This window comes from Aricia agestis, chromosome 12, assembly GCF_905147365.1.
Source record: "Aricia agestis chromosome 12, ilAriAges1.1, whole genome shotgun sequence".
Taxonomy (NCBI): Eukaryota; Metazoa; Arthropoda; class Insecta; order Lepidoptera; family Lycaenidae; genus Aricia; species Aricia agestis.
In genome coordinates, this window is record NC_056417.1 from 11112006 (window position 1) to 11665897 (window position 553892).

At 37.5% G+C, this 553892-nt stretch overlaps 25 protein-coding genes and 3 long non-coding RNA genes across 42 annotated transcripts; 16 read left to right on the top strand and 12 right to left on the bottom strand.

The window, feature by feature from the left end:
• Positions 1 to 70671: 70671 nt before the first annotated feature.
• On the top strand, positions 70672 to 87534 carry LOC121732444 (glycine-rich RNA-binding protein 2-like). 2 transcript variants are annotated; one of them, XM_042122321.1, is made up of 4 exons: positions 70672 to 70676; positions 82783 to 82786; positions 84141 to 84303; positions 87292 to 87534. In XM_042122321.1, coding segments are annotated over exons 1-4 (330 nt in total). In that variant the 5' UTR covers positions 70672 to 70674; the 3' UTR covers positions 87453 to 87534. The 2 variants fall into 2 exon arrangements, with proteins under 2 accessions (XP_041978255.1, XP_041978253.1); XM_042122319.1 differs by lacking the exons at positions 70672 to 70676; positions 82783 to 82786 and adding an exon at positions 80173 to 80207.
• Positions 87535 to 87763: 229 nt separating this feature from the next.
• Positions 87764 to 91574, top strand: LOC121732495 (ankyrin repeat domain-containing protein 27-like). Its single transcript, XM_042122394.1, has one exon. It carries the CDS (start codon positions 88004 to 88006, stop codon positions 90779 to 90781), a length of 2778 nt encoding a protein of 925 aa, XP_041978328.1. The 5' UTR covers positions 87764 to 88003; the 3' UTR covers positions 90782 to 91574.
• Positions 91575 to 92370: 796 nt separating this feature from the next.
• LOC121732193 (serine/threonine-protein kinase/endoribonuclease IRE1) lies at positions 92371 to 121886 on the bottom strand. Of its 2 annotated transcripts, XM_042121991.1 has the most exons (15): positions 121656 to 121886; positions 121464 to 121581; positions 112541 to 112792; positions 111686 to 111874; positions 106573 to 106813; positions 105592 to 106144; positions 101143 to 101324; positions 100698 to 100847; positions 99956 to 100095; positions 99083 to 99186; positions 98836 to 98922; positions 95682 to 95815; positions 94987 to 95134; positions 93628 to 93828; positions 92371 to 93456 (listed from the first exon to the last, which is right to left on the bottom strand). In XM_042121991.1, exons 1-15 carry the CDS (start codon positions 121731 to 121733, stop codon positions 92992 to 92994), a joined length of 3042 nt encoding a protein of 1013 aa, XP_041977925.1. In that variant the 5' UTR covers positions 121734 to 121886; the 3' UTR covers positions 92371 to 92991. The 2 variants fall into 2 exon arrangements, with proteins under 2 accessions (XP_041977925.1, XP_041977924.1); XM_042121990.1 differs by lacking the exon at positions 98836 to 98922 and having other exon boundaries at positions 98996 to 99186.
• Positions 121887 to 125917: 4031 nt separating this feature from the next.
• LOC121732192 (testis-expressed protein 2) lies at positions 125918 to 154670 on the top strand. Its single transcript, XM_042121989.1, has 20 exons — positions 125918 to 126105; positions 126313 to 126750; positions 126996 to 127102; positions 127465 to 127609; positions 128333 to 128838; positions 129654 to 129741; positions 131581 to 131734; positions 144666 to 144869; positions 145106 to 145179; positions 145723 to 145901; positions 146709 to 146830; positions 147197 to 147350; positions 148295 to 148411; positions 149177 to 149335; positions 149994 to 150180; positions 150464 to 150567; positions 150905 to 151026; positions 151613 to 151694; positions 152032 to 152171; positions 154190 to 154670. Exons 1-20 carry the CDS (start codon positions 126087 to 126089, stop codon positions 154377 to 154379), a joined length of 3291 nt encoding a protein of 1096 aa, XP_041977923.1. The 5' UTR covers positions 125918 to 126086; the 3' UTR covers positions 154380 to 154670.
• A 10177-nt stretch (positions 154671 to 164847) lies between these two features.
• On the bottom strand, positions 164848 to 225456 carry LOC121732614 (meteorin-like protein). Of its 2 annotated transcripts, XM_042122559.1 has the most exons (6): positions 225208 to 225456; positions 173405 to 173616; positions 171469 to 171759; positions 166421 to 166556; positions 165599 to 165852; positions 165477 to 165489 (listed from the first exon to the last, which is right to left on the bottom strand). In XM_042122559.1, exons 1-5 carry the CDS (start codon positions 225297 to 225299, stop codon positions 165615 to 165617), a joined length of 969 nt encoding a protein of 322 aa, XP_041978493.1. In that variant the 5' UTR covers positions 225300 to 225456; the 3' UTR covers positions 165477 to 165489; positions 165599 to 165614. The 2 variants fall into 2 exon arrangements, with proteins under 2 accessions (XP_041978492.1, XP_041978493.1); XM_042122558.1 differs by having other exon boundaries at positions 164848 to 165852.
• Positions 179918 to 197694, bottom strand: LOC121732615. The gene is made up of 3 exons (XR_006036407.1): positions 197685 to 197694; positions 187835 to 187841; positions 179918 to 180003 (listed from the first exon to the last, which is right to left on the bottom strand). It is a non-coding gene; the product is annotated as an uncharacterized LOC121732615 (long non-coding RNA).
• A 5349-nt stretch (positions 225457 to 230805) lies between the features above and the next one.
• Positions 230806 to 232256, top strand: LOC121732592 (transmembrane protein 70 homolog, mitochondrial). The gene is made up of 2 exons (XM_042122525.1): positions 230806 to 231351; positions 231668 to 232256. Exons 1-2 carry the CDS (start codon positions 230908 to 230910, stop codon positions 231866 to 231868), a joined length of 645 nt encoding a protein of 214 aa, XP_041978459.1. The 5' UTR covers positions 230806 to 230907; the 3' UTR covers positions 231869 to 232256.
• Positions 232257 to 234363: 2107 nt separating this feature from the next.
• Positions 234364 to 259155, bottom strand: LOC121732259 (UNC93-like protein MFSD11). 3 transcript variants are annotated; one of them, XM_042122083.1, is made up of 9 exons: positions 258911 to 259155; positions 253188 to 253357; positions 245156 to 245332; positions 243778 to 243943; positions 240575 to 240686; positions 238981 to 239106; positions 235366 to 235670; positions 234721 to 234918; positions 234364 to 234651 (listed from the first exon to the last, which is right to left on the bottom strand). In XM_042122083.1, the coding sequence occupies exons 1-9, from the start codon at positions 258995 to 258997 to the stop codon at positions 234634 to 234636; spliced, it is 1359 nt and encodes a 452-aa protein (XP_041978017.1). In that variant the 5' UTR covers positions 258998 to 259155; the 3' UTR covers positions 234364 to 234633. The 3 variants fall into 3 exon arrangements, with proteins under 3 accessions (XP_041978017.1, XP_041978016.1, XP_041978015.1); XM_042122082.1 differs by having other exon boundaries at positions 243772 to 243943; positions 258911 to 259154; XM_042122081.1 differs by lacking the exon at positions 234364 to 234651 and having other exon boundaries at positions 234701 to 234918; positions 243772 to 243943; positions 258911 to 259154.
• Positions 259156 to 262274: 3119 nt separating this feature from the next.
• LOC121732258 (rho GTPase-activating protein 44-like) lies at positions 262275 to 277885 on the top strand. Its single transcript, XM_042122080.1, has 6 exons — positions 262275 to 262595; positions 262719 to 262969; positions 263263 to 263438; positions 271184 to 271427; positions 274179 to 274328; positions 274827 to 277885. The coding sequence occupies exons 1-6, from the start codon at positions 262543 to 262545 to the stop codon at positions 276596 to 276598; spliced, it is 2646 nt and encodes an 881-aa protein (XP_041978014.1). The 5' UTR covers positions 262275 to 262542; the 3' UTR covers positions 276599 to 277885.
• Positions 277886 to 278171: 286 nt separating this feature from the next.
• Positions 278172 to 281992, bottom strand: LOC121732593 (tyrosine--tRNA ligase, mitochondrial). The gene is made up of 8 exons (XM_042122526.1): positions 281687 to 281992; positions 281360 to 281507; positions 280668 to 280846; positions 280364 to 280580; positions 280080 to 280158; positions 279551 to 279826; positions 278640 to 278828; positions 278172 to 278452 (listed from the first exon to the last, which is right to left on the bottom strand). Exons 1-8 carry the CDS (start codon positions 281821 to 281823, stop codon positions 278289 to 278291), a joined length of 1389 nt encoding a protein of 462 aa, XP_041978460.1. The 5' UTR covers positions 281824 to 281992; the 3' UTR covers positions 278172 to 278288.
• An 811-nt stretch (positions 281993 to 282803) lies between these two features.
• Positions 282804 to 288945, bottom strand: LOC121732506 (phosphoribosyl pyrophosphate synthase-associated protein 2). Of its 3 annotated transcripts, none has more exons than XM_042122407.1 (8): positions 288754 to 288945; positions 288509 to 288622; positions 288260 to 288379; positions 287323 to 287611; positions 286359 to 286528; positions 285817 to 285897; positions 283982 to 284096; positions 282804 to 283715 (listed from the first exon to the last, which is right to left on the bottom strand). In XM_042122407.1, the coding sequence occupies exons 2-8, from the start codon at positions 288583 to 288585 to the stop codon at positions 283410 to 283412; spliced, it is 1158 nt and encodes a 385-aa protein (XP_041978341.1). In that variant the 5' UTR covers positions 288586 to 288622; positions 288754 to 288945; the 3' UTR covers positions 282804 to 283409. The 3 variants fall into 3 exon arrangements, with proteins under 3 accessions (XP_041978341.1, XP_041978340.1, XP_041978342.1); XM_042122406.1 differs by having other exon boundaries at positions 288728 to 288945; XM_042122408.1 differs by lacking the exon at positions 285817 to 285897 and having other exon boundaries at positions 282806 to 283715; positions 288728 to 288945.
• A 5310-nt stretch (positions 288946 to 294255) lies between these two features.
• LOC121732757 (WD repeat-containing protein 3) lies at positions 294256 to 311837 on the top strand. Its single transcript, XM_042122713.1, has 17 exons — positions 294256 to 294502; positions 294637 to 294846; positions 295760 to 295957; positions 296115 to 296288; positions 296617 to 296813; positions 297398 to 297618; positions 297903 to 298023; positions 306850 to 307048; positions 307537 to 307626; positions 307809 to 307946; positions 308243 to 308512; positions 309015 to 309179; positions 309478 to 309543; positions 309774 to 309931; positions 310457 to 310586; positions 310754 to 310846; positions 311664 to 311837. The coding sequence occupies exons 1-17, from the start codon at positions 294332 to 294334 to the stop codon at positions 311805 to 311807; spliced, it is 2745 nt and encodes a 914-aa protein (XP_041978647.1). The 5' UTR covers positions 294256 to 294331; the 3' UTR covers positions 311808 to 311837.
• A 2547-nt stretch (positions 311838 to 314384) lies between these two features.
• LOC121732758 lies at positions 314385 to 345373 on the bottom strand. Of its 4 annotated transcripts, XM_042122716.1 has the most exons (10): positions 344932 to 345373; positions 344136 to 344288; positions 324109 to 324741; positions 323301 to 323412; positions 321416 to 321534; positions 319032 to 319160; positions 318351 to 318597; positions 317701 to 317762; positions 317242 to 317337; positions 314385 to 316971 (listed from the first exon to the last, which is right to left on the bottom strand). In XM_042122716.1, the coding sequence occupies exons 1-10, from the start codon at positions 345082 to 345084 to the stop codon at positions 316891 to 316893; spliced, it is 1785 nt and encodes a 594-aa protein (XP_041978650.1). In that variant the 5' UTR covers positions 345085 to 345373; the 3' UTR covers positions 314385 to 316890. The 4 variants fall into 4 exon arrangements, with proteins under 4 accessions (XP_041978650.1, XP_041978649.1, XP_041978648.1 ...); XM_042122715.1 differs by lacking the exon at positions 317242 to 317337 and having other exon boundaries at positions 317605 to 317762; XM_042122714.1 differs by lacking the exon at positions 317242 to 317337 and having other exon boundaries at positions 314385 to 316980; positions 317605 to 317762.
• On the top strand, positions 324767 to 344112 carry LOC121732759 (chondroadherin-like). Its single transcript, XM_042122719.1, has 8 exons — positions 324767 to 324920; positions 324994 to 325162; positions 327614 to 327793; positions 331664 to 331887; positions 332366 to 332564; positions 339402 to 339580; positions 343252 to 343421; positions 343746 to 344112. Exons 1-8 carry the CDS (start codon positions 324897 to 324899, stop codon positions 344023 to 344025), a joined length of 1425 nt encoding a protein of 474 aa, XP_041978653.1. The 5' UTR covers positions 324767 to 324896; the 3' UTR covers positions 344026 to 344112.
• A 519-nt stretch (positions 345374 to 345892) lies between the features above and the next one.
• On the top strand, positions 345893 to 365883 carry LOC121732207 (H(+)/Cl(-) exchange transporter 7). 2 transcript variants are annotated; one of them, XM_042122012.1, is made up of 17 exons: positions 345893 to 345908; positions 346024 to 346153; positions 346371 to 346475; positions 346577 to 346775; positions 347144 to 347253; positions 350764 to 350907; positions 352076 to 352253; positions 352808 to 352957; positions 354741 to 354882; positions 355300 to 355438; positions 355930 to 356193; positions 356761 to 356937; positions 358239 to 358328; positions 359307 to 359429; positions 360589 to 360765; positions 363432 to 363587; positions 365742 to 365883. In XM_042122012.1, exons 2-17 carry the CDS (start codon positions 346043 to 346045, stop codon positions 365841 to 365843), a joined length of 2367 nt encoding a protein of 788 aa, XP_041977946.1. In that variant the 5' UTR covers positions 345893 to 345908; positions 346024 to 346042; the 3' UTR covers positions 365844 to 365883. The 2 variants fall into 2 exon arrangements, with proteins under 2 accessions (XP_041977946.1, XP_041977945.1); XM_042122011.1 differs by lacking the exon at positions 345893 to 345908 and having other exon boundaries at positions 345924 to 346153.
• Positions 365884 to 369468: 3585 nt separating this feature from the next.
• LOC121732206 (protein abnormal spindle) lies at positions 369469 to 380228 on the bottom strand. Its single transcript, XM_042122010.1, has 8 exons — positions 380069 to 380228; positions 379787 to 379984; positions 378549 to 378746; positions 372655 to 378321; positions 371716 to 371902; positions 371129 to 371310; positions 370356 to 370475; positions 369469 to 370000 (listed from the first exon to the last, which is right to left on the bottom strand). Exons 1-8 carry the CDS (start codon positions 380078 to 380080, stop codon positions 369683 to 369685), a joined length of 6882 nt encoding a protein of 2293 aa, XP_041977944.1. The 5' UTR covers positions 380081 to 380228; the 3' UTR covers positions 369469 to 369682.
• A 575-nt stretch (positions 380229 to 380803) lies between these two features.
• Positions 380804 to 401888, bottom strand: LOC121732636. Its single transcript, XR_006036410.1, has 3 exons — positions 401834 to 401888; positions 381330 to 381333; positions 380804 to 380817 (listed from the first exon to the last, which is right to left on the bottom strand). It is a non-coding gene; the product is annotated as an uncharacterized LOC121732636 (long non-coding RNA).
• Positions 382177 to 393099, top strand: LOC121732629 (E3 ubiquitin-protein ligase ZNF598). The gene is made up of 10 exons (XM_042122579.1): positions 382177 to 382278; positions 382364 to 382549; positions 382793 to 383041; positions 383843 to 383928; positions 384792 to 385030; positions 385226 to 385340; positions 385753 to 385919; positions 387114 to 387239; positions 389055 to 389257; positions 390720 to 393099. The coding sequence occupies exons 2-10, from the start codon at positions 382379 to 382381 to the stop codon at positions 391794 to 391796; spliced, it is 2433 nt and encodes an 810-aa protein (XP_041978513.1). The 5' UTR covers positions 382177 to 382278; positions 382364 to 382378; the 3' UTR covers positions 391797 to 393099.
• Positions 396533 to 401444, bottom strand: LOC121732630 (signal recognition particle subunit SRP68). The gene is made up of 7 exons (XM_042122580.1): positions 401413 to 401444; positions 401237 to 401341; positions 400836 to 400957; positions 400241 to 400468; positions 399135 to 399323; positions 398139 to 398269; positions 396533 to 397618 (listed from the first exon to the last, which is right to left on the bottom strand). The coding sequence occupies exons 2-7, from the start codon at positions 401334 to 401336 to the stop codon at positions 396604 to 396606; spliced, it is 1785 nt and encodes a 594-aa protein (XP_041978514.1). The 5' UTR covers positions 401337 to 401341; positions 401413 to 401444; the 3' UTR covers positions 396533 to 396603.
• A 2571-nt stretch (positions 401889 to 404459) lies between the features above and the next one.
• LOC121732635 (60S ribosomal protein L29-1) lies at positions 404460 to 405965 on the top strand. The gene is given in 5 exon segments (XM_042122588.1): positions 404460 to 404535; positions 404662 to 404717; positions 404804 to 404850; positions 404853 to 404879; positions 405812 to 405965. Coding segments are annotated over 4 exon segments (231 nt in total). The 5' UTR covers positions 404460 to 404535; positions 404662 to 404680; the 3' UTR covers positions 405932 to 405965.
• An 866-nt stretch (positions 405966 to 406831) lies between these two features.
• Positions 406832 to 415603, bottom strand: LOC121732633 (E3 ubiquitin-protein ligase SIAH1-like). Of its 3 annotated transcripts, XM_042122584.1 has the most exons (5): positions 412952 to 413154; positions 410566 to 410816; positions 409397 to 409538; positions 408465 to 409109; positions 406832 to 406928 (listed from the first exon to the last, which is right to left on the bottom strand). In XM_042122584.1, exons 2-4 carry the CDS (start codon positions 410782 to 410784, stop codon positions 408505 to 408507), a joined length of 966 nt encoding a protein of 321 aa, XP_041978518.1. In that variant the 5' UTR covers positions 410785 to 410816; positions 412952 to 413154; the 3' UTR covers positions 406832 to 406928; positions 408465 to 408504. The 3 variants fall into 3 exon arrangements, with proteins under 3 accessions (XP_041978518.1, XP_041978519.1, XP_041978517.1); XM_042122585.1 differs by lacking the exons at positions 406832 to 406928; positions 412952 to 413154 and adding an exon at positions 415585 to 415603 and having other exon boundaries at positions 408414 to 409109; XM_042122583.1 differs by lacking the exon at positions 406832 to 406928 and having other exon boundaries at positions 408414 to 409109.
• Positions 414194 to 415085, top strand: LOC121732634. 2 transcript variants are annotated; one of them, XM_042122586.1, is made up of 3 exons: positions 414194 to 414235; positions 414385 to 414565; positions 414692 to 415085. In XM_042122586.1, the coding sequence occupies exons 1-3, from the start codon at positions 414196 to 414198 to the stop codon at positions 415062 to 415064; spliced, it is 594 nt and encodes a 197-aa protein (XP_041978520.1). In that variant the 5' UTR covers positions 414194 to 414195; the 3' UTR covers positions 415065 to 415085. The 2 variants fall into 2 exon arrangements, with proteins under 2 accessions (XP_041978520.1, XP_041978521.1); XM_042122587.1 differs by lacking the exon at positions 414194 to 414235 and having other exon boundaries at positions 414299 to 414565.
• A 111-nt stretch (positions 415604 to 415714) lies between the features above and the next one.
• LOC121732724 (facilitated trehalose transporter Tret1-like) lies at positions 415715 to 424173 on the top strand. The gene is made up of 8 exons (XM_042122678.1): positions 415715 to 415950; positions 416032 to 416129; positions 417892 to 418026; positions 418599 to 418682; positions 419721 to 419999; positions 421315 to 421435; positions 421833 to 421964; positions 423647 to 424173. Exons 1-8 carry the CDS (start codon positions 415902 to 415904, stop codon positions 424171 to 424173), a joined length of 1425 nt encoding a protein of 474 aa, XP_041978612.1. The 5' UTR covers positions 415715 to 415901.
• Positions 424174 to 425995: 1822 nt separating this feature from the next.
• On the bottom strand, positions 425996 to 433590 carry LOC121732631 (eukaryotic translation initiation factor 3 subunit D). The gene is made up of 10 exons (XM_042122581.1): positions 433293 to 433590; positions 432990 to 433180; positions 432435 to 432591; positions 432021 to 432130; positions 431597 to 431735; positions 430944 to 431104; positions 429425 to 429556; positions 428627 to 428833; positions 427387 to 427582; positions 425996 to 426444 (listed from the first exon to the last, which is right to left on the bottom strand). The coding sequence occupies exons 1-10, from the start codon at positions 433483 to 433485 to the stop codon at positions 426284 to 426286; spliced, it is 1647 nt and encodes a 548-aa protein (XP_041978515.1). The 5' UTR covers positions 433486 to 433590; the 3' UTR covers positions 425996 to 426283.
• A 2371-nt stretch (positions 433591 to 435961) lies between these two features.
• Positions 435962 to 436753, top strand: LOC121732725 (uncharacterized protein DKFZp434B061-like). Its single transcript, XM_042122679.1, has one exon. It carries the CDS (start codon positions 435962 to 435964, stop codon positions 436751 to 436753), a length of 792 nt encoding a protein of 263 aa, XP_041978613.1.
• Positions 436754 to 441827: 5074 nt separating this feature from the next.
• On the top strand, positions 441828 to 451561 carry LOC121732637. The gene is made up of 3 exons (XR_006036411.1): positions 441828 to 441896; positions 443101 to 443102; positions 451551 to 451561. It is a non-coding gene; the product is annotated as an uncharacterized LOC121732637 (long non-coding RNA).
• On the top strand, positions 442797 to 448212 carry LOC121732632 (facilitated trehalose transporter Tret1-like). Its single transcript, XM_042122582.1, has 9 exons — positions 442797 to 442930; positions 443257 to 443302; positions 443456 to 443553; positions 444371 to 444505; positions 444706 to 444789; positions 445197 to 445469; positions 446416 to 446536; positions 447157 to 447291; positions 447541 to 448212. Exons 2-9 carry the CDS (start codon positions 443260 to 443262, stop codon positions 448116 to 448118), a joined length of 1467 nt encoding a protein of 488 aa, XP_041978516.1. The 5' UTR covers positions 442797 to 442930; positions 443257 to 443259; the 3' UTR covers positions 448119 to 448212.
• A 91937-nt stretch (positions 451562 to 543498) lies between the features above and the next one.
• Positions 543499 to 544556, top strand: LOC121732358 (carbonyl reductase [NADPH] 1-like). Its single transcript, XM_042122213.1, has one exon. It carries the CDS (start codon positions 543530 to 543532, stop codon positions 544391 to 544393), a length of 864 nt encoding a protein of 287 aa, XP_041978147.1. The 5' UTR covers positions 543499 to 543529; the 3' UTR covers positions 544394 to 544556.
• The last annotated feature ends 9336 nt before the right edge of the window (positions 544557 to 553892 follow it).

The window sequence follows — 553892 nt, forward strand, 5'->3', positions numbered from 1 at the left end:
AACTCTGAGAAGCGTAAAACTTCACAACATGACGGCTGCCTAAACATTAAGTTATGCAAACGAGTGGTATAAACCAAGACATTATTCAAAATTAAAAAATGTCCCAAAGCTTTTTAGCCCATCTAAATTTTTAATCTAAGGCCGGAAAAAACAACGCTCCTTTTTGTACTAAAATATTCTGCATTAAACTTTTTTAAGTAGTCGGTAAACTTTAGTACGTACAAACGAGCAGTTTGCTCGGCTAATGGGGGGAGCTCGTTGACATAATTTATGTGGACTCCCAAGTACGTTGACCTCCTAAGCAAACAACGTGAAATCCTATACAGACTATTGTTTCTTTCGCTTTAGGAAAAACGTTAATGTACTTCTTTTGTGTATACGGGCAGGTTAAAGTTCAAACGGTGAAATAAGGCATAAAACTTTATATTGAATGTCCATTTAAGAAATTTTGTTCCCGTTATTCTGATATTACAATAGTATCTTACAGGAAAACTGCTGAATGTGTTCCAATGTTTAACACTTAACTCGTACGTTTTTGGTCAATTCACATTATAAAGTCTCGAGCAGGTGCAATATTTTTAATATTTTTGCTAATAATTTTAAACTAGCGACCCGCCCCGGCTTCGCACGGTTATAAAATATATACCCACTGCAAAAATGATTCAAATCAATAGCCTATGATCCCTCACGTGGTCTACTTCTTATCTGTGCCAAATAAGAATAACATAAAAATTGCTCCAGTAGTTCGCGAGATAAGCCCTTTCAAATAATTTCCCCCGGTTTACCACATTCTCCTATTAGTCTCAGCGTGATAAAATATAGCCTATTAATATAGCCTAATTAATATAATTTTGAGTGACAAGCCTATACATACGAATTATACTCTTTTATTTATGATTGAAGTCTGCTGACAACAAGGTGACAAATTGAAAATGGATTATAGTTTTTTTTTTATTGAATCTTAGCTAATAAAAGACAATGCTTACACGGCCAGTCTGAGATCAGCTGAGTCCCAGAGACAAGAGTTGAAAAAAATATTGTAAAGTCAATATTTTTTTACAAAATGTCATTGAAACTAAGGTCGAATTTCGACCATTGGGCGATCTCTAGTACCTATAATGACGCCTCAGCACAAACTTCGGACAAAGTCACGGTTCGCTACTGTCTTTGTCACGACGCCAGAACTTTTGTGTGCTAGGGCGCATTATGCAAGTTGCTCGCCAACTCAGTAATCTGTTACGAAAAGGTTTCGCAGGTACAACACGCTTCTCGCATTTACCTAATAACCTGCAGTGCTTTTGGTCATTTGTTTGCTCTCGAAATGCGCATGCACTTTAAATTTTTTAAAGATTAATTAGTTATATGGGGATGTAGAGGATAACAGTTTTTGCCGACGGGGTTTTTTCATCATCATCATACTCTAAGCAAAAACATACATAAGCAACAGAGGAATGTGAAATTTCGCGCAGATAAAGTATTTTATGAGCAAGAAGACTAATAGATATGAAGTATATTTCTTAAAAATACAAACGATAACAACAAACAATATCACAGTTTCTCCGACTACGATGTGTTTTTTAAACTACTATAATGATACAAAATCAAAATGGCGCCGATACACGAGTTCTGAAGTAGCAGCTGAAATCGGAAGACCTACGTTGATAACTTAATCCTTCAAACAAAACTTGTAAATCCATCAAAATTGAGAACAGATTAAAGGAGAGATTTGCTGGACGATTTCTTATATTAAAGATCATTGAATATTATAAGCTTTTAGTAACGTTCTAGAATATTATAAGTCTTTTTTTTTCAATTGTGTTAGTAACGCTATAACTTGATAACGGCTGAACCGATTCTGCTAATTTTAGTCTTAAAATAATCCTTGAAGTCCAGGGAAGGTTTTTAAGCGACACGAAGTTCACCAGGGCCTAGAGACAAGTGTCAAGCGATTATCGTAAACCCCAAGAAGTTTACACCCTAATGGAGGTATTATAGTGAACAATAGATTGAAGATAAAAAATATGTCCTTGGATGACGTCATTGTTATGTGCTATCCCTTTTCTTTAGGGTAACCAAAGTTTTGAATATTGTAGGACAAACAAGTAGCCTTATTTTTTGAAATTCTTTCTATCTGTTAGCTACCTCTTTCAAGATTTTTCACAAAAAAAGTTGTTCGTTTTATCAAAATAAAGCTACTCACAAAAAATTTGCTTGTTAGTAATAAAAAATAATTGTCCTAGGTCTTCCGTACTGTACAGGGGGAGAGCCTTGCTATAATTTACTAATTATTCTAATGCCCGGGCCGCACCTGTGTAGAGCTTCGTGATTAAAACGATACCGTATCCAGGACAATCTGCGTGTATCGTAATTATAGCACAAAGCTTCGTACGATAGACGCATGTACGGCCGCGGCATTAGTCATACATATTTTATTACAAGCTTTTTTAGCTTCACCTGTATATAATGGTACTTTAGAAAATAATATGGTGTTTTATGTGTGTGCAGTGTTGTTGTGGTAGTGTACCTATTAAATGTGTGGCGCGTGAAGATTTAAATACATCATTCATCAAGTACTCTGGTCGAACGTCATGATTTAGAGTTAGCGCTGGTACACGTTGGGCGTTTTGAAGCGCGCGTTAGGCGCGCGCTTTCCTAACGGGCGTTAGCAAAGCGCGCGTATGTGTACCAGCTCCTATCCATCTTTTTCGCCTTTTATTTATTTTTATTTTCATTGAGCCAACAGCTAAGCCTATGAGAAGACCAATTATTTGTTGCTTTGATAGAACTGGAGCCATTAAGAAGACGTCTGACCAAAATGACAACTGATTTAGTCACTAAATTAGGACAAGTGGAATAAGAAGCTTCTAATTAGTCTCCTATGTAGATTCCTAGCTAGGACTTCTAAATAGGACAAGTGGAATAAGCGCTTTAGGCTACTTTTTAACCGACTTCCAAAAAGGAGGAGGTTATATTTTACTTTTTTCATATTTGTTTGCGGACTATCCATCTTTGTCATTATACTATGTTGACACGGATGAAGTCGCGAGCAACAGCTAGTCAATATATGTATAAAAAAAAACTAAATAATATGCAAATATTTTATTAAAAATAGATTAAAAACCACACATTTACAATCATAGAATACTATAACTATAATATGTTCGAACTACGAGGACAATCCAATCCAAGGTACAGCTAATGGTCACCCTAGCGAAATGTAAAAAAATATTTCATTTAATTAACTTACCCGTGAAATTTCACACCACAATTCGGATACCATACACTTTTACAACCTCGAACTACACAACTCATTGTATTTTGTATGAAAATAATATTATGCTTTATTTACTTGTAAAAAATATCGAATAGAGATGCTGTCAACAACCGGCAACCATAATGTTTTGACTACGTTCTGACATTTGCTTGTGTCGCTATTAAAAAATATTAACATTATAAAATGGGAGTAATGTGAATAAAATAAAACATAAGTTTATTTTACTTTTTGCTTTTGATGTTATGCAACCAAAAACCACCCTTGAATTATTAATTATTTAATTGTAAGGTTTTTTAATCGTTTATATGGGACGTATTTTAGGCTTAAAAACTAAAATTGATTTTGTTAATAGGGAAAATATAAAACGCTTTGGCAACTCTGTGTTTTACAAGTGAGCGAGTGAGAACTATCAAAAGAAAAGAACAGGACATAACAAAAAGGTCAACAGAGTTCAAATATTTGATCTTCACTTTTTTGTTCTACAGGAAAACTCCATTAGGGTGTAAACTTCTTGGTAAACCCCAACAAAATGTATGGGATTTGACATTAGTATTCGCTAGCGAAGCGATGACTTATGTCAAATCGCATACATTTTGTTGGCGTTTACTATAATCGCTTGCCACTTGTCTAGTAGGGCGGGACAGCTAGTTAAATGTAAAAGTGTGTCTGTCCATTGACTCTGCATTTAACCAATTTGGTGAACTTGAAAATTGGGATTCAAAAACACACGACTCCCGCATATTATAAAGGAATTTGGGAAGTTGCAGACAACATCTAGGTTTTATATAAAAGTGTAATATAATTAGCTACGAAGTAAATTACTTTGTAGTTCGTGGCGACGAAAGTTTTAAGTCCTGGGAGCTGTCAGTGGCGGTGTCTCACGCTCCTCGACTAATTACTTCTATAATGGATACACGTTCGAGAACATTGGAGAATGTTCTTTAAGTTCGAAAAAAAGTAAATTAGTTTTCTATGGATATTCTCTTAGTTTTCTGTTTCTTGGTAGTTTTATAAATGCTTTATGACATCTGAGAGTGGTCGGCTTTTGAAAATTAAAATGGACTGCCAGCGACGACCTTTACTGACGTACAAGGGATATTTCCTTTGATCCATTGGTTATCTTGCTTCGGTCTTTCAAGGCGAACTATTCATGACTTGTACTATTCTAGTTCTTACTTTAAAAAAATATGTAACATGAACGAGAGGGTACAAAGCAATAGAGGCTTTTAAGGTTTCCGTTCCGAGCTGGTCGTGATGTTTTGGTTATTTTTGTCCCACTATCTATAATATTATCTATCTAATAGATATTATGATGACCTCAGTGACTCGATTGTTTGAGTGTGCGGCAGCTCAAGCCGGGGGTCGGTTTTTCTGGTCCTTCAAGTCGGATTATTACAATATCGTTAAATAAAATTAACTCAGTGAATATACATGAAACAGGTTACCAAGCAGCAGAGGCGTTCTTTCGAGCTGGTCATGGCGTTTTAGTCCTTTAATGCAGACTATAATAATATTATCCATCTAATAAAATTTAATTTGTTTGTTAAATACTAAGATTTCTAATATAAAATCAAATTAATGTAAAAAAAAAATGAAATCAATTATAATTATGCTATAAAGAATGATTTATGAATTTTAGAAATGTTAAATTATATATTGAATAATAATATGTACTCACTACTCATATTAAAGTCATATACTTACTGGGGATGGAGGCCTGGTGTCTTAAAATACAAGCAGGACACTGCTTAGTTTGAGACTCCAGTCTCCCCACAAATACTGAACTAAATATTTGATATAAATGTAATATTATTATTGTGTGTGTTATGATATAAATGTAATATTATTATTGTGGTAAGAGAATAAATAAATTATTATTATTATTATTATCTATCATTGACCATATTTTTAAAAGACCTCACAGAGTATACATAGAACAGAGGGTGCAAAGCGTCGTCAGGTTCCGGGCGGGCCGGCGGAAATGGCGCGCCGTGCAGACAGCCCCCATTTCCGGCGAGCTCCTTTTGCTCGCTGGCGGATGTTAATCTGTTTGTGTTTGGAACGCAATCTTTTTCAGAAATTAACGCGGAATCGCCAGATATTAGCTGTTATGTCTGTTTAGCAAAACACGATTGGTTGGGGGATATTTAATCTTCGACATTTTTGATGAAAACGATCGGAAGTTGCTGCAAAGGGTTGATAACATCGATTATATTGTGACGTTTGTTATCGTAATTTTTGATTAAAATGATTAAAGTCGAATTATTGTTGTTACTCACAGATTTCTGCACAAGGTGATATGAACTTGTTTTGCTCATTTCAGTTATCTTTCTATTTCTCAGTTATAACCTTTTTTTAACGTGATAACAAAGATTTAAATGTGCTTCCTGATATGGCATGGTTTTGCTCTATTAAGAGTCCGGGTGCCATCGAAATTCTCAGACAAACGTAACACCAAGATCATTTCCCATACGAGAATATTTACCATTATTTATTATTCAGCTTAAGATAGTTATTACCTAGGTTCCTGTACAAAGATTAACTGCAAAATATTAACATACCAAAAAATATGAACGATTACAATTAAAAAATATAAATTATTGTAATCGTTTATATTTTTGGTATGTAAATATTTTGTAATTACTATCTTAAGCCGAATAATAATTCAAATATAAATATTCTCGTATGGTAAATGATCCTGGTATCATGTTTGTATGAGAATTTCGATGGCACCCGGACTCTTAAGTTATTCGTCTGTACCTCTGTTGTGACTCTAAGCTCACTGTTATGTTAGCGATAGATATACTTATTTGACCCTTGGAGTCCTTGGAGAAGGATATACTATAATTTGACCTCCTTGTCAAGAAAACCCCCGCCACAAAAAAATCTGCAAAACGTAGTTGAGGCACCATCTAGTATTGTATAAAAGCTTTTTTATATGTTACGTAGGCTTATCTCGTTCATTAAATGCATTTCTTGGCGACGTTCGAAGCTTTAAGGCCATCCCCTGAGCATACGACCTTAACCATACATTTGCCGCGTTGCCGAGATCGCGCGAAAATCCTATTTTTTACTTATCTTAGTTCAAAATTGACCTAAAAAAATATAATATCGTCCAAAACTATGAAAGAAACACTCGCATACTGAAGATTATTGTGTTTTATTTTAATTTTGTAGCTCTTAAATGAGTAAGGTTCTGAAAACGGTAAATTACGGCATCTCCATAGGGGGAGCGTCTTAAGTTTAATCCGACAAGCTTAATTCAAAGCTAAAGCTCGAGTTATGAATAATGTGCATTTGTAAATGTAATTCTATTCATGCTATTCAAAATTAAATTCAAAAGCTTAAAGAAAAATGATGAGGAGTAAATAAAATTCCTAATACAAAGAAAACGTTCTTTACAGCTTTTACTGTGAACGTGAATCCGAATATTTTACTACGGTATATAAATTTCTCGTTATTATTTTCCAACAAGTTCCAGGATATTATAATATTCGTACTAATATATTATTATAATATTATATAGAAGGATACGCTTCTTACTGACTGTTAAGGCCCTGTATTCCCAGAAACGGTCGATTTTCAAGATTTAAAAGTGACAGGAGGCATAAAAATATAATAATTTAAATTCTGAAAAAATGTATGTTTTAGTTAAGGATCTAACACAGTGGTTTGGGCTGTGCGTTGATACACCTTTGAGTTTTATATTATATATATATATATATATATATATATATATATATATATATATATATATATTACACGATATCATGAACTTCACTCGATAGAAAAAATCCCAAAGTTAACTCTTTTTTTTAACGAAATAGCATAACAATGCCCAAATTATTTGGAATTTTCAGATAATTTTTGTACTGAATTAAAGACAAATAATGTATCGTTTTTTTTGACTCGATTTAATTGATGTATAAAATAACGGCGATCAATCAAAAAATAATTATGTTGGTCATAGGCGGTCGGCGCGAGCGCACACATGCGCCTGCTCCCCGTACAACTTCGTTTCAGGCACTGAAGCGCGGGAAATAGGCACTTATCTCCTGAAGCTGGAATGTCGTTGCGTCACAGGTGCGGCCCGTGCGGGTGTTATGCCGTGCCGTATCGTAAATAGCAGCTACCGTACTCTTATTTAAGTATTCTAAATGATGTTTTATTATTTTATTGTATTATTATATGTATATTATTATTATTTATGTTGAATCTGTCGTGCGTCAGGCGTAATATGTATAGGAACCACGGAAGATCAGGTACCGCGGTGCAGTGTTCTACGCCGTGGTAATACACCTGAGTGGGTAATATAATGGGTATCCTTTTCGGCATTATGCAATGCACTGCCTAATGATGCCATTTTTTTTTTGTTGTTTGTCTTATTTTAGTTAAGCAGTTTTTTCAATGACCTCTATTATATAATGGAGGTCAGTGAGTTTTTCCTTTTGGTTTACTGTTTGTTTTTTTTTTGCTTTAGTGTGTGCAGTGCATTGTATTTATGTTTGAATAAAACATTTTATTATTATTATTATTATTAAAAAAACGATAAAATTGCAGGCGCAAAATGTGTGACTGAAAGCGTACCAGCCGAGCCTTTGCGCCTGCAATTTTATAGTTTTTTGATCGCCGTTATTTTATTCACCGCTCCATCACGGCCGCCACATGACGGCACCGCTCTTGAAAGAAACCAGAGCTTTGCATTGTGAAACATGTTGAAAGTGACAGTCGCGTCCAACTCGCGTATATTTGCCCGTTTGTTTGAAGTCGAGATACTCCTTAGTTATGTCTACTCTGTATCTGCTGTCGTATCATCCATCAGGTTTATTTGTTGACATTAATGGTACGGTTGATAAAATTGTTAACATAATATTTTCTTATCGAGTGTACCGACTCATAAAAACTGTTTTTAAAACACACTTGAAAATACTTGGCACAGCACTAATATCACAGACATAGAATTATTATTATGGACTGTACGACACTTTTTCCAGACAATCCTTTATCTAAAAACAAGGGGAGAAACAATAGAATCACGTCACATGACGTTATTTCAGGAATGAGCATCGAACTATCGAGAACAATGCCGGTGATACCGGTGCGATTGTTCTGGACTATTCTACCGGATCTAAAGGTGTTCCGCCTCTGATATAAAGGATTAACACGTGTCTGTATTTTGTCTGGAATGATCCCGGTAAAATAATAAATCTTTGATTTTTTTTGTGCACTTGACGTAATTTTTCGACGACATACTTTATTTGTTGTTTAACATTTTTCTACTTCCTTACTAATATTACAAATGCGAAAGTGTATATTTGTTACCTCTTCACGCTTAAACAGTTGAACCGATTTTGATGAAACTTAAGGTGACGCCTTGATAATTTGACTGCAGCGATATCGATTTTTCTCAGCAATGACTAAAGTTAAGAAATTAAAGTTCAGTGTCTGTATTTATCACGTCTTTATCTTTGAATTAGCTAAAGCATAACACGATTGGTCAACGTTTATAACACACAATAATTAATCAAAAAGACCTCTATATAAAACAGGGATTCTAATTTTGCCAACAGAGGAGAGTGATTTAAGCTTCCAAAATTTGTACAATAGATTAGTTCAAGCATACACTATAATTTGCCCATAACTTATATGAAATATATTTATGGTTCTTAAATTATTTCATATAAGTTGTATATATATATATATATATATATATAATATGTCCTATTATGCGTGTTTTATCGAATACCGAGCAAAGCTCGGTCAAATACCTAGTAATTATTAAAGTGACAAGTGGTAAGAAAGGACAAAATATGACAGTTTTCGTTGTAAAAAACGGTATAGTTTTCGCTTGTTAAACTGTTTTTGGTGCAACACACGTCTTGCGGTCGTCATTTAGTAGTCTAGCTACAATGTAATTTGGACTATTTGGTTATAGAGAATATAGTTGCTTCGTTAGCATAATATCGCAATGTATATTTTGTGGAATAGTTCGAGGTACGCGTGCTATTCGGTGTATTCGATGCTTTGTCCCTAATCCAGGGGTTCGCAACCGGTGGCTCTTTAAATCCAACGCAAATATGAATTATAAGTAATCACATTAAATATTATCGATTAAAATCGATGAGCAAAAAGTACCACTTTGCGTTTTAGGTTTCATTTTAATATATTGTATTTTAAAGTTTTTCATAACTAAATGTCGTTGAGCTAAAGCAGAACTTGAAATAGGATAAAATTATATTAATACGAGCTTTTGCCCGCGCCTTCGCTCGCGTTAAGTAATATTATTATATACAAACTTTCATCCCCTATTTGATCCCCTTGGGGTTGGAATTTATCAAAATCCTTTCTTAGCGGATGCCTGCGTCATAACATCTACCTGTATGCCAAATTTCAGCTCGATCCATCCAGTGGTTTGGGCTGTGCGTTGATAGATCACTATGTCAATCAGTCAGTCACCTTTGAATTTTATATATATAGAAGTATTATAATAATTTATGATTTAAAACCTACAACACGGTGGAAATACTTTTCTGTTGACAAAAAAAGAAAATTTTTAAAGCCGTTTTAAAATTTTTAAAATTTAGTTTCGTAATTCTAGCTCTTGATCAAGAGGTTGACGAAGCCTGTCCCAGAGTAATAAATAATATGTATTTGCATCGCTGTATGCACGTTACCACTACGTGACTATGTTGTATATTTTTCATTACATTGTTCATAATGGTGGATAAGATAGAAATTCAAATAATTTCCCGTTATTGAAACTGCTATTATATTTTCTTAGAATAATACTACTACGATATTTTCCGAGAAACGCACATGATATCTGTAGTATATAATATATTAGCTATGCACTAAAGGTGCTCCCTCACCGCGAGCATTCACGTGTAATGTAACATTAAACATTCTACTTTGAGCATTACATTACAATACTATCTCCCTGAATGATAGCATTCGCGTGTGATGTATCATTCGACTTTGAGCATTCTATAGCTAGTTGATGTTACAAGTTGTATCAAGATAATAAATACACACTGTATCATTACAAGGTGCGCATTGCAATGCTCGACTCTGTAACGTTACATTACAAGGGAATGCTCCCAGTAAGGGAGCACCTTTAAAGTAACAGTCAGACTATATTTTATACTTCATCTCTTTTATTACATATTTACTCAAGTCTGTCGTGAGATTTTTTAATGTGCTGAACAACTACATGTAAAAGATTATTTTTTTCTTTTATTTGCTCGCTTTCTTTTATATAAACAGTAGGCTTAATAGAAACACTAGAATCTAGAAAAATATTTAGTGACGATTTTAAAACTTGTGAAAGACTGGGAAGTTTGATAATATTGCAGGACCATAAAGAATTTTATTAAGTATTAGCCACGTTACTGTAATATACCGGAAAGAAAAACTTTTCTTAACACAATACATCAAAAAAATTGTATTTTGTTGTATTTTGCTCACAAAAACTCCAAGTACATATTTCATACACACAAAACTTGTCATCAAATACGCTCGCACATTTAATATTTAAATTCAGTGAAATGTAGCGCAAGTTTGGTCCAGGTGGACACGTGCATTCATGATTATTTTACCTTGGAATTTCTACGAAAATAACCCTTATTTTGCCGGCATTGTGGCCCTGTGGGAGGTAGTATGATTCTGAATGCAGTGTAAGAGCGGATCCGTGTTGCGCGTTACATTTATCACCTGTCACACTCACACCACATATTACACTTACGTTATGACACCAACATATATTTTTGGGGCGTTTTAGGCATTAATGGGGCATATTTTTATATGAAGCCATGGCAACACTGATTTTTCTTGGAAAATTTAGGTAGAATGTTGGTACTACTCTTTTTTAAGTCAGGTGCATAATGATTAAGTACGTATTTTCACTTATTTTTACTTAAAACTTGATAATTAGTTTACTCTAAGGTCATTTGCTTATATAACAGATTTACTGAATTATTACTAATCATACTACGCAAAAATTTCGTTTATGCGTAGCCGAAATTTTTCACCCATAATCCCAATAAACGCTAAAAACAGCGCTACACAAGTTTTCATTTATAAAAACAAGACAAAATCAATTGAGTACGTATAAATACGCGTTCCTAGAACCTCAATATCGGTCCAAACTCCAAGTTAAAGCATTTTTAGAGGCTTACTTTGGGTAAACCCATAGTTGAAAGCCTTCACCATTTTCCTCTCGTGTACAATCACCGAGTATTCCGGAGCATAGAGGTTCCGCACAAAGAGGCTTTTATCGGCGCCGCGGACGCGTGAAAGTGGCGAACTAAATCCGACAGCTGAATACAAGTAGGTTAGTACTGGCCGCTTTACTCGATCTTTTTAAACAGTTCTTTATTTAAATTATTAAATAACAAACTTTTTCGTTATGTAACTTAAGTTTTTGTAATTCGAATCCTATATTTTAAATTTCCGTTGCGAGCTAATGTTAATGTTTTTTTACCATGAATACATGGTCTTCAGTCGTGTACAGCCTGTCATCCAATGATGAAAAACTTAAAGCAGATATGTTACTACCGCGCGCGTTGTGAAGATTCAAATACGACCCAATTGGGCCGTCTGTTTTTTAGTCTTTTTTTTTTTATGAAATAAGGGGGCAAACGAGCAAACGGGTCACCTGATGGTAAGCAACTTCCGTCGCCCATGGACACTCGCAGCATCAGAAGAGCTGCAGGTGCGTTGCCGGCCTTCTAAGGGGTAATAGGGGAGGGTAGGAAAGGGAATAGGGGAGGGTACGGAAGGGAATAGGGGTGGATACGGAAGGGAATAGGGGAGGGTACGGAAGGAAATAGGGGAGGGTAGGGAAAGGAAAAGGGTAGGGGATTGGGCCTCTGGTCTGCATCAAGCGCAGTCACGAACCTAAATAAATTGAAAATGACGTCGTGCGCGTTTCGAAAATGTACCAATTATGACCGAAAAGAAAACAAAACACATGGAATCTCTTACCACATGTCTTGATTGTAATAAATGCCTCGATTATTTACATATTCAATTATTTTTTCGAACAATCTGGAAAAAATCGAATTTTCGTCATAGCTCAGGCGAAGAAAGAGACAGCGATAAGATTTGACGAAAAATAGAACTGTCTCTTTTATGTAAATGGTTTTTCGTATCTTTTGTTTCACTTATCTGTCAAATTTGTCAATGTTTGCAATTTTGAATTTGAAAATTGTTCGGAAGAGATTTAAGCCGGAAAATAGTATGGACGTAACTGATCAGCGGGGCTAAAACGGTCGCTTTGAAGAATCATGATATGAATCATAATAATGATTCATTTTTCTAAAACGCAAAATGCAACTCTGCTTGCAATTCATTTCTGTATTTTTGTACTGATTTGACATTTGTCAGTTTGACAGTTTTGACAATCCATTTGCTGAATTGATTGAGAGGAATTGCTAAATGTGACCATTTTAGCCCCGCTGTATAAGTAGAAAATCATTGCTGTCATCCCTTTTAAATCAATCTAAGAAAAAAGGGATGACACTACGATGTTGCCACTTTCTAATTTCTTCGCTTTCTTGACAGACTATACATTTTCAAATTAAATTTTTCGTTTACTTTGAAATTGAGTTATCAATTATTAATTAACAAAAAACCTAGTCACTAAATCCAATGTGTTACAATTGTAAGCATGGGACTCATACGCACGAAAAATATTATTATACAAAATTATACAAAGTAAACTGTAATTTGTATAAATGTTAAGATTCATGCACTTAGAAAATATTAGTACGATATATTGTATAGTAATGTCGTTGTATCCTCTTAAAGTAATATTTTATATTGTGAGTGCATGTTGTAAATTTTTCGCTGCATCTAATACAGGCCGTAAATTTTCAAGCCACGATGCCGCACGCTTATATTATTGGTGCGAGCAAGTTTATCATATTTGTGTAATGGATGTTTACAATATTTTTAAACAAAGTAACGTGTTTTACGTTTTTGTTTTGCGTACAGAGTGATAAAGTTATTGTTGTTGTAGTTTACTAAACGTAGTTACTGGCTTTAATAATATTAATTGAATATAATTAAGATCGAGTAACTCTTCCTAACCTAAAATTTAATAGTTATATAAGTAAATATAACAGTCTTCTGTACGGTAATGCTACATTTCTTTGGGATAAAATGCAACGCATATCCTTATACTGCAAATTTAGTGGTTTCTACTAAAATAAATGATAATCGCACACACACAGGTCCCCCGCTACCATATTATTTATTTATTTATTTATTCAGGACCAAAAACAGTTTTGCATGAATTACAACATTAGGTTTGGACATTTAAAAATACACGCTACATGCAATAACTAATTACAATTGGTCACAGCATGCAATTACATTAAAAAGTAAACAGTATTACAGTAAAAACAATTAGAAATAAAAATAAGATACATCAAATCATCTATAAAATGCTTTTACAATAAAATACAGATTTAAAATTAATAAAAAATAAAATAATAATACAATTCATTAACTTACAATAAATTATTAAATTAAGTTAAAATAACAATGAAAAGGGTTTAATTCAATTGTAAAACGTTTTTAAATATAAGTTATGTAAAAATTTAAGTTAAAAATGCTTATTAATATATTATGTGCAATGTGTGCAATGCACACGGGCGCCATCCTCTAGGGGCGCCAAAACCAAGGACCCAAAAAATTTGCCTAAAGGGGCGCCAAAATCCTTTTTTTGCACACAGGCGCCAGTAGCCCTTACGGGGGCCCTGCACACACAAGCCTTACGTTCAACTTAGAGGAAGCACGCGTTGATGTTATAATCCCTAACAATATCTTTACTAATATTTTAAATCCGAAAGGGTGTCATTCTATATATTATGTCTGTCTGTTATCACTTCACGCTTCAACGACTGAAGTTTGGTACGAAATTTGGTACGAATATACTTTATGAAAAGACATAAAATACTTTTTTCGTAGAAAAATGTACTATCAGAGAAGTATATTCATAGACAGGTCCGCCAAATGCCTATGGATCAATTTCTTCTAGCTACTTTTCCCGCGCGATTAGCAAATTTTAGCTCGTCGAAGGCGCGTCTTTTAATGAGTACACAATACACATATTTTGATGACGTAGATATTTTTGATGTATTCATCATTGTCTCATCAGGGCGAAGTTTTTATCTCCGCCATAAACGTATCCGTGTATCAGGGAGGCCGGGCACGTACTCATTTACCCCTACCCCCCTCTCCCCCTATCTCGGTCGTTGTGGGGAGTTGTTAGTGCCAATTGAGATAAGCGAAAACTCACGAATTCCCGAGATACGCTAATGAAAACCATTTTACTGCTTGTATGATAATATGTACTAATAACTTCTTAGTTAATTTTAAAACAATGGATATACTATTGTAAAAGAAAATTTGCTTATCCCGAAAGTACAGTAAAATATACAGAGGTAATTTCATTACAAATGTACGATTACTGTGTTAATTTTGACCCCACAGAGTTTCTTTTTGTCAAATATAAAAAATTATATAAACGACCGAAATGATAAATCTCGTTTAATCAATTCAGAAAAAAACCTTGGGAAAAAAATGTTACCTACTTGGTTACGGGCTATGTTTTTTTTTAATGAAATAAGGGTGCAAACGGGTCACCTGATGAAAAGCTTCCATCGCCCATGGACACTCGCAGCATCAGAAAAGCTGCAAGTGGGTTGCCGGCCTTTTAAGATGGAATAAGGTAATAGGGATAGAGGATAGGGAAGGGAAGGGAATAGGGGAGGGTAGGGAAAGGAATAGGGTAGGGGATTGGGCCTCCGGTAAACTCACTCACTCGGCGAAACACAGCGCAAGCGCTGTTTCACGCCGGCTTTCTGTGAGAGCTATGTTACGGGCTACGCGCTACGCCCGCGTTGCTACGCACAGTTCTACGCGTAAGAATATTGTTCCTTCGAAACAGAAGTATGTGCTTTGTATATGGTCAAAGTATGATATATACTTGTAAAAGAAGATAAAATAACTATGCGAATGAGTGAGGTCGTTAATTGAGATTCGTGTTACAAGAATCGGGCCTCTGTTTCTACTCTAGTACAGTAAATATAGACAGAAAAGAGTATTGAAAAAGTATAAAGCGCAATTTCTTGTTAGCTCTTTTAAATTTAATTTGAATCGTATTTCGCTACACAAAGGGAAATTATTGCCGCCTCCCCTACCCGCACTACTCCATTACTGATTCTCGCAAATGGCGCGGTTTTCACTAATGTTTTATCTATAGAAAAAGAGAATTTTATTTCTAAAAGAATTTAAATATGCTACGCATAGATTTTTTAGTTACATAATATTTTATTTTCACCAAAAATAAAGCAAAAAAACAAGTGAAAAGGCCATAATCAAACTAGCTATAAACTAAAAGGTTTTCTTGAAAACATAATATTATTATTTTCACTTTTCCTCGTGAAGCAATTAGTTTATGAAGTTTTTAAGGCAAACACTAATATACCTAAGCTAGTTACTATCCCTATAATTTGATTCTAAGTATTTGTCCGTGCTACGTACTTATATATAAAATTCTCGTTCGTTTAATATGTCAATGTTAGGCCGCGTACTCCTCCGAAACGGCTTTACTGATTTTAACCAAATTTTATATGCATATTCAGTGGGTCTGAGAATCGGCTACTGGGTACTTTTTATATTGATAAGTGCATTTGTTGAATAAATAATAGTAAATTATTACAACTCGAGACTGACGGCGACCATTGTTTGTGCGATGGGATAGCGATGGACGTTGCCATGGTGACATACTTATTTAGTCACTTCAATAAAATAATACGGGCGAAATAATTTATATGGCAAAGAAACGTTTGCCGGGACAGCTAGTTATATTCTAATATTTTAGTTAGTTTTTATATACCACTCATTCACCTCCATAAAAAATTTACGAAAAAAAATTATTCTTATCTCTACATCGTTACTGCGTCAACTTATTAACAAGGTTTATTAATAAAGAGCCGGAGTCTTGAGGCGGACGTTCTGTGATTGATGACAGGCAATTAATAACAGACCGCTCGCACTTGATTTTTCTTTTTTTTTCTTAAGTGAGTGAAATTGGACAAGTGTTAGAGGAGAATAAGTGATACTCGTTATAGTCTTTTCAATATAAACCACTAAACCTGTTTTAGATGCCTAGGAAAAGGAAACCAGGAAACCTAGGAAAGGAACAAAGCCAACATCTATGAATTGTGTAACAAAAAAATACTTCTAAAGAAGGGAAGTAAACAAATTGACTAGTGAAAGACGTCTACAATCACATAATATGAAAACTACTGAAGAAGATACAACATGCGAGGTTACATGGGTAAAAAAATCGAATTTTCTGTACAACAAGGTATTTTGTTACAAATTACGAAGTTAAATTGTGTGTTGATTACTACCACAAACATCGACCTACTTTTATATTACCTACGCGAAAATAGATATTTTAACACAAACCAGGAAGTGAAAAAATTAACTCCTTTTTTCAAACACGCCACTGAGGCAAATGACAATAGAATTACCTGCGTCAAAAGCCCTCCCCGTGTTAAAGCCCCCTCGACATATTGGAAAATCACTTTTCGTGAAATCAGCTGTCCTAAATATCCTCCGAGTATCCTTTGTGAAATCTGCCTCAGTGGTGTTGAGTCCTTGAGAATGTCTTTTGGAGTTAACAAGCATTCGGAATTTTAAATTAAGAACGACGCCATATTGAAAACGGGGAGAGCTGCGAATTTTCGTGGCCTTTTTTAAAGTTTTACATTAAAAATAGATTTTTTTTACCCAAAGGCATCTTTTAACGAAGCTGACAACTTACGTTTTTGTGATGCATGCTTATCATGTGTAAATCATAAAGTTAATCCCCGTGTTCCAGATGACGTTAAAAATGCTCACGCTCAAGACCCGTTTTTTTTTTTCCTTTCCACTAGCATGTGAGCGTCAGTGATACAAACCAAAGATTATGGATCGTTTTCAAAAGTTCAAAAAAAGAACATAATATATATTTTTTTTTACATAGGTACATTGAACCGAATTTGGATATTACGATCCTTTTCTTGAAGTCGTAAATAAAAGTAATTGTTTATAGTTACAATTATTTTACAAATAAAATACATAATATTATATTATTTGTTTCGTTTTTAGTATTATATTTTTTTACTTAAGTGATCATATTTTAATATAGTTAAACTTTTATTATATTTCAGTTTCACATTGAATCATATTTTTAGAACAAAACCACATACTTTGCATAATATTGACTATTGTCACATAAACGTTAGGTAACAATACCGCGAAATGCTAAGTCAAGTACAAGTAAGTCAACAGGTACAGGAGAGATGAAAATTAGTATTATATTTTATAAGAAATCATTTGACCTTTCATTTAAAACAATTTCTTTTCCAATCAAAATATTTTATTAAATGTTATTTAATATATTTCAATTAAATTATTATTTGTAATGAAATAATATAAATTTTTTTGTCTTTACTCTCTCGTGAAAACTTTCCGAACATGGCTTTCGCGATATAGTTACGTTAAAATTAAAAAAAAATTAGAACGCCCACTTTGACCCAACTTCGTCAAGGGTTGTTTTGAGCGAAAATAATGACGTCACGAGTGACGTCATAGCCTCGATCAAAACGACCCCGGTCGCCAAAGGGAACGGCAGAAGGGGACGTTTTGAGCGTTTTGGTCAAAATTAACATCTTCTGGAACGCAGCCAATATATATAGCGGAATAGAGAAAAAAAGGCCTGAGCAAGAGAGATGTCACTATCAGTAACACTGCGTGGTAAAAAAGAGATGTGTGATACATGACAGAAGCACTCTTTTTTTGACGTCCAGTCGGCACGTGCCGCACGTTCTATTATCTAGGCTGAATTATAATAATATAAAGTTTTTTCATTAAAAATTCAACAACCATCATAGCTTATTTATTACGCCAAGCGCGTAACGCATTACGTACTCTTGAAATTATTATTTTTAACAAAAAATTAAAACTGACTTCCATGGTAAAAACAATAATATTAATATTATAGTGAACAAAAAATTATTGAATAAGTAATTCTCACTCTTTAATAGTGCTATTGCAGAATTCTCCTAAACGTCGACTATTTCTGTACACAATCTTCATGATTTTAAAGTCGGTACCAGCTAAGAATGTTGAGTTCTATAACAAAATATTTTTAATTTTTATGAAGTCGGTTAAAAGCAGTGCCACTTCTTTCATACTCTATGAAACGAGCTACATCCGAGCTTATTTCGGGCAGACAAAACAATTTCAGATAATTATGTACAAATTTTTCACGATCAATTATATCCAGCCATAAACAAAGACTCGTCAGAAAAGAAAAAATGAAAAAATGAAGCTCTGGCGGCTGAAATCCCGGTTCGTTGACGTTAATTAGTCTCACAATTGTATTCCTTTGTTCCTTTCTTACTGTGAATTATCAATTTATCTTTTATCTTTTTCGATATAATTGAAAGCGGCGATGGAATTAGGAATAACTCAGCGGGAAAAAATCGATTCTAGACGCAAAACAATTCTGTTTTTTTAAGACATTGAAAAGGTTATGCCGAATAATTTATTATTCAATTACAGTTTTCCTGGGTTCAAAATTTTTCTTTGTGAAAGGTATATTTTTTATGGTTCATATAAATGCTGATACTTTGGTTTATTGAGAACATAATAATTCATCAGCAGCTAAGTAAGTATATAAGTACGTTACATACTTCTTCATTTTAGCTATAGATTTTATTACTATTACTAGCTTTTACCCGCGGCTTCGCTCGCGTGAAATTCGAAAATCGTGTAGAATATGAATATTCTTGCAAATCTCCTATAGAAACATGATGTTTTTCCAAGACCAAAAGTAGCCTATGTTACTCTCTATCCTTTCAACTAAGTCGATACCAAAAATCAAGTCAATTGGTTGCTTCGTTAGGCTGCGAAGAAAGGACAAACAAACAAATACACTTTCGCATTTATAATATTAGTATGTATAGCTGTTTCCCGCGACTTCGTAGGCGTTACCATAGTATAATAACGGAAATGGATAATTCTCTCCTTTTTATGGTCCCTTACTCAAATGGTAAAAAACTGAACCCGAGTACAAAGATATAATATCAGCCTGTCCGTCTGTCCATATCCAGGCAAAGCCTCCCTCATATTAATCAAATGACACTCGAAATCTGTATGTTTCACATGTTTCACTATTAATTAATAACTTAGTTTGTTCCTAAGGAATAAGAATTAAAACTCAACACTAACGACGCAACATGTTTTTGCTTGGCAACATTACCAGGAGGGGGGGGGGGGGGGTATGGGGGGGCGCAGCCGCCCCAAGTACCGGCCGGGGGCAAAGCCTCCCGCATGTTAATCAAACGACACTCAAAATCTGTATGTTTAGTTTTGGTTAGATTAATTTCACTTTTAATAAATAACTTTGTATGATCCTAAAGGAGAATTAAAAATCAACACTAACGACGCAAATATATATCTGCAAAAACCGTATCCAAATCGGATCAGTAGTTTTCGTGTTAAAGAAAAAAGTTTTATACAAAATCGGGCAAGATTTTATATAAAACTTTTTTGTCCCCTTAGAGGGGTGAGGGGAAAAATTTTATACACCAGATATTAAATTGGAAAATACAGTTTATAATATGATGTAAGTTTATTCAAGAAAAAAGTTTGATACAAAATTTGCCCCCTCTTTGGTCCGTTTGAGGGGTGGGGGGGAAAATTTTATACACCAAATATGAAGTTGGAAGAAGACAAATATATCTGCGAAAACCATATTCAAATCGGATCAGTAGTTTTCATGTTAAAAAAAAGTTTGATACAATATCTGACCCCCTCTTCAGCCCCCTTAAAGGGGTGGGGGAAAAATTTTATACACCAGATGTTAAATTGGAAAATACAGTTAATAATATGAAGTTAGTCCATTGAAGAAAAAAGTTTGATACAAAATTTGACCCCCTCTTTGGTCCCCTTAGAGGGATGAGGGGGAAAAATTTATACACTAGATGTTAAGTTGGAAGAAGAAAAATATATCTGCGAAAACCGTATTCAAATCGGGTCCGTACTTTTCGTGTTAAAGAAAAAAGTTTGGTACAAAATCTTACCCCCTCTTTTGACCCCTTGGAGAGGTGGGGGGAAAATTTTTGTACACCAGATGTTAAGTTGGGAGAAGACAAATATATCTGCGAAAACCGCATTCAAATCGGATCAGTAGTTTTCGTGTGATGCTGGAACAAACATACAGACAGACAGACAGACAGACAGACAGACAGACAAAAAACTAACCACAGTTTTGGCTTCTATAGCGATGTAGTAACAGCCCCCGCTTATTATTTTTTGGATATCTTTTATGTACAGAATGGGCATTGTCCAAAAAAAATCACATGTACTTTTTATATTTTTTTTCGTTAAAATAGGGCATTTTAAGAATATAAATTAAATGATTTTGAAATTCATTGGCTAGTTTTTTCTCAATAAATTTTTAAAGTTTCGCTCTGACGTCATCATCGGCCGCCAATTGACCTCTGCATATGTTTTAAATTTCCTTTCAATCTTATTTATAATGGCTGTTTCGTCAAATGCAAGTTCTCATTATGTGAAAGCTGATACGAGAAGCTTAAAAAAGTTCGAAACGTAATGTTGGTCGAATTTATTGCTAATTTAACGCCATTGAAGGTCAAACAAAGGTTAAACGTATTTGTTCAAAAATATAAGTAACTAATGGGTATTTTTTTCGTTTATATACAGAAAAACGATCACTGACCTTATTCCTCGAAATGTTTTTGTAATGAGCAAAATTTAAAAAAAATGGACAATCCCCATTGTCATTTCTACAGTTTTGTTATATGTATAGATATAGATAATCATACAAAGTATGTATGTTTATATTTCTCTATGATACACAGTAATTTAGATCAGTAATAATTATTCAAAATAAAAAACCAAAAATAGAATTTGGAACCTTAAATTCACAACCTATTCGCTGTATTTCGGAACACCTAAATGAGATAGCGTATAAAAATCGCTTAACAAAAAGGAATGACGTCATATTTCAAATAAAGCACCTAATAGGACATTTTGAGGGTGTTACGAAAATACTAGCCAGTGAATTTTTATAGCTTTTTATAGTTATGCTCGCGCGCCCGGCCCATTTCGCTGTGAATTATTTGGCAACATGCTGCTGCGTCGTTTGATTTACGTGCTGCACAATCTACGGATAAAAACGCGCGAATTAACGCCAAATTGCACGATATATTTGTGAGTTTTAAAAGGTCCTTGTAGGTATTTTGTTTAAAGCGTAAATGCGGAAATAAAATATATGAAGCTGGATTAATCTTCATATTGTGGGATAATGCGTCTCCCACAAAGGAAGATCTTCCGAGCGAGATGGTATGCTCGGTCAGGCCGAAGCCCACTGACGTCATTTTCAGACGTTGTTTAAAATAATATCTTGCCGTTCTCCGAAACTTCGACAGTGCGATGCAGGATTGTTAGGCGAATTGTGGGTACCGCCACAATATTTACTTTATAACTGTTGATTATAAAATTATGTCATATAAATTATTTTGTGCGCAATTCAGATACGCTACATTTTAAAAAATTTCGTTAAAAACATTATTTGTTTTACTAATAAAAGTTGTACCATCGAGGAAGTTGATTCCTAGGCAATTGACAGACCAACGTTATTTGGTCGAATATGTCAATTCAATGTTAATTGTGATCTGTCAGCTGGGTTTGACGTAACGCGACCAAACTACTTGGGTCCCCGATTTGCATAGGAATCAACTTTTCTGATAGTACGTTCAAATTATTTGTTTTAACTTTTAACGTCAAGATGGTCGACTCGTAGCATTTTCGTAGCAGTGCTACGCCATTCGTAGATTTTACATAGTCGTATAACTTTTAAGGATAATACTACATTTTCTTTAATTTATATCGAAAACTTACTACCAGGCAAAATACTCAACAGAAAAACACAGTATAAATTTTATATAGATATAAGAAGACGTTAGTGGAAGAGCCAGGTAAGTAACAGTTAAAACTGTCGTTTTTTTTTTGCAAAAATTGATGCTTTAGAGCCGGTAAAGGATTTGAAATCAAGACACTATAGATTTTATGTGTAGCCAGATATTTTAGCTAGATGATGAATTAGGTAAGTTAAAAGGTTTGTTAAAAACTGCAAGGTAAAAAACGAATAATTTTCATTATGGCATAAAATAAAAGTTATCTGGTTCATCCACTCAAGTCTTTAATTATTTTGTACGATAGACATAACCCTATATTATTAAGCATACAACATACACTATACAAATAAACCTGCTTAGTTTTATCTATGCAAATAAACTTTTAGGTTGTGTTGCACCAACTAACTTTAACTATAGCTGTAACTTTAACTATAACTTTAACTACAATGCAAAATGTCAAATCTTTGGTTAAAGTTAAAAATGGACGCCATCAAGACGCCATATTTTACCATAACCATAGAGCTCGACAAGGTTTTAAAATGCACGTGACGACAAAAGGAACTACCGCTGTCATCATACAAAAACGCAATTTTTGACAGTTCTCCTTTACCAGCAGCGCCTCCGCCCACGTTCATTTATAACGTTGTTGGACCAGCTATCATCTGTCAATTGCTCCGGTCAAAGTTAAGGTTAAAGTCAAAGTTAAATTTAGCCTTAACTATAACCATTACTTTAACCTTAACTTTAACTTTGACCACGCCTCTGGTGCTACCCAACCTTAGTCCACTCGAAATTTACACTGATTTACTAACACGCCGGGCGACATTATCGGATCGCAGCGCCGTGCCAGTGCCACTTAATCACTCACCTGGCACGCTGGCACGCTGGCAGTTGGCACTGGACTCTATATCATTTACACGAGCTCATCAAAGAGCTATTCATTGAGTGAGCATTGCAGTATAGTGCTGTCCAATGCGGTCTACTGTCTCATACTTTAGTACAAACCATTTTTAGGGTTCCGCAGCCATACTATGTCAAAAAGGTGAACCCTTATAAGTCCGTCCTGCCTTTCTGTTCGTCCGTCCGTATGTCATAGCCTGTTTTTACTGTTGAAACTAGGTATATAGACTATTCTGTGAACTCTCCAAATACAATATCTACATATTACTATTCTGTAAGGCTTGACTTACTCGTATATGCGAACAAACAGTTTAGCTAATACACGAAATCACTATTAATTGTATGTAACGCGGTATTAGTTGTATGGTCGCGGTGTAGCGGCCAATCCACTATCCAACCTAAATCAGTCTCTCTGATAGTACCATCCTTAGAACAGGAAAACTTCTAAAATCTGTGGTACCATCGAAGAAATACATTGCTAGGCAGTTGACAGACCTATGTCATTTGGTCGAATCATGTCAATTCAATGCTAGTCTGTCGGATGGGTTTGACGTAACGCGACTAAATTACTTAGGTCCACCATCTGCCTAGGAATCAACTTCTCCGACAGTACATTACGATAATTTAATAAACTGTTATTTAAAACCTGCGTTGAAATGTATCAGGAATACGACACTAAAGCGTTTTATGCTCCAAATTATCGATATTGAATAACATACAATGCCGAATACATGCGAAATTAATTACTCCGTCCTTTGAAATTAAACGCGAAATCGATAGGGTTGTGGCTCGGAACCGTTTTATCGATAAAAGCCCCTTTGCTACCGTAATCGATACGGATTATATCGATATATAGGTTATGGTTTGCGCATTACTACATGGCTTTTCCTGAGCCCCCTTATACTTGGATTAAGGTAAGGAATTTCTCGTGTGACAAGAATCTAAGTGCTAAAGAATAAAATTATTAGCCATAGTAAAAAAGTCATAGTTAAGTGTACAGTGTTTTTTTTATGAAATAAGGGGGCAAACGAGCAAACGGGTCACCTGATGGAAAGCAACTACCGTCGCCCATGGACACTCGCAACATCAGAAGAGCTGCAGGTGCGTTGCCGGCCTTTATACTAATAAATACACAGAGAATATTATAGTTATACTAGCTGTCCCGGCAAATGTTGCTTTGCCATATGAAGTATTTCGCCCATATTATTTTAATGAAGTGACTAAATAAGCATGTTACCATGGCAACGTCCATCGCTATCCCGTCACACAAACAATGGTTGCCGTCAGTCTCGAGTTGTAATAATTTACTATTATTTCAACAAATGCACTTATCAATATAAAAAGTACCCAGTAGCCGATTCTCAGACCCACTGAATATGCATATAAAATTTGGTTAAAATCAGTAAGCCGTTTCGGAGGAGTACGCGGACTAACATTGTGACACGAGAATTTTATAAGAAAAGAAGAAGATAATGTGTAGTTCTAGTTAGATAAGTGGCTTAATAGACAAGAACTAAACATAATACAAAGTCTATGACGTCTATACACAACTAAAAAAAGATAATAGTAGTTTTAAAAAAATCTAAATTACTTACTAAGGGAAAAAAGTGCTTTTTTTTTACTTAAAAATAGTTTTTAGTGTCATATTATGACTCTGGTAGATATTAAGGTACACCAGTTAAACAAAAGTAGAAATAAGCAATTTTGTATAGGCACATGCAATTTTTCTACGACAAAGGGCTGCCAAACCAATAAGCCCTAAGTCTAGTAATTTGATTACTAGATATTGGCTATTGTGTAAAGGGTGATCGGAACTGCAGAGCCATCAACAATCCGCGCGCTTTGCGATAATGGAAAACGGATTACGGTGTACAGGACCAACGCGGTCATTGGGTCACTGGTTTGAACATTACAATACAATATACAATAAGGAAGGTTCTGAAAATTTTGATACTAAAATACGTATACATGATTGAGACATGCATTTCAGAAGTGTTATTATAAGTTATTTAACTGTTTGCAATCTTAAAGCTGGCGCGCAAAACGACTTTTTATCGCGCGATTATTTTACCGACCGACCAAAATTGAAATAAAATGTTACTTTATGAAAAAGGCTACAGATTTCATTTTCTACCGACATTTGTCTAGCGACCCATGCTGCCGCTGCTTTTCAATGGCATAGAGCAAACTGAAGCCTTGTGTCATAAAGTGGCGTTTTAAAAGTCGTAGTGCGCGCCAGCTCTTATATGGAAACGCCTTCAGAGTTCAGTCTCAGGACATATGTATTTTTTTAATTAAATATAAAAAAAAGTTTTTGTAGTAAAATGTAAGGTTACCGCGCAATAAACGAATGAGTGTGCTTTTGCAATACGATGAATAATAATATTTTTATGTTCCCAATATAAAATAAATATGATTAAGTATAATATTCTTTAATTTGCTCATTTCTTCGTCTAGTCTTGAATGCTCATATTCAGAAGAACCATAAGAAATAAAGCACTTCATAATCTCAGAGATTAATGAGCAAGTAATTAATGCTACCATAAATAAATGCTGTAAATACGTTGCTTAAAACGCCATCAGATAAATAAGGCTGGTCGTAAAACGAAACCTGTTTTGCTTTTATAAATCATAACTGGATTAATCGGGAGGAGCGCAGTTAAACCGGGTTTGGCCGCTACTTCGAATACAGCGAATAGCGATAACCGGGGCGGGAGCGGTGAGTTTATAAGGTGAGCGGCGCTGAAGCAAATGTGAGGCTTCCGCCTCAAATACAGCGGAGAGCTGGGCAGCCCTAGTAGACAAGTGGCAAACGTTTATCGCAAACACTAACAAAATGTATGCGATTTCACATAAGTCATCACTTCGCTAGCGAATACTAATGTCAAATCCCATACATTTTGTGGCGTTGGCGTTAGCGTTTACGATAATCGCTTGCCGCTTGTCTAGGCCCTCAGGACGCGCGAAAAATGAGCGGTGCTTAAGTGAGCGTTATGCTTCTGCTTCGAATACAGCGACAAGCGCGACGGCGCGTGGTGAAGTGACAATAGAGCGGCGCTCAAGCTCAGGCCTCAAATATTGCGCCTTGCGGGTATCAGGAGCGGTGCATTTTGCGAACGGGTCTAAAAAAAGCATAGAAGATATCTGACGCCCACTAAACTGCCTTTAGCAAGCTACCACCATAATTCTAAAAGCTTAGACTTCTTACAGACGAACGTCACTAATTGTCGACTGCCGTCACCGATTGACGCACTACAGTCCTATCAAGTCGTGTATCACCTCACTCGTCGCTTTATTCGAGGTAGCAACCTTAAAGCGGGTTTAAATACAAACTTTATAAGCCAGAATATAAAGCCTTTGTTGACATAATACTGAGCATGTAATTTAAAAATATGGCGTATGTTTTAATGCGAAAAACATTTTACATCTCACATGAAACGTATTAAAAACTATTTACATTAATTCTCCGTAATCCTTGTGGTGTTATTTATACTGAAAAACATGATCCCTCTTTGATTCCAGTACAAGCAGAATATTGTACAATAAATAATATGAAATGAAAAAGATGCACAATATAATTTCAATACAATATAATTTCATTTTGTTTTTTTTTTCATAATTTTTCTAACATCACCATATAATATTTTGTTTGTCGGTGGGTCAGAATTTAGATCAGAACCTTCAGACATTGTGGGCTTAGATGGGTATCGTGCAAAAGGAACAAAACTTGTAAAAAATCAAGTTGTTTATTAATTGTCTTCAAATCAGATCTCAGTTATAACACTGTACACAATCACTAATCACTCAACACTTCACTTTACACTTGACACAAAGCGAAACGTAGGACAGTTCCGTAAGCACTGGTTGTCTGGTCGACGACTGGAGCGAAAGTAAGAGGCACTCCGCCCCACCAGAGCTTTACGACTCTGTCGAAGCGCGCCATAACTAAATTGCACCAATTCGCCGCTTGGTGGCGCACTTGCGCTTCGTTTCGTGTCCGTATTCATGACCGGTTACGACACGGCCATCCTGTGCGACACACGTCCCTGTGTGTCAGTTAATCTGTAACGAAAAGAAAACGACAAAGTCTCTGTTCGGCCATCCTTTTAACTTGCTACCATTCCTATGCAATGGAGAGAAATGAAAACTAACTATTTACTCCATTCAATTTATCTCAGCAATTAGATTTGTTTACAAAAAGCATTAAAACTAATTCAAACTAATCAATTATCCTAATAGTAATTCAAAAACTACGACTAACTTTAATCATGTACCTTTTGAGAATCATTTTAATAAAGTTTTTCAAAATAAAATCAATGACAAATCAATGACAGCCTTAGGATCCACATTCTCTATTCATAGGTTTGTAAACCTGCTCAAACACATAGCTTCCCATAAGGAGAGCCCGAGTCACACTACGACTCTATGATCAATGCTACACGGCCTGATCCGACTGTACCACCCAGGACTACTGCCTACCGCCTATCCACGGACTACCCATAGGGCAGATGCCGATTTCTACCGGACTACGGCTACAGCATCCTGGTACAGTCTCCACACTTGTGTGAATGTGAATCCTGTACTGCTTTTAACTATGGCAACATTTCTTCATTCTCCACCTCATTATCCTCAACAATCTCAATAGGTACCTGACTTTCGGGCATCTTTCTAATTCGATCATGTGCGTACTTATAGGTGCGCTTATTTGCCAAGGATCTTAAAACATATCGGTCACCATCTAAAACTTCAATTATTTGAAATGGCCCTCTATACTTAATATCTAGTTTCGTCTGATTGCGTTCCTCATTTTCAATTAAAACAAAGTCACCAATCGAAAATCTATTCACGCCTGCCTTGCTGCTATCAAAACGAGTCTTATTGTAAATAGCCGATTTTTGTATGCCTTCAGATGCCGATTGCCTAACGTGGTCAAGATCGATTATCTCTTCGCTATCGTTTGCCATTAGGTCTAAAGGGCGAGCTACTTTGCCTATGAAAAGTTCCAATGGACTGGCTTTTGTCACCCGACTTACAGAACAATTGAGTGCTAGCTGTACGTCTCCTAAAGAATCTTGCCAAGACTTTTCTTTGTCAGATTCAACTGCGGTAAGCATAGACTTTAACACGCTCATTACTCGTTCCACCTGACCATTAGCGCGACACGAACCCGTTGCTATAAGATGAAGGTCGATGTTCTTACTGGTACAAAAATCTTGAAACTCTTTACTAGCGAAGCATCGACCTTGATCTGCAATTATACGTGCAGGTGCACCAAAAAGTGCTACGCTATTTTTCACTGCCCTAATACTACTTTTAGTGTCAATGTTTTTAGTGTGAAATAGTAGAACGTACTTTGTAAATGCATCGATCAGGACAAACACATACTCTTTACTATCATTCTTTCCACTCAACTTGCCTGTGGCATCAATGTGTATTGTATGCCACGGTACAGCAATTTTTGGTATAGGGTGAAGTTCGGCCTGTACCTTACCTGAACGAGACTTGGCCATTTTGCATGTCACACAATTATCAACAAATTTTCGCACATGTCGACTCATTCCCTCGAACCAATAATGATCATACAGCTTTTCTAATGTTTTTTCCCACCCGAGATGCACTAGAGAGTCATGAACATTGTTTATGACCGACCAGCGCATAGCACGAGGGACGATGGGTAAACATTTTGTCCTACCGTTCCGCTGTATCTTACGATGAAGTATGCCTGACCTAACCTCGTAAGTTTTAGAAATGTCATCACTTAACTGTCCCTGGTCGAGATCAGAAATTAATTTCTTAATTTCTTCATCTCGCTGCTGTTCTGCATGAAGCCAATTGCTGGATAATTCGGCCAAGTCAACTCGCCTTTGCTCCACCTTTTCTATGGGACGTCTCAAAGTACCCGGCTGCTGTATTAAGTTTCTAGACAAGAAATCAACATGTCCCATTTGTTTACCTACCTTATAATTTACGTCGAAATCGAACATTTGTAAAAACATCCACCATCTGTGAACCCTCGGCGTAAGATCAATTTTTGTTCGCGAAAGCTTCAAAGAATTACAATCGGTGACTACTGTGAATTTTCGACCGTGCAAGTATTGCCTGAAATTTCTTACCGCATTGACGACAGCGAGTGTCTCCAACTCATAGGAGTGGTACCTCGATTCAGCTGGGGACGTGCGTTTGCTATAGTAGGCCACAGGGCGACGCTTACCTTCTACAATCTGGAATAATATTGCCCCGTACCCATCAGCACTCGCGTCAGTGTGTAGTTCCACCGGATATTTTGGATCAAAAATCATTAGCACAGGTGCATTGGTTAGAATTTCGATCACTTTCTGCCGTGCTTCCTCGCATTTAGAAGTCCACTCAAAGGGACATTTTCCTGAGGTAAGTTTGTAAATTGGACCCATAAGACGCGAGAAGTTCGGCACAAACTGCCGAAAATACGAGGCTAGTCCAACAAATTGTCTTACCTGCGTTATTGACTGGGGTGAGGGTAATGCAGACAGGGCTTCTATTTTCCGCTTATTTGGTTTAACTTCACCTGCTTCTACCTCATATCCTAAGAACTCTATTCTAGTTTTAAGGAAAGAACACTTTTTAAGATTTAGTGAGAAACCTGCCTTTGTAAGTGTATCTAGAACTATCTTTAACCTCTCTAAACCTTGAATAATAGAGTCTGAAATAATTAAAATATCATCGACGTATACCACGACGTATTGATTAGCAAGATCACCTAATGCTCTTATGATAGCACGTTGAAAAACAGAGATAGCATTACGAAGACCGAAGGGCATAGTTAAAAATTCATACTGGCCGTCCGGCGTAATAAAAGCTGTACGTTCAATAGACTCGGACTGGACTGGTATTAAATGAAAGCCGCTAGCGCAATCCAGTTTTGTGAAATAATTTGCGCCACTAAGTCGCGATATCTGGTCGGAAATGAGCGGGAGAGGATATCGGTCAGGTACTGTATTCGCGTTCAGTTCCCTATAGTCTATGCACATGCGGTCCGAGCCATCGTGTTTCTTCACTAATAAGGCGGGACTAGCAAAAGGCGAATTACTTGGTCTTACTATTCCCGCTTGTAATAGCTCGTCCACTCTATTACGCATAACTTCACGCTCATTCGGTGATAGTCTGTAAGGACGTCTTTGTACTGTACGATTAGTATCCACTAGTCTTATCACTAACTCACCCGTACTTACACGCGTAGTAGGAAAACCCATAATGAAGAAATCCGAGTATTGTCTTAAAATACCTACCAGTTCAATGACCTTTTCGGCAGGCACGTCAGTATCAATCATATCAAAATTATTGCAAGACGACGTTACATTCTTAGGACTACAGTAATTTACAGTTACATCTTTCGTTAAAATAAAGTTAGTCGCACTCATCGTTACAGAAAACCCGTTACTCAAAATCTCGCGGCCTATGAGAATATCACTTCGCAAAAAGGCATCAGGCAAAACGTGAAATAGAATCTCGATTGAATATCCATTAATTTCTACTCGACTTAATATTTGCAAGGTACAATTGACATTTTTATCGCCTATGCCCATTAATGAGACCAAATTATTAATTCGTTTCCCGCTAAATTTATTTGAAACACACTCTTTCATTAATGAGCATTCGGCACCGGAGTCAAAATCGAATTTAAAACACTCACCAAAGTGACTTAAGGTACTAGACGGGGGTGTGACTTCACACAGGTCGACACGCTTCACCGTTGGGGTTGCAGCAGCGCTGGATCCACTCGCAGTACAGCGGCTGGCGATGTGGCCAAGGTTGCCACACTTGTAGCAGGTGATAGCGTTGCTGCCGGCTGGAGAACGCTGTACCACTCCTGACGCAGAAGCAGTAGACGCAGGCTTCTTAATGTCAATTTTCTTCGTGCGACAGTGTGCTTGCTTATGTCCGAGCTTGCCACACGCATGACATTTGATTTGCGGAAACGTTTCTTGCTTCATACGTTTCTCGTTCGTGACGTCATGCCGGGAATCTACAGGAGCCTTGCGTTTTAAAAACGAGAAGGCCTGCAGTTCTTGTTGCAGCTGACTGCGCGTTGTTAGCTCCGTTGTAAAAGCAAGTCGTTGCAGACGGCTGTCAATTTGTGCCAAATGAGCGACCACAGTTGACACTGCAATTTGTTCTACACTCACATTCTTCCATCGGCTGAGCAGCGACGTTATAAGACGACTGGCGTAGGCGGAATAGGTCTCGTTTTCTTTTGGCTTTTCATTATTTAAATTTATGAGGGTAGCCGCTGAAGTTTCAACGGTTACAAATCTAGCCGTGAATAATTCTTTAAACTGGGACCAAGTAATTCCTGGGTAGGTAATTTGTGGCAGCCATGCCGATGCGGAGCCTCTTAATGCCTTACTTAGCATCATAATCAGTTGCCCGCCTTGGACAACATCTCCGTCCAAACACAGATCGGCCGTTGCACACCACGATCGCGCATCCGCATCTTGCCTATCCGGATTAAACTCTGGCAAAATAACGTTATTACTCACAGCTGGTGTCTTCAATGTTTGTATCAATTCACGAATTTGTTGATTCTGAATTTCGAAAAGTACCCGCCACTGATCTTCATTTTTCTCAAGGTTATTTGCCTCTTTTGCACGATTTGATCCCACATCTGATGTCGGTGGGTCAGAATTTAGATCAGAACCTTCAGACATTGTGGGCTTAGATGGGTATCGTGCAAAAGGAACAAAACTTGTAAAAAATCAAGTTGTTTATTAATTGTCTTCAAATCAGATCTCAGTTATAACACTGTACACAATCACTAATCACTCAACACTTCACTTTACACTTGACACAAAGCGAAACGTAGGACAGTTCCGTAAGCACTGGTTGTCTGGTCGACGACTGGAGCGAAAGTAAGAGGCACTCCGCCCCACCAGAGCTTTACGACTCTGTCGAAGCGCGCCATAACTAAATTGCACCAATTCGCCGCTTGGTGGCGCACTTGCGCTTCGTTTCGTGTCCGTATTCATGACCGGTTACGACATGTTTTTATTGCTACGCATTAAAAAAACATAGCATCACTTTAACTTGAAATGTTTAATAACATCACATTTCTAAAGTAGCCTATTCCGTGTTTCATTGCGAAAAATGAAATGACCCACTTTCGCGTCGGATGAAAGTTTGAAGTTTGTAATAACGGCTGTGTACATTACAAAGCTAACTGGTATCAGCGAAATGAGAAAAAATAATAACAACTCGTTCATTAAGAAATTCAGTTTGTTTTTAAGGTTCCGTACTCAAAGGGTAAGGGGACCCTTATAATTATTAATACTAAACTGTCCATCTGTCTGTCTCTAGGGTGTATCTCAAGAACCGCTATAGCTAGACTTCTGAAACACAGATTGCTCATATCTGTTGCCGCTATAACACCAATTAATACAAAAACAAAATCAATTAAATATTTAAGGCTCCTATTCAAATTATACAATTTTTGCCTATTTTTAATATATTAATGGTACGGAACCCTTCGTGCGCGATTCCAACTCGTACTCGGTCGATTTTTGTTTGATCCGCACTCAACAGTTTTGCTGAACGAGAGTTTTTGTTTTTATTATATTTCTTTGGTTCAGCCACTTAATGCCTTGCTCCTTCAACACGATAATCTCGGCGATTTGATGTTTTTGTTTCATTAAAATTGTTTTGTTTACGTCGAAAAGGCTGTTTGCCAAGAGAAATCCTTTTCATAATTAATGTGGGCTGTAATTATTATTTTTAGCATCGATTCCTTATCTTAATAAGAATGTTGAATACTAATGAACCGAATTAGATGAAACTTTCAGTATTCCTTAAATTAAACAGTACCCAGTACAACTTTAAAATAATTACTTAGATCGGACTAGTAGTTCCGGAGCTGCGCGTACACGAATATAAAAACATACATACATAATATACAGTATACACATTCGAAAATTTGTCATATTTATTCAGACGACATACATAATATACGAAAGGCAGTTCTGGAAATATTACATACATACGGGTCGAATCGACCACCTCCTGTTTTGAAATCGGTTAAAAACGAATGCCAAATCTCACTTTAAAATGAAACACTCAATTGGGTCGTTCAATAAATAAAATCCACGTGAATATACAATTGCATACTCCGCGGCCATTATGTGGCCTGTCATATTATATGAATGCTGATGCACACTCAATTCGAGCACTCTCCAGCATTCAAACTGCATGAATATTCGCTGTTTTTGCTACGTAATAAGGCTGGTTCCATTGTTTTTTATCTTTTATAAGCTTACATTCCGACTATACAAATTTTGCTCTTTTGCTGTAGTCAATTTGTTATTAGATTAGAGAGACAAATTTTACTAAGTCAGCACTCTGCGTTATAAGTACGTATAATATGTCGCAGTCATATGGTTGAATCTGATAGGTATTTGATTGAAGGACTACCGAATTTATTGAATGAAATAATTTAATGTACAGTTATAGGATTGACGAGTTGGCTTTAGTTTAAAGTGAAGGTTACAGTCAGCAACGTGACGAGTTGGCCTTTTGTCAGTAAATTAAATGGTTTAATTCAATGAATTAGCTAGTTACTCAATAAATTAGCAGATTCAACTTGATTTCTGCGACGTATCACGTATAATATAACGCAGAGCGTATAACCAAACTAGTTTTAAAGAATAGATTAAAATCAAAATGTTGCATAAAACCATTGAGGTAAATGTCTTTTTTCCTCTTTTTCATAAAGCTTCCTGCTTTTAAAACAAACATATAAACCAAGTTAAAATTTGTGAGTATGGACATCGCAGCGCCAAAAAATAGGTCACTGACGTAACTAAGCCAAAAAACGTAGCTGCATTGTTAGCGTAACTGAATTTAATGTTTGATCATGTTGATGAAGGCACACAGCTGATTCGATTTTCATTTTCGATTTAACTGATAGTTTCGATTCGAGAATATCGGGTTAGGGTCAGCAGTGCGTCCATATATTTCATTGTTATAATTACACGACTTTAGGCTTTAAAATAACATTGTAAAGCTAAAAAACTAACAAGAATGAAATTTGCTGGCAAGTATTTTGGATTCAAAGTATTGTACTCAATAGAATTAGGATTTACCTGTACAATTTTTCCCTAGTCTTCTTTTTTCAAAGGTGCAAAAGAAAACGTCCTAAATTGAACAGATAGATTGTTTGATAGGTAAATTGCAGATTTACTTTTAGTAAATATTGTATACCTTATGATGAACATGAAATTATTTCTTGTAGCTTTTTCGCTTCAAATGGATCCATCAGAAAATTCCCGTCGCGCAAAACCCTTATTAGATTTCTACTGAGCTGGTACCAGCGTCTTTTGAAAATCAACCGGCCAATTCAGTATCGGTCTGTTGATATTGGTAAATTGGTAAAATTAGAATTTGGCCTACAGATAACCAAGTATGGTAACATGTAGATTAGGCGTGTGCTCAATGATGTCTCTTTTTAACCGACTTAAAAAAAGTAGGTTATCAATTCGACGCGTATGTATGATATATATTTTCCAGAACTGTCCAGTTTTTGTATATGTTAATCTATAGCAGCTTCTGAACAAATGTGCCTTCTTTTTTTTTACTAGGTATTATTCAACTTAGGGAATATTGCAAGTTTCATCAAAATCAATTCAGTAGTTTTTGAGATAGGGAATTTTATTTCTTAATGAAGTACGTACAATTTGAAGTCGGTTTTATTATCTTTTTAAAATACTATTATGGACCTTTATCTTTTTGGGATTTCTTAGCAAACTTTTCTTTTTTTCCTTCAAGATCAACCGAAGCAATACAGCTGGAAAAATCTTTTGTATCCTTCCAGTCGGCTTGACGTGCGATTTTATTGAACAGTAAATATGGCGGTGCAGCGGGCGGGAAAGCAATGTCCACTCATCGATTGACGGCCAGCGGTCCGGAACACGACCTATTGTTCCATTTGTACATCAGCTATAATGCTTTTAATACTTTTTTCAGAAGCATACAATCGAAGGCTAGTTATTCTTTAGAGGGAAATGAAATATACTTATTGAGGGAAGCCGATAAAAAAACCTTACTTATGAGTAAGGTTTTCTTATCCGTTTGCGTGCTTTTTAGTTCTCAGACCATCAGCAACGCACCTGCAGCTCTTCTAATGTTGCGAGTGTCCATGGGCGACGGTAGGTAGTTGCTTTCCATCAGGTGACCCGTTTGCCCCGTTATTTTATAAATAAAAACCAGTGCCCCTACACGTGTGGTCGGCGTAACACACGTTTACGTACCGTAATCGGTACTTAACTGATTTTTGTAGGGGAAAATTATAACACATTGGAAATACTTAATATGAAAATTATGTCCGAATTTTTTTTTTTTTTGATCCTACGAATACGCTCAGCAAAAAGTGGATGTTATGCTTATCAAGAATTTGAAATTCAGTACGCATCAATGTGAAGAATGGACTGGAATATTTTTATTTTTAATGTGAAATTCTATATTTTGGATTTAAATCCAATAAACCTACCTAATATATTGACACAATTACTGTTAAATATGTGCTGAGGATAGAGAAACACGCTAGGCCATTTTCGTAACTGTTTATTTTCGTCGCCTAGCAACATGACATAGACTAAACATACACAACATTTCTCCCCCCATAAGAGAAAGGAATTATTTAACCTAAACAAAATAACATTTCAAACATAAACAATTATAAAAATCTTCTATAATTTACACGAGGAATATTCCTCAACAATCTGTTAGGATTTCTCGAAGAAAGAGGGCTGCTAACAGTGTCCGCCCCCGGAAACAAGGACACATTGTTATTATCATCAACATTCTGATGTCTCTCGTCCCCCCCCCGTCGACTCCTGAGGTTCCGAATAAATAATAAACTGTTAAATATGTGCTGAGGATAGAGAAACACGCTAGGCCATTTTCGTAACTGTTTATTTTCGTCGCCTAGCAACATGACATAGACTAAACATACACAACAATTACTCATTAGAAACAGTGATTAAGTTTAATATTTCAAGTACATTTCAATAACAATACACAATATAATATTACCTAAATTCCCTTTGTGATCTGAGCCATTAACTAAATGATACAAAATCTGTACCCAAATTCCACTACAGCATCAATGCAACTTTGATTCGTTAATCTTTATTTTACGTTTCCTGCCAGAACAGAAAAATGGTATTCTAATAAATGCCGAATCCTGTGTAACAAAACTAATTAGTGATAATGCCATAGGGCGTGTATGTGTTTCTTAAATAGAGTCTACTGTGAAAGTAGCAGCGCTGAAAAAGCTACAAAGTTACTTTATTTTAAGTTATTGTATTGGCAAATTTTTGACGTCGGGGCATATCTCATAGAAACATAGAGGTAAAAAGTAACTTCTTCAACACTTTCACAATGAACTGTATAAAAGGGACACGTACACACCCAAAAGTATTTAAATTAGTTTTGTTACAGCCTGTAAAATGATTTAAAGTATATACTTTGCTGTTTTTTTTATGAAATAAGGGGGTAAACGAGCAAACGGGTCACCTGATGGAAAGCAACTTCCGTCGCCCATGGACACTCGCAGCATCAGAAGAGCTGCAGGTGCGTTGCCGGCCTTTTAAGAGGGAATAGGGTAATAGGGGAGGGTAGGGATGGGTAGGGAAGAGAATAGGGGAGAGTAGGGAATGGAATAGGGTAGGGGATTGGTCCTCCGGTAAACTCACTCACTCGGCGAAACACAGCGCAAGCGCTGTTTCACGCCGGTTTTCTGTGAGAACGTGGTATTTCTCCGGTCGAGATGGCCCATTCGTGCCGAAGCATGGCTCTCCCACGCCTAAATTGATTGATAGAAAACGGTTTGTTTCAGTCCATTTTCTAGCCGAAGCTGCATTGATATCGTATTACAATGGTAGAATCGAGATAGCCACATAATACGGTGAAATGCAAATCGCCATTATGCACTTCAAAGTGCGAACAGCCGACCGCGACAAAGCGCGCCGAAGTTCGCTATCCCGCTATTATCTAAATGCGACTGTCATAGAATATGAAGTAGAGGAGACACAATACATTTTTTTTCCTCTCCTAGCCTAGTATATGATTTACGCCCAAACCGCTGAACCGAATTTGCTGAAAATTAGTATGGAGATATTTTGAGTCCCGGGAAAGGACATAAGATACTTTTGATTCCAGAAAAATGTACGGTTCCCGCGCGATAAACAAACTTTGGCGCAACGGAATTACGGGCGGCATCTTGTTTTACATATTTCGCGATTACTAAGCGGTCAGCGTATAAATACTAGTATAATATGTCCAATTCATCCTTGAAGCTCTTCGATTGCCTTTTTACCGTGTTTAGACAAAACATTTGGAATAGCTAGTCAGTACATCAAGTAAAACGTAGTTACAATAATTCAGTTAACGAGTTCTCTTTAAACTTAGCAACTTTGGAACCTTCTTTTGAATTTGTTCCCTCTACAAATGAGCTTTTGGCAATACTATAGGTAAAAGTGTATTTTAGTAAAAATACATTATACGTGGGAGAGCCATGCTTCGGCACGAATGGGCCGGCTCGACCGGAGAAATACCACGTTCTCACAGAAAACCGGCGTGAAACAGCGCTTGCGCTGTGTTTCGCTGAGTGAGTGAGTTTACCGGAGGCCCAATTCCCTTTCCTATCCTCCCCTATTCCTTTCCCTTCCCATCCCTACCCTCCCCTATTACCCTATTCCCTCTTAAAAGGCCGGCAACGCACCTGCAGCTCTTCTGATGCTGCGAGTGTCCATGGGCGACGGAAGTTGCTTTCTATCAGGTGACCCGTTTGCTCGTTTGCCCCCTTCTTTCATTAAAAAAAAAAAAAAAAAAAACATTAGTACTTCTTACGTAAGCAATCACTTTCAAAATATTCACTATACAGTCTGGTGCATGTCTAGTGCATTTAAAAATGATAATTTTTCTACTCTGTGTGCAAGCGTGGGCCCCGTCGTCACTGTGATAGATTAAACAACGTACAGATATGACAAACGTTTTCAATCACACATGCATATTATGCAATGCAGTGTAACATCGGCAAAGTTGCCGCTCGACTGGGTAATGTGATGAAAAAAATATCCACAGCCGACTGCCGAACATATAACCTCCTCGTTTTTTGGAAGTCGGTTAAAAATAAGTGAATAGCACCGTTGAATCAGTGGCCGTACCACGAGTAGTTATGAGACTCAAACAATCAAAGAGAATACCGCGTCCTATCACGTTTGTTAGAGTAGAATGCAGCATTCACGTCCGATTGTTTGAGTCTCAAAACAGTTTCGTGGTACGGCCCGCGAATTTACCCTTATTTTCGGTAACTTTGTAACTTTAACATTTAGCATGTCCGCTAAAACTAAAGTACAAGATTTAAACAACAATTAGCGCCTGCCACCCGCTCGAAACTAAAGCCAAGCATAGATCGTGGTGGATTATTGTCCAGTTCGACGGATTAAATCATCGTTCAGTCAGAAATCAGAACAACATTTACACCGACTTCCTCGAGATAAACAGTATTCGAATACGACTATTTTATGGTAATAACTTGAAGATGTTGAAACTTAGGATATGGCACGCATATTTGAGAGGAAACAGTTTTATACAAAACAGAGTGTGTTCCTAATCTCCTACTAAACTACTCATGGGCGTACCTAGGTTCTGGGCCAGCGGGGGGCAAATTACCCAGGTTCTGGTGCCAGGGGGGTGGCAAATCACCCAGGTTCTGGGCCAGGGGGGGGGGCAAATCAGATTTTTCATAAGCTAGGTGTTTATAAAGAATAAAAAATTAATAATTTTTAGTTGTAAAAATATTGTATTGCAAACAAATGGCAAAAATTCGTTCTTAATTTTTAATTTTTATAGATAAAAGTACTAGATAATATACTTAGTAGGAACTTCAACATGATCTAGGGGGGTGCAGCTGCCCCCCCCCCCCTGCCCCCCCCCCCCCCCCCCCCCTCCGTACGCCCAAGAAACTACTTATAAATAGTATACTTAGCTACCGAATCTTCTGCTTTGCAAAGTGCATGGGAGACTCATTTGATACTGTTACTGTTTGGGATCATACTCATTATTAATATCAAATACAATGTTGAATGGTAAATTAGTAAATCGATTATTGTTATCGAAAGATAACAATAATAATTCTTTCACTTGCTTTTTGTATGGTAACCATGAACTGGAATAATAACACACTTAAATTAAAAAAAACTTACGTCTATATTATACCAAAATTGTAAAAATGAGTCCATATTATGCCAAAAAGGCTCTACTTTTCGTCTCTATATCGATATGCCATGTCTATTGTCTACTTTATACACGACGTCTATGTAATAACCATCCTATATTCACGAATCACCATAAAGTTGATATAACGGTTTTTCTGTTTACCCTGAATGTAGTAAACATTTCATAAAATGATTAAAGAGCACAATTGCAAATTTACGTGTTGTTTGTGTTAACATTTTAATGTATGAATGCAAAAATAAGCCAATTTGATTATGACGAATGTATTATTTAATATTTTAACATGTTTGTAAAATTAATTTAATCGCAGATTATGTTAACTATGAGGGCTATAATATTTCCGAAACACCTTACACCAGTGGTACTTAACCTTTTTTTGACACGGGCCACAAACACGCTCGCGGGCCGCAGCCAAAATTAAGGTGTAAATAAGGGATTCATCAGTGGAAAAAATGTAGTTACTACTAAAAAAATAAGGTGAGATAACGATACGACAAAATTAAAACAACGACTATAACTTCACGCGGGTCACTGAGAAAGTCCAAGCCAGTGCCATAAATAGGGCTGTGCCACCGGTGCCCAGGCACAGGGCGTAGACTCTAGGTGGCGCAAGAATTGCCAGACCAGAGAGGCCTATCTATACTTCGATCAAATATTTATATTCATAGCATTGCTCTGGGTACCTATAATATCTAAAAAAACCATGGGCGTAGTTATGGAAGCTCGCACAGGGCGCAAAAAAGGCTATTTACGGCACTGGTCCCAGCGAGCCGCATGCGGCCCGCGGGCCGCAGGTTCAGTATAGCTGCCTTATACCATAGCGGCACAATTGCCGCTCAAGTCGCAACCATTTGCCGCTACCAACTAAATACCAAGAGAATAAAAAAAAGCGCGATCTTATTCTAATCAAAGCAAAATATACAAAATTCATTCGTTTATTCGTTGCACTTACATGCTAATTCATGCTTGTTAATACTACTTTCTGATTAAATAAAATCCCTACAAAGTTAATTAACAATAGAAATAAAGATTAGAATAAAACTAAGAATAAAGTTTAATATTGTCTTTCGATTTGAACATTAATAGATTTTAGGCCAATAGAAAAAAGGGAGGTCGCTTATCTCAGGGTAATGGATGTATTTCCGCTGAAAAATGGAATTTTATCTCAAACCATTTAATGGAGATTCTGTCCTTAAAGCGTTTTATATTTGTGAGAAACGAGAAATGTTTTGACGATCATTTACATAAGATTCCGAAGTTTCTAGAAAGATATTTTATTAATTTTAATTTTAAATAATATTTTAGTAATACGCAAAAAATAGTAATACTCATTAGGTATATGTCTATTATTATGATGGTTGTATGTACTTACTACATTTAACGTCTGTAAAAGATTCAAAACGATATAAATGTTAACTAAATTGTAAAATTTTTTCTTGGTTTAAAAAAAGGTTCCATAACAAAAGATAGGTAGATAAGATAATATTCTAATCATTACTATTTTTTACGTTGTATTTAAATTCGTAGCTAGATTCACTTTGTTTATTTGACAAAGCCTTCTCTCAGCTCTAACCTAAAAATTCCAACTTTGAACTATTCGAGAATCTCCCGACCGAGTTAAGATCCAACTTGCATTGTAAATAAGAGCATCGTCAAAGTGTATGTGTGGTCATGCGTTACAGGGGAACGTTCGAACACGTTCGGATTAATCGAGTAAATCGTTCGAATGATTCAGCCCCGGGCGAGAGACAATGCATCGTCAAATTTCCGAAATCGGCTTTGCGAGACGGACTCCTTTGCCGATTAATTAATTAAATTGTTTAGGAGTATCACGAGAATACTGTATAACTGTGTACCATGTACACTGTACAGTACAGTACTACGATTTGATACTACGATTTGATTACGAACAGCAACTAGCTAAAAGCTAATGGGTGTTTCTCATTGTTATTCATTGTTGATTTTTTATTAGAGATGTTCCAATCATGACTTTGGCCGACTAGCCGACTAATCGGCCGACTCTTCGGCCAAGCTGTTCATGGTTTCGGATGTTTTCGTAACGCTTCGTTTACAGGTAAGTCGCATACGCCGTCTGCAAACGTGTCGGATCGTGTTTTGGTTATGTTAACGTCATGACTCTTGACACCATAAACCTATATATATTAAGTCTATGCTTGACACAGTTGATGGTTTTCAGGATATATTTTTTACTATACCTACATCATTGTGGGCTTGCTTGCTGCGTTTGCTGAGCAGCTGGGGCCAATTTTTGGCGTGACAGACTTCGATCACTGAAGGTCATACAGCATTATAGTATTTAAATTGTATTAATATTATAGTCGAATTGTACCACTGACTTATATGATGTATTGTGTGATGCTAAAAATAAATCCATTCTTATTCTTATTAATGTGTAACATAATTAATTACTTACCTAATTTTGTAAATAATAAATCCGAGTATTTTATTTAAATAAGAATACATTTTAAGCCTTTGCATAGCTTTTATCAATAATCTATACTTAATATTATAAAGAGGAAAACTTTGTTTGTATAATTGTAATGAATAGGCTCAAAAACTACTGGACCGATTTTAATAATTCTTTCACCATTCGAAAGCTGCGTTATCCACGAGTAACATAGGCTAAATTTTATTTTGGAAAAAATTGGTTTCCGTAAGATATTTGGGTCTTTCGGACACAAGGTGTAAAAAATCTACCAGAAAAGTTACTTATTTTGCGTACGCTGCCTAAACTATATAAGATAGAACCATAAAATGTTCCAATTAGTTATAGATCTTATAAATATCTACAAAAAAGCGCGACACACTATACCAATCTATGTCGAGTGAGGCACAACAACCATTTTTTTTATTTAAAAAATCTTGAATTTTTTTGAACTACATTTAAACGAGTTTATTTTACTCATGCCAATCAACTCAATCCTTATCAAAATAAATTATTTGATCACTAAGTACTGTTTATGTAGATTATTTTTCCGACCCAAATATCGACCAATAGAATTGCACCATTCGACGTCACGTGGTACAACCTACATGGTATTATACTGATAATTTTTTGAAAATTTTCTCTGGTAGTTGCTATATATAAAAAACAAATTCTAATTCTATTGGCCGACATTTGGGACGGAAAAATAATCCCCCGAATACCACACGAGCTTCAAAATTATCTGGCATTTCCCTCAAGGTTCCCTGCAAACAAATAAAGTCGTCAAGTTTTTCAGAAAAATTTTTTAACCTGAAAAACTTGACTCCTTCATTTGTTTGCAACGAACCTATCGGGAAATACCCGATAATTTTGAAGCTCTTGTGGTATTATAAGTGATAATATTTGGTCTTTGAATGATTAAAATTGAACGTTTAGTTTTGAAGTTATGACGAAATTAAAATATACGATTTCTACTGCACGGCCTGTTGCGAAGTGGGCGTCATCAAGGCGGCGCGGGGGTGCGCGTGCGAGAAATATTATAATTTATATGTACTATAATATAGCTATTTCCACACTGTGCACTTTCATCTTCAATTTTCGTCATCTTCTTTCATTCAACTGTCGTATTGGCGCATTCAATTATTTTCTTAAATATTTGAAAATGCCTAATGCCTGTTTTCACCAACCGCCTCCTAACGCTAAGTGGTCCCCTAGCGGCCATTTAAGGGTACATATTATCCTTCAAGATTTCACGAATTTTTATGTGTCACGTTCGTCCTTAGGGCGTAAGAACTTTTGCAAAACATTACTTTATTTTTAAATGTGTTTGTTTTAAGAGATATTTGACCCGCAAAGATTGCTAGGGAACACTTAGCGTTAGGAGACCGTTGGTGAAAACAGGCATAAGAGAACCAGGTCGGACGATCATTGCGCCATACTTATATTTTAGTCACTTCATAAAATAATGTGTAAAATAATAAAAAGTCGGATAGTCGGCGCATTTTGCCGACTATTCGCCGACTAGCCGCCGACTACGAAAGTGGCCGGTCGGCTTTACCGACTAGTCGGCACATCTCTAATTTTTAGGGTTCTGTAGTCAAGAAAACAAGAAACCCTTATAGTTTCGGTCTGTCTGTCTGTCTGTCTGTCTGTCCGTCTGTCTGTCCATCTGTCTGTCTGTCCGCGGTTTTGTTCAGAGACTATAGGACTGCCACATAAAGCTGTTATTTGGCACGAATGCACATATTAATAATGTCGACAAAATGGTACACAAAATCTTTAAAAAAAAATGTATGCTACCAGAGACCAGCCATTTTTTTTTCGCGTCCACCCCATCGTCGTGTGGGGTGTTGTTGGATAGGTTTTCTATAAATATTATGAGTATTCATAGATCATTTTCCGATTTAGAGATTCATTTGTGAAATATTAAGTTTTAAATTGGAAAAATCGTTAGAGTCCAGTCCCTTCTACCACCTAAACGGTTGCTTCTGGAAATGTGAAAAAATTCACTCGAGTAGGAAATATGCTGAGTTTAAAAGGAAAACAATAACGGCTAAGAAGACTTAATAAGTTATTGAGCAATAGTCGATCAACTAAAAAAAATATGTTCGGCGAAATATAAAGGAACTTTTCGTTCAAATTCCTTTGAAAGTAACTGAGATGATGTTGTTAGTAGTGTAAAACACGTTAGAAATGTACATTCATTGACCATACAAACATTTTAAAAAACTAGCGGTACTACGGAACCCTATATTGCGCGTGGCCCGACACGCACTTGGGCGGTTTTATTATCCTTTAGACATGACATGCATTAATGTTGTCCGCGAATTTTTGGTTTGTTCTTCGTTCTTTTGTTAACAAGAGATAGCAAAAAAGTTTATTATTAAAAAATCACAAAACTTTATATTTTATATATCTAAATTGTATTTCTATTCCAACTCAATAATTTCACGTAGGTAATATTAATAACCTTTATGTGCATTCCCTAAACATAATTATTACTTAATTACATTAACGTTTCTAACATAAAATCATCGAAATTCAGAACCGAAAATTGTTTTAATGTAATAATTGTAAGTATAGGATAATTTAAATTACAAATCAAAATTTATATACTATACTGTACTCGGCGAAACATGGTGGTAGCGGTCATTGACTCCCTGACAAAAACTTGTCATTTTCTATACAAAGCCGCGATTGACAACATCTGACACTTCACTGTCAATCGCGGTTAATACATAATATAGAAAATGACAAGTTTTTGACAGGGAGTCAATGGCCGCTACCGCCATGTTTCGCCGATTACAGTATAGGATGTATAACTTCTATCGAGCATAAAGGTACAAGTTGGAACCGAGCGACACGTCGCAATTGCAGTCTGCAGACGACGTATCGTCGCGACACTACTGGTTTCTACTTTCTATGTCCTTATTTCTATGAAATACCCTGTGAAGCTAGCGATACACGAAGCTAACGAAACTTTCATAGAAATACATAGAAATTAGAAACAGTAGTGTCGCGACGACACGTCGTCTGCTGCCGCTTCATGTCGCCCGCTGCCAACCGGCACCTTAAATTGGTTTATCCAGTGATTTTGCCATTTGCCGTTATAAAAACTATCCTAAGCCACAGATTACTAAATAGAATTACTACGTAACCTAAGCTCTCACTCAAATAATGTCCAAGCCAAATCGGTTCAGACTTCAGAGTTTTAAATTTAAGGCATATTGTGCACACCGCATTTATAAAATAATTTTGTTTGTAAGTACATACTTACAATATTGTATTAACATAATATAAGTAAAGATAATTACCACTGATAGCATAGTGAAATTTACGAGTTACAGCTGTTTATTGTTCGGATTAATCCTTTCCAAACATGGTCTTGATAAGACTCAAAAATAGAAAAAGTCTGTACAAACTGTAAGATAAGTACAAATTACTCCCTTAAAATTCCGTCGCGTTGTTCTGTAAGATAAGTACAAACTACTCCCTTAAAATTCCGTCGCGTTGTTTCCGGCATTTAGGCACATTTACATAATAACACCAATAGCGGAGTACAATTGCACAATTTTAAGACCGACGTGACGGGACTGACGAAAATTCATCTGAATGAAGTTGCTTACGACGCGCTCTGAACAAAGATCTACGAGTTGCGGTGATAACGATTGGCGGCCATTATTTTCTCAGTGAAGTTAACTAGAATTTTTACGTCATCGAAACAATTTAAGTAGCGACAAAATCTCGCACTCCGCACTTAAGGCGCTGTGGTTGTTGCAACTACGTAAAATGGGTTTTTTAAAACACGTTTTTAGTAAAGGAAATGTCATTATTTAAGTATAATATAAGTACCATTTTAAAATTGAGAAAATTTTCTATACGCAAAGGTATATCAGTACACAATTTGAAAAATTCTGCTCGATAGAAAAAAATCTCAAAGATGGACTGTTATAACGCCGTTTTTCATAATTAAATCATTTTATGGCTAAATTACACACTTTCTAGAAAAAACAAAAAATGTAGTATATGTGTCGTAACCTAACGTAAACGATTTGATATATTTGATTTGTGTAATACTAAAAACAAAAGGTTTTTACTCCTATTTTCTATTATCAAGGCACGCGGCGAGCGCGTAACAGCCACTGTACAAGGCACGCTGATATGAATGTTATTTTAATGTCCTTAACGTCGATATTCGTACTGACAGACATCGACCTGCTTATTTTAGGGACTACTGGGCCTTAAGGACACCACATAATATTAATCGCTTGTTTTCTATGAGAGGCCGGGCCAGCCTCTCATAGAAAACAAAAAATTGAACAGCAAGAAATGGAAAGGGCGTACGCGACAAAATGGTTTTTGTCGCCATAAAAACCATAAATATATTTCATATAAGCTATGGGCAAATTATAGTGTATGCTTGAACTAAACTATGTACACATTTTGGAAGCTTTAGACCCAATTTCACCGACCTCTGTTTGTTGAATCCTAACAAGGCATTACTTAACGGACCTTCGAAAATTAAACAGACTGTTAAAATACTTATGCCATATAGGCGTTGCCAGATTTTTTTGTGCCAAGTCGGGATTTTGGAACTTTTTGACTGAAAAAGCGGGATTCTTCAGTCAAAAGCGGGACAAAGTAAAAAAGGTATAAAATCAAAAGTTTTTTTTTTTTATCTTTTTATTTGCTTTAAAATAACGTTTACGTGACAATAGATAGCAAAAGTAGCCAAAGGAAATCCACTCGTCTACCGCCCACACTCTTATCTTTACTACGCGCCTTTCTTTCTCAGCACGCTGCACGTACGTTCGGGCTTTCCCCGAAAAGCGGGACTGAGCCTGTCCCGCGCGGGACATTTAATTTTGATGAAAAAAATCGGGACGTCCCGCCAAAATCGGGACGTCTGGCAACACTGGTTATGTCCCACAGTAAAAATTTAACAGCGGATTAGTAAATACAATGTTAAGTGAACAACGAGTGAATAACATTCAATTCGTTCGTTCTTGTTATAAGGCGACGAAATTGCAATGTACAAGTTTATTACGACATGTTGGCTGCAATGTGTCATTTTCACCTTATTCGTATAATACGTCATCTGGTAGATAATGCGACCAAATTAAAATATCACTGTCTTAATCACTCTCCTTTGTTGGCAAAATTAGAATCCCTGTTTTTATAAAGGTATTTTTGATTAATTATTCTGAGAAGAATCGACCAATCGTGTTTTGCTATGGGTAATTCAAAGATAAAGACATGATGAATACTGACAATGAACTTTAATTTCTTAGCTTAGTCATTGTTGAGAAAAATCGATATCGCTGCAGCCAAATTATCAAGGCGTCACCTTAAAGTAAAATATTTGTTGTGTTAAATTTATGGTAGAGTTCTCAGATAGGTTTTAGGTAGTCAGCAAAAATATAATAAAAAGTTAGAGTCATAATAGTATGTTACATAGATCAGCAAACCCGTTAAATTATTTTCGTAGGTACCAAAAAATTTGTCTTAATAGTTAATACCTACGTTTAAGCTAAAGATTAGGAGATTGTGCCACTAGCCAAATGCACTTTTTGACACGAGCAAGCAAACTACCCAATGCTACGTTAAATATTAAAGGTACGTGCACCATATCCCGAGCCGTAGCATGTTGTTGCGTAGTGCAAAAATCCGCCCAAATCTCTTGAGAATGATTTGTATAAATATACTGTTACGGTACATGGTATACGGACACGTGGTGCGCAAGTACATACTCGAACCTTCTAGGAAGGTCCAATGTTTGTTTACGTGTTTACCCTTTATTTGTTAGCGTGTTTGAATTTAGACCTTATGACTGAGTCCATAAGGTCTAAATTAAATTCAACTTACTGCACTTATCGCAAGGACGGCAGTTTTATTGTGGCACATTCCCGAGCCTACTAGAAATTTCCCACGGTTGTTTACTTGTTTACGTGAAATCGGGAAATTTCTGGAATTCGTCTCGCCATATAAAAAGAGCCGCAGGCAGGCCCGGAATTCAGTTTGTTTTGAGCTTTCATCAAGGCGATTTCGGAGCGACAACAAGTGATCAATAGTGAGTGAACCAGTGAAACCTGCGACTTGGCTACGACCTAGGACAGTGATAGTGCTTAGTGATTGGACCTAGTGATTAGTGTTTGGACTTAGTGCTAAGTGTTGTGACCTAGTGTTTAGTGCAGTGTTAATAAAGTCTTCAAGAGAGTCACCAGGTCTTTCTCTCCAAATCCTCGAACCCTAGCACGTAACAACTGGTGTCAGAAGTGCGATTTGGAGATGCCATTGACTCCGAGAGAGGACTTCAAGGGGAGTGTCAGGACAAGGGCGCAGCGAGCTGCTGCCATTGACACCGAGAGGGGAGTTGCGGAGGCCACACCCACTGGGGACCAAGCTCCGCCCACTGAGGGACAGGTCCCACTCACTGGCCCCGCCCACCTGGCTCCGCCCACTGATCACGCCCACCAGGCTCCGCCCACTTTGGGCGAAGCCACGCCCACTGGCTCCGCACACCGGGACACGCCTACTGGCCACGCCCCCCAGGCTCCGCCCACTTTGGCCGTAGCCACGCCCACTGGCTCCGCCCACCAGGCCCCGCCCACTCAGGCCACGCCCACTGACGCCGCCCACTGGGCCCCGCCCGCTCAGGCTCCGTCGACTAGTTCCATCTATCCTGCTACGCCCGTAGTTTCTACGGCCCCTCAAATGGCTCTTCAATTGGAAAGCATAATTGAATTAATTCAGGCTTTGCAGGAGTCTCAAAAAGCTGAAAGTCAGGCGTTGAAAGATTCTCAAAAGGCAATGATGGAGTCACAAGACCGCAAGTTCGGCGCTTTACAAGAGGCACAAGACCGCAAGCTCGGTGCTTTGCAAGAGGCACAAGACCGTAAGCTCAGCGCGTTGCAAGAGTCACAAGAGCAACAAAAGGACCTCCAAGAAAAAGCGCTTTTGGCCATAAAGGATGTTAGTGACACGGTGACTAAGCTTCGTAAAGACGTCGACGTAATGGACGAACGCGTTACCGGGTTGGGAGTGGATGTGGAAAATGTGAAAACCGGCCTCACTGAACTACAGAAAAAAGTAGTGCGCCTGGAAACCACAGGAGTCGCGACGTGTAGTGGAAATTCTGGAGTGGCACATGGGCCAAGAGTAAAAGTGCCACCATACGACGGCACTACTTCTTGGAATGCTTATCGTCAGCAATTCCAGACTGTTGCTTCTGCCAACGGATGGAATGATGAACAACGCCTGACCGCTCTCACTGTTGCGCTCAGAGGGCAAGCTTTGTCGGTCCTAGAAGCGCATACAGGAAATGGGTTTCAAGACCTGATGGAGGCACTTGAATCCAGATACGGGGAGCGACACCTGGAGCACGTGTTCCGTGCCCAACTGCGTGACAGAGTCCAACGCCCAGGAGAAGGACTACAACAATGGGCGTTGGAAATTGAAAAACTCGTCAAGAAGGCACACCCAGGAGCTGACGCCAAGATGGTCGACACGAATATTGTGCAAGCATTTGTCGACGGAATCAGAGACCTGGAGGTCAGAGCTGCAGTGAGGCTACGTCACCACACCTCGCTTAAGGAAGCATTGGCGCATGCTTTAGAGGTCGAGGCTGTTCGGCGTGACATACGGCAGACATATAAGATCCGCGAGGTCTCTGAGGAAGTCAAGGAGGTTAAGGCTCCTACGAAGAGAAGTTCTGGAGCCATGTGCTACAAGTGCGGCGAGAGGGGCCATCTTCAGCTTAACTGCCCGCAGAAAGAGACCCAAATGGCAAGGATGAAAATGCTCGAGGAACGTCTGAAACAAATGGAGGAGCTGCAAAAGCAAGGGGCCTCGTTCCCTGCCCGGGATCAGGGAAACGAATAAAAGCCAGGACTAAGGGGCGAGTGCTGGCTGACACGGAGGAAGCCCCGATAACTGTTATCTCCCAAGCATGCAGCGGGAACAGTCTTGTGATTCAGGGGACTATTAACAGGACGGATTGCAAAATGACTCTATATACAGGAGCCTCTAGAACGATAGTGAACCCAAATCTGGTAAAAGCCGCAAGAAGACACAAGAGGAGAATTAACTGTCGGCTCCTTACTGCCTCCGGTCAGCCAATACCCGTCCTGGGAGAAATGTCAGTTACGATTAATGTAGGGGGATCCTCATACCCTCATGACGTTATCGTGGCTGAGATTATGGATGATTGCATCTTGGGTTTGGATTTCATGAAGAAGCACAACTGCAGAATTAATGTCGCCGACGGAGTGTTCAAGTGTGGGGAAGAAGAAATTTTCATCCTTGGAGGCGCCTGCGGGAAAGTTGAATGTGTAAAGAAAGTCATAATACCTGGACGTGCGGAAGCTCGGGTGCTGGTGAAACTACCGCCAGCTGGAAAGAAGAAGTCAAACAGATGCGTGTTAATCGAAGACACACCTACCAAGACATCAGCGCATAAATTGATGACGGCAAGAACCCTTGTTAGTGGAAGCAGTAACGCTGTGGTCAGAGTTTTGAATCTTGGTGATCGCGAGTTCTGCTTGAACAAAGGTGATGTCATTGGAAAGTGCGAGGAAGTTGTCTGGATGAGAAAGTGTAATTCGATCACAGGCTCAGACTCAGCAAACACCAGCAACTATGGAATAGTGACTGAGCTACTCGATGACTGCAAGAGTAATCTGACTTATTCGCAGAGCATGAAAGCTAAGAAGTTTTTACAACGCCACGCGAATATCTTCTCCAGTCAGGAAGGCGACCTTGGAAGAACGTCGATGGTTCAGCACAGGATAGATACCGGAAGCGAGAACCCAATTCGTCAACGAGCAAGACGGATACCCATTGCAAAGGAAAAAGAAGTTGAAGGCCTTTTGGAGGACATGAGAAGGAATAAGATAATTGAACCGTCTGCAAGTCCGTGGTGCTCACCAGTTGTATTAGTGAAGAAGAAAGATGGCAGCACAAGATTTTGTGTGGACTACAGACGTCTCAATGATGTCACTAAGAAGGACAGCTATCCATTACCTCGAATCGACGACACTCTGGATACCTTGAGTGGCATGAAATGGTTCTCGACCCTGGACCTGAAATCTGGATACTGGCAGGTGGAAATTCATCCAAAAGACAAGGAGAAGACAGCGTTCTCCACCGGTAAAGGTCTATGGCAGTTTAACGTCATGCCCTTTGGATTGTGCAACGCACCTGCCACATTTGAGCGACTCATGGAGTGTGTACTGGCAGGCTTAGTTGGAGAGGCTTGCTTAGTCTACTTGGATGACGTCATCATTGTTGGCCGCGACTTCGAGGACCATTTGCGAAACTTAGAACGAGTTTTCGCCAAAATAGAGGGGGCCAAGTTAAAGTTGAATCCGAAAAAGTGTCGTTTATTCAGGAGTAAGGTGAACTATCTCGGCCATGTTATCTCCAGTGATGGAATTCAGACGGACCCGGAGAAACTAGAAGCAGTCCAAAATTGGCCAACCCCTAAGAACAAAACCGAAGTGTGGGCATTTCTTGGCCTATGCTCCTACTACAGGCGTTTTGTTAAGGGATTCTCAGAGATAGCCAAGCCATTACATCGGCTGACAGAAGATAAACGACAGTTTATTTGGGACGAGACTTCCGAAGATTCTTTTCAGAAACTAAAGAAACATCTGTGTGAAACACCAATCCTGGGGTATCCACAACCTGAAGGTCAGTTTATTGTCGACACGGACGCAAGCAACACGGCCATTGGAGGGGTGTTATCTCAAAAACAGGGTGAAAGAGAAGTTGTAATTGCATATTTCAGCAAATCTTTATCTAAGCCAGAGAGAAACTACTGTGTGACAAGAAGAGAACTCTTGGCTGTCGTAAAGACGCTACAACATTTCAGCAAGTATCTCATTGGCAGACAGTTTTTACTGCGAACTGATCACGCAGCGTTGAAGTGGCTACTACAGTTCAAGAACCCAGAAGGTCAAGTAGCTCGATGGATTGAACAGCTCCAGGAGTATGACTTCAAGACCGAATACCGCAGCGGAAAGTCGCATGGGAATGCTGACGCACTCTCACGAAGGCCGTGTTCAGAAGACTGCAAACATTGTGTTAAGCAGGAATCTAATGAAGTAACATTAAAGTTAACGAAAACAAGTCCTTTGGGCCCATGGGAGAATGATGCTATGAGGGAGGCTCAAGAAACAGATGACGACCTTCGGCACATCATCACATGGAAGAAACGGGGTGATGAAAAACCAATCTGGAGTGAGGTTGCACCCACTGGCGCTGTCACTAAGGCGTACTGGGCGCAATGGGACAGCCTGATACTTCAAAACGGAATACTCTACCGGAAATGGGAGAAGACCAACGGCAGAGAGTTCCATCTTCAGATAGTTGTCCCAAGAACGAGAGTACCAGATGTTCTCCGAGAAATGCATGATGGCGTATCAGGAGGTCATCTAGGAGTAAAGAGGACGTTAACAAAAGTGCGAGAACGATTCTACTGGTTACATTGTCGAGACGATGTACAGGATTGGTGCCGCAAATGCACTACTTGCGCTGCAGTGAAGGGACCACAGACAAGGAGCCGTGGGAGCCTGCGCTTGTATAACGTTGGCGCACCGTGGGAACGAATCGCAGTTGACGTAGCTGGGCCATTTCCCGTGACAGAATCGGGAAACAAGTATTTTATGGTCGTCATGGATTACTTCACCAAATGGCCCGAAGTGTTCGCCATACCAAACCAAGAAGCTACAACAGTCGCTTCTAAATTAGTCGAAGAAGTGATATCTCGGTTTGGTGTGCCTCTGGAAATCCATTCTGATCAGGGCAGGAATTTCGAATCGCAGGTCTTCCAGGAAGTGTGCAGAATTTTGGGAATGCATAAAACGAGGACCACCGCGTACCATCCACAGTCTGATGGAATGGTTGAGAGATTTAACCAGACCCTTGAGAGGCATTTGGCGAAATTGGTAGATGACAAACAAAAGGACTGGGACAAGTATATACCGCTCTTCCTTCTGTCGTACCGTACCGCCGAGCATGAGAGCGTAAAAGCTACCCCGGCGTATGTCAATTACGGTAGAGAACTGCGAGTACCAGTAGACCTCTTGACAGGAGGGTCACCGGAGGAACCGAAGACCGTACCAGATTATGTCTGTGATTTAAGGGAAAAGATGCGCTATATACACGCCATGGTTCGGGAAAATGGGTTACAGTCAAGTGAGAACATGAAGACCAGATACGACCGGAAATCGAATACAAGCGGCTTCGAAGAAGGGTCACTGGTGTGGCTGCATAACCCAACTCGCCGAAAAGGCAAATCTCCAAAGTTGCAGACCAAGTGGGACGGCCCATACAAAGTGGTTACCCGATTGAATGATGTGACTTACAGGATTCAAAAGCAACCAAGAGGGACATTCAAAGTGGTACACATAGACCGTCTGGCGCGTTACCATGGCAGTAACAATGATGCTCGGGACGAGCATCTCTAAGAGGGGAGTAGTGTTACGGTACATGGTATACGGACACGTGGTGCGCAAGTACATACTCGAACCTTCTAGGAAGGTCCAATGTTTGTTTACGTGTTTACCCTTTATTTGTTAGCGTGTTTGAATTTAGACCTTATGACTGAGTCCATAAGGTCTAAATTAAATTCAACTTACTGCACTTATCGCAAGGACGGCAGTTTTATTGTGGCACATGCCCGAGCCTACTAGAAATTTCCCACGGTTGTTTACTTGTTTACGTGAAATCGGGAAATTTCTGGAATTCGTCTCGCCATATAAAAAGAGCCGCAGGCAGGCCCGGAATTCAGTTTGTTTTGAGCTTTCATCAAGGCGATTTCGGAGCGACAACAAGTGATCAATAGTGAGTGAACCAGTGAAACCTGCGACTTGGCTACGACCTAGGACAGTGATAGTGCTTAGTGATTGGACCTAGTGATTAGTGTTTGGACTTAGTGCTAAGTGTTGTGACCTAGTGTTTAGTGCAGTGTTAATAAAGTCTTCAAGAGAGTCACCAGGTCTTTCTCTCCAAATCCTCGAACCCTAGCACGTAACAATACTATAGGCAGATGGCGGACCTTCTAATTTTGGTGCTTTACGTCACACCCAGCCGTCAGATCACGACTAGAGGTAATATTGAATTGACATAGCCCGATAAAATGGCGTGTAGGTCCGCCAACTGCCTACGAATCAATTTCTTCGATGATACTAGGATAGCATTTTGAACTGCACTGCGCTTCGCCCAGCGCGGCGCTGCGGCTTCGCATAATATCATAATATGTGCGGACTTTTAGGGAGCAAAACGCCGGCAGGCTGAGGGTCTTGAAGTGTCTTTGTTGCGTACCGCAATCCCGTCCACACTCCAAGTATTTCTCTATGGACTAATTTTACACTTCACCGCTTTTAGCTGCAATCTAGAACAATCGGGAGGCGGACAATGGGGGACTTTTATCTTATTCTTTAACGTTAAAAGGATTTTAAATTACAATGTTCAATATCAAGTTATTATGCCATGCTGGAACAGAGCATATTCATTGTGAAAGTTTCGACTCATCAAATATTCAATTTCTCTGCTGAGGTGAGGTTTTATTAAACAACTAGATGACGCCCGCAACTCCGTTGCGTCAAAATTCGTTTATCGCGCGGGAACCGTACATTTTTTCGAAATAAAAAGTATCATATGTCTTTTCCCGGGACTCAAAGTATCTCCATGCCAAATTTCAACAAAATCGGTTCAGCGGTTTGGGCGTGAAGAGGTAACAGACAGACAGACACACTTTCGCATTTGTAATAGTATGGATGAGACAATGTTCTCTTGGTCCTTGGGGCTTCTCGGAGGTCTTGTTCCTGTGGCTATAAGAAGGTCTCGACGGATGCCCCGATCCATCCCCGCGGAATGTGGAACTATATTTATCGGAAAAAACGAACTAGATAAGATGGTTGATAAAGCGTTTAGTGTCCAGGCTATGAATTCACTTAGGGAATGTTACTGCTTGGCGGAATCTCGGAGTAAGGACCTAGAGAGAGCGCATAAAGGTGTGTCGCCGCTTATATTATTTATTTTCTATGTCTTTATGCACTCTGTGCTACAAAGGTGAACTTAATGCCTCGTAGACCGTGGCATTTGTAAATATCCAATTTTACGACGTTGGATATTAATTTTACCATATTTTAGAACCGACTTCTAGTTATATCTTTATAGTGAGACCAGTTCTGCTCCCTCCCTAAAATTAGCAGGTCGATGTCTGTCAGTACGAATATCGACGTAAAGGACATTAAAATAACAGTCCTATTAGCGCGCCTTGTACAGTGGCGGTTACGACGCTCGCCGCGTCCTTTATAGGGCGAAATGGTTCTCCCATTTAGCACTGTAGTGTAACTGATATTAAATATAAAATTTTCAATGCTCTAAGCCGACAGGTTACGATGTTAATTATTAAGAATATTTGCAGAAAACCTATTGAGTTTGGAAAAAATCCTCTACAATGTGTTTTTTCGGTATTGTGCTTTAAGTTCTACCAGACTTTATAGAGGTTGAACTTAGTCGAAATTGCCAGGTAGCGCCTCAAGCGCGACCTTCGTAGCGTACTAAATGTATGCTACGAGTATGCTACGAGAGTCACGCTTTAAGACGCTCCCCCTACGGAGATGCCGTAATTTACTGTTTTTAGAGCCTAAGTAGGCAGTAGTGTCCTACTGCCTACTGCTATACTGGCGCAGAGTCGAAGCGCATCGAAACGAATCATTAAAACTGAACAAAACAAATCCATGTGAAAAGTATAATTTTCTCCCATTTCGCCCCATAAAGGACGCGGCGAGCGTGACTCTAAAACTATCACCGGATCCCCTAAAATTAAGTGATGTTTGAGTTCATTCGTCAGTTACATAATAATAATAATAATAACAATATCTATAGACGCTTCACACCACGTCAGTCTGGCCCCGTCCTGTTTTTTTTTAATAAAAATAGTACCTGTTTTTTTTTAATAAAAATAATATTATAATTAGATGACGCCCGCAACTCCGTTGCGCCAAAATTCGTTTATCGCGCGGGACCCGTACATTTTTCCGGGATAAAAAGTATCCTATGTCCTTTACCGGGACTTAAAGTATCTCCATACCAAACAGCAAAGTCGGTTCAGCGATTCGGTCGTGAAGAGGTAACAGACAGACAGACAGAGAGACAGACAGACACATAGACAGACATACGTCCGCTTTTATAATATTAGTCTGGAAGTATGGATCTCGCTCGTACCTACTCTAAGTACTATTCAGTGCGTATTTCGTTTAGCTTTAACCAACAATATACAAGTAACGTTTCCATTACTTAACATTCATGCAGAGCGTGGAGCTCTGTGGAGTGTAATCCAGTGTGGCACGGGTAATTAGTATTCGCAAAAGAACTCCTTTAAACAGCCTTACCTTTGCTCCACTTGAAAAAGGTGCGCTGGGGCCGAGAGTAAGTATTGTACAGACATAATATGACAGACGCTACCTACGCGCGATTTAAGAAAACGTTCATTCAAAAAGAGAGTTTTTATAATGTAATTTAATACAATACTTGTAGGACCTACATTAACCTTATTATATTTTATTAATCTTACGTTTTATAATTATCAAAACTTGTTTACTTAGCTTATTTATACGATTTGTAGGTATCGTAAATTAATGTAAATATAGAGTAGGTACTTATCTCATTTTCAGTATTTTTTTATATAATAGCGTCAGACTAAGTATAACAATGTGCTATGATTGTTATTATGAAATTTTATTTTAAAAAGTTTCATAATTAAACACAAACCAAGAAATATGAGTTAAATATGTAACTCTATTAGCAAATATTTGTGCACGAAGCGAAGATAAAGGTTTACTTCTGTAAACTACTCTTTGTACACGGAGGTACTCGAAAATTTAAATAGCAGGGATACGGCGTGTATGAATTTTTAATGATGTGACGCTGCAATAGCCCGTCAGAATTAATATCAGTCGATTCTGTCTCATATATGCATATTAATACTCTTTGAATATTTAACACTGAATTTGCTATTTATAAAGGTGCGCTGACATCTTTGTTGCAGTAAAATAGAGGACTATCTGCCGCACTCAGAGACATAATTGCGGCAGTAAGAGGATACACCAGGGGCGAGAGAAATTGAAAATGTATTGCTGTCTCACCAATCTCAAGTCTCCCACCGCAGAGCGCGATAGAGACAACACGACAAAAGTACTAATAAAAGAACAGAAAATCTTCGATTCCTTGTCCGCTAATTCCTTCTCCAAAACTTAACCGATTTAAGTACTTTTTTAATTAAGAGTTAAAACAAGGCTTGAGCTGTGTTCCTATGTTTTATTTTTTTTTGTATATTTTAGCCAGTTTTGTTTTCTGGGTGTTTGAACACAGAGGAAAGTCTGGCCATTTTTTTGGGTTTTTGGACGTTCTTATCTTTTTTAATAATAAAATTATGAAAAAAAAGAAAACATAGGGACACGCTAATAGCGGCCATAGATATTCAGGAAAAAATTCATAACTCTACCGGCATTATCCAGGGAGGAAACAGGGGACAACGTTTGTATGGAAAAACGGCGGTGTGGACTCCTCTTAAAGGTCACAGCACACATATCAACTCGGAAAGGGATCGGCACCGTATCGCCTCGAGCCGTTCAATATTGTTTGTATGAAACTCCCTACTGCAACGCACACGCGGAACCGTAACGTAATCGCCTCGCCTCGGAAGGGGACAGCGGTCGGCGAGCCGTGCGAGGCGTCGCCTAGCCGTAGCCGAGTTGACGTACAGACGCTACTGATAGCTTTGGTTACGTTCATACGTTAGGTTGACGCCTGGTTGACGGCAAGGCGAAAGGCGTCGGTGACGATCCCTTTCCGAGTTGATATGTGTGCTGTGACCTTAAGTGAACTTTATTTTTAAAGGAACAGTGGTACATGACAGCAACTCCTGTAAACCAGGGTCGACAAAGCTAATGAACCACAAAAACTCTGATATAGATATCTGATATAGCCCGAGGGACAAGTTAAAACTGTCTGGGGACCTACGACAAAGTTAATTAGAAGGAAGGTAAAAAAGCCTCCCCAAGCAAAGCGTGCGATAAAGTTGAAATGACAAAATGTCATCCAAGAACTAAAGGGGGAGCACCGCGGATATTTTTTTTTATTATTCCCGAATGATAAAGTGTCCATTATTGTACTGGTATATTTGGCATTTATTGTACTGCACAATCATTGCTTCTATTTTTGTAACAAAAACATAAAATCATGGAATTATCCAAAATATTATCTAGTGTAGTATACAGTGTGCAACAAAAATAAGTGATAATAATACTTTAGGATGTGTACGTGTACCTTGTAGAGAGTTCACTGTGAAAGTAGCAGCGCTGAAAGACAAAAATTTTTTTTCACTCGTGACGCTCGGGCCCTTGCCCATACAAAAGTGAAAAAAATTTTTCGTCTTTCAATTTTTGGTGCTTTCACAGTGAACTATCTACAAGGAACACGTACACACCCTAAAGTATTATCACTTATTTTTGTTACACACTGTATACTACACTAGATAATATTTTGGATAATTCCATGATTTTATGTTTTTATTATTATAGTATTACCTCATAAGCCTATATTACTTTATTATTCAACCACTAAATGAAATAACTCGAAAATATTAACAAAATACGTTATAAACCTAAAACTACATTAAAGTATAACTTTTAGCGTGATATGTCCCACATTTTAAAGTTAACGTGTAGGAGTCCCAGGTGAGGCACTTTTTGAACTAATTTGAAAATTCGAGATGTTGGGGGTTCCCCTGTGGGGAGTCCCCTGACGCGGGGCCTACCCTTATTAGCCACAGTCAACTTTGTGATAGGCTTTTAAATTTTTCAGAGATATGACCTAGTTGGGAGATTGGGCAGTCGGTGCAACTAAATTTGGAGTGTACTTTTAAACTCTATTCCTGTAGAAATAAGGTTTAAATTTCTGTTAATATAACATATTTAAAAAACGTTGCGTTGTTTTTGCGTTGCGTATTTATTTTCAAAAAGATCACCTAGGTTTAATAATACTTACCCATGTTACTTAGGGCCTAGGCTATATAAATAAATAGCATATCTAGGTAAACCGTAAATTACTGTCGATCTAGCTATTGAACAACTATTTATTTCATGTAGTAAATACTACTCAGTTTTCAATAAAAGCCAATTTACATGAATTCATCAGTAAAAATTCATTCAATTTCCATTGGATGCTCGAAATATTTGGAACAAAACAAGCTCGTAAAGTTAAACAATGTGAAGAGGAAAAATAACAGTCGCTGCGAATGATCGCAAATCACTCGATATTTCATACAAGTGCTCATACAAACTCATACACATTCTTTATTAAATGGAAGTCTGGTTTTGTGTATATACAATTAATATTTCTTCGTTTTTTTATTTTTCTTTTTACCACCAAATTATATACAAACACCAACTACTCAGTATTATGAAACTAGTTAGTAAGTATTGCACTACCTTACAAATATTACTATGTGCTCAATTAACATAAAATTATCTAGTGTCTACTATCGCTTATGCGATTTGAGTGAATCGCTGCGACACTATGTTAGTCGCAAGAGACCTATAATTGGACCAGTGAGGTTAGATCTATAATCTATATCTATATATATAAAACTCAAAGGTGACTGACTGATTGACATAGTGATCTATTAACGCACAGCCCAAACCACTGGACGGATCGGGCTGAAATTTGGCATGCAGGTAGATGTTATGACGTAGGCATCCGCTAAGAAAGGATTTTGATAAATTCCAACCCCAAGGGGTTAAAATAGGGGGTGAAAGTTTGTATATAATAATACTTCTTAACGCGAGCGAAGCCGCGGGCAAAAGCTCGTTATTATATAAAACTCAAAGGTGACTGATTGACATGGTGATCTATCAACGCACAGCCCAAACCACTGGACGGATCGGGCTGAAATTTTGCATGCAGGTAGATGATATGACGAAGGCATCCGCTAAGAAAGGATTTTGATAAATTCCAACCCCAAGGGGTTAAAATAGGGGATGAAAGTTTGTATATAACAATACTTCTTAACGCAAGCGAAGCCGCGGGCAAAGGCTCGTTCTATATTATAGAACGAGCCTTTGCCCGTGGCTTCGCTTGCTTGTAGACATAAAAATAACTCTACATATACATTATTCCAAAATCTGATAAATATAAAGTATGTGAAAGCGATGCGCTGAATCATCCGAATTTACTATCGCATTAAATATATCACAGAATATCATAACATTAATATGTGCCCTAAAAGCCTACAGGAATATCGGGCAGCGTTATATTATACGCAGGTAAAGTCAGTGTCGGTTTTAGCGCTACCAGCGCCCAGGGCGAAATTTCTTCGCCGCAGGGTCCTGATAGTGCTGAAAAAAGGTACGCGCACAGTTTGTCGGTGCGTGCCGGGGCGGATCTGGGCTCAGCGCAGCGCAAAATGCGCTATAGCACACTATTGCCGGGCCGGGCCGCATCGCATTGACGGATTTAGAGTACTTTGGATAGCTCCAGTGTAACCACTCTTAAATCACTCGTGACTCGATATATCAAAAACGTTGCTATATTCTACTAAAATCTAATAGACCGTGTTTTAGCTTCTACCGAAAATCTTCCTTTATTAATCAATGTATTCTACGTGGTTGAAACTAAAATGTTTATATGGACTGTCTTCATGTTTATATGGAATGCATAGTGATGCATTTTAATTTTTTATATTATTTGTTATATAATATCGATCTTCTATTAAAATTTACAAAAAATTTTGGACTACTACATCGTCATTCATTTGACCTCAAATCTACCAAAAAGTGGAAATCTAAGTATGTGAAGTGTGGTCACACTGTTGCCGGGGCACAGCGGGTTTGTCGGGCCTTGTCGCATTGACGGAAATCCGCTGCGCCTCGACACAGTGTGCGATACGCGCATCCGCTTCCATACAAATTGTATGGAGGCGGATTTTTGCGACGAGCCCCGGCACGCTGAGCCCCGGCACGGCCCGTCTCAATGGGCTCACTCCTATAAATGGCACCCCTTTTGTTTGCCTTCTACGCGCCTTTATCCGGCGCCATGGACGGTCGCCCAGTGCGGCATCGCCCGCCCCTAAGGCTGCGTTTCCACCAGAGATGTGTTGCGAGGAATATGTTTTGAGAACCAATAGAATCGCTTCATAAACGTGACCTCGCTCAGCGCAGCGATTCTATTGGATCTAAAAACACATTCCTCCCAACACATCTCTGGTGGAAAGGCAGCCTAACACCGCTACTGGGTAAGGTAATCCATATTTTTGGAATGCCTCCAGCCTTTTAAGGCGCAGCGTGCCGTATCTACATCGAGGGCACTTCTCCGCCGATACTAATTAATAAACCACCCACAAGCCACCACTGCAGGAGTTTTATACCTTTTTTTATTTAGTTTTAGGTGTTTTTAGGCTTTGAAAAACCGAGTTTTACTGCCTACTACTAAAAGTGCTAAATTCTTTCATAAAGCAATATTGTATTTAGCTTTATCAATTAGAATTAATGTAAATTAATGAATTTTTACAGTGGTTAAATTAGTTTTTCAGTTACTAAAGAGTAGAGACGGAGTAGCACAGTATAAGATAAAAAATTTGTTATGTAAGAAATACTCAGAAATGTAGTAATTATATTATAGTCTTCAACACTAATATAATTACTAATGTATTTTTCCCTGTGTCCTCTACAGTTGAACCTATATACTTTGATAAAATTTGGTGTGGAAATACGAGTATTTCTCGTTGCGGAAAGGACAAAAGACGCATCATAATTAAACTAATTTCATTGGCATCTACGAACTTACGGTCAACATCTAGAATCCAGATCATTGATTCCCAAAGTGGTCCAGGTGGACCCCAGGGGTCCACGAGAGCCTGACAGGGATCTACGCTGGCGTGGAAAAAAAATGGGGGTCCACGAGTTCTTAACGGGGGTCTATAAACATGTATTAGGTGACCCGACTTGACTTCTAATGAATATAGGCAGCCAATGTCATAAGAAGGTCGTGTCCGAACTTTATTAGAAATTTGTTACATAAAATAATCAAAGCCCACGGAATAGCAAGTTAGTATTGTAGGGGGGTATCTAGATGGACAGCTGAAAGCACAAAACATAATTTAATTAATTTATTAGCACTGTTTATCGGTTTATCGATGAGGCGAACGGAATTTTTGTATTTGCATAATACCGAAATTAATATTGTTGGCAATTATTTAAAACTCCATTACTGATGCGCATAATTTATGTCTACTTCAGCGTGAAAATATGAGGAATTTAATGCCCATGTGTTAAGGGCCATTAGGAGAAGTGGAAATTGTAATAAGGGTGTACGAGCAATGTTCGTTCGCGCGTGATCCCGGGCCGCTTCTATCACGAGTGCTTTTTATGATGCTAATTAGAGGAGATGTATAATACGATATTTAATTTCAGTGAAATGACAGCATAATGCTCGTAGCTTTATAGGGAACGTGCGTAATGTAGGTGCTTCGAACTGGATGTTGCTAATCCGAAAGTAAGGGTCAATAATTTATACTAGCGCAGAGTCGAAGCGTATCGAAGCGAATTATTAAAACTGAACATAACAAACTCCAAAGCGTTAACGCACTTTATTACTTTTGAGAATTTAAAAAGGTGCGCGCATCCGCGCGAATTCGCGTCGATGCGCCCGACCAACGCTGATTGGCCTAGCAGAAGTAATGTATGCGTTACGCTCTGGAATTAAGGTTAAATTTTCTGTGTTCACTTATTGGGAATTGGCTTCGCTTTGCTTCGAATCTGCGCTATTACAAATTGACCCTAAAGGAACAAATTGGAACCGAGTGACACGTCGTAACTGCAAACAACGTGTCGTCGCGACACTACTGGTTTGTATGTATTTCTATGAAATACCCTGCGCAGCTAGCGACACGTTTAGAAACAATATATACATATAAATGACGTGTCGCGACGACACGTCGTCTGCGGTTGCTTCATGTCGTCCACTGCCAACCGGCACCTTTATTGATAACTAGCTGTTGCCCGCGACTCCGTCCGCGTAAACTTTAGTTATGTTTCTTTAATATGAATTTCAAGGAGTCCCGCCGATTTCTCATGGATCGCATCATCAGATCACCACTTTTGTGACCATGTGACCGAAATCGGGCTTCACCTTATACAACAACAAAAGAATTTTGAAAATCGGTCCACAAATGGCGTAGTTGTACGAGAACAAATACAAAAAATAGTAAAATATATCATCCTCCTTTTCGGAAGTCGGTTAAAAAGTAGCCTAAGTTATTCCTTACTACAACAGCTAGCTATCTCCCGATGGCTGTACTAAAAATGAAATAGATTACATACTATCAAACATGAATTTTACCAACATAGAAGTTTTAAGAAACATATCCTACCCATCGGACCACAGACTTTTAAGAGGCACTCTTGAACTAAAAGAAAAAAAGAAGAGTAGAAAATATTTTTCCAGACAAACATCTAAACTAATCACAGACGAAGAAAAGTCTAATTACCAGCAGCTACTCAAACAAAAACTAAGTAGAGATACAAATATGAACATACCTACTTCCCAGCTCTACAATGTCCTTGAACATTCAATTATAGCCAGCCTTAATGAATGCAAGAGCACAAAATTAAACGAAAACTTTGATATTTCAGCTGAAACTAAGCAACTTATTCGAAGAAGACAACATCTGAGAATTTTAAATAACAAAACAAGCAAAGAAAAACTAGAATTAAAATTTTTGTACAAAAACATAACATTAAAAATACAGGACGAATATGACCAATTCAAATTAAAAAAAATACGAGGAATGCATAGAAAAAACACGGGGGATTAAAAGATGTCAGAAATCGCTTAACAATAACAAACAATGGATACCAAAATTAAAAGACCCTGAAAAATACACTGGAAATAGAGAGGAGCTTATTTCTATTGCGACTAACTTCTACAAAAAATTATACAAGAGTAGACAAAAGGAGAGTACAGAAGCAAACTTGACCGACAAAGACTCAAACACGGTAAACAAGTTTACAGCCAATGAAATACAGCTGGCTATTAAACGCCTAAAGAACCACAAGAGCCCAGGTTCAGACTCTATTTCCAATGAGTCCCTAAAAGTAGGTGTAGAGGTACTGGCTGATATAATAACACATATATTTAACAATATCCTTAAAGAAAAAGTTGTCCCAATACAATGGACATTGTCAGATATAGTACTACTCTACAAAAAAGGAGACCCTGCGAACATAACAAACTACAGACCAATTAGTTTGATGTCTTCTCTGTATAAGCTGTTCTCTCAATGTATCCTGGCAAGAATTGGACCAAAAATCGATAGCAAACAGCCAGTAGAGCAGGCGGGTTTCAGGTCTGGATTCTCAACAATAGACCATATTCAAGTTATTAGTCAAGTCGTCGAAAAACATAAAGAATTTAATACGCCTCTATATCTGGCTTTCGTCGACTATCAGAAAGCATTCGACACTATTTCGCACCAATTGATTGCTAGTGCTCTACAATATCATGGAATTGACGAGACATATATCCACATAATCATGAACATCTATAACAATTGTAAAAGTCGAATCAAACTTGACAGGACTGGGCCGTACTTTGAGATATGTAGAGGCACAAGACAAGGTGACCCTCTATCTCCAAAAATTTTTATAGCCGTACTGGAACTCATCTTACAGCAGGTGAATTGGGGTGAATCTGGCATAAACATAAACAACAAATATCTAAGTCACCTGAGATTCGCAGACGACATCGTGATTTTTTCAAACGATGCATCAGAGATAGAGGAAATGCTCAATACTCTACATCGAAATAGTAAAGAAGTCGGCTTAGAAATCAACTTTGAAAAAACAAAAATAATGACTAACTATGTAGAGAAGCAGGTAAAAATAGACGACCATGAAATTGCCTACGTCGCAGAATATATTTATCTGGGAAAACTAATATCATTTCACGATACAGATGGTAAAGAAATTGAGAGAAGGATGTCTATTGCATGGAACCGCTACTGGAGCCTTAAGCATATTTTTAAGTCCAAAATGCCAATAAAATATAAAAAAGATCTTATGGATGCGTGTATTCTACCAACACTAACTTATGCTTGCCAAACATGGTCTCTTACTGAACAAAATACGAAAAAGATCCAAATCTGCCAAAGAGCCATGGAACGAAGTCTACTTGGGATAAAGCTAAGTGATAAGTACAGAAACACTTTCATTAGAGATCAGACCCAACTACGGGATATCAGAGATCACGCACTAAAACTCAAATGGAGGTGGGCAGGACATATTGCACGATACAAAGACGGCAGGTGGACAAAGTCGGTTACTGCATGGCACGGACCTAGATCAGGGAAACGCCGACCAGGACGTCCCCACAAACGATGGGCAGACAGCGTACGAGCAGTGGCCGGCAGACACTGGATAGATGTGGCACAAGACAGGGAGTGGTGGTCAAATTTGGAGGAGGCCTTTACCCAAACGGGGGTTCCAAACAAATAAATCACTATGTAACATAATAGATAATTATATTAGAAATATTAATTAAGAAATTTGATTGTTATATTTTGTGACATTGCTAATGAATTGAAAAAAAAAATTGTACTTAAATAAAATTTTATAATTGCAAATACAAACAATAATTGTACTTTTAACATTAATAATTAAATATGCTATTAAATTGATGTAGAATATGATATCTATGGAATGTAGTAAACGAAATTTTTCATCATAATTGCAAATTTAAAATATTATGTAATTTAAATTAGTATTTGGAGCAAATAAAAGGCTTTTTATTTTATTTATTTATTTATACAACAGCTAGCTGCCAAAAAAAAATCCGTCAAAATCGCTCCAGGCATTTCGGCGATTAGCCGGAACAAACAGACCGACAGACATACAGACAAAAATTGTAAAAAAAATTGTTTTGTGTATGTAGCGTATATACATTCATATGCATGTAGTAAAAAACGGTTCTTTCAATATTACAAACAGACACTCCAATTTTATTTATATGTATAGATGTATAGATAATAATTGATTTACTTGACATACAGTGCTGCCACCTGTAGTTCCTACACGGTCCCGGATCTTGCTTGTGTAAGCTTTTGCTCTAGCTTTTGGCTCTTCTTGAATTTCAGGAAAGGACATAGGAATATACTTTTTAATATGAAAAAATGAACGGTACCCATGCGATAAACGAATTTTGGCGCAACGGAGAACTTATAAATTATAATGTTTAGTATATTAAAAAGACCATTTCATAAATAGTATTTACTATTTATAGCATTAGGCATAGTACAGTACTCCCAAACTAATAATGCGCATGCATAGAAATCTTAGCTAATTGTCATAATCACGAAAACACCCGAATCTATGAAACTTGCATTTTGCACCTCGTTCAAAGGAAATAGAAGTAAAGAATGGTAACGACCAAGCAGCCTCTAGGTCGCTGCAAAGCGCTGTTTTTCTTAAAGTTAACTTTAAAACAGCGCTTGCAGCGACGTCTTCAGACGCTCGGGAAATACGACCGTTGCCGAAAAATTACTAAAATTTCTATGCGCATTATCACTTTGGGAGCACTGTATAGTTAAATATAGTACACATTGTTAGGCGTGGTACACACTGACACGGGATACGCGGAGACAAAGCACTACTATAGAGGGCGCTCGAAACGTGAGACCGCGAGTGCTCTCTGACAATCTTACTAATGGCCACTCAACACTATTCTGATGGCAGCGCGGGTAAAGAACGAACAGATATGGCGGTAAAATAAATGATTGCCTAGTCAAAACGTATTCGCTGGTTTAAGGTGATACCGGATTTTTCAGCAACGTACGCGCCTGACGCGTCAAACGCACCGCATAGCCACAGAATACATAATATTAGTTTTACAACAGAAGTCTCACTCCCGAAACCCGTTTAAAAAAATAACGACTCATGCTACGATACCATAAAGTTCAAATGCATAGCACGCAAAATGTGGCGCGTACTGTGATGATGGATGTGCGAGGTTTCACATAATTTCATACAACAAAATATGTACCTAATGTAACGAATTGCACTAAAAAAAATATTATACTAACCAGTAACCACGTGAGTACACTGAAGCTGCAAAAAGGTTGATTAGACAGATCTTTCACACGTCGAATGTGTCACTCATGTGTCACTCAATCACTTACGTTGCTTTTTCGCAGTTCGCAGCTAGTGTCGGTGTATCTCGGTTAAACCGCTGAATCGACTTTGTTTGAATAAGATGCGTGATAAAAAAATCAGAGAAATGAACTTGCGAGCAACGTATTATTCTTACAATACAGGTTTATAATAGTACATACCATACTAGATGACGCCCGCAACTCCGTTGCGCCAAAACTCGTTAATCACGCAGGAACCGTACATTTCTCCGGGATAAAAAGTGTCCTATGTGCTTTCCCGGGACTCAAAGTATCTCCATACCAAATTTCAGTCAAATCGGTTCAACGGTTTGGCCGTGAAGAGGTAACAGGAGAGACAAACACACTTTCGCATTTATAATATTAAGAATGGAAGTATGAATTTATAGAGATAGAAAACATACATATTGATAGAGATAGAAAACATACATATTGATAGAGATAGAAAACAAAATAAGTATAGTTTTTAAGTGCCATATCCGTTGTTCCCCAAGTCTATGGCTGGACTCACATGATTTCTGCTTTAGAAGGATTCGCATCTACCGACATAACATAGCTTTTATGAACATGATTTTATTAGTTTTCGTACATTATTTCTCTATAATGGCGAGCTTTAAATGACAGAGAGCACTTTGAACTTACTTTGTGTGAAATTTACTAAAACCCACCTTGGATTATAAAGTTTCAGTACCTGGATGACCGAGCTTTGCTCGGTATAGCAAACACTCATTGACTTCGTGTTACTTAATAACGCCATCTGCTGGTTGTTATAACAATTAGTTGCTAACAAAATAGTATTATTATTCACCAATAGATGTCAGGAAGAGTCATATTTTTCAGTTTATCGATTATCGATAAAACACGAATAAAAAGACATTTTCTGAAAATGATTCCTAGCTAGATCGATTTATCGCACCCGAAACCCCCTATATACTAAATTTCATGAAAATCGTTGGAGCCGATTCCGAGATTCCAATTATTATATATATATATATATATATATATATATATATATATATATATATATATATATATATATATATATATATATATATATATATATATATATATATATATATATATATATATATATATATATATATATATATATATATATATATATATATATATATATATATATATATATATATGTGTGTGTGTGTTCCTTATAGAGAGTTCACTGTGAAAGTAGCAGCGCTGAAAGGCCAAAAAATCAAATAGATTAATTATAAATAAAAAACCAAAAACAACTCTTTTTCTAAATAATGCATATACAATGTGTGTAAAGATTTATAACAAAATACCAGATCACATAAAACACTTGTCTAAAAAACAGTCTATTAGAGAACTAAAAAGAATGCTAATAAATGAATCTTATTATGATGTAAAGGAATTCTTAAACAGTTGACATTAACTTATTTTATTTTATGACAATAGTTTTTAAATTAATTGACATTTTTACTTTATTTAATTTCTTGACATAAATATATAGATTTCTCATTACTCTCATGACATGTTTAATTATTACTAAGTATGTTAAATATATTTTGTATGATTATAATTACTTATGTTATAACTTTATGATAATATGTTTAATTATTACTATTATTAATGATGATTGATAACTTATGTATAAAATTGATTTGTATATTTTTAGTGTAAAATATATTTTTGTACATGATTATAATTTAAATATATATTTGCATGCTATTTTATACATAGCTAAAAGTGTTAGATCTTAAGAAAATAATCATTACCACCACTTTTATAGCAAATAAACGAATTGAATTGAATTGAATTGTTACTCTTTCACGCAAAAACTACTGAATGGATTTTAATGAAACTTTACAATAATATAGCTTATACATTATACAATTTTAACCGACTTTCAAAATGGGGGAGGTGTTATGTTCGTTTTCTTATATTCAACGATTACTCCGCCGTTTGTTAACCGATTTTCAAAATTTTTCTTTTGGTATATAGGGTATCATCACATTTTGGTATTATATTCACAAAAGTGGTGATCTGATGAAGGATCCATAAGTAATCGAGGGAACTCCTCAAAACTTATAGGGAAACATGTGGTGACTTCGGATTCGTGAGAAGTATTCTTAGCATTTGCTACCAACAAGTAAGATTTTGCAACGAGACATACCCTGGTATACTGTGGTTCGGAAGGGGCTGAGAGAACTCCTGATTCTTTATAGATACAAGTTTGGGAGTAACAGAAAGCATATGCTACTATGCAAATTACATTCATCATCAATATCATCATCATCACTACCATATTATACCATTTCATAGTCTTTTAGATCGAGACTCGAGTTTGTCAAACGATAATTCAAAAAAATCTATACCTACCTAATATTATAAACCTGAAGAGTATGTTTGCTTGAACGCGTCAATCTCAGGAACTACAGGTCCGTTTTAAAAACTTATCTCAGTGTTAGATAGATCATTTATCGAGTAAGATAGCCTATAGGCTATATTATATTATCACGCTAAGACTAATACGACCGAATAAACTCAGGAAAATGTAAGAAAAACGGGGGAATTATTTTTTATGGGAAAATGTACGGTTTCTGTAAAATTCCTAATTTACGCGGGCGATGCCGCGCGGGACATCTAGTACATAATACACGTACATTACATTATATTAATTTTATTTATATACCTAAGATATTTATCGCAAAAGATTTCAATAAACAGGATTAGAGTTATTGGCATAAAAATGTTGGAAACGAAACGACAAACACTGAACAGCGATATGAAAAGTTGAATTTAGCATTGCGATGGAACTGCGAGCGAAGCGGAAAAAATGCTTCGCTTCAAATTTTCAACACTTGCAGCGAATACTGAAGTGACGAAATTTCTATGCATTTTAAAAATGAAAAAAAGTCGTTACTTTCGAAATATTTTTGCGTACGCATGAATTCGGATTTCGCTTCTTTAGATGAAAGGTTTTCAGGGATTTTTGTTTTTAAATTATACTCGTACAAGCTTTAGCTATAGTGTAGGTAGCATTGAGGTTTTTCACAGGAGTTTATTATTCAACGGTGTTTTTAATTGGCTAACATCGAACGTTATTTAATTAACAAGACTATTGAATAGATAAACTGTTGCCAAAAAAATTCAGAACCTGTGTATTAGTTATTCAAGCTAATATGAAATATTTCCAATATAATATTTTTTCTCTGTTCATAAGAACGCATTTTGCAAATATATTATTACAAAATTACATATAAAATACATAATATAAAAAGTCCTGCACAAACACATTCCACAGAATGTTTAATGTACTAACTAGGCACTAGGCGTGCCCACACATTTTACATAACAGGTAATGCACACACTACACGGCAGGCGGCCGGAAGCGGCGATACAGCGTCACCGGAAGTTCCGGCCGTTATCCACCTCACTTCCGGCGCGGTATCTCCTGATACCCGCACTTGTTGACAAATATTGTGTTTATGGTTTAGAACTTTAGACAAGAGTTCAGTTTTTTAAATTTTAAAGTATTTTTAAGTTAGGAATATATTTTTATTTGAATAAAATGTCATGATAATAATATTATTGTGAAAGTTTCTCTACCTACCTGGAAGCATAGACTTTCAGTACTACTATTTTAAGCCAGCCAAATTATGTGATATAAAGAACACTAGATTAAGTAGTCATCTAAACTTTAAAAGTAGTCAACTAAATCAATTTTTATGCTTCTATTCTTTCTTCTGACAATGTTACTTTACTGTAAAAACTTTTAAATGGCTATTTATTTTTAACATTGTCATTATTCAGATTTGTTTAGCCGTAATTTTTTCTGTAAAATAAAATAAAATAATATTGTAGGCTACTAAGTATACTATGTAGTGAAATATCCAAAAAAACTCTAACAAATTAATATTTTATTAGTGTAAATAAGAACTACACAAGCAAAATGCATCAGTGAGTAATTCATATAGATGAGATAGTAACGAGCCACATTCAGGCTACAAACATTAATGTTGCCAGCGACACACCGCGCATTGTTACAGAGCCGCAGAGATAACATGCACTTAACTGTACCAGAGACAATGACGGCTACTTTATGGTCACGAATTAAAATTCATTTGCTGTGACGGCCTGAATTCGCGTAAACGGGCTCACTACGTTTGAATTTCGAATAATAGATTAATTTTTACTTTTTACACATTTCTTTTTTAAATTGAAATAAGTTTTCTTCAATGAGTACGTAACATTCACAAGATTTCCATGGTGTTTGGGTTCCAAAATTAAAATCATTGTTTTGTTAATAAATACATTTTAGGATAAATACTTAGTTACTTAAAATTGGGTACCTTTAAGCTTTACCGTAACTTTTTATCTCTACTCTCTCAGATTACTTCAGTACTATTAAATTCAATCAATGAATCCGTGTATCTGGAATCTGGATCCATAGCTACTTAGGTATTATCAAATTATAAGGTAAATTTATGGCAGCAAATTACATTACGATCAATTTCACTTGCAGTAAGCTTGGTTATGTAATCTCGAACTTACAGTGCCAATTAGACCATTACTAAACCTCCGTTAATAGGACTTACGAGGAACTAGATATAAAGTTAGTACTTAATTAAAATTTAATCTACAAACTATGTATTTCATGTCAGTCCTCTGAATATCTCCTTAGTCTAAAAATATCCATACAACGAAGGCCCAAGTACAACGCAGAAATTAAATTGGCACCTGCGTTCATAAAGTATCCTCAGAACCATGCGCCTCGTTTAATTCTAGGTGTTGTATTAGAAAAGCCAATTAGTTATGATGATGAAGTCCTTTCTTAGAACTATACAAGCTCTCTTAACAAGCGATCGGTCGGATAATTATAATTATCCACGTGAGTAAGAAAAGAGCAGGAAATCCATGGGTTATTGTCCTATGTGTTCAGTGGCGTATTCAGCTAGCGCGAAGCCCGTAGTTATGTTCTGGTATTTCTGGCGCGGGACGACCCTCCTGATTTTACTTCAAATTTTGAAGTATACGGCCAAGTTGTTTTACGGATTTTTTTTTTTTTTAAATTTACAGATAAACATATTATCATCTGAGAAATTGACTCTTAATCAGATTAATGACCTATGTTACTTTTGGTCCCATTATTTCAAGTCAATCTTAGTTATTGAGTAGTGCTTACAGCAAGGTCGGATTGGTATAGCTTGATCAAATAATATAGGTCTATCTTCTGCCTATAAATCAATTTATGATGATTAATCTGATGATACGAATTACGATATACATAGCAAAAGCACTAGAGCTTTTGCTTTGTTACCGTAACCGCGCGAATGCCATGGCTAATCCGCCCCTGTATATGCTCTAGAAACTGAGTCCTTAGATTAATGGCTATAAAAAATCAATGCTTTAAAACTAGGTCGACGTCCTGTATCAAATTATTTCTCGTCAAAGATTTATTTTCCTTTATAAAATATATCCTAGTTCATTATAATTCTCGACATGGAAAGCGTCATATTTTATTTTATTTTCAAGCCTATGAGGGCAGGTTATGAATTACATAATTTTTGACGTGGGAGAGCCATGCTTCGGCATGAATGGGCCGGCTCGACCGGAGAAATACCACGTCCTCACAGAAAACCGGAGTGAAACAGCGCTTGCGCTGTGTTTCGCTGAGTGAGTGAGTTAACCGGAGGCCCAATCCCCTACCCTATTCCCTTCCCTACCCTCCCTTATTCCGTTCCCTTTCCATCCCTACCTTCCCCTATTACCCTATTCCCTCTTAAAAGGCCGGCAACGCACCTGCAGCACTTCTGATGCTGCGAGTGTCCATGGGCGACGGAAGTTGCTTTCCATCAGGGACCCGTTTGCTCGATTGCCCCCTTATTTCATAAAAAAATAATTAAAAAAAAACATAAGTCAATCGTGAGTTTCAGAAATCCGGTGAGTTAAATCCTTTGTAAGTGGCAGTGTATACTGGTGACTTTTTTCCACGCGGTAATTTGATTTCATCAGGTGACTCCTCTTCTTATTTACGGTTTAACGTTACCAAAATAACGAGTAGATAATTTAAGCGTCGGTTTACTTAATCTACGTTTGCCCAACCCGAGTTTAACAAGTCTGTTAATTTACCCGGACTCACCCATAGACAATGGAATGCGCATTTAAAATTCATATTTCGACCTCGAGTTCGCGTCAGCTTTAACACCTAGAAGTTTAAATATTAGATGTTTGCCTTGTTAGCTATTAATGTAGCGCTTTCTTGAAAAAATGATTTTAAAATATAGAGCTCACAGTACAAAAATATATTAAAGCGTTCTTGTATGAAACAGCTGAATAATTTATTTTGTTACAAATAGGTAATAGTATATTCAATTTTAGAAGTCTTTTACACGTGGGAGAGCCATGCTTCGGCATGAATGGGCCGGCTCGACCGGGGAAATACCACGTTCTCACAGAAAACCGGCGTGAAACAGCGCTTGCGCTGTGTTTCGCCGAGTTTACCGGAGGCCCAATCCTCTACCCTATTCCCTTCCCTTTCCATTCACACCCTCCCCTATTACCTTATTCCCTCTTAAAAGGCCGGCAACGCACCTGCAGCTCTTCTGATGCTGCGAGTGTCCATGGGCGACGGTAGTTGCTTTCCATCAGGTAACCCGTTTGCTCGTTAGCCCCCTTATTTCATTTAAAAAAAAGGTATTGTTGAAAAAATCCTGATACTATAATACTTATTATAGTAGAGCACTTGGTGAAAAACGTTTGAGAGTTACAAAATGTTTTATATGCCTTTTATTTCGTTTTAAACTAAATTCTATTAGTCCATAGAAAAATGACTGTGTTCTTAACGTTATAATTTAAAGGATTTAGTTGGACCTCTGAGTGCGGGCGCCGGCTGAAAAACTTTACGGAACACGAAGAAGCTTTTAGGAGTCAGCCGCGCGACGCCTCTTAAGCTAGTAACGTGAATGAAAATAAAGATAAAAGAAACCTAACTATTTACTCAATGCTCTAAAGAGCCAGTCATGTAATTAATTTATGGTTTTAGACTAAAAACGTTGTGGACATTCACTTCGTCAACTACTAATTTAGATGTAAGTAGTTTTACGTACTACTAATATATATTCTGTGGTTTTACTTATTTAGTCGTAATTTTCTTAAACGTAACTTGGTTTTACCGAAATTCGTGCATTGCATGGAACGATATATAAATTTAACAGTGATAAAAAGTTATGTCCTTTGACGGGACTCGAAGTGGTGTCGTGATGAGGTAAAAGAAAGATAGACAATAGTATGGATTTTAACGCGACGTATAAAAACAAAGTCATTGTCCTATGAAAACCGACGTTGTTTTTCCATCGCGTATGTCATGTATGTAATGTTATTATAGTAATTATTGTGAAACAAACCATACGTGATCGTGATAAAAACAAGCAAATATAATAGTTCTTGAGAAGTTATTTTATTTTAGCGTAATTTTGCCTCAAGTGCGTTATGACGCACATTGACAAGAGCTATGAGTTTTGTCATTTTTCAGGGCTATCACCTTTAAGAAGTTTTATTGGGTTCCGTGAAACTGGGATTTCTTGTTATAGTTTTTAAACTAACTACCATTTTCATTTAACTTACCGTTACTCCTCCATATACTACCAACAACATTTTGATGTAGCGAAAAATAAAGTCTGCCTATATTATAATAGTATAGACCTAGAGCATGGGTCACCAATTAGTTTCGCTCGGGGTCCATTTTAAGAAATGAAATGACCTACGTGGTCCACACATTTTGTAAAAAAAATTTATTTACATATCAATAAGAAAAATGACAATTTTAGTTGCTTGTTTGGAGTGAAATTGGTGCAAGCTATTGACATTAAATCCGGGAGATGTTCATCAGTAAGTCGAGACCGAAATTTACTTTCGGTTTTTTTTTAATATCTATGGACGCTTCACACCACGTCAGTCTGGCCCCGTGCTAAGTACCTAAAGGACTTGTGTTACAGGTACCAGACAACGGAAATATATTTAATACTTTTATACTATACATAATATATTTAAGATTTTTATTTTATATCATACACAATACACATATTTAATACACATCCAGACCCGGGAACATTGAAAACTTTTTGTTCCGTCGGCGGGATTCGAACCCGCGACCCCCGGCTTGAGCTACCAACGCGCTCACCACTGAGCCACAGAGGTCGTTAAAGTTCATCTTTGAAAATGCTTGGTCCGCACACAATGGGTCGGCGCGGCGCAGCGCGGCGCGGCGGTCCGAATGCGGACCGCGGACCGCCATTTGGTGACCCCTAACCTAGAGTCTAATAGCAATAATTCAGGTCCGAGAAGAGGACGCCCAAGTAAAAAGGGTGACATAAAATTATAGATATTAGTGTTTTGCGTATTCTTAAATGTTTAGTAACCCTTGTAGATTCTCATGAAGTACAATTTATATTATTAATTTTATTTAAGCAGGTTTAGTAATTAAACATGCCTAGGTAGAACCTTCAGCCCATTGAAGAGACCAATATGTTCCAAAGTAAGTACTATGGTCTATGATCCTTTTTATTAATCAGATTTTCGGGATCAATGATCCTTATTAAACATCCAATCAACACGCACAAAACTTGCAAACCCCTATTTAATAAAAACCGGCCAAGTACGCGTCGCGCCACGCCCAATATAGGGTTCCGTAGTACCGCTAGTTTTTGATAATTTCTGTATGGTCAATGAATGTAGATTTATAACGTGTTTTACACTACTATACTAACAACATCATCTTAGATACGTTCAAAAGAATATGAACGAAAATTTTCTTTATACTTCGCCGAATACATTTGTTTTAGTTGATCGACTATAACTCAAAAACTTATGAAGTCTTCTTAGCCGCGATAGTTTTCCTTTTAAATTCAGCATATTTTCTACTCGAATTTTTTCACATTTCCAGAAGCAACCGTTTAGCTGGTAGAAGGGGGGGACACTGGAATCTAACGATTTTTTCCACTTTAAAACTTAATATTTCACAAACGGATCCCTAAATCAGAAAATGATCTATGAATACTCATAATATTTAAAAAAAAACCTATCCAACGACATCCCACACGATGTGGTGGACGCGAAAAATATAATTCATCCCCGCTTAATGTGTAAGGGAAGGTACCATAAAGAAAATATATATATTTTTTAATTCATGTACCATTTTTTCGGCATCATTAGTATCTATGTGCATTCATGCCAAATTACAGCTTTGTAGGTCCTATAGTCTCTGAGCAAATCCACGGACAGACAGACGGACAGACAGAGGGACTGACAGACCGAAACTATAAGGGTTCCTTGTTGACTACGGAACCCTAAAAACCTGTCACAGCAGTTTTTTGCTTAATATTTAAGCTGCTGAAGTGGACTTTAAACTGAGTGGTTATCAGATTCTATTCACCACGGCTCTCCAACTTATGGGCTTTGTTGTTTAGGGCGTGAAAACACGTGTACACAAAGCGCAGACAAAAGATCCTCAGCGGCAAGGGGCTTCAAGTGTTGCCTGCAGGGAAAATAATTGGTGTTGCCATCCTCATCGCTCTAGCTCCCTTTGTCTTTGCATATTTAAATGGTCACCTTGATAACGCATCCGGGGAACTTTTTCTGAGAGTTTAGTATTCTGTTGTTTAACATCCTGTTGAACATGAAAGTGAAATTTTTTATTTTCGAATTGGTTAGAAAGTAAGCATAGTTCACATTATGCCTACCATCGGTCCTAATTTCTGAACTAACCCGGCGGGAAGAAAGGGCGTAAAAAAACTCGCACGGGGTTAAAAATAATATTAATTTACATTTTTTCTCTCGCCTACCCAGAATCCATCAAAATACATTGCGATGGAATAAATGGCAAACTCTATATTTACCGTAATTAAAAAACCATCTGTCCTAGAAAAACGTAAAAGTTTGGTGACAGGGCGACCTCGACGAACAAAAGGACATAAAGACATGCTTACCCTCAATAATTTTCTTTGAAAATTGTTAACGAACGAAATCATTAGCACTGCGAAATGAAAAGCATTGAGCTGAATTTTCCATCTTCATTCAAATGTAAAAAACTATTTACTTCATTTTAGCTTCGTACTTTTAATAGTGGCTACTTAGTGTAAATTGTAAAATGAGTGTAAACTTAAGGGCGCGTATTATAGTACAGTTAATGAAGGCAAAAATCAGGCACAACCTCCGATTTCGTTGAACCTCCATTGATTTGGATGAAATTTTGGAATTGAGTATGTTTTATCCCCTACCTCAAAAGTACCTGCATTAATACGCTCGTATTGCGCTTTTTGCATTTTAGGGGTGAAATTCACCCCTTTTTCAAAGAAGGAGGAAAAATGCAGATCTAACCATTCTGGCTTTACTAATTGTGTTTAATCAGATAAAATAAACGTTTTTTCAATATTTTTATGCCTGATTTATGATTCTAATAAATTTTTAACCTTTTTAACAACCACCCCTTAAATAAAAAGCTATGAAAAAATCATTTTTTGTATTTCTGCGTTTCTTAATATTACATAAAGGGTTTGTTTCATATTTATGATATAATTTTTGGTTGACGATGAAATTTCAACACTTACAAACTACTCTCTTGATGCAAAATCACTGTAAAACTATTGGTGAAAAAACTTAAGCCTATTAAATTATTGCACACGAGAGAAGTAAAATCTTATTTAAGTACTAAGTATGTATTAAAATTATAATTATTGCGAAATTTTTTATCCTTAAAAACTACGGCTTGCCTTAATAATAGTTCTAACTTTTTTATCAGCTAGTAAACCTGATAAAAAAGTTTGGATGGAACGTTTATTTATCTCATAATTAAATAGTATTTTAAAAAGATAAAACCGACTTCAAAATTGTACAAAGTTGAGAATTAAAATTGCCTTATCTCAAAAACTACTAAACCGATTTTGGTGAAACTTGTAGTGTTTCCTAAGTTGAATAATACCCAGTACAACAAAAAAATAATTACTTAAAATAGGACTTGTAGTTCCGGAGATATGCGAACGCAAACATAAAAATTGAAATTAATAGCAGGTTATACCCTTTCTATCGAATCTCACTAACCTAGTGGGGATTTTGAGAGTAAAGGAAGAGAGAAGGCTCTAGTGTACTGCGCACACACTTGAGCACTGTAAAATTATTCTTAATAATTATTTATAACCTCCTCCTTTTTGGAAGTCGGTTAAAATGGTCGTTTCTTATATTCTTGCCAGTTGCAGTTCTTATATTATAAACCTTCCCTGGACTTCAAAGTTCAACACTTAAATGAGCCAAATCGGTTCAGCTGCGCAGTTTTAGCGAGACCTACAAAATTGAAAATAATTTTTATAATAGATATTATTTAATAACAATAAGTACCGATCTCGATTAGTCAATTTAAAATCACTGTCAACCAAAAACGAAGTGACCCGTTCAGTCTCATTAAAACCAAGTGCGCGTCGAGCCACGCAAATAGGGTTACGCTTATTCATTCCAAAATTTTTTATAATTACTAATGAGAACTAGCAGCTAATGGACCAAGAGCCCGCGAAGGCCAGACTTTCCTTCGTTTTGTAAACCTGAAAGTTTACCTGTTTGTGACCTTTACAGTGGTAGGAACGACCAGCAACTATGGAGTTTACGGTTAGTGGTTACTTTAGGAGGTATCCACTTCTGAAGGTCTACCTGATCTTCAAAAAGCAGTAAAGCTCAATTTCATGGCTTATATTCTTCGCAGTAAGTGGAGGAATCTCGTTTTTCAGTGCCGGACATTTTTGACAATTGCTTCCCACCCTTAAACTTTATTAAAGTATTAGAGACTTTGAGGGTGTCTAGCAGTGGGAAGCAACTTTTAGGACTTTCATAAAACGCGGAACCCTGAAATGGTCATTTCATATTTATTTTAAGTAATTGAACAACGAAAACATTATTTTATTGACATTTGTGAGTCAGCAATGCGTGTGTAAATGATTTAACGCTGTTATAACTATGAAAACAATTTTCATTTAATTAAAATTCATTTGTAAATCGAGTGAGCGTTTTTTGCGATGTTTTAATTAAACGTTTTAATATAAAAACTTATAATTATAATGCCCAGTTCCGATGCTTTATTTTTCGTTTTTTATAACGTTTAAGTACTTACTTATATAAATAAATATAAATTTGGTAAATGTAAGAACTTACAAAATTTTTCACGTTTGTATAAAAATGAAATTATGCGCCTGGTCTAATAACAAAAAAAAATAGTTCATAAATCAGAATATGCCCTAATAGCCTGGTAAAACGAATAATTCTGCTTGGAAAAGTCGAAAGCAGAAACTTTGACTTCAGAACTTTGTTTGGGCTAGTTAGGAGATGAACATACTAAAAGTCCTAACCCCTCCGAGGTGAGCCCGATGGAGGGGGGGCAAAGAAGGTCCCGTTTTTTGGTTTTTTGCTTACTCATCAAAAACGGTGCTTCGTACGCTCTTGTACTACATAATAAAAGCTAATTAAAATTTCTACAACTTTGTCCTTTACACTCTGTATCTATCTCCAATCATTACCTCGCTATGGGCTTGTTTGAAAATCCGCTTTTTTTGTTGTGTGTGTAAGTATAATTGTAAAATTTATTGGTACACAAACACAGCAAATGACCTAACAAGGTCTTTTTGTCCTTGTCTGGCGCAATGCAAAAGTCACCGTATAATGTAAATGTCAAACACAGCAAACCCTGTATTCTGGGCATTTCTGGGTTATTATCACTACAATAATTAAGTAAATCGTTAGCCAATATCAATGTGGGTCTCAAATATTTTCAACAATATCAAATGGTATTTAAATTTTCAACGGTACCCTACTTTATTAAGTCGTGACTTGACGGTCACTCGATCGTATTTTTTCAACTTCTTGGGTTTTTGCCTGTATTTTGCTAAATAATAATTGCCTGTAACGAATGCAATAACAGATGGGTATGATAAATGTTATCTTCGGAAATTCACTATAGCATCAATCAATTAGTAAGTAGGTGTGGAAGGAGCATAAATAGAACGTGTGTTTTGGTTTTTGTTTAGTGTCATTCGTATCCTGGTTGGATATTAACCTATGATGGCCGTAAGTATCTACTTTGAATTGTTACTACTTAGATGAGTCCTGTTGCACCGAAATTAATTTATCGCGTGAGAACCGTACATTTTTTCGGGATAAATAATAAAAACTATCCTAAGTACTATCAGAGTTAAGTTAATTTCTATAGGCAGATCATGGGGGACCTACGTAGTTTGGTCGCGTTACGTCAAACCCAGCCGAATGATCACAATTTTGACGACCTCTGTGGCTCAGTGGTGAGCGCGTCGGTAGCTCAAGCCGGGGGTCGCGGGTTCGAATCCCGCCGACGGAACAAAAAGTTTTCAATGTTCCCGGGTCTGGATGTGTATTAAATATGTGTATGATATAATAAAAATCTTAAATATATGTATAGTATAAAAGTATTAAATATATTTCCGTTGTCTGGTACCTGTAACACAAGTCCTTTAGGTACTTAGCACGGGACCAGACTGACGTGGTGTGAAGCGTCCATAGATATAATTGTTATTATATTATAATTAACATTGAATTGACATGATCCGACCTAATGACGTTGGTCTATCAACTGCCTAGGAATCAATTTCCTCGATGGTACTTTTTCGGGCTAAGTATGGATGTATTAGCGCAGGGTTTCTCAAAGTGGGTACGCGAACCCCTAGGGGTTTGCTATTCGACGGCAGGAGTCATTATTAGAAATGTCCGTAGATGAAACTCTTAAAGCTAATTTCAGAAGGATGTTTTTGATAGATTTTTGTCCGTGGGAGAGCCATGCTTCGGCACGAATGGGCCGGCTCGACCGGAGAAATACCATGGCCTCACAGAAAACCGGCGTGAAACAGCGCTTGCGCTGTGTTTCGCCGAGTGAGTGAGTTTACCGGAGGCCCAATCCCCTACCCCCCTAGAAATGCTGCAGTTGAAAAACAATTTGTTTCCCCAGGAGGGTACCAACTGCGTTAGAGAATCCCTCTCTGGACGTCCATGCTCAGGAACCCCTGGAACTGAACGTGGACGTCCAGACTGCCCCTCGTATTCTGGGGAGGGCAAAACTGCGCTCCAATCTGCTCGGGGCAAGAGCAAACACACAAAGGCACCCCCCTCGATATTAAACATGGACTTTTGTAATATCAGGGGATTACACTCTAACCTTAATGCCGTCCATTACCACCTTGAGACGGCAAAGCCGGCTTTGCTCTTTTTAACCGAGACGCAGATATCATCTCCGAGTGACACATCATACCTTTCCCACCCAGGGTATTACCTCGAGCACTCCTTTCTACCCAAAGCTGGAGTGTGTGTGTATAATATCAGAGATGATATCAGCTCTCGCCGCCTCAGCAATCTTGAGGTCATGAACCTATCAAACTTATGGCTCCGCATAGATTGCGACGACCACCCTCGCGTCTATGCGTGCCTATATAGGTCCCATAGTGGTGACCCCGAGACGGACCGACTCTTGGAGCACCTACAAGCTGCTTCAGATTTTGTGCAGCAGCAGATCCCATCCGCAGAGATCATAATACTTGGCGACTTTAATGCCCACCACGCCGACTGGCTCAATTCCAGTAAAACTGATCACGCGGGGAGATCTGTCTGCGACTTTGCCCTTGCGAACGACACAACTGGTTACTACGCCTACGCAAATCCCAAATGTGGATGGTCAGAATCCTTCCTTGTTGGACCTCCTACTGACTTCAAATCCTGACGGCTACCAAATATCCGTAACCGCACCACTTGGTTCATCGGATCATTGCCTTGTTAGGAGTTCTGTGCCACTTACGACGGTGTTAAGACAGCGTGCTGTTAAATACCGACGTGTGTGGCACTACAAGTCAGCAGACTGGGATGGGATGCGGTCGTTTTTTGCATCCTATCCTTGGGGGCACGTGTGCTTCTCGCCGGATGATCTCGACAACACTGCCAACTCTGTTGCCAATGTGGTGATGCAGGGGGGCAGAAACCGCCGACCATACCGCGATGCACGAGCATCATGTCGGATATACGGTTTCATCAGCGCTTAGTGCGAAAAGCCCTCTGTTCCCTTGATATCCAAACGTCGAGTGGGCCTGACGGAATCCCGCCTATTGTGTTGAAAAAGTGTGCTCCAGAGTTGGCTCCGGTCTTGACGCGTCTTTTTCGGCTCTCCTATTCCACTGGCATCGTCCCGGCTTCCTGGAAGACAGCCTTGGTGCACCCGATCCCCAAAAAAGGTGATCGCTCAAATCCTTCTAACTACAGACCAATCGCTATAACCTCCCTCTTCTCGAAGATAATGGAATCTATTATCAATAGCCAGCTTCTTCGATACTTGGACGGCCAGGGATTGCTAAGCTACAAACAATACGGGTTCCGTAAGGGTCGCTCGGCTGGTGATCTCTTGGCATACCTGACTCATCGTTGGGCTCAGGCAATTGAGTCGAAGGGAGAGGCATTGGCTGTTAGTTTGGACATTGCGAAGGCCTTCGATCGGGTTTGGCTTCCATCATACGGGCTGCCCGAGAAATTATGTAAGTGGGTCACTAGTTTCTTAGCAGACAGAAGCATAAAGGTCGTAGTTGACGGCAAATGCTCGGAAACTCAGTCTGTTAATGCTGGTGTCCCTCAGGGCTGTGTGCTATCGCCTACTCTATTCATACTACATACGAGTATCAATGACATGTTACAAACCAAAGGCATTCATTGCTATGCGGATTGATAGTACAGGTGATGCTGTATATACTCCCCTAATATTTCTCGGCAAAATGTCACTGAGAGTCGAAACGAACTTGTGTCTAAGGTGGAGAATTCATTGGAGAAGGTCTCAGAATGGGGTAGACGTAACTTAGTCCAATTCAACCCCGCTAAGACACAAGTCTGCGCGTTTACCACTAAAAAGTCACCAATGGTCGTTTATCCTCGTTTCGAGGGCACATCTTTAACCATCTCCCTTAGCATTGAGATATTTGATTGATTCGTGGAGCCGAAAGTTTGAGAAACCCTGTAGGTATTAGCGTATTAGAAATTATTTATTTGTTACAGAACTTTGGTACACCAGTATTTAATTTTAAAGATAATATTAATATCATCACAACATCTATAATATAAAAATGAGTCGCTGAATGTGTTGCTAAGCGCAAAACTCGAGAACGGTTGGACCGATTTCGCTAATTCTTTTTTAAAATATTCCTTGAAGTACGAGGATGGTTCTTACGGAGAGAAAAATTCTAAAAAAAAAAGTCTAAAAACAACACATTTCTATACTCCCATACAAAAGATTTTTGATAATACTTAAAAGTCAAATATATGAAAATGGATTTTCAATTGTGTTAGTAACGCTAAAACTCGAAAATGGCTGTACGGGTTGGGCTAATATTAGTCTTAAAATATTCGTAGAAGTCCAGGGAAGGTTTGAAAGTGACACGAAGTTCACCGGGACAGCTAGTAATATTATAAAACAAAGTCGTTTTTTTCCCTCATGTCCCTTTGTTCCCTTTAATCTTTAAAACAACACAACGGATTTTGATGCGGTTTTCTTTAATAGATAGAGTGATAAAAGAGGAAGGTTTATAAGTATAATAACATTAATTAAATATTGGAGAACAATGATATTATAATATGAAAAACTCAAATAAAAACTACTGAATCGATGTTAATTCTTCAAGCCCCATAAGAGCACCAGTGATCGCGACAACAATAGAATATAATAGCATTTCCTGGAATCCGCGATCGAAGTACCTATTTATCATTTCTTCAGTGAGTGACATAGGCTGTAATATATTTTATACCCATGCGAAGCCGGGGTGGGGACCGCTAGTTAGAGGTGACAGACGTCAAACTCGCTAAAGTTCTTCAACTACCCGAAAATTCATCAATTATTATTTGTGTTCCGATCTACGCAACTTCAATATCTTCGTTCTTTGATGTAAAATCCATAGCTGACCTGACCGTAAGAAAATGGTAATAGTTTCCCGTCAATTTTTTCAGGCGACAAAACTTTTGGCGCTGTTTACAATAGTCCTAGTTGCTACTGAGATTGTTGCTGCGTTATCAGACAGCATACCCCAAGATGTCTCTTTGGATCCAACATTGGAACACGCAGTATATTCAAGAGTGAAAAGGCAGAATTATCCATATGGTTATGGCAACGGTATGTATACTACTGTGTAGTTTTTAAATTATGAGGTTGAGATTTATAGTCCGGGTTCCCTGGATCAATTTTTTTTTATTTATTATTATCTAGGTCCTTACATAATATGAAATTGGCATTTTGTATGGGAAGAATATAAAGTCGTTTTTTTTGTATAATATATATTTAATTAATCAAATCACAGAACAATAAAAACAGTTTTTATTGTTCTGTGAATCAAAGTACCTATGTATTATTGTTATCGTTGCATTTTTGCCATCTTAAGGGTAGTTCGTTGATCCCTTTACTAAAAAAAATGGTGGGACGAGAGTCAATAAATTGTTTGAATGCAGTTTGGACTGCCACATCAGAGTTGAATTTTTTTCCTTGTAGGAAGTTATCCAAATTCCGAAAAAAATGATAATCTGTTGGAGCAAGGTCCGGGGAGTACGGTGGATGTCGCAGACATTCCAATTGCAGTTGTGCAGTGTGTGGTCTAGCGTTGTCCTGAAGTAGCAGTGGCCTAGAGCGATTGACCAGCCTTGGTTTTTTAGCAGCTAGTTCTTCCATCATGGTTTGCAGTTGCTGACAATAGCCGTAACCGTTTGGCCTGATTTTAGAAAGCTGTAGTGACCCAAGTGCCCTAACCCAAGTTTCCCTAACCCAAGTGAAATATTCACTTGGGTTGCCATTTTCCTACACGCGTTTCGGGGAGATATCCTATAGCCGTATACGGGCAACTAAAATTGCTCAATTCTAGTCAATTCTCGTCAACTATGACGCCACGACTACATCAAGAAATTTGCGGCAACAAGCAGCAATATTGCGCAATACAATTGCCTGGAATTTCCAAGCCCATCGGATATACTTACATCAATTCGTATCTGCGACATTGAGCGATATGAAGTATCTGGAGCAATTATTAGAAGCAATATCGCTGAAATAATTGCCGCAATTTATTGAAATTGCTCCATATTGCCCCACTAATTGCTCTAGATCCAGCAATTAGCTTCTGAATCATCGGAGCTCGTGCGCGGAGTATACAGGGTGCAATTAAACCTTCCTGCCAAATTTTGTCACGGGGCTTAAATATCATTAGGAGAGTCCATTTAACCAAAAAAAATTGGGTGTTATTTTTTTACAATGACATATTTTATCCCATTTAAAAAGTTGCAGAATGGTCACTCGTGGCGCGGGGAAATGATCGGGGGTAACGCGGGGGGAGGCGCGCGCGCGGGGGCACGTCACGCGCGGCCGACGCATCGTGTCCATTAATTTTAGTGTTGTTTAGGATAACTTTCGGAAGCTATTTCTCAACATTTTAGTACTGAGTGATTATGAAAGAAAAAATACGTGTATTTTTATTTTTAACAAGGATCAATATATCAAAAATTTGGCAGGAAGGTTTAATTGCACCCTGTATAGGCCCTTAAATATCTGTAAAATATAAATTAAGGTGACGCCTTGATAACTTGTCTGTAGCGATATCGATTTTTTTCAGCAATGACTAAAGCTTAGAAATTAAAGTTCATTGTCAGTATTCATCATGTCTTTGTCTTTGAATTACTCATAGTCATAGCATAACACGATTGGTCAACTTTTATAACACAGAATAATCAATCAAAAAGACCTCTGTAAAAAAGGGATTCCTATTTTGTCAATAGAGGAGAGTGATTTAAGCTTCCAAAATTTGTACATAGATCGGTTCAAGCATACACTTTTATTTGCCCAATGCTAATACAATGTGTAACAAAAATAAGTGATAATACTTTAGGGTGTGTACGTGTTCCTTATAGAGAGTTCACTGTGAAAGTAGCAGCGCTGAAAGACTAAATTTTTTTTCACTTTTGTATGGGCACGGGCCCGAGTGTCACGAGTTTCCCCATACAAAAGTGAAAAAATTTTTTGGTCTTTCAGCGCTGCTACTTTCACAGTGAACTCTCTACAAGGAACACGTACACACCCTAAAGTATTATCATTTATTTTTGTTACATTCTGTATAATTATGAAATATGGTTTTTAAATTACGCGACAAAAACCATTTTGTCGCTTACGCCCTTTCCATTTCTTGCTGTTCCATTTCTTGTTTTCTATGATAGGCCGGGCCGGCCTCTCATAAAAAACAAGCAATCCAAAACATATCCAATACGGTTTTTTTACTTTAACGCGGCGTCACCTTAAAAACGTACAGTGTTCACCTAGCTATAATGATTTATTTTAAATTAGGGTTCCGTACCCAAAAGGTAAAAACGCGACCCTATTACTGAGACTTTTTATTCTATTGTATTTCTGTTGCCGCTATAACAACAAATACTAAAAACAAATTAAATTAAATATTTACTTAATAAATTTAAATTTTTTATTATATTATATGATAAACATATTTATTAATATTTATTAGGGTTCCGTACCCAAAGGGTAAAAACGGGATCCTATTACTGAGAATTCGACGTCTGTCCGTCTGTCTGTCTCTAGGCTGTATCTCAAGAACCGCTATAGCCAGACTTCTGAAATTTTCACAGATTATGTTGCCGCTTTAACAATAAATACTAAAAAAAAAAATAAAATTATATTTAAGGGGGGCTCCCATGCAACAAACATGATTTTTTTGGCTTTTTTTGCTTGTAATCCGTAATGGCAACAGGTAGGCACTTGAAATATTCACAAAATCTTTAATTTTTATTCGTACTTTAATATAAAATAATAAAATTGAAATAAAATAAATAATTCATAGGGGCTCCCATACAAAAACACTATTTTTCGCTCTAAAACGGTACGGAACCCTTCGTGCGCGAGTCCGACTCGCACTTGGCCGATTATTATTTAATACACATCCATGACCCAGGAACATCATAAAATGTTTTGTTCCGTCGGCGGGATTTGAACCCGCGACCCCTGGCTTTTGCGCTGACCAATGACCATGCCAAGACCATGCGCTCAACCACTGAGAACTCCGAATTTGTCGTCAGATCATTTACGGTACCTACTTTGTTTTATTAACTTTTTCAGGTGGTAGAAACAGTCCAATGCCAATTTTGATCGGAGGTGGAGGGTTTGGAGGTCGGAACTATGGAGGTCGAGGCGGCATGGGCTACGGGGGCCGTGGCGGGGCGCGGGGTGGATTCGGCGGCGCTCGAGGTGGATTCGGTGGCGGTAGAGGACGAGGATAGTCTTTACATTCTTTAATTGGCTCGAGATAAAATACTTACTAATGATCTATTTAAGTACAAATAAATATTAAATTGCAAGCTTTATTATAGTTTTACTGAAGTTGGAATTTTAAAAATATAATTTTAATTTTTTTTACTTACTGTATTTACCTATTTTAAATTTAAAACTTTCCCGCATTTTCAACTTGACACTGGCTATGGTTTAATTAAATGGAAAAAAAGAGTCAATGAAAAAAGTCATCGTCCCACCTCTGTCACGACACTTGAAAAAAGTAAAAATGTCAGTTGCTCAAGTTGCTTTTTAATTTCAAACACTGCATTGCTCGAAGAATTTTTATTTTTAACTTATTACATTTCCGAGTGTAATATGCATTATTATATTAATTAGCTCATCTAATTAGTGAGCGTTTGTAACATAACACTAACTTGATTCATGGTTATTAGTAGAATGCCTTTATGTCGACAAAGTGGAGTCTTTCTTGAACACAAATCTCACGCTTTTTTGAAAATCTTATAAGTTCCATTTCAACTTAAATATATTCCAGTCAAAAATGGAAGGTGGATACGACGAAATATTATCGGAAAACCCTTTTTTCTTGGAGTTAAAGAATGAATATTCAAGTTTATTTCAACACTGTATATCGGAGTCTTGGATATTGTGCGTACCAAGAATTGGCAGCTTAAACACGCGAGTGTTCACCGTGGAAGACTTCTGTGCACATATCCTTATTCCCAGCGAGGAACTACCCGAAACGCACTACAGCACCCTTACAGAGAAACAGGTAACAGTTGCGAACCGAGTAATAACTGTAGAGCTGACTAAAGGATTGCCGCTCCAGAGCCATATACTGTTTGAGGAGACATTTTATACCGAAGACTTGTTCAAATATAAGGTTTGGTGCATAGAAACACCTTTAGAACCATCAGCTAAATTAAGTGAAAATGTTGTGACTAAGGAGTGCCTTACTTCGATAAATGACTGTATCGATTTGCTGTGGACACAGGCTGCCGGCCGACAGGTTTTAGACCAGATAGAAGCAAATGTTCACAGGTTCTTCAAGAATCACCCGATTCCACCGATCGCCCTGAGTCCACTAAAGGATTCCGTCAGCGAGTTATACACTGAGTGCTTGCAAGCAGCATTGCAAAATCGAAGATTGAGGGAAAAGTGTAAAGTGTCCAAGAATTTATTAGAAAACATTAAACTCGCAGTGGAGACTTACATGCAGTACTTACTGTTTAATTCCATTTTTAAATCCATCTGCACGAGTTGTTCATATGAAGATGCTCACTTAAATAAGAAGATAAGGAATATGAGTGATATCCAATTGAGAGATCTCGATATTAAAAAGGAGTTGTACCATGCTGTGCCAAAAGCGAAACAGTTGTTGTCTAAAATTGATACTTACAATACTGTTTTAGAGAAGATAATTTGTTTGAAACAAGCTCTCAATGCTGTTAACAGGGTGGATGAAAGCAACAATATTATATACCTTACAGCCGATGATCTTCTGCCAGTATTTGTCTTCCTGCTTATTAAATCTGGAATACCAAACTGGTACAGTCAGCTGCACTACATGAAAGAGTTCCATTTTAGCAGCATGGGAAAAAAGGATGGAGATGAGAGTGATTTCCTCATAACGACTCTGGAAGCTGTAGTTGAACATATACAATCTGGAGCATTAGCGGGCCCACCTAATCCCGAAGCCTACTACTATGACAGCAATCTCACCCTTGACAACTTAAACAGCAGCAGTAGCAAAAGAAGACACAGCCTCACAGAGTCGGTATCAACAACTGATACAAACAGTAGAGAGGAGAATCTTGAATATGTCTTTGACTTAATTAAGGCCAATCACACTGAGCAAGTGGGTAGTTTACTGGAGAAAAATAAGAAACATTTGGAGGACTTAGAAAATAATGAAAAATATGCTCTGAAACTGTATGCACATGATGAGGAGGATGATGATGCCGATGATGATGATAATGGAGAGAATGAGGGAGAAATATATCAAAAATTGTGCCACCCTCTGTGCAATTGCAAGAAGTGTTGCTCGAAAATATCAAAGAATCTGAGAAGAACCTCTCCAACAGTAACTTCTAGAGACAGCCATGGTCTGACTCCTCTACATGTTGCTAGTATACATGGCAAAGCAGCTATTGTGGAGATACTTATAGACATGGGAGCCAATGTTGATGCCACAGATTTAAATGAGTGCACTCCCTTACACTATGCTGCATCTAGAGGTCATCAAAATGCACTTCTTCTTTTATTACACTCAGAAGCAGAGATAAACAAAACTAATATTGACAAGAACACTCCCCTGCATTTAGCAGTTAACAATGGACATATTAACTGTGTAAAAGCATTGATTTATTTTGCTGAACATGGTAGAATGAAAATTAACGTGAATTGCAAAAATTATAGCGGTAACACTCCATTGCATTTTGCATCCAAATGGGGTTACGAGGGTATTGTGAAGTTACTTATTGAGAATGGAGCAGAGCCATCTTTACAGAATGCGAGTAACAAAACAGCGTTTGATTATGCTCACAACTTTAAAATAATGCAAATTTTAAAGTCTTGTTCTCCAAACCTGTATGAGTATATTCACATCACCAGTTCAGATATTAAAACATTAAAATGTAAGCCCGACAGCATAGTGAAGTTGAAGCTGCAGAACTTAAAAATAGGACCCGAATCAAGTAATGCATCAAAAACTATTGAAAATCTCAAAAGAATAGAAAGAATCTTACAGGCAATATCATACAGTGACGTGAAGTTGGCCTGCTTTTACTTGGGCATAGATTATGAGAATTACAACAATTCCATCAATAAAGCTGTGTCCTGTCACCCACTTTGTGAGTGTCAGTACTGCAAAAGAAGACACAACAAACCATTAGATTTTGATGTCAATTTTGCCGATACAAATGGTTTTACATCTCTGCATTATGCAGCCAAGTATGGCCTGGATGAGCTTTGTGATATTTTAATATCACACAAAGCTAATGTTAACACTTTTAACAAAACCGGTCAAACTCCCCTACATTTAGCAGCTTTAAATAATAAGACTATGGTTATAAGATTTCTGTTAGAGCATGGGGCAAATCTGAATGCAATTGACTCTTCTGGCAACACTCCCTTGCATGATGCAAGTGCAATGGGCAACATTGGCGCTACGAAGGTTTTACTGTGTTATGATCCAGATATTTCTCTGCTGAATGGGGCGAATAAATCTGCTCTAGACGTAGCTAAAGAAAAAGTTCATTTGACCATAATTGATTTGATAGAAAAATATGCAAATCAATCTATGAACACTAATGAATAACTTCAGAAGAGACATTGTCAATTATTTAAATTCTTATTATATGCTTGTGAAGACATTACCTAATAAGCTTTACATTAACACCACAAAAGGCCAAGTACTCTTAAGTACTTCGTAAGAAGTACTAAGCATGGCCTTTAACCTGATTATAATTAGGTGTAGAAGATTTTTAAAAGAAGACAAAGAAAAACAACCATTACAAATTATTGTAATTTTATTAACATTCCAAATATTTAATGTTATTTGAGCTCGATTTGTGCAATATATAAAAGGAATTTTATAACAATTATTGTTAAATGTTATAAGCAATGCATGATGCATATTATAAAAATTGTGTATCTTATTAAAATGTTAGTATAATATTTCCTGTTATTAACATAAACGAATTTATATTTGCAACTTTATGAGACTATAGTACGACTACATGCCGTAGTCGGCAAGTAATTGCGCCACGTTATTTTAAGACCAAATATGACTCATTATACTTATTTAACCTCTACTTATGATTGTTCTTACATTCCATTTTGAATTTAATTACTTTGAAGTCATTTATTAATACAATTATTATTGTTATGTCCCGAAATCTGTACGTTTTTATTTTATGAACTTATTTAATGCCTTTTTAATGTATTTTTTTATTGTTACAATAATATTATTATTAATAAAATATTGTATGACCAAAATAGACTTTTCCAGCTGGCTACATTTATAATCTACTGCTCAAAGATTTCACAATGCATGTAAAGTGCCATTCACGTATCATTTTATTTTAAGACTGACCTATATTTTTTGTTACATTTCTATTGACATGAAAATTTGATAATAAAAAATCTTAATCTATTTGTCACTTTTATTTAATCAAATTAAATAAGTATAAATTGTATAATTATTTATCCTATTAATTAATTATACAACACAATTTTGTTGTAATTTTTAAGAAAAAGTATCACATTCCTTAAATTCCTACAAATACTTTCCATAAATTTCGTTTTGATGCTCATTTTTTTAAATAAAACTACAAAATATTGCATTGAGTATGGTAGAGATATTTTATAATATACTTCTCCGACAGTATAGTTTTTTGTCCGAAACTCAAGGATTAAAGACAGACACTTCCTTACTTATATAGTAAAGTCTTGCACCTATTTGGACTAAAGGTGACACCGCACTACGCGACACTACACGTTCCATACAATAATTGACGTTTGTAAAACGTCCCACTGATGTTTTAAAAACGTCAATTCTATAGAACGTGAGATTAAGCAACGTACGCGTCGAATGCACCGAATGTGCGAGGTTTCACATCATTTTAATACAACGAATTCTAAAATACGGCGCGTGCTTGATGTTAAACGTGCGATCATCTTTTATAGTTAAGTCGGTACACCGATGTAATAATATTCGTAAATCATAAAATTCTCATAAAGTTGAGATCGATCATCGAGATACTTAAGTATAATTGTCTAAACACACTATGCTGGAGTTATGCAATGTAATTAAAATTACCGATGACACACTATTCCGTCCGTATATTGTATGCGGTTGACATTGCGGACGTAATCATGCGGAAATTACGCCGCGTAACTTCGGCCTAGTGTGTTTAGGCGCTTAGACAAAAATTGTGTCTCATAAAGAAACATGACTTCGTTATCAATTGAATCACTGTAGTTGTTTCAACCATAACATGACATCATTGAAGATAACGAGTACAATAATATTGATAAACAAACAATTTACTATTACTGTTTAACTTGACTTAAGTAAACTATAACTGTCTGTTTCCGTAGTTTTTAATACAATAATTTATGATAAAATGTGTTTAGTTAGTATAGATTGGGAATGTCATGATAATAAACTTATAATTACATTAGAATAAATTAGAAATATTTACAAAAATGTATCCTAAGTTTGCACATTGGTCCCTAAATATTTACAAAATATTTTAAAATCTTATTTACAATAAAATAATTATATCTATCAAAGTTCATAAATTACTATAAATCTACTTAATTCCCACAAATTAATATTAAAATAATATTTTGTGCTTCACAGGACTCTAGCATCTAGCCTGTACTACATTCTAAGTATGAGGCCATTAACTAACTTGAACTCAACAATTAATTAATTTAAAACACAGGGATAATTCTACGCAAAAATGCTTCAACGCATAAGGAACTAGAAAAACTAACATAGCTTAAAAAAATAACATAATTTCACTGCGGCGGCAATGTCCACACTGGCATTTCTTCGCTCTTCTTCTCCTTCTTTTTATAATGTCTGTCTCGTAATCTCACATCGTCCTGTCTCGTTCTCGCCTGCATCTCGCTCCGCCAGTTCGTGTATTTCCTCGGCGAGCCGTTATACTTTGGCTCCTTATCGTTATCGTCGTAGAAAACTTTACTTTTAACGAAGAGCTCATTCTTGTCCGGGTCGCACATTTCTTGCGGTAGCTCCTCGTTGTAATTACTCTCGTCTAACTCCGGTACGTCCTCGCGTTGGAATGTGAACGAGTGTGGGTAGTACGCTTGTAGAATGTCCTCGTGTCTATACTGTTGCATCTGCAGCCATACGTGCGGCAGGAGCAGGGGGAACCTCCTCAGCCAGTAAGTAACGAAGCCATCTGGTAGCCGTCCAAGACTATTCCTCACTTCCGAATCCAGCTCCCGGTAGTGATGTTTCTGAAAATAAAAAAATAAAACTTTTTTAATATTGTGCTTAATTTTTACTTCTTTATCATGACACACTTGGTCACAACAAGGTGAGTAATGAGTATGTTCTTCATATATGAAACAAGTAGGTGTAGTTAGGGTATAAACTGTATGAACGTGACAACGATAATAATTTCTTACCTTATTCCGCAACGCACGCAGTAGATGCACAACCCGGTCGCCGCGGTACGTGCGTCGCGCACGCAGATCGCCCGCAACCGCGGCGCACACGCGCGCGCGCCAATCGCCACGCACGACGCCAACGCCGCCAACCTCCAGCGTACGCGCCGCCTCGTCTGCCGCAGCGCGCGCCCCGCTATTCTCCACGTGGTCGCTCACTTCCTGTAATATATACTTAGGTGAATTCTGTATCTACGGTTTTCTAGCATTAAGCCCACTTACTGCTTTTTGAAGTAAATAAGAGTCATCGATTATATCTGTATTGAATTAATTATACTTGTTATAACTTATAAGTACACACATATATGATAGGCGTAACAATGAAGTTAATGCGGTCGATCCTTCAACATGGCAAATGTAGTAGAAATGTGGTACAATTTACAAATGTGTAGAGGGCATATGCGTCTAGTACCAGAGAAGCTGATTCATATTCAGATTGATTCGTCATTTGGTAAGCTTACGTAAATTCAATATTAGTCGTGATCTATCGGCTGGGTTTACCATAATCTGGCTCTGGCTGGGTCCGCCATAATCTGGCTCTGGCTGGGTCCGCCATCTGTCTACTAATCATCTTTTCTGGTACTAGAGGCAATAGGCTCTCTACACAATGTTGCCAGGCCAAGTACCATGAAACTGTTTTGAGACTCAAACAATCGGACGAGAATGCCGCGTCCTACTGTTACAATCGAGAAATGACGTTGTTAGAGCAGGACGCGGCATTCTCGTCCGATTGTTTGAGTCTCAAAACAGTTTCGTAGTAGGTGTTGGCCTACTACGAAACTGTTTTGAGACTTGGATCAACAGCAGTAACTTCATTAAGAAAAATTGTTACGCCTGAAACACTTCTTAAGTGTGTACTTATACAGGTAGATATTATAATATCTTATATATAAAATTCTCATGTCACAATGTTAGGCCGCGTACTCCTCCGAAACGGCTTTACTGATTTTAACCAAATTTTATATGCATATTCAGTGGGTCTGAGAATCGGCTACTGGGTACTTATTATATTGATAAGTGCATTTGTTGAATAAATAATAGTAAATTACAACTCGAGACTGACGGCGACCATTTTTTGTGCGAAGGGATAGCGATGGACGTTGCCATGGTGACATACTTATTTAGTCACTTCAATAAAATAATTCGGGCGAAATACTTTATATGGCAAAGAAACGTTTGCCGGGGCAGCTAGTCTTATTCTATTATCGACGTCTCTTATTTACTTAAAAAAGCTCAAACTCATTCCCAAAATAAAAGCAGTGTACACACTAGTTTTTACCGCCATTCCTATAATAAATACCTGTATGTTATATGACTTACTTGTAAGAAGTTGAGTATGCTCTGTTTCCCCCAGAACAATGGGTATTTGAGTACCGTCTCGCACGGCGGCCGGCAGTGCGCGCGCGCCGAGATCATCGCGCGGATCAGGATCTTCGCTATTAACACCTCTTCCAGTGGTAGTATTTTTCTGTAACAAATTTAATATGCTAGAAGAATATTCGCGCAACAATACTAATAGATAATAAAACTTTTAACACTATAACTAAGTCGCATTAAGAAGAGTCAATCTCCAATGATATTCAGGCCTTAATTTTATTGCTTTTAGTAATTAAAACAGCACGCAAATATCATTGGTTTTGATATTTGCTGATAGCTATTCTCTGCTAAATGCAAACAGTAAACTATACTGAAGTACGAAACAAATACCTAGTTTTCCATGCTAGCCGCTAGGGAGACGTTTAAAAGTGCGCGTCCACCGGATCGGAATCGAAGCACAAGCAGCGGACGGATTTGTTGTTTTGTATTGATTTCTATGGTAATGCGTGCACTGGAACGTCATTTCTGCGCCTGACAAATTATAAATGACGACGCTCCATCCGCACCGTACGCTCCGATTCCGACCCGGTGGACGCGCAGCTTATCACTTCCATCGTGGAAATCGCAGACACAATAGATTTTCAATTAGGGATTGATGGGTTAATGATGCTTTATCATTATATTTTATTATTCCTTACTCTAAATAGTCCAAGTTGTATTCGCCCGTCAGTATATTCGCCTGCCGCCGGAGCACGTCGCCAAACGGGTGTTGTCCCTGCGACAGCACATAGTAGAACACGCAGCCCAGAGAAAACATGTCTACGGACGTCGTCTGGAAGAAAATATAGCATATTATTGTAAGGCAAAAGTATACATTTGAGAACCAATAATTTCACCTTCATTACTCAGTGGTAATGTTTAAAAACTTTTAAATTAGACCTGCCGTCCACTATTTCATCCAATTAATAAGTTAGAAAAGGACAACATCATTAGTGTTACTTCACCGTTAATCATCTCTGGGACGATCCAGCCACCAGTGCCGGTGACGCCATAACGGCGAGAGGAACTGATGCAGCCGATGTTACACTTATTCGAGCGGTCTCGTTATATCCAAGTTTTAACAGTATAATAGCGTTTTCGGCAGTTAACAATAAACTACGTATTGCACTAGTACTATGCAATACGTAGCTTATGTCCTTAATTTAAACTTCGGATGTTTCCGTATCCTGTCGGCGGGCGAATATTTGAGAGAGACTAAATTCATGTCTTCGAAGTTGGGTCCAAAACGCCTTCGTAAATTTGATGTAACATTACACATTTCAATGTCTACTTAACTTACGAAAATGCTGCTAAAACTATTTGAAAGTAGATTTAATATTTCAAAAGTTATTATAAAAAAAAGTACCAAATTGTGAAATTTTTCGTTTCGATACTGCCGCTTACAATTTATTATTTATAAAAAAAAATGAGCTAGAAAGGATTAAAAACTTAATGTTAATTTGAAGATAAAGAACTTATAAACTATTCGATACCAACAAATAACACATCAACATACATTAAATAACTAAAAATTCTATTTTTAAAATGTTCATAAAATTCGCGTCATTGTCCTGAGCATTGTTTGATTTGAATGCCTTGCCGATATACTCAACGTGACGGGTTGAAATCTATTTTGCGATAAAATCTGCTGGCTCACTTTATTTGATCGCAGTGCTTTGGTGTGGATAGAGGTCTTCGTTTTATGCAGGTGAGTCTTTGAAATACGTTCTACAAAAATTTCCAAATAAGATGTCATTTACCTTTCTCGATGTGTGCCAACATTTGTCTGTTTTTCACTACTTTTTTTATACCAAGTTATAAAGGCCCGCAACATTTCTAAGTTCTTAATCATTTTCTTAGTTTTCTTTATATCAATACTTAATTATAAACGAATTTAGTGAATTCGTCATTTTCCTGAATAGCCCTAAAAACATAATGACGATCATTCAGAATAATGACCAAATCTGTAACTGTATTTCTGGAAAACAGGGACAAATATATCGAATCGATTCAATGTCGATATTACAATTAGGTAGTTATTTGATACATTTTCGAAAAGTAGTAATAGAATAGTAAGAAAAGTAGTAAAAATGTTATCTATACTTCAATATTATACAGCAGGAGAGGTTGTTTGTTTGTTTGAACGCGCTAATCTCAGAAACTACTAGTCCGATTTGAAAAATTCTTTCAGTGTTAGATAGCCCATTTATCGAAGAAGGCTATAAAGAATATTTTATCACGCCAAGAATAATAGGAGCGAAGAAATAGAGGAAAATGTGGAAAAAATGGGGGGAAATTATTTGAAAGAGGGCTTATTTGAACACACTAATCTCAGGAACTACTGGTCTGATTTGAAAAATTATTTCAGTGTTAGATAGCCCACTTATCGAGGAAGGCTATAGGCTATATTTTTTCATGCTAAGACTAATAGGAGCTAAAAAATAGAGGAAAATATGGAAAAAACGGGGCAAATTATTTGAAAGGGCTTATCTCACGAGCTACTGGAGCAATTTTTCTGTTATTTGGTACAGATAACTGATAAGAATTAAGAAATTGACCACGTGAAGGATCATAGGCTATTTTTTGTGGCCTAATTTGTCTGTGAAATATCTAATTTACGCGAGCGAAGCCGCGCGGAACGTTTATTAATAAAATATTATTTGAGAAATAATAAATATCAGAATTATTATTATTTAACAGGTGTACATTTTTTATTGCAGGTGACACGAAAAGGTAGAATATATATTTTTGAAAGGCAGGTTTTGGTATTAGCTATATTTTAGGGAATACATTTTTATAATACCTAAATCAATACTTTTACTAATATACAAGTTTTATTGAAAATCCTATGTTTTACTTATAATAATAATAATAACCCCCACACCGGTTTCGGTGACGGTGGCTGGTTTCATTGAAACCAGGCCAGTTACGCAGGAGTAATTTTATAGTGCCCAAGTGTGTGCGCAGTACACATGAGCACTCTCTATTCCTTTTAACTCTCATAACCCAGTGGGACGGACGACCGACACGAGTTACGACTGGCGAGAGATGCGCAGGACTGACTTTTACATGCCCATCTGTGATCCGACGCATGGAATCATCTTACTTGTCAGACCTTATTTTCCTGTTCTGAGTGTCAGACAATCAGGTGATCAGCTTGCAATGTCCTAAGTCCTAACCAAACTTGGAAATAACAATTAACAATATGTTTCCATCGCGGGAATCGAACCCACGACCTATGAGTCAAGAGCCACGCTTTTAACTACTGGACCACGGAGGCGTTTATAATAATAATAATAATATAATTAGCACGAATATGGATAAGATTTTTAAAATAATCATTATTCTCAACAAATTATCATTATTCTAAGTAAACACGTCATTTTCCACAAATTTTGTCATTGTCATGAACAACAGTTTTTACTTAATATTAAATATCTCTTAAATTATTTAATTTTTTTTCGTGACTCTTACAGAAAGGGAATTCTATTTCGGTGCCTTTTAACACCAGAAACATACAGAGCAATATTTAAGGGTTTTTTAAAAAACACAATTTTTGGCCAAAAATAACATTTTGAGTAGATTCACCCCGGCCCACCCTGCTCCGGGGCAGTTCAGATGCCGAAAACGATATAAGTAAGAAAAGAACAACAATATTACCGTTCTCTCTCCATTAATCATCTCTGGCGCCATCCAGCCGTCAGTGCCGGTGACTCCGGAGCAACGGGAGAAGCTGACGCAGCCGACTCTGCTTGTAACTGTTTTCTCTCTATCTTACACTTAATATAAGTGAGAAAAGGACAACAATATTACCGTTCTCTCTCCATTAATCATCTCCGGCGCTATCCAGCCGTCAGTGCTAGTGACTCCAGAGCGGCGGGAGAAGCTGACGCGGCCGATGTTACACTCTTTCCAGGAGTCTCGCTTTCTCTTACACTAAAATATATAAGTGAGAAAAGAACAACAATATTACCGTTCTCTCTCCATTAATCATCTCCGGCGCTATCCAGCCGTCAGTCCCTGTGACTCCGGATCGACGGGAGAAACTAACGCGACCGATGTTGAGCTTCTTGGAGAGGCCGAAGTCGGATATCATGGCGCGCACCTCACCAGTACCCGATGGCATGGACAGTAGCACGTTGTGAGGCTTTATGTCTCTGTGAACTGGAAAATGTGAACTTTAGTATGGTTTCTCCCTTTCTACGTTTTTCTTTTTTTTTATAAGGTTTGGTAAATCGATGATAAAATTTATGTTCACGTTTGCAGAAAAAAAAATTTTTTTCACTACCTTCTTTATACCCAAAGTTAAGCTCAGTTTGAATATATTGTGGCTAACAATTGTTTTTTTAATTATTGTGGCATGCTGTTTCAATTATCGGATAGCAATAACCAATGAGTTGTGTTGCATCTCGCTCTTTTTCGCCATCATTTGCGGTTTTAATCTAAGATACTATTAGTCAATGCTTACACGGCCAGTCTGAGATCAGCTAAGTCCAGAGACAAGAGTTGAAAAAAAATTATAAAGTCAATATTTTTTACTAAATATAGGTAGTAGTCTTAATGTCGTTGAAACTAAGGTCGAATTTCGACCATTGGGCGATCTCTAGTATACTAAATTTCATGAAAATCGTGGGAGCCGATTCCGAGATTCCAATTATATACCTATAGTGTGTTAGTGTAAACACCGTTTTCTTGGAAACCATCAAATGAGCCCATCAAAAATGCTGTCTTCATACCCATACGGATGCCCGGATCGGAAATTTGTAGGGGTATGAAGGCGGATTTTTTTGAGTTCCCAGCATTGTTCTCATAGAAAAAGTTGTTCATTTTGACGGGCTCATTTGATGGTTTCAAGGATAACGGTGTTCACACTAATATCTTGTATATATATTAGATATACAAGAATTAAAGATATAAGCTTTATGATACTCACCTATATCCATAGAGTGCAAATGTGATAGGCCGAGTGTTGCCTGCCGTAAGACTTCTACGGGCTCAATTTTGCATTCAAAATTCAGCTTCTTCTCCACATAGTCTTGTAATGTAGCAGAGCACAGCTCTAAAGCGATATACCTGAAACACATTAAGGCAATATTTAGCAAAAACTACATTTTAACGAGACACAATAGCTTATCTATTGTTATCGCGGCCGGATGTGACCGCTTGGGGCTTCATGAACATCACTTGAAATATAACCAAAGATAAAATTATGTCTCTTTGGAACTTGGCCTTTAAATAACAAACAAAAAATAAAAATGCGTCAATTTACACTTAGTTATCACTTGATCAGTATACCAAGTTAATTTTTAAGCTACAAATTTAAAGGCAAAACGCGGTGTCACCTAGCCGTGACCGAGGACACGCCTAGTTGACGGCGAAGCGAAGTCCGTCTTGATACGTGTGCTGGGATCATAAGGGAGATCGCAGACGACAGACTTTTTGTGCGATCGAGTCTGCGGCACCCATACAGTCGGCATGGCGCGGCCATGCCGACTGTATGGGCGCCGATGTATGGGCGGCGATCTCCTTTAAGCTGTTTTAGACCCGCAAATAAATTAATAAAAAGAACATAGAAGTAACAAACATCCTTAAATGATTACCGAAACTGCCTGTTCCGCTCGGCAAAGAAATGAATAAAAAGGAAATATAAGTGACGAACATCCTTAAACACTCACCGGAACTGCCTGTCCCGCTCGGTGCAGTAGTAGCGGACGACGTGCGCGTGCGCGTCCGACTCGCGCAGCAGCGCCACCTCGCGGTCCGCCAGCGAGAAGCACTCCGGCAGCAGACGCTTCACCGCCACCGCGCGCTTGTCGAACGCGCCCCTGAAAAATATTAGCTGAAGGTCATTTCACATTATAACGTAAATTTTCCAACTATAATAAATGGAGATAATAATTATATAAAACTGATGTTTTTTATCCTGCTTAGCCTATTGCTTTCCATCAGGTGAACTGTTTGCTACTTTGCCCCTTATTTTATAAAAAAAAATGAGCCACTCATATTTAGAACACGTACGCTTACCAAGCGATAAACGAATTTCGGTTTAACGGACTTACGGGCGTTATCTAGTTAATCAGTACTTAGTAGTACAATGCTATACACCATATTCAAACTCACTTATAAACAAACGTCCCCTCGCACCCCTTGCCGAGTATCTGGTCAGGGTTGAAGGTTATCCGGCCGATCCGGACATCCCCGTCTCCGAGCTCCACCAGCTGGCCTGTCACTTCACCGGTGGAGGAGGTGGACACGTTCGACCCACGGGAACCACCTTGTGAGAGCTGCTGGAACTCACGCGCCTGATGAAATACATTCCATTGGTTAAAATAAGGCCGCTTGCTGAGATTTATATTATGATACTTTTTTTAAATTAGTATCTTAGGAGATTACTGATTCAAAGTTTAATAAGATGATGGTTATGACTTATCAGTTATGACTGAAAGAGTATTGCGAAAGCTGCTATTATCAATCTTCAGATGGAACTCTTGTATAAATCTGATATATTTAACTGTAATGAAATTAATGTCAATGCTATAGTTTGTGCGTTTTATGATGATATGCGTGACACATTATAATTGACAATAGTAGGGAAGTTACCTAACAAAAATTAATCGATAGTTTAAAAATATCGAATCACTTCGTAAAGGAATTGCAATCGAAATTATCGATTTCGTACTGACATTTCAGTGGTGCCGGCGATTTAAGATGGCCGCCCTTTTTATCGATTTGATTTCGATTCAACAAAGTCAATCTCTATTGACATAAGTTCGGTTTCATGCATATGACATTTTTCAAATGTTTTCGTAACAATAATTTTATACTCCTATTTCACAGTTAATATTTATAATTTTTATTTATAAGTTAGCATTTAGCATCTTTTCATTTTTATTCATTTACAATTATAGGAAACATTTGTTTTTGTAGATGGAATATAATTTATTACATTTTGGTTTTTTTTGTTTTCTTGTAAAAAAAACCCGTAGCAAGGAACATGAAAACTGTCACTAGGGATTGCAATCCGGAAACCCGGATCCGGTCCCAATATACCGGATCCGGAGACCGGATCCGGTGTTAGCGATTTGTGGCAATAGTTAATAAAATCAGGCGTTACTTTGCGGAAATCCATAGCTTAAAATTTTGAATATTTTATAGCAAAATTCCGCGAAATAAACATCAACATGTAAGTAAATGAGTGAGTGTATGCCGTGCTGCGCATGAATATGCGTTGAGTGTACGCATATTCATGCGCAGCACGGTTTTGTTGTTTGCTAAAAATAATAATATATTTTAATTTGTGGCAAACTGATATGGTTGTTGCATGAATAACTTACGTTAAATGCGTTACCCCTGGATAAGCTTTTTCTCACTTTTTTAGGGTTCTGTAGCGAACAATGAACCGTTATAGTTTCGGTCTGTCTGTCCGTCTGTCTGTCCGTGGTTTTGCTCAGAGACTATACAAAGCTGTAAATTGGCATGAATATGCATATTAATCATTCCAACAAAATGGTATATAAAATCTTAAAAATATATTTTTTTAGGGTACCTCCCATGCACATGAAGCGGGGATGATTTTTTTTCGCGTCCACCCCACCGTGTGGGGTGTCCGTTGGATAGGTTTTAAAAAATATTACGAGTATTCTTAGATCATTTTCCGATTCAGGGATCCATTTGTGTAATATAAAGTTTTAAAGTGGAAAAATCATTAGAGTCCAGTGTGTCGTCCCCCCCCCTCTACCAGCTAAACGGTTACTTCTAGAAATGTGAAAAAATCATGGGAGTAGGAAATGTGCTGAATTTAAAAGGAAAATTATCACGGCTAAGAAGACTACAAAGTTATTGAGTAATAGTCGATCAACTAAAAAAATGTATTTTTATAAAGGAATTTTTCGTTCAAATTCCTTTGAACGTGACTAAGATGATGTTGTTAGTAGTGTAAAATACGTCATAAATTTATATTCATTGACTATACAAAAATTATCAAAAACTAGCGGTATTACGGAACCGCAGCAGCTCTATTAGAAGTTATTTGCTAAGTGACGCTTTTAAATGATGAGCAACAAATGGATGTATATCGTTAAATATCAACTCGCCATTGACAACAGCTACGTATGGTGGTGGGGAGGGTGCAATTAACCTGCTCATTCTTCTAGGCTAGGCCGACTAGGTTGCGATAATGCCCTAATGTGCTTGAGCAACCATACGGACATTTAAAATATTATTCCATGCTCTACAGTTTTTAAAGAGTGGTTATCTCGCTTTGAAAATATTGCATTAATCAGCTACAAGTGATGCATAAATGCCTTGTTTTTGAATTGGAAAACCAAAATACGATGATTTTCGGTTTTTAGTTCAATTTCATCAATCCTTGACAGTAATCCGGTTATATACTATACTAATCTGATCTATACTTCATAGGAAAATCTTTATAACTTCTAAACTATCTGACTTAGACCATTGAAATAAAGAATTTATGTAAGATAAAAACCTCCTCTATCTTTTTAAAACGAAAAAGGACTAGTTTAATGCGCTAGATTTTTCACAAAAAGCCACTAATTAAAAAATCCACATTATTTTTTTTAAACTTTGGTTTTTCGATGTTTAATTCCATGAAATTTATAACATATTACATATTGCCTGTGTAAGCGTAGTTCACAAGTTTAGCTATCAAGTGAGACCTTTTTTATCTTCATAGGATATTCATATGAGAAGTACTGGTCAGATCAGTGTGAAAGCCTGGGAAAAACTAAAATGGCTGCCATTTTACAACCGTGAAAGAGAGAAAAAAATTGAGAGCCAATTTGTCGATAAAATATGCCATAGATCATGACATTATAGGATCGGACACCGGTGTCGGGACACATTGTGTATATTATGTATTTATTTTCTTTTGCATTTTTACTGTGATCATATAATACCTACTGCTTCATTGTCCCATACTGGATTACTAAAACTCACAAAAAAAACACTATTTACAAAATTTAATTTCGACTACTAGATATATGTATTAAAACAGTATTTGTAATATCAATCGATTTAAATAGTGCTACAAATTACAATAGGTCATACCAATGTCGCCCTTGAAACACACGCTATTATTACAGCACATTATGTATTAAAACACCGTGAAATTTTATTCATACTAAACAAAAACCTCTCTACAATAACACAGTGTCTACCAAACGAACGGAAAAATTTGATAAGTCTTGTTTTAGGTTTTTATATTAAAACAAGATGATTCCCGCAACTATTTTGGTCCAAAATACTTTTATAGCGCGGGAACCCGACACTTTTTCAGGATAAAAACTATCCTATGTCCTTTCTCGAGACTTAAACGATCTCCATACCGAATTTTGTACGTGGGAGAGCCATGCTTCGGCACGAATGGGCCGGCTCGACCGGAGAAATACCACGTCCTCACAGAAAACCGGCGTGAAACAGCGCTTGCGCTGTGTTTCGCCGAGTGAGTGAGTTTACCGGAGGCCCAATCCCCTACCCTATTCCCTTCCATACCCTCCCCTATTCCCTTCCCTTCCCTACCCTCTCATGTTTCCCTATTCCCTATTAAAAGGCCGGCAACGCACCTGCAGCTCTTCTGATGCTGCGAGTGTCTATGGGCGACGGAAGTTGCTTTCCATCAGGTGACCCGTTTGCTCGTTTGCCCCCTTATATCATAAAAAAAAAAAAAAAAAAAAAAGAATTTCAGCAAAATCGGTTTAGAGGTTTGGGCGTGAAGAGCTAACAAACAGACACACTTTCTCATTTATAATATTAGTATGGATAGTTTTTTTAAGGAAACCACCTATAAAGTACTTCTTACAGCAAATATTTGAAAGTTGTGGTAGCAAAAATAAATCTTGCATATTTCCAAGCGCGAATGTAACTCGCGGACGAGGAATTAGGTACTCTTCTTTTCGTGAAAGAAGTTATTCATGGTTATATTTTTGTATTCAACAAATATAATAGTCTAGAATACAACATGGGCGTTGTGACTGTAAATAGGAAACCTTGGACGATTCTTAATTTTTTCTGACCTATTATGGTGATATTAATTCCGGGGTTACAAAATTTACACATACTGTTACTCATAGTAACTAAATTTTGCTATGTCCTTTTAAGATTATTTTTGTTATTTACTATTATAATAATATAATCGACAAAGTTAATAGTTCTGCTATTCTACGATAAGTCACGACATTAATAGTTATAATATTTCCGGTTATTACTACAATGTAGTCACTACGTTGACTACGGTCTGTTTGGCCTTTCTATTTATAAATAGTTATTATTACTACATATTAATATATTCTAGACTATTTCTTTGATTTAAAACAGACTTTAAGCAGACTTTCGCAACACAAATAAACATGATATTATTTTATGTATTATGAACATAATTTAACATTTTAAAATAATTGTATTTCATATTTTGTTATATGTAAAATTATATAATACTAGATGCTACCCACAATTTCATTGCGGTAAATTTTAAAAGAAACAGATAGACATATAGACAGACAAGCTTTCGAATATATAATATTAGTAACAATAAAATAGAAAAATAAATACCTGTAGCCGTAAATACCAGAAGAGCGTAACGACCAATCCCATCAGGATGATGAGAAGCATCTTCAGCGCCTTATTCTCCTGTTGATGCAGCCACGCATTCAACTGCTTTACCCACATACCCGGCCTCCAATCCAAATCGGCCCACAGATCATCGGTTTGGACAGAGACGGATATAGTGTTCTTCATGTTTGTCTCGTTCTCGCCATCATTCTCATTACTCTGTCTCACTTCACCGTTGATCAGTTGGACTGAATTTTCGTTTTTCACGAAATTCATATTTGGAAGCTGGGGCATCCATGTTGTGGAGATTTCTGGGACTTTGTAGTGGCCGAGTAGTAGGTAAGGCGGTGTGAGTTGCAGGTTCAAATCCTGCATTTCATAGTGTACGTTCTTGTAGGGCCTGTAGGTTGTGGGCCTTGCCTCGTTCTCGGCTACAGGCCCTTCTATGAGCAAAGGTTGTGTATGCCCAGTGGATATGGTCACTGTATTCTTGTCTACCAACGACGATAGAGCGTATAGACCATGATTGTGCTCCCCTATGTAGAGGGTAGGGCTGAAAAAGAAATTACACCATAAATAAAATAACATTCGAGGACTTACTATCAAATAACATAAAAACCAGGAAAATGATAAAAAAATTTAATATTTTCAAACAGGTGAATTTGAAAACTAGTTCAAAAATTGGAGCATTGCAATACCTCACAATAAATGCAAAACTAAATAGATTAGGTACGCCTCATTGATTTTATAGCTGCCTGAATAAATTGAAAAATAAAGGCTGCTTTCAGCATTTATAGGCAAAATACACATTTTATAATATTTTGTACGACTATAGGAATTAATTCATAGAAGGCGGACTGACATGATTTGATCGGGTTATGTCAAGTTCAAGATCACAACTAACATTAATTTGACATAAACCGACCAAATAATTTAGACCCGCTATCGCGCTTTATATTATGGTTCTATTTTTATACTCACTATAATTCCATATTTGAATTTTTAATCCCCTGTCCATTGCGTAGAGTAGTGGCATCTTCCATGATATGGTCTAACGTGTCGTCTCCTATGGAGTTGAAAGGGACAGACACTAGGCCCTCTCTGTCTAACAGGTATGCGGCTATAACTGGCGTCTCGAAATTGTGCGACCATACAAGGTCTCCGGTCTTGCGGTCAAAAGACATCACTCGACCGTTTGAAGTTGATGTAAAGTGAATGATACCTGGAATAAAATTTAACATATTATAGTGTTTAACATACATACATGTATTTACAAGGTGGCCTCCATGCCAAGAGCGTTTAGAAGAAGCCCAGGGTTATTGGGCTTGCCAGCTTGACTTGTGAAGTCAAACCGGCAAGCCCAATAACCCTGGGATTCAAGAGATGGATTTTAAGCCGTCGTTTAAGAGTCAAACCCTATAAAATACACCTACCGACACGACAAATGAATTGTCATTTTATCGTGTAGGTGTATTTTATATAGGGAAATAATAAAACGAGCGAATAAAAAATTACTTTGCGACTGATGATGAACATACTGTTTTAATATAATGAGCGGTATTAATTTGACTAAGCGAAAAATAAACTAAACTAACGGCTAATATTGATTTATAATAAAATCCAGAACGAGCTTACAAAATGTGGATTACGATTAATCTATTTCAGATATTAAAATTCTATCCGAGCGACTTTATTACTAAGTGAGCGACTGTAATACATAGCATGCAACTTCAATCCATACTAATATTATAAATGCGAAAGTATATCTGTCTGTCTGTCTGTCTGTCTGTCTCGCTTTCACGCCAAAACTACTGAACCGATTGCAATGATATTTTGTTCACAGTTATTCTAGAGTCTGAGAAAGGATATAGGCTACATTTTGATGTGGGAACATATCTTATTTCCATGAAAATATCGATGAAAACGAATTCGCATTACGCGTGGCCAGCGCTCATCCCGGGGGTCCTGGGTTCGAGTCCCGCAGGCGGAACAAAAAGTTTTAAATGTTCCTGGGTCTTGGATGTGTATTAAAATAAAATTTCAAAAATCTTAAATATATTTTATGTATAATATTATAAAAAATCCAGGAACATATCGATGCAATGAACATTTTAGTTCTAATGCGATTCAACAGATGGCGTTTTATTTCTTACTTCATTGTAACATAGAACTAATCTTACTTATTAGTTACTAGCTGTTGCCCGCGACTTCGTCCGCGTGGACTTCAGTTTATAAAGCGCGATGTCAACAAAATTGGTGTCAAAAGCTTTTATAAAAAAACCCTGGTACCCCTTAAATCAATACAGCTGTCCAGTGTGCACACAATTAGTATTTCATTTTTTATATTAAACTTTATATTTTGTGCCAAATTTTAAAGCTTATTTAGCCCCCAATTACACAACTTTACCCATAAACTATTTATCATTGATAGGTTTAAGCTTACGTCACTGCACAGATAAAGTACTGAGTTATTTAATACCGTAGAATAGATATAACAATCGAAAAAAATTAAGAAACTTAAATGTAAGATGATACCACCTGTTATAGAAAGACTTTTGAGCAAGCGTCAGCGCGATGTAGAAGACGCACGGCGCCATCTATTATGAATTTTTGGAACAAATTTACGCATTTTCACCCCCCCCTGACAACCCTTTTTTCCAGTAAAAAAGTAGCCTATGTCCTTTCTCAGGCTTTAGACTATACTATATATAAACAAAATTTCATTACAATCGGTTCTGTAGTTTTGGCGTTTGACGTGAAAGCGAGACTGACAGACAGACAGACAGACAGAGATACTTTCGCATTTTTACTATTAGTATAGATTATGTGCACACTGCACAGCTGGTTTTGGGTATTTTGATTAATTAAGGGCCGCGCTACACCGGAATGGCAGCGGCGAGGCGAGCACTTTCAGAGCTGCCATTCCGATGTAGCGCGGCCCTAAGAGGGGTACCACTTACCAGGGTTTTAAAAAGTTTTTAAATTTGACACAAATTTTGTTGACACCCCGCGCTATAAACTAAAGTCCACGCGGTCGAAGTCGCGGGCAACAGCTAGTAATAATTATATAGGTCAGACAGGGCGGAAATTTAAAACACGGATAAAAGAACACATTACAGCCTGGAAAAGAAGACAGATTCGACAGAGAGATGATAGAGACTCTATAGTCTATAGGGTCACCAATTAGTTTCGCCGGGGTCCGTTTTAAGACATGACCTTCGCGGTCCACACAGTTTATATACAAAATTTAATTAAACAAAGGTAATTACGGAAATTACAAAGGTATTTTTAGATATCAATGAGAAAAGTAACCATTTTTTGTAGCTGATTGTCTCTCTTAAGTTTGGAGTGAAATATTGGTGCAAGTTATAGATATTGACATTAAATCCTGGAGATGTTCAAGTCCTGAGATGAACGAAGATCATCTTCGAACATGCTCGGTCCGCACACAGTAGGTCGGCGGTTCGGATGCGGACCGCGGTCCGCCATTTGGTGACCCCTGATCTATACTATCTTATAAGCAGAGTAGAGGCTAGAGGTAAAAACTTTTAAGAGCCACTGTCGTTAGTTTTCTTGTGAGAATTTGCTAGACAAAGAAAAGCAGACCTTGTAACCTATTTGTTATATTTCTTTTTATTACTATTGATAATGGAGGTACAGGTATTGAATTAGATACTAACAAAGCTCAAAACACAACAGTAATTAATGTTAATAGCCGAAGCGATAGTGTACCGTTTTCGACATGGCTTTATAGCTAGGGATACGGGCATTATCGACTCTAAATACATTTCACATCATCATCGTCAACTTTTACTGCCACACGCAGAAACGAATATTAATAACTTGACTGTAATGAAATTAACATTGTAACATAAGCCCCATACATTACTTATCTGTAAATCCTTCGTTAAATTGAAAATCTTAAAGTAATGTCATGAGTGCCCAAATTTCACCAACGACTGTTAAAGCTAACGCTTGAATTAGTATCACGTTATCACTTTCATTTTTCTTATGAATGAAAGAGAAGACATATAACATTTTAACAAGTTGTTAACACTAACAGACGTTGGTGAAATTTGGGCTTAGTCTTCAAAACATGATCTAACAGATTAGAAAGTTGTTTTTTTAGCCGAAGACCTAAGTATATTCATCTGCTTAATATGTGTGGGGCGTATATTAATCCATACTCCATATTAAAAATGCGGGAGTATTTTAGTCTGTTTGTTACTACACTCTTAAATCACTTAACCTATGTGGATGAAATGGTCGCTGTTAAGAGCTCACCTGACTCTAAAAATCAAACATCGTCCTTCTCTCTTCACACTCGCCCGTCTTTCATATGCCGGGTGAAAAAGGACGGCGCGGAATTATCGCCGAGTTAGTTTTACTTGAATAAAAGACGAACTATAATGATTATGAAAAAAGTGTTTTGAGCAAATTTAGGTTTTATCAATACCTTTTTAGATATAAAAAAATATTAAAGAAAAGACAGCAAACTTCAAAGATCCAAGCAAAAATGTGTCTAAAACAAGGTTTTTTGTAAAAATTTTTTGAGTAATCGTGTTTTCGTCTTGAGCATTTAATGTTTATGAACTGAAGTTACTTGTGTCAAAAAATCAGTTTTCTAGACCTTACAGATTTTGAGATCTAGGTTAATGTATGTAGTCAAGTTAGGGTCATATGGGCTCTTAAGCATTAGTGTCCTAACCCACAATTTCTTTTATTGTTAAATTTTAAATGCAGTCTTGTTCTAAATCATCTAAAGAACATAACTGCATTCATAACTCAATACGTATTTTTTGTGTGGGTTAGTACACGAATGCTTAACAGCGTCCAAATTTGGTATAATGGTACTTTATAACAGAATAGTTTTTATCATGTACCGTGTACTGTTTCAGCATGATAAACGAATTCTACGCAAACGCAGTTGCGAGAAATCTCTATTTGTTCTATAAATGTATTTCTAGACCTCTCAGCCATTATTTCGATAACGCCTGTGTTAGTCTATCATTATTAGAAATTGGCAGCAAATATGGAACAAATCCAGAATAGTACAAGGACTGATCTAGTTTCTACACCAATAAATACAAATGTCTAACATTCATTACAGAAAGAAGTTATATTACAATTTGATGTAAGCTTGATAAATTATGTAGTTTTAAACAATTGCGTGTTGGATTAAGATGATATATCAGATATGTACTATCAGAGAAGTTGATAGGCAGATGGGGGACCTTCGTAGTTTGGTCGCGTTACGTCAAACCCAGCCGACAGATCACAATTAACATTAAATTGACATGATCCGACCAAATGTCGTTGGGCTGTCTACTGCATAGGAATCAATTTCCTCGATGGTACTTAGTATTATAAATGCGGAAGTGTATCTATATGTCTGTCCATCTGTCCGTCTGTTTTTCTGACTGTCTGTTCATGTTCATCCTTCACGTTTAAAGGGCTGAACCGATTTAGCTAAAAATTGGTATAGAGATACTTTGAGAGACGGGAGAGGACATAGGATAGTTTTTGTTGCAGAAAAATGTACGGTTCCCGCGCGATAAACGAATTTCGGCGCAACGGAGTTGCGGGCGTCATCTAGTGATTCATAAAATATTATAAAGTCCTTTACGTATAGCCCGGTCACCAAACACGCACGCACGAATAATAATAATCAGCTGTCTCGTTTTAACTTATTCAACGCAATGACGCCGACATTTCCTTTTCGTCTTAGAACAGTTTTTGTGCGTAACTGAACTTTACTTTTTATTATAACACCGTCACGTCTAATATTATGCTAATTGATTATGTCACGATCGTTCAACTGAGTGGAATAACCTTTGTGTAAACATTGTCTACCCGTGAAATAAATAGGTAAAAATGTATTAAATATTCATTATTTTAATAGATCATGTTAAGTTATTCATTTTATTTTTATAATTGAATGATTTATGTCTCGTATTATTAATTTTAACTGTATTCGATCCATTTTCCATGGTTATAACTTGTACTCCTATCAACTATACCCTCATGAAAAAAATATCACCAAAAACATCCTTGTAGACCTGTGTTTGATATTATTCAACTGGTCAATACTCACCATAATCATTAAGCATCTCCTTGCCCATCTTGTGTGAGGTGTAGTCAAAGAATGTGACGTTCCACCGTTGGTTGTCGTTGCTGGCGTCATGCATGAGGATGTTGTACTCGGTGCGGGCGACGTACACGCCGCGCTGCTTGTCAGAGCACGTGTGCTCGTCGCCTTTGAAGATCTTCGACGAGTCGAAGCCTGTGGAGATGGAGCTTTATAATTTTTCCACAATGTTTACAGCAGGGCACGATTTTCGTACGACTCGGATTCGGAAACTTCGCCGAGCGGTTAATGCGCCTAGCGCGGCAAGCGTATATTGGATGCGGGATGCCGCATAAAGTTTCCGAATCCGATTCGAATTGCGCATTGTGGATCATAGATAAAGTGCAAGGGTTGAAACGTCAATGGAATGGTACACAGGACTACACAGGAGCACTATTATTTATCCTAAAATTATTTAAACAAAGGCCCGTAAGTTCTATTTTAAAATTGTTCACTTTTTAACTCAATTATGTTAAATCTCTATAAAGTTACAAAAGTTTAAGTAATCCTTTAAAATAACATTAAGGACAAACGCAATTAAAAGCAATGATTGTTCGTAATATTGTAATTTGTAATGTTTTCAAGTGATAAGGTTTCCCAATTAGTATCTTGGAGATAATTAAGTACCTATTATCGCTACCAAATACTATATCTGCGTAAACCCCCTGATATTTAGGTGTCATTGAATGAAAGCTACACATGTACCTAATGAAATACTAGAATTTGTTTCTTTTTTATCTGATTAGATATTAGATAGAATACTCTTTGATAATGTAGATTTGTTAGCGACCATACACGCTAAAAATAGTCAAATAAACTTGCCAGAAATATGCTCTCTGCTACCCGTTAATGGGTCCAATATGAACCACGTATCGCTCTTCTTGCCCGTATACAGTATGCCCTCGGTGGACCGGCACGGTGCGTTGGCGACCAGCTCGGGGATGGTGAAGGGGAGCTTCTTCAGCATCCGCTGGTCTCCTCGGGGACCGTACATGTAGAGGAACCCGTGGCGAGGGTCCGGCAGGAACTGGGGCAGCAGGTTGCCATGCTGATTCGGCACTTTCACGACTGGCTCTGAATAGAAAAAAAAATGAAAATCGGTTCATAAACTAAGAAGTTATCGACGAATACACAAAAAAGTACAGCCAATCATGAAATCAGCTTCGGAAGTCGATTAAAAATGTAAAGTTTTTAATCGACTCCCAAAGTTTTATACGTGGGAGAGCCATGCTTCGGCACGAATGGGCGGGCTCGACCGGAGAAATACCACGTTCTCACAGAAAACCGGCGTGAAACAGCGCTTGCGCTGTGTTTCGCCGAGTGAGTGAGTTTACCGGAGGCCCAATCCCCTACCCTATTCCCTTCCCTACCCTCCCCTATTCCCTTCCGTTCCCTAGCCTCCCCTATTTCCCTATTCCCTCTTAAAAGGCCGGCAACGCACCTGCAGCTCTTCTGATGCTGCGAGTGTCATCAGGTGACCCGTTTGCTCGTTTGCCCCCTTATTTCATTAAAAAAAATAAGTTTATGTCTCACTACAATAAAGTTTTGGCTGTTTGAGATGTTTTTACAGAAGTTTTTTCACTAGTGCTTAAGATTGGCTAACGATAAACTAATCAAAAACACTATAATATTGAAAATAACTCTTGTCAATAAAGGCTCAGAAACTGCAGGGAATAAACCATCCATACTTCCATACTAATATTATAAATGCGAACGTATGTCTGTCTGTCTGTCTGTTACCTCTTCACGCTCAAACCGATTTAGCTGAAATTTGGCATGGAGATACTTTGAGTCCCGGGTCCCGGGACATAGGATACTTTTTGGCCCTGGAAAAATGTACGGTTCTCGCGCGATTAACGAGTTTTGGCGCAACGGAGTTGCGGGCGTCATCTAGTCAATTAATATTAATTGTAGTTAATTACTGGTGTTGCCTTGTTAATTAATTTACAATCTGCTTATTTTGGTTGGTTTCCTTTATTCAAACATTATAATTATTATTTTCCTTCATTAGTGACTGCTAAACTTACACAATATATTAACCCAAGCTTAGTAAAAGTTAGTTTAATATATTTTTTTAGTCTCACTAAAACACGTGAAGTCGTGAACGGTTGAACTGATTTGGCTAATTTTAGTCTTGAAATATTCGTGGAACTCCAGGGAAGGTTTATATTAGGAGAAAATATGTGATACGAAGTTCAACGGGCCATCTAGTAAATATAATATTATAAAAACTGAAACACAATAAGTAATAAGTTAAGCGCCATTTCCAGACTTTAACAAGTCATAAGACACCACAAAATTGTCTCGTATGCCTCTTACTACTGAACGTTAAAAAAATAAAAACAAAAAAACGCATCTAGTAAACATCGAATCTTGTTTTAATAAGTCAAGGTTGACATCGATCGTACGATTGAAAGCTTCTAGATCTACAATGTCCATGTGTCGGTGCAGTCTGCGATTATTAGCACAGTGCATATAATATACAGTAGAGCAACTTTATCGTGTCCTTGAAATCAAACACTAGCAACACCGAGACAAATGAGATGTGCACGCGACGTGATTTTTAACCCCCGACAAAAAAGAGGGGTGTTATAAGTTTGACGTGTCTGTCTGTCGGTCTGTCTGTCTGTCTGTCAGTCTGTCTGTGGCATCGTACCATCCAAACGGGTGGACCGATTTTGATCTAGTTTTTTTTGTTTGAAAGCTTAACTGAGAGTGTTCTTAGCTAAAATTCATCATCATCAGCCTGCTCCGTGCTGAAAAATCGCGGTTCATCTGGTTGGTGAAGGGCCGATTAGCAACTTGCAGTCGTTTGGTGGGCTTTATTGCATTCTAGTTCGTGACATTTATGAATATTTACACAGTAATGGAAAGTTGACCAGGTGCTGCAGCATCACCTGGTAATCAATAGGATACCCAACTCCTCACCAACTTAGAGCAATGGTTTTGTGTTTGGGCTCATTTTAATTGCAACAACTAGTAAGACGTTGATAACCAATAAATTTTTGCATGCTGCTGCTGCAGCATCATCTGGATTCTATAGGAGTCGAGCTCCATATTATGAACCCAAAGTGGAGGTTTTATGTTTGTACTCATATTGACGGCCTCATCCAAAAGGACACTCCTAGATGGTATTTATTGGGATATAATATGATCCTGTTCATAGGAATTATTCTGCACTATAACCAACACAAGATTAAAAAGCATGAAATAAAATTAAATTAAGAAATTTAAAAAAAACCCGCCAAACAACTTTAAAAAGAAATGAAATAATATATTTTACTGACTTTAAGTTTAAATAATTCCTAAGTGTAAAGTGATATTTTAGTCCATAATTGTTGTCAAGGTGTTATGAACTAAAATATCACTTTACACTTAGGAATTATTTAAACTTAAAGTCAGTAAAATATATTATTTCATTTCTTTTTAAATTTGTTTGGCGGGGTTTTTTTTAAATTTCTTCTGAAATCAAGCCTCAATGCGTGCATTGACTCGATCCTGGTGATTTAATATTATAATCTACTGTATATAATTTATATTACGTATAAGGTACCGGCGTTTCGCTGTTAATACACTGATAAGGGTACTTCGTATCGACTATTATTGGTATTTTCTATTGGATATAAATAGCTTACTATAAAAATGTGGGAAAAATGTGACTACGAAAACTTCGAGGGGTTTTGAATTACAGTGATTGTTAGCAGTAGCGGCGTTAGGGGGGGGGGGGAGGGGGTCGACGCTGGGCGATCGCTCAGGACGCCGAATAAAAAGGGGCACAAAATTTTTCAGCACTACCAGCATCCTGGGCGCCGCAAAATTTTCGCCCAGGCCGCTGGTAGTGCTGGTAGTGCTAAAACCGGCTCTGATTGTTGGTACATAATATAATATTAGACTTAGGTTTTTATCCAGTACATATTGCCGGTTACTTCGTCACACCGGTGGATTCATCGTCAAATAGTTTTTTTCTGAATAACTCGATAAATATACAACATTTTAATAATGCGCTAGGTCAGTTTCTCAATGATAGAATTTTATACAATGTGTTATAAGATTTAAAGCACGGTTATGGCAATATATGAAAAATTCGTGAAAATTAAATGCATTTTTGTGATATTTTTCTATCGAGAAAATTTTAAGATATCATGTTTTCGTGGTCTAGGTCGTCCTAGGTCGGATCCTCGGAAATATAATGTAGTATGTTTAGGAAATGAAACAATTCGGGGCTTAATTTCGAGTATAAAAATGAATTATGAAATCGCTAATTTAAGGTTAGTCGCCCTCTCAAACCATCCTTCCGTCCAAACGGATGATTTTGGAGTGTTGACTGGCCATTTCGAAGATTTGACGTACCAACTACCGTCAATGTATATTATGTTAATATTGTTACTGTATACACGTGAAACATAACATGATAGAACAGCTCTCGCACTGCATAATAATTATGTGATAAAAATACCCTAACAATATAAGATTTAACCTCGCAACAAAAATATTTTTACTAAACATTAAAAGCTGTTGATAACAAATATTGATTTTTTCTCTTAAATTGATTTGAACGGGACAACACTGCGATGGTGCCCCTTTTTAATTTCATGACTTTTTTGACAGACTGTAATATTGATAATATGTACTGAAAGTGCAGTAAATTGTTATCAGGTACTTCACAATCTAGAAACAACTTTTCTATGTATGTTACATTGCAGATAGCACATACACAATATAAAGATTACGTATCTTGTAATGATACTTTTGTGTTTAATTTATAGTAGAAGATAATGTATTGAAAAACACATGGCCAGCAATGCGGACTAAAAATGCTGATAAGAAAGTTGGGATTTTAATGATGCTGGGAACATTCAATATTTTTTTTAGAAAACAGTCATAAATCAATACTTATTAGTATGGCGGTAAGCCATAATGTCCATAATATAAAATGGCCATAAATAATTATAAAATCAGATAAAATTTTAGGGTAACAGTATTTATAAATTTCCTCATATCCTTCGCTGTCTTTGATAATGATTGCCTAAACATAACTGATGTACTTAAATATTTATACTATTAATTATTAAAGGGGACCAGATAAAATAAAATTAAAACTGTAGTTCAGAGTTTCCCAAATATAGTTCTGCCATGGCCTGGTAATTTACACATGGCACCCAACACCTTCATAATTGGACGGCGTTATGTAATAACGAATCAAGCGACAAAATTTCAAAAAATGAGTTATGAATGCAGATCGATTCCAGGCATCATTAGCTATGTATTCAGCTAATTTTGTGTTCAAAAGTAAATCCTAGTGCCTTATAATAAGGGGTGAATTAAGTGACATGTCAAAATTTGACGTGGGAGAGCCATGCTTCGGCACGAATGAACGAAACCGGCGTGAAACAGCGCTTGCGCTGTGTTTCGCCGAGTGAGTGAGTTTACCGGAGGCCCAATCCCCTACCCTTTTCCCTTCCCTACCCTCCCCTATTTCCTTCCTCACCCTCCCCTTTAATTCCCTTCCCTACCCTTCCTGTTACCCCTTAAAAGGTTGGCAACGCACCTGCAGCTCTTCTGATGCTGCGAGTGTCCATGGGCGACGGAAGTTGCTTTCCATCAGGTGACCCGTTTGCTCGTTTGCCCCCTTATTTCATAAAAAAAAAATGTTAGAAGTTTTGCACAATTTAGTTATGTATTAAAGAATTATGCGCCTAAGTTACTGTTACAAAATACACAAACAGGAATTTAAAACGGATAAACGAATTATATCCACAGAAGTTGTAGATAATCCATTTCAATTTATTCATTACAAACGCAATAACGAACTAACCGCCTAAAATGGCAGCAGATTTTGATATAAAAGATGAAGATTATAAAAATAAAAAATTGATTACATTCATTTTTTTTCCATTGAGCGGTAATTGTTTTGTTTTTTTTATGTTGAAAAAGTGCCATTTTAATTATTAAAAAACTAGATGACGCCCGTAACTCCGTTGCGCCAAAATTCGTATATCGCGCGGAAACCGTACATTTTTTGGGACAAAAAGTATGCTACTTCCTTTTCCGGGTCTCAAAGTATCCAAATTTCAGCAAAATCGGTTCAGCGGTTTTGGCGTGAAGAGGTAACAAATAGACACACTGACACACTTTTGCATTTATATTAGTTTCATAAAGGATAGCGAGACAAGCAAATAATTATGTTATTTTGTGGTATTTGACTATAAAAAACATTCAAAGAACAATGGCCAAATCGTACCAGGTGGGCGGTGGCGTCCCGATATGCAATTAGTATCAAAAATTCCCTAATATTTTAAGGCATCGAAAATCATTAGAAATGTGTCTATAAATAGCCACAAAAAAAAATCAATATATTTTAGTTTCGTTATGTTCTGACAGCCGGCGATCATTCGCATTCGTTCTATTATTTGGGTAATACTCTAGGAAAAATTGAAATAATTAGAAACGAGATCGCCGAATATACACTTGTAGGCCACACCGCAGTCGGGAAAAAGGTAGTTCTTAAGCCTAACCTCAAAATAATTGTAAACGTTTTTAATTATTATAAAAAATCGTGGCTATTTAGACATAATTCTCAAACGGAATTATGTTTAGAGCATAAGAACAACCAAATCTAACTATAGTTTATTTTGGGACATCAAAAATAAAAGTCGAGTCCAGCTCCTATACAAATGTGGCCATGATTCTTTATGTGTATTTTCGTAATCATTAAAGACATACAGTATCATCTTAGAAAAACTGTATAATTTTTGTTTAATTTAAGAATTTTTCATTAAAATATTTGGATTTAATCTTTTATTGCACTTTATTTCACCCGAAATAAATCGTATCAAAGAATCAAACGACAATAATGTCGTATAGTATGTTATTGACAAATTTAATTTATCTGAATATAGCTATAAAACATTAACGAATTAAGCGGAAAAATGGCTAAGTATATTCTATACAGTAATATATTCTATATTTATCTAAACTTTATATACATTTTAATTTACAGTAAAAAAAATCATACACGTGACATAAATAATAAGCTCACAGCGACAATTTTAAGTTTAAAATCTTTGAAGCTTATTTTCTCGAATTCTCTCAAGTGTCGCTTAATCTGTTATTACATAACGCCGTCCAATTGTGAATACTTTTAAACCTAGATTGGATTTTAAAAGTATTAATTTAGATTAAATAAATCACATTTTTTTTATTAACTGCAATGAATTCTTGACAATGTATTATCACATTTATAATATAAAGTCACAAAATTTGACTAAATAGGTGATTTAAGAGTGTTTTCTTTAATTAATTATAAATGCGAAAGTATCTCTGTCTGTCTGTCTCGCTTTCACGCCAAAACTACTGAACCGATTGCAATGAAATTTTGTACACTGTTATTTTAGAGTCTGAGAAAGGACATAGGCTACATTTTGATGTGGGAAAATATATTATTTCCATGAAAATATCGATAAACATTTATTCGCATTGCGCGTGGCCAGCGCTCATCCCGGGGGTCCTGGGTTTGAGTCCCGCAGGCGGAACAAAAAGTTTTCAATGTTCCTGGGTCTTGGATGTGTATTAAAATAATATTTCAAAAATCTTAAATATATTTTATGTATAATATTATAAAAAAATCCAGAAATATATCGATGTAATGAACATTTTAGTTCTAATACGATTCAACAGATAGCGTTTTATTTTTTACTTCATTGTAACAGAACTAATCATACTTATTAGTTATTATGTTTTTGTTTATAGTTTTTAATACGTTAGAATATTATGTTTAATAATATGATCACTTGATATAACAATAATCAATCTATCTTATCTTATTCAATTCCTACTGCATTTCTAATATACGGTATGTGACAAGTTGACAGCAGAAGGCGCTCTAAAAAGTTCGAGTGTACCGTGTTAGCCTCATTGACTTTTATAAGTTAAATATCTGTTTCCTTATTCATTGGTTGGCCTATATTCCATCCAGAAAATATAATATTATCAATGCAATCAACATTTTAATTATAATATATGAAAACAGATGGCGTTGTATTTTTTACTTCATTATTGTAACAGAACTAAGCATACCTACTTTATTATATATTGTTTTTATTCATAACTAGCTGTTGCTCGCGACTTCGTCCGCGTGAACTTTAGTTTATAGCGCGCAGTGTCAACACAATTTGTGTCAAATTTAAAAACTTTTTAAAACCCTGGTACCCCTCTTAGGGCCGCATTACACCGGAATGGCAGCGCTGAAAGTGCTCGCCTCGCCGCTGCCATTTCGGTGTAGCGCGGCCCTTAATTAATCAAAATACCCAAAACCAGCTGTGCAGTGTGCACATAATCTATACTAATATTATAAATGTGAAAGTATCTCTGTCTGTCTGTCTGTCTGTCTGTCAGTCTCGCTTTCACGCCAAACGCCAAAACTACCAAACCGATTGTAATGAAATTTTGTATACAGATAGTCTAAAGCCTGAGAAAGGACATAGGCTACTTTTTTACTGGAAAAAAGGGTTGTAAGGGGGTGAAAATGCATAAAGTTCAAATTAAGTTAGTTCCAAATTCATAATAGATAGCGCCGTGCGTCTTCTACATCGCGCTGACGCTTGCTCAAAAGTCTTTCTATAAGACGTGGTATCATCTTACATTTAAGTTTCGATTTTTTTCGATTGTTATATCTATTCTACAGTATTAAATAACTCAGTACTTTATCTGTGCAGTGACATAACCTTAAACCTATCAATGACAAATAGTTTATGGGTAAGGCTGCGTTTCCACTGAAGCGGAGCAGAGCTTAGCGGTGTCGAATTGACCAATCACCATGCTCAAAAATACTCGAAATCTTTGCTGTCATTCCACTGGAATAGCACAATTGGTCAATTCGGGCACCGCTCCGCTTCAGTGGAAACGCAGCCTAAAGTTGTGTAATTGGGGGGCTAAATAAGCTTTAAAATTTGGCATAAAATATAAAGTTTAATATAAAAAATGAAATACTTATTGTGTGCACACTGCACAGCTGTATTGATTTAAGGGGTACCAGGGTTTTTTTATAAAAGCTTTTGACACCAATTTTATTGACATCGCGAGCTATAAACTAAAGTCCATGCGGACGAAGTCATGGTGTAATATAAAAGACGAAACAGTGCACATAACCAATAAGTAACTTAAACATATTTTGTAGATATAACCCACTACATTATTTACTTATTTCACCACAGTCTTTAAATTCATATAAGTATTATTATAATATTGGTATTAATCAATGAAAACAAATTCCTGATTAAGTTATCAATTAATCCTTTAAATCGGGTCAGTCACAAAATTGTCAAATTTATTATCTAGAAAGAGTAAACAAAAAGTTATCACTAGTGGAAAATCCATTCTATAGATTATTTTAAAATATTATAATTAACCTAGAAAAATCTACAACATTATGGGATTTAAAATATGGTTTTCATTTTATTTTAGAACTAACACAATGAATATGTGTCTAATATAACTACATTCAATCAAAGACTAAATAGCGCCTATTTTGGGAAGTATTATTTATTGTTAACACAGTATACCCTGCAGGCTGCAGGAAAGTGTATAGGAGATTGTTTTAAACATATGAACTAAGCTCACAGCTTTAAGGATAACCCAGTATATGTTGCATCAGAAAACTCATAAGAACTAAGTGAGTAACAATAACAATATGAAAACTTAAGTTTTCGAATTTTTTTAATGTGTTCCGTTAATACAAGTGTCTTACCATCTTTGAGTTTCCAGATAACATTCCCCGAGATGGGTTCTACGGCTACCATGCCGCCTCCCAAAGTAGCGAACAGCAGAGGCCGGTCATCCTGAGCTCTTGACAGCTCGGTACTCTCCTGAAAAATTGGCACTATTTAACTTACGATAATTCTTTTTACACTTGAACATTTTGAGTAAACAATAACTTCACCTTTTTCTCATCTTCAACAACAGATCCGAGGCCACAATAGAACTCAAACGCAAATAATATTATGAATAAAAATTTCATCTTAACTACACAACTACTGTTATAGATATCCGAATATTTACATTCTCCAGTGTTTACTAAACTCGAAACACATGTTTTTTGTGCTCAAAGTGGCTCAAACACAACATAAATACAAAGAAAAATCGGGAATATCAAAGTAAACGTGATGACTGATGTCGATGTGATGAACAATTCACTATTTGACATTTGTTTGACAATCGTGTGCGGAGTGTCATGTTGTTATTCTTCGCCTACATCTTTTTTTAACCGACTTTTCTTCTCACTAATCAATAATCTATCTTAAAGGACAATCTTTGCAAAAAAAAAAAGCTGCGTGTAGAAACTTCTACAAAGTAGAAACTTATTTCTTATTTCAACTTGATTCGTGAATAGATACATAATAATGTAATATTTTATGTAGGGCGACCGCACATTTGAGACACGACAGTTTTTTGACAATCTTGTTTCACATAGAAGAGTAAGCCGACTACTTTATCTATGAAGCCGACAGTCGTAAAGCGCTTATTCCACTTATCCCTACCTAGGAAGTCCTAGCTAGGATCCTAAAAAATGTAGTCAAGTGGAATAACATTTAGAAAGCTAGGATCCTATACTCCACTCGGGCTAACTTGTCTGAACGCTGGCGGTCATTGACTCCCTGTCAAAAACTTGTCATTTTCCAAAACCACGATTGACAATATCTGACACTTCATTGTCAACAAAATTGGTGTCAAAAGCTTTTATATAAGCACCCTGGTAGGTACCCCTTAAATCAATACAGCTGTGCAGTGTGCACACAATAAGTATTTCTTTTTTTATATTAAACTTTATATTTTATGCCAAATTTTAAAGCTTATTTAGCCCCCCAATTACACAACTTTAGGCTGCGTTTCCACTGAAGCGGAGCGGTGCCCGAATTGACCAATCGTGCTATTCCAGCGGAATGACAGCAAAGATTTCGAGTATTTCGAGCATGGTGATTGGTCAATTCGACACCGCTAAGCTCCGCTCCGCTTCAGTGGAAACGCAGCCTTACCCATAAACTATTTATCAATGATAAGTTTAAGGTTACGTCACTGCACAGATAAAGTACTGAGTTATTTAATACCGTAGAATAGATATAACAATCGAAAAAAATCGAAACTTAAATGTAAGATGATACCACGTCTTATAGAAAGACTTTTGAGCAAGCGTCAGCGCGATATAGAAGATGCACGGCGCTATCTATTATGAATTTTTGGAACTAACTTAATTTGAACAAATTTATGCATTTTCACCCCCTTACAACCCTTTTTTCCAGTAAAAAAGTAGCCTATGTCCTTTCTCAGGCTTTAGACTATCTGTATACTTATGTATTTCTGGATTTTTTATAATATTATACATAAAATATATTTAAGATTTTTGAAATATTATTTTAATACACATCCAAGACCCAGGAACATTGAAAACTTTTTGTTCCGCCTGCGGGACTCGAACACAGGACCCTCGGGATGAGCGCTGGCCACGCGCAATGCAATTAAATTTTCACCGATATTTTCATGGAAATAAGATATTTTCCCACATCAAAATGTAGCCTATGTCCTTTCTCAGACTCTAGAATAACAGTGTGCAAAATTTCATTGCAATCGGTTCAGTAGTTTTGGCGTGAAAGCGAGACAGACAGACAGACAGAGTTACTTTCGCATTTATAATATTCCATATAAAACCACGATTGACAATATCTGACACTTCATTGTCAATCGCGGTTTATATGGAAAATGACAAGTCTTTGACAGGGAGTAAACGACCGCTAGCGACAAGTTAGCCCGAGTGGAGTATAGGATCTTAGCTTTCTAAATGTTATTCCACTTGACTAAATTTTTTAGGATCCTAGCTAGGATAAGTGGAATAAGCGCTTTAGTCAAACTTGTCGCGGTGCAGTTCTTGTACACATTTATCACCATTCTTGTACACATTTATGACGTCAGATTTAATTCTCTTCCCACGCATTGGGGGCGCAGATTCCGCTTCAAATAGGCACAAAAAATAGCCGTCATTTCAAAGGGTATCTTTATCTTTCTTATGTCCAGCGTACTGATATGGTAATGGTATAATGGAGGTCAGTGACGCAGTGGTTTGCGATGCAGATAGCAAACATTTTTTTAAATTAAATAAGGGGGCAAACGAGCAAACGGGTCACCTGATGGAAAGCAACTTCCACCGCCTATGAACACTCGCAGCATCAGAAGAGCTGCAGCCTGCAGGTGAGTTGCCGGCCTTTTAAGAGGGAATAGGGTAATAGGGGAGGGTAGGGATGGGAAGGGAAGGGAATAGGGAGGGTAGGGATGGGAAGGGAAGGGAATAGGGAGGGTAGGGAAGGGAATAGGGTAGGGGAATGGGCCTCCGGTATACTCATTCACATAAATAATCAAAGCCATTGACATAATGGCGACACTTCACATGGCTATTGCCTATTTGTATTTGCGTATTTGATGTACCTATTCGCCTAACAATCACCAATGTGTAGACGCCAGACGGTATGTTTGACAAATTTGACGACCTCAGTGGCTCAGTGGTGAGCGCGTTGGTAGCTCAAGCCGGGGTTCGCGGGTTTGAATCCCGCCGACGGAACAAAAAGTTTTCAATGTTCCCGGGTCTGAATGTGTATTAAATATGTGTATGATATAATAAAAATCTTAAATATATGTATAGTATAAAAGTATTATATAATATATTCCCATTGTCTGGTACCTGTAACACAAGTCCTTTAGGTACTTAGTACGGGGCCAGACTGACGTGTTGTGAAGCGTCCATAGATATTATTATTATTATAATTATTGGCCTTATTTGCCAATTTGACAAATATGACCAATACACCTATCCGTACTTTTGACGGTTTTTGACGCACATCAAAAGAGTCAAATAGGCAAGTAAACAAAATCAAGTAAAAGTTTAATATTTGACGTCCATGTGTCGTATTTGCCATTATTTGTTTGTTTGTGTATACGTCGATAATTTTGCCCACAGTATAGCAATATGACATTTGCTATACTGTGATTTTGCCAAATGTAACAAATAGCCATTATCAAATACAAATAGCTATGTGAAGAGCCACCATAAGAAACAGAGAAAATACCAAATTAACGCTGGTAGACACCTAATACCATAGATAAAGTATTATAGTATAGAAGTAGTCTTAGCCCGTCATCGCGTGGCCATTTTGTGCTTATTTTCATACAAGTAGTGTGCGTTTATTTTCTTGAATATTTCAATTTGTCTATTATTTCGAAGCACATAATATGATACAGGAAAGAAAGTCAATAAGTTTAACTATCGATTAACTATAGTTCAAGTGATGAGAATCCGTAAACACACGTAAAAAGCTATGCAATTTTTATAGCTAAATTATTAATTGATGTGACATTTTTAGCACTAATGCCTTAAATAGCACGAATAAGAAATTAATAAACTTATAAATTATCTTTTTAGCTTACAAAAATACCGATTGAAAAGCCCAAAAAACGTTGTTCAAAACTTACGTATTTAATGTTAAGTCCACGTGTTTGAGGCATTCTTTGACCATTCTTATGGTTTATTATTTAGCGGAACCACAAAACTCAACAATATCTAGCATTAAATATTCACTTATAATACCACAAGAGCTTCAAAATTATCGGGTATTTCCTGATAGGTTCGTTGCAAACAAATGAAGGAGTCAAGTTTTTCAGGTTAAAAAATCACGAGTGCGAAGCGCGAGTGATTTTTCCTGAAAAACTTGACGACTTGTTTGTTTCGGGGGATTATTTTTCCGTCCCAAATGTCGGCCAATAGAATTAGAATTTGTTTTTTATATATAGCAACTACCAGAGAAAATTTTCAAAAAATTATCAGTATTATTACCATGTAGGTTGTACCACGTGACGTCGAATGGTGCAATTCTATTGGTCGATATTTGGGTCGGAAAAATAATCACTGAAAACCTTTATTAACACTTTTATTACATGAAATATGCAGACCGACTCCTTTGTTATGTCCTGGTAAGTAGGACATAACATTACACGCTTTTGACGCTTTAAATACACCGATAGAAGGCTCTCTCCAGTCTATACTCTATAGTAGGTACCTCAATACGAAATACTCAGCCATCATGTTTGAATGTCAGTTTGTCAATGTCAAAAATTTTAATTTTGTCAAAAACACAAAACTAACCGCAAGAAACTGAAGTTTATTCCATTTCATTGTTTCCGTAAAATAATTATCTTTTCTATTTTGAAATACTGTAATTGTTTCATCGAAATTAAACAGGAATACGTGCTATAAAATGATCTTAAAATAGCTACTTAACGTTAATGTGGTTACTTAATAAAAGTTTGTGCGTAAAATATCCGAAAAAATATGGAGATATCAAACTCAGGTAACAATTTAATTTTTATGTTGTTTTATGAACATTTGAACGGCATTTTATTTATGAATGTGATATGTTTATCTGACCACGAATTTGAATTTCCACATTGATAGAAGTTTATCTTTTTAACTGAAAGGTAAAACAACTTTTTACGGAATATTTGGACAATGTCCTTTGTTACAAATTGCACAATTATAATACAACTTATTAATTCAGGTAAATCTCCGAACACGTCCATTTCGTTTAGATATAATGCAAATAATGAGGAACTAGAGGAGTTGTCCCAGGCCTGCGACGATGATCCACCGACGCCTCAGAGCGACCCGCCGCCCAAAACTGAAAATACGAGCCCTAAAAAGACGGAGAAATCTGCTTCAATACTAGATAAATACTTCAAGTCAATGCGCACTGAGAAACCCACTGAAAAGGTGGAAGAAAAGTCTGATACTAAGCCTGAGGAGTCCAAGACACCAGTACCACCCAAGGAGGTTACATCCTCACCCATGAAGGACTATTTGAATCGTCTCGGAAAAAGGAGTAATTCAGAAGTGGCACCAGAAACAAAAGAAGCTAACGAGACTTGGAAAATTTTTCATGACTTCAAATACAAAATAGCTCAAGCTGTTGAGGACATGAAGACTCGTTCAGTGGAAGGTACATCCTATTTCCTCAACATGTGGAGGCTTATTTTGTGAGAATAAATCTAATTTCAAGCAGTTAAAAGCTTTGATTATTTCAAGCTTTGTTTGTTACATCTAATAATATTATGTATTTGTAAACATTACACTTGTCTTATCAGACTAAATGATAACAGCACATTAATAACATAACCAGCTGATCATAGATCAATAAAATATTTACATAATTTATCTTTATTTTATATTATAATTTTTGTTTAGAAACAAAAGAAAAGGCTTTACCTAGGGAAAACTCAACTTCAGATTCAGAAGAAAGTTCAGCTGTAAAAGATTGTGATCAGCAGAGTGTTGGTGATACAGACAATCAGGTAAGGTTCATTTAGGACTTTCTGAATTATGACCTTTAACTAACTTCCAAAAATGGAGGTCCACATTTGGCTGTGAACTTTTTTTGTAGTCCAAAAAAAAGATATATTTAGATTTTGAATAGTAGATAAGTAATATAGTTTTTAGAAAACAATAGAAAATTAGCTATAATTAGAAAAAATGAAAATCTAAGAAAAAAACTTATTCGAAAGTTTGTAAGAATATTTAAATAATAAATGTTAACAATGTATTTTGCATGTGAAAGTAATTGAAATATGTGTGTTATATTTTTCCAAGCACATCCCAACCTTGCATCAGTTGTTGAAAATTCCTAATTATCACACAGACTAAACTGTCTTATCAGGTATCGTCATTAGATAGCAGCATGCAAAACTTATCAGAAATGACTCAGCCTCTAACGGCCAAGCCTACGGAGTTAGAGTTAAGCTGTGAGCCGAGCTTGACCAAAAACAACTCCGAATCCAGTGATGATACACACAAAAATATAGGTAAAAGTTTAAGATTTTGTATCTACCTAATATAATATTTTTTTTACTTTATGATACCATGACTACGAATAATAAAAACTAAGGAATCGTAACTCCCATACTATTACTGTTTTAAATTTGGTTCCTTTTGATCTGTCATGTAACGTCAGCCTAGTACTGCTCAAGGTCACCTAAATATTGCAAATGTATTGAAATGTGTACCTAAGGTACACTTTTTTGACAAGTATTGTGGAGCATGTTTTTTGACGGAGTTACTTCTCCTTAGTTTTTATTATTCGTAGCACCATGATATTAAAATTAATAAATTATTACATTTTGTTATTTTTTTGGAAGTCAATGGTAGATTCGCTGGTAATTGCAACTCCGAAAAGAAGAATATTTTTACAGGGTTCATGACTACTTGTATACCAACAGAGTCTATGTACCTGTGTATGTACTCATATATAAATATAATGTATGTAATAATATAATGTAGTCATATACTAAAATATTTTTTATGTAATGTGTGATTTTTATTTGTAGATGTAAAATTCAATATCATGCTTTAAAAGTGAATGAAGAAAAACAAAATAATCATAAGACTTTGCTAGCCCATACCTACACTACTTAAATAAATAGCATTAGTGATCAATAGAGTTATTAAAAATAGAAATTTAGAGTAGTAAAATTAACTTCCACATTATTATGAAATTTATAAGAAATTTAATGTTTTATCGTTTTTAGGTCAATTTGATATAGATCAAAGTCCAGATTCGATACAAGATAACGATTTAGAGGTGGAATCGGGTATAGAGGCTCTGGAAGACACAATAGATGCGTTCGGTGATGTCACTCAGCTTCCCGAATCTCACCGAGGGACACCAATAGAGCCTAAATACATCCCTAGCACTCCTATAACTGCGCCAAACTTCGATTTCCCGCTAAACAGAAGCGCCAAAGTGGAGCCAGTTAAAAATAGAACATACTTTTTAAAATTTTCAATGTATTTCCTAACAATATTTTTACTAATTAGCTACATAATATTTCCTAATGCCAATGTCTGGAATGGGTTCCTTATGGGAGTTTGGTTCATTGTTTTTACAAATAACTTAAAGGATTGGATACTGGATACTTATTTTACTGACAGTGATACTGCGAAGACGGGATTCTTTCAAGTGAGGAGTACAAATCACTTGACATACACCATACTACCTTCCGTGAAGGAACACAGGCCTTTGAAGAAGTTTGAGGTATGTTTCAGAAATTTAAATATTTTAGACAACTTTCCTTCTTTAAATTCCTCTTTGATCCCCAAGTCAAAGACTATTGTTTGGTGCCAATAGGACCAACTTTTAAACTAATTATATCTAGAATAAGGATGATGACAAGGTCAAAGATTAGCAAATTATGTTAATAAAATAAAGAAATCACGGTAAAAAATAAGTGTTCCCAAAATTTCACCTTGATAGCATTTATATTTTTTTGTTATGCGCCTTCAAAGTTGGATGTTCAAGTCGAATTTTTTTTCAATTAAATTTCTTAATATTTGTATACCATTCGATAACTTATGCAATTAAAAGCAACTTTTGTTATGAAACCACTTTCATAAACGGAATATTTAATATACCTATCAAACAAAGTTCTCTCCCGATGCGTACAAACTACGAAAGAGTGACGTCATACTTTCGTAGCACTTTGTATGGAGCGTTTCGGGCAGGTCTATTTTATGAGATGTTTGAATTGTCATATCTTGGTGAATTTTTAAGCTATCAGAGTCATTCTTTCAATGATGTTTCTATTTTTTAAGCGTCTTTCAATTACCAATAAGAAAAAAATAGGCATGCCTATTATGAAAATTGGACATAGACTATGTATTTGTATGTAAAAGTTATGGTTGTATAAAACAAGGTTTGACTAGGATTTTCCTCTATCTTTCGTTGTTTAAAAACTAACAACTTTTCCTGTTAGCCAATTTACTGCATCATTATACTTTTAAATGAGATTCTAAGTATAATTGGCATCTCCAAATAATATGATATTGATAGATAATAATTTTTGTTGTCAGGGCTGGCTGAACCACTACAGATTTCCAGACTACGATCCATTTACATACCACATAAATAAGACTACTACTGCCTTTGTGAAACTTGAAGGTTGGTACTTAATAACTTTTACTTTTTAATGAAGATTAATGGTATCCTTGTTGTTTACTTTTCTATCTCTATCTACAACTAAGTTTCCATAAAATAAACACCTCTCTTTGTGTTGGGCCATGGTTATCCATGATTAATCATGGGTAATGAGAGACGAATGAAAAATATACCATCCTCATCACCTTGATGAGTAGCAGCATCTTCCACCGTGCGTTTCTCGCGTAACTTTCTGCCGCGCACTGTAAAATTCTGGAACGAACTGTCACCAGCAGTATTTCCGGACCAATACGACCTGCAAACCTTCAAGAAGAGAGCGTATTCCCTCTTAAATGGCCGGCAACGCACCTGTAGCTCTTTTAATGTTACGAGTGTCCATGGGCGACGGTAGTTGCTTTCCATCAGGTGACCGGTTTACTCGTTCGCCCCTTTATTTCATAAAAAAATAATCGTTAAAACTCATATTTGCGTGTGTAAAATTGATCTGTTCTGTAGCAACGAAATGTTTGTCTTTCTACACGACGGAAAGGTGTGACCGGGCATATCATGAGTCACCTATTTACATGGTATGTGCATACAATATGGGGAGATAAAAGTGCATGCGTGCGTTTTAAGGTGGCAAAGGTTAAATATTTTGGAAAAGAGACAACCATACCAAAAATACAACTTAAAGAATGTTTGGGTATACGATCTATCGCTCAAAGCTCATGTAAAGACATTATTTTGGGCTGTAAAGAAGTGTGTAATATTAGAAAAATCTCAATTAATTTAGTATACATTAGATTTTAGAACCTACATAGTTATTACGATTTACGAGCTTATTACAAAGACTTTAATTAATTTTAGTTTCCGGTTTATATAGAGTTGAGCTATTTCACGTCTGTTATATAACTCATCAACATACTTAATATTCAGTACAATAAAATTATTAGGTACTTGTAGGTTGCGTGTTTGAGACCTAATTAGTGCGTTTAGGGTCTAACCCTAAAATAGGGCTTGTAGATCGCACGAGGGTCGAAGTATTAATTAATTAATATTATTGCACAGAACATGCGTGGACTGTGAATATTATTGGCTTAAAAAAGGTGACTCATTAAAGGGCTGTAATTATTTAAATTTTAAAATTTGGAATCTCGGAATCGGCTCCAACGATTTTCATGAAATTTAGTATATAGGGGATTCGGGGGCGATACATCGATCTAGCTAGGAATCATTTTTAGAAAAAGTCATTTTATTCGTGTTTTATCGAATACCGAGCAAAGCTCGGTCAAATAGCTAGTACAATATAACCAGTGCAAAAAAGGTGACATCGAACTTTGCTTTCGAAACTGGCGAATGCGTTTTGACCACAGGTTTTGACTGATCACTCTGTTCTTCTTAGGGCGCTTTTCATGTCACGCCTGTTGTACATTGCGTGTTACTCACTTGTCTATATTCGGTCCGTATGGCCCTTTAGCGAAGCCAAGCCAAGACTTTTCTTTATCGCTTCTTTAAAGAAAAGTCTTGGCTAAAGAGGCCGATCCGCGCAAGAGCGATGACACGCATGACAGGGCGAAGCGCCCAGTAAAGGGCCTTTTCACCTTATTGGGATCCTAAAAAAATTAATAAGCTTATTTTCAATTCAATTTCAATTCCACCAATCAGACGCCACACTTAGTACGCTGATTAGGATCCTCGGCTGTCGGCTGTCGTATAACAATTGAAAATCTATTGTGTCTGCTATTCCCACGATCGAGGTATTAATGCTATTTTACTTGACTAAATTTAGTTTCTGAATCAATTTAGACATTTAAATTAAGTAAGGTGGAATAAGCCCTTAACGTAACATCTTCCTACTCGTAGGCTGCAACCTGCGGATATCGTACACGCGGGCGAAGATAGCGAAGCGCGCGCTGTGGGACGAGAAGATAGACCACGTGACGTTCTACCAGCATCGCCTGTACAACCTCACCGGCGCCAGGGTCATACTGCTGCCGAAGGGGCTGGTGAAAAGACGGTGAGTAATACATATATTTTTTCTCGTTGGAGAAATGCTTTTACGCATTCTCCGCAGTCTGGGAGCCATTGGGATATGAGAGCCTCTCCGGAGCCGGTGCAAGCCGCGCCTGTTTTGGCAGAGCCCGGGAACCGCGACGTTAAGAAGACGAACTGCTGGCCGATTCTGTATCGTACATTTGTGAGTTAGTAACGAAACGGAGGAGTGAGTAACGGAAAGTGCCACTTTTTGTATTCACTTGCATACAAAAGTGAGACTTTCCGTTGCTCACTCCTCAGTGATTAACTCATAAATGTACGATACAGAATCGGCCAGATGGTTAAGACTTCCTGGGCCTTGAATCTTGATACACGATGAGCAATTCGACTCGGATTCGGAAATTTTACCGTGCGGTCATTGGTCAATGCCTAGCGCGGCAAGCGTTTATTGGATGTCGCGCGGTGAAGTTTCCGAATCCGAGTCGAATTGCGCATTGTGATTCAGCCCTCATATTTGTGTTCCCGCTTCGATATTTGCCAAAAATGTTGCTTGGGGTTGTCATAGTTTAGCTCGAATATATAGCTCTCAAGTTCAACCCCAAATTACATATTTGGAGACCATTAGGTGGATTAAGTATTTACTATTTACGTAAAATCTTATACCATTACTTGTCAATAAATGAGAACCTACATAGATTCGTCTGTTTGTCGCGTTATTTAGCTCATTGAAAATAGACATTATGAGGCGACCTAGGTCATCAGTGGGTTTTTGTGCAACAAGAATTTTCGAGTTTGCTTAGAACAATGCAGGTTAATCACTTATTGTCTCACAAGCAAGATTATGCGTCAGATGCGCATGTAACAGGTCGATCCTGATCCTGAATTCTACGGGATTTCTATATCGCCTTTAACTATAGAATTTCATGTATTACATAAAGAATTTTAGTCTCTACTAGTGTCCGACCGAAACTGATTTTTCAGCCGAAACCGAAACCGAAACCGAACTTTCGGCCTTACTCTTAGTTTCGGCCGAAACCGAAACCGAAACTTGGTAAAACATTCAAAATTACGACTATTTACTGAAATTTATTGATTTTTAACATAAATTACAATTTTTTAAACTAAAGAAAAAGTACTACATTGAATTTTTTACTTTTTGCGACATTTCTTACCACAAATATCAAAATTAATTAAAAATAACAAATATTCTAAGACTCGAATAACTTTTTGTACTATATTCCGTTTTTTATACGATTCCTCCATTTTATATATTCCGTTTTGTACACGCGTTTCGTCTCATTCACAGCAAATCCGATTTTTATCTTCTGAACGCCCGATATTCGAGTTTTAACTTCATAAAACACATGTCCTGTTGGTGTAGTGACAGATCGAAAAACAAAGGCGAAAAAAATTGTTAAGTTGACAGTTTTCACAGATATGCGTTTGGTTAGCTTATTTATCGTTTCTTGCTATTTGTTACTAAAACAACGTGACAAGGCTCAAAGATGATAAAAATGTATGAAAAACATCAATCAAACTTATAAAGTAAACTTAGATTCATTAATCGCGATTAAATGAAGAATGTAAAATCTATTTGAAAAAAAACGAGATTCACGTCGCCATATAAACGCGTTCATTGTTCAATGAGAACTTAGTTTAATTAAACGTTTAAGTGTGATTAGTGAAATTCCCCTTAATGTATCATAACGAAGGATTACCCTAAGAAACAAGAGCAGAAGTTATTTGAAGTCATTTTATTTTAGTGCGATTCACCTAAGAAATAGAACGCGTTTAGTGTACACTAAATTGGTTCTACACGTATAAACGCGTTTATAGCACCAAATTGCATTTCACTAACATGAAGTTCACAACAAATCTGAGTTTTATCTTCAGAACGTCCAATGTTGCACGGTTAAATTTCATTAAAGCCGTTAAAGTCCTGCCAGTGTAGTGTCATGGCGAATCGAAAATCATAGACGAAAAAAATTATGCGTTTGGTTAAGTTTTATAAAACAAAGTTGTGCGATTGGTGAAATAATCCCTTGGACGTATGTCCAAGGGATTATTTCACCAATATATCGTTCAGTAGTATTACTCAACGACGTACTACTGAAAACAAAAACAATAATTGCAGTATATTATTTTTATGGGAGACATGGACACGACTGCGGTCGAAGTTCAAAACGAAATGACTAAGCAAACTTGCAGTTGACGTCATATTTTTTTTCTTCAGAAGGCATTTTGCCACTAAACCTGAAAAATATACTGAGGGCCGCAAGATTGAAGCTTACGGGGAAGTGGACTAGATAAGATTGTAGCAGGGTAGGAACGGTCTAATTCCTAAGAGATTGCGTGTCCAAAAAAAAAAGAGTGAGGCGAGATGATTTACTAGATAAATCTCACAAGATATATCCTAAGATATCTTATAATCTCACAGTCAAACAAAATTCTTAAGTAAATAAAGTTCACACACAATATAATCAATTTATCATAGCATTTACTAAATCGTTTGTTTGGGAAACATTGTTAAAATAGCACGTAATTTGCTAACAGTTATATATATTAAATAAGCCTGCTTTTATCGTAGAAATAAAATTCAATGATATAATTTCGATAAAAATAAGTTAAGACAATTTAATTCTTCAAGCCCCATAAGAGCACCGGTGATCGCGACAACAATAGAATGCAAAAGAATTTCCTGGAATCTGCGATCGAAGTATTAATGAAAATAAAACGCAGAGCTAATTTTTGATTTGGGACTAATCTGGAATACATAATCTCAAAACATGATTAAATAGATGATGGCGAACTGAGCCAGGGCCTCGCTGGCAAGCAAGCTCGAGTTAATTGCGAAGTTTACCGAACGATGCATGAGTTTCGGTTTCGGTTTCGGCTATATTTTGGCCGAAACCGAAACTAAGGCCGAAGCTAGATTTTTTGGCCGAAACTGGCCGAAACTGAAACCGAAACCGAAAGTTCGGTCGGTCACTAGTCTCTACCCTTGAACTTTATTCCATTTCGCATTTCTATTGTACGGCGAAGTTATTAAGTAATTTACAATCATCATCATTGTTTATTTCTACTGCCGTGGCGCAGTTGTACCGTAGAAAACTGATCTGAAAGTTCAAGGTCACTGCCGCGACATATCTTATATCTTTAAAATCATTTGTAGAGAATGTCATTTTATTCGTGTTTTATCGAATACCGAGCAAAGCTCGTTTACACAGCTAGTTATATAAATTAATATGATATCCGTAATAATTCAATTTAGGCTCATATTTTACCCTGCAACATAAGAATATTACCTTAACAAAATTGGATTGGGATAAGAAAGGAGTCGCAAGGCGTAGGATTAATATAATAATATGCCAAAAAGCTTTGATATAATATTACCAAACATAGAAGTCAACCGAACAAAGTTTCTAACGATATTACGCTACTCACCTGCTGAATAATATTTGATTATAGTAAAAAACTAGTTTTAAGAACTGCCTATTTTCACCAACGGTCTCCTAACGCTAAGTGTTCCCTGGCGATCTTTGCGGGTCAAATATCTCTTAAAACAAACACATTTTAAAAAAAAGCAATGTTTTTCAAACGTTCTTACGCACTAAAGACGAACGTGACACACAATAATTCGTGAAATCTTGAAGGATACGTACCCTTAATGGCCGCTAGGGGACCACTTAGCGTTAGGAGGCGGTTGATGAAAACAGGCATAAATCTTGCATTTTTAAAAGGAGGTGTGTCTTCAATCGACTGAATACTTATGGGTCTTATTTATGGCTTGCCTTGCCCGCTGCTGTTTAGCAGAACTAGGCTCAAGTGTATCGCTCAGACTTGGCATATGCAAAAAGGGTGGTCAAAATAATGGACTCTCTTCGGGGTTGTTTGGGGCCTTTGTGACATTTGAGGGAACATAAAGTAGAGTCTGTCTTGCATGAAGATTTCCCTGTCAAATACAAGTCATGTTCAAGCCATTCCCTGAGTTTTAATCTTTGCCCTAAACTGAAATATTTAATTTTGGTAACGTCGTAATGTAATTGTGCACGACAGACAGTAAATAGTGTATGGACTATGGACATTTCAGTGAAAAATAGTGCCATTCAATGGGATGGGTTTAGAGCCAGTGTGGTAGTGCCGATTTCTGTAACCGAAAAGTGAGGGAGATAGTATACATCTCGAGCGGGCTATCCTTGTCCCAGACAAGGAAGTCCCGTGCGAAAGGGACAGCCAGAGGCGACCGTTATGTCGGGGGGCGGCGAGGTAGTATAAATATAGGAAAAATAGATTTTTACAATTATTTCGGTTACGGAGGTCGGCACGAACATGTTTATTATGTAAAATTATAGCTAAGAGAATTGTACAAATAAAACCAATGTATATTTTGTAAATTAATGTAATTTTCGTGGAAACTCAATAAATTTTCCTTCCAAGGGGGTGAGGCATGGAATGTTCTAGAAGCTGGGTACCGGGGCCGATATAAATATGGGTCGGCCGCCATAGTACGACACTCGCTCTCCAACGTTGCCCAGCTTCGGAACTACTGTGTGCTTGCTACCTGGAACAAGACTGAAAAAGTGTTTAAATTCATCTCCTCATCAAATAATCATCATCATCATCCTCATTACTACAAGAAACGCTGACCTAGGCGATCTACGGGGAATTAGCGCAAGCTGTCCCCCACATTGTATGGTCCTTCGCAAAGCCGGATTCTACGGCCGGATTCTCTCCGAGGAAAAAAGAAAATCAAGAAGCCAGTGCGGTCAGTGAAGAAAGATGTCCAAATCGAAGGCTTCAAGCATCGCCGATGGGGCCGAACGAGCGAGTCAAACCGGAGTCCAGACGAGAAGCGGAGCATCGACGCGCCCCGCGGCTCCACCGGTCGAAGAACAGGAGGAAAACTCCAGGGAAACCGCCGAAACGTCCGAAACAGAACAAACCTCGACGGAACGAACCTCTACCACCGCCAGCGAGAAAACAGCAGTAGAAGAGGACTCACGACGGAAGAAGCGTGCGCCTCAGGGAAAGGAAAGCAGGAGGAAAATTTTGGAAGCTGAGGAAAAGCTGGCGGAATTGAAACTGGCAGAGGCACGTGCATCGCTCGCCCTCGCAGAAGCCAAGCTGGCCAGGGAAAAGGCCATGCTGGCCTGCGGAGACGAGGAGGGAAACGAGGTAGCAGAAAAGGAAACGGACAAGGTGGAAGAGTGGCTGCAAGGGCAAACCATTAACCCTGCGGCCGAGGAAAAAGAAAAGCAGAACGAAAATGAAGAAAAGAAAAATGAAAATTCGGAAAATGAACCGGAGCACAGAAAAGCTGAAGAAAAACAGAAGAGCAGCGACATCACTTCGCTGGCGGCGGCGCTCACACAGGCCGTCCGCATGTCAAGAGACGCCCCCAGGTTTCTCCAAGAGCTTCCCCCGTTCGCCGGACATTCGACGGGGTGGCTCGGCTACAGGGCGGCGTACTACGAGACTGAAGAAATGTTCTCGCACACCGAGAATACTATGAGGCTAAGAAGAAGCCTCAAGGGAGCAGCCCTCGAAGCGGTCGAGAGTCTACTCATCAGCCAACCGGAGCCGCGAGCAGTCATCCAGGCGCTGGAAAGAAGATTCGGCCGTCCAGACACACTGGCGATGGGTGAAATACAGAAAATCAAGGCGTTGGGCAGGCTGAGTGACAGCCCGCGCGAAATCTGCATATTTGCTAACAAGATAGCGAATGTGGTGGCCACGCTGGAGACACTTAAAAAGGTACACTATATGTTTAATCCTGAATTAGTGAAAAGTATTGTAGAAAAGCTGCCGCCCATTCTGCGCAACAAGTGGTACGATTTTGCCGCAAGAAGAAAAGAAGATACGTCGGACTTGAAGAAGATGACCCTGTTCCTCAATGAAGAAGCCGACAAATGCAGTGCGTATGCGCTGCCCGAGGAGACCGAACCTCACCCGGAGAGGCCCCAGAGAAGAAGACTGGAACGGGCTTTCGCCACAGAGGTAAGTGGCAGGAAAAGGTGCCCGATGTGCCAGAACGAACACCACTTGACGGAGTGCAAGCAGTTCCTCGGGACCCCTGTGAACGAGCGCTGGAACATAGCGAAAAAGAACCGCATCTGTTTTCAATGTTTGCGGAGCAACCACCGCCGAGGGGGCTGCGGGGCAAAGAGGTGTAGTGTCAACGGGTGCGGCATGGCGCACCACCGCCTGCTGCATCACTCCAGACCACCGGCAGACCAGCAACAGCCGACGGCGCCGCCACAGGCCATGGAAGCAGGGGAGGCAGCGACCGTGGAAATAGTGAGCAGCACCAACTGCCTTCAGGAACGACAAGCCTTCCTAAAGGTCGCTCCGGTCACGGTCTTCGGCAAGAACAGCACCAGAATAGACACCTACGCACTCATGGACGACGGCAGCACAGTAACACTCATCGATGAAGACCTGGCGGAGCTCCTCCACCTGGACGGGCCTCGCCACGACATGTGGGTGCAGGGCCTCAGTGATACAAAGAAGTACGAAAACAGCAAAAAGGTAAGCTTCAAGATAAGGGGGCGCCACTGTAAAGAAGAGTACGGCGTGGGGAGTGCAAGAACAGTAAAGAAGCTGCTATTCACGCCGCAGAAAATTCGCAAGGAAGACCTGCACGACTGCGCGCACCTGAGGGGCCTTGAAGACCACCTGATATACGAAAATGCGCGCCCGAGAATCCTGCTGGGTCAAGACAACTGGGAGTTGCTGCTGGCCCTCGAGACGAAAACGGGAAGGAGAAACCAGCCGGTCGCATCCCACACACGACTCGGTTGGGTGCTGCACGGATACAGGTCGTCACATACGCAAACTATAGCCTTCTGTGGCCACACAGTAGCCAAAAAAGAGGAGAAGACAGAAGACAATATGGAAAACATGATGAAGAGGTTTTTCGACCTGGAATCACTTGGGATCGAAGCCAGAAAACAGAAAAATGACCCAGAAGAGCGTGCGCTGGAGATACTTAAGAAAACCAGTCGAAGACTTCCTGATGGGCGCTTCGAAACCGCGCTGCTCTGGAAGGACGAGAAGGAAGTCATTCCCAACAACTACAACGATGCCTGGAAGCGTCTCAGGTCCCTGGAAAAGAAGCTGGATCGAGACCCGGGCCTGAAAGAAAAATACGAAGAAAGAATAAACAACCTGCTGGAATCCGGATACGCAGTGCCAGCACAGGAGCCACCGGCAGCAGGGAGAACGTGGTACTTACCTCACTTCGCCGTGTGCAACCCAGCGAAACCAAAAATCAGGTTAGTACACGACGCCGCGGCCAGATCCCATGGCCGCAGCCTCAATGACATGCTGCTCTCCGGCCCCGACCTTCTTCAGTCGCTGCCAGGAGTCATCATGAGGTTCCGCCGACACTCTGTGGCGGTAACCGCGGACATCAAGGAGATGTTCATGCGCATCCGCGTCCGGAAAGAAGACCGGGACGCACTCCGCTTCCTGTGGAGAGGTAACGAACGAGAAGAAAAGCCGCAAGAGTACCAGATGGCGTCCCTTATCTTCGGGGCCACGTCATCGCCATGCACGGCTCTGTACGTAAAAAACAAGAATGCAGAAGAGTTCCAGGAAAAATATCCGCGTGCTGTAGCGGAAATCAAGAAAAACCACTACATGGACGACTTCATATCTAGCTTCCCGAGTGAAGAAGAAGCACTGGAGACATCGCAGGAAGTCGACATGGTCCACCGGCACGCCGGGTTCGAGCTGCGAGGCTGGACATCGAATAGCGAAGCCATACGCCGACGTCTCGGGAACGACCGAGACTCCAAGGAGGTCCCTGTGGGAGAAGACTGCGCAGACAAGACGCTGGGAATATGGTGGGAGGCGCATGAAGACCTGCTGCGCTTCAACCTGAACGAGGCGAAGATACCTCGCACCATCATGAGCGAGGAGCGGGCCCCCACGAAGCGTGAAGCCCTCAGTGTCGTGATGTCATTGTTCGATCCGCTCGGACTACTGTCACCGCTCACCATGCCCGCTAAGAAGTTCATGCAGGAGACCTGGAGGTACGGCACCGGATGGGACGAGCCCATACCGGAGCAGCTCGTCCCCAAGTGGACGGCGTGGACAAGAGATCTACAACAAGTAAGAAAAATAAAGATTCCCCGCTGCTACAACCTGCAGCCTGAAATGGTAAGTGAAATGCATACCTTTGTCGACGCGAGTGAAGAGGCATACGCCGCAGCTGTCTACATTCGTATGGTGCGCGAGGACGGAGCAGTACACACGGCGCTCGTGGCAGCCAAAAGCCGCGTAGCCCCGCTGAAGCCGACGTCCATCCCGCGCCTGGAGCTGCAAGCTGCTCTACTGGGTACCCGCCTCGCGAAGACTGTGGAGAAAGAACTAGAAGTCGAGCTGGTAAGGAAAACATACTGGAGCGATTCCCGCACAGTGCTGGCGTGGATACGCGCCGAGCCGCGGGCCTACAAAACGTTCGTCGCGCACCGCCTCGCCGAAATAGAGGAAACAACGAAAGTCAGCGAGTGGCGATGGGTGCCGACGAAAGAAAATGTGGCCGACGACGCGACGCGCGCCACACCCACGGACTTCGGAGCCGCCCACCGATGGTTCAGCGGGCCCGAATTCCTGAAAAAAGAAGAAAAATTCTGGCCGAAAGAAGGAAAACCGGCGGAGAAAACGGACACGGGTGAAGAAAAGTGTTTTGTCGCACGATACATCGCGCTACAAGACAGTTTACCCGACATCGAACGCATAGGAAGATGGAAGACGTTGATACGAGCTACAGGTCGTGTACTACAGTTCATTGACCTCTGTCGTTCCCCGCGAGAAACCGTGGCAGCTGTGCGACAACGCACAAAGAAGAATAAAGAAAAGGATGCGGCCTGGGACTCGCGGCGATCGAAGAAAGGAAAATCCGCGACACGAATGGATCCAGTTACGCGAAGAAAATACGTCGCACTCGACGCACGGTACCTCACTCGTGCCGAGGCACTCTGGCTGCGCCGAATGCAAGAAGAATCCTATAGCAAAGAAAGAAAACGAATAGAAGAAAACCGTTCTCCAGCGGCGGGAGACCGCCTCGCCTCGCTGAGTGTCCACCTGGAGGAGGGCCTCATCAAGCTACGGGGTCGAGTAGCAGCCGCAGAAGACATCAGCCGGGAAACCAACAACCCGGTTATCATGGATGGCAGCCACAGGTACACGAAATTATATATCCAACAGATACACGAAGAAATGCATCACGGCGGAGTAGAAGCAACCGTGAACGAGATCCGGCAGAGGTTCTGGGTGACCCGGATACGCCCCACAGTCAAGGGTGTGATCCGGGCCTGCCTGGCCTGCCGCATACGCCGAGCCAAGCCGACGTGTCCGGCCACGGGCGACCTGCCCGTCGCCCGGCTGGCGCACCACGCGCGGCCATACACCTTCACAGGGCTTGACTATTTCGGCCCTGTGGAGGTCACCGTGGGCAGACATCGAGAGAAGAGATGGGTGGCCCTCTTCACATGTCTCACCATGAGGGCCGTCCACCTGGAGGTGGTGACGTCTCTCAGCGCCGACTCCGCCATCGCAGCACTGCGGAGGTTCGTCGCCCGACGAGGACAACCGACTGAACTATGGTCGGACAACGCGACCTGCTTCAAGGCCGCCGAGAAGGAGCTACAACAAGAATGGGAAAAGTATAAGAGCGAAGTCAACGCCCGCCGCATCAACTGGCGGTACATCCCTCCGTCCGCCCCCTTCATGGGCGGTGCGTGGGAGCGGCTGGTGCGGAGCGTGAAGGAGTCCCTGCGAGTCACTCTACACGAGCAGCATCCGAGCGACGAGACCCTCTACACACTCCTTGTAGAGGCGGAAAACATCATCAACTCGAGACCACTTACCTATGTCTCGGTTGACCCCGAGGAGCCCGAGGCCTTGACCCCCAACCACATACTGCTGGGGTCGGGCTGCCATGTACCTGCTCCAGGAAGATTCGAAGAAGAAAAGACATCGGTGCGGCAGCTGTGGAAGCGCGCGCAGCACCTGGCAGACGTGTTCTGGCGGAGGTGGGTGAGGGAGTACCTCCCACTCCTCCAGCACCGCCGGGAGCCACACACCCGAGGCTCCGATCCCGCGGTGGGTGACGTCGTTATCATATGCGACTCGAACCTACCGCGCAACATCTGGCCACGCGGGAAGATCAAGAGGACATATCCAGGCAAGGACGGCGTGGTACGGGTCGTGGACGTGGAGACCGCGAACGGCCACGTTCTCCGGCGGCCCACCAAGAAGATCGTCGTGCTACCGGGGGTGTCGCCTGCGCGACCGGCGGGAGAAATGTGCACGACAGACAGTAAATAGTGTATGGACTATGGACATTTCAGTGAAAAATAGTGCCATTCAATGGGATGGGTTTAGAGCCAGTGTGGTAGTGCCGATTTCTGTAACCGAAAAGTGAGGGAGATAGTATACATCTCGAGCGGGCTATCCTTGTCCCAGACAAGGAAGTCCCGTGCGAAAGGGACAGCCAGAGGCGACCGTTATGTCGGGGGGCGGCGAGGTAGTATAAATATAGGAAAAATAGATTTTTACAATTATTTCGGTTACGGAGGTCGGCACGAACATGTTTATTATGTAAAATTATAGCTAAGAGAATTGTACAAATAAAACCAATGTATATTTTGTAAATTAATGTAATTTTCGTGGAAACTCAATAAATTTTCCTTCCAAGGGGGTGAGGCATGGAATGTTCTAGAAGCTGGGTACCGGGGCCGATATAAATATGGGTCGGCCGCCATAGTACGACACTCGCTCTCCAACGTTGCCCAGCTTCGGAACTACTGTGTGCTTGCTGAAAAAGTGTTTAAATTCATCTCCTCATCAAATAATCATCATCATCATCCTCATTACTACAAGAAACGCTGACCTAGGCGATCTACGGGGAATTAGCGCAAGCTGTCCCCCACAGTAATATACTGTACTTGGAAATCTTGAGGTACGCCTTAATTTAAGTAGCCTTTGAGTAGCCGTCGGATTTGCCAAAGAAAGTGATCGTACTAACCTTGGAGTAGATTACGACACTCAGACCGGTTACTTATCGCGAGCGGACTTTATCTGAGCGGATTACTGGCGCGGAGTACTAGTTATGACACGTCACCATAACTACACTGAAGTAAAGTAAATAGTGTATAATCATCATTATTATCTTTGAGGTTGGCAACGCACTTGTGGTTTATCTAGCGTTGCGACTTGTGAGTTGTGAGTGTCCATGGTCGACGGTTTGCTGACTAACCATTTAAAAACTAACGTCTCAACGATCTAGGCTTCATATTTTGCACTGCTACCCATGCTTAGCAACCATCTTTTAATCATCTTGCTGATTGTCTATCCAGCATATTAAATAAATATATTTAAATGTATTCGATACAACTGTTGCATACATTCTAGAATGCAGATGTTTGTATGTTTTTTTTTTAATGAAAGACAAACGAGCAAACGGGTCACCTAATGGAAAGCAACTTCCGTCGCCCATGGACACTCGCAGCATCAGAAGAGCTGCAGGTGCGTTGCCGGCCTTTTAAGAGGGAATAGGGTAATAGGGGAGGGTAGGGATGGGAAGGGAAGGGAATAGGGGAGGATAGGGAAGGGAATTGGGCCTCCGGTAAACTCACTCACTCGGCGAAACACAACGCAAGCTCTGTTTCACGCCGGTTTTCTGTGAGAACGTGGTATTTCTCCGGTCGAGCCGTCCCATTCGTGCCGAAGCATGGCTCTCCCACGTATGAAATTACGTACTACAATTTGATTTAAGACCTGTTGGGAATGACAGTCTTTCCAGACCTACACCCCTGTTCCAGTTCTGTCAAAAACTGACTGCAAAAGCCTGTTAATATTCTAGCATGTTGTGTTATACAGGGTGTAACAAAACTAAGTGATAATACTTTAGGGTGTGTATGGGTCTAACTTACTACAGTTTACTAAGTTACTTCTAAGTTCTATGTAGAATAACTTTTTTCACCTTTGTGTGGAAAAAATCATGACGGGCGAACGCTTGCCCAATGCCCATACAAATCACAAAAAAAATGTTGCTCTTTCAATGCTGCTACTTCTACAGTGAACTTTATATAATCAACACACACACCTTTAAGTATTATTACTAAGGGCCTGTTTCACCACTTCCTGATAAGGCTATCCACCAATTAACTTGACAGATCAAGTATGGAGAATCTGTCAAAAAAGTTGTGAATAGCCTATTAGGCACTTTATCAGAAAGTGGTGAAACAGGCCCTTAGTATTGTTATACATACTTTGTATAACTAGTCCGACTCTAAATATTCGTTATTCGAGATTTCTAGCAGCGATTGACCAACCGGTTGTCGACCGTGGTTATTGCGATACCTGACTATACAATTGACAATTACTTGCCCACTTGACGGACGGAGGCTCTCGTTGGTTAATTATCATTGAGGAGAGCTCAATAATAAAAGCATAAACTTATAATTATAAAGCTGAAGAGTTTAGAACGATTTTCATGCGATTTGTCGCAAAGCGTAGAACATTTGCGGAAAATGTATGGTTCTAGGCGAATTAAGCCGTGCCTAAAAATCTAGTATGTTATTAATCAAGTCACAAAGGTAATGCTATATTTTATTTATTGACTCTTTAAATAAAATCGGATCAGTGTTTTGGCGCTACCTGCGCTTAAAAAAATACGGTATATTATGTACATGAATTTATTTTTGGCTTTTATATAGTTGGGTAAAAATATTAATTAAGGATTATAATCACCTTTTACGTGACACGTTTCAAATCTAAATTGACCTAAACATTCCTTGCATTCCTAAAAGGTTTCAGCTGCGAATAAATAGAAATAGCACAATAAGCATTCTAAAACTCAACTCTATTATTCGATCGAGAGGCTAGGTGACCTAAATCGTGACCTACAAAACCTATTGACCGTCTAAATTTAATTGTCGCAGGCAATGGAGCAAGAAATACCCCATCTGTATAATACTGAGCGAGAAGGAGAAAATTCAAGTGCTAGAAAAGGAGAGCTCTACCAGTGAAAAGAAGTCTGAACTAGATAAGAAGATTAAGGAGGTTCTACCGGAAGCGGAGATAAATGACGTCAATACTAGTCCCGAAAAGAAGAAGAAGTTCGTATGGAGAAGAAGAGAAAAGAGGTAAGTTTTTAATAGATATACTGGGTGAATCTTGTTGTGTCATTTATAATTTGTATAAAGTTAATTATGAAGCTTTTATGGTTGAAAAGAATTATTGTTAAAATACACAAAGTATTTAATAAAATTTTTGCTTAGCTGAAAAGCGTTTCATACCTACCTGCAACTTATAATATTATACTTACTGCCTTACCATAATTATAATGTTCTTAACGTAATTTAATGCTTTTTTTTTGCAGTATACCGAACAGCGAAAATGAACCAGGGAGGGAAGGCTTACGGCATAGGATAGCCAGGAAAATACACAATAAAGGTGCTGATTAAAACTATCTACATAATAAATAATGTTCATTATATAAAATAATATCAATTATTATTACTAAGTACATAATAAAATTATCACTAATTATACCAGCGTTATAACAATGTTTAAGCTAGTGTACTATCAGAGAAGTTGATTCCTATGCAAATCGGGGACCTAAGTAGTTTGGTCGCGTTACGTCAAACCCAGGAACAGGACCCAATTAACATGAATTGACATATTCGACCAAATAACGTTGGTCTGTCAATTGCATAGGAATCAACTTCCTCGATGGTACATTTTAAACATCTTATCTCTCGAAGTAATAAAGGTTACGTTTAACCTCTGTCTCATTAATTTTGTAAACAATAATACCTTCTGTCTTAAACTCTAATTTTGTAAAATTAGTTTCTTAGGTTTTTCGGTAGGAGTTTATCTTTTCAACATCTAGTCAACAGACAATCTTCTGACATATTTTCTCTGTAACCGAGCATTATTAGACTTTAAATAAAAATCTAACTTCCAAATATACTTATGTCTTTCTTCTTTTCATAGATAAGAAGACAGAAACTGCATCTACCAGTACAGAACCCGAACAGCCTGATAGATTATCACAAGAGGAAACAATGATAGAGCTGGATGACGTCACAACAAAATCCGTAGCCAGTAAAGAGGACGAAGATGATATCGATGACAGCGAGATATCTAGGATAAAGGAGTTTCTAGATGAAGCGGTAAGTTCGATTTTTAGACTTAAGGCTTCAGTCTCGAAATCAGCGGGCAGCGGAGCGGTGACGGCAGCGGCGCGCGGGCGGCGCGTTCCAATGTATCCAATGATTTATGACACGCTACCGCGCTAGACGGCTTATCCATATAAATTTATACAATATTTACTGCCAGGCCCCGCTGCCAGCGGATTTCGAGACTGAAGCCTAAAACTCAAGTATCAATTAATTTGGAATATTTTGTCTACATTCCACCATGGAATATTTCCAAACGTGTCTGTCTGTTTATAACCTCTTCACGTTGAAAAGTCACGACACATAATATCGTATCGCTGTCGGTAACCAGGCATGAAGTTGGCTACGGCTAGGCGACACCGCGCTTACGGCTCGCCGACTACAGGCCGGCGTTTAAAACCAAACGAAGTGAGGCGATTATGTTACGACTCCGATTAGTGTGCGTTACAGTAGGAAGTTTTATACAAACAACTTATAATATTTAGGGGCTGTTTCACCATTTTCTGATAATTGCCGGATAGGCTATGTACAACTTATCTGATACATACTCTATAGTCTATACTGTATCTGTCAAATAAGTTGTGTATAGCATTCAAATTCAAATTCATTTATTTTTGCGTATGTGTGTTACAATAATTTAGGTCTTATATTTGATATTAGGTTCAACACATAGGCCTTTGTTGGCATGCAAAATTAACAATAGAGCATATCCCGAACTTATCGGGAAGTGGTGAAACGAGCTGTAGTTACAGATATTATGTATTTAGGACCTGTTTTAACCACAAGAAATGATGATGACAGGAACAAGAGGAGGGGGCAGAGAGCCAGGCGGAGGGGGAGTGGAGCGTGCACGTCAGACCGTCCACCGACAGACACGCCCGCCTGTTCCTGTTCACGCGCACCGGCCGGGACAAGCACGACTGGTGAGTGACGATGATGATGATTATGATGGTGATGATGACACATCTGAGAGCAGTTACATGTGTTTCGCTTTTGATTGCTGTTTTGTTTACTACCATTGTAATACAAGTTACAACACAGAGAGAATATGCCACTTACTAAAGTGGCATATTCTCTGTGTGTTGTACTACGTACTACATACTAATGTAGTGTGTAGTGGCATATCATTCGGCATGTTTTCTGAAAGTGGCGTATTATTTTGCTACTGAACCTTTTGGAATTTTCTATTAATAAGGCAAATGCCACTGTCGAGTGTAATCGATATTGGCATATAATTCGACGTGTTTTGTCAAAGTGTCATAATAATTACAATTTTCCCTATTTCTTAGGTACCGTCGACTCCTGACGGCAGTTTCGGAGGCGAACGCGTCAGCGGAGTCGTCAGCAGCCGATGACAACAAGTCTGTCAATGAGGAAACCAAAGATGGCATTGAAATGGGTGCTTACAAACTCGCAGAGAAAGACACCGTGTCGTTTGCTAAGGTATTTTACGCCTTATTTTATTGCATAGATACATTGTTCCGTTGCGTTGAATTTTCTGATTGTATGCCAAATTCGCATTGCGGCGGCGAGATTCCTTTGTGTTGAGAGTCCCAACGCATCATCTACCGACCCTCGAGAAGGAGGAGTTCTGGCCGATCGGAGTCGTCTACAGGAGGTTCCGAGGACGACTTCCGAACACGTCGCAGACAATACGTGTTTAGTGTTAGTTTTAGTATAATTCTATGTATGTTAGTATATAATATGGGCCAAGATGCCTGAATTAAAATAATAAATAAATAAAAAATTTAAAAAAATCTCACTCGTCTTTAGTCTTTCACCCACTATATTTTTTTTTGCCGTCATTCTGTCAAAACATTGAACGACAACGCAACGCATCAATGTGACATAATGACTATGAATGCAAAACGCTGCGACAAAACTTCGATACCGTACGGAATAAGCAATAGAGCTTTGGTCGTGCAGAAAAAAAGCAAAGAGTTTATACTTTATGCCGCTAAACATTTTTATACGTGGGAGAGCCATGCTTCGGCACGAATGGGCCGGCTCGACCGGATAAATACCACGTTCTCACAGAAAACCGGCGTGAAACAGCGCTTGCGCTGTGTTTCGCCGAGTGAGTGAGTTTACCGGAGGCCCAATCCCCTAACCCCTACCCTATTCCCTTCCCTACCCTCAACTATTCCCTTCCCTTCCCTTCCCTACACTCCCCTATTACCCTATTCCCTCTTAAAAGGCCGGCAACGCACTTGCAGCTCTTCTGATGCTGCGAGTGTCCATGGGCGACGGAAGTTGCTTTCCATCAGATGACCCGTTTGCTCATTTGCCCCCTTATTTCATAAAAAAAAAAAACATTAATCCTGTTGAATACAAAAGAGATAGGCCGTCGAAATATCGATTTTTTATTCAAAACCTTTGTTTTTCAGAATAAGAACAACGAGTCGAGTTCAGAGGGTGTGACGATAAACGCGACGCCAACACACTCCTCCAGCTTCGAGTCCTACGAGAAAACATTTTTGCCCTACCTACTGAAGGTTATAGAGGTGAGTTTTGAACTGAAAGTCCTCCTCGCCCACACGTCGCGCGACCCGGTCGATTGCATCCGTCAGCACTTCCTATTAATTCATATAAAGCAGTGGGACGGCGGTCTCGCGTCGCGGTCGTCTTGATTCGAATGCTATCTTAAGCTGCAGCAAAGCGACGCGACACTTCATGTTTAATAATACTGATGTTTTGTGCATAGCGTCGCTGTAGCGTAGTTTGAGTTTGAGTTGAGTATGAGAATAAAATAAAAATATTACATAAAATTATTGTAGTGTCACGAAGTACTGACAAGAAATACATCGGACGTTGGTACGACATGCCAGATGAAACGTTCGCCGTCGGAGAGGTCGGAGCGATCGAGCAAAAAGAAGAAGAGGAAAAGTGTTAGCATAAAACAAATTTAAAATCAATAATATGTAGTTTAGTACCAATTGTAAAGAGTTTAGTTACTTACAGTTACTAGTGTATACTATATAACAATAAGAAGTGACATACACACAGTACATAGTTATTTGATATATCTTTTCTCTTCTTCTTTCTCTTTTTCTTTTGGCCAACGCTAAGATTCACTTGCATAGAAACCACGAAGTAAAATATTAGAAGATATAACTATTTGACTAAAATATAGCATAGTTAGAAGATATAAGTATTTGACTAACACATTGTGACTTTTATATCGTGACATTAGCTGTAACCATGATAAACATCCTACATAAAATATTATTTACTAATATCCTTATTCACTATTCATGACTTTATTTCAGTCGGAATGTCTACCACCGGAATGCGCGTGTCGCAAGCTGGCGGCGGAGGTGTCGTGGCTAAACACGCTTGTCGCGCGCGTCATGTTCGACGTGTCGCGCGACCCCTACACTGTCGCGCGACTGCAGGCCAAGATACAACGGAAGTTGCATACGCTCAAGGTGGGAGTTATGACTTATTGGTATAAAGTTAACAAGTGACTTGTTTATCCAAAACCCCAATTGATATTGCTCGCTTGCCAATATTTCTTAACGATAAAAAAGGTGCGTCTCGGGACGCCTGACTGAAATGATAACACAATCTAGACAGACTGGTCCCATAACGCGTTATGTAACAAAGTATTTCATCCTACCGTAAGAAGTTATCACTTCAAAATTAGTAGTAGTATAAAGATCTCAGCGGATCACTTTCGCTCTCTTAGGGCCGCGCTACACCGGAATGGCAGCGGCGAGGCGAACACTTTCAGTGTCATATGATTTTAAACTTTATCTTCATTATTGTAATACATAGTATCGCTTGAGAAATCGCAGCAGCAACGCTTTGAGCAGCCACGGGCGGCCGTAGATTGTTCAAGCGATACTATGACGTATACAATAATGAAGATAAAGTTTAAAATCATATGACACTGAAAGTGCTCGCCTCGCCGCTGCCATTCCGGTGTAGCGCGTCCCTTATTATTCATGGACTAACAGACGCTGATAAACACACACTACTTATATGCGGCCATTGCGTGCGTGCGTCAAGCATACGTTTAACGATTTGATGTAGATCGCATGCGAACTTTATTTTCTTCTATATTTTATTTTATGGTTTTTTCAGTTACCATCATTCATGAGTCCACTAGCTGTCACCAAACTGACACTAGCGGGCTGCCCGATCGTGCGGCGCGTGCGAGCGGCGGCGGCGGACGAGCGCGGGCTGTGGTTACACGCGGACGTCAGCTACGCGGGCGGCGCCAGCATCACCATACTCACCCAGATCAACCTCATGAAGCTGAAGGAGAAGAGTAAGTGTCTATGTAGTCATGAGTCCGCTAGATGTCACCGAGTTGACACTAGCGGGCTGCCCGCTGGAGCGTCACGTGCGAAAAGTTAATTTATTCTAAGAAATGTTGATTATTTTGGCAACATTGTTGACGATAATAATATTCATAAGCTTGTCAACTCGTTCCTAGCTATTTAGCTAGTCGACCATGTTTAAGTATTGACTAAATATCCGCTATCTAGTCTAAAGTCTTATATAATTCTATCTAGCCTTGCTTAGCCTCTATAAAAAGTGTTATATTCCAGGCACAACATTGGATGGTCAGTCAGAAGAGAGCGAAGATGAGGAACCGCAGAAGGAAGTGACCATGTCGCCCGTCAAAGGCATTTCTACTGAGAAACAGCTTAGGGTGAGTTTTTTTATACACTCCTAGGAAAGATATACATAATGTGTTTTAAGTGATACTTTCATTATTATATTTAGCATAGTTAAAAATTATGTTATTACCATTATTTTATTACCATTTATTATCAGACTTTAACATGCAAGATTTTCATTATGCGTCTGACTTCGCGTACGTAAAGTACGTACGTATACGCAATACGTATACGTTAGAGCATTTATACGTCCATGTAATATCTATGTTATCTTCATATCCATTATCTTTGGCTTATAGGGACTATAGAAAATCGTAAGCGACCTTTTGTTATGTTGTAAGAAAGAAAATATTATTTATATATCTACAGAAACGCAAGCCAGCGATATTCGACTCAGACATGGAGGACTCGGCGGAGTCGAGCAGCGACGACGAGAGCCCGCCCGTACAGCCCGTAGACAGCGCTGAGAACATGCTGCCCGCTGACTCCGCGTGAGTATTTTAGGCTGTACAGCAGGGGTTCCCAAACTTATTTTGTCTACTGCCCACTTCAAGAAAAAAATATGTTTTAGCGCCCTCCATTGTTTCAATTTAAACTGCATCCATATGAAGTGAAATTACAAATCACCCCCGAAGCCCATGCTTGGGGGCTGATTTGTACTCTACACAATGCCCCAATTTTTTTTCTGGGTCCCACACCCCCTTTAGACCTTCAGCGCCCGCGGGGAGGGGGGGGGGGGGGGGCGTTATCGGCCACTTTGGGAAAGGCTGCTGTACAGTAATATATTTGAAATAGATGAGTAATTAAAACATCTTAGTATAGTGTCACACGATGAATAAACGATACGAAGCGCTCTTTAAACGTGACACTATTTGTAGCGAGAAGTCTCTTACTCTTCCTGAAAGCAGCGTAACGTTGTGTCGCTGCAGCGTCGACGCTCCGACGTTTTATAAACATGTATCATTTATTGGCACATTGTCGTTGTCCTAAAGGTGGGGTTTTCTATTGACCATTGTGCGTGTAAACTACTAAACAATACAGTTGTAGACCGTGGTTTAATTATTTAATTTATTTTAGATCGACCACTGGCGAGGGAAGCTCAAAAAAGAAGTTCCTACGTATGGTGGACAAAATAGCAACGAATAAGTATTTCCAACAGGTAAGACTGTGTAATATAATAAATAAATAGTAATGAAATATAATAAATAATATCTGATGTCATTCTGAGTGACAGCTGTTTCGCAACGACAATTATTCTACTATTCTACTAGGATTATTAGGTGTTAGCGCGTGGATGATATTGTTAAGAGAGAGTGAGTGTGAAACAGTTACCTCTCAAGAACAACGTGTTAAGATGGCGTTAGTTCTGATTTTGGCCACGAGTGAAAAAAGTCTCTAAATACTAGTCTACTGATTTGGAAATGTTAACAGTACCTTGCTCTAGTATATGCCATTTAATTAATGAGGTTTTAAATAACTTTTGCTACTACCCTCAGGTGACAGAATACAAGTACGTGAAGCGCGGCATGGAAGCGCTGTCGAACACGGACATCAAGCTGCAGCTAGAGCTTGTGGGACTGGACGGCACGCTCGCCATCAACGTGCCGCCGCCGCCGCACGACCGGATATGGCTCGGGTGAGTGTACCCCCGGTGACAGTTCAACACGGACATCAAGCTGCAGCTGGAGCTGGTGGGACTGGACGGCACGCTCGCCATCAACGTGCCGCCGCCGCCGCATGAGCGGATATGGCTCGGGTGAGTGTACCCCCGGTGACAGTACAACACGGACATCAAGCTGCAGCTGGAGCTGGTGGAACTGGACGGCTCGCTCGCCATCAACGTGCCGCCGCCGCCGCACGACCGGATATGGCTCGAGTGAGTGTACCCCCGGTGACAGTACAACACGGACATCAAACTGCAGCTGGAGCTGGTGGGACTGGACGGCACGGCTCAGGTGACAGTAGAGCGATTGTCCTCTTAGAACTTAAAGACAGCGTAAACCAACTAGGCCCCAAAAGACGAGACCGCACTAAGCGACGCTACAGCGAAGCGCCCAGATACCACGACCGTATGTCTCGGAACAGCTATTGTCATCACAGTTACTATAGTTTGTGCGTTTTAGACCCAATTTCACCAACCTCTGTTTGTTAAATTCTAACAAGGCATTACTTAACGGACCTTGGAAAATTAAACAGACTGTTAAAATACTTATGTCCCACAGTAAAAATTTTACAGCGGATTAGTAAATGCAATGTTAAGTGAACAACGAGTGAACAACTATCAATTCGTTCATTCTTGTTATAACGCGACGAAATTGCAATGTACAATATTAATACGACATGTTTGCTGCAATGTGTCACTTTCTTCCATAGTAGTATAATAGTAGACAATGCGACCAAATTAAAATATCACTGATCGCATACATTTGTTACTCTATAATAGTTCTTCTTAATTTATCAAGTTAATAATTATTATCTGTCAAAGCTGAAAACATGAATCATAATACAAACTTTTATTTACATATTTCGGTTTGGTAATTTTGATACAAGTTAGTATATTTGCAATGTCAAGGAAAATCCGAAGGCTGAATTTTTGGCAAAGTGAAAATAAATAATTATTCATAACTATGAAAATAATTAATAATAAGGACGTAGCGGAAACATGGCGGAAAGACTCAAAAGTCAAAACAGATTCTTTTATTGATATTGCATATTATTGTCTTTGAAAGTTGTTATTTTGACTCATCTAACAGCCTGTTAAATATTTAACGGACCTCCATAGCAGGAAATAAATTTAACACCGTGTTAGGTGATTTAACATGACATTAGGGCATGGTGGAACGCTCGATAGCTCTAACAGGCCATTAACTGATTTAACAAGCCATTATTTATTTAACATTGTTTGATGAAACTGGGTCTTAAGATGATATGTACCATCGAGGAAGTTGATTCCTATGCAATTGACAGACAAATTGGTCGAATATGTCAATTCAATGTTAATTGTGATCTGTCAGCTGGGTTTAACGTAACGCAACCAAACTATTTAGGTCCCCGATTTGCATAGGAATCAACTTCTCTGATAGTACATGTGACACATTATAATTGACAATAGTAGGGAAGTTACCTAACAAAAATTAATCGATAATTTTAAAAATTTCGAATCACTTCGTAAAGGAATTGCAATCGAAATTATCGATTTCGTACTGACATTTCAGTGGTGCCGGCGATTTAAGATGGCCGCCCTTTTTTATCGATTTGATTTCGATTCAACAGAGTCAATCTCTATTGACATAAGTTCCGTTTCATGCATCTGACATTTTGCAAATGTTTTCGTAACAATAATTTTATACTCCTATTTCACAGTTAATATTTATAATTTTATGTTAATAAGTTAGCATTTAGCAACTTTTCATTTTTATTCATTTACAATTATAGGAAACATTTGTTTTTGTAGATGGAATATAATTATATTTTTTTCTTGTAAAAAAAATTCGTAGCAAGGAATATAAGAATTGTCACCCATATCATCTTAAAACGCACAAACTATAATAGCAAAGACAGCGGCTAATCCCTTTTCCATGCTGTTTTTGCTGCCTAGCCAAAGCTTTCTTATTTCATTAGCTAGCATTAAAATATTTATGCAATTTTTTTCAGCTTCGTAACCAACCCGCAACTGGTGCTAAAAGCGCGGCCGGCGGTCGGCGCGCGTACGCTGCGATTCGCTCACATCACCAACTGGATAGAACAGAAGCTGACCAGGGAGTTCGAGAAGGTGCTCGTCATACCCAACATGGAGGACTTCATCGTTGATGTCATGACACCCACGCCCGTTGAATTTGAATAAGGTACTATAGAATACTATAGATATTGATAGATATGAACCGTGAGAGATCGAAATAAGCGATTTGTTACTGATACATCCGATATACTGACCAATAACGCTCGTGGTAAGTGGTGGTAAATAGGGGCCGTACCACAAAACCGTTTTGAGACTTAAACGAACGAATCGAATTGCTGCGTCCTTCTCTAACAACGTTTGTTTGAGCAGGATGTGGCATTCCGAATCGATCGTTTGAGTCTCAAAACGGTTTCGTGGTAGGCCTCCTGTACCGAAACGAAAATGGGAGATTCGACAAAATCATGCAACATTTATGCTGCTTCGTGCCCTGTTCTACTTGATATGCATCAAACAGCATAATACGAATATACGTGAAACGAAAGAGTTATAGTTTTATAAGTCAGAACATTCGACTGAATGAACGAAAAATAGAATCGAGGCACTGAAAGTAGTTAGCGGCGCAGTAAAGCACTGGCAGAACACAATAATATCTATTTGTTATAATATTTCCGGTGTTTAACAATTTTATCTATTGTACCACTAGATGGCGCTGGTATATTATGTTGGTAAAGCAGTCGAAGTTTTAATAACTTTTTTTTAATTTGAATAAAAAATATAATTAATATTTTAAAAGGTGGCAGACTATGTTACCATAAATGTTTTTTTAAGTTACAAAAAATCGAACTGCTAATATAGACAATATGGCGCTTTACCATTTTTTTTACTTCTAGAAGGTTTTAGTAATAATGGGTAACCAGTGTCGCTCATATTTTACAGAGCAGCATTCCGTTTATTTTTAAATGTTTTTATATTTTATTAATATGTAATTAATAATTAAAGTTTGACCCATTATTTATGAAATTATATATCATTTTAAAATAAAATCAATAAAAAAATATAAAAATTCTTGAATAAAAAAAAATTTGGCTTTTTTATTTTGATTAAAAAAATAGAATTAAAATTCAAGCGTCGAATTAAAAAAATTGAAAAAAGAGCATTTTTAGTTTATATTTTCGATAGGTATTTTAAGAATGATTTTTAAGTATGTTGACGATCATATATAATGATTTAAGTAGTTAAAATGTGTCATTGAGGCATTTAATTTTAAACTTACAGTGCTGGAAGTAAAACTTCCGTACCTTAATTCTTAGGGTGGTCACTAACGGCTGCACTCAGACTTTTTAAATGATTAGTTAACTTTAAATACGTGAAGATTTTGACTAAAAATGTAAATAATAATCATTTAATATTATCTGAGTGACTTCGTGAGACTTTTAAATATTTTACTAAAATGAGTTTGTGTTTTAAAGAATTTATTTAATTTTTGTAGTTCCTGGTATAAGCCATGCGTATTAATATGTTATGTATTTTAAGTTGTATGTAAATAGCTAAAAAGCTTATTTAATTATAGTCTGTATATAATTTTCGTCTATAGGTCGTATATGATTAGATATTTAGAAGAAATTTAATACGTGAAATATAGAAAATATTTTATAAATTTCATAATACAAAATATATGTATATTTACAAAAAAATTCTAGGCCATAGAATATCGTAGAAATATATTACAGTTAAATATGTATTCAATTTATGTTGTCATGAGCGTCGGTTTTTATCGAAACGGGATGAAGAATAAAAAAAATGGGAAATCAAGCATCGTCACCTAAGACATTGCAATTTTATATTGCTTTTATGTCTCGTTTCGGTGTGAACCGACTCTTAATTGACCTTCGCGTCCTCATCTAACGATAAACATGTAAGACAAGGGTAAACATTGTTTATTCTATTACTTATAAAATTACTTCGATCCTAGCGCCGTTTTTCGATAAAAATGTGTCCATGTCATTTTTTATCTGTATTTCTATTCGTGTTTTATAATCTTTTTAAATTTAAATGTGCGATTTTGAAAACAACTACAAAATTGTATTTGAAAATAATATGCATACACAAAGTTTGTCTTTACTTTTGATATGTGCTAGTTTTTAAACGGTGCTTTAAAAAATATTAGGTTAAAAGTATTGAAAAAAATCAACAATATTAATAAACACCGCCAAAACTAAAAAAAAATATTGTCTAAAACTTATAAATTATAAAGTTTATGCCAAAATCTACAATTATATTCAAATGAATCATCAAAAACACTAAGGGCCTGTTTCACCACTTCCTGATAAGGCTATCTACTATATAATCTGTCAAATAAGCCTACCCGGCACCTTATCAGGAAGTGGTGAAACAGGCCTTTAACAATGTTTATTGTTTATATTAATTTCATGTTCCTTCCAGTGTAATTTTTAAATTGTAGGTGCATAGTAAAACATTTACTTTTCACATTGTGTATTCTATGTTTCTTTTTACTTTTTTCACTGTTAACACTGTAGTTTCATGCCATGTGAAAAAAACGAACACTATAAAACTTACTGCTTCAGAGAAATTATGACTTGTTACTCTCTGCTAGTGATAGAAAATGACAATAATCGACCCACAAAACATCACAAAAACTCATTAAAACTAAGTGAAAAATATTCTACTGTTACTATTTAAAACTTGATGTTAATATCATTTTAGTTTTTTGTACCTGGTGCTCGGAGAATGCCTGTTTGTTTTGTTCGATTTTATCAAATAAATGTATTTTGTTATTGGACTATTTAAAAAAGTCATGATTGTAATTTTCAGCAAGTGAACATTCGGATTTTAGGAGAATCGCACAAGACAATGCATAAATACTAAACTCAGGAGAAAAAAAAATATCCACAGCCGAACATATAACCTCTTCGTTTTTTGGAAGTCGGTTAAAAATGGGTGCGAATGTGATGGGAAATTATTGTTGTTTTACATTCATAAATACGTGATACTTATGTTGAGCAAAACAGTTAAGATTGAGAAAGTATGGGTTCTGCCGCTAGATGGAGCAATCTTGCAACAATGTTTGCGTCTAGACTCTAGCGCCATCTAGCTTACAATCGAGGTATTTCACCTGTTACCATCGTTCTTGAACAATATAAGTAGCACGAAATTTTCTAATACAGCAACTATTTTGAGTATTTCTAAACGTTTTGAATATTTAAAATTAAAGGCTGAATGTTTTTGCTCATTATTGTATTTGCGATGAGAATTTAAAGGCATTTATTACTAAAAACCTTAAATGTCATGTGTATGAAATTCACCTTTTGTTTGTATATAATTACATATCACAATACGTGTACCTGTGTCACTTTAGTTTGGCCAGTTTGGCGTTTAATGTCGCCCTCTCTTTCATGCATATTGTTACGTGCTAGGGTTCGAGAATTTGGAGAAAAAGACCTGGTGACTCTCTTGAAGACTTTATTAACACTGCACTAAACACTAAGCCACAACACTTAGCACTAAGTCCAAACACTAATCACTAGGTCCAATCACTAAGCACTATCACTGTCCTAGGTCGTAGCCAAGTCGCAGGTTTCACTGGTTCACTCACTATTGATCACTTGATGTCGCGTCGATCGCTCAGATTGAACTAACTTGCCGGGCCTGCCTGCGGCTCTTTTTATATGGCGAGACGAATTCCAGAAATTTCCCGATTCACGTAATCAAGTAAACAACCGTGGAAAATTTCTAGGAGGCTCGGGCATGTACCACAATAAAACTGCCGTCCTTGCGATAAGTGCAGTAAGTTGAATTTAATTTAGACCTTATGGACTCGGTCATAAGGTCTAAATTAAAACACGTAAACACGCTAACAAATAAACGGTAAACACGTAAACAAACATTGGACCGTTCTAGAAGGTTCGAGTATGTACTTGCGCACCACGTGTCCGTATACCATGTACCGTAACACTACTCCCCTCTTAGAGATGCTCGTCCCGAGCATCATTGTTACTGCCATGGTAACGCGCCAGGCTGTTCCTACGACTACTCCTGGTCTGTGGTCCCTTTACAGCAGCGCAAGTAATACATCTGTGGCACCAATCCTGCACATCATCTCTCCAATGCAACCAGAAGAATCGTTCTCGCACTTTCCTTAGCATCCTCTTGACGCCTAGATGACTCCCTGATACGCCCTCATGTATCTCGCGGAGAACATCTGGTACTCTTGCCCTTGGGACAATTATCTGAAAATAAAACTCTCTGCCGTTAGCCTTCTGCCATTTCCGGTAGAGTAGTCCGTCCTGAAGTATCAGACTGTCCCATTGCTCCCAGTACGCCTTAGTGACAGCGCCAGTGGGTGCAACCTCAATCCAGATTGGTTTTATGTCACCCCGTTTCTTCCATGTGATGATGTGCCGAAGGTCGTCATCTCTTTCTTGCCCCAAATTACTTGTTCTCTTTGTTCCGCTCCGTGCCTGGGAGGTAACAGTTACCGGGGCTTTCTCCGCGTCATCCAGTACTCGCCCCTTAGTTCTGGATTCTATTCGTTCCCCATGATTCCGGGTAGGGGACGAAACCGCTTGCTTCTTCAACTCCTCCATTTGTTCCTCGATCCTTTTTATCCTTGCCATCTGGGTCTTCTTCTGCGGACAGTTTAGCTGAAGATGGCCCCTCTCACCACACTTATAGCACATGGCTTCAAGTCTTTTCCTCGTAGAAGCCTTAACTTCCTTGACTTCTTCTTATCACCCCTATATCCCTTGGTGACAAACTCCTTTACCTTTGAGTATACTCCTTTCCTCCTCTGTTTCTTCTTGTTCCTGTCACTCGGTCCCGCCTCACTTGGAGGAGTAGGTTCGGCATCAACGCTGCCCGCACCTGATTCCGTTGGTGCGAAGCTTGCGTCGGATGTTGCAGGAGTAAGTTCTTCTGCCTCGGGATGTATTTCACCTATGAGGTTCCTTGCCAGCCCCAAGAAGCAATGCTGGGTCGGGGGCGTTGCTGTTGATTGATATCCCCCCATCGCAGACGTCTGTACCGTGAGCGCCGGTAGTTCTGATTCGCCCTCCCGCAAGACGTCCTCGTGAGTCCTAGTGGGCCGGAATACGAATCTATCTCCCCTGTCTGCGTCTGCTCGTAGTCTTTCCATGATGTCCAGCCTGCGTTCTGCTTGTCCCGCCAACATGTGAATGTTCCCGTTCAAGGCGTGCATCTCACGGTTGTGTATGGCCGCCGCGACCGCTATTGCCCTTCCGTTCCTACCACTCCCCAAAACTATGCGCCTTACCTCCTCGAAAGTGTACTCGCGCTCCGGGGTTTCTTCTCCCTCCAGGGTTGCCTCCTCACCAGAGAGATGCGCAGCTAGGCACACCAGACAAACGCGGCAGTCGACGGCTCGGGAAGCCAGGGGCTTGTTGCAGATTAAGGCCGCAACCGCCGACTGTAGTTTACTGGTGACCTGCTCACGCCTGTCGACCTCTCGTAGTGCCTCAGCAGCTGGAAGACCCGACAATGCCCGCAGCGTGGCTGCTTCCTCTTTCCTGTCGGTCTCGACTTCCTGCCCGCCATCCTCAGCGCGAGTCTGCACCGGGGCATCTCGTAATGCCCATAGCGTGACGACTGCATCCAACGCCGTCGCCTCATCTATGCTTCCGAACTCTCGCGCAATCTTGGGCTGGTCTAACCTCCCACGCAGAGCTCTAGCGACCGCAACTGCGAACGTAGTGTTCATGGCTGCGGTCGCAAAGAACCCGCGGACACTCCTTCCGACATCCGTACGCCCCAGCATTCTTGCAGCAGTCCGTGCTGCCATAGCTATTAGTGTTCCCCGGGTGGTGGCCTGTTGTTTTGTAGCCGTGGGCACGAAAGTCCGGGCCCCTTTGTCTCCGGATGCCTGAGCCTCGGCCATTGTGCGTCTCAAGTTTGTAGTCGCATGGTCTGCTACCTCCCTTACCGTAGTAACATCCGCCCTTTTTGGCGCATTACTAAGTATAGTAGCGGCTGAGGGATCAAACTCAACCATGGAAAGCCGGTTTAGTCTACTCCCTCCAGACATTGCCCCTATAGTACCGAGGCCCAGACCTCGTGTGCCTGTTCCTAACGGGCTGTCATTTTTCCCGTTGCTTATCAGCGCCTCCACTATCATGTCCGCACACCCCTCCACATTGCCGTCAAAGAACATGCCTCTTACCGGCGCAGGTTCGGGAGTGGGTGGCCTGCTAACGGTTACCTGCTGTATGGGGGTCACTTCCTTGATACGTTCGCTCCCTTCTACCCTTCCGATATCCTTCGGCGCACTTGTGGACGTACCGGCCTTATACATACCCTGTGTACCGGTGCTCTCGGCAGCCCTTTCTACCTCCCTTGCGGCTTTCCTACGCGCAAGCTGCTCTGCCTTCTTTTGTTCTCTTAATGCCGCTATGTTGGCGTTCGCCTGTCTCTTCGCCGCAATCAGGTCTGGCGGGGTTTGGTTATTGCCCCGCACCCCCGTCTCCTCCCGGCTCTGCGCGGGAGCACTGCTACCAGCAGTAGCACTGCCCCCGGCCCCCCCCTCCCCCTCAGGGCCGCAAGGCCCCGACATCGTCGCCCTCGTCCTACCCCTCCAAGGGAAGCGGGCCACTTCCCTCTGGAGCCCTCTACTCCTACTCCTACTTCCTCTTGACCTACCTACCCCCCCTGAACTACCCCCTTCTTCCTTTCCCTCCAACTTGGCCCTTGTTTACACAAACAAGGAAAGAAAAGGAGCCTGCTGGTATACTCACTGACGCTTTCTCCAGGAACGCTACCTATTTAAACAAAAGTAGTTTAAATGACCGCTAGACAAAACTCATGCAAATGAACACTTGTACGCCTTTCGGAGTCAATGGCATCTCCAAATCGCACTTCTGACACCAGTTGTTACGTGCTAGGGTTCGAGAATTTGGAGAAAAAGACCTGGTGACTCTCTTGAAGACTTTATTAACACTGCACTAAACACTAAGCCACAACACTTAGCACTAAGTCCAAACACTAATCACTAGGTCCAATCACTAAGCACTATCACTGTCCTAGGTCGTAGCCAAGTCGCAGGTTTCACTGGTTCACTCACTATTGATCACTTGATGTCGCGTCGATCGCTCAGATTGAACTAACTTGCCGGGCCTGCCTGCGGCTCTTTTTATATGGCGAGACGAATTCCAGAAATTTCCCGATTCACGTAATCAAGTAAACAACCGTGGAAAATTTCTAGGAGGCTCGGGCATGTACCACAATAAAACTGCCGTCCTTGCGATAAGTGCAGTAAGTTGAATTTAATTTAGACCTTATGGACTCGGTCATAAGGTCTAAATTAAAACACGTAAACACGCTAACAAATAAACGGTAAACACGTAAACAAACATTGGACCGTTCTAGAAGGTTCGAGTATGTACTTGCGCACCACGTGTCCGTATACCATGTACCGTAACAATATTATGAAGAAAGAGAAAGACAACTGGCACTAGTTGGTCCTACCTTCAGTATTTTCTTGCATCCTAGACGTAGACTTTGATACATGTTTAAATACTTTTTGATGTTCACAAATAGCTGTTTTAGCTTAGCAAAGTTTTTGAATGGTTCTAAACTTGTAATGTTAATAATTTAAGACGATTGTTGTTAATTTTATTTCTATGTTTCGACTCGTAAGACTCTTGTCCAATTCTGATCTTAGATGCTAAAATTTTGTTTATATTAAGACTAATATTTTAACTTGTGTCTCTTATGCATAATATGTTTAAATTATTGGGATAGACGATCATCAATCAATATATGCGTTAGAGACAGAAACAACACTAAAATGGGCAAAGCTTATTTAAGAAAGTCATTGTTTTCTTCAATATTCTATACTTAAGAGCGCTCCTGACTCAAAAAATCAAATATCGTCCTCTTCTCTTCACACTCATATTCGTCTTTCATATGCCAGGTGAAAAAGGACGGCGCGGAATCATCGCCAAGTTAGTTTTACTTGATTAAAAGACGAACTATAATGATAATGAAAAAAGTGATTTGAGCAAATTTAGGTTTTATCAATGCCTTTTTAGATATTAAAAAATATTAAAGAAAAGACAGCAAACTTCGAAGATCCAAGCAAAAGTGTGTCTAAAACAAGGTTTTTTGTAAAAAAGAAACTATCGAGCAATTTTTTCAGTAATCGTGTTTACGTCTTGAGCATTTAATCTTCGTGAACTGAAGTCACTTGTGTCAAAAAATCAGTTTTCTAGACCTTACTAGATTTTGAGATCTAGGTTTAAGTATGCAGTAGTCAAGTTAGGGTCAGATGCGCTCTTAAACAAAATATACACCATGAGTCTTCAATTTTTACTAAATAGTATAGAAAACTTAACAACTAATAATTTTATTGATAATTTTATGAATACATAGTTTCTTATTTTTTAGATATTGGACCAAAGTCGTACGATGATTTTCATTTTATTTTAAAACTGTGATGAATATGAATTATATAATTACCAAAAAATGATACTGAATTTCTATGTATATAGTATGTGAAATTATAAAATGTTTATGTGATATTACGTAAATATGGTTAAGAGTTAAACCGTGCCCAGTAGTTTTTCTATGTGGTATCAGTTGTGATTTTTTCAATAAACGAATTAATATATAGCTACTACTTTTATCTTTTACCTTTATATGTAAGTTATATAGCGTAATAAGAAAATATTCAAGGACAGAGAAATCTCTACTGGCTAGAATAGGAAGGCAAGAAGGAAAACTGCTCAAAATATTTGTTCTGGAGTGGTACTATAAAAAATATCTAATATACTAGCTGTCCCGGCAAACGTTTCTTTGCCATATAAAGTATTTCGCCCGTATTATTTTATTGACTAAATAAGTAAGTCACCATGGCAACGTCCATCGCTATCCCGTCGCACAAACAATGGTCGCCGTCAGTCTCGAGTTGAACAAATGCACTTATCAACATAAAAAGTACCCAGTAGCCGATTTTCAGACCCACTGAATATGCATATAAAGTTTGGTTAAAATCAGTAAAGCCGTTTCGGAGGAGTACCTAACATTGTGGCACGAGAATTTATTGATTATTGATTATCCGTTATCATATAAAGTCTTCAAAAAAGCCTAACGCTACTTGCCTCCTTTAGTAGCGTACGAAAATATTTCTATCCCGCTCTATAGGTGAACTTAAAACTAGATGGCGTTAAAGTTTGGAATGGACGAATAGCGTTATATGCCTTTTTTTCAAATTTTCTCTCATCCGGCGACCGGACTATCTAGACACGTGGTAGCGTGTCAAGCCAAGTTCAAGTATAACAGAACTGGCGAGCGGTATTACACCTACATGAAATATGTAAATATTTCATGAAAAAGTAAAGGAAAGCGGAAAAGTAAAGAAAAAACAAAAGTATATTTGATATTATTTTATTGCAACGTTTCATCATAATATAATCATTTTTACACCCTAACAAACGTCATACATTTTGTTGTATTTACACTTAACATACAAGCATATACCTATATCACATCGTAAAATATAGTAGCAATAACTAAACATAGATTCTCGAAGTTTTGTACAAATAATAATTTTCACTTAGAGTTTATTTTATATTAATATTCGATTCACAAATAGACATTTAACATTAATAATACATTCTTGTGGAAGCACTATTATATTTAATACTTTTTAAAATGTTTTGTATATTAATTCCTACTATAGTTTTTTTAGACATTAAACTTTTTTTGATAAAGTAAAATAAATAGTTGATTCTATATTCAAATATAGGCTATTCTGATACCGTCTCTTTCGCTCTTATACTATAAGAGCGAGAGAGAGTAGTATTATTTATGAAAATATAGAGCACACGATCCCCGCGTTCCATTTAAGCGTCAAAAACGATCAAAACGTTCTTTCAAAATAGGAGGCATTTGGGGGATGTTACAATATCAATGAATGAAATTTGAAAAAGCATTCTTAACATCACCTAAGTATAGCCTAGCCAGGAAATTGAAACCTCTATTATTGCAAAAAAAATGCCAATTTGAATGCCATTCGCAAAATCCGGTCGCAGGAGAGAGATAAATATATTTTTTTGCCCGTCACAAGCAGCTACAGTTCAATGATCAAATTTCTCTCTATCCGACGTCCGGACTTTAACCAACCATCCAAACCAAACATATTTTCTTTATGTTGCTGCAAATGCTGCAAATAATGATGATGCGACATTTTTTTTATTTCTAAAGTAAAATAAATGTTTCCTATTTTCCTGGCCTGGCTTTAACATGCATGTAAAAGCTTTAATAATATAATAACTACAGATTTTGAGATCACTCTTACTCACTAATATAATCTTACCGATTTTGGCACTGTGGACCACAATATGTTTACTACTCGGTCAGAATATCTGTAAACACTTGATTAATCTACAGATGTTTTGATCGAGTTGTACGTATGTCGGTATACCTTACATATTTACAATGCTATAATATATTTTATTTACAAAATATGGCAAGCTATGAGACGATCTGGGCCTCTATCATGAGCTCTTAAATCCATTCACTTTACGTCCTTATACTTACGTATAAGGACGTAAAGTGATTTAAGAGCTCATGATAGAGGCCCTGATGATAGTTTTTTTCCGATGTTATGTAATGAAATTTTATAAAGCTTAGTTTAAATACAAGATAATATAATTTCTATAAAACAGTTATTAATAATATTATCCTGCTTAGTTTAGTATTCAAATTTTTTTTTATTTTACCCACTCTTGAATCTCAGAAGCAAAATCGAAATCAATATAATTAATCTCACATATTATAAATCTATAAATAATGGCAAATATATAATCACAATCTAATATTCTATACAAGTAGAAATACATGTATTATTTACACTTAACTTTGTGCTAGATATTCTTACAATAAGAAGCGAGTAGCAGTAGTAGTTTAAAACAATCCCCTTTTTCTTCATTCTAGTGCCAATTCAAATATTACGAATACGGAAGACTTTTAAGTTCTGATACTACAAAAATATTGGGAAACCTTGTCTCTATCACGCTAGTTTTGTATGTTATATTGCTGTCTCTTTTTAACCGATGCGTTTCATTTGCACATGTCGTGCACGCTAGCGGCAAAAGTCCGTCTACTGCATTACCAACTATCCGCATCACACATAGTAGTAGGCAATGGGTTGCTACTTGCTAGCTTTTACTGTCTCTTTTCCACCAATGCATCTTACTCGCTCACACGCAACACACTGCACACATGCATACATTTCCAAAAGTATCTTGCACACCTTCAATGCACTAGCAGATAATTAGCAATAGGATCTTGCCGTCTCTTTTCCACCATTGCGTCCCACTCGCTCGCACGCGTAACACACCTTTTTGAAATACAATATCTTGCAGATATTCAATGTAACAACAGGCAGTTAGCAGTAGGATCTTGCCGTCTCTTTTCCACCAGTGCGTCCCACTCGCTCGCTCGCGGCGCGCACGTGAGCGCGAGCCGGCCGAGCCGTCTGCGCGCCATGATGATGAATTCGCCCGCGCCGCCCGCCGCGCCGCACGCTGCACGCACTTGGACGTGTGCGTGCGAGTGCGCGCGCCGCCGCCGTACGGGCGCGGCTATGCTGTTCTCTACGTCGTACCTGGAGAAGAAAAATCATAAATAAAGGTACTTGGACTTAGCTCTTCCATTACCTACGTAACTTGATTTTCCGTAAGTATGCATCTTTAAACCTTCAGTTGCATAAATGTAAAAAATAAAAATGTGTTTTATTTGATTTCAGCCGTAGTTTCAGGCATTGTTTCCTAGTTTCACGTTCAACGCAATGCTTTTTCTACGCCTCGACCTATTTTAATTCAGTATAGCTGGCAGCTGCCAGCTATAATAGTCAGATTAGTTTTTTTTACCACTCCAACTCCTGTGTCGCCGGGATCAACAGTTGTAACCAACCACGAAAACCCTTTGATATGATCTCAGGGATGCCCGAGGGACATGCTAAATCTTTCTTGGGACCCGCAAGTCAGATTAGTTACTTTCTAATGTGATCCTTGGATTCCATGCCATATGGGTCCTGGGCTGTCAGAGCTGAAATAATTCCTAAAAGCCTGTATATCAGGTATCCCCAACCCGCTGCAGCTCGCCGGGACTTTTTCAGTGGCCCGCGTAAAAAAAGGGGCGAGTTCCACTGTTTTTAACAGGGTGTGACTCACCTATAGTACTCAGTATCGACGATATCATTGTTGTCCTCCATGCCCGTGGCTCGGATGATCTTGGTCAGCTTCCACGTCAGCTGCGTCGTGTCCAAATCCTGACGCTCCTTCGTCTCCACTATGACACCGCGAGATACTGGAAAAGGAAGGTATCGTCAATATCGCTCATAATGTTACGAATTGTTGCTTAAAAAAATATCTATTAAAAGTTACATTCTTATAAAACTTTAATAGGTATTATAATATAATCGATTCTAAAAAATCGACTGTACCTAATGTACTCTTATGATTAAGACAAATCTATAATAAGCTCTCTTTTCCAACAAGTTTTTAGGTATAACGTAGCAAAAATATTATAAAAAAACATTCCAAAAACAACCTTCTGGCAAAGTCGTTTAAAACTTGTTGAAATAAAATGGAGAGTTTTACCTTGCAATAAAACTACCTATTATTTTTCCTGAGATATCCGGAATCCAGGATGGATTCCGGATATCTCAGGAATATCGAAGACGGAACAAATAATAAAGATTTAAAGATCAATTAAAAATAATAGTTTTCCAAAGTTCAATGACTATTAATATAATGCTCTCTGCTCTATATTGCCTATTGGTCTTTATTCTTAAGCCGCCATTCCACCGCGGCGCACGCTGTGCACGGCCACGCGGCGCACGGATTTATTAGTTGACTACGTGGGTTTCCACTGCAGCACACGCTATGCACACGGACGGCCACGACTATGTACAACTGTAGCGCAGCACAATTTTGAATACTATGTACACGCTTCCGTGTATCCCGTGCACAGCATGCGTAGCGTGATCACATATATTTTCTTACAAAGCGAAGCATGACGCACGTGCGTAGTCTCTCCGTGCGCTGCGGTGGATTGGCGGCTTTAATTAAACCCGTTTCAAATTTTAAAACATTGTTCGCCAGTTTTTAAACTAATTATTTTTATAGTGACAGTTATTTATTGGTAACTCATTAATTTTAGTACTTATGCTACTATGCAAATTAGTTGTTACACTTTAATAGACCGCTCTAAAGTCATTATTACGTAGATATTTAAAAGCCAATTTATAGAGTGTTACATATTGTCTAATTTATTCACGATTGGCCATTTAGAACCAGATCTGAGGCAATAAGTGTTTCTCAGAACTGAACAGCAGTAAGTCCCCTGTGTGCCTAATCTGTATAAAATTGCTTTCAAGGTTGGCGATCAGAGATGTTAGTCTTTGGGGTTTGCTAGCAAGAATTTATATTTTTGACAGCCCCGATCGGTTTTTATACTTTGTCGCCGTTGTAACATACCGGGCGTTTTTTTGCTGCATGAGTAAGCGAATGTTTTGTTTCTTAAATCTTTTGTTCAAACTCAGGGTTACAACTTACAACGCAATTAAGGTGGTCTTTTCAATAACTAATGGCCGTTACGCTGATAAAGTGGGAATAAGATTGAATAAGTTTCATAACTTTCCACAATCCACACTATTACTAATATATACTAATTACTAATTTACTAATAATATTATAAATGCGAAAGTGTGTCTGTCTGTCTGTCTGTTACCTCTTCACGCCCAAACCACTGAACCGATTTTGCTGAAATTTGGTATGGAGATACTTTGAGTCCCGGGAAAGGACATAGGATTCTTTTTGTCCTGGAAAAATGTACGGTTCCCGCGCGATAAACGAATGTTGGCGCAACGGAGTTGCGGGCGTCATCTAGTATAATATAATATTTTAGAGGTGTTTAGTCCTAAAAATTCTATTCTACTATGTAGAAAACACTGATTATAGCTCATTAGCAAATTTCAAACAGATATATAAGCGAACATGAATTTATTTTAAAAATATCTTATGTTAGCTTCAACTATCTAAAAACAGTAACATTCTAGCATTATCTATAGGTATAACTATCTTAAACCAGCAAAACAATGTTCCATTCATTGTCGACTTGAGGACCTAAATAGGTACTCTACATTTTAAATCGTTACAATACATGTACCAGCCCTATATGGAGGATATGGAAACAAAACCGGCCAGTCACCTACACCATCTAATGAGCTATATAACACTATAATAGTATGTACGAATGATAATTAGATACAATTAAATGAGAGAGTATTTTTTGCGCGTCTTAGCTATTCGTTCCCAGGAGTTTCTTAGAGAAGTGATTTTGATAATTTGAATAAGAAAAGATGATTAGAATTTAATATGAGTAGTAACATCTTTGTTAAGTATCTTAGGCCGGTATAAATAGTTCAGTACTTAAGATGCGACCCGGTCTCTTTTTCTTGCCAATCACAGAGCCGGACCGCGTCTCAAGACGCGGTTCGGCTCTGTGATTGGTCCAAATTTTGACAGCCAACCAATCACTAAGCCTGAACCGTGTCTTGAAACCGAGACGCATCTTGAGTACTGACTATTTATACCGGCCTTAGTGTATGTTGTAGAATGTAGGTAACATTACGGAAGTTAAGGCTTAAATATTATCGACATTACGAGACTGACACGACATTTTATAATATTAATTTTTGTGCCTCCATTCGCAGTTTAGACTCAAAATTATGTTAGATGAGTTTGTACCTATTAGGTAGGTGTTCGCGTAGGTGAGTTCTAGAACACAAGAGGCAACAAAAACTATCATAAACCCATTCAACAATCAAAATATGATACACGAATCTAGTTTGTCATGTAAAATTATTATAGCGTGCTGCGTCAGCTGCATGATACAAGCCCGCGGCGCGCGCGCTGCCCGCCCACTGGGCAGCTTATACCATGACAATATAAATATACAGTAGAATAACTTAGACTAGTTAAGAAAATCTAATTCCCTTAACATAGAGACAAGTCTTAGTGCGATTGTTTCTACTTGCATCTCGGCTGAAACCTAATTCTTGTATTTAACCACACCTACTTTCAAATTAGCTTCGAATTATAAAAGAATTGTCAAATTTTTGGAGCGTTGTATTGAGAACGCGTTTGAGATTGGTTTTTCATGATTTGAATCATACCATGTTTTTTTTTATTAGGACTGCGTTGAAACTATTTTAATCAAAACTATAAGATTGTTTTTTATAATCGATCTCCTGAAATCACGCTAATGTGCGCCTGATCCGACCACACTGTCTGCAGTCTACTGCGTATCATTTACACTGTGGCCACAGTGACTAGTGACATAACTCGGCTATTATAATGTGGCCACAAAAAACACGGACGACGTCGCGTGCCTCCACTAGTTTGTCCAGTCTGCTTAAGGCTCGAACGCATATGTAAAGCTTCCGCGAGCCTCGCCGTTCTTAGAACATTAAACTAAGTAATGACTTTTTTCTCGTTTAAGGATATTGTAATGGGTAAGGCATGCCGCCCCTGTCGTGATTACGCTTAACTATTACGACTAATGGGAATCTGTGGTTTGATATGCGAGTCATTGTACCCATCCATGCCCATATTACAATGGATTCCTTTAAATAATTAATATGCAACCGTCAGCTTGATATCACAAAATATAATATGTGATAAAAAGCTAAGAAACTTATGTTGTGCAGCCCGAGAATTACTGAAGACTTGTTTCAAGAGTAAGACATGTTGAAGTTGTATATTTTGTTAGCCGTTGGCTAGGATGGGTACAATGAACCTTATCATCATCATCAAGATCAACCTATCATCAACCATATCACCAATAACAGAGAAATTACCTCGAAAATGCGATCTTTAGACTTTGATCGAGCTATGTCCAACTCATACGAAAGATGAAGACTAATATTATGTTGACTTGATATAACTTTAGGGCGCGAATTAGGTATGTCAAATTGCTTCTCTCTTCACACTCACGCCCGTCTTTCATATGCCAGGTGAAAAAGGACGACTTGGAATCATCGCCAAGTTAGCGGGCAGTTATACTTAGGTATTCTTTTTTTAAAAGATATCTATTAAGTTATTAAAAAAATGTGTAACATAATCCCTGCCTTATCTATAATGTAATTATACTAAAAAGTTTCAAGCTTTATTTTAATGTATTACTCGAATACTAGCAGTTTAACGTGTTGATTATAGGTGATTTGGAAGCAACTTCGCAATTTTTTTCTATCGAGAAAATTGTATGCTATCGTGTTTTTGACTAACATAGTCACTAGTGTTAGTTCTGAAGTTTGCTGCATCTTAATTTAACATTCAGTTTTTCATTCATATTGATATTACAGACGATCATGTAAAGCAATTTGACATAATACGCGCCCTTAATACGCCTCTGTGATTCAGTTTCTCTGAAAATAGGAACATAATATTTTTGGTCAACTTAATATAGCCGCCTCTACATCTCTAGATCTCGAATCAAGTTTCAATATCTCCCGGGCTGCACAACAAAAGTTTTCGAGTCTTCTAAATTCTATAAGCAAAGTTTTAGCCCTAACTACGGAAACACGGCAATACTCAACATGTCTTATTTGGCTTCTGTCGTAATGCGGTTTGAGGCTGCAACTTGATTAACATTCTGTTCTCAGCCGCATTTCACGAATTAGCCAAATGATAGTCCTTATACTGTACCGTAATTGCCCTCCCGTACTTTGTCACGAAGGTTGTTTCTTGTTTTTTTATTTTATATTTAAGACAAAATTGAGACACGAATAGGTATTAAATATTTTCCTGCTTCAGAAAAAAGTTAACGTTTTATAAAAGAACAGAAACAAGAAATAGCTAACCTCAGCAGTCACCATATAAAGTCTCTTGATTGCTTATGTACCTACGTGATTAGATAACATCTAAAGAAAGTTTTGCTAGGTAGTATTTTAATGTGTAAGTATGTGTACAGGGTGTAAGAAAATAGTGATAATAATTACTTTACAGTGAGTCCCTTAAATAGAGTTCACTGTGAAAGTAGTAGCGCTAAAAGATTGGTTTACTGGTTCAATTATTGTACTTATGTGTAAATTCATAACTCTGGCATATTTCTCATAGCTCTAAACAAGTCAGAAGTAACTTTTAAGCGCTGCTACTTTCACACTGAATGTAACATAACTTTGTTTTGTTCCTCTAAGTGGTATAGAAAATCTTACCTAAATCACTGGTGCAGAAGGCGAGCTCCAGTTCCGACTCGGAACACGGTCTACAATCAGCGGTAGCTGGGTCGTAGTGTCTTCTGACCAGCGGCTTCGCTTCGTACTTGAAGATGGCCATTCTCTTCTTAGTCCCTTCCTCTGGTTCCGCTTCAACGTAGAGAGCCGCACGGCCATGTTTGCTGCGGAAGCAACGCAGTTCTCTGACGTCACCGTCGTCAGACGCGTATAGAGGGAGCAGCTTGCGTACTCCCTCTCGGAAGAGACGAGCTGGGAACCGCTCTACTGTTCCTGTAACGCGAAGAAAATTGATTTAGTTAGGTAATTGGTTAGACGTGGTCAGAGGTGGAAAACTGAAATCTGGCTTATACCTTTTAGATATTATTAATTATAGTATTGCTTGACAATGTGTAAGGTTTCACAGTGGATCATGGCATAGAGTGGTTGTATCTTCGGCAGTTCAATAAGAGTGTATAAATCTATATATATAAAACTCAAAGGTGACTGACTGACATGGTGATCTATCAACGCACAGCCCAAACCACTGAACCGATCGGTCTGAAATTTGGCATGCAGGTAGATATTATGACGTAGGCATCCGCTAAGAAAGGATTTTGATCAATTCCACCTCCAAGGGGTTCAAATTGGGGATGAAAGTTTGTATATAATGATACTTCTTAACGCGAGCGAAGCCGCGGGCAAAAGTTCGTTAAAATATAAAGGTAAAACTGAAGTTAGCAATAATTTTCACTTTACAATGGATATCAGCGGTCACAACAGGATATCAGACAACTTCATCAAAATATTTTTGACTGTCAGCATGTTATAAATACTGCTCTGAAGCTAGCTCTGAGTTTGCACTGAAACTTTCAGAGCTAGTTGTTAGCTAACTTTCCTCTTAGCATAAAGCATTTAGCATTGATATTTTCCAACTGCAGTAAAATTTAACTTCAAAACGATAACATTCGTGTTCTCACTAACCGACTTACCACCTACACGTGAAACCTGAGATATTAATGAATCAAAAGCGTCAGAAACCGAATCAATTAAACAAATACTGTTGGTCGGGCCACTTTTCTGTAGCACGCATACAGAACCCACGGCACTGCGTGGGCGTTGGTACATTTCTTACTTCCATGATTTAATGTGCTACATAAGAATAAAAGAAGTTGAGTTACGACAACCCCACGTCGCTTTTATTGTGGCACAATAAAGTTTTTGTGTAGGCTTTATTATAGTCGGATTGATATTGTTAAAGCTGTAAGAAGATAATAAGAATGCTCAAACGCAAAGAGATATTCACGTGAACATGTGTAGTTAGGATGGCGCAAATGTCATGAAGCCCTACCTAAACCGGAATCTATGCCTGAACCTAATCTAATTCACACGAAACCTTTTTCAAATTAATCAATCTGTAGGTTCTTAAATTATTAAATTCTATGTACTATCAGAGAAGTTGATTCCTATGCAAATCGGGGACCTAAGTAGTTTGGTTGCGTTACGTCAAGCCCAGCTGACAGATCACAATTAAAATTGAATTGACATATTCGACCAAATAACGTTGGTCTGTCAATTGCATAGGAATCAACTTCCTCGATGGTACATACATAATATTACTAATTGTACTTATAAGTATGAAAATACTTTTCATGAGAAAACGATTAAGCGGATTCTGTGATATTTAGGACCTGTTTCACCACTTCCTGATAAAGTGGCCGATAGGCTATCCACGACTTTTTTGACAGATTCTCCATACTCTGTCAAGTCAAATGGTGGATAGCCTATCCGGCACTTATCAGGAAGTGGTGAAACAGGCCCTTAGTGTGGTAGATAAAACCTTGAAGTGCCATGGACCCTGAAATGCAACATATTTGGCTTCTTCTCATGTGTAAGAAACATAATATTATGTATTTAATATTACAAGTAATGCCCTCACCTGTATCATTCTCCTGTAGCGCATGGAATATGTCCGGCGGGTCCGGTCGCCTGATCACCCTGATGCACACCTGGAAGTCCCTCTCGTCCAGCGGCAGGGGCGGCTTGAAGATCAGCCGTAACGCCCCCCGGGGATACTTCCAGCTGATAGTGCCCTCCTGACACCGCAGGTAGACCGGGGTGACCGCCCGCTCCGCTGTCACTGTCAGACCGCTGGAACAAAATTTGAGGTTAGTTCTCTATAAGTGTAAAGTCGTGTTCTAAGCTTTTCAAAGAGAATTCAATTTTCTTCGATTGGATCTTGCATTAGGAATACGAAGCTTAAAGAAAATTTTACCGAAAAAGCTGAAATATCAGCAACTAGTAAAAATTTAATACATGATTCGACTTTTAACATAATCCACTTAAAAAATATAACCACACTCTTTTTTAATCCATTAGAAACAAAAAGTGTGAAAAATGTGTTTCAAACGCTCAAAATAATTTTGCGAAGTTCCGGAAAAAAAGCTGTAAATCATTTTTAAGTGGTCTACAGCAAAAACGTATTGGGTCAATAAAGAACGAACTATATTTTTAAGTGGCGGTTGTTTCTTGCACACTTTGTACCACCAACCTACAAGGACGCAATAATTGCACGCTGCATTGTTATGGTAGAATGTTAGAACTTTAAGTAGTTAATATAAGACCCTGTACAATGTACCATCGAGGAAGTTGATTCCTATGCAATTGACAGACCAACGTTATTTGGTCGAATAAGTCAATTCAAAATAATTGTGATCTGTCAGCTGGGTTTGACGTAACGCAACCAAACTACTCTTAGGTCCCCGATTTGCATAGGAATCAACTTCTCTGATAGTACATGTACAACATTCTGGCAATAAAGACATTTGATTTGATTTGAATATGACGTAGTTCCTGATCATTATTCAATGAACTTTAAAAAATTATATATTCTCGAACTTCTATTTGCCCATATTGTAATCTAGATTCTAGAGGTGCTTAGATGAAAAGACAAGAAAAATATCTCCTGCAACTTAAGTAGACCGTATCACCAAAACTTGATAAATTATAATATACCTTTGCCCATTGCTCGTTTTAATCCGGACCGCTACCAAAAGAAAAAAATCTCTTTGTTTTTTTTTTTCAATAAATAATAACAGATACATTTACTGATACAGCCAATCGTATCAGATGGAAGTTTCGCGCGGATAATGGCACGCGAGCTGTCATTCCAGGGAGTGCTCCCATAAACATGCCTCGGGCCATTGTGCTATCTAACATCGGGCACGTGGGCGAATTCTGGAGTACTTATCACCAACGGGACCTTATGTCCACGACATAAAGCTCATTATCGTACAAACCCTGCAGTAAACTAAACGGATTGCAGCGCCCACACTCGCAACAACCAGTAAACAAGAACCTTAAAGACATAAAGATTAAGTGGCAAGACAGGTCAGATTATACTGGTACATCCAGTGCTCCAGGTAAAACCAATGTCGAAGAACCCGTATCGTATAGAAGTTCCACGTAAAGAGAGGTTATGTTATACTGGTTTTTAGGGCCAGAGCCATATGACTCTACATTACATAGAGCTTCAATATGAAGATATACCATCTTACACTGGTTTTTGTTGGTACAAGCAACATGAGACTGATAAAATGAATGCAGCGTTTGATGAGAGGTAATAAAAGAACTTTATGTAAAATGTTTTGTGGGATGACACTGCGGTATAATGACAGGACACTTTTGAATGAACATCGTCGCGCATTAGAACAAAAATATAGGGTATATCATGAAATATAAAGCACAGTACTTACTATGGCATATAACTTAATAAAATCTGATATTTTAAAGGTAGATACAAAAATCTAAGAAAGTAAGTATAGAGCCCAATAAGTATTATTATAATAGGTATATAATACATATTATAATCTAAGAGCTTTTGAAATGAAATGAAAATATTCATGAAAATATTATATCAACAATAATTCAACACGGTATCTTTACGATTGTACTAAAGTTTGGGCAACAAGAAAATTAAATTGTAAATCTGGCTTCATTTGAGATCAGTGACTGATAAAATACTGCATCATGATTTTTATTATTAGCCGTCTTCTAAAAAGAGGTTTATTTTTGTATATTTTCCAGTACTTATTCAATAATTTTGGTGACTGAATATTCAAATAGCTAATTATAAATTAATGTTTAAAAGTAACCTCAAAATTTAAATTTATAGTTTGCCTCGCGCGCGCTCATCCATCAAGATTGTTTTTTTTTATCAGAGAACGCGAGAGGCCACATCCTTTACTCAGGGCTTCCTTAATCCACCCTAATGGGCTGACTGCTGAGACATGCACAGCTAATATGGTCGTGAATAAAAACTTACAAGCCAACATGGAGTTTTGTCGACAGTTTTTGTAAAGCCACAGAATATGGTAAAGCTTAGAAGTTAGAAACGGTTCTTCGGCTTTAAAAGCATATTACGTAAGTTTTTGTAAGTCTTTTTAAGGAATTTGCTTATAGCGGCTAACTTGGTAATGTCCCGTCTAACCATAATAAGAATATATTCCCAGGATACTTAAGTTAATAAGAATACCTACCCACCATAATAAAGGAATTAAATAAAAGCTCTATAATGGCCAGTTTCAAAATTCATTCAAAATAAATAATATTGGTTACAACAGCTAGAGAAATAAGCTTATATCTTAGCTTTGTTAAATTAATGTTTACAAAATATTAGGGTTCTGTTCACCTTATAAGTTATAATGTGCAGTGCACACGTGACACGCATAGTCAGGGGTTACAAACATTTCTTTTTTTTTCGACGAAAAAAAAAACGTAACCCTCCTAGCGCTCAGTAATCAGTAAAATCGTAGGCCACTTTTTAGTTCGGTTCTCTTGCGCCAGTTTGGTTTAAAGTTATTCGTGGTTTAAATGTCACCTCACTCGCTCTTCAAAATAAAAGATAAAACATTTTTCTGAAAAACGATTAGCAATAACTTTTTTCCTCTTGCTCAACACGTCTTTACAATCTCTAAAATATGACAAATTCACGAATAGTTGAGCGCATCTGATAAGTTATCAACGTCAGCCAAAATAAACACCCATAAAAACAAAACACAAAAACCGCTGGTTTTTTCTGGAGTTTTTGGGGTTTTTGTAAACGTGGCAGGGTGTTAACTGTCGCGCCAGTGTGGGGTTCGATGCTCGGTCACGGACATATTTTTTGTCCAGAACATTCCATTTAATTACGGTATTTAGAATTCATATTTTGTCATATTATGTGGATTGTGGGTGGTTTAAATATTGACATGACGTGTAATATCTACCTATTGAAATGTGTAATATCTACCTACAAACTTTTTTGGTTTTAATTTTTGTGCATAACAATTACACATTTACTTATTTTGATTGTTTTATATTATTTTATAATCAAGGGATCTCTACGTAGTTAATTCAAAATTTTATAAAATATTAAAGATAATTGAAATATATTAATTGAAGATTGAAGTACAATCTTAAAGTTATCCAATTAATTTTTTGTGCGTCGTTTTAATTATTTAATATTCAATAAAATATTTTTCCACATATTATTTTTTTCTGTAGATTCTATAATTTTTTACTTGATAGTTTTTTGTGCATTCTAATGATCATGATCATGCGTCATAAAAGCAACCACACAACAAAGAAACAAACAATTCCATTAAGCATTTTTATCGAAAAATGTTTTAAGAAAATGAAGGCAATTTAAAACCATTAGACATAAGTGACCATACGGCGCCTACACCTCTGTAAAAGGTTGTAAACACCTGTTTATTATCAAAAACGTACCTTATGCAGTGCTAACTAGGTTGACTTTTAAGTACTTGTGGTCAGATTGTCCTGTTTTGATAATTTGTTAAGTCAAAGGTTCGGTCGAGCGTATGGAAATTAACGTTAATGTGTTTTAGTCCTTATTGATAGTATAGAGCTGTTTGGATTCGGTCGTAATTTCGAAAATGATAATTATTACTATTCGAATATTATACAGAGGTAAGGGCTGTTCTTGCCTTGAATAAAATAGGTTTCGAAACAGCTAGACTGATTAGATGAAAATTGACAAAGTTAGGGAAGACCAATGATATTATATGAAAAACGCAAGGGAAGACGGAAAGATAATATAATGGCACTTTTTTAATTGAGAAAAATGTACGTTAATAACTCGCTATACATAACTATGGGCTCAGATTTTACGACAAAATGGAGTGCGAATTTTTTATTAAGAATAAAAATCTAATATAGATTTTTAAAAGTTTAAACACCCAATATAACTTTACGCTGTAGTTAGCAACTCAAAAACCAATAATTACCAACAAAACACATAATTACCGGTTACTAAAAAATAATTGCAACGTCCAAAAAAATTCTAATCTATAACGCCTTTTATGTCGAGCAATAAATAACTTTTTGCGACGGTTATACCTCTAAATTATGGAGTCTATTATTACGTTGGATTTTCCTAAACTTCTCAACTTCTCACATACTGTCGTATGTAAATAACAAAGTTATATAATGCTTGTGTGATAATACTGGTTATAGCATCACATAATATATCAGATGACGGCATTTGCAAATATTCTTTCTCACATGTGTTTATTCTGCCTAATAAATTCTGAACAACATAGTATAAAATATATATTATATAATCAGTATATCATCTTGGAAATCGCCAAATCGGCGCGGGCCGGACCGCATACACAGTACATACAGTGGACAGTACACGTCATGAGTGTGATTTTAAATAATCTAAAGGCATATTATGTCGGGGAGCCGATTGTTTCGATCGAACTGATCGCAGGCCGACCTGATTCAACAGACTTTACAGAGGAAGGAACTTCTTGAAAGGATAACAAACAATACATTGTAATTTGTCGCAGATACAGTGTAAAACTTGCATCTAAGCGAGTTTGATTTTAAAGACACTGAGTGTACTGTGCATGCTTATATTGTGGTGTCAAGTAATAAATTGTACAGAAACAGACATAATACGACATCATAATGGTTTAGGCAATTTATTATTTTTGGGATAAAATTGTTATTTGGAGATATTAAGCTGGATTATAATTTTTCATCTGTCAACTACTTAAAACTTGTTATTCTGATTAAAGGTTTATAGGTAATTTGTAGTAGATAAGGTATTATATAAGAAATATTTGACGAGAAACTAAGATTGGTTGCTATATGAATATAAAATTTTCGATATCAGTGTCCGATTTTTTCAAATCGATACCCATATAGTACTACAGTTTAGATCCAGTCTGAACTATATCAAAGAACAAAATGGTTTTAACGACAGATTTTTTTATTTTCTAACAACAACAAGTTTAAAGTTTATTCAACCGAAATTTTATCAAGACTGCATTAAAGCTGTGTAGACATTAATAAAAATAGTAGAATAAGGGTACCGGGATAAACAATGACTGCCGAAGCAACTTTCAAACCACTCAGATGATGGACTGTTCTCGAAAGTGTGAAGCCAAGATAAAAGTGACGATTGTCAAACATGACATTACTCTTATCAGCATACCGGTCAGACTAGAATAATAAATGCATATCTTTCTACGAATATTTATTCCGCCCAAAACCGACGCGAGATAACAATAACTCGTGCGTTCAACCTTCGTTTAGACCAGGGTTGTCAACACTTTGTTGTGTTGATAAAAATATTAAATTAAGGGACAGTAATATTAAATAAAATTATGTTAGTGAAAAGGGTTTTCACCAAAGACTGCAAAAATATTATATGTAGATATTTACGTATTTTAAGAAGGATAGTTTCCATTCCAGCAAACTGTTTATTATGACCAGACTATAATATTCTAGCGAAATATATTTTCTGTCAAATTCGGATATAATTATGATAAATGATAATCACGATTAAATGTCTGTAGATTCGTTAATCAATAAATTTTACGATAAGGATTGTTTTTTAAAAAAGCTCGTTAACAATCATATAAAATCATAGTTGAACGATAAATCTATTTCTAGTTCCACTAAGTAATAAACATTATAAAATATTAACGTCTGCTACTGAGCAATGTTTGCTATTCCTAATTCCAATAATACAAAAAATATAAAATAATAAGATTACTACATTGTAGTTTGTGGTAGCCCTACAGTTGTCACACGAGCCTCGCCCTAAACCTGCCGTGCCCACGCGCCGGTAGCATTACCATAGTCCATAGCCATAGTCGCCATAGCCGCGATCCCATTGTAATGGTGCCGGCTTTATCTGAACCCGTGAATAGTGGACAGACCATAAAGTTAATATACCTAGCGGAATAGAGCAACAATCTCGAGCTGTCAAACGAAACCAAAATTGATATACGTCTGTGTGTAAAAAATGTGTACGTATACACTTACACAAGCATAATTGAACATGAATTCTATGAGATTAAACTGCCAACGTGCCGATAAGTGCCGACTGGACGTCAAAAAAAGGGTTCTGCTGTCATGTATCACACGGCTCTTTTTCCCACGCAGTGATACTGTTAGTGACATCTCGTTTGCTCAGGCCTTTGGTTCTCTACTCCGCTAGGTATATTAACTTTATGGGAAAGGCTTATAATACTCTAACTAGAGACTATAGAGCCTAGATAATTGCAGCTGTAATAATGTTCCGTATCTACAACTCTAGAATTGCAGTGGAATAGTGACGTTGGTTTCCCACAACTCATAATGGCTTCTCCTACCTCTTACATTTTGAAATTCAAAATCTCCAGCTATTGACTAATAATAATTGTATATCTTAGGGGTTCCCTCTGATCAATCAGTTTTTACTTTTTGTTATTACAATAAGTACAACCAAAACCTAAAACGCTGCAAATATAAAAATGTTTAATTTAATTTCATCATGCTGTAGAGACAGTAATATCACTAACAGCGCCTAGTTTTAAAATCTTCGAAAACGAAATTATTGGGTTATTCCAAATTGAAACAATTTTTCAAAATAACAAAGAACTAAAGTCGAAACTTCATTTTTATATTTTAGGTTACTTAAATAATATTATGTACGAGACACGAGTAACTAAGTACATATGTATCAGTTATCGGCTCGTCGTTTTCAACAAGCGAGATCCTATAAGTTATAACTTATAAGTAATTATAACTCAAGACTTTAACCCTGTCGCTATAAAGAATTACCATTAAACAAACATCTATTATTGTTATTATAATATCCCATTTTAATGAGGCACTTAGTTATTAAATTGACAACTAATTAATAAATAAAGCCATAATGACATATTATTTTTAATTCCTAACAAATGAACAATTAATAATAACTAATAAGTCATTTGAATAATGATCTTCGATTTTAAGAATGACCTTTGTTTTTTTAAAGAGGCACGCTTCTTTTGATAAGAACTTAGGTATATGTTCTATAAGATGATATAATATAGAAAGCTGTCCTAAAACTAAGTAACTGTCGTATAGAAAATAAAGCTGCCCTCAATCCAAGCGCCCGTAGGTAGCTCTGCGGGGCTAAAATGGTCACATTTAGCAATTCTTCTCAATCAATTCAGCAAATGAATTGTCAAAACTGCCAAACTGACAAATGTCAAATCAGTACAAAAATACAGAAATGAATTGCAAGCAGAGTTGCATTTTGCGATTTTAGAAAAATGATTCATATTATGATTCATATCATGATTCTTCAAAGCGACCATTTTAGCCCCGCAGAACTCTATGTAGAGCATTATGAAACGAGATAAAATCAATTTCAAGTCGGACATGGAAATTGTGGCCAGTCTCCAACCGTTTACAAGATTTATAAACGACCCACACAGACAACAGCACACACAGACACAACACACACAAGGAAACACAAAATAACACAAGTCACAAGGAAATAAAAAGTTTTTAGGACAACCAAATGAGTGATTGCTTGCACATTGTCGTGACTGTAACATTATGGATGCGTCTCGATACTGCTTTACTTTTAATGCGTTTGCATTATGTATGTACACGAGAAACATTCGACGGCGTATCTTGAAGATAAAGAAAGGAGGCTTTCCAACGAAGTACGATATAAAATTATTGTTACAATACTATTGAGAAAAATATTTCATAGCTTATATGCTACCACCTACGCGAACCACAACGCTACGCTACGCTTTTCTCCATTGTTGCTCTATCTATTGAATAATATGGTATTTTTCTCGTTTCTAAAAATGAAATAGAGGGGTAGATATTTAATAATAATAATAATTTATTACCCACCACAATTATAATACAACTAGCTGTCCCGGTGAACTACGTGTCACTTTAATACCTTCCCTGGACTTCTACAAATATTTTAAGACTAAAATTAGCCCAATCTATTCAGCCGTTTTCGAGTTTTAGCATTACTAACACAATTGAAAATCCATTTATATATATATATATATATATATATATATATATATATATATATATATATATATATATGTTAAAACAGGGTTACAATTAGAAATCAAAATTAATGTAAAAATAAACTTAATTTAAACACATCAAGTCTCAACTTAATAGCCTTATCTTGGTGGTCCTAATTTTACAGTAATTAATTTCACCACCAGGAATTAGACGCGCTTTCGGGGGAAAGGACAAATCCAATTAGTATTGGTCTAGTATCATAGTTTTTTTTTTACTAAATTCATTGCACCTAAAACCAAAGTTATAGCAAGTTCTTACCAACAAGTGTAAGTGTTACCCTCGAATCAACAGTTGTGTTTATAAGACACCACGTTAATAGCTGTAGGTTCATGTCAATTTTTATTATTAAAGTACAAGGCCGTATCGTGACGAACAATTCAGTGTAACACGCTCTAATGTTTTGTCTCGGGCCACGATAATGAGATAGCCTTAAGCGAAATACTCGTTTTAAGCATAACTTAGCTCTATCTCGATAGCATTACTTATGTTTTATTTCTATTCTGTTTAAGGTCAGAATAAATGGAGCATGATATAGAAATAAATTATATTAGCGAATACAACGGCTTTTTACTAAGTTATATTAAAAATGCCATCAAAAGTAAAAATCTGGTACGTAGATATAATTTTCAATAAGAGGCTGTGAAAAAATCTGTAAGAGAACCTGATATTTTTACCCCCATTACGCCTTTCTCTCCTTAATAATGTCCATATATCACTATATTTCTCCTCTCTCCTTTGTTATAGTTTTATTAAGCCTACACGGTGTCAACGTTTGGGGACAATGGAGGCTGCATGGTATGCAACAATGGGCGCGCGCACGTGCGTCCATTGTGTCCGTATACGCAAGATTTACGCCGCGCAAGGGTTAATCTGTACGACATATTTTAAATTTTATGTAATTCATAATTTTCCTTAGATATTATGACATCGCTTTCTAAAATTGAATTTTCTATTTATAAATTAATTACCGTTTTCATATCTTGTTGCAAAGTCTTTATTTTGTTAAAATATAGGTGCCTTATGTTATGGCTTTTGTCCGTAGCATTGTTCTTGTAAAGACAGTATTAAATACCTTTACAATAATGATTGAAGACGCAGCATGAGGCAAGTATGAAGTACGTCAGTGAAAAAGTATGTAGTTTTCTAGCTTGGCTTGTACTCTGATCTATCATGCATCAGCTCTACCTAATATAAAGATATAAAAAGTCTTATTCGATAGAAAATTCGGTCGTTATTTGACCATATAGGCGTATAGTCGTTCCCTGGCTGGTCGCGATGATTCGTCCTGATTGTATAATGGCGGCGTGGGCGCCCCTCCGTCGACGCGTCACAAATCAAAAACTAAACCATTTTATTAACCGATAGCCCAATCTAACGACAAACTAATGTTTGATGTTAGAAAACTAATATTTATTTTATAACCTCCGCCATAATTACAACCATAAATTGGTATTGCCGTACAATTTTATAATACGGCTTATTTGTGATTATAAATCGTTTTCGTTACTAAGTATGGATTTAAAAGTTGTTTTGGTAAGTCCACTATGAGTGGTAACTGCTTTTGGATTATAAAATATATCTTTGCCTATTCTGTGTACATTTTTATACTTTTGGTCAAATAACTTATGAGAGTTTTGTGTGTGTTTATTAAAAGTAGAGTCCAAAACCTTTTAAACGCTAATTGAACTTACTTTCAACTGAACTTACTTTAAAAAAAAATATGTATATATTGTTTTTTTTTTACTTATAAATATTTACATTGTTTTGTTAAAAAGACTTAGAACATATTTATAGTAGTATGTCTGTAGTAATATCAAATATGTCATTAGCTGGTTAAAATAAGTACTTACTTAATTAAATATTGTTTCCTAGTATTTATGTGCATGATGGAAGAGACTGGTCTCCACGACACAGGGAATCCTAGTGTGGAGATCAGAGTTTGTGTAAGATTAGCGTGTAAGTTTCTTTAAGCGAAATAAAGATTTTGTTTATTTGTTTCTAAACATTTATTATCCCCTAACTCCTGGAAAAAAATCAGAAATAATATTTTTATCATAATTTTAAACTAATCTTCAGAATACAAAATTTACAATAACAATATGTACAGAAACTTAGGTAAAAATAATTTAATGATGGTAATAATTTGAATTAAAAAACTAATAATTTACGAGTTATGACATTTTATTAAAAAAAAATTGTTGCGATTCGCCGTTTGGTAGATTTCTTATTCGACTTTCAGAGAGTGTTTACTTTAAGTTTCTGACTTACAAGCTATTTCTTACACGTCATTCTAATATGTTTCATAACCAGTGTTCACTGCTAAGCCACCTGTATAAACATGGCTAGACACTGATTGGTTGCTTCATGACCATATTGAACGTATCGATAATTACAATATACACCTGTGGATGATACATTATACAACTATTTGATTGAACAACGGAAGCGAAGATAGGTTGACTAGGGGAAGGAATGTGTATAAGGTTCTTTAATAGTAGGGGAGAGTGCTATTCGTGTTACCCGAGTGTCATGGAGACCTGTAGTTTTTTAGATTAGGTAAGACTAATAAAAAATAAGAGCGTTTTTTATTTCAGCGGTGGATTCAGAAACTGCAGCCATTTTAAAGTTATGAAAAAGAAAATAAATTAAAAAAAAGTAATTTTCTAAATTTAGAAAATTGCTTTTTAGGTAAATTATAACAAGATTTTAGACAACAAGGACTATATTATTTAGTTGAGTGCAACATAAAATATTTGCAAAGCTTAGTTAGGAAAATATTAAGCTTTATTTTTCTATGTTTTAAAATGTCTCTACAGGCTTACCTACCTTACATTTAAATCGTCAGTGCTTTATATGGAAGCTTCTTTGGGGTATGCTAAGCATCCCCCCTATCTTAATCTGACCGATCCGATTATATTTCAATCCTTCAAAATAACTTTTTTTAAACCAACCACGTGAGAAATCTGATTTCTATACCATGATAACTAGACACAATATGTCGCGAAATCCCTTCTTCCCCTCCCCTTCTATAAGCATAGCTTATTATCATGCAGTGATTTTTTATATCTGAATGTAAATAAAAAGTCAAACTCTACCAAATTAATGAGCCAATTTCCCGTTTATTATACTTAAGTTTATTCATGATTTCATAAGAAGTCGATGATCAATTAATGAAGATCGATCTAAATTATTTCAAACGCAAAGTATCCAGTCTAGTTTCTACCTTCTCAAAACTTTTAGGCTCTATTATTAACTATTATATCACATTTTATGACTATAGACAACGGATTTTCATTCTCAATAATAAATTAATCTTAGCATCGACTATTAACTTTATAAGAAGACGTTAAATCCCAGAAAAACCGACATAAAAGGTGTCGGTGAGAAATGTAGTCGATTTATTTAATGGGTATCGTATGACAAATGTTTTATTAATATACCTATTGATTTAAAAAGTACGGTTGACAACACGATCTGGCAATGTTTAGTTCCTACGGCTATGAAGATACAGTCTAAAATGTACGTTGGACTCATCTTCTTGTGATGGCGCTTAAGTATGGTCGGCAGCATGGCCTGGCAATATTCAGTTCTTATTGCTAAGAAAATAAGGTCTATAATATACTCTGGACTCATCATGTTTATGGTGGCGCTTGAGTGGGCACACATGTTACAGCGGCGCCTGCACACATGTACCGCAGACAATATTTTTCGACCTTATAGCCATAATAGATCGAAAAGACTATGTCGCGTCGCCGACCTTATTGTCGTAAATTAAAACCACCTACAGATGACCTAAGCTTTTTTTATCTGTGACAATTTTAAACGGTCTTTTTTGGTCGTTAATCAGAGGTTTTTTCTTTATCTACTCTACGTGTCTTTATAGTCAATGCCGTTAGTATTTTGTAGCACGTGTTTGTCGAGACTTTAGACTCTGGACTCTACAGTCCAAACTATAAAGTCTGTACCCTCGAGCGTATTAGAAACGCTAGAGTCTAATAGTCTCTGGAGCCTCGAGTCAAATTTTTTTCATACATGAAATACCTGTATACTGTAGGTATAGATATTTAATATTACTTAGGGCCTGTTTCACCACTTCCTGATAAATGCCGGATAAGCTGTTCACCACTTAACTTGACAGATAGAGTATGGAGAATCTGTCAAAAAAGTTGTGAATAGCCTATCCAGCACTTTAATCAGGAAGTTGTTTTGTCCATCAGCACTTTCTAGTCGAGTTTTTTTTAAATGTTCTTACCAATATCGATGCAGGAAATGTGAAAGAAAACTAGTAACTTAGAAAATTGCTTGTGAAATACAATTCTATAAAATTCCCATCAAATCCTTGTCCTCATTTTTTACAAGCCCGAATGTAAAATTTATCCTGAAATCTGCACTCATGGCCTTGTGCCCATGTGTGAACGCAAACAAGTGCTTTAATTAGCTTTTGATAAATGTGTTATTAAAAAGTCATTAAAGTTAAGTAACTTATTGCCTTACTTATTAATTAAGTTGTAAGATGTTACTTCTTTCGCTGTAGGTCTAAGTGTTAACTAATTAACTTAAATTTGAATTAAGTGCTAATAAAAAGTGTATGAATATTCAATATTAATTAATTAAACATCGCGTTTTAGGCTTTTAAATAAATATAAGATTAGTAATTTACTTTCTTCATTCTAAAATTAGTTGATACTAATCTTGTTTCTTTGATAAGAAATTAAAAGCTAAACATTAACGAAAAAAAAGAAAATGGTGTCAAAACAACTGTTCAACAAATGTTTAGTTTTTTGTGGTAAGACCGTAAGTATTTACTTATTAACCTATAGCATATAAAATTAGTTATCTACTTTAGGCATATTTTACATCACATCAAGTTCTGATTTTAAGGTAAACCCAAAGGTCCGCTACGCACAACCGGTCAAGATTGTATCAAAGTATGTTAATTTCCGAGTTATTTTTATAATATCAGCAAAAAACTCCGCCGTAAGTCGTAACCGGGTAAAAATTGCGCGTTTGTTGCAATTTCACAAGTATGTAATTATGGCGACATAACATAAAGCTACCGTCAGTAGAATTGCACTATAAGCGATTTTAATGCGGCGTACGAGTTATGAATGTTCTTATAATTTGAACTTTCGTAATTGCGCGGTTAAGCGTCTGTTATGATGTTTGTTGAACGCGCAACAAAGTTATTTGGAACAATTTTAGTTTCAGGTTTATGGTAATATTCATTTACCTAAACACTTTAACGAATTCTTTGAAATCCGTTATCACTTTTGAAAATCGGCCAATTTTAGAAGCTCATAGCGAGGCAATGATTGGAGATAGATACAAAGTGTAAAGGACGAAGTTGTAGAGAATTTAATTAACTTTTATTATGTAGTAGAAGAGAATTTCGTACGAAGCACCGATTTTGTTGAGTAAGCAAAAAACCAAAAAACGGGACTTTCTTTGCCCTCCCCTCCCTCGGGTTCACCTCGGAGGGGTCAGGACTTTTAGTATGTTCCTCCTTCTCCTCCTAACTACTCTAAACAAAGTACCAAAGTTAAAATTTCTGCTTTCGACTTTTCCAAGCAGACTCCCATTTTGGGTATTCGTTTACTAGGCTATATATCTACTGAGCATTTTGTTTTAGGCTGGTTTTATAGTTAAGCGTTTCGGCAGCGCCGTTGGAGCGCCGCGCGTTCGAAGATGTATGGGGGTAGTAGTAGCGTTTTAAAGTCGCGCGCTTGAGCAGCACCGTCCGTCCATACGTTTGTTACAGCTTTGAACGCGCGCGCTCCAACGGCGCTGCGAAACGCATAACTATAAAACCAGCCTTAGGGTCAGGGGCCGTACCACGAAAACGTTTTGAGACTCAAAAAATCGTACGAAAATGCCGCTACTACTCTAACAAACGTGAAATGACGTTGTTAGAACAGGACGCGGCATTTTCGTCCGATTGTTTGAGTCTCAATATTGTGTCGTAGTAGGCCTACTGTTTCACTATAGTTCTGATAAAGTGCCTAATAGGCTATTCACAACTTTTTTGACAGATTCTCCATACTTGATTTATCAAGTTAATTGGTGGATAGCCTTATCAGGAAGTGGTGAAACAGGCCCTTAATGTCGAAAGTCTAAACACACTATGCCGAATTTCCGCGGCGGAAGTTCGGCTTGATTCCGAGTGTTATGTATTTTAAATTACCGATGACACACCATGCCGAAATTCCGTTATGCGTTTTACATTGTCTAAACACACTATGCTGAACTTACGCCGCGGAAATTCGGCGTGTGTTTAGACACTTACATCGTAAATTGCACGAAAAATAAGTTATCGGAAAGCAGCTCCATTGTCAGCAAATGCCTCCGCAAACTATTTATTTGACTTTAATATCATAGCAACTGGGTTTTATTAAAATAGCTTCTATTTTAATAAAACCCAGTTTATTCATGAAACTACATAACCGTTCATCATATCCCCAAATTGCATAAAAATAAAATAATGGTAAAACTCTCCGAATTTCTCAGCTGAAATTGTTTTCATTCCCATGATCCTGTCAAATATCTCGTGTTATCAGCCATGTAAATATATACAGTTTTGATAATGGCCATCGCCGATAGCAGTTCGGCTTTCACGCAAAACGTGGGATATTTGAGATATTACAAATAAAATTATGTGATAAGTTTTCACACGCTCTTATAAGATTATGTTTTCACATGAGTTTGTTTACAGATTTGCATTTAAAACTAGCTCATCCGGCAAACGTTGTTTTTCCATATATTTTTTAGGGTTTCGTACCCAAAGGGTAAAAACGGGACCCTATTACTAAGACTTCGTTGTCTGTCCGTCTGTCCGACTGTCCGTCTGTCCGTCTGTCTGTCCATCTGTCTGTCTCCAGGCTGTAACTCAAGAACCGCTATAGCTAGACTTCTGAAATTTTCACAGATTGTGTATATTTGTTGCCGCTATAACAACAAATACTAAAAATAAAATAAAGTTAATATTTAAGGGGGGGCTCCCATACAACAAACGTGATTTTATTGGCCTTTATTTTGAAATATGCTTGAGGAAAATCTTTCTGCGCGTTATCAATTATCATATAGACATTTTCATAGCATGATGTTCTTTGCAGAACCTCCAACTTTCATACAAACTCCGATAATGCAATTATGTACTGTTTGGTCTGCTTCAAAGTTATTTCGGGTCCAAAAAAATCACAGAGTGAGTCCAGCCATTTCAGAAGACTTTGTTAACAAGCAACGCGATACGAGAATTTTATAGGTCAAGTTGGAAAGTTAATTTTCTATTATTTTAATTTTTGACTCATTTTCCTATAAGAAAGTCTTTTTTAAGCATAATATATTTTTAATTAAATATCTGACTTTTGTACTATTGCAATATTATTTTTATTGTCATTGAATAAAACAAGACAGTTCAAATCTTATATTTAAACTGGTGCTTACAAAATATTAATTGCATCTGAGTAGAATTCATAGCAATATTTACTGCTATAAAAATAGTCACAGAATCATCTAGTATGTTTGTGTTGTCACTCTGTTATCACTTATCACGCTGGTCATATGTGACAGGTGTCAAAACTGTCAATCGTCTGTGTCAATATGTCAGTGCGATATAGGGCACGAGTACGACTCGCGGGCGCATTGAGTTTGCGTTTCTAAGAACACGTGCCCCGGCGAAAATCGTGTCAGTTTTTTTTTTATGAAACAAGGGGGTAAACGGGCAAACGGGTCACCTGATGGAAAGCAACTTCCGTCGCCCATGGACATTCGCAGCATCAGAAGAGCTGCAAGTGCGTTGCCGGTCTTTTAAGAGGGAATAAGGTAATAGGGGAGGGTAGGGAAGGGAATAGTTGAGGGTAGGGAAGGGAATAGGGTAGGGGTTAGGGGATTGGGCCTCCGGTAAACTCACTCACTCGGCGAAACACAGCGCAAGCGCTGTTTCACGCCGGTTTTCTGTAAGAACGTGGTATTTATCCGGTCGAGCCGGCCCATTCGAAGCATGGCTCTCCCACGTATATATATATTTTCTTTAAATTGAAACATAAACTTGGATATTAAAAGCCTGTTTCACCACTTCCTAATAAAGTGCCGGATAGGCTACCCACAACAATTTTGACAGATTCTCCATACTTTATCTGTCAAGTTAAGTGGTGGATAGCCTATCTGGCACTTATCAGGAAGTGGTGAAACAGGCCCTAAGTTATGTTTCTTTTAATTTTGTCGTCTATGTAATCGTATCTGAGAGAGAGTACCAAGCATAAAGTTAATATACCTAGCAGAATAGAGCAACAATCTCGAGCTGTCAAACGAAACCGAAATTGGTTTCGTCTGTGTGTAAAAATATTATGTGTACGTATACACTTACACAAGCATGATTGAGCATGATTTCTATGATATTAAATTGTCAACGTGCGGCACGTGCCGACTGGACGTCAAAAAAAGAGTGCTGCTGTCATGTATCACACGTCTCTTTTTACCACGCAGTGTTACTGATAGTGACATCTCTCTTGCTCAGGCCTTTGTTTCTCTATTCCGCTAGGTATATTAACTTTATGGTACCAAGACACTACCAAATTCTTACAACGGTTATTTACTAGATAATATTTTGTAGTAGCTTAATAAAATATGATTATCGAGCGAGTCTATATTGATCGCACTTAACTTATGTTTAATTGATTACTGAACTGTAATTTAATTAGAAATCAATCTCTTTGATTCTATCGTGGCAATTGCAATAGTTTTTCAATGCGACAGCCGGGTGCCGCTTGGGGATTGATGGGTTAAATTAATTCGTCAACGGTCACCGGTGACCGAAACACAATAGAAATTCTATTGTGTCTCGTTTTTCCACGATCGACGGGTTAAAGTTAAAGTAATCAGTAAAATCTAAGTGCAGCTTCTAAAGTTTGACGATCTCTGTGGCTCAGTTGGTGGGCTATAATTGGTAGCCCAAGCCGGGGCTCGCGGGTTCGAATCCCGCCGACGGAACAAAAAGTTTTCAAAGTTCCTGGGTCATGGATGTGTATTAAATATGTGTACTTATCAATAATTATAAAAATCTTAAATATACGTATAGTATTCCTTCCTTCCTAGTAGTCCTTCAGGACGGGACCAGACTGACGTGGTGTGAAGCGTCCATAGATAAAAAAAAAGTTTTATCTGTTTCTAGAAAGTTCCAATGTTCCCACAGTGTAAATCAATAGTAACAAGTGAATCTACCGACCGCAGCTCCACATACTCCACATTCGGCGGTGGGAGACCAGCACGCTAATGTTATGCAAGGACTACCAGGCCAGTGCTTCTCAAGTGTGTCCAAGAGAAAAAGGTAAAGGTTAAAAGTTACTGTTAAAATAGATTGTGTACAGTATAAGGAGAAATGTATACTTGGTTACATTGTTTGTTAAATAATATTATGTAATAATTATTAATTACGTTAATTTTATTAGAGGTTTTGATTATCCCTATTTTGTAATCGTTTGGCAAAATTTTATACGAAACTTTTACCTAAAATGAGGCTTTTGGTAACAAATATATTGAATGGAATGTATTTTCCTAACATTAGTCCTCACGACATTATAATTTCTATTGTTCTAGTTTTGACTGTATGGTGTGCAGGGACCTGCGTGCAATATTTTCTGAGACGTCACTGTGAATTTTCTAGTCAAAAATCTAAGACGTAGTCACTGAAATCGCAGGCTCCTAGTCTATAAAGTTTGGGAAGCACTGCACGCCCGCATGCTCATAGTTCACACGCGGTCCGCATACGCGAGCAGCCGTGTGAAATAACTCGCGATTTCATTGATACACATTTCTCTTGTTTTGGTTGGTTCGCCATGTCTTTTTTTTTTGTGATACAATATTTTTTTTCTTTAAATTATAATAAAATCAGTAAAGTCATAAATTTATATATCCTTAGTGAAGTTGAGAATAAGAAAAATCGATTTCAAATCACCCTTTTCAGCGATTATTGTACCCTGAAAAAGACATCAACGCGCTAGCATCGTTTATTTTCAGCAACGTGTCGACATTTTTTTTCTTATGTGCTTATTTTATGTATGTCATATGCATCTGTATTAAAAATGTGCCTTAAAGTTAACGCACATTATAAGATATCTATAAAAGTCTAATAATATTAGCATTGATCATATTAATATTAATTACAACGTCTTCATTTCGTGTCATCAAGCTTTAAATAATAAATACTAAAATAAGCCTAAACAAATCACTAGTCACAATAAATCTAATTTCTATCTCCAAAAATACATAATCATAGCAATCTTGACGACCTCTGTGGCTCAGTGGTGAGCGCGTCGGTAGCTCAAGCCGGAGGTCGCGGGTTCGAATCCCGCTGACGGAACAAAGAGTTTTTAAAGTTCCCGGGTCTGGATGTGTATTATATATGTGTATGATATAATAAAAATCTTAAATATATGTATAGTATAAAAGTATTAAATATATTTCCGTTGTCTGGTACCAGTAACACAAGTCCTTCAGGTACTTAGCACGGGGCCAGACTGACGTGGTGTGAAGCGTCCATAGATATTATTAATCACATCTCACGATACGATATCGCGGCCATATATCACGATATCGGAGCCACCCGGTGGTGACAGTTCGCTGTAACGAGATCATCGTTAGCGTCGCCGTAAATCCTGACGATAGCGATTGACGTGATAGCGAAACGTTATTTACTGAATGTTTTCTATATTTTATACTTTACGTTACTGCTTTATTGCGCCGAAATTCTGTTCCATGTTCTTTTGCAGGCGTATATATCTTTAGTAAATTACATCAAAATAGACTTACGTTTACACTTTCGCATCCAAGGGCGTCGCCATGGGGGGGCAGGGAGGGGAAGCTGCCACCCCCCTAGAGATTCTAAAAAAGTTGCCAAATATAATGCAAACAACGACTACTATAATTTTAAAATCTGGTACTTAATTTTAAAAAATTGCTGTACGCTGTACACTTATTCAAATTCAAACTTCTTTTATTCTATTTTTCTAATACATGTTATTATAACTTATTTATTTACAAGTTTTTATTGCATAGTCAAGAGCTCGTGCTCGCGTAGCTTTACACATTGGACTCTGTACTGTTTTCTCATTCATAGAAAAGGAGAAAACTGAAAAGTATGAATTGTAGTAGATAAAGTCAACTTGCCCCCCCCCCCCTGCGCCATCGGCTGGCGACGCCCTTGTTCGCATCTATAAGAGTTGAATATTGGTATGTTATTTAAATCCAATTTAGTCGAAATGTTCGCAGTAAGTCGAATCGAAAAACTATTTCATGGTAATGAGTAACAATACTTTAGTAGTAACGTAAGTTCTTGAAGCCTAATATGTTTTGTGTTGATGACAATGATGATGATGATAATGAAAATAATCGATTAATCAAGGAGTGAGTGCAGCGGGAGGCCCTAACTTAATTTGTAGCTGACCGCGACAATCGCGGAATGCGGCCCGCCCGGGAGCTGACCACTTTTGAGTATTGTTATAATTAAATTATAGTTTTTGAAAGTAAGTATGACTTGAGATTTATTGATGGATTTGAAAAGGCTTTTCGGATTCGTTGGAAGGCTTTTCTATACTTCTTGTGAGCTTAAAGTCTTCTTTTCCTTCTTTTTGAAAATGGCTCCTTGGTGAGTTGCCAATGTCAGAGTGGCGAGACTCTGTGTTGAAGAAGATCTAATGACTAAACAAGTGTACGGTTTACTTATTTAAAAACGAAGTCTGAAGTCAGTACCTACTTTGAGTAGAGCTGTATTAAAAAAGTATTTACTTATTTGACAGATTCTCTATACTCTATCTGTCAAGTTAAGTTGTGGCTAGCATATCCGGCACTTATCAGGATTCAAGAAGTGGTGAAACAGGCCCTTAAGAGTTATCGTAGTTTATACCCAACTCTTTTGAAGGAGTTAACTAGAAGGACAATTACATGTATTTCTTTTGGCGTTTTATCTTCAGAGGTATAGCATTCGTCTTAACTCTAAGCATTGACTTTGATTATAATAAACCAGCCGGGAGTTTGTTTTATTTACAAGTTGTTAAATTATTATTGAAAGCCCCAATTGGTATATCTGTCCTATTAAATCCTTTTTACAAAGAATTGGTCGTTACTCTTGTGGTTTCTCCAAAAGTCAACTCACAATGGCTTATGATATACCGATATCCTCAGCGTACAAAAACGTTAATATATTTTAAGACAACAATAGGGTACGCAAATAAATGAGTACACTGCCATGTCTCGAACGCATTCTATATAGGGTTGTCAGATGTAATAAAACGATCGTAATTCGTAAGTAGTACATGGCGCAGCCCTGACTAGATCGAAAGTTATAAAAGGCAGCAGTTCAGTCTAGTGGTTTGTATAAGGGTTGTCCCTTGCAAGAAACCAAAACAAGTTTCTGTGTTCCGTTTAAATAAATTTTGATTCAATTGTAAATAAACATCAGTATGCAGAAAATACATTTTGAAACATTTATTTAACCGTCAGTTAGAGCAGTTTTACCAAGCTGGACATTTAATACAATAAAAAAATTTTAGAACTACCCTAAAGTGACAATTAAAAACATTTACAATTAAAGTTTTTACTGTGAAGAAACGTTACGCCAGAAACCGTAAAAATATCGCAAATAAACGCTAAGAGCGAAACGTAGAAAATCAAATAACACTTTTTCATATACCAGATTACAACATCGTCAGGATTTTACCAACTGTATTACTTGTCGGTAATACATAAACATACTTACTTTAGCTTGATCTGGCAGCCCTAAACAAAGCGAAAGTCACAAAAGGCTGTAGTACAATAGCCGGCTAGCCAGCGGCCAACATTTTCCGCGTTGGCCCGTGCCGGCGGCCACAATTTATGCCCCAGCTACACGTTATTAACGGTGCAGCCCGAGGCTATTGCCAATTCCACTGAACTTGAAACAAATATTACGGACAACCGCTTTGCGTCTCACAGGGCTTTTATGGCACCGACATAAGGCTCACAGTTATAAACTCAGAGGTAAAATATTTTTGAACGGTTTGACGTTATACAGATATAGCTACATGTTAAATGATAATAATAAAGCGCTAAACGCGTTTAATCCTTCGTCTTATAACCAGTCTAGATAAGTTGATCTAGTCAGTTTTTTCACATTACTACAATACGTTTTGTTGTCAGGTAGCTCTATAACTCTTCTCTACAGAGTACAGACTACAGTCTACACATATTTTATCAGTAGATGTACATCTTAAGAGGAATTTTTCAGCCTTTAATAAGCTAATTTTACTATTGGTTATCAGCATATAATTATTATCGCAGCATGAATATAAATTAACATTAAAATATAACTTCATTAGGTAGTAATTTTCGAGTTTATAGGTTTATTTTATGTTAATACTTAATAGTTTTAAACGATTTTTCCTTCCGATTTGTTAATTGATAGTAAAATTAAGGAACATCTTAAAAGTGTGAATAAATATTTGTTAAATATCGGCGAGATCAGAAACTGATTATTAAGGCAATTAATTAATTAGGAAACCACCTGGAGGCGATAAAATAAATTAGTGAATACCATGATAGGTATTCGAAAATTGATTAAATCAGCAGATGTTTGAATATAACACCATAATATCTGAGTATACAGTGTGTAACAAAAATAAGTGATAATACTTTAGGGTGTGTACGTGTTCCTTGTAAGTTGTAGAGAGTTCACTGTGAAAGTAGCAGCGCTGAAAGACGATTTTTTTTCACTTTTGCATGGGCAAGGGCCGAGCGTCACGAGTTTCCCCATAGAAAAGTGAATTTTTTTTTTATCTTTCAGCGCTGCTACTTCTACAGTGAACTCGCTATAAGGAACACGTACACACCCTAAAGTTAATATCACTTGTTTTTGTTACACCTTGTATATTATACAAATTAAAATACGTTCTTCAAAAGATCAAAACGAAATTCAAAGGCTACTTTTATGCGCAATAAAAAAAAACTCACTGTCAAGTAAACCGCCGGAATTTTCCCGAACGTTTTCGAAACTCCACAAAAAGTCGCTATTCCAAGCGAAATGAGGTTGCATTTTTCCGCTTCCATTTAGGCAATCGAACATTTAATTGACAGTAAATATTTGCATTGCGTATTTAAATTTATTTTTGGTCAAATAGGCTTCAGATTACACGTTACCAAATTCATTTAAATGCTCTCTGTAGATGGCGCGCGCGGTTTTTGTTGCGAGTAATTTGAATATTATTATAGCGGTGTCCACTACCGAATCGATTGCCGTACCTTAGGCACTGATTACATGGAGCCGATATGCAGAAAGGTTCCAAAGAAGCCGCTTAGCTATTGCAGATATTTTGATTGCAAGGGCCCGCAAATTTGAACCTTAACTTTTGGTTATAGGGTTGAATCACGAGTGGTCTTATGTCATAGTTTTTTGCGAAACGGATGAGTGTAATTGACGCTTTACCAGTAAGGATCGTTACGATGCAGTGACGAATACCTAGCGATCGGTTATGGTATAATTCGCTAACACCATATACAGACACTGAGAAGCCGATATTCTTGAAGTTCGTACCTAATGTATAGATATGGCAGAGGGAATAAAACGCCAACTCTTTATAATAATTATTTACATTATAATAAAAGCCTTCAAGATGCAAAAACTACGAAATGAAATATGCACGTGTCCAGAACAGAGCCACATAAAGATTTGCCTCAAGGCATTGACGCATATTAAGCTACATAATATATTAATGTTATAATTTCGGACCATTGCCTTAAGGTCTTTAAAACTTATTTATTATACAGACCTAAAAGGATAGCTTAGCTGCGAAAATGACATTGTGAGCTGTCAAAGCAGACTTAAATTTTAATACAAGATGGCGGCATTTATTCTAATTTGAAAAACATCCTTCAATGATTTTATTCATTTTAACGTGGGTTGTACTGTGTAGAGTGTACTGTGTACACCCTTGAGACTGTCTATTATTGCTTACTCTATCTTTATTGTCTATACCCTATACTCTATAGTCTATGTTCTTACTTGACCGGCCTTGTGGCACGCGACCGCACATTTTACCCAGTCTATACTCGGTGCATACAAAATATTATCAGTTCAGGACCCCTATCATTAACTTTGTCAAAACCTGAGCTAATCCGTGCAGGTATGTAAACAGTTGTAAAGTGAGTGGTTCTGTTTCGGTATCATTTGCACTTTTACTTCTCAATGGTTTTAACCTGTAATATTTGTCTCTGAACTGGATTAAGAAATGTCAAACACGAACGTCAAATTTGACTAACGGAATTGTTTTTTTTTTAGGAATTGAAATGGCTTAGCCATAACGACTAACGGAAAAATTGTAAATCAAGATGAAAATATAGTTTAAAAAAAGATTGATATTTTTTATTATAAAATATACTATTTTCTAATATATAACGTGGTCAATGTAGGAATAGTTACTTTTGCACCGATTTATTGTATTTAAAGGTAATTATTATAAATGTGTAAATGGTTTTATTTATATTTTTTGGTATTTTATAAGCCCTTTATGAAAACACTGAGAAAATAACACTCCTTCATGTTTATATTATCACAAGCATGGCGATCTAGAGGAGAAAGAATTCTCTGACATTGGCAACTAACTGAGTCGGCAATTAAAAAAGAGAAGAAGAAGGAGACAAAAAAAAAAAGATAATTAGATATTGTTATTAACCTCTCAATCCCCGTAAGGCCCACTTGGGCCGCGCCAAATGTACGGCGCCATGTTTATAGAGATTATGTTTTAAGCAAGAAATTGATAAGTTTATTATATCCTATACCTATTTGATACCTACGCTAAATAATCTACCATGAAAAAGTCTTAGAAATGCATCAAACTTGTGGATTACAATTACATGCATTACAACAGAGTTGATGTCATGAGTTGAACATAGTTTGTTGAACTTGAACTCATTCTTGAACACCTACGTTTTTTTGAGCTTTCAAATAGGTATTATTGTAACATAAACAGGCAATTTATAAGTTTAATAATCCCCTTTTCGTGCCTTGTAAGGCATTTTACATTATTAGTACTGTGTACGCTGAACCAAATATTTTTCAGGACAAAGGATGATTGCTAACACTGAGATACTATAAGTACTACATTTTATAATAAAGAATTGCAAGTGTAATGATGACGAAGTCCTAGGAAGATAATATATATTCACTCAAAAGCTTTAATTAAAAGAAATTTAATAAATACTCGTTTTTAAATGTTTTTTTATTTATTTTCTCACTTAAATATACCTACCTTAGATACATATTCATACACAGCTTTCATCAATAGGTACTACATTTGTCTTAAACCTTATTATCAACCTAGTATCAGATAGGCAAGTGTTAAATCTCTTTTTTATTATACTTATAAAAATATTTATACAACGGAAATCTTAAACAAGGTCTTGTCACTTAAAATCAAAGAAGATGAATCAAATATCCCTTGTGTAAATATTAATTTATTATTATTAAAGGAGTTCAAATACCAACTTTTGATGAAAGATAAAAACAATATTATAATTTCAGACTTTTATTTGGCAAACCAATAACAATTAGAAACTGCATTGCAAGTTGCAACTATGGGAAATTGCCTGGGATATCTCAGACAGAGAGCGGTCAAGGGTTTTGTGTTCTTTGTGTTGTATTATGTTGTAGAATGCCTCCCGTGTGAGTATCTCTATATACTCACACAGGAGGAGTTCTGAATGTGTCAGAATTGCTCCTCAGTCACACACTGACTGCTCCAACGCAAATGCTTCAACGCGTGACCACTCTGTCTGATAGGTCCCTAAAACGACCACATCTTTTTAAAATGTATAATACATGAGGACTTACTAAAGTCCTTATTACATTAAAATTTAAAATGTATTTTAAATTTTAATGTAAAAATATAAAACTAATATTATTATTATTGAGGTACAAAAGAATTTTTGGTAATAATAATATAAGTTCCAATGAAAATATTATGTTTTATGAACAATAAGTATGTTTGTTATGCAATTTTTGTTATGTCTTTTTGGAAAAAGTACTATAAGTAAGTAATGTAGGATTATATTTTTGAGTTTTAGTGACTATTCCCATTATATATTATATCATATTGTAGTCAAGAGAAGTTATAAATGAAAAAGTGCATATGAGAATTTAGCTAATTTGGATTTTATATTATCAATGATTTAACTTTTCTAGTAGTTTAGGTGTATGTGTGTGTGTCAATATTTATTCGTGAATATACATGAATCTAAAGTTTCAAAGGTTGTGTTCTCAAAATTCTTGTTATTGAGAAAGTAATACCTTTGAATTTACCTCTTTGGTGCAGCGTTTATCATGCATGGTTTACAAGGAAATAGTTTGTGAAATAACACAAAGACCTACTGCAATCAAAAGATTGTACGAAATGCTCCTAAGATAGGTTCCTAAGAAGTACATAGTAAGTCATCGTGTATTTTAAGTTTTAATTTAATATAAAACTAATACTTATTATTATTATTGAGGTAAGTACAAAAGTATTTTTGGTAATACATAATAATATATGTTCCTATGATAATATTATGTTTTATGAACAATAAGTTCCATATGTTTGTTATGCAATTCTTATTAAGTAAGTCTTTTTTGGAAAAGTACTATAATGTAGGTTTTTGTTTTTGAGTAAAATTTAGTGATTTACACTATTCCCATCATATAATACCATATTGTAGTCAAGAGAAGAAGTTATACTTAAATAAAAAAGTGCTCATATGAGAATTTAGCTAATTGGGATTCTATGATATTATCAATTATTTAACTTTTCTAGAAGTTTAGGTGTGTCAATGTTTATCCGGAGCATGTTATACATACATCTAAAGTTTAAAAGGTTGTGTTCTGAAAATTCTTGTTAAAAGTAAGTAATATTGAATTTACCTCTTTGGTGCAGTGTTTATCATGCATATACCAATAATACTTCAGATTTACAAGGAAATAGTTTGTGAAATAACACAAAAACCTACAATGCAACTATAAGATTGTACCTGTAGGTTTTTGGTGAAAATTCATACTTGTTTTACAGTAAGTAATTATACACAACACTTGTGTTCCTTATACCTTGTATGTGTTTCTTGTGTACTAAATCAATGCAGTCTTAGCTCATCGCACAAATGCAAACCTTATTGTTGACTAGACATATAGGTATACTACACCTCACTTATGTTATTATTCTGAAACCTCACTAACACTAAATGGATTACTAAGGTCTCTACGTTTCTTATGTATCACTTCGTGATTAACTTGAGAATACCTACTTAATCGTTTTCCAAAAATTTGGACACTTCGAATGTTTAGTTTTTTGGTTTTAATAACGAATTATTTTCACTAAAATATATGCTATAGACTAAAATATAACTTATTAAGTAACTAACCAACTAAATAGCAATATAATTTAAGACTAAAAAGTATGTAATATTAATAAATAAAATTACTAAAATGTAAACTATTCAGTAAAAGCTACTCGTTGGTTGGTGTTTATTGAATTGCTGTATTTGACGTAAAAGCAAGCGAGCTTATGTCAGAAGTGTTGTCATGATTCGAAATTATTACTCAGTTAACAATGGAGAAGTGAGTTTTGTGTCACGTGACCACTGACTGGCTGGAAAATAGAGGTCATGGTACCAAAATGCGAGCCAGTCAGTATTCTGGCTGGCTTTAAGAGCTCATGATAGAGGGGCAGTACCGTAATATAACTGGTCTAATCCAAGGATATCATTTTGCAATTTGAATAAGATTAAGGAGATAAGTGCCGTTTTGAGATATGGGTAGCCGGTAATGGAGGTAAGGCTCTCTGGAATTGGCTCGATCGTGAATAATGAACGCAATATTGAAAGATTCAAGTCTGTATGAAAGCGGTAAACGTGTGTAGTTTTAAAATATAATATTGACAATATTAAAGATATATGCAACTAAATGACGCCCGCAACTCTGTTGCGCCAAAACTCATTTATCACGCGGGAACCGTACATTTTTTCGGAACAAAAAGTGTCCTATGTCCTTTCCCGGGACGCGTATTTACGAAGGCTATACCAATTGAGTTACGAGCCAGACTTTAATAGATGAGCTTTTGTTTATGCATATTACTCGACAATACCTATTCTATCTCAGTAAAAAAATTGACTCAAGTGGATTAGCTTTTTGCCTTGATATTTTCAAAGAAAATGCATGGACGAAACCTAGTACTGTATTATACATATTCACTCAAATAGATAAGCTTTTGTCGATATATTTTCAAACATTACGTACGAACAAAACCTAGTCGAGTAGAGACTCACCATCACTCAGGTTTATCGTGCCATACTAAGTATGCCACGATCTGACTGTTACGGTTACCAACTACGTTTAAATTGTTAAAATACTAAGCTAATCGCAAATTTGATAAAAATGATGTCTAAGGTTCAGAAACCTACCCCAATTTTTTGGTGCTCCCATTGGTTGAGGAAGGATGTTACTGTTACCCATCAATCTCGGGGTAGGATTCCGAACCTTTACCGAAATGATTATACAGGGTGTAATAAAAATAAGTGATAATATTTTGGGGTGTGTATGGATGTTATAGAGTTCCCAAATAAAAACTACATAAAAATAAACAATTTGCATAAAGTACTAAAAAGTCCACATACCAGAGGCAAATCTAAATATGGATTATGACGAAGTGAATAAAATCCAATCAGAGAAGGCTATTATGTCAAAACACCGGGGCCAAACAATTAAGGTACAGTCGAAGATACTCGCATTTTGCACTTTATATTCATTGAAATAAGGTCGATGATAATTTAGCAATTAGCAGCTGCAAAAACCGCTCGTAATACAAGGCTCTATCTTGTCATTATATTTATTCTTTTGTTTCGATTTTATGATTCGAGTAACGAGTTATTCAATTATTTCAATAATATTCGACGATCGACTGTAGTCTGTATTCTGTAACTACAGAGACAATAAAGTTTTTTTAGTAGTTGACATAAAAAACGTGGCTTATATTCAGGAGACTATTCTGCTGTTTCTCCAAACAGAATAAAGTCACCTATTATATTATTTTTTTGGCTTTGAGCGCGGCGACCGAATGAAGAAATTCCGTAACGATAATAATTGAATCGATGATTTCTAAAACAACATAACTAACATTTTTGCCGAAATCGAGTTTATAGCGATTTTGGATTTAGTCTATGGCCATTAATAAATTGTGCATTAAAACAACACAATTGCTTTGCGTTTTCTATGTAAATTGAACTACTGAAAATACCGCTTAGTGTTAGAACAACATAACGTGGGAGAGCCATGCTTCGGCACGAATGGGCCGGCTCGACCGGATAAATACCACGTTCTCACAGAAAACCGGCGTGAAACAGCGCTTGCGCTGTGTTTCGCCGAGTGAGTGAGTTTACCGGAGGCCCAATCCCCTACCCTATTCCCTTTCCTACCCTCCCCTATTCCCTTCCCTTCCCTTCTCTACCCTCCCCTATTACCCTATTCCCTCTTAAAAGGCCGGCAACGCACATGCAGCTCTTCTGATGCTGCGAGTGTCCATGGGCGACGGAAGTTGCTTTCCATCAGGTGACCCGTTTGCTCGTTTGCCCCCTTATTTCATAAAAAAAAAAAAAAAAAAAAAAAACTGACTGACATTTCTCTTCGGTGATTGTTAGAACAACACAAGTGCATACAATGGGGTTTGTCCATTTTTTTTTAATTTTGCTCATTACAAAAACATTTCGAGGAATAAGGTCAGTGATCGTTTTTCTGTATTTAAACGAAAAAAATACCCATTAGTTACTTATATTTTTGAACAAATACGTTTAACCTTTGTTTGACCTTCAATGGCGTAAATTAGCAATAAATTCGACCAACATTACGTTTCGAACTTTTGGTACTTACCGATAAATATAAAAAAAAATTAAGATATCAAAAAGTTAATTTCCTATGTACCTGATACCTTTAAAGACTTCTATGATGAAATTTTGGGGTGGCCAACCACAACAGTAGAAACTGTAGATGAAGTGGGAGATGATGCATAACTATAAAAGTAAGCATAGGCAATAGCAACATTATGTTATGATTTTAAGATTAATAAAGTTGAATAAATATGAGTATTTGAGTTATTATTTTATGTTACAGTAGTTTCTTGGGTATCAAAACAACACAAGTAACAGATTTAATGTCAAAAGCACATAAGTGAAAAACTTTATTATCCATTTATTTATACTAAAATAAAATAAAAAGATGTATAAAAAAACATTATTAGGAGCTATATATACAGAAATATAAAATATAATATACATAATTATATATTACTTGCATTATCAAAAATTATCCAGGTTTTTGTGTCTCCTGAAAATTTTACTTTTAGTTACTTATGTTGTTTTAGAAATCATTGATTCAATTGTAATAATTGTATTAGCAGGCCTGTCCCACTCGCGAGAATAGGTATCGAACTGTAAGTACCACCCGCGGGTGGCCAATCAGTAGGGACTCACAAGCGAGCGGTGACGCACGCGCAAGATTTTTCGTCGCGTATCTACTGTTTACTGATCATAGAGAAATTTTATTCATGATACTGATTTAACCGCTGTGACAAAATCGTTATAATTATAAAAATGAACAATTAAGAAAGGCCAATGAAATATGTATTTGAATAAGGTATTTAAATATAAAAAGTAGATAAAAACTATACAAACACAGCAAATAAACCAATTTCATACAAAGAAACGCACAAACTACACAGAAATAAACACAACTTACTATGTTTAAATTGTAAAAGTTTCCTGCACTATAATCGAATATATAAAACTACTATAAAATATAGGTTGGGTTACTAAAATTTTATATTACTATAAAAAGGTTTGCTATTCATACCAATAGTAATTAAAAAAGAATATTTTGTTTTCTAAAAGGCGAAAACCTTGATTTCGTCAGAAAAGGTACGAGTTATGCGATAGACAGAGAGCGGACTATAATTGTAGGCACCTAGCGCTGCGCGGTCGGAATTTGAACTTAATAGTATCGTAACATGAGTCGTTATTTCTTTAAACGGGTTTCGCTAGTGAGACTTCTGTTGGTACTACTAATATATTATATTCTGTGGTATTCGTTGATAAAAATGCTTTGAAATAGCTTGACCGCAGCAGTCCCCGTGCCACACGTATTTTTTATAGGGAATAAAAGTTAGTTACTAGCACGTCGCTCGTGTCACTTTAGACTACTTTAGAGTGAGAGTTTAGCTTAGAACGTTCGAGAAAAAAGTGGTAGTACTTGTACTATTATCAATTCTGTGGTGGTAGCGAGAATGCATCGAGTTGAGTGTTATGTAAACAGGGATCGGATTTCGTATCGGCAGCCAGACCGCAGTAATAGCCGGCTATATGGCTATACCTACTTATAACTTAGCAGTTCATTTGATAGTTCTTGCTCGTAATATTTTTCTAATCTCTACTTCGTTTACATAGATTGCTTGCTAAATCATCACATTGAAACTTCACATTAGAAATTCGTGTTACTGTATAAAAAATAATAATTTAAAGCATAGTATACAAGATTACCCGAATATGAACTTCGTAGCATTTTTCCTATTTTTTTTTAATGAAATAAGGGGGCAAACGAGCAAACGGGTCACCTGATGGAAAGCAACTTCCGTCGCCCATGGACACTCGCAGCATCAGAAGAGCTGCAGGTGCGTTGCCGGCCTTTTAAGAGGGAATAGGGTAATAGAAGAGGGTAGGGATGGGAAGGGAATTGGGGAGGGTAGGGAAGGGAAGAGGGTAGGGGATTGGGCCTCCGGTAAACTCACTCACTCGGCGAAACACAGCGCTAGCGCTGTTTCACGCCGGTTTTCTGTGAGAACGTGGTATTTCTCCGGTCGAACCGGCCCATTGTGCCGAAGCATGGCTCTCCCACGTATAATAAACTTTCCACGGACTTATATACGAATATGTATTTTAAATCGGATCAGTAATACTTAATTTAGGAGCCCGTCGTGGAGAAACATAGTGATACGTAATTTTTATTTATAACTAGATATTATGTTTCCAAATTCTAGTACTTAGTCAATAATTTTTAAAAGTCATTGATCGAACAAATCTTTTTGTTGTCGTCTTTATGATTATTTTATGCAGATCTACCAAATATAGCTTGTAGCTTTATTTAAATATTATTAACAATCATGAATAAATAATATCCAAATCCGCGTTATATGTGAATAAATCAAGAAAATTCTAGAAAATATTATACTTAATGTTTTATACTTATTTAAAAGTGAGTTCTTTTCCACTTTTAAGTTTCGTCTGACGAAGTCTTCTCAATTTAAGAAGCAACTTTAAGTAAGTATATTCACTATAATATCACTTTTATTCAATTATTCGATTATGGAAATCACTGTTAAAATATTTTAGTGGTGGGCACGTATCATGTTTAAATAACCACTCAACTCGAACAATGGACCACAACGATCTTTTGTTGCTGAAAAATGAATACGTCTCGTCCTATTCAAACAGTTTTTGTGTTCGCGGTTAACGAATTTATTTAGTTAACGATAGGCGAATTCGAATTTGGAATTTTATTTAACGATAGGCGAATTCGTCTTTCGATTTTATTTTGAATTTGGAAAAACCGTATGGTAATAAATTGCGTGTGGGCAGTCTGGGCACATGTTCTAAAAACTTTACATTAAAATTTTATTACCAATTATTGTAAAAGACATTAAGGTACTTACCTACTTAAATCTGTTTCTAAAAGTTTTAGCTTCCTTTTATCATGTTTATTATTTAGCGCTATCTAACAAAATAAACATTAAACTTATTATCATTCTCTGTGCATACTTCTTCGGATTTAAGAAATTAAATATACTTATTGTTAACCCATTCATTAGTCCTTACTTCTTTATAACTGTTGACCTGTATGTATGTCCCCTACAATCTACATATCAAACAAAGATGGGATGGGATTCTATCAAGTGTTTGGTACCAGACTACCTACAGCTACTTATATATTAAGTAAAATTCTTTCTTCAAGGCAAGTAAACACGAATCATGGTATATAATGTACGGTGTCAAGTGGCCGGTGGCTGTTTGTCGAGCGTGTTAGACATTACCCGCCTTACATTCACAATTATTTTACCCCCACATGACCTCTATGCTAATGGATTAAGGATCATTTTGAAACTCCGAGGTTATATAAATTTGAACGGTCTTACACTTTCGAGCCTCCAGAATATGACAGTTGCTAAAAAAATCTATGTGTATGTTATGTGGATTCCTCAAACTACCTAAGTCAACTAAGCCAAAATATGTGAGTAATTTTTTTTCTGAATGCCCTACAGAAAAAATAGTGCAAAAAGCTCTTAAAATAATCTGATTCACGTTATTAAATCACAAAATATTACTCTGCTAATCTTAAATAGGATTTGGCATTTGAAAACATTGCACTTGGCACTCTCGTTTAACATTCGTAAAGTTAGCTTATTCTTTGTTCTTATATTGTATGTTAGTGTATATAAAATTGTAAACCCATTCAGTGCAGTTATTTACATACACTTTACATACAAAATGATATTTGCATAACATCTCATTTAACTCGAATAACCGAGGAGTCATACTGCGAACAGCTTAATAAAGTTATTATTAAATATACAAGCTAATTTTAATAAAGCTAGTATATTTAGCTAACTAGGCAGTAGGCAGTAGGCACTAGGGTACTAAAATTTGGTGGACTCAACCAAAACATTTTTTATTATCACAGGCCACTCGTTTTAGCTTACAAATTGCTGCTTGCATTTAGTTATTCAATTCTTAAAATGAAATAATTGACAACTGGTTACTTGCTTCGTTACGCTGTTAGAAGCCCGTCTAAATTCTCCACTTCTCGCAGGAATATAGACAGGCCATAAAAAATAACAAGGTCTATAGACATGTGTTTAAAACCTTTGGTATTTGATGTCTATAAAAGTGTGAATCGCAGGAAATTGTTGGCAACTCCTGCAGGAATGCGACCAATCATAAAGGCGCGTTTACGCGAGTTTTTCTCTACCGTAACGAATGCGGGCTAATGCAATTCTGATCATCGACTGAGACATTACCGGGACATTAATATTTCGACCGCACCTCGATAAGTGCTCAAAACTCACGTCTGCACCTTGAGTGCTACGTGTATTTGCTCTATTTAAGTAATTATATCAATTATATCTCGAAAAACAATCGAAAGAAGCACTGGAAGATTTTAGATCATTTTGAACACATCTGTGGCGATGCGATGCTTGGTTACATAAAAGCAGGTAACCATGATTTTCGGACTCCGACAAGTTATTCTTTGTTACATGATTTTATATTATGTTAGTGTGGTATGCTATTGACTAAAAACCGAACATTTTTCAGAGATGAAAACTATCTTATAAAGTTATAACCTTTTCCGGATGCAAAGTACATATTATTGTATCTTCATATCACGAATTTAATCATAATCAGTACGAATTTATAAAATTAGTAGAGATTTTATTTCACCGTCAAAATTGGATTTATATGCAACTTAAACTTAAGATAAAGCAATCTCGAATATCAAGTTAAAGGTATATTAGTGATCGAAGAGTTAAAGCTAAAGTTTAGCAGATAACTTGTTATAGCTAAACCGGCAGCTGCTCTTTATGATTATAACATTAAATTAACATATTGTAGTTAAATGTTAATTTTTATGTTCCCAACTTCGTTAGTCATTGTGATTTTACACCGAATTCCTATATACGGCGACGACACGTGAAGTATGTCGAATACATATTCAACCAAGGTTAACTGTAGATAATATCTGCTACCACCCAAACAAAATCTTTAAAACTTGCCGTATCATAAAGTTGCAACATTTTTGATTTTCTAAAACTGGTGTGTAAAAATAATATGGCGTGCAAAACAAAAATCATGGACACATTCTATATAAGTACCATAGAATCTACTCTTTTCATTATAGTGACCCCCACAAGTAATATAAAGCACAAATAGTGCAAGAAGATTGTGTTATATTTGCTTTAAACATAATTTTCCACAAACATGATAATCAATTAAATTACAAACAATTTGTATATTCAAGGGAGATCCTAATTTGTTTCAAAGCTGCTCAGCCCCACTAGACAAGTGGCAAAACGCTAACGCTAGCGCTAAAGCTAACGCTACAAAATGTATGGATTTGATATTAGTATATTCGCTAGCGAAGCGATGACTGATGTCAAATCGCATACATTTTGTAGCGTTAGTGTTTTGCCACTTGTCTAGGGGGGCAGTTTTGTTTCTTTATTCTAGAATCGTATAACCTTCCTTTACACTTCAACCAAGAGTTACAACTAATCAAGTAATCACAATAATTGTCGGTAACCGGTAAGACAATACCGTTGTGCCGAATTCGGTTGTCGTAACCAGCGAGACCGGCAACGCTTTCACCGAACAATCACGCTCATCTCACACGAAAACGAGTCACGAATCTCTGATTGATGGTCGCGAACCGTTTTTATGACACGCTATACTATTATTATAACTACAAGAGCCAGTAAAGGCCAAGTATTTTCGTAAATAAATGTTAAATTTGGAGGTTCCTATAAGCCTTCGTAGCTTATTTGCCTAACTTGTAGATAACAGAACTCTCCAAATGCCATATTCGTCACCAGAGCATTTTCGTCAATGATTAGATTGATTACTAATACTTATTATAAATGCATAAGTAATATGTCTGTCTGTTTCCTCTTCATACTTAAACGGCTGAACCGATTTAAATAACATTTGTTATAGAGATAATTTGAATTGAAACTATAATTTTACTACCTTTTGTTGCTAATAATAATCATTGATTAAATTGAACCAATATTACAGAGTAATATAGAGGTGCATAAAAAAGATCCTTAGATACATTCTGTTAACGCACCTCTACATTCTTCGAGCAAAAAAACCCGGGTTGAGGTGTGAAGTTGTAAGGACCTTTTCAAACATGGGGTATATAGTGACCACGCGATATGTGGCGAGGTGTGAGGGTTAAGTCAATATCAGGCGTTAACACTAAATCGCCGCTCAAACAGGGAGGTGTGAAAAGCATGGTCCGGTCCTCACGACCGGTATAATAAAGCTACTGCTTGGTAGGTATAATATAAACGTCACGCTGAGTCTACTGCCGGCTACCTGTGTGTAAGAAGATATAATAATAATATTGAAAATCCGAAAGTACATAAGTATGTCTGTTACCTCTTTATGCTTAAACGGCAATGCTGATTTTGATGGGTAAAAACTAAAAATATACTTTGGGTTCTCGGTAAGGACATAATTTAGTAATTTTTGCGAATTATGAAAGGAACCGATTAAAATGAACCGATTTTAATTAAGTAGAGATAATTTGGTTTTCGGGTAAAAGCATAGTACGATAATTTTAATTACGGCACAATGTGCGGTACGATCTGCACGGAAAAACCGGTAGCAACATCTAGTGAGATATAAATGTTAATCAATTTTAATCAAGAGCCGCTCTGTATAATTTAAAACAAAGAACATTGATCAGGCTGCCATTAATATTTAAATAACGAAATAAATTAAGCGTTATTTGAAAACCCTATCTTAAATCATGTCAACTTAATATATTCAGTGGTAAATAAATAATTTCTAGGTTTACATAAAAGGAAATTATCGTGATCTTTGGAAACTTTAATATTACTATGTACTTAGATGTTCTATTAAAATAATAATATTAAAATGAAATTGCAAAATATACCGTTTTATTCGATCGAACCAGTAAAATCTTAGCATAAAATGATCACTATTAATATCGTAAAATATATACTATCCGATCAGCATGTATTTGCATAGACATTTTCATATTCGAGCTTAATCTAGGCTATATATCTAGGCTATAATCCTTTCCGCGATTAGGAAGCATGATTTAGCGATACTATTCCTAAACTAGTTCCATATTATAATACCGTTTACTAGGTTCCTTTCTAGACTACCTCGATTTTAATTATACCGAATATATGTACTTTAGATATTATGTAGATTGTGCTAGATAGCCTGTAATAAAATAAGCTTTGATTATTCAGGTTAAGTACATAACTTAAATTTTGTTATGTGATATGTCTAAAGATATAAGGTAAGTAAGGCACTAGCGAGGTATTTTTAATGTGTACTAAATACATAATATTTTTCATTGACTAACGGCCGCACTTACGGATATTAATTAATTATGAATAGTTAATGATTAACCCTCAATTCAATGAAGAGTTTGAGATAATGTATAGGGAATATGTCAAAATGTTCATTTAATTACAGTTAAGTAATTAATATTCGTCTCTGAATTCGTCAGTTAAAATTAATAAGTATTGCCAGAACGCGTTTTTTCGAATTTCGCGTCGTGGCTATTTCACTGTGACCACAACGCGTTGTGAGCCATTTTTTCGCTCATTGAGCGATTTCGGTCTTTGAGCGTAACATGTATCATAATATTGTTATTAAAGCTCAACTTTTTTGTACACACTGGAAGCTCTACTAGTACAGGTTTCATAGGTCACTCAATCAGGATATTATGTCTATTAACAATGCACTCAGCTCATTTACTTATCTTTGTCTATAATACAATATTGTTTTGCGTTCGTGTTCAAAACCGTTGACGATGCGATGCCAAATAATAATAAAAACATGGCCGCCAATATCGGATGACTTTATGCGTGTAGTATAGAGTTACTGCGGCGTACTCGAGCGAAATTAAGCAATTTAATACGCAAGGAAGTTGATAAAGGAAGTGTCAGTTTATAAATCAAGTAAGTCAATTATTCTTGCAATTATTCTGATTGAAAAAGCAATTAAAGCATCTTTCCGTTATCTTTGGCAGTTCGCTAATGGGCGATGGCTCTACAAAAGCAAATAGTGCAAAAAATGCACCCTTTAATAAGAATTATAAATAGGTAGGTATAATACCTAATTTGAATCTTTATATTTGATTTCAAGTTTTGCAAACCTCTACGACTAGTGGCTTTTTCATAAATGTACCGATTATCGAATACAATAATATGGAAAACAAACAACGGTTTTGTACAAGTACTAGTTTATAGTTGTCTATGTACCCTAAGAAGACAGATTTTGCTGTAACAGAATTCGTTGTACAGGATTTAAAACAATTACAAAGCTTAAATTTGAAGGTTTATGATTTCGCTAATATTAGGTTACAATCAGTGACGGATTAAGACTACTTCATGCCCTATGCAATCCATGCCTGTGTACCCCCCCCCCCTTCCGTATGTCAACTAGAATCTGTCTTGCTTTTACCACCTAAAAACATTAGTTCTTTTTTAGAAACTTTTGTTGAGGTTTTTGGTGAAGTGAGAGTGGTGACACGTGATGCCCTAAGGACGGATGTTTTTTGTCCCCCCTCAGACGTGATGACCTAGGCAATTGCTTAATTTGAATAAGGGTTAATCCGTCACTGGTTACAATAACTAATAATATCACTGTAAGCCCAAACCCGATTAAGGGAAGTGAGATAAATCGTTCAACGTCTCATTTCGTGTCCCTAACGCAATTGTGTCGAGTTAATAAGCGGCGTGAAACCATTTCAGTTTATCGGCCAGAATCTCAAAACGTCGGGCCCAGCGGCCCGCTTTTGACCGGACTGTCTCGACTCGACTCGAACACAAAAAGCGATGAATTTGCTAATTTTGAACCATAATCGCTAAGCTTTTTACTTTTTAGTTTAGTTTTATAGTAATATTATCTGTGATTTAATGATCGTTAATAGTTTAGGTTGCAATTTTTATAACGCTTAGATCGATCTTTAATCGGCGACGACTACCTTTTGACATAAAAGTGATTAATTTTTTGCGCAACGGCAACGCTAATATGCTTTTTCGCGATGCCTTCGCTCTCGCAATCCGCCGGTTTTAAAAAGTGTAGATGTCACGGATATTCTAAATTCAAAAAAGCCTTTCGAATCGAAGTCGATAATTTCGATATTCAAAAGAATAAAAGTGGGCGATCACGTAATACGTGGAGGCATTTAGAAAGGAGGCCGCGGCGTCCACCCCTTTTTTGTCCCTCTAATTTCAGTGTCGTCTCCGCTTATAACTGGGGATTGCTAGGGATCATTGCATGCTTATTTTTTAGCGGCCGAGATTGCGAATGGCTATAAATGGCGGAGCGGCCCCCGAGGCCATTTGCAATCGGTTATGGAACGACTGCGAACCTCTTTTTACATTATAATCGGTCGCCCCGCTCACTCCTTTTTATGGCTCCAGTCCTACGAATGGCAGCGAATGCAAAGAGGTTATTATGCAATCCTCGGCCGTATTATTTAGAAATGGTACTATTCGAAAGTAATTCCAGAGTAAATTCAACTCATCTCCAGACTCCGCGTTTAATTATAACAATAATGGGGTATAATTTATTATCGATCGAGGTTGCGGTGGTCGCGTCGATAGTTTATTAAGCGTGCTAAAATTGTCCTTTTGTGGAGAGTGTCGGTATTATCTTACAGTCTTGAAGCTGATGGATGAACGCGGGCGACGTCTATCGGGTTACGGCCCGCGCCGGCTCATTAGCGCGCTGCGCGGAGGTAAACGTGGGCATTTCGTATTAACGATACACCGCGCGGTTCATTTGCATACGTAACGATGTTATTACTACAAAAACGTCGATGGAGGCTTTATTAGCGTGCCACAAAAAATATCATTTGTTAACTAAATATTTGTTTATTAACGGCGTCGTCCTTTTTTGATTGCATTGCATCGTACGAATCAATTTGAAAAGTCATTAGTTTTTGTGCCATCGATCTTGAAAACTTAGGTTTACCTTGTGCCGTCCTTGGCACTTAAATAATGGCGTTGAAAAGACGGCACTTCCAAAATATTTTAGACTGAGTAGGTACCTATCAAACACGAAAGTTCTTACAAACAAAAGCAAAGCAATGAGTAAGTATTGTATCATTGGGATCATTAATTTCAATGAATTTATTGAATCAAGGCTGTAACGGAACAGTATAACACTGGAATAATAAATTACATTTGTAAGGTAATTAATCATTGCAGTTAAAAATTCAAGTCACCAAATCCATTACGCAGCATGGTTATAAAGGGTTCACATTTGAATCTATCAAAAATATCAAAGATATTATTCGGCGGCCATGATTGTCATTAGAATGCGGCTCGTGCGCCGCGGCCCGCGCCTGCCCATCGTCGTAATAACACAACAACCCTAATCCATTATTCAAAAGATTCCAGAGGTCCCGCATGACGAAATTTGGCGAGACATTCTGGGTTCACTTTTTTTGGGATTAGAAAAAAGGTTGCGCTTTTGGTTTCGTTCTAAATTTGAATACAGTCAAGCGGGTAAGCAATAAAAAAAAGTTCAGAAAGTCCAATAGACGTACGCAATAGAATACTAAATCATGGCCTTTATTATTCAGAGTTATATTAAAACTATATTCCTTATGGTTACGTAAAATTGATTTAGCGTCAATCAAGTGAACTAACATCGATATTATCATTGCAATAAAACATGATGTCTGTGTGTAATTAGCGCCATCGGCGGCTCGGGGAACTAATTAAAAAAACAAACAACACGCACAAAGAACGCCTTTCCCGCCCAAACGGAAACAATGGCGATCTCCTCTTAATGAGTGTAACATTCGATAAATTCCATGTTCGGTATCTTGGCGGCAAACGATTTGTTCTTTGATTAGTATCTGGGAATATTTTGGCATCTGGATTACAGTTTACAATGAAACACGATGTTAATTGTAACTTGCCATAATTATAGATTGCATTTATGGTGTTAATCTAGTTTAGAAATCTTAAAGTGTTTTAGATAGTAGAAAAAATACTATTCAATAGCATTTCTACCAAGAAATTGTATTATAATCGCTTAAGTTTTTTAAATGTTATCGAATATTAATATTGCACCTACTTCAACATAAATTATAATGTCGATAGAGCAAAAATTGGGCAAAAGTTGAGTCGCTGTTGCAACTTTAGCAAGAAACTTTCAAGACCTTGACGCAGTCCATGGAACAGCCCGCAGGGATATTTGAATTTCGAACCCGTTTTAACAGTGTTAGATTTTAAGATATACCTAAGTGGATGAAGCGGGTAAGTTTTTCAATTTGAAAACCGTTATTTTTTGCATAAATGGAGGCTTTAGGACCGGGAAAATTATTTGAAATCAATAAATATGGATTCTATAATTACATATTTTATATTATGCAGATGATGAAGTAGGTAAGTTAAAAAAAATATCAAATTATAAAGGAAAAAATGAGACTCATGTTTTCCTTTATAATTAGATAAATTTTTTAACTTACCTACTTATGTTGTAAAATGTTAGTTACCCGGTTCATCCTCTCGTGTCCTCATTTTAGATTGTCATTTATTACTGTCATTACGATCGAAAGTAGAACCGCTCGTATAGCTCTCGCTACAACGGCTTAGCACATTCAGTGTAAACGATACACTTAATTATATTGACAGGGTATTAGCGTACTATAGTGATTAGTGATACTTGTCGCTAACGAGATCTCAGTTGCTAGAACAAGTAAGGTAGAACAAGTACAGTTTGTGCTGCAAAATAGTAGTTAAAGCTAGTAGAGCTAAGGGTTTGGCTAAGTAATGCTAAGTAGTCACTTAGTTTTATTCTAAATCGATATATTTAATTGCAAGCCTTCGAGTTGCCAGTTTTGCGGTCCACACAGTAATTAATACTCGATTTGGAATAAAACTATCAAGCAAAACCGCATGTGAGTACTTAGCATAACACTACCTTTGTAGATATGGTTAAAAAATACAGTTTAAAAACCAAAATATAAACCATGGAAGATAGGTACACAAAAGCAAAGAAATATTTTAAATGATAGGTAATAGAATTAATGCTTTGGTAAAAAGAACATAATTCTACAGATAACAGAACAGATAACATAAAAATACATATTTACGATGTATAATAAAGTGATCGTTAAATTACTTGACATTTACAAATACGGCCTTCAATATTCCGCACTATAATTCAACATAAGAATAGACTATCATATTGAAAATATTAAAATAAATATTTCATTGACCCGACTTGTTTGCCCTGTTTCAACGACAAATCTTACTGATTCACTTTGTAAATAAATATTTGTCGCGAGTGACGTTCTTAATTTTTCTTGCAGTAAAGTAGAGTTTTAGTAGAGTTATTCAATTTTAACCCGCGCAAAACTCGCAAAATTAAGACGAACTCTTATTACTTGTATAATAGGTTCTATGCTATAGAATAATATAGAATTGAGAAGATTTTTAAAATTAGAATGACTTTCTTTCTTGACAGCAAGTTTTCTTTTTTAATTAACACCGAATCATAAGTCTTTCAACAGACGTTTGGCAGGTATAAATCAAGTTACTTCATACACCAGAGTACAAAGGAGTGATATTCATACATCGTCCGTTACATCTGGGTCATAATCATTACTATTAATCAACGACGAAAAACCGACGTTTGTTTAGCCAGACATTATTCTTCGACGTAAACTAATGCACGCATTCATTTATATTCATTCGCTTTTTTAAATTGATTTTTAGAATGTTCGTTATTATCCGTGAAAAAAATATTCCGCGACCCAAATTGAAAAGTTGGCTGATTGCAAATTGCTGGTCTCAAATTTAGATAGGTACTGTCGTCTGTCTCCATTAAAGTCTTGGCCACCATAAAAATTAAAAAATAAAAGAGTTCGAATTTTAAAAACGATCGTTCCTCGAACCGCGAACGCTTTATCGAAATTTGAGTCTGTTACATGCACGGTGCTCAGAGTAGTCTCTGGCATTGGATTACCCTTTAACGTTATCTACGTGATGGAGTTTCGAGCACGGAGCACACCATAAAAATATTCTGACTGCACGATGATGTGTCGAGTGCCTTGGGAAATCGATGGGATTTATCTATGGTATTAACATTTACTATTGGATATATTGCTGTTGAAGTGTCTATACTATCTAAACCAAGTCATTAAAACGTTTGATCATTTATGTACCATATTATTAGAAAATATCATATTGTAACGAATAGAACCTATTTTAGTGTTCAAAGTTTGAGTCCGATCCTAAAGGAAATTCTTCTTTTATAACATTAGGGGACAAAATGAAGCAAACGGGTCGAGATGGATAGCTACTACCATCATAGAATTAGAACGTATTTTGATATCGTTGACTACCATCGCCAATGGACACTCGTAACATCAGAACTCAGAAGAGATGCAAGCGCATTGCCTTTAAGGAGGGAATACGCTCTCTTCTTACGGCCGTTCCCAATATTTGATCTATCTCTGGTTTTGCGCTACTAGAGATAGGAATAGCTCACAATTGACATAAAATATATGTCTCTAATGTCAATTGTGAGCTATTCCTATCTCTAGTAGGGCAAAACCAGCGATAGATCAAATATTGGGAACGGCCGTTAAAGGTTTGCAGGTCGCAATGGTCCAGAAATTACTGCTGGCGACAGTAATAATTGGTCCCAGAGTTTTACCATTTATATCTAAAATCAGACACAATTCTTTCGCGTTTCTTCCGTGACCCCTGATGAGAGATGTGAGCCTGATGGTCCGTTTCGTATGCTCATTTCTTTAATTGTTCTGTTAGCAGACGAAAGTAAATCATGTAGTAATTGTCAGTGACGTGGCGTCGTGCATACATTGGCTGGAGGCTGGAGCTGATGAGCTCAATAGACTAACACGTGTCGCTGATTGGCCCCAATTGGCCAGCGAATAAAAACAATCCTCGGTCCCGCTTCGAAATAGCCGTGATTTCATACAACATGTGATACATGTGAAATGTTCTATGTTCACAATCCCATGATATAATGGCAGATGTATTTAATAAGTTTTTTAAGATCGTTAACATGGAGATTTACAAACATAGTTCTGGGAAATATATAACGAAGACTTCTTTAGATTTTTTTTATCTGTATAAATTAAAAACGAGGGGAAATAAACACGGCTGATGAAGGCACAATAGGAATTAGAGGAATTCGATTTGTCGGAAAAAAACATTTATTTACAGAGATAAGTTTTTATCCCGGATTGACATTCTCTGGAAACAAAACTTAGACCACTAACTGAGGAAATCAATCTACAGTCTGTCAAGAAAGTTAAGAAATTAAAAAGTGGCAACATCGTAGTGCTTTTTTATTCTTAGATTGATTTGAAAGGGATGACACTACGATGTTGCCACTTTTTAATTTCTTCACTTGATGGTAGAGACTAGAGATACATTTTAAGCTGTCTCTATTCTCTATGCATTAATCTTGGAGCATTTAAAAAAATATATTGTTGGCATGATTCCCTCAGAGTTTTTTTTATTGCTCAGATTGACACGCACTGCACCATATGGCGGGTCACCCACGTCCACGTCCGACAAGTAGGTCACACAGGAAGTTGGAACCGCAAAAAAAATTCACATACCCCTTATCTACATTATCTAACATCCGGTGTTATCACAATAGGTATGGAGGAAAACAAATAATTAGGAACGAAATTGTTTTTTAAACTATTGACTGATTTATTTTTAAAAAATGTTGCTCGCAACGGTCTTGTACGATGTACCAATCGTTTATTACGCGGTATCCGCATTTAAAATCTTTCCTGGACTCATAGTATATTCACTACAAATATCATTAAAATTGGTTCAGCGGCTTAAGGATAACATATTTATTTTAGCATATTGTTATTGACTGTTGTTACTGACTAGTGAGTTTTTTAACCGACTTCCAAAAAGGAGGAGGTTATATGTTCGGCTGTGGAGATTTTTTTTTCTTACATACTGATTCTTGCATGAAAGCACATAATTATTATCCTATAATGGAATGTTAATATAGAGTAAAATGTAGATACGGATTGTTGCTATTTTATTGATTGAATTTGAAACCAATATTTACTACAAAACCGACAGTATATTATTATTTTCAAGCTGATCGAAGTTTCAAGCACACAGTATGACACAGTCATAACAGGGTAAATATTATAATACTGTGGTCATAACTGTTCAAGACTATCTCCAATTTTAAATCTCGATACATGTATCGTAATATATTCATATACTATGTTAATATAGCAGAGCTCTAGTTTCGTAGTAACAACATAATCGTCCCCTTTATGGGACCGACGCCGCCAGGAGACCTGTTATCATATGTAATATGTCACAGGGTACCTGTCAGGATAATACCAATGTACTGTGCGTTCACAGTTATTTTACATCTGCCAGGATTCTTATAGCGAGTGCATAAGGAGCATTTTTAAAGGAACTATACAATAAATCCCTTTGAAGAAACCATTTGTGTAGTGTAATGGTAGTGTACCATGAACAACAGCTGTAAGAGTTATCGTACTGTCATGTTTACCAGTAATGAAGGGTTTTCTTTAGAGAAAAGCCATAGTCTTTATGTAGGTAGATATTATTTATCTACCTATATAAAGACCTATTCGTCTTTCAAAAATATTATCAGAAAACTTTAGTATTTTAACGCCTGATTTTCACAAGTAAGTACCTTGCTGCCATAAATCCTAATATCGACTTCTCCATAGTCTCAAAACGAAATAAAGAGATTTAAAGAGGTTCCCACATTCTTTTGTCCTCCCCCCCCCCCCCCCCCCCCCCCCCCACAACCACAGCACATATTAAGTGAAAAGTAAGATTGACACCTCAAACAGTAGCTTTAAACGAGGTAATAACTAATAGCTAGTGTTACTTAACATAGAGTACAGACTAGAGTCGTTATTACAAAAGATTCATTGAACACAGCACTTGGGTAACTGAGATAATAAACACAGTTTTTAGTCTAAACAATTTCTCATGGGAATTTTCATTACTCAATATTCTATCAACATAATAATAATGTATGACGAGTGTATGACGCGTGCATGACGTACTTACTTACTATAATATTATAGATATAGATGACAAAAAACTTTAGTTATACAAAATCTTAAAAGAAATATTGAAACAAAAGATTACTGGACAAGAAAATTTCAAGCTTTTTTATTATGCACTAACTTTTATGTTACTACTAAAAACATTCCTAGTACACGTAGTTAAGTCCCTATTAAAATTTGGAATATATCTGTTAATCTTAACAAGAAACAACGCTACTAAACTCTTTGTACTTTCTAGTTCCTGATCGTTATCTTAAAAGGCACTTTAGAGCTTAACAAACGAGGCACGGGACGTGTATTTTGGACACAAAAAAGGCGTTCTCAGCAAAACTATTGTTATCTATCTATTGTTGACAAAGGGTTGTGGCGCCATGTTAGAAATGTTGATGACGTAATCACTATTTTATTCATCATCGATCATCTATTGCTTAGGTAGTCACAAATTGTATCCATACTTAATATTATAAATGTGAAAGTGTGTTTGTCAGCAAGGGCGTCGCCAGGGGGGGGCAGGGAGGGGCAGCTGCCCCCCCCTAGAGACTCTAAAAAACGTTGCCAAATATAATGCAAAAGCAACGACCACTATAATATTAAAATCTGGTAATAGATGTAAGGCTCGTAGTACAAGTGAAAAGTTTCATGTGCTGTCGACTTTACCTACAATTCATACCTACTTTTCTCATTTATAGAGAGTGAGTAAAGTATGAATTGTAGACTGTAGTAGGTAAAGTCAACTTGCCCCCCCCCTGCGCCATCGGCTGGCGACGCCCTTGTTTGTCAGTTACCTCTTCACGCCTAAACCGCTGAAATGGTTTTGCTGGGTATGGAGATACTTTGAGTCCCGGGAAAGGACATAGGATACTTTTTATGCCGGAAACATGTACGGTTCCGATAAACGCATTTTGACGCAACGCAGTTGCGGGCTTCATCTAGTTAATTATAATTTCTAAATACCAATTTTAATTATCCAAAGAGAGCCTTTGGGCTTTGGATAATAAATATGTCTTGTACTTTACTCTACTCGTAAGTCGTAACATGTGAAACCTAAATCCTTTATGAAAATCATGTTACATCCGCCTTCTGCGACGCAAGTGCGTGGCCTGATGAAGCAATAAAAATAAAAAATGTGTTATGTGACGTCATTAAACCGATTGTCCCACCAGCTTACACATTTGACATCTTCGTCAGGCCCCGGCTACACTAACGAAGACAAATCTTGTATTTATAAACCTTTGTACACACCTATATTTTATCTACCCCATATTAATTTGATAAGTTAAAAATGTTAATTCATATGTTGGCATAACATAGGGGATTAAAGAAATGAGACAAATTACAAGATGTAAGTTTCGAAAGCTGTTTATTGGTGAATAACTTTGACCCCTGATTGGTCTCGGTGATTTTGTCATTTATTTTTGGTGATCAAATAAATCAACGAAAAAACCTTACATACTAAATATTTAAAACATTTTTTTATGATTTTACATATTTTATACATGAGTTTTGTTGTTGAAATTCTTGAAAATGTAATTTTCAAAATTCCAACTCCTGTTTTACCCCTTTGGTCCCTCGAGGTAAACTCTTGTTGTGAAAGTCTTAGCAGCAACTTATGAGGAATCTACTTCAAATTCGTAGATTTTACAAATTTATTTTCATTTTGCTTATTTTTTCCGGAATTAATATCCTATGTGAGGACATAGGATATTAAAACCGCTGAACGTATTTTTACGTCCCGGGAGAGGTCCCGTACGGAAAAAATACGTTCAGCGGTTTGGACGTGAAGAGGTAACGGACAGACAGACAAACTTTCACATTCACATTTATAATATTACCTACTATGGATATGGATGATAATAATAAATAAACAATCATTTCAACATGGCGATCGTGCGCGTCATAATAAGAGGATATTATATTTAAGGCTCCGTCCCCCCAATATCGCATCAACAACAATGGCGGGCGATGCTGGTCCATTGACACTCAATTTACTCCGTCTTGGTCCTTTTATATCTTAGGATCTTTGAGTATGAACGCTTTATGCACTTATGAAGCCATTATTTAGGTTATTTTTACTTATTTTTTTTTCTATCATACTTAACGAGCAAACTTTTTAAAACGTTTTTAAAGAGAAGCAAAGGTTTTTCATGTTCGAGTAGGCTTTTAACTAGCTATTAGTCAAAAGGAATGGTTTTACATGCCTAATTTAGCATTCGATTTGTAAATACACACTACCCACATAAACGAAACATACTTTAAAAGTGAGGTAAAATATCCTTGTACCATAACAGGCAATAAAAAAAGTCATTAGGCTAAATCAATTAATGGAGCACCCCATTACTTGGTTCCGGATGGGTCACGTGTCCACAAACAGGGGTGGACCGAGAACAGTTTTCTCGGCCGGTTCCCACGCCACCCCAACAGTGGAAACCCTTATGTTGGTCTGGGGTAACAATTACCCCAATCGATATATCCGGGGTTTAATAATATCTTTTATTGTCATTAAGTGTTGACATCTACGATATGAGGGTTTATTTTTAAATGCTCTCACGTTACTTATGATTATTTTTAAACTTTAAAAACATCTGACTTCTAAGCTCATAGCCATTAACACATCATTAGGAGCTATTAAGTAATTTTATTATAACTTATAAGCAACATTAGAGATTACCAAATATTATGTAAATATGTAGAAGCTATCAATAATAATAATTCGTGTCCTCTGTGGCTGCAGTAATCGAAGTTTATTAAATTTGATTTATTTATTCAAAATAGTTAATTTTAAATCCTTGCCAAAGTATAAAAAAACATACGATTCAATGCACAATGCGTCATTGTTTGCCATGTAAAAACATAAAAAACATCAATTTATAGTTGCCAATTTTCCACACGCGAGCGCAGACGTAAGGGCAAATTATATGACGGTTTTCGCCTCAGGCTAGGATTGGTCAGATGGAATTCTTGTAAGAGCTTGGAATTTCTGAATATTTTACATATAACAGCATCTTAGGAGAACCTAATAAGTATTTAAGTTGTTATGCTACTTAATTTAACTCTATTAGGAATTAGTGTTAACTATTGCAGAATTCTCGAAATCGTTTTTTTTTCTAGATATTACCTTAGGGTTAAGTTGCATTTATAACAGTTTCAGTTTATCAAAACCGTTTTATCTATAAAGACAAGTTCTTGTACTGTTATTTTTTTACTACCCACGCGCAATAAGACCATTCTATTATTTACTTGCATTATTAGTGAACCTACGCAATGAAAAATATTCGTCTCTAATGGTGACAAAGGTATCTTTAATTAAGTACAAAAATAAACTTTATTTTTGACAGAGATTGACGGCACTTAGAAAAGCTCATAATTTGGTAGAGCTACCCACACACATTGTATAGAAAAACGATGAATATGCTAAATATGATTGTTTATAGCTGATATTCTTCAACTTTCTTAAACACTAGCGACCCGCCCCGGCTTCGCACGGGTATAAAATAAATTATGGCCTAAGTCACTGAAAAAATGCTTAAAATCGATTCAGTAGTTTGATTTTAAATAATTTATATTCATTACTACCCGTGGACCGCATTGGTCGGTACTGCCGCAAAAGCTACTTAGGTCCCGCAATTTTTAAATCTGTAATATCTTCGAAAATATTCATTTAAAATTAAAATCGTAATAATTATGCTGTAAAGGGCCATAATCAATAATGTATTTAAAGTATTTAATTGAATAAGCATTATTTCCGTATTGGTTAAAATCGCTTCGAAAATTAGCCATTATTTGAAGTTAAAAGTAAATGACAAAAAAATATGTTATTGTGGGATATATCCATAAGAGATATACTTATACGTGGGAGAGCCATGCTTCGGCACGAATGGGCCGAGTGAGTTTACCGGAGGCCCAATCCCCTACCCTATTCCCTTCCCTACCCTCCCCTATTCCCTTCCCATCCCTGCCCTCCCCTATTACCCTATTCCCTCTTAAAAGGCCGGTAACGCACCTGCAGCTCTTCTGATGCTGCGAGTGTCCATGGGCGACGGAAGTTGCTTTCCATCAGGTGACTCGTTTTCTCGTTTGCCCCCTTATTTCATAAAAAAAAAATACCATCGCGGAGTTTTCTGTAGACCTTTTCAATGTGTACAATGCGCACCCCTGCATTGGTACTTGTACTATTATCTATTCTGTGGCATTGGTAGCGCCAACTTCGAAACGGGCGTATATCGCAATATTTTAATTTCGCCATAACTTCTAAACCAAACGTCCAATTTTAATCATTCAAAGAGCAAATATAATCTACATAAACTGTACTTAGTGATGAAATTATTTATTTTGATAAGGATTATTAGCATGAGTAAAATAAATGCGTTTAAATGTAGTCCAAAAAAAATCAAGATTTTAAAATAAAAAAATGGTTTTTGTGCCTCACTTGACATAGATAGGTATGTTGTGTCGCGGACATTTTTGTAGATATTTATAAGATCTACATTTACTTAGAACATTGTATAGTTCTATCTTTTATAGTTTAGGCAGCGTACGCAAAATAAATCAATTTTCTGGTTGTTTCCGAAAAACTGAAATATCTTACGGAACCCTATGTTCTCCAAAATAAAAAGTAGCCTATGTTACTCGTAAGTAAAGTAGCTTTCGAATGGTGAAAGAATTTTTAAAATCGGTCCAGTAGTTTTTGAGCCTATTCATTACAATTAAACAAACAAACAAACAAAGTTTACCTCTTTATAATATTAGTCTAGATAGTATAGATAACGACAATGGTTCAGAGTTAATCGGTCACATTTAAATCAATTTTAGACTTTACGCCTAGAGCCATTAGAGGTATTTTACAGTTGCAATAGTGTATGTAGAGTCAAACCAAGTCAAACGTACTTATGCTTGTATTGGCCTATTTATTCATAATTATTAATTATTTATATTTTATACCTTTAAGATAAGACTTTAACTTGTAAGATAAATATTGTCTTACAAACGTGTCAAAAAAAGAAAGAAGAGAAAAAAAAACAATACATGTAAACTGTATTAAAATGTAGAGTTTCAGTTATTTTCGTGACGTTTGTTTCGTCGAAAATGCAGATTTGTTGTCGCATTAGGTATTCTTAATTAAACAATCTAGAAAGCCAAGTTGAAACTGTTGTTTTATAACCAACCGGTCTAGCAGCTAGACTATATGATTTCTAGACTCGTTTCGGCGGTAAATCTGGACTGAAATTTGAGCAATGACTCTACTTTTTTTCGGAATGTTTTATCATTACAAGATTTCTTTTTTTCATGATTTATTCTTAGATATTTATAATGCATCCTACTGCTGGATATAGTTAAATGTATTATGCACATTTATAAATAGCCTTTAGCGCCGGATGAAGACAGGAATCAGGATATCAATCTCACCAATGGAATACTAAATGTAGAGACATGACGCTTATAATATTAGGATATGATTGTCATCCCCATACCTACTAATATTATTATTTAAATGCGATGTCTAGTGAATCAATAATTGTGTCCAATGAAATGCAATATCTAGGCAATCTTGTTGTAACATACCTATTGATATTATAATCAGTTTTTAAGCAACGGCTGCAAATTTTGCTATAAGATAGGTTTTTGGGAAATAGGGCATTGGTGAGTTGGAACTTGAAAGTGGGAAGAATTTTATTATTTACTCGTAGAAAATATCTCTAAATTAAATTAAAGAGTTGTGCTCTAGGTTTATTATTATTATCTAGAGTTATCTTCTAAATCGTCTAAGCTATTAAAATTTCCTCTAAGTAGGTAGTGTATGGACTTTTTATAATGCATATTACCTTAAATTACTAAGAAAACTACACATTTTTTACAAATAAAGATTTTATCTTTAGTTTATCTTTATATGTATATCTTTGCTAAATTACTTAATTACTACTTGCTCTTCCAACGACTCTTATCAGCTTTGCTTATAAGATTAAAGTGTTAAAAATTAAAATAAACAGTGAGCAATTTTTGATCTTTATTTATAACTGGATGTTGCCTGTACTCTTTAGTCGCGAAGGGAACCGTAGATTTTGCAGGGATAAAAACTAATCCTGGTACTTAAATTATATCATTACCAGGGGCGTACCCAGCTTCTGGGCCCCTGGGAGGGGGGTTTTATAAGCTTGTAAAAATTATGTATTGCAAACAAATTGCAAAAATTCAAACAATTTATTAATTACTCTTTATACATAAAAGTACTACTTATATAAGATACTTAGTAGAGACGTCAACATGATCCAGCTGCCCCCCCTGCCCCCCCTGGGTACGCATGATCATCAATCATTACTAATTTAACTTTCATCTAATTCGTGAATCGTTTAAGCGTGAAGAAGTAACAGGCTTTTACATTTTTAATATTATAGTATAGATAAACTAATTTAAAAAATAAGATAAAAACATACCTGCCAGTCCAATCGCACTGGTCTCCTATACTTCCCGCCTCCGCAACACAGATCAGTCCCAAAACTATCAAAAACATTGTCCCCTCACTCATGTTCCTTTAATATTATTAATGTCCAAGTCACATCACTAGCTAAATTTTATGTAGCACTTCCATAGTAGTAGAAAATTTAAGATACAAAATAAACAAAGTTTTTAAAACGCGCGTGAACTCTACCCCGGCTCTACAATCGCACTAACTTGTCCAAGTCGTGATAAGAGCGAGATAGCTAGAGTAAAATTTCGACTCCATTTGCGTACAGTGCGGAGGGAAAGAGAAGGGTATAATAATAGAGCCATAAGCGAGACGGATGTCTATTTATTTCGCTCTAATAAAGGGCAATGTAATACGAACCCTATTTGAATGTAGTAAAGTGTTTTATTGATAAGTTTTACGTTAATGTAAACAAAAGGAGCTTTTGAGATGGCGCGAAAACGAGAAAGTTCCGTATTCGCTGAATTGACAATTAAAATGCATAATAAACTTTACTCCTTTATTTATCACTGGTTTACTATCATGGTGATATTACAAAAAGTGGTATAATAATTATATACTGTAAGTAAGTATAAACTGTACAAATTAAGTTAATTTATTTAAACGTGCTTCTGCAATTTAGTTATGACTTAAAACATGAAAATATCTGCAACTTCTTACTTTTCTCTGATTTCGCTGATCTATTTTAGGGTTCCGTACTCAAAGGGTATATAAATACGACACCCTATTAATAATAAAACTAATTGATTGAATAATAAAACTAATTCAAATTGATTAAAATAACTTATTATAATAATTACCTAACACAACACCCATAATATTATAGTGCTTGTTTCCAATCCGAGTAAGATATAAATATCTATAGGATATAGGCTCTAGCTCCACAGAACTTGACGTGTAGTTAGTGTATATCTATTATCTACTAATATACTTATTACTTATTAACAACAGAGACAAAACTTAAGAAGCTTATTATTTGTCATTTATCAGGCGATTTCGAAAGAGGCTCTCTTTAATATTTATACAATATTTTAATTGCAAGGCCAATCAAATTTCTCGATTTAAACGGCGATTTTGTCTGCGCGCGTAATATTTTTTCCAGCATTCCCTGGAATTTTTATTAAAGAGAACAACAATCGATTGCATAATTATCCTTATATCGAAAAGGGCACTCGTGAAGATAGCCAACTCCTCCGAGATTAGATGGAGAACAAAATTAAAATAACTAAATACGACTATTACATCACACAACACGGCTACACCCACCAGGGAAATTATCCTCCTTCCTCTGTTGTTGGACATCCGACTACCGGAAGAGAGAACGGTGCGGACGATTTGAAAAAATAACATAATATTAGTGGTAAGAACCATATTGACGCTCGCCATTCGCGGGGCGAATATATCGAAAGGATTATCCGGAACAAAAATGCGAGGAACAACACTATCAGTGATAGTTTTAATAATAAAAATCGTTCCGTAGACGAAGCACGCTGCCCTTGTCTTCTCGAAGCTGATTTTGCCCGGGAACAGTAGAACGAGTCTCAGATACGCGTACAGAGTCGCGCACGACGACCAGCATAGGCTCATCATATACAGGTATCCGTTCATCTCTATCTGCAGCAGCTCCAGATTATATAGCCCGAAGTAATCCAGGACGTATGTGAAGAAAGACGTCGAACACAGGTGGAGGGTACCAGCGACGATCTGATTGATACTTATAAAGTTATGCACCGACCGCCATCTTGGAAAGATGCACCACATCATGACCAATATAAGCGAAATTAATACGGAGGCGCATGCGCACGTTATTTTGTAATATATATTCACGCACATCGCTCTAGATTAAACTACGGTTACTGCGACTATGCCAGATTAATTAACGCAATATTTTTAGTGCTAAATCTGATAGCAGATTGATTTCCTCATTAAAATAAATTAGTGGAAAGCAACCTTGCTAGCTATCGAAACAAAACATATAACATTATTTATTTACGTTGTTGGTACACTCACAATATAATATATTATATTAAACTGTGAATAAAATGCGAAAATAATGTCTCTACATTCACACAATACAGCACTCTTGGTGTGACATCTAATGCTGCTGAAACGCGCTGCAACATTAATTATATTTAATTAATTCTTTATTTGAAATTTAATTATACTCGTACTAGCTATTTGCTGCTCGGTATTCGATAAAACACGAATAAAATGTCATTTTCTAAAAATGATTCCTAGCTAGATCGATTTATCAATTATATACTAAATTTCATGAAAATCGTTGGAGCCGATTCCAAGATTCCAATTATATATATATATATATATATATATATATATATATATATATATATATATATATATATATATATATATATATACAAGAATTGCTCGTTTAAAGATATAAGATAAGATATATATTTTTTTGTATAATAGTTTCATTTAAGCGTTGGAAGTTAATACGCTTTAGGAGAACTCTACGAAAAAAATTACACATCATAATATGTGATGTGAGATCTACCCTCATAATATTTTTCAACATTTCATAAAAAATTATATCAACTAAGATTCCCAATCCATGATAGCAATATTTTACTTCCAATACATAACAATTTCTAATTTCTACATCGCGTCGGGTCAAAACTGAGGGTTTTTTTGTGATGACGCTGCAATAGTTTTGCGCTTCGATATTTTTTGTGTGGTTTTCGGTTTGAATGGTAAAAGGTCGCCTCTGATGTTAGTAATTATGTCTAAATTGATGTTTCTTAACCTACTAATGGGATAATAGCTTGTTTAATGCATTTTTCTGCTAATCCCTTTTATTTTTGGGTTCACCATGACTATTATTTTTTAATAAGCTATTCTGTTTAAAGAGCTAATGGTTTTGAGAGTAGCAAGTATGTATAATATAACAGTACCTTATACCTATCATGATACTAGTGTTTTGTTTCCTTTAAGTCCTAAGATCTGTCCTAAAACACCATTCTATCTTTGGTTTGTCACCTATATGTGTTTGTGCGACAATTGGGTACCGTATGTCTGATAGGTTACCTTAACTGCAATTTTGAACGAGTATATATTTTTAACAGAAAAAACTACAGAAAAAAGTACTTAATACTAATTATGAATGATTATTTTTAATAACCAATCAAAAACTCTGTCATGAATAATTATTGAAGACGTAAGTTGATGAAAGTGGATAAGTAACATTTTACAACATATTAAGGCCAATTACTCATTTTTCTCTAATAATTTGAATAAACCTTGAAACTTACCTACTTCATCACCTGGCTAAAATCTACATCTGGCTATAAGTACATAACATTTTAATTTTACCCACTTAATAGTACTTACGTCCTCAATTATGATAAACTTTTTTCAAAAAATCTTAGACATTACAGGGCATAAGAGAATCCAAAACTTAGTATAAGCTCGAGGACCGAGGTCCGTATATTTATCAGATAAACTAAACCAATAGTCCGTGTTTATACAGATAACGGCTTTGTCGTCGTTGTGTAGACCAGGATTCGCTTATCTTGATTAAACAAACTTCCTTTGTACTTCTTGGACTTGTTATCATCGGTGTGTACCTATAGCTGAGCTAGAGGTACTTGAGTGAAATAGCTTGGCTGCACTTGGTCGTTTAAGGGTCAATTTGTTTCAGCGAAATTGTACAATTTGCTAAAACAAACTGACCCTGACTGACATGCAACAATTGTCGCACAATGGTTTTATAGTTGTAAGCTGAGAAACCAAATAGGCCTCGAAATCACGAGTGTGGAGAAGATTGATTAGATTTAAGATCATAAATTATAATAATTAAAGCAAAAAATATAGTCTATAAAGTAACTATTACATGACGCCCGCAACTCTGCTTCGCCAATCGGCGTTTATCGCGCGGGTAAGTAGGTACTAGGTACCATAGATTTTTCTGGGATAAAAATTAAACTTAAAGGTAGGTCGTTTCCCGGGACTCAAAGTATCTCCATACAAAATTTCAGCAAAATCAGTTCATCGATTTGGGCTCGAAAAGGTAACAGACAGACTTTCGCATTTATAATAACTAGAGATCGCCCAATGGTCGAAATTCGACCTTAGTTTTATGCACATTAGGACTAATTTATAAAAAATATTGACCTTATCATATATTTTTTCAACTCTTGTCTCTGGGACTCAGCTGATCTCAGACTGGCCGTGTAAGCATTGTCTAATAGTATCAAAGATTCAATAAAAAAAACTATAATCCATTTTCAATTTGTCAACTTGTTGTCAACAGACTTCAACCATAATTATGAGTATAATTCGTATGTATAGGTTTGTCACTCAAAAATCTGTCATCTTGTTGAGTGTGCGTATTGTAGTGTGTGTAATGTTTTATTTGTTAAAAAAAATGTGTGATAAAAGCATAATTTCAAAACAATATTAGCTCGATGCACTCCTTCACCATATAAACTATAACTGTGCAAAATTTCATTCACCTACGTTTCCGCATTTTTCGTCAAAAGGGATACAAAGTTTTTCGCTTGCGTATTAATATATAGATAATTGTGTATGTTTATGTGGATAATATAGTATGAAAAAAAAATGTTATGGGGGTTACCTACGCGACGGCCTGCGGGCTACAATACTATTTTTTATTATTATTAAAATATCGCGTATGTTCATGCCTGTACTTAAGTAAGTACGCAACTAAAAACTATATATTAGTTGGTCGTTTAAGATAAAAATAATTATTAAGTTGTTATATTCATATTTATAGTTCCTAAGTAAGTAAATGTGTTACTGTTACACATTTGTAACAAATGTTGTATGTTTACTACCTGTGTAATAAACAATGAACCAAAGTTAAACAAATTGTTGCCTTGACCCTCATTTCGTTCCGTGAGAATGTTTATATCCCACGAACAGTGAAATAAGGAGTTGGTGCCTCGTGTGCTCTCGTCATTATTATCGTCACTTTAACGCTACTAGTTAATGACCTATTGACTGTAGTCTGTACCTACAGTAGATACTTTTTAGTTAAATATCTAAATGAGTCACAATCACAAATAAGTCGGTGTATTAGCGAGCAATACAGGTTTTAGAAACGGATATCAACGGTTTATTTGATTACTAGAACTAGATGCAACGCCCGCCCGCGATTCTGTTGCACCAAAATCGATTTTTAGTTTTTTAGTGATAAAAAACTTGTCCTATAACGGAGCTTAAAGTATCCCCATACCAAATTCATCTATCAGCGTGAAGAGAGTAGACTGTAGAGACTAGAGACAGACGCACTTTCGCGTTTATAATATTATTAGTATGGATAACAGTACTGACTGTATGTCAGTAATGTGATTCGGTAGTCTTATATCTAAATGAATGATGATGACGATTTTGGTTTCTTTTCTTTGTATGCAGTCAATATAGAAACTGAAGCTTTTTAGCTATGAGTCTTAGCATTCTGTCAAAGAAAAAAATGTCAATTGTCAAATAGCGCCTGTCTACTGTCAAGTGTCAAATGTCAACTCATTGTCAACTGTCAACAATTGTCTTATTTCATCAAGAGGTTATTAATTTTCCAATTATTTATAATAAATTCTGTAAATAATATAAAAAAGAAAATGAAAAATCTGTAAAATTATACAAACTTAACGTTTAATAAACCTATACAAAACGCTTGAACTTCAAAATGTTATCCGTATACCAGACCCAAATACTGAGAGGAAGATGTCTTCTTCAGAAAACTTTTTCTAATAATTTATCATCAAACCCAAAAGTACTTAATACATGCAAAGTAAACATAAGACAATTGTCCAGTAAAACTGGCGAGGACAACAAATTGGAGTGCATTTACTATGGCCCTTTAAAACCACAAATTCGTGCTGTGAAAATTTTTTCTATCACATCAAGTTTTGCTGGGCTCATTGCTCAACCGATTATTATTAACGAAGCCTCAAAAATTGGAAGTACAAGTTTGCTGGTGGCACTCTGTTCAGTAGTGGGATTCTTTACGTTTGTCACCCCATTGCTATTACATTTCATCACCAAGAAATATGTCACAGAAATACATTATGATCCCGAGACGTCTACATACAAAGCTACATACATCAACTTCTTCATTGCTCCAGTGACCGTAAGTATTATTAAAATAAAGTCCTTAAATAAACAATTGATAAAAATCATAAAATATTTGAAAGTACCTAATGAAGCTAACTTACTGGCTTAAAATTAAATGCTAATAGATTTCTAGAACTAACAAGCTATCATAATTTTAATTAAAAACCAATAATACACTATTAACTTCAGGAATATAGCCTATATATTGAAATGAAATAAAAGTGTAATTCTCTTCTAATAATTATTTTACCATTGTCTGATATGAAACTTATGTAATACAATAATTATTTTATTAGGTATATTATTATACAACTTCAATGTGTTTGTTTCAGATTGATTTCAAGGCAGAAGATGTGGTAGTACCTGATATCCCCGGCATGTTCACAACAATGCTTGCCAAGGGCAAACCATTATTTATTGAAGCTAGGCATTTTAGCGACCCCATATATTATGCTAAGATCATGGGTTACGACAAACCTCTCGATTTTAAGATGGGGAATATTGAAGAAAAAGATACTAATAATAATAAATAAGTTTTTAATTTAATAAAATAATATTGTTAGGTTATAGAAATGTAAAATTTTAAATACTGTATTAAAGTATTTTTCGTTGACCCTTAAATTTGTGTTTTTACTTTCTAGGCCTTTTGGTATTTACATAGGCATTTTTTTTGCCTGGTCCTGTATATAATATTATATAATAGACTGTCTATTTGGATAGGTATAGTATGTAACAAATGTTTCCTTAAACTGTAGGTAAAATGGGGTCTAATAAAAGTCATTCATTATTATTCAATTTTTATTGTAAATATTAGTTTAAAATTATATCATCAGTTAGATTTGTTTTTGCTTAACAATTGACAAATATGACTAGACTAACTGCTAATGTAAAACATTGTTATTATACATATTACTGAATAACTTTTGTGCAACAAAAAATAAATCATTTTATTTTTATTTTATTTATTTATTTAAGGTCGCTTTAACATCAGGGTCATTAGCGACATTTTATTTTACATATTATATACAAACCTTGTTTTTACATATTGTACATATCAATGTGGATAATATTAACAATAGTCCAGCCTTCAATTTCTTTGCAGATCTTACCAATTTGCCAAAATGTTAAACCTAATACTTTCTTGTGATGGAAATAATATGAGTAAAAATTTATAATTTTCTCGCTTAATAATAAAACAATAATCTTAATGTCACATGTTAAAACATTCATACTATTATAACAAGCATGATCATCTGTAAAAAAATATTTTGTATGGAATGTCACTTGTGATAAAAACTATATGCACGGAGTCATTGAAAGTTTAAAAATGCCATTGCTACTTGTATCTTTAACTCGCGCAATAATTTAACGGTATCTTGCTTTTATAGGTCTCCATAAAAATTGAGATACCAATATGTATTTTATAATAATTTAACATCAATTCGTGCATGAGTTAAAGTAACAAGTATGGTAAGGTTTTAAAAAATCCAGTAGCGACACTTCTTCAAAATATATCTTAGCGGACCCCTAGATGATCAATTTTATTGTGCATAACGTATTGTGCAATATTTTTGACCGTCTCTGTTGATATTGATCGCGCCCGCCTTCAATCTTATTGTCAAATAAATTGTTCAATGATATTGCACTATAAAATTGATCATCTAGGGGCCCACTTACATAAAGATGCGAATTGCGTCCGTGAACTACACTATTTCTAAGGCTCATATAATATGGTTATTGATTAATATTTACACATCTCATAAACCTATAATATTGTATCAAATATAAATTCGTATATATCTTTAAAATGGTAATTATTATATTTTTTGCTTACACCTATTTTTATTCGAACTAAACAAATCAACAAAAACACTAAAAATACATTATAAAAGATTTACAATATAATTACATTATCTAATAAATAATCATTTCAGCTAAACTAATCGATAAAATACATAACATTTCTTTTTAATTTAGCTTTATCTAGCCAAGAGGTCTACCATATCACACTTTATCATTATAGGACGTACATTTTCTTATTGTGCCTATTAATTGTGTCACGAAAATAAATTCTGAAATATAATATTTTGTATTAAAAAAAACGTGGATTAAAATTTAAAAGCGTATTGCACAACAAAAAGTAGAACAAAATATTATTACTTATTTGAATAAGTATGTAAAAAGCATACTTCAATATACATTTTATTGGAGCACATAAATGCAATTGGAATTACCAAATTTTCAAGTTAAAATGCAAGTGATTTAACTTATAATATTATAATATTCGAGTTAATAGCATTTTAAAATTTAAACGTAAAATTTGTCACATAATTTTCAAAGCAGCGACGAACAACCCTTTGTTGCTTAGCCCATTGATCGCGGAATAACGAGACACAATAGCTTATCTATTGTTATCGCGGCCGGATGCGGCCGCTAAGGGCTTCATGAATTAGTGCCGTCTCACTTTAGTGTTATACTGACTGAGACTATTTAAAATTAAAAGTTCAATAAAGACATTTCGAGTCATATATTAGTTTAGTGCGTGTGTCGCAGGCGACAGTTTTTCGTCGGCGTCATTTAACATTTTATAGTTTTTAGCTACTCCTAAAACAGGGAGACATACACCAAAAGAAGACTTGTGATTGGCCGTTAGAATTAAGTTTTTTTTTTTATGAAATAAGGGGGCAAACGAGCAAACGGGTCACCTGATGGAAAACAACTTCCGTCGCCCATGGACACTCGCAGCATCAGAAGACCTGCAGGTGCGTTGCCGGCCTTTTAAGAGGGAATAGGGTAATAGGGGAGGCTAGGGATGGGAAGGGAATAGGGGAGGGTAGGGAAGGGAATAGGGTAGGGGATTGGGCCTCCGGTAAACTTACTCACTCGTCGAAACACAGCGCAAGCGCTGTTTCACGCCGGTTTTCTGTGAGAACGTGGTATTTCTCCGGTCGAGCCGGCCCATTCGTGCCGAAGCATGGCTCTCCCACGTTAATAATTAGTCGTAATGTAGCGTGTTTTCAGCTAGCGCGTGTGTCGCGGGTGACAGTTTTTCGTCGGCGTCATTTAACATTTTACATGAAGCTTTGTAGCAACTCTTAAAACTTACGCATACACCAAAAGAAGACTTGTGATTGGCCTTAACTTAGTCGTAGTGTAGCGCGTGTATCGCGACTCGCGGGCGACAATTTTTCTTCGGCGTTATTTAACATTATAAGTAAATTATGTTCTGTAGCAACTCCTAAAGCATACATCAAAAGAAGAAGTTTTGTGATTGGCCGTCAGAATTTACAAATATGTTTTAGTCGTAGTATAGCGCTCCTAAAACAGGGAGGCATACATCAAAAGAAGACTTGTAATTGGCCGAAATTTAGTCGTAGTGCAGCGCGTTTTCGGCTAACGCGTGTGTCGCGGGCGACAGTTTGTCGTCGGCCTCTATGGCGCGGGCGCGGGCTCGGGCGCGGGCGGCCCACTCGACGCGACAAAACGCCGCAGTGCCCACTGTACCCAGCACCGCTAGCACGCCCAACTGCACTGACAGCAGAGCTTTGGACGAGTAGAAGAAACATGCGGCTGCTGCTAGCGACTGAAAAAGATATATATCATTAGCTTCATGGAAAGGAGCAAACGAACTCAGTACAGGGATAGGATATCAAAAAGCTTCATTCTTCGTATAACACAACACACATAATATTTAAATACAACTTACACCAAAACTCTAGTTCCTGTAAATTTCGGTTTTCAACAAATGAGGCTAAAGTAGAGCTTGGTTAAGGATACAGAGTCGGTCCGGGTAATCCAAGTTGTTTAGCCAAAATCAGCGAGGATTTTGTTTGCAAAACGGTTAGCACTATGGTGCGATACGCCATTATTTTGTGACACCACTGACCATGGTGTTAGAAAAACATAGTACTCAATGATTTAGCGTTAAATTTGATTAACCAGACATACCCTGCCTACCTACCCCTAAATAAACATGTTGCACAACTACCAACTATTACAATTTAACTCACTACAAAAAAAAAACAATTACCTGCGTAAACTTAAACAGCGCGAAGGCTGACGTACTGTTGTCAGCATACTTCGATCCCAGGATGGAGTAGATCTGAGTGTTGTAGCACGCGTCACCGAACCCAAGGAGGAAGCTGCACAGCATGGCCAGGTATGGTGATGGGCTGATGTATGACACATCCCAGGTGTCACCGAAAGGCGCGACGTTGGGTAGGTTGATGAAGATGAGGAAGAAGCTCGTCATGTGGATGAGGTAGCCCATGATGACGACGGGATCCCGGCCCCAGCGAGTCGTCTTGCTGCCTAATATACCGAATAGGGCTCCACCTGAAAGGATAATGTTTGGATTAATTTTTTATATAGATATTAAAGTTTATTACTATGATGACAAGACAAAGATAACACATTGTTACAACAAATGCTTATTTTTAACTAGCTGTTGCTAGCGACTCCGTCCGCGTGGACTTCAGTTTACAGCGCGCGCGCGGTGGTATCCGTTCCCGTGGGAATGTCGGGATAAAATCTAGCGTACATTACTGCAAAGTGCAAACTTTCCTCAAAATTCATCTCATAAACAAAATTCGTAAAACATTTTATACTTTCGGGTTTCGCATTTATAAGTAATATTAGTATGGAGAGCCACTAGCCAATGTTTAGAGATGTCTTTTTGTACTGTCAGAAAAATTTATTCATACATAGACCTAGATCTTAGTGAATTGTCGGTTGTATCAAGCACAGTCGACAGAAGAAGATTCAAGATTAACATTGACTTGACCCAACCCGACCAAATAACGTAGCAGGGCCCCCGCTACCATATGTGCAATGTGCACACGGGCGCCATCCTCTAGGGGCGCCAAGTCGCCATCTTTAGGGGCGCCAAAACCAAGGACCCAAAAAATTTGCCTAAAGGGGCGCCAAAATCCTTTTTTTGCACACAGGCCCCCTTACGGGGGCCCTGTAACGTAGCTCCACCATTTGCTTATAAATCAATTTAAACTCTGATAGCAAATGAATCAATCAACGCAGGCTATTAAAAAGTCGAAATAATACATTTTTATAATACATTTGACGACCTCTGTGGCTCAGTTGGTGGGCTATCGGTAGCTCATGCCGGGGGTCGCGGGTTCGAATCCCGCCGACGGAACAAAAAATTTTCAAAGTTCCTGGGTCGTGGATGTGTATTAAATATGTGTATAATATAATAAAAATCTTAAATATATGTATACTATAAAAGTATTAAATATATTTCCGTTGTCTGGTACCCGTAACACAAGTCCTTCAGGTACTTAGCACGGGGCCAGACTGACGTGGTGTGAAGTATCCATAGATATTAAAATATTATTAATACGAAGATGTAAGCACGAAAATCTATGAATTTTAGCATACTCAACGCAGGCTATTAAAAAGTCGTTATACCTAATACGAGTACCTACAACTCGGGCGAATTAACATGACACCTGGTTCAATTGACGTTTCTCTTAAGTACTGAGTGCAAAAAAAGTTTTTTTATTTTAAGTTATTTCAAAAAAAAAATTACGTTACCGGAACTAGTTATTTTTATAGGGCTACACTAACCACAGTATTAACCAAGTACGAGTTGGACTCGCCCAAGGGTTCCCCAGCAGGAATACGAGGTTTATAGATGCGTCCGATAATTTGTATCTAGCTTCATATTAATATATTCCGTGAGTAGCTAATTCATACCACAGACGCACGGCAATGTTCAAACGTTAATACGAATAACAAAAACTTAACAAATTTAACGTTCAAATGTAACAACTAACAAATAACACAACAAAACTCAACAAAAATCCAAAAACAATAACCATTAACTACTAACAAATAACTCCGAAACGCAAACTCAATAACACACGTGTAACAGTAACAGAAATAATATGCTAACGCTACTGGACGCGTATGACGAGAGCGGGGTGCTGCGCGGGGAAGCGAGGGAGGGGTAAAATTTAAGCCAGGTGTCAAGTTAACTCGCCCGAGTTGTAGATATATTTTCATTCGCACAAAATTAGCTTATTTCATATTGACCATAATTCATTATGAAGATGAAAGCAGGAAAATAACAAGTATGTATCTATTAATTTTATCAAACTGGACCATCAATCATAGACCGTGTTACATGGCCAGCACTACTGCGTTATATATTTGCTGTTAGATAACATATCTGTGAGGTAATCCGTATATAACTTAGTGATATAACAATGGAAATATGATTCAACAAGCAGGTCAATACGCCAATCGAGACAACAATAAAGGTAGTTTATTGACATTATCTGTCGAGTGTTTAAGCGGCAATGAAGCTGAGAGCGTCATTACCTAAAGTACGGTTGCCAGAGGGAAAGAAATTCCACCAATAACCTGCTACAACGTTATACCTGCTGTTTTAACATGTTATGTGTGCAGGATACCAATATATTAATCCTAATTATTTTATTTTTGTAATTTATAGTTATTTGTTTTAAAATATAGAATGTTTTTTAATATGTTATATTATATAGAGATCAATGACTCTAAAAAGAATTAAAGAAGAATATTTTTCGGCTCCAAAGAGAATAATTTAAAAAATTCTCCACTAGGTGGCGCTCATTAACATTATCAATTTCTATTTCTATACAAATTGATAATGTTAACCAGTAGGCGGATACGATTAGAAATAACGTGTTTAGTTTCCTGATAGAATAGCGGTACGCGAATACTGCATAGACATTTATAACGCATAATTACTTTTTAATGTTTTAAAAGTTCAAGCTCAATGTCAAAATCAAAAACCTTACTTAGGGCCTGTTTCACCACTTCCTGACAAGTGTCGAATAGGCTATCCAACACTTAACTTGACATAGGTAATATAAAGTACGGAGAATCTGTCAAAAAAGATGTGAATAGTCTATTCGCCACTTTATCAGAATGTGGTTAAACAGGCCCTTAGCCCGGGCGCGCACTAGCGGCCAGGTCGCGGCGGCCATCGAAAGTATGGTGTGGCCGCGTTGCGGCCAGTGCGCGTGGGCTATGGCGGTTTCATACTAAGGTATCTATCTCGATGGCCGCCGCGGCCTGGCCGCTGCGGTTTGGTCGCTAGTGCGCGCCCGGCCTTAGACCAATTATAGTCTTTAGGTTTCTAAAATGCGACATGCTGATGAACAGCTAGACTACTCAACTGCGTTATATCTGTGCTCCTGAAAAACATAACCCCTTTCTCCGGCGCAGTTGAGAAAATGATACAACATTTCAATGTATTTTGATATGGTTAGTCGGGTTCTATCTATTATGGTTCTCTTCAGCTTTAATCTGATTTAAGTAATTAACAGTGCCGTAAATAGGGCGGTGCCACCGGTGCCCAGGCACAGGGCGTAGACTCTGGGGGGGCGCAAAAATGGCCAAACCAGGCAGGAGTATTATTTTTTTCGGTTTGCTCCCGATAATAGTTCCCGCTGCGCCCCTAGAGCATGATTCCAACAATAAAATAGACCTATACATTGCTTTGGGTAATATAATATCTAAAAAAGCAAGGGCGCAGTTGTAGAAGCTCGCACAGGGCGCAAAAAAGACTGTTTACGGCACTGGTAATTAAACATTCTTTGGCACATAGAGCTTCACTCGCTCTAGCTTAGCCTGAAATACGTACCTAGCACCTCTCCCAAGCCAATGAAGACACCGGACAGGCCAACGAGCTGTTTCACGTTGTCGCCCATGGACAGCGTGAACCCAATGCTGGGACTGTACACGCCGCTGAAGAAAGACAGCTCCACACCTGTATAAACGGAATATTAATGGATGAGAGCATGTCTAATTTGAAATAACCGGAAAGCACTATGTAATACAAATAGTGATGTAAACCAAACAGTATCTTTTTTTTTGGTCATTGGCTACGAATAATAAAACATTATTCGTAGGTTATAATAAAACATTGGTCTTATTTCCAAAAATCTGTAGTTTGACTTATGAGAATCCTGCTAGTGCTGTTTGATAAAATAATAGAAATAAAGCATTTTATGTCAGAATTATCGTCAACTTATTGTTTTAAACTGATATAAATAGTAATTTGGTATTCCTACTGAATATTATATTCCGATTTGTGATCCAATTAATTAATTATTATGATAAGTGATAACTAATCTTATGTTTTAATTTCTAAAATTGTGACTTTGTTTTGCTTTAAATATTGTTATTATTTTCTAAAGACCGATTGATTATACAGACTGATAGCATAACCACTCTCAAAGTATGTTCCGCGGGGCTCCAGAAAGGCCTTATAGGCTCCGCGAGCGATGCATAAATTGTTTTTAGAAATGTCATCAGGCCATCATGGCCATGGCCATCATGGAGGATTATACGTGGGAGAGCCATGCTTCGGCACGAATGGGCCGGCTCGACCGGAGAAATACCACGTTCTCACAGAAAACCGGCGTAAAACAGCGCTTGCGCTGTGTTTCGCCGAGTGAGTGAGTTTACCGGAGGCCCAATCCCCTAACCTATTCCCTTCCCCTCCCTACCTTCCCCTGTTCCCTTCCCTTCCCTCCCCTATTACCCCATTTCCCTCTTAAAAGGCCGGCAACGCACTTGCAGCTCTTCTGATGTTGCGAGTGTCCATGGGCGACGGATGTTGCTTTCCATCAGGTGGCCCGTTTGCTCGTTTGCCCCCTTATTTCATAAAAAAAAAAATGGAGAGTGTCTATGATGGTCTGATGATTGGAGATTAGATACCTACAGTTCATTTATAGACCAAAACATTGTTTTTTTAGGGAACCCGTCAAAAACTTCACTTCATAAAAGGGTTTCGCGGAGTTTTGCCGGGAATGTGAAAGAGTGATGTTGTGAAATTGTGTTAACTGGGTTTTTAATGTGTAATATAGGTAGAATATTAACCATTGGATATTCGTTATCGTGCGCAAGTGGAGGTAAACGCTGCAACTTCCAGGAACGTGCCTTTTTGTATTCCCTCCAAATCTACGTCGAAAATTTCAATAAAGCGTCTACCACTTCACTGAATTGACCGACTTGACTCCTTGACTGTTTAGACTTTTACTTAGACTTTGACTAGACTTTCGACTTGACAATATAGTAAAACGATGATGAACAATATTGTAAGAAGAATATGATTATTATTTATTACCCTTGTATGTAGCAAAGTACACCCCAAGTCAGTGCCAGGTTTTTGCCACCAAACAAGTTTGAGAATGGTTTAAAATATTGTTCTATATTTGAATATTCAAACTCACCAGTGTATATGAAGGCCAAGCTGAGTAGCAACATGTCTCCGGTGCAGAACAGCCTGATCGCTCCTCGGAAGGCGTCCATGGCACTCTCGCCTTCTGTTGCTGCCATCTCGCTCTAAAAATGAGACGGGATTATATTAAGCCATGGTACTAGAATATCTATATTATAATAGTTTGCATCAAATAGACTCCGAAACTACTGGGTTTAAAGGCATAGACACATATTTGATATTACACCACGGGAAAGGACATAGGATAGGTACTTTTTATGGGAAAACGGTTTCCGTGTGATACAGTTTAAGCAGATGGTATCATCTATCAACTGTTTGCTATCAGTTGATATATCGATTTACTTTTAACACATAATTTCATTACAAATTTTAACATTTTGCAACTCGCTTCATGGATATTCGTATATTAATTTTCCAACAAAATCTTATGTAAATTAGCAATTACGTTGTACCATATTACTTAATAAATAATTAATTCTTATCAACACTTCAGTAAAATCAATTAAGAGAGTCTCGTAAATTTAGTTTTACCTTGATCTTAATATACTTTAAAAAATTATATTAAAATGATAAAGTTATTTTAAAACAATCGTAATAAATAATAATATTATCTCTGAATTTTAGACCACTTTTCCGTAGTTCACAGCAACAAATTAGATGAGACATTTTGTCGATCATTAGGCGAATGTGTAAGGCCCTAGAAAATTGATTTAGTATCTAGTCTATACTAATATTATAAATGTGAAAGTATATCTGTCCGTCTGTCTGTCTGTCTGTCTCGCCTTCACGCCAAAACTACTGAACCGATTGTAATGAAATTTTGTACACAGATAGTCTAAAGCCTGATAAAGGACATAGGCTACTTTTTAACTGGAAAAAGGGTAAAGTAAGGGGGTGTAATTTGTTCAAATTAAGTTAGTTCCAAAAACTCATAACAGATGGCGCCAAGAGTCACCTAGATCGCGCTATCGCTTGCTCATACGTATTTCTATAGGAGGTAGTACCATGTTGAGTTAGGTTTTCGATTCTTTCGATTGTTATACAGGTTAATTATTAATAACTCACCTACCAACTTAGATATTATCAGAAACAACAGCGCCAAAACTACTGAACCGATTGTAATGAAATGTTGTACACAGATAATATAAAGCCTGAGAAAGGACACTGGCTACTTTTTTACTGGAAAAAGGGGTTGTGAGGGGGTGTTTATGCGTAAAGTTCAAATTAAGTTAGTTCCAAAAACTCATAATAGATGGCTCCAAGAGTCACCTAGATCGCGCTATCGCTTGCTCATATGTATTTCTATAAGAGGTGGTACCATGTTAAGCTAAGATTTTCGATTCTTTCGATTGTTATACACGTTATCAAATAAATCACCTACCAACATAGATATCAGAAACAACAGCATACCAATAATAAATACTAAATAGTTTATGGGTAAAGCTAAAGTTGTGTAATGCAGCTAAGTTGTGTAAAACTAAATAAGCTTTAAAATTTGGTACCTATAAAAAAGTTTACTTAATAAAAAAAATATTATGTGCACACTACACGGCTGTTTTGGGTATTTTGATTTAAGGGGTACCAGGGTTTTAAAAAGCTTTTTGACACCAATTTTGTTGACACCGCGCGCTATAAACTGAAGTCAACGCGGACGAAGTCGCGGGCAACAGCTAGTTCTAAATAAATTTCTTTAGGACTTAGGTGAATAAAATGCCTAAACATTAAGTGCACTGTGCAAATTAGGTAGTAGTAAGGTGCTATAAGTGAATCTATTGTATAAGCAAGTGGTATGGTAGGCTGTTCTATTTAATAGTTATTTTTTTATGAAAATAGAAATCGTCCAATCTCTGAACAAACACATATAATTGGTCCAATACCTTTATTTAATACCATTCTTATATACCAGGTATATACCAGGGGTTCCCAATCGGGTTTAAACGTGGGAGAGCCATGCTTCGGCACGAATGGGCCGGCTCGACCGGAGAAATACCACGTTCTCACAGAAAACCGGCGTGAAACAGCGCTTTTTTTCCCTTTTCCCTTTTTTCCCTGTTCCCTTCCCTTCCCACCCCTATTACCCCATTTCCCTCTTAAAAGGCCGGCAACGCACTTGCAGCTCTTCTGATGCTGCGAGTGTCCATGGGCGACGGATGTTGCATTCCATCAGGTGACCCGTTTGCTCGTTTGCCCCCTTATTTCATAAAAAAAAAACACTTTCAGCCTGCGCCACAATATTTTGTCACGGCGCCCTACTCTACTTAGCTATTCCAAAAATATACAATAAATAAACACCTTTAGGTTGGGTTGCACCAGAGGCGTGGTAAAAGTTAAAGTTAAGGTTATAGTTAAGGCTAAATTTAACTTTAACTTAAACCTTAACTTTGACCGGAGAAATTGACAGATGACAGCTGGTCCAACTAGGTTATAAATGAACGTTGGCGGGGGCGCTGCTGCTAAAGGAGAACTGTCAAAAATGGCGTTTTTGTATGATGACAGCGTTAGTTCCTTTTTTCGCCACGTGAATTTAAAACCTTGTCGAGCTCTTTGGTTATGGTTAAATATGGCGTCTTGATGGCGTCAATTTTTAACTTTAACCAAAGATTTGACATTTTGCATTGTAGTTAAAGTTACAGTTATAGTTAAAGTTAGTTGGTGCAACCCAACCTTAGTGATTATAGTTAGGTTAAGCAGGTAAATAATAATAAACAAATATTTAAACATCTGGCTGATTTGCGTAATGAATATTATAATTAATTTATTTTGTAATATTTGTGGTTTCGGATAATGATGGAGGATCGACTCACGGCGCCCCTCTATGCCTTTCCACGACGCACCAGTGCGCCGTACACTGGTCCCAAAGTAAAATAAACGGGACAAAAGAATTTTCGGATCGAAGTCGTCGGTTTTTAAAAGGAATTTACAAGTTTTGATACTCAAATATTCATAAAAAAAAGTTTTATTTAAATAAAAGTTTGAGTATCAAAAAAGTCCTTCTCTCCAAAAATCTTCTTACGTCATCCATCAGGGTGCCACGCAAAATATATTTTACTCGTAGGGAGCCTCGCAAGATGTATGTTGTCTACGTCAAATTTAGGTCTTGCCCCGCCACTGCATTGCCTACTCTAGTTTCGCTTTGGGATTGATAGGGTGTATTGTGCGGTAACATGCAGTTAGTGACAAAACAACAACCTTTACATCGTCAATGGCGGGCGCGCGGCGGGCCGGCCGCAGTATGAGCAGGAACACGATGCCGAGCGCGCACACCGCCGTCAGAGAGCCGAACACCACGTTGCGCGTGTGCTCGTCGATGTGCGTCTTGCCCTGGAACTTGATGAACACGAACAGGTTGCCGAAGAAGAGGCTGGAAAGGAGGAAAAATGTCAGCTATACGGATAGGCGAAGCGTCAAGCTCTGAGAGGGTTACGAATGACAGAGTACAATTACTTTTTCTAGCATGGGGAATACATTAAGGTGCCTTCACAATGGACCATGATGGCTTCACAATAGACCATGCTGGCTTACGTTACAAGACATCGACATTGTGTAGACGGAGTAACGTAGTAACTAACTACGTAAAATTACTTATATCTTCAAAGACTGAAAAGATTATTTTTTTTTCAATCTTCATTGCCGCCTCCTAAGTCCTAACTTCTAATGCTAGACGTAGATTATACGAGATACATCATGCCTTTATTATCAGATTCAAATGCTACAAGGATAAGACCTTTCGGAGCTACGACACGTTCCAGTGGGCCATCGTGGGCCATTGTGTACTGGCTACTTAAAATTTTGGAACATTCATAACGGTTTCTGGTAGCCGGTTTCATTAAAACCAAGGGAGTAGATATAGCCAATTTTGTAGTATCCAAGTGTGTTCGCATTAAACAAGGACGTTGACCGAGACTGGCGAGAGTTTAGGCGCAGGCGGCAGTATCGATTTTTTATATGCCATCCCACTCATGGATCATCTTTGTTGTCAGACAATCAAGTTGCCTGATAGTCTCTTTTGTCCTAACCAAATTTGAGAACAACGAGAATCTCTAAATTTGACATTAAAATAAGTTACATGTTCTGCCGATAGATGTCTCAAAACGCTGGTAATATGATCGAGATATTATCATTTATGCAGATATACCTATTTACATAATATATAGGTACGTACTACGCAAGATTAGGTGAGACATTCATACACAATATGTTTAGATAAATAGCTGACAAAGTCGTAATTTCAACTGTATATTGTGTCAACTTCGAGTTAGTGCTATTACTAGACTACTGTTGTGTGTTATGCTAACTTCCAGTTAATGTTTGAAGTCTCCGTTAACAGTTTGGGTTCGAACTTCGAACTAAGTCCCGCGTTACTCTCGATTGTTACCATCACTACTTTGCCATGTAATAACTTATGTGACTGACAGTTTGTTCCCAGTTACAAAATTACATGTTTAAGGCACGCACCTGCAGCTCTTCTAAAATTGCGAGTGTCCATGGGCGACAGTAGCTGCTTTCCATCAGGTGACCCGTTTGTTCGTTTGCCCCCTTATTTTATAAAAAATGTGTCTAAAATCATCCGTACCTGCACTGCAGCATCGCCCAGAAGACTCCCGAGTTTCGGGATATGGTGTCGGCATCGCTGTTGACGGTGAGATAGTTCCCCTGGCCGGTCCATATCGCCGCCGCGCCCGCGCCGATCAGCACGCTGGCCGCGTACAGCAACCACGTGCGCGGAAACAGGAATGATATTATGAAGAACCTGAAATAATAAAATAGGTTAGGAGAGACATAAGAGTTGCAATACGCTAGGTTACACACAGAGTCTAAGCGGGGAGTGGAGCACCATGGAGTTTAATGGGTAAATACTAGATCCTACGGAGAGTCCCTCATACTCCGACCGATGTCTTCAATCCGCCAAAAATGCGCAAAGCATTTCCCTATGTAAAAAAAAGATAAAGACAGAAAATGGTTTGAGGGTTGCTGGGCAATGCTCTTATAATTATATAAACAGAGATATAAACAGAGATTAGAAGAGCAGACGTCACTATTAAGAACCTGCAATAAAACACTGTATTACCAGAGATGAGTTGAGGGATACTGAGCAATCTTCTTCTTCTTCTTCTATATATATAAAACTCAAAGGTGACTGACTGATTGACATAGTGATCTGTCAACGCACAGCCCAAACCACTGGACGGATCGGGCTGAAATTTGGCATGCAGGTAGATGTTATGACGTAGACATCCGCTAAGAAAGGATTTTGATAAATTCCAACCCCAAGGGGTTCAAATAGGGCATGAAAGTTTGTATATAATAATACTTCTTAACGCGAGCGAAGCTGCGGGCAAAAGCTCACGCTCTTATAATTGTCTATGATTCAGAAAAAGAAATTGGAAGAGCAGACGTAACTATGAAGAACCTGCAATAAAACGCTGGGTTTCAGACATAGTTAAGATGTTTCGAATGATTCTGAGCAATGCTCATGTTAAGTCAATGCTCAAGAAAGAGAAACAAGCGGAACTGCCATTATATGATCACTGAAGAGTGAGTTTAATAAGCTCTCATAAGGACGAAGGCCGAAGTTTTCTTACGGACTCCAAAATGTTTAGTCAATTTAAGTACATTTCTCATCTTAGGTACGCCAAATATGTCTTATCTCAAATCAGGAAAGCCATTGAGACAACTGAGATAATAATGATCCGACACTTGTGGTACCGTCAAAATAAATAAACACCAGACAAGGATGTAAAAGTTATTCAAGGAATGTCATTAAGCAGGGAGTAATGCTCTTGTAACCTTTTGAACATCCGCAAGTTTTCTTTTTTGATAAGTATAGCACTAGAGTCTAGAACCAGTTAAATACACGTGATCTGATTCATATGCTTAGATTTGTATTGTTTATATTTTTCTTAACACGATAGAACATAGATAAAGAGAGATAGGGAGACGGGAAGACAGATGCAAAGTTGGTATCATAAGCACAGATTACTAAATAGAAACTGCGTGATCAGACGCCGCTAAATCTTATCTTCGAAGATAGGTAAAATGCGATGAATAATATACAGTAATAAAGAAATTCTCTCTCTCTCTCTCGTGAGAAAAGATTCTCACTCTCTCTCTCGAAAGAAGAAGAAGAAGCAGGAAGCTATCACCTATCAGACAGGTAGTTTACCAATTACATAGTCATTAAAACTCATTGCTTACAGCTACGTAGGATAATGGGTGTGTCTATACCGGTTTGGCTTGTATTTCGAACCAAATGAACTAATATTATACCGAAATAAATTCTACCAGTTGACATTTGCATGGTACATTCGCAACGAAACTTGTCTAAAGAGAACTCGTCTATATTAGCCAATGCAATAAAATATATCTAAACCTAAATGCCACAATAAATGAATACTAAATGGAAGACCCAATAAAAATAGTTTTGAGATATTTTAGATACACGAGGATTCAAAGGCTTCATAAAACGAGTAGGAGCTAATAATGTTGAAGAAACTAGAAATACACTTCAATATCGAACTTGGGTTGCAAAGACAGCAAAATATTATATACCTACTAAAGATAATGTTATCGATTGTTTTTCTTCTTATTTTTTTATGTATTTAATTTTAAACATAGTTTTAAACCCACGTAGACGCCGATGTAGTTTTAGACTTCTATCATTTAGAAATCTATCTTCACCACAGTCCAAAACCTTTAATATTGGCAACTCAGAACGCACCATTTTAAAAAAGAAAATTACTATTATAAAATATTATTGACCTAATAAGAGTTATGTGCGCTATAGTCCAGTGTCCACGTACAAAACAAGTGCATACCGTTCGAATACCTCTGTGAAGGTTGTGGCTATTTGAAAGTTATTGAATTGCGTTCACTTTTAACTAGAGTTTTAATAATATACTTAAATAATTAATGTTAAAATAACAATTCATGACTAATTGGAAATACATCAACCAATTCAAGGAGCAAGAGAAGAACATATCGAAATAAAGGATAAATAAGGAAAATAAAAGATGACAATAAAGAAAACCCGAATGTTGTATATTTTATCATCTCAAGCGAGACGATAGCGGTAAGCTTTGGTAAATAACAATAATGATATAGGAATCAAAAAATATTTAAAATACACTGGCAAAGAGCGCTACAAGGAAGTCCAGAATTTAGACGACTTAATAGATGTTGACCGCTACATCGAAGGGCTTACATTCTTATCACACGAAGGACGTTCATTTTCAGGGATAGAAACCACTCTATATCTTTTTCAAATTACACAATTTCTAGATACCAAAGTCAATCAAGATAAGTCGTCAATCGACATAAAATTCAACCTACTAATAAATAAGCTATTAAAAGTAACCGTAAATGAAAATTTAAATGCATATCACATCATCATAACTGTACCCGTAAAGCTACGTCTTCTGTTTTTTAAAAAGACCTTCTTTTGGCCAGTGCTCTAAACATTTCAATCCACCAGCCTAGAAACATGTGAATTATTGTAGTCACGTTTGTCTTCGTGTCTCTTACATATTAATTATTAAACTAGTTTTAATTTATTCAAAATTATAAAAATATATTCGCAAATTGCTTATTAAACAACGCTGTTACGATTTTGAAAGGAACAAGTTTTTTTTTAAAACAGGTAACGCAAAAATTGCTTTCACAATCTTATTACGAGAATTTATATTCAAATTAAATAATGCAAAGTGATCCAATTTGTAGGTAATATTTGGAGATAAGATTTTTATTCGCATTTGGTTCTGCACGCCGATTATGCTACTAACGCTTTCTGGGGTTTTTTGACCGGAGTTTATATTATATTCAACGATCTCATTGATTGATTTTGACGAAAGCCAATCAAAAGTGCTAATCAAAAGATAATATTCAATAAAAAAAAAACTTTGGCACCAATCAATAATCCAAGACTGCTTTGGTCCAGTGTGGATACTATCAAACAGCAAAATTATAGTTAACGAGCTTTTGCCCGCGGCTTCGCTCGCGTTAAGAAGTATTATAAATAATAAATAATAAATAAAAAACTCTTTATTCAAACAAACAAAACAGATCAATTTACACACGTTACAAAAACAGAAATAGTTTGAATTGGCGGCCTTACTGCTTATTATATACTTACAAACTTTCATCCCCTATTTTAACCCCTTGGAGGTGGAATTGATCAAAATCCTTTCTTAGCGTATGCCTACGTCATAATGCATGATGCATGCCAAATTTCAGCCCGATCGGTCTAGTGGTTTGGGCTGTGCGTTGATAGATCACTATGTCAGTCAGTCACCTTTGAGTTTTATATATTATATAGATAGATAACGCCTGATATAAGGATTTTTGACCAATCGTCACGCATGTGTTGGTTTGATGACAGACTCATAAGATACTTTATAGTTTTATCATACCATCATACCAAAATTGCATCGAAAACATGTCAAAGCTGTTGCATTGAAAAAGCAAAATCAATCAACATAATGGTAGGAATATAATCTACGTACCTACAAAAAACATTATTAAGTATACGTGATAAACACTTCCTTGCTAGCAAATGTCACGGATTGTGCAACAAAGAAGAGCGGTCCTTTCATGAGGCAACAGAAGTTCAAAAATCTCGCGTCGCTTGCCGCTTGCGTCACTACAGTGAAAGTTGTATCTTGTTAGCAACACCCACTGTTATCTGCAGTTGGCGGTTGTTTTGATATAAATTACTAACGAGCCTACTGGTTACCTCAACATTAGAGATGAAGTTAAATTTTGATATGGAGCGAAGAAAAACGTAAGATTTAAACACTAACGGTCTTACCACAAAAGATTTAAACACCTGTTGAACGGTTGATTAGAGAAAAATTCAGTACAAAATAGTCTCAAAACAACTTCGAAAATATTTAAAATTCTTACCACAAAATATTTAAACATCTATTGAACAGTTGTTTTGAGACCATTTTGTACTGATTTTTTTTCTAATCAATTGTTCAACAGGTGTTTAAATCGTTTGTAGTAATACCGTTAAACTCTAGTCTCTATGTATATTCTAAAGAAAGTTACGGACATTTTGTGATGAATAATGATGCTCATTTGAACACTAACGCATATTGTTTCATAAATGAACTATGGCACGTTGCATCTACAACAGATGGTAAAAGACTATCAAGTTGAACTCGGATTAGAAACAAATTAGAAGCAATCTCAAATTAGAATGTAATCGTTTATCTATCAATTAATTTTATCAATCGAGAGAAGCGGCACAATGAATGAGTTCCATCAACAACTTTTTGATTTTTGGCATATTAATAAAGTTTGGGCTATTGTACAAATACAAAGTTAGTATATTAGTTCCTTTCTTTTCGCACTTGACAATACTGTTTGCCTCATATAAGAGTTCAAATTGTTTACAAAGCTGCAATTTTCTTTAACAGATAAGAGAGTCTCGCAAAAAATAATCACGTCATCTGGGACAAAGTTCATTGCACTATGTTGTTTATTTTATTTTTTAAACAATTTATATAAACAACTTCCGTAATCTCTTTAACTGGGTTTTTAGGTTAAAAATGGGCATTCTCTTTGTTTTTATTAGCATTATTAATATTTCTTTCTCCTTAATTATCGTGATTAACAACTAATATTATAATAAACATTGCTTGCTCTTTTACGGTTGATTAAACAAACTTGTCTACGGAAGTAACTGTATAATTTATCTAAACTGATACCGGCTTTCAACACTGCTCTATGATGGAAAATATATCCGACTAGTAACATGTAAATAGGCACATATTTTAATTTAGTGTCCACGATCGACATTGATTGTGTTTACTATTAGCAGCTGCCGCAATCGTAGTGGCAATTTTTGCAGCATTTTATTGATTTACCTACGTTAAAAATGACATTTTTATATGAATTTCGACCCAATTTCAAAAACTATTGAAACCCCTAATCACTGACTACGGAGCCTTCATATAAATCGACGGAACCGGCACTACACCCGCATGCATAAGCGCGCTGTATACGTAATGAACCGATGTTCTATCTCTACTCTATAGTCTACACAATTTACGATTTAGTATTGGAATTGTTTATAATTCTTGGTCAGGTTCAGCAAATAGGAATGAAACGTATAATATCTCAAAGAAATTGGACATAAGTAGGTAATATTTCAGTTTAAAGAATTAAAAAAAACTAAAGTCAACACATAAAATAACCCTTAGCGAAAACTAAATAAATAAAGAAAATATAATACATAACCTGAATTAATAACAATGAATGATAAATCATAAAGCTAATATCCCAACATGTTCCGGTCAAATATCGTCGGGATAAAACTCTGAACGGTTCGCTATCCTCGAACTGGTATTTACTACGTACGATACAGCACGCAACGATTTCTATGCAATAATTAATAATTCGCGACCGTATTTAAGACCATGCGAACCATTGGAAAACCAAGGAAAGTACACGAGAGCAGACCTGGCGAGGAAAATAAAAGTAATAACATTAAGAATGTATTTGTTAGGTACATGAAATGATAAATTAGTTCTAAAACAAAAATTAAATGTGGGTACAAGACCCCACCTGTGACTTAGGAAAATGTTTTGTGATGCCGAAACACATAAATAATTTCTTCTAAAAGGACGTATATTCCTGGTCATATTACATCAGTTCTGTTCTGAGTTCTGACCTTCTCACACAATATGTTTTGAATGCTCTAAGTGGGGAAATAAGGTCAGCTTATTATGAAGTATAAATAACAAAACAATATTCACAATTGACGTAGAGCAATAGTTCCAGTAAATACTATAGTTCATGTGATTATTTTCCATTGAACTTCCAGAAAGGCCAGAAAGTAACACAAGTAACAAGTTGAGTTACGAGAACATTAGGCAGTGATAAATTTTGGACTGGTTGCGAACTTTGTAATATTCTAATAAATCGGGCTTGTCAGCCGAAAGCCAGGTCATCACCTTTAAAAGGAGCATTGCATAATACCACAGGCCACAGCACATCCTACACATTAGATTTGCACATGCGAATAAAATGACCCAAGTTCTAACAGGAAAATCTTTATTGGTTACAAAATATCCCAACCCAATTATGGTTACTAAGTAAAACAGTAACTAAGTTAATTACTAAGGTTTCTTAGCAGGAAATCATTACGAAACCAAGATGCTGCAGGATAAAATACAATTTCGCTAAACGATACTAAGGTGACGGAAGCTGGTGATAAGTGATAGAGGAAAATTGAGGATAAGATACGCGTTTGACCAAACCATGGTCAAGGTATTGTGGAACAATAAGGAAACATTGAGGGCGGAAACATAACTAATTATAACTGTTACTGACCAATACCATGCAAAGTCACCTCAAGTTACTCAAAGATAGCCGCAAACCGAAGCAGCAAAGAATTATTATTTTTTAACAAAAAATTAAAACCGACTTCCAAAGTAAAAAAACAAAAGTAATATTCTTAAAAATAATCTAAAAAGGATCAAATAATTCTTATTCCTTATTATAGTGCCATCTTCAGTCTTCGTAAACCTCAACTATTTCTGTACTCAATCTTCGTACTTTTGAAGTCGCTACCAGCCCGGAAAAGTTCTGAGATCCTTGACATAGAACTGACGCTAAGTAGTAAGCTGGTACCGACTTCAAAAGCATGAAGATTGAGTATATATACAAGATTTTTAAATAAAAAAATGGTTATTGTGCCTTACATATGTCGACATAGATGAGTATAGTGTGTCGCGGACTTTTTTGTAGATATTTATAAGATCTACAATTACTTAGAACATTTTATGGTTCTATCTTTTATAGTTTCGGCAGCGTACGCAAAATAAGTAACTTTTCTGGTTGATTTTACACCTGGCGTCCGAAAAACCCAAATATCTTACGAAACCCAATTTTTTCCAAAATAAAATTTGGCCTATGTTCAGAAATAATGTAGAATTCATGGCTTTTGCTTGGAGTAGTATAAATAAAGTCAAAATCCTCGAACTTGTATCTATAAGGATTCAAAAGTTCTGTTGGGTACCTTCAGAACCAGGGTACATCCTGGTGCAAAATCTTACTTTTTGGTAGTATATGCCTGAAACACTTCAGAAAAAATCAAAATCACTATATGTTTCCATACAAATTTCAAGGAGTCCCTTCGATTCCTCAGGGATCCCATCATCAGATCACCATTTTTGTGAACATGGTACCAACCTCGGATTCAACCCTGTACAACAACAAAATAATCATGAATATCGGTCCACGAACGGCGAAGTTATGGTTGAACATACAAAAAAAATAATATAAACAGACGAACGTATAACCTCCTCCTTTTTGGAAGTCGGTTAAAAATATGAAGGTTTTGACTGTCTTTGAAAGAAACGTAAAACTGATAACAAGAAGAGAAACGAGAAGGAAATTCTTATTATCAGATATGCAGATTTCAACAATCTGGTCAAGACAGCATTACATTCTGTTGTGACAGCTTTTGAAACCTTAAGTATCTCGTTTATAAGTCTACCTGGCTATAATCAAGGTAGATCAATATCCTGTAATAAGCTCATTAAATAAAAAACTATTCAGCTGTTTGGATAAAAAAAGTAGTATGATAAATGGATACGTACAAATATGTACAGGCTCCGATAATCATCGCACCCCTGGGACCAGTGAAGGTGATGACGGATGGAGCCAGCCAGTTGCAGATAGCCAGCGTCGCATAGATGATGGCGAGCGACGTGTAGCCATCACCGGTGAATGTAGCATCGTCCTGGCTAATGCTGTCTAATATGGTTTTCTGCAACAAATATTATGGTTATAGAGTTGTAGATTATAGGATGATGCTAATGAAGATATTTCGCTATGATATGATATTGAGCTTTAGGCAGCTTTTTTAAATATCGCCCGATGACATCTAAACTTCCATGCTTGATATTAAAATCTCTCCACCACATCTTTTCCGGCTCAAACCGCTGAACTGAATAATGCATATGTTATTTATGTGTACACTTGTTTATTTCCAAATAAGATAAATATATGTTTGGTGTTGAGCCGCGGGTGTTGCTACAAAATGTACTGTTACTTAACGAATCACGATAGAAATTTGCTGCACAAGAAAAGTTTTATAATTTAAATACTTTCGATTCACCTAAAATATTCCATTGTTTTGAAATAGATATTGGCCTTTCGATAAGTACGCAGCCTTGTCATTAGGATGCAACCAAAATCGATATCGCTTCGAAAGGGCATTTACAATTACCCATTTACCATATCTTTCGTTACACAATTTTCCAAAACCACAACAACTTTGTTACAAAATCATATCGTTTTATTTCAAAATCCTTTGGCACCAAAAATTTATCGGTGTTTTGTAAACGAGAATCCTTCTTTAATCGGTCATGGACCTTCAAAATTGTATTTTATAGGTTATTACTTATTAGTATATTTTTTTGGGTTCAGACTTCGTTACTCAACCATGTTTATTGTTGTTGTTATGAATTTTATATGGTTCGAGTTGGACTGATCGAGAAGACTGATTTTTTTTTCGAATGGTCTTTATAAGTTACTAGCTGTTGCCCGTGACTTCGTCCGCGTGGACTTCAGTTTATAGCGCGCGATGTCAACAAAATTGGTGTCAAAAGCTTTTATAAAAAACTTTACCCATAAACTATTTATCATTAATATAGGCTTAAGGTTACGTCATTGCATAGAAAAAGTACTGATTTATTAAATAACGTAAAAAAGATATAACAATCGAAAAAAACCGAATATAAGATAATACCACCTCTTATAGAAAGACTTTTGAGCAAGCGTTAGCGCGATGTAGGAAACGCACGGCGCCATCTATTATGATTTTTGGAACTAACTTAATTTGAAAAAATTACGCATTTTCACCCCCTTACAACGCTTTTTTCCAGTAAAAAAGTAGCCTATGTCCTTTCTCAGGCTTTAGACTATCTGTATACAAAATTTAATTACAATCGGTTCGGTAGTTTTGGTGTGAAAGCGAGACAGACAGACAGAGATACTTTCGCATTTATAATATTAGTATAGATATAGATTAGTATAGATATCTGATGCTTCCATACTAAGAATTAAGATTAACTAAGAAGCAATGAACCCGTAATATACGGCCTAAGCCCGTTGGAATTAAAAATCAACTAGTTATAAATCAGTGATCCTAAAAGAATCTAGTCTTCTGTCTACCATAACTCTATTAGTCGGGGTTACCCAAGGGTAGTCGCCCGCCCGCAACTTCTTACTTAAAATTATCCCATACAAATCAGTCGTAACCTACGTTGTAACAATATTATACTCTTTCGAAATTAAATAATATGGTTTTTGGGCCACCTGTGTCGCACTGTGCACCCAGAAAATATTATACGGGACTCGCAAGACTCAAAGCCCAAATAGTTTTTTGTATTAAGATAAGATAGATTCAAATAAGCCTTATAGTTCAAGGTAAAGCATATTTAATGTCCAGTATGTTAATATGGTGTCACTGACACATAAACTCTAAAACCTAAATTCATACGATTTTATCTTGAAGTTAGAAATAATATTACACTACTACGAGTATGTCCTGTTATGGGTATAATAAGAAATTAAGTATGTACTCATGTCATAATATTTATTTATCATCTCTTATTAAAAGTGATAAGACTTAATAATTATTATCACTTTTAATAATAATACTTATCTTAAATTTTAATAAGCTATTTTAGAATCCGAACGGAAATTGTTATTGGTAGACGATAGATGTTTCTTTCATTTCTAATTTCCTATGTTAAAGCCATAAAGTTAATATACCTAGCGGAATAGAGAAACAAGCGCCTGAGCAAGCGAGATGTCACTATCAGTAACACTGCGTGGTAAAAAGAGACGTGTGATACATGACAGCAGCACTCTTTTTTTGACGTCCAGTCGGCACGTGCCGCACGTTGACAATTTAATCTCATAGAATTCATGTTCAATCATGCTTGTGTAAGTGTATACGTACACATATTTTTCACACAGATGAAGACCAATTTCGGTTTCGTTTGACAGCTCGAGATTGTTGCTCTATTCCGCTAGGTATATTAACTTTATGGTTAAAGCTTACAGAAAACCTAAATAGGTTCCTCGCCGCTGCAGTTGGCAAAATTATAATATTGCAGATTGCGTACAGATCAGTTTTGATGAAACATACATCTGGTACAAGTGTGAATTAATTTTCATTAATAAATGTTTTATCAAAATTGAGAATTATTACGTAAAACTAGTAATGCATAATATAATTCAACATAACCTTGAATTTGTATTAATATCAGATTGACCTAAATACTGGATCCTCGAGTTTATCAATAACAACTAGAATTGATATCAATAAGTGCGAATATTAAGCTAGAGCAGCTTTTAATCGTTCGAGAGATAATACGTCATTAACTCATTACTTATTCCTCTATGACTTAAATGCAATCAGTCACTGAACCACGTGGAATGTATGAAAGAGGTGGACGAAAAACACCAAGTTTTAAATAACAGTTCAGAAATCAGAGTGTAACTTTAAAATCGCTTTATTATGTAATTAATCGTAAATTAGAAGAACAATAAAGTACAGCGCGATTTGTTTCCGAGAGAGAGACATCTATTGACAGAAATAGAAAGTAAATATTAACTTATTTCGGTTGAAGGCTTGAAGCCTTTATTGTTTTGGTTTTCAGGTTGAACATTAAATATTTTAGTTTATTGCGCGTAAGGCGAAAAATTTTATGATTTACATTAGTAGATTTTTGTAAGCTTGCTTTGGGGCCGTTCATAAAATACGTTCGCATACAAGGGGGGGGTGGTTTTGCCGAGTGTGACAAGATGTGACTGGGCTACGGCAGCGTGACGTTCGCCGTTCATTAAAAAGCTCGAGAGCTGTTATGTATATTAGGAAACGCTGGTACGGAAAATGCAGAATGGATAGATGACGATGAAGTGGATGGTAGTTTCGAAGATGTAGAAGATGTTGCAATACCAATAGTTTTTTACGGAGGGGAGCCCCCCGCTTAGTTTTTGTGACGAAATACATATTTACAGGGGGAGGGGGGGGAGGGTTTCAGAAAGTGTGGCACAGCGTGACAACCGGGGGGGAGGGGGTCAAAAAATATAAATTTTAGTGTGACGTATTTTATGAACGGCCCCTTTTTAAGTTGAAACCTTCGGGCATTAACCGATTTTTTTAATCGAGGACAGGGATTCGCGATATCAGTGAAACCGCGGAAAAAACCGAGTGCAAGATCATAAATAAATATACAGTTAATTAATAAAAGGCTCCGAGCGATTGCCCTGTACTGGTTTCTTGGCCTAATAAAAAATGTCTTACGTAGGTACTTACATATTTTTTTATTTTACTATATTTTTGCGTCTTTGTCTGCAAGGATCTAACTTCGAAATGTTATTATGCGTAAAATTTGGACTATAGTTTTTCAGGGCGCCTTTTAATGCAATCCCAGGCAAACTCGGCGTATAATACTATGTTGCCGATTTTCCATCTGCACATGGTATTAAACTAGTATGTTTATAAGTATACGATTTGGCGTATTGCGCGATCGAGCAGATTAAACTATCCACTGCGACGTCGACCGGCGATAATAGAGACCTTGAGATGTCGCGTTTTCACTGTAAGCGGCTACTGAAAATAATAACAATATTCTCTATTTTTTATACCTAACCGCCGTGTCTGCCATATCATTTATACGAGGCTCCCGGGCCACTGGGTAATTAATTACTCTACCTGTGGGGCCCAAACAAATTATACGGGTCCCCATTAAGGCATGGTACTCTTTGTACCTATAAACGTGTCTAAACACACTAGGCCGAAAAAACGCGGCCGAAGTTCGGCATGATTACGCCTGCAATGTATTTTAAATTACTGATGAGTAATGAGTAATGACACACCATGTCGGAATTCTCCCAAGCGGTCACATGCGACCGCGATAAATAAATAAATACTTAATAATAAAAGGTCTTTATTTCAGACATATATATGTACCCATAACACGCAGAGATTTTAAAAATAATATGTAAAATTAAAATAAAATAATTTAATAACAATAGATATTATAAGCTATTGTGTCTGGTTTTTCCAAGATCGAGGTGGAAAAAAAAAAGTACAGCATCTATCCATAGATGCTGTACTTTTTGCAGATGTTAATAAGTATAATAATTATTTTATGTGGGTTTTTTCTTTATTTTTTTAGGAATCATTAAAAATAAGAATTTCTTTTGGAAATTAAAATAGTCCAATTTAATTAAATATTGAAAAAAAAAACTATATATTTTATTGTTTCATTACTTTGTTTATTCATTTGAGATTGGTAATATGAGCACAGAGTAAATTTACCACTTCATATTTTGAATTATTACTACTGCAACTCCTATGAATCTAGATTCTAGTAATTATCAACAAAAACAATTTAACCAATGTACCAGACAAAACTTGCATGTTTAAGGTACATTCTCAAATAGATATATAAGTTGGAATTTAAAAAAAAATGGATATCTGTGGTGGCCAAGGGCATCAACAGTATGATTTATCAGTATAAAGATGAAGAGGATTAGGAAGTGTTCAGATCTCCTTCATCTAGCAAGGCACAATTTGTTTAGAAATGCCTTAAATCTATTTAGGGTGGGTTGCACCAGAGGCGTAGTTATAGTTAAGGTTAAGGTTATCGTCAAATATGGCGTCCATTATGGAATTTTACTAGGGATTTGACAGTTCATTTGATATTTTGTTATGGTTAAAGTTACAGTTAAAGTAAGTTGGTGCAACCCACCCTTATAAGCTATATTCCTAAACATATCATCATTTATCTTTAAAGATTTAGAAAGTGTCATGAGATAATAATGAGATAATGATAATATTCACAAGAATAAGATATAATTTTTTTAATCAGAACTTAATCAAAAAAGATACAAAATAAAGAGTCAACTTTGTTGGCAATCACATTTTGCACCAAATAAATATTACAGAGAACAAGTTCTTAATTAAAAGTGGACAGATATTTATATAAGTAATCTGATAATTTAATCCTATTAAAATGTATTTAAATTGTAGTAGACTATTAAGAGTTATGGATCAGTTAGAATTATTATACAACATTAATTGTTGCTAGATAATATTCTGCTTAGTTTAGTAGCAAATATTATATTTTAAGTGAAGGTTGAATGTGAAAGTAAAGATGATTTACTAATATGATTACCAGATGTAAGTGTAAATCTTAAAATTATTGTCTACTTAAGATAGTGTATAACATAGGTTACTAAGAATAAGAAATGATAATAAGTACCAAATATATAAATAAAATAACAATCAATATCTTACCTCTATATTTCCCATGGTTTGGAAAGCAGTAAACACAAACATAAACCCGAAACCGAGTAAAATAACATTTAAAAATCGACGATCCATCTTGATGGTTTTTATTTAGAATTATATTTTATAAACAATTTTTATATCTTTCAATCTTTTACGTATACAATCCTGCTGTTGTTTTATTTCATGGTAAACATAAAACATGCACCCAACAGCTCGCGATTACTTTTATAATGCGAAAATATTTACTGATCGAAAACATTGAGATCTCCCTACCTCTTATCGATTCATGTGCTAGGCATTTTAGGTCTTAAACACATGTGAAGTAGAGTTTATTTTTATGTTAAAAGGCTCATCAATGTAAACAAAAAAGTCACTGTCATAGTAATGTCAAACATCCAACAAATGTCAGCTGTCTAATCTTTTGTCTATGCCGTATAAAGCTAAAACACACAATCGGCACTTTTTGAAGATTGAACTTTGAGGTTTGAAATTTTAATATAATTTATATTAGAAAGATCACCCGAAAGCAGAGCTTCATAACGTTATCGAATACCCGCAAAAATATCGTTACGTACCGGTATCTTCATAATGGTAGCCAGTTTTTATAGATATCTAGTAACATAACCAAAAAATATCGTTATAAAAATACCGGTAAATATAACGATATTTTCTGGTATCAGGTATGCGGTATGCGTCGTGCACCAAATTTCACTCGCAGCTCAACTTCCAACTTCCGAGCACCAGTTTTTATATACGTGGGAGAGCCATGCTTCGGTACGAATGGGCCGGCTCGACCGGAGAAATACCACGTTCTCACAGAAAACCAGCGTGAAACAGCGCTTGCGCTGTGTTTCGCCGAGTGAGTGAGTTTACCGGAGGCATAATCCCCTCCCCTATTCCCTTCCCTTCTCTTCCCTACCCTCCCCTATTACCCTATTCCCTCTTAAAAGGCCGGCAACGCACCTGCAGCTTTTCTGATGCTGCGAGTGTCCATGGGCGACGGAAGTTGCTTTCCATCAGGTGACCCGTTTGCTTGTTCGCCCCCTTATTTTCATTAAAAAAAACTTTGACTTAACAAGTCAAGATGGTGCTGCAATTTGTTTAGTCTACAAATATATACTAGTAATCTGTGTTGTTTAGTCAATGAATGCAGAAAATTATGCAAGGTACCTATGTCCGTATTTATTTACTTGTTTTAATTGTGGCGAATGCGGGGGATTGGCAAAATATGGATAATTATTTGTAATGTCTTAGTATTTATTACTAGAAATCTAAGTTTAATACATATATATTTTGTAGACTGTAGTTAAAAATATCAACACATTTAAAAAAGGAAGCACAAAATTATATGATAGCATTTACAAAATATCTAGGTATTATAACACGAAGAATATTTTAAGGAGCGTAGCCCGTCGGATCAGAGGCGCTATGCACACGACGGGGCGGGGCGGACCGGTCAATTTCACCGCGAACGATAGCACAAAGGGAATCCTACAATATGTATTACCAACGCACACAAAGGGCAAAAAGACCGCTCCGCAGGTCTCCACCTCCACTAGTCGTGTGTTTTGTGTACCACCTCGCCCCATCGTCTGCAAAACAACAAAGTCCGTCCGGCAGCCAGCGCTGTTTTTTTTATACAAACCATAAATTAGTAATATTTGAACAAAGATACTGAGCACTGAACTACTGAGTACTAACCATATTGTCATTCTCATTAGACGTCATTTTTCCTATAATATACATATACCTACTGGTCACCAGACACGTCTAGTTTAATTTTGTGCATACTGCATACTGAATTGATTGATTAAATTACTTATTTTATAAAAGGTAACGTTATCAAAGAACATATATTTACCGTTATAAATCCTATTTACCGTTATAACATTTACCGGTATTAATACCTGCACAAATTTAGCACCCCACCAAAGAATTTTTGAAATCAAAATGACCTTAATCGATAGGTCTACGTTAGGTCCGTAAAGGTCCACCATAATTTTCGTTAGGTCTCCTATAGTTTTTTTATAAATATTTTTTTAAATTTTGCAGAAAAAAATGGTAGGTATCTTAGCACCTCATCTCAACCGAAACTGATTATTTTTTATATTTTTGCATTCTTTATCGTTAGGTCTGTATAGGCCCACAATAATTTTTGTTAGGTCCCCTATAGTTTTTTAATAAATATATTTTTTTAATTTTATAAAAAAAATGCATCTTAGCATCTCATCTTGCCGCTACCGCTAGCGACAAGTTAGCCCGAGTGGAGTATAGTTCTTTTCTCGCCACGTTCATAAAAATCCTTGTCGAGCTGGATGCTGGATCATGAATGCTCTGAGGTAAAGTAACTCATATTCTCTTAAGTCATATCACTCATATAAGTTATAACGCGTCGTTTTTTCTTTTCAACATTGATTTGATTTTTGAGATGCTTCATAGTTCATGTTCATGTAATGTCGGCTATACACTCTCGCCAAGACACAGCGTGGCGGCCCGAGTGCGAGAGTGTAAATGGGTGCGCTCGCCTCGTCTCGCCTGTCTCGGACCCTCTCGGTCCGGTGTCGGTATTTTGCGCCCGAGACAAAGGGTCTCGCGAGGAAAGCGAGCGCATTACTGTACACTCTCGCGTTTTTCACTACTAGTCGCGCCGCTAGACAGTGCAGAACAGAAAAATAACAATAATAAACATCATTATCAGTCATTATCAGTGAGAAATAAAATTAAATATGATTATAGATCTTTGGATTACAATGATATCTTTCGATGCATAGAGAAAAATAATGATCCATCTTCTCTGAGTTCATAACTGCGATTGAACTAAGCGAGAATATACATGATCGCACTCGGGCAAGGGGCTCTCTCTCGCACGAGACTCTCGCCCGAGAGCTCTCAGCGAGAGTGTACAGCCGACATTATGTCGGCTGTACATTCTCGCTTAGTTCAATTGCAGTTATGAACTCAGAGAAGATGGACCATTATTTTTCTCTATGCATCGAAAGATATCATTGTAATCCAAAGATGTAAAATCATATTTAATTTTATTTCTCACAGATAATGACTGATAATGACGTTTATTATTGTTATTTTTCTGTTCTGCACTGTCTAGCGGCGCGACTAGTAGTGAAAAACGCGAGAGTGTACAGTAATGCGCTCGCTTTCCGAGACAGGCGAGACGAGGCGAGCGCACCCATTTACACTCTCGCACTCGGGCCGCCTCGCTATGTCTCGGCGAGAGTGTACAGCCGACATTAGATTTTATGATAATGTCCAAAATATTATTTCAATGATATAAAACTCTACTGTCTTTGAACTGAAATGGCCTTAGTCTATGAAATTTCTTTTGTCTATGGTGCAAAGTACAGGAGTTTTTTCCGAATTGTCTTGTTTTATTGGAATTTTGTGCATTTTATTTTAATTAATTCTATATATTCTTAGCCTTGTGTGAATATAAACGTGTAGTGCCTTATTGAACAGCGTTTGTATGAAGAAAATTTTATGAAAATAAACATTGATGGACGTGAAGATGATCTCATTGATGTGCTGACTTACCTTCGTTTCGGCTACATCGTAATTGTTTTGAAATACTATTCGGGACCGATGACCCTATAACACGACCCCTTGCTTATAAATATATCACAATGAAAAAACAGTTCTACCGAGTGAAACAGTTGGCCGACCAAACCTTCTCAAGGTATTTTTATCATTTATCTGATAAGGAATTGACCACCCCGCTATTAATATTAATAAGTATGCCGCACCGTAACAAAAAGCTATCGAAAATATTTGTTTGATTTAAATTATTTCTTGTTATCAGGTCTGGTAAAGGCGAAGCGTTGACTGATGAGCTATTAACCGCCGATAGGAAAGTAGAACATTTAAGAAATGCCCTGCAACTGGTCAGCAAAAGGCTATCGACGGGCGCTGGGAACACGCAGGGTCAGGATCCCGCGGCCAGAGAGAAGAGGCTCAAGAAACTTCCAGAATATATCCTAGGGCTTGCGATGTTAGATGCTAGTAATTATGATGATGATGATAGCATTTTAAAATACATTCTGCATGAATGTGGTAAGAAAACAACTTTTAATTTGAGTGTCTATAAAATTGCAGCTCTACACATTATTAAACTAGAATAAATTTAAATTGTACTGCTAAAGCCAAGACAGGGTAATTATAATATGTATATTAGATTTAGGTTGTAATATAAGTTTAGGCCTCTGTAGTGTTAAGCCCTTGTTCTGTTTTAAATGTAGGAGTTTTCAATTATTGATTTGTTCAGTTTAAATTGTTATCCTAAATTCCTCAAAAATTTTGTTGAAAGTGTGTATAAATATATTATTTTTCTATTTTAATTTTTTTAGGTAAAACTGAAAAGTTTTTAGCAAATGAAATAGCAGAACATGAACTAAAGGTGGAACAACTAGTCTGTGCACCTCTCACTGCTATTGGAGATCAAGACCTACCAGCCATAATGAAAGCTAAAAAACATTTAAGCAGACTCATAAGTGAAAAGGAAAGTGCTCTTAGTCGATATAATGTAAGTATTGTTCTTTAAATATCAGTATGATACTGTAAGCTAAGCTCACAAATAAATGAAAAAATTTGCGAAAAAAAGTCCCATATAGTCAGAAAAAAATGTGCTTAACAGACACTTAATATCCTTCGATCACGGATTCTTGGAAATCTATTGTTCTCGCGGCCACTTGTGGCCTCTTAGGAATTGAAGCTTTAAATAGAGTCTATATTGCAAAAAAACATTTATCAATGTTACTCCACTTTTAAGGTGATAAACAACCAACAGTTTTAAAAATAACTTGCACTGATTACATATTGTGTATTAAACAAGTAAACTCTGTTTCACATACTTTTATATTATGCATATGTCGCAGCCAACTGGTTTAAATAGCTGTTCAATCAAAGAGCCTAGCCCTTTGACTGAACAAAGGCATTCAATCACACATCTAGCTTTTTAATTGAATATTTAAGTTGCTCAAAACCTTTTAATACTACAGCTGATTCAAAAGCCTCAGTTTGATTGAATTAGTTCAGCGCTCACCACCACTGCACTAGGTGTTGTTGTTAGGTTTTGTTTATAATATGGTGTCAACTAACCAGTGTTTTGTGGTTGTATTAAGACATTTTTCGTAAATATATGTTACAAGTATACTTACGAAAAATATCTTAATACAATATATCATAATACAAATTATTATTATTGAAGAGACAGAAAATTATGAGGGCACATGAATCAGAATTTAAACTAATATTTGAGGAGAAATGTCGTGATTATGAAATGCATTTCCAAGGTATTTATTGCAATAATTATAGTGTTCAAAATAAGTTAGAATACAATTAATCTGCTTGTTATCATTACGCTTGTGTAATAATAGCACTAAACTAATGGTCACCTTAGTCAATTTACCAGTTGGCTAAGTGTCATATAGCCATAGTGTTGAATGTTGCAGTCAACAAGTTGGCTAAACGACGTATAGCCGTGTGATTGAATGGCGTTGTTCAGTCAAAGGGCTAGCTGTTTGATTGAATGGCTTTTTTAACCAGTCGAATTAAGTGCAACAATGGCACTAATATGCTAATTTCTTGTATAAGTTTAGGTAAAAATGAAACCTACTACTTTTAGATTTCAAACAGCAGATACTTTTAAATATATTAATTTGGTTACAAAAAACTGTAAAAGAAATGTTAGGCTGTATGATATGAATAAAACAATGAAATAGAATTTTGAATTAATATTCTATTTGTTAAACCTTAACTCTTCTTTTATCTTAAATGGTCATAAAAATATTTACAAAATTTATTTAACTAATTTGTCTTAACAGATACTCAAGATCTTTATGTTATAGTAATTATGTCATCTATAACAACACTTAAAATTCCTTTGTTGGTGTATAGTCACTTAAGGATTGTTTTTTTGTATTTTGATAAATACTTTAAAGTACAAGTATTGACTACTTTTGTGGTTAATCTTATCACGATATCATAAAAACAGATAGGGCATGTTGTAATGTTTGGAAGTAAAGTAAATCACATTTTAGTTTAGTACAAAAATGTCCTTAAGATAAAAAAAAGGCTCAAAGTGTTAGCGTCTTTTGTTTTGGTAAAATAATGCTGATTATTTTAATTCAAAACTTTTAAATCAATGTAAATCACAATACACAAATTAACTGCTAATTTGGAAATAAAACAAGAGAATGGTGGACTTAGCAAATTATTTTATAACATTTACAAATTACATCTGTATTTGTTATTATGAATAATTGTATAAAATTATTGTACTGAGCAGATAATATATTTTTTCTTTATACGTAAACTTTTTATTGTCATAAAATACAGTGCATTATAACGTACGAGGGCTGCTATTTATGTATCCGGAATTAAAAAAAGAAACAAACATATATCATTTAATATGGTTTTATTGCTTTTCAAAATATTCGCCGCGATGATCGACACACTTTTGCATACGCTGGAACCAATTTTCATAGCACTTTTTCCATTCTGATTGAGGTATCTCCAAAACGTGCATTTTGAACGCATCAACAGCCTCTTCGCGGCTCGAAAAACGTTGACCACGTAATTTGTTCTTCGCGTATGGAAATAAAAAGAAATCGTTAGGTGCCAAATCAGGGCTGTACGGCGGATAACCAGTCAATTCGATCTTTTGACCCTCCAAAAACTGAGTTGTTTCAGCTGAGGTGTGACAGCTAGCATTGTCGTGATGTAATATGATTCTGCGTTGTCGGTTGTCCTTTCTTATTTCTTCAAAGACTTCTGGTAAACAAATGGTCGTATACCATTCAGAATTAGGGATGGACATTTAAAATATACATCGATGTTTTTTTCGATGTAATGCATCGACCGGTCACATCGATGGTAATACGATGTATTGAGAAATACATCGATGTTTCTTAAACATCGATTGTTTTCGCCATGACGTATTTTAGGTTAGGTTAGGCCTTAATTAAAACAAAAATATGTATTAATAAAAGCAGGAAATATATTTATTCAAATTCAAAATCACACAGCCAACACATTTTTTTTTACATATTCCAATATTTTTTGTCAATGCTATGTAAAAATAAAAGTTTACTTAATCTTTTCCCCTTCAATCGGTTCCTTCGTTCAGTCAAAACTAGCCCTGCCTGTGAAAAAAGTCTTTCTGAAGGTACTGACGTGCCAACTATTGTCAAATACTTGAAAGCTATTTTGTACAGCTTCGGGAATTGTATTTTATAATCCCTCCAGATTTCTAACGGATTTTCGTTCAGTCTTCCAACAGGACTTCTGAGATAAACTGAAAGTTCGTCAGACAAAACATCTTCAGATTTGTTAATTTTCCAGTTACGATGCACTAACTTATGGTGATCAGTCCATAATGAAAAGACCTCTTCATTTTTATCAGATTTATCAGAATCTGACTCAGGTTCTTCATTGCTTTGCAAATTCTTCTTCATTATATCCTTAATTTTCGAAACAGCATTCGAACAAGCTATTGCATCATTGAAATGTATTCTTTTGAACCGTGGATCTAGAATACTTGCGATAGCAAGAGCACTCACATGTTCTATAGAACCCATTCTTTTATTTATTTCATTAATAGCAAGTTTTTGCACCTCCTTCGCTACGGGATCTTCTATAACAGCTGAAGTTATTTTAGAGAGCATGCAACGAACTAAGGGAATAATTTTACTACTTGTGCAGTATTTATCACCCGAAATTTCTTTTGTAGCCGCTTCCAAGGGTCGCAACACCACGATGACAGACGATACAGTAGATATATCCGATGCACTGAGCATTGCAGGTGCTCTGGGGTGGCGGAAGAGAATATCATTTATGACACTGCGGAGTTCTAGAAATCTTTGTAACATATAGTATGTACTGTTCCAACGAGTATCCACGCTTTGTATTAATTTTACCCCAGCAGGAGACTCCATAGCCGCAGCAGTGGCTTTACGTAACTCGTCACTAGCTACGCAACTCTGTTTAAACCAAGTCACTATTGTTTTTACTTTAGAAACAATGTTTCTCCACTCAGTACACATCATTGTGCCTTCAGCTACCAAATTCAAAGTATGGGCAAAACATGGGATATGTTTCCTTCTACCGAACGCTAATTCGATCGCCTTTACTATATTGGCTGCGTTGTCAGTAACAACAGCCGTTACATTCTCTTGGTCTATTTTCCAGTCTTGGCATACCTTTAAGAGAATTTCAGAAAGATAATCTGATGTATGTCTTTCATCCAATTCGTACACGCCTAAAGTGATTGAGTATAGTTCAATGTCTATTCCGAAATGCGCTGTGATGCCCAAAAAACTTTTCATATTTAAGGTATCCGACCAAATATCCGTTGTTAGGGTTATATCTTCTATAGAGGATAGCATTTTTTTAATTGTCTCTGAAATTACTTCATATTTATCGTCCAGCCAGCGTCTTAGAGTTGTTCTACTCGGGAGTTTATATTGAGGAGCAACTGTTTTCATTAGAGTTCTGAAGCCTTCGTTTTCAACAATTGAGAAAGGCTGATGGTCTTTGCAAATCATGAATAATAAACAGTTGTTCAGTTTCCTTGTCTTCTGTCCAGATTCTGAGTAAGAAGAAATATCTTTAAAGGCGGCCTGTATTGTTTTTTGGCGTTTTAAAGGGGTAACGTTTTCTTCTAAGTCTAAATCAATAGTTTCATTTACGGTTTTCGGTAACGGCTCACAGGATCTTTTATTGCCACTGCCACTTGTACTAGGAATCGGTTCAGATTGAAGTAAACCATCATCAATGTTATCGTTAGGCGTTACCTTGGTATTTAGAGGATTCGATATTTCTTCTGCATTTAATGTATTTTGTTTTGGCTGAATTTCAAGATAAGCAGCCTTATGAACATTACGAACGTGCCCAATTAAGTTCGTAGTATTTCCAGCAGACTTAATTTCCTTTTGACATAGTTTGCATTTCGTTTTCTTATCATCAATTTTGTTAAAGAACTGCCAAACTGAACTTTTTTTCTTGGGTCCCATTATAACTGAAAGTTAAAAAAATAATACTTTATAGCACGGTTTACGGGGTATTTATAATAATACCTATTAACTGCCTAGTAAAATACAAATATGTTTATGCCGCATCATAATCGATAATATAGTATCGATAACTTGGAATCACTACGGTAGGTAGTATTTCAGGGTAAAAATATAACCTTCCAATCAAATCGTATTACATTGCGAAATTAATGCAAACTTCGTAACGTAATCTTCTCTTTTATATGTTAATTAGTTATATGCACGCGCAGTAAAACGTAAAATATTTTCAACATAAGTAATTACTTTCTACTTTTTGACAACAAAACAATGTGATATTACCAGTAAAATTTCGAACCCATTATCACTAAATACATTATTCTGTTTATTAATACACATACCTGTTGATAAATCAAAGTTTCTTTTTAGTTTCAAACAAAGCAAACACTTGTATCGTATTAAAACACAACACACGTTTCCACAGCAGAGACTCGGTCGGCCATATTGTTTTTTTTTTTTTTTTTTCATATAATGGCACTTCGGCTATAACCATGGCCAGTGTCGAGTATAATATTATGGCGGGAAAACAATATTCTTTATACAATTTTTTCTATATTATCGTCAGGTCAGTCAGGTCTAAAGTCTAGTTAAAGTCTAAGTATAAAGTCAATACAGTCAAGAAGTCAAGTCGGTCGATTCAGTAAAGTGGTAGGACGCTTTACTGAAACTTTTGATGGAGTTTTGGAGGGAACACAAAAAAGCACGTTTCTGGTTATTACATCACTTTCCCACACTTGTGCACGATAATGAATATTTAATGGTTAATGTCCTACCAATATTACACATTAAAAACCCAGATAACACAATTTTAGGAAAATAATATAAAAACACAACATCACTCTTTCACGTTCTTCCAAAAACTCGGCCATATTGTTGTTTTGTTTTGTTGGTTTAATTTAAATACTTTTAATTTTGCTATACCGGCTCCGCGGCAATGGAAACATAGCCAATTCAGCCTATAATAACTGATAGGCGCGTTTGTTATATTGGCAGCACTGATTATAACGTTTCGTTTCACTCATAGTATACTCATTCCTAATTTGCTTGGTCGATGTATCGAATGAAAAACATCGATATATATTCGATGTTGAAGTATTAACAATACATCGGTTTATACGATGCATCGTTACTATACATCGAGTGTTTTAAATAAATCGATGTATATCGTCCATCTCTATTCAGAATTAACCGTTTTACGATTCTCTAATGGCACATGTCCATTAATTCCAAAAAAACAGGCGACCATTTGCTTCAAAGTACTTTTTGCACGAGTAACTTTTGTTGGTTTCGGCTCATCTTGGAACACCCACACCGTTGACTGTTGTTTAGTTTCGGGGTCATATGCATAGATCCAAGATTCATCACCTGTGTAAATATATTTCAAAATGACGCCACAATGGAAAAATAATTGACAGTCACATGAAACAAAATGTATTCTTCAACCAAAGAGTTCTATTTTCAAATGTTGTAATTACTTTTTAAATATTGTTCTTGTAAGTGGCCAGTTCCGGATACATAAATAGCAGCCCTCGTAAATGATAGTAAGGTCAAGATTTCGAAATATATATGAGTAAGGGCTAACACATCATGCATGTAAAACATGTTGGATTTCATTAAAGCAACATGTCATGGTTAAATTAAAGGCTTATCTACTGGAGACCTTTGTGACTGGTAAACTCTTTAATCTGTCCTCATGATATAAATTACATTGTATAATATTATTACTTATGTAGTTAGGTCAGATGCTAGATAGAAATATGGGCATAATATTTAACTAGGCATCTTCAATTCAAAATTCTTTAGTGCTTACTTGCTTAGGCTGTACTAGACCGCCCGCGCCCCGGCTTTGCATAGGTACGAAATATATAGCCTATGTGATATGTCACTCACTGAAAAAAATTTTAAAATCGATTCAGTAGTTTTGATATATATATTATATACTACGGTAGTATATGTATATGTAGTATATGTAGTATATGCGGGCCATGGGTAGTATTACTACCCATGGCCCGCATTGGTCCGTAGTCCGTACCGCCGCAAAAGCTAAGTCCCGCAATTTTTAAATCTGCAATATCATCGAAAATATTCATTGAAATCATATGCTGTAAAGGGCCATAAGTATTTATTTTAATAAAAAAAAGTGCCATATATGTAGATCTATATTTAATCAATAAGTAATGTATTTAAAGTATTTATTTGAATAAAGATTAATGCCGTATTGGTCAAAATCGCTTCGAAAATTAGCCATTATTTTAAGTTAAAAGTAAATGACAAACAATGTTACTGTGGAATATATGAGAGATAGACTTATACCTACCATCGCGAAGTTTTCTGTAGACCTTTTCATAGTGTATAATACATTGTTTTGATAAATCTCGTAGGGCAGCCTGCGTTTGCAATGTAAGCGGAAAAAAATGTAATTATTTATGACATCACATTAGAAACCTCATAAATAACAGTATTTCTCCACTATTTATTGAATGTTATTAAATTTATAAGTTATAAACCTTCCTCTTTAATCACTCTTTCTATTAAAGATAACCGCATCAAAATCCGTTGCGTTGTTTTAAAGATTAAAGGGACATGAGGGAAAAAGCGACTTTGTTTTATACTATGTAGTGATGTACCTAGTGATAGTGATGTAACTTAGGCTGGTATAAATAGTCAGTACTCAAGATGCATCTCAGTCTCAAGACACGGTTCAGGCTCTGTGATTGGTTGGCTGTCAAAATTTGGACCAATCACAGAGCCGAAACGCGTCTTGAGACCGGGTCGCATCTGATGGCGGCTCTCGACATAGGCGAACGCGTTGGCCAACGCGTCTGCAGACGCGTTGGCCCAATGTGTAGAACGGGCGTTCGCGCGTTGGCCAACGTCTAAATACCTACGGCCAACGCGCGAACGCCCGTTCTACACATTGGGCCAACGCGTCTGCAGACGCGTTGGCCAACGCGTTCGCCTATGTCGAGAGCCGCCATTAAGTACTGACTATTTATAGCAGCCTTAATGTCAGCCTCTGGATGTGAGCAGGCTTAGTTAGTAGTTTATTAGCGAATCATAGTAAAATATTGTTAGTAAGATTTGATTAAAAAATATGTAAACGTTTGTATGGATAGTAAAGGACGAAACTATGCTCCAATCACATTAAACATGATTCCATAAGGAATATCTCCAATAAAACTGATCTTTGTACCAACAGCACTTAGAGCGGCAGAAAGAAGAGAACCCAGCGAAGTTTATCGCTGCTCGAGAGGAGTTAGAAGAAGCTGGTAACAAAGTAGAAGCGGCTAGGGACGCGCTCGCGGCAGACATGTTTGCGCTCGTGGCGAAAGAGGCACAGCTCGCGCATACGTTGCTACAGTATGTCAAGCTGCAGAGAGCGTACCACGAGTCAGCCCTACACAGTCTACAGGACACTGTGCCGGAGTTGGAGAAGTTTATCAGTGAGTTTATTTTATACAAATACCCTACGAATAATAAAAACTAAGGAAACGTAACTCCCATTCTTCAACCGTTTTGAATTTGGTTCCTTTTCGCACTCTAAAATATGGCAATAGCAACGAAACACTAACACTCAAATTTACGAAATAAAGCCGTTGACATTAATTATCACTTCTATATTTACACAAAATTGTGTACCGAATACATGCATAAAGTATGCATGTATTCGGGTCACATTTTGTAGACTCGTGGACAAATTTTTTGACACAGTTACTCTTCCTTAGTTTTTGTTATTCGTAGCAAATACCTAACTTTTTGTTGTCCATTCATTGTAATATTGGGACTATCTGGAACCTCCAGAATAATGCATTTATTTGAAAGGTAACTTTGTTATTTTTCATTTTGTCAAAAAACTAATTTGTCTGCATGGTTTATACAAAAATTGATTTATTTATTTAAATATAAACACATTAGGTATGGCTTGGAACCTAGTTTGGTGAAAGCCTGGTCATCTGAGGAAAAAAGGTCATTTCACAATCTTAAATCCATTTGCTTTGTTAGGGGGGGTATTACATTATCATTTATATATGATCATTTCTACGATCATATATAGGATCCAATATATATGATCATTTGATCATATCTGCATATTACATTATCATATTTCATTGATCCAATTTACGTCATATGTGTTTTCAATAGCCAATGGAGAGCGCTAACGCTGACAGGTATTGACGTCAGGGTTACTAGATCTCAGAGAATTCGATTTGTCAAAAGACATCGTCATTTTTAATATGGCTTGTTTTTTGTTATTTCAGCAAGATTATCCAAGTATATAATTAGAAAAATAATTACATTACATTATTTGAAACATATTAACGAACAAGAAATTAAAAACTCTTTTTTATATTAAATAACTGGCAACACCTATTTCTATGACCGTATTGGATCCAATCTCTCAGCAAATGTCAAAAATCTATGATCAAGGAGGAAATGAATCATATGTCTATATTACATTATCCAATATCATTGACTCAATGATCTCGGATCCAATATATATGATAATCTAATATCCCCCTAACACATTTGACTATCGATAAATAAACTCATTTAGTTATTAACTTGCCTACTACAACAATAGTGAGTGATAGTAGACATTGTTCAGGACAATGACTCACAATTAATTTGTCTACCAATATCTCGTATTTATTTTTATCAGTCACGCAATAAACAAGTCTTTGTCTAATTGGGCTGTTATTTTTTACTGTAAACAGTAATTAAAGGTTTACGATTAAAAGCAAAGAATTACACTTTATATGTTGAGTGTCTGAGATTTTTTGATAGGAGTTTATCTATTCTCTAATTATTTTGTATCGTCTTCTATCTATTTCATCATCTAGTTGTCTATAAAACAACGTTTAGGATGGGTTGCACCAGAGGCGTGGTTAAAGTTAAAGTTTGGTCAAAGTTATGGTTATAGTTAAGGCTAACTTTAACTTTAACCTTAACTTTTACCACAGAATTTGACAGATGGTCTGACAAGGCTTTAAATGAATGTGGGCGGGGGCGCTGCTAGTAAAGGAGAACTGTCAAAAATGGCGTTTTTGTATGATGACAGCGTTAGTTCCTTTTTTCGCCACGTGCATTTAAAGCCTTGTCGAGCTCAAGGTCATGGTTAAATATGGCGTCCATTTTTGACTTTAACCAAAGATTTGACATTTTGCATTGTAGTTAAAGTTACAGTTATAGCTAAAGTAAGTTGGTGCAACCCACCCTTAGACACACAACTAGATGACGTCCGCAACTCCGCTGTGCCAAAATACGTTTATCGCGCGGGAACCGTACATTTTGACGGGATAAAAAGTATCCTATGTCCTTTCCCGGGACTCGAAGTCACCAAATTTCAGTAAAATCGGTTCAGCGGTTTGGGCGAGAAGAAGTAACAAACAGACACACTTTCGCATTTATAATATTAAGTATGGACTCCAGTAAAAAAACTCAGAAATTGACTTAACTAAAACAAGCTAATACACCATAAAACAGCCTCTGAATGAAGCGGAAGCGCTTCGAATGTCGAGAGTATCCTTGGAGCTCTTGGCGGATCGTATGGCGGTTTATGGCCAATATTGTTAGCCTCTTGCGTTTGACTCGGATACGAAAACTAAAACGTTCGATTGAAAGTCGCGAGAATCTAAAACGACATCGAAAAAACCTTTAGCGCTATATATTGAAACCTAAACTTTATAATATTATTTTATTTCATCATAATCTTACGCTGGCGTTTTCTACCAGTCAAAAAAGCACTGATACAGTATAAGTAAGCACTGATACAGTAAAGTTAATATACCTAGCGGAATAGAGAAACAAAGGCCTGAGCAAGAGAGATGTCACTATCAATAACACTGCGTGGTACAAAGAAACGTGTGATACATGACAGCAGCACTCTTTTTTTGACGTCCAGTCGGCACGTGCCGCACGTTGACAATTTAATCTCATAGAATTCATGTTCAATCATGCTTGTGTAAGGTGTATACGTACACATATTTTTCACACAGATGAAAACCAATTTCGGTTTCGTTTGACTGCTCGAGATTGTTGCTCTATTCCGCTATGTATATTAACTTTATGATACGTTACAGCTTATTCTGCCTTTAATTTTGCTTGTCTTTTCCAAGACATCACTGTGAACTCTTCATTCAATAAGAGTGTTGTATAACCATACCAATTTAAAAAAAAACTTTCACCTCCTGTAGACGACAGTTCCACTAAGCCGGTGTTCGGCTACCCGCTGGAGGAGCACCTGCGAGTGACGGGGCGCACCATCGCGTTCCCGCTCGAGCTGTGTGTGTGCACGCTGCACGAGCTGGCCTTGAACGAGGAGGGGCTGTTCAGGATCGCCGGTGGTGAGTGTAGACACATCTTCGAGCTATAACAGGCGACAGCTCCACTATGCCGGTGATCGGCTACCCGCTGGAGGAGCACCTGCGAGTGACGGGGCGCCTATTGTGTCAACCAGGAGCATACCCATGTCCCATTACCCAGAGTAACCCCCTAGTTGTGTTGTGTAAAAGTTTCAGACATTCGTATTATACCTAATAGTAGGCCCACCTCACATTCTTACCGCTGTATCTCCTGTGTCGTCAGAGGATCGACACCTGTGTGGCCAGGATCGACATCGGTATGCAACCACGAAAACCCTTTGATATGATCTCAGGGAGCCCAAGAGACATGCTAAAACTGTCTTGAGAACCGCAACGAAGTTAATCAGAAGAAAATACGAGGAACAGGAAAAACCAGTGGTTCTTCCTACTCCTCCTATGCCTACCTAAGGATAAGTTAAAATAAACGTTTGCTACATTATTTGTAAAACGATTTTTTAATACTGTCTAATTAATTTCCAGGCACTTCCAAAGTGAGAAGAATGAAGTTATCCCTCGACGCGGGATTGTTCAACGTGCCTTTACCGCCGGACTATCGGGACATGCACGTCGTCGCCTCCGTCCTCAAGTCATATCTAAGGGAGCTGCCTGAGCCCCTGCTTACTTACCGCCTGTATGAACACTTCATCCTCGCCTCCCGACAGCCCACAGAACAGGCCCGACTTAACTCCATATGGGAGGGTATCCACCTTCTCCCCGATGCTAACTACCAGAACTTAAGGTACCTAATCAAATTCCTATCCGCGCTGACCAAAAATCAGAGCACGAACAAGATGACCCCATCCAATTTGGCCATTGTTATAGCGCCGAATCTGCTGTGGGCCGTCGATGAGAGTACTTTCGATATGAATATAACCACGGCCGTCAACTGCGTCGTGGAATTACTCATAAAGCACGCCGATTGGTTCTTCAGCGATGAAGTCAGCTTCTTCATCTCCTTCACCAAGGAGGATCTGCTGCCGGACGTGTCGGACTACGGCTTCACCCCCAACTTCGTCCACGGCTACCACCAGACCGCCGTGCTCAGCCAGGACCACCCGAACGGAGATTACCACAGCATGAGCAAGTCCATGCTGGACTACAACCATCAAGGTCACAAGATGGTCGAGCCCCCGGGCAGACACTCCCGCAGCAACAGCCACGACACCAGCCTCATCTTACTCGACAATAATATTAAGAAAGCCCAATCCAACAGCTCCTTATCCGACCAATCTAGTCCTCCTCACGGTAGTCCCAAGCCGATCATGCGGCGAAAGAATAAACCCCTGGCGCCAGTCCCGCCGAATTTCACACCGGACAAAAACAAGAAAGTCGAGCCGCAAGCCGTGCCGGAAGCGGCAAAGGAACCGCCCGCAACCAAAGAAGTCGAGAAACCGGCCAAGCCGCCTCGGCCCGTCATATCAGATACGGGTAAAGTCATAACTGGAGTTCAGACCATTAACCGATCGACGTACAGACAGAGCAAAGCGCTGAAGGACGAGGCGGGCCGCAGCGGCAGCCGGGAGAATTTGATCGAGAACCGACGACAGAGCTTGGAACTCGACAAAGAGAAGTTCGACGGCCTAAAGTCACTGGAGAACAAGGACAAGGAATCCACGCTAGTCGTGAAGAGCGTAACTGCCCAGACTGGCGTCGTGTCGCGGATGAAAGTGGTCGGAGAACCGGCGAGCGGACCGGCATCGTTAGGAGCGGAAAAACCCATCAAAGTCCAAGTCCCGAAGCCCACGGGCCAGCCCCCGCCCCGCCCCGTCGCGGCGCCTCGGACCCTAGTCCCCGCCCCCGAGGCCGACTCCAACGAGGTGTTTCTACGCCAAAAGCCCGCGATTCCCGAAAGACCGGCAACACTAAGACCGCAGAGCTTCCGCGGTCAGCGCGCTTCTCTGACCGATAATCCGGATATTACTCCGACGGTGTTAGAGCGCACGCACATATACACAGTAGACAAACACCAGCCGACAGTCATACAAGTTGGGGCGGCGGAGGAGGACGGCCATAGAAACACAGTCCAGCGCACTCACAGCTCGGGCGGGAAGGACGCGGAGTTAGACGAGCCCAAGTGCTTAACCAGTGCCAGCAGACAGCTCTCGCAGTCCGAAGGCAGCATCACGGAGGGACCCCGCTCGCCCCCGCCACAGCCGGCGAGGCCCCCGCGGCCGCTCGTGCCGGCGCCCCCACCGCCGGGGCCCCCGCAGCCGACGCCCCCGCTCGCCCAACACGAGAGCACCGACCTCTAGTCTGAACCGTTTAGTATTATGTAGATTCGCTTGCATTATAATATTCTTTAGTGTAACATGTCGTTTACACGCTGCGACTCTTTGCGTTGCGACTGCGCTGCAAAAAGTCGTAACGTTTAAAGCGGAAAATATTTTGGCCTATTGTCCCCAGTCAATACCGACTCGCCGAGGTCGTCGATATCAAATCGATACAAACGTTGACTGACCATCGCAATAATGGTAATGTGCCTCTTTCTTATGTAATAGTAACTTCGATTTGACATCGATTTTATTATACTAGTGTAACTTCTCTCGATATGATCGCCTTGTGCTAATTTTATCGTTGGACTGTTTTATCGGTCGGTAAAAAGCGCCATCTGTTGTTGATTTTTCATAACTTGTAAATTCGCACAAGGCGTCCAGTAATTTTAGTGTAAACGTCGAAAGTGGCGCAAGACTGATGCCCTCTATGTAATCTATGTTACTTATACTTACTAAAGATGACCGCTTAAAAGGTTCTAACATAAGTACATCGTAGTGTATACTTTTGCAAACAAGTTATTTATTTTTGTAACGCTGTAACATAAGGTTAAATCATAAAAGCACGAAAACTTGTAATATCATACTTTCCGGGCCATTTTATCGTGTGGACATATCGACGCGTCAATTCAGCTTGCAACAGATGTTTGGCTTTAAATTTTGTGCAATAGAAGTACGAGGGCAGCGTTTTATGTGATATTAGGGAGTTGCCTTGATTCTTTATAAGTTTATACGAACGTTTTGAAACACTTAATGAAATGGTATAGCCTAGGACCTCGTAAGTTATATCAAACATGACAATATTTGTTCATAGACTTTGAGTTATTATAGTTGTCATACCTATGCGGGATGAATATGCCGCTAAAGGGAATTTTAGTCTATTTCCACCAAGCGACTTTAGTCATTATAAATCCTGTATCAAGCATAATTGAAATGAATAAAGTAGACATCACCTATTGTTGGTATCGCTTTAAAGTCTAAAGTCTACAGCATTACCGTTGTACATGTAACAGTAACATAATGGTGACAAAAAAGTAGCATAAAGGCGCAAAGGCCTAAAAAAAATGGTGTTAAAAAGCGTTCGTGTAAATTCAAAGGCGGGGCTGGTGCACAAAAGTACTGTTTTAACTTGTAGCCATACGAACTGACAGTACGTACAGTAAATAATGTTGCGTAGTGTTTACGATGTTTATGTGATATGCATTTTATTATATACTGCAAGTATACAAGCTTCTAATGTAAGGAATAATTATAAAACTGATACATTTTTTTTGAGATTTTATTTAACACAACATACTATCACTTAAATGATAAAACCTGCGAAAAATAAAAAGTAAGGAAGAGTAACTGTGTCAAAAATTTGTTCCGCGAGTCTACGTAATGAGACCTGAATACATGCATACTTTATGCATGTATTTGGTACACAATTTTGTGTATTTATAGAAGTGACAATTATGTATTGTAAACGGCTTTTTTTCGTTTCGAGTATTAACTCTTAGTGTTTCGTAGCTATTGGTATATTTTAGTGTGCAAAAAGGAACCAAATTCAAAACGGTTGAAGTATGGGAGTTACGTTTCCTTAGTTTATATTATTCGTAGGATAAAACCATAGGACACTCTCTTTCGTGTTAGCTACACAAGTAATAGTTCATATTAGAAATTATATACTGTCTTATGTTTGCCACTTCACAATATAATAGTTTCGTTTGCCGACTCTCAACAATGATACAAGGTTTGGTAGAATGTGTGCAGTCTGTGTGATCACTTCGTCGATCTTGTTAACTCTCTGATGGTTGATGTAGAAACCGCCCGCTTGAATTATTCTTATTGCGTCACCTTGAAAAAGTAGAAAAAGATTTAAGTAAAAACAATACAGTAAAAAAACAATAATAACCTTTAATAAGGAGGATAATCTTGAAGCCAGGGTTTTTAATACTTTTTCGATTATAAAAATTTACTCCCTGTAATGCTCTAAGCACTATTCTGCGCAACATGTAACTTTATGAAGAGTCCCAAAACTTACTTTCAGTGGGAAAGCATTTAGCTTTCATTCCCAACTCTAACACCGTCATGCCGGGTGACAGGAGTAATCTAGATACCGACGCCCCTTCAAATATCTGCTCCAAGTCAGTAGAATTCAGAGAGACTAATGAGTTTACGTCTTTACTGAATATCGCGTCTGACGCCTTTCGCGCCTTCTCCAAGCCTGCCACTGAAAATGTTAAAAGTTGCTGTTGCGTGCGTGCGTGCTAATGCGTAGATTTTTCTCAATAACATTCTTTCTCAACCTAAGCTGAACATTATATTTGAAAAGACAAAAGCTTATTTTATTTAAAAGTATGTAAAACTACTTCTAAATAAAATAAGCTGTTCTTTATACTATCCTAATATAGCGCGGTAAAGGAACGTAGAATTTTATATATTAAGAAGCCATTGCATAGGAATCAACTTCCTCGATGGTACTTCGCGTGCCATATCGCGCTCCCAAACGACGAGCAATGCTCGTCTTTCGAATGTCTGTTCTCTTTAGTCTGCTATCGGAATCGGACGTCCATCGGAATTTTAAAAATGCCTAAATGCCTTAAAGTACCGTATTGAGCTGTAGAATTTCAAATAGAAACGTTGGCCTAGATATTGGACACTTTTCTTATCATTGGTACCACATGAAAACGAGCGTGCCATTTTTTTATAGCTACTATAAAAAAAATGGCACGCTCGTTTTCATACAAATGGAGCGACATGCGGTATCTATCTTGATCTATGTCTGTGCAATTAACATAATATCACTACTTGCTTCTTTCATACACTCACGAATATTTGCCATGGTGCTTCTGTCACATGTCTGTGGAAATCGCTTGTGCAAATAAAAAAGTGAAATAGGGAAAGTAGAAATTCCCTTTTCACCATGATTGGAGTTTATCATGGTATATTTACCTCCATGCACCAGAGTAGTAAGCTGTTCAGCTAAGCACTGCTGCGGGTATCTTTGTTCCGGATGCTGATTATGCTTGTGCATTATATCCTTGATCTCTCCCAAGCTATAAAACGTGAATAACTTCAGTAGTCTCTCGACATCCGAGTCTTTGGTCCTGATGAAATACTGGTAGAGACTGTAAGGACTTGTCTTCATGGGATCCAACCATAATGCATTACCGGCCGATTTCCCAAACTTGTCACCTTCCTCGGTTGTAACGAGAGGAAGGGTTAATCCTGTTAAATAATAAATAAGGTTCTCATTAATAAAATTTAGACACAATAATCTAGACTTAACTAATCTATGTGGCTGATAATAATATATTGGAAATTCATTTGAAAGACCCTGATATAATATAATAAGTAATAAGCAATAAGCTTATTAATGCATGAATTGAATATTATTAGGATTATGAATAGGACATTAAGGTTTTAATTTACCAATATACAGTTTACAGAGAAGCACTTTGTGCTAACAAAAAGTTTTTACCATAAACATCTGTCTTCAATGTTCTGCTTATCAACTCATGGCCAGCAGAAATATTACCCATTTGATCACTTCCTCCAATCTGTAAATCATTAAAAATATATAAGTACGAAAAAGGCCATGTTAAGGTCGAAAACAGTATTTCCAGTTTAACCTTTTTAGACCATATACTTTGCAATATGGTTCAAAAGTAGAACACCAGATCTGCCTTAAACTGTAGGTACTATATAAAATGCCTAAATTGTTGATTTACACAACACCACACCACCACAAAAATAAAGAGTTACCTGAAATCTGCAATTATATTCCTTCAACAAATGTTGCCAATCATATGATTGGAATATTTGATAAGCAAACTCAGTAAAGCTCATCCCAACATCTGAGTTTATTCTAGTTTGAACACTTTGCTTTAGCAGCATTGTACCCATTCTAAAGTTTCTTCCAATTTCGCTAACAAACTGTATTGAATCTATTTTTCTATACCATGTCTCATTGTTGACTATTCTAAAATAAGAAATAAAATGTTAGAATTAAATAGCTATTTCTATACCTACTACTATAAAATTGAAATAACAATGTGAAAACTCATACCTCAAAGGTTTAAGTTTATCTGGATCATCTGTCCAAATATACTTTTTATGGTTTTCAAATACAATTTGTAAGTTTTTTCTTATACTTGTAATGTTATTTTGTATGATATCTGAAGCCAGTGCAATTCTGTCAGAGCTGCGGCCACTGGGATCACCAATATGGCCAGTAGCTCCACCTAACTGAAATAATGACAAAACAAACATTATATTTTTACTAGATGTTCCGCATGGCTTCGCCCGCGTAAATTAGGAATTTCACGGAAACCGTACATTTTTCCGCATAAAATAGCCTATTTCCCTTCACATGGTCTATTCTTCATGTGTGCCAAATAGCATTAAAATTGCTCCAGTAGTTCTTAAGATAATAAGCAGTTTCATATCATTTTTCCCGTTTTTTCCACATTTTCCTCTGCTTCTTCGCTCCTATTAGTCTTAGCATGATAAAATATAGCCTGTAGCCTTCCTCGATAAATGAACTATCTATCACTGAAAGATTTTTTTTAAATCAGACCAGCAGTTCCTGAGATTAGCGCATTCAAACAAACAAACTCTTCCGCTTTATAATATTATAAAGATAATACTTTGAAGTACTATCAATACAACTTTTAACACCTCCATTGTGGGTATAGCAGACACAATAGGTTTTTAATTGTCATGCGGCTGCCGTTTGGGGTTTGATAGGTTGATACTTGCCAAAGCTATAACATTATGTCCACCTCTTTGCCAATGTAAGAGGTTAATTATAACCAGAAGATTTCCAACATGGAGGCTGTTAGCTGTAGGATCAAATCCAGCATATACACACTGTGGTTCCTTCTTTACTAAGCTGATAATTTCATTTCTGAAAAGACGATAAAAATAATGTATGTGTGCAAACTATAAAACATCACATAAAATCTAGTTTGGTTATTTCAAATGAAAGCTAATTTGTAATGATTAAATTCTTCGGTCCTTAAGAATCTGGGAATGAGAGTAAAATCCTCGTAAAGAGTTTTAAATTATACATTTTAATATACTTACGCAGCAATGTTGGGAAACATATCTTGGTACATCCCTCTTTCACTAAGTTTGAGAATGTTCCGACTGCTATAAAGCCTTGCGAACGACTTTCTTACATTTTTAATATTAATATAAAGTATCTTTTTTAGTATAGCCATTGTAGTATTCTTGCGTAAATTTTAGTTCCTAACCTCAAAACCAAAAATACTTTACTAACTCCATTCATAAAACGATGTTACTTCATTATTGAGAAAGGTCAGAATATTTTGAGCTAAATCTATTTAAAAACTTACAAAAACCTAAAATAGCAGTAGAAACAAAATTTTCGGTATCAGAATGTAAACAAAATTTTAATGATTTTAATTTTGATTTTTGACAGTTGACAGGTTACAGCTGATTGATGGCGAATTGCCAAAAGTAAAAAAAATGAGACGTAGTGCTGCCAGATATTTAATTGCCTTTTAAACAACCTCTGAGTTTTGACCTCACTCTTGATTGCGGAAAAAATAGTAAAAAGAAAATATAATACGCAAACGTGACTTATTTTAGATAAAAAAAAATATCTTATATAAAGAGCAAAACGTAGTGATTATATTCTCTTTAAAGAGGGCCACTTGCCACCACTTGCAATTATATTTCAATGATATCACCAATGATATTCTACTTATACAGATCTGTTACGGCCATTCTATTTTCCGGCTTAAATCTCTTCCGAACAATTTTCAAATTCAAAATTGCAAACATTGACAAATTTGACAGATAAGTGAAACAAAAGATACGAAAACCCTTAACCCATTTACATAAAAGAGACAGTTCTATTTTTAAACGTCGAATCGTATCGCTGTCTCTTTCTTCACCTGAGCTATGACGAAAATTCGATTCTTTCCAGATTGTTCGAAAAAAATACTGAAAATGTAAATAATCTTTTTTTTTATGAAAGAAGGGGGCAAACGAGCAAACGGGTCGGGTCGGGTAAAAAATGAAATATATATATATATATATATATATATATATATATATGGAAAAACACATTGAAACACACAATAGTGACACAAAATATTTATTGAATCTAATTTACATTAAAGTTAACAAAACAATACATATTTTTAACTATGATAAACAGTTTACTTTTGTTATAATACACCAGGCTTTGGACTTTTATAAACTTTTAAAATCTTACAATTATGTACATAGAAAATCACAGTAATTTCAAATGTAACTTGCAACAATAATTCAGAAACCTATCATAATATTATATTGGTAATAATGAATGCACTAAAATAAAAGCAATATGGACTTACAAAGTAAATTACAAAGGTAGGCATACAAAATTAACGCATTCAATCCTCCTATGCAATTAATCTATTTTATTAGTCACATAACTTTTTACGACACAAAAAGGCTGTATGAAGAAAAATAAAAGTGTACTTCTATTCTAGTAAAATGGTAAATAACCTCCATAATGTAATTTCGACAATATTAATAATAATTACTACTTTAAATATGGAAGAAGGAGAGAAGATCGGAACAAACTAAACCCTAGAGTAGAGCAGAATTATCAGAATTTACAATAATTTTGACGAGATCTCTGGCCCATTCAAACTACGAGATAGAAGTGCACAGCTAGGTTATTTGTGTTGGCCAACTTCCTCTACATCAATCATCAAATCAGCAAACTATGCATCACTTATACGATACTATAAAAATATACCCCACACTCCCCTATATCTAGTAAAGGCAAAATTTAATCTTCAAGAGTGACATTTTTGAATAGATAAGACATGGACTCTTTGTTGTGGATACGTCTTATGGCTTCGCTCAGGAGAACGGATATGTCGATCGTCTTGATCTTGTTGCATTGCATCTTCTGGAGTTCGTGTGGCACTGTGTTTGTGACAACTACCTCATCTATGGGCGAGTCCTCGATAAGGCGTGGTGCATCGGAAGACAGCAGGCCGTGTGTTGCCAGCACGTAGATTTTGTAAGCGCCACACTCTTTCAGAACTTCCGCAGCAGCGACAAATGACTGGACATCGTCGATCATATCGTCCTGAAAAAGCAAGAACGAAATGAGGTTATAATATAGCATCACTATCAAGCATAAGCAGCTGTCTCACAATAAAATAATGTTATGTAGAGACTACAGCTAACTCACGAAATATAGCCATCAGAATTAGATAATACATAATATAAGTTTTTTTATGTTATGTCGTTTATAAAAAAATCGATTTTTTTTAGTCTTGCAACCCACGTAAACTTCGCATTATTTAGTTGACTTCTTTCAGTGCAATAATTTCATGAAAAAAAAAAACTTACCACCATGATAGCAATTCTGCCTCCCACATCACCAACCACGTTGATTGGAGGCTTCTCCTTAGCGGGATGAACTGGCACTCCTCCAGGCACGTCCATGGTGCGAGACCTGTCCACACTAAAATCAGATTTTTATCAATAAAACATTTAGGGGGATATTACATTATCATTTCTATGATCATATTATATAGGATCCAATATATACGATCATTTGATCATATCTGCATATTATATTATCATATTTCATTGATCCTATTTTACGTCATATGTGTTTTCAATAGCCAATGGAGAGCGCTAACGCTGACAGGTATTGACGTGAGGGTTACTAGATCTCAGAGAATTCGATTTGTCAAAAGACATCGTCATTTTTAATATGGCTTGTTTTTTGTTATTTCAGCAAGATTATCCAAGTACATAATTAGATAAATAATTTGAAACATAATAACGAACAAGAAATTAAAAACTCTTTTTTATATTAAATAACTGGCAACACCTATTTCTATGACCGTATTGGATCCAATCTCTCAGCAAATGTCAAAAATCTATGATCAAGGAAGAAATGAATCTTAAGTCTATATTACATTATCTAATATCATTGACTCAATGATCTCGGATCCAATATATATGATAATCTAATATCCCCCTAAGAAACAGGGAACTAAGATATTCCTACATCAAAATCAATTTGTTTAATCATTATGTCCAATTCAATTTTTTTCATACAAAATAATCTAGTTGTTTATTAAAATTTAACCCATCAAGCCCCATAAGCTCACCGGTGAGCGAGACACAATATAATAACAATAGATTTCCAAGAATCCACGATCGAAGGATTAAAAACCAGACACAAAATATACAGCATGTGATTTGCTATATGTATTTTGCACATGAAAATAGTTTAATTATATAATATATAAATGTTAAAAACACACAATAATTTATTTTACAATGAGACTACTAATAATGATGTCTTTGACCATATTTTATAAGGTATGTGGTCGCTAGAGAGAAATTTCGCTATCGACCTGTCTCTTTCTCACACTCACAAAACTATTGGTTACGTACCTTGGTAGATGAATTGGAATGACATAAATTGCGCAAAAACGAAAATTTTCGAATGTGAATGAAACAATAACTATTAGCAGCAGGGGTTCAATAGATGAATTTCTATCTGTCTTTCGACCTGACTATACCACTAAATATTTCACAAAAAATAAGAAAGTAAAGACAAAGACTGTACGCGAGTAGTGGGCGTGTACGGTGTACCGACGCATTACATACATAATACAGGGTGTAACAAAACTAAGTGATAATAATAACTAAGATAAAAGTGTGTATGTGTTCCTTGTAGAGAGTTCATACTTCATTGTGAAAGTAGCAGCGCTGAAAGATCAAATTTTTTTCACTTTTGTATGGGGAAACTCGTGACGCTGCACTGGGGCCCTTGCCCATACAAAAGTGAAAAAAAAATTTGGTCGTTCAGCACTGCCACTTTCACAATGAACTCTATACAAGGAACACATACACACCATAAAGTATTATCACTTAGTTTTGTTACACCCTGTATATACCACACATATTAAACCACAGCACCGTAAAGAAATTTCAAGCAGACTAACGAATTTCATTTACGTGTGCGTAAAGAAACTTCGTAAGGCTATTGATAAATGATAACACACAGCGAGGGATAGTTTACCAGCCTTCAGTATGTGAGAACTCTGTCCTTACTTTTTTATTTACTATTGCATGTGAGACTATAGCTGGTTTTGAATAACATGACACAACTACAGCACTACATGACAACTTAAATCAGCTTTGCTACTACTGTTGTAAGTTACCCCTGAGCATGCTCCCACTTCAAACTCGGAGTCAAGTCAAGGAAAACAGTTGGCGAATTGTACAATTCTTCTTCCATTCTACTACAAAAGAAGTATGTGCAATAGTGCTAAAGATACATTACAATTTAAAAAATATAAAATAAATTCTAATTCTAATCAAGTCTACATAAGAATTTATATTCTTAAAAAATATTAAGATGCATAAAATGTCATAATACAAAGTATCTGTTAATGACTGTGTTGAGTTTTAAAAGATTGAGTTCAAGGCCAAATAAATTTTATACATATCTAATTGGTTGAATTGGAATGTCTTCTATGGACTGAAACTTACTATGTAAAAGATTTAATGTTTCTCTTATTGGAGTTCCAAACTTACAATGTAAAAATATTTATTGGAATCCCAAATAGTTATTTTGTTATATTTAAAGTAAATATATTAGATTACTTAGAAAAAGTTAATACTAGATTAATTTATATAAAGTCTAAAACGGAACCCTAAAAAACAGCAAAAAATTTTAAATTTTGGTATATTGTTGGCTTACCTAGGGATGCACGGTGGAGAATATCTTCCGTCAACTTCATCACTCTCAGCTTCTTTCTGTTCTCCATGTATCACTGCAATAGCCAGTCTCAATCTCTCAGCATAGGATGTGGCTTTCTTAGCAGAGCCTGGGTTACGGGCAACAATCACGGAATTACGATAGTCTGGAATCTGCAATAATCATGAAATGCAAAATTGCTTTTGCCATAAAGCCTAGTTGTTTAATACTTTAAAGTTTAAATAGCTAAATAAGGTTTTTTTTTTTTTTTTATGAAATAAGGGGGCAAACGAGCAAACGGGTCACCTGATGGAAAGCAACTTCCGTCGCCCATGGACACTCGCAGCATCAGGAGAGCTGCAGGTGCGTTGCCGGCCTTTTAAGAGGGAATAGGGTAATAGGGGAATAGGGTAATAGGGGAGTAGGGATGGAAAGGGAACGGAATAAGGGAGGGTAGGGAAGGGAAAAGGGTAGGGGATTGGGCCTCCGGTAAACTCACTCACTCGGCGAAACACAGCGCAAGCGCTGTTTCACGCCGGTTTTCTGTGAGGACGTGGTATTTCTCCGGTCGAGCCGGCCCATTCGTGCCGATGCATGGCTTTCCCACGTCAAAATATTAAAAGGTTTAATCTAACAATAAATTTTACAATAAAAACCAATCCGCGGAAGATCAGGTGCCACGGCTTGCCACGGTCGATGCCTGAGTGGCTTTTCCTTTACACATGCGAAGTGTGCATTGCACAGCCATAACCAAGTACTTTTTAGTTTAATTTTAAGTGGTTTAATGTTGTATGTACTTGTAATTCTCTGTGCTGTTACTAACTCTGGCTGCGTTTTGTCCCTTGTGTGTTTAATAAAGATGTTTTTATTTTATTTTTATTTTCAATGTAAACATGAATAAATAATAAAATGAGCCCCTGAATATGAATGACCTCAGTTACAAAAATCATGTGAGAAAATAACTTACACTCTCTTGAATGTACTGAAGCAAGAATGGCGAGGCTCTCAGATTGTCGACTGGACATTCGAAGAAGCCCTGTATCTCTTTTTGGTGTAAATCCATGGTGATGATGTGAGTGAGACCCGATTGGCACATCATTTTGGCCAAAAGCTTGGATACTATGCACCCCCGCTTCCTCATTTTGCACTGTTTGCTGTACGGCAGATAGGGAATGACTCCTACAATGGAGCGAGCGGATGAAGTCTTACAAGCATAAGCCATTATCAGTAATTCCATTATGTTGTTGTTAACATCCCTGTAAGAGATTAATGAGGATACCAAAGTGATCGTAAAAATAACATTCACTTACATGCATGTCCTGAAAAGTTAAGAGGGTGCAACCAAAGGTATTTGGATGGTATATTAAACCCTTATGAAGGTAACAGGATGTGATAATATTTTTCTTTATAAAACTCAGTCCTTTAATTATATTATGTCTTCATAGTCAACATGCAAATTAATAAATTAAATTCCTAAAACTAAGATCCATAATTGGCATTTATACTGTTGTTTATACCATTGGACTTATGGTAAGTAGCATGCGAGAATATTAGATCTTAATTTAATGAAGGAAAACATTCAACATTTTATGTAGAAATTATTACAGCATTTGTTTTCCTCCTTTCATCCTTGTATTCAAACAGAATAAATTAATTTATTAGGTCATGGAAAAAGAAAATAACATTCAAGGTGATAATAATATTCCCTCAATCGTGTATTCCTGGAAATCTATTGTTATTGTGGTCAAATTTAACCACTTGGGAGTTGAAGCATTAAATAAATAAAAACATGTAGTAGAAATAGGTTCAAAACAACAAAATGTCCAATTAGCACAACAATTTCCAAATTATAAGAAATAGGTAGCTAGAAAAATTTACTACATTCAAGCTAGTTTTGAACTCACTTAGTCCCAGTTTGTACAATATAAATATTCTTGCCACGGATTGAATCTGCTATCTCTACCATAGTTTCTCTGTTTGTTTTGTGGTAAACCGAACATCCTCCTTTTCGCACACCGAGGCGGCTGAAATATTCAAAAGAAAAGTCATTTAATTAGTTAAACACCTTGGAGTATCACTATATAGAGGTCATTGACTCAATCAGACTTATTTTATGGTTGAGGAAGGGTTACATTTGAAGTAAAGTTTATTACTTGGCCACTAAATCCGCTAACTCCGGGTGCGAATTCCCACTTATAATAACAATGTCCGACGTGGAGTGGCTATCCATATTGCGTTTGTGAGATAAGTTGGTGAATCCCACGAGCCTAGAACAAAAATTAAGATTATGGAACAGATGTTCGCGTGCTCGAGTTAAAACAAATAATGAAAATAAAAGATGACACGATTGGTCAACAAGAAAAACAATAAACCTGGTTTTGTTGAGTAACATAATAACCTGATGGCTGTCTTCAGACTTGCGATTTATAAGTTTCGAAATTTAGTGGAGACACTCAATATTGAACAACTTGTTTTATGAATCGTATACCAATTGTTATTGCTTTGTATTTCGCATAAATTTTAGCAGGAGCTAATAATAAAACTACAATAAATTTAAAAGGCCGCAAGCCAGCATCCCGTCATCGGTCATTTGCTTTTTTTTTTTTTTTTTTTCTTATTAAAAATGACATTTATAATATATTTTTTAAGCTAAGGCCTTAGAGTAATAATTTGTACAGCCTACAGGGCACAGGCTGTATTGAATAAAATTTTATAGGTAGGCTGCCTAGTGCCTACCTAGCCTAACGCCTACCGTAGGCACTAGGCTGTCCGCAGTCCGCACTCCGCTGACCGCTGTAGATTATAATATTTGTTCCTAGTGATCCTACTTTCCTACACTTTCTGAAAGTTTTCAAGTACAAATAAATATTGACATTTGATCTGCAGGACAGGCTCAGCCTAGTGCAGGCGCCAAAGTTATACAATACGTGTAAAGTCTGTTAATTATTGTCTTCGTGAGTTCATATACAACTGTATTGTACTCCTAGGTCATATTATAACGAGATATTAAATGCACATCAGAATAATTTTGCAGCACACTACCTTTACTCCTCTAATTAACTGAATGCATACCAGACAAACTAAAAAAAAAACAATTAATTAACTGAACATGTCCTTCAAAAAAAACTTAAACATCATACAAAACGAGACGACCTTTATAACCGAACTAGCTGTTGCCCGCGACTTCGTCCGCGTGGACTTCAGTTTATAGCGCGCGATGTTAAAAAAATTGGTGTCAAAAGCTTTAATAAAAAAACCCTGGTACCCCTTAAATCAAAACAGCTGTGCAGTGTCAGTAGGGTTGCTGAGGATTCCTCTTCCGCTTCCTCATAATGAGGAAGTTCCGCAATATTTTGGGTTTCTCGACCGTTACCGCATCCTCATAAATAAAAATAAAAAAATCCTCTTCCGCTATCGCTTCCTCAAAATTTAGAGGAATTTGTGAGGAATTTCACTGCGCATGCGCGTCGCGTATCCATCTTTTTTGTGTGCGTGTATTGTGTATGTTACTGAACTCCTCCTTGATTGCTGGACCGATTTTGATGATTCTTTATTGAGTGTGTTTTGAAAATGGTTTAGATTCATAGTTTGGTCCACTGTAAAATGCCCTTTTAATTATTTTTTGTGTAATGTATGTACCTAGTTATGGATAGACAGGACAAAGAAGGGTTGAGTCCGCTAGTATTTATAATTTCCTATCATCCTCTTCCTCATCCGCTTCCTCTTCAGCATTCCTCATCCGCATCCTCTTCCTCAAAAAATATCCTCTTCCTCATCCGTATCCTCTAAATTTACGCGTGAAAATTCCTCTTCCTCATAATCACTTTCTCAACAAACCTATTTTGGTGCATATAATATTTCAATTTTTTAAATTAATCTTTATATTTTATGCCAAATTTTTAAGCTTATTTAGCCCCCCAATTACACAACTTTACCCATAAACTATTTATCATTGATAGGTTTAAGCATGTATATATTATGTCTATGGGTTTAAGGTTACGTCACTGCATAGATAAAGTACTGATTTAATAAGTAACGTAAAAATAAGTAACTTAAAAAAGAAATAAGTAACGTAAAAATAAGTAACTTAAAAAAGAAATAAGTAACGTAAAAAAGAAATAACAATCGAAAAAATCTGATTATACGATAATACCACCTCTTATAGAATGACTTCTGGGCAAGCGTTAGCGCGATGTAGGAGACGCACGGCGCCATCTATTTTGAATTTTTGGAACTAACTTAATTTGAACAAATTTACGCATTTTAACCCCCTTACAACGCTTTTTTCCAGTAAAAAAGTATCTTATGTCCTTTCTCAGACTTAAGACTATCTGTATACAAAATTTCATTACAAACGGTTCGGTAGTTTTGACGTGAAAGCGAGACAGACAGACAGACAGAGATACTTTCGCATTTATAATATTAGTATAGATTCACACCAAAAGTATGGTTTATACATCGGATATATTATTTGTAAAACTAAAATTTAAATTATTTATCAAAAATATTAACTTGCACTCTAAATTGGACAATCTTACAACGGAATTTCTAAAAACGATATCGAAAGATGCACCACAATAAAATCAATTTCTATTATCAAAACAAGTCTACAAATTGACAAATCGTGCAACTAAAATATTTTTAGCCTAACTTTGTTTTCTTTTTGTTTCTCTGTTTTACTGAAAAAAATGTTGAGACCTCCTCATCTAACGCCGCACTCACTTTTTTGCGCTCGCTCTTTACTCTTTAGCAACCACAGATATGTCTTGATCTATTTCTGTGTTAGAGACTTATGGTTAGAGACAAAGATTTTTGGTAATTATGATGAGATCACGGATGAGATCACGGACGTAAAAACGTGGATGAGATATGGTAAAAGATTTTATCATTCCAAAACTATATAATTCAAGGTTTCTTGATAAAAATTAAAAAAAATATCAAAATTTACTACTGTATTGTAATTGTATGGATTAATAAATTTATTAATGATTCTTAAATAATTAATAGCAATGTTGACCCAATACGACTTGTTAAGTTAGTTGGCCTTAGCCACCGTGGTTCTTTTTTTGTGAACCACCCCGAAAGTAGGAGCCCCGCGTCGCGGGGATCCGTCCATAGATAATACAGATATATATGTCGCAGGGAAAAGAGGATATCAGGGATTTCACCATATCCCTAGGGATATCACGACATCCCGGCAGATGTCGAATATTTTTGTTTATTACGTTTTCTTACTAAAAATATCTAGTGATATGTCATTTCACTAAACTAAATCTAGTGAAATGTCAGAAAAGCGGATACCGCCGAATAAAAATCGATCGCTCTAGTAGGAGTACCTATGTTTTCTAATCAGAGTGACCCTGATTAGAAAACACAGGTAAGTACTCCAGGTAGGTACTCCAGATCTTCGATTAGTTTTTACGGTTCCGTACCCAAAAGGGTAAAACTGTCGCTCCGTCTGTCTGTCTGACTCCAGGCTGTATCTCAAGGACCGCTATAGCTAGACGAGCCGCGCCAGCTCGACGCGCATAGAGACTAGAGCGAGCGAGAGAAATGCGTGGCTCGATTTTTATACGGCGGGATCTGCTTTTCTGACATTTCACTAGATATTTTTAGTAATAAGACGTAATAAACAAGAATATTCGGCATCTGCCGGGATGTCGTGATATCCCTAGGGATATCGTGAAATCCCTGATATCCTCTTTTCCCTGCGACATATATATAGGATCCGTCGACTCATAATTGAAGCAAGTTGTTTTTTCTTTTTTTTCTTTAGTAGCGACCCCTAGAGTGAAATTCCTAAGCCGGGGGCTTAATTATTTTGCAATATATCAGTAAGGAACCGTTTGTGCGCGAATCCGACTCGCTCTTTGCCGATTGTTTATTATTATTTTGATAAGGATTAATAGCATAAGTAAAATAAACACGTTAAAATGTATTCAAAAAAATTCAAGATTTTTTAAATAAAAAAAATGTTGTGCCTCACTTGACATGGATAGGCAATGATATTCTATGGTGATTCTATGTTACTAAATTTTAGAAACTCATTGTGGATAGGTATAGTGTGTCGCGGACTTTTTTGTAGATATTTATAAGATCTACAATTAATTGGAACATTTTATGGTTCTATCCACGGACGTAAAAAAAGGTTCTATCTTTTATAGTTTAGACAGCGTACGCAAAATAAGTAACTTTTCCGGTTGATTTTTTACACCTTGTCTCCGAAAAACCCAAATATCATACGGAAATCTATTTTTTCCTAAATAAAATTTTGCCTATATTACTTGTGGATAATGTGGCTTTCGAATGGTGGAAGAATTTTAAAAATCGGTCTAGTAGTTTTCCTCTTTATAATATTAGTGTAGATAATATTAGTGTAGATAAATGATGTTCCTAAAAGTAATTTAGGTGATGGTTTTCCTTTAAAAATTAAAAAGGTTGTAGTATGTTTGTTGAACTAAGGAATTGTTAGATATACAATTTTAATAATAGTTATTCGTTCAGTAAAACAGTTTTGCAAATAACTTTAAATAGTATGCTGAATTACGTTAGTAACATAGAATATCATTGGCTGAATTCGCATTATTTAGGGTCACGGAGCTATCACTAAGAGGAGGTGTTGTAATCAAGTTTTCTTATGAAACGACGCGTGACAATTTGCATGGTGAGGGGGTGTCAAGCTCCGCCCACTTCTCAATATTTCATCTATCGGCTAAAAGCAAAACTACTAGCTTAGGTCGATGTTGATGTTACTACGTAGTTCAACTATCTTACACTAGATGTAATTTTGTCTTGAATATTATGGGACGTACTACGGCCCTGAATATTTTTTACGTTTCAAATAGTTATCATAGGTGACGACAGATGGCGGTTTATAAGTAATATCATAATAAAAGCTATATAATCACGGTTTTAGCTATTAAATATGTTTAAGACTAAGTGTATAATGGTTTTCAGTATTCAAGTATGATTATTGTAATAAACTTATGCAAAATTATACGCATTTACGTCTGTATTATCTTTCAAAGGTTTGGCCACGTAGTGTCAAGTAGTATAATTAACGCTGAAAGCTGAAATGTTCTAGAACTTTTATATTTAAATTACATTTAAAATTATTTCCAAATGAAATGTGATGATAATTATATTATTAGAACGTCTGTCTGAGTGTTTTCGACATTGTAAAACACAATACTTCATCCTTTCCTTGTTAAATACGCAGAAAACACCAATTTATTGGGAGTCTCGTTACGTGTGCACCTGACAAACACTGAAAGTGTACTGACTTAACCCCGACCCACAATGATGACGTCAGGACCTAGTTGAAAATCGTAGTGCACAGTTGCTTAGGCCAGCTCCTCTTTGTATGAGCTCCGTGTTTAGGGTGCATAATTAGTGTGTAAGTCAGTATTTTTGGTGAAACTTTCAAATATTTTGATCGAGAAAAGGGAATATACAGATATTGATTTAAATACATGCCTATTATAACTACACATTGTAACAGATGCTAAAAGTTTTAAATAAAGATAATTTTATCTTGCTTTATTTTCTATTCGTGGTTGACATTTCAATTTGGAAAAATATTTGAAAAATATTATTATTAATTATAACTGATAATTATAATAATAAGTAATAATTGCTATAAATAATGCTAATATATAAAACAAATACTATATATAAAAAACTAAATCTAAGTCAGAGGCTGCGGGCAATGTACCCAAGAGGCTGGCAGCATTACCTCGCTGTATCGCAAGACTGATACGTTGGCCGAGGTAAGCGCCAGGGATCGTTAGTTTTCTCAACCAGTCTTTGGGATTATTATTATTATTATTTGCTCAAAATGAAGGAACCTGTAAAGAAAACTAAATGTCATTTTGACATTGTCAAATGTCATAACAAAACAACGTGAGTTTTGGTTATTTTTGTTAGCAATAACCATGACTATTTTCTGATTTTAAGTTATTTAATCCACAGGAATAATGGGTTTAACAAAGCAATATCTGAGATATGCACCGAGTGGGACTTTTAACGTTATAGCAAGCCCAGATTGTAACAATTCCCACGTCTCGTTAAATGGTGTGAGCGGCAGGTATATCGCAGTAGGAGCATGTGAACATGTTTTTGTTTGGGATATGCGGCTCGGGGAGAAGGTATGTCTTATTTAATATTTGTTATACGTCATTTATCGTTCAATTTTAAGGAACCATAATAAAATCAAAAATACTCAACAAATATGTACATTGTACCTAAATTATTCCTAAATGAAAATTTTCATTGTTTTCAGGCACAAGTTATTCCGGGTGAGAATGTGATGGTATCACAGATAGCCGCAAGCCCCACTGGTAACCACATGGCCGTTGGTTATGTGGATGGCAATATCAATGTCTATGAGCTGACTAACAATGAGATAGTGTGTGTGTTCGCTGGCCACAAATCACCAGTAACCTGTATGGAGTACGATGAGCAAGGACATCGTATGGTATCTGGAGCTAAGGTATATCAAAGAAATTATAAAGTTAGGTTCAGTACCCTTGTCGTTTTTATGCATCCTAAAATCTTGATTACCCGGTAAGTGGTAACATTAATACAAACAAACAAATACACTTTATTGTGCACTAAAATTACAAAAATACTTAAATATAAAAAACAATATAAACAACAAATCAGATATGTACACAAAGGCATAATAATGTGGTTTTACTGTCTAAGGGGGGTATTACATTATCATATATATTGGATCATTTCTATGATCATATACATATAGGATCCAATATATATGATCATTTGATCATATCTGCATATTACATTATCATATTTCATTGATCCTATTTTACGTCATATGTGGTTTCAATACACAATGGAGAGCTCTAACGCTGACAGGTATTGACGTCAGGGTTACTAGATCTCAGAGAATTCGATTTGTCAAAAGACATCATCATTTTTAATATGGCTTGTTTTTTGTTATTTCAGCAAGATTATCCAAGTATATAATTAGAAAAATAATTACATTACATTATTTGAAACATATTAACGAACAAGAAGTTAAAAACTCTTTTTTATATTAAATAACTGGCAACACCTATTTCTATGACCGTATTGGATCCAATCTCTCAGCAAATGTCAAAAATCTATGATTAAGGAAGAAATGAATCATATGTCTATATTACATTATCCAATATCATTGACTCAATGATCTTGGATCCAATATATATGATAATCTAATATCCCCCTTAGTTACACTACAATGTTCATAAAGTCTTAGATGATAAAATATTTTTATGGTGCATTTTACAAGTATGCAAGACTTCTGAATAAAATTGCTAGAAAGTCACAAACACAATTATTAGACCTTAACTTATCATTCTGTTTAACATTGTAAGTGCAGTATATTATTATTCTTTTTTCAGGACACAGAAGTTATACTTTGGGATGTGGTATCTGAGACTGGTATTGCCAGATTCAGTGGCCACAAAGGTGTCATAACAAGTGTTTGTTTTATAAACGGCAAGAACTGTGTGATCAGTTCATCAAAAGACACATTTGTTAAGTTCTGGGACATAGAAACTAAACACTGCTTTAAAACTCTTGGTGGACATCAAACAGAGGTGAATATTATGTTCTATTTAAATACTTTTTAAATCAGGCTTGAATATTCTTGTCTTCTAAAAAAATTATAGGAACTCTTTCACTATCTAATAAGCATCAGACAGGTTGTTTTTTCTTTGTTCTTTTTTATTTTTAAAATAATGTATTCTATTACAGGTTTGGTCTGCAGTATTACTGAAAGAAGAAAGGTATTTGGTGACTGGCACTGTGGACCAACAGCTGCGAGTTTGGAAACTAAATTGGACAGACAAAATTAAAGAAGAAGACAAACTTGTACAGCAACTGGAGATTGTGAAGCTAGAGGAAACTGATGGAATGGAAGAAAGTTCTGTATGTTATGTATTTTTGATAAATGATAGCATGTAAAAACCCCTTAATAATAAAAAGATCCACACTCTATACAATATTAGTAAGCCAATTTTGAAACATTAAAAAAGTTACTAATTATTACAATATATTGTATACTTATTCAGAGTGATTTGATTTCCAGGTTACAAAATTACCAATGCACTTTGGCATAATTTAATTTTACACATTTTGTTTATTAATAAATTAGTCTTTATCTCTATTCTCCTCTATTGTTTTTATAAAGAGCTGCATATAGTGTTCTCATTACAGTTTCAAAGATAAATTTCTAAGTTTTCAGTTTTATTTGTAGATACTTCAATGTCACCAAGTGGGTACGCTCATAAGAGGCGGTAAAGGCAGAGTGGTGGGACTGGCGACAGACCCTGGACAGAGTGTGCTAGCGTGCTATGGCACTGACAACCTTCTAGAAATGTTCATGTTCTGTTCTGATGAGGAGGCCAAACAGAGAATGTCCAAAAGAGTGAAGAAGCAAAGGAAAAAGTTAAGGTAATCATTATTTGTGTTAAAATAACTGTAAATGTTTTAAATAACTTTTTTGTATTACGCCTTGCGCGCGGCTCTACAGTATGTCGCGGTAGTCGTGCATTTTCCCGCCATAAAAAGTATCCTTTGTAAAATTTGTATCCCTGGTAAAATTTGCCCAGTAGTTTCGGAACCTATTCTATTCAAAGAAACTATGTTGCATTAGATAGGGTAAATGACTAGTAGATTGGACAGTACCAGTCATTAGGAAAAGCACAAAAACACAATATTTATTAATGTTGCTTTAAAAATTGCCTGTTTTTGAAGTAAAAGAATGCCTGATTTTAAAGAAAAACAGGTAGTTTTTAAAGCAACCTTAATAAATATAGTGTTTTTGTGCTCTGTCCAATGACTAGAACTGTCCAATCACTAGTCATGTTCACGCTATTAACTACTTTTTATCTTTGCAAAGTGTATGTTAAGTAATGTCAACTGTACATACTTTACTATTTTTAACCGATTTCAAAAAAAGGAGGTGGTTTCTTAGTTCGACCGTATACATTATATATTAAGTTATGTTTAGTGGTTAATATTTTATAAAATTCTAGCAAACAAAAAGAAGCGGGAGAAGTGGACTCCGAGGCAGCAGATGTGTCGGAAGTGCTGACGTTATCCGACGAAGTTAGAAGGCTAACTTCTGTGAAGTTGTCAGCAAAGTTAAAGGCTGTATCTTTACTACTCGGTACCACAGGAGAGTTGAGAATTGGAGTGACATTGTCCACCAATACTCTGGAGTTACACAGCCTGGCTGTAACTGATGGCAGTGAAGGTTTGTGTTGTTTATTTGAAAAAGGAGGAGGTTCTGTTAACATATGATTGAGCCTAATCCTCTTTACTACATACTCCAGCTTCGGAAGTGGGTGGGGACTATTAAGAGTGGTTGATAATGATTTATTTAATATGAAATACTCATGTAAAATGTTGTTAAAAATGTTAAATAAGTAAATTAGAATTGTAGCAATTATTTAAAAATTATTTCAAGGCATCCTTGAGATTACAAAATAATTTAATACAAAATAACTTAATAATTATAAATAATGTTTTTTTTTTCAGTCAAGTGCCTGAAACAAATAACGCAGCCGGGTCATCAGAAGGAGCCGCGATGCATCGCTATCAGCTCTGACAACCTTGCCATACTGTCCGCGGCCGCAGATTCCGTTAAACTTTGGAACAGGTAACTATTGAAATATGTAATTTGAACGGGTTATACAAGTAACATTGACTTGACACTAACATTACTATAGTTTGTGCGTTCTAAGATGATATGGGTGTACTGACCTCCATTATACAAGTACGCTTGTCTGATGATACCCTTTGAAATGACAGCTATTTTTTGTGCCTATTTGAAGCGGAATCAGCTCCCCCATTATTAGGGATAGGAACTAAATTTGACGTAAAAATGACGTTTGAAAGTCGCCACCATGTCGCCATATTGGCGCTGATAGCAGTAGTGGGAGTATTTGGAACTAATACTAGTGATGTACAACTCTTTTCTATTATCGATGAAATGTTTCCAGATTCAGATAATGTCGACCATTAGGACAAAAATATTAAATTGAATAATACAAACGCTACATATTTGTATTAAAGATTACAGACTTCCTCTCCGTAATTCAGATACCGTCGCCGTACTGTACCGAGTTGCCGTCTTTTTTTAATGACCCCGACCTTATAAATAAACACTTCATTAATGTTCCCGGTACTTCACTGAATTCACACTCCTACATAACATATTTTGAAACCCATAAATATACCGACGCTGTGTTTAGTATTAATAATATTAACTTAGAGAATTTCATTACTATATTGAAACAGTTAAAATCAAATGCAGAAGGATATGATTCAATTACATTAGATATGATCTTTATGACGCTACCATATACATTAAATACTATACTTGCAATTATTAATAGTTCTATAGAAACTACAACTTTTCCAGATGTATGGAAACATGCAATAGTTCGTCCAATACCAAAAATTAATAACATTTTTCGTAGATAACGTGAAGTAGCAGTACCTATCTATAATCCATTTATTTTTACCAGTTAGCACTATGAAAAACTAAAAACAAAACTGAAGATAAGCTTCTAAAGAAAACTTTGTTGTATTGTATTTTCTAATTTTATTTCTAATATTATCAAAGTAGTGCTACAGTGTATCGTATAAAGCTGAACAAATCTGAATAAGTGTTCTGTCTGATTAGACCCTAACTAATCTCATCATATCTATACTAATATTATAAAGAGGTAAACTTTGTTTGTGTGTTTAATTGTAATGAATAGGCTCAAAAACTACTGGACCGATTTTAAAAATTCTTTCACCATTCGAAAGCTACATTATTTATGAGTAACATAGGCTACTTTTTATTTTGTAAAATATAGGGTTCCGTAAGATATTTCAGTTTTTCGGAAACAACCAGAAAATTTACTTATTTTGCGTACGCTGCCTAAACTATAAAAGATAGAACCATACAATGTTCTAAATAAATGTAGATCTTATAAATATCTACAAAAATGTCCGCGACACACTATACCTATCTATGTCAAGTGAGGCACAACAACCATTTTTTTATTTAAAAATCTTGATTTTTTGGACTACATTTAAACGCATTTAATTTACTCATGCTAATAATCATATCAAAATAAATTATTTCATCTCTAAGTACAGTTTATGTAGACAATATTTGGTCTTTGATTGATTAAAATTGGACGTTTGGTTTAGAAGTTATGGCGAAATTAAAATATTGCGATTTACGCCCGTTAAGAAGTGGGCGCTGCTACCAAGGCGGGGTCGGGGGTGCGCTCGCGGCAGAGGAGTTGATCTATTCAGATCTATTCAGAGTATTGACTATTGAGTTGTAATGTAGATCTATCAGTAGTATCGACGGAGAGCTGACGACCAAATCAGCCATGTAGCTTCAGCTGTGTTAAAACTCCGTTAGCTACTTCCCTGAACAACCCTTTCTGATAATTTGCGTGCTGGCAGGCTGTGGGCGGTGGGTGGGGAATGTATAACGTGAAGGATTATATAGGCTATTTTTTGTGGACCAATTTGTCTGTGTAATTAGATATTTACGTGGGAGAAGCCGCGCCGAAAGTCTAATAATAATATAAAAGTTCCCTATTTATTTATGGATCTAGCAAGCCAATTTTTATCGACTTACCATATCTCATTTGATTTTCGCCATTTTGGCGCTGATTGCAGAAGTGCGAGGGAAATTAACTAATTGGATAGATAATGCGATCCATAAATAAATATGGAACGTTTGAATACATTTTTTTATTGGGGTGGAGTAGGTAAGGTATTTATAAATAATAAAAATATATGTGCGATACTTTAACATTATATTTTATTAGTTACCGTTACACAGTTACAGTCTGTCAAGAAAGAGTAGACGCTGAAATAAATTTTCCAAACATAATCACGATCAAATGGTAGTTTTGCGCCTTGTATTTTCACAAAGAACGTTTGTACACTTCAAATAGTAACGGCAAGCGGTAGTAGCAATTTTCGGACGCCAACCAGGCTTTTCAATTTTTTTCAACCGTAATTCCAGTATTCCTTCGTCAGACGGAAACCTGTCAATTATTTTAATAGCATAATATGTATTTGATTATAAAAATCGGTTATCGGAGATTTCAATACAATTATTATAGATAAGTTTTATCGACAGAAAACTCCAGAACTATTGAATTTTATTGTTTATCAAAAATCGGTAAAACAAACGTAAATATGTGGTGAATATGGTATAATAAGATTAGTGCCACATTTTTAAGTGCCTATATTATCAATAAAAGTTTAATATCGTTTTCTCTAAGTAATTAAATCATTTAAATAATTAAAGCTGAATATATTGAGATAAATTATATAAAATTGTGCTAATACATACAGTTTATTAAATAATAATTGTTTGTGGAACTCTATGTGAAGTGCAACACTGTCACCAGACACCACCCACCAGCTGACTTATCATACAGTGAACCACAAGTACTGTTTCTAGTTACTATCTTCGATTATTATTGTCAATCATGTCACAAATGCACGAAATTATTAAGGCGCAACAGAGTCTTGAGGAGCTTGTGACCAGGAAGATGGACGAGCTTCATGCCCAGCTACAGAGTGGCTCCGCCAAGGATACTGTAGCCAAGGTTGCTGAGGAGTTTTGCACGTTTCGAGAACTAACATTCTCTATGCTCGGCCTCCTTCGCAAGCAGATCTCAGAATGTACCAAGACTGTTGATGCAATGGAGTCTAGATCACGAAGGAAAACTCTCATTTTTGCTGGTGTCCCGGAACAAAATGGTGAAAATTGCTCAGCCAATATTATGAGAATTATTCACAGTCAACTTGGACTTCCAGATATCCCATCTTGTTCTTAGAAGGCATGTCATCGGTTGGGCAGCATTGAGCCAAGCAAGATACGTCCGATACTGGCTAAATTCTCTACACTTGACACAAAGAATGTAGTTTGGAGGGCCAAATCTAAGTTGAAAGGGACTCCTACTACAGTAAAGGAGTTCTTGACAAAGGCGAGGCAGGCTGTGTTTGGCAAGGCGAGGCTGCATTTTGGTGTAAGGGCCTGCTGGACACAAGATGGTGTAATTGTTATCAAGACGGCAGACGGAAAGCGTCATAAGGTGCTGTGTTTAGAAGAGCTTCAGCCCCTGGTGACGAAATATCCAAAGGCATCATCAGCGGTCTCTTCCATGGTTAAAGAGTAGAGTAAATATTACACCTTTGTATTGTTCTTAGTCATTTGTCAGTGTTTCACTTATTTACATTATTATGCTTATTGTTGTCTGTATTCCTGTGTTTGTGTTGTAAACTTTCTTTCTTTCATCGTGTTTTATCATAATATTAGGGTTACTGGTTAGTTTTGTCGGTATATATTAATTTTTTAGCAAATTTTACAATAAAAATATCAGATTCACTCTTCTTCTTCTTTTAAAAATGGCCGCCTCGGTGAGTTGCCAATGTCAGAGTGGCTCCATTAGTCGTGACAGGTGACAGAGAACGTCACAAAATCAACTGTCATAATTCAAATGTCAATACTCTGCTACTCTGACAAATGACATTTCTTTTTTTTTTCTGCTCTGTTGGTATGTGCAATGTACATGTCATTTATCGGCTGTTTTTTTTTTTTTTTTTATTACTTGGGTTAGTTTAAGACGTGATGTCTAAACATTCAGTTTTCAAAGTAATTGCTTTCTTTTTGTAATAATTGTGTTTTGACATGCTAAGCAGCTTCAGTGGTAAAATTAAAACAATGACCGTATTACAATAGTTTACAACATGCAAAATTATAGTTAGTATTATATAAGCCTGTTAGTCAGTTGGCGGGTGGTACATACATGCAAAGTATAGTATTAATATTAGTAATTCTTTTTTAGTTTTAATTTAGCATATATTAATATTTCATTATTATCAATATTATTATTATAGTATTATATTTTTATATTATTTTATTTATTTTAATATTTATATAACATCTATGTCCGATAGTGATTCGTTTTACTCTGCCAATGAAACAAGTTTATTGTCTAATGATGAAAGTTCTGACTTTACTAGTTACACGCTCGGTGAAATCCTACACCAGAATTTCAATGTAACACAAAGTAGTGGCGTCCTTAACATCTGTCACATAAATGCTCAAAGTGTACCTAGTCACTTTAGTGACTTGATCGAAACTTTTTCTGGGAATAACGTTCATGCCATCCTGATTTCTGAGAGCTGGTTTAAACCTCACCTTCTCTCAACGTCATACGCTCTGCCTGGCTACATCCTAATTCGAAATGACCGAATCGGTAGGCGCGGCGGAGGGGTCGCCATCTATCTACGGAGTGATCTGTCACATAAAATAATAGCCGCTTCTCCATCTGACGGTTCCTCTGCTGTAGAGTACATTTTCATTGAGGTCCTTGTCAAGGGAGCTAAATTGGCTCTTGGAGTAGTTTACTGTCCCCCGTCTGTTGAATATGTTTCGGAGTTAGAACCTGTCTTGGAAGCATTGAGTTCGGAATATGCACATCATGTCATTATGGGTGATTTTAATACTAACCTTCTGAACCTATCCTGTCCTCGTTCCCAAAAACTCTCCCATTTAGTAGAATCAGTCAGTCTTCATCTTTTGCCACTCTCCGCCACTCATCATAACATTACTGGAGATGATACCTGGCTTGATTTGATCCTTACCTCTAATCCATCCTTAGTTCAAGCCCACGGTCAACATCCCGCTCCTGGTTTTTCCCACCATGACCTAATCTTTATCACCTATAACCTTAAACCGCCAAAACCATCGCCAAGAATTATTTTTAAGCGTTGTTATGGGAGGGTCGATATGGAACAATTAAGAATCGACGCGTCTAAAATCGATTGGGAACCATTGTACGATGCGCCTACCATCGATAGGAAAGTTTTGATCTTCAACGACATCTTGAAAAAACTGTACGATTCTCACGCTCCTCTAAAGAAAGTCAAGCTCAAACATCCGCCAGCTCCTTGGTTGACTTCAGAAATTCGAGAAGTGATGAGGCGTAGGGACTGTGCATATAGGAAGTTTAAAAGAAATCGATCGATGTCCAATTGGGATAACTTTAAGTCAGCCAGGAATCGTTGTAACCAGATGATACGTAATGCTAAACGCCGCCATATTTTCGAAAACGTAGCTTCTCTATCCCCTCCTAATATTTGGAAATTCCTTGGAACTATTGGTGTTGGAAAGTCGCAAGAACTTTTGGAACTACCCAGTTCCATTAGCCTTGACGATTTAAACCTCCATTTTTCCTCCACAGTTACACTGGATGATCATACAAAATTCCAGACCATTAGTTACCTTAACCGTTTATCTCGTCCTAATTTAGACCCCTTTCAGTTTTCACCAGTTGCTTTAGACGAGATCGACAAGACCATCAAGTCCATAGTATCTAAAGCAGTAGGCTGTGATGACATTAGTCGTCGCATGATCACGACCATCCAAGACGAACTTCTACCAGCCATCTCCCACATTATAAATTACTCCCTTATTTCCTCAGAATTCCCAAATCTATGGCGAAAAGCATTTGTACGCCCACTTCCAAAAATCCCTAATCCAACTGATCCTTCACATTTTCGTCCTATCTCCATTCTTCCCTTCCTATCAAAGGTTCTCGAAGCTTGTGTCCATAAGCAGCTGTCCGGGTTTGTGTTCAGAAATAATTTGCTTTCCCCACTTCAATCGGGATTCAGGCCTGGACATAGCACAACCTCTGCTCTGTTAAAAGTAACAGGTGATATAAGAGCTGGTTTTGAGAACTCTTTGATTACCATATTAGTGCTGGTAGACTTCTCTAACGCATTTAATCATGTCAATCATGACATCCTACTGGCAGCACTCTCTGGACTTCCGATTTCGTCTGAAGTACTTACTTGGATTTCCTCCTATCTTCGTGGTCGTCAGCAGTCGGTACGTACGGAGAGCGCATCGTCCGAGTGGTGCAATCTCGACGCTGGCGTTCCACAAGGCGGTATTTTATCTCCCCTACTTTTCTGTATTTTCATAAATCTACTCACTAAAAGACTTCATATTGCGTATCATCTATATGCGGACGACCTACAACTCTATATCCAGGCAGGATTAGATCAGTTATCAGCAGCCATCGCAGAATTAAACGAGGTTTTAAAGGCAATAAAAGACTGGTGTGATAACTTTGGATTATCAGTAAATCCCGCAAAATGCCAGGCAATGGTGTTGGGTAGTTCAAGATGCTTGTGTAAAGTGGACACAGGCGCTCTTCCACCTGTTATCTACAATGGTTCTGTAATTGCTTTTAGTACAAGCGTAAAAGATCTTGGTTTACATATCGATTCCTCTCTGACTTGGCAATCCCATGTTTCTAATGTGTCCAGCAAAGTCACTAACATACTACGATCCTTCTACCGGCTTAAAAATTTCCTTCCCACTCCGGTCAAGACCTTGCTGGTCCAGTCCCTTATCTTTCCTATAATTGACTATGGTGACGTGTGCTATTTAGATCTTAATGCCGACAAACTCGATAAACTCGACCGATTGTTTAATAATTGCCTCCGATTCATATTCAACCTTAGAAAATACGACCATGTTTCTTCGTATCGCTCCAAGCTACACTGGTTACCAGTACGTCAGCGCCGCTCTGTGCGGGCACTGTGTGTGCTATATTCACTGCTGCATCATCCCCATACTCCCGAATATCTCGCCCCTCACTTTCAATACCGTTGCAGCAGGCACGATAAAAACCTTCGATCCACTTCAAATCAGCTTTTAAGTTGCCCTTCCCACAAGTCAAGTTCCGTCCACTCTTCTTTTAATATCCAGGCTATTCTCCTCTGGAACGCTCTTCCTCCGGAAATCAGGATGTCAAAAACCAGAGACACTTTTAAGCGCAGGGTACGTGAGTTTTACTTGAAACAGTTGGCAGACTCTTAGTTTTCATAATTTATGGCATAAATTAATATTTATAATTTTTTTAGCATCATCATTGATCAACTATATATTATTATTATTATATACCTATTATATAATATTTTATATTGTATGGTTATTGGTTTTATTTATATATAATTTTATGTGTGATAATATGTATATTATAAGTAAGTATAGTATCATATTATACAATAAGTATATATTTTATAAGTATAATATATATTTATTATTTTTTTCTGTCTTTTATCCTTTTTTTTTCCTTTCCTTTCAATTCGACTGGCACCTATACAACTTTGTCCTTGTATCGCCCAAAGGTTGACTGGTAGATAATGCCATAAGGCATTAAGTCCACCTTTGTATATATGTGCATAAAGTTTTTAAAATAAAAAAAAAATATATATCGTAGAAATGAGCTGTTAAAATCACTTACTTGTGAAATGTAACCCCACATCCCTTTTTGTATTTTATTTACTGTTTTACATAACATACACCCTTTCATAGTTTAACTATGAACTACTACCACTTATTTATATATTACTTAATCGCGTAAAACCATTTAAAACACTTTAAAAACACGAAAACAATTCGAATGATTAAGCCATAGAGAATTATAATACATACATGGTTATTGGTTACCAATGGTTACGTCAAATTTAGTTCTCTGTCCTAATAATGGGGGCGCTGATTCCGCTTCAAATGGCACAAAATAAAAGTGGGTATCATAGATCCAGCGTACTTGTATAATGGAGATCAGTGTATGGGTGACAGTTTTCATGTTCCTTGCTACGGGTTTTTTTACAAGAAAACAAAAAAAAAACAAAATGTAATAAATTATATTCCATCTACAAAAACAAATGTTTCCTATAATTAAAATGAATAAAAATGAAAAGATGCTAAATGCTCACCTATTAATAAAAATTATAAATATTAACTGTGAAATAGGAGTATAAAATTATTGTAATGAAAACATTTGAAAAATGTCATATGCATGAAACGGAACTTATGTCAATAGAGATTGACTCTGTTGAATCGAAATCAAATCGATAAAAAAGGGCGGCCATCTTAAATCGTCGGCACCACTGAAATTTCAGTACGAAATCGATAATTTCGATTGCAATTCCTTTACGAAGTGATTCGATATTTTTAAACTATCGATTAATATTTGTTAGGTAACTTCTCTATTATTGTCAATATGTCAATGTGTCACGCATATCATCATAAAACGCACAAACTATAAGTAACATTTAACTGCTGCACTCAAAGACGAATATCAATTACTTGACCGAATTAGCTGAACAATTTGATACAAGCCCCATTATCTGTCATACTCTTCATTAAATTGAAGTTTAATAAATGATCATCCTTAAATGCCACTATGAGTGGCAATAAGTCTGTAATCTACCTATAATATACATTTCTCATAAGACACAAAGGTTGTATTTTTCATTCCTACAATTGAAATCGGCCGAAAGTGTGTTCTAATTTCTGAAACATACAGTTTCAATTATATTTTAACAAGCACATAAAAAAACCAAAATACCAATTGTCTATGGATATCAACAGGACGAGTCAGACGTGCGTGCGAACCATAGACACGGGCGTGCGTCCCCTTAGTGCCTGTTTCGCGCCGGGCGACCGTCACGCGCTCGTCGGTTGCGCGGACGGCTCCGTGCTACTCCTAGACGTGGCCTCCGCGAAGATTCTAGAAAAAGTTCCCGCGCATTCCACCGACTGCACCGCTGTTGGACTCACGCCTGATATGGTATGGAATTAAAAATAATATATTTTAGGGTTCCAGGGCTAATTGGCAATAAACAGAACCCTCATGGATTTGTCATGTTTGTGTAACTGTCCGTATGTATGTCACAGCTATCTTACTTTTTCTTAACCATGGATGCAATTCCTTCATTATCAGTCATATGCATTTTAAATTAAACATATCATATAAATAGTATTATTATTAAAGCTGCATTTATAGTAGAACTTTTAATAATGTTGCCAGCTTCAATTTAAATTCGATAGCCTAGCTGAAAATGCAGTTATTAATTACCCGCATAACTGTGTTAATTATGTTAGTTTGGTAAAGATTTGAACTGTAAATTATTTGAATAGTCAATTATCTGATGGTTGATGCCACTGATAATTTTATAAACAACTACTACTATAGTGCGTCAATAAAAACTTATCTAAGTCTGTGACTTAACACAATATGGTTATAAAGTTGACTTGTATATTCTGTTAATATTTCAGCAAGGTTGCTACACCGGAGGCGGTGATAAAACGGTGAAGTTATGGCGATTCGAATTGATCGTAGATCCAACAGGAGAATCTAATGCAAAGGTAATATTTTGTAAGCAATAAGAATTAAAACATCTCCATTTCTTGGAAATTTTAATGTTATTCCTTTGATATTAAAATACAACTTAGCTTTTCCCAGTGTTGCTACAATAAAAAAATTAATGGCTCCCGCACAGGGGTTATTTAATAATCAAGTTTTAAATGTGCTCTTTTATTGTTACTAGGTGTTGTCTATGCTGCACACGCGAACTCTTGAGCTAGAGGAAACGGTCACAGCGGTTAAAATTAGCCCCAACGGAAAGTTTATTGCTGTCGCTCTTCTAGACTCTACTGTCAAAATCTTTTTCTTGGATACTTTTAAGGTAATCATTGTTATAATACATATTCATTACTGTTGTGACAAAAACATATAAACATACTGGATATGGTATATGATGTTGTATTCTTGTTATATGATGTTGAAAAGTTGCTTGCTAGACAAGAAAAAAAATGTTTAGCTTATTCATTGTGTATTATTTTTGTATAAAAACTTACTTAATGTTTTATACAAAAAATCCTATCACCAAAAATACAATAAAATGTAAGACATACAATTGTATACCTTTTTAGTATGCAAAATATAATATTAACAACTTCTTAACTATCCTACTTTTCACAGTTCTACCTATCCCTGTACGGTCACAAGCTGCCGGTGCTATGTCTGGACATGAGCTACGATTCCACGCTTATAGCTACCGGTTCGGCCGACCGCAACGTCAAGATATGGGGCATGGACTTCGGTGACTGTCACCGGTCGATATTCGCTCACAACGACTCCGTGACGTCACTGCAGTTTGTGCCGAACACACACTACTTCTTCACTGCGTCTAAGGACGGAAAAGTCAAGCAGTGGGACGCGGATACGTATGATAATATTATCACGTTGAATGTGAGTTTTGGTTTTTAACACACTTTTATTAACTTGGGCTGTATGTATGTACGGAATCTTTGAGCATGATTTTTACCTATCTCCTGTAGTCTAATTAATTCGAAACTTTGCATACGTATTAAGAGTAAATGATAATGTAATTATTTTTAAAATTTTTGAAAATAAACGTGATTTTTTTAATTGGATACATGCTTTCTTACTTACAAAAATATGTAGACGTTTTTATATAGACCAGTGGTAACCAACCACGAATATACTTTGATCGCATCTCAGGAGTAGCCAAAAGACAAGCGAAATCGGTCTAATAGGATATAGGACCCGCGACAAAATAACTAATTAATTACAGGAGGGTAGGAGTAGGTGATATTCCAATTCCCCAGGCAAAGCGGGAGACAACTAAATTATAATGAACATGTGCTGCTATTTGACAGATTCGGTGATGTTATACAAAAGCTCATAATATGTATTTTGTGTTGAGTTGACATCAGTGGCGTATTCTCAGGGTCACGTGGGCGGGTGCAGCGGCGTGGCGGTGGGCGCTGGCGGGTTATACGCAGCGTCGTGCGGTGCGGACGGCGCGTTGCGTCTCATATCGCGGACGGAGGAGCCGCTAGTGCTGGGTGATACTGACGAGGCGGACGAACCACTGGCGACGGGGGAGCAACATGTACGTATACTTCCTTAAGGACAAGTGGGCGGGTGTTAGGGGCGTGGCGGTGGGAGGTGGCGCTGCGTCTTATATCGCGGACGGAAGAGCCGCTAGTGCTGGGGGATACTGACGAGGCGGACGAACTGCTGGCAACGGACAGTTTTAATGGTAAAGATATTTACGCAAAGCATTAAAAATGTTTTAAGATACATATCTAGTGATATTTTCTTACATGAAATCAATTTCATTCTAGCCATGATAAAAATAATATTACATCTTCCCCATTACAGCTATTGAAACGTATTTTTTTCAACAGGCCCCCGTGCCCGGTCTGCCAGGACTGGTGATGCCGACAAAGAAAACTCTCGGAGCAGAAAAAGCTGTAAGTATTGATTTTTATTATAATCAAGTTAATTTAACTCTGGAACGAACTGTCACCAGCCGTATTTCCGGACCAACACGAACTGCAAACTTTCAAGAAGAGAGCGTATTCCCTTAAAAGGCTGGCAACGCACCTGCAGCTCTTCTAATGTTGCGAGTGTCCATGGGTGATGGTAGTTGATTTCCATCAGGTGACCCGTAAATAAATATGTATATGTATGTAATTTTCAGGCGGACTCAATAATCGAGTGTCTATCAGTGGGTTCGGAGTACACGCGCGAGTGTAAGGAGTCGCGCGGCCCCGTGCAGCCGCCGTTACTGATGGCCGCCTACAACTGTAGCACCGCAGAGGACTTCTTCGTTGAGACTATTAAAAGGATACGATCTAGGTAACACACCTTTAGGCCTCTGCCTCGAAGTCAGCGGGCAGCGGGGCGGTGACGGCGGCGGCGTGGGAGCGGCACGTTCCAATGTATAGATTTATATAGACTGGTTCTCGAAAACAGCGGTGCAGCGCGCTGCTTACTAGACGGCTACTCACGCCGCCGCCACCGCTCCCGCCCCGCTGCCCGCAAAATTCGAGGCTGAGGCCTTAGAACGATGGCATATTGCTTCGTTGCGGCAATGCGATAAATGCTAGGAACAACATCATTGTTCGTACTCAAACGTTACCATAACAATGGTTATTGGTCAGCGTTGACGCTACGGCATCGGAATGGGCAATGACCTCTTAAGTAAGCTTCTAAGAGCTAATCGTGCTCATGTATGGCTAAACAGCTTACCTTTATTAGCAGCTAATAGAAGGCATAACTCCGTTGAGCGAATACAATGTCTGCGTAGTGTAAAAATATACTTTTATTTTACCCCATGTAGAACCGTAACGAAACCACGCCAACAAAACCGTAACATTTCAGTGACTTAGAGGAGGCGCTGCTGCTGCTGCCGCTGAGTGCTGCGAGCGACATGGTGCGGCTGCTGCCCGCCGTGCTAGACCGGGGCGACCACGCCGAGCTGTTCGCCAGACTTGCTATATTCCTGCTCAAGGTTTGAGCTTGTTTTAAAATTGTGTTGCCCAATGCCCATGAATATTGAAACTGTTGCAGTGTAATTTATTAAAAAGATATTGTCCATAAATATTAAATAAAAAGAAATATATATTGTTTCTTTTAAAATTATTCAAAAAAAATATATTTTATCAATATTCATTTTAGGTACACCATGCGCCGCTCGTAGCGAATCAGTCGCTGCTAAAATACATCATACAGATACAAGCCAAAGCCACCATGAGACTCAACGAATTGAGGGTAAGTTTTTTTTATGTTTGCTTACAAAACCTATTCTATGTAATTTCCCTGGGAACTAGCAGTAAAAACAGAGTAGACAGAACTAAGGAGTATCTCGACTTCAAACAAACGGGCGAATATACGCGAGTTGGGCGCGACTGTCACTTTCAACATGTTTCACAATGCTGAATAACGCAATGAGGGTGTTTACACACGGCGCCGCAGCGGCAGCGGCACCGCGGCGGTGCCGCTGCCGCTGCGGCGCCGTGTGTAAACCATGAAGTTAATATACCTACTCTTTTTTTGACGTCCAGTCGGCACGTGCCGCACGTTGACATTTTAATCTCATAGAAAGCATGGTTGTGTAAGTGTATACATACACATATTTTTACACACAGATGAAACCAATTTCGGTTTCGTTTGATAGCTCGTGATTGTTGCTCTATTCCGCTAGGTATATTAGCTTTATGGTGTAAACAGCCTAAGCCCGGCCGCACATTGTCCGAATTCTGATCAGAAACAGTTGAATTTCGCCGGACAGCCACCCCGCACACTATCCGAAATATCCTTCCGGCGAGTTCGAGCTCACTCGGCTCAGTACAAAATGTAAGAGACAGCGCGGACGTTCAACTGTTTCTGATCGGAAATTTCGGACAATGTGCGGCCGGGCTAATACGGGGCGCGCCCGCCGATGTGACATACTACGTCAAACGTATCGAGATCTCTTCTGAGTCTGCCTACTCGTTAGTTCTGTTTACTCTGGTTAAAACGTTGAGTAACAGACATATAATATTAGTTTTGCACTGAATCGTTAATACGCAAATTAACTTTAAATTAGGACATGGTGGGTTTCAACGTGCACGCACTGCAGTGGGCGTGGCGCGAGTGTGACGTCACCGAGACCGCATTCCGCGACGCCAGCGTGCGGCACAAGCGCCGCGCACGCAGAGCGGTCAAGCGGCCCATTGTCACTGTCACTTAGATTAATTATTAATATATTGTAATTAATACATGCTGTTGTTTTATTTTAATTTAACGTTGGACAATTGGTAGATTAAGCCCCAATTTCACCAACGTCTTTTAGTGCTAACAGCTTGTTAAAATGTCAAGTCTTCTCTTTCATTCATAAGAAAAACGAAAGAGGTAACGTGATACTAATTCGAGCGTTAAATTTAACAGTCGTTGGTGAAATTGGGGCTAATAGTTTCAAACGTCCAGTACGTTCACATTGGATGTATGTGTCACTTGACGTCACCACTAATTCCACTAGAATAACGGGGAGTACAATAAAAAAGCTTGTTTTTTTTTGTAGCTGCTATATTTTATTTGTAAAAAAATATCCTACTCACTACATAGCCAATATATCAGTTAAAATTTTAATAATTTAAGTATCCATCCCTGCGTAGTCACATTTTATCATCTATACAACAATAATAATGCATGAGTATTCCATCGCCGCACACAATTATCACTCTGATAATTTATGCTGAAACTTACGAACACTCAACAATCAACATTTATGGTCCATAAGCTTAGAAAGTAGACATTTACACTATTAGATTAGTATGAGATTTAGAAGGGAATAAATTTGTATTGAGATTGAAACTTCACGGAAGATCTTATTACTACAATACGGAATGGTTATTGTAATACTAAGCCCATAATCTGTTTTAAAATTATACGGTTTTTTTTATAAGACTATTCATTTTGCAAAAAAGTTTTGTATCTATCTTGTAATTTATGGTACATAATATATATTTGGTACTGCAGTAGTTTTATCATTGACAAAAGTATTGAATTACTTATCTATACAGGAGAAAGATATTTAGATTATGAGCTGAATTTTACAATGTTGTAAGTTGTAATTGACAATGTTAAAGATATTATGCGGAAAAATTATTGCGTACATGTTCTCTACATATCACAATATTATTGCTTTTGGGAATACACACAGATATAATAGCACATATTCTTTACACACACTCAAAAATAGCCCAGCTTAGCGAGCATACCTTCAGATTGCTTCGATAAAAACATTATACATATTATTTATTATGCGTCTATATCGATAATTTTAAGTAATATACTTTTTATAATAAATTGAAAATTTCAGAGATTCACTTAATTTATGTAATACTTTATTATTGTTATTTGTAATTTACATGTAGTTTTAGGTTAAGTATATAATAATTGTACTTAGTTCAAACTTGAAAACTGAATAAATATTTTGTAAACTGAATAATATGAATAAGAGGAGGACTATATTTATAATTTTAATGTAATGCTAGATGTAGACTAGACCGTGGATACTATAGATTTTTTAAAAATTATTATTACTTTAGTTACTGCCAAGTTATAAAATGCTTTATTTTTAACACAATTTGAATTATATTATCAGGTTCAAGTGTTGTTAGAAACCTTTAAGAACGAAGCAATCATTTGCTAAAGGTTGTATCACCTATATAGCTCCAAAATGTCTTATCCTTGCAGCATTTGAATCTGATAATAAAGGCATGATTTATCTCGTATAATCTACGTCTAGCATTAGAAGTTAGGGCTTAGGAGCGGCAATAAAAATTGAAAAAAAGCAATCTTTTCAGTCTTTGAAGTTATAAGTAATTTTACGTACAACTTTAACATTTCAGCATAAATTACGATACATTAGCATTACTAGGGCCAACTTACACCAGTTTAGAATTTCCATCTCTATCGTTTTTCATACTTATGAAAGAGAAGGAATATTATAAAAGTGACCGAGACTGGGCCAAGTGAGCCCTAGTATATCAGAATACAGTAAACAAAGAACTCACAAACACATGCTTGTTAGAGTAAAACAACACAACCGGTTTGTTAGTGCCTACATTAATTATTCATTATACATATTACATAATATTGTTCACAAACTAACTAAACTGTAACCTAAATGTTTTTTGTTTAGAATTATTGCATTTGGAACGAATTAAAATAATTTTCAAATCAGTAATACACATTTGCGTATATAAGGTAATTTTAACGGAATCAAAATATAAATGTGCAAAAATCTATGTTATGCATTAAGTTTTTTTCTGAACAGAGCAATTTATGGTATCAACGGAACATATATTTTAAAGCTCCTATGGAAAACTTAATTATTTAATTCACCTTATATTTTTCATACGAGAGGAGATTTCTAAACGCCGACCAAAGTACCCAACTTTTGGCACTTAAGAAAATCCTATCGTTGGAGTTCCTTACTTTTGCCAACGATTGGGTACTTAGCCGTATAATATTTAGCATTCGATAATTACATTCATATACGAGATTCATCTTCACGGTAAAATGATAAAACTATATACTAACAATGTACAGAGTTACGTTCGATCAAAATAATACTGTCACTACTGCACGCAGCAAGGTTAGTGAGGGATAGAGTCTGAGGCTGGACTTATATGCGGCGGCGCGAACCACCAAACCGCGCATTCAGGCAGACACATATAAATAGCCGCGTACTGACCAAGGGAGCGGCCTCGCGAGGCAGCTTCGGACATTTGCCGCTTTTCTGACATGCCTCGCCCGTTTGCCTCGGGTGAGGCATGTCTTGACCGACCGAGGATTTGCCTCGCGAGGCTGCTCGCTCAGTCAGTACGCGGCTAATCAAGCCTAACATGAATACTACAATCGATTCTAAAATAATCACAAAACAAGGCCCTACACATATTCGCGACTTAGCACTTGGGATTCATTTAGATCTGGCGAAGCTATTAAGAATAACCAACTCTTTTAACAAGAGGGTAATTTTTGTACAAGAAAACTTGTTATTTAAGTAGTCGCCGTCACTTATCGTGCTAAGTCATAAGTCATAACCTAATACAATCATGTGTTCTCATATAATTTTATATTTACAGAGAGCGAAGTTAGAAATTAGAGAGCACAATTTTGAGACATACCACTTATTCAATTTCTTATTGTCAAGACCGTTTAGGTATACAGAAGATACTCTACGCGGACCTAGCGCTAGAGTTTGTGCTGTTTTATCCACAGAACCAAACAATTTAGTTTAACGGCGGTAGATGGCGCTGCTCGTATTTTTTTAATCTTACCACGATGAAACAGCACAAAACCCTCGCACTAGGCCAATCCAATAACGGATAAATAATCTCAATTTTAAAGCTTCATAAATATCATCCACAGAAGTAATTCTAATACATACAAGCTGCAACGGAAATCGGCGAGTCGTTCGCTCGCTTAAAAATATCACAATGTCTCATAGACTGCACTACTGGCCCGTGGGGATTCCGTAATAAATAAATTAATACTAAATTAAGTAGAGACGTAAGTTAAGGACGGTGACAAAAGATTAAAATAGAATTGGCAAAAAAAAAACAATACAGCCGTGATTAGAAATAATATAAATGCTCCTCGCTTTTAACACAAATTATTTACAAAACTGACCACAATGAGGTGATACCGGTAAAATATACCCAAAATAATGCCACGACGATTTGGTTCTACGTATACGACCACCCGGACCGAGCGACGCGACGTCGGCTTGCAACACTCCTCTACGACTAAATACAAACTAATGACTTAAAGTACGGCATCGATTAATAAAAGTCATCAACTCGAATACAAAACTAAACTTCACGGGAACTAACTTATCTACTGGCTTACGATAAATTCGACGACGTCGCTTAAGTATATTAGGGGAGACTTATTGCTTCGTGTGTTCCATCAAAATATAATCGCCTGAGAATACTTATATTTTAAATACTGACCGAAATGGGGAAATAAATAACTATCGATTTACGCCTTTTCGTTACCGCTAAATAATAACATTTACAATATCTTATCAATATAATCTTAACCTACGCGAATACTTGCGTCCTGCAATAGGTAACCGTAAATATAATTTCATCAATATCAAGAGAGCATTATAAGGCAAGGATTGGTTTAGGATCGATTTAATTCAATCGATATCAAACCACTAATCGATATTGGAAATTCGATTTTTAATCGCGAACCGATCGAGTGATCCGTATCATTCGTATCGATTCGTTCATAATACGTTCTTTATCACAAGAGGAATATAATGTATTGATAGTTATACTGAAACGAATACATCTTATACATGAAATATTTGAGCCCTAAATTGAAATTTTAGTCTTAAATATATTTGTCATTTTTCAACGTAAACTTAATAATCAAATTGAAATCCTACTATGAAACTCACTATTATAATGCCCAGAATATAATCTATTTAAAACTACGGATTCGTGTTTGGAGATTCTAATAAAACTGTTACTTTGAATATTACAGGTATAATAAAATATGTTTTCTGTGCCTTCGGATTCTGTTACAAAAATATCTATCTGTAAGTTTTGTGTATAAGTTCTATTTTTAAATCAGTTCGATTTTTTTTTCTAAAAAGTAGGTGCTGGTAATGAAATCAATAATAGTAGTTTCGTGTTATTAGAAACGAGTACTACTTATAGTTGAATCGTAAAATCATACTTTAATCAAGAGATTTTTGGAGAATAAAAATATTTTTTAAGTAAGCAGGTTAAGGTATGGTGCCTAATCGAGAGATTCCGAAAATTCTTTTTTTTTATTGTAACAAGGAGACAAATATATCTCACTCTAGATGACGGCTCGGCAGTTTGCCGATCACGAACTAAGCGCACTTAGATTCTTTACTTCCAGTCTATATGTAATGCCCATTATTTATACAACCGGAAACTATATTATGATGCACTGCATCACTAAAATGAAGGTGCGAATGTACTATGGTCCCACTTCCCCCGTGCGAGAGAAACGTAGCCTGAATCGGGACATCACAGTCACGGTGTAGGCCTAACTTTAAAATAATCAGGTTTCTAATCAACAGGTGCTTTCCACTATCGACTTTAGAATATAATAACGATCATCGAGTAGCTTAATAGAGTAATACTCGAACATCGATTCCACTTTTACTCGATTAAACTATTAAATAAAATCGATTCGTAATCGATTCTATCGGATTTTGCGTCACAGAGTAAAATCTATATGGTATCTGCGGGTAACTGGGTGCTGTCGCACGCGCTTGTCGGTCAGTGCGTCTCTTCTGCGGCGACGTGACTCGCCACGAGGTTTAGCGGCGCGTCGTCATATTCTGGCATACTGCGCCCTACCTGTAGCCCCTGTAGGAAAACGCTTGAGTTAGGATCTAATATTCATTAAAGACACAATATAACTTGTGATTTCTTATTTTTTTTAATATTTCAATACTTTAGAAACTAAAGAAATCACAAAATAAACTTGAAAATGTTATGCACAATAATCTGTTTAATGCCTGTGCACACATACGTATAAACACATTGGCAAACACATGCGTAAATATTAGCTTATTTATTGAAAAAAAATCGGCGTTGCGACCATTTTATTTACGAGCGTACACGTACTTGTGCGGGCTGGTCGCGCGGCGCGTACGCATGTAGTGCGGCTAGCAGGTTGGGTTGCAGCTGTCTGCGTAGGGCCGCTAGCACCGCCTCCTCCGCCTCGCATGTGGCCCCGCCTCCAGCGGTACTGCCGGAGCGACGCGACTATGTGGTGATTAGTATAGTACGGATGTCATACCTGTGCGGGCTGGTCTCGCGGCGCGTACGCATGTAGTGCGGCTGGCAGGTTGGGTTGCAGCTGTCTGCGTAGGGCCGCTAGCACCGCCTCCTCCGCGCCGCCTTCCTCCGCCTCGCATGTGGCACCGCCTCCAGCGGTACTGCCGGAGCGACACGACTGTGGCGATTAGTATAGTACGGATGTCATACCTGTGCGGGCTGGTCTCGTGGCGCGTACGCATGTAGTGCGGCAAGCAGATTGGGTTGCAGCTGTCTGCGTAGGGCCGCTAGCACCGCCTCCTCCGCGCCGCCCTCCTCCGCCTCGCATGTGGCCCCGCCTCCAGCGTTACCGCCGGAGCGACGTGACTCTGTGGAGATGAGTAGATATAGAGAACATGTAACATTACATACGCGCAATTGTGCCCATCTGTCACTCTTTCACGCGAAGTATCTCAATCATGCCGAAGTTAGCGACGAAAGTTCCGGGGCTGATTTTATAAGTGCTGAACTGACATTAACTTACTTTGCAAAATAAGCTCTTATTGAACTTACTCCTAACAGAAACGCACAACGCAATTTCGGCATTATGTGTCATCAATTCGAATAGCATTTCAGGCGTAATCATGACGAACTTGAGTCCTTTAAACTCTGGATAGTGTGAGAACTGATAAGAAACTTAATCCGCTGAACCGATTTAGAAGAAAGTATAAAGTATTGGGAATAGACATAGAGTAATTTTTTGCGGTAAGCAACTTGGATTCTAAGTAAGCTATATACGTACTGGAGCGCGAATGCTTTGCGTCGTTTCGTGGTCTGCGGCGAGTGGCGACGCGTGTGTATAGTGTCGCGACGCATTGCAGTTGACCGCGCGACGCCGTGCAGCTTGTCGTACAACCATCTCACAGCGAGCGTCAAACTTAACAGTGAATGATGTTTGGGTTCTAAACTAAACTTACTGGAACGCGAGTGCTTTGCGTCGTGTCGTGGTCTGCGGCGACGCGTGTGTATAGTGTCGCGACGCATCGCGGTGGGTCGCGCGACGCCGTGCAGCTTGTAGTACAACCCGCACGCGTTGCACACCATCTCGCCGCGAGCGTCGCGACGCCATATTGTTGTCGTGTGCGTGCCGCAGTTGCTGCATGAAAGTTCCACCCGCGGCCCGCGCGGGCTTGCTGCTGCGCCTGCGCCGCCAGCGGCGTTCTCCTGAAATACAAGTAGAAATGTTTCATTTAAATATGTCTGATAACAATTATGATTATATTGATTGATATGATTATATATTAAAGTTAAAAAACCACCATTAATTTGTAAAGAACATGTTACGCATTCGTACAGGCAATTCGCAGGTATTCCCTTCTCAATTCAGTGTTTGATTGTAATTTGTATGTTACTGGAATAATTTAATTGATATTGACATTTTTGTAAGGGTGAAGCTAACGCTATTGTAAGGTAATGACAAGTAGTGTCGGCAACTCTAATATAAGATTAAAATTTTATTTTTTTCACATTTGGCTGGAAGAAAATGCCACAAGGCATTAAGCCCGCCTTTGTACAATAACGTGCAAAACGTGTAAAAACAAATCATGATTATATACTATATTCTCACAGTAAAAGGCTTTGATTGATATATAACTTACAGTATCAGGTGGCGGCCAGGCGGGCTCGGTGGCTGGCTGCGCGCGCGCCGGGCAGCTCTGTTTCCTACGCGCCGTGCCGCCGGCGTTCGCGCTCGCAAGCGCCGCGCGCGTGTGCGTCCAATCGCCGTTCTACATGGAAAATATAAAAAGTTATCATTTACATAGTTTATCCATGCGCGACTCGCCGTTTTGCACGTCAGCAAAATCAAGTGGGTCAGCAACAGCCGCTGCCGTCAGCTCGCCGTCCGCGTCACCGCATGACGTCGACTCGTTGCGGGCTTCATCTAGTGCTATATAAAGCTGAGAACATTGCACTTTATATCACTTTCATTCATATTTTCTTTTACGGAAGTTATAGACCGTTAATTAGAATCAGAAGGAGATCTGTTCTACAGTTCTCCAAATAACATAGGCAAGGCCAAAGTGTGACTAACACGTGAGTTTGACAAATGGTCCATCAACTCACAATTACTGTAATTATGTTATTTCAGTGCACTGTCTTACACGTTTGGGATTACTATAGTTTGTTAGAAATCATTAGATAATTTTGTCATCGGTTCATACTTCATACACATTGATGGCCGCTAAGAGACATTTTACGTTTAAGGTTGGTGAAAATGTACATTAGTATTTGATGAATAATTAAATAATTAAACACATTACTAAATCTTCATAACACATATGATCGTTCTTGCCAATGACCTAGAAATGCGCGATTTCTTTACAAAATAAGACAAACATGGAGTACAGGATAAAATCAGGTAACTGTATACGCATAAAAATTAGTTTCCGGTACCTCAAGGCATAAGGAAAGTCCTAAGCCACATTACAATCTGAATTTTAATCGCCGATACACGATAATATTTAGATTTAAACGAAATGCCATTGTTATCTATATTGTCATGACCAAATAAGCTTATTATGTAATTACATAATTATTTTGTTAATAAATAAATATTTCTGCTGCAGTGGCCTGATGACGAAATTTTGTGCAATATTCTTGAATTTTGTTTATTATTGAAAAAAAAAAACTAAGAAACAAAATATTGCCATAATACTGCATGTCAAAGCTAAGACATAAAATCTTTTCCCGTAGTTCAGAAAAAAGATATTTATCTTAAGAAAAAAAATTGTACTTAATATTTCATATGTCTCGAAACTTATCTTTACGTTACCAATAACAAGAAAAGGAAAACACAACAATAGTACAACATAAAGCAACGACCTTTATGATTAAGGGCGAGGCCACACTGCTTTAATGCGTTGCTAAAGCACCGTATGTAGAAGAGTAGCTTGGCGGGGGGCGGGGGCCCTATATAAAAATTTGTTTGGGAGCCCTTATGAAGGGTAAATTACGTTTTTGGGGGCCCCCGTGTAATTGATACAGTAGATACAGCGTTAGCTACGCCCCTGATTGTACGCCACGTATTTGCGTTGCAGCGACGTGCGACAACACAATACAAATCGGTGACAGCGCAGCGCGACATTCACTCTCCCACTCTTGTCTGTCTTCCGGTCAAATCAACGTTCGACGGACGACGACACAACTCATCAAAGGCAAGTCATAAAAATATATTATGTATGTAAAATGATCAACACCGCAACGCGATGGATCAATATGTGGCCTCGCTTTTCTTAAAAGCAATAAACTCTGACGTTTTATTTGAGGAAACTTGTTTATTTCAATAAACAATGCACTAGGTGTGCAGTATGTAAATTGCACTATTTGTTTAACGATAACTGTACCATTTTCTTAGAATCACTACAATATCTCGTCAGTAAAGTTGTGAAGTCATGTATATACTTATCTGATACCGCAAAACAATATCATTATTTATTTTTGACATTTTTAAAATGCATGTAACATTACTTGCGTTCTTAAGAGGAAAAATACAAAATGCGGGTTTATGTACTATGTACGAATGCTCGTTATTATACGAATGTTAATTTTTACTGTTACGCCGGTGATCTGCCTAAGTTTTTGTGCGAAGCATGGTTGTCCCATGTTATGGCTGAGATTTAATATTTATTGAAGCGTATAATTTATGCGTCAGCGTTGCGTCGTCGCAGCGCTGCCGTTTGACGTATAGCCGGCCACAGGGGCGCTGCGTTATCACAGCGTCATTACAGTCTTAACGTCAACACACAAATGTCACATTAAAAATACACCCCCTCCCGTTCGTCTCGGGGGCTGCTGTCCGTCATGTGTGCGTTGCGCGCTGCTGTCACGACGAAGCGCGCCATGTGAATTGTGTGTGGTTATTTGTATGCTGACGCAACGCACCGTGTGGACTGGCTCTTATCTCACGGGTACCCTAGCGTACGATGCGACAAAACATACATTATTTTTTCTATTTATTCTTAATATCGAATACAGTACTTACCGGCATAAGTCCGTTGGGCGGCGGCGGAGGCGCGGGCGCTCGCAGCGGCGACACCGTCATACCAAGATGTTTGCTGTTGATTAGCCGCCGCAGCAGTTGCGTTGCTTCGCCGCCGCGACCTGCGCAGTAAAACATACATGAGTTTAGAAAGAGAACTGTAATAATTATTACTGGTCACGCTAATGCATGGCACATTCGACAAAAACAATGACAAAAACTGAGGTGGGCAATTGATTTTTTACCCCTTTTTTTAATGTGATATTCGTCTATAATTAAGAATGTTGCCTACATTATTGTGAGCGACGACGCAACTCTTCAATGAACATGTCACAAAATAAATAATGTAATTTAAAAACATAAAAAAGCGTCGGACCAACTTGCGGTGACGCACCCAAACAAATTTAAGTGAAATAAGAAATGAACAAATGAGGGCTTTTGCCTTTTGATATTCTATTTGCCACCAGGTGCCGCTATGTAGCGTTAGGGTCTATAGTATCTTGTGTCAAAAAGGTATATTATCGTGATACATGAAAGCGGTTTGACACGATATAGACCCTAAGGGCTATAACTCACCGGGAAGCCAACGCGACGCAGCCAGTGTCTAAGCAACGTCTGGCGTCTCTACGTCGCCGCAGAGTGGTGTTTTTTAACACCCGACAAAAAAGAGGGTTGTTATAAGTTTGACGTATCTGTCTGTCGGTCTGTCTGTCTGTCTGTCTGTCTGTGGCATCGTAGTATCCAAACGGGTGGACCGATTTTGATCTAGTTTTTTTTTGTTTGAAAGCTGACTTAATTGAGAGTGTTCTTAGCTATAGTTCATCATCATCAGCCTGCTCTGTACTGAAAAATCGCTGTTCATCTGGTTAATGAAGGGCCGATTAGCAACTTGCAGTCGTTTGGTGGGCTTTATTGCATTCTAGGTCGTGACATTCATGAATATTACACATTGATGGAAAGTTGACCTGGTGCTGCAGCATCACCTGGTAATCAATAGGATACCCAACTCCTCACCAACTTAGAGCAATGGTTTCGTGTTTGGGCCCATTTTCAATTGCGACAACTAGTAAGACGTAGATAGCCAATAAATTTTTGCATGCTGCTGCTGCAGCATCACCTGGATTCTATAGGAGCCGAGCTCCATATTAAGAAACCAAAGTGAAGGTTTCATGTTTGGACTCATATTGACGGCCTCATCAAAAAAGACACTCCTAGATGGTATTCATTGGGATATAATATGATCCTGTTGATAGGAATTATTCTGCAGTATAACCAACACAAGTTTAAAAAGCTTGAAATAAAATTAAATTAAGAAATTTAAAAAAACCCCCGCCAAAAAACTTTAAAAAGTAATGAAATAATATATTTTACTGACTTTAAGTTTAAATAATTCCTAAGTTTAAAGTGATATTTTAGTCCATAATTGTTGTCAAGGTGTGTCGGGGGACCGCTAATGTAGATGTTTGATTTCATAAAACATTATAGTATCGAGACAATCAGTGACATGGCGATACAAAATGCAAAAGACACTGTTGGCGGTCCCCCGACACACCGTGACAACAATTATGGACTAAAATATCACTTTACACTTAGGAATTATTTAAACTTAAAGTCAGTAAAATATATTATTTCATTACTTTTTAAAGTTTTTTGGCGGGTTTTTTTTTTTAAATTTCTTAATTTAATCTTAATGTTAAGTTTAAAAAAAGCAGCGCTTGCAGCGACGTAGAGGTAGGAGTACGATACAGAATCGGCCAGATGGTAATGTCACTGGCTACGTCGCGTTGGCTTCCCGATGAGTTATAGCCCTAAGGCTACATAGCAGCACCTGGTGACAAATAGAATATTAAAAATCCTCATTATCTATGCACTATGAAATCCAACATACCGTTTTGTTTATGGAGAGCCTGCCATAGAGATTCCTTGTCGTTTTCGTTCTCGTGCGGCGGTTTAGGCGAAGACTGCGTTGAAGGCACAGACTGAGTTTCCTCTGGGTCATCCTACATATTTTATATACTTAAATTAATTGTATTAATATTATAAAATTTGGTATACAGGTGATTTGAAATAACTGAGAAGTTACAGAAATGATATTGTATCTTGTTTAATGAATCTCGTTCTTTAACAAAATACTTCAGTCAACGTCGACAGTACAATAATAACTTAAAGTTTAAACAGTTAGCAGTACAATGCTGGTGTTTACTATGTAATTTGCCTTCATCAGAAGTGTCCTTTCAATCTCATGTTATTATGTAAAGTGTAAACACACACACAGTTGTGCCTAATTTGGTTGTCCAATTTTTTACACAAACATACCAAAATAGTCACATTTAGCTAACATACATTATTATACTCAATTAACGCTCGCTGCAAACTGCGTTTGCAAATAAATGTTACGTGTATATCAAAACGCTAAATGTCGCTATTTTAAACCTCGGATTACTATGCGGCTACCGGCGCGGTAGCTAATATTTAGATGTTAAAAAAAGTTGATAAAATAATCATACATAGCTAGCAAACACCATATACATCGCATAATAAATACATGGCCGGCAACGCACCAGCAGCTCTAATGTTTTGGAATGGATGGAAAACAACTATCGTCAATTCGTCCATGGGCGACGGTAGTTGCTTTCCATCCCCGTTTGCTCCTTTGCCCCCTTATTGTATTAAAAAAAATAGTTTGGGCGGCTCACCTGCGAGATCTCGGATATATCCATCTGCAGCCTGTCGGGGTCGGAGCCGCTGCTGCTCTGGCTGCACTCCTCGTACCCCGCGCCGTCCTTCCTCTTGCCCTTCCCGAACACGTGCTGCTTGTACTCGTCCGCGAAGCTCGCCGGCCGCGGCGCCGCGTACTCGCGCTCCGCTCGCTCGCTCGGCTCGCTGTCCGCCTTCGAGTACAGGGATAAATCGATTTCCTTGTTGTCGTGGTCGCTGTGTGGGCTCGTGACCTGCGGCGCGTAGTACTGATCGTCGTACTCCTGCGGCGCTTCCTCGTAGCCAGGCGGAAGGCGGTCGGTCTCGCGCGCGACCGCCACCGCCTTACTTATTATGTCGATGACGGCGTTGCAGTGCATAACCTCGCGCGCGCGGTCCGCGGGCGGCAGGGTCGGCACGCTGTTGAACGTGATGTGCGGCTCGGCGGGCTTCGCGTACTTCGTGGGGTCGTAGTTCTTGATCTGCAGCAGCGCGACGGCCGCCTGCCGGCTCTCGAGGTTCTTTTCCTCGGTGGAGTCCGGGGACCCGACCTCGTACTCGTGCCGGTCGTACTCGTCGCCCAGCGGCTTGATTATCTCCTCCAGCTTCGCCGCGGTGATGCTCAGGACCTCCTGCGAGCAAAGAAAAACGTCAGGCGCCGATTCCGAGATAGGAGCGACCAATGAGGGGCGCGCCGCCGTTGACATTTCGTGATACGCTTCCACCGCCCGATAAGATAAAGTTGTAGCGCGGCGGCGGTGCAGTGGCCCCCGTGAATCGGTCGAAGATGCACTCTCAGCGCGCACGCGGAGTGAGTAGGAGCGTGGTCGTATGTTGTGTGGTGTGTGTGGCGGTTACATAAGCTATGCTGTTCTCTGTTATAGGTGTTAGTGATAATAAGTGTCCTAGTGTACGCGGGCTGGGCTCGGGGCGAGGGTCGGCCGTGCGACGTCTCCGTGCCAGATGTCAACAATCTCACGCTTAACTGTTCCCGGCGGGATATCACTGAGATACCTGACTGGCCGGAGCGACTTACCACAGCCGTTGACAAAGGTAGCTTTTTCTTTTTTTATAGAAAGGAAAACTTTACAAACTAGCCGTACCACAGATTTATAATGCAGCAAGTTAGTATAGATATTTGAAATGTTCATTCCTCAAATCGGCATTGAAATATGTAATATTAAGAGCAACGTAATTTAGCTTGGGAACACATTTTGAATAGAGTCGTAAGTTATAACCACGTAATATTTAATGAAATTCTCGCTTTGACGACTAGCCCTCAACATAACAATGATCAATATTATGTGTATTTATTAGGAAGGCCATACGATGTGTAACTTTAATGTTAATATTGAATAAATATGATGACAAAACCTGAAGCAGAACATATTGTAGATATTACGTATGAACAGTTCCCAACCAGCGGGCATGTTGGAAGGACAAAGGTGTTAGGGTGCACCCCTCTATTCTTCTTAGAAGTTAAGAAAGTAAGTTAATCAAAACATGAAGTAGATCTAAACTCTAAGGCAGTCCATAATCCTATAATAACATTGAACAATACTTTATAGTATGAACAATTTACAATCTAAGCGCACGCGGCACGGAAGAGTTTCATAAAACTTTCTGATCCTTTTTTGATGAATCAGAATATTTTGATAACATTTACTAATACCATATAATATTAAGGTAATTAATTTTTTTTACCAAATTTTTTTACTTAAGAGATAATAGAGATTTTTTAAGTGCGTACATAGATTAATCTCGCCTGAAACAATATTTATCAACAAGTGTTATGTACACCTATTTACTGGTATGTGTTTAACACGGATTTGCCCGATAAGCACGACTCATTGGGTACAAGATAAATTATTAGAAGTATAAAACCTAATCTTATTAGTGCAAACAGATAATAAATTATCCATACGTAATACATAATTATCCGGACCCACCCCCCCCCCTACTATATCCTCTATCTTACTTGTCCAATCGACAATCCTACTAATATTATAAAGCCGAAAGTATGTGAGTTTGTATGTTTGTTACTTCTTCACACCTAAACGGCTGGACCGATTGCGACAAAATTTTACAAGAAGGTAGCTGTCATCCTGGATTAACACATAGGCTACATTTTTTACCGACTTTCAAAGTGGAGGTTATGTTATGTTCGTTTTTTTTATTTTTTTATGTTTAACGATTACTCCGCTGTTTATGAACCGAGACTTTGCCTCGGCCCGTCTGCTTGAGGGGGCTGCGCCCCCCCAAACCCCTCCCCCTTCCTAGTAGTGTTGCTTTTTACGAAATGGTGTCACATCGTAGTTTCGCTTATAACGAAATGGTATCGCGTTGTTGTGCTGAGTTTAAATTGTCCTTTTTAGGAACAAACTAAGTTATTTACCATAAATGTTCTACTAACCTAAACTAAACACACAGATTTCGAGGGTCATTTGATTAACAGGCTTTCGTCCCGTCTTCTACTTGGGGGGCTGCGGCCCCCCGACCCCCGTTCCTTTTCGTGTCACAAGCGGCAAAGTATTCATTTATCATAAAAAATCACATCTGAACATAAAATATATATTTTTAACTCCTTCGTTTTGGAAATCAGTTAAAAACAATAGTATAAGACAGAATAATCAACTTCCATCTCTCAGTCATCCAAATTGATGTTTCCGATCATCAAAATCAATTCGTTTTGTCTCTTATACCAATAACTATTTACCTATGAAAACACAATTTAGTTTACCTAATAAATGGCGGGTAATTGTACAATGTACATGTATTTTTTTTATTAACCCCCGCCAAAAAAAGAGGTGCGTTATAAGTTTGACGTGTCTGTCTGTCTGTAATTCTGTGTATCTGTCTGTCTTTTTGAAAGCTGACATGATCGAGAGTGTTCTTAGCTATAATTCATCATCATCAGCCTGCTCATTGCTGAAATATCACGGTTTATCTGGTTCGTGATAGGCCGATTAGCAACTTGCAGTCGTTTGATGGATTTTATATTTTGCATTCTGGTTCGTAATCGTGACACTTATGAATATATACACATTAATAGAAAGTTGACCTGGTGCTGCAGCATCAGCTGGTAATTAATAGGATACCCAACTCCTCATCAACTTAGAGCAGAGGTTTTGTGTTTGGGCTCATTTTAATTGCGACAACGTAAGTAGATAAATACTAAATATTTGCATGCTATGCTGCTGCAGCATCTACTGGATTCTATAGGAGCCGAGTTCCGTATGAACCCCGAGTTCGTATGAACGAAGTGGAGTTTTCATGTTTGGGCTCACATTGACGGCCTCATTATATTTAACATTCCGATATTATTCAAATTAAAAAAAATAGTTTTGATTTCCTGCGGAACCCTTCATGGGCGAGTCCAACTCGCACTTGGCAGCTGTTTTACGTTAGCCCCCCCTATCAAAGCTATATAAAATATTGTTTGTCGAAGTGTAAACATGTCTCTATATTTCATGAAATTATTGACTTTGCTTTAACACTTTACAGATCACGTGCTGGTTACCTTCTTCAATAACAGCATAACGAATGTGACGCGGCTACCCAGCCTCCCAGGCAGTAGAATAGCAATCAGCTTCAAAAACAACCGCATTAGAGACGTACAAGAGGACGCGTTTAGAAACATACAGCGCCTCGTCTACTTGGATCTTAGCAATAACTGTATATCAGGTATGTTGTATTTACTGGTAAAATGATAATGATTCGAGGCGGCCTTTATCTATGGAATGATAAATAGAGATAATAAAAAATGTAGCGCGCCTTTTTGTCTTTTTGTGAGGTGCTCTACAAGAAATGTAGTAGTTTACATGAGGAAATGCTTTACGCAACGCCGGCAGATTGGGGATATCGGCCGGGGTATGTGGGACTCCCCTAGCGTACGGCGTACCCACAAAAACCCCATGGTGCTCCACTCCTTGCTTAAGAGGAGTCTACACCGCCCTTTTTTCCATACAAACGTTGTCCCCTGTTTCCTCCCTGGATAATGCTAGTAGAGTTATATATTTTTTCCTGAATATCTACAGCCACCAGTGGCGAAGAGTCCACATAACCCGATTCCCGTCGGCTTCCCTTTTGGAAAATCGAATCTATGGGCCAAATACATTTTTATCTAATAAATATTTTACATACTTAAAAAACTTTGAATTCACTAAACGCCTACAAAATTTTATATGCAATAAATTTTTCTCTCACTTGAAATAGTTTGAATTAATAATTAATCGCCTACAAATTTATATAGGCAATGCAACGTGCATGCCATCTCTGATAGAAGCCGATAAATTAGCGGGTTATTTCTTCATACAACGATATTTCATAGAAAGCATCTGTCCTTTTCATTCCTGTGAACTAATCGTCATTTTCTGTCTCGTTCTACCACGCGCCAATGTACTCGGAAATAAGCCGATACTCGGCGAGTTATTACGGAGAAAGGTTAATTAGCAACGCACAAGTGCGAGCGAGAAAGATGAACTTCATGAAGTAAAATTGTTATGAGTCAAATGGCGGATGAGTGTTTGTAAACAACTTGTTTGGTTTGTGTTTGAATGTCGAATGTTATTTGTTTTAGCGTTAAGAAGAGTGCAGTGTCGCGAATTTAAATTAATTTTATATTGTGATTTGTTAATTTTGACTCGTACAGCTGAGACTGTTGTATGACAGATTATTTGCTGTCGAAGGAAACTTCGTTTCCCAAACTTAGTTTTGAATGACCGTAGTCCGCATGTGCCGTCAGTCGTCACATGCTAATCGTCATTTTCTGTCTCGTTCTACCACGCGCCAATGTACTCGGAAATAAGCCGATACTCGGCGAGTTATTACGGAGAAAGGTTAATTAGCAACGCATACAACTTAACTCAGAAGGCATTTTTCAAAGGCATCATTATCAAACTTGAAACTCGAACATTGTTGAACATCAGTGCTGAGCGTTTTGGTAAGTAGATTTGTTACTCCGGCTTCCCTTCCGAAAATATTTACCCTTCGCCACTGACAGCCACTAATACAATGTTCCTATGTTTTCTTTTTTTTTCATAACTTAATTATTTAATAAGATATGAACGTTCAAAAACCCAAAAAAATGGCCAGATTTTCCGCTGTGTTCAAACATCCAGAAAACAGATTTGGCTAGATTATGCAAAAAAAAAACATAGGAACACAGCTCAAGCCTTTCTTTAATCTTTAATGAATGAAGTACTTAATATAATTAAGTTTTGGAGAAGGAATCAGGGGACAACGAATCGTTGATTTTCTGCAGTTGTCTCTATCGCGTTCTGCGTTATAGGTTTGAAGTAAGGGAGACAGCTATAGATATTACACGTACTTTTTTTCATTTCTCTAGCCCCTGGTGTATCCTCTTAAGGGTGCTTAAGGTAGAGTTTCGGGTACGACAGAACCTAGTACCTACCGCAACTCTGCTGAAATGTAGAGCCCCCATCACTATTAATTTCAAGTCCAATAGTATTTAATTAAGAGGATACACCAGGGGCGAGAGAAATTCAAAATAGGTATTTTGAAAATGTATTGCTGTCTCACCAATCTCAAGTCTCCCACCGCAGAGCGCGATAGAGACAACACGACAAAAGTTCTAATAAAATAAAAGAAAATCATCGATTCGTTGTCCTCTGATTCCTTCTCCAAAACTTAACCGATTTAAGTACTTTTTTCATTAACAATTAAAGCAAGGCTTGAGCTGTGTTCCTATGTTTTACTTTTTTTGGTATATTCCAGCCAGTTTTGTTTTATGGGTGTTTGAACACAGAGAAAAATCTGGCCATTTTTTTGGGTTTTTGAACGTTTATATCTTCTTTAATAATTAAATTATAAAAAAAAAGAAAACATAGGGACATTGTATTAGTGGCCATAAATATTCAGGAAAAAAATTATAACTCTACCGGTATTATCCAGGGAGGAAACAGCGGACAACGTTTGTATGGAAAAACGGCGGTGTGGATCGCTCTTAATTATTATGAATATACCAAAACGTGATGTAATGTGGCAGTGATAATAAATAGTCGGTATAATAACATAAGCGAGGGTTTTCCCCACTAAGCACTACATTATAAAGCAAACAGAACATCATAAAATGAACATAGTCGGTATTTCTTCTGAACCTTCCTTCTTCTTCTGAACTCATAAGTCATAAAGAACCAATACCTTATCAGGTTTAGTCACTGTCACTCATTATAAGTTTGTAGCGACAAACGACAAAAAAATCGAAAAAACTATTGGTCAACACATCATAGACGACTATAAAATATGCCCTATAAATATTTATAATCTATATTATTAAAAAAAGCAGCAATAAGCTTCATACTCTATAAGAGGAGTACATTCTCAGCCAAGTAACGTAAAAGCATAAAGGGTAACATTATGTTAGTGTGACCACTGACCAATGACCATTAATGCCCCTCCCACTGATTTGTTTTTTCCCAAACCGATAACCTCTAAGCACCTCTGAGACTCTAGAAAAATGTTTTTATCAATAATTGCAATTCAAGATACCATCTCAGCTCTGCTATAATTAGTCAATCAGACCAGTTAATATGCCACCAAACAGAATTTCTTAGTTCGGTGGCAGTTTTGACTATAAATCTTTCTCACCTTGCGTTTAAGCCTGATAGCAGGTAGTTGTTTAACAACAACTTCATACAGATAAGAGCTCTATCGATCAAATGAAGAACAAGTGCGTCACAGTGCTTCACGTTATCTTCCCATCTGTTTACATTGTCACCTGTTTACTACACAATATACTAGCAGTGCTTTAGAAATTGGGAATGGGCTGGCTCGACTGTAAATGGGCCATTTAGACCCTCAAAAACACGAAGAAACATCCTAGCGTTTAAATTAGCAGGGTGGGGTAGAAACCTGCAACGTACATATTTGTAACTTCTGCAGATATCCATGAACGCCTACAGGAGTTGTAACATTTACATCTGTCATCATGACCTGCGAGTTGCGACGCTTGTATTTGTTTTTCGTTCGTAATCTACTGATTTTATACGAATGCGACAGAAAATAGTAATGTTTTTCTTTTATAAGTAGGGTTGCCATCCGTCCGAATTTCCCCGGATTTGTCCTAGTTTGAAGGGCGTCCGGGGTGCGTCCGGCCGGGTTTTTGAAAAGTGTCCGGTTGAAATCCAGACACTTTTAATCAGAGTTTAACTTTTAAGTCATGCAGCAATAAACGAAAGATAAAAACTCGCTAAGCATACACACGGTTTCTTGCACGGACTTGAGTTAGTCAGATTTTTACAAATTCTTGTTGGAAAAGCAAAAATTGGCAAAACGTTATCGTAAATACTCTTTAAAAGGTGTCCGGGGAAATAACCACATTTCGGCCAAATGTCCGGGTATTTTGTCGTGCCTGACCGGCGAAGGGAATCTGGGTGATGGCAACCCTATTTATAAGTATATTTCTTTGGCGCGCCATTGAAGAAAGAATCCGAAAGGGCTAGATGAATTAAATACCTCTCTAAAAGATACATCGCAATTGGCATTTTCTAGCAATGAGTTATTTCCCATTTAAGTTGCAAAGAAAATTTTCAGGTGATGTGCTCCGCAGCGAGATATTCCAAGGTCCCTACAGCGATGGAGTATACGGCAGCCTCGCGCTGGAGACCCTCAACTTGGGCTTCAACGAGATCCACTCCCTGGACAGATACCTGTTCCAGTACACGCCCAACCTGACCAGGCTCTATCTGAACAACAATCCCATTGAGATATTAGACCATGTGACGGTGTTAGCGTTGTCGAGCGCGACGAATTTGGAGGTATGAGATTATTATTAAGGTCCTCTTGTGTCAGCCTTGTCAATCAGTTTAAGAGATATTACATGAGGAAATAGCATTATATTTATCCCTGGTTAAATAAAATGCTAGATGAAAGAGACGGTATGATTTTAAAACATACATCTCAGATTTGCGCAAGTGGACTTTGTCACTCTTTTTGTCTAATCAAGACTTGAAACTCATTCTGCCTAGAAAAAATTTTACCCCGTTACAATTAAAACGATCTTCACGTACATAAGTTGAAGTTATACAAATTGCAATGTTGCTCTAGTCTGTTAAGCTTTTCCAAATTATCATACAAGTAAAAATTTTGTAGAAATAACTAAAACATTGGTGTAAATGGGGTTAAGATACATTTTAGTTACTTAATCCCACTATATTTTAAAGATATAAATCGACAAGTTCTTTCACCTGCATAGAAAATAAATGATCTACCCTCAAAATATGCTCTGCATTTCAGGTGCTGGACCTCTCAAAGACTGCCATCGACAGTATCCCGTTGGACGCGTTCAGAGGCCTGGTCAACCTGCGCCAACTAGATCTATCTGGGAATGGGTTTGTGACAGTCCCTGAAAGCCTCAGCTTGGTTGGCAGCACTCTGCAGTATTTGACCTTCAACAACAACCCTATTATAGAGCTCAATGACGATAGTTTTGTGGGTAAGTGTTTTTATTCTCATTGCCCATTTCCGCTAGTAATATGTTAGTGGTTAGAATAGTCCTATGTCTTTTCCCGGGACTCAAAATATCTCCATGCCAAATTTCAGCAAAATCGGTTCATCGGTTTGAGCGTGAAGAGGTAACAGACAGACAGACAGACAGACAGACAGACGGACAGACAGACACACTTTCGCATTTATAATATTAGTATGGATTAGAAGGATTGTACAGCGGGTGATTATTATATTTTATTCACTTTCGAGACTAAGGGTGGGGTGGGTCATAATGCACCAGAGGCGTAGTCATAGTTAAGGTTAAAGTTAAAGTAAGTCGGTACAACTCACCCTTAAGCAAATACTTTTATAGCAGCGCCTTTTCTACTTGAAAAATAAATAAGCGCCTGCGACGCCTTAGCACTTTTATAGGTAACAGCAACTATTTTTTTTAAGTAGGAAAGTTGCTACCATAAAAAAATACAATTTTTAACCTAATCATTCTATGAAATAATCATGATAGTTTAAATACATATCTAATAGTGTCTGTTTTCTATTCCATGTACTATGTAGGTACTACCAGAGAAGTTGTTTCATTGGCAGATGGCGGACCTTTGTAATGTGGTCGATTTTTGTTAAACCCAGCCGACAGATCACGAATTACCTACCTACATTGAATTAAAAATAATCCGACCAAATCACGTAGGTCTGTCAACTACCTATGAATCAATTTCTTCGATGGTTCATATTTCTATGATAAGAGAGAGTAAAAAATCGCAAAGAGCTGTGTATAGGGCTCTCTTATTTGAGCCAGTTGATTTCGATTTTTTCGGCTTGATATTTTACGCAGATTTTACAAATAAATACCAAACCATAAAAAATTGCTTGAGGTTATCAAGTTTATTTCGGACATTAGGGGGAGGATGTTGCCAACGCATTAGATCGTAATTATCTTACATTTCGGACGTACTTATGATTTCACCACAGATACCAAAATTATATTAATAGACAGGCACATAAAAACTTTATTTATAACACTTTATTACAAAACTAATATATCATTACAATTAACCGAGAAAAACACGTTTTTACAGCGCGAACGATTAACACATAGAGCAGCGGTTCTCAAACTTTTTGAATGGGGGAACCCTTTTAACAAGTGACTTTTTGACACCCCAAAAAAATGTTTTGTCTTTGAATGAATGGTCTCCATGCTGGTGTCTTGTGACATTTCTAAAAACAATTTATCCATCGCTCGCGGAGCCTTGCAGGGGCTCGGCAGAGTACTCTTGATGCCTGACATAAGAAAAGAGACCGTCCCGAGGGCTTAGTCGTCGTCGTCGTCACTTATCAGAAAGTGGTGAAACACGCCGTTTCACCACTTTCTGATAAGTGACGAATAGGCTATCCACCACTTAACTTGACAGATCAAGTACGGAGAATCTGTCAAAAAATGTTTAATAGCCTATTTATAATAACTACTAATAGGCACTTTATCAGAAAGTGGTGAAACAGGCCTTAAAATAATTAATTGTCCAAAATTAAAACTAATTAAATTCTTTCGTTAACTTCAACTAATATTATATGTTCAGATATAAGCAACTTACGTAATCGCGGGATTAGTAGCATAATAAATATCTGTGATGTAATTCCTATGCAATTTCACTTTATTAAATGGAAACTTATTTAATATCGTAGCGATATCATTTGATAGCAAATGTAAAAATTACTGATATTTTTATTCTCAGTAAGATTGGAGTAAGCCTTGTTATTTAATTCAACATTAAAAAACCTTCTTTCTTTGTTTGATCCAGTCTGTTTTCTACCAAAAAGCAAAAGAGTATTCTAGAGAGTAGAGCCAAACCAACCAACGTTGTCACGCCATCCAGAGGCAGCACCAGCATAGGCAGTGAACAAAAAGTTCTTTTTTTTTAATGAAATAAGGGGGCAAACGAGCAAACGGGTCACCTGATGGAAAGCAACTTCCGTGGCCTATGGACACTCGCAACATCAGAAGAGATGCGTTGCCGGCCTTTTAAGAGGGAATAGGGGAGGGTAAGGAAGGGAATAGGGAAGGGTAGGGAAAGGAATAGGGTTGGGGATTGGGCCACCAGTAAACTCACTCAATCGGCGAAACACAGCGCAAGCGCTGTTTCACGCCGGTTTTCTGTGAGCCCGTGGTATTTCTCCGGTCGAGCCGGCCCATTCGTGCCGAAGCATGGCTCTACCACGTTTGAGAACGTTTCTGTAAATAATCTGATACTTATATTGTGTAGACCAGCCAACATGTTGGATTATAGTCGGATTATTTACTCTAGCAGAGGGCGCTACTAGCACAGTAGCGCCCTCTGCTCCGACCTAGGCGTATTCACTGTCGCGGAAGCTTCCAGATGATCCGATGATTATTCTATCTAGATCTATCTAGGTCCTACATTATCGCTAAGCGAAATCCGAAACCTTAAAAACAATGTACACTCTATCTTTCAATAAACATCTTTTCATCTCTCTCGATTTTCATATAAAAGATAGAGAAGACATGTTATTCGAATTCTAACCATTAACATTAGCGTAAATGGGCCTTAATCACACGTTCCATAACCCGTCTATTCGTCATACCTCCAAATAATTACGGAAGATAAGACTTTTGGCACATAAGCCCCGATGAGACTGGGGTTGTTGGCCCTATATCAGCCGAGATAGGAATGATGCCAATGGAAATTTTAGCAACTACTAATCGCTAAAACTGGTTTAGCCTTATCAAATCTAAGATACTTAAAAATAACCGAATTTGTTGATTCCGCGAACGCGATTTCACCATGACGTTGATTTTATTGAAATTGTTTTTATTTATTGGGTATTGAATGTTATTAGGATGTTTATTAGCTTTCATATCTCAATTCTATTTGTTAATGGCCGTCTTTCCCACTCAGTACGTAAGCAAACTATTACTGTAATTTGCTTTAACGTGCCGAGTACTACAGAGTGGTCTTGGTGAACTTTTATTGTACTACAAATTCATCATTATACTCATTAAAAATTACGATAAAAAAATAGTAACAGCTAACTCTATAAATGTGTTATTACGTATTCTTTGTTGATACTTATACCTGATAATGATGACTAGCTGTTTGACCGAACTTTGCTCGGTATTCGATAAAACACGAATAAAATGACATTTTCCAAAAATGATTCCTAGCTAGATCGATTTAGCGCCCCCGAAACCCCCTATATACCAAATTTCATGAAAATCGTTGGAGCCGATTCCGAGATTCCAATTATATATATATATACAAGAATTGCTCGTTTAAAGATATAAGATAATGATACTATGATACACGTACATACGCTATAACTGCTATAAGCATAACAATATAATAAGAAAACATGCATTTACATCTTACAAATTACGTGTAATGATTAAACCAGGTAGTTTTTATAGTTAACAATGGTTCAGTGAACTGCTATTTGTTACACTGATATCATTGTTGGACTTGGAGGTTATTATGGCAAAAAATCATTATCGTTCGTTGACTTCGCTCGAAGAAAAGTTTTTTGCATCAAATGTGACAAAAACCTGCGCGTGCGCATCGAGCATGTTTTCTTTATTTTTCGTAAATTCTTTGGAGTCCAGACAGTTAAAAAACCATCTATGTTAAAAATAAAATTAGCTAAGGCAAATTAGTATGTAATGATTAATGAAACTCATATTTTGCTTTCAACGAGCATTTTTTTGTGATGGCTAAAAGACGAGAAGAAATACGATATATTACAGTCAGTGCTCCCAAAGTGATAATGAATAGAAATTTTCGTAATTTTTCGGCAACGATCGTATTTTCCGAGCGTCGGAAGACGTCGCTGCAAGCGCCGCTGTTTAACTTAACTTTGGAAAAACAACGCTTTGCAGCGACTTAGAGGCGCCTGCCGTTGCTTGGACGTTACCATGGTAACGCCGCGATGGCTTCCCGGCACTTATTGACGGACCGGCGACAGCGGACAGCCACCGGCTATATGATATCTATACGAGGGCTGCTATTTATGTATCCGGAACTGGCCACTTACAAGAACAATATTTCAAAAGTAATTACAACAATTGAAAATAGAACTCTTTGGTTGAAGAATACATTTTGTTTCATGTGACTGTCAATTATTTTTCCATTGTGGCGTCATTTTGAAAATTGCGTGTCTTCATTTGCCATGTATTTAACGCGTAAACATTTTCGTGCAATGATTTACTACGATTTTCGGCGTGGGCTAAATCAACAACAGAGCTTTATTCAACTCACCGCAACTTTTGGAGATGAAGCACCATCAAAAACCACTGTTTATCACTGGTACAGTGAGTTTAATCGTGGGCGGTCTATGCTCACGGATGAAAATAAAGAAGGTCGCCCAAAAACAGCTGTTGTCCCACAAAATATAGATGCTGTGCGGGAACTAATAATGCGTGATCGTCATGTTACATATCGCGAGATAGAGGCGTCCTTAGGCATAAGTATGACGAGCATACATAAGATATTACACGAACATTTGGCTGTAAAAAAAATATGTTCGCGTTGGATTCCGCACAACTTGACAATCGATCAAAAACGGGCTCGTGTCGATTGGTGCAAAAAAATGATAAAAAAATACAACCGTGGTACGTCAAAAGCCGTTTATAATATCTACACAGGTGATGAATCTTGGATCTATGCATATGACCCCGAAACTAAACAACAGTCAACGGTGTGGGTGTTCCAAGATGAGCCGAAACCAACAAAAGTTACTCGTGCAAAAAGTACTTTGAAGCAAATGGTCGCCTGTTTTTTTGGAATTAATGGACATGTGGCTACAGTGCCATTAGAGAATCGTAAAACGGTTAATTCTGAATGGTATACGACCATTTGTTTACCAGAAGTCTTTGAAGAAATAAGAAAGGACAACCGACAACGCAGAATCATATTACATCACGACAATGCTAGCTGTCACACCTCAGCTGAAACAACTCAGTTTTTGGAGGGTCAAAAGATCGAATTGACTGGTCATCCGCCGTACAGCCCTGATTTGGCACCTAACGATTTCTTTTTATTTCCATACGCGAAGAACAAATTACGTGGTCAACGTTTTTCGAGCCGCGAAGAGGCTGTTGATGCGTTCAAAATGCACGTTTTGGAGATACCTTAATCAGAATGGAAAAAGTGCTATGAAAATTGGTTCCAGCGTATGCAAAAGTGTGTCGATCATCGCGGCGAATATTTTGAAAAGCAATAAAACCATATTAAATGATATATGTTTGTTTCTTTTTTTATTCCGGATACATAAATAGCAGCCCTCGTACTTATAAAATTACATGTCCTGACTGACGGACTGACTGACTGATTCATCATCGCTGAGCAAAAACTGTAAAAGTTACAGCCACGAAATTTGGTGAGTAGGGTTGTTTTATTAAGTAGACACCCACTAAGGAAGAAATTTTGAAAATTTTACCCCGAAGGGGGTGAAATAAGGGTTGAAAGTTTTAATGAAAGACCGTCATTTCTTGAGTTAGAAACATGAAAGTTTATTGACGTTTGCTTAAATAGGGTTCGTTTTTACCCTTTGTATAAGGAACCACAAAAACAAAAAGAAGAAAACTATCCATCTTTGTTATTATACTATGTTAACGCGGATGAAGTTGCGGGCAACAGCTAGTTTACTTCTATTTCCTTTGACCAAGGTGCAAAATGCAAGTTTCATAGATTCGGGTGTTTTCGTGATTATGACAATTAGCTAAGATTTTCATACGCATTATTAATTAGGGAGTACTAAACATAGTTGTAAGTTGTAACAGTGTTACTTTTTTGGAATAGTCTCATTTAAGCCGACCACATTGGTTTTATTTTGGTTTCTAACCTAACATTCAACATTTATTTGTGTCGACCAAAGATCACAGCCGTAAAACGTAATGATACAGCCAATGTCTTGCTCCAAAGTCTAAAAGCATGTCACGGCATAACAGCTTTGTTATAGAGGATGTTTAGCTTCTGTTAGTGTTAAGTCGCTCGGAAGACTCAAGGCTCTAACAAGGCCAACGACTATCACAATAATGATATTGCGACTATTTGAAGTACAGGCCTCATTGGAAAGGATAATTCTCTTGTCTTATGTAGAGCTAAAAGCTTTCAAAATTTCACGTACTTATATACCGGCAATTTACAAACATTTACCGCCTTGCAATAAAAAGATCCACAATGCGTATTGAAGTTAAACATTGTTATGTTCTTTCCAAACTGCATTTTCAATCGGACATGGACAAAACATGGTTTGTGCCACGATTGGTTCAAACCTATGACAGGTTCCGGATCCGGAGGTGCCTCCGGGTTTATAAATAGGCTATTATAGGTCATAAAAATATGAATTCGCCAATGGTCAGTGCACAATGTACTCCAAATGGGAAGAGGTTCTAGGTTGGGTTTTAAATAATTTTTTAGTAGGGGTTTGGTCTATATGAGATGGCTTTTTGGCTATAATGGATAAGGACGATAAGGTTCAGCTGCGCTATTTTGGGTTTAAAATGAGAGTGCATGAAATATCGCCTTATCTCTTTCATTCCTCGTATTTTTGAAAGAAATGTCATGATACTGACGAACGATTAGCATCAACCCGACTTGCCGCAAATCACCAGCATGATTTTTACAATAAATGTTATACTGTAAGCAGTGCCGGATTTAGATTTTTATTTTTTATTTCCGCCACCCCATGTACGAAGTCTGCTGCCCCCCCTAGAACGCTGCCGCCCCTATATGGCCTATGCGACCTATTTATAAATCTAGGGCTGATTGTAAGTGTTACAGAAAATATTAACATCTATTCATCTTCCATGTTCCAGGACTATCCAACGTGCTGGAACTAGAAGTGGGAGAGAACGACTATTTGGAAGAAGTGAAGCGTAGCACGTTCACACCGCTCAAAAGCTTGCGAGTCCTGCACCTGTGCCACAACAAAAACCTAAAATACATAAGCCACAACGCGTTTAGATCTATCAAAGAGAAGCTAACGCTAAAAGAGGTAATTTTTTAGGGTTCCGTAGTCAACAAAGAACCCTTATAGTTTCGGTCTGTGTGAGGTGCGCAAGTACATACTCGAACCTTCTAGAAAGGTCCAATGTTTGTTTACGTGTTTACCGTTTATTTGTTTGCGTGTTTACGTGTTTTAATTTAGACCTTATGACTGAGTCCATAAGGTCTAAATTAAATTCAACTTACTGCACTTATCGTAAGGACGGCAGTTTTATTGTGGTACATGCTCGAGCCTCCTAGAAAGTTCCCACGCTTGTTTACTTGTTTACGTGAATCGGGAACTTTCTGGAATTCGTCTCGCCATATAAAAAGCCGCAGGCAGGCCCGGCAGAGTCAGTTCAGTTCGAGCGATCATAAAGGCGATTTCGGAGTGACAATAAGTGATCAATAGTGAGTGAACCAGTGAAACCTTCGACTTGGCTACGACCTAGGACAGTGATAGTGCTTAGTGATTGGACCTAGTGATTAGTGTTTGGACTTAGTGCTAAGTGTTGTGACCTAGTGTGTGCTTGTGTGACCTGGACTTAGTGAATAAAGTCTTCAAGAGAGTCAGCAGGTCTTTCTCTCCAAATCCTTCGAACCCTAGCACGTAACAGTATGTACATATTAATGATGCCGACAAAATGGTACATGAAATCTTAAAAAAATATATTTTTTATGGTACCTTCCCTACACATCAAGCTGGAATGAATTTTTTTCGCATCTACCCCACGCTTCACATTACGTCAGGTCCCGTGGTAAGTACCTACCTGAAGGACTTGTATTACGGGTATCCAGACAACTGAAATGTATTTAAGCTTAATACTTTTATACTATATTTATACTACAAAATATATATATATATATACAGTGTGTAACAAAAATAAGTGATAATACTTTAGGGTGTGTACGTGTTCCTTGTAGAGAGTTCACTGTGAAAGTAGCAGCTCTGAAAGATGAAAATTTTTTTTCACTTTTGTATGGACAAAGGCCCGAGCGTCACGAGTTTCCCCATACAAAAGTGAAAAAAAATTTTGGTCTTTCAGCACTGCTACTTTCACAGTGAACTCTCTACAAGGAACACATACACACCCTAAAGTATTATCACTTATTTTTGTTACACCCTGTATATATGTACATACATATTTAAGATTTTTTACGATGCACATATTTAATCAACATCCATGACCAAGGAACATCGAAAACTCTCTGTTCCGTCGGCGGGATTCGAAGCCGTAACCCCCGGGTTAGGCTTCCACTGAGCCACTGAGTCGTCAAATGTTTAGGTAGGAAGTTCGCGCACTGTTATCAGTCTTTTTATCTATTCCAACAATGATGCGTAGTAAATACAAGGATTTTCCGTTTCACCTGACTGCGTTCGGAGGGCTATGTTTTTTTTAATTTATGTAAAACTAGATGACGCTAGCAAATCATTTGCGCCGAACTTCCTTTATCGTCCGGGAGCCGGGGTTAACGTTACATAGGTACTAGTGATACTAGTATGTCATTTACAGCCTTACAGGAAGTTAGAACAACACAGTCTTCATAACCTTAAAATAAAGGATGTCTTTGTACGGTATACTTTAGCATTGAACGGCTCCGTGGTCCAGTGGTTAAGAGCGTGGAGGTCGTGGGTTCAATTCCCGCGTTGGAAACATGTTATTTCCAAGTTTGGTTAGTACAATGCAGGCTGATCACCTGATTGTCTGACAAGATGATCCGTGCGTCGGTTGGGCATGTAAAAAGTCGGTCCTGCGCCTGATCTCTCGCCAGTCGTGTCGGTCTTCCGTCCCACTGGGTTATGAGAGAAAAAGTAATAGAGAGTGCTCTTGTGTACTGCGCACACACTTGGGCACTATAAAATTACTCCTGCGTCACTGGCCTGGTTTCAATGAAACCGGCCACCGTCACCGAAACCGGTGTGGGATATTATTACATACTTTAGCATGTTCCAGCTAAAGGTAGAGCTGAACAGCTTTTCGCCTTTGACCTTAAAGGTGCCATAAGAGTACCATAAATGGTATCTTATGGAGGACTCTCATATCTCTTACTAGATGACCCGGTGAACTTTGCATCACTTCCCTCCAAATATAAACCTTCCCTGGACTGGACTTCCACAAATATTTCAAGACTAAAATTAGCCACAGACTCAAGCGTTATGTTTGCGGTCCACAGAATAATTTTTACTCGATTTTGGAGTCTATCGAGTAATTCTGAATGTGTGGACGTAAGCCCAAGCCGCGGTTTTTAATCTACGTGATTACTCGATCGAGTAAAACCGTATGAGAGTATTTAGCATAAGTCGGAGAAAATTCAATAAATATTAACGTACTTAAACAGTAGATATTGAGCAGGTTGTTTGCATTACGAAAGTAAACGAGAAGTGTTTTATCTACGCCAGTGTTTTTCAACCTGTGGGTCGCGAACCCCCTGGGGGTTTGCGAAGCTTCTGTAGATGGCCGCCAGAGGTCGAGAGAACTATTTCAGTAAAATAACACAATAAAATAGAAAAATACTATTAATATTATATTAAGTGGGGCTTTTTAACAAAAGAATATAATATCCGTAACTATGCAATTGTATTATATAAATACTTACATGATAAAAAAGCAAAGGGGATCGCAAAACATTTTCTCATACCAAGAGAGGTCGCATCATAAAAAAAGGTTGAAAAACACTGATCTACGCTATTAACAACTGGGTTATCAGAAATAGAGTAAAATATGAAAAGGTACACAAACTTGCGTCCCAGATATGTTTTTAGAATTAACAAACACAACTAGGTCAGCTGATTAATCAATTTTTCGTGAAAACGATAACAGTTAATATTGCACATGTTTATTTATCACTCTCCAATATTCATCATGATCAGCTTTCATGCTAAAGAATAAAAAAAATATGATTTTATGGATGGCGCCCGCAACTTCGTTGCGTGTGAATTGCATACGTGGGAGAGCCATGCTTCGGCACAAATGGGCCGGCTCGACCGGAGAAATACCACGTTCTCACAGAAAACCGGCGTGAAACAGCGCTTGCGCTATGTTTCGCCGAGTGAGTGAGTTTACCGGAGGCCCAATCCCCTACCCTATTCCCTTCCCTACCCTCCCCTATTCCCTTCCCTTCCCTACCTTCCCCTACCCTATTCCCTCTTAAAAGGCCGGCAACGCACTTGCAAACCTTCTGATGCTGCGAGTGTCCATGGGCGACGGAAGTTGCTTTCCATCAGGTGACCCGATTGCTCGTTTGCCCCCTTATATCATTAAAAAAAAAATCGTTAATTGCGCTTGAACCGCCTATTTTTCCGCAATTAACTATCCTATGTGCTGTCCCGTATTTCCGGGTATCTCCAATAACAAATTTTATCTAAATCGGTTCAGTAGGCCTACTACGAAACCGTTTTGAGACTCAAACAATCGGACGAGAATGCCGCGTCCTGCTCTAACAACGTCATTTCACGTTTGTATGGTATGTATGAGTAGGGCGCGGCATTCTCGTACGATTGATTGGGTCTCAAAATGGTTTCGTGGTACGGCCCCAGGTGTGATAGTGCATCTCTAAGATACCATGGAGGCAGACACTTTCGCATTTATAATATTAGAATTTAGAAGTTGTTAAGTGAAATAGTAAAAATGCACCTTAAGCCATTAAATATACATATAAATAACTTTACCAATTCAACAGGTATACCTTGATAACAACAATCTGAGCGAACTACCAACGGATCTACTCGTTTGGAGTCAGCTGGACATACTGGGCATGAGCGGCAACAGTTGGCTTTGCAACTGTGATCTCGCCGATATTGTGGTCAAACAAGGAGCAGGAACAAAGTTTAAGACAGATGAAATACCTCAGTAAGTTTCCCTTAAATATAACTCTGATGAAACTATGCATATTCTAGTCCAATATTGTGCATAATCATCTGGATTTAAATGTGTGTATATGTTTAAATTTATCATCCAAAGATCTGCGTAAAGGCCAAACATGTATTCTTGTTACCATGACTAAGACTATATTATAGTCAGTGCCAGCGAATGTACAAAAATTCATTAACTCGATATTAATATCATACAAATTCTTAATTAACATTAAAAGTCATTAAACCTCAGAATTAACAATAAAAAATATTCTTATTTTTGTTAGTGATGATATTAATCTATTTTTATTCTTTTCTACAGTTGTGCTGCACCTATGCGGTTAAGCGGGGCATACATTACCAACATAACCATACCCTTCTGCCCTGTGTTTGACACATCCTTTACATATAAAAGAGGCTTTACTCTATCAGATTTAAAACCCAAGCATGTTCTATGGAGCATCTTAGGTGTCGCTACAGTAGTAGGTGTGGGTATGATATGTGGTCTACTAGTTAATGCAGCTAAAGCTTTCTACAGGAGAAAATTGAGAGCAGAACCCATCCGTTACTTCAATATAAATGAAGATTCAGAGTTTGCATAACTTAAAAATTGTATATTATATAATAAATTAGTTGTCAGTATTTTCCTTAACATGAATCAACATATTATAAATAAAATGTTTTTAGAACATGTTTGTTTTATTAAACTCACCTCCTTGGGGCCACTCAACGAATTTGCGTATGTGACAAACTGTTCCAAGAGTCTTTCGGATTTTTGCGACAGCTCTCTGAATGTGTGAAACTCATCGAGTTTGTGTGCACAGCTCCCGCACACCACCTGTGGCAGCATATCCTCAGGTGATACCTACAAATGACAGGCATTACATTAAACAATCTATAGTAACATTTACACCACATTATAGTGACCTTTTAAAAGATTACACCGAGAGATTAATCATAGATGATTCATCACAAAATTATTCAGATAATAAAATAAAACAGCAACACATAAACATGATCTTATTTTTACATCTCTAACCTTTGAGGGTGAATGCAATCCCCCACAAGTAAATGTAGCTCTATATTTAGAAAGTATTGATACCAAAAATAGACAAATGTTGAGTGGTTTATCAGTGTAAGTTTTTAGAGATTGGGGATACTGATTGTGGCGTAGGATTCGCGCTGAAACACATAGAGGTGTATCGGGAGAGGTGTGCTAGGTGGAGGCCGGGGAGACTCCCAGCGCTCCTTTGTTATCAGTGCACGGCCACCGATACGCCGCGCCACCACACGCTTCACTATCATTTCCACGAAACACATTAGTCATCCACTCGAACACTCAACGCGTGGGCCGTAATATGATATCACAATGCGAAAATACCCAGCTCCGCGAGAAAGTTAATGGCGCTTATCAGTATCCACAATCTCCTCCGCTCGTGCCCAACTTTCACACGAAAAAAACACCACATATCGTGTGTGCACCGCCAATATGTTATCACATAGTTTACCATTATCGACAAATATGTCATTATCATCTCCGAAAGTCGCGATTTATCCTTATCACGGTCGAATATTGGAAGTTTAACATCACTGCAATTATCGCCACAGAATGATAAACAAAGGCGACACACTGAATGGAACTTCGGCGGCAAATAACACATATTTAGAAATTAAAATAGAGAAACGTGATCACAACGAAAGAAAACATTTAGAAAGTAATGTTGTAACTAATATAAAAATTAAAGATTTGAGAATATAACTGCATGCGATGATGTAGGATACATCACATCGCGATTGTCAACCAAACGAACGAGCAAGCTACACACACATCTAAACACCTCATTGTTTACGGTACGCTGATTATTGCGCGTGTACATGTGCCAGTTTGTGGCGCTAGTGTGCTTTGAGTTGACAACTGATTAGTGATTACTGATAAAATGATAACATTGTCAAAACGCATTTTGATAAGATAAGATAAAACAAAAAAGATTTTGAGGGTATTTGTAAAATTAGTACGCAGTTTTGTAACAAAAAATGTTTGTTATGATAATAATCTGGTAAGTATAAAGTAGTACTAACTAATAGCCCATTGCATTGTACTAGAATTTTTACAAGGCTTTAATTAATAATTTTGCGATTTTTCATTACAGCTGCTAGAAACTAGAAAGTCTAGAAAACCGTAGAATTCTCCGCACATATATTAGATTCGGTTTTCGTTCTGATTTTTCAATATTTCTTTTATAAAATGCTATCTAATCCATCACTTATTTTTAAAAAGAAAAGCTCCGTATGCTATTGCATTATCTGTGAGCTTGGAGTCATATGTCAGTTTGACGTTTGATAATTGACATTTGACGTTTCAAATTTATCATCGCTGATCGCTCATGCTCCCAAATATATACTAGTAATCTGTGCATGCTCCTTTGTTAAAAATAAAATAGTAAATTAAGAATTTAAAATAATTTTAAAATACTTAATATAATAGGTAAATAAGTAATAAAGTAGTGATTTGAATATATCTTCGTTGTATAGTATTTTGTCGTTAGTAAATAACTTTTTCTAAGACATAAAATAAATATAATAACATTGATGATTTCTAGTATTTAATGTTTGATCAAAATGAGTAATTTATCGCTAAATGGCGATGTAAGTGATACGACAGACACCGTAAACCTAATAAGTAATGAAGCCAGTACATCAAATGCCACACAATTCAATTCGAACCTGCAGGTACAGTATTACTTATATTAAACTATTGAAGTTCTAGTTCTTACATTGACTGTCGCTAATAGATTTTTGCATTGACTCGTATTTTGTTACCTAAGACCAAATAAAAATGTTACTTATTACATAATATTAGTTTTTTGACTATAGTTGACTAGCAATTTAAGTTTATTTAATTGTTTCTCTGTAAAGAAACAAATTTATTTACTTTTTAAATTAAAAGGAACCGGAAGAAGATGACTCAACAGGCAGTCATGGTGTGAGAAGGAGAAAACCTACTGAAACATTTGAGCGTGGATCTCTGAATGTTCTTTCTGCTAAATATGAGGTAACCAAGCCTAGTTTTTTGTTTACAAACATATAAAAATATTAAGGCAGAATATTTTTTTCTAATATTTTATTGTTTACATAATGCTAGTTTATTTTCAGAGCTTAGATTATGACACATGTGAGAATAATTTACTTCTAGACGAAGAAAGAAAAAGAGGTTATCCATTTATAGTATGGAAGGATATTTCACGATGGATAGTATTCTTGATGATTGGTGTGATCACAGCTCTTATAGCTTTTATAATAGATATATGCATAGAAGAATTCTCAAATATCAAATACACACAGCTAAAGAAATGTATCCTTTTGATAAAATAGGAAGAGAGTAATACTATATAATACTAAAGTTAGTTTTTAAAGTTCTCGTTAATAACAAACAGAAGTCTTTTTTTTTAATTTAGGGTATAAGAAACAGAATAAATAATAAAAAGATAAACTTAGTTATATTTTCTTATGCCTATTAAACTAAGTAAGACTAGTATATTATGGAAATTATGGACCAAGTATGATTTGTTTGTTTAACTTAAACTTTCAATTAAATAGATTTACTAACTACTATACTTACTCTATTGTACAGTAGATGATAGTATTTGTCCTCAATATTATTATAAATTGTAATATCATAGTATCATTTATCACAATAATAAACCTTATGCAGTATGACAGCTGTGGATAAATATGTCCTACTTGATAAACTATACATACCATATTTGTTGTGGGTGTTGACAAACATCTGTATTGTTTTCATTGGATCTGTGTTGGTTGCATATGTTGAGGTGAGTGTAAATTATTCACTTATCTAGATGACGCTCGCAGGCCGCAACTCTCTTGCGCCAAAATCTTATCACTCGGAAATTTGTTTATCGCGCGGGACCCATACATTTTTCTGGGATAGAAAGTTCCTGGGACGGACGTTGTTCGTAGAGTCAACATCCTGAGGATGCTCCGGTGTTGAGGCGAAACGCGCGGCGAGGTTTTCAACTTGCATGGTGGTGAGAAACCTTGCACAAATTTGCTTACATTATTGATTGTATGGTGGTGGTGTTTGCAGGTACTTGCATGCGAGTGTACGCATAGGCAGTGTGGGAGAGGAGGGTGCTGTACGCATACTTATGCATGCACTCACTCATTTACTTACAGGTTGAGGTTTATTTCCCGGAATATTGCTAAAAATATCAACATACTAAATTTTTTAAGGTCCTGGGACTTTATGTATCTCCATACCAAATTTCAGCTAAATCTGTTCAGCGGTTTAAATGTGAAGAGGTAACAGACAGACACACTTTCCCATTAATAATATCAGTACGGATGGTTGGCTCTGAGCTGAGCTTATGTCAACATTTTCATTTAACCCATAAGGACACCACTGACCGCGACAACAATAGATTTCCAAGAATCGACCGGAGGATTAATTACAGTTAAAGGTGAACGTATTTTTCTCAGCAACGTACACGCCGCACGCGCCGCATTTTAAAATTCGTTGTTTGCAATGATGTGAAACCTCGCACATCTGCACTGTATGACCCGAGCGCATTTCGTGTGCCAAAATGCGTACGGCGCCACAGTGGTCCGAAATCGCTAAATAGTGGACATTCGCAAAAAAGATCGATTTTGATGTGGAAAAAAATACCATCCGATAGATTTTAAGAGGAGTAACAATAAATCCTTATTAAGTTTTTTATAAAAATGTATATTTAAGGTGAAAAAAAATAATTACGAAAATGTTGTATGGGAAATAAATAGATTTTTTGCAATAACTACTAAGTCACTCTGGTTCATTTTTGAAACAAGTAAAGTTCTAGTGGTATATAAGGTTTAGAAAAAAAATTACGAAAATTTACGTGCAGCCTTTTGCAGTAGAGGGGTTCAAAATTTTGAAATAATTTTACTAACTTTTTAGGTGTGGAAAAAATACTATTCGAAAGATTTCTTAAAGAGTAACAATAAATCCTTATTAAGTTTTTTATAAAAATGTATTTTTCAAGGTGAAAAAAAAATAATTACTAAAATGTTGTATGGGAAAGAATCTATAAATAGATTTTTTGCAAAAACTACTAAGTCATTCTGGTTCATTTTTGAAACAAGTAAAGTTCTAGTGGTATATAAGGTTTAGAAAAAAAAATACGAAAATTTGCGTGCAGCCTTTTGCAATAGAGGGGTTCAAAATTTTGAAATAATTTTACTAACTTTTTAGGTGTGGAAAAAATACTATTCGAAAGATTTCTTAAAGAGTAACTATAAATCCTTATTAAGTTTTTTATAAAAATGTATTTTTCAAGGTAAAAAAAAATATTTACTAAAATGTTGTATGGGACGGAATCTATAAAATATAGATTTTTGGCAAAAACTCATTCTGGTTCATTTTTGAAACAAAATTAAACTAAAATTAACTACTGACTAAACTATTGTAATTATAATAAAATAAAAATTGTTACACACACTAATAACTCAAACAATTTCAAATGAAACTTATAAATAAACAATAATAAATAATAATCAATTAAACCAACGCGCTTTACAAACATAGTGGATCTACCACGACCTCCGTGGTTCAATGGTTAGAGTGTGTGGCAACTCAAGCCGGGGGTCGCGGGTTCGAATCCCGCCGATGGAACAAAAAGTTTTTGAAAGTTCCTGGGTCATGGATGTGTATTAAAATAATATTTCAAAAATCTTAAATGTATTAATTTATGTATAATATTATAAAAAATCCAGAAATACATCGATGCAATGAACATTTTAGTTCTAATACGATTCAACAGATGGCGTTTTATTTTTTACTTTATTGTAACATAGAACTAATCATACTTATTAGTTAGTATGTTTTTGTTTATAGTTTTTAATACGTTAGAATATTATGTTTAATAATATAATCACTTGGTATAATAATAATCAATCTATCTTATCTTATAGAACTCCTACTGCATTTCTAATATATGTGACAAGTTGACAACAGAAGGCGCTCTGAAATAACGAAAATAGATATAGAATTAATAAAGAGATTATACGCTGTATTGCAGACAGTTTCTTCTGGGAAACAGAGCTGTATGTAAAGTTTTATCCGTGGTACTACATGCCTGCAAGTGTTCACAAAATCCTTATACATGGTGCTGATATTTGTAAGCATTTTGGCTTTATTCCAATTGGCTGTTTGAGTGAAGAAGCTTCAGAGGCAAGGAATAAAGAATTTAGAAATACTAGAGAGATGCATACTAAAAAGACGAGTCGAGCAGACTAATGAAGATTTGTTGCACAACTTTTTAATAAATTCTGATCTATATTTGTCTCACATTCGTCCAAAGTTGTCTAAAAATAAACACCAAGAATTTCATCCAGACACAGTCGACCTGTTGCTTGAAAGTCCTCTTTTATCAGCTGAAGATTACGAAGAAAGTGAAGTTGTGTCATTACAAGGCGATGATAGCATTGGAGATCCACTATGTTTGTAAAGCGCGTTGCTTTAATTGATTATTATTTATTATTGTTTATTTATAAGTTTCATTTGAAATTGTTTGAGTTATTAGTGTGTGTAAAAATTTTTATTTTATTATAATTACAATAGTTTAGTCAGTAGTTAATTTAGTTTAATTTTGTTTTTGTTATCCATGTTTGTAAATACAAATAAGTATTGTTGCTTTTTAAAAGTACATGTAATTTTTTTTTGGACAATGCCCATTGTTTTTTTTCGCCTTAAAACAATTTTTGTACAAAACTTATAAAGGATTTATTGTTACTCTTTAGGAAATCTATCAAATTGTATTTTTTTCCACACCTAAAAGGTTCGTAAAATTATTTCAACATTTTGAACCCCTCTACTGCAAAAGGCTGCACGTAAATTTTCGTAATTTTTTTTCTAAACCTTATATACCACTAGAACTTTACTTGTTTAAAAAATGAACCAGAATGACTTAGTAGTTTTTGCAAAAAATCAATTTAAAGATTCTTTCCCATACAACATTTTCGTATTTTTTTTTTTTCACCTTAAATATACATTTTTATAAAAAAACTTAATAGGGATTTATTGTTACTCTTCTTAAAATCTATCAAATGGTATTTTTTTCCACACCAAAATCGAAGTTTTTTGCGAATGTCCACTATTTGGCGATTTCGGACCACTGTGCGGCGGTCGGCGAGTGCTGTGCAGCACAATCGTTGCTGATGTGCGATCACCTTTAGAAATTAATTATTCGTTTCTAAGAGTGGTAGTCTAATTTAAAAATTCTTATTATTTGGCATCCGGAATTTAATAACACTCTTCATCAATTTGAAATAATAAAATGTTTTAGCCTGTTGCAGCGGGAAGCGGTATTCCTCAAGTGAAATGTTACTTAAACGGTGTGAAAGTGCCACGGGTGGTCAGAATCAAGACCCTCATTGTGAAAACAGTAGGGGTCATCACCGCAGTAGTTGGTGGACTGGCGGGAGGAAAGGTAAGTTGGATACTATTGAAAACGTTAATAGGCTACTTGACCTTTATACAATATATACCTAATTTCATTGAACAAATGTATATTTCACCCTTATCATCAAATAAAAGCTTATGATTGATAAATAAAGTCGATTTGAAAATATTATTTTATATTTTTTAATTTGTATTGACGAAAACGCTAATTGCGATACTTCCGATTTGGATGTGACGTCATCACTCTAGTAATTTAATATCTTCGCTCGTAAGTTTTTTTTTTTTTTTATCTTTTTTATTTTACAGAGGCTTTTAACACTCAGTGTCAATGTCAGCCTCATAGGTGAACACAGTGTTCCCTACAAAAGGGACAGATCCAAATAATTATATAATTTGATTGCCTCTGGGGACAACGGCTCCGAAAGTACACTGTTGATCCGTCCATTGTGCAGGCAGCCAAAGTCACCTAAGAGCCTTGATCTTAAGTTTATTTGTACATAAATAATAAGAATAAGCCTAGAAAGATTTGTAAAATACATTTTCTTGAATAATTGAAATAAAACATCAGTCATCTCCATTTATTGTTGTTGGGAAATGAAATGGCCAAAACTTTTCTCCAAAAGTTTTCAACATTACTTCTAAATGATTTCTCATTTCTTATTTAATTCTTTTCTAATTTTTTGGCACTTTTAGACTCGTATATTTAGCACATAAAAAAATTCAATAAAAAAAGTATAAAATACAAAAAAATATGACGTCACACTATGGCGGACAGTGTTTTCGGCGCCATTTAAAAGGCATATTTTTCAATCAACATTTTTATGGGTTTCTACTGTTTAAAATATTAAGATTTTTGGTGAAAATAAATGATTAAGAAGCGATTATCATGAAGAAAAGAAGTAGGTCAAATAGCCTATTATGTCATTGATCAGTTGAAGATATTATGTAATACTAGATGACGCCCGCAATTCCTTTGCGCCAAAATTCGTTTATCACGCGGGAACCGTACATTTTTTCAGGATAAAAAGTATGTCCTTTCCCGGGACTCGAAAGTATAGTCTATGCCAAATTTCATCAAAATCGGTTCAGCGGTTTAGGCGTAAAGAGGTAACAGACAGACAGACACACTTTCGTATTTATAATATCATTATGGTTAAAAAAAATATTCGCCCTCTCAACGGTGATGATGTCCCCAGGAAGGTCCCATGATCCACAGCGGGGCGGTGGTGGCGGCGGGCATCTCGCAGGGCAAGAGCACCACCTTCAACAAGGACTTCAAAGTCTTCGAATACTTCCGCGAGGACCACGAGAAGCGGGACTTCGTTTCCGGCGGCGCGGCGGCCGGCGTCTCCGCCGCTTTTGGCGCACCCATCGGTACGTAAAGTAATAATAATAAACCATTTATTCAACATACACATTACACAAGAAAAAAAGAAAGTATCGTTTACATTCAGCCTCTGCCTCTAATCCTCGCGCTGCCGGAAATAGTTCCCTGAATACTGCGGCTATGATAATACACTCAGCCCTTTTACATTATCTTGCCGCGTCAGGGCAGCGGCAGCGGCATGACGAGTGGCAGCGCGAGTATTTACATTCTCGCGCTGCCTACTTCCCTGCCGGATCCCTATCCGGCAGGGAAGTAGGCTGCGCGATCAGCGAACTGACAAAAAAATGCTGTTTACATTCAGCCCCCTGAATGTAAACAGCATTTTTTTGTCAGTTCGCTGATAACTTTGTTGTTTGTGAACCGATTTTGATGCTTATTTTTTTGTTGAATAGAAAAAATTTCAAAGGTGGTCCCATAAAAAAAAATTGTTTTATTTCTCAGTAGATTTTAAGAAAATGCTTTCAGAATGTTGATACTACGGTGCCTACCACCGGTACCACGATAGGAGAATACCGTTTAAAGTCAATTTTGTTTATTACAGGTGGTGTTTTATTTTCGCTGGAGGAAGGAACAAGTTTCTGGAATCAAGCTCTCACATGGCGGACGTTTTTTGCCACAGTTGTGTCAACTTTCACCTTGAACTTCGCGTTGTCCGCGTACCATGGTCATCCAGGGGAATTGAGCTACCCAGGTAAAGTCTTGTGACATTGTACAGTGATAAAAGTTGCATACTAACAATACCTAGTAGTTTATTAAATATGTCTTTATTTTATTATATGTATCTTTAATATTAATATGAATATTATAATATATTATAGTAAGACGTATGTAGTATTTTTAGCCATAAGCATTTTTTTGATTGTTTTGTTTTGTATTAATTTAAGGTTGTCTGGAAGAAACCACTTTCACAGGTTTGTATGTTTGTACAGGTTCATAATTATATTATTTTAAATTGTAATTTAGTTTTTTAATTTTTGTACAAATAAAGCATTTCCTATCTATCGCCGCCGCCGAGGCCGGCCTAGAAAAAGATGGCGTGATGAGCTGGAGGCATACCAGCCAGGCTGGCCAGCGGTGGCGCAGGAGAGAGACAGATGGAAGTCTTTGGGGGAGGCCTTTGCCCAGTAGTGGCTTTAGGCTTATCTATACTATAATATTATAATTGGGAAGAGTTTGTTTGTTTGTTTGAACGCGTTAATCTCAGGAACTACTGGTCCGATTTGAAAAATTCTTTCAGTGTTAGTTAGCCCATTTATCGAGGAAGGCTATAGGCGCGGAACGTTATATTTCGCGTGGTCACGACATCACGCGTAAACTGGACCCATTTTGCTGAAATTTGGTATAAAGATAATTTGAGTCCTGGAAAAGAACAAAGGATACATTTTGTCCCCGAAAAATGTACGGTTACTGCACAATATACTTTTATGATTTGCGCGTAAACTATTCAATCTATTTTGATGGAATTTGGTATGGAGATACTTTGAGTCTCGGGAAAGGACAAGGAATACTAATTTTGTCCCGGAAAATGTACGGTTCCCGCACAATAAACTTTTATGATTATCGCCTAAACTATTCAATCTATTTTGATGAAATTTGGTATGCCAATACTTTCAGTCTTGGGAAAGGAAAAGGGATACTTTTTATCCCGGAAAATATACGGTTCCCGCACAATAAACTTTTATGATTCTCGCCTAAACTATTTAATCTATTTTGATGAAATTTGGCATGGAGATTGAAGATACTAATTTGAATCTGGGACAAGGAATGTTTTTTGTCCCGGAAAAATATGCGGTTCCCACACAATATAGGTTTCTGATTTGCGCGTAAACGACTCAATTGATCTATGGGAACAACTATAAACTAAAGTCCACGCGGACGAAGTCGCGGGCAACAGCTAGTAATAATAATAATAATAATAATCTATCTACCTCCAATAGCATAAAATGGCAAAAACTTTCGGTCTGAGGGCCTAGACAAGTGGCAAGCGATTATCGTAAACGCCAACAAAATGTATGGGATTTGACATTAGTATTCGCTAGCGAAGCGATGACTTATGTCAAATCGCATACATTTTATTGGCGTTTACGATAATCGCTTGCTACTTGTCTATTAGGGCTGATCAGTATACAACCACCAATAGCGTGTTCCTTTGCGCGCCCATCCCCCCCGCTCAATCCTTGCCTCTCTACCCACTCCACCCATACCTAAAAATGTTACACTCCACACTCCATTCTCTTTCTATTTTAACATATTTTCCATCGATTTGCCCTACCAAAGAGATACAAAAATGTAATGCACTGCGCATTATCTTTTCACTTTTACATTACCATCTCTATATATTATATCTGTTTCATTCGCTCAGTGATCACGTTTTCACAGAAACGCGATAACAATATTTTAAATCTCACTGGAATGAAAGAGGCAACTAGCTTTTTATCTTCGTTATTAAATTGAAAACCTTTATACATTGTCAGGTTTATTGAATCTGGGCAAGATGGAGCCGTTCCCGTTCGAGTTCTACGAGCTGCCCGTGTTTATGCTGTTCGGCGTGGTGGGCGGGGCGCTCGGCGCGCTGTGGAACTACATCAACTATAGACTCTCTGTCTTCAGATTAAGGTTGGTTTTGCCTTGACGTGGGCGGGGCGCTCGGTGCGCTGTGGAACTACATCAATAATTATAGACTTTTTATATTTAAATGGAATCAGAACTGTAACAAGCGACTGGCGAGCGGATTTAGGACGGAGAGGACGCGCAGCGTATTATACATCGGGGACACGTCGCGGCTTCGCACCGAAGACATCGCGGGCACGCGGCGGATACGTAACGTTTTTATCGCGTTTACTAGTTGCGTGTTCGCCATGTATTTGCAGTGAATTCGGGGCGGGTTCGTTGCCCCTCCGCGACGTATTCGTTGCGTGCTCGTCCCGCCCCGAAGCCGCTCGCTATCCGCTGGCATGATAAGCCCCGGCCGGCAGCACTCAGACATTTAATGCTTATTTAACTATAATTTTATGAATATATTTTTATACGTAGATACGTGCGATCACGCTGGCTGCGCGTGGCGGAGGCGTGTCTAGTGGCGGGCGCGAGCGCGACGTGCGGCTTCCTCATGATGTTCCTGCTCAACGACTGCCGCCCGCTCGGCGAGGACCCCACCAAAGTGCCGCTGCAGGTGAGATGTAATAATGAATCTATTATTTGCACTTAAAACATAAAAATAGTACATACATACAAAGTGCCAAAAAAGTCATGAAAAAATATAAATTATTATTAAAATGTGCAAAATGGCGGCCATAACGCTTAAGAGCGCGTTCAGAGATGCGGATGCAGCGCGCGTCACTTGTTTTAACAAACGCCATAACGTACTCGCAGAAACGCGTACGTCTGATCCCACTCTAAGAGCCAGTCCACACGGCGCGTTACGTCAGCGTTGCGTCGACGCAGCGCTGCCGTTTGACGCATAGCCGGCCACACGGGCGCTGCGTCATCGCAGCGTTGTTACGAAGCAGTATTACCTAACGTCAACAGCCCCCCCCCCCCAGCCACTGGCTTCGTCTTGGGGGCTGCTGTCCGTCATGTGTGTGTTGCGGTTATGGAGGACGCCTATGAATCATCTCTGATAGTATTTTGTATTGGTTAGCCTCAAAAACTATATGCTTACAGCTATACTGCGCTGACGGGGAGTACAACGCTTTAGCCGCTCTCTGGTTCCAAACCCCTGAAGCATCAGTACGCTCACTCCTCCACGACCCATTAGGCAGCTACCGGCCCACATCCCTGCTGGTGTTCGTGCTAGCCTACTTCCTCCTCTCCACGTGGACCTTCGGCCTGGCCGTCTCCAGCGGCCTGTTCATCCCCAACCTGCTGACTGGAGCCGCCTGGGGACGACTCCTCGCGATACTGATACAGTACACCCTGCCGTCTAATGTGAGTGAATTTATATGATCGTTAAATGTGTTTAGTAACCGCTCATCTCGAGAACTGCTGCACTGATTTCGCAATTTTTTTCCTCGGCGGGGTACGAACCCGCAGCCTGCGGCTACTCGCACGACTACTGAGCCACAGCGTCTGGCAAACGTTGTTTTGCCATATAAATATAAAGTGAGACAATAGTTTCAGTCGTTTTTCGTCACGCTGATCTCAGATATACTTTGATAGGCGCGATTCACGCGGTGACAAATGACAATTTTGACGTTTGAACTTTCTAAAAATCTATTTATAAAGTATAAACCTCAAAATATTGACATAACAACAATTGTGTTTTAAAAAATTCAAACGTCAAAACTGTGACCACAAGCAATGAAGTTAATGTTTATAGTCTGTCAAGAAAGTGAAAAAATTAAAAAGTGGCAACATCGTTGTGTCATCCCTTTTTTCTTAGATTGGTTTGAAAGGGATGACACTACGATGTTGCCACTTTTTAATTTCTTCACTTTCTTGAGAGACTATAGTTAAATAATAAGGATGCTAATATTTATCACCTTTTTTTCACAGAGTATAAACCCGGCCAAGTACGCGTTAATTGGAGCCGCGGCTCAACTCGGCGGCGTCGTACGAATGACGATATCGCTCGCAGTTATCATTATAGAGACAACGGGACAGATCTCTAATGCGCTACCCATCATTGTCACCCTCGTCGTCGCGAAGTGGACCGGGGATTTCTTCAATGAGGTACGACACAGACACATCTCGCATGTACCATTGAAGCTACTTCATTTGGTCGCGTTAAGGGTCAATTTATACTAGCGCAGAGTCGAAGCGAATCGAAGCGCGTCGAAGCGTCAAATTCACCAGCGGGGCTAAAATGGTCGCATTTAGCAATTCCTCTCAATCAATTCAGCAAATGAATTGTCAAAACTGTCAAACTGACAAATGTCAAATTAGTACGAATTACTACAGACCGACAAGGCTTTTTATGAGTTATGAACGTGAGCGGGAACGCTTCACTTAAGCAGAACTGTCATAAAATGACGTTTTTGTATGATGGCAGCATTAGTTCCTTTTTTCGCCACGTTCATATAAAGCCTTGTCAATCTGTAGACATGAATTGCAAGCAGAGTGACCATTTTGCAATTTTAAGAAAGTGAATCATGTTACGATTCATATAATGATTCTACAAAGCGACCATTTTAGCCCCACAGGTCGAACGAGTGCGCGCGAATTCGCCAGAATGCCTACAGTGATGACGCGTAGATTCGCTTGTAGGCGCATGGATGCGCGAGAATGCGCGCGCACCAAAAAGCGTTGGTCAAGCGAATTTGCACGAGTGCACGCCAATGCGCGCGCCTTTTTAAATTCTCAGAATTATTTTTGCGTTAATGGTTTGGAGTTAAGGTTGAATTTGGTATGTTCAGTTTTGATAATTCGCTTCGATGCGCTTCGACTCTGCGCTAGTACAAATTGACCCTAAGTCAAACCCATCCGACCGATCACAGCTAAGATTCATAAACCGACCAAATGACGTAGGTCCGTCAACTGACTAAAATTACTCCTGCGTAACTGGCCTGGTTTCAATGAAACCGGCCACCGTCACCGAAACCGGTACGGGAGTTATTGTTATTTATGTGTACACTAGCGACCCGCCCCGGCTTCGCACGGGTATAAAATATATTAAAGCCTATGTGACTCACTGAAGAAATGATACAATCGATTCAGTAGTTTTTAATTATATTCATTACTACCCGTGGCCCATATTGGTCGGTACCGCCGCAAAAGCTACGTCCCGTAATTTTTTAATCTTTAATATTTTCTAAAATATTTATTTAAATCATATTCTGTACAGGACAATATAGATCTACTATTTAATGAATGTTATTATACTTATAAACCTTCCTCTTGAATCACTCTATCTATTAAAGAAAACCGCATTAAAAATCCGTTGCGTAGTTTTGAAGATCAAAGGGACATGAGGGAAAAAAGCGACTTTGTTTTATAATATGTAGTGATGACACTAATAAGTGTATGTGTGTCAGGGTATCTACGACATCCACATCCAGCTGGCGGGCGTGCCGCTGTTGGGGTGGGAGGCGCCGCCGCTAGCGCACACCGTCTACGCCTCACAGGTACTGTCTAAAGGTACAAGTTGGAAGCCGACCACATGTCGTCGCGACACGTCATTTCTATGTATTTTTAGCTTGCTAGCTTCATGTCGCTAGCTGCGCAGGGCATTTCATAGAAATACATACAAACCAGTAGTGTCGCGACGACACGTCGTCTGCGGTTGCTTAATGTCGTCCGCTGCCAACCGGCACCTTTACTTACACATTGAAAACACCTTAAGAGGGCAACCTATGCCAGAAAAAAAATCGGTTTTCACCCGCGCACTTCATACCCCCCGCACTCGCCCAACGCATTCAAAATGTCACCACGGCTATAAATTTGTGTAATTATTCTCGTAACCACTTTTTGTACGAACGTAGTATAACCAAATATATCAGATAAAATTTTGAGAAGTTCGAGTCACATTTTCCACCTGTACTTTGAGAATAAAATTAATACTTTTTAGTTTTTGCCTTATACACTAGTAATACTTTATGTTATGTTTATTTATCGAAATCGAATAGGCTCTGACACTACTGGGTCGATTCTGCTGTAGTTGTTACAAAAATATTATAACTTTACTAGCTGTCCCGGCAAACGTTTCTTTGCGATATAAAGTATTTCGCCCGTATTATTTTATTGCAGGGACTAAATAAGTATGTTACCATGGCAACGTACATCGCTATCCCGTCGCACAAACAATGGTCGCCGTCAGTCTCGAGTTGTAACAATTTACTATTATTTATTCAACAAATGCACTTATCAATATAATAAGTACCCAGTAGCCGATTCTCAGACCCACTGAATATGCATATTATAAAATTTGGTTAAAATTAGCAAAGTGTTATTAGGAAGCAGTCTTAACGTCAACACCCCCTCCTGCTGGGGGCTGCTGTCCGTCATGTGTGCGTTGCGACGACGCAGCGCGCCGTGTGGACCGGCTCTTAGTATGCTTGTGTATAATTTTGTGACAATTAATAGTTATTATTATTTTTATAAAGGTGATGTCACACCCCGCCGTGATTCTGCGTACGGTGGAGAGGGTTGGCGACCTGGTGACTATACTCCAGATGTTCACACACAACGGCTTCCCCGTCGTCGACCCGACGTCCGAGGATGATGAAGTAAGTTAAACATCTCATCATTTTTAACCTGGCCCCGCCAAAAAGAGAGGTGTTATAACTTTATAAGTTTGTTTGCGTGCGTAAAACTAATTAATCGAAACGACTGGGCCGATTGTGATCAAGTTTTTTTTGTTTTAAAAATTACCATGTCGAGGGTTTTCTTTAGCAATAGTTAATCATCTTCAGCCCGCTCAGTGCTGAAAAATTTGCGTTTATCTAGTTTATGAACTTTTGTAAGTACATACGATCAGGAAGTTGATTCATAGGCAGATGGCGGACCTACGTAATTAGGTCGCGGTCGTCAAACTCAGCCGACAGATCACGAGTTGCATTGAACCATAAAGTTAATATACCTAGCGGAATAGAGAAACAAAGGCCTGAGCAAAAGAGATGTCACTATCAGTAACACTACGTGGTAAAAAGAGACGTGTGATACAAAGGCCGCCAATTCAAACTATTTCTGTTTTTGTAACATGTGTAAATTGATCTATTTTGTTTGTTTGAATAAAGAGTTTTTTATTTATTTATTATACATGACAGCAGCACTCTTTTTTTGACGTACAGTCGGCACGTGCCACACGTTGACAATTTAATCTCATAGAAATCATGTTCAATCATGCTTGTATAAGTGTATACGTACACATATTTTTACACACAGATGAAACCAATTTCGGTTTCGTTTGACAGCTCGAGATTGTTGCTCTATTCCACTAGGTATATTAACTTTATGCATTGAACTTACATAATCCGACTAAATGACGTATCACGTATAGCCTGTCAAGAAAGTCACGACAGGCGGGAAAATTTTCTAAACGTTTTTCACGCTTAAAAGGTGTATTTTTTTCTTTGTATTTTCATAGATAACGCTCATTACATTTTAAATATTGTCACCTTTCACATTTGTATCTCGAATTAATAAAGTTCTCATATTTTCTATTTCATTTAAAAATTTTCCCACCTTTCATCACTTTCTTGACAGACTATAGGTCCGTCAACACTCAACTGCCTATGAATCAATTTCTTCGACGGGACAATTATTATCTCATGAGGCCGTCCATTAATTATGTGATGTTTTTGGGTATTTTTTTTACTGATTACTTTTATATTAGGAGTAGTTTTTTTTTCATTTAACATTATCATAATGAGAATTGCTTTTCAGTCCGAAGTGCCAAAGTACAAACGCCTCCGAGGATTAATACTACGCTCCCAGCTGATAGTTCTGCTACAGAACAAAGTGTTCAACGAGAACCCCAACATCGACTGGTCTGATGTAAACATCAACATGTTTAGAAAGGAGTACCCCAGGTATCCGGATGTCATGGAAGTGTTTAAAGATGTAAGTGGGTGAAGTGGGTAACTATTTAAAAATGTTTCTTGTGCATCCTCCATGCCTTTAAGACCGGGAAAATGGATGGAAATCAAAGAAGTGTGGATTTTTGGTATAGCCAGATAATAAAGTATGTAAGTTACAGTCTGTCAAGAAAGTGAAGAAATTAAAAAGTGGCAACATCGTAGTGTCATCCCTTTTTTCTTCGATTGATTTGAAAGGGATGACACTACGATGTTGCCACTTTTTGATTTCTTCACTTTCTTGACAGACTGTACAAGATATTTTATCTTAAGGCTAAAATAATGTATTTCAAAAGCATGACTTAACAATATTGCCATTGGCACAAGAGTGCCTACTCTTACATATGAATAATTAATTATCGTTATATACGTCTGCGCATTTTTCATAAAAAGGAGTCAAAAGTTTTTTTTTCACGTATTATTAGGTATAGATTTAAGTCTAGGTATGGAATTAAAATAAAAACTAGAGGACGGAGCGCCCCGAAGACTTGCAGTGACGCACCCAATGGCCAATTCAAATATTAGGCCTGGAGATACTGACACAAAATTCTTGGTCATTTGTACCAGTATGGCGGTTTTACAGGGGTATAATTACGTAAAGGCAAAAAGGAAAATGATGGTCATAGCGCTCGCACTGGCAGCCCAAACGCGTGGGCGTTAATCGAACGTGTCGGATAAATAACGAGTGTCGAACGATTTGTTCCACAGAAATGCTTGTATTTTCAGATAGTCGAAAAAAAATAAGTAGGCGAAAGCGTAATGCCATACTTGTCGGGTGCGGCTTACAGCCCGCCATACCGATGCGAATACGTTAATTTTAATAAAAAAATTGAACCATTTGTACCAGGCTAATTTTTGCATAGCTAATCATCGTCGAGTAGCCATTCACGAAAATCACCTTGTCATACTTTTCCGACAGGTCCCAATGGCCGCCATACCACTGCAAAGGTTAATTTTTTTTCGCCAAACGATTTGTACCATTATGGCATTTAAATTTTTGGAAAGTATTTGACAAAATTTTTCCCATACTTCTAGTAGGGGGAAAAAGTGCTGTCATACTTGAAATACTTATTTATTTGCCATGTTTCAAAAATACGACTATAAAATACGTAAAATCATTTTTTACATCATGGCATCATTGTAGTCTCGTCATTTGGCAATGAGGGATTTTCATTTATATTTTTTTAGACATTATATTATGGGAACAACATCCTAGAGTCATTTTACCCACAACACATTAATACACGAGAACAATAATTATAATTGCCTAATATTGCATCCGGCCCTTTGAATACCACTGTCTAATGAGTTATAGTCTCAAGTCTGGCTATATTTTAGCTGGACGAGAGTTAAACCCAGTGTTAAAATATGTATGAAAAATTATTCATATTTGACGCGGACGAAGTCGTGGTTATTGAGAAATATATACCAACAGATTAATATACCCTTTCTACGCCTGTTTATTGAGGATAGCTTCATAAAGTAACGTTAATTACTATTGATATTGTGAACATAAGGTGCAAAAATAAATATACTAAAATAATCGTAGCTCAGCTCCGATATTACTTAGAACAATTTTTATTACCAATATATGTTTCTCTAATGTAGTGCTACAAAATAGTTATGGTTTTATCCGTGGCCGCTGGAAAAAAAATGACGCCACAGGTCCATACAAAGTTACCCAATGCCCTTTATCTCTCGAGTCTCGACGTATGCATGTTAGCGAAAAAGAGATATATATCGATATCGACAATATCACTACGCTCGAGAGTGAGATATCCACGAGATATCTCGTTACAGGGAACTGTTAAAAAAAGTTTCAGGGTGGTACAAATCGTTTGGCGAAAAAAAAATACAGCTTTGCAGTGGTATAGCAGCCATTGGGACCTGTCGGACAAGTATGGCAAGGTGATTTTCGTGAATGGCTACTCGACGATGATTAGCTATGCAAAAATTTGCCTGGTACAAATGGTTCAATTTTTTTATTAAAATTAACGTATTCACGTCGGTATGGCCAGCTGTAAGCCGCACCCGACAAGTATGGCATTACGCTTTCGGCTACTTATTTTTTTCGACTATCTGATAATACAAGCATTTTTGTGGAACAAATCGTTCGACACTCGTTATTTTTCCGACACGTTCGATTAACGCCCACGCGTTTGGGCTGCCAGTGCGAGCGCTATGACCATCATTTTCCTTTTTGCCTTTACGTAATTATACCACTGTAAAACCGCCATACTGGTACAAATGACCAAGAATTTTGTGTCAGTATCTCCAGGCCTATAAATGTGGTAGGCCGGACACGGCGTGTTGCGCATGACGTGTTTGTGTTTCTTAGGGTTCCGTACCCAAAGGGTAAAAACGGGACCTTATTTAATAAGACTTCGAATTTCGATGTTTGTCCGTTTGTCCGTCAAAAACAAAATAAATTAAATATTTAAGGGGGGCTACCATACATCAAACACAATTTGGGCCTATTTTTGCTCTATAATGTTACGGGACCCTTTGTGCGTGAGTCCAATTCGCACTTGGCTGATTTTTTAAAATCGACTGGACTTGAATTTGTCACTACTTTGTGCGGCGCTCCGTCGTCTAGTTTTTTTTATAAGTCCGTATTAAAGCCGCAATAATAATGCTTCCTATATCCGGTAGATGTCCGGCGCCGATCTGGAGAATACGATCGACCTGCGGCCGTACATGAACCCGTCGCCGTACACGCTGCCACACCGCGCGTCCCTGCCCCGCCTCTTCCGTCTGTTCCGGGCGCTCGGCCTGCGACATCTGCCGATCGTGAACGACGTCAACGAGGTAAGGGATTAGGGGGAGGGATGAAGTATGTTACGTGATTATCATGATTTTTAGATCCTGCGCTGGGAAAATATACGGACTACGGCGTTCATCCATAAAGTACAGCATGACTGGTGAGACATGTTCAATACTCGAGAGGACGTGATATTTGGCTATTACATTAGACGAAAAAAAATAATATAAATAATTAATATCGATTGATCGCTGAGTAAATGTAGCTTAAAGTTAAATAATTATTTACCCACCGCGGACCACGCGCGCGGGAGGGGTTCGCGCGGCCGCATAATAATTTACTAAGTATCCATGATTCATTTATTTAAAGGGAAATTTGGTCAAAAATTAAGTACCTAATTTTATTACATAATTATAATGAGAATCAAGTACCGAGTACTCTCCTTAAGTATTGAACATCTCTCACCAGTCATGCTGTATATGTTTAAATGCAGCGACCACATAGCCTCTAGACGCCTAATGCAAGGCGAATACTTTCAGACAATATGTAAGACTTATAGGTCTTACTTTAGATAATGATAGCGAAATCTGTCTTAGTATCGACCACATCCGTGACCCATGTACATCTCGTGCGTTTCATACAAAATATTTTTTTTACTGTCAAGAATCAATTTATTCAGAGCTCAAATTACACTGGTCTGTATCCATGACGAAAGCATTTGACATAAGTCATAACTCATATCCCTTTCTATCAAACACAAATTAGTAATGCGTATCCTTTCTTCGGTTATCGTCACGCGTCACTAGTGATGTGATACCAACTATCTTTCAGAGGTATATTTTTTTTAATCGAAAATCGAAACAACGCGTGATATGCTCAAGTCATTTTGAGTAGGACTGTTGTTAAACAACTGATTAATGATTATAATTTATAGCAATAAAAATTGTCGACGATTACTGAGCTCTGCAGTAGGTACCAACACTGTTTTTGCCAATTTTAGTAAGAGAAATATGTATAAACCATCCATCTACTAGTACTACTACTATCTACCCATCACAAAGCGTTGTTTTTTGTCGGCGTTGCGAAGTAATCATGAAATCTTATCTTGAAAGCGTAAAGAAAGTAACCAAATAAAGATTTTTAGTCACTAAAACTTCAAGCAGTTTTATTGGCGAACAACTATTTTTAGAAATAAATTTCCATCAATTTCATTGTGACTTAGAAATCATGTGGCGGAATTAGCAAGTCAAATAATCTATACTAATAATAAATATAAAGCTGAAGTGTTTGTTTGTTTGTTTGTTTGAACGCGCTGATCTCAGAAACTACTGGACCGATTTGAATTTTTTTTTCAGTATTAATCAAGGAAAGCTTTATTATATTATATCCTATGTAGCCTATATTATATTATCACGCTAAGACCAATAGGAGCGGAGCACCAATGAAGAATGTTTCAAAATCGGGTGATTTTTCCTATTGTGCTGCGTAAACGATAAAAGTTTCGCAAAAATCATATAATATTACAGAATTTTTGCCCTCTAAAAGTTTAAAAAAAGTATATATATAATTTGTAAAAAAAGTATATTTTTAAATATACTTAGGTAAGTATAGGTACTTTTTTAATATAATCCGAACACGTTTTTGTATATTTTTAGAAGCTTGCCACAATTAAAGTATTTTCTTCATTCTGTACTTTAAAATAAATATGTACTGGTTTTTTTTATTTCTTTTGACAAGCGCTTCTCGTACTTCCCATCACTAGTTCTGATTTATGACATGCCGTGAATTTGAATTGGCCAATCGTAATGCATTTCTTACCTCTCCCCCCGCGTCGCTTACCTCAGCACATTGACAATAATTTGTTAAGAGAAATCAAAACATTGGGCGTCTATTGGGTTATGTGGTCGCTGTTTAAATGTATACAAAAGGAATTACACAAATGCCTTAATAAATTAATGAATGACCTATATTGCATCGACAATTATTGGCAAATCAAAAATTTGCACTGACTTTCGGCACCTTTAGCTTAATTCCTTTGTATGAGATTGTATGCGCTGAGCCGCAGTACGCGGCAGGGACGTCACTACTATGGAACGTGAAATGTCGCGTCGCTCTACTGCAGTTTTGTTAGGACTTATGCCTTTGCAGTTTCACTCTTATACAAATGAATTATACGAACTCAATAAAAATTATTTTGCCAGGTGGTCGGTATGGTGACGAGGAAAGACATAGCGAGGTACAGAGTGTGGAGACACCACGGATACATGGGAATGCAGGAGTTGCTCATGTGCGCCGATATATAATTCATAATTATTAATCATAATATCATAGTTTATTTTTGTGTTAAAATCATATTATTATCTACTTATATATCTTATATATAAAAATGGATTTTCAAATGTGTTAGTCGCGCTAAAACTCGAAAACGGCTGAACGGATTGGGCTGATTTTAGTCTCAAAATATTCGTAGAAGTCCAGGGATGGTTTTAAAGTGACACGAAGTTCACCGGGACAGCTAGTATATATATAAAAATGGATTTTCAATTGTGTTAGTAACGCTAAAACTCGAAAACGGCTGAACGGATTGGGCTGATTTTAGTCTTAAAATATTTGTAAAAGTCCAGGGAAGGTTTTAAAGTGACACGAAGTTCACCGGGACAGCTAGTTACTTGATATTACTTATTTTTGTGTTAAAATCATATTATTATTACTTGATATTACTTCGTCAATTTTTTCATTGTGAGGTTCTTATGAGTATAATTTTAAATCATTTTATCGAGTAACTATAAGATTATCTTTGTATATTTAGAATTAAGATGTAATCTATATTTTTTACTTCAAATTTAAATCTCATTATGTAAATAAGTACTATAATATTATATTTTTGACATAATAATATTAGTAATAAATCTTTACTGATGGTGTTATATAAATCTGAAGATATTATTGTTGAAAGTCTCAGAAAGTACTGGACTGATTTGTATGTTATTAGTTATTACCTAGTTATTACTTATTATCAGGCACTGACATAGAGTAGACCACAGAAGGACTTAGGCTACTCTTTTTGTGGGAAAATGTATGGTTTCGTTGGAATTCCTCCATGGACGGACGATGTGTCTACTTACTTATAAATATTGTGATATTTAGAGGCTTAATATTTATAAATAAATTGTAAAAATTATATTTGTAGGTTTTTAAAATAAGAAACTAAATACTTATTTAGTAAAATGAAGGTTAAAAAACCTACATCACTCACCAAAGTCCATTTCTTGGTTTTTAGAAAAAATCATACTTATGTTTTTTTTGTTTTGTTTCTATGTTGTATAAACATTCCTTTTGTAATTTTTTTGTTGTATAAAATTGTAGCCTCAATAAAATCTTGATAAAGTGTTATGAATATTCCTGTTTATTAACTTTACTTTCTTTTTAATAGAAATAAAATTTATAACTGTTTTATATAAAAATTTAAAGAGCTAAGTAAAAGGAGTTTTCATTTATAATATTCATTTATTGGAAACATTCAGTCACTTAAGAACTGACTGGTAGTCTTTTATTGCCAGAAACTACTTCCAAGCAGATCACCTAAAACAAAAAAAGGAGAAAATTGATAGTAAAACTGTGAAACTTGGCACAGAACTTCACAGAAATTTTGTTTTTGATGATAACTTTTTGATTTGGTATTGTTACCGCCGCGTTTGGTTTTTACTATAGATATGTTAACTTTATATTGTAAGTTCAGAACCTAACCTTGTAACTAGTAAATGGCCAAGGTTTAGACAAAATGTGTGGAAATCATAAAGAGAAAATAAATTTACTTACTGAATAATAAATAACAATTTAAGGTTTAGTTAAAGTATACGTACCATTTATATGCGTACTTTATATACATTTTTAGGTTTTTATTAGTCAATTGTTTACAAATAGCTCCCATCCTATACCAGCCCAGAGATCAATAAAAAGCATCACGGGCAATATGACTAACAACATAAGTATATAATGTACACTTTCATCCATTTAAATGTTATCTTAAACTTACATTACTATAACTAAATATTTTTAAATTCTAAGTACCGTATCTGTAATTTATAAAATTCAGTAAAACCAATGGGAACATTTTTGAAAGCTGACATCAATGATCAGCTGATCGCTCAAACTGTTAAGTGTTACGTAGTATATGACATTCTCTTTGGCTCAAACACTGACGTTGACATATTTTCCTGCTTCTTCTTCCTTTTTTTTTCTTATTATGGCGCTCGGCTTTTTAACCATGGCCAGTGTCAAGTAAAATATGGCGGGCAAAAAAATCAAATGCTTACAAGATATAAAGTCGTTTTTCCAGATTATTATCAAGTTGAAGGTCTAGTAAAAGTCTAAAAAAGGTAGTCAGTAAAGTCAACGAGTCAAGTCAGTTGTTTTAGTAAAGTGGTAGACCCTTTACTGAAACTTTCGATGGAGTTTTGAAGGGAACACAAAATGGCACGTTTCTTGAAGTTGTATCACTCGCCCACACTTGTGCACGACATCGAATATTTAATGGTTAATATTCTACCAACATTACACATTAAAAACCGAAATAACCCAATTTTAGGAAAATAATACAAAAAACACAACGTCACTCTTTCGTATTCCCGGCCAAAAACTCCCTTCTTCTTCCTCTTGTTGACATTAATAAAGAGAAGAGCCAGATATCGTTGGCCATATCACCATAGCCCATAGAGTAAGGCAAAATTTATATCAGCACTCAGCAGTACAAGCCTCCATTACACAAGTTCTGAACGCTGGACTTATGATACCCACCTGCTTTTTGTGCCTATTTGAAGCGGAATTAGCGCCCCCAATGCGGGGGAAGAGAACTAAATCTGACGTAAAATCGGTGTATAAGCGTCAAAAGCGTGTAATGTTATGTCCTACCTACTAGGACATAACAAAGGACTAAGGAGTCGATCTGCATATTTCATGTACTAAAAGTGTTAATAAAGGTTTTTAGTGGACATTTAATGCTAGATATTGTTGAGTTTTGTGGTTCCGGGAAATAATAAACCATAAGAATGGCCAAAGAATGCCTCAAACACATGCATTTAACATTAAATACGTAAGTTTTGAAAAAACGTTTTTTGAGCTTTTTAATCGGCATTTTTGTAAGCTAAAAAGATAATTTATAAATTTAATAATCCCTTATTCGTGCTATATAAGGCATTAGTGCTAAAAATGTCACATCAATTAATAATTTGGCTACAAAAATCGCATAGCTTTTTACGTGTGTTTACGGATTCTCATTACTTGAACTATAGTTTAACGATATCATGAACATGACTTTCTTTTCTGTATTATAATGTGCTTCAAAATGATCAACAAATAGAAATATTCAAGAAAATAAACGCACATTACTTGTATGAAAATAAACACAAAATGGCCACGCGATGACCGGCTAATTCTATACTATGATACTTTATCTATGAAAATCGCCTATATTTAGGAGTATGCTCTTCGTGAAAATAAGGATGAAAACTGACAACTGAAAGAGTTTTGGCGGGCATGTCACTTTCAAACTTCTTCTACTTTTTATTGTTGGGTTGGTCCCATACATATAGAAAACGGCCTTTTTGCTCGATATCAATAATGGCAATTGGCAACAGGTAGGCACTTCATATTTTCACAAAAGCCTTAAAATAATATTATGTCTACTTCAAGAAATAAAAATTAAGAGGGGCTCCCATACAAAAAAAAATACAATTTTTGGTCTATTTTTGCTCTAGAACGGTACGGAACCCTTCGTGCGCGAGTCCGACTCGCACTTGGCCGATATTATTTTTTCAGCGTGCCGCGCCGACAAATGGTGCCTAGATCGGTGACGTCGTTCTACATAGTAACTTAACTTTGAGTAAAACACATTATTTTATGTAACTTTTTATTTATTCAATACATAAATTAGGTGAAACATTAGTGATTAAGAAACCTTAAACTGAATAATATCAAATATTATCAACAATTAAATATTCTTGCAAAGTCTCAGATGGGGAAATCAGTCCCCAATTGAGATCCTTAGTCATAGAAGTAGCAATATATTAATATTACTAAAAATTACCTAATCCATAAAATGTTACATGCAAAAACTTACAAAGTATTATAATAATGGACACGATTATAACTCATACGCGTGGAACAGGCAAAGTATGGCTTCCTCCGCGTCTTCGAAGTAACGTGGCTTATCAGCTCTTACTATTCCATAATCTGGTTCCAAGGTGGGCAAAGTAATGTTGCGGATGCCATGATTGGAACTCACACTAATACTATCCCTCAATGACATGTTCATAGTATGGGACACGGTCTTGGGATGTTGGGGAGTACAACTAATCCTATTTCTGTGTTTGCTTGCCATTCTTTTCATGCGTAGCACATTGCCTTTAATTGTGACGAGCATCTTATGATTTTCTGGCAAACGCAAAAATTCTGCAAGATCCTGAAAAAAAAACCGATTTAAGCTATTGAGAAGTAACTTTATTAAAAAAATGACTATTTTTATTAATACTAGGTATAGGCCGCACGCACCTTTCAGATCAGTCGGCAAAAATTGAAGGGAAAGGAGGTGTTCAAATCAAATAGGTGGAGTGGGCGGGGCGTGCGCATAGTGACCAGCAGTTGACGTTATTGGCTGGTGACCATTTGTAGATATTTTATACATGGTAAAATTATATAGCTATTAGATCGAACACCTACTTTAACTTTAATTTAAACGATAGACGATAGTAACAGTAGTAACACAAGCCTATATAATAGCACAAAGGTTTTCCACTTAACGAAATAAAAAAAAATACCTTTTTAATTGCGTGATATTTTGTAAACAGCCAAAGGTAAGTAGCCAATATACGGAATAATTCAACTTCGCTGTTACTGAACCTCCACATGAACTTCAATACTGGTTCTATCCTCTCTCTCTGAAAAAAAAAGAAACAAAAAAATTTAAAGCAAACAATAATAATTATAAAAGACGCTTAACGGACCTAACAGTCCAGCCCCAAAGCCACTCGCCAACTGCTATCACACAAGCAGTTGGCGAGCGGCTTTGGGGCTGCACGTCAGCGAATACGTCGCGGACGCACAACGAGACGGCCACGTTCTATGCTTTGTAAACACCGGACACGCGATAAAAACGGTACGTATTCGCCATGAGTCCTCGACAGCAGTGTTCTGTGCTTTGTAAACATGCGTCAAAGACAGTACGTATTCGCCGACGTCTAGGCGACGCCTCTTACGCTTACGGCTCGGGGAAGGGGAAAGGGGCAAGGGTGGACAAAGAAACTTAGGCTTGAGTACTGGGAGACGTAAGCAAGGTGACGACGAGCCGTAAGCGGGGGGACTGCTAGTTGACCACGTGTTGCAACTTGCATCCCGGTTCCAAGCCTGTTCCGAGGCGATGCGATTACGTTACGATTCCGCTTAGTGTGCGTTACAGTAGGGAGTTTCATACAAACAATATTGAACGGCTCGAGGCGATACGGTGCCGATCCCTTTCCGAGTTGTGTGCTGTGACCTTAATATGCCTAAAGACTTTTTTTTAATAACTTCGCAAAATACATAATATACTTACATCGTAAATTTTCGGTCCCGTTATCCTGTACCTGGCTAGGTTAACGAGAATAGAAGCTGCCGACTTCAACATTTCTATACTCGAAATGGATCTGTTCGCCAGGGACATGTATATGTAGACGCGACGGACTATGGACGACGCGTTAGAATTGTACATCATCGGGAATACTTCCGTTAGAAGTTCTAAAATAAAGAGCAAGTTTACAAATTATTTACTCTATTAAACTTACCCAACATTAGCTACAATGATTTTTAATGCTCAAGAAATGGTTAAATTGCCATATAGCTTCAATTTAAAAACTAACCAAATGCAGGCAAAATTGTCTGTTTGCACTGTCTCGCCACTCCACTCCTAAAGCCGGGTCCAGACAAGTGTAACGTGTAATGTAAGATTACGTGTAATATAGCGTCAACAGTGTGGACGGCACACGAACTCATAGCGAATTGTCCAAACGAGCCTTTGTGCTCGCGCGAAAACCGACAGCCGATGGATAAACCCCGAGCGTTACATGTAATGCTCGTAGTGCCGTCCACACGTAGAATTCGTGTTACATTACCCGGCTTAAGGTGTGAGCAATACAATATTACCTAGAGATCTAAACGCCCTTATAACAGTTTCGATATCGGACATATTCCGCAGGACGTCCATGGCTTCCTCGTTGCGGTCTTTGAGGGACTCCTGAGTGGAGCGCAGCGCTCCCTCGCGCCATCGCCGACGCAGGTCCTTCGCACGCCTGTCGTCTGTCGCACGGACTTTGTGCCCGCGGAAAAGTGCCTGTTGAGATTAATATTAAAAAGAGGTGAGTGGAAGAATCGAAAAAGTAACATTTCGTAACATATGGACAATAACTCATTTTTTCTCTTATTATTTTCATAAAACTTACAGTAACTTATCTACTTCATAACCTAGATAATATATCTGACTACACATATAATCCATAGTTTTTCTATTTAAAATAATTTTTACAGCCCTAAAGCATCCATTTCAATAAAACGGGTTTTTTCATGTTACTTATCTTATTCTTCTACTCACGTCTTGAATTATCATAAAGTAATGCTTACTAATATTATAAAGAAGAAAGTGTCTTCTTTATAATATAAGTAGTTATCTGACTTGTTACATTTTTATGCTAAAACCGCTTAACTAATTAAGATGAGTATGGTTATACTAAGGGCCTGTTTCACCACTTACCAGTGCCGGATGGTCTATCTACCACTTATATGACATATAGAGTATGGAGTATCTGTTAGATAACTAGTAGATAAGACTATCCGGCTGTCATAAGTAAGTGGTGGAAGAGGCCCTTAGAATTATAAGAGCGTAAGGGGGCATTCAGATGTGCGCGTTACTGCGCGGGCGGATACAGCGCGCGTCGCGTGTTTTCCCAAACGCTATAACAATTTGAGGTTCTATGCTAAATTACATTAAGCTTATTTTCATCCACAAACCGCGTACACGCAGAAAACGCGCATGTCTGAACGCGCCCTAGGTTAAATATGTAGAATCTTAGATTGAATAAAATATACCTGAATTTTAGTCGCAGCCCAGTTCTGTCTCTTCTCCTCTTTAATTCGTATTAACTCTTCTTTTTTCAGTGTCACCTTTCTTCTCACTAAATACCCTCTGATAGCTGCTTGCAACTTCGTTACTAACGTTTTCTTTTGTAGGAAATCGCATCGCACGTAGCGAGTATGCAGCTTACTGCGCCATAACTTCTGTATGAAAATCACGCGTGCCCGATAATTTTTGTACCAAGATTGTTGTAAATAGCATCTTATATTTTTCTGTATACATATGGCCGCTTCTATTTGTCTCTTTTTCAACCGATCCCTATGCTTCTTCAATCTATAGAGAGCTTGTATAGCTAGAACAGTACTTCGTATGCGTAAGTAACGTTTTCTTTGAATGAAGCATCTTACATGAGCTTGCAGCTTAATAATCGCATGTCTCGTGCTGATATACCTTTCTCTCTCTTGCTTCGCCAACTTGGCATTGCGATAGAATACTTGAATCTCAGTAGCGGCATCACGAATTCTTACGAACTGTTTGCGTAAGAAAAACATTCTGAAATATGATTGAATAAAAATAACCTTGTTTCTGATGTTCAAAAATTCGGAGCGACATTTCCTAGCCTCATTATTAGTTCTGAGTCGTCGTTGTACAGTTATAACAGCGTTGCGTAGCTGCAAATAATTGGAATGAACCATTATATATTCTCTATACTCTCTGTAGCGTCTTTGAATAAGTACTGCGGATTTTCTCATTAATTCGTAGTTGTCTCTCTGCTGTTTGCCTATTCTGTATGCTCTGTAACGCCTTTGAATTGTAACACATGCTATAAGTTTTTGCACATATTCGAATCTACAAGTTCTCATAAGTTTATTTGCTCGGAATCTTTCTTGAAATGTAACGACATTTTTACGTAAAGTAACGTAGGAATTTCTAGCTTTTCTCATAGCAAGCTTAGCTCTATATCTTTGCTGAACAGTTACTATAGCTTGTCTTACTTTTAAATATTCATTTCTTTGTATCATACCTATCCAATAAGCTCTATACCTAGCTTGTATAGTTATACATGCTCTTAAAGTGGTTAAATACTCAGTCCTTCGCCTTTTCATCGTGCACCAAGCCCTGAACTTGTTTTGTATGATTATTGCAGCCGATTTTCGTTCTAGATATAATTTTCGGTCTTTTCTCATGGCTAGCATAGCTCGGTACCTTCTCTGTACTGAGATGGCACTCTGTTTTAGTTTCAAATATGTTGCTCGTTCATTTCTCATCAAGCATAAACTTCGGTACCGCCGCTGTATGCACACCGCTGCCGCCTTTAATTTTACATACTCATATCTCAGTTTTTTAGTTTCTAGATAACATCTAAAGTAGTTTTGAATTGTGATTATTGCATTTCTTGTCTTCGAATAGTTCTCTTTCTGTTGTTTCATTTCTACAAATGATCTATAAAATCTTTGAATGGTCACAGTTGATGATTTCAGTCTTATAAACTCTTGGCGTATTGTTTTCGTCAAAATATAACTTCTGTAATACTTTTGTATACAAATAGTAGCCGTTCTTATCCTAATATATTCTTGTCTTTGTTGTTTCCCTATAATAAAAGCGCGATAATATGTCTGTATTGTTATGCAGGCCTGTTTCTTTTGTACAAAATCTTGTTTGACTTCTTTTCCTTTCTTTACAGATCTCAGCCAGGTTTGAATTTTAATTGCTGCGTCTTTTTGTCTGAGATAAATCTGTCGTTGTTGTATTGCTAACACATTTGCTCTGTAACGTCTTTGTATCATTATACAAGCCGTTTTCAGCATTTGATACCGTTCTAACTCTATACGCACTGCCACCAATGCTCTGTACTTATTTTGAATTAAAATACATGACTTTTTCAACTGTTCATATCTTGCTTTATTATCACGCATTAAAAGTTGGGCTCTGTAGCGTCGTTGTACAACTATCACCGATGATTTCAATTTCATGAACGTTTGCCTGTCACGACGCATTGCAATGATACTGCGATATCTATCTTGAATAACTTTTGTGGATTTTTTCAACTGTACATAATAATTCTTTTGCATTTTACCTAATAAATATGCTCTGAAATAACTCTGAATTTTAATTGCAGATTGGCGTTTTAAAATGTATTCAGATCTAAGAGATTTCTTAAGTAAATACGATTTTATACGTTTCTGTAGTACGATTGTGGCGTTTTTGAGACGCAAGAAGTTTTCTCTATCGCGTTTCATACACTGGTTGGCTCTAACTTTTCTTTGCACCGAAATAATTAGGTCCCTTTGTTTTAGATACTTTCTTCTGTCTCGCCTTCCTCTAAATATTGATTGTATTTTGATTACACTAAGTCTTAGATTAACATAACGATTGCGCTGTATTCTCATTTCCAATTTCGCCTTATAAATTTCATCTACAGTTTTTACAGCTTCCTTTAATCTCAAATAGGACCTTCGCTGTAACACCATTCTTACAAAACTCTGAATTATGATTACACGTTTTCTGACCTCCGAAAATTGTTTCATCTCTTTGCGCATCAAAAGTTTGTTTTTATACATCTTTTGGACGAATACTATAGATTTCTGCGCGTGCAGATATTGCCTTCTCATTAGAAAGCATCGCACTACGCTCTGTATTAGGATGACCTTTCTAACTATTTGCTTATACTGTTTAACGCAAAGCCATCGTCTCACGTACGACTGTAGAACCACAGCGGACTTTTGTCGAAGTTGCTCCCTTTGCTGCTTCAACATACACAGCGTTGCTTTCGCTTCTCTGATCATCTTCACTCTTTTATACCAATCGCATATTTTCCAAACGCTCAATTTGGCTAATCGTAGCTTATTGCGACACAGCCACATGCGGCAGTATTTCTGTATGATCACTGTGGCAGTGGTGATCTGGGCCATTTTGTGCTCAACCATTTTATTGTACTGAATTCGTCTCCACCAATCTTGGATGAGAGCAGCCGCTGCATTTCGCTGCGCTAGAATTCTTTCCTCCTCCCTGCGTTTCTCCATTATAACTTCGAATTTTTTCCTCCACCACGTTTGAATAACGTTCGCCGCTTTTTCAAACAGCGGCGCACGGAAGACATGAATAATCTGCCAGAGAAGTGACAGCGTTTTTTCTCTATGACCGTCGGCGATATCCGTAGAAGTTATATCTCCGACGATAGTGAAATTTGATTCTTTCAACGCATTCAAAGCGACGTGTACGTTGTGAATTTTCTGGAGCCTCGATATGGCGGGGGTTCTCAACTGATTCATCAAGCTGTGCTTCATGAGAATTATTTCCATTACTTTCGTCAAACGGACCCCGTCCCTGATATCGACCGCTAAGTTATGCACGGCGAATTTGTATTCATCTAAATAGGACTGCTTGTGGCTGACTACGTAGCCGAGCGGACGAAGGTGCTTGGTTATATCTCCGATACCGGCTATGAGTTCCCTTGTGAAGCGAATTATAATCTCTCTGCTCTCCTTGCAGATAGCGTTGCGGCAGAACAGACACGGATCGTGCGATATCAGCTTCTTCTGTTTAGCCTGATCCAAGAAGAATACGAGCATGAAGAACTTCTTGAGAGTAAACTTTTTTATTGCCTCCATATACGCCGGAAGCAGCATATTGGGTGCCGAGCTTTTCGAATGCTTATTCTTCAGGTGAGGATTCTTGAACATTCTCTGAATAATGAATACTGTCAGACCTTCTATATCGCTGTTCGATTTGAGAGGTAAAACGATGCCGTAAATAGCTTCCAATCCTATTCTTAGCCACAGTGGATTGTAGGAGAGTAGAATTTCCATTATAACCTTCTGGAGACCGATATCCAAATGTAGATTCCTGTCATTGCGTATAGCTATCAACTTCTTCTCAATTTGGGCGTTCAGCTTTAGAAAGACTTGGGAAACATCGGGACTCAGCAAGAGATTTCTTGCTGATCTGCGCAAGCTTTCCAATCTGTAACTGTTATGGTAGGCGCTGCACACTTGTTCTTTTGTAGGAGCGAGGGGTATCTCCTTGTTTCTATTTTCGATCCACGCTTTGCCAACGTCGAATTTGTACTCGACGTTGCTGTCTAAATCTGCGGGTGGGGTCAAAATATAATTCAGCCATCTTTTGAATTCGGTTTCGAATTTTTCGACCGCTTCCTCGTCGTAAAAGTACGTGGAGGATAGGAAGGGATCCACGGTGAAAGACTGCGCGTAAACACTTCCGTACTGATTAAAAGATGTATTCTGTACTATTTTGCTCTTATCGAAGGTACGATTTCCCTTCTCGTGCATAGAATCTCTACTTTTAATGCTGTTCCTTGGTTTATCCTTTTTAGTTACAGGCGCGGGTACCTTCCACAGGTTTGTCTCTACTCTTTTACTCTTCTTTGACCATGTCGACTGCCTATTAGCGATGGAAGTGTTGATTTGGTCTAGAGGTTTGTCGAAGGTTCTGTTGATTGTAAAAGTAGTCTGTTTATCGGATTTATCGAAGTTGTATGTGTCTGGGTATTGCGTGCTTTCCTCAGGTATCGACTGCAAAGGCGGCGTCACTGACCGGGGCGGAGAAGAGACGGCTCTAAAGTCATTGGACCATACACTGTTTTCTGGCACTTGTAAATGCTGTCTCGCGTTTTCTCTCTGGTGCATCTGCTGCATGTTCTCTTTAAAAAGAGCTTGGCGACACATCTTGGAGTTGTCTCTGCTCAGAAGCGGTTGCTTCTGCTCAGGCAACTGATTGCGATATTGGTCTAGAGGGGTGTACGGTGAATCCTTAGTAAACGTGTCGGTGTTGAGTTTGACATCGTCGATAAAATCGTGAGTTTCGTTGTTAATTTTAGGGAACATTTTGCGTTCAGTAGAAAATCTTTGCGGCAAGAATGATAGTTCACTTATTCGGGAAAAGTCTGTGTTGATAGAAAAATTTGGACTGTTTAATTCTTTTGGTGAAGATGTGTTCGGTATCTTCTTATTCTGCAAAACTGGCGTCTCCGCGTATTGGTTGTCGACTAGTTTATCACAGTTATTCACTGACAGCCACGTTTGAGGATTCTGAGTGGATGTTATACATATTATGGAATGTGTTTCATTTTCTTTATTTCTACCTTTTATGTCAAGACTGTCGTCGAATTCGCTATCGGAATTCATACTCAAGACGATTTTTGGGCCCTTCTCTAATTTTTCATTTTTAGACTGTAGAGTTTTAAGAGGAGTAAAGGATAGGTTATCAAATATATCCATTGGATCAGTTGTTTGTTTGTTAGACGGTTTCAGCACATTCCTAGATTCCATGCCATTGTTTCTGTTATTCTCGGTTTGAGTTGTGCTATATGATTTATCATAGGTGTCATAGAGATTTTCATTATTTTTGTATAGATGACGATTTGAGAATACTTCAGATGTGTTGAAATTGAGATCTGCACTGGATGGAGAGTCAAAAGGACAATGTCTTCTGTTGGAATTCATAAACTGATCATACTGCATTGACAAATTTTCCTTGTTACTGGATTTAAAAACTTCATACTGTTTTGTCTGCACAACATTTACTGTTTTAAGTTTTGTAGTGTTGTAAATAATTTCAGATTTTTTTCTAATTATAGCTACAGGAGATTTTTTTGATGACTTCTTTTTGATTTTTCCTGGAGAGACTTTAAGTTTTGGTTGACCATTTTTTCTTTTAACATTCTGAAAATGAGTGTATTTGTGTGAGAAAACATGTTATGAAGAAAATTATTAACTTAACAAACTAAAAACAACAGGTTTTTAGAATACATTGACACTTGTCTAGAAATTCCTGTCCCCTTATACATATATGTATATAGAAGCAATCATAGTTTACTTTTTTATAGTGAAGTAATTTAAATTAACATTTAAAACATATAACAATTAAAAAATTAACAGTAAAATATTACCAGCACAGCTTTCAAGACAATTATCACATCATATCTGCCCCTATTTTCATTTGTAAACCTCAAGGTTTCACGCAGAGCTGTTGGCTGGTTTGGAGTCCATATCATTGTCAAGCAGTAGCAAGTCTCCGGCTCCACCACCAGCCATTCTCCAAGGAGATCAATAACCAGACCAGGTGGCAGAGATTTGCCAAGTGTTATCTAAAAAAATAAAAATTGAATGATCATGAATTATTTTAAAGAAATTTTTTTTGTATTATGCTTGTATCTGATTTCAATTTATATAAAATATGATACAACAATAATTAATAAAATAGTTATCACATAACTTTTCTATGATTTTTAGGGTTCTGTACCCAAAGGGTAAAAATTTAGGGACCCTATTACTAAGACTTTGATGTCTGTACTCTGTCTGTATGTCTCCAGGCTGTAACTCAAGAACCGCTATAGCTAGACTTCTGAAATTTTCACAGATTGTGTTACATATCTGTTGCCGCTATTACAACAAATACTAAAAACAAAATAAATTAAACATTAACCCACACAACAAACGTGTTTTTTTTATAATTTTTGCTCAATATCAATAACGGCAACACAGGCGCTTGAAATATTCACGAAATACTCAGTTGTATTTGTACTTTAATCATTTTTAATAAAATTTAAATAAATTAAATAATTAAGAGGGGGTCCCATACAAAAGACACAATTTTCAGCCTATTTTTGCTCTATTGTGGTACGGATCCCTTCGTGCGCGAGTCCAACTTGCACTTGGCCGATTTTATTTTAATTTGTAAATATTTACATATTTTTATATTAAGGTTCTATGATATTTTGTTCTATTAAAATTAATGCAATTACATAAATGTTTGCAGATTTTCAAGTGTCTAAATTTTAGCCCAGTTACCATACATCAGCCATGAAAATGACTATTTATAAACAGTCTCAGATTATTATTATTATGTTGTGACCTATAAGATGCAGAAATTAGCCATACACTACTGAAAATTCACAGTTATGTTCTTGATGCTCTTGCATCATCTAAACTGGATTCTGATGCACCTTGACAATAACTTCAATTTTTCTGACCACAGTTTAAGACCTATACATAATAATATCCTTTTTGTGGCCATAGATTCCTAATAAAATGAGAAACATAATATTGAGGTACTAATCATACAAACACTAAACAATGCTTCATATTCTGCCCACAGCGGCCTCATAACATTCCACAACTTATTTACCTGCTGGGTCTGTTTCGTTGGGTTGTATATTTCTAGTTCCCTCTGGCATGATGTTCCTATAAGAACGTTATCGAACACAACTTGGGGAGGCCGAGAAAATGGGGCCAGTATAAGTCGTGGACATTCTTCTTTTGGAGAGGCATTTTGAACGACTTCCTTTTTCCTAGCCCTTTTTAAGTGTTCAGGCGTATTCTCAATCTACAAACAATGAACGTATTAATTAATTTCTTAACGATTATGACTGTATAAAATATAAAAAATAAAAGATTTATGAATACATACCTCAAAATACATTTTCACTGTATGTGTATGTACATCAATGTAATATTATTACAAAACTAAAACAATCCATGTATTGTGATCCACAATAAACATTTATTTTTCATCTCAATTTTACGAAACAAACGTACGATCCAAAACAATTTTGCTTTTGAATTCGAAAAATTCAGTCCGTCCAAATTTCAACCGTCATTTGTTTTTTTTTAATGGCGAAGGCATAGAGAAAAAGTATATGTCTGTCAAGAAATTAAAGAAATTAAAAAGTGGCAACATCGTAGTGTCATCCCTTTCAAATCAATCTAGAAAAACCAGCCAAGTGCGAGTTGGACTCGCCCATGAAGGGTTCCGCAGCAGCAATAAGGTTTATTTTTATGAAATTAAAAGGGTTTTGATTTATTTTTATGTTTCAGTAGATTTAATGAAAGTTTATTTAACCATTTATGACGTATAAAAAAAACTACTTGATAAATTTCGTTCAAACGAATTTTCGTTGGTAGTTTTTATAGTAATGTACATCATATATTTTTTTTAGACTTATCATACTTAAGAAGTTAGAGGGAGGGACACACATTTTACCACTTTGGAAGAGTCTCTCTCAAAACTATTCAAGTTAGAAAAAAATGGTAATAAAAACTTTAATATATTTTTTAAAGACCTATTCATAGATACCCCACACGCATAGGTTTGATGAAAGAAAATGTTTTTTGTTGGTTTAAGATTTACCATTTATGACGTATAAAAAAAACTACTTGCTAGATCTCGTTCAAACCAATTTTCGTTGCTAGTTTTTAAAGCAATGTACATCATATATTTTTTTAGAATTATCATATACTTTTGAAGTTAGAGAGGGGGGACACACATTTTACCACTTTGGAAGAGTCTCTCTCGCAAACTATTCAGGTTAGAAAAAAATTATATTATTAGAAACCTCAATATGATTTTCGAAGACCTTTCCATAGATATCCCACACGTATAGATTAGATAAAAAAATATTTTTTTGTTTCAGTTGTACCCATGGGTACAAGTTACAACTGAAACAAAAAAGATATTTTGTAAAGCCCTTATTCCACTTATCCTAGCAAGGAAGTCCTAGCTAGGATCCTAAAATATTTAGTCAAGTGGAATAACATTTAGAAAGCTAGGATCCTAGCTATGATCCTAAATCGGAAAAAAATGTGGCTCCTGAACACGGAATATATAACAATACAGGAAAGGGCATATGGGCGTGGCCCGCGTGCCATAGTTATGTCCAGCTGGACATAACTTAACTCGCACGCAAAAGGAAATTCGTGAGTACGGATTTAAACCTTTCGTTAGTCGACGTAAGGTGTAAAATTGCGTACAACTTCAAGTCTTATCATATTTAGCTATCAAGCGCCATCTAGCGTTGAATAACTGAACTCGGTAGTCAGAGCCGGTATTGCTAAATTTAAATTCTTCTTTATTTCAAAAGGGTTAGGTTTGTTTTTACGACATTATATTTAAAAAAGAAATATCTTTGTGACTGGTTATTTCTTTTGTGTGCGTAAACTGTTACTGTGTGAGTTTGGCGACAGCAGTTTCAATGAAACTTACTTGCTATGCCCCTTCCTTTAGTGTTATATATTCCGTGCTCCAGAATGACTAAATCAGTGTTGCCAGATGGAATTTCTTAAGTCTGCACTCTGCTGGTTCCAAGTAGTTCAGAAAGTTCATAATTCATAATTTTACGTAGAGCAAAAATTCTTTCAACCATCTTTTTCACCTTTTATTTATTTTTATTTTCATTGAGCCAACAGCTAAGCCTATTAGAAGACCAATTTTTTGTTGCTTTGATAGAACTGGAGCCATTAAGAAGACGTCTGACCAAAATTACAACTGATTTAGTCACTAAATTAGGACAAGTGGAATAAGAAGCGAACTAATTAGTCTCCTGCGTAGGATCCTAGCTAGGACTTCTAAATAGGACAAGTGGAATAAGCGCTTAATGTAAAATAGAATCCTACCGATATTTCTTTTTCTCAAAAATTTCTTGCAAGTTTCACGTCATCTTCAAAAAAAAAAGTTGACAGTTTTGTATGCTGTTGGTCGATTGTCATCTGTCAGCTGTCAATGCTTGTCGCAAATCTCATTCCTTCAAACACGTCAAATTTCAATAAAAATCGCTTTTGATTTTTCGCTGGTTCCTCTGGCTCACTCTTTCTTTTTATTACCATCTGCAGACCAACTTCTCGGTAGGTTATCATTAATCTTAAATAATTGGAGCACAAACGATGCCCTTTATACGTTTTATGTGAATATTTCCTGGGTACTTTACAGGGTACTCCAGAAATCATGGCTGAATCTCAGGCAAACGATAATAACACTTGCGTAGTGTGTTTCAAGAACGTCTTGTACTATTCTGTTGGTGAATGCGACCACCCCGTTTGCTTCGAGTGTTCCACTCGCATGAGAGTGCTGTGTCTACAGAATGAGTGTCCTATTTGTCGCCAGGATTTGTCAAGGGTAGGTACAATATCAGAGGTTTAATATAAAAAAATAACTGCAGATAGTAGTGGCATAGGCAACTTCTCATAGAGATAAATTAACTATATTAAAAGTTTAGAATACAAATATTTATCAACAAAGTAAATTGTTATTTACATTCCTTATATTTACATTAATAAATTCTAATTTTTTATTGCATCTTGTTGTGTAATGTTAAAACTTGGAAAGGTCTGACCTTATTGTATTTAAATCATGTTACAGGTTGTGTTTACGGACACTGTACAACCCTATAAGGAGTTGTGTAAGAAGGTTTTCGCTGATCGACTATTCGAGCGGCAGTTTAAAATAGGATTCTGCAGCGAAGATATAAAACATGCTTATGATCGCTTATTGGAAAATCAATGCTGCTTATGTGATAAAATTCCTTTTCGTACATTTACTATGCTAGCTGATCATATGAGGAAAGTTCATGAAAGATACTACTGTGACCTGTGCGTCAAACACCTAAAGGTAATATAAGTCTACATGTTTGGCAGAATTTCCCAAATTATAGCTTCATTAAAAGGACCATGGTTTCCTCTAATCAAAGAAAAATTGTCACCTCTATCTCTTCTTAAATAATTATGATTGTCCATAGATATTATACTTTTGTTTTGTCCTTGTCTAATGTTTTAGCAAAATAGCTGAACAGACAGTCAAAAAACATAGTACCATCGAGGAAATTGATTCCTAGGCAGTTGATAGACCTACGTTGTTTGGTCGGCTTATGTCAATTCAATGTTAGCTGTAATCGGTCTGATGAGTTTGACTTAACGCATCCAAATTACTTAGGTCCACCATTTGCATAGGAATCAACTTCTCTGATAGTACTTTAAACTATAATTTAAATACATAAAGAGTGTGTGTACAGAATTCGCTTACAACTATTTTTTAAGGGATATAATATACCTTACAATACTTATTATTATTTTATTTTATTAGAAGCTTCAACTGTTTATGAATATAATTGAAAGCAGTTAAGGCTAACTAGACATAGTTTATATTAAATCTCCTAGGCTGTGCTCTTACTTTTTGTTATAACTTATAATGTAGGTCAGGTTTTCCCAAACTTATTTTGTCTGCTGCCCACTTTGAGAACTAATTATGTTTCAGCGCCCCCATTGTCTCAATTTTAAAATGCATCCAGATGAAATAAATCACCCAACAATCCCCATTTTTTTCTGGGTCCCACACCACCCTCTACACCTTCAGTGCCCACAAGGGGGTGTTATCGCCCACTTTGTGAAAGGCTGATGTAGCTTATTATTTCAGATTTTTACAAATGAAAGAAAGTGCTACACTAGACAGGAGTTAGCTCACCATCGACGGAAGGGTGACCTCGATGATACGTCACACAGGTATAGACTTACAAAGATGATTTTGTGTTTTGATTTTTTTTAATATATAAAATAAACAACGCAAACGAACAAATGGGTCAGGGAAACTCGCAACATTGGAAGAGTTGCAGGTGTGTTGCCGGCCTTTGAATACACTCTCTTCTTGAGGTTTGCAGGTTATAATGTTCCGGAAATACTGCTCAGTTCGTTCCAGAGTTGTGTTGATAACATTGTCACAGTCAAGTGTTAAGATTATTATTGCAACATGATGAAGATATTATTATTGCTACATACTACACTCGCATAATCAAATGTTTTGTATTGCAATTGCCTGTTTCAAATCTTTCTTTCAAGTTATATTTAACTATGTGGTGTTTGACAATGTTACTTCTGCGTCTGCCAGACTTGTAATACTGTAATCTAGTATAAACTGGAACATGTAAATCATACTTTTCTTGTGTCATTCAAAGTATTAATTTGTGGGGTCAAATAGCTAGTGATAAGAGCACCAAATATTGCTAGCATGAGTAGCACCTACCTACACAGTACGTATTATGTGGAATATTGTAGTTAACTAATGACTATAAAATATGTAAAAAATATTGTATAACTAGCTGACCAGGCAAACATTATTTCTAGTATCAATATAAAAAGTAGATAAAAACCTATTCTCAGGCCCAATATTGTACATACAATATTTCAAAATCGGTTGAGCTGTTTTGGAGGACTTTGCACAGAAACACTGTGACACGAGAATTTTATATATTAGATAATATATTTAATCTAAATTAAGGTTTTTCCTTACGAATAATTTTCACTTCATTATGTAGTACCTTTAATGTTATTTAATTATTATTATAACTATTGATATAGTCTATGTACAGGGGGCACCCGTTATGTGAGTTTTGTGAAGAACGGTTTATGGATGCGGACGAGCTGTACCGTCACTTGCGGAAGGAACATTTGTACTGTCACTTGTGTGATGCTGATGGACGAAACCTGTACTACGCCTCACATTCGGCCTTGGCTCATCACTTCCGGACTGAGCATTACCTGTGTGAGGACGGTGAATGTGCTGGACAACACTTGACCGCTGTTTTTAGAAGTGAAATTGACTTAAAAGGTAGGTAATTGTAATTTCGTTAAAATATAATATTGCCAACAGCTTATCAAGGAAGTTATAAATAAGGCTACCGTAAAAAAGTATTTCTGACCTTGACATCCTGAAATCTACTGCCGAAATGTTCAAACCGCGTGCATTAGCGGAGAAATGTAAATATAGATTTTTTTTTCTTGAGTACTATTATTTTTGTTACAGCCCATAAAGCGACCGTGCATGGCAAAGGAATGCCGCGCGGGGCGGCGAGGCAGGCTAGAACATTGGAGCTTCAATTCAATATCACACCACACCCTGTAGTGCAGAGGGCTACTAGGTATGAGATCATGTCTGTTTCTTTAAAACACGGGTAATTTTCTACCCATTCGAAATAAGTTTATTATTGTAGGGTATTGTATTGTAGGGTAGAAAAATCTTAGGAAATCCTCAAACATTATGAACAAATGACAAAATTATTGAAGTTGAGTATAGTTGGGGAAATCTCGAGGAAACAATCAATAATATGGGCATAAATAAGGGACAAATGGCGCTATGTAGCCACTAGCCGTAGACACTAGACACAATGTGTCAATTGTGTGGAACGGCTGTCATAATATGTCACGAAATAGCTTCCAGATGTCACGATAAAGTTGTCATATTATGTCTGTCTGACACGATATTTGAAACAAATCCTATGAATCCTACCATCCTGGTGGCAAATGATATATCGAAAGCCCTCGATGTTTCAGGACGGTAGAGCAAGAGCGAGAGCCCGAGGCCCCGGAGTCAATATTCGCGGGGACGAGCGCGGGGCGGGGCCTAGACCCGCACAGCGACAAACAGTTCCCCCGCCTCTCCGCCGCGCCCCCCGCCCCCGCGCCGCTGTTGGCCGCGCCCTCCTCGCGCTCCTATAGAGGTAATAACTTCATAGTATAGGCTTGTGCTGTAGTGTTTTCAGGACGGTAAAGCACGAGCGAGAGCCCGAGGCCCCGGAGTCAATATTCGCGAGGACGAGCGCGGGGCGGGGCCTGGACCGGCACAGCGACAAGCAGTTCCCCCGCCTCTCCGCCGCGTTCTTATAGAATATAGACTATAGAGGTAAAAATTAACCTCCTAAGTCCTACTATAGTCTTGTGCTCTATTGTTTTTTAGGGTTCCGTACCTAAAGTGTAAAAAGGGACCCTTTTAACTGAGACTGTTGTCTTTAATTAAGACAACAGTCTCAAGATTAAAATATCACTTAATATGTTGTTAAAATTGCTTCCCCTTAAAAAAATGTTCCCAAAACGCACACACACAACGCATACACAAATTGCTATAGCGTCACGACTTGAAAACTTAGTTCGCTAGCTATGTTAAATATTGCGTTTATGAAAGTGATCTCATAACAAAAGTTGCTAAAAATTGCATAAGTTAGATTTTAATGGTACTTATATATTTTTTATTTCTTTGTTTAGTAATAAATTATTCACTTTCTTTATAACTGCGTCATAGCTATGTTATGTCATAACGCATACCTATCGTACGCGCTTTGTAAGCAGGGCTGGATTTATATATTTTTTTAAAGTAAATAATAGGCTACTTTAATTTTGCCGCTATCCTAGGACGTTGTCTTGGACGCCACATGACGCTGCCGCCCATAGGCCGTGGCCTATAGGCTATACTGCCTATAATTAAATCCAGAGCTTCTTGTAATGCTTAGTACTCACATACGGGTTTCACTCGATCGAGCAATCACGTTGAGCAAAACTCGCGGCTTGGGCTTTCGTCCACACATTCGTCAGCATTACTCTATCGAGTAAGCTCGCCGTTCAGTATTCACCGAACCGTTCGAGCCAAAAGATGTCTGTTCAACTAAGGAGAACGACGACCGACTCGCGCCACTCGAAGTCACGTTCACACGCTCGAGTAAAGCTCGACGGCTCGCGTCGAGTAAGTTCGAAGGAAACATCGAGCCGGCTCGATGCGAGCCTTCGAGCTGTGAGTTTTGCGGTCCACACGGTGGTTTTTGCTCGATTTGGAGTAAACTATCGAGTAAAACCGTATGCAAGTACTTAAGTATAAGATGTAACCGAACAACTGATGGTACAACAAACACTCGATATTGCAGGTTCCGACGGTCTGACCCGCAACGACAAGAACTTCCCCGCCCTGGACGGATCGGGGCCGGCGGGGCCGTCGGGGCCGTCGCGGCCGCCGCCCGCGCGACCCCCCGCCGCCACTGTGCTCAGGAGCTGTAAGAAAAAAACTAACCCCTAAGAGCCTGTAGGCCTATTACGAAACAATTTTGAGACTCAAACAATCGGACGAGAATGCCGCGTCCTGCTCTAACAACGTCATTTCACGTTTGTTAGAGTAGTGGCGGCATTTTCGTACGATTGTTTGAATCTCAAAACGGTTTCGTGGTACGACCCCTGTCCACAAGCGCGTTGCGTCAGCGTTGCGTCGACGCAGCTCTGCCGTTTGACGCATAGCCGGCCATACGGGCGATGTGTCATCGCAGCGTTATTATATGAAGCAGTCTCCCGCTTCGTCTCGGGGGCTGCTGTCCGTCACGTGTGCATTGCGATGACGCAGCCCGCCGTGTGAATATCTTGGTTATTTGTATGTAAAACAACGCAACGGCAGCGCTGCGTCGACGCAACGCTGATGCAATGCGCCGTGTGGACAGGGGCCGTACCACGAAACCGTTTTGAGATTGCAACAATCGTACGAAAATACCGCGTCCTACTCTAAGGCAACGCAAGTTTGATGAACATTGACAATGGTTACAACGTCAACCTGGCATTAGTTCAGTCCATCAATGTGTGATTGACGCCAGACTGAAGACCGAAAAGCACATAATAAAATATTTATATCAGTCCATCATTCCGTGGGATAGGGTCAATTCAAACCGCAACTCGTAGATGCATTTCTAAATGTTTATGGATGCGACAGATTTTCAAGACGTTTCAACTCTCAGTGTCTAAACACACCACGCCGAAGATACGCGGCCGAAGTTCCGTGGCCGATATTACGTTTCGACGCATTCGGCTGATATGACACACGAAATAGCCGGAACTTTGCTCGGACAAAGTTACGCAACTGAATTTCCGCCAGTGTCTCAAACGCCGCCGAATTGACGCCGAAAAAAAACATTACTCTCGAATCGCTGCCGAAGTTACGCTCGACCAAAGCTGTACGTTATAACGCGACGTATTTCGGCATGGTGTGTCATCGCCCATCGGTAATTTAAAATACATTGCAGGCGTAATCTTGCCGAACTTCCGCCGCGTATCTTCGGCATGGTGTGTTTAGACTACTTTAGACACTCACGCAATTGAAATCTGTCAATTCAGAACAAATTTAGAAATGCATCTACGCGTCGCATTGCGGTCTGATTGGACCTTATTAAGCAACTTTAATGAACATTGCATATGGTTACAATTTTGATGATTGAACTTTAAACTTTTTAAAACACAATTTCTAAAGATCCAATATCAATTTTTGACGTTTATCTATACTAACATTATAAATATGAAAGTGTGTCTATCTGTCTACTGTCTGTCCTTTTACATATTTTCACCCAATCCGCTAAACTAATTTTCTGCTTGGTATAGAGATACTTTGAGTCCAAGGAAAGAACATAGGTTGTCTCTGTCTATTTATCCCGGAAAAATTTACGGTTCCCGAGCAAAAAAGACTTTTTGCGCGAGGGAGTTGCAAGCGTCATCAGTACTTAAATTGACTTTTAAAGAAATCAATTTTTGAAAGTATAAATGGCTCCTGACCAGCCCCCGTATCACGTATCTTGCGAGAGCAATGCGATAGCAATTATTGCGCGGTAATTGCTCCAAAATCGCAATTTCGTATCACGTATCAGCCAAAACAATACGATTGCAATCGATCACTATACATGACACCATTGTTTGTGACATTCACGACACCCAGCAATCACTCGCGCGATTATTGTTGATCGCTATTTTACGTGATACCCCAGCACACGTGATGACGCAAGCCGCTTAAAAAATTATAAAAAAATGTTTAATTCTCATTTCTTTTCATTTTCCAGCGGCCTCAAAGCCCGGTCTATCCATCCAAGTGCACAGCCAGCCAGCCAGCGCCAGCAACTTCAGGCTGACACAAACAAGCAGTAACCGTATCACTCACATGCCGGCCAAGAAGAGCGTGCTAAGCGATGACGACTTCCCCTCGCTCGGTGTCGCGAGGGACGACCATCCATCCATCGGAGCGGGATCCGTCCAACCGCCGAAGGTACAGTATCCGCACCATAGGTAAAGTATTATATAGGAGATTAACCGCCGTACTCAGAGACATTTAATTACGATTAACCTTAAATTTAATGAAGAGTTTGACAGAATATAATGTATGGGGCTGATGTCAAAATTTTGAATTAACTTATCGATCGTGGAATAACGAGACACAATAGCTTTTTTATTGTTATCGCGGCCGGATGCGGCCGCTTAGGGCTTCATGAATTAATTACAATTAAGTAATTAATGTTCCACTCTGAGTGCGGCAGATAGATGGAGTCTACTCACAAAATGGCCACGCGATGACGGGCTAAGATTACATCTATACTATAATACTTTATCTATGGTTTTTGACAACGTTTGATTGGAGCGACCACAGACTTACCATAATTTTAAGTTGGCCAACTAAATCGCATAGTATACCAATAGCTATAGCGACTTATGAGAGCTCGCACATTGCATCCAACTAAGTTGTATAACTAAATAATGGGCATTGTCCAAAAAAAATCACATGTACTTTTTATATTTTTTTTCGTTAAAATAGGGTATTTTAAGAATATAAATTAAATAATTTTGAAATTCATTGGCTAATTTTTTCTCAATAAATTTTTAAAGTTTCGCTCTGACGTCATCATCGGCGGCTAATTGACCTCTGTAATGTTTTAAATTTCTTTTCAATCTTATTTATAATGGCTGGTTCGTCAAATGCAAGTTCTCATTATGTGAAAGCTGATACGAGAAGCTTACCAAAAGTTCGAAACATAATGTTGGTCGAATTTATTGCTAATTTAACGCCATTGAAGGTCAAACTAAGGTTAAACATATTTGTTCAAAAATATAAGTAACTAATGGGTATTTTTTTCTTTTATATACAGAAAAACGATCACTGACCTTATTCCTCGAAATGTTTTTGTAATGAGCAAAATTTAAAAAAAATGGACAATCCCCATTGGACACCAATCGTGTATGAACCGCGATTACCTACAAATTAAAAAGTTGTCAAATTAAATTGTGAAACTACGCAATTTGTACGATAGTCAGTCAACTTTAAATTGTATACTGCGGTGACCCTTTATACTCGATACTACGGGCCGCATGCACGAAAAAGATGATGTCATTGTCCCGTTATTCTTATTGTCGCGTTCCGCAAGCGAGAGCGAGGCACGAACGAGAGAGAGAGGCGTGATAGTCACGTCAAACTACCGTCCGTAAACCGAATTTACAGACAACCAATTTTGAAGAAAAAAACCTTGTTCTTCAGGGGTGGTGGGGTCAGCACTTGGGAAAATTAATTTTATTTAACTCTGTGTTAAGCGGTCATTTGGTGAAAAATAAGGAATAATATTATGACATTCGACGATAACCAACTTATTTATCATATTAACACATGCCCTAGTTTAATTGATGTATAATCATGATTATGATTTGATTATGAGTCTATTTTTAAATTGTCACTCTCGCAGGTTACGTTAATCAACAGCGAAGAATTGAAGGTGTTGAAAAACAACCAGCAGAATAACCAACCTAAGAAGGCTTCGCTCAGCGCCGAAGCCTTCCCGGCTCTTTCGTCCTCGGCCGCCCCGACCGCGCCGCCGCAGTGGATCACCGTGTCCAAGTCCAAGGAGAAACTCAAGGCCAAGCCCGAACCGCCGCCCACGCCCAAGCTGAAGACGTTCAACCCCATAGCGGACTTCCCCACTCTCCCCGTCAACCCCGCCCCTCCCATCAACAACAATAAGCCCAAAGCGAAGAAAACCCAACCGCAACCGCAGCCGCAGCCGCCTCCCGTCAGTGTCCAGAATGAAAATAATAAAAACAAGAAGGAGAAGAAGAAGCAGAATTCGAAGAAAGAAAACTACGTCGACCTCAGTCTGCCCGAAGACTTCGGCGCCTTTAAAAAGTCGAAGGACTACATCGCGGCCTGCGTAAACAACAACAACACTAGCGCCGAGGCCGACAAGAAGCTCAAGACCGTCACCGAAACGCAAAGCAGCACGCAAAGGAATGCGACGGATTTCAAACTCGCCCCGAAAGAGTACCCGCCGCTCAGCGCCAAAGTCGATAACGTCAGACCGGTGCAGAACGGAAGCGTCCCGCCCGGCTTCAAGAAGCAACCGTCCTGCAACGGGATGACCTTCACGAATTCGTCCGGCCAGACCTTCTCCGCTCCGGTCCACACGTACATCCCACCGCCAAACTTCGAGCAGCGGAATCGGAATTTAGTAAAGAAGTTCGTAGACGCTTTGGGCAGCGCGGAAGCGGTCGAGGACTTCAAGGTGGCATCCCGCGCGTTTCGCGACAGCATCATCAGCGCAGAGGAGTTTTATCGCCACTGCAAATCGGCCATGGGCTCGGAGTTGGACGCCGTGTTTCCGGATCTAGTGGCGCTTCTCCCGGATATAGCCAAGCAGCAGGAGCTAGTGGTGGGCAGAGATATCGGTGCGAAGTTGGACATGTGCGCGACTTGCGGCCAACTTCTGTCGCCTTCCGACCGCGTGTCCCACAACTCCGCTCATTGGCCGCCGCTCGCTACGCGCTAACTGTGATAAAGTTCTGTTTTCGCGTGGTCAGGTTTAGTTGATTCGAAACAGTTTATAACAGGTATTCTTGAGTTACAAGACTTTTTTGCATTAAATAAAGGTGCGTTCACCATGCTACTACATTTTTGTTAAGCACTGCGTAAGACAGAAAGCTACAGAGATATACATGACTAATTTGCACCATTCGCCACTAGAGCATATCTGTGTTTTTTTATGTCACAGTGTTGCTCAAATAGTTTCAGCTCTTTGAACGCACCCTAACTCATTGTATTATAATTTCATCCGGCAAAATTTTATATGCGTTGAAGCTAAATGTTTCAACATAAGTTAAATCATATTTTTCACTGATAAAATTCTTCTCTTAGTGAACAAACTTTCTTAGAGATTTATTTTGTACATAAGAACTTTAGTTACTTACACTTTTTTTATATAAAATATAGTTTTAGAATCTTAGTTCACATCAGGCTTCAGTAAAGTAATATTTCATCCACTATAAATGATCGGAATAGAATTAAGTACACTTAACAAAGTTTTGGGTTACTACTTACTGTCTAATTTTTATTAGAGCTTCTTGATATTCATTTTTACACCTTAATAATTTATAAAGACAAATGTATATAATATACTGACATGCATACAGTATATAAAATAATAATTTTTATTATCCGTAGCCAGCTTCATAACTTTCTGAAACTAAAAAGTAAAGAATGTAAGCACCCGAGTCAATGGCAATTCAAATTATTTTTTATTTGGTTGCAAAATATTATTAAGTAATTTCTGCCTTCGCTCAAGCTCTTGCTAAAACCTTAAAATTTTCGTTTTCAGTGAAAACTTATTGAAAACCGTGTTACAATTTTGAGTCTAGGCAGAAGATTAAAAAAAATAGTTTAATATAATATCTATTTTGTATAAAAAGCTTATTTTTGTAAATGCTAGCAAAATATATCTATAGGATCGATATTAATTGGCCTTTCAACTTAGCATAGACCCTAGACAACACATGTGGTTTTGTGTACATGTACTTTTCTTTTGGCGATTTTTTACTAACAATTTTTATATCCAGGGTAATTTTTACTGAAAAAGTATAATTTAAAAAATTTTAAAGGAACAAATAATTATTTATGTTGTTTAAGTATTTGAATTTCGAAAAATATTGTAGAGGGATTCCAAGTTTAAGTTTAACTTGTTCTATGACGCTTTTAGCAATTGCATCTTTACTGTGTACTTAGCTCGTTTAGAATTTTATTAAATCTTTTATTAAATACAAAGTCTTTGTACTATCGAGGAAGTTGATTCCTAGGCAGATGGGGGACCTACGTAGTTTGGTCGCTTTACGTCAAATCCAGCCGACAGATCACAATTAAAGTGTGACAAGGCTTTATATGAACGTGGGTGGGAGCGCGCTGGTAAAGGAGAACTGTCAAAAATGACGTTTTTGTATGATGGCAAGGTTAGTTCCTTTTTCGCCACGTTCATTTAAAGCCTTGTCGAGCTGTAACATTAAATTGACATTCCTCGACCAAATGACGTTGGTCAGTGGTCTTGGTCTGTCAACTGCCTAGGAATCAGTTTCCTCGATGGTACTTCATACTGTAGGGCCAGGCCACAACACTGCGTTGCGGCGTCGTATCGCAAAAACAACATCGCGCAAAAATTTCATATAGCATAGCTCTCTCTACATCGGAAATTTTCACGATGCGTTCTGCGCCGTCGTAGATTTATACGATGCGACGCCGCAACGCAGTGTTGCCTGGCCCGTAGTCCCTTGGGTTATTCTTACCTTGGAGACTTTTATGTACCTAAGTGATTTTAATGTCACACACAGGCATAAAAAGTTCTATAGGGACAAATTAATTCTTAGGGAACTGTTTACTTTGTAAGAACATTTTATGAACACTAAAAATTCATGTTACTTTATGTTCTTATTAGTGGATTATTGAATTTAACAGCTGGTGTATTTTTCATGGTTTTGATATGGTTTTGGCAAATTGCTAAATAAGAGTGCATACTTGTGCCTAATACACCAACAAAAATGTACAGAGAAATACCGTAGCAAGCCTACAATATCAATAAGTAGATATAAAATTATAATTTTTTGTATAATATCATTTTTGTTATAAATACTAAATTATTGGGTGTGCTCCGAATTGCGACTTATTGTGATTATTGTACATGTTACAAAGTGTAAAATATATTGTTAAAAAGTTTTGCATTTTATATTTTTATAACTCACAGTGAAGCAGTCGTAACATTTAATTTTGTTTTAAACATTTTGTTTATAAAGGTTTTTTTTTTGTTTTATTATTAGTGTCTAAACACACTAGGCCGAAGTTACGCGGCGGATATTCCGTGGCCGATAACGCCCGCAATGTATTTTAAATTACCGATGACACACTATTCCGTCGCGTTCCGTCCGTATATTGTATGCGTTTGACATTGTGGGCGTAATCATGCGGAATTTCCGTCGCGTAACTTCGGCTTAGTATGTTTAGACACATAAATTATATAGATGACGCCCGCAGCTCCGTTGCGCCTAAATTACCATTCGCGCGGTCACCGTACATTTTTCCGGGATATAAAGTATCCTATGTCCTCTCCTGCTACTCAAAGTATCTCCATCTTCGATCACTAATATACAAGATACACAGTCCGCGGCAAAAAAACGACCTCACTAAAAGAGCACCAAACGCAACATTCTGGTGGACTTTCGATAGTAGTGCTCGAACGCTCCGCTGGGAAACATGTCCCAGTGCTCGTTCAACAATTGTAAAAATCATACGTTTAAAACGGAAAAAATGGATGGAATTTCATATTTCCGGTAAGTATTAATTTTATCCTAATATATTTCATACAATTGTATTATAAATATTGGTATTTCGTTAAGAAATCAACGAAAAACAGTTTTAAAATTAAGTTGTAAATAAATCAACACGAGGTATAAACCATCTCAATTGCGAATACTCATACTAAAGGTACTTATCGTAGTTTATCATGCCCACTTAAAATGTTCGGGTTATACACTGTGTTTCTGTTCCATTTGGTGGAGTCGCTATTAATTATTATTATTTATTTATTGAGGAATATATTTTTTTTAGGTTTCTTCGAGATCCAGTTAGATGTGGAGATTGGATATCAGTGATAGAATGGCAAAGATGCGAACAATTTTTCAAGCCGACTTTAGCGAGCGTTGTCTGTTCTAAGCATTTATATTCAATGTATACACGTATATTTTAGTTAACTATAAAATTAAACATATTAGAACAATATTACAAGTAAAAATACAACACACTTCATACATTAAACTTTGGAAAAATTAAAAAATGGACTATTAAAATTATTACAATCAACAAAAAATGTTGAACAGTTCGACTCCACTCATACTTCACTTCACCCTGTTCCAGCGGCGAAGTGCGGCCGTAAAATTATTGAAGTGCTTTTTTTGAATTGTAATAATTTAAACTTTAAGACATATGGATGATGGTTGAATTTAGTTTGAAGCGTGCGTCGTTCGTAAAAATTTATTGCTTTGTAAACACACATTGTACATTGTTTTATAAAAAGATCTTTAATAACTATTATTAAGATTGATTTTAGATAAATGTATACTTTTTTAAACACTTTTACTCGGCGACAGATTTTCGAGAGGTTTTGTATAGGACTGTGTATCTTGTATATTAGTGATCGAAGATCTCCATACCAAATTTCAGCAAAATCTCATCAGTTTGAGCGTGAAGAGGATAACAGACAGACACATTTTTGCATTTATATTAGTACTAGATGACGCCCACAACTCAGTTGCGCCCAAATTCGTTTATCGCGCGAAAAACGGACATTTTTCTAAGATAAAAAGTATCTTATGTCCTTTCCCGGGACTCAACTCAATCTCCATACCCAACAAAATCGGTTCAGCGGTTTAAAAGTATGGATGGTCATAACCTCGTAAATTCCAATGATTATATTTCTTTGTTAGGGTTCCGTACAAAAAAGGCAAAAACGGCAGGGCCCGATCTTGGGGGGCGAACCGGGCAATTGCCCGGGGCGGCAAATTAAGAGCGGCGCGGTGCGGTGTCGCGTCGCGACGCGACACCGCACCGCGCCGCTCTCGTACGCGAGCCCAACTCGCACTTGGCCGGTTTTTGGGGCGGCAATTATTATTTTGCCCGGAGCGGCGAAATAGCTGGATCGGGCGCTGAAAAACGGGACCCCATTACTGAGACTTCGATGTCTGTCCGTCTGTCTCCAGGCTGTATCTCAAGAACCGCTATAGCTAGACAGTAGACTTCTGAAATTTTCACAGAATGTGTATAACTGTTGCCGCCATAACAAATACTAAAAACCAAATAAAATTAATATTTAAGGGGGGCTCCCATACAAGACGCGTGATTTTTTTGGCCTTTTTTGCTCGTAATCAATAATGGCTAAGTACTTGTCACAAAATCTTTAATTATATTTTGTACTTTAATAATTAATAAAATAAAATAAAAAAAAACAAATATTTAACGGCGTCCCATACAAAAATCACCTTTGTGTGCGAGTTCGACTCGCACTTGGCCGATTTTTTTTGTGCGACTTGGAAGGAGACAAATAAAAAAAATACCAATAAAAGGTTATGATATATTAAGTGTTCCAATGTACTATCAGAGAAGTTGATTCCTAGGCAGATGGCGGACCTAAGTAAGGTCGCGTTACGTCAAACCCATCCGAACGCGGACCGATCACAGCTAACATTGAATTGACATAAGTTGACCACATGACGTAGGTCCGTCATGTGCCTAAGAATCAATTTCCAATGGTACAAGTACCGAGCCTACTTGTTACCCCAACCCAGGAAACCCTTGACGAGGCCGGCGATGCTGCCGGGCGCCTCTTTCTTGCCCGCGCCGGTCTTGTCGTCCAGGTTGGGGAACTCGATGAAGTTGCACGCCAAATCGAAGAAGAGCGGTTTGCATGGGATCGCCTCCATCGGCGGCGGGATCTTGTATATATTGGGGTTCTTGGTCAGCACCTGAGTGTCCTCTCTGTAGTCGTCCAGGCGGTCCACTAGCGGCTTCTTGTCTTTATACGTCTTGCTGCTGGAGTATTTCAATTCCGGGTCATCCTCCTCATCCTCTAGCACGGAGTCGGCGTGGACCTCGAACTTGCAGCTCTCCACGTCCTTGACGAGCGTCTGCAGCTTGTCCACAAGCTTCTGCTGGAGTTTGCTGCGGATGGCCTCGTTGGCGTAGGTGTTGCAGCGCTCTAGCATAGCCAGGGCCTCCCTGAACCTCCGGAGACCGGTGAGAACTTGGGCTATGTAGTAGCACCGGAATGCCTTGTACGCCTTCAGCTCAATCTCGATCTCCTCCTGGTAAGCCTGGTCGTTTTCGAAGCCGGGCAGCTGCTGCAGCTCGATGTAGTTCTGGAGGATGATCTCGTAGAGGCGCGTCAGGTCCTGAGGACGGACTTTCTTTCCGTCGAGCTGCTGGTTGTTTTTCCTCGCCTCCTCCGCCTGCTGGACTAGCAGGTTGTTCCTCTCGATGGTCCGGATCAAACGGAGATACATCAGATAGGTGAGCAGATAGTTAATGCCGGACACCTGGGTCTCGGACGCGGACTTCAGTTTGGGGTCGTTCTTGATCTCTTCTTTTATGGCGGAGATGGCGTCCTTGCAGTCCATGAGCGTGTTCTCTAGGACGTCGATCTTGGCCTGCGTGTTGGCGGCGGTGGCGACGGCCTTGTCCAGGTCCTGCAGGCCGATGAGGAACAGCCTCACCTTTTCCGGGCGCACGGTCACACGCCGCCCGCGCCACTCGATCTCGTGCATCACGCCTGAACGTGATTCCCTGCAGCCAAACATTTCCATATCACATTTTTGCTATAACTTTATTATATTAACTGACTTATAACTGCTACTTAAAATTGCAATATTACTTCATTCTATTATTAACTCGCTGTTGCCCGCGACTTCGTCCGCGTGGACTTTAGTTTATAGTTGTTCCCGTACATCGATTGAATAGTTTACGCGCAAATCATAAAAGTATATTGTGTGGGAACCGCACATTTTTTCGGGACAAAAAGCATTCCTTGTCCCGAGATTCAAATTAGTATCTCCATGTTATCAAAATAGATTGAATAGTTTGGGAGAAAATCATAAAAGTTTATTTCTGTGCCGAAACATAAAAATTGGTCCAGTCTCATCAGGTCCAGAGATAAGCATGCACAAACCAATTTTGGCACAAGTTGTGGGCGTCATCTAGTATGTAATACGGACGGAAATACAGACAGATATAACAAATCTATGAAGTTTTCGTATACCCTTATATCTTTGTAATGAAACACGTGCTGACATATAACAGTACTAACTTAGCCTGAGCCATGAGCGTGTCCAAGTTCTCGATGAGGCCCTGGCTGCGCATGGCCAGCAGGTCGCCGGCGGCTGACGCGTCGCCGATGTTGTACGCGCAGTAACGGAGACTCGGCTTTAGCTCGTCCACCTTCAAACATATAAAAAAATTAGATTCAAGATTGAATGTACCACAATGTTATGAAAAATTAACATATAAACTGTAACTGAAAGTTGTGGAATAAAATTTTAATTCAAAGAAGGTTAAAACAAACAACAAAGAGTTTTCTCGTTTATACAATTACTGCATAGATGACGCCCGTAACTCTGCTGCGCCAAAATTCGTTTATCGCGGGGGAACCGTATACTTTTCCAAAATAAAAAGTATCCTACGTCCTTTCTCGGGACTCAAAGTATCTCCATACCTTTCAGCAAAATACGTTCAGCGGTTTGGGCGTAAAGAGATAACAGAAAGACAAACTTTCGCATTTTTTTTTTATTATTATTATGAAATAAGGGGGGCAAACGAGCAAACGGGTCACCTGATGGAAAGCAACTTCCGTCGCCCATGGACACTCGCAGCATCAGAAGAGCTGCAGGTGCGTTGCCGGCCTTTTAAGAGGGAATAAAATAGGGGAGGGTAGGGATGGGAAGGGAAGCGAATAGGGGAGGGTAGGGAAGGGAATAGGGTAGGGGATTGGGCCTCCGGTAAATTTATAATATTAGTATGGATTACAGTTGGGAATTTTTGAATTTTACATAAAACTACTCTTGTATAGGTCTGTTGGTCTTATATCAATAGATTACAGTTGGGAATTTTTGAATTTTACATAAAACTACTCTTGTATAGGTCTGTTGGTCTTATATCAATAGATTACAGTTGGGAATTTTTGAATTTTACATAAAACTACTCTTGTATAGGTCTGTTGGTCTTATATCAATAGAAAACCGGCCAACGTCGTCATTGTATTAAGAGACTTAACCAGCCAGTAGTTTGGGAACTATTTTAAGCTCACCTTCTGCTTATAAACTATGCGCTCATCGTCAGGCAGCGCGGTGCACAGGTTATCGAGCACAAGCTGTGCTCGTGTCAGACTCTCAGCGGCCGCGCGCCATTGCCGCAACTCCAACAGAAGCACACCTTGCAGCCACGCCGCGTACGCGCCCGCCTCTAGTGTGGTGCGCGCGTCGCATGCCCCACTCTTCTGCGTTTCAGTGACAAAATAATAGTTTAAAAAAAACTTTTAAAAAATAAAATTAACACATTATTGCATTCTTATGGGCTCTTATCCCATCAAGCCCCAAGCGGCACATCTTTATGAAATATTTGAAATATTAATGCTGACCTCAGAAACGCTGAAATCAGTCGGTATTCCTCATGTATTTCTAATGCTCTTATATCAAGAAACTAAATAGGTATAGACACTGAAAAACAATAATTATGGTAATCCTTATTTTTCCTACAGTAAAACAGTTATTTAGGAAGCTGCCAAATATATACAATGTGTCCTGATACCAGTGTCCGATCCCTTAATGTCAAGATTTATGGCATATTTTATCAACAAATTGCCTCTCAAACTTTCTCTCTCTCTCACAGTTGTAAAATGGCAGCCATTTTAGTTTTTCTTGGGCTTTCACAGTAATCTAGTAATCTGACCAATACTTGTAAATATCCTTACTAACTTATGGACTACGCTTACACAGGCAATAATCAATATGTTATAAATTTCGTGGAAATAAACAGAAATACCAAAGTTAAAAGAAAAACAATCTAGTGCACTAAAGTGATTCTTTTTTATTTTAAAAAGATAGAGGAGGTTTTCAGCTTAAATAATTTTATTTTACTTCTCTGCTCTAAGACAGATAGTTTAGAAGTTATAAAGGTTTTTTTTATGAAGTCTTGTTCAGATTAGTATGAGAGCTAGAAATAATTATTTTTTTCCAAAGCTGGAGGAAAAATTTTTCTGAAAGCTGATTTGTCAATAAAATATGCCATACATCATGTCATTAAAGGCTGGGACAATGGTGTCGGGACACATTGTATATAAAATATTGCATAATAAAACAAACATCTGCCCATATTATGAAGAGGTTCTAACAGTAGAGTGTAAATTAAAAATACCTCGCATAATTCCAAGAGGGTATTTGCATGAGTGCAAGCTTTTTTCAAACGAGATGTAAGATGGAACTTCTTCCTTGGCTCGGTGTTAGCTTCCTGTCTGAGTTGCATAGCGTGAGCCCAAGCACGCTCTGCTTGGAGGAGAGGTATGCACAACAATCGGTTTTCAGCGTTTGAGCCAGTAAGATGTGTTGCTGTTACATCACGCCTGCGGTAATGACGTCTGTCCCCCTGCAATAAGAATTATCTATAGATTATTCTGATTATTATCTTATTTGAGCTATTAATGTATTTTTTATTAAACTAGAGTATAAGGAACATACAAAATATTATAAAGCCTAACAAATAGTTTTTCTATCAGTTGTATTTCTGCTAGTTATGATTTTAAAATTAATATATGAAGCTGTGGGAGGTTACAATAATTCTAAGTATTTTTAATTGAACCAGCATGCTATAATATTAAATTAAGTTTAGGTTTAACCCATCAATCCCCAAGCGGCACCCGGCTGCCGCATAACAATTGAAAATATATTGTGTTTGTGATTCCCATTATTGAGGTATTACTGAATAGAAGACACACAATAACAATTGATCATACCTGTGGAATCTTAAGCACTTTTCTCAACCTCCTGATGCGTCGGGAGCAGTACCCACGATAACGCTGGTAGTCCCCATGTCTAAGCCCATGTTGCTGCTGAGCGTCCTTCGTTAGACGAAATACTGATTCAAGTTAAGAATTATTATTATATTATATCAAACATATTTATACATTGTCAAAGGAATAAAGGAGGATTAATAAATACAGACACAATCCAGATCTGTAACAAATACTTAATATAAAATCACAAGAAATGGAACCTGTGGTCTAAGCAGTCAAGTGTCCAACGCCTAAAAAGTGTTTATAAACATGAATGATAAAGACTGGGTTTTTATTGTTTTGAAGATATAGTTCGTGCACGTTCTGTTACATTTTAAAGAAACACCATTTAAAAAGGATACTTTCTAATGATAAGGAATTGGATATTTTTGCTTCAGTTTTGCCATCTTCTTCAGCGGATATCAATTGTTGATCACCTAATTCACCCTCTTGTACAACCATGTTCGCTAAAAATGTTACCTTTTATTTAATAACTTTTACATATCCAGATAAATTTAAAGTTTAAAATAATTCAAACCTCTAAAATTACAATTCCACAGATGACTTGAATAGCACACGTCACTAATGTTTTGGAGTTGTCATTTGTCAATTTTTGACAGTAGACAGATTTTTTATTCTTATTATGGCACTTCGGCTATTTAACCATGGCCAGTGTCGAGTATATTATCGCGGGAATACAATTTTCAGCATCGTTTTTCTATATTGTCAGATCCAGAGTCTAGTCAAAGTCAAAGTAAAAGTCAATACAGTCAAAAAGTCAAGTCAGTCGATTCAGTAAAGTGGTAGACGCTTTACTGAAACTTTCGAAATCGATGGAGTTTTGGAGGGAACACAAAATATAACGTTTCTGGATATTGTATCGCTTTCTTACCTAGTTTTCCAATTAGAGAGCATAATGCGATTCAGTGGTGCTTAATGTCGTATTATGCTGAAACCACTTTTCTGTCAGAGTTGGTATCCATTGCACGCATCAAGCGAAAGCACTTCTTTTGATAGTGCTCGATTGTGCGAAGCGGTGTTGTTGTTGAAACATTCAACGTTAAGCATTATGCCGCATGATGCACTATAATGCTCTTATTGGAAAACACCCTTAATTAATTCATACACTTGTGCACGATAACGAATTATCTAATTGTTAATATTATCCTACCAATATTACACATTAATAACTGGGTTATTAATGTGTAATATAACACAATTTTAGGAAAATAATACAAGAACCATAAAGTTAATATACCTAGGCTCCCAGCGGAATAGAGCAACAATTTCGAGCTGTCAAACGAAACCGAAATTGGTTTTCATCATTGTGAAAAATATGTGTACGTAATACGTATACACTTACACATTCATTCAACATGACTCACAGTCATTGAACATGAATTCTATGAGATTATATTGTCAACGTGCGGCACATGCCGACCGGACGTCAAAAAAAGAGTGCTGCTGTCATGTATCACACGTCTCTTTTTACCACGCAGTGTTGGCCTTTGTTTCTCTATTCCGCTACGTATATTAACTTTATGGTGGCAACAAAGTAAATTTTAAATCATTTAGCAGCGTTTATTTCAGCTATTTGAGGTTATATTTTTCAAAAAATATTGGTAGTAATTCTGTGACTCGGCTATTCGGCTAACTTCAATTTATATTTTGTCACCAACGGCTACATTCATTCCATACCCTTTGCTGCACTGCTGCACCTAGCGCCACTCTTGGAGGATTTTTCAACTGGACACACATATACAGGGTGTAACAAAAATGAGTGATAATACTTTAGGGTGTGTACGTGTTCCTTGTAGAGAGTTCACTGTGAAAGTAGCAGCGTTGAAAGACCAATTTTTTTTTTTCACTTTTGTATGGGGAAGCTCGTGACGCTCGGGCCCTTGCCCATACAAAAGTGAAAAAAAAATTTCGTCTTTCAGCGCTGCTACTTTCACAGTGAACTCTCTACAAGGAACACGTACACACCATAAAGTATTATCACTTATTTTTGTTACACCCTGTATATATATATATATATATATATATATATATATATATATATATATATATATATATATATATATATATATACAACTGTACATTTCACTCTGGCAAATAAATGATATTATTATTATTAAAGTAGGATTAATTATATATCATATAATATAGTTCACTAAACAATGCTGGCATGTCTTGTATGGCAAAAGCCCTTATTAAAATAAAAATGAAAAAAAAAACTCTTTGTCGCGGGACAGAAAACCGACAACAATCGGGGAACGGGCCGCGAAGTGCGAAACATATGCGAATCGGATCTCTCACTCATGCTTCGCAGGAATTTCGCGGCGCCGCGCGAGTGTGGATGCGGTCGGGGAACCAGCCGCGAAGTGCGAAAAATATGCGAATCGGATCCATACTCACGTTTCGCGGAAATTCCGCGGCATCGCGGGGGATGGGGCCTTAAGGGCCCCGAAGACGATCAAACGGTTTGACTCAAACACGTAAATTTTGGTTTGACTTAAACCGATTTGATCGTTTACAAAGCTAGTTTGAACGGTTTGTTAAACATTTACGTGTTTGAAGCTTGTTTGATGAAATTTCATATTTTCGTTGTGTTTGACGCTAAACTAAGCCGGGTTTGATCAAACCTTCAAACGCGTCGGAGGTTTGATCAAACCCGGCTTAGTTTAGTGCTGGATTATGAAGAAGAAAAAAGGATTCTGTAGATGTTCGTGGGTAAAACGATATTATGTTAGTCCATAGTCCATACCATTCTTTGGACCAGTCTTTTTTTGAAATACGGGGGCAAACGAGCAAACGGGTCACCTGATGGAAAGCAACTTCCGTCACCCATGGACACTCGCAGCATCTGAAGAGCTGCAGGTGCGTTGCAGGCCTTTTAAGAGGGAATAGGGTAATAGGGGCGGGTAGGGATGGGAAGGGAATAAGGAAGGGTAGGGAAGGGAATAGGTTAGGGGATTGGGCCTCCGGTAAACTCACTCACTCGGCGAAACATAACGCAAGCGCTGTTTCACGCCGGTTTTCTGTGAGAACGTGGTATTTTTACGGTCGAGCCGGGCCATTCGTGCAGAAGCATGGCTCTCCCACGTATATCTTTCTTTTCTCTTCTGACAGAGGACATTAACGTTATAAACATAAGATACGCGATCCTCGATCTAGAATCTAGAGCATCTTCTGCATCACAAGATGTGTACTCGACAGCGCGTATTGAATGAAACTGCGCAGTGTCGTTGGACAAACCGTTCAAACCGACATCAAACGGTTGCATCAAACACGTAAGTTTTGAATCAAACCGTTTGATCGTCTCCGGGGCTCTTTAGGTTTCCGATTTTTTTTTTTAATAAAATTTAGCCTATGTTGCTCGTGAATAATGTAGCTTTCTAATGGTGAAAGAATTTTTTAAGTCGGTCCAGTAGTTTTTGAGCCTATTCGTTACAATTATACAAACAAAGTTTTCCTCTTTATAATATTAGTGTAGAAAACAGTTTGACATTGACATAGTTTGTGGCTGTATGGGCAACGCTCCCTTTGCCTGTCCCGACCTGGACGAATTAAAAAAAATGACATGGTTTGACGTTGACAATAGCCAACCAATTGTCAAAATTTGTTTTGAATTGTTCTTTCAAATTTTTCTTGTGTTGTGGTTAGTGCCGATAAATTTATTTATTGTAAAATATCTTTGTAATCCTTTCGTTTGAATTGTGATTATGAATTAGGATTAGTGAGTACCATTTAACACAATATTTAAAGTGATTTATTTTCGTTACAGGACATAATTACTCAGAAAAATGGCCAAGTCTAAGAATCATACCAATCATAACCAAAGTAAGTTATTCTATCTAGCAAATTCTTATAAAATTATCAGAATATTGAGGTTCATGTTCTTAAATTATTGTGTTTTTACATTATAGACCGCAAAGCGCATCGTAATGGCATCAAGAAACCCAGGAAGTTCAGACACCTACCCTACACACATCTACCCTTGGTGTAAGTAAATTGCAATGTTCTGTTTTCCATCGCACTTGCAAGTTACCAAAGATATTCAGTAAATTACAGTGCTTAGGAAATTTGGCATACCGTACTTATAATATTAATTGTCCTTGTTTATACTTATTTAAAAAAAAATTTAAGTACCAAGTAAGTACTTACATTTTATAACACAAGTACTAAAATCGCTAATGCCCGGTTTCTCATTGAAAATTATCTATTCACTAGCATTTTTGATTGGCTATCAGTAAAATATTAATAATAATAATAATAACCCATGAACAACACTATTGAATAGATGAAGGCTGCGTTTCCACCAGAGATGTGTTGCGAGGAATGTGTTTTTATGATCCAATAGCATCGCCGCGCTGAGTGACGTCATGGCAAGCGCACAACAATGAAGCGATTCTATTGGTTCTCAAAAACACATTCTTTGCAACACATCCGTGGTGGAAACGCAGCCTAACTGACAAAACCTCAGAAGTTGGTTATAAATTTGCTAAAACTTATAAAGTATTAGAATGATCATCAATTATTATTAAAATTAGATTCTCTCTACTAAAAGATGGCCCCGTGTTTACACCGGTACTTCTCGCCGGGTTACTTCCTAAACTGATGGTAGGCATTAACTACCTCTTTGACTGTCTTTTAGCAAAAATAAATTTTGCTGAAAGTTAGTATGAAGATACTTTTTATCTCGGCAAAAATTACGGCGGCTTTTTGGCGCAACGGAGTTGGCTATCATCATCTAGTAAAATATTTATTTTAAGGGTTTATTAAAAGTAATATTTTACTAGATACTAGTTAAATCTCTATGCATAAAGAAAAGTAGAGTTATTTTTTTTATAAAACTTCTTGATAAGTATGTCATAGGTTTGTGCCTAGAAAATATTACAGAATAGGTATATGAAAAAGCATTTTGATTATTACAGATGGACCCTAAATTCCTGAGGAACCAAAGGTTTTGCAAGAAAGGCAACTTGAAGCCCGCAAAGCAGGTTGCCCGTGCTGCCGAGAGGAAAGCTGTCAGAGAAGCCAAGAGCAAGAAATAGATGTCGTAAGGTTAAATAAAATTTAAAAATCCAATTATTTTTTCATTTTGAGGCTATACTTACTTTACATTAGATTGTCAATATTGTGCATGGTTACACTCATTAATATTTATATTTAGTAAGGAGTTTATGGCAATACTTCAGATAGTTATGAAAATATTATGTTAAAATTGAATATACCTTTACATTATGTTAGCTGTAACAGTCACTGCTTAGGGGAATGACAATAAAATAGCATGCTAGTTAAACATAACTTAATTAAAGCAAAATTTTAGTAAGCTTTTACAAATGGAAATGCACAATTTATTTTTAATCTTTATTTAAAAGTAATTATTTCATAAATCTTAATAACAAATGGCAAAATTAAGAGTGTAAAGAGCAAATTACATATTAATTATTATTCTTAATGATTTTACAAACTATATTATTATCAAATAGTATCAAGTTATGTCAAAAAAGTGAAGAAATTAAAAAGTGGCAACATCATAGTGTCATCCCTTTTTTCTTATGCTAAGTACTCACATACGGTTTTGCTCGATCGAGCAATAATGTCGAGCAAAACCCGCGGCTCGGGCTTTCGTTGACACATTCAGCATTGCTCAATAGTTTTATTCTAAATCAATATATTTCATTCTATCAATCCAGCTCGATCCTGTTCTATTAATCCTTCCAGTGGCTCGATGCGAGCCTTCGAGCTGTCAGTTTTGCGGTCCACACAGTAATTATTACTCGATTTGGAGTAAAACTATAGAGCAAAACCGTATGTGAGTACCTAGCATAATATTGATTTGAAAGGGATGACACTACAATGTTGCCACTTTTTAATTTCTTCACTTTTTTGACAGACATAATATTATAATGTCTAAAATATAGTAGTTAATTAATTTAAAATAATATTAATATTTTTTTCCTCCGTAATAATAATTAAAATATAAGGAAATAAAGATCTGGGTTCATGTTCTTTGTAGGTTAGCTTATGAAAGAGGTACACTGATTACTGATTATTATAAGATACTAAGATAGTGGTCAGTGAAGAGGTACAATAGCTATGTCCACACTGAGCCTTTTTTTGTTCATCAAGGGCATGTTACTATAGTATAGCTTTGTCCACACTGTGCCTTTTTCTGTTTGTTAAGGGCATGCGTTATAGCGCAATCAACAGCGAACGTGAGGCATGCCCGCAACGCATGCCATCTGACCGTATCCAAAAAACAAAAATGACAATGTCGGCGTTGCGTTCGTTGACGTATTCAATAATTATTGAATGCGCCAAAACGAAGAACGAAAAAGGGCCGCTCGAATTGTTGACTGCCATAGTGTTTCAAACAGCTTGGACCCCTTGGAATTACACCGAGATGTAACACAGGGAATGCTCTGAGGAATTCTTCGGAATTCATACCTCCTGCAACTTGTCGCCATCGTCTCACGCGAAAAATATACCATCCTCATCAGCTTGATGTGTGGCAGTCTTCCACCGTGCGTTTCTCGCGTAACTTTGTGCCGCGCACTGTAAAACTCTGGAACAAACTGTCACCGGCAGTATTTCCGGAACTATAAGGACCTGCAAACCTTCAAGAAAGGAGCGTATTCCCTCTTAAAAGGCCGGCAACGCACCTGCAGCTCTTCTAATGTTGCGAGTATCCACCGGCGACGGTAGTTGCTTTCCATCAGGCGACCCGTTTGCTCGTTTGCCCCCTTATTTCATAAAAAAAACGAAAGTTGAATGAAAGAAGATGACGAAAATTGAAGACGAAAGCGCATAATGTGGAAATAGCTAATATACATTAATCTGTGAGGGCATGCGTTATAGCGCACGTCACACGTGAGGCATGCGCTGCGACCGTATCCAAAACTTTCGCTTTGTCCTTTTTTTTCTGGAATTTCTTATAACCAAATAAGCCGCACATATTCCACCCAGTAAAATGTTCTCGCCGCACATCTAACAGACACTGCAACTGAATAAAATGACAATGTTAGCGTTGCGTTCATTAGCTTTATCCACACTGTGCCTTTTTCTGTTCGTCAAGGGCATGCGTTATAGCGCAGTCAACAGCGAACGTGAGGCATGCCCGCGACGCATGCCCTCTGACCGTATCCAAAACACAAAATCTCCATTCAAAAATGACAATATTGGCGTTGCGTTCCTTGACGCATTCAATTATTGAATGCGCCAATATGAAAGTTGATGAGGAAAATTGAAGATGAAAGTGCACAGTGTGGACATAGCTATTGACGCATTGAATTATTGAATGCGCCAAAACGAAAGTTGAATAGCTTTGTCCACACTGTGCCTTTTCCTGTTCCTCAAGGGCATGCGTTATAGCGCAGTCAAGTGAGGCATGCCAGCGACGCATGCCCTCTCTGACCTTATCCAAAACTTCAAAAATGACAATATTGGCGTAGCGTTCCTTGACGCATTCAATTATTGAATGCGCCAATATGAAAGTTGATGACGAAAATTGAAGATGAAAAGGTATGGACATAGCTAATGAAAGAAGATGATGAAAGTGCATAGTGTGGACATAGCTAATGATATTCAACCCAGAGTTAACTTTCAATCTAATCTTCACAAATTACTTTTGAGACTCCTGTTTTCTGGGCCCTCTAGGACCCTTATGTGGTGTTTTACAGTCTTCCATGTGTGGCCCAGGACTTTTGCTCCTAAAGTTTGGTTTCTCGCTCTTATTTGGTCCCTTCTTTATAAACTCATTTTTATCCCTTTTCGCATAGTCCTTGGTATTCTTAACAAAGGCTTCATTTTTAATTGATATTTTTAATGTGATCCTGTCATTTTCCACAAAATGTGCAAACATTCCCAATGGCATTATGCCACATGTTCCATTACTGAAAATCTCTTTAATGTCACTAGTGTCGCTATAGCAGTGGTCGATGAAAATGACTTTTCTACGACTGTCCTTTTTACTGACAATGTTGATTTCATATACAAACTGTTGGGCAAATTTTTTTATGCCTATGTGTTGGACAACATAGTAAATCATTTTCTGATAGGTATCAATTTTTATGGTGAAGAGGAAAAGGTATTTTCCTTGAGACAGCATAAACATTAAACGGTTGTCAGTAGAAGAATTAACCTTTAATTCTGATTCTTGGTCCAATCGAATTCTGCAATTTTCTGCATGGTTGCTTTTGAAATGCTCAAAAAGGTCCTTTATTTTACCTAGAAGTATACAATGATAATGTATTAAGATAGAATATGTTATCTTATCTATATTTATTGATAGGAGATCTTAAAACAAAGAATATTGTTGTCTGCGAGGTGCGACTTCGTACGCGCAAAAGAATTTCTCGCGGACACTGTACACTTTGTTGCGTTAAAAAGGAATGTGTCCTTTTCCGTAGTCAATTAAATTTGTGTGTCTGGAACAAGTACCAGGATACAGTTATATCGGACCATATAACTCTTTTCTGCTGAGGCTGTTAACATAATAAAATAAACTTTTATACCTGACCAAGAACAGGCTCCAAATATCTCCCCATGAGGGCAGTTCATCTCACGGAATATGCATTCTTTAAGATGATTGTCTATTTCTGAAGCATTCATTATGTAGCCACAACCTACTGCTTTATTAGGGCATTCTTTTTTAGCCTGTAAATAAATAAGAGTGAGTAATTTATTTTTATTCTAAGGACTAAGTATATTCAAATAAATTGAAACATTATATTAATTTTTAAACGTCAGAGGATATTGGCGGAATTATACAGAGAATAAAAAAAAGTCAGCTAAAAGTGAGGACTCGCGCACGAGCGGCACGAAGAAGCAACCCTTTAATTATAAGGTAATCAATTATAGTAAGGTAATTTTTTTTGTAACAATGAGAAAAAAATTACGTGAGATTTGCCGAGACCCCTCCCCCTGCCCCCAACGTAATATTAGATGAGATTTGACTTGACCCCCTCCCCCCCCTTAAACACCTCACGTAATTTGTGGGCGCCCCCTAATGTGTGAGCGCGGGCCGCGGAGGGTAGAGACGTAGAAATTCATAAGTAGTACCATAGACAAAGGAAAATATGTAGTACATTGCATAATGCATACCCATCTCAATTTTCAACTTGTCTCTCGTGTACTAAATTATTGTTATTGCTTAGGGTATGATACACCTAGCGAATAGAGTGGCGAGACAGCGAGTGCTCGGCCGAGGGCATTGTCTTGCCACTCTTCAACTCGTCAGGTGTGATCATGACAATAATATGGCTTGATTGCACCTACCGAGTACAGTGATGCGACAGTGCACTTGGTTAAGCTCTTTGTATGTTTATGGATTTGCTTCGGCCGAGGCCACTGTCTCGCCAGTCGCCACTCCACTGGTAGGTGTAATCAAGTTAATACGCGAACAAAAGGGACAATTTTTTTCCGCGACAGACGACAGTACTGTTTTAAAAATGGAGTATGGCGTATGCAATATATTATAATAGTAATTAATATCTTCCGACCGAGCGATGTGTTGTGCTAGGTAAGGCCGAAGCCCACAAGTCCACAACACATAATGTCAAGGCATGGGCTTTGATCAGACATTTGTACCGCCACAAAAGTAAAGACATAACATAAGCCCTAAGTATTAGTTTAATATTTTGTTAACATTTTCATCGAAATTTGGAATAAATGAAATAGGTACCTTGTCCACCAACTCCTCAAGTTGCCAGTTCCTCATTTGCGTCATCACTTGGCTGCACAATGGACACTTAGACGGAACTAGCTCCTTCGTACAAGCATGACAGACGCTGTGGCCAGTTTGGCATTGGAAGATCGGTGACGTCATATCGTCCATGCACACTGGACACTTCGGTACCTCCAGACCCGTCATGGGCATCCTTCCAGCCTTCGGTTTCGCCATGGTAGTATTAATGTGTTACAAGAATATTGTCCCTGGAAAGGAAAATATACCTAAGACTTCTTACAGACGAACGGCACGTGTTGGCGGCAGGCGACGGCTGCCGTCGACTGCCGCCGACACGTGCCGTGGATTGCCGCCGACGCGTGCCGCCGACACGTACCGTTCGTCTGTAAGCGCTCTAACAATGTCAATATGAACTTAAGAGTTAATGTACTAAACGAAGCAATGAAACTGATCAAAACTATACCATACTCTTTTAATTACTATGACTATACACTATACCTACACACAATAAAATGCACCATAATAATTAATTATTACTATTATTGCCTATTGGTAACTGGTAAGTTGAGAATAAGTACCTACAACTTAATAAACTTAGCCATAAACTTCTTCTACATAAATTAAAAAAGATTGGTATAAAAGGCACGGCTTACAAAATAATAGAATCATATTTAAAAAATAGAAAGCAGGCAGTCAAAATAGACGAAACATTGAGTAGTACTAATCCAGTATCTTGCGGAGTCCCACAAGGATCAATTATAGGACCCCTACTTTTCTTAATATAAATTAATAACATAAAAGACTTAAATCTAATGGCTAATACAACCCTATACGCGATGACACCGGTCTCTTTTACTTTGGACGAAAACTGGACTCTCTAGTTTCACAAGCCCAGAAAGATTTAAATAAGCTTAATGAATGGTTCAAGTATAATTTGCTAACTATTAATGTCAAAAAAAACTAATTATATTATTTTTTCGTCAAAAAATAAAAAACTAGGTAGTTTTACACCGTTAACAATTGACAAGGAAATGATAACAAAAGTAGAATCAGAGAAATATCTTGGCTTAACTCTCGATAATCATCTCACTTGGAAATATGTAACAAACTGTCGTCGCTGATGGGTGTTCTTAAGAATAATACACACTGTTTCCCAATTAACATAAAATATCTAATATACAATTCACTCATCAAAACACACCTTACCTACTTGATTGAAGTATGGGGATCCACTACACTTGAAAATATAAAAAAACTACAAATAAAGCAAAATAAAATTATAAAAACTCTTTTTAATTATGATTACATGACACCTACTAAAACTATTTACAAAAGACATAAACTAATGACTGTAAAACAAATACATACATTCCACACCTGCCTACTAATAAGAAAAATATTAACCAAAGACATCCACTCACAAATCATCTTTAGTAAAAAATCGCAAATCCACACTCGCCACTTGAGAAATGCAAATAATATAAATCTATATACACCACGCTCAAACTATGGGATTAAAAATATTATGTATGAAGGTGCCAAAATGTATAATAGCTTGCCTAAAGATATAAAAGAAATAAAATCACTGCCATTATTCAAAAAGAAACTTAAATTTTATGTACTAACTGATATTAATTAAATGAATGTAAAATAGTAATAAACTACAGTATTCTATGATCCTATACCTATATAAAAAATAATAATAATAAAATGTTTTTCCAGAGAATGTATGATGTACCTATAATTCTAAAATAGTGATGAATGATAAATGTAATGTTTGTTTTTCAGAAAATGTATGATGTATAATTTTGAAATAATGATGAATGATAAAATTTGTAATGTTCGTTTTCCAGAGAATGTATGATGTACAATTTTGAAATAGTGATGATAAATGTAATGTTTTGTGAGAACATGTAAAAGACAAAAAATGTAAATGTCTATACTTAGGAAGTGTTTGCCAAATGTATCACTCAATTTATTTTTGTAACACGTGTTTCTCGCCGTGTATAATAATTTGTAAATTATTTTGTGAGAAATAAAGTCTTAAACCGTAACTTGCAGACGAACTTGGCTCGCTTTGATAGTTTCCATAGAACGCGCCACAAACTAAGTAAGTATTATATAGAATGCTAATGGAACGAGCTGCCTCGTTAACTTTTGCGTGTTCTTGTTGGTATTAGATTACAATGTAGGTAAATATTATTATGAGTGCAATGGCTATTATATTGAGTATCGCCTTATCTCGTTGCAATGACTAACGGGAAAAACAAGCTATCCACTGTTTTATAGCTATAATTTTGGATTTAAATAGATATAACATTGTGATACTAATGTTATGTTGGTAAGTATACTTAAGATATTATAATCATTAATTTGTACTTACAACTCTTGAAACAGCAGCTTCTAGCTGTGTAGGTAAGTATATTATTTACACAAAGAGAACGTCATGCAGTGGACACTGATAAAATGAAACTGATTTTATCAGTGCAACTTACTTAACTATTGGCTAAACAATTTACACTGCGCCCACTTGCCCCGGTATGGTTTAATGAGAACCGTAGATTAAATATAGTGTTATCTTCTTGTTTTTCATATTTATGAAAGAGAAGGCATGAATTTTTAACGAATGATAAAGTTTAACTAAGACTGGCGCAAGTGGGCTCGTGAGTTGGAATTTGCTGGTAGATGTAGTAATATGAGACTTCCCCAAAATTTATTGCCAGGTAAAAAAATACACCTATTGTTAACGGCAAATGGCAATACTCAGCTTGGGGGCCCGCGGCATAATTTCTAAACAGTAAACCTCAAGATATACATTCAATTACCAATATCCATAATACTGCAAGTCATTATCACAATTTACAATGTCACTGATTATGGGATAATAATATAATTTATAACACATCAAACTTGTTTTGTAGAATACGCCTTCGGTGGCCTGCGGGTATCAAAAAATGAAACTGAATTGATATTTCCAGCATTATCTTATCCCTTATGTACCAATGGGCATTGTCCAAAAAAAATCACATGTACTTTTTATTTTTTTTTTCGTTAAAATAGGGTATTTTATGAATATAATTAAATAATTTTGAAATTCATTGGCTAGTTTTTTCTCAATAAATTTTTAAAGTTTCGCTTTGACGACATCATCGGCGGCCAATAATTGACCTCTGCAGTATGTTTTTTCCTTTCAATCTTGTTTATAATGGCTGGTTCGTCAAATGCAAGTTCTCATTATGTGAAAGCTGATACGAGAAGCTTACCAAAAGTTCGAACCGTAATGTTGGTCGAATTTATTGCTAATTTAACGCCATTGAAGGTCAAACAAAGGTTAAACATATTTGTTCAAAAATATAAGTAACTAATGGGTATTTTTTTCGTTTATATACAGAAAAACGATCACTGACCTTCCTCGAAATGTTTTTGTAATGAGCAAAATTAAAAAAAAATGGACAATCCCCATTGACATACCAAAATTAATAAAATATGAACAATAACGAGAAACGGCAGTGTGGATATATTTTTGAGCATGTAACACTATAATTATATAATGAATAAAAATAAAAAGTTAAAAACGTCATCTGTCAAGAGTAAGCTAAGACGAAGAAGAAGACGTTGTGTTGTTTGATGTTTCAGTATGTTTGTGGCTGTAATTGTTTTAAAATTTGTAAACATTTTGTAAATTATATTAATGTTATTTAATAAATGTTATATTATCAAGAAAAAAAATATATAACAAAGAAAATAACGACGCATTTTCTATCATTCCTAAGAGAAGTCTACAAATAAAGAACAAACTTAAAATTTCTGTTACAGTCTATCAAGTCTTTCTAGTTTTACTTCTTATTATGGATTCAAGTTCACTGCAAAGTTATCAAGACATGAAAAGTAATCCCTATGAAGTATGTAAATTAATATCCAGATACGTAAAGATAGATTTAATAAAAAACTCAGTGCTCAAAGGGTTTTTATCTTCAGTGGATCCCGTTACTTACAGGTATGCATATTATGCTCGTGAGATTTTATTTTGTGCTTTAAAAAGTAGTGGGAATCATCCACCTATTGCTTACGAAGTAACCGATAAACTAGTACACATGATTTATTTTTGTTTAATTGTTTACAGCATTATATTGTTGGTTCCACAAGAAAACCAAAAAGAATATCAAAAAGTTCTCATACCTGGTCATGCTGTTCTTGATTTAACAGTGGAAGATTCTGAAGAATTTACAGAAGTACCAGTAACATTTTCATTAACTTCTACTTCTACAGATCACAAAAAAAGAAAAGAAAAAGTAATGGAATGGTTTAGATTAAATTTATTGACCGTAACTGAATGTGATGATAATATATTGTTTGGAAATGTTACAATTTTACCTCCATACGACGTGGAAGATATATGTACAGATAACCCCATTATAGCCATGCAAGTTAAAAAGGTTATGGAGAAAATGCCAGAAGATTTTAATTCACAGTTAAAAAATACTGAAAACAGTTGATACAATAAATTATGATTTGATGCTGCAATGATTTTTAATATTTTAATGCCTACTTAAATATTCCTTAATAATTTATTTTAAATAATGTTGAAGAGGTCTGTAACTGTTATTTAATGTACCATAATCTTACTAAAAATAGTATCCAAGTCCATCTATATTTTCTGATGTTTTTTTCATATTAGAGGGTAGTTTAGAGCATAATGATCAACAAAACTTAAAGTATATTAATAACCTCCTCCTTTTTGGAAGTCGGTTAAAAATGATGGGATGTCGTGTTGTCTAGAGGTACATATTCACAGATACTGCAGCATAATCAGTATCTACAACTAAAACAGTTATATTATATTATGTATTATTATGTATAAGGAGTTAAGTACAACTGCTTACAAAGGAATTTTTGTAAGCAGTTGTACAAAGAAGTGTAGCTTGTCATTACTTTAATGATGCTTGAAAATTTGCGACTTTGTAGTGATTTTGCATATATGTATACGATTAATCGCGCTATGAATATGCCGTGTACGCTTTTATTGCCTTATTGTGCGTAGGTAGTCTGCCATAGATAAGCGCGAACGACACAGTGTGCAGTGGCCGACTCAGTGTATAAATAAAACATAGTGGTAAGTCTATTAAACAGCGAGCATAGTTTAGTTGTTTTCATTCATTTGTCACGAGCGGTTTAGTGTTGGGTTAGCATGGTTAGATTTTGTCTACCAATCATACCAGACAAGCATGATTATTATCGAGTGTCAAAGTAATTTGATAAATGACAATACGAACGGTTTATTATTGGCGTCAAAGAGAATATAATCACTTGATTGGCGTGAAATTGGCTTGAAAATGTCGCAGCCAGCTAAAAGAACGGTGCAATATTTGGCGGGATTATGCGGTAAACGGCGCGAAAATTTAATTTTTTCCTTATTCTTAATAATGACTTGCTTAGTATCAATTTTGTAAATATTTTGTGCAGTGTCCTTTGCGTTTTCGTTTACCGGCGCTACGTTATGTTGGGCTTCTCCTGCCATTCCCAAGCTTAAAAGTGGTGAAGCCAACTTATTGATAACTGATGTAAGTATCTACACAATCCTACTGACTTTTAAACAGCTGTTTTAAGATTAAATCGAGTTTTATTTGTTTTCCAAATTTACAATAACAAGCAAGGTATATGTATTTTCTCTCAGCTTGTAAACTAACTAAACAAACTAAATAATGTTAAAATAATAGATACGTCAGACCTACATCTACTTGACCTTTCTAACGCGATATCTATTAACATTTTGGTACGTAGGCTACTGACATTATTATAATAGTCTGAATTCTGATAATGATACTTACTTAGTAAAAGTTTTTTCCAAAAACTTAGAAAAAATATTTTTAAAAACGCCAACTATACCGCTTAGAACCATGAATATTAATTATAAATTATAATGATAATGATGATAATCCGCACTAGTCTAACGGCCGCATTCAAAAATTTGATGATTACGTCTACTACTAACTGCCACATTCAGAGACGAATATTATTAAGCACATATTGCCGCACTTAGAATGGAACATTAATTACTTAACTGCTACGAATAATAACATAACTGTACTTAATTAATTCAAAATTTTGACATAAGCCCCATACATTATCTGTCAAACTCTTCATTAAATTGAAGGTTAATCATAATTAAAATTTAAATGTCTTTGAGTACCGCGGCGGTGATTGCGGCGGTCACCTTAATTTTGATAATAATTCCTTAACATTTTCTGTCAAATTCATAATTAATTTATAGTTACTATTACTTAAAAGATTTATAATTATTTATAAAATATATTTGAGTGCGCCCGTTAATCTTAACACTACGTTAATTACTAATTAATATTAAATAACTTGTGGTAAAACTATTTTTAGGGTTCCGTACCTCAAAAGGAAAAAACGGAACCCTTATAGGATCACTTTGTTGTCCGTCTGTCCGTCTGTCAAGACCCTTTTTCTCAGGAACGCGTGGAGGTATGAAGCTGAAATTTATATCAATTACTCAGGTCTACTGTCCCTTGAAGCTGTGAAAAAATCAAACTTCTAAGCCAACGCAATCAAAAGATACAGCCGTTTATGCCGCAAATTTTCGACACTTGCAAGGGAATCAAAACCTACAGGGTGCTTCCCGTGAACTCAGAATCTTGAAATTTGGTACGAAGCAACGTCTTATAGCATAGATAAAGGAAAAATTACGAAAACCATAAATTTTTAGTTACATCACATAATATATTTTTTTTTAATAATTTTAAACTTACTACCCATTTCCTCATAAACGCGTAGAGGTATTAAATTGAAATTCATACCAAATACTCAGGTCTATAATACCTTTAAGCTGTAACAAAATCAAACTTCTATGTCAACGCAATCAAAAGAAACAGCAATTTAAGCTGCATATTTTGAAACTCGCAAGTATTCGCAAGGGAATCAAAACCTAAAGGGTACTTCCAGTCGACCTAGAATCTTGAAATTTGGCATGAAGCAACGTTTTATAGCACACATAAAGGAAAAATTCCGAAAACCTTAAATTTTTAGTTACATTACAAAATATATATTTTTTAATAAATATAAACTTATTACTTTTTTCCTCATGAACGCGTAGAGCTATTACTTAAACGATAAAGAGATCTTTGTCTTAAATTTATGCTCCTCCATCTTTCCCCATTGTAATGTTATGAATTTCATTTTGCAATAAAAATACCATAGTTATGACTCGATTGTCGTAATGAACGAACTTTGTAAACCTTGCAGGTTTGTACGGAACCCTCGGTGCGCGAGTCCGACTCGCACTTGGCCGGTTTTTTTTAGTCTCAAATCTCTTGGGCAGTATCCTTGGCGCATCTCGGTGCCCTCCCTGGTTGCTACGTCGGCAAAATACTGAGTGAGCGCGTGGGACGAAAACGCACCGTGTTTTATTCCGCAGTACCGGGATTTATTGGATCGGTAAGTGTAAAAAAATTTCAGTGGCCGATTTATATTTTTTATGGACGCTGTCGCCCCCTCTAGGGACTAGAACCCTTCCGCCCCCAGGGCGCGACCTATGTAAAAATCCAGGGCTGGCTTGTGTGATAAAATGTCAGATTTCCTTATAGCAAGCGTTGCCTAGCCTAGGAAACCAACAACAACCTTTTTAAAACCCGGTGTCCGTTATGCTTTCAGAGTACAAGTATTCTGAATCTGCACTCTGCAGTATTTTTTGACTTCCTAATCTTCTATCCTTTTCCGGGACCGAGTAGGTACCTCCTTTTCAAATCTGATCCAAATCGGTTCATCGGTTTCTCTGTGAGGACTGAGGCCACGGACAGACGACCATTATACGACCTGCAAAAATTCAATGAAGATTCGCTCTTAAAAGGCCGGCAACCACCTGCTACTCTTTTGATGTTGCGACTTGTGAGTGTCCATAGGCGACGGTAGTTGCTTTCCACCAGGTGACCCGTTTGCTCGTTTGCCCCCTAATTTTATAAAAAAAACGCGTGTCTAAATGTGAGCATTGATTAGCAATATTTTTTCAGGGCGTTATACTATGGACATCATCGCCGGAAGTATTGTGTGCCGCCAGATTTCTAGTCGGGATTGGCATCGGAATTACCGCAGTGGTATGTAACAATACTTTTTTGTTCAACGAGCACGCATATCGCTTAAATTTATTATGGCAACATAACCGTTACATCTGTGACTCCTATGGTGTTGTGGTATTCTGTAATCTGTTCTTGTTTTTTAATGTAATAAGGGGCAAATGAGCAAACGGGTCACCTGATGGAAAGCAACTTCCGTCGCCCATGGACACTCGCAGCATCAGAAGAGCTGCAAGTGCGTTGCCGGCCTTTTAAGAGGGAATAGGGAGGGTAGGGAAGGGAAGGGAATAGGGGAGGGTAGGGAAGGGAATAGGGTAGGGGATTGGGCCTCCGGTAAACTCACTCACTCGGCGAAACACAGCGCAAGCGCTGTTTCACGCCGGTTTTCTGTGAGAACGTGGTATTTCTCCGGTCGAGCCGGCCCATTCGTGCCGAAGCATGGCTCTCCCACGTATAAAATTTTTCCACGTTTCATAAAGCACAGTCTCGAAAGTCCGGAAGTGCCACCGCCAAGACAAGTGAACATCTAAGTGATGGTTATACTATAAGGGGCTATAGGTACTATAAGATTAGTTATGTAGGTACATGACGCCCGTAACTCCGTTGCGCCAAAATTTGTTTAAGCTGTACATTTTTCTGTGATAAAAGTATCCTATATCCGGCACTCAAAGTATCTCTATACCAAATATCAGCAAAACCGTTTCACCGGTTAGGGCGTGAAGTAACAGACAGACACATCTTTCGCATTTATAATATTAGTATGGATTCTATTATTCAAAGTGGGAAGACAAAAGCTACTGTGACTACGTCTTAGTTACAATGTATCTTGGTATACTTATTGCATTGTTATTTTAGTTTATTTTAGATATGAAACCTCGTTAGCAATTACAAATAATTACATATTTTATACAAATATTAATTACTTACATGATTAATAATAATATTTAAGCTTCTATTTTGGTCCCTAAGTATTTGCCTATTATTAATTTAAAACCTCAACCTTTGTTCCACGAAAAGAGATCTCACATGAAAAGAGATCACAAAATATTTCTGTTGCAGGTCACAATGATATATCTGACAGAGATAGCAGATAAGGAGATCAGAGGGGCCCTGGGTATGCTGGTCCAAGTGATGATTAATCTCGGAGGCCTAGCGGTGTACGGCCTGGGACCGTTTGTGTCTTACACCGCTCTCAACTCTATGGTCCTTTTCATCTCCGTCTTCTATGCGGTGATATGTCTATGGGTGCCGGAGTCACCTTACTACCACCTGACAAACGACGATGTTGATGCTGCGAGAAAAAGTCTCAAGTTTATCAAGGGGAGCACCGATGATAAGGTAGATAGTTGTAAACTAGTCCGCAACTCCGTTGCGCAATTTCCGTACCGTACACTTTCCGTATGTTCTTTCTCGGGACTAGAAGTAAGCCTATCATAAACTAGATCAAGATAGATACCGCATGTCGCTTCATTTGTATGAAAACGAGCATGTCACTTTTTTGTCACCTACTGTGATGTACCGACGATAAGAAACGTGTCCATTACCTAGGCCAACGTTTCTATTTGAATTTCTACAGCTCAATACGGCACTTTTAGGCATTTTTAAAATTCCGATTGACTTCCGATTCCGATTGCTAAATACTAAAGAACAGACTTGAGAGACGAGCATAGGTCGTCGTTTGGGAACGCGAAATGGCACACGAAGTACACATACGGTATCTATCTTGATCTATGTCTGTGATGTCCATACTCCATACCAAATATCAGTAGAATCGGTTCAGTGGTTTGTGCGTAAAGAGGTAACAGACACACTTTCGCATTTACAATATTAGTAAGGGCTAGTATGATTGTGTTTTATCTTAGTTTATAATATTTACAAATGTTGTTAACGCTTCCTTATTTTAAATTTGAGTATACTTATAAGATTAATGGTAAGTCTTATGTGTGCGTAAGCAATGTTCTATGTGCAAGCAATATGTCCCTCTTGGACTCTTGTCAGAGAAGACAAGAGTCCAAGAGGGACGCGGGCAAATGCACCTGCAGCTCTTCTGATGTTGCGAGTGTCCATGTGTGACGGAAGTTGCTTTCCATCAGGCCCGTTTGCTCGTTGGCCCCCTTATTTCATAAAAAAAAAATTATGGACCTACGTAATTACGTTGAGATAACTCAACGTAATTACCTCATACCTTACCTTACGTATTATCACGCCCAGCCGACACGCATTACAAATACAAATATCTTTATTTCTAACTACTATGGTCCTTTGGCTAGTATAGTAAACTTAAGAATTTAGGGTTAGTTAAATATCAAAAAACATAACTTAAAATTAAATATTATCATTAATGGCGAGACCACACTAAGCGACACTGGAGCGGAGCGACGCGACAAGACACTTCAGCCCCCCTAGACAAGTGCCAAAACGCTAACGCTACAAAATGTATGCGATTTGGCATATTAAGTCATCGCTTCGCTAGCGAATACTAATGTCAAATCCATACATTTTGTAGCGTTAGCGTTACCGTTTTGCCACTTGTCTAGAGGGGCTGTTCTATTGAACGTAATTAGCCTCTCTTTTAATTTGAGTCTTGACATAATCCGACCAAACGACGTAGGCCGCTATCTCCCTGCTAACTTCTATGGTATCCTATTTCCAGTGGGTTGACGAGCAGCTGGAGTCGATGCGAGTCCACGTGTCAGAGAGCATGGCGCACAAGACCACGGTGAAGGAGCTGCTCACCAACACCAGGTATAGGAAGAACCTCTACATAGTCGCAGGTTAGTGGTGTTCCTCGTTAAACCATATGAGTACTGGAGAGCAATATGCGGCATTATAGTCAAGTTCTGTCATGGCTCAGTGGTTGAACGCGTGGTAGCTAAAGCCGGGGGTAGCAATAAAGTTTTCAATGTTGCTGGATGGACTGGATGGATGGAATGGACATTCATGACATGGATGTGTATTAAACATGTTTATCTTATAATAAAAATCTGAAATATGTATACTATAAAAGTATTAAATATATTTTCGTATAGTCTGGTACGGCAAAACATGTCCTTCAGGTGTTTTACCACATAGCCAGACTGTGCTTCACACAACGCGTGAAGCATTCATAGATATTAAGTGCGGTAGCCCTTCTCGAACTTGGCCGGTTCTCACTCCTCATCTCAATTCCAGGGTTGAAGATCATGCAATACATGACCGGTAGCCTTGTGATCCAGTCCTACTTGGAGATGATATTCAAGCAGAGCGCGTCCATATCGCGCCAGCACGCCAGCATCGTGTACGGATTTGTGCAGCTAGCGACAGGTACCTACCTACTTTCAAAAATAAGGATATACAGGGTGTAACGAAACTAAGTGATCATACTTTATGGTGTGTATGTGTTTCTTGTATAATAGTTTAATGTAAAAGTGGCAGCTCTTAAAGAGTTTTTTGTGAATTGTACGGGCAAGCGTCCTAGCGTCAGAATTTTTCCATAGAAAAGCTTTAAAAAAGGTTACTCTTTCAGCGCTGCTACTTTCACAGTGAACTCAATACAAGGGACTCATAAACACCCCAATGTTTTATTAGTTATAGCTTAGTTAGCAAAATCGGATACCCATAGATTTGACTTATTTTTAGTAGTTGAGCATTGTTGATTCTATGATACAAGAGATATTATGATAGATCAGGGGTCACCAATTAGTTTCGCTCGGGGACCATTTTCAGGAATGATCCTGACCTTCGCGGTCCGCACATTTTATAAAAAAAATATTTATTAATAAATAAAATAAATAAAAATAAAATAAAAAATGTTTTATTTCTGAGTAGATTTCAAGAAAATACTTTCAGAATTTTAATATTGGTGCCTACCACCGGTTCGGGAACTATCCCGGCGAGAAGAACCGGCGTAAGAAACTCGCTATCGCTATTAAACAAAAGTAAGTAATTACGGAAATTACAAGGATCTGATGTTTGAAGTTAAACTGGTGCAAGCTATTGATATTAAATCCTGAAGATGTTCATCAGTTTAAGTCGAGAACGACATTTATTTTTAACGAAGTTCATCTTCGAAAATACTCGGTCCGCACACAATGGGTCGGCGCGGCGGCGGCGGTCCGGATGCGGACCGCGGTCCGCCATTTGGTGACCGCTGTGATAGATCTTCATTGAAGTATCAAAATATTATTTTAAAACATAAGGTAGATACATAAATTCACATAGTACAATAACTTAAGTACACCAATGAAAAATATTTTAAAAAAATCTAAATTACATTGAAAAACTATCTTTGACACTGAGTAAAGCCATATAATATTGCGATAAGATATCGCATGGAGACATTTACCAACTCGCTTCTGATAAGATAGAACTGTGCCTATTTACTTACATAATATTTTACTACCGTAATGATATTACCTATATACTACTATTTTATTACGAAAAGTATTTCCTTCTATGTACTACTTGTATAACTTAGAAAAAAATACTTAAGGGCGAAGCCAAACGAGCGTAATTTGTGAGTTGTGACTCATGTGAGTCGCAGAATTTCGATTTGGCAGAATTCTGCTATTTCATACAAAAGTCCTGTTCGATTCACACGAGCGTAATTTTGTGAGTCATGATTTGTATGAAAATATATTTAAGCGGCAGAAATTCTGCGACTCACAACTCACAAATTACGCTCGTTTGTTTGGCTTCACCCTAAATCGTAATACATACTATTTAAGTCCTAGTAATGAAATAAAATATATCTTGTTTGCCATCAATAAAATTCACCGATTCAGATGTAACATAACGGATATCATTCCGACATATAACATAACCAAGGGGAAGGAAAAAAGCTTAAAAAAATAAAGCTAGAGTACATGAAATGCGGCGCGTACAGTGCGGGTGAATGTGCGAAGTTTTCGAATTCTAAAATGCGGCGACCGGCGCGTTCGAGCTGATAAATGTGCGATCACTTTAATAGGTCTGAAAATGAAATAAACAATAATTTACTGTTGCAGGAATCTGCGCGACTTTCATCACGGACCGCTTTGGCCGGCGACAGCTCATGTTATGCTCCAGTTTCGGAGTAGCCGTCTCCTTGACTGTAATCGGGACATACTTCTTCCTGCAGGACAACATCCAAGTTAGCCCGGGGACATTGGCTTCTATATCCGCCATGCCTCTTGTTGGCGTACTCAGCTTCAATGTCCTATACGCTACAGGCCTAGGAAACATTCCTTACATCATGCAAGCCGAACTATTCCCAATAAACGTAAAACTGGCCGCGTCTAGCTTAGCGACAATGCTGGCTTGCGTCCTAAATTTCTTAATCACCAAGTCCTACCAAGGAATTAAAGATGCTTTCGGCCATTTCTCTGTCTTCTGGTGCTTTGCCTGCGTGGGATATTTGGGAATGTTCTTCATATACTTCTGTGTGCCAGAAACTAAAGGAAAGACGTTGGAGGAGGTACACGATAACTTAAAAGAAGATGGAACTATAGAAGCGGAGCCACTGAACAAAAAATTGAATGTGGAAGAGCGGTAGAACATAATAATATTCATATAACGCACACAAATGTGCGTTATATGAATATTATTATGTTCAAAGCAAACCCTACTAGTTTTTTGTGCTACCTGAATGTGATATTTTCTTAAGTAATTTCTAAGTGTTATTGTTTGCAAAGGAACATTTTTATCCACATTGTCAAGTGTGTTGAGATTGTTAATTTATACCGAAGCGGATGTAAGGTTTTATTAAGAGCGCATCAAGCCGAGAAACTTTGCCCTTTCACGATACGATGCCGCAGCCCGTAACGCAGTGTTATGCTATTTGTCCACTGCCACTGCACCATCACAAGGACGCGACGTCACCGACAAAAATTCAAATAGAATGCCACTTTATGACCTATAGCCGAGTTGACGTACAGGCGCTACTGATACGCTTTGGTTACGTGCATACGTTAGGTTGACGCCTGGTTGACGGCTAGGCGAAAGGCGATACGGTGACGATACCTTTCCTAGTTGATATGTGTGCTATCTATCGCCCGAAGCGCCTACACTTAAAATAGGATAAATGTAAATAAGAGGGTAAGGTTTAATTTTAAGTCGGGTTACTGAAATAAAATAAATACATATGTGACCAATATTTGTTTTATTATACTGAATATATATCTCTAACAAATGTTAGCGACATTACAAAACTTATGTATAATGTTCCCAGAACTTCTGTAGAATGTTAGCGCCTCCCATTCTCAGAGCGCTTACTATCGAAAACAGGTCATATACATACATATATAATATTATAGGTATAGTGTTGTATCTTGAAATAAATATTTCCAGCCCTGTAGTATATAAACATACGATAAGTCTACATCATATTACGACTTTGAGTTTGTATTTAGTTAGCCAAATATTATGTATTACTTGTCATGTTAAACGTAATATCTTTAGTCAAATAATCGCGGACTTTTTATGTTTTACTTGTCATGTTAAACGTACTCATCTTTAGTCAAATAATCGCGGTCTTTTCGCGACTGTCTTTTTCCCGACATTAAGGCCTCATTCGCACGAGAGCGGTAACTATTTAGTAATCTGTGATTTAACGCCAACGCTCAAAGTCGAAAATCCAACAGTGCTCGATAAACCGCGCTTTTTTAACTGTTGAAAAATCGTGCGAATGAGGGGTCAGGGCCAACCATAGAGTATACATTATAGCAAGCTATAGAGTGCTTCTAACAAGGTATGAACTGTAAGCACGAGTGTTAACATATTTTCCTATAAGCGTCAAACGATGGCGCATGGAACATCACTAGACTTGCGTTATACGTTTGACAAGTATCTATAGAACTTCTGCTTACGATCGGCACAACGGGGAACGAGCGATGCGCGCGCTCTATAGCTTGCTAATGTATACTCTAAGGGGCCAACCCACACGTACCACATCCACGTGGTCGGGCGTATAATTCGTATTGTACATGAACTGGACCATTCACACGTACCACATTTTGCAGTCGTTGTCGACCACTTGTGTGATACCGACCACATCGCAACCACAACGTTGCGTCGATGCAATGACATTGACTTTCGTACGTAACCACATCGCAACCACTGGCGACAACGCAACCACGTAGCCATTTTCAGGGCCCCCGTAAGGGCTACTGGCGCCCGTGTGCAAAAAAAGGATTTTGGCGCCCCTTTAGGCCAATTTTTTGGGTCCTTGGTTTGGCGCCCCTAGAGATGGCGATTTGGCGCGCCTAGAGGGTGGCGCCCGCGTGCATTGCACACATTGCACATATGGTAACGGGGGCGCTGGCCATTTTGTCGGTACCACAACTACAAAAAGCTGCAGCGACACCATTCACACGTAACCACTGCGCGACGACATTTTGTCGTTGCGATGTGGTGTGGTTGTGGTACGGCCCTTAAGCGCGTAGACATGGCGCGCGCTTTCTTTCAAAGTTAAAATACTGTATAATCTTCGAGACCTAGTTAGGGCACCTCCTCTCCTGCTATAATTTGTAACTACATCTTAATTGCCACATTCTTTTGTATTGTGGGAAAAGTTAAAAAAAAATGTTTTTGATTTTTTTGATAAAATCTTGTACGTAAATACCTCTACGATAGTAAGAGCTCTACCGCTCGACTACAGACTCTGTTTAAATCCTCTTGGAGTTGCCGTACGAGTATAACGGCGCGAAGGGCGTGTCGGCCGGCTCGTCGCCGCTCTCTTCCGATGCGTCCGACTCGAACGTGTTGTCCGGGATGTCGTACAGACGGATGAGGGGCTTGTTCGGGTCCTTCATTATCAGGTATTTGCCTGGAAGAGAGGTTACGACGTTGAAATTACATTGTTTTTATATATTATAAGGTGTAACAAAAGTAAGTTATAATACTTGAGGGTGTGTATGTGCTCCTTATTATAGTTTATTGTGAAAGTAGCGATGCCATGCAATAATTTAGGGTTGCAAAATTACAAATGCAATGCACAGTGCACATAAGTACTATCACATAGCTTTGTTACACCATGTATACAAGTAACATTAATATTTTATGACTTGGTCGAAAAATTTGGCTAAAAACGCTTTTACGTGAGTCTAAATAAAAACAACAAAGTGTTTCAAATAAAAGCTAAGCTGATATTATTACTGTCAGCCATTCAAAGCACAGTGTAGCATTTTGACTGAATTCATTTGCGAACAAAAGCATCACATTACGGCTTCCAACAATTAACTGTAAAAATGCAACTCAAAACGATCTTGGTATCAAACAAACAACTAAATACCATTTGTAGACATTAAAGCATTTCATCCAAGATTAGTATTGAGCAGTGCATGGGCATAAGAGATTTCTAACATAAGTGATCCCCGAGACGATCAAACGGTTTTATTCAAAACTTACGTGTTTGATGAAACCGTTTGATGTCGATTTGAATGGTTGTCAAACGGCATTGCGCATTTGGTTCGGTACGCCGCCATAATTAGACGTGTGTGATGTAGACAAGATGCTCTGAAACTTCAAAATCCAGTACTAAATTAAGCCGAGTTTGTTCAAAAGGTTCAAACACATCGGAACACGATCAAATGGCGCGTCAAAAACAACAAAAATATGAAATTTCATCAAATGAGCTTCAAACACGTAAATGTTTGACAAACCGTTCAAACTCGCTTTGTAAAGGATCAAAATGGTTTGAGTCAAACAAAAATGTACGTGTTTGAATCAAACCGTTTGACCGTCTCGGGGGCCCTTTAGTGACACTCACCGTCCTTCTGCTTCATGCATATATCGATGATGCAGCGGAGTATGCCCCACGCGTTGTCCATGGACAGGTTGATCTGTGCGGCGAACTCGTGCGGCTTGAACTGTTGCGTGCCGAGGATCACGTGACGAGAGTTGTCACGCACTTGAGCTCGGGAGACATACCCGAACTTGATCTGGTCCGATCCGGCTAGCAGCGCCTGGAGATTCGAGTTTAAATACATATTGAATAAAAATAATATGAATAAATATTAAGCAAGTGTAGAAACTAGAAGACGGCGAGAAAAAAGTTATTTATTATTACAAGAATGTAATATTAACAACTTAAAATTGAACACTGTTTTTGTACTCATTCTTCATAAAAGGTATATAGATATGGTTAATCTATATGGTCCTCCGTAATATATACTATGTGTTAGTGTAATCACCATTATCCTTGAAAGCATCAAATGAGCCCGTCAAAATGAACAACTTTATCTATGAGAACAATGCTGGGAACTCAAAAAAAATACCGTCTTCATACCTACACGGATGCCCGGATCGGCAATTTGTATGGGTATGAAGACGGTTTTTTTGATTTCCCAGCATTGTTCTCATAGAAAAAGTTGTTCATTTTGACGGACTCATTTGATGGTTTCAAGGATAACGGTGATTACACTAACATATTGTATATTATAAAAAAATATGTTTAACATAAAAATAGACATTGCCCTCAACCGTGTGGCGCCCAATAGAGCCAGCGAAAGACTTTCGTCATCTTATTAAAACTGAAATTGGGGCCATAAATATGTTTATTGTGCAGAACCTATAATATTATATTGATTTCACATTTCGGAGGTCCGTCAGACACACACATAGTTTTTTTTTTTTTTTTATGAAATAAGGGGGCAAACGAGCAAACGGGTCACCTGATGGAAAGCAACTTCCGTCGCCCATGGACACTCGCAGCATCAGAAGAGCTGCAAGTGCGTTGCCGGCCTTTTAAGAGGGAATAGGGTAATAGGGGAGGGTAGGAAAGGGAAGTGAAAAGTTGAGGATAGGGAAGGGAATAGAGTAGGGGTTTGGGCCTCCGGTAAACTCACTCACTCGGCGAAACACAGCGCAAGCGCTGTTTCACGCCGGTTTTCTGTGAGAACGTGGTATTTATCCGGTCGAGCCGGCCCATTCGTGCCGAAGCATGGCTCTCCCACGTATGTTAGTATAGTTACTTTCAATTCTATAATATTAGTATAGATGAACCGTACCTGAACGGTCCACTTGGCGAGCTTGCACGAGTTGTTCCTCAGCTCGTTGGCGAGCACCGCTCCACGCTGCGTGTCCAGCTTCTGTCGCCACTCCACGCCGTTGGCGAGCTTCGAGTCCCACTCGTTGAGCGCCTTGATCGACAGGAACTGCATCTCGTTCTGCGGCCCAGCCATGACAGCGTCGTGCTCGCACCGGGCTACTAGCACCTGGAAATGATGATGAAATATTACGCCGCTAGTATACCGACGCTGCGAAAACAGATAGAGCGAGATGCAATATAACGGGTTATGTTGCATCTCGCTCGGACTGTCACACGCGCGGCGGACGGTGGGCACACGGCGAGGGCGCACGCATTTCGCAGTCGACGTTGTTTTCGTTGACGTCTTTTTGCCAAATAATAAATTATTAGTAAATGATCCATGGTAATCTACTCGACACATTAACTGTACACGCTCGAGATAAAAATTAAACTAACAGCGCTAAATGAGATGGGCGTACGCGACGGGTACGGTACGGCTCGCGGATTCATGGCCCGTGGCGGTCTTCCGACGCGTGCGCCCGCGCCCGCATCCGCCCGTGTTTTAGTGTTGGCCCTAGACACCGCTTTTATAGAGCGTCAAGTATATAACACAGTTTTTAAGCATTTAACAACCCCCATTAAGATACATTATACCATAGAGTAATAATATGTCTACCTGATTATACATACAATTTTGAAACCATGAATAATATAACACAGGCTATAGAAAAAGAAGGATAACTAAATGTTATCTATAGTAATCGGAAATAGCACTTACCACTCCATTATTAAGGTTCCATTTCCTGTAGCGGTAGCCCACCGATGCTACCTCTCCTTCTTCTTCCTCGGACACAAAGGGATTCGGTTCCGGGAACTTAAATTTAGGTTCGTTTTGACCTGACTTCAGAACCTGTTGAGCAGTTTATGTAACATTATTTTAACGCCAAAATTACAAAGCAGAAAGTTAATGTGTGTGTTATAAGAGATATTAATATCACAGTCAGGGTCAGTTCCCATTGCCTTTCAAAACTGAACTTTATTTGCTTCACAAGGTACAAATTTAATTGAAGAGCTTTGCGTCCTTGGTGTTCGGCTGCCTAATTCACACGGAATATATAACACTAAAGGAAGGGCCATAGCAAGTAAGTTTCATTGAAACTGCTGTCGCCAAACTCACACAGTAACATTTTACGCACACAAAAGAAATAACCAATCACAAAGAGATTTCTTTTTTAATTACAATGTCGAAAAAACAACCCTAACCCTTTTGAAATAAAGAAGAATTTAAATTTAGCAATACCGGCTCTGACTACCGAGTTCAGTTATTCAACGCTAGATGGCGCTTGACAGCTAAATATGATAAGACTTGAAGTTGTACGCAATTTTACACCTTACGTCAACTAACGTAAGGTTTAAATCCGTACTCACGAATTTCCTTTTGCGTGCGAGTTAAGTTATGTCCAGCAGGACATAACTATGGCACGCGGGCCACGCCCATATGCCCTTTCCTGTAGTGTTATATATTCCGTGCTAATTCAATTTCAAATAACTCATTAAAAAATGTTTCATAATATAGCTTTGTTATGTTGCTATGTTAAATGGCCCTAATTCCCTTCTTTTTTTATGACACTGCTTCCAGCAAGAGCGTCGCTAATGTAGAAAACTTTACTATATTGTTTCCCCCCTAGAGATCAAAACAAATGTAGTAAAGTTTTATACATTGATAGATGTTAGAACCATTCTTATTACAATCGTCATTGAGGCAAAGACTTCTAATGTGTAACGCTCATGCTCTTGACTGTACTAGCAGGCGTAGCATGGTCACCATAGAAACGGATTCTTTCTACGAAAGAATAGACAAAGTGACAGTTAGACAATGGAAATCCGCCATTTCGTCGATAAAATCTGTCAGTATGTTGCTCCTTCCGTAGAAAGAAACCATTTCTATAGTAACTCTAATGATATATATAGATATATATCTTATGTCTTTAAACGAGCAATTCTATATATATATATATATATATATATATATATATATATATATATATATATATATATATATATATATATATAAGCTATAGCTATAAATGCTACGCCTGCAGGCGTTCATAATTTTTATTCTTTTAATATTGCGCCATTACCCTCCCAAGTTATGACTAAGCCAGCTTATGAGCTGGCTATGTCCTTAGCTGCCAGTGAGGCAGTCAATTCGAACAATTTATATCTCTGTTACTTCACTTAAGTAATTGCAATATTAATTTTCTTTTTACTATCGGACTAAATTTTTTTTAGTATACCTGCTGGCTGAAGTTGTGGTTGATGAAGGTGGCCTCGAGGGCGAGGTTGCGGGGCGAGTTGATGGAGTTGCCGTCATCGGCAGGCGGCTCCACCGACGTCTCGTTCACCGTCAGCAGGTCGAACTCCGTGTTGTCACGCTTGTCCAGGAACAGCTTGTCACCTGGATATTAATGTTTCTAGAGTATTAGTAGAAGATTTACAGTAGGACTAGGCCAGTAAGTGCTTGTTCAGACACAGCGGGTACAATATAGGATACGACCCCTCACACATTATTACTATGGTGTTGTATTATAGTGTTCACAGTTAACCGCCCGGTTTCCGCACGGGAACCGCGCGGTTTCCACTGTAACTGAACAAACACTAAAGACTAGGGGACACTATGCTACAACGGAGCAACGCGGCACCTCATGTTCCATGGTACCAACATTTTATATCATGTGTCTTGCTGACATCTTATTATTTCATACAAACAATATTTGGCTGTAGCGTGTCACGTCGCTCCTGCCCTACTAGTCTTTTGTATTAATATAGGTCACAATTTATCCTGAAAATGTCGAAAATTAACCATGCCAAATTTAAGAAAAAATATGTTCAACTAATAACTGCATAAAGAATGAGGACTTTCATTGTTATAAAATAAGTGTGGAATTACCGATTTTCTCAATGACAATATCCCAGGAGTAGTTGGAGCGAGTGCAGCACATGATTGTCGCAAGGATCGTGTCGGTGGCATACACAGTGCCCACAGTCTTGCTGAGACGACGGATCACCGGGTCATCAGTAGTTGTCACCTAAGAAATGCATTAAAACTTATTGAAGTTACATAAAGAAATATTCAGTTCATTATTTATTTCAATAAATGTAACAATAATTTTGCATTTTTAATATGTAAGGTTTAAGAAGTTGTGCTCTGAATATATGGACATTAAAGTTACACAATGATTTATTATTGCCTAGCAAGCTACTTCTGCTAGTTATAATGCAAGGGGAAAAAAACGCTCCATAAATAAAATATCTGTATACACAATGTAGATTCTTTTGGGCAGATTTTTGAGGGTGATAGAATTTATTGTTACCGTATGGAAGATGCGATCAATGCGCTGCAGTTGCTTCTCCTGCTTCACATTCACACGGTCATAGGCCTTGTCATAGTACTCCAAGGTACCGCAGCATGCAATATCCTCACCTAAAATAAATTCATACATACAAAATTACTCTTATAGGTACTATCAGACAAGTTGATTCCGAGGCAGATGTGGGACCTACATAATTTGGTTGAGTTGTCAAACCCAGCCAACAAATCACGACTTACATTGAACTGATATAATCCGACCAAATGACATAGGTCCGTCATCTGCCTATGAATCAATTACTTCAATGGTACATATTAGTATAACTTTTATTTGCTTTAAAATTATACTATATTTAAACTTTTAAAGTTTATTAAGTGGATCTTCAATTATTTGTGATTTTATTAAAAATAAAGTTACCTTCTTTAATTCCTGGCAAGGACAACTTAGCCAGCCTGGGGAAGTCCATATCTTCAATGGTGACCCAGGTAGGACGCACCGTGACGGAGGCATCCCTGATCTTCATTGGTGCACCACGCTGGCCCCACCTCTTACCGAGCTTTCTCTCCCTTTGTTGCTAGAATTATTATGAAAATATGTAAATGACACAATATTAGGTAATCCCTTTTCTGATAAAAATACTTGTAAAGCAAATTACTTTATATAGTTTCCTTTGCTTTGTCTAGCATAATCAAAATGTGTCAAGACACACAAAAACAGAGGGCCTTGAATAGTTATGTGTTGCATCAATGTCATTAGTAAGGTGGTTAAATACTTTGCTATAGGACAAATAAGATACACTTAATTTTTAGGAATGAGATTGTGGAAATATTAGTGGAGGCCCCAAAGGGAGACTGAGTGATGTGTTATGCTCAGGCTAACACCCACTAAATTAGTTTACAGCTACAGCATTAGACATCAACAAAGTTTCATGTTACACTTTTCGTAGAAACTTTCACTTTTCTTGACGCTTACCTTGTTCAAGGTGGTCATTCCGCCGGCGGTGCGAGCGCCTCTCGCACCACGACCGCGCTGGCCGCGAGCCCTGCCTCGCTGGTACGGCGGCTTCTGGACCCTGGTCGTGTCCACCAGATGGAACGTACTCTCGTCCTCATCATGGAAGTACGCGTAGGATGATCCAGCTCCGAATTGAGACGCGTACTTATCTAAAAGTATTATCAACGCGTTAACACGTCAGTGAAGGCTCTATGAACCAAGCAACCATAACCTCAAACCACTATAAAAGGAATTGCATAAGTAACACAAAAACATATTTACTCTGGTATTTCTTGTCCTGCACAACTGTCCAATCACTTATCTTGCCCAATCTGTCGCCTTTGCTGAAAGGCTGGTAGGGCATGTCCCGGAATTGGTCCGGCATTTCGCACGGGCCCCATCCTGTAGGGTTATCTTGAATAAGAGGAGCCACAAATCGTACGGGCTCCTCAGAGGGTAAAACGTGTTCCGACATAACTTTTCAATGTATTTAGTAGGATTTTCCTATTTTATCATTAGCAATAAAATAAGAATTAGTAACACAATTTTATCATGCCACACGACAGATTTTCTCGCGAAGTTTGACAATTGACAGTACCACAGATTACTAGTATATATTTGGACAGTACTCACTAATCTTGCACTAATCTTTAATCTATGAAGAAAAAAAAACTCTTTCAGTTTTAACTTTTAACCATAAACCTATAATGCTAAAGACCAACAGAGAGTGCGAGATAGAAGAAAATCCTTTATGGAATTATAACAAGATGAAAAGAGAGAGGCAGTCTAATGAAAATTGTAACCACTTTCATTTCACAGGTCGTCAAAAGTCGTCAGTCGTTTTTATGCCCTTTCGGTATTTCCAATATATTGTTCAATTTGTTTGTTATTTTTAATAAATATTATTATATTTAAAAATTGTGACTTGTGCTGCTAGTATTTGCAGTGTAAATCATAAGAATAATCCTGAAAAATATACATTTCACAGGTAATTAATCTTCATGTCCTAATTGCTACGATGTGTTTATTTTTGCTATATTCTGTCTTTAGTTCTCTATTTCTAATAAAATATTGTGAATCCTCCCTTTCACTTTCATATTTTGCGTAACTAAAGGTACTATTGTTCTTATATTACACAAATTTTGAAGAAAAATTTTTCATCAATTTTTTTTACATATACGCTAGTGCTTGAATCAAATTTATCGATATGCTTATCGATATTTTACAATAACATAAAACTAAAATAAAAATAATTTACCTTTTTATTTATCACCTTAAACCCGGCCGCACATTATCCGAAATTTCTGATCAGAAAAATTCGGACGCCCGGCGGAACGCACTCTGTTCATACATTTTGTTGTAGACCCATCATACTAAAAGAATTTCTGACGTGTCAAAATGTATGAGCGGGGCGGGGCGTCCCAATTTTTGTGATCAGAAATTCGGAAAATGTGCGGCCGGACTAAAAAGAACATATTATCTTATTTTAACTAATATAATATAGTTTAATATAATATAGCTAATATAATATAACTACTATAATATAGAGTGACTCTAAAACTAGAGGAATGTTTATATTTATATATCATAATCATTTGTTTTACAGATTCCCTCAAGATCCTCTAATAAGAGGAAAATGGCTGAAATTAATTGGGCGTGTTGGTTGGAATCCCAAGAAGATTATTACTCGAAAGATTTTGAACGTTTTCTGGGACCATATGTTCCCATTTGAATATTAAGGAGTCACCTCGATTTCTCATGGTTTCCATCACCAGACCACCACTTTTGTGAACATGATACCTACTCGAAACAATACAATGTACAACAAAAGAAACATTTTGAAAATCGGTTCATAAACGGCGGAGTAATCGTTGCACATACTTAAAAAATATATCCAGAGCCGAACGTCTAGACTCCTCCTGTTTGGAAGTCGGTTAAAAATAATTGTAATAAAAAATATTATGATAATAAGAATAAAATATAATATACTAGTATAGTGTGTTGTTTACTTTCAACGTTTACTTTCAATGTAATGGCTGATTTACCAGATAGATTTTACCTGAGTAATAAATAAGTAACTTTATAATGTGTTATGTGTATATTATTTACCCCTATAAGAACCTCATGTCATAACATATCCGACGATTGAAAAATCATTTCAAAAGAAAATGTGTATCTACTTTTCAATCGTCACCTTTTTTGCCAATTAAAATTTATGATACCTAATTTGAAATACAAATCTGTCAAAGTTTCATATTATTTATTTCATATATAAACTCAGGTAAAATAACTCGAACGGACTATACTATCGATAACAAAATACTATACTATCGATAGTAAAATATACATCACTAGCACACGCACACATTGACAGATCGAAAATGGTCACGCATTTTCGGGTTGTCAGATGGTCTTTACGACAGTATATAATAAGTCTATGCTTTTAACCATAAAGCTTTTTCGGAACGTCCTGGCTCTCACCCGCGCAACCCGTGTTCTTCGTGCTCCATACGTCGAGGTCTCTCCGTATGTCGTAGCCGTCCCGCGAGTTGTGCGACCGTGCCGATCCCTTCCGAGTGTCTTCGCCTGTGGATGCAGTGTTTTACCGCCTGTGGATGCAGTGCTGAAACCTCGGAGTGCAGTGTGACAGGCTTTTATAAGCCCATATAGCAGCCGACATATCCTGCCGCTATTTCTCGCGAAATAGTGAACGGATTGTCGCCGTGCTCGGTGCTGACCTGTCCCTGACTTCCCGCCGGAATATATTTTCGGTGTCGGGGTCACGGGGAGACAGTTACCCTGAGTGTGTGTGTAGTGTTGTGGCGACGTGAAGTACACTCAGTGCAGTGACCACAGGACCAGTACGTAAGTACACCCATTTTTAAACAATAGTGACTAGCTATTCAGCTATTATGTGACAGTGACACTAAGTGTTGTGATATCTGTGAGTGATGGCCGATCGCGAACCGCGGCCTATGAGCCGCGACCCGCGAGGCCGCTCCCGCGACGCCTCGGGATCGTCGTCCCGGAGCACGACCTCATCGAGGTCCAGCTCCCGTTCGGCCCCCGAACGCGTGCACCGCCTCTCCACCGCCGAATCCAGCAGCGGCGGCGCGGATACCGCCCATGGCCGGCAACCGTCGACATTACCGCGGGGTAGTGATGTCACACCCCCGCCCCAATGCACGACGATGCCCCGCCACGAGTCCGGGGTCCCGCCCCGCCCTGCCGAGCAGGATTCGGCGCTTACCCAGCGCTCCCAGCGCCTGACCGCCGAGAGTGGTGGCCCTCGCCACCCCCCGGCCCACCCCGTGCGACGTGACGCCGCTACCGCGGGCCCGTCCCGCGCTCCCGATGGTGCATCCCGCCCCTCGCCGGCTTCCCCGCCGCGAGACCCACGCAGGAATGTTGCGCAGGCCCCGCCGCGTGACCCCCGCCCCGCGCAGGTTTCCCAACCGCGCGACCCCCGCTCATCGCAGGCTCAGCAGCCGCGTGAGCAACGTCCAGCGCAAGCTCCGCAAAGGCGTGAGCAGCGTGCCGCTCCAGCCTCACCGCCGAGGCACACCCGCCCCGCGCAGGCGTCGCCCCCGCGCGACCTTGGCCCCGTGCGCACCTCGCCTCCGCGCGATAGTTTCGCCGCGGAGCCGCGAGCGGCGCCACCATCGCAGTCGTGTGGCGACTGGCGACAGTCACATGGCTGCACCCCCCGCACCTCAGGCCCCCTCCCCCGCGCTGGCCCATAGTCCGAGCGCACTGAGTGGGACCTATGTAGCCGGTGCAACCGGCTTTCTGCCGGCCTCGCCGCCGCCGGAGGTCCACATCGTGGCCCCCGCACCCCTTGGGCACCCTGCCCCTGCCCCCGCACCCCTGCCCACCGTGAGCCGTGCCCTATGGTGCAAGGCACGAGCCGAGGCACTATGGGGCAAGACATGCGTCAGGGCACAACCCCGACGACATCACCGGCGGGGGATATGCCCCCCCCGCCCCCCTTCCCTGCACTTGCCGCCAAGCGGCCCCGCCCGGAAGCCGCGACGGGTGTCTCACCTCCCGCGAAACGAACCGACCGACAGGTATCGTACGCGGAGGTGAGCGCGAGGCCCGCCGCCCCCCGCACGACACCAATGGAGACAGACCCCGCTGCTCCTGCGCGTGCGTCACCGCCGCCGCCCCCGCCTCCCCGCTACCCCCCGCTAGTTGTGGAAAAACTAGACGGCTGGGTAGGACATTTCAAGAAGCTCACTGAGCTCCTAGGGCACGCGCCGAACGCGAAACCCTATGGAGCCGGTGTTCGCTTCTCCCCCCGCACTGAGGGGGAATACCGCATCATAGAGCGGTACCTGAACCAGCTGGAGGGGCTCAGCTGGTTCTCTTACTCGCTACCAGCGGAGCGAGCTCTAAAGGTGGGCATCACCGGCCTGCCCACCAACACCACCCCCGAGGACGTGGTAGCCGGGCTTGGGGAGCTCGGCTACATAGCGGAACACGTCACCAAGGTGTCGGCCAGGGCCGACAGACCTGGGTGCATATTTTTTGCGCTCCTCACCAGGACACCGGACCTCACTCCCGGCATATACGAAGTAACGCAGCTACTTTGTATGCCGGGAATTAAGATCTCCGCCTGGCGAGGGAGAGGGAACCCCGCCCAGTGCCACCGCTGCCAACAATTCAGGCACTCAAGCCTGAACTGCCGCCGCCCTCTGACCTGCGTGCGCTGTGCCGGAGGGCACTACGCGCGTGACTGCCCCGTCTCCCGCACCGAGAGGCCGACGTGCGCCAACTGCAAAGGGCCGCACGCGGCTAACAGCAAGAAGTGCCCTATATATATCGCGGAGGCGCGCAATAGGCAGGCTGGCACGGTCTCTAGAACCGGTGCCACCCGCCCTACCCGCCCTAGCCGCCCTGACGTTGCACCTTCCGTCCCGGAGCAGGAGATGCCCCCGCCCCCGCCCACCGCCACTTCACTCATGGCGGAGGCCAACGACCCCACCCCCCGCCGCACCCCTTCGACGGCCCAGGAGCAGAGGCCGAAGAAGAAGAGGGTGCGCATCAGGAAGAGGGTGAGGCCCACCACCTCTTCGGCGGCGCCGACTGACTCCGAGTTGGAGATGTCGGCGCCCCCCGCTTCCGACCGCGAGGACACGGCCGTGGCTCACCCGCGGCCGCGACGCCCGCCGCGCACCCCGCGCACCCCGCGCGCCCCGCGCGCCCCCCGCGCCCCAAGGGCACCTGAGGACGACACCGCCGCTACCAGGGCCGTCAGAGGCGCAGCCCCCGCGACCGCCCCCGCAACTGCACACCGCCAGCCCTCACGCGGGCGTACCGCAAGGGCCTCCGACAGGGGCGATAATGCTCGCCCAGCTCGCACTCCCGGCGCCCCGATGCACGCCCAGGGGCGTACACCGACGGGCCCAGACAACCTAGAAGGGTTGTCAGTTTTCCAGCTCATCCAGCAGCTGCTCTCCCTGGCCATGGACACCTATTCTAGGATCCAAGCCGGGGAGGAGACCCTGACAACCCTTCTGCAGGCATTCCCTGCAGCAGCCGCCATCATCACAAAACTGATTTCCCAATGGACCCCCACGGCCCAACGAATCTAAGGGTGGTCCATTGGAACGCCAGAGGCCTCAGGGGGAAAAGGCAGCTCCTCCTGTACCTCCTCAGGACGTATGAGGTTGATGTAGCGCTAGTCAGCGAGACTCACCTCACTCCCCATGATCGCCTGGCCATCCCGGGCTTCCACACCTACCGGCAGGACTACGTGGACGCTGCCATTTCCTGTCGAGGGCTTGCCGTCCTCGTCAGACGTAGCCTGCTGCACCAGCGGCTCCCGGACCCGGACATAGAGTCCCTCTATGCGCTCGGCATCGAGCTCATGCTCGGCACCACTCCTGTCCATCTGTACGCGTGCTACAAGCCCCCGCAGATGCGGTTGAATACCTCCGAGATCCACCGGCTCCTATCGGAAGAGCCGACTGTGATCGCGGGGGACCTCAACTGCAAGCACCCGGGCTGGGGCTCGCGTACATCCAACTGTGACGGCACGCGTCTCTTTACTGACGCCGAGAGCGTCGGGTACAGCGTGGTGGGCACCTATGGGCCTACCCATTATCCCGAGTGCCCCACCCATTCCCCGGATGTGCTGGACATCGCGATCACGCATCGCCTCCCGGGGAACTTCGAACAGGAGGTCCTCGAGGAGGCCCTCGGATCCGACCACCTCCCAGTGCTGGCGACCATTAGCGCCGCGCCCGTGGTTTTACCACCGCCGCCGCCACGTCCAGCCCGTGACTGGGAGGTGTTTTCCCAGCACCTCCACGACTCTACCCCCAATTTTCCGGTGGTCTGCGCGTCAGACGTGGAGGACCTGACGCAGCAGATCACCGCCTCCATCACCGCTGCCATGGAAGCGGCCTCACAGCCGGCCACTGGCCGCAGCCAGAGGCGCTATGCTTTGCCGCGCCACATTGCCGCTCTTATCCAGGATAAGAAGCGGCTGCGCAGGCGCTGGCAAGCAACCCGCTGCCCCCGGTTGAAAGCCGACCTAAATCGCCTCACCGAACAAGTGAAGAGTGCGCTACAGGAGCATAATGCCGCCGACTGGTCCCGGCGCATTATGGACGCCGGTGAAGACTGGCACTCTCTGCACCGCCTTTGTCGTACCCTGACCCACACCACCGCTCCGACGAGACCCCTGCTTCACCCTGACGGTAACTTGAGGTACCGAGCCGAGGACCGAGCCGAGATCCACGCGGCCCACCTGGAGAGGCAGTTTTCACCCCTGCCCACCACGGCGGTAGAGCATATAGCCACGATCTCCGAGGAGGTAAGATCCTTCCTTGAATCCCCTCCTTCTCCCACTGATACCCCCAACTTTTCCTTCTCGCCTAGAGAGGTTAAGAAGGTCCTGTCCAAGCTCAAATCCCGCAAAGCTCCCGGTGCCGACGGAATACCTAATTCCGCCCTCCGGCACCTTCCTTTCCGCACCGTGGCCGCCCTCACCCGCCTATATAACGGGATCCTGAGGACCGGCCATTTTCCCTCCTCCTGGAAGATGGGGCTAGTCATCACCATCCCGAAGCAGCATAAAAACCTGCGCCTGCCTGAGGGATATCGCCCCATCACTCTCCTTTCCACGCTCTCGAAAGTCTTCGAGATCGTGCTCCTAAAGCACCTTAACCCCTACCTTCCTCCTCGGAGAGAACAGTTCGGCTTCCGCTCCCAGCTGAGCACCACCCTTCAGCTGGTCCGAGTGGTCCACCATCTCACCGCCGCCGCCAACAGGAAGAACTCCAGTGTGGCCGTTTTCCTGGACATGCAGAAGGCTTTCGACTCGGTCTGGCATGACGGCCTCATTTACAAGCTCAAGGAAGCAGGGCTGCCAGGTTTCCTCGTCCGGGTTGTGGCCTCCTTCCTCTCAGGAAGGACCTTTAAGGTCAGAGTCGACGGAGCCCTCTCCACTGAGCACCCAATCACCGCTGGAGTACCACAAGGTGGAGTCCTATCCCCAGGGCTCTACAATTTCTACTCCAGCGATGTCCCAGCAGATCCGGGGACCATTACCGCCCTGTACGCTGATGACACGGCGTACATCGCGACATCCCTGTCGCTCTCGCATGCCGCCATCAAACTCCAGAGGACGCTGGACCTCCTCCCTGACTGGCTGAGCAAATGGAGACTGTCAGTTAACGCTGCCAAGTCCCAGGCGCTCGCCGTGTCCACGAGGAGGGTCACACTGGCCCCTCTGAAGATTGGCGACAGCGACATCCCTTGGCGCAACACCGCCAGATATCTTGGGGTGACCATTGATCGTCACCTCAACATGGGAGAGCAGTGCAGGCTGGCCGTCGCCAGTGCCAGAGCCGCCGCCTCCCAGCTCCGCCCCCTGTTTGCTGCCCCTGCGGTGCCCCTGAACATGCGACTGGCGCTCTATAAAACCTACGTCCGGTCCCGCCTTACGTACGCGGCCCCAGCGTGGTACCAGCTGCTGCCTGTGACGCGACGCAAGTTGCTCCAGCGGCAGCAAAACCGCGTGCTGCGCCGCGTCGTCGGTGCGCCGCGCTATGTGCGCAATGCCACCATAGCCAGGGACCTGCGTGTGGAGAGCGTCGAGGAGTATGTCGCCAGGCTGTCCACCAACCTCTTTTCCCGAGCGGATGCCTCGAGCCTGGTCGAGTTGGAGGACCTGGCTCCTTGGCACGCTCGGCCACCTGACCGCCGCCTGCTGCCCCGGGACTCCACCTTCGACGAGGGTGGAAACCTACGTCGCCTACAGCCACGCCGTCACAGAAGAGGAGGAGCAGTGCGGACGAGCGCCACTGCGCCCCGCACCACCCCAACATCTTCTTGATGGGGCAACCCATCGCCCACCCCCCTCCGCGCCGGGATAACCCCGGCGCGGCCCCCTTTTCAACGTGACACCAGGGGCCTGGCGAGTGGCAGCCCTATTGCCATTGCCGCCGACCCCTCGGTGTCCTTTCCCCCCCGGCATCACAAGCCAGGGCCTCGGGAACTATTTTCTCCCGCTTTTCCCTTTCCCAACTCGGTCTGGCCCACAGAGTAGTGGAGAGACGGCGCGCGTGGGAGTGGTCCCATACACGCTATCTCCGCCCCCGGGCGGGGACCCTCGTGCGCCGCCGGGACCCTACCTGTCCCGGCCGAGTTCGGCTTTTCCGGCCACAGGACATCTCCTGGTCGTCCCAGGCCCCTGGGTTTTCCCCGCGTTACCGCGGGGTTTTCTTTACCCAAAAAAACAGTTAATATTTCTGCGCATCCCGGTACTCATACCGGGTGCGTATTAACAATATAGGACCTCCACATGTAGAGGGGCTTAGCCCCTGGTCATGTTTCCCCACCCAGGCCCACATCCAGGGCCAGGTGTGAGACGACGTACGATTCGGATAACCATAAAGTAAAATTACCTTTACCGATAGGTAATATTAACTCTATGCTTTTAACTTAACTTTAAAAGTTTAAAATGTGGCAAACGTTAAATTAACTAAAGAGTAAAGGGAAATTGCTTGTGTAGGTATATAAATGAACAAAAAGACGAAATTAACGAACACTGGAAAAAATAACCATAATTTTTTCATATTAATAATACAAAAATCTCACCAAAATAAATAATAATACCAGGGTAAAATACGAGTCATTAGAATTTTTCAGTACAGGGACATTTTACACTTTGATCGTAAAAATAAAAGTTTGTGGCTTTGATACGACGTACATAATGAATTACAATATATTTGAAAACAACAACACTTACAAATTACAATACCTACCAATTACCAAATCTCAATCAAACTTTGCTTGTCCAACTACTGATTTTGGGTGTCCCAACTACTGTAATTCCGTCCCATGACTGTGATTTACCTACCATTCAGTTTTTACCAAAAAATCAATATAAACTGAAAAACCATCGCATTTTTATGTTTGCTTATCTTAAGCTAGATAATTTATGAACACAAATATAAAATCTTTTTCTATTTCAAGTGAAGTATTTAATGTTTTACAGCTAATTTCTGTAAAAAAAATCCTTAGCTGTCCAATTAAAACGTAGTGATTATATTCTCTTTGTGTCCAATGACTGGTAGTTTACTTTACGGCATAATAATAAATATTAATTTACCTACATTCTCATTTCACGTAAAAGCAAGAAGAAGAAAAATACCTCGCATGGACATTGACATTTGCCTGAAGTTCCTTCCAAAATTCAAATTCACGAATTTCTAGTATTTGTAAACAAATATGTTATTTATTAAAATATTTTGAGTGTTCAATAAATTAAAGCCTCTATAGAAATCAGAAACTATTTATCCTTATGGAATATACTAATTATACTACAACGAAGGTGTCAGTCTATAGTTTTCTGTATATTACAAATAATTTGTTTTTTAAATTTATCTTTGCCGGTTGCTAATTCGGTAAGTAATATAATAATTTATAAAAAAAATGTATAAAAATGTTTTACTTATAATATTATAATAATAGCCGGGAGAACTGAGAAGTAATTACAATGTAAAGGAAGTATCCACGTGGAAGTACCTATCATGTTTTGCTGACGCGCGCGCATTGTTCATTCTTCCATTCATAGTTGTACCAATAATGATAACAAAACCACTTTTGCAGTCAAGGGCTTAAGCTATTAGTGTATTTGAATTTTGAGTTTACTGTCGACCCCTACTTTCAGTCGGCCAAAGCTACATTCCTAATTTAACTATTGCTGATTGTTTTCTTTTTTAAATTTTAGACCATGGAAAAGGGTGTACTAGTGCAGTACGGTGTGGCTTTATCAGGTAAATAAGTAAGAATTAAAATATTTTAAAGTACTTAACAATATAAAAGACATATTATGAAGTTATGGCTTTGTGCCTCGTGTTATTATATATATTTTTTTGTTCTTATAGCTAGAACTTTTATCTGATCTTTCAATAATTGATTAATTTCAGTTTCACTGATAACTGTAACCATGGGTGTTACATCGGGGTGGGCCACACCCATCGCTACAAAGCTTAAAGCCAATCAAACAAGCATTGATATCACCGAGGTAATATTCATACAATTTATAAGGAAACTTTATATTATTCCTTTCCAATAATATCACAGAAATGTTATTCAACTCTTGTTGTTTTGTGTGGGTAGTTCTTCTGTTATTATTATTACACTAGCTATCGGCTGACTGAGCTTTCTCGGTATTCGTTAAAACATGAATAAAATGACATTTTCTAAAAATGATTCCTAGCTAGATCGATTTATCGCCCCTGAAATCTAAATTTCATGAAAATCGTTGGAGCTGATTCCGAGATTCCAATTATATATATACATATATACAAGAATTGCTCGTTTAAAGATACAAGATAAGATAAGATACACCTACACATTATTCAGGATCCATAATGTATTTTCATTTCTGTGTAAAGATCTAATAACAGTTGACGTGGAAGAGCCATGCGTCGGCACGAATGGGCCGGCTCGACCGGAGAAATACCACATGCTCACAGAAAACCGGCCTGAAAGAGCCCTTGCGCTGTATTTCGCCGAGTGAGTGAGTTTACCGGAGGCCCAATCCCCAACCCTTTTCCCTTCCCTACCCTGAGCTCCTATTTCCTTCCCTACCCTCCCCTATTACCCTATTCCCTCTTAAAAGTCCAGCAAGTTCTTGAAAGTCCTGCAGCTCTTCTGATGCTGCGAGTGTCCAAGGGCGATGGAAGTTGCTGTCCATCAGGTGACCTGTTTGCTCGTTTGCCCCCTTACATAAAAAAAAGAATAATCAACTGATTTTATCAAAAATGCTTTAATTTTTTCTTTAATTCTTAAAATATTTTAATATTATGGTGTAAAAGTTATAATCATATTTTTTTCAGGATCAGCTAGGATGGGTTTTTGGTATGCCACCAATAGGGTTCACTATTGGAAGCTTGGTAACTGGATTTTTCCCTGACCAAATAGGAAGAAAAAAAACATTATTGTCTACTGCTGCCCCATTTTTTTGTGGAATGGTAAATTTTAAAGGTACTTAGTAGATAAAACAGAAAAATATAACCAAACTAGATGTGTTGGCTGTAGTTGTTTGCTGTTGGTTGGTTGGTTTTCCACTATATCCATATTCTGTCGTTCAGTGGTTATTGGTTCAGTGGTTTAAGAAGGAAAAGGTGACAGACAGACATAAGACATTTATAATGGTTTTTCTTTTTTGTAGGTATTAGCAATAACGGCAAAACAAGGTTGGATGCTCTGTATAATGACGCTGCTATGGGGGTTTGGTACAGGAATGGCTTCTACTGTAAGTATTAATTCATTAAATTTAAAAAATCATGCACTGAGTACATGTGACAGAAGTAAACCATTTTTTTTTTAATTACTAAAATCGAGATGCTAAGCCTTTGGTCTGACGTGACCTTAAAACTTAAAGGTGAGACTGCACTACGCCTACGCGACACTTTAGTTGTATGAAACGTGACGACGTGAAGTGTCGCGTCGCGTCGCTGCCGCGTAGTGTCGCGTAGTGCTGTCTCGCCTATACTCTTAAAGTGACTTTTCGATCTTTTACGCGGCTAGCTGCGAGTCGCGAAAAAAAACAAATAAAATGCCACTTTATGATATAGGTCATAGACTATAGGTATCATCAGTGGCGGGGCAAGAAAAAATAATAATAATACCTATTTAGTGTTAATAATTATGGTTTTTCAGGTCCTCATGACATACATAGCCGAGATAGCTGACAAGAGCTTAAGAGCTACATTGTCAGTTATAACAAGAGTCGGTTTCAATCTTGGCACATTTCTAATGATGCTCTGCGGCCCGTTTATATTGTATGAAACACTGAACTACACAATATTTGCGCTACCAATTTTTATTTTCTTCGGTTGTCTATGGATACCAGAGTCACCATATTATTTTTTAAAAGAAGGACATGTTCAAAGAGCAAGAAGGGAGCTAATTAAATTGCGCAACAATCCAGAGGCAAGTGTGTTTTTTACATAAGAGTATAATCTATATAAAATTCTCGTGCCACAATGTTAGATAGCGTACTCCTCCGAAACGGCTTTACTGATTTTAACCAAATTTTATATGCATATTCAGTGAGTCTGAGAATCGGCTACTGGGTACCTTATATATTGATAAGTGCATTTGTTGAATAAATAATAGTAAATTATTACAACTCGAGACTGACGGCGACTATTGTTTGTGCGACGGGATAGCGATGGACGTTGCCATGGTGACATACTTATTTAGCCAATTCAATAAAATAATACGGGCGAAATATTTTATATGGCCAAGAAACGTTTGCCGGGACAGCTAGTATAAGTCTAAAAAAACAATTTGCTAAAATAATATGTGCTCTGTATTTACAACGACTTTAAGAGGATTCCACACCGCCATTTTTTCCATACAAACGTTGTCCCCTGTTTCCTCCCTGGATAATGCTAGTAGAGTTATAATTTTTTTCCTGAATATCTACGGCCACTAATACAATGTCCCTATGTTTTCTTTTTTTTCATTATTTAATTATTAAATAAGATATGAACGTTCAGAAAACAGATTTGGATAGATTATACAAAAAAAGCAAAACATAGGAACACAGCTCCAGCCTTTTTTTAATCTTTAATGAAAAAATTACTTAAATCGGTTAAGTTTTGGAGAAGGAATCAGGGGACAACGAATCGTTGATTTTCTGGATTTTCTGCAGTTGTCTCTATCGCGTTCTGCGGTATAGGCTTGAGGTAAGGGAGACAGCTATAGATATTACACGTACTTTTTTTTCATTTCTCTAGCCGCTGTGGTATCCTCTTAAGGCTGGATTCATATGCGCCCGCGCGAACGCGCCGCTACACCGCGCACTATCACAAGCATTTATAGCAAGTAGTAGTAGAAATCCCGGCTTGAAATCTTAAACTTATGATTTCAGGTCGTAGAAGCAGAGTTGGAAACAATAAAAGCCGGTGTAAACAAGGACATGCAACGGTCCAGCACTCCCAAAGAGCTGTTCACAGGACCCCAATATAGAAAAGCTATTATTATAGCCGCTGGTAATTTTTGATCCGCAATTACGACCCCGAAAACACTATTCAGTTATTTTAACTCGATAGTTATATTTTTCGAAATTATGAATCTTTCTGGGCTTTTCAGTTTTCACCAAATATCTGTTACACTTATTGAGTTACCATCATTAAATAACTTGCACTACTACAGTCACACACTTTATAAAATAATGGCTAAAGGAAATATTAGTATTTCCTTTAGCGGTGCGTTCGACGCGTACGGCGCGTACGTATGATAAAATATGAGCGATCAGCTTTATGGTCATCGCATATTACACCGACTCCACTCCAACCCAACTCACAGAATGGCATTGAATTCTCAGCTTTATTTATTTATTTATTTAATATGGCGTCGAATCGATGTAAACTGTAATGTGCGATGAGCTTTTTTTTTATTCAATTTTTTTACGAGGCTTAAAATGCACTTGGCATCTATGCCAGCCTCATAATATTATTAAAAATTAAACTGCGACGCACGCTGCGATGAGCTTTAAGGTGTTGTGCCATATTAAAAATTCTAAACTTGAAACATTTTTTATCATCCAACAAAGTCTTTTTTGTAATATTAACTGTTTTTATTACTTTGTTCACATATTTTTTTACTTTAGGTCTCAAAGTGGCTCAAATTTTGACCGGTGCTTTGGCGATACAACAATACCTGGGGACGATTATTGGCGAGAGCAAATCTGACATCAAGCCGTCCACTGCCATGGTCATATTCGGAGCTGTCAAGTTTGTTGTGTGTAAGTGATAAGTATACACTATACATGTTGTAACAAAACTAAGTGATAATAATACCTTAGGGCCAGGCCACAACAACGTTGTATCGCAAAAACAACCTTTGAAAAGCAATGTATTTTTTGCGATGCGACGCCGCAACGCAGTGTTGTGGTCTAGCCCTTAGGGTGTGATAAAATAATGTATAGCTTATTTATTGTAAAAATTTTTTACTAGGACGAGATGGCAAATACTTAGAACCATTTTTCTTTCAGCCATAACGTCTACGGTGCTCGCTGATAGAGTGGGGCGGCGGCCGCTCCTGGTCTACTCGTTCTTCGGCAACGGAATATCTCTAGCATCCGTAGGCACATACTTTTCCCTCCAAAACGTCGTCCATGTCAATGATAATATATTAAAAATATTCGGATTCATACCATTGACGGGTATAGTAGTATCCAACGTCGTATCTACTCTAGGCTTCAACTCCATAATCGGTATAATCCAAGCGGAAATCTTTCCGTTGAATGTTAGAAATGTAGCGATGGTATCACTAAACATTTTCGGCGGTTTCCTTGGGTTTTCCGTGTCCAAGGGATTCCAAATGGTCAAAAATAGCTTCGGTATATCGAGCGCTTTTTGGACGTTCACAGTTATATCGATTTTGAGCGCGCTGTTCTCGTATTTTTTCGTCCCTGAGACCAAAGGGAAGAGTTTGGAGGAGATACAATGTATTTTAGCGGGGAAAGTTAGTAGTGAGATTTCAGAAGTGAATGTAGATTTGGTACAACCAAAAGATGTTGAAATGAAGGAGCTAGTGAATGGTGAGGAATTGGATAAACCAAAAAGTTAAATCTAAGAGTTAAGACTGTAATCTATTATGTTATGGTGCCATGATCTAAAACTCTTTAGTATTTAGGATATAAAATTGAGATTTATTACTTTTAGAAAAAAAAAGCTTTTATTTTTGTATTAATTTTTGTAAGTACGTAAACGCTTTTTTCTATAATTAAGTATCTACTTAAAAATATTATTTTTATTATTATTTCTGTTTTTATGACTGATCTCAGCTAGATTTCGGAAATCCTAGGTTTTTACTTCATATCCAAAGAAAATATATCGCTGAGGGACTTTTATAAAAGGCCTCTACTAGGTAATTTATTCGTCGTTCCTATTTTTTATTCATTAACCACTAAACCTTAAAAAAGTAAAAAATAAATTATGTAAGTGATAGCTAAAGCTGTTTTGCTATATTGAAAATGATTTTAATATTGTTATTGGCAATCACAGTTATTAAAGGCTCAAAATTTTGATACTATAATATTCCATGTTAATTGTTATTGTTAATTTGTAAGTTGTAAGTTAGTTAGTAAGTTAGCTTGTAAGTTGTAAGTTTATGTACTTAAAGTACCTACTAATATTATATTTTATATTTTTATACGTAATAAATGTTGCTACATTCAAAGTTCTTGTTTAAATTATAATATTGATAAATGTATAAAAAATAATTATTGCCTGCACCCTACAAATAATAAAAACTAAGGAAACGTAACGCCCATGCTATTACCGTTTTAAATTTGGTTCCTTTCGAACTGTCATGTAACGTCAGCCCTTATACCGCTCAAGGCTAAGGTACACTTTTTTGACAAGTATTGTGGAGCATGTTTTTTGACGGAGTTACTTTTCCTTAGTTTTTATTATTCGTAGCCTGCACCCTTACTCCCTTCGAAACTGATTTGATTTCGATAACAAGTTCGATCCACTGTTGATTTTGATTTTGCTTTGATCGTGATCCATACTCCAGAACAAACTCGATTAGGGTAACACCGCGACCAAAGGTCTTAATTCTGATTGGTTCCAAATTGAGCCACCGCAAGATGGTGCGCTAGTGTAGATGTTGGGAGTACCAGAGGGCCTAAACAAGCGGCAAGCGATTATCGTAACCGCCAACGCCACAAAATGTACTAGCGAAGCGATGACTTATGTCAAATCGCATACATTTTGTTAGCGTTTACGATAATCGCTTGCCACTTGTCTACTAGGGCAGATCTTACCGAGATCAAGTTGAATCGATTTTCGATCATGTATTGGGCTGTTGTTTAGTAGCATTTGCCCGCAGCTCCGCTGGCTAATTTTAATTAAGTATTAAGGTTTGAGCGCCAGATATACTATAAGGCCTCAGCCTCGAAATCAGCGGGTAGCGCGGTGAGCGGCGCTCGGCGTACTAGGCGGCTTCCCGCGGCGCCGCCGCTGCTCCCGCCCCGCTGCCCGCAGATTTCGAGGCTGCGGCCTAGTATATCTGGCGCTCAAACTTTAATCCTCTATTTGAACACTCTAGGGTTGCTCGCCACCCCCGCTCCGCTCCCGCTTTCGCTTCCACTCCCGCTCCCGCTTTTGCTTCTGCTCCCGCTTCGGCACGAATGGGCCGGTCAGCTCGGATCAATATCACGGCCTTACAGAAAACCGGTGAGTGAGAGAGACTGAGGGAAGGCCAAACGCGACTCGTATTTATGGACCAAAAATGAATACTCGCGTCTTGTGACCTGATCGAAAATTCGTGTGACGGAGAGAGTAGTGGCGCGGCGTAAGTGAGAAAGTAACATCTTTCAACCGCAAAATATATGCCTATTTCTGGTTTTTCGTAAGTTTGTATGAAGGTATGTGTCACTTCTGCCAGTATTCTCGGAGTGCAACTGTATGTAATGCGGGCTTCACACTCGCGGCGCGAATTGCGGCCGCGATTCACAGATGCAATGCGCCGTGAACACGACGCGAACAGCCTGGATACGGCCCTCTACACTCGCAATCTTCGCATATTTACGTTCGCGCATTTGAGAAAAATGGACGTTGAAGTCACTGTTGCTGCTGCTCTGACAATGTGTGCGACAGCGAATAAAAGCGAGTGTGGATGATGTTCGCGTTCGTGCTTCGCGAGCCCTTTGTCGCGGGCCAAAAATCGCGAACGCGAAGCCGCGAAACCCTCCACACTCGCGGTTTTCGCGGGCTTTCGCGCCGCGATTGTGGAGCCCGCATAACGATTTATTAGACGCGTCGTGCTGTCATTTTACATTTTCTTGTCATCTCATCTTGATATGATGCCGCCAAACCTGGACCCGCTTGTTCGCGCGGACACATATAAATCCAGCCTAAGATCTATATTACCAACATCCTACGCATTTTAATTATGGATGAATTTTGACCAAAGGCGAAACTATAGTTTTAATATTAATACACTTATCTACATTAAAATATCTTCATAATTCCACAAATAGCAGGATATTGCAAGATTAATATTTTGTTTTAATATTTATAATCTCCGGGATGGCATTGATCTGATTAGCAACTACAGGCCGTTCGTTATTGCGCGTACTATAAATAATAATAATAATAATAATTTTTATTTCGGATCACAACAAAAATCCATAGTGTTAGTAAATAATATAATTGAGACTTAAACTATGTTAGTTCATCACATTATCAAATAACAATAGCAACAATTTGTGTATTAGGAATGGTGAGGCGTTGGAACTTTTAATGAGCCTATTCCTATTTAACGTGAACCTCTATCCAATGCCTTACCAAACTATTAAGATTATCAGTTAATACCCTTAGAATGCTGTTATAACTACTTCTGACACGCTGCATCAATGACGCCACTCTTTTTCTTATTATGGCGTTAAAGCCATCAGTGCGCATTTCTGCAAACATGCCTGAGGCACTAAAGTACCTTGGTAGTCCTAACAGCATTCTAAAGATATTATTGTATTGAACACGAAGAGCATTTATCGCTCGCTGGGTGTAGCTCGCCCATAGATTGCATGTGTAAAAGGACTGGCAGTAAGCTTTATATAAAGTCACTTTTACCTCATCAGAGCATCTTGCAAATCTACGAGCTAACATGTTCCCACGCACGGCCAACGCTCTTCGCTCCCTCTCAATGTCTACATCGTCAACAAGCGTATCAGTTACCCAATGACCCAGGTATTTAAATTTATGGACTCTAGCAAGTGGAACTTCATTAAGAAACACGGGTGGTATTGTGCTAACTTTATGTTCACGGGGTTGGAAAACAAGTAGTTCACTTTTCTTACAGTTATACCTGAGTCCTTGGGCCTCGGCATACGCTTGACACTTGCCTAGCAGTTTTCTGAGGCCACTGACCGAGGGACTGAGCAGCACCATGTCATCAGCATAACTAATGTTGTTTAGCATCACTCCGCCCATGGAACAACCGACATTAGTGTTGCTCAGCTCCTCGATCAGCTTATTTATGTAAAGGTTGAAGAGACGAGGAGAAGTTGATCCACCCTGTCTAACTCCACACCTTAATTTGTACATGTTAGAGAGAGCCCCAGACCACTTTACAGCATTTTCCTGGTTCTTGTACCAATAATCAAAAATATTAATAACCTCAATTGGAAGATCCGTTTCATCCAGCAACTTGTTGCGTAGTATCTCATAGGACACCATATCGAAAGCCTTTGAAAGGTCCAGAAAACATGCATATACTGGAGTGCTTCTATCGGTGTAGTATTTGACAGTCTGCTTGAGAGACAGAATTGCAGTTTCTGTAGATAGTCCTGCTCTGAAGCCAAATTGGGCATCGTGCAACTTAAGATGCTTGTCTAGATATTGATCAAGCAGACTGTCTAGGACCTTTGCGATTGTTGTGGCTAGCGATAGCTTTACTGGAGGAACCTCCAGTTTTATTTTTGATTATTGGTACAACAACCGTCTTCATACAATCGCCAGGTAAATAAGTGTGCCTAATGCAAAGGGTGTAAAACAAAGACAGAACCCTTGGTAAGTGTGAGCCAGCGTATCTCAGATGCTCAATGCTAATTCCATCATGACCTGGAGATTTACCCTTCGTCATAGCGCGTATTGTGTTAAGACACTTCTTTCGCAGTAAAACGTATCGGGTGAGCAGATGTCCGGCTGGGCGAGTGGTTATTAGACTCGAGCGGCTGAGACACACAGTTTGGCCTGGATAAGGGCTCTATCAAAAAGTTCTCCCTAAACATATTGGCAATACCAGCTGGCTCTTGTATGCCTTCAACATTGAGAGGAATGCACGGCCTTGGATTGAGCTTATTGGTTTGCCTCCAAAAAGATTTAAAGTTCTTTTTCGTGTGATGTGATGCCAGAATATCCATTTTTATTTTCTCTTGATTATTCTGACACCACCTCAGTTTAGACTTAAATATACCATACATATATATTAATATATGTACCTATATAAAATTCTCGTGTCGTGATGTTTGTTGTCATATTATGACATATCTTTAAAGAAGAAGGATAATCCTTCTTTATAAAAAACAAGTACTTATTAAAAATTCAAAATTGTAACTGGGTACGGTATATTAATCCTTATTAGTATCGGGGTGATTGCCGTAATCTATCAACAGATCCACTTGGCTTTACCAAAGCATTTTTTTGTATGTCAGACAGTAAGGATGGCGTTCGGAAGTATGCCATATTCTTATATTATTTTTTTATTATCTTTTGAGGTACATCACTTTGCTGTAGGACGAGGGGTAATTTTCTATGGGCAGTAATCCGTCTTCTTTTGTACCCTTATCGGGTCTGAGAATCGACCAACACCTATTGGCAGGTATTGCACGCATCAATATTATCACGATACCGTGATAACATTGGCGGTGTAATAGGCCGAATCGCAGTATCACAGACTCACAGTACACTTGTGAATCGCGTGATACTGTGATGCGTGTAATACCTGCCAATGCCATTATATTCATGTAATTCAATGTAATGCCATTATATTCATACCAGACATACTTAACGACAGTATATATTAAGTCTATGTACGTAACAACCTTTGCCGGGTCAACTTTCGCCTTTGACGACCTCCGTGGCTCAGTGGTTGAGCGTGTTGTCAGCGCTCAAGCCGGGGGTCGTGGGTTCGAATCCCACCGCCGGAACAAAAAAATTTCTATGTTCCTGGGTCTTGGATGTGTATTAAATATGTGTATCATATAATTAAAATCTTAAATATATGTTACATAGTATAAAAGTATTAAATATATTTCCGTTGTCTGGTACCCGTAACACAAGTCCTTCAGGTACTTAGCACGGGGCCAGACTGACGTGGTGTGAAGCGTTCATAGATATTATTATATATTATTATTATTTGTACCTGGATGACCGAGCTTTGCTCGGTATAGCAAACACTCATTGACTTCGTGTTACTTAATAACGCCATCTGCTGGTCGTTAAAATAATTAGTTACTAACAAAATAGTATTATTATTCACCAATAGATGTCAGGAAGAGTCATATTTTTCAGTTAATCAATTATCGATAAAACACGAATAAAAATACATTTTCTGAAAATGATTCGTAGCTAGATCAATTTATCGCCCCCGAAACTATATATATATATGTCGTAGGATGATTTGATAAATCCGTGTTTTCGCGAAATCCCTAGAATTTTCGCGAAAATTCGATTTATCAAATCATCCTACGACATCGTAGGATTTGATAAATCGAATTTTCGCGAAAATTCTAGGGATTTCGCGAAAACACGGATTTATCAAATCATCCTACGACATATATATATATATATATATATATATATATATATATATATATATATATATATATATATATATATATATATATATATATATATATATATATATATATATATATATATACATACAAGAATTGCTCGAAAAAAAAACTTGTACTTTATAAGAAAGATTATGTTTCTATGGCTGGTAATCGGAAACGGAATGCTGCCAAGCATTCCGTTAAAAATGGCGTAGTCTGGTGTTTAGCAATATTTAGAGATTAACGGATAAAGTAACTTTATTTGTTAATTTTAGAGAAATAATTCGTTAACCTCGTATAAAATATTATTGGTATTACATTAAAGGAGCTCATGTTGAATAATATGGATGCTCCTCACGTAACGCCACCAGTTTTTTGACGGTCGCCACAAAATCACATTAAAAAATATTAACGTGATTGAAAATTATATTAAAAATAAAACGTGTTTAATTATTTTGTGTTCATGTTTATTTAAATCGGATTTTAACCTATAACTTAGGTCATAAGCGGGACCATTTTGCTATAAAATATACCTACATGTAGATATCGGCAATGGTCGTTTTTCATCTACGAAAAAATAAAAAGATTTTGTGCACTATTAGTGATACAGGTTTAGACTACAATAGTTATGGTTATGTAATATGTTGTACCAAATATTAATGTATAAGAGTTAATACTTGATCATAAAACCACGTACATATTACCGTGTGTGACAAAACTGTCGCTTCTTATTCTTTCCGACGATTATAGCAACACGATCATAAAAACAAAAATGTTGAAAATCGGTTCACAAACGGCGGAGTAGTGGTCGAACATACAAAAAAATATCCACAGCCGAATATATAACCTCCTCGTTTTTTGGAAGTCGGTTTAAAAAACAATCACATCTCAATAAAACCTTGAATAACACCTACTAATTACATTTAAAATATCCAACTTTTCATATATAATTTAAATCATTATCCGTCTTTGCAAAAATAGTTAAGTTTTAGAATTTTTTAACCAGCAATAATAAGCACTGACCAGAATTTTCCAGGCGAGCAATAATTCTGGAATTTTCCGATTCAGCACGAAATGATAAAGGCTATTCGTTTCAGCAAAGCCTACGATGTGATTGTATTAATCCGGGTATCAATAACGGATTAGCCGACTTGTTATGAATTCGATCGTTTTCCGTACCTAATGTAGCGAGCTAAGCCGAGACGGGCTCTTAGTAAATACTAATCTTACCCTAGATGTGAGCCACAGATTATGCTGCTACAGAACGAACTTTCATTGTAGAATAAAATATTATAGAGTATCGTTTAATTAAATTTATATTAATTTCGGATCGATAGGTTGTTTATTTTATGAAATAAGGGGGCAAACGAGCGAACGGGTCACCTGATGGAAAGGAACTTCCGTCGCCCATGGACACTAGCAGCATCAGAAGAGCTGCAGGTGCGTTACCGGCCTTTTAAGAGGGAATAGGGTAGTAGGGGAGGGTAGGGAAAGGAATAGGGGAGGGTAGGGAAGGAAATAGGAGAGGGTAGGGAAGGAGAAAGGGTAGGGGATTGGGCCTCCGGTAAACTCACTCATTCGGTGAAACACAGCGCAAACGCTGTTTCACGCCAGTTTTCTGTGAGCCCGTGGTATTTCTCCAGTCGAGCCGGCCCATTCGTGCCGAAGCATGGCTTTCCCACGTCAATCAAACGTGATGGTTGGAGGGACTGGAAAAAGTTAATATTTTTGATCCGTACTCTGTATTGCATATAATACTTACTAACTTTTTTTTTATTTTGTATTCTTCAACCTATTTTCAAAGTTTTTCAATACGATTTTTGCCTGCCTTGTCGTTTAACTGTTGACCCGTTTCTTGATCCTGTTGGAAAAGGAATATTTGCACCTACCCATATATTTTTTTTGCAATAAAAACTTCTCTTATCCTCCCTCGTCTAAATCTATAACTGTGCTTTCATCAAACGTTGTCCAGTACTTTTGGATCATATTTGATGCAAACAAAACAAACTTGTGCTGTATGATATTCGTGTAGATCAGGGGTTCTCAAATTTATTTTGCAAATTATGTTTTAGTGCCCCCTATTTGTTTCAATTAAAAAGCATCCAGATGAAATAAATCAGCCCACAAGCCTGTACAAAACGCCCCTATTTTTTTGTGGGTCCCACACCTTTTTAGACCTTCAGCGAAAACGCCCCCTTGTGGGCGAAAGGCTGGTGTAGATAATACTCATTTTGATAATCTCTTCTGCAACGTTTAATCTATGCGGAGGGAGAGTCGTAGACTTATTCCCGCAAGCGATTTGGAATAAATAAACGAAGCTACATCGATTTGATTCCGTCCGCGGACATCTACCACTTTGAGTTTTATTAACTTGAAGTGGTTTTCAATTTATCTTATAATCAATTTATCTAATAATCTTTTAGGCGCAGCGCAGACGACAGACTATCCGTTACGCACTTTTTAATCCGTGGAAATAGAACCACGACGCGCAGCGCAGACGTGTGCGTTATTGCATATAGCTTATTTGGCTGAACATTTGAAAGCTACTTTTCATCAATAGAGATTAGATACACTCCTAGACAGTTTAAAACCGTGGTCCCCAACCTTTTTCACATACGGGCCACAAACATGTCTTGTCCTTGGTGTCACGGGCCGCAACAAAAATTTTTTAGGGTTAAAAATAACGTTCTTTAAAATTATTAAATTAGTGAAAAAAAAATTCACATCTTTCATGACAACTTTACATTATTTTGCCGGTGGGCGTGAATTTTAAAATGGTTTAACATCACGCGGGCCACAGATAAAGTCCCGGCGGGCCGCGGGTTAGGGATAGCTGGTTTAAAAGGAAGTTGCTTAGAACTCTCTTTTAATTTTATAGCAAAACTCTATCTTGTATCCCATTCTTATAATAAAATAACTAGTTGATGCTCGCATCTCCGTGGCAAAATTCGGAAACCACACATTTTCCGGGTTAAAAAGAATCCAATGTCCTTTCCTGGGACTCGAAGTAACAGACAGACAGACAGGCACACTTTCGCATTTATAATATTAAGGGCCTGTTTCACCACTTCCTGATAAAGTGCCGAATAGGCTATCCACAACTTTTTAGACAGATTCTCCATACTTCATCTGTCAAGTTATGTGGTGGATAGCCTATTTGGCACTTATCAGGAAGTGGTGAAACAGACCCTAAGATGTATATATCCTATCCTATGTTTTCAAATCATTGACGAATTTCAGTTTTTTCAATTTCAAATTTCGAATGTACTTAGTTTAATAAAAACATAAGCGATTTAACCGAACAGCTTGTTACGGAACGTCCGGAGGTAAGCGCGGATCAGCATGTATCACCTGCGTTATATCTGAGCTGTGCACTTTTAATGCTATCTAGAATCCAATTTCGGAACAAACAGGGGCCTTACTCCCAAAACTGATATCTTGACTTCTGCATGTATTTGGCAGCTTGAGAATGCGACATTTTTATCGACGGGCGGTATCAGGCCGACGTTACATGACAGTTCGAAAGGAACCTAAATTCTATCTACTCTGCTAAAACGGTTAGTTTCCTTAGTTTTTAATTTTTATTATTCGTTGTTTGTAGGCCTATAATTTTCTACATTTCCCATCCCTAACAAGTTTTATATTCACCATAGTTCCTTATATGAAATGGTTAAAGCCTTATATTATATAGGTCCTTTTGAGGCATTTGAGGCATTTCGCGTTGGACAATATTTTTCATATATTTCTATTATCCATTTGCAAAACTCTTTGATCTCTAAAATAATTTTCGCTCAGCCAAAATATAACCTAGGTCTATCTAGTCTAGGTCTAATCTAATCTAGGTCTAGGATTACTAGTATTTCAATATTATAAACCGCTTTTTACTACACATAAAATTGTTTAAGCATCACGAAGTAATGGCGTTGTATTTACATAGAAATGAATAATTTCTTAAACGCGCAATAAAAGTGATGTATGGCGGTGAGGTTTTAAAATTTTTAGCTGAGTTTAAATAAAAAAATAAACTAATCCGCGGGCCAGGCACAAAACTTCATATAAAATATTCAATTTGTGAGACGACTTATGACTATTGACGAGTGTCGTGGTTCGACAGTAGTTCAGGCTACGCCGTAGGCTTTTTTTTACATGGGGAAATGTTTTGCGCATCCCCGGCAATTGGGGACATCGGCCGGGGTATGTGGGACTCTCCGAGGACTACCCACTAAAACCCCGCCTAGGCACAGTCACGGGCACGGTTAGCCGCTAGCCGCTACGAAATCGACGAGTTTTTATCGTTATTTTGGCCATATTGCCGACAAAATATAACTATGAATGAATGAACGAAACACAGCGTGGTTAGTTTTAATAATTTTCCATTTAATAAAAAATTTTGTGTGATTATTTCGTTTCATATTGTACCTACGTAGAATACTGATATAATTTATTAATTAAGACATATTCTAGTTTGTAAGAATCTTATAATATGGTAGTCCTAACTCCTGAAACATGTAATTTTAGTGGTAACCATTTTAGTGGTAACCGGAAGTACTTCGTGGCGAGTAACAGAGTTTTAAGGATAATAGTAATAATATTAATATTAGGACAATAAACTTTTTTTTTTATGAAATAAGGGGGCAAACAAGCAAACGGGTCACCTGATGGAAAGCAACTTTCGTCGCCCATGGAATCTCGCAGCATTAGAAGAGCTGCAGGTGCGTTGCCGGCCTTTTAAGAGGGAATAGGGTAATAGGAGAGAGTAGGGAAGGAAAGGGAATAGGGGAGGGTAAGGAAGGGAATAGGGTAGGGGATTGGGCCTCCGGTAAACTCACAGACTCGGCGAAACACAGCGCAAGCGCTGTTTCACGCCGGTTTTCTGTGAGAATTTCTCCGGTCGAGCCGGCCCATTCGTGCCGAAGCATGGCTCTCCCACGTATAAATGCTAAATGCTAAATAAACTGTGCTACGTACTGAGAATTGAGATACAGAGGTTAAGTATAAATGAGGAGGGTCTGTTCAAAAGGAGCTATTTACTTTTTGGATCTTTCAACGCTTTTATTAAAGTCAAAGTCAAAAAAAAATATTCAGAATAAGTTTTTTTCAAACATTTTCCGAACGTTGATGCTACTGGGGCCTACCACCGGTTATGAATTTCACTCGCTATCCATTTATTATGAATTTCACTTGCTATCCAAGATCTTATCGTGCGTTTATTTTTGGTCAAATGTACCTATTTCCTCTTCAAACTTCTACCTTATTTTTACGGTTTTGGTCAAAAGGTGCTAATTGTAACTTTAAATTATATTATTTTTAAATACTCTTTTTTAAATTACTTAAAAAGTGGTTAGCTTGTAAATATCCCTTTTTGAACAGACGCTCCTTAAATATAAACGCTATCTGCGCTGCCTTCTATTATATTTTCGCGTGGGAAGAACAAAAAAGAAGATGTAAAATATCCTCCCACCACATCACTTCTCTCCCATCCTCAAGTCAGTTTCACGACATTGGAGTGTTGTTCTGCGCTTCGGCGACGTCACTTGTTTAATATTCTATCGCAGGTTGGTGCACGTCAAACAACTCGCAACCCGCTCGAGAACATATTAGATGTGTTCCCCGCGTAGACTGTAGAAATGGTTGTAAGCAGTATCGGCTTTATATTTTTTATATTGGCCACTTTATGAAATCTGCCGATCCCTAGGACGATGTCGCTCCTCTGCTCCAGGAGCGACATCGTCTATGGCCTATTTATAAATCCATTGCTGGTTGTAAGTGACGGTTCTATTACATGCTAAACGCCTTAGTGGTCTAGTGGTATACAGCGCGGCTCTTGACTCGGAGGTCGTGGGTTCGATTCCCGCGTTGGAAACATTTTCCAAGTTTGGTTAGGACAATGCAGGCTGATCACCTGATTGTCTGATAAGCAAGATGATCCATGCGTCGGTCGTGTCGGTCTTCCGTCCCACTGGCTTATGAGAGTAAAGGAATAGAGAGTGCTCTTGGGTACTGCGCACACACTCGGGCACTATAAAATTACTCCTGCGTAGCTGGCCTGGTTTCAATGAAATCGACCACCGAAACCGGTGTGGGAGCTATCATTATTATTATTACATGCTAGATGACGCCTGCAACTCCGTTGACCGTTGCGTCAAAATTCGTTCGCGAGAATCGCACTTTTTCCGCAACAAAACTATGATGGATATGGATTTGTCCTTACTAATAGAAATAATATATTATTATGTATTTAGCGAATAGCTATTCTACGTCCAGACGTAGTATGCTACGTATGGCCGAAACTGCTGACCGATTTTGAACTGATTTTGCTAAAATCCTAGGAAAGGATAATATAGAATACTTTTTATAACAGAAAAATGTATAGTTCCCGCGCGATAAACGAGTTCTGATTCAATCAAATTGTGTTAACTGTTAAATACTTAACTACCAGTTAACTTAAAAGTTAATCGTCACATCTGTTGCTCCTATACTCTGTGGCTTCTTATTTTAAAATTGCAAGCATGTCACTTAGCAAAACGAGAAAAGTGGAATTGACTTTGATATTGTAAGCTGCTTGGAGACGAATTCTTATTGACGTTGGTACCAAAATCCAAATACCCACTTACCACTACTACAGCTAACAGCTTACGTTAAGAGGATACACCAGGGGCTAGAGAAATGAAAATAAAGTACTTACGTGTAATATCTATAGCTGTCTCCCTTACCTCAAGTCTATACCGCAGAACGCGATAGATACAACTGCAGAAAATCCAGAAAATTAACGACTCGTTGTCCCCTGATTCCTTCTCCAAAACTTAACCGATTTAAGTACTTTTTTCATTAAACATTAAAGAAAGGCTTGAGCTGTGTTCCTATGTTTTATTTTTATTTATTTAATCTAGCCAAATCTGTTTTCTGGATGTTTGAACACAGTGGAAAATCTGGCAATTTTTTTGGGTTTTTGAACGTTCATATCTTATTTAATAATTCAATTATGAAAAAAAAGAAAACATAGGGACATTGTATTAGTGGCCGTAGATATTCAGGAAAAAATTATAACTCTACTAGCATTATCCAGGGAGGAAACAGGGGACAACGTTTGTATGGAAAAAAGGGCGGTGTGGACTCCTCTTAAAGGCCTAAAATATAATGAAGTTATAATATATATTATTTAAAAAGATTTTGCCTAAATAAGAATTAATATATGTATTTACGAACGAGTATTGAATAGCTCTATACATTTTTAATTTTAGCTACTGAGTAACATAACATTCGGGTCGTTGTTCAAAGAGCTTTCGCATTTTCGGTACATAATATTAATTATATATTTTATAGGAGAAGTCTGTGTATCACAAAATTGACAACGAGAAAGATAAAAATTGGCCAAGTGCGAAATGGACTCGCGCACGAAGGGTTCCTTACCTTAGAGGAAAAATAGGTAAAAATGTGTTTTTTGTATGGGAGCCCCCCTTAATTATTTATTTTATTAAAATTTTACTATAAATTATTAAAGTACACATGTAATTGAGGATTCTGTGAAAATTTCAAGTGCCTACATGTTGCCATTATTGATACCGAGCAAAAAAGGCTAAAAAATCACGCTTGTTGTATGGGAACCTCCGCTTATTATTATTTTTTTTATTATACAATTGTGGCCGTCTATTCGTCTGTATGACTGTTCGTCCATATCCTTTTTTTGTTATTTTATTATTTAGATTTTTCGCACCAAGGATAATTGAAATAATATTATGAATTTTAATTAATTGTGGTCCATCATGCCATGGACACTTTTTTTTTTATTTATTATGTTTTTAATATTTGTTGTTAAAGCAGCAACAGATATACATAATCTGTGAATATTTTGAAAATCTAGCTATAGCGTTTCTTGAGATACAGCCTGGAGACCGACAGACGGACAGACAGACATACAGACGGGCGGACAGACGGACGGACAGACATCGAAGTTTCGTAATAGGGTTCCGTTTTTATCCCTTGGGTACGGAACCCTAAAAAGCATTTTTCTATCCGATATAGCACTTAAAACACGTTCTAGTGCCATTAGTTTCAAAATGAGAATTCAATAAATAACACGCCAAGTAATGACTGCACTCCTCTGTTCATACTTATTTTACTTCTATATACTCTTATAAACTAACCCTTAAACCCTTGACATAGAGGTCATGTAGGAGGTACTATAACTTTAAACTAGCTGTATATTACTGGCAGTTTAAAAACACTTGATAAACGATCAGTGGACGTGTTAAAGAGTGCTCTCGCAAGGCTCGAGCTTATACTTTGTTTTTCCACTAAACCCGTGACCTGTTTCCGCTAATCTTATTTCAACCTCATTTCATTGTATTAGCTAAGCCAGCTTTTAGTTATAAAACTAGTAAAAACTAAATAATATTTTATGAAGTTAAGGGAAAAAAGGTTCTTTACAATGGTTCTTTAGCGATGTTAAGTGTGAAATATCCTTAGATTTCTAAATTATGGATATTTCACAATAGGCTACCTGACCTACTTTTTTCTTAATGCTAATCGCTTCTTAATCATTAATTTTCACAAAAAAAAAAAAACTAATATTTTAATATTTTACACAGTAGAAAACCATAAAAATGTTGATTGAAAAATATGCCTTATAAACCGCGCCGAAAACACTGTCCGCCATAGTGTGACGTCATACGTTTTATAATTTTTGGGCACTTTTAGACTCGTACATTAAGCACATAAAAAAAAGTTCAATAAAAAGAGTTTAAAATATCAACACAATACAAAAAGGTTTTAAGAGGAGTCCACACCGCCCTTTTTTCCATACAAACGCTGTCCCCTGTTTCCTCCCTGGATAATGCTAGTAAAGTTATAATTTTTTTCCTGAATATCTACGGCCACTAATACAATGTCCCTATGTTTTCTTTTTTTTTCATAATTTAATTATTAAATAAGATATGAACGTTCAAAAACCCCAAAAAAATGGCCAGATTTTCCGCTGTGTTCAAACGTCCAGAAAACAGATTTGGCTAGATTATACAAAAAAAGCAAAACATAGGAACACAGCTCAAGCCTTTCTTTAATCTTTAGTGAAAAAAGTTCTTAAATCGGTTAAGTTTTGGAGAAGGAATCAGGGGACAACGAATCGTTGATTTTCTGCAGTTGTCTCTATCGTTTTCTGCGGTATAGGCTTGAGGTAAGGGAGACAGCTATAGATATTACACGTACTTTTTTTTCATTTCTCTAGCCCCTGGTGTATGCTCTTAATCACTCCGCCAAATACGATCGTAAATCCTTCAAAGCATTTCGAATTTAGACTAATTCAAGTTTGGAATCCCAATAATTAACTTATTGGCGGCCTGGCGGGTTAACGTACCTGTGGTTCTTTTTGTCCGTCCTCCGGCCAGGGGTCGAAATGAAGGGGTAGGGCTCGAAGCAGAGGCGTAGCGAACTTCAACGTTTGTTTGGAGGCCCTTAGGAAGGGTGAAGATTTCTTACAAAAGAAAAAACTGCACAAAATTATTATTCAACGAATCTGTCACTTTTGTTACATTTTTACAAACAATTCAAATTAAACCTGTTGAACGCACGCTTTACGCGGGAAATAAAGAAATTATCATTTTGACTTGTCAATTATTATTGTCAATGAAAAAAAATATTGGGAGTTTTTTTATTTTTGTTTACGTGTAGCCCATCGGCCCGGGGCCGGGGGCCCTTACAATACGACAGATACGGCACTAGCTACGACCCTGGGTCCTAGGGTACGAAGGGTACGAAATATAATTTTAATACCGCATGAGTGGCGTTTAGACGTTTTAAATTACTGGAATTAATTAAACGTAGATAAGCTTTATTTGTTTGCGAGGGGCTGTGATGTTGGAACACACTTTTAATGAATATTACTTAGGTTATGTTAATACGGTTGGCGTATGACAACTAGCTAGAAAGCCGATTGAAATTCTGACCGTAGCTAAGACTGGGTTGCACCAGAGGCGTGGTTAAAGTTAAATATGGCGTCCAAACACCCCATATTCTCATACGACATCTGTCAATTTTTCCGGTTATAGTTAAAGTTAGTTGGTGCAACCCAGTCTTAGTGGTCGTGAATTTTACTCCTTGTTTGAAAATGTTTGGAGAAACAAACTGACCTGAACTTACCCATGAGACCATGGTATAAACAAACTGTCCTTGACAAACGCCGGAGTCGGATGCGCATGTAAGAAGTTGGTTCTGCGCCTCAACCACAGATTACTAAGGGTGGGTTGCACCAGAGGCGTTGTTATAGTTAAGGTTAAGGTTATCGTCAAATATGGCGTGGTAGACATTTCACATTTTGTTATGGTTAAAGTTAAAGTTATAGTTAAAGTTGGTGCAACCCACCCTAAAAAGTTACTACGTAGAGTACGTAACCTCAACTCTCATCACTCCTGTCGTTCATCTGTGCAATGGGTTACGAGAGAAAAGGAAAAGATAATGCTCTATATGTAAAATGCACACTGTATGACCTCCTCCTTTTTGGAAGTCGGTTAAAAATTACTTTTCACTAAAACTGGCGTGGGAGGCTTTATGACGGCACAGTGAACAAAGTTATTTCTTATGTTCAAAAAACCAGTATACATATTACATATTGTTACGGTACATGGTATACGGACACGTGGTCTATCTAGCGACAAACCAGCGAAGCTTACCGAGAGAGCACAGGCAACATAAATCCCCTACTCAATACTAGATGGCATCAGGTGCGCAAGTACATACTCGAACCTTCTAGAAAGGTCCAATGTTTGTTTACGTGTTTACCGTTTATTTAGCGTGTTTACGTGTTTTAATTTAGACCTTATGACTGAGTCCATAAGGTCTAAATTAAATTCAACTTACTGCACTTATCGCAAGGAGGGCAGTTTTATTGTGGTACATGCCCGAGCCTCCTAGAAATTTCCCACGGTTGTTTACTTGTTTACGTGAATCGGGAAATTTCTGGAATTCGTCTCGCCATATAAAAAGAGCCGCAGGCAGGCCCGGCAAGTTAGTTCAATCTGAGCGATCTTCGAGGCGACATCAAGTGATCAATAGTGAGTGAACCAGTGAAACCTGCGACTTGGCTACGACCTAGGACAGTGATAGTGCTTAGTGATTGGACCTAGTGATTAGTGTTTGGACTTAGTGCTAAGTGTTGTGACCTAGTGTTTAGTGCAGTGTTAATAAAGTCTTCAAGAGAGTCACCAGGTCTTTCTCTCCAAATCCTCGAACCCTAGCACGTAACAATATTATACACTCAAAAAATATTTAAAAAACTCCATCTACTTACGCCCAGGAATACTAACAACGCGTCTGTGTTTATTCTCAAAAAACGCCATCTAGTTGACGCACAGGAATACTATCAACGCCCTCTGCGCCTACCATGCAGTTACTAATAAAAAGTGTCGTTAAAACTTTTTCAGTCTAGCGCAAAGCGCAACGCACGATAAGGAACAACGTTCCAAAATTATCTTTAAAACTACGTTACTAATAATAAATCTATGGACGCTTCACACCACGTCAGTCTGGTCCTGTGCTAAGTACCTGAAGGACTTGTGTTACCGGTACCAGACAACGGAAATATATTTAATACTTTTATACTATACATATATTTAAGATTTTTATTATAATAATACACATATTTAATATACATCCAGACCCGGGAACATTGAAAACTTTTTGTTCCGTCGGCGGGATTCGAACCCGCGACCCCCGGCTTGAGCTGCCACACACTCAACCATTGAGTCACAGAGGTCGTCAATTTATATTTTCATTTCATTAATAATTTTCATTTGTATTCTTTAATTGAAAGGCGACTTTAAATGAAGTACTTTAAGAGGATTGTATAATATTATGGAATGACGTGTACAACAATAACAAAACACCGTTTGCCAGTTAACCTAGCATAATATCGCTAGCTATTAGTATTTTCAGTACAATTCAGTAAAGTTCTGTAAGTTAAAGGGTAATGAGTTTTCTAAGAACCTGCATTTGTAAGATTTCGATTAAATAGAAAGCTAAATAAACCTCAGTAAAAGCTTTTAGTGCTGAAATATTGGAAAATAAACTGAAATGATCGTAAAACAGTTTTATGTGGAAATTGATAGACTAGTTTCCCGTAAATTCGTTGTGCCAAAATCCTTGGAATAACCGTACATTTTTCCGGGATGAACTATCCTATGTTCTTCCCCGGTTCCTAAAGTATCTCCATATAGAATTTTGTCTAAATTGGTTTTGCGATTTAATTGTAAATATGCAACAGATAGACACACTTTCGCATTTATAATATTAGTATGGATTCGTCCTCACATAATAATAACTAGCTATTTGAGAGAGCTTTGCTCGGTATTCGACAAAAGTTAAAACACGAATTAAATGACATTTCCTAAAAATGATTCCTAGCTAGATCGATTTATCGCCCCCGAAACCCCCTATATACTAAATTCCATGAAAATCGTTGGAGCCGATTCCGAGATTCCAATTATATATATACAAGAATAATTGATCGTTTCAATATATAACCAGCTATTTGACCGAGCTTTGCTCGGTTACTTTCGATAAAACACGAATAAAATGACATTTTCTAAAAATGATTCCTAGCTAGATCGATTATTATCGCCCCCGAAGCCCCCTATATACTAAATTTCATGAGAATCGTTGGAGCCGATTCCGAGATTCCAATTATATATATACAAGAATAATTGATCGTTTCAATATATAACCAGCTATTTGACCGAGCTTTGCTCGGTTACTTTCGATAAAACACGAATAAAATGACATTTTCTAAAAATGATTCCTAGCTAGATCGATTATTATCGCCCCCGAAGCCCCCTATATACTAAATTTCATGAGAATCGTTGGAGCCGATTCCGAGATTCCAATTACATTTTACCACTTTGGAAGAGTGTCTCTCGCAAACTATTTAGGTTAGAAAAAAATTATATTAGAAAATACAAACAATTAATATAAACAAGATATTACATAGGTGTCACAATGGCGGCCTTATTACTAGGTAGCAATCTCTTCCAGGCAACCACGAGCGAAGGTGATATTGTGGAAGAGACAAGTGTGCATGCGCAGACAAAAGAATACAAATATTATATTGTTATGTTAGTGTGAAATGTGAAATGCCCCTAACAACCCACAAGTTTCAAAGCTATGTGAAATTATATTACATTATATTTTATATATATATATATATATATATATATATATATATATATATATATATATTAAATTATATTTTATATATATATATATATATATATATATATATATATATATACAAGAATTGCTCGTTTAAGGATATAAGATAAGATAATAATAGCTCCCACACCGGTTTCGGTGACGGTGGCCGGTTTCATTGAAACCAGGCCAGCTACGCAGGAGTAAGTTTATAGTGCCCAAGTGTGTGCGCAGTACACATGAGCACTCTCTATTCCTTTACTCTCATAACACAGTGAGACGGAAGACCGACACGACCGGCGAGAGATCAGGCGCAAGACCCACTTTTTACATGACCATCCGACGTATGGATATCATACTTGTCAGACAATCAGGTGATCAGCCTGCATTGTCCTAATCAAACTTGGTAATAATGTTACCAACGCGGGAATCGAACCCACAACCTCCGAGTCACGAGCCGCGCTCTATAGCACTAGACCACGGAGACGTTATCGCTCCTCACATACCACTAATATGTCGACAGCTGGGGTTCCCTCCACAATGCAAGGAAATTATATGTACGCGTAACATACCAGCTTTCACATAGCTTTGAAACTTGTGGGTTGTTAGGGGCATTTCACACTAACATAACAATATAATATTTGTATTCTTTTGTCACCTTCGCTCGTGGTTGCCTGGAAGAGATTGCTACCTAGTAATAAGGCCGCCATTGTGACACCTATGTAATATCTTGTTTATATTAATTGTTTTTATTCTCTCTGTATTGTGTGCACAATAAAGAATATTTGAATTGAATTGAATTGAGATACAACATGTCGAGCACCGTATAATAATAGTAGCGAGACAAAAACGAAATCGTGACGCCATGAAGCGCACAGTTGCGCTAGTCTTCTCAATGTTTTGTGCATAATTCAAATCGAATTCAGAAAAGTTTATTTCAAAATAGGTATTTTCATACACTGTCTATCTGACATAAGTTGTCAAGTCTAAAATAACACCCATTGGTACGTTGCCCACTATTATATTGATAACTAGCTTATGAAAAAAAAATTAAGCTCTATTTATTCAAAGGCATTTTCATCGTGCCTCATACTATTTATAACAAAACTTACACCAAGAAATTAAAAGCAAAAAGCTATGCAAATGATTTTTAACATTTTTTCTAAAATAGACAACCACTACAGCCACTTCTTGGAAGTATGCGGAAGTGGTATTTGCAATTATAGTCTATCACATTTTAATTAAGCGCCAATACCCTGTGTGCGTCCAGAATACGCTTCAAAGCGATGCAATTCCGAAGTTTCCAGAATCCCCGCGACTGAGACGAGCAATATGATTTCTCGAGCGGGCCGCTGCTTAACTTCGCTCGACAAAGGAGTTACACGCTCAGTTGACTCGGAGTAAGGCTGAAGATAAAATGGCGACTTTCGAGCGACTTCCCAAAATCGAATCGCAAGCTATAAACAGTGGCTAACACTGACCTCTATAATGAGGTCAGTGGTGGCTAAGTAATCGCATTTCATTACGACTTCCAAAATACTTCAATTCTATTTGTTCTACGAAATGATGTGTCGCACTTCGTATTTAATATATTTTATTGACCGGTTTTATAGTAATTAAGTGATGATGGTAACAAAAAAATATGGGATTTAATCTAAATATATAATCCAAATATTATGTCACTAAACGATGTTGCGATGATTGTTTCGAGATTTCGTTTTAACTTGGGTAAATATTCGTTGAAGTTACATTGTAACTATTTAGTTATTTATGGGCGAAGCGCGCTGTAAACAAATCATTAAGTATCCAAACTATTTACAATACAACCTTTTTCCAACCAATCAGTGTGACTTGGCCCTAACGCAGCGACCACGACATGTTTATTGCCTTTAAAATACTTTATAGCGATTGCTCTCTCTAGTCTATACTTCATAAATACTGTAACACTTATCATCACGAAACGATATTTTTATTCAGTGACCACTTTTATGGGGATTATTTTACCGCTTAAGATTCTATGTATCAACTATTATGTTGGAAAAACGCTTAAGGCGAATTTATTTACAGCTTTATATAAGGCGATTAGACCTTTATTATTAGTCAGTTTACCAGTTGTTAATTATAGCAAAAAGTTGAAAATAATTCAACATAATAATTCAACAACAAAATATTTTAGTATTCGTAAAATAATATGTAAAGTGCGCTTTATATCAATAGATGTTCACTCTATCAAATATGTTATGAACATAAGAATATTATATACTATCAGAGAAATCAATTTGCAGGCAGGTAGCAAACCTACATTATTCGGTCAGGTTATGTCAAGTCAATGTGAATCTGATATTGGCTAAACTAGACTCGTCATAACCTAACTTAATTATGTAGGTTTTCCATTTACCTATTAAATTATTACGGCTGCGCCCCTACAGCACGATTCCAACACTAAAATAGACCTATACATTGCTTTGGGTAATATAATACCTAAAAAAAGCAAGGGCGCAGTTGTAGAAGCTCGCACAGGGCGCAAAAAAGACTGTTTACGGCACTGCCGTTGCGTCAAAATTCGTTTATCGTGCGGGAACCGTACATTATCCGGGATGAAAAGTATCCTGTGACCTTTCCCACGAATCATTTCAGTAAAATCCGTTTAGCGGTTTGGGCTTGAAGAGCTTACAAATAGGCAGACACACTTTATAATATTAGTATGAATATTGGAACAGGATAAGAGTTCTTTCTATAATAATTACTAGCTATTTGACCGAGCTTTGCTTAGTATTCGATTAAATGCCTGCCTGCCTGCCTGTAAGTAGATGTAGTCTGTGAACCGCTTTAATATTTTGATACAAAAATGGAAAATTTATTAAAAATTTTAGGGGTCCCCATAGACATACTGAAACAAAAAAAAATCATCAAACCTATGCGTGTGAGGTATCTATGGATAGGTCTTCAAAAATCATATTGAGGTTTCTAATATAATTTTTTTCTAACCTGAATAGTTAGAATCTAACCTGAGTAATTACTACAAAAACTACCAACGAAAATTGGTTAGAACGAGTTCTAGCCAGTAGTTTTTATACGTCATAAATGGTAAACCTTAATTTAACTTTCATTAAATTAACTGAAATATGAAAATAAATCATAAACCTCTCAATTTCATGAAAATAAACCTTATTGCTGCTGCGGAACCCTTCATGGGCGAGAACAACTCGCACTTGGCCGGTTTTTATTTTTGATGCGACGGGATAGCGATGGACGTTGCTATGGTTATTTGGTCACCTTAACAAAACCAGCTATTTGACCGAGCTTTGTTCGGTATTCGATAAAACACGAATAAAATGACATTTTCTAAAAATGATTCCTAGCTAGATCAATTTATCGCCCCCGAAACCCCCTATATATACTAGCCCTATATATAGGAGCCGATTCCAATATATATATATATGTGTATATATATATATATATATATATATATATATATATATATATATATATATATATATATATATATATATATATATATATATATATATATATATATATATATATATATATATATATATATATATATATATATATATATATCACTCAAAATATTTACATATTTACATACCAAAAAATATTACGATTACAATTTAGTATGTAAATATTGCAGTGAATCTTTATACAGGAACCTAAGTAATTAGGTACTATCTTAAGCTGAATAATAACACAAATATGGTAAATATTCTCTTATAAGGGAAATGATCTTGTTATTACGTTTGTATGAGAATTTCGATGGCACCCGTCAGTCAAAACAATAACTAAAACTGATATCTCATCATCGAAATACTATCCCATAGAATATAGAACTAAATTATTATGGCTCCAGTCATAAACACGTAACACAACGAAAATTCGTTGTCCTACGTGTTAATGAATGGAGATGACGATGTATGGCCGACCTGAGTATGATAACCATGCAAAATACTATCTAAGAACTATTTAATTCAGTTACTCTTCCATTGCATAGTATTTCGATGTATCTAAGCTCCAATTGTAGCAATACGGAGAGCTGCGATATGCAGATGCTGCTCGTTACGTCTGTCTCGCCACCTCGTGTTTTATCCTGGATTAGAAGCGTGCAGCTGATACATCTGTCCCTCTCTGACTATTCCTGTTCTAAGTTCAAAATGTTCCGTATTTCGAAATGAAACGTTGAATTATTATCTGTCCTTTTAGTGTCTATACAGACGGACCGCATTTCAACTGCAATCCAACCGCAAATTGCAGTTTGAATGCAGTTGAAACGACTGCAATAGAACTGCAAACCAAACGCGCAGTCGGATTGCAGTTCAGTTGCAGTTGGCGTGCAGTCGTGTGAACTGCATACCGACTGCATCCAAACTGCACCATCCCACCCGCCCGTACACTTCGCTCTCCCGCGCATGGAATCAGTAGCAAAAACAAGGTGAGAGTGAGCGCACGCGTTGTTTGTCAGTACAGATAAAATAAATTACCTAGCCGATATGCTCGCTAAGATTCACGAAAATCGGTCGAGCCGTTTCAGAGATGTTCAATCACGCACCCCGTGACACGAGAATTTTTAGGGTTCCGTAACCAAATCGAAAAAAACGGAACCCTTATAGATTCGTCATGTCTGTCTGTCTGTCCGTCCGTATGTCACAGTCACTTTTCTCCGAAACTATAAGAGCTATTATACTATTGAAACTTGATAAGTAGATGTAGTCTGTGAACCGCATTAAGATTTTGATACAAAAATGGAAAAATTATTAAAAATTTTAGGGGTCCCCATAGGTACAACTGAAACAAAAAAATTTTTTTTCATCTAACCTATGCGTGTGGGGTATCTATGGATAGGTCTTCGAAAATTATATTGAAGTTTCTCATTTGATTTTTTTCTAACCTGAATAGTTTGCGAGAGAGACTCTTCCAAAGTGGTAAAATGTATGTCCCCTCCCTCTAACTTCTAAAGTAGAGGCATGATAAGTCTAAAAATAATATATGATGTACATTACTATAAAAAATACCAACGAAAATTGGTTTGAATGAGATCTAGCAAGTAGTTTTTTTTTTATACGTCATAAATGGTAAACCTTAAACCAACAAAAATAATTTTTTTTCATCTAACCTATGTAATTGTGTATCTAACCTATGCGTGTGGCTATATAGGTCTTCAAAAGTCATATTGAAGTTTCTAATATATTTTTTTCTAACCTGAATAGTTTGCGAAAGAGACTCTTCCAAAGTGGTAAAATGTGTGTTTTACCACTTTGGAAATTTTTTTAGACTTATCATGCCCCTACATTACCTACTATAAAAACTACCAACGAAAATTGGTTTGAACGAAATCTAACAAGATGTTTTTTTTTTATACGTCTTAAATGCTCTTCCCCCTCGGATAGCCAAAAGGCCAGACGTAACTTGATCCGTACCATTTAAAAATTTATTTTTAATTAAATTTTATCCAGTGTAAATTCAGCGCAATAAATAGGAGTGCATAAAACATAAGGAGATCTCGCCTTCAACATCCCACGGCGAGTCCATCCGAAGTCAGTATTGCCGTCTCCATACGTGAGTGCTACCTGTCTCTTGTACTCTGCAGCGCAGAACAGCTACAGTGCGACGATACTGTGATACAGCTACCTGTCCCGCTCAAACCACGGGACACGCCGCTTACGCGCGTACGCCGTAATTCGCATAACTCCCTGCGTGCTTATACTATCCTAGTACAATGAGCGACGAAACTACCAACATGTCCATTTGTGACGTAGCCGAAGGAGGAGAAGACAGCGACACGATTTACATGACGGGTAATGTTACCCCGCCGTATGTTTTTTCACGCCCAAAAACAATAACGATGGATGATTTTAACGTATTTAAGACTGAAATTAAGGAGATGATACATTCTTTATTTAATGCGCAACAAAAAGAAACGAAAAATTTCGCTAAAACATTGGTAGAAATTAAAAACTCCAATGCTAACATCGAAAATGCCATTAGTCTATTATCATCACAATATAAGGAGCTAAACAGTAAAATAACCGAACTTGAAACAAAATGTAAAGAGGGAAATGAGCGTATAAATATACTAGAAGAGAAAATTGAAAATTTACAAATTGGATACCGTAAAACAAACTTTGAAATAAAAAATGTACCGAGTAAACAAAGCGAAACAAAGGGGGATCTCATCGATATGGTCTTACACTTATCATCTACAATTGGTGGAAATCTACGAAATGAAGACATTAAGGACATTTATCGAGTTCGTGGTAAAAAGGGGCAGCAAAACTCACCCATCGTGGTTGAAACATCGTCTGCCATTATAAAATCGGATATCCTGAGATTAAGCAAGGTATTTAATGTCAAAACAAAAGGAAAACTCTGTGCTAAACACCTAGGATTACACACATCGGAAGACACCCCAGTATTCATCGGCGAGCAACTAACCGCAAAGGCTGCACGACTACACTTTTTAGCCAGAGACCTATCTAAGTCCGCCCAGTACAAGTTCTGTTGGACTTCATATGGCAAGGTGTACGTACGAAAAACGGAATCCTCACCAGTTATATGTATTAGATCTGAGTCCCAAGTTCACCAGCTGCTTCTAAGTAAGTGACTAGTATGTGTTTTTTGCATTAAATATGAACCCTACGACCAGTGTTATAGAATGAAGCAACAAAAATGTATGATAAAGTATAATCACTATATTTCATGTAATTTTAGCATGCCCCTTGTGTACAAAAGTGAAAACATATTTCTGCTAAAAATACCTTTCGAGTCGTGTTTATATTTTGTAATGTTAATTATTATTATAGGATTTGTTTTACTGTATAAAATACATATTTATCAGCAGACCATTACTTACATTCTAATTGTTATTATTATATTTACACATATACTTACACTTATTATATTTACACATATACACTTACACTCTTCATCACACAACATAGTAAAATATAGTATAAAACGCACAATTTTATTAAAATACATAAATATTGAAAATAAGTATTATACATATTATTATAGATACATGCTATATACAAACTCATATTATAAAGTAAGAGCTATGCTTGTCCAACTATGCCATGGATAGTAACCTACAAAATATTATAGATATGGACAGTATAGAATTTGCAATTGCAACTGAGTGCTACAGCGACAGTGTTGCCAAGCTCTTTAAAATAAAAAATAATGATTTTACTTTAATAACCCAAAATATAAGAAGCGTCTACCAAAATTTTGATGATTTCATGATCTCAATCTCACAATTAAATATTTATCCCACTGTAATAGTATTAACCGAATGCTGGCTATGCGACTATAAACCAATCCCACCAATACCCAACTACAAAATGTTCTCGTCTTCTCATCATAAAAACAAAAGTGACGGGGTTATAGTATACATACGTGATGTTGTGGCATCCGATATTAAGGAAATACGTCTAAAAGACGCATCTTGTCTGCAAATTCAGTGCGAGAGCTATACCATAATAGCCATATACAGATCTCCTTCTATTGTAGATGCTAATGGGTTTATTATTTCACTGAACTCCCACTTGGAACGGATACATGCATCCGACTCCACAGTAATTATAGTGGGGGATATAAATATTAATTTAATTCCTAAAGAGTCTGAGCAATGTATAGAACGTAGAAATAGATATGCCTACTTAGATATGCTTGCTGGTCATAATATAATGCCTGGACACAATCTCCCAACCAGAGAAAATAACTGCTTAGACCATATCATGATAAAATTGGATAGAAGTAAAGTTTCTGCAAAGGTTGCTGTCCTGAATACGTCTGTCACTGATCATATGATGATATTATTACATTTAAACAGTACTACTATGGTAAATAATTGCATAAAAACTAAAAAAGTTACCAACTTCGAAGACGCGTGCGAAGACTTAAAAAATAAAAATTTAAATGAACTATTACTATGCAGTGATCCCGAGTTGGTGGCTCAGGGACTTATAGACAAAATTACACAATCAATTGAAGAAAACACTAAAACTATAATCATATCAAAAAATAAGCGTACTTTAAAAACATGGATTACCCCAGGAATTCTCAGGTGCATTAGACATAGGAACAAATTGCAATTAAGACTTCGTATAAACCCAACAGACGATATTCTTCGACTCACCTACAGACGTTACCGCAATTTTTGCAACAATCTAATAAAGAAGTTGAAACGAGATTACGACAGACAACTATTGCAGGATTCTGGTGGTGACTCGAGGAAGCTTTGGAAAAGTATTGCTACAGTTACAAATCTAAAAAAAGATAAATCAAATAACTCTAAATTGCTACAAATTAAGTCCTCAAAAGTGGATTCCGTTAATTATATTAATAGTTACTTCAGTAACATAGGTAGAGAGCTTGCAAATAAAATACCGCTGTTGCAGTCTGATCAACCTGATGTTACTTTTGCGGGTTCGCCACTAACCACCTCCTTCGCTCTTTATGACTCTGATGAGAGAGAGGTTTACAATGTCCTTAGGAACCTAAAGTCTAATAGCGCACCTGGATGGGATGGCATCTCAACCAGTTACCTTAAGTTAGCTAGACATCATGTTGTACCAGTCATTTGTCACCTAGTAAATTTATGTTTCGAGAAAGGTGTTTTTCCTACTGCATTAAAAGAATCCATTATTACGCCAGTATTCAAGGGTGGGGATGAGCTTGACATTAGCAATTACAGACCAATCTCAGTATTAACTGCAATCTCAAAAATTGTGGAAAAAATAATAAATATACGTATCGTAAATTACCTATGCAAATATAACATCATAGCAAATAATCAATATGGTTTCCAATCTGGCAAATCAACTACAGACGCCGTTGAGGCACTGACGTCTGTAATTGTTAATGAACTAGATGCTAAAAATAAATGCCTAGCTGTTTTTCTCGACCTAAGAAAGGCATTTGACACAGTCTCAATCCCCCATCCTTGTAAAAAAGTTGGAATACATTGGAATTAGAGACATTTCACTAAAACTGCTTATAGACTACCTTAGCAACAGGACTCAGAGGGTCAGGGTGGGTGAACTGGTTAGTAACAGCGAAAAAATAGATTATGGAGTTCCTCAGGGTAGTGTACTCGGCCCTACCCTATTTCTGATCTACCTGAATGATCTCTGCAATCTAAAAATACCTAACGCTCATATTTTTTCATATGCTGATGACACCGCAGTTGTATTCACAAACACTACCTGGGAGGCGGTTAATACGGACACTGAGTATGGGTTACATAAAATAGCGAAGTGGCTAAGAAAAAATTTACTCACGCTAAACACCCAAAAAACAAACTACGTGACCTTCGCACTTACTAATAAGACTCAGCCTGAAGTTGACCCTAACATCAGAGTACATCAGTGTAGTAACATAATAGGCGCCATAAATTGCAACTGCCCTGCACTAACTAAAGTAAACGCTGTGAAGTACTTAGGTATTATGCTGGACCAAAGACTCTCGTGGCATCCTCAAATAGATCTGGTTGCCTCCAGGTTACGTAAGCTTATTTGGCTCTTTAAACTTCTTCGTCACGTTACCACCAGAAAAATAATAGACCGAATCTATATTGCTCTGGCTCAATCGATAGCGATTTACGGCATTACAGTTTGGGGTGGCGCTGACAAAACAAGGATTATTGATGTTGAAAGAGCACAAAGGGCACTACTAAAAGTCGCTTATTTTAAAAAAAGAAGATTTTCCACACAGAACTTACACAATATTACCAACACTCTATCTATTAGAAGACTATTCATACTACATATCATCATAAAAAAGCATATAACATTAGAATATGACCCAAAAATTTTTAAAAAAAGAAGGGACTACAAAGTAGCAAATGTTGCACAGTTACGTACAAAATTCGCCCAATGTCAGTTCCATTACCTCTCCTCGTATTTATACAATAAATGTAATAAAATACTAAAAATCTACTCTTTAAATAAACGCGACTGCAAAATCAAAGTTACAGCCTGGCTTAAGACCCTAAATTATGAAGAAACAGAATATTTTCTAGTATGAGTTTTAATTTCTAAAGCTGATTATTGTTATAATATTTTACTAAAAATTACACCATATTTAATATTTACACTGTTTTACTATTTTACAGATTATTTTACACCATAATTATTTAATATTTACACTATTTTTACTATTTACACGTTTAATATTTACACTATTTTACTATTCTACACCATAATTATTTAATATAAAATTTACACTACTTACTATTTACACGATATCTAATATTTACACTATTTTTACACTATATTTAATATACATATATACATATATATTACACACACACACACACACACACACACATACACTGCTGATAATAAAATATAATAATTTTTGTAACTATTTCATCAGTCTAATATAAGACCTATGTGAAGTTAGCAACCGAGTTCAAGGTAAATGATTTTTATGTATGTCATTCGATTGTACCCGGAGTGTACCGGATTGTACCGCAATTAAAATCGTTTGTACCTCAATAGGGTAGAAATGGGGGGGGTGGTAAAATTTGCTTAGCAACCGACATAAAGATACCGGAATTTCAATGATGCCATCTGGAAGAGTATCGTTTGTACCGGATTGTACCCGTTTTTAAAGTAAATTTTTTTTTATTTTACGAAAAAAAAAAACAAAAAAAAATTTTTCCCTAAAAATAAGGCTTTGTATGGAGTAGAAGGAAAGAAAGTATATAAAGCAGTTCAAATGTGTAAAAGAAGTTATTTTTTGAGGTAGATTCGTTCGGTCTTGACGAATTTTCCAATATCTTACTATAAAAGTCGGAGTTATATTTTGCAGTTTTTTTGTCGTTTGTACCTCGCCAAAACAGAAAGATTATAAAAGAAGATACTATTCACTTTAAATTCACACAAAATTTTTTGAGGTACAAACGATTTTTCATATAGTAACAACGTCAGAAATTCGATCGGTCTTGACGAATTTTCCTATAACTTACTATAAAACTTTGAGTTAAATTTTGCAACTTTTATCGTTTGTACCTCGCCAAAACAGAAAGATAATAAAAGAAGATACTATTCACTTTATTTTAACATAAAATTTTGAGGTACAAACGATTTTTCATATAGTAACAACGTCAGAGATTCGATCGGTCTTGACGAATTTTCGAATATCTTACTATAAAAGTCGGAGTCAAATTTTGCAAATTTTATAGTTTGTACCTCGCCAAAATCGAAAAATTATTAAAGAAAATACTATTCACTTCATATTAACACAAAAAAATTTGAGGTACAAACGATTTTTCATATAGTAACAACGTCAGAGATTCGATTGGTCTTGACGAATTTTCGAATATCTTACTATAAAACTCGGAGTCAAATTTTGCAATTTTTGTCGTTTGTACCTCGCCAAAACAGAAAAATTATTAAAGAAGATACTATTCACTTTATTGTCACAAAAAAATTTTTGAAGTACAAACGATTTTTCATATAGTAACAACGTCAGAGATTCGATCGGTCTTGACGAATTTTCGAATATCTTACTATAAAACTCGGAGTAAAATTTTGCAACTTTTATCGCTTGTACCTCGCTAAAACCGAAAGATTATAAAAGAAGATATTATTCACTTCATATTTATATAAAAAATTTTGAGGTACAAACGATTTTTCATATAGTAACAACGTCAGAGATTCGATCGGTCTTGACGAATTTTCGAATATCTTACTATAAAACTCGGAGTCAAATTTTGCAACTTTTATCGTTTGTACCTCGCCAAAATTGAAAAATTATTAAAGAAAATACTATTCACTTCATACTAACACAAAAAAATTTGAGGTACAAACGATTTTTCATATAGTAACAACGTCAGAGATTCGATTGGTCTTGACGAATTTTCGAATATCTTACTATAAAACTCGGAGTCAAATTTTGCAACTTTTGTCGTTTGTACCTCGCCAAAACAGAAAAATTATTAAAGAAGATACTATGCACTTTATTTTCACAAAAAAATTTTTGAAGTACAAACGATTTTTCATATAGTAACAACGTCAGAGATTCGATCGGTCTTGACGAATTTTCGAATATCTTACTATAAAACTCGGAGTCAAATTTTGCAACTTTTATCGCTTGTACCTCGCTAAAACCAAAAGATTATAAAAGAAGATATTATTCACTTCATATTTATATAAAAAATTTTGAGGTACAAACGATTTTTCATATAGTAACAACGTCAGAGATTCGATCGGTCTTGACAAATTTTCCTATATCTAACTATGAAACTCGGAGTTAAATTTTGTAACTTTTATCGTCTGTACCTCGCCAAAACCGAAAGATTATAAAAGAAGATACTATTCACTTCATATTTACACAAAAAAATTTGAGGTACAAACGATTTTTCATATAGTAACAACGTCAGAGATTCGATCGGTCTTGACGAATTTTCCAATATCTTACTATAAAACTCGGAGTCAAATTTTGCAACTTTTGTCGTTTGTACCTCGCCAAAACAGAAAACTTATTAAAGAAGATACTATTTACTTCATATTCAATCAAAATTTTTTGAGGTACAAACGATTTTTCATATAGTAACAACGTCAGAGATTCGATCGGTCTTGACGAATTTTTGAATATCTTACTATAAAACTCGGAGTCAAATTTTGCAACTTTTATCGCTTGTACCTCGCTAAAACCGAAAGATTATAAAAGAAGATATTATTCACTTCATATTTATATAAAAAATTTTGAGGTACAAACGATTTTTCATATAGTAACAACGTCAGAGATTCGATCGGTCTTGACGAATTTTCGAATATCTTACTATAAAACTCGGAGTCAAATTTTGCAACTTTTATCGTTTGTACCTCGCCAAAATTGAAAAATTATTAAAGAAAATACTATTCACTTCATATTTACACAAAAAAATTTGAGGTACAAACGATTTTTCATATAGTAACAACGTCAGAGATTCGATCGGTCTTGACGAATTTTCGAATATCTTACTATAAAACTCGGAGTCAAATTTTACAATTTTTGTCGTTTGTACCTCGCCAAAACAGAAAAATTATTAAAGAAGATACTATTCACTTTATACTCACTCAAAATTTTTTGAGGTACAAACGATTTTTCATATAGTAACAACGTCAGAGATTCTATCGGTCTTGACGAATTTTCGAATATCTTACTATAAAACTCGGAGTCAAATTTTGCAACTTTTATCGTTTGTACCTCGCCAAAACCGAAAAATTATTAAAGAAGATACTATTCATTTCATATTTACACAAAAACATTTGAGGTACAAACGATTTTTCATATAGTAACAACGTCAGAGATTCGATCGGTCTTGACGAATTTTCGAATATCTTACTATAAAACTCGGAGTCAAATTTTGCAACTTTTATCGTTTGTACCTCGCCAAAATTGAAAAATTATTAAAGAAAATACTATTCACTTCATATTAACACAAAAAAATTTGAGGTACAAACGATTTTTCATATAGTAACAACGTCAGAGATTCGATTGGTCTTGACGAATTTTCGAATATCTTACTATAAAACTCGGAGTCAAATTTTGCAACTTTTGTCGTTTGTACCTCGCCAAAACAGAAAAATTATTAAAGAAGATACTATTCACTTTATTTTCACAAAAAAATTTTTGAAGTACAAACGATTTTTCATATAGTAACAACGTCAGAGATTCGATCGGTCTTGACGAATTTTCGAATATCTTACTATAAAACTCGGAGTCAAATTTTGCAACTTTTATCGTTTGTACCTCGCCAAAATTGAAAAATTATTAAAGAAAATACTATTCACTTCATACTAACATAAAAAAATTTGAGGCACAAACGATTTTTCATATAGTAACAACGTCAGAGATTCGATTGGTCTTGACGAATTTCGAATATCTTACTATAAAACTCGGAGTCAAATTTTGCAATTTTTGTCGTTTGTACCTCGCCAAAACAGAAAAATTATTAAAGAAAATACTATTCACTTTATTTTCACAAAAAAATTTTTGAAGTACAAACGATTTTTCATATAGTAACAACGTCAGAGATTCGATCGGTCTTGACGAATTTTCGAATATCTTACTATAAAACTCGGAGTCAAATTTTGCAACTTTTATCGCTTGTACCTCGCTAAAACCGAAAGATTATAAAAGAAGATATTATTCACTTCATATTTATATAAAAAATTTGAGGTACAAACGATTTCTCATATAGTGATAACGTCAGAGATTCGATCGGTCTTGACGAATTTTCGAATATCTTACTATAAAACTCGGAGTCAAATTTTGCAACTTTTATCGTTTGTACCTCGCCAAAACCGAAAAATTATTAAAGAAGATACTATTCATTTCATACGAACACAAAAAAAATTGAGGTACAAACGATTTTTCATATAGTAACAACGTCCGATATTCTATCGGTCTTGACGACATTTCGACTATAAAACTCGGAGTAAAATTTTGCACCTTTTATCGTTTGTACCTCGCCAAAACCGAAAGATTATAAAAGAAGATTCTATTCACTTAATTTAATTTATTCTATTCTTTTCTATAAAGTTGCAAAATTTTACTCCGAGTTTTATAGTAAGATATTGGAAAATTCGTCAAGACCGATCGAATCTCTGACGTTATTACTATATGAAAAATCGTTTGTACCTCAAAAAATTTTGAGTGAATATAAAGTAAATAGTATCTTTTTTAATAATTTTTCTGTTTTGGTGAGGTAAAAAAGACAAAAGTTGCAAAATTTGACTCCGAGTTTTATAGTAAGTTATGGGAAATTTTGTCAAGACCCATCGAATCTCTGACGTTGTTACTATATGAAAAATCGTTTGTACCTCAAATTTTTTTATGTAAATATGAAGTGAATAGTATCTTCTTTTATAGTCTTTCGGTTTTGGCGAGGTACAAACGATAAAAGTTGCAAAATATAACTCAGAGTTTTATAGTAAGATATTCGAAAATTCGTCAAGACCAATCGAATCTCTGACGTTGTTACTATATGAAAAATCGTTTGTACCTCAAAAAATTTTGAGTGAATATGAAGTGAATAGTATCTTCTTTAATAATTTTTCTGTTTTGGCGAGGTACAAACGACAAAAGTTGCAAAATTTGACTCCGAGTTTTATAGTAAGTTATAGGAAATTTCGTCAAGACCCATCGAATCTCTGACGTTGTTAGTATATGAAAAATCGTTTGTACCTCAAATGTTTTTATGTAAATATGAAGTGAATAGTATCTTCTTTTATAGTCTTTCGGTTTTGGCGAGGTACAAACGATAAAAGTTGCAAAATATGACTCTGAGTTTTATAGTAAGATATTCGAAAATTCGTCAAGACCGATCGAATCTCTGACGTTGTTACTATATGAAAAATCGTTTGTACCTCAAAATTTTTTATAAAAATATGAAGTGAATAATATCTACTTTTATAATCTCTTAGTTTTGGCGAGGTACAAATGATAAAAGTTGCAAAATTTGACTCCGAGTTTTATAGTAAGATATTCGAAATGTCGTCAAGACCGATCGAATCTCTGACGTTGTTACTATATGAAAAATCGTTTGTACCTCAAATTTTTTTATGTAAATATGAAGTGAATAGTATCTTCTTTTATAGTCTTTCGGTTTTGGCGAGGTACAAACGATAAAAGTTGCAAAATTTTACTCCGAGTTTTATAGTCGAAATGTCGTCAAGACCGATAGAATATCGGACGTTGTTACTATATGAAAAATCGTTTTAACTTATAATTTTTTTTTGTTAATATGAAGTGAATAGAATCTTCTTTTATAATCTTTCGGTTTTGGCGAGGTACAAACGATAAAAGTTGCAAAATTTTACTCCGAGTTTTATAGTAAGATATTGGAAAATTCGTCAAGACTGATCGAATCTCTGACGTTATTACTATATGAAAAATCGTTTATGCCTCAATTTTTTTTTTGAAAATATGAAGTGAATATTATTTTCTTTTATAATCTTTCGGTTTTGGCGAGGTACAAACGATAAAAGTTGCAAAATTTTACTCCAAGTTTTATAGTAAGATAATGGAAAATTCGTCAAGACCGATCGAATCTCTGACGTTGTTACTATATGAAAAATCGTTTGTACCTCAAAAAATTTTGACTGAGTATGAAGTGAATAGTATCTTCTTTAATAATTTTTCTGTTTTGGCGAGGTACAAACGACAAAAGTTGCAAAATTTGACTCCGAGTTTTATAGTAAGATATTCGAAATGTCGTCAAGACCGATAGAATATCTGACGTTGTTACTATATGAAAAATCGTTTGTACCTCAAAATTTTTTGTGTAAAAATGAACTGAATAGTATCTTCTTTTATAATCTTTAGGTTTCGGCGAGGTACAAACGATAAAAGTTGCAAAATTTGACTCCGAGTTTTATAGTAAGATATTCGAAAATTCGTCAAGACCGATCGAATCTCTGACGTTATCACTATATGAAAAATCGTTTGTACCTCAATTTTTTTTTTTGGAAATATGAATTGAATAGTATCTTCTTTTATAATCTTTATGTTTTGGCGAGGTACAAACGATAAAAGTTGCAAAATTTTACTCCAAGTTTTATAGTAAGATATTGGAAAATTCGTCAAGACTGATCGAATCTCTGACGTTATTACTATATGAAAAATCGTTTGTACCTCAAAATTTTTTATACAAATATGAAGTGAATAATATCTACTTTTATAATCTCTTAGCTTTGGCGAGGTACAAACGATAAAAGTTGCAAAATTTGACTCCGAGTTTTAAAGTAAGATATTGGAAAATTCGTCAAGACCGATCGAATCTCTGACGTTATTACCATATGAAAAATCGTTTGTACCTCAAAAAATTTTGAGTGAATATGAAGTGAATAGTATCTTTTTTAATAATTTTTCTGTTTTGGTGAGGTACAAACGACAAAAGTTGCAAAATTTGACTCCGAGTTTTATAGTAAGATATTGGAAAATTCGTCAAGACCGATCGAATCTCTGACGTTGTTACTATATGAAAAATCGTTTATGCCTCAATTTTTTTTTTGAAAATATGAAGTGAATATTATTTGCTTTTATAATCTTTCGGTTTTGGCGAGGTACAAACGATAAAAGTTGCAAAATTTTACTCCAAGTTTTATAGTAAGATATTGGAAAATTCGTCAAGACCGATCGAATCTCTGACGTTGTTACTATATGAAAAATCGTTTGTACCTCAAAAAATTTTGAGTGAGTATGAAGTAAATAGTATCTTCTTTAATAATTTTTATTTTTTTGCGAGGTACAAACGACAAAAGTTGCAAAATTTGACTCCGAGTTTTATAGTAAGATATTCGAAATGTCGTCAAGACCGATAGAATATCTGACGTTGTTACTATATGAAAAATCGTTTGTACCTCAAAATTTTTTGTGTAAAAATGAACTGAATAGTATCTTCTTTTATAATCTTTAGGTTTCGGCGAGGTACAAACGATAAAAGTTGCAAAATTTGACTCCGAGTTTTATAGTAAGATATTCGAAAATTCGTCAAGACCGATCGAATCTCTGACGTTATCACTATATGAAAAATCGTTTGTACCTCAATTTTTTTTTTTGGAAATATGAATTGAATAGTATCTTCTTTTATAATCTTTATGTTTTGGCGAGGTACAAACGATAAAAGTTGCAAAATTTTACTCCAAGTTTTATAGTAAGATATTGGAAAATTCGTCAAGACCGATCGAATCTCTGACGTTGTTACTATATGAAAAATCGTTTGTACCTCAAAAAATTTTGAGTGAATATGAAGTGAATAGTATCTTCTTTAATAAAATTTCTGTTTTGGCGAGGTACAAACGACAAAAGTTGCAAAATTTGACTCCGAGTTTTATAGTAAGATATTCGAAATGTCGTCAAGACCGATAGAATATCTGACGTTGTTACTATATGAAAAATCGTTTGTACCTCAAATTTTTTTGTGTAAAAATGAACTGAATAGTATCTTCTTTTATAATCTTTCGGTTTTGGCGAGGTACAAACGATAAAAGTTGCAAAATTTGACTCCGAGTTTTATAGTAAGATATTCGAAAATTCGTCAAGACCGATCGAATCTCTGACGTTATCACTATATGAAAAATCGTTTGTACCTCAAAATTTTTATATAAATATGAAGTGAATAATATCTTCTTTTATAATCTTTCGGTTTTAGCGAGGTACAAGCGATAAAAGTTGCAAAATTTGACTCCGAGTTTTATAGTAAGATATTCGAAAATTCGTCAAGACCGATCGAATCTCTGACGTTGTTACTATATGAAAAATCGTTTGTACCTCAAAAAATTTTAAGTGAATTTGAAGTGAATAGTATCTTTTTTAATAATTTTTCTGTTTTGGCGAGGTACAAACGACAAAAGTTGCAAAATTTGACTCCGAGTTTTATAGTAAGATATTCGAAAATTCGTCAAGACCAATCGAATCTCTGACGTTGTTACTATATGAAAAATCGTTTGTACCTCAAATTTTTTTGTGTTAATATGAAGTGAATAGTATTTTCTTTAATAATTTTTCGGTTTTGGCGAGGTACAAACGATAAAAGTTGCAAAATTTGACTCCGAGTTTTATAGTAAGATATTCGAAAATTCGTCAAGACCGATCGAATCTCTGACGTTGTTACTATATGAAAAATCGTTTGTACCTTAAAAAATTTTATGTTAAAATAAAGTGAATAGTATCTTCTTTAATAATCTTTCTGTTTTGGCGAGGTACAAACGATAAAAGTTTCAAAATTTAACTCAAAGTTTTATAGTAAGTTATAGGAAAATTCGTCAAGACCGATCGAATTTCTGACGTTGTTACTATATGAAAAATCGTTTGTACCTCAAAAAATTTTGTGTGAATTTAAAGTGAATAGTATCTTCTTTTATAATCTTTCTGTTTTGGCGAGGTACAAACGACAAAAAAACTGCAAAATATAACTCCGACTTTTATATTAAGATATTGGAAAATTCGTCAAGACCGAACGACCCGAAAAACCGAAACCTCAAAAAATAACTTCTTTTACACATTTGAACTGCTTTATATACTTTCTTTCCTTCTACTCCATTCAAAGCCTTATTTTTAGGGAAATTTTTTTTTTGTTTTTTTTTTTTCGTAAAATAAAAAAAATTAACTTTAAAAACGGGTACAATCCGGTACAAACGATACTCTTCCAGATGGCATCATTGAAATTCCGGTATCTTTATGTCGGTTGCTAAGCAAATTTTACCACCCCCCCATTTCTACCCTATTGAGGTACAAACGATTTTAATTGCGGTACAATCGGGTACACTCCGGGTACAATCGAATGACATACATAAAAATCATTTACCTTGAACTCGGTTGCTAACTTCACATAGGTTAATATAAGTAAGAGTGTGCTAAGGAAGAGTGGCCTTTCCTGACACAGGTGCGCTAGTACTTAATAGGGAAGGTCAACATTTGTTTAATATAACGTATGTACAATGTTTTGATGAAATAAATATTTATATTTTTTTTTTTTTTTTTTAAATGGTAAAACTTAAATTAACTTTCATTAAATCGACTGAGATGTAAAAATAAATCAAAAACCTTTTAATTTCATAAAAATAAACCTTATTGCTGCTGCGGAACCCTTCATGGGCGAGTAGGGTTGCCAGATGTCCGGTATATAAGCGTACAGTCCGGTATTTTCGAGGCCTGTCCGGTAAAAAATTAACGGTCATACCGGACAGAACAATGTCCGGTATTTTGAGGAAAGTTGGTGTTACTGGTACCTAGTTGTAGGTGATTTTAATTTTTTTAGAAGCATGAGTAATGTATCATGTTTAGAGTACAAGGCGATATCGTCCCTAATAACTTTTATACTATGGTCTGATACAAGTGTTTTTGAAAAGTCAATACTTAACTGAACAAAAATAGCAATTTTTTAAATTTATATTATGTTAAGAAAGGGGTACATAAAGAACATATTTTGCAACTTACCGAACAAAAGTTTTCTTTAATCTTAATTAAAATAAAATTGTGACCTATTAAAATTCTAAGTGTACTTATAATTAAGTTGAAAATGTTTAACTACCTAAAGCTTTCAAAGTTCTCAAACAAACGACACTTTTAGATGAAGCTTTGATATGTGGAGACGCTTTTACGCCTTTGAAGTTTCTGGGCCGCGAGCGATAGGCAAAAATTAAAAATAGAGGCAAGGGCTATAATGTAAAAAATGTAGGCTGAAGGCGAGACTCAGTTTGCAACCCTTTTATGGTGAAATAAAGACTTGTACATTTGGCAGAAGCTAGGCAAAGTAAAAGGAGGGGAAGTAAGTTATCTTCATACAAAGGCACCGCGCACGGCTTGTATGTGTGCGCCATAGTATCAATGCGTCGCCACGTACGGCACACAACAAAATCGCGGCGAGTTTTAGAGGCTGGTACCTGCGATGGTAATCGTTTATCACTTTAAAGCATTTTGGGCCCATTTAAAATTAATCCCTCTAACCGATTTGCTGTCTCACTCGCCACACGGCGTGCGTTATATGGCATCTCGCTCTATTCCTATTTTGCAGATATTTCGCGATGTTTTTGTAAAAAGATTTTTTCTACCCAATATACGTTGTAACTCTTTTTCTCTTCTTAGGTCTGCTGGAAGAAATCTCTTTAGAGATAAGCAGTACCTGTTGTGTCGTCTTTCTTTATAAGTATAACTTGTTACATGTTTTTGTGTGCAATAAATGATTAAATAAATAAATAAATAACTTGTATTACGTCTTGAGGTTTATATTTACCTCAACAAACCTTTATCTCTGCCTTCCTAATATGCACCTGTTCAAACTTCAAATATCAAGAAATATAAAGTTATTTTTTCTTCTATCATGGACCGGGAGCTGTCAATCTTAAAAGTGCTGTCATACCGTGCATGGTTAAAATAAACAGTCACATTTATAGGAATTGGCCTTTTTAACTCAACCGAAATCAAAACGACAGCTACAACGAGAATACAGAAATGGCGAACTAAATACACACAATTATTGTACAAAATGTTCCATATTGAATGTATGTTGCGGACATTATCATATCTATTACCTCAATATTCAGATATTGCATTTTAAGTTTCATATTTCAGGTAAAAATATCGAGCATTTTGCAAGACCATTCCACGCAAACCGTTAGGGTGAAGCCAAACGAGCGTAATTTGTGAGTTGTGAGTCGCAGAATTTCGGCTGGCAGAAATTATGCTGCATTCAGTTTCATACAAAAGTCCTGATCGATTTATGCGAGCGTAATTTTGTGAGTCATGATTTGTATGAAAAGATATTTACACGGCAGAAATTCTGCGACTCACGACTCACAAAATTACGCTCGTTTGGCTTCACCCTTATTGCCGAAGTTAATAAAAATCTACCTGGGTACTGGGAGTTGATTGCCTGTGAATAAATAGTATATAGTTTTTATCCGACTGTGCTATTGTTTGTATGTGTGATGTGTTTTGTTCAATGTGGGTGTTGGTGACTTATGAGAGTGAATTTTATAATTAATATAATAATGGGCATTGTCCAAAAAAAAATCACATGTACTTTTGATATTTTTTTTTCGTTAAAATAGGGTATTTTAAGAATATAAATTAAATAATTTTGAAATTCATTGGCTAGTTTTTTATCAATAAATTTTTAAAGTTTCGCTCTGACGTAATCATCGGCGGCGGCTTTTACAGAGCCAACGTCTCGCATTAATATTCCTATGTAAGGCATATAGAACGGTCAGTACTGAAGCACTTCCTGTCCTGTCGGGTGTTTTGCCTGTAGACTTAGAAAGTCAGCGCCGAGCTGCCTTATATTACAAAAATAAAAAAATTACGACCCCTGATTTCTTAACTATGAGAGACAGAAATAAAGTGAATAGACTATTTGAACCACTAGACTTTACACTACAAAATCTTATATCCGAGTGGTAGGAACGGTGGGATAACTCGATCAAAGGTCGTCACCTGTACAATTTCTTTTCTCTTCTTTCCTTTCCTTTCCTTTCCTTCGGTTCGTGAACGACTCGCCATGCATTGGATAGAAATAGATCATTGCGTCGCACAATTCCTAACTGGTCACGGTAATTTTAAAGCTAAACTTCATGGATTTAAGTTAGTTCCATCTCCTTTTTGCGAGTGTACGACCGAAGACAGCCCGCAAGAACAAACTACTCATCACTTACTCTGGGAGTGCGGTCTCTGGCATGAGGAAAGAACCGATCTGTTAAACAGCCTCCAATGTGTCTCTGGAGTCGTATATTACAATGACCTCGTAGGCAGCGCAAGGAATTTCCGTGCTTTCAAACGTTTTTGCCATAAATACTATTGGAAACAATCGAACACAAGTTTGCCATTATAAATAAATGTCATTATTTTTTTTTATGAAGTAGGCATATTGTATAAAGTATAACAAAAATTTTTTTCCCGTGGTGCTTTCCCCTCTGTTCGGACATCAATGTCATTACAATTTGGCTGTCTCCCGCTTTGCTTGGGGAGGGAAATTGAAAAATATGGAGATAATTTCGTTGCGGGTCACAAGACAGATTTAGCTTGTCCCTCGGGCATCCCTGAGATCATATCAAAGGGTTGTCGTGGTTGGTTACCACTGTTGATCCTGGCGACACAGGAGTTGCAGTGGTGGGAATGTGTGGTGGGCCTTTTGCCCGATAAAAAAAAAATCATCGGCGGCCAATTGACCTTTGATGTTTTAAATTTCCTTTCAATGCAAGTTCTCATTATGTGAAAGCTGATACGAGAATCTTACCAAAAGTTCGAAACGTAATGTTGGTCAAATTTATTGCTAATTTAACGCCATTGAAGGTCAAACAAAGGTTAAACATATTTGTTCAAAAATATAAGTAACTAATGGGTATTTTTTTCGTTTATATACAGAAAAACGATCACTGACCTTATTCCTCGAAATGTTAATATACCTAGCGGAATAGTGCTCTATTCCGCTAGGTATATTAATTTTATGGTTATCACACATATACTTGCAGAAACCTTATACAAGGTCAAGTTGGCACTAATTATAAGTTTCTGTAGCCATCTCAATGGGGCTGTCTCTCTCTCTCTCTCGAGCTGTCAAACGAAACCGAAATTGGTTTACATCTGTGTGTAAAAATATGTGTCCGTTTACACTTACACAAGCGTGATTGAACATGAATTCTATGAGATTAAATTGTCAATGCGCCGACAAGTGCTGACTGGACGTCAAAAAAAGAGTTTTGCTGTCATGTATCACACGTCTCTTTTTACTACGCAGTGTTACTGATAGTGATATCTCGCTTGCTTAGGCCTTCGTTTCTCTATTCCGCTAGCTATATTAACTTTATGGTGATAACCGGCTACCTTATCATTAGTACCTATACATGTTATGAAAAAAAAACTTTTTAAACTTTCTTAATTTATTTTTTTGGCAGCACTATCACTTTTACTTTAGGATATTTATTGTTATAACTTATAATATTATACATCTCGTAAACCGTATAATGATTTTGAAAAAATATGGACATGTAAAAAGTCGGTCCTGCGTCTGATCTCTCGCCGGTCGTGTCGGTCTTCCGTCCCACTGAGTTATGACTTTATGAGAGTAAAGGAATAGAGAGTGCTCTTGTGTACTGCGTACCCACTTGGGCACTATAAAATTACTCCTGTATGGCTGGCCTGGTTTCAATGAAACCGGCCACCGTCACCGAAACCGGTGTCCGAGCTATTATTATTAATGATTTTGAAAAGTAAAAATTTTCATATTTTTTTAAATTTGTAAAGCGTTACGGTGTCTAGACGATAAAATTTTAATTAATTTAATTATACCACCACTATCTATGTAGACCTCACTATCTTAAAGCGATAGTGATGTAGATTATAAAGGCGCGGCACTAAGTTACATGCAAACTCTATAATGGAATATGGTAATTGCCTTTTTTATCGACCGAATGTAACGGAAAAATAAAGCAATCATTTTTTATGTATGATTTTATAGTGTGTTCAAATAGAGAATATAAAATCTCAGTTAAAACGGCGGATTCGCATCTCTCGCGTAACGGCGGAAATCGGCCTCTCAGAGAGGCTGTAAAGCTCCCTGTTATAGTCCCATCGGGTTAAAAAAATAAAAAGATTTTTACATACCAGCAGAGTGTATGATAATATTTTCAATAATATGAAGCATGGGAACAAAGTGTTATATTATTTTGTAGCGCAGAAGCGCGCAACTTATTTTAAATTTTTGGAATTGTAGTTATAATGGAGTTTGAATGGTAGCAAGTTGTATGCTAATTGCGTTATGTATAATATTAATATGATGTAATAATAATAATAAAATAATATCTATGGACGCTTCACACCACGTCAGTCTGGCCCCGTGCTAAGTACCTGAAGGACTTCTGTTACAGATACCCGACAACGGAAAAATATTCAATACTTTTATACTATACATAATATGTTTAAGATTTTTATTATATCATACATTTATTTAATACACAACCAGACCCAGGAACATTGAAAACCCGCGATCTCCGTCTCGAGCTGCCGCCTGCCACACACTCAACCAAATTAGCCACAGAGGTCATCAAATGTAAATATACTAGTGCTACGATGCTGAACGTGGCTGTGCTACGACGCCAAATGTAGCAGTGCTACAACGCTGAACGTGGCCGTGCTACGACGCCAATGTAGCCGTGCTACAACGCTGAACGTGGCCGTGCTACGACGCCAAATGTAGCCTTGCTACAACGCTGAACGTGGCCGTGCTACGACGCCAAATGTAGCAGTGCTACAACGCTGAACGTGGCCGTGCTACGACGCCAAATGTAGCCGTGCTACAACGCTGAACGTGGCCGTGCTACGACGCCAAATGTAGCAGTGCTACAACGCTGAACGTGGCCGTGCTACGACGCCAAATGTAGCAGTGCTACAACGCTGAACGTGGCCGTGCTACGACGCCAAATGTAGCCGTGCTACAACGCTGAACGTGGCCGTGCTACGACGCCAAATGTAGCAGTGCTACAACGCTGAACGTGGCCGTGCTACGACGCCAAATGTAGCAGTGCTACAACGCTGAACGTGGCCGTGCTACGACGCCAAATGTAGCAGTGCTACAACGCAGAACGTGGCCGTGCTACGTCGCTAAACATGGCCGTGCTACGACGCCGAATGAAGCAGTACTACAACCTTAAATGTAGGTATGCCACAGTGCTAGTACAATTTTAACATTTCTGTGCTTTCGAAGCCTGTGCTACAATTAGCGAAGGTCAGTTTACAACGTTCCGTTTATAAAATATTCAACTTTGAACAAAATTCCGATCAATCAAATTTAACTAATTTTTGTTCCAATTTTTATTTATTTTAGGTTAAAAAGCAACTAAACGAAATAAAACAAAACTATTATTAAGTAAACAGTGTTTCACTCTTAATCCTTGTGCAGAAGTGTTAGTGAAGCAAATAATAAAATATAATGACAAAATAAATAAAGTTGTGTTAAGTATAGGTAATGTTTTATAATTTAATTTCTTAATCCACTTTATTGAAATATATTTTTGGTTCCTGATAAGTATTTGTGAATAATTTTATCCGGGGTAACTGTATACAAACGCCTGAGAGGGAAGGAGAATAATGGGTGAGGAAAATTAATAAATGAGATCACGAAATACCCGGCTACGTTGCTCGCCGCTGCGATAATTAGCGGGGAGGGGTATACTTTTATACAGGGTTTGGGGTGTTATATCAAATTAAAATATATTTAAGCGTATAACTGTATTTGTTATAATGGATTTTGTATTAAATATATTTAGATTTGTCGGTTTTCGAAAACGGTGGTAAGTCTTATAAAATATCTCTTTAGGAGTTTTAAGCATTCCAGATTTAGACATGGGAGAGCCATGTTTCGGCACGAAAGGGCCGGCTCGACCGGAGAAATACCACGTTCTCACAGAAAACCTGGGTGAAACAGCGCTTGCGTGTGTGTTTGTGTGCTATGTGTTTCGCCGAGTGAGTGAGTTTACCGGAGGCCCAATCCTCTACCCTATTCCCTTCCCTTCCCACCCCTACCCTAACCTATTCCACCCTATTCTCTCTTAAAAGGCCGGCAACGCACCTGCAGATCTTCTGATGCTGCGAGTGTCCATGGGCGACGGAAGTTGCTTTCCATCAAGTGACCCGTTTGCTCGTTTACCCCTTATTTCATTAAAAAAAAAACTGCATGTGCTAGTAGCGGCCTCTGCTCTGACGTTTGTACATAATCTATACATATAAATAAAATTGAAGTGTCTGTTTGTAATATTGAAAGAACCGTTTTTAACTAGATGCATATGAATGTATATAGGGTATGAATGTATACAGGTATACACCAAAACAACATTTTTTACAATTTTTGTCTGTGTGTCTGTCTGTCTGTCTGTCTGTCTGTCTGTCTGTTTGTTCCGGCTAATCTCTTAAATGGCTGGAGCGATTTTGACGGGACTTTTTTTGGCACATAGCTGATGTAGTAAGGCATAACTTAGGCTACTTTTTAACCGACTTCCGAAAAGGAGGAGGATATATTTCACTTTTTTTATATTGGTTCGCGGACAACTCCGTCGTTTGTAGACCGACTTCCAAAATTCTTTTGTTGTTGTATGAGATGTAGCCCGAATTTGGTAACATGATCACAAAAGTGGTGATCTGATGATGCAATCCATGAGAAATCGAAAGGACTCCTTAAAATTTATATGGGAACATATAGTAATTTTACGTTTTTCTGAAGGATTTTAAGCTTAAACTACCAAAAAATAAGAATTTGCGCCGATGAACACCCTGGTTCCGAAGATACTGTAGAGAACTCTTGAATCCTTATAGATAAATGTTCGACAATTTTGGCGTTGTTTCAACAACTTAAAGTGCCCATACACGGGACAATTTGTCGTTTCGATCGATCGTCAAGAAAATCATCCAATCGATCTTTTGAACGTAAAATCGTTTGCGATATTGCTACACACGTACAATTTATCGTTCGATTTTAACATCGAGGAGATAAATCGTTACGATAATTGTCCCGTGTATGGCCACCTTAAAAGCATATTATTATGTCAATGTGTCAATAATACTAATCATCATCATCGCTCTAATTATGCCATGAAATCTTGCCTTTGATTATATTATCGTTCCACCGTTTGTTGACTGGTTTTCAAAACTCTTTTGTTGCTATTTTAGTGTTTACTGTTTATAGAGGTACAATAACCCGAATTTGGTACAATGATTACGAAAGTGGTGATCTGATACTGAAATTCGTGAGATATAGAGGGAACTCCTGGATATTTTTTGTGACACACATAGACGCGTCAACTATTTCTGTATTCAATCTTCATAATTTTTTACTCCGTAGCAGCTAACTTTAGCGCAATTTCTAAGTGCAATTTACCGCTTTTTGTGTAGATCTAGATTAAATGAATTAAAAAGTATTAAATAATTCATATTCGGTACTCAGTATTTCTGTTCTCAGTCTTTTTTATTTTGAAGTCGGTACCAACTACCGGCTAACCTAATCACCAGTTCCATGACAAAATATAACTGCAACTTATATGACTGGTACCGACTTCAAATTATGAAGATTGAGAACAGAAATACTAAGTACCCACAGAATATGAATTATTAATTAATACTTTTTAGTTCATTTAAGAAAATTACTATTGTCTTTACCTTGGAAGTCAGTTTCAATTTTTGTTTAAAAATAATAATTTTACTCTTATTCGTTATCTTTAAGATTTTCTATACAGTATTGGCGTTACTATTTGGGTAAGGAAGGGGAAAATTTCTTTCTTTTTTATTTTCTCTTTTATCACATTTTGCTAACGCGGACGAAGTCGCGGGCAACAGCTAGTAATACTGTATAATAGGAATCCTTTAATCATAATGCGCATCGGACGTTTATTTTTAGGCAAGTTTTTGGAGTATCGGCCGGCCGTTTGGTGGAATTGACGTACCGTGAAGCCCGTCACAGACTTAAGCTATAATATATATTAATATATTTATAGCTAGACATATTTTCTATACTAAATCCACATGGCACAGAAATATATATTATAGCTGAGTGTGTGGTCACGCGAAATTAGTATAGAAAATATATATTAATATGCCGAGCTATAAATATATTAATATATATTATAGGTAAGTCTGTGACGGGATTCATTCTACAACCTAAGGGCGTTTGTGCACTACACGGAATTTCACCGTCCGGCGTTCATAACTTTCACGTTTGCCATATAAATAAGGTAGGAAATCGGATGCCGCGCCGCGCCGGATGGTAAAATTCCGTGTAGTGTACAAACGCCCTTAGACGTTAAGTAAAACTTAAATATAGAGTAGGCGTTCACTAGAGGCGTTTGAAATTTTGGCGGATCTAAAAGCTAAGGCGGCCTCTGACGTGTGCATACATAATACTCTGTAATTAACCCTGGCTTAAGATGTTAACACGAACGAGCGTAAATAGCTGGTGTAAAGTGCTTTACTATTTTGAGGTAATTTTATATGACACTACAAGAAGCGTGGCTCCGTCAGTGTTTAAGCAGTATTCCGCGGTGGATCGTCATTTTCCCACGCTAAAAAGAGCCCTATTTCCTTAACCGTAGTCTACTTTATATCTTCCAAATTACATTAACATTGGCTCTTTTTAGGGTTCCGTAGCCAAATGGCAAAAAACGGAACCCTTACTAACGGGCTTTGGCCCATCACACATTCCCACCACTGTATCTCCTGTGTCGCCAGGATCGACAGCGGTATCCAACCACGAAAACCCTTTGATATGATCTCAGGGAGCCCGAGGGACATGCTAAAGCTGTCTTGGGACCCGCAACGAAATTAATCAGAACAAAATAGGAGGAGTAGGAAGAATTCCAGATTCCCTCCCCATATAAAGCGGGAGACAGCACAAAGTTGCAGTGACCGAAAGTCAAAGAACTGGAAGGAGGAAGCACTACGGGAATAAACGTTAATAATAATAGTGACTACTACGCTAGAGCTAAATGACCAAAACGCTTGAAGGCACGGAAGTTCCTAGGGCTGTCCACGAGATTACCGTAGTATGCGACACCAGATATACAGAGTAGTTTGTTTAGCATTGTAGTTCTTTCGTCCTGCCAGAGACTGCACTCCCAGAGAACATGATGAGCTGTTTGTTCAAACATGTTGCCTTCGGTCGAGCACTCGCACATGGGTGATGCTACTAGATTAAATCCGTAGAGTTTGGATGTTGCCTTCGGTCGAGCACTCGCACATGGGTGATGCTACTAGATTAAATCCGTAGAGTTTGGCCTTAAAATTTCCATGACCGGTCAGGAATTGAGAAACGCAGTGATCAATATCCATCCAATGTTTGGATAGCCGTTCACGAATATTAGGGAAAAAATTATAAAGACGTCGCCCTTTGGTGGAACAGTCCCATCGCGTCTGCCATTAAACGGAACCCTTATAGATTCGTCATGTCTGTCTGTCTGTCTGTCTGTCCGTCCGTATGTCACAGCCACTTTTCTCCGAAACTATAAAAGCTATACTATTGAAACTTGATAAGTAGATGTAATCTGTGAACCGCTTTAAGATTTTGATACAAAAATGGAAAAATTATTAAAAATTTTAGGGATCCCCATATATACAACTGAAACAAAAAAAAAATTCATCTAACCTATGCGTATGGGGTATCTATGGATAGGTCTTCAAAAATCATATTGAGGTTTCTAATATCATTTTTTTCTAACCTGAATAGTTTGCGAGAGAGATTCTTCCAACTACCACTGTCCCCCCCCGTCTAACTTCTAAAGTGAACATGATAAGTCTAAAATATATATATGATGTACATTACTACAAAAACTACCAACGAAAATTGGTTCGAATGAGATCTAGCCAGTAGTTTTTTTTATACGTCATGAATGGTAAACATTAATTTAAGTTTCATTAAATCAACTGAAATATGAAAATAAATCAAAACCCTCTTAATTTCATAAAAATAAACCTTATTGCTGCTGCGGAACCCTTCATGGGCGAGTCCAACTCGCACTTGGCCGGTTTTTTCAGTGTCTTAGTAGCCAAAAATTTACAAACATTTAGTATGTAAAGACTAGACGAGAGAAAATTCACGCGGGAAGTGTCCTTGATATCATGTCCAGGGACTCAATGAATTTTTATACAAAATTTTTGTTATTTTCATTAGCGGTTTAAGCGTGAAGACATAATAAAGAGACATACAGACTCACATGGCTTACAGGAGTAGCAGTGGTGGGAATGTGTAGTTTTTGCAAATTGCCTTAAAAAAGACAGACAGACAAACATCCTTGCGCATTTAAAATATTACTATCTATTTATGTTATCAAAGTTAAAACACTACAAAATCAATCCTACAATTTATAGCAGGGGTTCCCAAACTAATTTTGTCTACTGCCCACTTTGAGAGCAAAATATTATGTTTTAGCGCCTCCTTTGTTTCAATTTAAAATGCATCCAGATGAAATACATCACATCACCCCCAAGCCTCTGCATAACACCCCCATTTTTTTTCTGGGTCCCAAAACCCCCCTCCTTTAGACCTTCAGCGCCCACAGGGGGGCGTTATCGCCCACTTTGGGAAAGACTGATCTATAGTATGACCTTGTTGCCAAATATGGTCCTCGACAAGTTTTCGTACGTCGGCCTAACCTCTTTAAATATTTGCGTTCGATTTTCAAATTCAATAAGACGTATCAATCAACACGGAGGAATCCCAAATGTTTGGGCATCCGTCAATATTTACTGATATAAATCAACTACCTACAGGGCTCCAATGCTTTAAATGAATGTGGACGGGGCGCTGCTGGTAAAGGAGAACTGTCAAACACATGTCAAAAAATGACGTTTTTGTATAATAGAAGCGTTAGTTCCTTTTCTCGCCACGTTCATTTAAAGCCTTGTCGAACTGTATAGATTTATTTTGTCCGTTAAAATGTAGTAGCAAAAAATCTATAAAAAGTGTATAAAACTCTGTGTAATAGCACAGAATACATATTAGTACAGTGCATAATTTTTTTTCCTACATTTAAAAGCCTTAAATCGTAAGATCAAGTCGGCCATAAAACAAATACTTATTTAATTTTATTAATCTGCTCACGTGAATGAGAATCTCACGGAAATAATACTTTTTGGATTTAAAAGTCTTTGTTTATCCAAAGTATTAAGTGCTTAAAACTACTTTTATGAGTCATGACCAATTAATTAATTCAGTAGTTTTTTCGTTAAACAGTTAGAAAAATTCACCCACTTCTTTTCACTAATTTAAGTGCACAATATACACACACACACAGTTCCGTATACAAAATTTTCAGAACACTTTTACAATTATTTCTATAACCTTTGCTTAAAGTCTTTTTATATCAGATTAAGTAAGCAATTGTTACAATGTTAATCTAATATAATCAGCTTCATTCCTCTCTATTTACTGACAAATAAAATTACAATTTAAAGGTAATTCAGCAATTACGAATTACACACTCAAATTACGGGACAAAGTATATTAATTAAGTTTTCCCGTTACAGAGGAGCAATTCAGTATTTAAATTTTAAAAGACCGCACAATATAAAAGGTACCGTCTCGCTGGGTCAAAGGTTATTTTGGTTTGTGGTTAAAGCTGAAAAGTGGGTTGATTTTAAACTGGCACATTTTAATGCCTTAAAAAAATAAATTGCGCTCGATATAACGTCAAAGGATTACGGTTCAGAGTTTTATTGTGCGGACTGCGGTTGCTCCCAATTTGACATGTTGTTTTGTAATTTCAGAAGCATTGGCGGTAATTACTAATTAGCCTATAATTCATGGAGTATATTATATATTATAAAGTGGTTTTTTCTTTACTTGTTCGATACGCTTTCCTCCATAGTACAATAATTTTGACAGAACGAGCGACAGAGTGGACTGTCAAAGCGCATCACTTCATCTTCGTTCTTAACTATAAATATGCGGTCAGTGTTTAATCTGAGGGCTAAATAAGAACAATTGAAGTCTCCATATTGGTACCATTTTTTTAGCCCATACCACACATAGCCCACTGCTGGGCAAAGACCTCCCCCAGGATCTTCCATTGTTCTCGCTCCTGCGCCACCGATGGCCAGCCTATCTGTACGATTTTGCTCGTTTGCAACCCCCTTATTTCATAAAAAAACGTGACCTGCCCAATCCCACTTTAGCTTGGCCGCCTTGACAGCCACGTTCTTGATGCCCGTTTGTGAGCGCAGTATAGTGTTATCTCTAAGCCCGGGCGCGCACTAGCGGCCAAGCCGCAGCGGTCAGGCCGCGGCGGCTATCGAGAGAGCTACCACAGTATAAAACCGCCATAGACCACGCGCACCTGGCCGCAACGCGGTCAGCGGCCAGTGGCCACACCATACTTTCGATGGCCGCTGCGACCTAGCCGCCGCGGCCTAGCCGCTAGTGCGCGCCCGGGCTTAGGGTGTTATCGAGAAGGTTAATTATCCCTCGCATACTGCGCTCCATTGCTCATTGGCACTATTAACAATATAAAATAGCGCTATTACAATTTTCATCTTCTTCGATAATGTTACGAATACTTAGCTGTTAACTCATATACCAGTGGTGTAAAGTTAATAGTTATTAATATATTAATCACTCGCTGCAGGCGTTAACGTGATTGTTCCGTGTCGCCGCACATTCGCGTATTTTTGGCACATTTTATTGATTATATTCAATTATTCGGTTATATCGTCACCAATTATACGTGACGAACGTGAAAACTACGGACCAATATAAATTATGTCCCATCAGAGTAATTGATTTATTGGTATTGCAGAACTACGTAATATGGTCGGGTAGTCAATGTTAGTCGTAGCCCGTCGGCTAGACAGGTCACGAAGCTAGGCATAATATATGAATCAATTTCTCCAATAGTACATCGTACATCGCGTCGGCATGGTGACTAGCAAGTTGCATGTTAACTTTTGACGTTATGAATAAAAAAGTTATTATTAACCATTATTAACCTTACCAACGTAATAGTAAAAATATTTTCACAAGGGATACGCTATACAGTATATGATTCCTATCTGCTACATTAAAACAATAGTTCGCAAGACAAAAAGAAAACAGTAATGGGGTGAATGTAAAATTTGATAAAGGGGTTCACATTTGAAAGAGATAAACAACAATATTTACAATTTATGAAAGGAATCACGTAAAACTTTTTATCTTTTCAAAAACAAAAAGTAACAAATAAAGCAGTGCAGTCCGAAAGAAAACAAATGAAGAGTGAACTATGTTTAAATAAGAAATTATAAGTTTGCGAATAAATACCTAACGTCAGTTCACACTGAGACGCTTTGCGACGCGAAAGGCACTGCGTTTTTATTACATTTTTTATGTTTCGGGCCATACTTTTATCATTTTACAGAGTAACATACTCTGCGAAGGTAGTCATCGACATCTTCTGTAGATGACTTTGTGGCGGTACCCACAAACGTTCGATCGGAATCCACGCATATTTCCACAACTTCAATTATTAATTTGTAAAAAGTTGATTGAAGCTGTTTCCGAAAAGATATGACTCTAAATTAAACTTTGTTTAGGAGATGGGCGATGTATAAAATACTATTTATTCCAAAAATACTTACATCCTTACAAAATGATAAATTATTTTTACACATCGCGTCGCGTCTTCATATGAAATCACCTTTTTATTTCAACAAAGTACCAACCTGTAAGTAGAAATGTACTACATAAATTGTTACATAGCTTTAAAGGGATCTAACAACCGCAAGGTTGTCAACTTAAAACTTGAGAATATGATTGTTATGTTGGCAATACGTGTGTCTTGTATCGGGACTACAATGATTTATCGCTAATGCTATTAGAGATACATCTATGGTAAATTAGCGATAGCTAGCGACCTAGTTAGGACCTGTTTCACACGATGAGGTAAGTCATAAGCATAATATAGTTTTACATGATTTGTTTCTACCGATTGATACCAAGTTTGTGTCAAAAAACAATAGACGCCGGACATAATTTTGAAATCACATAAAAATTATAAATTAACCTTATTATTTATTTTTATACAAAATTAGGCAAAATGGGGGAAATGGACAAACGGGATAACATAAGATGGAAAACAAATAATTCAATTTCAAGAAATATAATTTTTATTTGTGGTGCTAGTGCCCCGAAGCGATCTTTTACAAAATGGCGGTGTTAGTTCTAATTTTGAAATCATCTCTTGTGGGCTACTTGTAGGTCTGTAATTTTCAATCCATCAAAACCACTCTGCCATTTTTATATAACAAAGGCTCAAAAAGGCTAAAAGTTGTGCAGTTTGTAGGTGTATTTTTACATTGTTCGGGGGCTGCCGCGGCTGTATAAATTTGATATACGAGCTAGCTGGTTGTTAGGATTACACGGTGTGGTTCCTGACACCTGCAGCTCGAAAAAATACACATTTTTCAGTTGTGCCTTTTTGGTTGTAGCTGGTGCGTTAACTGGATGCAGCAGAAAAGCTGGATGGCTGATATTTTACATGGGAGAGCAGATATAGGAAAGAATTTTGAGTTTAAAGTAATACAGCAGCATAATGTTATAGCGTGCAACACCAAAGGAAGGAATGTATTTCATAAGTATGAATATCCAAAACATGTATAGAGTTACTAAAACGTAGCTATTGTATGAGAATTATTGAATATAGAGTTTGAAGATAAAACAGTTAATAAGTTATTTATATTATAAATTCTGTAATTATGGGTAGGTAGGTACCTACTCATAATTACAGAATTTAACAAAGGTTTTATTGGTTCGGATAGCCTGTGAAAGTCGAGAATTTTTAAAAAGAAATTGTGGGTGATGATTTCCAAAAAAAGTTAATGTGATGTATTTAAACCGTGTTTATAAATTCTTTTATTTCAACCAAATGAGCTACATTCAGCTTGTATACAGAAATTAAGGTCACGATTACAGAAAGGGTTTTCATAACCCGTTACAATGCGACGTGTCATGTCGTGTCACGTCGCTCGCCGTGTTTATGTCGACGTGTTTAATTTTGTACAACATCATTGTCTTGATTCTGTGTTTGAAACAAAGAAAAAACATTATATAAAATGTAAGTTTACGAGGTTACGCGGTGGTTAAAGTGGTTGTTTAAAATAAGCTTTATTTATTACGTGTAGTGTCAAGCTTATAAATAAAGTTGACACTACACCTCGGTCAAATAGCTAGTGTTTATTTATTTGAAAAGCATAAAAATAAATATTATTTCATTTTTTGTAATAATTTGCCATTATTGGTAAGACAAATGAGAATAGTTACAGTCTAAGTACTTTTAATTTAAAATCAATTTGTTGTGCAGTATTTAAGGCTACTTTAGCTAAGTTTTCGTAAACTACGAGTATTACGTAGCATACGTCCTAAGTTCTTACAATTTAATTAATCCGGCCTCTCACGATCCATTTAAATCTTAAACAAACAAGACCAATAAACCAAGTTTCACCTCCACTAGATCTCGGCGCGGGACATAGAACACGTACGGAGCAATCCTAGGATGACTATTAAAAAAAACTAAGACTTCAAGACAGGATAGTGCTTTCTCGTTAAAGCAGTAAAGTAAAATGTTATTGACAGTATTAAATATATTATAAATCAATTTGATATTTTATGTGTAAAACATATTATAAGGTACGAATAGAAAAGTGTGCGCAACGTATTTTTGTAGTCTTATAAGTACAAAAAAAAATTGAGTTCCAAAATTTCACCCGAACATACATAATTACATACATACAGAACAAGTTAAATAAAAGCTGTTAAAAAAAGGAAAAACAATACTGTACAGAAACTGTCCAAATATCTATAATACTAGTGCCATAATATGATGATATTATATTATACCTATATATGACGAATTGACGACCCCTGCGGCTCAGTTGGTGGACTGTTGGTAGCTCAAGCCGGGGGTCGCGGGTTCGAATCCCGCCGACGGAACAAAAAGTTATCAAAGTTCCTGGGTCATGGATGTGTATTAAATATGTGTATCATATAATAAAAATCTTAAATATATGTATAGTATAAAAGCATTATATATATTTCCGTTGTCTGATACCCGTAACATAAGTCCTACAGGCCAGACTGACGTGGTGTGAAGCGTTCATAGATATTATTATTTCTATACTTTATTATTGGGGCATATAGGCGCAGCGCAGACGATAGACTATCCGTGACGCTTTTTTTAGTCTGTGAAAATAGAACCTATGCAATTATATACAGTAACGCACACGTCTGCACTGCGCGGCATGTGCGTTACTGCATATAATTGCATAGGTTCTATTTCCACGGACTAAAAAGTGCGTCATGGATAGTCTGTCGTCTGCACTGCGCCTTATTGAGATTTATAGGGAATGTTCAGTGCATGTTCCATGTCTCGAGTCGGCCGGTCATTCCTAACGATATCTCATCCTTTAGTTGAAACCAACAAGAGAAAGATTTATTTTATGAGTCGCGATAAACTTGTAGAATGTTTGAATAATTCCCCGCTGCCAGAGATTTATTAAGGTCGATTTGGTTTACTAATTTCCAACGGACGAGTATAAATTTATAATAGTTCAGTTGCTGGAGTGCTGTGTTAACTCGTCGTAACGAATTGCACGTCTGTTTTGCTACAATTTAATACATAATATCTGTGTCTTATTAACAACCAGATGTTACCTGCAATTGAGTTCTAAAATAAATTTGTATATAACTAGCTGTCCCGGCGAACTTCGTGTCACTTTAAAACCTTGCCCGAACTTTAGGGATTATTTTAAGACTAAAATTAGCAGAATCGGTCCAGCCGTTATCGAGTTATAGCGTTACTAACACAATTGGAAATCCATTTTTATATTAGACTAGCTGTCCCGGTGAACTTCGTGTCACTTTAAAACCTTCCCTGGACTTCTACGAATATTTTAAGACTAAAATCAGCCCAATCCGTTCAGCCGTTTTCGAGTTTTAGTGCGACTAACACATTTGAAAATCCATTTTTATATATAAGATATATCAGCAATGAAGAGATAGGCGAGAAAAGTGTAGACGCCAAACATAATTTTTAAATTAAATAGAAAGTAATCCTTATGATAATTGCATTGGTTTAATTTTTAGATTTTAATGGCAAAAATAATCGTTATTTCGGGGAATAATATAAAAAGCAAATATGTAAAAAAAGAGTTTTATGGCACTGATGTTGGTCATAGAAAATGTTATGCTACTTATTGTTGTGTCAAAAAAAAATACTGTTCTCCTTGCATTTAGCTTTTTTTCTGTGAAACGCGCTAAAAACATCTATTTTATTTATTATGGTTTTATTTGAAAGTTATTTTAAACTCTGACTTCAGAGAAATACATATGTTTTACTTTAAAAAACAATTCATTGTAACATGTTTTACTTTTCCATCAATATTTTGTTTCTGACCTACTTTAGCATAACCTACGATAACATTTGGTTTCTATTTATTGCATGGATTCTGTTATTTGGTAGCTTGTACATTTCTTTTTATATTGAGCCTATTACAATTAACAATAGTCTCTTAACTATTATAATTTATTTTAATGCTCGAATCAAATGTCTAAGACCAATTAATGATTAATACGGCACTGCTACAAATAGTTTCGTAGCATCATTGTAGCACATCTACGGCATGATTCCGTAGCATCACTGTAGCACACCTACGACACTATTTCGTAGCATCATTGTAGCACACCTACGACACGGATCCGTAGCATCATTGTAGCACACCTACGACACTATTTCGTAGCATCATTGTAGCACACCTACGACACGGATCCGTAGCATCATTGTAGCACATCTACGACACGGATCCGTAGCATCATTGTAGCACGTCTACGAGACGGTTTCGTAGCATCATTGTAGCACACCTACGACACGGATCCGTAGCATCACTGTAGCACATCTACGACACGGATCCGTAGCATCATTGTAGCACGTCTACGAGACGGTTTCGTAGCATCATTGTAGCACGTCTACGAGACGGTTTCGTAGCATCATTGTAGCACACCTACGACACGGATCCGTAGCATCACTGTAGCACATCTACGACACGGATCCGTAGCATCATTGTAGCACGTCTACGAGACGGTTTCGTAGCATTATTGTAGCACGTCTACGAGACGGTTTCGTAGCTTCATTGTAGCACATATACGACACGGTTCCGTAGCATCATTGTAGCACATCTACGACACGGATCCGTAGCATCATTGTAGCACGTCTACGAGACGGTTTCGTAGCATCATTGTAGCACACCTACGACACGGATCCGTAGCATCATTGTAGCACATTTACGGCATGATTTCGTAGCATCACTGTAGCACATCTACGATACGGATTCTAAGCATCATTGTAGCACAACTACGACACGGATCCGCAGCATCAATTTAGCATATCTACGAGACGGTTTTGTAGCATCATTGTAGCACGTCTACGAGACGGTTTCGTAGCATCATTGTAGCACATCTACGACACGGATCCGTAGCATCATTGTAGCACGTCTACGACACGGTTTCGTAGCATCATTGTAGCACACCTACGACACGGATCCGTAGCATCATTGTAGCACATTTACGGCATGATTTCGTAGGATCACTGTAGCACGTCTACGATACGGATTCTAAGCATCATTGTAGCATAACTACGACACGGATCCGCAGCATCATTGTAGCACATCTACGAGACGGTTTTGTAGCATCATTGTAGCACGTCTACGAGACGGTTTCGTATCATCATTGTAGTACATTTACGACACGGATCCGTAGCATCATTGTAGCACGTCTACGACACGGTTTCGTAGCATCATTGTAGCACATCTACGACACGGATCCGTAGCATCATTGTAGCACGTCTACGACACGGTTTCGTAGCATCATTGTAGCACGTCTACGAGACGGTTTCGTACCACGTCTACAACTCTATATTACAGCTGAGTCGTAGCGCAAAATTTCTTATATCTATAAGCCGTAGTTGAAGCTTGAAAGCAGTGCTACATCCAAATATACAATAAGATCTACAATTAAAACCCAATAGTTTTAGGAAATATAACTGAAACGATATTATATTGGTCAAAGTCTTATTATATGTTAGGGGCGCGGCTGCACGCGCTCACGGAACCAATGCATTAGTTTGGATTGCATCCAAATGATAAATTGGCCGGGAGCATGTCGGGCCATGTCGGGGAATGTCGGGTCATGTTCGCCTCATGTCGTAACTAATTATATGGATTTGTCTTGGTTGCAGATGGAATAATGTTCGATAAGATTTTAAGAATTTGACCACATCGGCTTTTGGCTAATATCTGCCAAATAATATTGTTCGGTGATCGGTCAAACTTGGTTTAATATTTCAGGTTTAAAATTCGTTAGATTTCGACGTTTGTTTTGTAATTAGTGAAACGTTATTATTGCACAATTTTGTCAGAACAGCGCACTTTTAAAATATTATGTCGATATGTCTGTTGGGCTGTGGTGGGCTATGGTTGTGCCTAAGGTTTAAGGTTAGTTTAAGATTATAATAAGAATCTTAATTATAGAATAGTCACATAATATTATATTATACAATATATTGTTAAAGTAAAGAGCGTGAAGCCCGCCGACAAACCGCTATGTGGTTTGGCGGGCTACTAGAATAAGTTTTTAATATTTTCATTAAAGACTTATTATTATTGTAAAAAAAAGGAAATAATAAATGAGTGAGCTTTCAGCTTTGGCCAAAAATAGAACTTCTGTCGAACACTTAACGTTTTTAAAATACCACAAACACATAAAACCACAGTAAAATAATTCTTCAAATGTTTTACGAGGAAGAATAGGTTTATATGGACTGAACCTAATATTTATGGTGATGCGAGTGTCCATAGTAAATAATTACCAATAGGTGATACCTCTGCTCTATTTTTAGGGTTCCATATCCAAAGGGTAAAAACGGGACTCTATTACTAAGACTTCGATGTCTGACCGTCTGTCGGTCTGTGTGTCTCCAGGCTGTAACTCAAGAACCGTTATAGCTAGACTTCTGCAATTTTCACAGATTGTGTATATCTGTTGCCGTTATAACAAAAATAGTAAAAACAAAATAAATAAAATATTTAAGGGGGGCTCCCATACAACTAACGTGATTTTTTTGCTATTTTTTGCACGATATCAATAACGGCACTGAAAATATTCACGAAATACTCCGTTGTACTTGTACTATAATAATTTATAATAAAACTTAAATAAATTAAATAATTAGTGGGGGCTCCCATACAAAAAACACAATTTTCAGCCTATTTTTCCCTTCGTGCGCGAGTCTAACTCGCACTTGGGCGATTTTTATCTTTTATTTCAGAAAAAGAATCCCCAATATAAAAACAGTAAAAGATATAAATCCGTAAACGAAACAGTATAAAAGTTGCGAACGATTTGTCCTCGTCACGTCGCCAACTTTTTGCGCGGCTTACCGAGTGTTTATGCGGCTTATGACTAACTATACACTTTATTCGGACTCATTTTACCTTCCACATAACCTTTATGTCAACGATATAAAGACTAATTTCTGTAAACCCGAAGGAAAATAATCCAAACGGAGCAAACTTTGTTCTCACGTGCAATTTTGTTTGGAATTGCCCTGAAAATACAAATAATATTTCGCGGACTCACTTTTGTTACATTGCACTCGACAATTTGGAACAAAGCAAAATCTATATTAGCTACACTAATATTATAAAGAGGAAAACTTTGTTTGTATAATTGTAATGAATAGGCTCAAAAACTACTAGACCGATTTTTAAAATTCTTTCACCATTCGAAAGCTACATTATCCACGAGTAACATAGGCTAAATTGTATTTAGGAAACAATAGGTTTCCGTAAGATATTTGGGTTTTTCGGAGACAAGGTGTAAAAAATCGATCAGAAAAGTTACGCGTAAAAATTTTGCGTACGCTGCCTAAACAAAATTTTTTTTATTTAACAAACCTTGAATTTTTTTGGACTACATTTAAACGCGTTTATAAATAATTTATTTTGATAAGGATCAAAAGCATGAGTAAATGCTTTTGATCCTTATCAAAATAAATTATTTAATCACTAAGTACAGTTTATGTAGATAATATTTGGTCTTTGAATGACTAAAATTGGCCGTTTGGTTTTGAAGTTATGGCGAAATTAAAATATGTATTACGATTTCTACTGCACGACCCGTTGCAAAGTTGGCGTCATCAAGGGGAGTTTAGATCTATTAATTCTTTTCAGAGCTAGAATATTACACGCTATTAACTTTTCTTAAATATTTGAAAATGCCTAAGAGAGCCAGGTCAGACGACCATGCCGCCATACTTATATATTAGTCTCTTCAATAAAATAATATGGGCAAAACAACGTTTGCCGGGACAGCTAGTAATATAATATACCCTCTCAATCACACTCAACATATGAAACGTTGAGTGTGATTGAGAGGGTTTATTATTTCAATAGTGCTGTATATCGACAGGTGAGGGTAGCGACTAACAGGGTAACACTTACGTAGTGAGAAGGAGATTCAACGTAAGTAACTTAACCTGTTGTCTCAATTATTATTGTCAGTGTGTTCTGAAACACATTATAATTATATCGTAGTGTAATGATATAAATTTTACTTTAGATTACACCACCTTTGTCTACGTGTTAAGTACCCGAAGGACTGATCGGGCTGAAATTTGGCATGTACATAGATGTTATGACATAGGCATCCGCTAAGAAAGGATTTTGATCAATTCTACCCCCAAGGGGTTAAAATAGGGGATGAAAGTTTGTATATAATAATACTTGCTAACGCGAGCGAAGCCGCGGGAAAAAGCTCGTATTCATATATAGTTAAGATTTTTAATATTATTATACACATATTTAATATACATCCATGACCGAGGAACATTAAAAATATTTTGTAGTGTGTGCGCAGTAAACGACGACACTGTCTTTTTTGAAAAGCCAATCAATAGCTACGTTACACCCGTAATCACTGAATCACGGAGGCGTTTAACGTTAGCAAGTACCGAGGAACCCCAAACGTCGATAGTGGTTTTAATAAAGGGTACCAAAAGGTTCCCTTTATTAGAGCGTTATTGCATTTCATATATCGGCGCACTCGTTACCACAGACTATAGGTTTATTTAGGACGTTTGCGACCCTCCTTTCTGTAGCCCTAACTAGTGGGTTAATAGAATGTAGTATTGTTTTTGCGAATAGATTTAAGTTTAAACAGCATTACGTCGGAGGCTTCATCGGTGGGAATAGTTAGAGGTGCTTATGAAAGCTTTTGACTAACATCTTAATTTACGTAAATTAGTTTTGTGAATTAAGTTATACAAGATGTTAGTGTAAACACCGTTATCCTTGAAACCATCAAATGAGCCCGTCAAAATGAACTACTTTTTCTATGAGAACAATGCTGGGAACTCAAAAAAATCCGTCTTCATAGAAATTGACGATCCGGGCATCCGTATGGGTATGAAGACGGCATTTTTTTTGAGTTCCCAGCATTGTTCTTATAGAAAATGTTGTTCATTTTGACGGGCGGATAACGGTGTTTACACTAACACACTGTATATATTTAGCTACGCTCTTTATGTCTCGTGGTGCAGCGTACATTTTTACAACATAAAATATCTTTCGTCCTTTCTGGGGACTAAAGGTATATTAAATCCAGATCTCATTTAAATTGGTTGGCCAGGGATTCCCAATATTTTTCAGCCTGCAGCGCAGTTACACGTCTTAATATTTTGTCACGGCGCCCTACTTAGGTGAAGTAGTTAGGTAGATATTAGAAAAAGATACATAAATAAACACCTTTAATGATTATAGTTAGGTTCAACAGGTAAATCATAATAAACAAATATTTAATGATCTGCCTGCTTTGTCTTAATTCATTTTATAATTTTATCTTATAATAATATTTGTGGTTTCGGATAACGATGGAGGATCACGGCGCCCCTCTTGCCTTTCCACGGCGCACCAGGGCGCCGCGGCGCATAGTTTGGGAGCCCCTGGGTTAGGGGGTTAAAGTGAAAATAGGCTACAGGTGACTCAAACCAACTAGCATTATTATCTAGCTAGGTATGACAATTCCAAGGCAAAGCCTTTAATTGAGGCCAATATTTTATAAACAATATAATCAATGTTATTTGTGACCAAATGACATAACCAGACAATAATGCGTCGGTGCCTGAATCCATTACGCGATAGTACTATCTTACGTGATGATAGAGTCGTCGACGCCGGAAAAGGCGGAAACTTGCAAATTGTCGGAAAAAACTTCTCCGATTAGGGGTAAGACAAACGACCTGCCCCTCCACCCCTCACTCGCACGTGATTTACGCATATTACGCAAATATATCGCTCGTAAATATGACGCGTGTGTTTCGAATCGGAAACGTTTTTATGTGTCCATGTAATAAAAGTTGATTTATATGACTTGTTACTGTTTCGGTTCGGTCGGTTGTGAGATTAAACGCGGTCTATAAAATCTAATAACATGGAGACAAGACAAATATGACCAACTAGATGACGTTTATCGCGAGGGAACCGTGCATTTTCCGGGTTAAAAATCTATGTCTTTTCCCGGTAGTCAAAGTAATCTCCATACTTATTTTCAGCAAAATCGGTTCAGTAGTTTGGGCGTGAAAAGGTAACAGACGGACAGACAGTCACACGCATCCTTACTAGTCCTTATCTTTACTTAATCCATACTAATATTATAAATGCGAAAGTGTGTCTGTCTGTCTGTCTATCCGTCTGTCTGTCTGTCTGTCTGTCTGTCTGTTACCTCTTCACGCACGAACCGCTGAACCGATTTTGCTGAAATTTGGCAAGGAGATACTTTGGGTCCCGAGAAAGGACATAGGATAGTTTTTATCCCGGAAAAATGTACGGTTCCCGCGCGATAAACTAATTTTGGCGCAACGGAGTTGCGGGCGTCATCTAGTAATATTATGAATACGAAAGTGTGTCTGTCTGTTACCTCTTCACGCCCAAACCGCTGAATCGATTATGCGGAAATTTAGTATGGAGGTACTTTGTGTCCCGGGAAAGGACATAGGATAGTTTTTATCTCGGTAAAATGTACGGTTCCCGCGCAATAAACGGCTTTTGGCGCAACGGAGTTGCAGGCGTCATTTAGTTTATAATATTACTATGGACTATGGATAAATTATGAGTAATAAAAAAGTGTGATCATGATCATGGTAATAATATATTCAATCTAAAATTTGTAATCACAAAACAATATAGGCCAGGCCGGTGCGGCCGTGTGCAAAGTGGCCCATATCTAGTTCGTTAAAATATTAACAGGCCTAGGTCCATAAGAGCCATAGAGATAGATAACTAATAGAAAGCCTATAAGTCACCTAAAGGGGTTTTGCTTATTCTAAGGCAGGGGTGGCCAACTTGATGAGACCTAAGATCTACTGTTTACTACACAATCATGTATTTTTATTGAACAGTCTTAGTAAGTTCTTTTCATATTAATTACATGTGAGATCGTTTACTTAATAGTCCGGGTTCCCTAGAACATTTTTTTCATTTTATTACTATCAAGCTAATTTTTCGTGAGTAGCTTCATTTTGTTAAGACGAACAACAATTTTCTCTAAGAAAATTCTCGAAAGTAAGCTAACAGAGACAGAAAGGATTAAATATTTCGATTTGATGGTTTTTTGTATATTAGGTTCTTGCCTGGCCACGATCGATTGGACTAACAGTCGCGATCGACCAGTCCATCGCAATCGACCGGTTGGCCTAAGGAATAGTCTGTTCTAAGGAAACCCTATTTAACGACTAGCTAAATGGGGTTTTATTCCTGCGCGCGAATTTCAAGAGTAAGATTTACTTTTAATGCATACCAAATCTTTCATGTCAAGAGTAAAACTAAAAATCGTTTATGTCAATAAACACTTATTTGTTTTAACACTTTTTGATTCCCGAGAAATGCTACTATCCAACGACCGTGCTCACATAATTATAAGCTGTTATATACGTGTAAGCGCATGAAATAATTTCCGATATATCATTTGCCGCCAGGTGGCAGATCAGACCAACTGTCAAAAACCCCCCTGGTCTGACTCCGTCGTTTCAGTTCGGCCTACTTCAGCACGGTGTTTGTGAGAGTGTGACAAAATGTATGCATATGCTATGCTTAAAAAAAAGCTTTACCGCGGCAGTCCCCGAGTGCCACACGTTTTTTTTTTAACTTTTGTAACTACCACCAGCTATATTATATCCATTGGGTCTTTTGTCTCAACTGTCGTGTGACGTGTCAAACAGCTGTCAATCCTAATGTCACTTCTCACCGATTCCTAAATCTACGGCTAACCCGCAGTTTACTTAGGCCGGTAGTTTCTGAATCAGAATAAACTATCCCGATCACTCGGATGAACCTAAGACAACACGACCAATATCTGCTTACTCATCCTTAACTCACTGGGAGCAAACTTTACTTACCGTATTTAATGGCTATCTGATGACAATTGAAAACATTATCTTGGGGTCAGTTCACACCAAAACGAGTCTTGAATATATTATATTAGGCTTCAGTCTCGATATCAGCGGACAGCGGGGCGGGAGCGGCGACGGCGCATTCCTATGTATAGATTTATGTGGACATTGGACAGGCCTCGAAAAAGCGGCGTGGCGCGGCGAAAGGCACGCAGCGTACTAGACGTCTTATCCATATAATATTGAAACGAGTCGCTCCCGCCTTGCTGCCCGCTGATTTCGAGACAGAAGCCTTAGCGATGTTTAGCAACAGAAAGGGTCAGTTCACATTCCAACGTGGCGAGGACATGCGATGTAGTTATGAGCAATTCAAAATTGGAGTAGGCAATCCAACACAATAGACATGTCAATTCAATGTGTATCTTTTTATGTACTCAATAAACTTCAGTTTTAAATGCCTCACTTAAAATACATCCCATTACATCTACGCGTCACGTTGCCACCAACTGGCCCTTAGGGCTTTGTTACACATACCGAGTTGAGTGCTCTCGGCCAATTTAATTGGCTGAGAAAACTGCCTCACCACTCTACTCGCTGGTGTTATCAAGCCCTTAACTCACTATAACTTAGCATTGCTAGTTTGCATGCCTAGACACCTACAACATGCATAGTTTCCTAGTCGTTGCTTTGGCCGGTTTTCTGTGAGGCCATGGCCTTTTCTCTATAAGTTCGAGCCCAACAAGCTCACTTAAAACATGTTTACAATACGGTGGAAATACATTGTTTCTAACATAATTTATTTGGTCGAAGTGCTATTCAGCGGATCTGTTGCGAAATTGTTAATGCATAAGTTACGCCTGAATATCGATTCATTTTGTGTTTTCATTTTATTGACTGCCAGTTGGGAATATTCACTTTGTGGTTGCAGTTGTTAGGTGAATACTTAGAGGGAGAAATCCACTTGATATAAAATACAAGACTTCCTTAAGAAACGGACAAAATATTGTAGAACTATAAAGTCCGTATACACATTACACAGCGTGGACTGCGGATTGCAGACTAGAAGGGCCTACAATTATTTTATTATTATTATTTATTTATACCCATACAATATATACTTTAATGACTAAAATACATATAAATTATATAACTACACTTTATCACGAGTTATCGGCGACGTGACGCGCGCTTCATTTCGGAGTCTTCCCCCCCTTTCTACAATGAAGGACGTATGCTTGTAGCAGTGAAATTGACAGCTTAGTGCGTTTGTGCACTACACGGAATTTTACCGTCCAGCGTTCATAACTTTCACGTTTGCCATATCAAAATGTAAGAAATCGGAACGCCGGACGGTAAAATTCCGTGTAGTGCACAAACGCCCTTACTGTGTTTCTCAGTACATTTTTACTCTGCGCAACAATGAGTTTCTAAAATACTTAGTAACATAGAATATCATTGCTGCGCAATAAATCTGCTTTTTAAGAAAGTGCTATAAACGTCATTGATACTTAACATTATGTCCAAATATTTGGACACTTTAAAGAGACTTATCCGCCGGAACGAAATGAAATGAAGCCATCAGCGTTCTTTACGACTCGCATAAAACAAAACGCGCCAAAGTGCTCACTTTTTCATTTTATTTTGACATCAGAGACAATTCAATTTGGCTAATATGTTTCGTAAATTCGCTTTCTCTTTGACAAGAACGAAAATATTCAAATGACGGAGTCTAGTCTAAACAGGAACGTGAGGGCAAAATGAATTAAAACGCCAAAATGTAATTTTACATTGACCCTGGTTGACTTTAGATTAGTTCTGATTCAAATATGATTAGAACGTGTTTTGTTTTATAACGGCGAGCCCTTCTGATGTTTTATTAAAATCTAGAAGAACTTATTTCTTTTCGAGATTTTGCAGACGCTTCTGAATATAGGCAACTTTTCCTATAGCAGCAACCTCTGCACTTATAAAAATCACCTAAAAGGAGCTTGCAATAATTCTGCAAATTCTCAAAACGAAATAAACCCTGTATGATTCCTACTTTTATATACCTATATCGTCGTAAAGAGTGAAAAAGCAAGATAAATGTAGTATTAAAATATCAAAGTGGGCTGGGGTGAGTTCACAAACTCCTAGTGTCCAGTGAAGATAAAAGTATCAAGATTACCCCGAGGGCCTATTCTAAATATTGGCCGAGGAATTTTTTCAATCGGTCCGAAGTTTGCAACTTTTACTTTTTATCTTTACTTAATAGATACTTTATTTTGATATATTAAATTTTGTTTATATTTGCCAGGAACTTATTTTAATTATTTGTGAAATCGTAAATATTTTACTTCTAGAGAAAATTGCTGTTTGTTTAATTTTTTTTATGTTCTACCTAATAGTTTGGTGTTGGTGGAGTTTCTACGAAAATTATAATTAAGAGGAGTCCACACCGCCCTTTTTTCCATACAAACGTTGTCCCCTGTTTTCTCCCTGGGTAATGCTAGTAGAGTTATAGTTTTTTTCCTGAATTTCTACGGCCACAAATAGAATTTTTTTTTTTTCATAATTTAATTATTAAATAAGATATGAACGTTCAAAAATCCAAAAAATGGCCAGATTTTCCGCTGTGTTCAAACATCTGTGTTCAAAAAAAAACATAGGAACACAGCTCATCTTTAATCTTTAATGAAAAAAGTACTTAAATCGGTTAGCATCGGAAGCATGGCTCTCCCACGTCAAAAATATACGTATTGTTTCAATGAAAATTATTATTAGCGTAATTTTACTATAAATATTATTATTTCACATGTATAAAATATATTATTATTTCTCATAATTTTGTAGCTTCAAATTATATAAAAATAACTTTAAAGAAGTCGCGTTGTAATGTTCTCAAAAATAGTTTTTCAATAAAAATAAGAATTTTAAGAAACGTGGAACGGAACTTGTTCCAAAATACCAAGTGTCGTCACTCCAGGTTTTGCGGTACATTGCTTCGAAGTCTGCATCATTTGATTTTTTCGAAAAAAATGACAAGAGTGACTTCCCGTTTTTGAAATTTAAACAGTCAGTTTGAATTTCGAAGAAAGAAAGCACAAACCAGAGTAGACAGAATTATAGAGTATGCCGACTTAGAACTGATGTTGAAATTTTTAAATTTGACTTAATATGACGAAAATCGTCGCTAGGGTTGTTGGTAACTTGTTACCTACGAATTTAAAACTATGACATATTCGCTGGACGTGTTCCTCTTTGGTCGTATTGTTGTTTGTGTTTTGGCACATGCGATTAAAATTGTCAGAATCCAATTTTGAAATCTTTATTTTAAATATTTAAAAATAAATTATATCAGCCAGCGCGAGGCACATTCCGTTCATAATCCTAGTAAAACCCGACGAATTTGACAGATATTGAAACAGTCGAACTACTGGTCGTTATGTCTATTGTGCACAAACTCTGGCATGGGGGCTTATGTCAAAATCTTCACTTTTAATATTATTTAATAATTACAGTTAGTATTTAATATTCGTCTTCGAGTGCGACAGTTAGTATCAAATTTAGGTCCTGCCAACCAAATTATATCCTCTACTAAGCTGACAACTTATATTACAGTAATAATAATTAAAACACCGTAGTCCGTACTGTAAGTGCTCTCCTCAATTCGGTGTTGAACTAATTTAAATTTGGAACATAATATTTTGCACAACCGTCAGTGTAATTGCTCTTAAAAATATTTCGCAATCGCATTAGTTCAGAGTATAATTTGCTAACTATTTCGCAAAAAACAATTTTATTAACAATAACACCATTTTATTTATAAAATGTTAAGTTTTTTGGATGGAATCATTTTATTAAATAATAAATTTATTTACTTAATAATAAACTAATATAACTAGATAAATTGCGAAGAGGTTATTTTGCCATGTACGTATTATTGGGGTATCAAAAATAGACTTTAATTTTATTTATATTACATTTTAAAAAACTAAAATTTCTAAGAGCTACCCGATAATGACACAAAATTTTATCAAAATCGGTTCCGACGTTTGGAAGAAGTTTGCCAACAAACACTGCGACACGAATAATTTATAATAAGTATATTATCTGTTAATACTAAATGTTGTCGGGCAACATTTCTTTTATCTCATGGGAACATTTTTAATTTAATAGAAACATTTAAAATCTAGTACAGACTTAACAGAAATATCTCCACGCCAACATCTAAGGCTTCGTCCACATTTGTATCATTTGCGCGATCAGATCTCCGATCAGATCTCCGTCGCGTATCATCGAAGCGTATCAAAATGATACGCGTATCATGATACGCCCCGATCGCTATTAACCGCGTATCTGATACGTGTCGTATCAAATACGCGCATGATCGGCAGAATGATCTAATAGGCATCCACACTATGATACGCATACTTGATACGGCGCGATGATCCCGACGGAGATCTGATCGGAGATCTGATCGCGCAAATGATACAAATGTAGTCGCACCTTTTGAGAGCGCTTACAGACGAACGGCATGTGTCGGCGGGACGCGTCGGCGTATTATTTATTGTAATCTTACAAGTTACAGCCAAGTGTTCTGGAAACATGATAGTTGTAGAAAGGTAGGCCCCCTGCAAGCGTCATAAACTGTCAACGGCTGCCGTCGATAATACATCCAAAATACACCTTAGATAATGATAATATTATTTTATTTTTAGCAGACATGTTGTGTACGGAGCTACCGGGTCTTCCCAAAATAGACGCGCGACCTACGCGACAAATAAAATAATAAATAAATAAAATAAAATATCTGTTTATTCAAAATAGGTATCATGAATACACTTTTTGAAATTCGGAAGAGCGTAGAAACGACAATGCTTACCAAACTTTGAAATAGTCAAACGTAATACAGGATTTATTGCAACAGAAAAATTTAATAAACTTTATTACTTCCATATCAATGACAATCCAACAATCGTGTTATGAAATTTGGTATAGAGATACTTTAAGTCTCGGGAAACGACAGATGACAGTTTTAAGGCGTGATTATAGGCAACTGACATTTTAAAATTTGCGACAAATGAGCTCAATAGATGGCGCTCGAAAGGTACATATTTACTTATCAAGCCGTCGTCGATTTAAATATTTTCAGATATTTTTTTTTAATGAAATAAGGGGGCAAACGAGCAAACGGGTCACCTGATGGAAAGCAACTTCCGTCGCCCATGGACACTCGCAGCATCAGAAGAGCTGCATGTGCGTTGCCGGCCTTTTAAGAGGGAATAGGGTAATAGGGCAGGGTAGGGAAGGGAAGGGAATAGGGGAGGGTAGGAAAGGGAATAGGGTAGGGGATTGGGCCTCCGGTAAACTCACTCACTCGGCGAAACACAGCGCAAGCGCTGTTTCACGCCGGTTTTCTGTGAGAACGTGGTATTTATCCGGTCGAGCCGGCCCATTCGTGCCGAAGCATGGCTCTCCCACGTATAAAATATAGAAATAATGTGATCACGTGGTAAACTCGACATACAGAGTAATGATTAACAGAGAGGCCATGTACACCACTTAATAAACGAAATCTTTAATGAATTTTGTATTAAATAAAATTATGTATTATTTAAATATGATGTTTGTTCTGTACTCACGAACATAAAACAGACCCCAAAGTATTAATACCGAAGTAGATTTAAAATTCTGTACAGTAGATTCAAAAGTTCTAAGCTGCAATTCATCATCGTCAGCTCGCTCACTGCTGGAAAATATAGAGCTTATTTTACGACATCAATGAGAGGGGTTCAAATAGTTTTTGTGCTTGGGTTTATTGAAGTAACAAACCTACAAAAAATGTTTGAATGCTTATAATTACTTCTGCCCCCCGATTCACGATCGTCGGAAAGATCTCACGTGAAAAGATTTCATCTGTCAGTTGGTCAAAGATTTATCGAAAATAAAAACATGAATTTACATAGCATAGGGCCTTAAGAGGGCGACTAAAGCAAAATGGATGATCTTATAAGTTATAATATATCTTTATACGTAATAATAAGCTACGAATTGTTTTATTTTTTTAAAATAGATACTAAAGCCTCCAAAACTCTCTATTAAAGCCCGCTCAAGTAAAGTTTACTTCTTCCCACGAGACAAACTTGAATGATTTGAGCTTAAACCCCTGAACTGTTTTTGCTTAGATTGGTTATGAATATATTTACATAATATTTTGAATATCGAAAAAGAACATTGCGTAGTTTTCATCCCGAAGAAATGTACGGTTGCCGCGCGATAAATGAATTTTACAGCAACGAAGTTGCCAGCGCCATCTAGTTTGGTATATGTATACACTATACAGGGAGTAACAAAACAAAGTTATAATACTTTAGAGTGTGTACGATTCCCCTGCATAGCGTTTACTGAGAACGCAGCAGCTTGTCCACACAAAAATAGCTCTTTCGGCGTTGATACTTTACACGTACACATCCAAAAGTATTATTACTTTGTTTTTTTACACCCTGTATAATGTATATACACAATAAACACATAGTCATATACACCCGTAGCACCTCCGTAGTGGGAATCTATCGCAGACACAATAGATTTTCAATTGTCATTTGGCAGCCGGCTACCGCTTGGGCATTGCTGGGTTAAGTATCACTTAGTTTTGTTACATCCTGTATACACGTACAGTGTACACATCCTAAAGTATTGTTTCTCTGTTTTGTTACATCCTGTATAGCGACCCATTTCCACGGCGACGTGAAACAAGGCAGCTGCGGAGATTCGCACTTAGCGAGGTTTCTAATTACAACGTCTTCGATAAATGGTCTGACCTTAATATAAATATAAATTGTATCGACCCCAATTCGGGTGGTCTTTACAGTGAAGAATATTGTAAAGTTAATTACAATTAAAGTATATTGCAACAGTTATAATCAATGAAAATTAGTAATAAAAATACGTGTGGCACTCGGGAACTGCCGCGGAATTATAATTCGCATACGTCTAGTCGCACGCACACGCCCCACATCGCTGTGCCGGTCGGAGTGGGGTGAGGTAGGTTCTTGTCGTAACGGAATTACTTTACGGTCGTCGCAAACAAAGCCCGGGATAAAAGCTATGCAATAGCTTAAAAATATTCCATAGTTAGAAAAGATGATTTTATTAGGCAGAACAATAATTTACATACTAAAATCAAAGATTTTGCCATCGCAAATTACGCATCAACGCGTTACGTCATTTTGGTGCAAACCATAAAGTTAATATGCCTAGCGGAATAGAGAAACAAAGGCCTGGGCAAGAGAGATGTGTCATGAGAGATCAGTAACACTGCGTGGTAAAAAGAGACGTGTGATATATGACAGCAGCACTCTTTTTTTGACGTCCAGTCGGCACGTGCCGCACGTTGACAAGTTAATCTCATAGACTTCATGTTCAATTATGCTTGTGTAAGTGTATAAGTATACATATTTTTCACACAGATGAAAACCAATTTCGGTTTCGTTTGACAGCTCGAGGTTGTAGCTCTATTCCGCTAGGTATATTAACTTTATGGTGCAAACTGAGCCCGAATCGCCGATCAAAATTGTATGGAATTGACAAAAGCGTTTGCTTTTAGGATAAGGACATAATGTTGTAAAATAATGTAATAAATACTTAAAAAAAACATGAGTCGAATTTCAACTCATGTCATGTCAATTCCATTTTGTTCGGCGATTCTATTAAGAAGCGTTAAAGAAAACGTTGGCTAGGGGCTCTGACCCTGAATCTATCAATGACCAGAGCCAAGTCTAGCTTTCGTTATTGTTTAGAAATCGAACTCTACCTCACAATACTTTAGTAGAGTACTTTTGAGTTAGAAACGAAAACTATTTCGTTCAATTGAAACAAAGTCGATACTTGAACTACGATAAAAGAATATTGAAAGAAATACAAATAAACTATTCAATTTACATTTTGAGACTATTTGAAATAAAATAATGTGGACATACTGGAAATGCATGAATGAAAATTTTGTTCAACATAGCCACAAGGCCTATTTGCTTTTGGGAGGTAAGCACAAGAGAATTGTTCCGCAAAGGGTTCACAATTTCATATATCTTATCTGGGAGAGTCAGCAGTGTGAGAATTCAGTTGCATGCGAGATGGATAGGAGGAACTGGATTTACGCAAATTCTTAATATGAGTCCAGAAGTATTTAGGATGATTTAAATATTTTGAAATAAAAAAAAGTGGATTCTATGTATAGCTAGTTATATTACCTTGATTATGTAGCAGGTCAGTTACAAAGTTTGTTCAAGTTATAAGGGAAAAATAATTTGCTAAGTGCGAGTCGGCCTCGCGCACGAAGTGTTCCGTACCATTGTAGAGCAAAAATAGGCCAAAAATTGTGTTATTTGTATGGGAACCCCCCATATTTCTTTATTTGATTTTAATATTGTTATTTAATAATATTAAAGTAAGTACATATAACATACAACTAATACATTTGGTGGGATCATGTCAATTCAATGTTAATTGTGATCTGTCGGCTGGGTTTGATGTAACGCGACCAAACTACGTAGGTTCCCCATCTGCCTAGGAATCAACTTCTCTGATAGTACCTACCAGTTGCCATTATTGATAAAGAGCAAAAAAGGGCTAAAAAAGTCATGTTTGTTTTATGGGAGCTCCCCTTTAAATATTTATTTAATTTTGTTTTTAGTAAGTATTTGTTGTTATAGCGGCAACAGATATACATAATCTGTGAAAATTTCAACACTCTAGCTATTACCGTTCTTGATTACAGCCTGGGGACACACAGACAGACAGACAGACAGACAGACGGACGGACGAACAGACAACGAAGTCTTAGTAATAAGGTCCCGTTTTTACTCTTTGGGTACGGAACCCTTAAAATAAGTTCGATTGTTATAAAATGTTAATATAGCCACTTCATCCTCGTACGTCTTTGTTTTACTGAATCGCTCACTTCATGTGCAGTTTAAATTCGGAATATTCATTCGTAAATGGAGTTCAGTTTCGTAAACAGCCTTATCCGCTTATGCTTAATGGCGTACGAAGAATTATTGCCTATTAAGTTTTGAGAACTTTTAAACGCACCGTTGTACCGCTTAAGCGCTATCAACAAGCGTAATTTGGAAGGCTCTTGGCATTACTTAAATTATCGGAGAATTTGGCGAATAGAATGTGGAAAATTTTTAATGAGGTCAGACCAATGTTGAATTTGTTTTGAATACACTTAGTAAAATATCTTGATTTAGAAGTAAACAAGAATTTAAACTAAACAAAATTAATGCGAAGTTACATTTTCTATAAAAATTGCGTACTTACTATAGTTAAAAAAAACTTTATGTAACATGTACCTACGAGTCCTCGCAAACCCCTTCTGACATAATATAATATAATAATAACTCCCACACCGCTTTTGGTAACAGTGGGCTGGCTTCATTGAAACCTGTAGACCTACTACGAAACAATTTTGAGACTCAAACAATCGGACGAGAATGCCGCGTCCTGCTCTAACAACGGCATTTTCACGTTTGTTAGGGTAGGATGCGGCATTATCGTCCGATTGTTTGAGTCTCAAAACAGTTTCATGGTACAAGGCCAGACCAAGGAGTAATTTTATAGTGCCCAAGCAAGTGTGTGCGCAATACATAAGAGCACTGTGAATTCCTTTTATTCTCATAACCCAGTGGTACGGACGACCGACACGACTGGCGAGAGATCAGGCGCAGGACCGACTTTTTACATGCCCATCCGATCATCATCTAACTTGTCAGACAATCAGGTGATCAGCCTGCATTGTCATAATCAAACTCGGATAACATGTTTCCAACGCGGGAATCGAACCCACGATCGAGTCAAGAGCCACGCTCTAAGCCACTGGACCACGGAGGAACTTTTGACACATTGTTATTTGTAACGTTTTTAGGGCCCTCCTTCTCTCAACCGCGTTATGTCATACCGAAACTTTCCCTAACCATATTATAGCTTGGAGATTAAAATTTTGACTCATTACGGGAGCGACCCATATTCATATTACGTTAAGTATATTTAAGTGGTATTTTAGCTCTGCTCTAAATACTATTTAATTCGTGTATATTACGTTATTTTGTAGTGGAGATAGAAATTTTAGTGGAATATAGTTTTAAACGCTGCTTTAATATTATAATAATACTTTAACAGAATGCATATTATCGCATTCCTAAGAAGATTAATGCATTTATTTAATAAAATAAAAGTTTACTAAAAGGATGAACGAAAAGAGAAATAAGTTACTTTAAAGTTGGTTTAAAGATAAATATTTAATGTATCTTTAAACTAACTTAACAATAAACTTCACAAACATTTAACAGTTCAACTGGTGTTCCTTATTACTTAGTCTTTTAACTTATTACTACATAGTTAAGCTGCCAACTCCAGGCATGGTCGGCAATAGGCATGCCTACATAATAAACAGAAGTCTAATAAACAGGTAAAATATTGCCCATCAAATGGGGCTTACTTAGTAGATCTACTGATTTCCATTTTACTACCTTGTTGTCGTATACGACAACGGTTGTCCCTGTGAAATATAGGCCCTTAAGAGGAGTCCACACCGCCCTTTTTTCCGTACAAACGTTGTCCCCTGTTTCCTCCCTGGATAATGCTAGTAGAGTTATATTTTTTTTCCTGAATATCTATGGCCACTAATACAATGTCCCTATGTTTTCTTTTTTTTTATAATTTAATTATTAAATAAGATATGAACGTTCAAAAATCCAAAAAAATGGCCAGATTTTACGCTGTGTTCAAACATCCAGAAAACAGATTTGGCTAGATTATACAAAAAAAAACATAGGAACACAGCTCAAACCTTTCTTTAATCTTTAATGAAAAAATTACTTAAATCGGTTAAGTTTTGGAGAAGGAATCAGGGGACAACGAATCGTTGATTTTCTGCAGTTGTCTCTATCGCGTTCTGTGGTATAGGCTTGAGGTAAGGGAGACAGCTATAGATATTCACGTACTTTTTTTTCATTTCTCTAGCCCCTGGTGTATCCTCTTAAGGTACCGTTCCGATCAACACGGCAAACGACCACGACTCTCGTACATTTGGCGGCTCCAGTTACGCTCAGAAGTTAGGCAATGAAAATTGTATGATCGACCGAGTTTAACAATTATTAACAAAATTTTCAATTTTACGAAACCCACGCCGCGCGCCGTGGAACCATTTTTTGAAACATCAACACTGAGGCGAATTCCAAGCGTCGTGACGCGTCATGTTCTTTGCCTACAACTATACAACAATATTCTTCTCTATTGTTCTATTATTTACAATAGAGATGAATATTGTTGTATTGTGAGGGCGACTAACCCCAAAAATCAAACATCGTCCTTCTCTCTTCACACTCACGCCCGTCTTTCATATGCCAGGTGAAAAGAGACGATAAGGATTCATCGCCAAATTAGTTTTTTCTCTATAACTCGATAAATATACAACAATTTAAAAATCCGCTAGGTCGATCTCTCAATGATAGAATTTTATACAATGTGTTAAAATATTAACTTAATTCAATGCACGGTTATGGCAATAAATGAAAAATTCGTGAAAATTATATGCATCTTTGTGATTTTTTTCTATCGAGAAAATTTTAAGATATCGTGTTTTTGCTCAGATTGAATTCTCGGAAATATAATGCAGTATTTAATTTTAGAAAATAAAACAATTCGGGGCTTATTTTTAGGTATAAAAATGAATTATAAAATCGACACTTTAGGGTTAGTCGCTTAGGTACTTTTTAATTAAACAATCCATACTTCCATACTTCCATATCCATACTAATATTATAAATGCGAAAGTGTGTTTGTCTGTCTGTCTTCACGTCCAAACCGCTGAATCGAAATTGCTGAAATTTGGCATGGCGATACTTTGAGTCCCGGAAAGGACAAAGGATACTTTTTGTCTCGAAAAATGTACGGTTCTCGTGCGATAAACAAATTTTGGGACAACAGAGTTGCGGGCAACGTCTAGTATGATATATAATAAAGATGAATATGCAGTAGGCAAAGAACATGATGCGTCGCAACGCTTTGACTCTGCCCCAGTGTGAGTTGAGCCTAACTCTTCCGAAGAACTTATTATTCGTAGATGTCTACGGTTGTATAGACACGTTAAAATATTGGCCATCAAGTAGACCTTTATGTTGTTACTTCATAGTTCATTACTTAATGGTTGTACACTCCTGCTTAAGTTCCTTGCACCGTGCCAAGTCCGAGCGCTGGCGGAATTTCAATAAAACACTAATTTAATTTGAATAATATTAAGCTTTAACAATTTTAATGATCGTTTTATGTGTAGCGTTCGAGATTCCTCGCTCATTAAAAGTAAGTCTGGAATAATTAAAAAAAATAAGTCTTCAATTATAGACTGGCTACGAAACTTTTAACAAATGGAAAAAGAGTACCTGCAACAACAATATTATGTTAATAGTTTAATACTCCTTGGCGTGGGTCTATCCAGCGGTTTTCAAACTTCTTTGCTTCAAAGTATTTTGAGAGGCGTTCAAAAATCAAAATTTCATATGACTTTATATTATGTTAATGGCCCCAATCATTATACTCATCACCTATTATTATTTTGTCAATTATCATACAAACAGGAAACAAGTGTTAAATCGTTTTCAATTAATAATTATAATTGAATCTTCTGCTTCACTTGGATTATATCCTGCCGAAATGATAATCTTTACCATCAAGAAACTCGCTCGAGACATCTTATAATTCTAATAACAGTTCCATAAAAGTTCGGCAAATATAATAACCATTCGACAAAATAATAAAGATAGCGTTAGCGCGAGATAAGGCGTGTAAATATTTAGCTGCCTCCTAGACTATACCGGCCCCAAGGCCTTTTGTTCACTGCCGCCGTTGCCGGGACGTCATCATGATAAAAATTCAAATAAAATGCCACTTTAAGGGCCTGTTTCACCACTTTCTGATAAGTGCCGAATAGGATATCCACCACTTAACTTGACAGATGAAGAATGGAGAATCTGTCATAAAAGCTGTGTATAGCCTATTCGGCACTTTATTAGAAAGTGGTGAAACAGGCCCTTAGTCTATAAATGTTATTTTCCACCGACATTAGTCTAGAGACCAATGCCGCCGCTGCTTTGAAGTGTGCTCGAAATCCGCGGACAGCGGGGCGGTAGCGGCGGCGGCGCGTTCCAAAGTCTATATTTATATGGATAAACCATCTAGTACGCAGCGCGCCGCTCACCGTGCCACGTACGCCGCCGCGCCGCTGTTTTCGGGGCCTGTCCATATAAATCTATACATTTAAACACACCGCCGCGCGCCGCCGCTCCCGCCCCGCTGCCGATTTCGACACTGAAGCCTCAGGGCCGGGACACATAAACACGATACACACAAAAAACTACGTCACGTCATCGTAACGTGCCACGATACACGGCACGACATCGCGTCGTAGAAACTCACGATGCGTCGATCGATCTTTGAATTTTGAATAATAACTGTGGTACTGACTCAGGAACGCATCGTGAGTTTCTACGACGCGACGTCGTGCCGTGTATCGTGGCACGTTACGATGTCCCGACGTAGTTTTTTACGATGCTCGTCGTAGATTCCCACGACTCGACGTCGCATCGTGAAACGACGCCGCATCGTGGTACGACACGACGTCGTATCGTGTTTATGTGTCCCGGCCCTAAGGTGACAGATTTTAATTGCGCGAGGCGACATGCCAATCTGTCAGTACAAATTTAGAAATGCATCTGCGCGACGCGTTGCGATCTGAATCAACCCGGCCTAGGTTACAAAGTGACATTTTATTTAAAGTGTCGGCGTCGTCCCGGTGTTGGCGGTGGTGGACCAAAGACCTAACGCCCTACTAGACTACACAGGGCCGCTAAACGGACCATTCAGAGAACTCTGAACCCGGGGCTAACTACTACTTTACGATGCCTTATTCAACGTTTTCTTACATAGTAGTATAATATCTTACAGTAGAGTAATTCTGCCCTGGACATCAAACACGTCCATCATACAAGTTTTATAGTTTGAGATTGGTATGCTACGAAAGATGACTTTTTCCTCCTCGCGGCAAGCGACCGGTATCGACAAAAATCAAATGAAATGCCACTTTATGAATTAGGCTATAGGTTTCATTTTCTACCGACATTGGTCTACCGACCCATGCCGACGCTGCTTTCTAGTGGCGTAGAGCGAAACCTATAACCTAGTTCAGGGGTTCCAACTGTGCGCCCTGGTACGCCGTAGAGAGTAAACAGGGGCGCCATGAGTCAATCCTCCATTTTTTATTCGAAACCACAAATATTATGTAAATTACTAGATGACGCTCGCAACTCTGTTGCGACAAAATTTGTTTATCGCGCGAGAATCGTAAATTTTTCCGGGATAAAAAGTATCCTATGTCCTTTTCCGGGACTCATCTCCACACCAAATTTCAGCCATATCGGTTCAGCGGTTTGGGCGTGAAGAGGTAACAGACAGACAGACACTTTCGTATTTATAATATTAGTATGGATAAAATGTATATTTTCACGTAGAGAACTAAATATTTGTTCGAAATCGAAAAGTCACCTTTAGATTTTCTAGAATTGAGCCCAATTCAGGTGTACGATGGCTACGTATGCTATGTAGAGATATTGTGGTATAAGTTATCTTTAGAACTGCTACCATTATAAATGTATAATTTGGTTGAATGGATATATTATTTTGTTACTTTTTCAACTAATGAACAGTAATTATTTATTATAATAAAATAGAGATAATTTCATAGGCAGATATTAGACTACTGCCGACGTCCTCTGTGGCTCAGTTGGTGGGCTGTTGGTAGCTCAAGCCGGCGGTCGCGGGTTCGAATCCCACCGAGGGAACAAAAAGTTTTCAAAGTTCCTGGGTCATGGATGGTGTTAACATTTTAAACTTTCGCGTTGCATTATAATTAAACTTTTTAATCGGGACTTAACGCGACTTATTTAAGTAGTAATGCTACTACGAGTACATACTTTTTTCTCGACGTTTCGGCCGTGTTGCAACGGCCGTGGTCACGAGGGGACTCAAGTAATGCTAGTAATGCAAGTAATGCTACTCGTAGTAGCATTACTACTTAAATAAGTCGCGTTAAGTCCCGATTAAAAAGTTTAATCATGGATGGTGTATTAAATATGTGTATAATATAATAAAAATCTTAAATATATGTATAGTATAAAAGTATTAAATATATTTCCGTTGTCGGGTACCTGTAACACAAGTCCTTCAGGTACTTAACACGGGGCTAGACTGACGTGGTGTGAAGCGTCCATAGATATTATTATTATTTACTGTTATTTGGTCGAACTAAGCCAGTAGATGTCGACTAATATTGACTTGACATAATTGATTTAAATCAATTTTCATAGTAAGTACCTGTATATTTTCATAGTAGTGATGAAAATATTTTTAACAATGATTTTTAACATGTCATAAACAGAACTGTGGGCTGACATGTATCAATGTGAAAATGTTTTTCAATACAACTGTTTGATCGTATATTGGAAATTCGTCAATACCAGATAGGCCATGAAAGGAAAGGATAAAGAGCACAACCGAAACCACTATTCGCTTCATATCGGAGGCGTTGCAATGCATGTTTTTAATGAGCCATTCAAATTCGGAACATACGTTGATATAATACATAAATACTAATTCTCTTCTTCTTCTACACATAAACATAAATACTAATTCTCTTTCTGAAATTACGATTTATACTGAGTTATACAAGTGTTATATACTGACGTTGTAACTTGTAGTCATGACTGTTTTGTCTTTTGTCCATACGTGCTAGACAAGTGACTTGCCATAGAAAAAAAACACTGTGTAAGTATAAAAGGCCGTATACACGATCGGTTCCAACCACCAACAGAGGTCACCTTGGTAGGGTTGGAACAAAAATCAACCGTGTAGACGCTTGTTTTTGGTTGACCAACCAAATAACCTTCAATTACCTTGGTAGTGAGCGCATCCCTCATGACCAATGTCAAATAGAGAACATTGAGTTGAAACGCAACTGTGTAGACGCTTGTTGGCGCTCAGTCGCACATTGATCGTCGGATGCGTTGCATGTGGTGTGTAGCGCCAGTAGCTAAAAATCTTAACGTTGCTATTAAACGTTCTTCCACAGACATAGCTTTCCGCATCAACAGTGATTAATGAACCCTTAATTACAAAACAAGACACAGGTAATTAAGGGTTGCACCATTTCTAATAATTCATTGAAAGAATTTTCGTCCATTCTAATATAATTGAGAAAATCATCAGAGTCCAATATTTTTAAAATGATTAAGCTGCTCAAAGTTTTTTTTTACTTTTAACCACTGTTTCATCTACAACCGTCTTTTTTTGTTACGTTTTTTTTTCATCACATACAAGCCAGTGCTATTGCGGTCTTTTGAGGTTTAGATAGTGGTCCCATTGTTGACTTTTCCACAGCCTAGTCAAGACAGACGAGTTGATGTACTTGTAGATAGAGATTCAACTTTGTTGACCCAACCAAGGTGACCTCTGTTGGTGGTTGGAACCGATCGTGTATACGGCCTTTTACATATCAGCTGTAATATACAGATACAGTAAACAATCCAACCAAAATCCGACATGTTGCACGCGATATTGACAGAAACATTGTCAAACGTCGAACAATACTTTTGGTTTGGTATGCTGGTGCTCTAGCGTGAAAACATTGGAGTAATATGTATAATAATCTACGAAACGGATTAAACTCGAGCCTTTATATTCCTATAAATCGATATTACACGTAACACTCAAGTACCTACACGCAGCTCACTACCTTTAAGGGTATATTTTCCTTGCCGCGTCATTGGTTTTTCGTTACCGCAAAATGTGTAATATATTTTTTCCCCGTTTCTTATTATTATTAGTACAAACAGTGCTATTAAATGGCTGAATAAGAAAATTGTGCGGAAATTTAAAATACAAAACCTGAGGTTTTGGTTTACGTAGTATTTTTTTAGGTAGACCTTACTAATGTAAGTTTGGCGGTACCCACGACTAGCGCCACAATCCTTCATCGCACTATCGAAGTTTTTGAAAAAGGGCAAAATACAACATCAGCATGAAATGACACCAGTGGGGTTTCGGCCTGGCCGAGCATGCTATCTCGCTCGGTCAGAAGGTCTACATTTGGGGCAGCCAATCGTATCGCCACATTTACACAGCGATAAACTATAGCTACAAGCTGAGCCAATATTTTTTTCTTTTTCGCTTCGTTATTAGAATCGTTAACCAAAATGTATGGAATTGACATAAGCGTTCGTTAATATGACGTTGACGTTCGACACGTCTTATCTCAATTCCATACATTTTGGTTGGCGATTCTATAACGAAGCGAAAAAGAAAAAAATCTTGGCTCACCCCCTGCTTATCTTTGTCTGGCTTATTGGAAAGGTCACGTGACAGACAAAGTCATCGGATCTTGAAAAGTAACACAATGTGTAAATATTAATAGTAGTAGGTAAGGGCATATTAAGAGGGCAATCATGAATACCGAATGAAGATCACAATTGAAGTAAGTCCCAAGTGAAAACATTATACATACTTAGACAAGTTACATTCGATTTTGACATTTAGAAATCTAAAATGTATGGAATTTGGCATTAGGCATCGGCAATACCAGTGTTATGTATATATTTTTATTTTTGACTTCGTGTCTCTTTTTGTCAAAAGTTCAAAACTATCGAATGGAATAATATGATAAAGTTTTCAAAATATTTCTTTTTTTAACTTGCATTCAATTTATTTCGACAGCAAAATATGAAATTAATGTGTTATTTGGCACCCATACTGTACAGTATACATACTATACTAGGGGCCTGTAAGCCTGTTTCACCACTTCCTGATAAACTCCAAAATTTTTTTGACAGATTCTCCATACTCTATCCGTCAAGATAAGTGTTGTATAGTCTATCCAGCACTTATCAGGAAGTGGTGAAACAGGCCCTTACTTTTAAAATATGCGAAAGTGTGTCTGTTTGTTACCTCTTCACGCCTAAACCGTTGAACCGATTTTTATGAAATTTGGAATAGGGATAGTTTGAGTTCAAGGAAAGGACGTAGGATAATTTTTATCCCGGAAAAATGTACGGTCCCTGAGCGATAAACGATTTTTGGCGAAACGGAGTTGCGGCCATCAACAAAACGAATCTAAATAAAAAAAAACCGGTCAAGTGCGAGCTGGACTCGCCCATGAAGCAGAAATAAGGTTTATTTCTATGAAATTAAAAGGTTTTCGATTTATTTTTATATTTAAGTTGATTTAATGACAGTTAAATTAAGGTTTACTATTTATGATCTATAAAAAAAACTACTAGCTAGATCTCGTTCAAACCAATTTTTGTTGGTAGTTTTTATAGTAATGTACATCATATATATTTTTTTAAATTATCATGCCGGAAGTTAGAGGGGGAGGGGGGCGATACACATTTTACCACTTCTCGCAAGTCTCTCTCGCAAACTATTCAGGTTAGAAAAAAATGATATTAAAAACCTCAATATGATTTTTAAAGACCTATCTATAGATACCCCACACCCATAGGTTAGATGAATTTTTTTTTTGTTTCAGTTGTACCTATGGGGACCCCTAAAATTTATAATAATTTTTCCATTTTTGTATCAAAATATTAATGCGGTTCACAGACTACATCTACTTACCAAGTTTCAATAGTATAGCTCTTATGGTTTCGGAGAAAAGTGGCTGTGACATACGGACGGACAGACAGACAGACATGACGAATCTATAAGGGTTCCGTTTTTTTGCCATTTGGCTACAGAACCCTAAAAATCGCAAGCGCCATATCGATTGGTTACATCCCATACAATAAATACATTTTATTTAAAGCTTGTCAAAATGATCGATTGCAATTTGTCTAAGTACCCCGGTCTCAAATGAAGCGGGTCTCGATTGATTAATTGCTGATAACAAAGCATTCGTAATTAACGCGTATATCTAATCGGTGTTAATGGATTTGGATGAAAGCCTCTTGAATATTCCATTAACCGCAGAATGGTTCGTGAAAAATGTACGGTTACTGTGACTCAGTTGGTGAACGCGTCGGCCGCCGGAGGTCACGGGTTTGATTTCGCCGATGGCAAGAAAATTTTTCAATGTTCCTTGGTCATGGACGTGTGTAAAATAAGTGAAAAATTAATTGTAAAATTCAAACTAAAATAAGAAGGTGTGTCTGTCTGTCTGTTTCGATCCTCTTCCCGCCCAAACCGCTGAATCGATTTTGCTGAAAGATATGGAGATAATTGTGAGTTCTAGAGAGTCCCAGGAAAGGACATAAGATATTTTTTATCCCGAAAAAATTTACAGTTCCCCCGTGATAAACGTATTATTTTGACGCAATGGAGTTGCGGCCATCATCGCTAGTAATTGCTAAATAATGTGAGGCTGTCTATTTAAATGTTGAATGGGTCACGTTGCATTAATATAAATTTAATCTAACATATAAAAATAAGTCGGGTTTTCCTTCCTGACGCTATAATTCCAGAACGCGCGAACCGATTTCCACGGTTTTGCATTCGTTGGAAAGGTCTCGGGCTCCGTGAGGTCTATAAAAAATTCAGAAAAAACTTAAAGAGAAAATCAGGAAAACAGGGAAAATCATTTTATGGCAACGTAGCCGGGACAGCTAATATTTAATTAAAATGTATGTCCAAATGAGTCATGCTGCAGCCGCGAGTACATTTTTATGAAAGTAATGAAAAGAACAGACAAAAGCACTAATGCGCGCGAATTTTTATTTCAAAACTGCCAATTTAAATGATAACATAAAACCAGCTGAGCGCTAAGTTACAAGCCCCCTTTAAATCATTATTTAATTTTAATAGTAATTGTTATAGCAGCAACAACAATATGATGTCATTTGAGAAATTTTCGACCGCCTAACTGTCACGGTTATTTATATTTATTTATATAATAATCTTATATCTTTAAACGAGCAATTCTTGTAAATATATATATATATATATATATATATATATATATATATATATATATATATATATATATATATATATATATATATATATATATATACAGGGTGCAATTAAACCTTCCTGCCAAATTTTGATATGTTGATCCTTGTTAAAAATAAAAATACACGTATTTTTTCTTTTATAATCACTCAGTACTGAAATGTTGAGAAATAGCTTCCGAAAGTTATCCTAAAAAACACTACAATTAATGGACACGACGCGTCGCCCGCGCGTGATGTGACCCCGCGCGCGCGCCTCCCCCCGCGTTACCCCCTCTCATTCCACCGCGCCGCGAGTTACCGTTCTGCAACGATTTTAAATAGGATAAAATATGTCATTGAAAAAAAAAATAACACCCAATTTTTTTGGTTAAATGGACTCTCCTAGTAATACCTAAGCCCTGGAAAAAATTTGGCAGCAAGGTTTAATTGCACCCTGTATATAAATTTATAATTGGAATCTCGGAATCGGCTCCAATGATTTTCATGAAATTTAGTATATAGGGGGTTTCGGGGGCGATAAATCGATCTAGCTATGAATCATTTTTAGAAAATGTCATTTTATTCGTGTTTTATCGAATACCGAGCAAAGCTCGGTCAAATAGCTAGTAATAATAATATCTATGGACGCTCCACACCACTTCAGTCTGGCCCCGTGCTAAGTTCCTGAAAGACTTGTGTAACAGGTACCAGACAACGGAAATATATTTAATACTTTTATACCATACATATATTTAAGATTTTTATTGTAATATCATACACATCCAGACCCGGGAACATTGAAAATGTTTGTTCCGTCGGCGGGATTCCAACCCGCGACCCCCGGCTTGAGCTGCCACACACTCAACCAATTGAGCCACAGAGGTCGTCTATAATATAATATAGTAGATAACGCCTCCGTGGTCTAGTGGTACAGAGCGCGGCTCTTGACTCGGAGGTCGTGGGTTCGATTCCCGCGTTGGAAACATGTTATTTCCAAGTTTGGTTAGGACAATGCAGGCTGATCATCATGATTGTCTGACAAGTAAGATGATCCATGCGTCGGATGGGCATGTAAAAAGTCGGTCCTGCGCCTGATCTCTCGCCAGTCGTGTCAGTCTGCCGTCCCACTGGGTTATGAGAGTAAAGAAATAGAGAGTGCTCTTGTGTACTGCGCACACACTTGGGCACTATAAAAATTACTCCTGCGTAGCTGGCCTGGTTTCAATGAAACAGGCCACCGTCACCAAAACCGGTGTGGGAGCTATTATTATAGTAGATAGTGACAGACAGACAGCTTCTTTGTCACGACGTCCTTTTTTACGGCCCTAGTATGAAACCCTGAATATGAAAAGTAAATCGAGTTCATTCATGTTCGGCCCATGGGCGAAATCGTGAAAACCATTTTATAAACAGGGTCCATGAAAAGTTGAAATGCCTAAAGCAAACTAACCGTTCGGGGACACAGAAAGTCAGGAATAATCATTGCAGTTAGTATTAGCCATTTAAAAGTTTCCAACAGTAATAAAACTAGGAAGGGCCGCACGAACTACATTTAATAATAATTTAACTTGACAATGTATGATGACCCTGCCCATTAAATTTAATAAGGTGGTAACTAAAATAGATGTACTCATGCGATGACCGTCACGCTATACGCTTCTTACAAACTATGCGTTCCTGGTATCGATCGCCATAGTTTTTATTAGTATTACAATACCTTTAAAAGCGCGACTAATCCAAAAAATCAAACATCGTCCTCTCTTCACACTCACTCGTCTTTCATATGCCAGGTGAAAAAAGACGACGCGGAATCATCGCCAGGTTAGTTTTTTCTTAATAACTCGATAAATATACAACATTAATAAAATCCGCCAGGTCTGTGTCTCAATGACAGAATTTTATAAAATATGTTAAAATGTTCACTTAGTTTTAATGCACGGTTATGGCAATATATGAAAAATTCGTGAAAATTACATGCATCTTTGTGACTTTTAGAAAATTTTGAGATCGTGTTTTCGCTCAGAACAAATTCTTGGAAATATAATGATATATGTGTAGAAAATGAAACAATTCGGGGCTTATTGTCAAGTATAAAAATGAATTATAAAATCGACAATTTAGGGTTAGTCGCCCCCTTAATCTAACCCAAAACTACAAAAGATTTCCACAATGAAAAAGGTTTCGTCGTTATCTGTCAAGCTACTATTGCTGTTAGCGGGCCCCAAGACCTACAATATTTTATTGAACAACTGATTTGACAATAGTCAATAAGATTGAAAGGCGGGCGTGTTTAGTACCTACTAACCCTAGACTGTCAATAATATTGCACAATACGTGATATTGCACTTTAAAATTGATCGTCTAGGGGCTCGCTTAGATATATAAAATAAGGACAAAACTTTATATGCTGGCATCAATCGTGTGCCCCATATTTCTCGATGCCAATAAATGATACGGAACCCTTCGCGAGATAGTCCGACTCACACTTGGCCGATTTTTAAATATTTTATAGTTCACTGTGAAAGTAGTTTCATAACGATGGGACATTTCTCATAGAAACATTAAAGTCATTATTATTTTTAACAAAAAATTGAAACGGACTTCCAGAGTAAATATACATTATATTTTTACCGTACCTTTACTCGTAATTAATATTAATCACCAAGTTACTAATTAAACATACTTAAGTAATATAGGTCGAGACGTGTGAGAAAGTAATATATTTGCATTGCTTTTATTAATAGTATTTTTAGTAATAGCATAACCTTGTTTCGACTATTAAGGCCAGCGTTATTACTAGCAAAAGCGATGTTTTCAAGAATTAAAGCAAGAAAATTAAGTAAATGTATGAAAAATATTTCAGCAACAAACTTTTCCAAGGGTGGTTTATAGTTTGTACCACAAGTTTCTTACCTTAAAAAGTGGCAACATCGTAGTGTCATCCCTTTTTAGGGTTCCGTAGCCAAATGGCAAAAAAACGGAACCCTTATAGATTCGTCATGTCTGTCTGTCTGTCTGTCTGTCCGTCCGTATGTCACAGCCACTTTTCTCCGAAACTATAAGAGCTATACTATTGAAACTTGGTAAGTAAATGTAGTCTGTGAACCGCATTAAGATTTTGATACAAAAGTGGAAAAATGATTAAAAATTTTAGGGGTCCCCATAGGTACAACTGAAAAAAAAATTGTTTTCATCTAACCTATGAGTGTGGGGTATCTATGGATAGGTCTTAAAAAATTATATTGAGGTTCCCAATATAATTTTTTCTAACCTGAATAGTTTGCGATAGAGACTCTTCCAAAGTGGTAAAATGTGTGTCCCCTTCCCCTCTAACTTCTAAAGTAGGGACACGATAAGTCTAAAAAAATATATGATGTACATTAGTAAAAACTACCAACTAAAATTGGTTTGAACGAGATCTAGCTAGTAGTTTTTTTTATACGTCATAAATGGTAAACCTTAAATTAACTTTCATTAAATCAACTGAAATATAAAAATAAATAAAAAACCTTTTAAAAATATAAAAATAAATAAAAATAAACCTTATTGCTGCTTCGGAACCCTTCATAGGCGAGTCCAACTCGCTCTTGGCCGTTTTTTTTTTTATAACAATGATAACAATTTTAACAAATTTAAAACATTACACACACTACAACACGCACCCTCTAGGGCATTATTTATGATTTTAACTAATTTCAACCGATATTAATTTAAGTTTTCAGTTTTATGATTGTCAAGAGATTATTTTGTACACAAGTTCTTTTAAAAATATAAAAACCCGTTTATAATATCATCTCAATAAATATAAACAACAAAAGTATAAAAGCTTATGTAAGCTACATGTGTAGAATTACTATTGAAACGTCATAAAAATAGGAAATAAAAGTAAAATGTATTTATTTATTCCTCTTTGACGTAGGGCATGTGTGGAGAGTTGTCCAAACGAACCCTGGACTTTAACAAACATAGTCTATAAAAACACACCAGTTTAACAGTGAAGATGAGTTTTATTCCCGTTTCTGTGCAGCTTTATTACATTTAATACTTTTTTCTACCTCTCAAGGAAAAAAGAGGGTATTATACGTGTCTGTCTGTTTTTTTATACAAAAAAATATAAATATATATTTCAATAACAAAATCTTATAATTAATGCTTAGATATAATTCGGCAAATGGATAACTATATTTTCAACAGCTTGTCTTTCGACAAAGGCCTCCTCTACATACAGTTTCTAAGCGTCCATTCTATTATTCTATTCTATTCTAGTCTATTCCATCTTAAGCAACTTGTAAACATAATCTTATAAAATTAGCTATAATTATTATAATCGGCAAATGGATGTATGTTTTTAAAAGCTTGTTTTTCGACAAAGTCCTTCTCTTGTAACCAAAATGCTTACAACTATTTTCTTAAAACGGTCCTCCCATCTTTTTATTTGTCTTCTACGCCTTTTACTTCCTCCAGACTATGCAACTATGAAGGTTTCTGAAATCAATTGAGTCCATTTTTCCCAAATACTACCATAATAGGGGACAAATAATACTATAGTACATCGCAAACAAAGCCGAAGGAAAAAACTGGAATGAAAATAATCCCCATTCGCAAATTAAATTACGAATAAACTCGTAAGTAACATTTAATTTTTCCACGAAAATGCGTGTAAATTATGCGGGAGGGACTACGAGAATACATCCATACTAATATTATAAATGCGAAAAAGTGCGTCTGTCGACTGTCTGTGTCTATTACCTCTTCACGCCCAAACCGCTGAACCGATTTTGCTGAAATTTGGTATGGAGATACTTTGAGTCCCGGGAAAGGATATAGGATACTTTTTATGCCGAAAATTGTACGGTTCTCGTATGTACGGAATTTAATAAAAATAACGTTAAATACGGTCCATTTAAGATCTAGGCCATATAAAAAGTATACAGTACTAGCTGTCCCGGCAAATGTTGTTTTGCCATATAATGTATTTCGCCCATATTATTTTATTGCAGTGACTAAATAAGTATGGCACTATGGCAACGTACATCGCTATCCCGTCGCACAAACAGTTGGTCGCCGTCAACCTCGAGTTGTAACAATTTATTATTATTTATTCAACTTATCAATACAAAAAGTAGACGTTGTCCGATTCTCCCTAGCCGATAAGCTCGCTAAGATTCACGAAAATCGGTCGAGCCGTTTTAGAGGAGTTCAACCATGCACATCGTGACACGAGAATTTTATACGTGGGAGAGCCATGCTTCGGCACGAATGGGCTGGCTCGACCGGAGAAATACCACGTTCTCACAGAAAACCGGCGTGAAACAGCGCTTGCGCTGTGATTCGCCGAGTGAGTGAGTTTACCGGAGGCCCAATCCCCTACTTCTCCTATTCCCTTTCCTTGCCATCCCATCCCTACCCTCCCCTATTACCCTATTTCCTCTTAAAAGGCCGGCAACGCACCTGCAGCTCTTCTGATGCTGCGAGTGTCCATGGGCGACGGAAGTTGCTTTCCATCAGGTGACCCGTTTGCTCGTTTGGCCCTTATTTCATAAAAAAAAAAAGATATTAGATTAAAATTTGTATTTTATGGTCATATATAATCCTTGAAATAAAGATTTCAATTGAGCAATTTCACTTTACCTAAAACCTTTTTATTATACTCACTGTCGGTTTAGAATATAATAGATGATCTGGTTATACCCGGTAAGTAAACATCCTTTATCCGGAAAGCTCTCTTGTCAATCACGAGGGTTTGAACAACTATCCAAGTAATTGAGCCGAACCGAGCACCCTCGAGCCCAATGCCGGTATAATTAGCATTAATATGTCCTACTTTCACTCCGCGAATAGTTTTTAAAAGTTGAAGAGAGTTTTGAGGTGTTTTGAGAATGTTGGAGGTTTTTTTTAATTGGATGAAGTATCGGAGACATTAAAATATGCCTCTTTCAGCCTTATATACTCGTTATCTTATAGAATTTCTTATATTAATTTTTATTATTAATGACAAATATAGGAGTTGCCAGCAACTTTGCGCGGATATGTCATTATTTTATGGTTTTATAGCGCGATCCATTCTATAACAAAATAACTCCCCGCACCGGTTTCGGTGACGGTGGCTGGTCCCCTGTAAGCAGGCAAATTACGCAGGAGTAATTTTATAATGCCCAAGTGTGTGCGCAGTACACAAGAGCATTCTCTATTATTTTTACCTCATAATCCACTGGTTTACGAGAGTGAGAGACGGACGACCGACATGACTAGCAAGACAGGGCGCAGGACTGACTTTTTACATGCTCATCCGACGCATGGATCATCTTACTTGTCAGACAATCAGGTGATCAGCCTGAATTGTCCTAACCACACTTGGAAACAACAGGAATCACGGGAATCGAACACACGACATCCGAGACAAGAGCCATCCTTTAAACGAATGGACCACGGAGTCGTCATTTCCACAACAAGAGCACAACAATGTCAGTGAAAATTATTGAAACTCAAAGTGTCGATAAGTTTCATTAAATCGTCTCCTCCCACATTATCTTCATGTTTTGTATTCGAACAAGATTTCACCTTCTGTCTTACATATTATTGTAGACATATTCATTTCGAATACCGAAGAATGATGGGATAGAATTCTGGGCCGGCGAGGCATACGTAATAGGGTGGGACTGACCGCGATATTAGGAATATATTGAGATGAAATTCGGTTCTGTTTTCTAAAATTATATGAATATTAGTATTGCTAGATAATATTCTACCAATTTATCTTCAAAGAGGAGTGGTGATGTTTGCACGTTCTTGCATGCGAGTGTACGCATTGTACGCACGATTCTCCATACCATATCTATCTTATCAGGAAGTGGTGAAACAGGCCCTTAGTCTTTTTTCTTTAACAGCTGATGATGATATCAAGAAAATATTTTATCAGTTACACGAAGCTACCTTCGTGTTCAACCGAGCGGGAGCGGAAACGGCACAAGCGATGCGTGATTGCTAAATAAAGAAAAGTCACTCGCAATATGACTTGTCTCATACAAATTGTCTCCCGTTTGAATAATCAGCGACTTTGTTACGTCTGTACACGCGTTTTCCTATTCTTTGAGCCGCTTTTATTTTGAGATAGAATAAAGATTTGTTATGGTTTAAGAGGGCGAGTAACCCCAAAAATCAAACATCGTCCTTCTCTCTTCACACTCACGCCCGTCTGTCAAATGCCAGGTGAAAAAGAACGACGCGGATTCATAGCCAAATTAGTTTTTTCTCAATAACTCGATAAATAGACAACATTTTAAAAATCCGCTAGGTCGATCTCTCAATGATAGAATTTTATACAATGCGTAAAAATATTAACTTAGTTCAATGCACGATTATGGCATATAAATGAAAAAATCGTTAAAATTAGGTGCATCTTTGTGATTTTTTTCTACCGAGAAAATTTTAAGATATCGTGTTTTTATAATGTAGTATCTTATTTTAGAAAATAAAACAATTCGGGGCTTATTTTCAAGTATAAAAATGAATTATACACATCGACACTTTAGTGTTAGTCGCCCCCTTAAGGGCCAACGCTAAAACTCGCGCGGGCGCACGCTTGTGTGTTTATAAATGATTATTATAATTAACAAAAAATTAAAACCGACTTCCAGGGTAAAAACAATATAATATCCTTATATCATGAACTAAAAAGTATTAAATAATTTTTCATATCTAATAGTGCCTTTTTCCGAATTCGGCTAAACTTCAACAATTTCTGTACTCAATCTACATAATTTTGAAGTCGGTGCCAGTTCCAATTGAAAGTTTCAAATATTCTGTCAGAGAACTGAAGATTTAGCTATCTGGTACCGATTTCAAAATGATCATCTACATACCGCTTGTAGAATGTGGGTTGTATGGGTGAGGACTCCAGGGCAAACTCCTCAAAGTCTTCCATAAAAATATTAGCCACAACAGCCACAACAGCTGATATTTTTATGGAAGACTTTGAGGAGTTTGCCCTGGAGTCCTCACCTATACAACCCACCTTCTACAAGCGGTATGTACATGATCATATTTTTGAAGTCGGTACCAGAATCTTCAGTTCCCTGACAGAATTCTCTGACACACAATAGGTGAGCCCATTGCTACACCATCTACTTAAATTACCTGTAAAAGTCATAATTCCACAACATATAGCCAGATGTAAGGCAGTTTTCTAACATGTCCGCATATTCAACCGGTAAGTCATAATCTCTGAGCCTTCTTGTAACAATTTCGCTTCTTGTACACTGGTAGGCAAGTGAATAGGGACTGTATATCGAAACTGTTGTTCACTGTCTCTGAAGCGAAGATGTTTAATCCCATCAACAAATTGGTATTAATCCTTTACATGGGCCTTGGTCTGTCTATGTAGAGGCGAGAGTACAGTAGTCACCAGCTGAGCCAGTTTGTAGGTTGGTGAGTCAATTTGGCTTACAATTGGTCGAAGAGGAGCATTGGCTTTGTGTATCTTTGGCAAACCATACAACTTTGGAAGCTTAGGGCATGAAGGTAAAAATAATTACATTTGGGATCCAGATTCAGTAAGTCGGAGTACTTTTTTATAAGATTTTGAGTTGTCTTCAAAACTTTGTTGGTGGGGTGAATTTTGACTTTTTTGTACGTGTTCTCGTCCGATAAAACACACACTGGATCAACCTCGCCATTACATAAGATATGATAAGCCACAAGTACTGACACAAGAAGCAAGATACCGCCCAAGAATGACACGCGAGGCCATACAAATTTAAAAAACACCCTATAGTGTTGTTATGGAATGAAACAACATAAATGTGTTATTACTACGTTTATTGTCTTAATAAACAATGTCATACATTAAGCATATACGTTTAAATGTAGCCTATTAGTGGTTCGTGGAATGGACTGCGGGGCTATCGCACTCCGTAACCTCCTAGCTGGCTTGTCCTGAGGGCTGCGGGGCTACCGCTCAGGTAAGCAGAGGCAACAGAGAGGACTGCGGGGCTATCGCACTCCGTGCCGTCTAGCGAACGACTCAGAACGACTGACTTGATGTTGGCTGCGCCGCTCCTTTTATACTCTTTTGTGACGTATGTAGTGGCATCTATCACGATGTAAATATTGATCGGCATCGATGTGTGCGTGTAGGCGAGACTTGTATTGTGTTTATTTGTTACAACCCTAATTTTAACCGTGAAGATGGTTGGATGCTGCCATCTAGTTAGGATCCAGTGATAAACAAACTAAAGCACAAATCTAGGAAACCTCGGCTTCATGACACTGTGAGTTCGTTCTGCGTAGATCGGAACGCAAACAAAAATTGATGAATCTTCGGGTAGTTGAAGAACTTCAATGAATTGGTGGCCTGTCAACTCAGTCCACCCGTGACCACGGCCGCTGTAAAGCAGTCGAAATGTCGGGATTAACAAAAGACAAAATCTGTAAGTGATTCAACCTTCCAATATCACAATTGAATCTGTCAAATCCATACTTTATGCCGCGCCGCGCCTCGCCTCGCCTCGTCGCGTTCCGGTCTGAATTGACCCTTAGCAGACCCCGGCCCCGCAGTCGGCAATAATATTTATTTGCCGTTCTGATATCAAAAGCTAAATTTTATATCACTACATATTATAAAACAAAGTCGCTTTTTAGGGTTCCGTACCCAAAGGGTAAAAACGGGACCCTCTTACTAAGACTTCATGTCTGTCTGTCCGTCTGTCTGTCTGTCTGTCTGTCTGTCTGTATGTCCGTCTGTATGTCCGTCTGTCTGTCTCCAGGCTGTATCTCAAGAACCGCTATAGCTAGACTTCTGAAATTTTCACAGATTGTGTATATCTGTTGCCGCGGCTATAATAACAAGTACTGAAAATAAAATAAAATTATATTGAAGGGGGGCTCCCATATAACAAATGTGATTTTTTCGGCCTTTTTCGCTCTATATCTATAATGGCAAGAGGTAGGCACTTGAATTTTTCACATATTCTTTTGTTATATTATGTGTACTTTAATATTTAATAATAATATTAAAATAAAATAAAAATTTAAGCGGGGCTCCCATACAAAAAACACAATTTTTAGCCTATTTTTGCTCTGTATCGGTATGGGACCCTTCGTGCGCGAGTCTGACTCGCACTTGGCCGATTTTTCTTGTTTTTAACCGACTTAAAAAACAAGAGGTTATCAATTCGACGCGTATGTATGTAATATTTCCAGAGTTGTCCAGTTTTTGTATATGTTAATCTATCTATAGCGGCTTCTGCACAAAATATGTGCCAAATTTCAAAAGTATATATTATGTAAGTATGTATGTAAGACGTACGTTTTTGTGCACGCATATCTCCGGAACTACAAGTCCGATTTAAGTGACTCTTTTTTTGTTGTACTACGTATTGATCAACTTAGGGAATTCTGCAAGTTTCATCAAAATCGGTTCAGTAGTTTTTGTGATAAGGAATTTTAATTCTTAATTACGTATAATTTGAAGTCAGTTTTATCTTTTTGAAATACTATTATCCTCATGTCCCTTTGTTCTTTTTATCTTTAAAACTACGCAACGGATTTTGATACGGTTTTTTTAATAGATAGAGTAATTAAAGAGGAAGGTTTATAAGTATAATAACATTAATTTAGTAGTGGAGAAATACTATTAATTTTGGGGTTTCTAATGTGATGTCGTAAATGGCCCTTTACAGCATATGATTTAAATGAATATTTTCGAAGATATTACAGATTAAAAAAAATGCGGGACGTAGCTTTTGCGGCAGTACCGACCTGTGGTACCGACCAATGCGGGCCACGGGTACTTATTATGAATATAATTATAAAAAAAAACTACTGAATCGATTTCAATCATTTCTTCAGTGAGTGACATAGGCTATAATATATTTTATACCCGTGCGAAGCCGGGGCGACTCGCTAGTAAATTATAATCGTTGTTTACCATTCGCTACTACGAGTCGCTATCTCTCCCGGGGTCGAACGATAGCGCCGGTCGCAAACGCGAGCCACCCGATAACGCTTAGTCGGCAGTCTACCGCACCCCGAGCACCCGTCGGCTGCGCCATGTCGAGGGTCGCCATCGTCACCGGTTCCAACAAGGGGCTCGGCCTCGCCATCGTCGAGGGCCTGTGTCGGAGGTTCGCTGGCGTCGTATACCTGACCGCGCGGAACGAGGCCCGCGGGCGGCGCGCAGTCGAGGAGCTGCGCGAGCGCGGCCTAAGCCCCGCTTTCCACGTGCTCGACGTCGCCAATCGCCGCAGCGTGGAGGCGTTCCGCGATCACCTGCGGGCGGCCCACGGCGGCGTCGACCTGCTCGTCAATAACGCCGCGATAGTCGAAGACCAGGAGGCCGGACCCGCCTCCTACGAGACCTCGAGGAGGGTCATCGACGTCAACTACGGGGGGCTCGTCAACATGCAGGAGCTGATCTACCCGCTGGTGCGCGCCGGCGGCCGGATCCTCAACATCTCCAGCGACTGCGGGCATCTGTCCAACGTCCAGTGCGAGCGCTGGATCGAGCGCCTGTCTAGGCCGGACCTCGGTCGGGCGGACGTGGACGAGTTCGTGCAGTGGTTCCTGGAGGCGAAGCGCACCGGCACGTTCCGGGCAGAGGAGTGGGCGGACGGCGCGACGGTGGTGGCGTACCGCGCGTCAAAGGTGGCGGTGAGCGCGCTGACGGTGGTGCAGCAGCGAGAGCTGGCGGCGCGCGGCGTGCGCGTGGCGAGCCTGCACCCGGGCCTCGTGCGCACCGACATGACGGGCGGCGTGGGCTTCCTCAGCGCGGCGGAGGCGGCCGAGACGCCGCTGCGGCTGCTGCTGGAGGAGCCGCCGCCGCCCGCCGCCTACGTCTGGTACGACGGCCGCGTGCTCGACTGGTATGACCACAAGGCGGACTACTACTTCAAATATTCTACTCTCGAGCGCTGATGCTCGAGGATTTTCGGAGAGGAGGAGCGAGCGTTTACGAAGTCATTTAAATTTGAATGACACTACGAGGCCTCGCGCCGCGGTCGCTGCCGCGGTAGCGACCCGATACGATGATAATATGGTCGTTATCTAATACTACAAATAAAATATTAAGAAAAACATATTATCTTGCTTTTATTTGTCACTGAAGTATATTTTCTACAATTTGATCAATTAACTGGTGCTGAATGCTGATGACTGCGATGATATAGACATGTCCAAAAACTTGACCAAAACCGACTGATGAGTTAACCGCCATAACATTGGCTTGAAGGTTTAGCCACAGAATACATTTTAACAAGTTTAGCCTACTTTTGACCACATCTTCTTTATTTTTATTTTTTTACAAAAATTATAAGAAACAATGTTATTGCAATTAAATCCTCTATCTTATATATACTATAACTTTGATCCTTGTGTTTTTAATCGTACAATCAATAAGTATTCGCGTCGGTATGGCGGGCTGTAAGCCACACCCGACAAGTATGGCATTAGCGTAATGACGCTACCGCCTACTTTTTTTTTCGACTGTCTGAAAATACAAGCATTTATGTGGAACAAATCGTTCGACACTCGTTATATTTTATCCGACGCATTCGATTTACGCCCACGCGTTTGGGCCGCCGGTGCGAGCGCCATGACCATCATTTTCCTTTTTGCCTTTACGTAATTAGACTCTCAAAGAACCGCCATACTGGTAGAAATGACCGAGAATTTTGTGTCACCATATTTTGGGTCTATAAGCGATGCTGCAATTTCCAAACTCTTTAAAGGTTCAGGAGTTCTGTTCAGTGCCTTCGGATCAAGAGACACCTTCGTATGAAATTTCACTTATTTGTAACATAATATAGTTACTAGAAACAACATCTTAACCATCATTTGTGTTTTAATAAATTTCAAGGATTTACCTCGATTGATCATAGATCCCATCATCAGATCACCACTTTCGTAATGTTTATATGAAATTAAGATTCTATTCTATAAAACAATACAATATTTTTGAAAATCGGTCTACAAACAGCGAAATAATCATCAAAATCATCTGCTTCGATGCGAAATATCATGAAAAGTACCAATTAATGTGTCATAATGTGATGGCACGGCATAATTATAGTTGTGATGATAATGATTAAGCCATTTCAGTTGTTAAACAACGCCAAAATCCCCGAACTTGTATCTATAAGGATTCAAAAGTACTGTTGGGTACCTTTGGAACCAGGTTATGGCCTGCTGCGAAATCTTACTTTTTGGTATAATATGTTTTTATTTTATTTGGAAAACAAACAGTTACATAATAAAGGTAGTGTAAGTATCTAGAAATTTTACATTTTCACATATAAGATTCTAGTTAACATAATATACCTCGAATACTTTAGAAAAAATCGAAATCTCTATCAAGGAGTCCTCTCGATTCCTCATAGATCCCATCATCAGATCACCATTTTTGTGAACATGGTACCAAATTCGAGCTAAACTCTAAATAACACAAATATAATTAAAAACTTGGGCCACAGACGGCTGAGTAATTTTTGAACATACATAAAAAAAAGATACATACAGCCGAACCGTATTACCTCCTCCTTTTTGGAAGTCGGTCAAAAAATAGTATGGGCAGCGTCGAGGCCGCGTCCGCACTCCGTAGGCACCGTAGCATGCGCCTGCGCTGCCCATACTATTTTTCGTTTATACACACGCGAGCGTGCGCCCGCCCGAGTTTTAGCGTCGGCCCTTATTATGGCGCCTCTTCACAATCGGCGATGATCGGCACTCGTTGATCGCCGGTGATCGGCAAGGTAATCGCCACGATCATCGTGCAACCATCCGTCATCAAAATAGACGTGGAGGCTTATTTTTATCTTTGTGAAATTTATGTTTGGGATTTCATATTACTGGGTGGTTTTGATAAAGTTCTATGAACTTAAATGTCTCTACATTTGACCACCCAGTAGCCATGGTTTTGCACTTGCACTAACTTTTATTTTATAAACAAAAGCCGACGCGACGGACGTACGCACGGCTAGGCTCCGCTGTCCTCCGGTGAATGAATGATCGGCGATCGTGTGGGCACGCGCTGCCGACTACACGCGATTCCCTTTGATGCGTGTCCAAAAAACCGACAAGTCACCGATCGCGGCGATCACGACGGCGACTATGGACGATCATGGCCGACTACAGGCGAGTAGCCCCTCTACACAATCGTGCTCGCGCGTAATCGCCTATAATCGCCGATTGTGAAGAGGCGCCATTAGGGTTAGTTGAAGGCATGGGCGTACCGAGGGGGGGGGGGGGGGGGGGGGGGCGCTGCCCTCCTGGATCATGTTGACGTCCCTACTAAGTATATTATTTAGTACTTTTATCTATTTACCTATAAAAATTAAAAATTAAGAAAACGAATTTTTGCCATTTGTTTGCAATACAATATTTTTACAACTAAAAATTATTAATTTTTTATTCTCTATAAACACCTTATAAAAAAAATCTGATTAAAAATCTGAAGACAGGCTTGCAGCGTGTTTGGATGCCTTTTTCAATTTTAAATGGCGTAATCAAAAAATGCATCGCCTCGTCACGTTGCAATGTGAACCGACCCGATAATCATTTACGTGGCCAGCACTAGCACAGTTCTTAAATCAACCACAAAGAAAGTTTCGCCCATTGTGAGGTACAGTTTTCGGGCTGTTACTACAAAATACGAGCCGCGCTCTAAAATTTAGAGCTCGTAATAAATTTGAAAATTCTTTTAAATGTATATTCCATGTTATTCTCAGTTCCCCGCTGTAACAGGTACCGGGTTAGTGTCATGATTTTGGACGTTTCCCTCAGCTGTCTGCATAAAATTTAGTTAGGTCATAGGTGTCTACGATATTTTTCTTTTTAGTTGGATTGGGCGGATCTTTCTATCTTTTTCACTTCACTTATAGTACTTTCGCAGATTTAAAAAGTAGCATTTTACCTCAAACAGCTGGTCGTATCGATTTTACTACTACAATCATAAATTACAATTATAGTTGAGTACTGGATGAGTAAAAACGTTTTACTGTCATATGGTTCTTTTGCTTCTTTCTTCTTCTTGCTTCGCCAAAGCAATCTCTACAGGGTGTAAAAAAACTAAGTGATAATATTTAGGGTGTGTATGTGTTCCTTGTACAGAGTTAACTGTGAAAGTAGCAGCGCTGAAAGGCCAAATGTTTTTTTCACTTTTGTATGGGCAAGCGCTCCGGCGTCGCGAGTTTCCCCATACAAAAGTGAAAAAAAAGTTGGCCTTTCAGCGCTGCTACTTTTACAGTGAACTCTCTACGAGCATCACGCACGCAGCCTAAAATATTATCACTTAGTTTTGTTACACTCTGTATATTGTTCTGTTACTTACTTAGTACTTTCTGCTATGAAAATATGGTAGAGTCGTGAGGCGTCGCGACGCTTCTTTCTATTGTGCTAAAGGTAGAAGACGACTCCAGTTTCAATTTAAGCAGCGCTGACAACAATCAGCGGCTGTCAGATCAACAGGTCAGCTGATCTGTCAGCCAACTATGGGTTGATTAAGACAGCAACGCGACGCGTAGATGCATTTCTAAATTTGTACTGAATTGACAGATTCGCAAGACGAATCTGTCAAATCCATAGAAAATGCCGCGCCGCGCCTCGCCTCGCCTCATCGCGTTGCGGTCTGAATTGACCCTGTCACAAGTACTCGTAAATGCCACACAACTACAAGGGCTACAAAATACAAATAAACAGTCATTATATCCCGACAGACTCGCTTGTCGATCAACTTCTTACGACAAAAAGGCAATAATACAAGCGAAACGTTGGTACGTTTTGGGAAAAAAGGTTCGTCGTTAGCCGATATTTGGGGAACAAAAAGTGCCGTGTAATGAGGTGAAATAACAACAAACTTTAACAAGGATACAGCCTCAAGTGTTGCCATATCAATCATCTCTGACTTCCCAAGGTCTGTAATTATAACTGTTGGCAAGGTTTTGGTAATTCTTGTATTATAAGATGTGGTCCTCATTATTCACAAGCAAAGAAATAATGTTACTTTTCTAGTTTAGTAAATACGAACCAAAATGTTAGTCGAATCACTGTGTTTAGCTTATCGAGTAATTCAACTCGCGTTTATGAAAGGCCAATAATCAGCATTTTTATGCATATAATATGTACATACAGTGTGTTAGTGTAAACACAGTTATCCTTGAAACCATCAAATGAGCCCGCCAAAATGAACATTTTCTATGAGAACAATGCTGGCAACTCAAAAAAATGCCGTCTTCATACCAAATTGCCCGGATCGGCAATTTTTTTAGTTCCCAGCATTGTTCTCATAGAAAATGTTCATTTTGACGGGCTCATTTGATGGTTTCAAGGATAACGGTGTTTACACTAACATAATGTATAGATAAAAATGAGGTAATTCTCTGAAACACATTGATCACTTAAATTTAGATTGAATACACTTAGGTACGCTTTAAATACATTACTACGAAACATTGAATACACTTATGTACGCTTTAAAGCCTGAGGATCACGACTATAGGAAATATTAAAAATATACAAAATATCGTCTATTCAGTTGAATCGAATGCGTTTTAAAACCTCAATTCAACTCAACATAAAGCTCTTGAAAGTGCTCCACAGTTTTGACAGAGTTGGACACTTTTATTCCCATGGGAAATATTTACAAAAATTTCCACTGGTAAGACGAAAGTTACTATTTCGTTGGGTTTCTGATATTTTGTTTTGTGTAATATCTGTTTTCATTTTGGTTGCAGTTTTGTGAATAATATGATTTTTTTACATTCATATTTAAATATTACAAGCTTTTTGTTTATTACGCTTACTACATTATATCTACTACTTGGCAAATATTTTGTACAGTAACGAATTTAAAAAAAATTGGCCATGTGCGAGTCGGACTCGCGCACGAAGCGTTCCGTACCGGTATAGAGTAAAAGTAGACAAAAAATTGTGATTTTTGTATGGGAGACCCCTTAAATATTTACTTTATTTTATTTTTCGTATTTGTTGTTATAGCGGCAATAGATATACACAATCTGTGAAAATTTCAGAAGTCTAGCTATAGAGTTTCTTGAGTTACAGCCTGGAGACAGACAGACAGACGGACAGACAGACACCGAAGTCTCAGTAATAGGGTCCCGTTTTTACCCTTTGGGGTGTACATTGCTTAGTAATTTTACAATGTTGTTAGGAAAACAATCGTCAGTAGTTTAGCCAGTAGTAATGACAATAATATGGGTATATATTGTCATTGAAACTACTGGCCATTTTTCATTTAGCCCGGAGGAAAAACATTTCTCAATTCACCATAATCGAAGCCGCGGCATCAAACGAGCATAAAATATGAGAAATGAAAAAAGATAATGGACGTACATCCGGCATTAAAGTTCCACAACAACAGACCCTGAATAATGAACCGGACGAGTAATTCCGACGTTTGTGGTGGATACTTGCCACTGTATTTTAGTAATGAAATACAATAAATATTTTGTGGAAATATGGTTGAGAAACGACCGAAGGCACGCCATTGTCGTAATTACAAACATATGTATCAGAAATTTCGATGGCACAATTCAGGATTGAGCCTTGTTTCGTCCGCGACGATTTTGTAAAAGTCGGGATCTAAACAATGTTAGAGGCCTTCAGTCCAAAACTTAAACAGCAAACAGACGAACGAATTAGGTTCGGGCCCAGAGCCGGTTTTAGCACTACCAGCGCCCTGGGCGAGATTTTTTCGGCGCCCAGAGTGCTGGTAGTGCTGAAAATAGTGGCGCTTCTTTAGTTTGTCTTCGGAGTCCCTTTTTATCCGGCGTCCTAGGCGTTCGCCCACCCCGCCGCTAAGCTAACCTAACGCCGCTACTGTTCGGGCCCGAAATAATATTATGGGTGGGTGGGTAGCAATAATAATAACATGAATCACTTCTTACGAATTATTATCAATCACCTGTGTTCTGACGCGAGTTCAACATTTTTACCCCAAAAATGCACAGCGCCACAAAAGAAGTTTACTTCAAGAAACAGAGTTGAAATTATTCGTCGTATCCGTTGAAATTAGTATTTAATGTAAGTTTGTATTAGGGCTCCGCTTCCTCGGAGCCCGAGGTTAATTAACAATATCTCTGCTGTAACAAATTATTTCTTATTGTTATTAATAAACGTCTCAGAATTAATAAAATTTAGTAGGCCTATTTTAATTAACTATTTACTTTTACTACAGTCGATTTTCGTGATTCCGTACGCAAAAAATATGCGATAACCGTACATTTTATTCAATGTAAGAATCATTGTTAATTTTCCTGTCAACTATTTAATTTTTCAACAACTTTTTTTTAATAGTTATATTGCCCTGCGTAAATTTTTTATTAGTAAGTAAGTAATTTTAAGTGTAAGTACTCACATACGGTTTTGCTCGATCGAGCAATCATATAGAGTAAAAACCACGGCTCGGGCTTTCGTCCACACATTCAGTATTGCTCGATAGTTTTACTCCATTTCGAAGGAAATTAGCTACGACTAATAAAAACTGTGTCAAAAATTTGTCAAGCCGGCTCGATTCGAGCCTTCAAACAGGCTCGATGCGAGCCATCGAGCTGTGAGTTTTGCGGTCCACATGGTGGTTTTTACTCGATTTCGAGTAAAACTATCGAGCAAAACCGTATGTGAGTATTTAGCATAAGAGCAGTTTACAAAATTGCATGTTTTATGAGTAAGTAAGATTAAATACTCAAAGGTATTTCTGTGTACTACTATATCTGTTCAGATAGTGGATACAACGAACTAAAGAGATAAGTACAAAAGTCAGTATTGAGCATTTATTACAACCACTCGGCTGACTTTCCTCGGAGCGTCGTATCTCTTGTTGTTTTGCTGAGAATACTTTTATTTACTACCAGTTGCCTATGACTTTGACCTCGTTTTGTGTTATTTCATCAATATCTCAGATGATTTTATGATGTGTATAAAATAACATACGAGATTATTACTACTGATACAATGAAAAATATTTTGTCAGATTTAACGAACATACATAAAGAGACACAATGGACGAGGAATTTCTTAGTACTGCAAGTTTTATAAAGTCAAAGTTTTGTGAGTGTACGAGCTTTTGCCCGCGGCTTCGCTCGCGTTAAGAAGTATTATTATATACAAACTTTCATCCCCTATTTGAACCCCTTGGAGGTGGAATTTATCAAAATCCTTTCTTAGCGGATGCCTACGTCATAACATCTACCTGCATGCCAAATTTCAGCCCGATCCGTCCAGTGGTTTGGGCTGTGCGTTGATAGATCACTATGTCAATCAGTCAGTCAGTCACCTTTGAGTTTTATGTATAGATTTCAGTGTTACATTTTTACGCAAAAACTAATTAACGGATTTCAATGTTTGGTTTGGTAGTTTAAGCTTATAACATCTGTACAGGCCAATGAGCATATAGGCTACGTTTCATCCCAATAACTGTAGGGTTCCCGTATACTTACACGGGTGGAGCCGCAGGCATAAGCTATTAGTATTAATGGAGGCATGTTCAGTTTTCATTTGAGCACACTAAGTTTGTCAAACTAAGAGCGTGTTGTCTCATTCGGTGCCGCGGGGAGCGACCTATGCTGATGTTGGACGTGTCATGCCTAATGCGTTGTAAAGTTTGGTGTACACCACACCTGGGGCCCTATTCTTGTGCGCTCGAAGCGATATTTGTAGCCTTGACCCGATGATAGTGACCGGATACAATGATATAGTGGTCGTCAATCTTGGTAGTTACCTGGATTGTGGAGGAATGTTTTTTTTTGTGAAGTAAGGGGGCAAACGAGCAAACGGGTCACCTGATGGAAAGCAACTTCCGTCGCCTATGGACACTCGCAGCATCAGAAGAGCTGCAGGTGCGTTGCCGGCCTTTTAAGAGGGAATAGAATAATAGGGGAGGGTAGGGATGGGAAGGGAAGGGAAAAGGAGAGGATAGGGAAGGGAGTTGGGCCTCCGGTAAACTCAGTCGCTCGGCGAAACACAGCGCAAGCGCTGTTTCACGCCGGTTTTCTGTGAGAACGTGGTATTTCTCCGGTCGAGCCGGCCCATTCGTGCCAAAGCATGGCTCTCCCACGGATTACATCACATTACCAAGATTACCATCATAAGTATGTGATGAATTCGACATAGGTATTGGGTCTATTACTATCCGTGAATCTCAAACACAATCTTGTGTTACCTCTTCAAAATTTCAGACTGGGCCGCACCTGTGAAATGAATTTCTTGTGTACATAATATTATCACAGTGCTTCAAAAATGAGTAAAATCATAGATCATATATCATTGATTGTCGATACATTTGCTTGCCTTTTGGTCTTTTTAGAGAAAATACAAACCAAATAATATAATCACTCCCCCACACTGGTTTCGGTGACGGTGGCCGGTTTCATTGAAACCAGGCCAGGTACGCAGGAGTAATTTTATAGTGCCCAAGTGTGTGCGCTACACAAGAGCACTCTCTATTCCTTTACTCTCATAACCCAGTGGGACGGAAGACCGACACGACCGGCGAGAGATCAGGCGCAGGACCGACTTTTTACATGCCCATCCGACGCATGGATCATCTTACTTGTCAGACAATCAGGTGATCAGCCTGCATTGTCCTAACCAAACTTGGACATAACATGTTTCCAACGCAATCGAAACCACGACCTCCGAGTCAAGAGCCACGCTCTTAACCACTGGACCACGGAGGCGTCTACAAACCATTAAGTTAATATACCTAGCGGAATAGAGCAACAATCTCGAGCTGTCAAACGAAACCGAAATTGGTTTCATCTATGTGTAAAAATATGTGTACGTATACACTTACACAAGCATGATTGAACATGATTTCTATGAGATTAAATTGTCAACGTGCGGCACGTGCCGACTGGACGTCAAAAAAAGAGTGCTGCTGTCATGTATCACACGTCTCTTTTTACCACGCAGCACCTCGTGTTACTGATAGTGACATCTCTCTTGCTCAGGGCCTTTGTTTCTCTATTCCGCTAGGTATATTAAGTTTATGCTACAAACCAAATATTATGTATTCAATGAAAGTCAAGAAACTTATAAACTGTGAAACAGGTCAGGTTCGTTGTGTCACCGGCTTTATAAGCGAAATGTAGAGACTTGGATTATTTTGTACAAAGTTACAATGGGGAAGGTCGGTAAAAGCTTACACTCTAGCTCCGACTTTATTTATTTTATGTAAGCCTCTAAATGACTCTGTCGGGATTCTAGTTCTGATTTTAAAACTAGGTGGTACTTAGCTTAGCTAAATATTATGACTAGGGAAAGCACCATACTGTGTTTTGTGGATACGTGTCACTAAAGAAGATATAAAAAACAAGAAATAAAAAAGAAGAAATGAAAAACCTCTTGATATGGCACGAGTCACGACATATACATAATATTATATTTGATAGAAAAGTGTCTT

Excerpts from the sequence above, each read along its gene's own strand:
- LOC121732444 (XM_042122319.1), top strand. Across the intron at positions 84,304-87,291 it reads TCCATATGGTTATGGCAACG|GTGGTAGAAACAGTCCAATG; the intron begins GTATGTATACTA and ends TAACTTTTTCAG.
- LOC121732495 (XM_042122394.1), top strand. The coding sequence starts at position 88,004 with ATGGAAGGTGGATACGACGAAATATTATCGGAAAACCCTTTTTTCTTG.
- LOC121732193 (XM_042121991.1), bottom strand. The coding sequence starts at position 121,733 with ATGAAATTTTTATTCATAATATTATTTGCGTTTGAGTTCTATTGTGGC. Across the intron at positions 106,814-111,685 it reads GGAGATGCTTAATGATTATG|GTATCATTCACTTTACATCA; the intron begins GTGAGTATTGAC and ends ATTTTATTCCAG. Across the intron at positions 95,816-98,835 it reads TGATTAATGGAGAGAGAACG|ACGACGTCCGTAGACATGTT; the intron begins GTAATATTGTTG and ends ATTTTCTTCCAG.
- LOC121732192 (XM_042121989.1), top strand. Across the intron at positions 146,831-147,196 it reads GGCCGGGACAAGCACGACTG|GTACCGTCGACTCCTGACGG; the intron begins GTGAGTGACGAT and ends CCTATTTCTTAG. Across the intron at positions 151,027-151,612 it reads ATGCTGCCCGCTGACTCCGC|ATCGACCACTGGCGAGGGAA; the intron begins GTGAGTATTTTA and ends AATTTATTTTAG.
- LOC121732614 (XM_042122558.1), bottom strand. The coding sequence starts at position 225,299 with ATGAGTGAGGGGACAATGTTTTTGATAGTTTTGGGACTGATCTGTGTT. Across the intron at positions 173,617-225,207 it reads CAGTGCGATTGGACTGGCAG|CGGTCTGACAGTGACAGCGG; the intron begins GTATGTTTTTAT and ends ATTTTGTTCCAG. Across the intron at positions 166,557-171,468 it reads CTTCTGCACCAGTGATTTAG|TATCTCGCGGTGTCATAGTG; the intron begins GTAAGATTTTCT and ends TTCCTTTTCCAG.
- LOC121732592 (XM_042122525.1), top strand. The coding sequence starts at position 230,908 with ATGTTATCCGTATACCAGACCCAAATACTGAGAGGAAGATGTCTTCTT. Across the intron at positions 231,352-231,667 it reads TCTTCATTGCTCCAGTGACC|ATTGATTTCAAGGCAGAAGA; the intron begins GTAAGTATTATT and ends TGTTTGTTTCAG.
- LOC121732259 (XM_042122082.1), bottom strand. The coding sequence starts at position 258,997 with ATGGATCGTCGATTTTTAAATGTTATTTTACTCGGTTTCGGGTTTATG. Across the intron at positions 245,333-253,187 it reads ATCGGAGCCTGTACATATTT|GTTCTTCATAATATCATTCC; the intron begins GTACGTATCCAT and ends TTATTATTTCAG. Across the intron at positions 239,107-240,574 it reads CTTGGCCTTCATATACACTG|GTGTGGAGCTGTCTTTCTTC; the intron begins GTGAGTTTGAAT and ends CCGTTTATACAG.
- LOC121732258 (XM_042122080.1), top strand. The coding sequence starts at position 262,543 with ATGAAAAAACAGTTCTACCGAGTGAAACAGTTGGCCGACCAAACCTTC. Across the intron at positions 262,970-263,262 it reads ATACATTCTGCATGAATGTG|GTAAAACTGAAAAGTTTTTA; the intron begins GTAAGAAAACAA and ends TAATTTTTTTAG. Across the intron at positions 263,439-271,183 it reads GTGCTCTTAGTCGATATAAT|CACTTAGAGCGGCAGAAAGA; the intron begins GTAAGTATTGTT and ends TTGTACCAACAG.
- LOC121732593 (XM_042122526.1), bottom strand. The coding sequence starts at position 281,823 with ATGGCTATACTAAAAAAGATACTTTATATTAATATTAAAAATGTAAGA. Across the intron at positions 280,581-280,667 it reads GATAAACTTAAACCTTTGAG|AATAGTCAACAATGAGACAT; the intron begins GTATGAGTTTTC and ends TTCTTATTTTAG. Across the intron at positions 280,159-280,363 it reads AATATAATTGCAGATTTCAG|ATTGGAGGAAGTGATCAAAT; the intron begins GTAACTCTTTAT and ends AATGATTTACAG.
- LOC121732506 (XM_042122406.1), bottom strand. The coding sequence starts at position 288,747 with ATGTTACTCAACAAAACCAG. Across the intron at positions 288,380-288,508 it reads TTAGCGGATTTAGTGGCCAA|CCGCCTCGGTGTGCGAAAAG; the intron begins GTAATAAACTTT and ends TGAATATTTCAG. Across the intron at positions 285,898-286,358 it reads TCTCCACCGTGCATCCCTAG|TAGAATGGAAGAAGAATTGT; the intron begins GTAAGCCAACAA and ends CTTCTTTTGTAG.
- LOC121732757 (XM_042122713.1), top strand. The coding sequence starts at position 294,332 with ATGGGTTTAACAAAGCAATATCTGAGATATGCACCGAGTGGGACTTTT. Across the intron at positions 297,619-297,902 it reads TGTAACTGATGGCAGTGAAG|TCAAGTGCCTGAAACAAATA; the intron begins GTTTGTGTTGTT and ends TTTTTTTTTCAG. Across the intron at positions 309,180-309,477 it reads TGGCGACGGGGGAGCAACAT|GCCCCCGTGCCCGGTCTGCC; the intron begins GTACGTATACTT and ends TTTTTTCAACAG.
- LOC121732759 (XM_042122719.1), top strand. The coding sequence starts at position 324,897 with ATGCACTCTCAGCGCGCACGCGGA. Across the intron at positions 332,565-339,401 it reads CAATGACGATAGTTTTGTGG|GACTATCCAACGTGCTGGAA; the intron begins GTAAGTGTTTTT and ends TCCATGTTCCAG. Across the intron at positions 343,422-343,745 it reads AAGACAGATGAAATACCTCA|TTGTGCTGCACCTATGCGGT; the intron begins GTAAGTTTCCCT and ends TCTTTTCTACAG.
- LOC121732758 (XM_042122714.1), bottom strand. The coding sequence starts at position 345,084 with ATGTGTTATTTGCCGCCGAAGTTCCATTCAGTGTGTCGCCTTTGTTTA. Across the intron at positions 321,535-323,300 it reads GGCTCTCCATAAACAAAACG|GTCGCGGCGGCGAAGCAACG; the intron begins GTATGTTGGATT and ends TTTACTGCGCAG. Across the intron at positions 316,981-317,604 it reads CACGAGACCAGCCCGCACAG|GGGCTACAGGTAGGGCGCAG; the intron begins GTATGACATCCG and ends GTTTTCCTACAG.
- LOC121732207 (XM_042122012.1), top strand. The coding sequence starts at position 346,043 with ATGAGTAATTTATCGCTAAATGGCGATGTAAGTGATACGACAGACACC. Across the intron at positions 346,154-346,370 it reads AATTCAATTCGAACCTGCAG|GAACCGGAAGAAGATGACTC; the intron begins GTACAGTATTAC and ends TTAAATTAAAAG. Across the intron at positions 354,883-355,299 it reads CTCTCTGTCTTCAGATTAAG|ATACGTGCGATCACGCTGGC; the intron begins GTTGGTTTTGCC and ends TTTTATACGTAG.
- LOC121732206 (XM_042122010.1), bottom strand. Across the intron at positions 378,322-378,548 it reads TTGTCTTGAAAGCTGTGCTG|AATGTTAAAAGAAAAAATGG; the intron begins GTAATATTTTAC and ends ACTCATTTTCAG. Across the intron at positions 370,001-370,355 it reads AATATCACGCAATTAAAAAG|GATCTTGCAGAATTTTTGCG; the intron begins GTATTTTTTTTT and ends TTTTTTTTTCAG.
- LOC121732629 (XM_042122579.1), top strand. The coding sequence starts at position 382,379 with ATGGCTGAATCTCAGGCAAACGATAATAACACTTGCGTAGTGTGTTTC. Across the intron at positions 383,042-383,842 it reads TGTGCGTCAAACACCTAAAG|ATTTTTACAAATGAAAGAAA; the intron begins GTAATATAAGTC and ends TTATTATTTCAG. Across the intron at positions 389,258-390,719 it reads GATCCGTCCAACCGCCGAAG|GTTACGTTAATCAACAGCGA; the intron begins GTACAGTATCCG and ends TCACTCTCGCAG.
- LOC121732630 (XM_042122580.1), bottom strand. The coding sequence starts at position 401,336 with ATGGTTGTACAAGAGGGTGAATTAGGTGATCAACAATTGATATCCGCT. Across the intron at positions 398,270-399,134 it reads GCATAGTTTATAAGCAGAAG|GTGGACGAGCTAAAGCCGAG; the intron begins GTGAGCTTAAAA and ends ATATGTTTGAAG. Across the intron at positions 397,619-398,138 it reads ACGCTCATGGCTCAGGCTAA|GGAATCACGTTCAGGCGTGA; the intron begins GTTAGTACTGTT and ends GTTTGGCTGCAG.
- LOC121732633 (XM_042122584.1), bottom strand. The coding sequence starts at position 410,784 with ATGGCGAAACCGAAGGCTGGAAGGATGCCCATGACGGGTCTGGAGGTA. Across the intron at positions 409,539-410,565 it reads TTGAGGAGTTGGTGGACAAG|GCTAAAAAAGAATGCCCTAA; the intron begins GTACCTATTTCA and ends ATTTATTTACAG. Across the intron at positions 409,110-409,396 it reads TGGAGCCTGTTCTTGGTCAG|GTAAAATAAAGGACCTTTTT; the intron begins GTATAAAAGTTT and ends GTATACTTCTAG.
- LOC121732634 (XM_042122586.1), top strand. The coding sequence starts at position 414,196 with ATGTTTCAGTATGTTTGTGGCTGTAATTGTTTTAAAATTT. Across the intron at positions 414,236-414,384 it reads CTGTAATTGTTTTAAAATTT|TCTATCAAGTCTTTCTAGTT; the intron begins GTAAACATTTTG and ends TTTCTGTTACAG. Across the intron at positions 414,566-414,691 it reads GTGGATCCCGTTACTTACAG|CATTATATTGTTGGTTCCAC; the intron begins GTATGCATATTA and ends AATTGTTTACAG.
- LOC121732724 (XM_042122678.1), top strand. The coding sequence starts at position 415,902 with ATGTCGCAGCCAGCTAAAAGAACGGTGCAATATTTGGCGGGATTATGC. Across the intron at positions 418,027-418,598 it reads TACCGGGATTTATTGGATCG|GGCGTTATACTATGGACATC; the intron begins GTAAGTGTAAAA and ends ATATTTTTTCAG. Across the intron at positions 418,683-419,720 it reads GCATCGGAATTACCGCAGTG|GTCACAATGATATATCTGAC; the intron begins GTATGTAACAAT and ends TTTCTGTTGCAG.
- LOC121732631 (XM_042122581.1), bottom strand. The coding sequence starts at position 433,485 with ATGTCGGAACACGTTTTACCCTCTGAGGAGCCCGTACGATTTGTGGCT. Across the intron at positions 431,105-431,596 it reads TATTGTCATTGAGAAAATCG|GTGACAAGCTGTTCCTGGAC; the intron begins GTAATTCCACAC and ends ATTAATATCCAG. Across the intron at positions 427,583-428,626 it reads TCGCCAAGTGGACCGTTCAG|GCGCTGCTAGCCGGATCGGA; the intron begins GTACGGTTCATC and ends TCGAATCTCCAG.
- LOC121732725 (XM_042122679.1), top strand. The coding sequence starts at position 435,962 with ATGGCCGATCGCGAACCGCGGCCTATGAGCCGCGACCCGCGAGGCCGC.
- LOC121732632 (XM_042122582.1), top strand. The coding sequence starts at position 443,260 with ATGGAAAAGGGTGTACTAGTGCAGTACGGTGTGGCTTTATCAG. Across the intron at positions 446,537-447,156 it reads AGCTATTATTATAGCCGCTG|GTCTCAAAGTGGCTCAAATT; the intron begins GTAATTTTTGAT and ends TTTTTACTTTAG. Across the intron at positions 447,292-447,540 it reads AGCTGTCAAGTTTGTTGTGT|CCATAACGTCTACGGTGCTC; the intron begins GTAAGTGATAAG and ends TTTTTCTTTCAG.
- LOC121732358 (XM_042122213.1), top strand. The coding sequence starts at position 543,530 with ATGTCGAGGGTCGCCATCGTCACCGGTTCCAACAAGGGGCTCGGCCTC.